Here is a 576716-nt window from a genome sequence, read left to right on the forward strand (position 1 = left end):
TCACCTATCTTATGGTCTGGCATATAGTAGGTACTCAAAAAATGTTAGGTACTTGACTCCCCAAGCCCTTCCATCTATCTGCCTTAATGAAGTTTGAATGAAACAGACCGAGAATGTTAAATGAAAACCTGACCATTTTAATGGCTGCCTGGGGCTGGGAGTTGGGTTAAGCTAAGTGGTTTTTAAGACCCTGTGGCATCTCACGTGATGGGCACCAGAGCTGCAGGGGTAGAAGTGGGGGAAGAGGGCGGGGGACTGATTTTCCTCTGTTCATAATTGGCAATATACCTTCTCGGTTTGCTTGTTCAGCAACTGATGTTAAAAGAGCCACAATAACTGGAGAAGTCTCCCTCTTCGCTCCAGATGGCTGGGCCATAAGCACATGCCCTTCAGCTGGAGAACCCCTGAGGGTGCTTATGTAAAGTGGGGAGTTACGGGCTTCCCTGGTGGCGCAGTGGTTGACAGTCTGCCTGCCGATGCAGGGGACACGGGTTCGTGCCCCGGTCTGGGAAGATCCCACATGCCATGGAGCGGCTGGGCCCGTGAGCCGTGGCCGCTGAGCCTGCGCGTCCGGAGCCTGTGCTCCGCAACGGGAGAGGCCACAAAAGTGAGAGGCCGCCGTACCGCAAAAAAAAAAAAAAGTGGGGAGTTACACTTCTCCAGCGACCAAGGGTGGGGAAGCCTAAAGTTATAGCCACCCTTGGATTTAGGCTGCGTTAGCCAAGGCTTGCGTGGGCTCCATGTTTTCTTCCATCTTGAGTGAGTAACAGCAGGGCAGGACCATGTCAAATCCTTATGGTATAGTCACAGTAAAAACTTATATGGTGCTAGGCTCAGTTCTTTTTTCTTTTAAGTTTTAAAAAGTTATACTAATTTTTTTTATTGAAGTATAGTTGGTATACAATGTTGTGTTAATTTCAGCCGTACAACAAAGTGATTCAGTTATACATATATATACATTCTTTTTTTAACATTCTTTGCCATTATGGTTTATCATAGGATACTGAATATAGTTCCCTGTGCGATACAGTAGGACCTTGTGGCTTATCCATTCCATGTATAATAGCTTACATCTTCTCACCCCGACCTCCCACTCCAGCCCTCCCCTAACCCCCTAGGCTCAGGTTTTTTGTTGTTTTTTTTTTAAATGTTTATTTATTTTGGCTGTCTTAGTTGCGGCATGCGGGATCTTCGTTGTGGCATGAGGACTTCTTAGTTGTGGCCTGTGGGATCTAGTTCCCCGACCGGGGATCGAACCCGGGCCCCCTGCATTGAGAACGTGGAGTCTTAGCCACTGGACCACCAGGGAAGTCCCTCGGCTCAGTTCTTGGTGCTTTATAAAGATTAACTCCATTCTCCCGTTTTACTATTGGGTCAATCAACTAAGACAGAGTGGCAAGTGACTTGCCCAAGGTCACACAAGTGAGCCTGCAGCTGGCCCCCGGGCCGTGGCTCCCCGCCTCTGTGCCGTCCTCTCCCAGAGCTGGAAGGGGGGGCTGTGGAGAGCACCACATTCAGCCACCTCACTTTGTGTTTGTGAAAACCTGGCTGAATGAACCTCCCTCCTCCAAGATGAAGCTGCAACTTGCTCAGTAATAAACTCAGCAAAAGGTCACGAATAGCCGATCACCCTTGACCTTTCCTTAGGCATCCTCACGTGGCAGCCCCACAGACTGTCTCTAATTGGACCGGTACGACCTGTTTTTCCTCCAGTTCTGACTCTGATCCCTGGCTCCTCACCTGTGCCCAGAAACAGGAGCTGCTGTGCGTGTAGGGCCCAGGGAACAGGAAAGGCCTGCGTCTTGAAAAATTGGATTCCGGCTCCAAGAGGGGAGGCACGACTGGAGTTGATGAGGAGAATGGTCGGGAAGTGCCCTGTCTCTGGGGGAGGGTTGCTTGGTTGGGGGAGGGGCGGTGCATTTGGGGTGGGCCGTTCTTCGCTGTGTGGGTCTGTCCTGTGGTTGCTCCCACCCACTGAAAGCAAGTAGCACTTCCATCATACAACAAAAAACATCCCCATGCATTTCTGAATGTGCCCTGGGGTGGGGCTGGCGGCAGAGGACCAGCAACCAGGACTAATGCTCTTTGAATGACACGGGGTGGAATAACCATCATATTCTCCCTCTCTCTCTCTCTCTCTCTCTCTCTCTCTCTCATTGCCCATAGGGTTAAGTTCTGTAATTCCATCTGGCTTGGGGAGGCCTGCTGACACCCACACAAATAATAAAAAGGAACATTTATTTTACTTTCTCAAAGGTTAATTTGTCCTTATTGCTGGTGCAGTTTTTATAATATTTTGATGTTAAAAATTCTTCGTACTTCAGAACAACTGTTCAGAACGATGACGAACACGCTTGCCTACTTGACACAATTCCACAGGCGTTCTGTCTTGGTTTCTGGACCAGGCGTTATTCATTACACTGAAAATCATTTCTCCACAGGCATTTGGAGTGGGAACTAGTGCCCCCAAACAAAATAACTTCAGCAGTTAACTCAAAGGAGACAGCCTGCTGTATGTGGTATAAATTGAATGCTGGGTTCAAGGGTCCTTATTACAGAGTAGTTCTCAAACTTGAGCGCTTATCAGAGTCACCGAGAGGGCTTGTTACAATGCAGGTGGCTGGGCCCTCACCCAGTGTCTGACTCAAGAGGTCTGAGTGGCACCCATGAGTCTGCATTTCTAACAAGCTTCCAAGTCACACTGATGCGGCTGGTCTGGGGACCACATCATCTTCACGGATACCACACTACCCTAATTACAAAATCTCTTTCCTGTCAATCATTTAAAAACTAGGTACTTCATATGTGCATTCATTTCAACACATAGTTCATTCACTCGCTCGACAAGTAATTTGGAGCAGCTGCTGAGCGCCAAGGTCTGGGCACTGGGGACTCATGGTGGAGGAAAGAAAACCCTTGACATCATCCAGGAAGTTAACATCCTAGTATCATGGATTAAAAATATCATAGGTCTTCCCTGGTGGCACAGTGGTTGGGAGTCCGCCTGCCGATGCACAGGGCGCGGGTTCGTGCCCCGGTCCGGGAGGATCCCACATGCCGCGGAGTGGCTGGACCCATGAGCCATGGCCGCTGAGCCTGCGTGTCCAGAGCCTGTGCTCCGCAACGGGAGAGGCCCGTGTACCGCAAAAAAAAAAAAAAAAAGTAATTCCTATTTTTATTTGTGTCTTTCCCATCAAACTTAAGAGGATCTCAATCAGATCTCATAGTTTCATTTCTCAAGACTCTTTTTCTTACTAGTTCTCACTCACATTCCCATGTGCTCCTGTACTTTTTCACCTGCCAAACCTTTCCATCCTTCTCCTGTCTTCCCCCTTCCCTTTGGCCTCTATAGTCCCTGTTTCTTTATTTCTGACTGTTCTTCAAATTATCACAAAAAGATGTAAAATAAGGTGCAAAAGACTGAACTTGCATTAGAAGGTGTATGTTAATTTTATCCTCATCTCTCCTGAAATCTGCCTACTAAAGTACTAAAGATAATTTTCTTTGTTCACTTAACCTCTCCCCTTCTGCCGCAGTCATACAAAACAGTTATCAGTATAGAACACTTCACTGGAGATTTGGTGGGAGAAGGGGAGCAGGGAGAAAGCTAGGGTTTCCATCACAAAGATGCAAATCACCTTAAAATGCACATTAAGCATCTGTGCTCTTAAGGGACCTTTCAGCCACCACCACTGGGGGTTTGCCCCCATGAGCCCATCTCAACCCATTTTAACGGCTTCTTTATATCACTTGTCTACACTGATCTCCAGTGTCTCTCCTCTGCTCCTCCCAGGAGCAAACCGCAAATTCCACTCCTTGTCTTTGCAAAACAGTTCAGCCTGTGAGCAAAGGGGTTGAGAGCAGGGGCACCAGAGCCAGTCTGCCTGGTTCAATCTTGCACCTGTTTGCTAGTTGTGTGACGTTGGGACAGCTTCCTAACTTCTTACCCTTTAGTTTCTGCATCTGAAAAATGGAACTAACTCTCAGACCTTCCTCATAGGGTCATTAGGAGGATTAACTGGGTAAATCGACTTGCAGTACTTGGGGAGGCACCTGGGGCATGGCAGGGGCTCATGAAGCCTCAGCTCTTATGACTTACTTCTTGGTTCTTGGGCTCACGTGTCACCTTCTAATGGAGACAGTGGTCAACGTATTTTCCAAATAAAGGCTATTTCCTCCCCAAGAAGGATTTTGCCACCTGTTAATGCTGTTTCACCCTGTTGCTTCTGTAAAGGGCTTTGGGTTAAAATTCTGCTCTGCCATTTTCTAGCTTTGCGACCTTAGGCAGATCCATCAACCCCTGGGAGTCTCAGTCTCCTCATCTTTAAAATGGGGATAACAAGGGTACTTATTTTCTGTGACTGTTAGGATTAAGGGAGGTTTATGTGCAGCCTCCATGATAAGAACGGTTTACTGAGTATCGGCTGGGTACTGGGCACTTTCCCATGTACAGGTATCCCTCACTTTTCGAAAGTTCACTTTACATCACTTCACTTTTATGAAAGAGACCTGTTTCGTTAACCAAAAGAAATCTGAAGAGGATTTTTAATTTTACAAAAAAAGGCGAAAAGTGAAAATGGTGTTCAGTGTTTGTTTTGCAGAGAGCTGTGAGAGAGGCACTGCAGAACCCCAGCAGCAAGAGTGGCCCCACCAAGCCCCTTCCTGGGAACTACACCCAGCATCTCAGCATCAAGCCACCATAGCTTTGAACTCTGTGAACGTCTGTGTTTTATCTCGATCTATTTTGTGCATCTGTTAGCAAGATGCATACTCAAGTAATTGCTTCTTCACTTTACATCATTTTGGCTTATGGAAGTTTTCATAGGAACGCTCTACTTTCAGATAGCGGGGCACACCTGTAAATTCTCAGCACAGTGACCAACACCCAGGACAGTTGACAAATGTTATATCAGCTCGCCCCAAAGAGCTCTGGAATGTGGCTCATTATGAAGGACAGGTGCTCCCAGGTAACATATGGTTGGAGTTGGGATCAAGGAACCAGGTGAGCTCAGGGGAGGGCAAGATCCCTGTGGGCTGGGAGGACTTCCTGAAGGAGGGGGATATAATCAGGGAGGATTTGAACAGGGAACATGGGGCAGGAACTTCAGACAAGAGGGGCACCTGAGCAAAGGTGTGATGCTGCTCCCCCAAACCACCCTTCTGATTCAGCTCAGTGCACAGGCAGGAAGCAGAGCAGCTGGACTGGAAGGGCCAGAGGGTTCTCGTAGGGGGCAGCTGAGTGACAAGAGCAGAACAGAGGGCTGTGGAAGGCTCCCTGCCAGGCGGAAGTGTTCAGACTTCAATGTTATTATTAATAATAATCACAGAGCAGTAAGAAAGAGCATCATTTTTTGCGCTCGGAGGTACCAAGCATTGCACCACAGGGGCTGGAGTCTCTTATTTCTCCCACTTTCCAGACGAATAAACTCAAGCTCAGAGAGCAAAGACCACACATTGATCAGTGCCAAGGCCCGGACCGAGTCTCAGGTCCACGTGACCCCAAGGCCAGGTCCTTGGCTGCAGTGAGAGTCAGCATCATCTGGGGGTACCCAGCAGCCCCTTTGACAGGGGTCACTCTTTATGGACAGTACTCTCCCAGGGTGGGAGTGAGGTGGGGACAGTCTTGTCCTCTCTCCCTTCCCCTCTTTTTCTTTCCCAACTCCCTCTACACAAGGTCACCGTCAACTGAAAGATCCCTCAGGCTGTCCTCAGCCCCCGGTGGGCCTGTCATCCATGGAGTCAAGTTTAATAGCCTTTGTGGGTCCAAGTGTCCCAGCCCCTCCCCCGAGGTCTGGATGGGACCAAGCAAGGTGGCGATGGCGGCGGCAGGGGAGGGAGGAAGAGACTCCTCTCCAACGAGAGAGGGGACTGCACCACCCCAACCCAGCTTTGGCATGTTATGTGCCGGGAATGAGAAACCCAGCGTTGCTATGGAAACTGCCATCCCCTGCTCCTTCTGTCATTCTCTGTGAGCAGTTCCTGTGTGTAAGGTAGACGTGCAGGGGCACCTCTGCTGCACAGGGCATTGGAATGCAGGAGGACTGTCTCTGGGGGTGGGGATGCAGGAGTGGATGGGAGCTGGGAGAGGGGCCCTGGTGGTCCTACTCCGAGGAGGGGCTTCAGGGCCTCCGACTTGAGGGCAGTCTGAGGGGCCACCATGGTGCTCAGGTTGCTTCCCTGGAGCAAGCCTGGTAATGGTCATTCAGACTCAAAAGGCAAAGAAGAGTTTGCAAAGTACAGTCAGATGGGCTGTTTGGAAAGAGCTTGGGCCCTGCAGGTCCTGAGATTCAGGCCTGAATACCAGCATTGCTGGCTTCCCCAGGCTTCCATTTCTCCATATCTAGAAGTACAACATCATAAGTGGTCACATGGGATTGTGACTGTGTCCCTGTCCCCTGCCTGGCGGCTACTTCAAAGACAACATCCAGTTAAAGGGGGTCCCTTCTTCGCCCTTCCCCATCTTACCTGATTCCACTCAGGTAGGCAGTATGAGCCCACTTTACAGATGAGAAGATTGAGGCCTAGACAAGAAAGAAGGAGCTCACAGTCCAGAGTCGGGGCAGGGCTGGGGACTGAACCAGGAGACTTGCACTCTCCCCGCTTCCCAGCAGCCCCTCTCCCTCTTGGCCCTGCTGTCTGGAGCCGGCCTTAATTGCCAGGCATGTGACCCTCAGGACTCCCTCCCTCCGAGCCACGTGCTAAGCCCCAATGCCTCTTGATGCTGTCATGGGCGGCCAGGCCTGGGCAGAAACACCTCTCTTTTTGGCTTTTCATATTAAAATAGAATCAAGTGCTGTGCCTTCTCTGTGGGAAATGGAAAATGAGGCTGGGGAGAAAAACAACCCTTCAGGCCCCAACCTCAACACCCTCACCAGTACCCCTCTCAGCTTCCAGAAGAAAAAAGTTCCTTCCAGGTGATCTGTTAGCTCTTTCTGGGGCAGAAGAAGGTGGAAAACTAATTTTAACTTCTCAGGGATTTTTTTTTAGCCTTTTTTTTTTGCGGTAAGCGGGCCTCTCATTGTTGTGGCCTCTCCCGTTGTGGAGCACAGGCTCCGGACACGCAGGCTCAGCGGCCATGGCTCACGGGCCCAGCCGCTCCGCGGCATGTGGGATCCTCCCGGACCGGGGCACGAACCCACGTCCCCTGCATCAGCAGGTGGACTCTCAACCACTGCGCCACCAGGGAAGCCCTTAGCTTTTATATTTTGCAGACCAGGGGTAGGGCATCAGGTGCCCCCTGCGTCCACTGAGCTGGGGGAAGAATTGAAGCAGGTGGTAATTTTGCCTTCACCAGCCAGGTCCTGCAAATCTCAGTGGGCAGAGATGCCAGAAAGGTCAAGGTCTGCTGCTCCCTCTCCCCTAAAATCTACTGCTCCTCCCTCCCCCAAATCCAAGGAAAGTGTCACCCTGAGAGTTAGGAGACTGAAGCCAGATGTGTGAATCTGTGAAACCTGGATTTGCTGTGTGGCCTTGGCCAAGTCACTTTCCCTCTCTGGGCTTCAGTGACCTCATCGGTCACAGGGGGACAATAATTGCTGTCTTGCCCGCTTCCCAGGGTGGCTATGAAGGCTCAAAGCAATGCTGGGCTGATTTCTTGGCCCCAGTATTTAGAGGGACATAGCAAAACTGGCGAGGGTCTCACAAGGAGTCATCAGAATGGGGCAGGGATCCCCTAGTCCACCCACTGGAGTGGGAGAACCAAGAGATCAGGCTCTATCTTGTGCTCAGCCCAGTGCCTGGTACATGGAGGGTCGTTAATGCAAATTTATGAATGAGAAATCAATGAGAGTTCCCACTGGGAATGGGGACAAAGGTTAGCCTGGAGAAGAGGTGGATGGGAAATTGGCTAATTGATCTCCAAGCAGCAGAATGGCTGTGACAAGGCACAAAGAAGAGATGGTTAGAGACAGGTCCTGGGGACAATGGGCAGACTCTATAACCAGGGGACAGATTTCAATTCCACATGAGAGCCATGGGGTAGGGGTAGGGGAAGTGAGCTTGCATTAAGCATTTGCAGTGTGTCTGGGTTCTGAAGAGAAACAGCTGAGTTTTATGAAGTCCTTGCTGAGAGGCTGTAAAGGTTAGAGTCAGGACCCAGTGTCTGGAGCCAGACAGCCTGGGTTTGAATCTTGGCTTTGTCACTAACCAGCTGTGTGGTCCTGAGAGAGTTACTTCTCATCTCTGAGTCTCAGTTTCCTCATCTGTAAACTAGGGATAATAATGTTATCCAACTCAGGAGTAGCTGTAAGGATTACAGCCTATGTACACATAGACGTACATACATCAACCCCAGAACAAAGCCTGGTGAATAGTAAGTGTTTAGTAATTGTTGTGTGAGTGTTGGCCAGTATCATTACTTTCCCTTGGTCCCAACCTACTTGGTTTCATTTAATCTTCACAATGATCCTATGAGAGGTGCTGTTATCATCCTCATTTTCCAGATGGAGAAACTGAGGTCCATGTAGATTCAGCAATGTGCCTGAGGTCATCTATCTTGAAAGTGACAGTACAAGAACTTGAGCCCAGCTCTGCCCACTTGGAAGCCTGCACTCCTAATCACTGCAGTGCTCCTATCATCTCCCCGAGGGGGGAACCCCGCCATGCCCCCATTTCCAAGCTCAGGAGGCAGAGGCCCAGGAAGAGCAAGGTCACGACTCAAGGTCTCAGAGCCGACCAGAGGCAGAGCTCACGTTTGGCTCCAAATCCCACAGGCTTGCTTTCCACTGCGCGCACCTTCTAACCACGGGTGCCACTGAGCCCCCTGGGGAAGAGCAAGTCCCTGCCTGTTGCTCAGCCAGCATAGGGAGGATGCCCTGGTATGAGCCCTCCCGGAGGACGCTGGGGTTCAAGACAGCACATCTGCTCTTTCGCAGGCCTCAGGGTGGATGATCATGTGAGACGACGGACGTCAAAGCTCTCCAGAAGGTGGCAATGCGACACACGTGAGAGAGGTGAGAAAGCATGCAGGCGTTGCTCTTGCTGTCACTGCCAGCTCGGGCCAGAAGAGCCCAGAGTCCCGTTGATGGGGGAGCAGAGGGCATCCCACAAATGCTCCAGGTAATCTCCACCCCCAGGCTTGTCTCCCTCTGTCTCTGTCTGTGTTTCTGTCCCATCCCCATCCCTCTGTCTCCCATTCTCCTTCCCTCCCTCTCAAGAAAGTGAATCATGCCCACTCACCAGCAGTGCTCAACCAAGATGAGTAATTAATCCTCCACCTTCCTTATCTGGTCCTCTCACATTTGGTTACTCTTGGCCGAAGCATATTCAAAGACATGTGATACCCAGAGTAATTTCCAAAGTGTAGCCGAATTCCTCTGCATGAAAATGTGTGGCATTGGAAAGGTCATGTTATAAAAGCAATTACTGGATCAGTGCGGTGCCACGTCAGCTCGATTGCCGTGTCAACGTAAGAAACCGGGGCAAAAATAGATAATCTGAGTTATTTACTCGTCCGTGTCAAGCATAAGCTATTTATCTTTTCTGGAATTGAGTTAAAACTGCTCCCAAGGCATTTTAGACAACGATCCTCATATAAAGGATGGAATAAGAGATAATAATAGGAAGTTGTGCTGGCTTGAGGGTTCTTAAATAGAGTGTTGCTGAACTGGAGGAGTCTGGAGATATCCGGCTTTCCTCCAGACAAATAATACATCTATTCATTCTTTCTTTTTCTTTCTTCCATTCATTTGGAATCGAGGGTTTACTCTATTCTAGGCCCTGAGAATACAAAGGAGACGGAGATAGACACTGACAAGCAATGGGGACACGTCCCTGTCCTTCTGGAACTCTGGGTCCAGGGGAGGACAAGACGGGTAAACAGGCAGTTAGGATGGAGCGTGCAGAATGCTTTGATGGGGGCATGTGAGGACCACAGGGGCCTGTGGAGGGGCCCGTGTGCTGGCACTGGGCGAAGCACTGGGGTTGTGGACACTGCCCCAGACAGGCTTAGGGTCAAAGTGACTGACGGCACATGGGGTTCAGCTGACCAAACCCAGCCCTGTGGATGCAGCCCTTGGAATGGCCCGGAACCAGATGGGAAGGGAGACCATTTGGGGAGTGGAAGGCAAAGCCACGGAGGTGGGCATGCGCAGAATGTTTAAGGAGCTGTAAGAATGCTGGGGTGACTCTAGTAGAAGTTCGTTTAGGGGAGCAGCCGGAGAAGGGGCTGCTGAGGATGGAAAGGGTGGGGAGCCCCGGGGGCTCATGCAGCTCCCGGCTCAGCGCGGCAGTCTGCTGGGCTTTGCGTGGATCACTGCAGAGGCTGGTTCCAGCTTGGGAAACGTAAGCCTGACCAGGTGGGAGGCTCGCCCCTGCTCGCCATCTGTTGAAGAAGGGTCACATAAGTGCCACCTGGCTTCCTGGGGGAAGATAGCATCTGGGAGGCAGAGAGCATTCCTCTGGGGGAAGATGCTTGATTGGGCCCAATCATGATTTATTCAGTAGCAACAGACACCTGCAGCCTGGGGCCAGTGCTGGCCTTGGTCCTTCTCCAGGACTCATTCTGGGTGCACATACCTGTCTCTCTGGATGACCATGGCATGGGGGTTGGGAGACAGAGGCCAGCCCAGAGGGAGCAGCCTCCCCTGTCTTTAGCTGGCTGGGGGTTGAGTGGGGGGAAGAGGATGTGTCCAGCTCACCTGATGGTGAGCACTGCCTGCTCCAAGGGTCCCCGTTTCAGTTCTGTCCGCTGGGAGTTCTTCTAGGCTCACCACGAGATTCACCGTTCCTAGTAATCCCAGTAACACCTCCTAGTAACCCCAGATGGAACTCACTGCCGTCAACACCGTGCAGACCCTTCTCATGTCATATGTGTATGCTCGTGTCCACATGTGTGTGCATACATGCACACGCTGTGTGCTTGAAAGCTGCAGGTGTGCCGTGTTTTCATAAGTCCAAACTAGCATTATGTTAGTCTATGTTAACATAGACTGAGTAATGATAACATAGACTGAGTAATGATAAATCGTCCCTGATAAAAACTAGCTAGCATTTGCAGGCCACGCTGTACTTTTCCAGAACGTGCTTGCACCTATATTTTCCTTGTTGCTCCCACCATAATCCTGAACAGGACTGGGTTTGGTCAGCTGAACCCCATGTGCCGTCAGTCACTTTGACCCTAAGCCTGCCTGGGGCAGTGTCCACGACCCCAGTGCTCTGCCCAGTGCCAGCACACGGGCCCCTCCACTGGCCCCTGTGGTCCTCACATGCCCCCATCAAAGCATTCTGTACGCTCCATCCTAACTGCCTATTTACCCGTCTTGTCCTCCCCTGGACCCAGAGTTCCAGAAGGACAGGGACTTATCCCCGTTGCCCGTCAGTAGAGAGGGCAGGTAGTAAGTGGCCCAGAGAAAGTTTACCCAGCTAGTTAATGACTGAACAGGGAGAACCTGAATCTGCTTGACCCCATGGTCACAGCGTAGCTTGAAGAGACAAAGGTGTCTCATTATCTGCCCTTAGAGGCATGACGTGTACTTCTCCAGGCCATCCTAGCAGCTTTTAACACTGCTAATTTAATGATCATTTTAGAAAAATTGTTTTTATTCAACTAATGGTTTAATAGTAACCTGGAACCTCAGTAGCTGGTCAGTGTTAAGATTAGCCACCCAAAGTTGATATTAGCCAAAGTTTGAATTTTCACCGTGCACACCAAAACCTAGTGCTGTTTCCCTACTATGTCCCACCCTCCTGGGATATGTGGCCATGAAGGCTGAGGCTGGTCACAGCCAGGCGTATCCCCAGCCCACCTTTTCCTAATGAAGATAAATTTTTTTTTTTTAAAAAACAGATCCTAAGCTAAGCACTTTGCAGGCATGATCTCAATGAATCGTGACCACAAACCTATAAAGTAGGTAACAGTATTATTTCCATTTTGCAGATGAGGAAATTGAGGTTCAGAGAGGCCCAGCGATGTACTTCCAGCTACACAGGCCAGGAGTGCGGGTGCTGAGAGCCACACCCAGGCTTTCTCTCCCCTGAATCTGGGAGAGTAACGACTAGGCTCTATTGCCTTCCTCTCCTCCAGCTTCTCCGCCATGGCGGGGCTCCTCCTCCAATGCCAGGACCCCAGGTGGGAGGATCATGGACTTGGGAAGTGGACTGGGAACCGGGGTGGGGGGCGAGCTCCGGCTTACAGTTGGGGCCACCCAAGGCCAGGGCAACCGGGCGATTAACCTACATTAGGCTCCCTCATCCCTGCTCCCTCCAGCTCCTGCTACAGTCCCTAATTATGAACTAACAGCGGTTCCCAAGTGGATGGAGGGAGGGAGGAATGGGTGGCAGAGCAAGCTTCCAGATGGCCCTTCTGGCGAGCGTGGGCTTCATCTGGTCTTTATGTAAGAGTTGCTCTGCTTCCCAGATTGCCTTCAAGGCAGACGTTGAAACACTTGTTTTGTGTTTATGATACAGAGGAAGAAATTAAAAAGCCCCCAGGGGAAAACGAGGAAGAAAAAAACCAGGAGTGATTCTGGGGGCTTGTCAGGCAAGAGAGAGAGAGAAACCAGGTCTGGGACCAGTTTCAAGATTACAGCGAGCAGGTGGCTTCCCTGGGCTTGGGCGGTGAGGTCAGGATTCCACGGTCACGAGTGGGGAGGAGGGTAAGCCTCCTTCTGGTGACACAACAGGACCAGAAACCACCGATGACGGAGGGCCTGCTGTGTGCTGAGCACTGAACTGGCCTTGAGGTACTCTCTCGAATTCTCTCAGCATCCTCACTTTACAGATGGGGAAACCGAGGCTTGGGGAAGCTCAGTGACTTGGCCAGCTTCAGGTTGTCTGACAGACTGCTTGAAGCTCTCCCACCCAGAACCTCAAGCAGTTCACCCATTCAACCCCACCTCCTGTCGCAACCTCCGCAGACAGCCTCTCCTCCCTAGACGTCCTGGCATCACAGCTTCCAAACCAGACGTCTTCCTGTGTCTGACCTTCTGTTGCCCTTAGAACTGTTCCTAGGCTCCCAGAATCTGTGGCAAGAGGCCTCAACGGCCATCACTCCAAGTCACCACTGGGCTTTTAGATTCTCTCTAAGGCATCGCCACCTCTGCCTGAACACCTGCCTGAACAGGGAGTGAGCCCACTGCCCGGCTGCGCGGAGTGGGAGGCTGGGCCTTTCTCCTGATGAGCTGCACCGAGGTTTCTCTTTTCTTGTCTACACCCTTCAGGGCAAGCACAGCTGGGCCCCTCGGTTGGCAAAAGCACCATGTGGGCGATTGCCAGGGTATACAATCACCATCTCTTTTTACAGCAGAAGCTAAGGCCCGGAATGGTGGGGGAGGGAGGGTGTCCAAGGTCACACAGCGAGTTGGGGACTGAACTGGAACTAGAATCAGGCCCGATTCGTAGCCCAGTGGCCCCCTGCCTTAGCCCAGCCTCAGGTCTTACTCCTCTAGGCAGATTTACATGCTCCCAGGCAACTTGCTCAGACCTCCATGAAAGCTCTAGTGTCCCAACCTGTTTGGCAGTCTGTTTTCACAATGCACTTGGGAATTCAGAGGCTTCTTTCACAGGGCCTGACCCACAGAGGGCACCAGGAAATATTGGAGAAAGGCGGGGGGAGGGAGGGAGGATAGAAGAGGGGAAATGGGGGAGCCACAGGGGAAGGCAGGGGGCCGCCACTGTAAGGGTTCCCCCGAGACAGCCTGTCATCAGGGTGGAGTCAGAAAGGACCCTTTCCTGGCCACCTTTGAGCGGGAAGTTGTCTGACTGTGGCTTCGTAATAACCGTGGCAATACTCGGAGTCCACAGATATAGTCTGCTTTATATAATTCCAACTGCTTCTTGCATTTGATTCTCTCGACCAAGTAGGCAGGGGCTTGTGTTATCCCAATTTTGTAGAGGAGGGAACCGACGATCAACAAGGTCCTGCTCTTAACCACAGACAACACACACCTTCCAGTGTGCAGCCCGGGGTTGCTTCTGCCAGGACATACGCTGCTCACCCTTCATTCATTCTTCACTTCACTTCTTCACTTACTCCTTCACGTGCTCCTGAGCTTCCTTGCTTTTCCATGGACGCACCGTGCGCGTGCCTGCCTCGGAGCACCTGTACCTGCCATTCCCTCTGCTCGGAACGCGCTTCCCACAGAGGTTCCCCTGGTTTTCCCCCCTTGCCTCATTCTGCAGAAATGCACCTCTCTGAGCACCTGTCCACAGTAGCTCCTTATCACCCTGTCACACACCCGGCCCGTGTCCATTTTCTGAAGAGCACTAATCACTATGTGACCTTTTATTATATCATGTATTTATTATAGTTACTACTTTATATCCTATGTTATAGCTATTATTATCCCCCTCTTCACTCGAGAGCATCAGTGCCTTGACAGCAGTGTTTTGCCTGTCTGGTTTTCCATTCTGTACCCAGCAGGTGGACCAGTGTCTTGACACACAGTAGAGGCTTAAATATATTTGTATTTACTGAATGCATGAGCACCCATTACGTGCCAGGCCCTGCTCTGCATATTGAGAATCCACACACGATTAATGTCTCCCTGCTCTTAGGGAGCTCACAGTAGAGAAACAAAAGTGGGTCCGCAGGGGCTTCCCTGGTGGCGCAGTGGTTGAGAGTCCGCCTGCCGATGCAGGGAACACGGGTTTGTGCCCCGGTCCGGGAGATTCCCACGTGCCGCGGAGCGGCTGGGCCCGTGAGCCATGGCCGCTGAGCCTGCGCGTCCGGAGCTTGTGCTCCGCAACGGGAGAGGCCACAGCAGTGAGAGGCCCGCGTACCGCAAAAAAAAAAAAAAAAAAGTGGGTCCCCAGGATGGAATGGTGGGCCATTGTAGGCTCCCGAGTAATGGTTCTCTTAGTCATTGTGGCAGAGCCTACTGGATGACTCTCCAGTATCAGTTTTCTCTTTTTTCCTTAATAACAGAATCCCAAATTCAGCGGGACACAAGGTCATTCAGGGTAAAGGTCACCCTTCCCAGCTTCCCTTGCAAGCCTGGTGTAGCCATATGACTCAGTTCTGGCCAGTTTTCAGAAAATATCCTTAGAGAAAAGGGGGTATGCCCTTCTTCACCCCTTCCTCTGCTTATGAGATTGTGAAGTGATGGCTAGCCTTGAGTCACCATTTTGGACCTTGAGGATGAGGTCATATCCCAGGGATGGTGGAGTAGAAAGCTGGAAGCAGCCTGGATCTCTGGCTCTGTAGAACAGCCCCCTCACCTCCAGAATTCATTTGCCTGAGCAAGAAATAAACTCTCTGGTTTAATTCTCTTTTATTTTGGATTTTCTGTAGTTTATAGTTAAATAATCCTAATCTTAATGATACAGCCTTGGATGGAAAGAGGGAAAAGTAGGATAAAATGTCTAGGAGACTTGCTTTTCCACACAGAGTAAGATGGGTCCATGGCCTATCAAAGAGGCAGAAGTTGTAGCTGTAATGTGTCTGGATCTAGGCTGTGGAATGGGATAGAACCTATTGGCCTCGCAGGTAAATTGACTATGGTGGCAGTCATTGGATCTCCACTCATTCCTTTACCTTTTCATTCATTTATTCAACCATCCCATCATTCTCTCATGAAGTTCATTCACTCATCTATTCGTCCAATAAAACATTCTACAAAGCAGGGACCCCCAGGCTGGGGTGTGAGTATGAACTGGGCAGGGAAACACTTTGTAATTGAAGCTTCTCCTGGGGGCTAGCGGCAGACCCATCTCTGAGCGCCAGGCCTCGGCCCCAGTTGATGGCATGTCTGAGAAGTGATCACATTCCGGATTGCAGGAGCGTGCAGTTCCTGGGAGAAGGGCACAGGGCCCTCCAGTTTCCCGGGTTGTCCCTCATTCTTCCTGTGGCCAGGCAGGGTGTTCTCCCACCTCCTCCCCTATAAGAGAGCAAGGAGAAATTCTCTTCAAGCACAACCGCATACTCATTATGTCATGAAAGGTGACTGATGTTAGCAAGAGAAGGGTCGCATGCCTTGTAGCCTCTGAAAAGTCCATAAGACTTTTCTCTGCTTAGAACACAATGTGTTCTCTGCTTAGAACACAATGCTAAGAATATTCTAGAAGACAGCCAGAAACTCATAGGCCTTGTATATTTTCTCCGAAATTGAGCCAGGATCCCAGGGGAGGGTGGGGTTAAAAAAGATCACAGGACTTGCTGGGGCGGGGTGAGTAGGGAAAAGGAACTGAGAGGCAGAAGGGACACACAGGCGCTCTTCCGAGGCATCCTTGATATGAAACAAAGTGACTTGGTGGGAAAAATAAGGATTCACTGGATGTTCATAGTTGGCTCAGAATAAGTCAGTTTTCTTTCTGGTATTTGATGGGCCTGTACATCCTTGCAGATACTGTGGTCAGAATTGAGGGTTAGAAGACAAAAAGCAAATGGATCCATTTCTGTTGTCTTTTGTTATATAACAGACCATCCCAAAAGTTGGGGCTTAAAATAACAACGGTTTTATGATTTCTTATGCTCCTCTGGTAGGCTGGAAGGGCTCCTATTTCACATGGACTAGACAAGAGAAGTACCGGGTACTGACCAAGAGAGGAAATAGACTGGACACACATGCAGCTGCATTCAGCTTGTGGCTGGAAGGTTCTAGAAGGGCATGTCACATGGCCTCTCATCCTCCACATGGCCTTTCTCACCACCTGGTCTCTCCTTCCCCTATGACAGCCTAGATTTCCTTACGACGTGGTGGCTGGATTCTGAGAGAGTGAAAGCAGAAGCTTCCTGGCCTCTTGGGTCCCAGCCTGGAAGTGGCACGGTGTCACTTCTGCCACATTCTATTGGTCAAAGCAAGTCCACAGCCACACAGTGCCTCAGACTCCAGTGGGGAGGTAATAAACTCCACCTCTCCATGGGAAGAATTGTGAGTGGCCATATTTATAGACAAACTTCTGCGAGGAGTTGATAGGGATCGTGGAACCCAGATGGAAAATAAGATGTGAATTACACAAATTACACAAATTATGCACGGCTTTAGAGAAGCACGTTTGGTGCGTATAGCGAGACTCACCTTCCAACTGCATGGGCCTGGAGCCGGGGCTCTGCACAGCTGACTCGGCCTGTCTTCCACTACCCTGCTTTCCTCTTCTTCAAACAACCCATCGGTTGGAGACCACTAAAGGAAAGAGAAATACACCAAGGCCACGGTCATTAGCATCCCGGAACACTGGGTTCTATTTCTGGCAGCTCCGAGGTAGTTGGCAAACCTCTACCCCCTGCCTCCCAGCTCAGCACTCAGAGGTAATGAGCCCACTGTATTACGTGGCATTAGCAGAAGGGCTGAGTACCAACCAGGAGAGGAAATAGACTCCCCGTTCTCCACGAGGATCCGCCTGCACCTGGGGCTGGGGGCTCAGCTCCGGGCTCAGGGGAAGGCAACTCGCATTGATTGAGTGCCTACTGTGTGCCAAGTGCCGCTCGGCATGTCTGGCCCCTGCTTTTCTCCTGAGCCTCATCTTGTGCTATTTTCCCTTTCCTGGCTTCCCTGCCAATCTGGGTGTGTTTCTGTTCTTCCAGTGGGCCACTCTTTCTCTTCCTTTGCGTGTCCTGTTCCCTCTGCTTGAAACACTCTTTCTCTGGTCAACTCCAATGCATTCTTCAAATCACAGGCTCTCTCCCTTCTCTGCTAGACTGTAGGCTCCCAGCCCAGTGTTCTCTAAGTGTTTGTTGAATGACTGAATGATGGGATGAATGAGTCCTCACAACAGCCCATTTGACAGATGAGGCAACCGAGGCAGTTGCCATCAAGCAGAGAACTAGTTCATCCAAGGCCAAGATAAGGTGAGAGGCGGGGCCAGGATTTGAATCCAAGATTGTTGGGTGGCCAAGCCTGTGCCCCTTCTACAACACCTGGCTCATAAGGGTGAATGAAGGGTGGACAATAGTGATGGAAAGGGTGCTGGTGGAAGAAGCAAGAGCGAAGGCACTTCTCCGCCTCATCACTCCCAGGGAGTAATGCCAGAGACGGAGGGGGAACCTGGGGCCAGGCTGCAAAGTTGCACCGTGTTTGGCTGAGTCTCTGTGTCTGGCCTCCCTCAACCTCTCTTGAATTGAGGGTTTACAGGCACTTCTCTGTAGACAAGAGGTCCTAGGCCAGCGGCTCAGCTGGCTGTCTGAATCCAGAGGGCCATGCTAACTCCCAGGGTCCTCGGCGCCCCCCGGTTAACGGGGCCCAGGGCAGATTCCAGGTCAGAATCCGGATGCGTTACCCCAGAAGAGCGGTCAGAATGCCGCACTGGGGGGAACTTCCTGTGGCAGAGAGAGCACTGGCCTCGGAGTCCCAGACAGACTCAGCGTCCCAGCTGCACCAATAAGAGCTGAATGACCTTGGCCCAGTTACTTCACCTCTCGGAGCCTCAGTCTCCTTGTCCAGAAAATGGGGATAACAAGGGTTGTTGAGGAAGTTAAAGGAGTTAATTGTGTAGCATGATTAGGACAGGGCCTGTCTCCCCAACTTGAGCCTGGTGTAAGGGAAGCAGTTGATAAATATTAGGTTGGAAGGCCTATTGTTCTTCCATTGCCATTTAACCTCTTCTGCCTCAGCTCCTCTTCCGTGTCATGTTTTGTTCTGCATGTTTCCTGGGGCTGTGGGATGATCAGATGTGATAGAGGATGGAGAAGACATCTGTGGAGTCCCGGCCAAAGGACAAGGCTAAGGAAGTTGGGCTGCCCTTCTGCCTCCATCTGGATCACACCAAGTCAAGGCCAAGGGGCCCAATAAACATCTGGAGAGAAGCAGAAGTTCCATGAGCTTGGGAGGTGATGACGATGATGATGATAGTTATGATGACAGAGATGATGATGGAGGTGATGATGATGGAGATGATGATGGAGGAGCTGATGGAGGTGATGATGATGGAGATGATGATGATGATGATGTTGGGTGGATGGGTGGATAGATGAGAGGGCTCGTTATAGCATGTTTAGGCCAAGCCTTAAGAAGGCAATAGGAGGGCTTCCCTGGTGGCGCAGTGGTTGAGAGTCCACCTGCCGATGCAGGGGACACGGGTTCGTGCCCCGGTCTGGGAAGATCCCACATGCCGCGGAGCGGCTGGGCCAGTGAGCCATGGCCACTGAGCCTGTGCGTCCGGAGCCTGTGCTCCGCAACAGGAGAGGCCACAGCAGAGAGAGGCCCGCGTACCGCAAAAAAAAAAAAAAAAAGAAGGCAATAGGATACCATAAAAAGATCAAAGGACTAGTTATTCAAAGACCTAGATATCTTACAATCCAGGCTCTGCCTTTTACTAGTCAAATGAGTTTGGGCAAGTCACTGCACATCTCTGAGCTTCAGTTCCGTCAGCTGTAAAATGGGAACAAAAACCCTTCCCTGCTTACTTCACTGGGAGCATGTGTGGAGGTCATGGCCATGATCATTTTCATACACACAAGCAGCTGTGTTTATTTGCTGCTGCAGCTGAGGGCAAATCCCACCCAAAGGCAGCCACTGCCGTGAAGCAGACTTAGTGCCAGCGCAAGATCCGTTACTTCCTTACCCAGGTGTCTTTAAGCCAGTTGAGTCCCACAGCCTCAGTTTCCTCATTTTCCAATGAGGATCCTAGTGCCACCCCCACAGGGATCAACCCAGTGCCTGCGAGGAGTAGGGTCTGCATGAATAGTCCTTGCTATGATTAAAGCCTCTGGTTCACTCTTGTTGTTTCTTTTCTGGCCACACCCTCAGCTTGGCCTGGCCTGGTATAATGACCACACCCTCCTGGTCATCACTGGTCCCTGCAAAACTGTCACAAGGGGCTGCCCTGTATGGTTGTACAGGTTGCTCACTGCTCAAGGGCACTCAGGTAAGGAAATTCAGCTTGTGCTTTCCTCTTCCAAAGCGTAAGCCTCAGAGAGGAGCTGCCTCTGCCCAGAGGAGGTGCCTTTTTCTAATTCTCATAAAAACTGCGTATGCTAGAAGGCACCTGAGTCACCTTGTAGTGGGATTCATTCAGCTTAGAAATGTGGAATCAGATGCGGCTTCAGAGAGGATCTGACCCAATATTCCTGTTGCAAAGAAGAGAAAACTGACCACTATTCATTCAGTCATTCATTTATTGAAAGTTTACTGGGCACCTACTATGTGACAAGTAACATCTCAGCTCAGAAGTAGGCAGAAGTGATCAGATGAGGGGACGGGCACAGGGTGTGGCTGCTTCAACTGTGCTCCCGTAGACCTTTGGCCCGGGGAGCACCCCCTATGTCCTTATCCCTCCCCCTCCAGGGGTGTTTGGAAGGGTCCTGGGGTAGTGCCAGTTTACTCCAACTAGCTGTTCTCTGCACTGGCTAGCACCTGACCTGTGCCCCTGATCCAGCCAGCCTCGTGCAGCTGGTGACCCACTGTCCTCTGCTGAAGGCTCAAGGCTGATTCTGATGCCCGGGCCTGCTGGGACCGGAGACCCAATTAGGGGCTGCGTGGCCCTGGATGGTACATTCAAGCAGGAAAGAGCCCTGTGCTAGGAGTCAGTTCCTGGGCTCTGGATCTAGCCTGTCATTAACATGTGTTGAACTTGGTGAAGCCACGAACCATCTCTTTGCAAAATAAGAAGACTGAGCCGCATGACATATAAGGTTTTGCCAACTCCAATCTTCTGGTCAGTGGTTCTCAAACTTTGGCATTGGAATTACTGAAAGGGCTGGTTAAAACCCTCCCTAGAGCTTCAGACCCAGAGGGTCTGGGGTGGGGTCTGTATTTCTCACAAGTCCTAGATGCTGTGATGCCACTGGTCCAGGGACCACACTTTGACAAACCGCTGCTCTAGCAACTCTGGCTGCACATTAGAATCACTTGGGGGAGCTTTAAACAGTGTGGCTATCAGGCCCAACCCCAGAGTAATTAAATCAGCATCTCTGAGTGGGAGCCTGGGCTTTGTTATTATTTAAAAGCTCCCCCGGGTGACTACCAGGGATAGAAAACACTGCTCCAGAAAAGTGGCCAGAGATGTGACAGCACATTGATTGGGTAAATGCCTGATTTCCCTTTGGAGAAAGGTCTCTGAGATCCCAACTCAGCCCCTCATTAGCTGCCTGGCTTTGAACAGCCTCCCTGAGCCTCAGTTTCCCTTCCTGTAAGTGGTGCTGTTAGGACTAAACAGAACTGCCTCCCAGTGTCTGCCCTTCCCTTCCTCCTGTCTCCAAGGAGAGCTTGTGCATTCTTCTGCTCTGAGGCTGTTCAGCTGAGCACAATTCAATAAGCATTTATTAAAAACTCAATGTGGGGCTTCCCTGGTGGCGCAGTGGTTGAGAATCTGCCTGCCAATGCAGGGGACACGGGTTCGAGCCCTAGTCTGGGAAGATCCCACATGCCGCGGAGCAACTGGGCCCATGAGCCACAACTACCGAGCCTGCACGTCTGGAGCCTGTGCTCCACAACAGGAGAGGCTGCGACAGTGAGAGGCCCGCGCACTGCGATGAAGAGTGGCCCCTGCTTGCCGCAACCAGAGAAAGCCCTCGCACAGAAACGAAGATCCAATGCAGCCAAATAAATAAATAAATAAAACGAATTTATATTTTAAAAATTAAAAAAAAAAAACTCAATGTGCAAGATGCTGTCCTTAATGATGTGGGAATTCAAAGATGAATCAGGCTCCGTCCCCTCTCTGAGGAGCTCACATGTAAGTGGGGATGATGAGGCATGTGTCCAAAACGTGAGACAGGATGTATCACAGGCCATAGATGAAGTAACAATGGCGTAACTCCCACTGTATGCAAGGCCCCCCAGCGGGAGACCCTTTATGGGTTTTATAATCCTCCCAACAACCCATGAGGTAGCTACTAGTATAACACCCACTTTACAGATGAAGAAACTGAGGCTTAAGGGGCTGGTCAGTTACCCACAGTGCAAGAGCCAGCTTTTATTGCCACGGGAGCCCAGACGAGGATGAGATCCACACGATTAGAAAGGCGAGGAGGCTTTGTGGGGAGAGGTGTGGACATGCTTTGAAGGATGTGTAGAAGTTCAAAGGGTAGATAGAGGAAAAGATTTCCCAGACAGAGGAATCAGCATACACAAAGGACCAGAGGAGGGAAATCCCAGCTTCTCTAGGGACCCAGAAGTGGTTTGATTGGCTGAAATGCAGGCTAATGGTGAGGCATGGTGGGAATCAGATCCTGGCTGGAGGCCTTGTGTGCTGGGCTAAGGAGTTTAGGTTTTATATCTTAAGCAATGGGGAGCCATTGAAAATTCTTGAGCAAGGGATGGCATTTTTAGAAAAAGATGAAAGTGGTCATGGGTTATGGGAGGGGGGGGCTGGTAACAGAGAGCCCAGTAAGGAAGAAGATGGCTACAACAAATGGTCCATGTGCAATGGTAAAACAAATGGGGGGGCAGGGCAGGGAAGACTAGGAAAGTGAGCACACGCGGGAGGTGTACTGTTGCCATGTGAGGCTTCTTTGCGCATCGTTTCCTTATGTGTACCTGCTTACTGACTGAGCCACTCTGCACTGGGGGGCAGGGGCAGGTGGGTCTCCATATACAGCTCCCCTCAAGATGGGGACACGGTCAGTGGAGTATGACCCACTCAGGATAGAGAACTCAGCTGAAGCAGCAGGTAATGGGTTCCTGAGCCAGCTCAGAGCTGGCCGCCTGCCATGTTTCTGGGGTGGGTGTGGAGGAACCGGCCCAGGGCCCCAAGTGCTACTGACCCCAGCTTTCCAGGTGAAGCATACCACCCTGCCTGCCTCCTGCTGCCAAGTTCACAGCCAGCTCAAGGCTCACAGCCTCTGTGCATCAAGCTGAGCACAAACGCTCCTGGGCTGAAGCCAGTTCCTAGAAGCAAAGTCTGGACGAGGAAAGATCACTGGGCTGGGATCCTGCCGCTTGCCGGCTGGCTGACCTTGGGCACTTCCCTTAAGCCTGTCTGAGGCCTAGATATTCCACGTCCTCCGGCTAGGGGACTAATCACAGTCAAGAAGTATAAGCACTGAGTCCTCTACCTAGTCCTTCCACCTCCATCTGCCCCACCTTCTCTGATTAGCTTCTTAAGACCACGCAGGGACAAGCAGACCAAGCCATTTTCTATAATCGAAGTCCAAGACCATCTTAGCGCTTCTGTCACTCTGTGGACCTAGCATAGCACACCCATTTTATAGATGACATAACCAAGGCCCAGGGAATTTCCATGACTGGCCCAAGGCCAGAGATTTGAGCGGACACAGAGGCAGACTGAACACCAATCCCTCACCCAATGGAGCTGGAGCCTCAGCTTGGTGCCCCCCCAGATCCCACTGACTATCATGAGGTGGGAGAATAGGTCTGGGGGCAGATTGGCAGACATCCCCCATGTTCAGGGTTCTGGAAGTGAGGGACAGTTCCCTGGCTTATCCAAATGATGGTTGAACAGAGAATTGCATCCCTTCAGTGTCCCTGTACCACATCACACAGTGAGAACATTCTCTTTTCAGCCTCCTGGTAACACTGAAGGAGAAAGTCTCTGTTGGGAGCTAAAAGGTCTGTAACACCTCTAAAGCTGGCCGACCCCCCTTTTTCACTGAGGGCACATCTCAAGCCTTGGCAGGCCAATTTCCTGCTAGAGTTTAATAACCTTGGTTTGTTTCCCTTGTGCTTATTTTTGCTCTTACCTTCTATTTATGGCAAGTGATACTGGTTTCCCATTTAAAGCAGTGATATAACAATTCTTCAAAAAACGTGTTTGGGGCAGAGGGGAGGAGTGGGTCTTGGAAAATACTAAGTAATAATGACTGATGTCTGCCCTGGTTCAAGGTGGGGAGAAGGGAAGGGAGAGAGGTGCTGCCCAAGGGCGCCCAGGACGCCCCCAGCAGGACTCTCTCTACGATGCTCCCTCAGACCTGCATGCCGCACAGACCTCCACTCAGGAGCGCTTAGGCCAAGGTGACTCCGCGGCCCCTCCTGACCGCACGTGCGCGGCCCATGTGTCATCCCGGGGGGTCCTGCAGGCCCGGAGACCTCGGGAGGGAGGCAGAGGCTCAGGCGGGCAGAATGGGTGCCCGGGAGGGCCCCTGGGGATTTCGGCGAAGGAGGAGGGCGCGGGAGCCTTGCGAGCGGGCTGCAGCCAGACCAGGCGAGAGGGGCCAGGTTCCCTCGCGGGTCACCTGCGGCCGGCGCGGTGCGCGTGTAAGTGCGTGCACAGACGTCAGCCTCCGAGGCCCGCGCCGCCTTCCGCTCCCCGCGCGCTCCCCGCGCCCCCGGCCGCCCCCACCAGAGCCCTGGCCCCACGAGCCCGGGCACGCGGAGCGGCAGACTGAGGTGCCAAGGCGGCCGCGGGCGGGGCTATGGGGCGGGGCCAGGCAGCGGGGCCCGTCGTCATTGGCCGAGCGCAGTACCGGGGGCGGGGCGCTGGGCGAAGGCGGGTGAGCGGGCTAGGGGAGGCAGAGGCGGGCGCCGGGTGGCGGGACAGGCTGCTTGCAGGCTGCGGAGGGGGCGAGTGCGAGCCGCGCGACGGGTCCACGGAGAACCGCTCGCAGGGGCGGCGAAGGGCGCCCAGGCCTGAGCTGGGCTTCTGCCGCTGGGACCGCCGTCAGGAGCCTGGTCTCCGATCACTTTTCGGAGGGACCACTGACCTTGCCCTGCGGGAGGAAGAGGGGCGTTCGCCTCCAGGAGAGGGAAGGAGGGAAGAGCCAGGGCCCCGCAGAAAGTTCACCTCCTCTGGGGGCCAGAGGGGGTGAAGTGGTAGGAGGAGCCTGTGTAAGGCTAACTTGGAGCTGCGAAACCTTAGGGCGGCGTTTAAGGCCCCCTCCCACACACGCGCGGAGCCGAGCGCCCAGCTCCTCCTTCAGCTGCTGGCGTCGCCTTGCAGGGAGAAAGGAGCCGTCCCTCGGCGCCGGGGGAGCTGCACAGCTGCGGGCAGAGGAGGAGGCCGCGGCCAAGCCGGGCAGGCACCCCCCTACCCGAGCGATCCCCTTTGGGGCGGGCGGAGCAGGTGGCATAGGCGGTCGGATAGGTTCTCCCACCCGGGACACGCACATACGCACGCACCTACAGTCACCTCCAAAGGACCCTCCAGGAGTCTCTAAGGACCCGGAGTTGCTCTTTTTGCCCTCTCCCCCAAACCCGGAGCCCCAGGCAGGGACCCCGGGGTCGGACGTCCCCACGCCTCCGGGCACCTGGCTCAGCAGGAGTCCCCCGGGGCCGGGCAGGGCAGGGCCGGCGGCAGCGAGCCGGAGCCCGCCCAGCGCCCGGGCCCCGCCGAACCCTCGGAACCCACTCATGGGGCACCGGCTCCCCGTGTCCCCTCGCCCGGCCGCGCCCAGCCTGGCGCCCCGAGCCGCGCAGAGGAGGAGCCCGGCGGAGTGACCCGGGAGCCGCCAAAGACTCTGGAAGGCTCGGCGGCCGGAGAGCAAGGCGGTTCCCCGCACCTCCAGGCGCTTGCAGGCATCCCTCCGAGCCGCGCCAGAGGCCCGGCCCGCCATTCCCAGGTAGGAGGGAGACACCGCAACAGAACTGGGGAAGCGGGGAAGCCGGGAAGAAAGGTTTGAAGCTTGTCAGCGGAAGGCTAGGTGAAGCTTTACAGGACTAGGGAAAGTTAAACTGATGGAGCGCCTATTATGATCATACGGCAACTTCACTTATCTAGAGAAAATGAAATTAGTTGAGCACCTACTATGTGCCAGGCTGGGTGCTTATTCCAGGAAAGAAAGACTTCCTGCGTTTCTCCTATGTGCCAGATTCGGTGCTAGAAGCCTTCCATTTAAGAGATCTGGAGTAACAGCCGGTCTCAATCTAAGGAAACAGAGGCTCAGAGAGGAAGAGGCACTTCCCTACCCCAAACACAGCCCCTCCCCTTCCTAAGCCAGCTGCAGCCTGCAAACCTGGCTGAGGGTGGGGCTGGGATGGGGCCAGTTGGTGGCGGCCTTGGTGAGGACCTCCTCTGAGGAGGGAAGATTAAGGAACGCCTTCCCTGTTCAGAGTTCCATGAGCTTTGGGGGGAGTTGGTGCAAGGAGTGAGTTTCCTGGGCGATCCGCTTGCCAAGAAGGGTTTCCTGTGATCAGCTGGCCAGAAGGCTCCCAGGTACCTCTGCGGGGCGCTCTCTCCTCCCCTTACCCCTGACCCTGGGAGGATGATGAAGGGTGTTGTCCAGGACCTCATGGGAGGTGGGAGGCTGGGCTGGGAAGGGGCAGCCAGCGCAGAAGCCCGTATTCAGGCTTCCCCTGGCATCAGAGAGACAAGACGGGGTCCCTCAAGGCATCTGCCTGCAGTCGCTCCCCACCTGACTGCTCCAGGCAGCCCCTTGACTGCCAAGAGGAAGTACCACAAAGAAAGGCGCCTGCTTGCTGGGTGCTAGGAGCTGTGTGGGCCTCTTGGCTTCTCACTGAGCTCTGAGGGCCACTGTGGGTTTGTTTCTACCATTTGAGAGATGACCAGCCCCGCTAGGCCCAGTCATTTGCCCAGGGTGGCTGGGCTGGTGAGAGGCAGAGCTGGTCTGCCTGCTTTCTACCACCCTGAGCTGTGTCAAGGATGGTGAGATTGGCTTTGCAAAGCCCCCAGGACTCCCCTCAGTGTGGGCATGGAGGCCAGTGAATGCATGTGTGTCCAGAGAGGCTGGGATGCGTGCTAACGGAGGAGGCTTGGGGTGTGTGCCAGGGGGGCAGGGAGGGCTCAGGGTACCACAAGGAGGAGGGTGCAGCCAGACTCTTATACTGCTGTTCCTGCCCCTGTGACCCCTCCATCTTCCAGACAGGCCCTGGGAGAAGGGCTTGAGGAAGAAGAATGGGGTGAACGCACAGATGCATTTGCTGGGAGCTGGCTGGACAAGGTTTGGGGGAGTCCTGGGCAGGGTGCCTGACCCCAGCTATCTGCAGCAAGAGAGAGAGGGAATTAGAATAGGCTTCTGGGGTCATTCCCCCCGCCTGACCCCAGCTGAGGCTTCAGTGAGTCAGACTTTGTTTTGAAAAAGATTGATTTTGTCCGGGGGGTGGGTTTTTATAGAGGTAAGAGCCCCAGTTTTGGAGCCAACAGCCTGATTCTAATCCTGGCCTGGACAGTCATCTGTGTGAACTGGGGCAAGTGACTCAGCCTCTGCGACCTTCAGTGTCCTCATTGGTCCAGTGGGTTGATGGTGGTCCCCTCTCCATCGGAGTGTTGTGTAGTCATTGAAATAAGGCACGCAAAGCACCCAGCATGATGGAGGCCTGCCCAACTGTGCTGACCATTCTTCCAGCATGGCCCCGCCATCTCTGCTCCAGGCCCTTCTGCCTCCCTGGGATGAGTCACAGAACTTGCATTTGGGTACCTGTGCTGCTAGTCGCCCCCACCAACCACTCTCTGGGCCTCCGGGGGGCGGGAATCTACATTCTCAAAGGGCCCTTTGAACTCCTCACCATAGGGTCAGCCTGGCTGAGGATGGAGAGAAGGGAGCAGGCAGCGGTGGAGGAGAGAAGCTGTGCCTACAGCGCTGCCCATAGTACCTCCTCTGGGGGAGGAGAAGGGAAGGAAGATGCGGGGGTGGGAGGTGCTGTCACCTGACGGCCAGGTGTCTGGGTGTTTCACACAGCCCCACGTGGCTGGGGCCATGTGAAGACTCGCGGTCTTCTCTCAGAGAGGAAAGCCACAGATTATTATTTTTTTTTCCTCCTTCTTTGCCCTCTCCTGACCCCACGCCTCCTCTCTTTGACTTCCTCAGGCCCATTCAGTCGCCGACGTTAGCACGTCTATACCAGGAGCTCTGGGCTAGAGGTTGGGGCAGGGGATACACTGTCCCTGGGGGCTACTGGCCTCCTTCCCTCTCTGTGTAGACAGAGGTGACCACCAGCAGATCCAAGCTCCCCGCAGAGGGACTTGCGGAGAGGGCTGTCCTGGTGTGGGACCTCTTTCCCCAGCAGCCCACGTCCGTTGAAGGTGCACGCAGCCTGGCTCTCCCAGCCCAGGAGGAGACTGAAAAAATTCAGTGCTGTTGGCTTGCAGCCCTCTCTCCCCTGCTGCCCACCCAGGGATGTGCTCAGGGCACTGAGACCCTCCTCAGTGCAGCCCCCGGGCCAGCTATACAGGGTGCGGGTGGAGGGCAAAGGCCCCAGAAGGAGGCTTTGAATGAGCTCCAAAGGTAGAGCCATTTGCTTCATTCATTCACAGATCATTTACTGAGCACCTGCTGTGTACATGGCACTGAAATCCTGTGGGATGAATTTGAAGTCGGCGTCAGGCATGAATTGCACGGGAGATGTAGAGGTCGTAGGCTTTGAGTCCCCATCCTGGCTTCCTTATTAACTAAATGGGCCAGTCGTGTAGACTTCTAAGCATCAGGTCCTTATCTGTGAAACAGGGACGGGAATCCCTACTTCACAGTGAGGTGGTGAGGACACTCCATGGCAGGGGGTAGACCGCCTGGGGTCGAATCCCTCCTTGGCTGGTTACCGGCTGGGTAACCATGAGCAAGGTACTAAACTTCTCTGTGTTTCAGTTTCCTCATCTGTAAATTGGGGTAACCATCTACCTTCTGGGGTTCCTGAGGGATGAAGCAGGTTAGTACACGTTCAGCACTTGGACCGCTCTGCATAGATTAACTGCAAAATAAACGTCCGCTGTTATTATCGTTCTATACTTAGCACAGTGCTTGGCACACTGCAGGGCTTGGTTACTGGTGATCGTTGTCATGGCTCCAGGCCTGGGTCAGCGGCGGGCTGAGCCGGCTTATCGTGTGCGGCCCTGTGCAGTTCATTCATTGAGATCATCTTGGTAGCTTGGCATCGGCCATGGTGGGAGGATTCATGGAAATTGACAAATGCTACCCACCAGAGCTTTTATAAAGGTCTTTTTGAGAGCCGCTTTACTGCACGGCGGTTCTCAGTCAGGCAAGGAGAACTCCCTGAACAGGTCGTGTGCCAGAGAACACACACAAGAGGTGTCTCCACCTGAAGTCTCTTGGCGTCATGGCAGATGTAGACATTTACGATGTTGGAGAGGGCCAGGGGGTGAATGAATGAGGCTCTCCAGGCTACTGACCTGGGGCATCACGGGGTGGGGACCCGTCACAGTTAGCACCACAGCCCTTTGTGCAGATTGCGAAAAGGTGCCTTCTCTGAGCAGATGAACTCCAAATAAGACGGCCTCCCCCTTTCGCACCCAGCCGGGGGCCTTGTGCAGCGCCCCACCTGCACCACGCTGTGAGGCAGCCTGCTGAGGGCAGAGGAGATCTGTATTGCAGCAGGCCTGCACCCATTGGTAGCTCATCTTCTCTAGGTGGGTGGGTGGCTTCCTGCTGGGTTTGGCAGGAGGCAGAGGAGCCTTCAGAGAGGAGGTGGCATTTGAGCCAGACTCTGCTGAAGGGAAGAGGGTGCTCTTGGGGAGGGGCTGAGGGCTGGAGGCAGGTACCAGCAGAGCTCAAGCTCACCAGGGGTTCCGGGGGGGACGCTGGTAGCTGCTGAGATAGGAAGCGAGGGTGGCTGGACTGTGAATGGCCTTTGGGTGGGCCTGATGGAGCCCCTGGACGTTACTTATCTTTAATTGGGGTTTGGAGCTTGGATCCATTTCGGCTTCTCCCACAAGCCCAAGAGGCTCCTGTAGAAAGTTCTGATGAGAAAAGTGACTCCCGGGGAAGTTAAGCTCCTTACCCAAGAGCAGTAGCAAGTTAGTGGTACAGCGAGGAGTCAAGCCCCAGCAGTCCCGTGCTGCATAAATAAACAAACAAACAAACAAATAAATAAGGGGTGAATGAACGCAAGGGTGAGTGAATGAGTGAATGGGTGGATGAATGAAGGAGGAAAGAAAGAAACGAGACGGATGAGCAGGCAGAACTCCAAGGCCTTTAGAAAGACCCCAGTCCAGTGTTCCCATTGTACAGACAGAAAACTGAGACCAGACAGGTGGCCGGCAGGAAAGGCCAAGGCTTCCAGGAAGGGCTGCGAGGCCGGGCCTCGGGCCTCCTGATGCCGACTCCCGGCTCTCTGCCACAGCCCCGAGCCATGATGAAGACCTTGTCCAGCGGGAACTGCACACTCAGTGTGCCCGCCAAGAACTCGTACCGCATGGTGGTGCTGGGCGCCTCGCGGGTGGGCAAGAGCTCCATCGTCTCTCGTTTCCTCAACGGCCGCTTCGAGGACCAGTACACGCCCACCATCGAGGACTTCCACCGGAAGGTCTACAACATTCGCGGCGACATGTACCAGCTGGACATCCTGGACACGTCTGGCAACCACCCCTTCCCTGCCATGCGCAGGCTCTCCATCCTCACAGGTGGGTGCCAGGGGTGGGCACAGGTGCTTGAGTATGTGAGCGTGTGTGCTCGGTACTTTACAGTTTGCAAGGCACTTGCCTATCTGAGATGAAGCTCACGACGAGCCCCCTTAGCACTGTGGGGGTCACAGAGGTGTTGCTGCTTCCCGAGCAAAGGATGGAGCCAGGTCCCCAGTTCCATTCTGTCTGACTCTGGATCGATTGCTCATGACTGCTGGCGCTGCCTTCCAGATCAGGAACTGTTAGACTCTGCATTGGGGCTTTACCTCCCCGGGGAACAGAGGGGCTGCTGCCTTCCTTCTGTGGGGGTGACCCAGCAGAGCTCCAGCGCCCGGGGTCAGTCTGTCGGGCTCTGATCTATGAACACTGCAGGGCTTTTCCACCTCTCAGAGAGGCAGGGGCCGGGCCCAGGCAGTGATCAGCCAGAGGGGCTGGTGGGGACCTGCGGATGCTGGGAACTCGGTAATAATCACAGTCACGGCCATGGCAATAGGTAACACTTAACAAGAGCTGTGTGCCTGGGCCTGTTTCTAGAGCTTGGCATGTATTTCTTTAATCCTCACAACTAACCTAGGAGACAGGTATTTGCCTCCATTTTACAAGTGGAGAAACTGAGGCCCAGAGAGGTTGAGTTACTCCAGGTGATAGCACAGCTGGTAAATGACAGTCTGGCTCTCATGCTTTACCACTGGGCTATCCTGTAGCCTCTTGGCCCAGCTGGGGGTGGTGGGGAGGGAGGAGATTGTGGGGGACTAAGGGGCCAGGTAGAGATGGGAGACTGGGCCATGATTTTCATCACTCAAGCAGTTTTGTGTGGTAGCTGAGGACAGGTCCAGAAACTGGTCTGCCTGGGTCCGAGTCCTGGTTCCACTGCTTCCTGGTTTTGTCCCTCTGAGCGAGTGATTTTATCTCTTTGTGCCTCAGTTTTCTCATCTGTAAGTTGGCACCACATGAGCACCCATTCCAAAGGTCTTTGTGAGAATTTAAATGAGTTAATATAGGAAAAGTGCTTGGTGATTGGAAGGTAAGTGCTCAAGAATTATGGGTCTTAAACCTACATTTGCAGTATGCCTGCCATGGGCTGTGCAGGCCCATTTCCTAAACCCTGCACCTGCCATTGCTGGGCGGCGATGAAGGGAAGGAATGAGCAAGTAACCCCCCAGCCATCACTAAAACAACCCCGCAAATCAAGATACTTCTACACCAAGAGACCCTAGCCATGCCCACCCCTCTCCCCACGGCCCGGTCAAGACTCCTCCCTGAGTGCCCTGGATAGACAGCTTCCTCTTCCGGCTGTCCTCACTGACCATCTGACCCAGATCACACTCAGACTGTCCCACCCCACATTTTGGAGAGGGAGTGTGTGGGCAGAAGGAGCCTGGGCTGACCTGGGTTCCAGTCCTGGCTCTACCACTTGACGGCTTAGATGTGTGACCGTAAGTCTGGATCTCAGTCTTCCCAGCTGCACAATGGACATAACCTGCTTCCTCCCAGGGTGGCTGCGAGAACTGCAGGAAATTGCGTGGGGGGCATTTCCAGGACTCGATGGAGATTGCAAGGATGTCTGCTCTCCTGGCCATGGGGAGGGGACTGGGTGCCCACCCACAGAAATAAGGCTAACGGAGGGAGAGAGTAGATGTGGAGAGGGACCACATGCGTATTTCCAAAGTTAATTTTTGATTACACAAATAACACACAAATACACCCTCCTCTAAACATACAGATAAGGCTAAAAAGCCCCCTTGCCCCATGCCCCCAACCGCAGACTCCTGCCCCCTCCCCCGAGGTAGCCACCCCATCAGTCTTCCAGGCCCCCCACGAACACTTTGACATTCACATTTGTGTCCCCATAACGGAGAGTATTTTCGTCTCATTTTTACGTGTACATATTCCAAGCACATCTGCCTGCTGCCTGCTTTTTTCACTCACCAGCCCGTGCCTCATTTTCCAACCTGGTGCTGGTACACAGCAAATTTTGAAAGCCATTAATTCTTTTTTTTTTTTTTTTTAAATTTATTTATTTTTGACTGTGTTGGGTCTTCGTTTCGGTGCGAGGGCTTTCTCCAGTTGCGGCGAGCAGGGGCCACTCCTCATTGCGGTGCGCGGGCCTCTCACTATCGTGGCCTCTCTTGTTGCAGAGCACAGGCTCCAGACGCGCAGGCTCAGTAGTTGTGGCTCACGGGCCCAGTTGCTCCGCGGCATGTGGGATCCTCCCAGACCAGGGCTCGAACCCGTGTCCCCTGTATTGGCAGGCAGACTCTCAACCACTGCGCCACCAGGGAAGCCCCTGAAAGCCATTAATTCTGCCGCCAGCTCTCCTTCCAGCTGCCAGCCAGGCGTCTCTGAAGCTTGGCATCACAGCCTTTCACCTGGATATGTCAAGGCTGCAGAGCCCTCAGGGGCCCGGGATTTGCCTTAATGGGATGGGTTTGGCAGCCTAAACGGTTGCCAGGCCAGCGCTGCCTTGCAAGTGCCTTTCTAAACTGCCCACACCGTCCTCCATCCCGTCCCACACCGTCCTCCATCCCGTCCCACCCCGTCCACACAACCAGCTTTATGAACACCCACTGTGCGCCGTGACGACATCTCCCTCTGCTCCAGAGAGCATCATTGGTCCTGAACGTGGCGTGTGCTATTCTGAGGGGGACAAATGGCGTGCCCCAGGGGTCCAGAGGAAGGAGGCAGCAGTGCTCCCAGAAGCTGGTATCACTTGATTCTCCTCTCGAGAACTTGGGCCAGTCCCGGGCACCTTTGAGCCTCGGTTTCTTATAAAACAGGGCTCTTAACATCTCCCCACAGGTTCTCAAGAGTTTAAGTCAAAGTGCAAAAGGTACTTTGAGTGTGAGACTGTGATCACTGTAGTGAGATGTGGAAATTGGGGTGGAGGTACCAGCCCTCTCTCAGCCTCCCCGCCTCCCTTGCCACCTCCCCATCATCCCTGTTTCAAAGACCTGCGCTGAGGGATGCAGCGAGTTGTAGCAGGGGTAGCGTGGGCCTGGGAGGCTAGTGTTCACTTGTTCATCCATGATTTATTCAAGAATCAGAGGACACCTGTGTGCGCCAGGACCAGCCAGGTGAGGACAGAATCGGGTGCACATCTCGGCCTGGCCACACCTGAGCTGTGTGATCTTGGGCTGGTTGTTCACCCTTTCTGAGCCCCAGTTGGCTCACCTATCACATGAAAGTAATGAAATCTCCCTCACAGATGTTCCGTGAGGAGTCAAGGGGGAACCCATGCGACTCTCGCAGGTGCTTGTTCTCGGGTCTTTTGAGACCCGAGATCACTGAGCACGTGTCACTCTCCATTCATTATCTCATCGAACCTTCAAAAGCATCCTGCATGGGACAGATGGGGAAACTGAGGTTTAGAGAGGTGGTATGACCCGCTGAAGGCCGTGTGGCCAGTGGGTGGAGGGGGCAAGAGGTGAACCGAGGCCTGCCTGATGCCAACACTCTGCGTTCCAACTATGCATCGGGGGCTCTTCCAGGCCCTGGGGATGTGCGCTGAACAGCAAGACCCCTGCTCTTGTGGAAACTGTATTTCGTTTTTTTTTTGCGGTACGCGGGCCTCGCACTACTGTGGCCTCTCCCATTGCGGAACACAGGCTCCGGACGCGCAGGCTCAGCGGCCATGGCTCACGGGCCCAGCCGCTCTGCGGCATGTGGGATCTTCCTGGACTGGGGCACAAACCCGTGTTCCCTGCATCGGCAGGCGGACTCTCAACCGCTGCGCCACCAGGGAAGCCCCTGTATTTCTTATTATTCTAACACAGTCTACACAAACTCACAAATCACTCACCCTGTCTCCAGCCCTGCCGGGAAATGTAGGGCTGATTCATTGTGTTTGAACCAGGCTGTGCCACGTATTAGCTCTGTGACAAGGGATTTAACCTTCTGGGCCTCAGTCTTCTGTTCTGGAAAATGGGGGGAATAATAGCAGTTCCCGGCTAGAGTCACTGTGAAGGTCAAGTCAGGGAGCAGGGAGGGGCGAGGGGGTGTGGTGCGGTCAGGAGGCGCCTGTGAACTCACCGCCTGGGGTTCCTCTCCCCACAGGCGACGTTTTCATCCTGGTGTTCAGTCTGGATAATCGGGAATCCTTTGACGAGGTCAAGCGCCTCCAGAAGCAGATCCTGGAGGTCAAGTCCTGCCTGAAGAACAAGACCAAGGAAGTGGCAGAGCTGCCCATGGTCATCTGCGGCAACAAGAACGACCACGGCGAGCTGTGCCGCCAGGTGCCCACCACCGAGGCCGAGCTGCTGGTGTCGGGCGACGGGAACTGTGCCTACTTCGAGGTGTCGGCCAAGAAGAACACCAACGTGGACGAGATGTTCTACGTGCTCTTCAGCATGGCCAAGCTGCCGCACGAGATGAGCCCCGCCCTGCACCGCAAGATCTCCGTGCAGTACGGGGACGCCTTCCACCCCAGGCCCTTCTGCATGCGCCGAGTCAAGGACATGGACGCCTACGGCATGGTCTCGCCCTTTGCCCGCCGCCCCAGCGTCAACAGTGACCTCAAATACATCAAGGCCAAGGTCCTCCGGGAGGGCCAGGCCCGCGAGCGGGACAAATGCACCATCCAGTGAGCAGGAGGGACGCTGGGGTGGGGCTTGGGCGGTGCCTTACGGTGGTGGGGGGCGTGGCCCCGGGTGCCCGCTGCCCGCATCTCCCCCCATGAGACCCCAACAGCAGTCACGTTCTAAGACCTTTGGCGCCAGACTGGAGGACCCCAGCCTCCAGCCTCTGTGCAGTCTCCTGCCTTCAACCACTTCCCTCTGATTCCTCCCTTCCACCACTCGCTCTTGGTTTCAGCTTCTCCGTGGGTTGGGAGGGGAATCCCTGCAGGACAAGAGGCAAGGTTGGGTGACATCTGAACTTATGCCAGGACCCAAGTCAGAGCTTGCTTGAGGGGCCAGAGGGGCCAGGACCCCTGCATCCGATGGAGACTCCTGGAACATCCCAGATGAAAATGATACCCAGAGCCAGCTGGGAGAGGGCTCCGCTGTCCTGGTGGAAGACCCAGCTTGGTTTAGGAGACAGCTGGGAATCTCCTCCCACCCCATCCTGAAACGCTTACCCTCTGGCTCAGCTGGTTCTATACCCTGCCCCCCAACTTGGCCCTCAGCTGCCCCCGACATTGAGCCAGGGGTGTCTGTGTGTTCGAAGGAGGCGTGGCTACGTCGCCTGGCCCATGGCCATCTCTTGGACCGCCTTCCTCAGCCTCTTCTCCCAGGTTCCTCTCGTCTGCTAGTTGTGCTTTGTTGTTGCAGCTGTTACGTCGTGTTCCCAGTAGGAATGGAAATCGCTGTACTGTAAAAGCCTAGTGACCCCTCGTTAGCAAGGCCCCCCACCAGTTCAGATCCACTGCCTCCACTGGGGACGCCTTCGTCCCCCATTCCAGATGGGGTCTCTGTGGCCTGTCTGCAGCTGGACGCTGCCCGCTACTGAGCACCACCGTTCACACTCACACAGGCGGGGCAGGCCTGCGGGGGCAGCTTCTCCTCTTGCCTCCATTTCCCAGGGGGGATGGCTGAGACTCACAGGGCAAAGTGACACGCCCCAGCTCCGCCTCCCGGCTAGTTCCGGACGCAGCTCCCCCTGGGACCGGGCTGTCCTCTACTGTGCTGGTTCCTCAAGCATTTATTGAGCGCCTGCTGGATGCTGGGTCCTGCTGGATGCTGGGTGAGCAATGCACTTTACGCCCCCGAGGCCAAGCCTCCCCGGCTCTGGCCACTTTCCCATCCCCCGCCTGGCCGCTGCCCACCCCTGCTGCCCTACTGTCTCTGTACACGCAGCTGTTGGCAGGCGTGGAAGAGCAGCTGGGAGCCAGAGCTGAGCCCGGGAGAGGCAGGTAGGAAGAGCTCCCAGTGGGCCTTTTCCTGGTGCCTGTGATGGGGTTGTGCTGGGTACCAGGCGTGGTGAGATTTGAACCCGTGGACCAAAGGCTCTTAAAAAATACATTTTATACTTTAAACCTCCTTGAAACTATTGAAGTTCAGGGCCACAAGGAACCTCAGTGATCATCTAGTGAATCTGAGGCCCAGAGAGGGTAAGTAACTTGCTCCAGGTCACACAGCAAGCCTATGAGTGGCAGAAGCAGGGTTAGCTCTGGCATTCAGCACGCACCATGGTGTGCCCCTCTCTTGAGGCTCCCTCAGCTCCTGGGGCCTTCAGGGATTTGAGGTGTTGTCTCCCTGACCCTGTCCCTAAATCCGCCTTTGAGGGCTCCTGTAGATTCTGTGTACATTGTGCCCACATATATACATGTACGTACGCATGAACACACAGACATAAACGTGCCCTGGCCTCAGCTCTGCACACCCCCCACCCCACCCTGGCCCCTGCTGCTCAAGGCAGCCGCTCTGACCCTGCTTCTGTGCCCACACCTGGCCCCAGCTTGAACCCTCTAAGCAGACCGGGTACCTTGGCCAGGACAGGTGTGTGGCCTGGTCTCAGTCACACCTCTGCTTCCCCCTATCTCTGTGTACACTCTCAATTAAAGTGGGTTTGTTTCTAAGCCGTGTCCTTGACCGTGTGTATTTTCTGTATTTCCAAGGAGAGGTGTGGCTCTTCCTCCAACCAAAGCTGACCTTTCCCTCCCCAAATTGCACCTGCCTGGTACCCTTTCCCTGTGTGTCAGCACTGAGTCAGCCTTCGAGGTTAAGTACGTGGAGGGCGGGGTGGGGGGGGAATAAAACCCCACAATAAGGGGGAATCAAACCCCTGGCCCTCCTGGGCCCTCTGAGGGGTGTATGCTGAGTTGTTCATGTCCCTCTGGAGGAGTGGCCAGGTCAGACAGGAGCGGCCTCCCCGTGGACCATTAGCCCTTTGGGGTCACCATATGACCAAGTTCTGGGTGGCTTCCAGAACCACCCAGAGAACATTTGGCAATAGCTAGAAACAGTTTTGATTGTCAAAACTGGGGAGGGGGGTGGCATGCTATTAGCACCTGGTGGGTAGAGACCAGGGACGGTGCTGAACACCTCACCATAAAGTGTTACCCCGCCCTGAATGTCAGCAATGGGCAGCCTCCTCGCTCGGACTGTCAACCCTTGAGATCAGGACACGGCCCATGTCTATGTATGGTTGATACAACTTACAACTTTCTGGATGGTAAACACTGGACAAGCACAGCGTGCCCTTGTGTGAAATGAGACAGGACATGGGAGGGGAATGGCAGGTGGAGGTGGGGGGAGAAGGTCTTGTCCCCATGCAACCCCAAACATGGCGCCTTGGACCGAGGTTCTCCCTCGGCGGAGGGAAGGGAAGGGAATCAACCACACACCTGCTGCGTGACCGACACCGCTACTCTCGCTCCATCTTCACCTCTTCCAGCCCCGTAAGAAACATGCTCCTTGTATTAACCCCTTCTTGTGGTGGGGAATTAAGCTCAGAGAACTCAATTTCTTCTCCAAGAAGGCACAGCTGGTGAAGGGGCAGATCGGGGACTTGAAACCAGAGGCCGTCTGGGCTCCGTGTGAGTGAGGAAAGGATTTTGCGTCTGGGAGATGGAGACAGGTCTGTGCTTTCGAGCAGTCAGCAAATACCACTGAGCAGGGAGGTTCAGAGAGAAGGCGGACAAGGTCTCCGCCTGCCAAGGGCTCACGGTCCAGAGGGAGAGACCCCTGTGCGGACATTCACAAAGCAGGGTGAGCCCGGCTATGGTGGAGGAAAACCAGGTGAGCCTGGGAGAGCTCCTGACCTCTGCCTAGCTGGGAGCCCAGCTTCCCACCCATCCTTTGCCCATGCCAGACAGAGAAGGTCAAAGTGGGAGACGAGTCACCCTGGTGCTCTCCCAGTCCTGGTTTCTGTAAATGTGAGATGTGGAGGTGAACATTCCCTTCTGCATTGCAGGTCAGAACTGCACCCTAAGAAGGGCTACACGGAGGGGTAGCTGGGCACACCTTCCATGCAAGCCTGCCGCGGTGCATTGGAGCCGGGGCACCTCTGCCATGCCCTCCCTCCGTGTGGTACTGTGAACAAGTCCTGTCTTCTCCCAGGCTTCAGTTTCTTCATCTCTAAGTGGGCGGTGGGGAGGACAGCTGGACCAGACAGCACACGAACAGCCCCTTACAGCCTTATGTTCTCTGCGAAAAGGAATTAATATTCCTACTACATAACCCACAACATTCTGATCGTTACTAAACAGAACACGTTTGCTCCAGCCCCAGCCCCAGCCCCACTCCTTGCACCCCACAGATTCACCCTGGAATGGGGTTAACAAGCAGAAATCTGGGGCAGAGGAGGAAGACGCCCCTGACAAATAGCCCTGGTACGGAGGGTGGAATAAGGTTGCAGGAAAATTCCCCTCACGGGGAGACCATTCAGAGATAAGCCCAGGACAGCCAGCTTAATTCCCAGCCTAGGAAGGGAGCGTTGGGAATCTGATTTCAGAGAATTCTGAGCTATGAACTCTAAGTACTTGTTCTGTTCCGCCTCCCTGAACCTGTCACTTATTCCAAAGAAAAACTTCAGCCTGCATCCAGGCTTGGTGGGGGCTGATGGGAGGCCAGTTGGGGCTCTGCTGGGCTCGGCCTGTTCCTGCAGCCTCTTGTTGCATCCTGGAGGCAAAGCTATCAGGAAGGATTATGAATCCCCATATGAGGGAACTGAGGCTCAGAGAGGTAAAGGCACATGCCCCAGATTGTACAGCTGGTAAGTGGCAGAGCTGAGCTAGAATTCACCACTGATTGCAAAGCGCGTTTTCTCCCCAGAGCTTTCATAACTGAGCCAGCTAGGAGCTTCTCTCTGGAGGGAGAAGCCAGCAGTTTGGGGTGTGATGTCTGAACGTGGTTCAGAGAACTTGGGCGGGTGTCATTCACAGGGAGTGAGATGCCCTGCCACTCATTGCCAAGGGTGCAGCCACTGTAGCCGGAGGAGAACTTGACTTCTCTCTCATGGAGAAGCCCAAGGTGAGTGTGCGAGGCCAGAGTACGGCTCTGTTCCACCTGATCATTCAGGCATCCAGGTCTCAGGCTCCTCTATCTCTAGGACCATGTCACATCTGCAAGGTCAAAGCCACTGCCACATTCAGGTTCAGCCAGAAAGTGAAGGGAAGAGAGTGCAGACACTGCACATGTGCTGTTTTCAGGGCCCTGGACACATCCCTTCCGCTCACTTTCCACTGGCAAGACTCAGTCATGTGACCAAACCTACCTATGAGAAGGGCTGGGAAACACAGTTCCTTGCTAGGTGGCCCCGTACCCAATGGTGACTCGTGGAAGAAGAGGAGGAGTGATTGGCTGGCCAGCTAACTGTCCCCACGAAGCCACCCTCAAGCAGCAGATCTGGACCTCAGGACTCGCATTCAACCCGACTTCCAACAAGCTCCACTCAGTAGACGCGATCAGAAGGCAGCTCTGACCTCCCACTGTTTCTTCCAAGTGGCTCTGGGTTTTGCTTTCCCCATCCCTCCACGAGAACTGGGACTGTCCCATGACTTTTCTCATCTATACCAGAGGCACCTCGGATGGCAACATAGCCTCAGTTAAAAATCTCTGGCCATGAGATGACTGACATTTCTGTCTTCATTCAAAGGAAAGTCCTTCCCCCAGCTGAGTTCTGCTGTGCGCAAAAAGCTAGAATTTGGGGAAGAGAAGGGTTGGCATGTCCTCCTCTTTTTTCACTCTCCATCTTCCCTTTTAGCTAATTCCAGTTTCTCTCTCCTCCGTTCTTGGGAGGTGGGTCAGGGAGGAGGCTGGGGGAGAGGAGGTCAGTGGGACAGGAACGTTCCTACTTGCGGGGACTATGGTATTGTGGTAAGACTGTGTCATGCCCACCAGGCTGCCACAGGACCTTTGCACTTGCAGTTATCTCCACCTGGAATGTGCTTCCTCTACAATCCCCACTGGCTCACTTGGTCCCTTCATTCATTATCGTTGCTCAGAGAAGCTTCTCCTGACTTCCTGCCCTAAGATCCCCTCCTAATCCATCACTGTTCGCCCTCTTTTTCTGCTTCATCTTTCCTGATAACATTGATCATCGCTTGACTCTTTATAATGCGTATGTTTATTGTACGTCTCTTCCGCTAGAGTGGGAACCGCACAAGACTAACGCACAGGTCCTCCCAGAGTAACACAGTGCCTGGCACACAGTAGGTCTTCAATAGATATATCAGGAGCCAATGGAGGAATGAAGAGAGAGGGCTGATCAGCTACACGTTTGGAAGCCCACTCTGGCTTCAGGGAATGTGTTGGAGGGGCGTGAGAGGGGATGGTGTAGAGAGGGTGGATTCGCGGTGGTAGAACTGAAGACGTGGGCTCCCGAGCCAGCTGTGGGGTGTTGCATTGGGTGGAGAGCCGAAGGCGGGTCTCAGGATTGGCATTTGGGCAGCTGGATGGTAAGTGGTACCAGTCTCCAAAGTGGGGACGCCATCAGGACAGGGTGCAGGTTGGAAGGCCGTGAGCGTGGGCACAGGACGGATAGGATGGGTTGAGTTTGAGTCGTGGGGAGTTTGAGGCACCCGAAGGAACTTCAAGTGCAAGGGACCAGCAGGAACCTGGAGGGGAGGGTCTGAATCTTAGGAGAGAAGTCCGATCTTGAGTGGTGGACCTGAGGGTCACGCCAGCCTTGGGAAAGTGTGGACTAGACAGACCAGGCAGTAAAAAGAGGACCCAGAGGAACACCAGGGTTTAGGAAAAGACAGAGTGGAGGAAGGCAGAGGGAGAGAGGAGAGGTAGGTGGAAAACCAGAGTGTGGGCCTTGGCAGCCGGGGACCAGGAAGGTTCGAATAGGGATAGATGGGCGCCAGTGTCAAAGCTGCCACGAAGGGTCTGAAGGGCATCCACAAGACACTGGAAGAAGCCCAACTAAAGGACAGACGGCGTGTGAATGGAGGGGGTGGCGAGCCAATAGCGAGGGTACCTTTTTCTCTTTCTTTTAAATTTTTTCATAAGCATGGCTGGAAAGTGGAAGAGAAACTAGAAGGAGACAAGGGGTTCCAGAGGGACCGTTGTTAGTATTATTACCATTTTTGAAGATGGAGAGGCTGGAACTTGATGAAATGCTCTTGAGAAAGATCCAGAAGAGAAGGAGGATGACAGCACAGAAGAGGAGGAAGTGTTGATTGCTGGAGAGGGGTCTCTGGACACATGGGGAGGGCGGCGATCCAGGACACAGGTGGAGGCAGTGGCTTCAATCAAGAGAGAGGATGACCGCGGAGGAGGGGGCAGGGAGGAGAGCCGAGCCTGCGATGGATGGAGTGAGCTGCCTGAAAGCCTTTTCTTGCTTTCCAGAGCGATCGGCATCCTGATGGGCTACCTGATGGGGATGGAGGCTGGCCCCCAAGAGAGAACACTCTCAGCTCTCTAACGTTTTTATAAGAAATTAAACCTCAAGAAGAGAAGCCCGAATCAATTTTATCCAAAATGAGTAAGAAGCAGAGAGGATGGCTGCAGTCCAGGAGCGTGGGGCGTGGAATTCACAGAGACAGCTAAAATGAAAAAACCCATTTGACAATGAATATTCACTCCACAAACACGGAGCTCTCTGTGTCCCCAGACCAGCCCTAGGAGCTGGGGGCAGATGAAGAAGGCTCTCAGGGAATCTTGGGGGATGGGAAGGACACACAGGGAAGGGGGTGTACTGCAATTCGGGGAAGTAATTGCTGATGACAGAAGGAAAGGTTTCTCAAAGGAGGTAACAATTATAGCTGCCTCTTAGGGATTTATAGAATTTTCCAGGGAAGAACTTCCTGGAGGTGGAGAATCATATTATTCTACTTAATATAAGTGTAATTATATTTAATATCAAAGTTCTTAGCTCAGCGCCTGCCATATCATCAGCCCTCGATACAGATGAACCATTAAAATATTATTACTAATAATTTTCATCCTTTTATAAGTTTAACTCCACCCAACTCCCCCCCAATTTTTTTTTTTTTTTTTTTGATGCTTATAATTACTGTGGGCCCTTGACATTCACAAGAGATAAGACAAGAGATCTTTAAGAATCCCACACTGGGAAATACTGTCTCCAGCATAAACTGTCCTTCTAAAGAGGGGCAAAGTGTCGTTGGAATGTGAAACTGCTGTCTTGGACGTTTAGTCCTGTAAAGTCAGGACTGGAGCCATTTCTGCAGTTATTGACGTGCGTTCCATCGCTCATCAGCCTGCCTTGAGTCCTCATTCAGTTGAGCTGTTCCTGGAGTCGGCTCAGCGGCTCCCTAGAGCTGGGCGGGGAATCACTTCTGGTTTCCACTGAGAGCATCTATTGTGGGTTCATTTGGAGCCGCAGATCTAAGCCAGGGCTGAGTTCCCCTCTCCTCTCTTTAATCCACTCCCTGCTTCCATTTTTTTCAGACTAAAAGCCAATCATGTTTCAGACGTCTTCATCCTTCTTTCCATGATTAGCACTAGCAATTGGAATTCTTTTGAGACCGTTTTCCTGAAAGGAACAGTGTTTATCACCAGGTGGCCAGGCTAGGCTCACTCATTAGCTCAGTTCCCTGCTGACACTTTTTTGCCCCATCAAAAATATAAACTGTTAAAATTTTAAAAATCATTGCAAGCCGTGGACCTTTGGATCACTTGAAATGCGACCAGAGTGCATGCTAAACCCTTGAATGTCAAGGACATCTTGGGCTTTCTGATTCCCCTCCCCCTCCCAAATGCAGCCTTTAAATCCCCTAATGTTCCACACCACCTAACACACATGCACACACACACATGAACATGCGGACACGTGCCGCCATGCACACACAGGCATAGAGGTTCACACATATACGCATGACCACACACACGCACACAGCACATATAGCACATGCTTGCACACAGCAGCCCACATGCATGCTTGCACACTCAGACACTTGTAATCACACTCACGCAGAACACATATTCAGGCTCGTGGCACCCTGGCATGCACACGTCTCCCACCACACATATATGCACATATACAAATACACACCATACACACACAGGAACACACATGCATTCACAACCACGCACTCTCACACACACAGAGACATACTAATGCTCGCATGCATGCGTCCACACAACCTGCCTGCATGGATGTCCCCTTACACACACACATGCATGCATGCACAGAATGCATGTATGCAAGGCACACTCTTGCACGCCCATAACACATGCACACACATGAATGCACGCACAGACACAGCAGGCACAGGCTTGCCCAGCACTCTGCCAAGAACAAGTGAGGAGGCGGAAGAGGAGAAGGTAGGCACATCATTCTTCTCCTTCTAGTTCAGATGACTTCTTTTCCTTGGCACCAACTTTTGTTTCGACATCTTTGTTATTTTTTTAGATCACAAAGACACGGGACTGGAACCAAATCCCCAAGTTTTACTGATAGGAGATGCGATTTCTAGCAACGAATCTGCTGGAACAAAATGACATACCAAAAGAAGAACTTAGAGGCATCTCAGTGTATTTGTTGTATCTGCAGCACCCCAGTGCCCCTGCCCGCCTGCAAGGAGGCCACACAGCTGAGGGAAATACACTGGACTAGAAGCCTTGCTCTTGCTTCTAGGAGCTCTGCCACTCTTTTGCTGTGTATACTTGAGCAGTTCGCTCCCCGTCTCTTGTCCTTCCAGCTCTGACGTTTGAGGATTCAGGTATCTCTGTATAACAGGTAGAGGAATGTCCCCAGGGTCACGTACAAAGAACGCAAGTCCTGTAGCTTTCGTCCCAAGGTCATTACTAGGAGGCTTCTCACATTTGAATGTGCATACGAATCGCCTGGGGATCTTGTTAAAATGCAGACTCTGAGTCAGTAGGTCTGGGGCGGCCCTGAGAGTCTTTCTAACAAGCTCCTTGGTGACACCAACACAGCTGGACCCCATCACGCCTTTACTAGAAAGGTCTTACGCTCTCCCACATTTTTTTTAAAGGTAAAATGAGGTTGAGTTTTGTGCCCCTCTCACTATACCCCAAGCCCCTGGCTGGGACAGGGATGATGTCATCTTCTCACATCTTCTCCCCCCAGCCTTTGGCTCTGGGTCTCCCCAGTACCACCCACCTCCCTTTCCCAAGCCAGGCCCTCAAATTGCACCCCCATCTTTGGAGATGCGGGTTGTCAGAGGGATGGAGAAAGTCTGCATTCCACCAGCCTCGGAGCTCCTTACCATCTGGGAGGCAAGTCCCTTCTCTTGAAGCCTCAGTTTCCCCACCTGGAGAAGAGGGGGTTGGACTTGATCTCAGCCCTGGCCACACTTTAGCTCCGGCAGAGCTTTTCCCAAGTACCCTGGCCTGGGTGCCACTCTCCAAGATTTTATTTAATTGGACGGCGGTGAGGCCCAGGCGTGGGTGTTTCTAAACAGCTGCACAGGTGACTGTAACGGATGCCAGGGTTGAGAACCACCGAGCCAGTGCTCATTAAGGGTCAACCCAGCGCTGACTGTCAGCGTGTGGTCCAGCGGCCAGGTCTGCACACCAACCCCACACCGTCAGATGCAGGGCTCAGGAACAGCGCCGGGAAGCCTCAGAAGGATTTTGGCCCAGCTTTAGAGAAGGTCACTCCCCTCCCATGGGAAAGAGTTCTTGAAGTGACGCTCAGGATGACGACCCCACCAGCAAGTTGAACTTTCTTTTCTGCTGACGGGCACATGATGTATTTAATTAAAGACTCAACCCCACACGTCAATCACCTGCAGACCTCCCCCACCAACGCACCTTCCCACGGGAGGACTGGAAACAGCACTTCTGTGTACACGTGGTGGGGAGGAGAGCTGGTCCAAGGCTGCTGCTGACACCAGGAGTTAACCTGACATCCTGGCCAAACAGGGGGCCCAATTAGCTAGACCCCCTTGACTTCCTCACAGCAGAGTCCCAAAAAGAGCCATGAAAAGGTTTCCTTGAAGCCAGCTGGTGGTATGGCTGTAGAGTCCCATGGTTTCCATGGCGACCTGTCTCTTCCTAAGGCTGACAATGGGCTCTATCATCAACAGGATTATTTCGGTATTGGAGAAGCCCAGTCCAGCGTGGGTCAGTCCGGCCCCTCTAATTCAGCTCCGTGATGCCTGCTGGTGGCTCAGGGCACATCCTGGTGGCAAGGGACAGAGATGCCAGATGGGCAGCAGCCCTGTCCCCATCAGCGCCCTCGGAGGATGGGAAAGCAATCGTTAGGATAAGGACAGTCAGTGGGGACCTCTCCATGGTCACTAGCAGGGTAGGGTGGTGGCCCAGCACTGGACACTGGAGCCAGACCACCTGGGGTTCACATCCTGGCTCTACCACCTAGTGGCTGGGTCACTGTGTGCAAGTTACTTGATAGCTCTGTGCCTCAGTCTCCCCATCTGTGAAGTGGGGATAATAATACCATCTTCCGAGACTCTACTGAGGATTGAGTTAATTAAGAGAAGTCCTTATAACAGTGTCTGGCACCTCGTAGCCTCTGGGTTTCCTCTCATTATTTATAGCCCCATCGTCCTAGGTAGTGAGACAGTCTCCAGGTTAGAAGGGCTCTGCCAGGGGCCCAGTCCCCCCACTGGCCAGGACTTGACCTGGGAGAATTTTTTTTTTTAATAAATTTATCCATTTATATATTTATTTATTTATCCTTGGCTGTTTCGGGTCACCGCTGCTGTGTGTGGCCCCTCCTGCTGCGCAGCATGGGCTCCAGGCGCGTGGGCTTCAGCAGTTGTGGCTCGTGGGCTCAGCAGTTGTGGCGCACAGGCCCAGCTACACCGCGACATGTGGGATCTTCCCAAGCCAGGGCTCAAACCCGAGTCCCCTGCATTGGCAGGCGGACTCCCAACCACTGAGCCACCAGGGAAGCCCCAGACCTGGGAGACTTTTAATTATCCTGATGTCCAGTGCACCCCCAGGTGTACACTGGAATCTCTGAGGGTGGGACTCAGGCATCAGTTTTTTGGAAAACTCTACAGGGAGTGATAATAGCCAAAGATAAGAAAGGGTAGAAACTTGGAAGCATTTGCTCACATAAGTTTCCCCAGTAAGTTCATGAAATCAGAGTAGAATCTGGGGATGGGGGAGCAGATGAAGACTAATATTTGCACGGTCCTAGGCCCCTTCTGCTCATTTATTCATTCCACAAAGACTTAAGCTCCTTCAACCTGCTCATGGCACGCACACAGCCTGGAGTGAGGCAGGGATCCTGCCTTACTGACTTGTGGGGAGACAGACACGCATCCAGTTATCATATCTGAGATCCCAAGTGGCCGTGAGGGCCGTGAAGAATGAGTGGTCTAAGTGGTCAGGGAAGGCTTTCCGTGTGACTTGAAATCTGAAGCATACAGAGAAGTTAGAAAGCGGAAGGGGACGCACCCAAGGTGGAAAAATCCCACACGGGCCACAGATCCCTGGGCCTACCCAGCATGACACCTTCAAGAAAGCAAAAGACGGGTGGCGCGGTTAGAACTGTGAGAGGGAGGGAAAGCGAGGGTGAGGGAAGCACTGCAGCTGAGCAGGGCCTGGCCCCGCAGGGGTGTGGCGTGGGGATGGTACAGGCCGGCTGGGCCATGCTCCTTTACCCAGGCAGTGCAGCCACTGATAGGTTTTAAGCAAGGGATGGCATGATCGGATTTGCAATTTAAAAGATCCTTCTGGCTGCTGCTGGGAGAACAGACTGTCAACCTCACAACAGGGCTGTCAGCTAGGTCTATTAGGCAAGTGAGGAACCTGAGGCCCAGGAGTCTGAGTCACTTGTCAGGGTCATGCAGCTAGCAAGTGACAGAGGCAGGACTGCAGCCCAGGTCTTCACACCCATGTCTGGGTTCTTGCCACTGCCCACCCCATCACGGCTCCCCCTCTGGATCCTATGCAGCCCTCTCGTCCCCACTCTCTCATTATAAATTCCAGACTCCCTATGAGGCCAGCCTGTTAATCCACGTTGGATGACGTTCTTTCCCAAAGCCGCTGTAAAGCTGGATATTCATTCTTCAGGGATCGCTCTGACTTTGGGAAGCAGCCAAAGGCTGTGGCAGACAAACTTGGCAGGATAAAGTGGGTGATTGTATCGGTCACCTATCGCTGTGTAACAAATTACCCGAAAACCGAGCAGCTTAAAACAGCAAAAAAAAAAAAAAACAGCAATAAACATGTAATATATCTCACAGTGTCTGTGGGTCAGGGATGTGGGAGCAGCTCAGCCGAGTGGTTCTGGCTCAGCGTCTCGCATGAGGTCAGAGTCAAGATGTCAGGCAGGGCTGCAGTCATCCCTGGGCTGGACCGGGGCTGGAGGAATCACTTCCGAGGTGGCGCCCTCACATGGCGGGTGCCGACGCTGGCTGTTGGCTGGAGGCCTCAGGCCTCTCCACGTGGGCTTCTTCATGGCTGCTTGAGTGTCCTCACAACATGGCAGCTGGCTTCCAGTGCAAGTAATCCAAGCAAGAGCAAGGAGGAAGCTGCGATATTTTTTATGGCAGTCTCGGAAGTCACACGTCGTTTCTGCAGTGCCCTGTTGGTTACTCAGTGTGGGAGGAAAGCGTATAACAGTGTGAAGACCAGGAGGCCTTCTTGGAGGCTGCTACCATGGGGACCCTCTTGAGGATGTGGTTTGGGTTCTAAAGCTACAGAGACAGAGATGGGTTTCTTGGGCTTCAGCAGAAACTATTTCACCTCCTCCTAGAGGACTTGGGGAATCACACAGTCCCCTTTGATGGAACCCAGATCTGCCAGCACCGATTAGGCACTGACTCTGCGCCAACCCACATCCGTTACCTCATCTCACCTTCACAATGCTGCTTGCAGTGGGCAGTTTGGTTTCCCCTATTTCACCAACGAGGGATCTGAGGCTCAACCCAGAAACTGATCAGGGATCAGGCGTCATCTCAGGAGCTCAGTGGCCAGGACCACCCATGCTTGGAACTCATGCTCGGAAAGTAGAGAGAAAGAGATTCCCAGGCACCAGACTATGGGGGGGGGGGTGCAGGGGAAGCCCACTGCTGTTTCCTTTCCTAACCCTGGGATTGGGTGGTACACCTTCAGGCTGCTGGGCAGAGACCCGTGCACAGTGCTGTGGGGACCATTAGCTGGGGTCCTGAAGGGTGCAGAGGGCGCATTAATGGGCTCATGGGGAGCATTTAATAGAGACTCTTGTGAGGTGTAGACAGGGTTAAGGGAAATCGACAAGGGGTGGTGAAGCACCTGGGAACCTGGCAACAGGTGGGAGCCATTATCACCCCCAGGACTGGAGGGGCCAAGAAGGGACAGTTCCCAAATCAGAGGGAGCTGTCATTATCATTGTCATTGCAGGAGAGGACAGACTCACAGGATCTGTGGCCTGTGGCCTATGGCTGGGCCATTTATACCCACCCACTGGAAAATGATGGAGATGAGACCCTTCCCCAAACCTGAAGTAAGTTCAGAACAAAAACCCAAAACAACACCGCTCTAAGACCACTGCCTGTAATTGGTGTCTATGGGTTACGGAGTTATTGCGAATCTGCTTGCGAATTCGCTGTTCGCTTTGGATACTTTGAAACACAGAATCTAATAAAGAACGCGCACGCAGAGCTAGTCAACGTCAGATGGGTGACGAGAAGCCCCTCACTCTGCTGCACCGTGACCCATCCTGGCAAGGAACGCTCAAGAATGGGGTCTTCATTATACAGATGTCCAGTAAGCACATGAGAAGAGGCACAACATCACTGATCACCAGGAAAATGCAAATCAAAACCACAGTGAGATACCACCTCACACCCATTAGGACGGCTAAGTGTCCAAAAAACTACAAGCATTGGCGAGGCTGTGGGGAGACTGAAACCCTGTCGGTGGGAGTGTAAACTGGTGCAGCCACCATGGAAAACTATGGTGGTTCCTCAAAAAGTTAAATTAGAATTACCACGTGATCCAGCAATTCCATTTCTGGGAATATACCCCAAAGAATGGAAAGTAGGGTCTTGAACAGATACTTGTACATCCATGTTCATGGCAGCATTATTCACAATAGCCGAAAAGTGGAAGCAATGCAAGGGTCCACTGATGGATGAATGGATAAGAAAAATGTGGTCTCTCATACAGTGAAATATTATTCAGCCTAAAAAAGGAAGGAAATTCTGACAATGCTACAGCAGGGGTGACCCTTGAAGACGTTATGCTGTGTGAAATAAGCCAGAAACACACACACACACACAATGCCGTATCATTCCGCATACACAAGGTATCTAAAGGAGTCAGATTCATAGAGACAGAAGGTGCAGTGGCGGTTGCCAGGGACTAAGGGGAGGGGAAAAGGGGAACTCTTGTTTCACGGGCACAGAATGTAGTTTTACAAGGTGAGAAGTATCCTAGAGGTGGATGGTGGTGACGGTTGCACAGATGGATGTACCTAATACCACTGAACGGTGTATTTAAAAATAGTTAAAATGATTAATTTTATGTCATGTGTATTTTACCACAATAAAAAAATTGAGGAAAAACCCTCCCCATCAAAAAAGAAAAGAATGGGTCTCTTGTTCCCTGGGACTCCAACCTCAAGACAGCCCCTGGCCATCAGGTCCTGATTCTCCAGGGAGACAGGGGTGAAAACACCCGGGGGGGCTTCCCTGGTGGCGCAGTGGTTAAGAATCCGCCTGCCAGTGAAAGGGACACGGATTCAAGCCCTGGCCCGGTAAGATCCCACATGCCGCGGAGCGACTAAGTCCGGGTGCCACAACTACTGAGCCTGCGCTCTAGAGCCCGCGTGCCACAACTACTGAGCCCACGTGCCACAACTACTGAAGCCCGCGTGCCCAGAGCCTGTGCTCTGCAACAAGAGAGGCCACGACAATGAGAAGCCCATGCACCGCAACGAAGAGGAGCCCCTGCTCGCCGCAACTAGAGAAAAGCCCGTGCACAGCAACAAAGACCCGACTCAGCCAAAAATTAAAAAAAAAAAATATATATATATATATATAGACACCCAGAGGCAGGGAACTCGGGTTTATATGAGCTGTTGGGACTTGGTGGAGTTGGGAATACAACGGTGACCGCCCCGCCCCGCCCCAGCAAACCCCCCAAATGAAAGACAACCCTCACAGAGCTCATAATCGAGTGAGACAAATGGACATCAATTAACTAATCACAGAGGGAAAGGGAAAAATGCAACTCTGGGAAGGGCTGTTGAAGGGCAGGAGGGTGGGGGAAGGCTAAGTGTGGGATACATGGGGAGGGAAGGGTTGAACTCAGCTTACAAGGAGGCAACCTGGGAAGAATAAAATAAGAACACCCGCCCCTCCAAAGACCTCGTTTACTTTTTCAGGGGAGGAAGGGGCTAGGGAAATTGATGGAAAGCGGAAAGGTCAGGAAAGAATGAGGTGGCAGATACAGTTGGGCCTTGAGCGTGGCCAGAATCACAGATGCGGGGCCCCGTCATCCTGAGGCCCGCTCCTGGGAGGCACTCGCAGCCCAGCCAGCCGCCCAGGGCGAGGTTCCAGCCGATGAGCCATCTTAGAGCCTCGGCCCCTCCGCGGGGCGGGGCAGGGGACGTGCGGGAAACGCGCTGCTCCGCTATCCATCAGGCCTGGAGCCCGGCCCCGCCCCGCTCGGCGGCTCCGGCCCCTCAGCCTGCTGCTCTGAGGACCGTTGCCTGCTGTCCTGCTGGCGCGCTCCCAGGGCCAGCCCTCTGCGAAATGGGGTCAAGGTCTGGGACTCTCTTGGCCGCACGCTGAAACCAGTCCCCAGCCCCTGTGAGCCGCCAGCAGCCCCGCAGACAGTGGCAAGTGACCCCTCTTCCCATTTCCCTCCGCCCGCCACCTATGGTATTTGCCTGGACGACAGAGCAGATCAGACCTCTCCCCGGATGCAAACCAGTCAAAGGTTCCCCACCTCACTCGGCAAAACCCCAAACTCCTTCGTGGGGCCTCATCCCCTGCCGCGTTCCCACTCGGGCCTTCTGCTGCGCCCCACCCACCCCGCCCCCGCCCAGGTATGCGCCAACCTCAGGGCCTTTGTACCTGCTTTGTCCACTGACTCTTCCAGACACATGTTGTTTCATCTGTCACACCACCCAGGTCTCTGCTTAAATCTCATCTATTCACAGGGGCCTTCCATGACTACTCTGTCCAAAATGGCCTCTCTGCTACTCTTTAAAACCACTGTCTGCTTTTTTTCCTTCATACTACAAATTGTATGTATATAGTTTATTTTACTTATTATCTGTGTCTCCCCTCGAATGCAGATTCCGTGGGATCGGAAAATTGGTTTTGTTCCCTGCTACATTCCCAGTGCCTACAGAATGCTCCGGCATAAGTAGGTCTACTGTATAGAAGATCACATAATTGCAGGTTTCTGAGCGGCCACTTAGGAAAAAACCTCTTCTGTAAATGCTAGTTGGTGTGTCTATTCTGCTAGGGCTGCAGAAATGAAAAACAGTACCTTCCTCCTTGAAATTTAGAATGTCACACTCGGGATAGGAAAAGAGTCTGACATGAGTAAACCACCATCAATAACACCGAAAAAAGCCCTCTTCATCTCAAATTCAAAAAGCACCTGTCATTTCTAGTTAGCGGGGCTGGATAATTTCTGAAATTGATGGACGTTTATAGCATGCACAAGAAGAGCATCTTTGCAACAGCAGAACCTTTTATCTGGCTTACAGGCAGCTAAAAACATCCCCAGCCCAGGCTTGTTAGCTCTTTACTGAGGCTAATTTTCACAAACATTATTTTGAACGAAGGCCAGAGTGGGAAAAGCATGCCTCAGGGTTCAGGCATATCTTGTAGCCAGGTGTTCTGGGGAAACTTGTTTCTCCTCTTCACGCCTCAGTTTCCTTTTTAAAATTTTTTTCCTATTTCTTTTCTTCCTTCCTTCCTTCCTTCCTTCCTTTCTTTCGACTGTGTTGGGTCTTCGTTGCAGTGCACGGGCTTCTCATTGCAGTGGCTTCTCTTGTTGTGGAGCACGGGCTCTAGGCACACGGGCTTCAGTAGTTGCATTGGGTTCAGTAGTTGTGGCCTTGCGGGCTCTAGAGCGCAGGCTTAGTAGTTGTGGTGCATGGGCTGAGTGGCTCCGTGGCATGTGGGATCTTCCTGGGCCAGAGCACGAACCCGTGTCCCCTGCATTGGCAGGCGGATTCCCAACCACTGTGCCACCAGGGAAGCCCCAAGCCTCAGTTTCTTTATCTTCGATGCGGGTTTGTGTGAACAAAGGGGGCTGGACCAGATGACCTCTTATTGCTTTAAGGCTCTTAGGCTGAACCCAGAATTTCAAGAGCACGTCCTCATCCATGTGCTAAGTCCAAGTGGCTTGCCGCCCTTGGGGGCAGGGTACTCAGAGGAGTAATCCCAAAGAATGCCCCCTCTTCCCAGCCAGCGAGGCAAGGCTGGGCCTGGGGGCCTCCTCCCCGCCCCTCAAGCCCAGGATCCCTAACCAGCTCTAAATCACCTCCCCTCCCTCTACCTTTCCCTCTCTGACCCCATCCACTTCCTCCCACATGCTCAGCTCACGACACTCAGCCCCATGCCTTCTTCTCAAACGTGCCAAGCCGGTTACAGCCTCGGGGCTTTGTACTCGCTGTGCCCTCTGCCTGGAATGCACTTGTCCCAGGTGTCCCTGTGGCTCCCACCCGACCTCCTTCAGGGTCCTGCTCACATGTCTCCTCGGGAAGAGGCCTCTTCTGACCCTCTACCTAACGAGCACCCCGGACACCTCACATCTCCAGCTTCTGCTTTGTTTTCCTTCACAGCACTGGTTGCTACCTGCCAAATGGAGTCTGACTGCCCCCCCCAGAACACCTGCTTCCTCAGGTGTCGTCTCATTCATGGCTGTACCCCCAGCACCGAAAACATGGCACATAGTAGGTGCTCAAAAGGTAATTGTTGGAGGAGTGAGTGAACAGACGAAGATGCAGAGCAGGAGAAGGGAAGTCTCCTCCACCTCCGCCCTCCCAGCCCCCGGTCCTGCCCAGTAGACTCCTCGGCCTTCAGGGGGGTCTGAAACACCCACCCTGGCCACAGGATGCTCAAGCTGGTGGCATTCTCAGAGACCCAGTTGAACCAAGGGGAGACTGAAGCCTGGAGTGAAGAAGGGGGTTCACTCCCTCAGCCCCATGATGTCACAGAGCAAGTTGTCTTGAGCACTTTTCCTGATATCAAGAACCTAGGTTGGTGGGCCGGGGTGGGGGGGTACTTCCCTGGTGGCGCAGTGGTTAAGAATCCGCCTGCCGATGCAGGGGACACGGGTTCGAGCCCTGGTCCGGGAAGATCCCACATGCCGCGGAGCAGCTGGGCCCGTGCGCCACAACTACTGAAGCCCGTGCGCCTAGAGCCCATGCTCCACAACAAGAGAAGCCACCACAATGAGAAGCCCGCACACCGCAACGAAGAGTAGCCCCTGCTCGCCGCAACTAGAGAAAAGCCTGCGCACAGCAACGAAGACCCAACGCAGCCAAAAATAATAAATAAATAAAATAAAATAAAAAGAACCTGGGGCATCTTCACCTGCACAGGCCACCCCAACCACAGGGGCTGGGCCTCCAGCCACCCTCCACTCAACTGTGACAAGATGCCAAAGGATGCTCCTTCCTGTCTCAGACCAGGAGCCCCTTCCACCTCCAAAGGGGAGCAGGGATGGGCAGGAGTTGACAGTGTTGAGAATCTGCTGGGGGCTGGGTATTTTTTCATAGGTGCATCTTCTCCTGTCACCTGCACCACAACCCAGTGGGGTAGGAGCAACTGTCCCCATTTTATGGATGAGCAAATTGAGGCCCGGAGAAGTGAAGAAGTGTGCCCAGGTCACACTAAGCCAGGAATTGGCACCGCAGAGCACTGATCTGTCTGTGAGAAGTTAGAGTCTGTTAAAAGCCATTTAGGGCTAGGGCTGCAGCCCCCGGAGCTCCCTGCCCCAGAGGGAAAGCCGTCAGTCAGCGGGGAGCTCATCCCCTCCTCCCGCCCACTCCACCTGCCAGTGTCACATGTCACTGGAGGGCACGGAGCTCGCGGGGGCGCCTCCCCTGGGAGGCCATGCAGGGAGCCCTGGGAGCTGCACCTTGTGGGTGGCTGGGTTGGGGGGGGTGTGCACATGCTCAGGTGCACGCACGTGCTCTCTTGCTCTCTTGCTCTTTCTCTGGAGCTTCCCTGGAGGCAGGTCAGCCTGCTGGGTCAGCACGCCCCAGACTGGGGTGCACAGGGAGAAGCCACCAGTGTCAGAAATGGCAGGAAACCGTGGAGGCCAGCCAGGCCAGTCCCTCCACCCTTGTCAATCTAATCTAGAGCCCTGTATGTCAGACTCAGGACAGGCATGGTATGAGGTCGGGCCCTTCCAAGAACATACATTGAATATATCCGTTCAATGCAAGGGCTCCAGGGTCAAACACCTGGATTAGAATCTGGGCTCTTTCCCAGCTGGTTGACCACAGAGAATTCTCTTGCCCTCTCTGAGCCTCCATTTTCTCATCTGCTTTAAGACAATTTTTACTGAGCTCTTGCTTAGTGACAGACAAAGGCAGTGGAGCCAGGATTTGACCCCAGACACAGGATATGCTTCTACGAATGTTGCATGAATGGGCGGATGGACCAATAGGCAGGCTGACAAGTTGGTAGGCAGAGCAGTGGGAAGTGCGGTGAGGAGATGATGGGAGGAGGAAGGTGGGTGAATGGGTGGATTGGTGGGGAAGTTAGGAAGAGGATAGATAGCTGGATAGATGGATAGGTAGACCAATCGACAGAAAGAGAGATAGGTTTTTGGGTAAACAATAGGTGGATGAGAGAGAGTGTAAGATAGGTGGATGGACGGGCGGACACGTTGGATGCGTGAGAGATGGACCAATAGCAATCAGACAGAGACTGGTGGCTCTTCAGCCCAGTGGATGGATGGATGGACATGTGGGTGAGGTAATTGGTTAGATGAGTGGAAAGATGAATGCATGGACCAGTGGGAAGGAAGATAGAGAGGTGGATGGACAGAAGACCAGAGAGTGGATAGATGGTGGATTTCCTCCCCCTTGAACTGAAGCTGAGGAGCTGGTAGTGGCCACTACAGAACTACCATGGATACCCTTCTGTCACTCCCATCACTTGCTCCACTGGCCTCTTCTGTGTCACTTGAACCTGACAGGCAGCCCCACTCGCTCTGCCTGGAGCCACATGGTCACCCGCTCACATCCTGTTGGACCATTTGCGGCCCCCGCAGCAGCCCTGTCCCCGTGGCACTGATTATTTTCTGACACGCTTTCCCAGGCACTCATTTTGCTATTAACTGTCTTCCTCAGGACCAGAATGTCACTTTGGGGCAGGGGCTGTGTGTTGGGTTCCCGGCACATGGCGCACGGTGGGTGGTATTATTTGCGGTTATCCAGTGGCGTCATCGTGCTGGGAACAGGCGATAGTGCTGGGCACAGGGCTCGTGGCTTAGTGGGCACAGGGCACGCGTGAGGGAGACAAGGTCATTATCTCCTAGTTTACGGAGGAGCGTGCGGAGGCTCAGAGAGGAAGGCGTTGGCTCAAAGTTTCAAAGCAAGGCTGGGACCAGAAGGTGCCAGAGTCAAGTCCAGGGTCATTCCGTGAGAGTCATGGAGTCTGCGGGACCTTGACCTTGGGCAAGTCCCTTCCTCTCTCTGAGCCTCAGTTTCTCCATCTGTAAAATGGGACAGTAGCAGCCTCGTTTTTGCAGGGCTGTTGTGGGGACTGAGAATGCTACCGGGTGTGAATGCTTTATGTGGAGAACTGTGCTAATGTCACCGGGTGTTATGGTGCCACCGTGCCCCCACGTGCCCGGGTAGGGAGATCCATGGTTCCCAGACAAGCCCGGGGCCCCAGGCTCGGTTTAGAGGATCCAGGGTAACGCTGGCTCAGGATCAGGGATCAAGTCCCTCCTTTCCAGGCCGCTGTTCCTCCAGCTCCACCGGACACTGCCTCCAGTGATGTCTCACAGCTGTGGGGATGGGGCTGGCTGGGAGGAGCGAGGCGGGCAGGGAGAGGAAGGCCTCAGAGCTTTCCCAGGCTGAAGGCCACCAAGGAGCTGCTCTCGAATTCCTCCAGCACAGCTGGGCCGCAGCGGACATGGCTTTCCCAGACCCCGCTGGCCCCTACCTACTGGGGATAAACATGCCCCCCTTCACCCCCACTCTGGAGGGGGAGGGGAGGCTCTGTGAAGAGGTGGACCCCCTGGGAGTTGCCACACTCTGGGGCAGTTCCAGGCCTCAGTTTCCTCACCTGGAAAATGGGTTTGGATTAGATGATTGCAGCAACCCCAGGACTTGCCCAGAGGACAGCTCCCTCCACCCCACCCTACCCCCATGCAAAGGGGGCAAGTTGTTTCCTAACTCTGGCCGCAGGCTCCACATCTGTAAAATGGGCTGGTTGAGCTCAAAGATCTTGGAAGTCAGCTCCCCCTCTGCTATTCTGTTATAACTGAAAGAGGAACAAGGGTTACAACTGGGAAGGAAAGAGCACTTAGTGAGCTCCAACTCTATGCCAGGTGCTTCTTGGACATTATCTCATCTGTCTGTGTATTAGTTTTCTATGGCTGCTGTAACAAATTACCACAAACTTGGTAGCTTGAAACAACACGCTAACATTAATTACCTTACAGTTCTGGAGGTCAGAAGTCCAAAATCAGTCTCACTGGGCAAAAGGTGTCAACAGGGCTGGTTCCTTCTGGAGTCTAGGGGAGAATCCTCTTCCTTGCCTTTTCTAGAATGGATGCTGACTTAATTTCCACATCACATGGCCTTTCTGCCCTCTGCTTCCGCTGTCCTGTCTCCTTCTTCCCACTCTGACATTCCTGGATAATCCAGGATAATGCCCACATCTCAAGATCCTTCCTTGAATCACATCTGCAAAGTTTCCTTCACCAAGTAAGGGAACAAAAGTGTTTTGGGGATTAGGATGTAGATATCTTTGGAGGGTCATTATTCCACTTACTACACCTGTCACCATAATCTGTCGTGGGCCTCAGTTTCAAATCCCAGCTTCTGCCACTTTGTAGCTGTGTGACCTTGGGCAAGGACTCAACCTCTCCAGCCCTGTTTTCTCACCTGTAAAATAGAGATAATGGCAGAGGATTGTTAGAGATAACGCAGGGAAAGCTCTGAACACAGCCCTACTATGGTGTTGAGTGATGTGTATAGTAACCGCAGTAGGGATAATAATAATAATGGCAGCTCTTGCTTGTTAAGGACTAACTTTGGGCCCCGTGCTGAGCTCAGTGTTGAGTTTAGGTAGGTGAGCTGAACAGACAAGATCCTGGCCCTCGTGGAACTTATAATAGAGCTAAGAAGACAGACAGAACAAATAATGACAAATAATTAGGTAATTACCAGAGAGGTCCAGAGAGGCCCAAGGTCACACAGCTGGGAAGAGGAGAAATGGGTGGTATTCACACCCAAGTCTGTCTGATTCCCAAGCCCTTATTTTTCCATGACACTCCCAGTCCCCCAAGGCTGGTTGAGGCCAACACAGGACCAGCAACAGAAAGGGACTTGCCAAATGCAGACCTAGATCTCTGGGCATCCTGCCCAAGGTTCTTCCCAGGGGAGATTCTGAGACGTAAAGTAGTAATGACTGGTGACAGACAGTACTGCGCCAGAAGGCGGGAAGGACACTCTATGCGCCCCGGTCTCATTCAGTCTCCGTGATGCCCCAGGAGAAAAGACTTGTTATCCTGCTTCCCTAATGAAGAAACTGACGTCTCAAAGTCATGTGGCGTGCCCAGGGTCACCGGGCAAGCTAATTGCCCAGCAGAGCCCAGGACACTCACTAGAGAAGGGTCTAGCGTGGAACCTCCCAGTTCGTTTGCCTGGCCTTAAAACCGGTCCCTAACCCTGACATACCCTGCCTCCTCCACCCAGCTGGCGGGTCTGCAGTGGGAGTGTATGGTCCTGTGATCTTAATCCTGGGGTGGAATTCCGCCTGAAGACAGTCTTCAGGGAGATATGTGACCCGCTGGCGCCACCTAGTGGTCATATGGAGCTATGCCACGTCCCCCGGGGGATCATCAAGAACCTGCAGAGGCACTGGGAGAGATGAACACAACTTCCTCATCCTCCATCCAGCTGGATCCTTTAGCAAATCGACAAGGCTGGCCTAAAAAAGTGATCAAAATGACCACGATCCTTGCAGCTGAGGAAACTGAGGCCCAGACAGGGGAACTACACACCTAGCCAGTCGAACTATATAGCCGGGCAGTCAGGGGCAGACCCAGGTGTCAGGAGGCAGGGCTCGCCCTGTGCCTGTCCAGCTTCTGGGAGACCAGAACGAATTAACTCTTCGTGGTGCCTCTGTGGGGAGGACCAAAGCAAAGAGGGCCTTCCCCGGGTTTCCACCAAAAGCTAGAGGCCAAGTTGGGACTCCAGGCAGCCTGTCCCCCTACCCTGCTCCATGCCAGGCTTATGTATGGGTAGGCCATGGAGGACCAGAGAGGGAGGGTGTGTGTGCTCCTCCACATCTGGGCTTGCAGGACTGACAGCCCAGGGCTAGGAGGAGGTGTTGCTGGTCGGAGCTGATTATAGGCTGAGTCCTGAGGGTGGGAGAAAGCAGGCTGGAAAGAGAAACAGACTGTCCAGGCTGAAGGGGTAATGAAGGCTCCTCCCATGGAGATGTAGGACACACATGGCTGGAGAAATCCCATGATTCTTAGAGAACCGTAGTTCTTGCCCTCAAGAGCTTGATCTTGCCTTGATTTATTCGACCAACAATCACCGACCACCTACTCTGTGCCTGCCTCCTGGGAGGTGCTGGGGACCCACAAACCAACACCATCTGGCTCCTGCTCTGCAGGATCCCACAGCCCAGTGGGGAAGACAAATAGATAACAGACCATGAGAACAAGATGAATCGGTGAGGCCCCACCTTGGCCTCCGCAGCCGGACAGATCTAGCTGCTGATACTAACAAAAATAGTGGCCAGCACTTATTGATTGCCTACTGTGTGCCAGGCCCTGGTGTAAGCGCTTTCCGTATATTAGCTAATTTGGTGAAATCCGGACTCTCTCATACTTGCTGTGTGACTGTAGGCAAATTACTTGACCTCTCTGATCCTTGGGATTTTCATTGCAAAATGGGAGCCATAATATCTACCTTGCAAGAGTCTTGTGGGGTTTAAATGAGATGATGAGTGAGTGAGTGTGTGTGTGTGTGAGTGTGTGTGAGTGTGTGTGTGGTGCCTGGAATACAGCAGGTACTCCATAAATGGTTGTCACCATCAAAATAAGTGCCATAATGGAGGGACGCTGGAAGAGTCACACAACCTCATGCTTCTGCTAAGTGTCATCTTAGGGTTGGGGATAGTTGTGTCTGAGGTCAGGAGAGGATGGAAGGGAGCAGGTACGAGCAGACCCCTGCAAAAGGAGGGGCCTGGGAAAGGTGGGGGTCCTGCCTTCTCCTCCTCCTCGTGTCCCCCTTCCCCTCTGGGGCTCCCTTGCTCCCCTCCATTCCCACACCCTCTACCCTCGGCCAGGCCTCACTCTCTCCTGCCTGGACCCACATTTCTACTGATTTCTCTGCCCGTCCCTCTTCCCGGCAGCCAGAGGGAGCTTCTAGAACACAAATCTGTCTGTCCCTGTCTCTCTCCAGCAAACTGATCCGCTCCCTACAGGAAAGCCTATTCAAATGTGAGGGTCAAGGCCTCCCTCGCTCCTGGCACTGGCCTGTTTCCACAGTGACCAAATTTCAGCGGCCTGAAGCTACACAGAGCTACCACCGCTCCCGAACAGATGCTATGGGCTCCCTCCTGGTGGTGTCCTCTGCCTACAGTGTGCTCCCCTCTGCTCTTTGCCCCCCACCCTCATCTTTCCAGACTTGTGTGCCACTCCTGAGGGGAGCCTTCGCATGCGCCCCTCCCCCATAGTTTCAGAGACACCCCACCACCATACACACACACACACACACACACACACACACACACACACACACCAGCTTTGCTCCCTACCCCAGGCCACAGGGTGTTCCCTGCTTTGCCATATTAGTCCATCTCCTTTACTAGATGATTACATTATTTTTTATTGAAGTTAATAAAATAAATAGTTAATTTACAATGTTGTATTAGTTTCTGATGTACAGAAAAGTGATTCAGAATACAGTACATGTATTCTTTTTCCATATTCTTTTCCATTACAGTTTATTACAAGATACTGAATACAGTTCCCTGTGCTATGCAGAAGGACCTTGCTGTTATCTATTCTATATATAGTAGTTTGTATCTGCTAATCCCAACCTCCTAATTTATCTCTCCCCGCCTTTCCCCTTTGGTAACCATAAATTTGTTTTCCATGTCCATGTGTCTGTTTCTATTTTGTAAATAAGTTCATTTGTATCATATTTTAGATTCCACATGTAAGCGATATCATATGACATTTGACTTTCTCTTTCTGACCTACTTCACTTGGTATGATAATCTCTAGGTCCGGGACTTCCCTGGTGGGTCCAATGGTTAAGACTTTGCCTTCCAATGCAGGCGGGGGGGCGGTGGGTGAAATCCCTGGTTGGGGAGTTAAGATCCCACATGCCTCGTGGCCAAAAAACCAAAACATAAAACAGAAGCAATATTGTAACAAATTCAATAAAGACTTTGAAAATAGTCCACATCAAAACAAATCTAAAAAAACAATCTCTAGGTCCATCCATGTTGCTGCAAATGGCATCTTCCATTCTTTTTTTTCTTTTGAATTTTATTTTATTTATTTTTTTATACAGCAGGTTCTTATTAGTCATCCATTTTACACACATCAGTGTATACATGTCAATCCCAATCAATTCATCATACCACCACCACCACCCTCCCGCTGCTTTCCCACTTTGGTGTCCATACGTTTCTTCTCTACATCTGTGTCTCACTTTCTGCCCTGCAAACCGGTTCATCTGTACCATTTTTCTAGGTTCCACATGTCTGCGTTAATATACGATATTTATTTTTCTCTCTCTGACTTACTTCACGCTGTATGACAGTCTCTAGAAACATCCACATCGCCACAAATGACCCAATTTCATTCCTTTTTATGACCGAGTAATATTCCATTGTAAATATGTGCCACTACTTCTTTATCCATTCATCTGTTGATGGGCATTTAGGTTGCTTCCATGTCCTGGCTATTGTAAATAGTGATGCAATGAACATTGGGGGTGCATGTGTCTTATTGAATTATGGTTTTCTCTGGGTATATGCCCAGTAATGGGATTGCTGGATCATATGGTAATCCTAGTTTTAGTTTTTTAAGGAACCTCTATACTGTTCTCCATAGTGGCTGTATCAACATACATTCCCACCAACAGTGCCAGAGGGTCCCCTTTTCTCCACACCCTCTCCAGCATTTGTTGTTTGTAGATTTTCTGATGATGCCCATTCTAACTGGTGTGAGGTGATACCTCATTGTAGTTTTGATTTGCATTTCTCTAATAATTAGTGATGTTGAGCAGCTTTACATGTGCTTCTTGGCCATCTGTACGTCTTCTTTGGAGAAAATGTCTATTTACGTCTTCTGCCCATTTTTGGATTGGCTTGTTTGTTTTTTAACATTGAGCTGCATGAGCTGTTTATATATTTTGGAGATTAATCCTTTGTCCGTTGATTCGTTTGCAAATATTTTCTCCCACTCTGAAGGTTGTCTTTTCGTCTTTTTTATGGTTTCCTTTGCTGTGCAAAAGCTTTGAAGTTTCATTAGGTCCCATTTTTTAATTTTTGTTTTTATTTCCATTACTCTACGAGGTGGATCAAAAAAGATCTTGCTGTGATTTATGTCAAAGAGTGTTCTTCCTATGTTTTCCTCTAAGAGTTTTATAGCGTCCGGTCTTACATTTAGGTCTCGAATCCATTTTGAGTTTATTTTTGTGTATGGTGTTAGGGAGTGTTCTAATTTCATTCTTTTACATGTAGCTGTCCAGTTTTCCCAGCACCACTTATTGAAGAGACTGTCTTTTCTCCATTGTATATCCTTGCCTCCTTTGTCATAGATTAGTTGACCATAGGTGCGTGGGTTTATCTCTGGGCTTTCTATCTTGTTCTATTGATCTATGTTTCTGTTTTTGTGCCAGTACCATATTGTCTTGAATACTGTAGCTTTGCAGTATAGTCTGAAGTCAGGGAGTCTGATTTCTCCAGCTCCGTTTTTTTTCCCTCAAGACTGCTTTGGCTAGTCGGGGTCTTTTGTGTCTCCATACAAATTTTAAGATTTTTTGTTCTAGTTCTGTAAAAAATGCCATTGGTAATTTGATAGGGATTGCATTGAATCTGTAGATTGCTTTGGATAGTATAGTCATTTTCACAATATTGATTCTTCCAATCCAAGAACATGGTATATCTCTCCATCTGTTGATATCATCTTTAATTTCTTTCATCAGTGTCTTATGGTTTTCTGCATACAGGTCTTTTGTCTCCCTAGGTAGGTTTATTCCTAGGTATTTTATTCTTTTTGTTGCAATGGTAAATGGGAGGGTTTCCTTAATTTATCTTTCAGATTTTTCATCATTAGTGTATAGGAATGCAAGAGATTTCTGTGCATTAATTTTGTATCTTGCAACTTTACCAAATTCATTGATTAGCTCTAGTAGTTTTCTGGTGGCATCTTTAGGATTCTCTATGTATAGTATGTCATCTGCAAACAGTGACAGTTTTACTTCTTCTTTTCCAATTTGTAATCCTTTTATTTCTTTTTCTTCTTTGATTGCCGTGGCTAGGACTTCCAAAACTATGTTGAATAATAGTGGTGAGAATGGACATCCTTGTCTCGTTCCTGATCTTAGAGGAAATGCTTTCAGTTTTTCACCTTTAAGAATGATGTTTGCTGTGTGTTTGTCGTATATGGCCTTTATTATGTTGAGGTAGGTTCCCTCTATGCCCACTTTCTGGAGAGTTTTTATCATAAATCGTTGTTGAATTTTGTCAAAAGCTTTTTCTGCATCTATTGAGATGATCATATGGTTTTTCTTCTTCAATTTGTTAATATGGTGTATCACATTGATTGATTTGCGTATATTGAAGAATCCTTGCATCCCTGGGATAAATCTGACTTGATCATGGTGTATGATCCTTTTAATGTGTTGTTGGATTCTGTTTGCTAGTATTTTGTTGAGGATTTTTGCATCTATAGTCATCAGTGATATTTGTCTGTAATTTTCTTTTTTTGTAGTATCTTTGTCTGGTTTTGGTATCAGGGTGATGGTGGCCTCATAGAATGAGTTTGGGAGTGTTCCTTCCTCTGCAATTTTTTGGAAGAGCTTGAGAAGGATGGGTGTTAGCTCTTCTCTAAATGTTTGATAGAATTCACCTGTGAAGTCATCTGGTCCTGGACTTTTGTTTGTTGGAAGATTTTTAATCACAGTTTCAATTTCATTACTTGTGATTGGTCTGTTCATATTTTTATTTCTTCCTGGTTCAGTCTTGGAAGGTTACACCTTTCTAAAAATTTGTCCAATTCTTCCAGGTTGTCCATTTTATTGGCATAGAGTTGCTTGTAGTAGTCTCTTAGGATGCTTTGTATTTCTGCGGTGTCTGTTATAACTTCTCCTTTTTCATTTCTAATTTTATTGATTTGAGTCCTCTCGCTCTTTTTCTTGATGAGTCTGGCTAATGGTTTATCAATTTTGCTTATCTTCTCAAAGAACCACGTTTTAGTTTTATTGATCTTTGCTATTGTTTTCTTTGTTTCTATTTCATTTATTTCTGCTCTGATCTTTATAATTTCTTTCCTTCTGCTAACTTTGAGTTTTGTTTGTTCTTCATTCTCTAGTTCCTTTAGGTGTAACGTTAGATTGTTTATTTGAGATTTTTCTTGTTTCTTGAAGTGGGCTTGTATAGCTATAAACTTTCCTCTTAGAACTGCTTTTGTTGCATACCATAGGTTTTGGATCATCGTGTTTTCATTGTCATTTGTCTCTAGGTATTTTTTGATTTCCTCTTTGATTTCTTCAATGTTCTCTTGGTTATTTAATAACATATTGTTTAGCTTCCATATGTTTGTGTTTTTTGCGTTTTTTCCCCTGTAATTCATTTCTAATCTCATAGCGTTGTGGTCAGAAAAGATGCTTGATATGATTTCAATTTTCTTAAATTTACTGAGGCTTGATTTGTGACCCAAAGTGTGATCTATCCTGGAGAATGTTCCGTGCGCACTTGAGAAGAAAGTGTAATCTGCTGTTTTTGGATGGAATGTCCTATAAATATCAACTAAATCTATCTGGTCTCTTGTGTCATTTAAAGCTTGTGTTTCCTTATTTATTTTCATTTTGGATGATCTGTCCATTGGTGTAAGCGAGATATTAAATTCCCCCACTATTATTGTGTTACTGTTGATTTCCTCTTTATAGCTGTTAGCAGTTGCCTTATGTATTGAGGTGCTCCTATGTTGGGTGCATATATATTTATAATTGTTATATCTTCTTCTTGGATTGATCCCTTGATCATTATGTAGTTCCTTCCTTGTCTCTTGTAACATTCTTTATTTTAAAGTCTATTTTATCCGATATGAGTATTTCTACTCCAGCTTTCTTTTGATTTCCATTTGTGTGGAATTTCTTTTTCCATCCCCTCACTTTCAGTGCGTATGTGTCCTCAGGTCTGAAGTGGGTCTCTTGTAGACAGCATATATATGGGTCTTGTTTTTGTATCCATTCAGCAAGCCTCTGTCTTTTGGTTGGAGCATTTAATCCATTTAAGGTAATTATCAGTATATATGTTCCCATGACCATTTTCTTAATTGTTTTGGGTTTGTTTTTGTAGATCCTTTTCTTCTCTTGTGTTTCCCACTTAGAGAAGTTCCTTTAGCATTTGTTGTAGAGCTGGTTTGGTGGTGCTGAATTCTCTTAGCTTTTGCTTGTCTGTAAAGCTTTTGATTTCTCCATTGAATCTGAATGAGATCCTTGCTGGTTAGAGTAATCTTGGTGGTAGGTTCTTCCCTTTCATCACTTTAAGTATATCATGTCACTCCCTTCTGGCTTGTAGAGTTTCTGCTGAGAAATCAGCTGTTAACCTTATGGGAGTTCCCTTGTATGTTATTTGTCATTTTTCCCTTGCTGCTTTCAATAATTTTTCTTTGTCTTTAATTTTTGCCAATTTGATTACTGTGTGTCTCGGCGTGTTTCTTCTTGGGTTTATCCTGTATGGGACTTGCTGCGCCTCCTGGACTTGGGTGGCTATTTCCCTTCCCATGTTAGGGAAGTTTTCGACTATAATCTCTTCAAATATTTTCTCGGGTCCTTTCTCTCTCTCTCTTCTCCTTCTGGGACCCCTATAATGTGAATGTTGTTGCGTTTAATATCGTCCCAAAGGTCTCTTAGGCTGTCTTCATTTCTTTTCATTCTCTTTTCTTTATTCTGTTCCGCAGCAGTGAATTCCACCATTCTGTCTTCCAGCTCACTTATCCGTTCTTCTGCCTTAGTTATTCTGCTATTGATTCCTTCTAGTGTAGTTTTCATTTCAGTTATTGTATTGTTCATCTCTGTTTGTTTGTTCTTTAATTCTTCTAGGTCTTTGTTAAACATTTCTTGCATCTTCTCGATCTTTGCCTCCATTGTTTTTCTGAGGTCCTGGATCATCTCCACTATCATTATTCTGAATTCTTTTTCTGGAAGGTTGCCTATCTCCACTTCATTTAGTTGTTTCTCTGGGGTTTTATCTTGTTCCTTGATCTGGTACATAGCCCTCTGCCTTTTCATCTTGTCTTTCTGTGAATGTGGTTTTTGTTCCACAGGCTGCAGGATTGTAGTTCTTCTTGCTTCTGCTGTCTGCCCTCTGGTGGATGAGGCTATCTAAGAAGCTTGTGCAAGTTTCCTGATGGGAGGGACTGGTGGTGGGTAGAGCTGACTGTTGCTCTGGTGGGCAGAGCTCAGTAAAACTTTAATCCATTTGACTGCTGATGGGTGGGGCTAGGTTCCCTCCCTGTTGGTTGTTTGGCCTGAGGCAACCCAACACTGGAGCCTACCTGGGCTCTTTGGTGGGGCTAATGGCGGACTCTGGGAGGGCTCAAGCCAAGGAGTACTTCCCAGAACTTCTGCTGCCAGTGTCCTTGTCCCCACAGTGAGCCACAGCCACCCCCTGCCTCTGCAGGACACCCTCCAACACTAGCAGGTAGGTATGGTTCAGTCTCCTATGGGGTCACTGCTCCTTCCCGCTGGGTCCCAATGCTCACACACCTCTTTGTGTGTGCCCTCCAAGAGTGGAGTCTCTGTTTACCCCAGTCCTGTCGAAGTCCTGCAATCAAATCCCACTAGCCTTCAAAGTCTGATTCTCTAGGAATTCCTCCTTCCATTGCCAGACCCCTAGGTTGGGAAGCCTGACGTGGGGCTCAGAACCTTCACTCCAGTAGGTGGACTTCTGTTGTATAAGTGTTCTCCAGTCTGTCAGTCACCCACCCAGCAGTTATGGGATTTGATTTTACTGTGATTGTACCCCCCTACCATCTCATTGTGGCTTCTCCTTTGTCTTTGGATGTGGGGTATCTTTATCGGTGAGTTCCAGTGTCTTCCTGTCGATGATTGTCCAGCAGCTAGTTGTGATTCTGGTGTTCTCACAAGAGGGAGTGAGAGCACATCCTTCTACTCCGCCATCTTGGTTCAGGGCCTCTTCCATTCTTTTTTATGGCTGAGTAATATTCCATTGTATATATGTACCACATCTTCTTTATCCATTCATCTGTTGATGGACATTTAGGTTGTTTCCATGTCTTGGCTATTGTAAATAGTGCTGCAGTGAACATAGGGGTGCATGTATCTTTTCAAATTAGAGTTTTTTTCAGATATATGCCCAGGAGTAGGACTGCTGGATCATATGGTAACTCTATTTTTAGTTTTATAAGTACCATTCATACTGTTTTCCATAGTGGCTGCATCAATTTACATTCCTACCAACAGTGTAGGAGGATCCCCTTTTTTCCACACCCTCTCCAGCATTTATTATTTGTAAACTTTTTAATAATGGCCATTCTGATGGATGTGAAGTGATACCTCATTGTAGTTTTGATTTGCATTTCTCTAATAATTAGGGATGTTGAACATCTTTTCATGTTCTTATTGGCCATCTGTATGTCTTCTTTGGAGAAATTAGATGATTACATTTAATGAGGGAGAAACAGTCAACTTAGAAGCACCTCCATCAACATCAGGCATTGTGGTTTCTCATGACACTCATGTTCCCAAGCTCTTACTCAGTGCCAGGCACTCTGTGCTAAGAGCTTCACTCCCAGGAAAGCCCCATAGGAACTGTTTACTATCCCCTTTTACAGATGGGGAAAATGAGGCCAAAGAGGGAAGCAAACGAGCATCAGAGTCGAGCTGCCACATAGCCCATCTCATGGCACACATGCGCTGTTCCCTCTGCCTAGAACGCCCTTCCCCACCCTTCCTGTATTTGTTGTATAAATAGGAGGATAGATGGACCGTGAATGATAATAACAACTCCCTGTCCCCAAGCCCTTTCTCTGTGCCAGGCACTGTGCTAGGTGCTTTACATGTATTGATGGTCACAAGAACCTTATGGATGAAGAACCAGGTACAGAGAGGTTAAGTAACTCACCCAACATCACACCAGCAGAGCTCCAACTTGCTCCCTGGCAGCTGGGGCCACAGGATTCCCTGCTACCCCACACTGCCTGGGTGACTCCTGGCCCATCCTACTCCTTCCCCCCTACCCCTTGCCAACTCACTGGGGCCCAGGAAGGGGTCCTTCATGCAGGCCATGTGCAGACCGTGTGACTCTAGAGCTGAGTGGACACGGGCAGCAGAGCTGGAAATGGCAGAGCTCGTGGCCTGGAGCTGGCTCCTCCTCTTACACAGCAGGTGGGAGTCCTGTCCTGTCCCCTACCTACGGATGCCAGCTGGACGGGACAGGAGGGGAGGACAGTTTCTGTTGAGTCATTCCCAGTGGAACCGAGTCACGGTGTGGGTGCTGTAGGGGTCAGAGAGCTCAGGTTCTGGTAAACTTGTTATTATCGTGCTCCTTAGCAAATCTGCTAAGGTTACACCTCCCGGGGTGCTGGCGGGGCACATGGGGGACCTTGGAGGCTCCACTGTATGGATCCTAAACAATATGGTGGGGCAGAGCTAAAATTAATGGGAAACCACCAGCTCCTCTTGCCCTCTAAGGAAAGGGGGTTAACAGGGTCTGTGGGCTTCTGGGGAGCACAGAGCGCTCATGCCCACATTTCATAAGAAGGGAACCGGGCTGCACAGAGCCGCCCCCTTGTGAGAAGGGTGAAGTACAAGGGGCCTGGGGGCAGGCAGCCTGGGTCCAGATCAAGTTCTACCCTTTACACTCACTATGTGATCGCAGGCAAGTCGCTTAACCTCTCTGTGCCTCCAAAAATCTCATCTGAAGAAACTGAGATAATGACAGCACCTGCTCCCCAAGAATGAATGGACCTGGCACGGGGCACCAGGACTTCAGCTTACCCCTTATAGTCTCATCAATGACCTTACAAGGTAGGCGTTGTGACGGCCATTTACAGATGAAGGAACTGAGGTTAAGACTCTCAGGGGCCACGCAGAGCTAGTGAGAGGTAGAAACAGTCAGGGTTCAAACCTGAACAATGTCCTTGTCTCGGCGTCAGCTTGTTCCTGTTTATTTCTGAGCCCTCTGAGCCTGCCACTATGTGTGGCACCTGTTAGATGCAGTCGTTGTTGTCAAGCAAATAGATAGAATGGGTTGGGGAGGGGTAGTGAGCTCCCCGTCACTCCAGAGGTATGCAAGCACAGCCTGGGCATGGTAGGGGTCCTCAAGCGTTGGATTTGGCGTTGAACTCAGTGCTATTCAAGGCCCTTCCCTGCCTCCCTAGATCATAGGGCTCATCACTCTCGTCCCCCGGGACACAGGGATTATTTGGCTTGTTTTACAGTGGGGAAAACTGAGGCCCAGAGCCAGGATTTGCCCAAGGTCACTCATCCAGCTCCAGGTGAATCTGGGCTGGGGCCTCAGTCAAGGTAGATGGTCAGCTGAACCCACCTCACACCACCCCAGGCACAGGGAGTCAGAAAGGTGGGCTCCTGCCTCTGAGCGACTAGAGAAAGGGGGCTGGGTGGAAAGGAGGACGCAGGCCCTCGGACAAGGCAGGGCAAATCCTGGAGCCAAAGGCAGGTGCTCAGGGGTGTGCGGGACCAGGGAGCAGGCAAAGGCCACCGGAAATGGCAACCTCAGACTCCTTTTGGTCCCTCATTGGACAAAATGAACAAATGAGAACCCAGAGAGAGATTCTTTTGTCCCGGGACTGTGATATCATGCAGTGCACAGGACTGCTGAGAAAGGAAGAGGAGGGGGAGTTGGGGCGTGGGCCTGGCAAAGCCTGATGCTCCAGCAAAGGTAGAGGACGATTCACACCAGGTGGGAGTTTTCTGGCCCTACTCAGCCCCCTTCCGCCTCCTGCCTCACACCAAAGTCAGAAATAGCTGTTATTTTCTAAGCATTCGGGATGCACAAAGCCCTGTTCACTCATTATGCTCTGCATTTGTCCTAACACAGCCCTGTGAGGTAAGCACTGGGAACACCATCACCTTCATTTCTTCAGAAGAGGAAACTGCAGCCAGAGAGGTTAAGAAATGCCCGAGGCCACTCAGCCAGCAAGAGGCAGAGCTAGGAGTTAAGCCCTGCTGGCTGCTGGGTCCCAGGTCTTTGCCCCCTGTCACCCAGGCTCTGATGGCCTCGTTCTGGGGATAGAGGATGCCCTTCCTTCTCTCCAAGGTCATCTCATCAGAACTTCCGGGTGAGAGTGTCTCAACCTCAGCGTTCACCTTCTGGAAAATGACTCGTGCTCTGGCCAAGAAGCTGCAGTCCTCGCCCAGGACGAGGGGCACGTAGCAAAGCGGCCAACAGGGTCAGCTGTAAGCCTGGGCCACCCACGTTGATCACCCACCCAACGGGAATCTCCTTTTCTTTTTTTTAAAACCAGCTTTTGGGAGCTAGAACTCACATTCCATCTACTTCACACCATCAAAGTGCACAGCGGAACGGTTTTAGTCTATCACAGAGAAACCATCACCACAATCGCTTTCAGAACATTTTCAGCACCCCCAAATGAAATCCTGTATCTCGGGGCAGTCACTTCCCGTTCCCCGCCCTCACTGCCCATCCCAGGCAACCACTAATCTACTGTCTCTGCATCTGCCTCTTCTGGACATTTCTAGAGATGGGGGTCCCAAGAATTGTGTCTTTCACAGTCACCTCTTCTGGAAGCCTCATAATCACCTCTTGCAGGAAGACTGTGTTCTCTCCATTTTATAGGTGAGGGGACCGTGGCTCAGAGCCATCAAGTAACTTGCCCAAGGTCACCCAGCTCGGGAATGGTGGGCGGATTTGCACCATGTCTGTCTGGCTCCAGTGACCCCAGGCCACCCTCTTAGGCCTCAAGCCCAGAGTTGCCCGACAGCTTCAGGGGCCTGAGGTTAGGGGTTCGGGGGCAGGAGGAAGGCGGAAAGGCTAGGGGTGTTTGTGGGTGTGGAAGCCAGGGCTGGAGGGGCAGAGAGCCTGGGGGCGGCACTGGGTCCCACCACCAGACAGCAGGACGCCAGGGAGGAAAGGAAACTTGCAGGATAGGCCGTGGAGGCAGGAAGGGAGTGGGGTGGCCAAATTCCCTCTGGGGCGGCAGTCTGCCTGCCTCCCCCCCCAGCCCCGCCCTTCCCGATGATTGGTCCAGTCACAGCCTCCCCGTGACTCCACTGCCACCTCCTCCCGCTCTGGAAATAGCTCTCTGCCCCCTTGCTCCCAGACCCGGGCCCAGTAGGATGACTCAGCATGAGCCCGAGATGGCTGTCATTCTGCCCACTCCTCCGCCCCCCAGCCCGTCCCTCTCTGGCTGGAGCTCCCAGGAGCTCCACCAGACCCACGGTGGCTGTGCGAGGATGGCCCCGGCGCGCATGCCCTCTGGGCCAGGCTCTTCTTCCCTCACGCCCTTCTAGTTAGGGGGGCTCTGCTCACCTTTTACTGGAAACCCCCCTTGGGGTGCATGTAAGAACTTCAGGTCCTCTTGCAACGCTCTCTGTGTTTTTTAAGTTATTTCTGTATCTCGACCCCCCAAAAAACAAATTTTAGAATATGCTCTTTCAGGCTGCTCTCAGCTTTGGACCACCAGTCTGACCCATCCTACCAGCCCCCTTGGGAATCACCAACTTAATAAGTTTACCCGTTCATGGATGGGAAAACTAAGGTTCGGAGAGGGAAAGGGGCTTCCCCAAGGCCACTTGGCTGGGAAGGGGCAGGCTTGGAACATGAATGTGTACCCCAGTCCCCTGGAAATGGCATCCTGAGGGTTTGCTTGTGGGCCCAGCCGGCCAGTGTGAGGAGGGGGACCCTTGATCCTTGGTGGCTTAAGGGTTAAATGATAGGGCTTCCCTGGCGGCGCAGTGGTTGAGAGTCCACCTGCCGATGCAGGGGACACGGGTTCCTGCCCCGGTCCGGGAGGATCCCACGTGCCGCGGAGCGGCTGGGCCCGTGAGCCATGGCCGCTGAGCCTGCGCATCCGGAGCCTGTGCTCCGCGACGGGAGAGGCCACAACAGTGAGAGGCCCGCGTACCTCAAAAAAAAAAAGTTAAATGATAGCAGCAGCTGTTTATTACACCAGAGTACCAAACTTTTTTTCAGTTTCATCCACTGGTTCATTTAGAGCCGGACAGCCTGGGTTGGAATACCAGCTGCAGCAAACTTAGCGCTCTGTGACTTTGAGCCAATCATTTAACGTCTCTGAGCCTCCCTCTCTCATCTATAAAATGGACATTATAATAATAGCCCCTGCCTCATAGGGCCGTAGCGAAGGTTAGATGAGTGAATACGCCCACAGCGCTTAGAAAGTGCCCAGCTCACGCTGAGTGCTTGATAAAGGCAAGCTGTTTTGTTACTATTCCTGGCGGATGCATTATGTGGGCCGAACCCAGTGCCCCTCCCCTCCCCCAGCCTCAAGGAACTCACTGGGAAGCGTAAGAAACTGTCTAGAAAATAGGGCTGCTACGGTCCAGAGAGGTAGGGGCTGGGGTGAAGATTGGGGCTGGGGTTGCAGGACCCAAAAAGGGGGCCTGGCCCAGCCTGGGGGTCCCTAGGGAGCTCCACGATGCTGTGGAAGGTGCCAGCTGGGAGTCGGAGGTCAGAGTTCCAGCTCCAGCTCTGCTGCCCACCTGCTCTGTGACCTTGGGCAGGTCACTTGCTGACTCTGGGCTGCAGGCTCTTGCCCTGCATGGCGGAGGTGCCAGGTCTCTGGGGACCTGGGCAGCCAGACGTCCGGGAGGACAGCCATGGCTCTCTGGGCTATTTTTACTTGGACTGAGGGCAGTCACACACTCTTCTTGGAATCAGAACCTGAGAGATGCCAGACGGAGCCCCAAGGTCATGCAGCACGACCCCTCCTGTGTCTGAGGCTGGGCCAGCTCACTCAGCAGCCTCTTTGGGCCCAGTCTGGTCCCATCTATAAAACCCAAGGCGGGGCATCCCTCTCTCTCTGGTCCCCCAGAACACTGCACCCCAGTTATTACAACCTGACCTCATGCACCGCCACGCTTGGACACATTGTTATTTTTATTTTAAGCCGTTTAGAAAGCCACAGAAAAGTTATGAGATTGGAGATGGGGAGAAAAGCTGGGAGTGGAGATGAGTGACAGAGACGCAGAGACACAGAGATGGGGAGAGAGAACAGAGAGAGGGAGATAGAAACGGACAGGCAGAGACAAAGATAGAAATGGAAAGAGAGGTATAAGTCAAACACAAGGAGACAAAAGTAGAAAAGTATTTAAAGAAAGAGAGGAAAGACCCGGGGGCGGGGCAGGGTGGGGCGGGGGGTGGGGGCGATGAGGGGGAAAGCAGTGGGGAAACAGCGCGGGAGAGGAGATACAGAGACGAGGAGGGGCCAGGTACAGGGTCGGCCAAGCTTTCTCTTCTCTGGGCCTCAGTGGTCTCACCTGTAAAACCACATGTGAGCTAAGTGACCCCCAAGGGCTCCCTGAACTCTGATGTTCAGACCCTGTGGTGTGAGGCATCTTGAGAATGGGTTGGAGTGATGGGTCCCACCAACCTCCTAACTCTTCAGAGTTGGGTCATGCTTTGATATTCACTCCCCACTGTCAGCTCTATATAACTAACCCCATCTGGCATGTGGGAAGCTGAGGATCAGAGAGGGGCAAACATTTTTCTAAGGCCACACAGCCGACTGTGATGGGAAGGGACCTGGGCTGCTGAATGTGGTGGGGAGGCCTTTCCACCCGCCTTCCGACTCCTTGTGTCTGTGGACCCATATCCCAGTATCCCCGGTGGCTGTCACATCGCCTCCCCTGCTTCATCCCCTCCCTGGCCCTCGGTGCTCAGTGGACCAGGGCAGAGGTGACCCAGCCACATACACACTTTTTCCATGCTGCCTGTGGACACTCTCTGAACAAAGGGCAAGAAGGGAACATGTGTTCCTCACCCAGGCTCCCTTCTCCCCATTCCTCAGCGAGCTACTGCAGCCTGGGACTCCTTCACTAAGGAAAGAGATAAAATTCAGGGAGAAGAAGTAAAGCAGAGCCTGGGTTCCTGCTGTTGGAGCGTGGAACAGTGCGCCCTCGCTGAGTGTGCCGACATCCCAGCCCTCACGGCCAGCACTGTGGGTTCCCTACCCAACAGCCCTCTCCTCAACGCCATCCCACCAGCTGCCTCCCTTTCCTTAAGAGTCTCACATTGGTTTGGGGGTTCCACACCCCCCCGCAATGATGCTCAGGGAAGGTGACTCCAGACGGCCCCAGAGGCGAGTTACAGTTGCTCTCAGGCCGTCATGGTGGTCTTGCCTGTGATTGGCTTAAGCATGGACATGTGGTTGTTTCCTGGGAAAGGGAGGCTGAGAGGGAATTGGTCAGAGTGGAGGGAGAGGGACTTCTAGGAAGTTCTTTGTTTTCAAAAGGGGACATGAAGCAGAGACTTGCCTTTTCCTGCCTTTGGATGTTGAATGAGGATGTGATGCCTGGAGCTGTGGCAGCCATCTTATGACCTTGAAAGGAAGGTGAATTGTAGAGAAGACCTCACGCTGCATAAGTGACCCCGAGCTGGAGCCCCCTTGCTGAGCCCTTTCAAGCCCAAGGGCCATGAGAGGCAATAATGAAATACTGAACTGTTGTATTTTAAACCATTATATTTTAGGGTGATTTATTATACAGCAATAGAAATCAGAACAGTAAGCGTTTCATAGATATTTGGTGAATTAATGTATTGCGTACATAATTAGGTGGATTTTTTTTTTCTAAGAGAAGCTGCAACGTAAAAGAATCCAAGAGCTGCCATTGAGTAGCAGTGACCTCAGGTGCCCTGGAGTAGGTCACCTTTCCTCCAGAGAGTTCCTCAATGGCTTTTCGTAGACACTGCCACGAACGGTGAGAGGTGAGATACAAGTGACCCAGATCTGGCCAACCCGTAGCCTTTGGAACATCACCCACAACTTAGGAACCTGGCCAGCCCAGCCTGCAGACACTTAGTGGGGATTTGGTCACTTGTCTTCAACTGGCAGGTCATTGAGTCTCGCCTGCAGAATATCACAGAGTATCATCGGCTCTGCCTCAAGGTGCCCACAGCATGGAGGGCAGGCGGGACTCCAGGACACAAGTCACTGGAAGAGGGAGTGTTGGCCTGTCCAGAAGGTGTATCAAGATCACAACCACGTGGCTAGTGACAAGGGCAGCACCAGAGGCTGCCACCGTGGGACAGATCAGAGCCTCTGGGCCTCTTCCCATCACGTTTGCAAGGACTGGCTCCCCTTGGACTGAGTTAGCCCTGGACTCTTGGTCAATTCAGGGAGAAGAAAGGAGGTCCCGAATGAGAAGTTGGACTTCCTGCTAATTTGGAAGTGGAGGCTCAAGCTGGTTTTACTTTGAAAAATGTGGGAGTTGGGGTTCTATTTACCCCTAAGGGGATGAGACATGTCATGCTGCTTAAATAAATCTGGAGATCCCCCGAGGCAGGGAGCGGTTAAGAGTGAACACCCTTTTATACGTACAGTAGAAATTAACACAACATTGTAAATCAACTATATGTCAATAAAATAAATTTTTAAAAAGCCATCAAAAATCAACATTATGGTGGGAAAAAAAACAAAAAAAGAGTGAATACCCTGGGTGCAATCCCAACTCTACTACTTCTCAGTCGGTGATTCTAGGCAAGTTGTCTTAGTTTCCCCATCTGTAAAATAGGGATGGTGGTTGTACTAGTAAGGGTCCGCCAGAGAAATAGGACCAACAGGAAGTATAGAGAGATTTATTTTAAGGAATTGGCTCACACGATTCTGGGGGCTGGCTAATCTAAGATCTATAGGGCAGGCCGGGAGCTTAGACAACCCCTTCCCCATCGCCTGCACACTCCACCATCTAGCACTTAAACCTCTTCTTGACACCCAGGCATCCTAGCCTGGCACAGACGACCCCCCACCCCCAGAATTATCTAAAACCACCACTCGTTTCTCCTTCACACGATGGGCTCCAGCTCCATCGGAAATGGGATGGAGCTGGGACCTGGGACCTGGTCCATCCCAGCTCTACACCGTCACACCTGTTCTTCCCTCTTGCCTGATTCCCTACCATAAGGACGATAAACTTCTGCCCATGCTTAAGACCCAGCGTGCCTGATCCCCTCTAGGCAATACTGATTTTGTCTCTCCTCTCTGCTTCTCACTGTACCCTGCAGACACCTCCGTGCCCCTCTCTCTTTCCCTCCTCCCCGCCTCCACTCCCACCAGATTGCAAATGAAACTGGAGATTTTGTTTTATTCCTTTTTACTTTTTTTTTTTTTTTTTGCGGTATGTGGGCCTCTCACTGTTGTGGCCTCTCCTGTTGCGGAGCACAGGCTCCGGATGCGCAGGCTCAGCGGCCATGGCTCACGGGCCCAGCTGCTCCGTGGCACGTGGGATCTTCCCGGACCGGGGCACGAACCCGTGTCCCCTGCATCAGCAGGCGGACTCTCAACCATGCGCCACCAGGGAAGCCCCCTTTTTACTTTTACTTCCTTATTACTTTTTGTTGTTGAACGGTCTAATTTTATTTATTTATTTGTCTTCACCTGGAGGCTTGTGGGGTCTTAGCTCACCAACCCGGGATTGAACCCAAGCCCTCAGCAGTGAGAGCACAGAGTCCTAACTACTGGACCACCTGGGAATTCCCTGAACGGTCTAAGGTAAACATGACATTGCTCCGAGACTGAGCCACATGAGTCTCCAAGTTTATTAGGGTTGCACCCAGTTAGTGGTACATTCATTTGTGCCCAGATATAGGTTTCTCTTTGGTGTTGTGACCTTTACCTGTGTAAATGCGTGATCATGTCAATGAGCATCTAGTTTAGAACCGATCCATGCACTTTCCGAAGTTTAACTATTACCTAACTGTGACGTGACTTTGATGAATATTCTCCCCTCCACTTACTGCCCCAGCCTCCTATGCTCCTGTTCTGAATACCCGAACAGCTGGCCCCATAGCAGAGGCTCAGTGATTATCAGAGGACAGAGGACCAGTGATTATCAATACCACCAGGTGATACCCCCTCTTTATAACAAACATTTGCTAACATCCCCTTTGCTATCCTAAAATGAAGCCCATCCGTAATACAACTTACTATTGATACATCCATAATTTAAAAAATTCAATATCATATCCTAACTATACTACGTATAAAGATAAAAAGAAAGTTTTTTATGATAAAATAAAATGTTTTTCAATATTTAAATGCTTGGGCATAAGGGCACCAGAGGACACATGGACAAGTTTGATGTTTGCACCTATTCATAGAACTGCCACCTTTGCAATACTTACCAGCGCAGGTATGTTGGGTGGCTGACTGCATAGTCAGGACAGGCTGGGCTATGCTGCAATGACAAACACTTCAGGCATCTCCCAAATCCTCAAGGTGACTTCTCACTCACACTTCACGTTCAGTATGGTTGGCAGGGCCTCTGCTCTTCCCTGATACCCAGCTGGACCACAGAGACTCCGTCCAAACCTGCACGTTCATGGCCGCTGTGACTGCGGAGAGATGTGGAGAACACTCATTGGCTCTTAAAACCTCCACCGGAAATGACGCATATCCCCTCACATTTCATTGGCTACACAAGACTTATGTGTACCTAATTTGAAACATCCTACCTTGTTCCTGAAAGGAGGGGCACTCAGAGTACTTACATCCATAGTGATGGTCACAGCCACAGAATCCCGTGGCGGCACTGCTGCGAGGGGTGCCACTTACTGAAATGGTGAACAAGACTTGGAAAGTTCCCGATTAAAAAAAACTTATTTTTCAATTTACAGCATAGTTGTATTCTTGGAACATTTAATGTATTTTTAAACAGTTCAAAGATAATGTATGTATAAGTAAAATTTATAAGTTCTAGAGTTCGAGTCAAGAATGTGGAATAAATCTTCCTTGTGCGTTTTTTCCTGCACATTCTAGAACACCCAGCATCCCTCCTTCTCCCCTCCCCCCACTAAATGTCAGTATCCTCTTCACTGCCAAAAACACTCCCATAGGGCTTCCCTGGTGGCGCAGTGGTTGAGAGTCCGCCTGCCGATGCAGGGGACACGGGTTCGTGCCGCGGTCCGGGAAGATCCCACATGCCACGGAGCGGCTGGGCCCGTGAGCCCTGGCCGCTGAGCCTGCGCGTCCGGAGCCTGTGCTCCGCAACGGGAGAGGCCACAGCAGTGAGAGGCCCGCGTACTACAAAGAAAAAACAAACAAACAAACAAAAAAAAACACTCCCACAAATACCCAAAATGCCCCTATAGGGGACAATATGTGCCCCACTGAGAGCCACTGATTTAGGTTACTGGTTGGGACAAACCTTTTCCAACAGAATAGCCTTATTTGGCTTATTTCTAGTGAAATATCATCAGAATCTAAATATACACCTTGGCTGGAAGTACCACTGCTCTAGCTAAGGCAGGGATGCCCGTTCTGCCCCACACCTGCCATAAACACCCCCTCCCACATCTGTCAGAAGACCCTGAGTCCCCAGTGCTCAAAACCTGGGGCTTCAAATAGCCCAGTTTCATAATTCACTAGGCCCACAAACTCACCTCTTCCCTGGGGTGAGTGGGGGCCATCCTGCCCTTTGAGGGTATCGGATGATTCACGGGAAAACTTTGGATGAGGTGGTTGAAGTCTACATTCACCACGACGGAGGGAAAGGTCACCGGCCAGAACGTGAAACATTCTGTACCTCGGACAAGATATTCATCTTCCTTGAGAAAACAATATCTTTTGATAAGTGGAAGTATTTCCAGCAAAGATCCTGTTCTAAATGTGATGACAGAGGTTCAGTATTTTGTTTCTATTTCTGTGGAAAATACCAGCACAGAAAGAGTTTTTATATCCGTGGGGAATGTATATATATATATAGCTATGTGGTTGGACCAAAGCAACAGAATTGATGCAGGTCAACAGAGGTGAAGTTTTTGTGGCTCTGTTTTTAAAAGTTGTACCTTTCACTTGCTAGGGGACGAAAAATGAAGTGTGTTTGGGGGTGGGGAGGGAGAAAGAGAGAGAGAGGGAGTGCACACAAAGAAAAATAAAATGTAAGATATAATTTAAATTATGGATAAAATGACAAATGTTTGTGTGATGCCTGGTAAGCTTTATGAAGCCTGGCCTCTCACTTTTTTTAAATTTTTTGTCTTGTTTATGGCTTCCCTTGTTGTGCAAAAGCTTTTAAGTTGGACCCATTTGTTTATTTTTGTTTTAATTTTCATTACTCTAGGAGGTGGGTCAAAAGAGATGTTGCGAGAGAGAAACGACTTAAATATTCATCAGTAAGGGAATGACTAAATCACAGTGTTACTTCCATACAAAAGAAAAAGAAATAGTTATTAAAAAAGAATGTGTTGGGAGAAGGGGGCGTGATAAATTAGGAATTTGGGATTAACATATACACACTACTATAAATAAAACAGATAAACAAGGACCTACTGTATAGCACAGGGAACTACACTCAATATCTTGTAATAACCTATAATGGAAAAGAATCTGAAAAAGAATATATATGTATACACACACAATATATATAGAGATAGATAGATATAACTTAATCACTTTGCTATACATCTGAAACTAACACACCATTGTAAATCAACTATATTTCGATAAAAAGTTTTTAAAATGATGTTGCTGTCTCACTTTTTTAAACATCTTTATTGGAGTATAATTGCATTACAATGGTGTGTTAGTTTCTGCTTTATAACAAAGTGAATCAGTTATACATATACATATATTGTCGTCACCTGATGCCTCCAGCTCTGTTCAGTTGAAGTGTGCTAAGTTGAGCTCAGATGAGTCATCATGTACACAGCTCTTCACAGTTTATCACTTAGAATTTCCCAGCTCTTACCCAAGCACTGATTTCTTTTATGTCCTCTCCAACTTCTCAGCCTGGCTCCACCCCAAAAGCCACAGTCCCAGGCAGAGACATTAGAGCTGGCTTTTAGGGTCTAAAGAGGTCACCTTGGTTGTCCTGGGGGTGTGAGTCCCGTGGATCTCAGAGCAGCAGGTAAAAGGGACTAAAGGTCGAGATCAGACCTCACAATGGAGGGGTTAGACAGATGTTCACACCCTCAGACTCACACATATAGCTGCACACACTCTCGGCATCCCCACAGAGATGACACACACACACAGATACATAGACCTCAACCTCAGGAACCAGATATTCAGAACCAGGCTCCACTGATGCCTCCTGATCCTAATGTTTACAATGTTTTACAGTTTACAACATGCCATCATGTCCAGGAGAGATGTAGGGCGGCCTCACTCCCATCTTCAGCTCACACCGTTTGAGCTGGCATGATAGAGCAGGCATTGTGCGAGGGGGTAGGTATGCAAAGATAAGCAAAACTGAGGGGACCCCTACCCTCTCTGTCCAATAAGGGAGAGACAAAAAGTCAAAGGAAACAAAACAAGGGAAAAAAACCAAAGTCATAATTATAAATTGTGGTAAAGATGTCCACTTCTGGAAGTATGGAAGCCTAGATAGCGTGAAATACAATCCTAATACCTCAATGATTCTGGATAAAAAAATACTTGAAAAACTGGGAGAAATGTATAACTGTGCGAGCAAGAAAATAAGGAAAATTCTGAATGATAAATAGCCACGAGGCGGACAATAGGAGAGAGTCATGGAGGACAGTTTGAGCCCATGTAAAAAACATCTCATGGGGATTCCAGAAGGACATAATAGATATGCAAGAAAGGCGACACTTGAAGAGGTATTTTATATATAAAAATCCTATTGGGACCTCCCTGGTGGCGCAGTGGTTGGGAATCTGCCTGCCAATGCAGGAGACATGGGTTCGAGCCCTGGTCTGGAAAGATCCCACATGCTGTGGAGCAACTAAGCCTGTGCGCCACAACTACTGAACCCATGTGCCACAACTACTGAAACCCGTGCGCCTAGAGCCCGTGCTCCACAACAAGAGAAGCCACTGCAATGAGAAGCCCGAGCCCCACAACGAAGAGTAGTCCCTGCTCGCCGCAACTAGAGAAAGCCCGTGTGCAGCAACGGAGACCCAACGCAGCCAAAATGTAAATAATAAATAAATAAATAAATAATTTAAAAAAAAAAATGCACTTAAAAAAAATCCTATTGGCTGTGTTTCTCTGGAGAATTCTGACTAATAAGCCATCTCGGAGACTAGTCCCTGTGACTGGACCACACCCCCATCTCCTCAGATTCCTCAGGGTTCAGTCTTCTCATCTCCATACTCCCAGAGCCCTAAGCCCATGAGCTCCCCAGAGATGGAGGCAGGCCTGTGGGCTTCCCCAGGGCACCCCAGAGTGAGCCCAGGGCCTGGTATGTTGCAGCCCTCAGTAGGCATTTATCTAATGAATACATTTCCCTGCTACCTTCAAGACCTAGCACAGATTCTTTTTTTTTTTTTGGCCATGCTGTGGGGCATGTGGGATCCCAGTTCCTCCGTCCAGGGACCAAACCTGTGTCCCCTGTGGTGGAAGCACGGATTCCAGATTCTTTCCTTCTCACTCTCACTCCACAGAAGCTTCACGAAGGAGGAGATCATGTTTACCTTATTTGAAGCTGGGACCCCTAGTCCCAACCTGGGACCTGGCACATAATATTTGCTCAAGAAATATTTGTTAGATCAATGCAGAATATATGCCATTGCAGGATCACATTTAAAAAATTTAGCCTATATATTCCTCTGGTGTTTCCTTTCCTCCTTTGCTCTTTCCTTTTAAGACCGCAAGGTATTTCTGTGCCCAAGCCTCGAGAAAGGATGTAACAGCTGAAAGCAAGAAAAACGTATCCCTCGCCTGGATTTGCAGATTCAAAAGCTCAGACCTGAGAGGACCAGAAAGAACACACAGAAGGACAAAAGATTTGGAGGAAATCATAAGGCATCCCTGCTGCCCAGGCTGGAAAATCATTTTTTGAACCATCAGAAGGAAAGGAGTTGAAAAGGAAATAAGATTGCAGTTGGTGGCGGTTCCCACAGAAAGTGGTTCTGTCTCTGCTGGGGGGCCACTGCTAGCTCAGAGAGTGCCCTTGTGTGAATGAGGAAAAGGCACCCTTTCCAGGTGCACAGCTTGGCAACTGGATCACAGACTGGATCTAGCCTTATGAGCCCTTCCCGCACCCCAGCCAGGCACCCATGTGCAGCGCACACCCCATATAACCGTACGGGGCAGCCAGGCACAAGCTCTGCTAATCCCTGCCAGAAGCAGAGAAAAGCTCAAACAGGCCTGTGGGGTCTGAACAGAGGAAATCTGTGCTTCATGTCCCAGGCAGAGCCGAACGGGGCTGGGGCGGGTTCCTGGAGAGAAGTGGCGTCAGGCAGAAGGAGCTTTGGGCAGCCTCAGAATTTCCGTAGGTGCCTGATGGGGGCAATAACTGAAGACCAGGTGGGGTGCAGCATCCCTGAGGATACTACTGGGGACAGATGACAGCAATGACCAGATTGCCACCTCCCTGCCTATACACACTACAACCTGGCACATGTAAGCTTCTTGGAATTAATTAGTCGACACCCCAGGGACATTTGGATTGGGGGAGAAACCTCAAAGAGACTGAGGTTAAGTAGCTGTCGCCCAGCCACAATGAGGATTCCAAATAAAAATTCAGTTGAGTTGTAGAAAAAAAGAAGTTACCCTTTTTGCACGTCAAAGATATAAACAGATCTTTTTATCTGCTGTGCTCCGCAAATATTTGTTGAATGAATACTTAATGTGTGTGGCAAATGCCTGGTACTTCTCTGAGACCCTGAGTTTTATTCTGCCCTGATTTAATTATCAGAGCACATCATCTCCCTGACTAGATTATCATTTGCTTGAGGGCAGGGACCAGATTATTCCACTTTAGATCCTGCACACGTATCCTGTACAGAAGTGTTGCTTGCCTGGGCATTCAATGGCGTTACTATATAAATGCATGGAATTTTTCTCCAGACTCCAGATCAAAAAGCTCCCCTCCTCCTGTTTTCCCCTCCCCTCCTCTCTCAACTTCTCAGACAGCATAAGAATTCCCAAAGCCTGGAGCAGAGCGGGAGGAGGGGGACTTTAACTCTGTCCTTGGACGCTGCAGCACAGCCTGATAAATGAGCCCGTTAGGTTTTGAGACGTGTCTGTTTCTGAAGATGGGTTCTGGCCTGTTCAGTGGCCACGAACCTTGGTGTAGTCTGAGGTTTGGGGCAGGGAGGTCGGGCTCATCACAGGGGTCTGGCCGCTTGAGGGCAGGGGGCACTAGGTTGCCTGTCCTGGGAGCCCCTGGAGATGTATGGCGCCGAGGACTTGGGCATCTTGGGTGCTCTTCAAGTCCCTCTCGGCTTGGGTACCCACAATGACCCAGACCACCAGACCCCTGTCTGTAGCCTCTGCTCCAGTCGGCTTCCTGGCTGCCGCGGTCACATACCAAGGTTTTATTCTGGGTCCCTGGAGCGAAATTTACACATTCTGCCCATGCAGTTGGCCTTTGTAGACAGGGATTGTGTGTCTCTTGGCCTGTGTCGGTAAGTTATTCCCCATGCGTCTGTCCTTTCTCTGTGGCCAGAAGGTCAGCGCCTGCCAGCGGCTGGCCGCCTAGCTGTCTCCCCAGCTGGAGTCCCTGCCAGCTTCCAGGCCACACATTAAACCCAGCTCTGCCACTTACTAACTAGTATCCTTGAGTTTATTACCTAAATTGTGGTAACCACAGTGACCACCTTCCCCTGATTCTGCCTCTTCTGCTCTGCGTTCACGCAGCCCCGGGCTCCCGGCACTGATCGACTGCTTGCTGCCCCCACCAGACGAGGCTCTACCCTCCATCTCCCAGTGCCCAGCACTGTCCCTGCCACTGAGTGGTGGCTCTGCCTCCTGCCCATCCTCTCCCTCCCTCCTTCCCTCCTCCCTGTAAGGCTCCCTGCACACACAATCCCATCATGGCCTTTTCTCCCTCTGAACCCCCCCCTTCACTTGCTCCAGGGGATGAAAAACACCAGGCAGAGTCTATGGCATGCGAGTCTTTTATTAAGCCAGGTGAGTCACTCCATCACCTGAGAAGGTACACTCATGTTCCAGATACCACGCGCCCCAGGGGCTGGGTGTGGCTGTCCAGTCCAGCCCAGACCTTCCCGGTGCAAGGGGACATTCTACTTTCTTCACGGGGTGAGCTGATGGATCAGAGAATTATGGCTGGCGTTTAGGTGGACGGTTTGGATTGGGGATTTAAGGTGAGCTTGGAAGGAATTGGGTTGGGATTTAGGTGAAAGGAGAGTTGAGTGGGACCCAAACTCTGCCGGCCACCGTGAGGAGAGCCAAGCTTCTCTTGGTTACCAAGCTGACGACCCTCCACAGGAAGCCCGGTCCCCAGGCACGTGAAACCACCTGAACAAACCCTCATCCCTCTCCCTGCCCCCAGCCCCTCCGCATCTCCCACGGCCTCTCACAAACAAAGCAGGCACTCACTCAGAAGCAGGCACTACAGCTACACAAGATTAAGTCCCCTCCCTCCCTGCCCAGGTGGGTGGGGAGAGGGGCATGGGGGGTGAGGCTTAGCCATGGAAGCCCAGCTCCTTGTACTTGGCGGCAATGTCCTTCCGGAACAGTTCCAGGGCCTTGTTCATGGCTCCCTGGGCATCGGCACCGAACTCCGCAGGATGCCTGCTGTGCAGAACATGGATGATGGCTTCCGAGATGAACTGCAAGGACAGGGGCAGAGGGGGGTACTGGTCACAGGCAGGACAAGCCAGGGGCCAGATGGGAATCAGCCCGAACCCATCTTCTCTTTATTCTAGGGTCGTTTATTGAGCACTTACTATCTACCAGGCATGCTGCTGAACGGCCTCCATGGATTAATTCCTTTAATCCCCACAACCCCGTGAGACAGGTACAGATGGGGAAACGGAGGCCCATCTTGGTACAGATGAGGAAAGGTCAGGCCATGGAACCACGGTCAAGGGGCTAGGTGGGCTGGCTCACCAGCTACCCTCAGCTGTGCTCAGCTCGAGGACCCAACCTCGGAGAGGAAGGGAAATACTCCTACTCCATGGTTTTATCCAGGATTTGGCGCTCCAAAAATCTAGAAAGAAACTATTTCCATTTGTGTGTATTTTATTTTTGCGTTTAATGGCTTAGGACGGTGATTGCTTTAAATAGCCTTTTTGGGGTTTGGGCAGGGGGTCAGAACATCATATTTTCTGTGCCAAGCACAGAGCTGGTACTCAGAAGTATAGGTGGGAGGGAAGGAGAGAAGGGAAGAGGAAAGGGTTCAGGCCTACGACTCAGCCCCAGGACCAACTGTATCTTACACCAGCCTCACCTTCACTCTTTGCTTTCCCATCCACAATGTCATTACCCGGAAAATGGACACAGGCCATCTCTACAGCACGGGGCTGCTTTAGGGACTGAAAGATCTTGTGTCTGTAAGAAGCTACTGTGCTTTTTCAACGGTTCAGAAAGATTTGATGCCACTCACTACCGGGGCCTGTGGTCAAAGGGTGTCATTTTACAGGGGCCCAGACTGAGGTCACGTAGCAAGTGGACCCAGGGGATCGTGGACAAATGACAGCCAGAGCCAGGGACAGAGACAGAGAGGGCACCGCGGTTGGGTTTGCCCATTTTCTCCGGCGTCCGGGGTGCAAGTGGCCAAAAGCAGGGTGGGGTTGGGTGAGCGGCGGGGAACATGTACTGCGGGCAGCCTCAGAAGCACAAATGTCAACATCTAGTAAGCCCGGCTTGGCTCAGAAACAGGGACAGCTCCACAAACACCTGCTGCTGGGCATCGATGTGGACATGTGTTTAATTCCCTTTTAATGTCATAAACACAACAAGAGGAAGTGGGGGGAGGGACTGACGTCAGCAAGCCCTGCCCATGGAGAACTCAGAGACCCAAGTGCCAGGCCCAGCTCCCTGACCTCCATGTGTGACCTCACCTGTAACATAGGGGCTCGTGACCCCATTAGGTCCCCCCACTCAGTTTTCCTGAGTCAGTGGCAGAGCGACAAATACTTAGAAAATCGTGGGCTGGGGCAGCTGGCAGATTGAGTAAAGATAGTTGCTTTTAGCGCCCAGCGCCTTCTGTGCCCCTTCACTCACAGGTGAGAAGGAGAAATTTCTTATGAAGAACACAGACGAAGGTTCCATAGTGAGGGAAAGAGTAGACATGGGGCTCTGTCTTGATTCTTTTGCAGGGATTATGCAGTAAATTAAACCTGTTTTAAGTAGACCTGGGTTCTAGTCTGCTGGCTGGTAGTGTTACCTTGGCTTTATCATTTTCCCTCTCTGAGCCGGTCTGCTCATCCCTAGAGAGGGGATCCATCATTCGAGTCGTGTTGTGAACACCTCCACGTGCCACTGGGGCTCAGACAGAGGAGGAGCCAGGGTCTGCCCTTGAGGAGCTCGTGTCCCAGCCAGGAGACAGCTGGGTAAAGAGACAAATTACAGTACAGCCGGGCAGGCGCCATGGCAGCGGTGAGGATAAATGCCTTCGCAGCGGAGGGCTGGCAGATGGAGCAGCTGACTGCCTCAGGGGCCAGAACAGAGGCGGTGGCTTCTGAGCTGGGCCTCGGAGGATGAACAGGGATTTGCCAAGAGAAGACAGGGAGGGCAGGGACCACCGCTCGTGCAGAATCTCAGAGGCAGGACCTGCTCCTCATGTCTGGAGTGCTGAGATGGGCAGGCAGGATTGTTTGTGTGTGACTTGGGGGAGCAGGTAGGGGTGCAGGGTGGTGAGGCTGAAGAGGATGGTGGTGGTGGTTGTTCGTGGGAGATGCTGTGCCACAAGGGATTAAGAGCTTGGGTTCTAGAGTACCATAGATCAGATTGTACCTCCTGGCTTATAAGCTGGGTGACCTGGGGCAAGCTACTTAACCTCTCTGAGCCTTCAGTTTTCAAATCCATAAAATGGGGATGAGAAGAGTACCTACCTGGGGAAGAGAATGCTAACTGCCTGCCCAATGTCTATTTTCTCCTTCTTCCTTGTAAGAGAACACTAGTTGTATTTGGAGTGGTAATAGGCTACATTTCCCAGCTTGCCATGCGTATAGATGTGGTCTTGTAACTAACTTCTGGCCAATGAAATGTAAAAAACATTGTTGGATGAGATTTCCAGGGCTCCTTAAAAGAGAGACTTCCTCTCTTCCTCTTGCTCTGTTTGGAATATGGGCTAGACGGCTGGAGCTCCAGCAGCTATCTTGGACCACAAGTCAACTTTGAGGGTGGACGCCACATGCCAAGGATGGCAACACAGAAAGAACCTGCATCCCTGGTGACTGTGGGGCTCCCATACCAGCTCTGCGCTCCCTACCTCTGAACTTCTTTTATGTGAGAGGGAAAGAAAACACTGAATGCAATTCCTAAGTTCATGGGGAAATCGTGAGAATTCCGTGCAGTGACCCAGGCAAATAGCTTATCATGCATGGCCCATCCTAACTGGGAGCTATCATAATTATCCTTACCTTCTCTGCTGCACCAACCTGCCTGCTGCTCCCATCCCCAGAGGTGATATCTGCAGGATCCTTTATCCCCCAGAACCCTACTGCTCCCTCTTGCCACATCCCCTCCTCCCACTGGGTCTAGACATAGGACTCGAAGCTCAGGCTCTCCCCAGCCCACCCAACTTCTCAGCCCATCACAGGGCGTTCAAACCAACTACTTATGCCTCTGACCCCTGAGGCTTTCTCTCTTCATCTGTAAAGATGCAGGAACTAATAATTCCCACCCGGAATTGAGCCCACGTTGCTGAACTCCTGCCAACGAGATATGTATGTCTCCGACTCCTAGTGTCACAGGGGTTAGGAGCCGGGGTTCTGGAGGAATAGAGACCTAGTCTGAATCTGGTTCTGCCACTTGCTGCTTCTGTGACCAGGGACAAGCTACTTAACCTTTCTGTGCCTCAGTTTCCTCATCTGTCGAGTGGGTGTGATAATGGTACCTACCTGTGGAGAGAATGCAAGTTGTGCATCCCACATCCACTTCCTCCTTGGTAACAAGATACTAATTTGAGGGAGAAATATGTTGACTCTCAATGACCCAGGAGGAAGGTAAAGTGGGTGGCAGCCCACTTTACAGATGAGGAAACGGGGGAACAAAGAGGAACGACATAGGTCACCCAGCAAGTTACTGGCTGAGCTGGGACTTGAACTCAAATCTCATGCCCTTGAGGCCTCTCCTTCCATCCTCCCAGCCGCCCCCATCCCCGCCACCCACCTCCAGGTACTTGATGGGAATCTTGTGCTTGGTGGCATGCGACTGGGCCAGGGGCTTCAGCTCCGCGTCATGATGCCCCTTCTTCTTGAGGATGGCCCCCAGGGCGGTGAGCACGGTGTTGCCATGCTTCTTCAGATCCTCTGAGGCCTTCATGTCAGCCTCTGTCTTCAGGTGCTTGAACTTGTCAAATTTCTCCAGGGTCTCGGGATGACCCTTAAAGAGCCTGTGGGCACACGGAGGGCTGGAGTCAGATGCAGGGGTCTGGAGGTGGCCAGACCTGAGTTCAAGCCCACGCTCTCCCAGTTCCCAGCTATGTGACCTTGGGTAACTCACTTCACCTCTCTGTGCCTCAGTCTCATCCAAGGAATGGAGATAACAAGTCCCTCCCTATAGAAGCGTGAGGATTAAATGAGATAGTACATGCTGAGGGCCACACAAGAAGTGTATAAATGCTTCCTATTATTAAATATTTTTATCATCATCTTCTCCTTCTTCATTGTTACAGTGAAAGGCAGGAAAGAAAGACATCTCTGCGTTGCACCCGGCTTCACCCCCATTTCCTCTAAGCTGTTGGGAGCATAGATGACTAAATGGCGTCACAGTGGAGCAGGGAAAAGGGGGAGCACTGGGCCCAAAGGACCTGGATTTGCTGAGCACCCACTGTGTGCCAGGCCCGTGCTAGGCTCTGCACCTGCGCTTCCCCTTGGGGACATATTATTCCCACTTTATAGATGAGAGAACAGAGGCTAAGAAGTGTGAAGTCCTAGCTCAATATTACACGGTTGGGGTGCCGAAGAGCCAGACTGAAATCAGGTCTGAGTGACTCAAAAAGTAGCCCATGCAGGGGACCATCTCTGCAGCTTCCTGCCTGGGGATCGCCCTTTGACTTCTTAAATACTTCTGGCTCCAGGAGACTCACTACTACCTGTGAGAGCCGTTCCAGTCTGAGCTCAGAAACCTTAGAAGGCTCTTGCTTATTTTGCTCTGACTCCTTACACCTCCCTGGCCCCTCACAGTACCGATGGTGAGGGTCCCTGGTGGGAGCTACTGCTAAAGACCAGGTCCCCGCTACTGCCAGGGTCCCAGTGAGCTGGCCACAGTGATCTGAGCAGCCACCTGTCACCTTGGACCTCAGTCTTTCCTGCTGAGGAAAGGTGGAGGTTAGTTAAAGGGAGTCATACCTGCCACCTGGGCGGGAGTGATTTTCCCCATTTCACTCGTGGGCAAACGGAAGACCACAGAGGTAGGTGAGTTGCCCAGGGTCACGTGTCTGGTCAGTGGCAAAGCCCAGACACAAACCCGCATGAATGGTTCCATAACTCACGCTCTCTCCTTTGTGTCGCACCCTGAAACCTCTGCAGGAGTGACCCTGTCTGCCCTGACTCCCCCTTCTCCTGTCTAATGGCTTCAGTTCTTTTAAAGGTTCCTCTTTTGTAGCTTCCTGGTTTTGCGACACGCTTAAACCTAACTGTGAACACACTCCAGTGTGCACAAGTATCTCACGGCACACACCCATACTCACAGGCGCGTGCACACACACGCACATGCATGCACGACGTAGCACGGACGGGAAGCGCTCCCTTTCCCAGGGGGCGTATCCCTCCCGCTTCCCCAGAACACCCAGGGCTGTCCACAGCCATGCCCAATGTCACCACCTCATCTAGGGCCCTGGCCAAACCTTGTACATCACTGACAGCTCATCCCTGGCACCTTTCACGCAAGGGTCCCTGAGCTCCTGACTATTATTATCTGGTGACAATGATCCTTGAACTCCTGCCTGACAGATGCAAGACCCAGAACCCACAGGTGAAGGCCTGAGGTCGGGACACTGGAGGAAGACTGTCTGGGGCAGAAGAGGGCCAAGGACCTGGGACCCAAGGCGGCCAGGGATCTCAAACATTTTGGGAGTTCCCTGGATGTCTGGGAGAAAGACTTCGGCACTGAGAATTATGGAAGCTGAGCTCTGGCCCCAGCTCTGCCTCCGATGTGCTGTGTGACCTTGAAGAAGTCACTCGGTTTCTCTGGGTCTTGGCGTAACTATCTGTAAACCAAAAGGGTTGGTCTAGCTAATTTCTCAGCCTCCAAGTTCTAAGGCTTGACCTCCACCTCACCCTCCACTCTCAGCACCTGCCAGCCAGAGAGAGAGCCGGGTTTGCTTTAAACAGGGCAGAAAAATTGGGCTCAGGAGCGCCCACCGATCATCCTGGCATCACACAGCCGCCTCCCTCCCTTGGTCCTGCAGCTGGGAGCCGCCAGGGCAGCCACAGGAGGCCATACCTGCACGTCTGTGACAGCAATTGCCCGGAAAATGAGCAGATGGCAGGCCCTCGCCCTGTAGACATGGGTGGAGGGCTTTTCTCCAGCGTTTCAGAAGGGCCCACTGGCCTTGTGTTTTCATCCTCGATCCTATCATCAACCTGCCTAGTTTATCACAGGCCTGCTGGCAAGTCAGAGGGAAAGGAGGCCATCTCCCAGCTGTTCTCTGAGCTGAGGCCCAATCAGACACCCACACGGAAGACCTAGGACTCTCCCAGGCCTGCACAAATCCTTCTCTGCTCTAGAACCCAAGAACCAGATGAGGATGGGAATTCATCTCCAGTGTGTCAAGACTGTGGGACGATGTAGCGTAGGGGTCGAGAGCAGGCGCACTGATCCAAGTGGCCTGGATTTGAACTCCAGCTGTGGGACTTTGGGCAAGTTACCTAACCTCTTTGTTCAATGTAGTGATCATAATAATATCTACCTCATAAGGTTGTTGTGAGGCTTAAGTGAGTAAATATACGTGAAACACTTAACACAGGGCCTAGCAATCACTGCGTATAAACATTTGCTGTCCTCTTTACCATCTCTAGCACCATGGTCACCATCACCATCCTTTCCTCCATCATCATCACCATCGTTAGGATTGGGAATTTTTGGTCCTGTCTGTAGCTGCCATTGGTTGGCTGGGACTCTTGGGCCGTGTCTCCTCCCAGCGACATGAGACGTATTGGCCACCAGCAGTGGCTTTCAAACTTTCCATGGCCTCAAAATCCTTTGTTCAAATGCAAAACTAAGTAAAGCAGAAAAGATTTGGGGAACGGAAGGAAAGGCAGGGGCCTGAAGCCCTCTCAGCAGCCTCCACCCTCCCGAAGCCCCCCTTTCCTGGAGCCAGACTGTCCAACTGACCTGCCAGCTATTATGTTCTAGAACATAATGGTCACATACTTGCAGTGAAGCCCTCAGTGTTTTATTAACAGACTCAGCTGAACAGAATTTGCCCTCTTTTATAATCAGAGGAGTGGGAGAAATGACCTTTTCTAGATGAGTAAGAAAGCCCAGGTTCAGCATCTGGAACAGAACCAAAAGGTCAGATCTTAAAGGGGCACTTTCAGCCCTAGGAGTTAGCAGTCCCTTCTCCTTGTCTCCATATCCCAAACACTAAGAGGGCAGAACCAGTTGGCGTGGTTTCTGCATGTCCTACAGCCTAAGACGTGACAGGCTGTTGGGCTCTCTGGGGCCTGCCAGGGGCCAGCAGTCTCCAGCATCATGTCTCGTCCCTGGCACCTGGCCCCAGGCAGTTCTCTCTGATCCACCCTGGGAAAGGAGGAGATGTTTCCCCATGACTCAATACCCCAAGTCTCCTTCAAGACATCCAAGTCACTGACTTAGGGCTGGCAGCCCCCAGATCACCTGGGAAAGACTCCTGCTCGGCAAAATGGTCTCCCACCCCAGCTACCCGGCCTCCTCTCCAAAAGTAAGGTGGGATCATGGACTCAGAGAATGCCAGGGCACGAGAGCAGGCAGGGATCTCAGAGACAGCGGCAGGCAATCCCTCCTCTCAGCAAATAGGGAAATGGGACCCAGAGAGGACTAGCGACTTGTCCAAGGTCACACAGCAAATGGATGGCTGAGGAGTTGATGTCAACTTTGGGGGAGACTTTTGTCCAATCAGGCAGGACCTGTTGCAGCCCAAGGAGCCAACTGACAGAGACACAAGAGGAGAAAGACATAAAGAAACACCCCAAAATGCCAGTTAGATTCAACAGAGAACTTGACTGTCCTCTCTCAAGTGTTTCTGGCATGGACCATTAAGGGCTCGAACTCCAGATAACAGGGCTTCTAGGACTGGGCATTCTCCCCAGATTTGGGAGCTGGAGATGGGTGAAACCTGAGGGAGGCTGAAAGGGCATCTAAGTGGGAGAGGACAACCTACTCTGGCTCATACATAAGGAGAAATTCATCTGTAAATTAAAGTATGAAAGACAATCCGTTCACTGGTGGTAACTGGGGCCCACCTTCTCCCACATGCAGAAATATTGAGGTACATACATCCCATTAGGCTTTTGACCTGTGCTGCCCAGAGCATGAGAAAGGGCCAGGAGGAGGGGAGAGCCCGTCACCATCTGGGGAGGAAGGCAACTGGGCCATGAGATTCTATATACAAGCCACAAGCCATTTTCTACTTAAAAATCTCAGAAGTTTATGTGTGGGGGGGTTGTTTGTTTATTCAGGAAGCCCTTGCTACAGAAGGCAAGATGTGCTTGGAGTCTACCCTGAGCCCTCAAATTCAAGACATACTCAACATCAAAAGTCACTAACGGGTCTCTGTCTTCTGTTTACTAATTATAATGCTTTAAAGGGCCCAAGTCTAAGCTTCGTCTATGATAGTTATTAACATCTTCTGGGACTCACTCTATGCCAGGAATTAGGCTGGGCCCCCTATAGGCATCATCTTATTTAATTCTTATTTCCACTCTATAACTTATATATTAGGATTTCCACCCATTTTATTTATTTATTTTCCGGTACGCGGGCCTCTCACTGTTGTGGCCTCTCCCGTTGCGGAGCACAGGCTCTGGACGCGCAGGCTCAGCGGCCATGGCTCACGGGTCCAGCGGCTCCGCGGTATGTGGGATCTTCCCGGACTGGGGCACGAACCCGTGTCCCCTGCATCGGCAGGCGGACTCTCAACCACTGCGCCACCAGGGAAGCCCCCACCCATTTTATAGGAGAAGAAATTGAGGCTCAGAGAAGTTGTGTACCTTCTTAAAGGTCACACAGCTTCTCGGTGACAGAGCCAGCTCTAGAACTACATATCTCATGTTGAAAGCCATGTCTTAGCCTTGACATTTTATAGACTTTAATGGACTTGTGACTCTGGGGTCATCCTTCCCTTCTCAGGTCCTTTTTGGCCTCATCCACTAGGTGAGGTGAGACAGATCTCTCAGATTTTTCTTGTTAATTCTGTCTATAATTCTAGGATACCACTTAGTGGGCTCTAGGCATCCAGGATTTGATTGTCAAGCTCCTTCCAGCTGCTGGCATAGGTGTGAGATGGATCCCCTTTCCTTTCCTGACTCCAATCTCTGACACATAAAAGCAAAGGAGAACCAAATAAGAGTTTTAACAAAGTCAACTAACGCAGCCAGCTGGTCAACCCCGGGCAACCGTTCCACCTTGCAGGCAAACATTCTTGATCTTTGGGAGGGAAGTAGGTGATGGGGGCAATGGGGTTTCTTCCTTTTACCTGATGAGGACGTCCTGCCCATGGCCTGCGAGATCAGCTTCCACCTTCCCCCAGACGTTCAGTACCAGCTGCCATTCTCCGTCGCTGAGCCCCATGGCACAGTCTGAAGAAGAGAAGAAGAGCAAGGCTAGGCTGACTGTGTATCCTGGCTCCGACCGCTGGGGTCTGAGGCTGCCTGGCCCTAAAGGGATTTTATACCTTCCCGGATGCTTGACAGAGATCACTTGACACCTCGCTCACTCTCTCCCCCCCCACCTCCTTGCACCCCCCCCTTTCATGCAGGGTCTAATCTTTTCATTTCTCTAGCCCTCACATGGAAGCTATTTTGAGGCAGGTGCCGTTGGGGGGTGGTAGGACAACTCAGGCCTCAGGTTGGGGTGGGGGAGGAGCTGTGTGTGTGGAAAGAGTGGGGAGGAGGTTGGGTCACTCTCTGGACTCTCGGAGGCCAACAGAAAGGGCATGACCAAGGCTGATGCCAATGGCCTGAAACCCAACTTCCCCTGCTGTCCGCCATCCCAAGAAGCCCTGTCATGTTTATTAGCCAGGGCAGCCGTCACCCTGGCTGGCCCCGGGACTGTCCTGGCCCTTAGCAGTCGCTTTGTCCACCTTCTGCCCACTTTGCCAGAACGCCCTCACCCACCAGGGTGGTGGGAAGGGGCTAGATGGTTTCCTTGCTTATAGCTGGGTGGACCCAGGCAGATCTGTAACCTCTTGGAGTCTGCATTTTCCCACTCCACCCAGAAAACTCCTGGCTTCACGGTCTTGCTCACATATTTCTCTCTGAAAAGTTTCTCTGGGGCTTCCCTGGTGGCGCAGTGGTTGGGGGTCCGCCTGCCGATGCAGGGGACACGGGTTCGTGCCCCGGTCCGGGAAGATCCCACATGCCGCGGAGCGGCTGGGCCCGTGAACCATGGCCGCTGAGCCTGCGCGTCCAGAGCCTGTGCTCCATGACGGGAGAGGCCACAGCAGTGAGAGGCCCGCGTACCGCAAAAAAAAAAGTTTCTCTGGATACACCCCTCAAGGTCCACTTCACTGCTTGCCTTTCCACTGCTCTGTGTGTGCTCCTGCTGTACTCCTCACCCCGTTGCATCATATTCCTTTGTTTCCGTGCTGGCCCCTCCATTAGTACCAAAGCAGCCAATACTCACAGAGACTTTGCTGGGTGCCAGGCCCTATTCCAAGCACCTTACATTCGGTAACTCGTTTAGGCCCCCAACAGCCCTATATGATAAATACGGACATTACCACCATCTCATGGAGGGAAGTTAGGGAAATCTGCCGTGGCCGCACAGCTAGTTGTTGGAAGAGTTGGTATTTGAACCCAGGAGTTCAGGCCCCCAAATCCATGCTCCTGAACACCCTACTTTGATTTTCACGTGGTCAGGGGCTTGTTTTATTCATCTGTGTATTTCTTGGACCCTGCACAGCGCTGTGTACCACATTTGAACTGAATAAATGTTCATTGAATAAAAAGATGGCTGGCCTTGCAAGGAAGGCAAGTGGAGGATGATCAGCCTTTATTTTATATCCATCCATCATCCAGCCATCCATCCATCATCCATTCATCCACCCACCCATCATCCATCACTCATCCATCCACCGACCCAACCATCATCTGTCCATCCATCCATCCATCCATCCATCCATCCGTCCATCGTCCATTCATCCACCCACCCCTCATCCGTCACTCATCCATCCACCTACCCAACCATCATCTGTCCATCCATCCATCCATCCATCGTCCATTCATCCACCCACCCATCATCCATCACTCATCCATCCACCAACCCAACCATCATCTGTCCATCCATGCATCCATCATCATTCCTCCATCCATCCAACACACAGTTATAGAGTACCTACTGTGTGTCAGAAACTGTGCTACATGCTGAGGACACAAAACCAGATAAAACATCTCCTGATGTTCAAGAAACTCAGTCTCCTAGGGGAGATAAGTAAGAGGAACAAAATTACAGTACAGTTTATTTAGTGCTATGATCAAGGTTTACACAGAACGTTACAGCTTACAAAGTGCCTCCTTGGGCAGGATTATATCTAATCTTCCCAATGACCCTGCGAGGAAGAAAACATCACCCCATTTTACAGCTGTGGACCACGAGGCTCAGAAAGGATAAGCAGGTGTCCTGGCCATCCTGGGTCTGTACTGGACGTGTCAGTTATGGCTGCCCCACGTATGCAGCCCTTTCTAAAGATAACTGCCCTGCCCCAGCACCCGCAGTTATGTCCGCTCTCCAAGCCTGTTGCTAGGCACAGCGGATTGGACCAGGACTGGGACCTAGCCCGAGGCAGCCAATGGCAGGGCTCTGCCAATGTCTATTAACTACAGCGTCAGATCCCTGGCGAGAATGGGCTAGGTGGTAGGAAATGCAGGGTCAAAGAGGGTTTCGTGGCCAACACTGGGAAAGACCCCCAAACTTGGGTAAGACCCCTGTGCAGCCTTGGGTCTCCGTTCTGACCGCTGAAAAGCTCACTCCAACTGCAGTTTGAGGATTACCGTCAGCTGCCACTCCTGTGTGACCCCTTGTGTATCCTTGAGTGGGACCAATTTATTTACTGAGCTGATTCCTAACAACCAAAAGGGCCAGAGGCACACAGGCCCCTTCCTGACAACGTGCCACACTGAGGCCCCGTGTTAACCCAGGACACCGAGCTGGTGAGCCTCCAGGAGCCGTGAAGCCTTCACAGTGGAAGGTTCAGCAGCAAGTTGAGTAGCTAAAATGCCATTGGGCTTTTCTGGGGGGCTGGTATTCGTTCACTTGTTCATTCACCGGCCTGGTATGGAAGGCCTCCTCTGTGCCAGGCCCAGGATCAAAGGAAAAGGCAATTCTGAGAGATACTGCCGAGGGCTCAGCTCCTACTTCTGGGCCGTTGCTGGAGGGTGAGCCCAGCAGCGTGGGAGGGGAGGGCAGAAGGAAGAGAGGCAGCACATTGCCCCTGGCCTGGGCCGGCCACTTGGGGCCCATCGGTGACACCCCGAAGAGAATCAGCATCACTAGCTTCTGATTTACGTCCTCAGCCCTGGCAGTGCCGTTTTCAAACACCCTCTGGCCGGTGCTCTTGTGAGAACCTCGGAGCATCCCCGAGGGGCTGGCAGGGCAGGGTCGATCATTATCCCACCTGGCTATACAGAAACGAAGGCCTGCAGAGGTTATGCACCCACCCGAGGCTGGTGAACGGCAGAGCTGGAATCCACAGCCCTCGTCCCGTCTCCAGCCTCCCGAGTTGTCTGGAAACCTCCTGAGTACTTAAAATCTCATCAACTCTCCCAGCGCTAAAGTGTTTAATATGAAGCTGTCACCTCCTTGGCAGGCGCCCCCATTAACTGGCAAGTTCATGGAAAACTGTGGCTTTGAAGTTGATGAACCTTTTCAAGTTTTAACCTTTTAAGTTAATAGGAAGGAACCAACATTTGTTTGTACTTACACATCTCTACAACAGAACTGGCGGTATCTAGGAGTTTGCTATGGCTACCTGGAGTCGCCAGCTTTGTTTAGGAGCTATAATTATCCCTGTGACAGCCTGCAAACAGCCGGGCCAGGGAAACTGGAAAGTCACAGGATAGGAAAGCCAGGCTGTCTCTGGGTACAAAACTTTCTGCAGCCTTACGCACTCCCGTCACGTACATGTGCACAGGCGTGCACACACACAGGTGGGGTAGTCTGACACCCAGTGGGGCAGGACTGGATCGCACCAAGTGAGACCTGCCCCCTCCTCTTTTTCCCTTTCATATCACAGAATCCTATGAATGGGAAAATCTGAGGCTTGTAGACTCCTCCTCAAGTCTTCAAATTCTGGACACTTGAGATTCCAGAGTCACAATTCTAGAGGGCCGAAGTCTTCAACTTTCACCACTCTGAACACTTAGATTCTAGGTTCCAGAGTCAGAAAGCTAGAGAAAGAGAAATCTAGAATGATAGGGCCACAGGATCTTGGAGCTAACAGAGGCCTTCAATAGTGTCCTGTCCAAGTTCCCACTAAATGCAGGAATTCTCCCTACAGATCATCATCTAGCATCTGCTTGAATACTCCTAAGAGCAGTGAGCTCACTACCTAAAGCTTTAAAGAGGCTTCTTTTTTTTTTTTTTTTTTTTGCTGTGTGCGGTCCTCTCACTGCTGTGGCCTCTCCCTTGCGGAGCACAGGCTCCGGACGCGCAGGCCCAGCGGCCATGGCTCACGGGCACAGCCACTCCATGGCACGTGGGATCTTCCCGGACCGGGGCGCGAACCCGCGTCCCCTGCATCAGCAGGCGGACTTGCAACCACTGCGCCACCAGGGAAGCCCTAAAGAGACTTCTTTATATCAGACCGAAATATGCCTTCCTGTCACGCTCAGTCCCTTGTCCTGGCTCTGGGGCTCCTTCGGGATGGGGAGGAACAGTCGAGGGAAGCGTCAGGCTCACCTCAGACTTTTCCTGTCCAGACCACACATCCCAGGGCTTTCACTGAGCACCCTTGGCTGGCAAGGTCAGCCACGAGCCTGTTTGGTGGGAAAAGGCCCCTTCTGCATCTTCAGTATCTGGCGACTCTCACCTCTCATCACTCACATACACAGAGAGAACTCTCTAGCAAGGAGCTTCCAGTGCCTCTCTGCACGGGTTTGAGTCCCCAGGTGACTGAGCACCAGGCCGTCTCTTTCAAAGGTCACAAGTCCAGTCTGGGTGACCTGGGAATTTGTGAGCCCTTATGCAGCCAACAGCTCCCTCCAGTGCATGGGGGGTTGGGGGGTGTTACACTTTAAGGCTCCACCGTAAGGACCAAAAATGGAAAGAAAGAGCATTTTGGGTCTTCAAAGCTGCAGGTCCCCTCAGCCTTGACCACCCTCCTTCCTCCTCCTCCCAGGAGCTGCCCCTTTGGAGGTCAGCCTGGGCAGTGCCTCCCTCCCCCACACCACCACCCCTACCCGCCCCCCTACCCCCCCCCCCCCCACCTCGGCTTGCTCTTTCCTGGAAGAGTCTGCCTCCTGGACCAGTGCCAGGCCTGACTCAGAGCAGGGCTGCGGCCTGGAGCCTGCAGGACCTGCTGAGGTCATCGACGGAGCAGTAGGACCCCCAAGCTGGTCCCCAGACTCTACTTGGGCTCACTGCCCGCTCCCCCCAGCCCCCAGCAGCCATTGTACTGACCATGTCTCCCCTTCTGCCCAGCTGTCCTCCTAGAGCCTCCAGCCAAGCAGTGGGCTGGGGGCGGGGAGAGGTGTCACAGCAGCTGGGAAGCCTCACGGGGAGCTAAAAATACAGTTTATACGGCAAGGCTCCTCCTCTCCCTGGAGGCCCAGAGGGGCTTATTGGATGAGGGCTCTCAGGGACACCAGGATCCCAATATTCTGGTCAACAGGTGTGGCCCAGGGGCACCAGCCTCCCTTCCCCTCCCCCGCTCCCCAGCCTCTGAGGCTTGGAGTCACTTCTCCAGCCCCACCTTCCACCTGTCACCTGGGCGAGCCAACCCCACCTCCACAGTCCCCCTCCCTCATCAGTCCTCCCTCCCTTCCTCCCTGGCCCATCTCATGGAAACAGCTGCGCCTCCAGGAATCTGCCCCCATCACCGCATGCCATCCCTTTCCCAGCAGGTGTGCCCTCCCCCCCACCCACCCACCTTGGCTCCAACATGGATGTAGCCTTCTCCTCTCTCTCTGCTTTGGGGTGCGGCTCCCCATTTCTACCCTGTGAGCTTCCTCAGAGGCAGGAATGTGAAAGCCACGGACACATAGCCCTTACTGCCCCTCACAGCAGCCCTTTTCAACAGACACTTTTAAAAAATTTGAAGTATAGTTGATTTACAATGTTTCAGGGTAGACACGCTTTATTTTTGAATTTTATTTTATTTATTTTTTTATACAGCAGGTTCTTATTAGGTATCTATTTTATACATATTAGTGTATATATGTCAATCCCAATCTCAGGGTAGACACTTTTATAAACGCCACTTTTCACAAGAGGAAACTAAGTCACAGAGAGGTTTAGTTGTCCAAGGTCACAGAGCTGGGAAACGGCCAAGCACGGAATTCGAAACCAGGCAGTCCGGTTTCAGAGTATGTGCTTCACAGGTAGGACCTGGTCTAACTTTAGATCCTCCCTCTTCCCCCTTTCACCTTTTTTGCCAGCCTCTAGCAAAGGGCCAGGTCGATAAGCTCTCTGAATTGTTTATTCTATTGAACTGAGTCCATCCAGGCTCCTGGCTTCCTGGAGGTGAAGGCAAAGACAGCGTGCTGGGAGGCTGACAATTGGGGTGCCCTGCTGCCATCTAGTGGCGGCGAGGAGAAAAGCCTCCACCCCTGGCTCCGCCCCTCCCACTGCGTTCTTTTGTTTACCCAGCCATTAGGCCAGCAGCCGGGACGGGGGCTTTTTCCATCTTTATATTCCTGGCACCGACTAGAGACGGCTTTCCAAATTATTAAAAGATGAACAAGCATGGTCCTTTCTCGCAAGGGACTCAAAGTTGAGTGGAGGAAACATTCCAGGGGGATTCGGAACATAACCGAGATTTGAGCAAAGAGCTATGGGCGAGTGAGAAGGTAGCCCCAGGTCCACATGGAGAAGACCTGTTGGCAGAGGTGACGACCGGGCTTGATCTTAACGTATGAGGGAACTCCTACAGGGTCTCCTAAGCAGAAGTAACAAACCGCGTGTGCAAAAGCCCAAGGGATGTGTGGGGAAAGGAGTTCTGAGGGCGGTGAGACCTCCTGAGGGTCCTCCTGCACCAGAACCAGGATGGGGGACTTAAATCTGACAGTTCCGTTCCACAAAGACGTGCTCACCTGGAGCCAGGCTCTGTGCTGCACCCCAGGGAGAGCAGGGTGAACATCACAGCGTCCTTGAGCTTTAGGGGTGATGAGAGGGAGGGATGTGTAAACAGATGATGACAGTACTTTGTGATAAGAGCAGGAACAGAGGCAGTTCAGCATAAGTGTAAAGGCTTTGGAATCAGACACCTGGATTCGAGGCTTGGCTCCATCAGGTACTACTTTTGTGATTCAGGGAAGGTATCATCACTTTCCAGGGCTTTTGTTTTTATATCTGTAAAATGGGAGCTTTGAAAATAATTACCTATCTCAAATGTCACCATGAGGATTAAAAGAAGAGTGCATGTACAGGACTCAGGGCGGTGCTTGGCACACAGTAAGTGCTCAATAATTGCTCCCTGCAATATAAGGTGCAAAAGAATCATAAAGGAGGAAATGATTAATTTCACCAAGAAACGTGTAGCAGAGAAGGTGATGTCTAGGTAGGAATTTGAAGGATCAATAGGGGTTGTCTAGGAGCAAAGTGAGGAAAGGGTATTCCAAGCACAAGGACCAAAACATTCAAGGGCATGGAAGTTGGTGTGTTAGGACTAAGTTTGGTTGTGGGTGGCAGAAAATCCAAAATAGCATGGCTTTAACAAGAGAATATTCATCCGTCTTTCATATGGAAGTCCACAGGTAGTGGTCCAGGGCTGGTAGGGCACACAACATGTCAGGAACCCAGCCTCAGTCTACTTTAGTGCTCTGCCATACCACATACATGGTCTCCACCCGCCCCGATCCAAAATGGCTGCTTGAGTCCAGCCATCACATCATGATTCCAACCAGCAGGAAGTCTAAAAAGGTAAAGAAGTTTGTGCCCCCTACCTTTAGGGACACTTTCTGGAAGTTGTGATCAATACCTCCTCTCCCTGCATATCACATGGCCACACTTCTCTGCAAGGGAGCCTGGGAAATGTAGTGTTTATTTCGATATGGCCATATCCCCAGATAAAAACTGGAACTTCTTTTACTTAGAAAGAAGGGGGAAATGTAAATTGGTTGAATACAAGAAATTTCTGCCACAGGAGTTGTAAAGAGCATGTAAATATAAAGTACAAATATTTTAGTGTTTCTGTGGTGGAAAAAGTGAGGGAGAGGGTGATAGAGGATGCAGCCAGAGAACTAAACAGAGGCCAACCCCAGATGGCCTCGGGAGCCACAAGAGTTAAGAGTTTCCCCCCCAGGAGAGAGCCAGAAGGGTTTTGAGCAGGGAGGGCCATGGTCTGATTTGCTGTCCTAGAAACACCACACTAGTTGCAGATGGGAATAATGTAATGGGGGGGGGGGGCTCATTGTGGAGGCAGGGGACACTTCTCCCCAACATTTTATTCTGAAATTTCTCATACATGTGGCAAATTTGAAAGAATTTTAGAGTGAACATCATATACCTACCACCAAAATTCTACCACAGACATTTCATAGCTTGTGTTCTCGCGTATCTATACATCGCTCCACGTATCCGATCTTTCTTTATTTTGTGGCCTTTCAAAGTAAATTGCAGGCAACCGTTCATCCACTTCCGCCTAAATGCTTCAGCGTGCATGTCGTTAAGGAGACTTCAATGTTCGTTTACATTTTTTTCTTTTGACCTAAAATTTATATCCAATGAGATGCATGCGTCTGAAGCGGACTTTTGCTGAGTTTTGGTAAATTCGTACACCTGTGTAACCCAAACCCCTATCAGGAGACAGAACATTATCATCCCGCTCAAAAGTTCCCACACGCCCCTTCCCGGTCAGTCCCCGCCCCCACTACCTCCCAGAGGCAACAGCTGTCCTGATGATTTGGTTTTTATAAACCACAGATTAGATTGGTTTGGGGAAGGGAGATCTTTAAAAGCCTGCTGTGGATCCCACATCTGGACTGAGGGAGAGGCAGGGCGGAGGGGGGAGGAGGAGGGGACAGGCTCTGTAGGGGAGGCTGGGGCGAGGGGGTGAGCTGGAAGCCCAGCGCAGCGCCGGCAGCGGGTGTTGTTTCTGGCTGAGTTAACTGGGCAGATGGTGGCGCTATTTACTAAGGCGGGCGGGGTACCCGGGAGAAGGGGATAGAGAGTGAGTCTCCCTTGGGACCGTAGCATCTGGAGCGTCTGTGAGACATCTGTCTAGCAGGCGTAGGGATACACATGCGTCCCCGAGGCTTGTACAGTCGAGGTGGCATCGGAGAAGTGGTAGCCATGATTCTCCAGCGTGTGCATCCTTCCCCTGCCCAGGCCCCCGCGCACACAAGGCTCCCGCTACCGGGAAAGGCAGAGGGGCCCCTTCTCCGCCGGTCCCGGAGGCCACACCCGTGCTTTCCTCAAAGCAGCCGAGGGAGGGCCGTGGAGAAGGCACGGAGGTGATTACTTCCGGTTGGCAGGCCCAGCTAGGAGCCCCCACTCCCGAGGAGGGGAGGGGAGGGGGCAGCCAGGGAGGGCAGGGCCCACCTGGGCGGTCCCGTCCTTACCCCTCCTTCCTCCCTCTCTCCCCAGCATCCTGCCGCCTGGTACCTGTTCCTCTCTAGCGACTGCGGCCCACCTAATTCCAAATTCCTCTTCCCTCCCCTTAAAAACTATCAAAGCCCAGGTCTCAGCGATTCAGATCTCCTCCAGGGAGGAGGCCACCTGGTCTGCTTCCCTGGAGACAGTAGTGGAAGCAGAGAAAGTGAAACATGGACCCACACTCCCTGACTGCAGTTGGGTCCCCCAAATCTATCTAAAATCAAATGCAACTCATCCCAGCAAAGAGTAATTTCTTTCTTAAAACCCCCCTTGGGCGGGCTTCCCTTGTGGCCCAGTGGTTAAGAATCCGCCCGCCAATGCAGGGGACACGGGTTTGTGCCCTGGCCTGGGAAGATCCCACATGCTGTGGAGCAACTAAGCCCGTGCGCCACAACTACTGAGCTGCGCTCTAGAGCCCGCCTGCCACAACTACTGAGCCCACGTGCCACAACTACTGAAGCCCGAGCACCTAGAGCCTGTTCTCTGCAACAAGAGAAGCCACCGCAATGAGAAGCTCGCGCACTGCAACGAAAAGTAGCCCCGCTCGCCACAACTAGAGAAAGCCCGTACACAGCAACGAAGACCCAACACAGCCAAGAATAAATAAATAAATTAAAAAATAAAAGAATTGGGAAGGGGAAGAGGAGATGGAGAAGGAAACTTCCAAGGACGATGGGGGCTCTGAGAGATTATAGGGAGGGGAGTGACAGGGTCAGGTCTGCATATGGAGGATGGATGAGAAAGGAGCCGTGTGGGACGTGAGGATAAATATTAAGGAATCCTTATAGGCCTGGGTGAGTGCTGAACCACAAATATGGAGGCGTTCGTGTATTACAGCGCTAGCTGCTGTAACATGCAGCCCCCAAATCTCAGTGGCTTATTATTGTAGATCTTCATAGTGGCTTCATGGGTTTAGTTCTCGTTTGCCTCACTATCCAGTGCAAGTTAGGGGGAGGACTCTGCTCCACACAGTGATTCAGGGCCACAGGCTCCAACCCCAAGGACTTCAAAGACCTTGGATTCCTCCATATCCAGCAGCCAAACAACAAGACAGTGTGTGAGAGTTTTCGAGAACACGCCTAAGAACGAGGCTCATCATTTCCGGCCATATTCCATCAGCCAGGTCACAGCCAAGTGGTGGGAATGAAATCCTGTACGCCCGGGAGGAAGCGAAGCGGGCTTGGTGGACACACGGCATTGTGTCTGCCACAGTCATGGCCTGAGATAATAAAATGTTTTCATAATCTAGTGGGAAGATGAGGAAGAAGAGCTGGGGATGAAACGTTCCTATAAATCATGTCTTAATAGCTCACAGAGTAGCTGCTCTGGATTTGTTAGGGCCGTTCGGGTCATCGCACTCCAGATGAGTTTTATCACCACTGATAAAACAGTGGGGAGGGAATTCCCTGGCCGTCCAATGGTTAAGACTCGGTGCTCTCACTGCCGGGGCCGCGTTCAATCCCTGGTCGGGGAACTGAGATACCACAAGCTGTGTAGCGAGGCCAGGGGCAGGTGAAAGGGGCTAGCACCCTCTGTGACGATGAGAAGGGCATTTTCGAAAAGGGGGCATCTGAATAGGGAGCTGAAAGATGGTCAGAGAGAGTTGGGGAAGCAGGAATGCGTATGAAATCTTCAGGAAACCCTGAGAAGACCAGTTTAGCAGGGTCAGAAGTTTCATGAAGGGGGTTGGTCACGGATGAGGTTGGAATGTGGGCTTGGAGCGGATCAGGAATGACTTTGAACTTGAAGAATTTTGGCGGCTTTTCAGCAGGCCCTGAGGTTGTGGCTTGGGGTGGGTTGGGAGAGGGGGTCCCAGCCTCGGATGAATCAGCAGGGTCAGTTAAAATTAGTCACCTTGGCCCAGCAGAGAGAAGCCAAGGCCAACGGTTGTGCTGGCTCATGTGGCAGCCAGGGTTTGCTTCTCTGGGGAGCCTTTGAGTTGGGGGAGTTCAGAGCTGGAGCAGGTGCTCTGGGCTGTCCCAGAACCATCTGGGCTGTTGGGGCAGCAGCTCTGGGTTTCTGACCTTGACCACAGGAGGGGGTGGGGGCAGTTTGGCCCAATTCCCTGGTTGGCCTCTCTTGGACCACCTTGGCCTGGAGTGGTCTTCCCTTCACCTTGCCAACCCCTCCTTCATGGAGGCCTTCCTCACAAGTAAGACCGGGTTCTAGACTCCCTTGCTTGGCCTAGGTAGCAATATTCACAATGGTAATTGTAAACTGGATAATGGTTGTAAAATTTTTAAATAATGTATTATTCAGCCAGTTGTCTCCAAGGACCCATCTCCCATCTCCCCTCTCCTCCCATATACCCAGGTACCGTCTTGGAGAGGAGAAAGTGTGGTGGTAGTTAAGGGTGCGTGTGTGTGTGTGTGTGTGTGTGTGTGTGTGTGTAACCAGAGATACAAGCCGGAGAAAGATTGAGATCCCATTAATTGGCTCATCTAAGTTGCAGCCCCCCTGACACACACAGAGCAGGGGTGCTTACAGACAAGAGGCGATGTACTACAGAGGTCAAGGATATGCATTCTGGAGCCAGACTACTGGGTTTGAATTCTGGCTTCACTGCTTGTTTGCTGTGTGACTTCAGGCAAGTTACTTAGCCTCTCTGTGCTTCAGTTTCTTCACCTGCTAAATAGCCATCATAACAGTACCTGCCTCATAGGATGAAATTTAAACCAGGTAAAGTACCTAAAACTATACCTGGCCCAGAATTGAGTAAACACTCCATACACATGTGGGCTATGGGTCCTAGGAATAAAGAAACCACCTTCCTTCAAACATCTGCGTTGAAATGGTTAGACCTGTGACCGTGTTACATAATTAATGAATCAAGGTCCCTCTCCCTGATGGACTGGGGGGCCCCTGAGAGCATGTCTTGTATTTCCATTGTCTGGTATAAGGCCAAGTTCAGGCTGATAGTAACCGCTGTACCACCTCCACTCCTATCACCACACCACAAACATGCACTGCTGGCCTGCCAGGGCCCAGCATGGCTCCAAATCCTTTTTACGCAGAGGCTCATTTAGCCCTCAGGACCACCATAAGTAGGAGGAGCTTGATAAATATTTGTTGAATAAAGAGGGACCTCCCTGGTGGCGCAGTGGTTAAGAATCCGCCTGCCAATGCAGGGGACATGGGTTCGAGCCCTGGTCCGGGAAGATCCCACATGCCGCAGAGCAATTAAGGCCGTGCACAACTACTGAGCCTGCGCTCTAGAGCCCGCGAGCCACAACTACTGAAGCCCACGCGCCTAGAGCCTGTGCTCTGCGACAAAGAAGCCACCGCAATGAGAAGCCCCCGCAGCACAATGAAGAGTAGGCCCCGCTCACCGCAACTAGAGAAAGCCCGTGCACAGCAACGAAGACCCAATGCAGCCAAAAATAAATAAATAAAATAAATTTATTAAAAAAAAAAAAGAAATGCCTACCACCCAGGATCAGGTAGACAATGAATGGAAAAATGCTTTGCAAACTGTAAAGTACGCAACTTGTGAGGATGTAAACACTTAGGACCTCTTCCCCGAGGGACTAGAACCCCATTTTACTTTTGGCTTCACTGGAATGCCTTGGGAACATATCCTGTGTTCTAGAACTTTCCCTCCACTTGCCCCTCTATCAAAATGTAGTTGTCATGGGTATCATTTTCCCTTATGACCTGTCTTAATGGTTACTGGTGGAATTCAACCCCTCCTACCTCCCCACCAAGAGATTTTATTTCAACAAAGGCAAGCACAAGCTTGTTATCTAACCCAAAGAAAGACTCCTTACTTCCATTCTACCCTAGACTGGACCCTGTGACATCCTTTTTTGTTTGTTTGTTTGTTTTTGTGGTTCGCGGGCCTGTCGCTGTTGTGGGAGCACAGGCTCTGGACGTGCAGGCTCAGCGGCCGTGGCTCATGGGCCCAGCCGCTCCGCGGCATGTGGGATCTTCCCGGACCGGGGCACGAACCCGTGTCCCCTGCATCGGCAGGCGGACTCCCAACCACTGCGCCACCAGGGAAGCCCCTCTGTGACGGTCTTGTATCATGTCTCATGGACTCATCTGCCCCCACCTGTGCAAAGCCCGCCCTTCTCAACATGGCACTTCCTCCAGGAAGGCCTCCTTTCAGAGCCCCAGCATCATGTAGACACCTCCCTCCAGGCCCCCGTCCTGTTCTTACTAGTAGAACACTAAATATGCCCTTATTATAGCTCGAGGGGAAGAAAGATCTTATCTATTCATTCATTCATTCACTCAACAATATTTGTGGAGTGCCTCTTCTTTATCAGGTACTGTAGCATTTCAAGGGTGTAGAGAATTACCCTGGTTTCTGAAGAAGAAGAGGGGAGTATTAGCTGCAGGGAAGAAGGTGAACAAAGGCATAGCAGTGTCAAAACCTGGACTGAGTTAAGGAAGCAGGGAGTGGCTGGATCATAGGGTGCAGGGTGGTGAGGAACGAGAGGTGAGGCTGCACGCGTGGGCAGGATCCAGTTGTAGAAAACTCTGACATCGTGGCCAAGTCCTAACCATCCTGTAAGGCCTGACTGAAAGGCCACCTCCTCCAGGAAGCCCTCTGTTGTTGACCTGTATTGTTTTTGTCTTCCTAGCACTCCCGCTCCCCCGCCCCTTTTCCTATTGGGAGCTCATTGCATTTGGCTGACTACAGCAGCTGGTTCAGAGGTGGGTATGAGATCCAAGCTAGACAAATCAGATTCTTCTCTGGGACATTTCTGCCAGACCTCTTGGACGGATTTGCCAGGTAAGGAGGATGTGAACCTAGGGCAGCAGGTGGCCTCTGGCCTGAAAGGTAACAAGAGGTATGGTGAGGTAGAGCCCTGAGATATTTTTCTGAGCTACTGGGTCCGTCTATGCCTGAAGCCAGTTGTATCCTGTACCTCCCAGTTACATGTATTCAATCATTTGTTCATTCAACAAATAGTTGCTGAATGCATACTCTGTTAGTCAAGGTTCTCCAGAGAGACAGAACAAATAGGATATATATATCTGTATCCTATATATAGTATATATATAATCAATAGGTTATATATATATATGTATGTATTCATATATGTATAGGAAGAAATTTATTACAAGGAATCAGCTCATGCAGTTATGGGCTGTGAAGTCCCATGATCTACATTTGGTGAGCGGCAGACCCAGGAGAAGCAAGGGTGAGGCTCCATTTGGACACTGAAATGGAGCCTCAAGGCCTGAAAACCAGGAGAACTGATGATGTAAGTCTCCGTCCAATGGCAAAACCAAAGTCCCAGCTCAAACAGGCGGGCAGAGAGCAAATTCTACCTTCCTCCACCTTTTTGTTCTATTCAGGCTTCAATATATTGGATAAGATACACCCACATTGCCATTGCGGAGGGCAATCTGCTTTACTCAAGACTACGAATTCAAATGCTAATCTCATCTGGAAACATTCCCATAGACACACTCAGAAATAATGTCTAACCAAACATCTGGGCACCCTGTGGCCCCGTCAAGTTGACAAACAGAGTTAGCCATCACACCCACCGTGTGCAAGGCACAGTTCTAGGTAGTGAAAGTACAGCAGCTTAAAAAAAGACAAGGGACTGACCTGGTGGTCCAGTGGTTAAGACTCCATGCTTCCACTGCCGAGGGCGGGGGTTCTATCCCTGCTCTAATATCCTGCATGCCGCGTGGTACAGCCAAAAAAAACAAAACAGAAAACGACAAAAATCCTACCTAGTGGAGCTCACATGGTAGTGGGGGTAGGGTGCCGGTAGAAAGATTTATAAATAAAATAAATATAATAAGATAAAATAAACCATTAAAATGGCATGTTGAGTGATAAAAAATGCTATGGAGAAAAATAAAGCAACAAAGCAGAGAAGAGTCATAAAGAGTGTTGGGTGGTGAGCACGGAAACATTTTAAAATTTAGTTGAAAAATGTAAGTAAAAGTTTAATTTAAACTTTCTAAAGAGGTAAAGGAGAGAACCAGGGAGATATCTTGAGGAAAAGCATTCCAACCGAGGGAACAGGAAGTGCAAAGGCCCTGAGGTAAGAGCACGTTTTCGTGTTTTGTTTTTTTTTTTTATGTTTATTTATTTATTTGGCTGCGCCGGGTCTTAGTTGCGGCATGCTGGATCTTCCTTGTGGCATGTGGGATCTCTAGTTGTGGCATGTGAACTCTTAGTTGCGGCATGTAGGATCTAGTTCCCCCCTCGAGGATTGAACCCAGGCCCCCTGCCTTGGGAGCAGTCTTAGCCACTGGACCACCAGGGAAGTCCCAGGACCATGTTTTCTTATTTCATTAGCAAACGCTCCCTCTCCTAGTTCCCACTGCCTGTGGCCTGTACCTCTCACCATCTCACCCAGTTGCCTTTATTTTAATTCATGTGTTATTCAGAAATACCTACTATTTGCCAAACATAAATGCTCTCACCGTGGTGTTGATATGGTCTCTCGCTTATGGATGAAGTCAGGAAAGTTCAGAAAAGATAAGTGATTCTTTCCATGGCCACCATCCCATGAAAAGGCAGAGCTGGGATTCAAACCCAGGCTTGCTCACCTCTAAACCCCGCGTTTGTAGTCCTGCCTCCCAAGGTCGGTGGCTGAAGACACTGGGTACATACTTGGAAAGAATGTTAACTTCTTTGAAACTCATCTATACTTCAAGCAGCTGCCTCTGAGGACAGCAATACCTTGAATAATAAAGCTTCGACCAGATATTCCATCAACCACTCTGTGAATATCAGCCCATTTCATTTCATAAACCCCTGGTAATGCAAGGATTGCTGTGTCCATTTTCAGGTGGAGAAAGTGAGGCTCCAACCACCCTGCGGAAACTCACAGGTCAGCCTGGTGGGTCTTTGGCTTGGTTTCTTGTTCCCACGTGTCCCTAATCCCCTCCCCTGAGGTCTGCAGAGCCCTTTGCCCTGGGCTAGGCTTTGCTGTCAGCACCCCTTCTGTGACCTGGGCAGACTGCCACGCCCTGGGCTGAGACCCCTGCACCAGAGGTCCCACTGCAGAGCCACTGCAACTCCTAGAAAAGATGTTGGCCCCGTGGGACTTCATTCCGGCTTCCCACTCCAGCTGGAAGCTTTGAGCTCTTTGGAGGTGTCCCTGCCAGGGCTGACATATATATATATATGGAGGACTTCCCTGGTGGTGCAGTGGTTAAGCATCTGCCTGCCAATGCAGGGAACACAGGTTCAATCCCTGCTCCAGGAAGATCCCACATGCCGCGGAGCAACTAAGCCTGTGCGCCACAACTACTAAGCCCGCGAGCCACAACTACTGAAGCCCACACGCCTAGAGGCCGTGCTCCGCAACAAAGAGAGGCCACTGCAATGAGAAGCCCACGCACTGCAATGAGGAGTAGCTCCTGCTCGTCGCAACTAGAGAAAGCCCTCGCACAGAAACGAAGACCCAACACAGCCAAAAATAAATAAATAAAAAATAAATAAAAACTTATTTAAAAAAAATTTTTTTAAATAAAGAGGCTTGGGCTTCCCTGGTGGCGCAGTGGTTGAGAGTCCGTCTGCCGATGCAAGGGATGCAGGTTCATGCCCCAGTCCGGGAGGATCCCACATGCCGCAGAGCCGCTAGGCCCGTGAGCCATGGCCGCTGAGCCTGCGTGTCCGGAGCCTGTGCTCCGCAACGGGAGGGGCCACAACAGTGAGAGGCCCGCGTATCGCAAAAAAAAAAAGTCTTGGCATTAAATAAATAAATAAATACATAATAATAATTTTAAAAAGATGTTTGAACTGCAGTAATTTGGTGCAGGTTTTAATTTTATTTATTTATTTATTTTTGGCTGTGTTGGGTCTTCGTTTCTGTGTGAGGGTTTTCTCTAGTTGCGGCGAGCGGGGGCCACTCTTCATTGCGGTGCGCGGGCCTCTCACTGTCGCGGCCTCTCCCGTTGTGGAGCACAGGCTCTGGACGCGCAGGCTCAGCGGCCATGGCTCACGGGGCCAGCCACTCCACGACATGTGGGATCCTCCCAGACCAGGGCTCGAACCCGTGTCCCCAGCATTGGCAGGCAGATTCTCAACCACTGGGCCACCAGGGAAGCCTGGTGCAGGTTTTTTGTTTCTCAACTCCACTGTGAGCTTCTCAGGGTAGGGGTCAAATTCCAGTCTCTTCTTTATTTTCTTAAGCCCTGGGAGACTTCCTGGCCCAATCATTCTCTTGGAGATGGTGTGTTAGTTTCTTAGGGCTGCTGTAACCAGTGGCCACAGTGTGGTGGCTTAGAACAACAGAAACTTACTCTCTCACAGTTCTGGAGGTCACAGGTCCAAAAGCAAGGTGTCGGCAGGGTCGGTTCCTTCTGGAGGTGCTGAGGGAGAGTCTGTTCCATGTCTCTCTCCCAGCCTCGGGTGGTTGCTGGCAATCCTTGCTTTGCGGCTGCATCACTCCAATCTCTGCCTCCATCTTCACACGGCCCTCCCGCTGTGTGTCTGTCTTCTCTTTGGTCTCTTTGAAGGATGCTGTCGTTGGATGTAAGGCCCACCCTAAATCCCGCTTGATCTCATCTCGAGATCCTTAATTACAATGGCAAAGACTCTATTTCCAAATAAGGTCTCAATAACAGGTACTGGGGGTTAGGACTTGGACATATCTTTGTGGGGTCACTAGTTGACCCACTGCTGATGGAGAAACACAGGCCCAGAGAAGGGATTTTCTCAGGGTCCCAAGGGCAGCCGAGGGCCTTCCTGCTCTCCCGACGCTGGGCCAGAGCTCTGTCACCGCCCGTGTTGGCCTGGGTCCCCGAGACTCTCTGGGAAAGTCTTCAGTGAAAAACCATCTGGAGACTGACTATCTGGGCTTCGGGGGAGCCTGCCCTTTCCTGCGTGGAGTGGCTGAGAATGTGGTCAGAGAGGGAGTTTCCTTCCCCCATTGGCTCTGTGCCTGGGGCCTTGGCTGGTGTGCAGGCCCCGCTCTGGTGGCGTCCCTGTCCCGCCTGCTCTCGGAGACACTGCTCCTGTCCCCTTCTCTCGCAGGCCACTGGCAGCCCTGGACACTGTGGGGAGGGGAGAGGGATGCAATCCCCCTGACCTTGGGGTCACTTTCTTTCCAGGAGATGGCTCCCACCCTCTTCAGAGAGAGATGAGAACATTGCATGGAATTCAAACCAATAAATGACTCTAAACCCCTGGTTCTTACAGGCTGTAGAGAATGGTGATTGGGATTCTGGACTCAGAACCCAGACCACCCAGCCCAGGCTCAAGGCCCTGCTCTGTCATTTGCTGAACATGTGGCCTTGGGCACATTATTTATTCCTCCCAGCCTCGGTTCTCTCATTGGTAGGAGAGGGGCAACGGCAAACTGACCTCCCGGAGTCATTAAGAGGATGAACGTGGGCTTCCCTGGTGGCGCAGTGGTTGAGAGTCCGCCTGCCAATGCAGGGGACACGGGTTCGTGCCCCGGTCCGGGAAGATCCCACATGCCGCGGAGCGGCTGGGCCCGTGAGCCATGGCCGCGGAGCCTGTGCTCCGCAACGGGAGAGGCCACAGCAGTGAGAGGCCCGCATACCGCAAAAAAAAAAAAAAAGAATGAACGTAACCACATTAGGCCCTTATCCCAGAGCCCATAGTGAGATCGGGAGAGATGACTGTTGTCATCCTGTGTGATCTGGGGTGCCGTTGGAACTCGGACTACACATGCAGTCAAATGTCAGCTGTGATCTAATTCATATGACTTCTAGCCCTCAGCTCTTCCTTGCTAGACCACTCTCTCTTCTTCCCAAGGCTTTGCTTTTCTGGGCAAATCACAACTCAAGTCCACACCAGTAGGGAATGGCCATGGGTCATGTTAAGCCATTTCTGGTTTTAAGAAATTCCCGGAGGGAAAGGTGGAGGGAATCATCCCTAGTCTGACGTCATATGCATTCAGTGCTGAGCAGGATGGTGACCTTAATTTCTTGCCTTAATAAAATAACCTAAGGGTCTTCCCTGGTGGTCCATTGGTTAAGACTCTGCGCTTCCAGTGCAGGAGACGTTGGCTCGATCCCTGGTTGGAGAACTAAGATCCCACATGCCACGTGGTATGGCCAAAAATAAAAAAATAAAATAAAATAACCTAAGAGCAGGAGGCCCTGATGCCTGCCATGGAGACAAATCCTGTTGCTAGAGCCCTTCTTCTGATGCATGCTCACCGCCCCATGGCAGCCTGAGCACAGGTCAGCAGGTCAGACCCGGGGGCCTGGCTGCTGGCAGGGGGTCTGGGGGTCCTGCGTCCCCATGAGCAAAATGTCACAGTGCCCATCGTGGCAGGACGGAGCGAGGGGCCTTCTCCCTCTCTCCCAGAAGACTTCTTGGTCTCTGCAAATCCGTCCAACCCCTAGCCAGCAACCCTTGTGTCCTGCACAGGATGGGATGTGAATCTGTGTTGTTCTGTGTCAAGCCAAACACTTGCCTTCTTTCTATGGCATTTTAGAATCTAGAATGAGAATCTAGAACCTTAGACGTCAGCGGTGTGGGGCATCCCGGCTGCCCAGTTATGGGCCTCACCCTGCCAATGCTTCCTCGCGACCACGTTAGAGAATCCAGATCCGTAGATGGAAAGAGCTGGTGGCATCACCCTTCCTGGCAAGGTCACGGGGACCTGGAGGAGACTGTCTTGACAAATAAAACCCCGTTTGCTATGTTTGTTCAGCCACAATTCCACACCAGTCAGTCCTTTCTCTGTGACCTCTCCCCAGCTCCATCTTCCTCCCTCGCCAGGTCCCGTGAATGTGCCCTCGTGCCTCAAAATATGCTCCCCCCAAGGACTGAGTCTAGCGCTGGGTCCCGCCTGCTTTGCTCATGGAGAACGGGCCATGAGCCGCTGGGGACCTCCATCCTCCCTTGGAGCTCCTGTGGGTAACATCCTCCATTTCACTAGATCGGAACCACATGGACCGTGAGCTGTGGAATTCAGGTCACTTTGGATCAACAAAGGTTCACGGTGCTAAGTAAGAGCTAATTGCCAAGGAGAAAAGATGACACAGAGGCAGGCCCTGCCCTGGTGTCACCAAGAAATGGGCATAAAAACGGGAGAACTCAGTCTCATTTCCTCCGAAGCTCAATCCCGCGTGAAAGCACATCCTCCCCTTCGGCGAGGCGGGGGCCTCACGTGAGGGTGAGGGCAAGACCAAATATATTTCCTGTGGATGTCCTTCTTGAGGTCAAGGGCAGTCTGAAAAGAAATCCGCAGGACTGGGGAGAGAATAGGGCTTGGACCCAAACCAAGTCAAGGACGCAGAGTAATCGAGGCTCTTCAGTTCCTAGACTCTCAGAATCACAGGATGTTAGATTCTAAGGATGACAGAATCCTAGCCAGAAAAGGATCCTGGCTCACGCAGTGGGATTCCCCATTTTTACAGATGGGGTGGGGATGTGGCAATTCCAGGGGGAGGCCATCACATTCCATACTCATTCCCGAAGCCTAAGGGTCCTCCCTAAGTGTGGGAGACCCTCCCTTTGTTGATGAGGTCACGGGGATCCCCTGAGAGCTAAAACTCCACTGCCCAGCTTTGCCTGTGAAGTGCCATTTCCACGGCCACTGCACCAAGGGAACAGAACTGGGTCCGCTGATCCGCGGGCGGACTCAGGTGACCTGTGGACTTTCATCCCTGGCCGCAGCAACGCTTCCTGGAGCCACCCCCCAGCCGAACAAGAGGGTAAGTTCTGGTGCCAGAAGGGCTGACTCTCTGCTAGGGTTGTGAGAAGATGCTCAGCGGGCATCTTTCCCAAATCCCAAGTCTGGAGACGGTAGCACACATCCTGAAGTGGATTCTTCTGTTGGCGTAGAGTGGGCGGCTCAGCCAGGGTCCTGCAGACCCACAGGATACCCAGAGCCCATCCCCCCCCTACACCCCTACCTTGGAGGATCTGCTGCTTGGGAAACAGGCTGCTTTGCAAAACGCTATCCAGGTGGTCTGTGGGCCAAATCGGCAGCAGCCCGCTCTTAGACCCCTGACCTCCTCGCAGAGGACAGCCATCAGTTGACTTGTCCGGAAGACCGCCTCCCCGGGCTGTAGGGACCTGATTTCTTCCTCTCTTCAACCTCAGGGTTCTGGTGAGGACTTTTGGAGACAGCACATTGCTTTTGCTATGGAAGAGGGAATGTGACCTGGGCTGGGGAACCTGAGAACCATATTCCTCTGGCCACAGGGACCAGTAGGACATGGGACACAAGTTAACCCAGAGAGCTCTTCCCAAGGAATCTTCTTCCTGGATCTGGTGGGGAAAACGCTCTTACATCTATAATCTAGGAACCAGAAATACATGAATAGGAATAGGCCTGAGGCTGTGTCCTCTCTGTTATGGAAAAAGCCCACCTATAATGGGACAGAATGAGGCTGGTTCCCCGAGAGAAGCCCAGAGTTTGGGGAAAGGAGAGAGAGTGAGAATGTACGAGGGCGCTACGATGGGTTCTTGGTCTCAGGGCCTGCAGTTCCTGGAGCTGCCTGACACCGTGTAGCTTTTCCTTTGATTCCACGAGCTACATCAGCAGCTGTAAAACATACTCTCTCTGACCCAGTTCACACTGCAATCCAGAACACACACACACACACACACACACACACGTGTGTGTGTGTGTGTTATGATTATATGTATATCATTTTCATGAAACAATATGTAAGCCCTTATTATGTATGATACATTCTGATACTTTCCATTCTATGCCATGTCATTTTCTTTTATTACTAGTTGAGACCCGCTAAATCGATTTCATGACACATTAAAGGGTTGTGACCTGCAGTACAAAAACAACCGAGCTGGAGCGAAAGCTTTCCAATAAATCCCTGTTTTTGCCAACACTAGTTCAAGTTGGTTTTGTCACTTGCAACCCAAGTAAATACTAACTAACTTCAACGCTGGCGGGTCCTTCGCTCCCGTTCCAGCCCCACCCACCCCTACCCCTGGCCAGGCTTCCACAAGGAGCTCAGTTTGCCAACTCACTTACTCATTCATCTATGGAATGAATCCACCCTAGCACTTAGCAGTGGCGTCAGACCTCGGGTGAGGCACTCCACCCCACTGGCCTCAGGCTGGGCACCTATAAACTAGGCTTGTGTCCTCTGCCTCTTAGAAGGACGGTGTGGATCCAATGAGACCCTGCGTGAAACGCTCCCAGACGGGGCTCTGAGTGTGAAGGATGCTCTGCACGTAGCCGTTCCCATCCTCCAACCCCACCACCACAAGAATCTTCATTTTTAATTTGAGAACGAGGGGGAAATCCCTTCAAGAGTCTCTCAAATCTTCACAAAAGGAGAGTCCCGTGTATATGAAAATGGTGACGATGGTGAGAGTAACTGTTGGCAATCCTCCCATCGTCAAGATAAACGTGTTCGATCCTTCCAAGAACCCTAGGAAGTAGGTGAAATGGTGCTGGAGGATTATTCGGACCGGCAGCAAGGGCCTGGAACCGGGGGTCCTGGGGCCAGGTTCAGTCCCTTCTCTCCCCTGTGACTACTGCTTTCCTGTCCCTCTGTGAATTGGGCCTGGCTTCCGGGCAAAACTATGGGGGCAGGGATGGTACTTTTGCTACATTTGGCAAAGTGCTCTCAGGCAGCGTTTGCTCAAACTATCCTAAATGCCGTAGGCAGGGAGAAGGGCAGCGATTCCCGCAGTCCAAGGATTTCAGGGGCAGAGTGTTTCTGGAGCCCGGTCTCCATCCCTCATGACTGTCACTGCCCGAGCCAGGGGCAATGGAGCTGCCAGAAGATCCCAGGATGCCTTTCGGGGCCACAAACACGGAGTCATGTTTGGGATTATTATAACCTTGGGCCTAAGTGCCCTGCTCTGAGCCGCCCGGCTGGATTCAGTTTGCTGCCGGTCCACAGCAGCGGGGAGGGAGCCCCTGTGTGCAGCTTGGGCCCTCGCCTAACATGGGACATTGGAGAGCAAAGTGCGTCATGCCCTTTGGGAGATCCACATAAAATCTACCATCTTCACCATTAGTCAGTGTACAGTACAGAGACAGTAAGCACATTCGCATTGTTGTGCACCATCACCACCGTCCATCCACAGAACCCTTTCCATCTGGCAAAAATGAAACTCTGTCCCCCATTAAACAACAACGTTCCTTTCCCGCCTCCCCACCAGCCCCTGATAACCAGCATTCTACTTCTGTCTCTATTTGAGTTTGATTACTATAGGGACCTCATCTAAGTGGAATCGTGCAGTATTTGTCCTTTTGTGACTCGCTTATTTCACTGAGCATAATGTTTCCAGGGCTTATCCGTGTTGTAGCATGCGTCAGAATTCCCTTCCTTTTCTTTCTTTCTTTTTTTTTTTTTGCGGTACGCGGGCCTCTCACTGTTGTGGCCTCTCCCGTCGCGAGCACAGACTCCGGACGCGCAGGCTCAGCGGCCATGGCTCACGGGCCCAGCTGCTCCGCGGCACGTGGGATCTTCCCGGACCGGGGCACGAACCCGTGTTCCCTGCATCGGCAGGCGGACTCCCAACCACTGCGCCAGCAGGTAAGCCCTGCACCATTGTTTCTTGACTGCCTTTCCTTTGTTTCTGCCTTCCCTCCCTTCCCTAATTAGTAACTGTTTGAATCTGCACTTTGGCACTCGGGGAATGTCTAGGAGGCTGAAACCTTCTTCCTGCAAACAAGAAATGGGGGGCACGGAAAGGCTTTTGTACCCAGAAGGGCCACGTAGGGTCCTGTTTGGTTTCAATCCACCCTTTTCTTTGATACTCCTCAGTCTTGAGGAGAACAGGTGTGGGACGAGAAAGGGAGTAATGTTTTGGATGGAGAGGTTGAACTCGGCAGAGGAACTCGGTTTTAGGGGGACTTGGTTTCACATGGATACTTGAGTTGCTTCCATCTCTTGGCTTCTGTGAATAACACTGCTAGGAATATTGTACAAATATCTCTGAGTTACTGCTTTCCATTCTTTTGGGTGTATTCCCAGAAGTGGAATTGATGGGTCAAATAATAATTCTATTTTAAATTTTTCCTGGGGACTCATTGTTTTCCACAGCAGCTGTGCCATTTTACATTCCCATCAGCAATGCACACGTGTTCCAATTTCTCCACATCCTAGCCAACACGTATTTTCTGTATTTTAAAAATAATAGCTCTTCTAATGGGTGTGAGGTGTTGGGGGGTGTCATGTGGTGAGAGGGAGCCCAGCCCTCCCTCTGCTCATCCCCGGGACCCGAGACCCTAGTGGCCGCAGCAGGCGCAGGGCAGGTTGCCACCTTGCAGGATCCTGTATGAGTCCACATACCATTTCTCCCAAAAACCACAACGCGTGAGCCTGTTATCTGGAAACTGGGTTCACCTCTTGGTGCATGTCAAGCCAGTAGATACAACCCAACCAAAGGTCAGAAGGAAGGATTGTTTACTTGCAGCAAGTAAGGAAAACACCAGGGATCTTTCCCAAAGCACTGTCTCCTCTGTACAGCAAAATTGGGAAAGTTTGAAGCTAAGGGTCTACACATATTCATGAAGGGGCTTGAGCAGAGGAGAATTCAGCATAGAATTGGGGCAAAGGTCGACAGAACCCAAGCGTTAGTGGATTGAAGTTAGGAGGGTCAATGTCATCACTCCATCCTCCACCTGGGCAGACCTGCAGACTTCAAAGATATATTATTATGTATATCCCTTGAGGAGGAACTAGGACTCAGTTTTACTGCTGAACTATTGTTTCTTGACGGCTTTCCTTTGTCCCTGCATTCCCTCAATTCCCATAAGATCATTGATTCCTGAGACCTGTTTAAGGGCAAGCATTGCAACCAGGCTTACATCATAAAATGGCTTAGGCCAAAATGGTTTCTCTTATGTCAAGAAAGCTATTCCTGGTTCTCTTCTCCGGGGACCCCCTGACCTATCTGCTTACAATTTCATGACTTCAGGCTCTACTCTTCTAGAAGATTTAGCTTGGTATCTCTTCCCCTGCCCCCCATCTCCCCAGCAAAATCTTCCACCAGTTTACCCAGGTCACCTAGTAATTTTTAAACTGGAAACTAAAAATGTGAGCTTGTCTTTAAAAAAGAGACACAGCTTCATTGATATAAATTCACTCATAAGTTGTACAAGTCAGTGGTGCTTCGCATAGTCGCAGAGTTGTGCAATCATCACACTACCTAATTCCAGAACATCTTTGTCACCCCCGAAAGAAACCCCATACCCATGAGTAGTCTCTCCCCATTCCTCCCTCCCCCCAGCCTCCAGCAACCACCAATCCACTTTCTGTCTCTACACGTTTGCCTCTTCTAGACACTTCATGTAAATGGAATCACACAAATGTGAGGAAAGGATGAGATGTGGTGAACACCTGTTGCTTTTGCCCACCCAACATCCTTTCTTCTACCCCATGTGGTTCTACCTGACCTTCGCGCCCACCACCCACCCTGTTATGGCCTGAATGTTTGTGTCTGGCCCCCCAAATTCACATGTTGGGATCCTGCACCCAATGTGAGGTTATTAGGGGGGGTGGTACCTTTAGGAGGTGATTAGGTCATGAGGATGGAGCCCTCGGGAATGGGATTAGTGCCCTTATAAAGGAGACCCCACAGAGCTCCCTGGCCCCTTCCTCCGCGTGAAGGCACAGTGAGAAGTCAGTTGTCACCAGAACCCAACCACCCTGCCTGCCTGACCTCAGACTTCCAGCCTCCAGAGCTATGAGCAATAAATGTTGTTTACCAGCCACTCAGTCTGTGGTATTTTGTTACAGCAGCCCAAAGGGACTAAAAGACACCCCAAAACACAAGGATGGGCGTGTGACCTCAGCTAGCCAATCAGATTCTCTGGCAGGGATGCAAAACTGGAGTAGCCGGGAGGGACAGGCGGCTGAGAGTCATGGGACAGGTGGCTGAGTCATCTGATGGGAGCAGCCTCGCGCATCGGCCCTAACCTTCTGACAAGTCGCCAGGCTGCCTGCTTCCTGGTCTCTCCCAGCCCTGCTGGTCCAGTCGTACCTTTGTGGCTGGAGCTGCCCCAGAGTCTTTCCAAAAGATTCTTAAGTTTAAATGAGTCCTACTATGCTCATTCAATTCAATGGAGCGATTTCAATTCAAATGAGCGATTATGTAATAGTCTAAAGCAATTATTCCCAGTGTCCCCTTAAGAGTTAGTAAATAAAGGGAATGAGTCAAGCATTAAAATAAGTAAATGAATAAGCAAGGCCGAGAATCCACCTCTATTGCTTGCAGTTCAAAGGACTTGATGAAATCACACCTCCAGGTAGGTGTCTGATAATCAGCTATAATTCTTCAGCAAAAATGTTAGGGGCCAGTCCCTGGGCCAGGGGAAGGTGACAAGGAGGTTCTGACTTCCTGCAATCAGGCTGATTAAACAGATTGGTTCAATCCTATCATTCTCATTTAGGTCACGAGAGTGAAAATGCTGTTTATTTGCTAGCTTGCTTGTTAACAGTAGAAATTCTCTAAGACTTTGACAAGTGTTAACTACGATAGTTTTGAAATACCCCTCAAATAGCCCTTTATTTGTAAATTGTCCCCCCTCCCCCAAGACCGACCCTGTTCACCAGTGGCTAAATCTAGGCGCTTAGGAATAAGAACGGAGGACAAGTCCTCAAGGAGGACTTGGAAGGGGTGGACATGGTTTAGGGAGTAGCTTTCCAGGATTGGGAGGGAAACAGGCAGAGCAAGACGTCACCTGCAGCTTCTCTCCATTATGATCAAACTCTGTGGCCGAGGGGTGTAAAACCTTCCAGCGGGCGCAGCAGGCAGCTGAGAGCAGCAAGGAGGAGGAGAGAACTGCTGACAGGTTGCTTAGGTGGAGAGAGAGACTGAATCACCTCTTCCCTCCTCTGCCAGCCCACCGCAGCGCCCAGGGCCTGAGCGAGGCCTGGCAGATGGACTGAGGGCTGAGGCGAGGGCGGGCTGGATGCCGGTGGCGGAGAGGGGGACCCCTGCAGTCCCTCAGAGCCGGGCTGGCATCACGGAGCCCGCAGAGAGACGCCAGGGGACCTTTCCCCAGCAGGAGGCAGTGAGGGCGCAGCGGGAGGGTGAGGCAAAGGAGCCTCTGCGCAGGCCAGCCAGACCCCAGAGGGGCAACACAGGCCTCCCCAGGCAGATGTCACCTTGGGGCACGGCAAACTTTTATGGAGGAGAGAGAAAAAACCCTGGTTAGAAGGAAACAGCAGCCCCAAAATGGAGTCCCTTATGCTAAACCCACAGTAGCAAAGCAAGACTTGGTACCTACTCTAATTGCAGCTTCAACCCTCCCAGGAATGGAGCCTGTCATCAGTCAGCCTAGTGGTCAGCCTGGTGGGGGGATTCCATTCCCCTGAGGAGGTCACCTTGCCTGAAACAACGCATTCTTTGCTAATAAGTTCCTTTTTCTACCCTGTTCTGCCTTTAAAAACCTTTCCTTTTCTACAGCTCAGCAGAGCTCCTTTCTGTTTGCTGGAAGGGACACTGCCCAATTCACGAATCAATGAATAAAGACAATGTGATCCTGAAATCTACTCAGTTGGATTTTTTTTTTTTTTTTTTTTTTTGTGGTACGCGGGCCTCTCACTGCCGTGGCCTCTCCCGTTGCGGATCACAGGCTCTGGACATGCAGGCTCAGCGGCCATGGCTCACGGGCCCAGCTGCTCCGCGGCATGTGGGATCCTCCCGGACCGGGGCACGAACCCGTGTCCCCTGCATCTGCAGGCATACTCCCAACCACCGCGCCACCATGGAAGCCCTGGATTTTTGTTTTTTAACACCCTGATAAGAAATTGGGGCCTGAATTTGCCTAAACACTCACCCGCAAATGCCTGACTTTGAAACCATTTCCCATAGGGTTAAAAAAAATCATCCTGAAACTGTGCCCCTCAGGGTTAAAAGAAACTGGCGACTAACAGAAATTCTTGACCTTGTTATAAAGAACAGCAGGTAAGAACAGCTTGTTAAAAACTCCTCCACTTGTAACCTGCCTGCACGGAGCAGGCTGGCTGTAATTATTTCTTGACTCCGTAACCCCCACTTTAGATAGATAACTCTGCCTGTGCTCTGGGTCACTATAGTAACAGGGCGATGGGCTTAAGTTGTTTTCCAGGAACTTGAATTCGATCGACTCCTGTCTGGTTCAAGCCAGCTAAGAATGGTTGGGACCACCGACCCTAAACCTGGACATGTGCAGGTGTGCAAGGAACAACATTCTGGCATCAGAGGGCCGAAAACTGCACCCTCAGACGATGCTAAGGGCCCCCATGTTCGAACATGCATCCCATGAAGAAGCAGTGACTCAGACACACGTGCACAGAACCCCAGTCACCTCCACTTCTCCCCACCCCAATCAGCCTGCCCCATGCCTAGGAGCACCCTGCTTCTTTATCCCGTAAATATCTCGAGCCCCTCGCATTCAGGGAGGCAGAGCTGAGATTCGCTCTGTCTCCTCGGTTGGCTGCCTGGTGAATAAACTCTTTTTCTCTGTTGCAAACCTCGCCATAGTCAGGCAAACGAACCTGGCTTGGTAACAACTTTACCCAAAAGAGCGTGTTTTACATGCAAGAGACGGAGTTTCCCTGAGGCCAGTTTGTTTCTTCTCAGCAGGTTGGGGACCCTTGAGGAAGGTTAGGTGAGTCTCGGAAGTGAAGCAACTCCACTTCGCGGTCATCTGGGCTACAGGGCGCACTTTTTGTCTCACCGCAGAAGCAGGTCTCCTGCAGGTGACAGATGACTTGCTCACCCAGCATCTCTTGGGGCAATGGTTTCACAAGAGTCTCTATAGTAAATACCCCTCAGGCCAATGGCTGGCCGGTCCCTGAGGCTCCCAGCACTGAGGAGAGGCCACGATATCTGATGTGTTGCCTGGGAAAACAGCACGGAGGCCCAGATGGCCAGGCGGCCTGGGGTTAGCCAAGCCCACCTCCAGGACATTTTCTGGTCAGTGTCCCCAGGTATAGGAGGCCAGGGCGCCAGGGCTGCAAAGGCCCCTACGGGTCCCACCTCAGGGCCCTCCAGCCTCTCACTCCTGCTCACAGGGCCAGGGAAGGCAGTCAGTCCCGACCCCAAAGACCAAGCCTGGCTGGGTGGGTACTCCTCCTGTAAAGCAAAGCCCCAAGTGTGGCCTCAGGGGGGCTGGGGAGAGGGCCTAGCACCTCTGTTCATATAAACGTGAACAAACCACGCGGCCCCTGGTTCCAGCTTGCGCGCGCGTGCGCACACACACACACACACACACACGCACACACACACGCACACACACGCACGCACACACACACACGCACACACACACACACACACACACACGCGCGCGCGCTCAAATCTCAGCCCATGACTGCATGAGAGGCTATTCCCCCAGACACAAGACGTAGAACTGGGGTTGCCATTTCTTAGTTGTGTGACCATGGGGAAAGCCACCCACTCTCTTGAGGTCTCAGTTTCCTCATCTGAAAAATGGGAGAGTCAGGACCACAGTCCTGTGTCTCAAATCAATGGGGCCAGCTGTGTTTCAGAGTTTCCAATCTGGGGGATTTTAGGAAAGGTCCAGATATTATATATTATGTAACGACCCCAGAAGCCCTCTTGTAGTGTAAACCGTAAAGCTGGGCTTTTGTTGTTCTTGTTGGTAATGCAAGTGCCTGACTTAAGCTTTTTTTTTTTTTTGCGGTACGCGGGCCTCTCACTGCCGTGGCCTCTCCCGTCGCGGAGCACAGGCTCTGGACGCGCAGGCCCAGCGCCCATGGCTCACGGGCCCAGCCGCTCCGTGGCACGCGGGATCCTCCTGGACCGGGGCACGAACCCGTGTCCCCTGCATCAGCAGGCGGACCCCCAACCACTGCACCACCAGGGAAGCCCCTGACTTAAGCTTTGATTGCTGAGGCATCCTCGACAAAGATGGTGATCTTGAATAAACACATTGCCAGCCCCAGGGTTAAATAAAAAGCCAGCCACCTCCCCTGCTGAGGCTCCTCGGTTTTAGAGATCTTGGTTGATTTTAATCACTGATGATTTGGGACACTTGTTCTCAAGCTTTAAATTTCCCCTCGTACGTTTTAAATTCACCGATAAAAGTGAACCCTGGAACACTTAGGGTCCCCACTCTCCACCCCAGGATAAGCAGAACCCCAGGCCCTGCTACTCTCTCTCCCTCTCTCTCTCTTTCCTCCCTTCCCCACCTTGACCCCCTCCCCTACCCCCCATGTGGCCCAGATGTGTCATATCATTTCCAGGTGCTGTAAGTAATAACCTTTTATTTAATTAATTAATTTATTAAAAAATTTTCTTTTATGTAATTTCCAGGTTCTGTAAGTCATAAACCCTTATTTACTTTTACGTTTTCTGATGATTATTGCTGAAGGGTGTCTTGCAATCATGAGAATGTTGGGGGCCAGTCCAACCACAATATTGGTTATTAGAAACTGAGAGCAGCCTGGAACACCCTCCTTGGTCAAACACTAGGCATATTTCTTCAGGGAAACTTGAATATTCAAATGAAGGGGGAGGCATCAAAACTAGACACTTGCACCAGTGCAGGTCAGGTTCTACCACCAAATGAATTATGAAAAAATGTTTCCATTTTCAGAGCCTTTACGAATTTCATTCACAGTTACAGAAAAGAGGTCTTAGGCTTTAAGGTCACCCAGCTCGGAGGGCGGATGACAGCACTCGGAAGGCGGATGACAGCACTCGTGGCAGTGAAGCTGAGCAGGGCCCTGGGGGGCTCCCGGGCACGGAAGCCTTTCTTGTTTCTTGTTTGTAGGGAATAGACCCCAGCCTCCAGTGACCTTCCCTGAGTCCCAAAGGGCAGATTCAAACAGCCGCTAATCAGGGAAGGGAGGGGATGCAGAGACAAGGAAGGGGCAGCTAAGAAACAACAGTGCAGCCTCGGGGCAGGGTCCTCAAGGGATACCTATAACAATACCTTTGAACTCTTCTATAGATCTAAAACCCCCAACAAATAGAAGATGTTCTCTTCCTTCCAGAGAAGATCACAGTTTGATAACCTGGAAGCTCCTCAGCAGACCAGAGGCCAGATTAAAGGCGTGAAGGCCCTGCCCATGCGCACACCCTGCTCCTTATCAGCAGCCCTGCCCTTGAACCACTGCTGTAAAACTCCTCACCAGATCCTCCCGGGTTGGGACACACAGTTGTTTTTTTTAGTTTTTTTGCGGTACGCGGGCCTCTCACTGTTGTGGCCTCTCCCGTTGCGGAGCACAGGCTCCGGACGCGCAGGCTCAGCGGCCATGGCTCACGAGCCCAGCTGCTCCGCGGCATGTGGGATCTTCCCGGACCGGGGCACAAACCCGCGTCCCCTGCATTAGCAGGCGGACTCTCAACCACTGCGCCACCAGGGAAGCCACGGGACACACAGTTTTGAGGGGCATAAGTGTCCCCCTTTGCCTGGCAAAACAATAAAGTTATTCTTTTCTACTTCACCCCAAACTCTGTCTCTGAGGTTTGATTCAGCACCGGTGCCCAGAGGCTGAGTTTTCGGCATCAGCAGGGGCGTTGATGCCTTTGTTGGGCATTGCTTCCTCGCAGGACGTTCCCTCGCTTGCTCCGGGGCTCCTCAACATAGCTCTCCCTCACAAGGGCTAGTTTAATAAATACCCATTTAACAGATGGGGAATTGAGGCCAAGGGCAGTTGAGGCACTGGCCCACAGTGACAGCACTCCAGGTGGTCTGCTCGACTTGAGTCCCTGCAGGACGTAACCACCCTTGTTCTGCCCTTGGCACAGCTAGGACCAGGAGAGGAGAGACTCAGGCCTGACTTGGATTCATCTGTCCACTTCGTTGCACATCTATTAGAGAAAGAAGCAGAAAGGAATGTAAGAGTTCAAGCCATTTCGCAATAAGCGCCAGGGTCTTCCCGAAAGAGCTGCCTTGGGCATTGGCATTTCTGTGCCTGACTCACTGAACTCGGACCCAGTTTTGCAATCAGAGCCTCGGGCCTTTCCCCTAGTGAGAAGAACCAGCTAGAGGCTCTGCACTTCGTCTTTGTCTTCCTGCAGCCCAGACGCTCACAGCCCCCTGCTGGACCAGAGGCCTCCGGAGAGGAGAGAGCAGAAGGCCTTTGGAACCTGAGGCCACAGTGAGAGCTTCACTGAGAACAGGTGGGACAGCACACCCAGGAGGAGGGCTGATCTGGGGCCTCTAGAGGACAATGTGCCCAAGGGGTTGGCCACCTGCACTTGGTTTGGGAAAAAGAGCTGTTGTCAGGAACCCCCCAGGGGTTCACATCCCCATCCAGCCAGTTCCTAATGTGAGACTGGGTCTGAAGTTCAGCTTCGTTACTTGATAAATCAGGATAGAAATCTCTCCTTCAGGAGTATTTGAAGTTTAAATAAAAGCATGATTAAGCGTATGATTAGACCAACCAAGTTGCGTCTTCCGCTCCATTGGCTGGGGACCCCAGGATCCTAGACAGACAGAGAGAGAGCCTGGACCCCAGAAAGGAGGAGACGGCATGGGCCAAGGCATTTCCCTAGACATTCTCTGCAGGACTGGTTTAGGGCTGTCATCTCTGTAGAAAAAATGCTGAATGAGTTGTCTCAAAATTGCAACCTGCAGTGTTTCTTGGGTTGTAGGTTTTTTTAGTGTAGTTTGGGAGTAGGGGGTGTTGGTGATAAAGATTAAGAGGATTATCTAAAGCTGTGTGTCAGAGTAACCGACTTTTCTGACGCTGATGGGGTGCGTGAGGGACTTGGTTTGCAGGCAAAGGGGCAGAATACAGTGGAGCTGAAGTCTCCCAAAACTGCAAAGAGAAACTCATAAAAAAAAGCTCTCATATGAGAATAACATCTCTAATCCTCTCCCACCATTTCCATCCCTCTCCCAACATAACATCCTCTGACATCCACTGAGAGAAGGTCAGTAGCGAGGGGATGGAACCTGATGGGACCAAAGGGTTCCCCACTGTCACTATAGCCCTTCATCTGATAAGACTAATATGAAAAATGGGGGAAGTTTTAGGGGGTGCTGCTAAAGAATGGGGCTCCCCCAGGGTTTCTCAGCCTCAGTACCACTGACATTTTGGGCTGGACCATTCTTTGCTGTGGGGGACGTCCGGTGCATTGTAGGGTGTCAAGCATCGCTGGCCTCTACCCACTAGATGCCAGTAGCAGTGCCTCCACCGGACCCCTGAATGTCTACAGGCATTACCAATATCCCCCGGGGAGGAAACACGTCCCTGATTGAGATCTACCATTTTTGACCTGGCTGGACTCACACTGGGCTCCCCCACTTACCAAGTGCATGTTTTGTAGTGTATTCCTATAATGAAATACTACATAGCAATCTTTTTTTTTTTCTTTTTTAATTTATTTTTGGCTGCGTTGGGTCTTCATTGCTGCGCGCGGGCTTCCTCTAGTTGCGGTGAGTGGGGGCAGCTCTTCGTTGAGGTGCACGGGCTTCTCATTGTGGTGGCCTCTCTTGTTGCGGAGCACGGGCTCTAGACATGCGGGCTTCAGTAGTTGTGGCACATGGGCTCAGTAGTTGTGGCTTGCAGGCTCTAGAGCGCAGGCTCAGTAGTTGCGGCGCAAGGGCTTAGTTGCTCTGCGGCACGTGGGATCTTCCGGGACCAGGGCTCGAACCCGTGTCCCTTGCATTGGCAGGCAGATTCTTAACCACTGCGCCACCAGAGAAGCCCATGGTAAACATTTTTAAAGCCACTGAACGTTTTTAAAACCACGACAACATGAAAGAATTTCACAGACGTTGTGTGGAGCGAAAGAAACCGAACAAATGACTCAATTGACATGAAGTTCAAGACCAGGCAAACTAATCAATGGTTATGGAAATCAGGATAGTGGTTACCACCCCCCCCACCCCCCCACCCCCCCCACCCCCCACCCCCGCCTCGGGCCGGGTGAGGATTGACCACCAGGGGGTTAAGGGAATCTTCTGTTCTCTATCTTGGTCTGGGAGGTGATGACTCAGGTGTGTAATGTCAGAATGTATTGAGTTGATGACTTCCTTTTGAGTATTTATCCTACATAAGCTCCACCTCAACATAAAATGTAAAAACAGCAGTTTGCAAATATTTTGTACATTGTGTGTTTATTATTATCTTGATTCCGCACTGTCTAAAATCCCTCCATCCTTGAATTTCATATGGTTTCATGGCCCCTGCAGTAAACTTGGTTTCTGTTTCCAACCAGAAAATCCTTTGACGTGTGGCGACAGCTCTCATTCTCCCACAGGCAAAATGAACACGGATTTGATGCCGCAGAATCTGCTGGACACCCAGGCAGGGAAAGCATTATGCAAGGCTGGTGTCAGTCTGCAAAGGTAAAACCCAGAGCGCTTTTTCCTTGGGGAAAGGGCTACTTCTGCAGAAATGTTTAGGCAGCCGCATGACACGCGACAGACGTGTTCCAAGGGCATCAGCCATAAAGTATGCCCTGCCCTCCAACTGGTCTCCATTACGTATATATGTCTCCCAGGGGAAAAAATATTCCACCGCTACATTAAATATTTCGGAGCACAGGTCAAGTTCTTGTCGGGTACGTGACATTGGGTAATAGGACTCTGAGGCCAGAAACTGCCCTTTCGGGTCTCACCTCTCTGAGGTTCATGTATCACCAAAAAGGCCCTTTAGTGTTACTGCATTCATGAATTTAAGCCCAAGTGTCCATTCATCAGCAGATATAGCATCACCAGCCCAATATGGACAATCAACAAATGTCTGCTGAGGGAATTCGGTGTCACAGAACTCGATTGCAATTTTCACTGTGTCAGGAGGCATCATTACCTAATGCGGGATGCATTTAGTTTAATTTAAAAACACAAGAAGGGAATTCCCTGGCGATCCAGTGGTTAGGACTCGGTGCTCTCACTGCTGGGGCCCTGAGTTTGATCCCTGGTCGGGGAACAAAGATCCCACAAAACACACACACACACACACACACACACACACACACACACACACACACACACACACACGAAGCCAAGCTCCTGTTAGCTACCAACCACATGAAAGACAACACTTCACAGTGAATGCAAAGTGGCGTTATTGATCTTTTTTCTTCCTTTGGAATTTTATTTTATTTATTTTTTTTACAGCAGGTTCTTATTAGTTATCTCTTTTATACATAGTAGTGTATATATGTCAATCCCAATCTCCCAGTTCATCCCACCACCACCACCCCGCTTTCCCCCCGCGCTGTCGATCTTTGCAGGTACAAATCTCTCTGTTGTTTCTCTTCGTCCCTGCAAACCTGAGGAAGCAGAGAGATCAGGGTGGGCTGCATGGTGGCGTCTGTGAAGCTGGGGGTCTCTCAGCAGGGTTACCCTCCCTGCTGCCATCCGCCCCATCCCCACTGCAAGTCCCGGGGTACTTTTTGCTCTGTCAACTGATTTATGGCTACTGGTTAACTGACAACTGGGCCTAAATTAATTACTTCATTAACACTAAAGGCTTCCTTGGTAGTATATTTGGTTTCTAACCTTTTCCATTGAGGAACTGTGTGTGTGTGTGTGTGTGTGTGTGTGTGTGTGTGTGTGTGTGTGAAGAGAGATTAAAAGGCATGTGTATATATACCTCAGTGAGGAATTCCTCACATCAACTGTCCCGATGAGAGGACAGGGAGCTCTGAGTCCCCATTCAAAGCTGCATGTCAACCTCACACCTTCCTTTGGGTGAGAGCCCTGCCCCGCTCTGGGCTTCTGTTCCCTCCACAGAAAAGTAAAATAGGAAGCTTAGATCTTCCCTAGGGCTCCTTCCAGCTCTGACACCCTCCTGTGCGCAGGGAATCTGTGTTATCACCAGGCCTCCTCAGTTCGCCCTGAAGGCAATGCACCCGGGGCCCTGGGCACCAGGAAAGTTCCTGAAGGAGAGGGCTTTGTTCTCCCCCGAGACTGCTGTCCCGTGAAAGCCACACTCAGCTGGGCTGGCAAAAATCCCTCAGGACTGCCTACTGTGAGAAGACGGGGGAAGGGGCTGGGTCCTTTTGTCCCTGATTTCTCCCGTGAAGAACCAGTTCTGCTCGAGAGAGCAAGGAGAGCCGGCCAGGTGCCAAGGAGAACATTCAGAGCTTTAGCAGTCATTTCTCTCAGCCCTCTCAGTGTGCAACTCCGGAGGCACAGCAGAGCACTGAATTCAAGTTCATCAAAGTGGAGACTTCCCCGGCGCTCCAATGGTTAAGACTCTGCGCTTCCCCTGCAGGGGGCAAGGGTTGGATCCCTGGTCCGGGGAACTAAGATCCCACAAGCTGAAAAAAAACCAAGGTCATCAAAGTGGGGGATGCATTATACAATATGGTGCCTCTTCCCCCTCACTCACCTCTACGCGTACAGGACTCCCAACCTCCGGCCCAACAGCTGGACTCTGCTTCCTCCTGTTTTTCCCAGCCCTCTCCCTCCCGGCAATTCGTCCCAGGTTCCTTATCTTGACTTGGATCCTTGCATTTCCCACTGCTCCTCCTCGTGACAGTTCCCATAGCCTCTTTGAACAAGGTTGAAAAAGTCCCTCAGCACTAATCCACCTCTTCCATCTCTTGGCCAGGGCTACGTTTCTCCCATTTCCCTCCAGATCCCCCTCTTATGTGCTCTCTTCAGGGAACCAGCAGCTCCCAGCAATGCTCTGGGACTTTTCACAGTTGAGTTAGAGGGAACAGAGATGCTAGGAAGATGCAGGGAGGATTGAAAGTCTGGAGGGGCAAGAACATCCAGAAACCACGTGGGCTTGACTATGAATTTGGCTTTCCCATCCGGGAGACTGAACATCTTTATTTCACTCATCCACAGGGACGAAGATGACATTCTTCCATATGAAGATGTGGAGTGGCAAGATGGTGACCTGTCAGCTGAAGAAAGAATATTTTTGGAAGAGTTTCCCATCTTGAAAGGGGAGCTGGAAGTGGGCATCAGAAAGCTTCATACCCTTGCAGACCAGGTCGACACAACCCACAGAACACTCACCAAGACCAGCATAGTGGCCAATTCCATCGCTGTGGTCTCAGAAGTCATGAGCATCCTGGGCTTGGTCCTCGCTCCGGCAGTAGCAGGAGGAAGCCTGGTACTCTCCGCTGCTGGTAGAGTTTTGGGGAAAGCAGGGGAGGTCACCAGCATCTTGACCAACGTTCTGGAACGCTTTCACAGTCAAGAAGCCCAAGCTTATGTCGGTAGCCTAGTGCCCACCCGTGCCCAGGAGGTCAGGGGAGCTGGGGCAGCCTATGTCTTGGCTGCCGGAAAGGTGGTCCAGGATTGTGAAAGCACCGTCAAGGATATCCGGAAGAGCATCCGTGCCTTTCAGATAGCCAGGGCCAACCCGCGCCTGGCCGCTGCCGCCAAGAATCTCCTGACCACTGGCCAAGTCTCAGCCCGGAGGAGCAGGCAGGTGCAAAGGGCTTTTGAAGGTACCACGCTGGTGATGAAAACAAAGGCTCGCTTGCTGGGTACTGCAATGGCTGGCTTCTCCCTCAGCATGGTCTTGGCCTCCCTCCTGAAGGACTGGAAACAGCTGAAGGAGGGAACAAAATCAGAGCTTGCGGAAGAGCTAAGGGCGCAGGCTTGGGAGCTGGAAAGGAAGCTGACAGAATTCACCCAGTGCTATGAGAGCCTGCAGCAGAAGGTGAGGCTGTGGTTTCCCTCGTGGGTGGGGCTGGAGGAGGGGGAAGCTTTAACTGGCGCTTATGGGCACCAGGGTTTATGGGAAGGGTGATGAGGAAGCCAGTGTGTGTGTGTGGAGTTTGCATGGATGTTCCCAAGGACACGGGGTGTCTGGTGGCCCTGAAGGTCCAAACGGTATCATGTTCATCTTGGAGATAGTGGCATCAGTCCTGGAGAGACCTGGTCATGCCTTCTGTCTCTCCCTCGGTGCTCCTTGAGGTCCATGTGCTGGGCAGAGGGTCTTCCCAGTTGTACAGAACAGGACACTGAGCCACAGGGAGTGTTATGGACTGAAACGTGTCCCCCTAACATTTCTATGTAGAAGCCCTAAGCCCCAAGGCGACTTTTTGGAGATGGGGGTTTGGGGAGGTGATTTGGGTTGAATGAGTTTGTAGGGGTGGGGCCATAATCCTAGGGGACTGGTGTCCTTGTAAGAGGAGGAGGAAATACAGAGGGCTCTCTCTTTCTCTGCCTGCACTGGCACAGAGGAAAGGCCCTGTGAGGACGAAGCAAGAAGGCAGCGGTCTGCAAGCCAGGGAGAGTCCTCACCGGGAGCTCGATCGGCCAGCACCTGGATCTGAGCCTCGCAGCCTCCAGAACGATGAGAAAATCCATTTTTGCTGTTTCATCCCCCAGACTGTGGTGTTCATCAGCGTGTGCATAACATCAGCAAGTTATGCAACTTGCCAAATGCTTGCAACTATGTGGAGCGAGAGTCAGGATGACAGCCCAGGAGCCTGACCTCTGAGCCCGGGCCTGGATCTCCACACCATGCTGCCTGGAGCCCTTCTGTAGCTTTCCTTTGATTGGTGTGTGTGTGTGTTTTCCAGAAACTCTCCCAAGAAAAAAAGCCTGTGAGCTCGTCTTCGGAAGGAACCATGGGGACTGTACCTCTGCCACCAGGGAAAGCAGGATCCCAGGGGACAGGAGAGGATGAAGACAATTGAGCCCAGGGGTCTCTGAGTGGAAGAAAAGGGGACCACGGCGGTGGTGGGGCAAGGTTGGCAGAGGCAATGCCTGGAGACTCAGCAGCTGACAGGTCTACAAGGGTGTTGAGGGCACTGTCAGTGGTGAGTGTCACACTGTAAGTTAAGGGAGGTCAGCCTGTCCCATCCCGCCCTCCTTCATGTGTGTAACTCATTTCCTGGACCCCTTCACCGCCCCTGCTCCCTCCCTCGCATGCAGAGTCAGCCCATGTGAAACGTGTATTATTTGACCCCAGGCCCTGTATTAAGTGCTGACACCAGATGGAAGGGCTCTGGGAATGAAGGGTATGCTGGGTTCTCTCTTTTGTATCAACTCAGCTTGTGTTGGCCCTCTGTCCTCCCCCTCCCCGACCTGGGCAGTAATCGCTGGAGAAGATCCTGGGTTTGCACATAAAAGGATGTCACCATCCGCAACCTGCTCGGCCTGATTCCCATCAGGAAGGAGCCCCTCCATCCTCCCCACAACAGAAGTTCTTGGGCTCCTCAAGACACAGGAACCTGTAGGAACTCTCCTGGCTTCCCCGTTCACCCATCTTACACCTATTTTTTTCTTTTCTATGTTTCAGCTGCTATTTTAAAAGTAGTGTATGGACATTCAGTACAACTTTTTAAAATACAGGAAACTAAAGAATAGGGGGGAAGGGGCTTCCCTGGTGGCGCAGTGGTTGAGAGTCCGCCTGCCGATGCAGGGGACACGAGTTCGTGCCCCGGTCCGGGAGGATCCCATATGCTGCGGAGCGGCTGGGCCCGTGAGCCATGGCCGCTGAGCCTGCGCGTCCGGAGCCTGTGCTTCACAAAGGGAGAGGCCACAACAGTGAGAGGGTGCTGGTATTTTGGTGGAGAATTTTCTTTCTGTGCTTTTCTTGCTTTGGACAGTACTGCCTGCTGGGGACCCTCTCTCAAGGCTACATTGTAGAGTAGATTTTTTTTCTGTAACTCACTGAGTTTTCTTTCTCTTGCATTCTCAACTCCCTCATTTGCCTACAGATCTATAACTTTCCATTTTGTTGTTTTCACTTAGCAATGTTTTCTACCCTTCCATGTTTCACAGAGTTTTTATAGACATTACTTTTCCATGTTGCAAAATATTCTCTTGACTGTACCTACAACGCTTTAATTAGACATACATTAGTCATCATTTTGTTAAGTGGCCAAAACCAATTCAAACTGGCCTATGAAAAAGAGAGGAATTTATTGGCTCACGTACTTAAAAAGCTTAGGGGAACAGTGGGCTTCAGGTGCGTGTGGATCCAGAGGCTAAAAATGATGTCATCAAGCATCTGTCTTTCCATTTCTCAGACAGACTTCCGCCACATTCAGGCACCGTGGCCTCAGCACCTCCAGGTGTGCCTGCTGCCAGCTGGGGGACTCCCACATGGAAAGGGGCGGGGCAAAAGTCCAGGGACCCACTCTGACTGGTCAGGACTGGGTCATGTGCCTTTGCTGGTGCTGGTTTCTAGGATGGGCTATGGGAACTCTCTTATGATCTAGGGGTTTTAAGTAGTCACCCCAGGCCGTGTGGTTCCCGCTTCTGTTGCTCTTATAATATTTTCACGAGCATAACAGTAAGTAAACAGCTTTCGCCCCATTTAATGTTGTTCTTTTAGTGTGCGTGAGCATCCTTAAAGTTCCGAATAAACATTGTCAGTAATAATACCTGCACAGGGACTTCCCTGGTGGTCCAGTGGTTAAGAATCTGCCTTCCAACGCAGGGGACGCAGGTTTGATCCCTGGTCAGGGAACTAAGATCCCACATGCCATGGGGCAACTAAGCCTACACGCTGCAACTACTGAGCCCGTGGGCTCTGGAGCCCACGTGCCACAACTAGAGAAGCCTGCATGCCGCAACAAAGAGCCCACTCGCCACAATGAAAGATCCCGCATGCTGCAATGAAGATCCAATGCAGCCAAATAAATAAATATTCTTTTTAAATTAACAAATAAAAAAATAATACCTGCACAAAATACGTAGTCATGAAGCTTGGGGTTTTGTTTGTTTTGTGGAAAGTTTTGAAGAAAAAAAGAAAAGAAGGGATCAGAATGGAAACTCAAGACTCATCTCTGACACTTATTTGCCTGGTCCCATTTCTGAGTTTTGGTTTCTTCAGCCACAAAATAAGTGTAGCCTGAATAAAATCCAGGACTCCTTCTGGGTGTAGATTTGCAGCACCAGGCCTACAGCAATCTGGGAGAAAATACCCTTGACAGAAACTTGAAGAATCCTTACCAATGCTCTGAGCCAGCACCAGAGGGGGTGGGAGAGGCTCAGCTTCCCCTTGTCACCTGCTTCTCTGGTTCCCAGATTCTTCCACAGGGGCAGAAGCTTCTGGAAAAAAGACTTTCCTCTTGCTCCCTCTCTCTGGCCCATACTTCCTGCCTCACAGCCCAAGCAGCTCCTCTGCTCTCTTCCTCCCTGAAATGCTTTCAGCACCCAGCTGCTTCCCTATCAGGATCTACTTCCTGGAAGCACGCTCTTCTCCATCACCTGGAATTCTGGTGAACAAACACCTTCCCCTCCTTTCATCTCCCCACTAGTTAAGTCTTTGCCCTCCTGGCCAAGAGAAGCCCATCAGCTCCCCGTGTTACTCAGGGCAACCCCACACCCACCACTGTCTTCCTCTCTCTTCTGGGTTACGTGGGGTTCTTCATGAGTGCCCCCGAGGTGGTGCAAGCCCTCCATCACAGTCAGTCAGGAGTTCTGAGAAACCTATTAGCTCCGAGGTGTAATCCACAGTTTAGTAAGAGGAGGAGGACACACGCAATCACCTGCCCTGGTGAGAGGGAGCGATCAGCTACCAGACACCCTTGATGCACTCCCCTTACACCCCGCAGTGTCCTCTGGCTACCTCTTGTCTGTAGAAAAACTTTAGCCTCCTAAGCCTTCCCGAAGCTCCAGAGAAATTAATCAGAGAAGTGAGAAAATGTAGAAAGAAAGGAAAACAGTCAAGCAAGACAAAATAATAATAGTTTAGCCATTAAACAAAGTCAAGAACATTTCGTTCCTCCTCAAGGGCTGTAGATAATACTCTGAGCCTTTGAGCTGTCTTGCAGATACTGAAGCCCCCACCGGGTGGGAGAAGTTAACTGCATGCTACCCGCAAGCATGCAGACCCCAGACCAGTTAGAACCAGAGGGTGGATGATGTTGACTCCTGATTACCTCACCACCCACCAATCAGAAGAATGTCCACGTGCTGATCACACACTGCACCACCCACCTCCCTCACCTTGTCTTTAAAAACCTGTCCCTGAAACCCATCGGGGAGTTCGGGTCTTTTGAGCACTAGCGCCTAGACTCCTTGCCTGGTGCCTGCAGTGCACGCTGCACTTCCCTTCACCACAGCTCGGTGTCAGTAGGTTGGCTTTTCTGTGCATGGCTGAGCAGACCCAAGTCTGGTTCCTTCCGTTACTTCCTAACCTTTTAAAAATTAAAAGAAATCAAAATCTTTTAAAGTCCAAAAGAATCGAAGACCAAAATCAAATTCTCTTCTAGAGTCCAATGCAGTTTTTAAAATCAAGAAATCATCCTCCCCAAAGTCTTATTTTGGCCAGTTTCAGCGAATGGCATTCTTTTATTTAAGTTCTTTAATTTAGGAGTAATTTCAAACATACAGAAGAGTTCAAGAATAGTAGAAAGAACTCCCATACGCATCCTTTCACCCAGATTCACAACCATGAACATTTTGTCCCTGTGCCAGTTATCAATGTGTTACTTCTCCGCTCCAAATCCACCCTTAAGGGCACTGCCTGGGACCCAGCGCTGGACCCTCTTGACTGTCCTCCTCTGACAGCTAGCTCTGGGTTAAGCGTTGTCAGTAGAGGGCACACTGCAGGGGAAGGCGTGTGGCTTCTTTCCTTAGCCCAGTGGAGCTCAGTCATCAGGTGGACAGCCAGTGAGCTCAACATCAGCCCCAGAGACAACTTCCTATGAGCTCCAAGGATGCCCCAAGTTCAAGATCAGCCCCAGAGGCAATTTCCTGTGAGTTCCCCAAATGCCACAGCCAGCTTCCCAGCTGAGGCTTTCCCTGAAGGTGGCTTCTGCCCAGTTGGATTCCCAGTGTAGTCAACAACAGCCCCCTCTACCTTGTGAGTTTTTGTCTGCCCTCCAATGGGCAGGAATGAGGTGCCCATTCAACTTTCTCATGCATTTTTCTATTGGATTATTTGTCTTTTTTAAATGAACTCGTTGGAGTTCTTCAGACTTTCTGGATACGGGCCTTGTGATCGTCAGGGGACCATACAGAAATGAAAATGGAGGTGGAGGCTGGAAATAGGGCTCACGTCAAGTGGACCATAGGGGTCATAGTAAAAAGCCTGGACTTGGACTTGAAAGCCAGGGGCATCCTGAGAAGCATTTCTTGCCACTGAGTTTCTTGCCAAGTTTGATCTAGGATTGGCACCGGCAGAGCTTCCTGGGAGTTTGGTTAGAAGTGCAGAATTTCAGGCATCTGAAACTGAATCAGCCATCGGACAAGATCCCTGGGGACTTGTGTGTACATTAAGTCTGAGAAGTGCTGCTCTATGAGGAAGCCGCAGCCTCGCTGCAGCTGAAAGGGGGGAAGGGGGCAGAGCTGTCCTCGGACATGGTTCTGGTCCAAGGTAAATATACTCTTTCCTCTGATCTGTTCACTATCTGAGCCCCTTTTCCTGCTGAGAAGGCCAAAATATGTATTCACCTCCCCCGACCTGGTGATAAGCAGCTATTTCTTTCCTGAGAGCTCTGTCCACTGCCCAGGCAACACTGCAGACGGTGGTCAGCTGTGGCTCAGACCCTTGGAAACACAGCTCAAAGCTGTCTCATCACATCTGCCTCACTTTCCAAAGTTAGAGATGTGTCTTGAAGTTGTGGGGACCCAGCATAGAAGCAAAACGTGGACCAACCTGCAACCACGTGCTGCGCTCACCGGGAGAGATGCCTGGGTGGGTACATTCTCCCCACTGATCCGGCCTTTCCTTGGCTGTGAGATGTGAGGAACGTAAACGCACTGACCTTACATGTTGTTTGGAGCAACATGGAAGAAAATGGATGTAAAGTCCCTTATTTTGTCCTTAATAATGTGCCAGTCAAAATACTTGTTTGTATGGTGACCGCTGTGAGTGGTGGAAGCAAAAGAGATTTGTATCCTCTCTCTTGCTTATCTGAAGTGTTGGCACCTCTTATAACGATCATGTAAAAGGTAAATAGGTTTTGAACACAAAGCTGAAAGATAAAACCGTTGTCAGTTTCCAGATGAATTCTAAGAAGTAAATCTAAGCTATCGTGAGTCAAAACATCTTTTCTTCTATAATCCTGAGAACTAATAGCACGCCAAAAATTATCCTGGAAAAGGAAAATTACGAAATTATCACATGCACACCCACTTGCAGACCCTCTGAAGATTTCTCTCCTGGCAGCTTCTGTAGCTGCTGCTCGGTTGTTCTTGTGCTGAGGGTTATTATGGAAATTTTTTTTTTTTTTTTTTTTGCATTTTATCTTTAGATATTTGTTCTGTTCACATTTCTCAGTTTTCTTCTCTGGGGATTCCAATGAGCGTACGTTGGAGTTTTGCCTTTAGTTCATGTATTTTTGCCAAACCTTTTTAGCATTTCATTTGCACTTCATTTTGCTTACTTTTCTCATCTCTGTCTTTGGTGTTGCTTAGTTGTTGTTTTTTTTTTAAGTAGTGTCTCTTCTTGTATGAATTCCAGTAAGCATTTGCTTCTGTGACAGATTTACTTTTCTCTTCTTTTCTTTCCTAAGCTCTACCAGTTTCCAGTGAATTCCTCCTGTTGTCTAGCTGTGATTCCCTTGAGCCCTCAGATCTCTGTTTTACAACCTTGCGTTGTAGAGGAAATTGCTTCACTAACTTTAAGAAAATTAATTGCAAAATAATTGTTCATGATTTTCATCAGCTTTTTGGCTTCACTTTTCTGGTGTGTGCTCTTGATCTGCTGTTTGTTTTTGTTGTGGTTGTTACTATCTTCCTTTTTGTCTTGTAATTTTTTTATTGTGGTAAAATATATATCACGTAAAATTGATCATTTCATCAGTGGCATTAAGCAACTTTATATTGCTGGGCAACCATCACCACCACCCATCTTCAGAACATTTTCGTCTTCTCAAACTGAAACTCTGTCCCCATTAAACACTAGCTCCCCATTCTCCCTGCCCCTCAGCCCCTGGAAACCACCCTTCCACTTTGTATCTTTATAAATTTGAATATATATATATTTTTTGGTCACACCACATGGCATGCAGAATTTTAGTTCCCCGACCAGGGATTGAACCCAGGCCCCCCGGCAGTGGAAGAGCAGAGTCCTAACCACTGGATCGCCAGGGAAGCCCCTAACTTTGACTGTTCTAGGAGCCTCAGATAAATGGAATCATACAATATTTGGCTTTTGTGAGTGGCTTATTTCACTTAGTTATGTTGAAATAACTTTCTAGGTTCAAGATACTCCTGACTGGGGTGACTGTCAGTAAATTGAAACTTAGATAACTTTCCTGTTCCTGTAAACGGTCTGCTTGACCAGAAACGCAGTATATCCAGTCAGCCGAACCCCGAACACCAAGCCAACTCTGGGCCTTCTCACCCCAAACAAGGTCGACTATATGGCCTCAGTCAATCAGATATTTTGGATTTTTCTTCCTTGTTCTTTGTTCTCTACCCTATAGACACTTCTTGCCTTCTACTCCATTTTACACTTCTCCAAAAGGACGCTGTCTGCTTCATGAAGTGCTAAATAAAGTTTATTTGTATCACCTAAATTTTCTTCTTTACTCATTTTTTTAATAGTTAGTATGATGTCTTCAAGGTTCATCCATGTATTTTCCTTGTCAGAATTTAATTTCTTCTTAAGACTGAATAATATTTCATTGTATGGATAGACCACGTTTTATTCAGCCATTAATGGGCATTTGGGTTGTTTCCACCTTTTAGCTATTGTGTATAATGCTGACATGAACATGGATACACAAATATCTGTTCTAGACCATACTTTCAGTTCTTTTGGATATATAACCAGAAGTGGAATTCCTGGATCACGTGGTCATTATAATTTTATTATTTTTTTAGTAACTGCTGTACCACGGGCAGTGGCTGCACCATTTTATATTCCTGCCAGTGATGCACAAGGGTTCCAGTTTCTCCACAGTCTTGCCAACACTTGCTATTCTCTGGGATTTTGGTTTTTTGCTTTTATGAGTCATCCTTTGGGTATGAGGTGGTATCTCACTGTGGTTTGGATTTGCATCGCCCTTAATGATTAGTGATGCTGAGCGTCTTTTCATGTGCTTATTGGCCATTTGTGTATCTTCTTTGGAAAAATGTCTATTCAAGTGCTTTGCCATTTTTCAGTTGGGTTGATTGTTTTTTGTTTTTCTTGGGTTAATATATACTTTTTTAATTAATTACTTTTATTTATTTATTTTTGGCTGCGTTGGGTCTTCAGTGCTGCACGCGGGCTTTCTCTAGTTGCGGTGAGTGGGGGCTACTCTTTGTTGCAGTGCGCAGGTGCAGAACTGCAGTGCAGTTCTCATTGCGGTGGCTTCTCTTGTTGCAGATCACAGGCTCTAGGCCTGCGGGCTTCGGTAGTTGTGGCGCGTGGGCTTAGTTGCTCTGCAGCATGTGGGATCTTCCCAGACCAGGGCTCGAACCCGTGTCCCCTGAATTGGCAGGCAGATTCTTAACCACACCATCACCAGGGAAGCCCTTGGGTTAATATTTTTTGTGTGGACCTTGTGTTCTTTGCTTTTTCTCTTGGGCCAGCTTTTTGTGGGAGATTCAAATAGGGAAGAAGCCTGGTCTGTGTTCTAGACTAGCAGAACCGTGCTTTCTGATCTAGAACCTTCTACATGAGTGTTCAGCCTTTATTTCTCCTCAGGCAATGGAATTGGTCAGTTTTCAGATTCTTCACCATGCAGGTTCTTTTCTCCTTTCTGTCTCGCGGACAAACAATTACTTCCTACAAATATGACTTGTCTTACTACGTTTCCTCATTTAGTCTTATCTTCAGTGCTTCTTGGAACCAATCCAGATTCAGTGAGAACTTTATTCTTACTATTTTTTAAAAAAAGGATTTTAGGGGATTCCCTGGTGGACCAGTGGTTAGGACTCGGGGCTTTCACTGCCGTGGCCTGGGTTCAGTCCCTGGTCAGGGAACTAAGATCCTACAAGTGGCACAGCCAAAAAAGCAGGGGGGATTTTAGTTTTGCACTGTGGGAATTCCCTCCTCTTGAAGAGACACATTTTTTCCTGAAATCTGAACTCATCGCCCGCTTTTTCTGAAATCTGCAATTATCAGCATCCTCTCCCCTTTTCTCCCCAAACCCTGATCCTTCCCATTGCTTTTGGCATCCTTTTAATCTCTTTTACCTAGTTTCCCTAATTTCTAATAGATGGTGCCTGTATCGTTTCTTTGTTGCTTTGGATAATTGCTAAGAGAAGAGACACTGATAACTTTACACCAGAAGTTCTTGCAAAACTTTCTGAGCGTCACCATCCTGCCTCTTGGGCAACTTCCTTTCAGAGTCTTTAAAAGGTGCCTTTTGTTCCTCAGTTCCCTTCCCCAGGGTTCCATCCTCAGCACTCTTTCCCCTTCTAAGTTCACCGTCTTCCATGAGTTTCATGTGAACTCCCAGGCCTGAGTCACTAGGTCTCAGCTCTGTCTGAAGCCACGGCCTCTCTGAATGACTATGGGGTCTGTTTTCTCCTTTACGGGGTGAAGCTGCATCTCTTCTGGTCCAGCACCCCTTGTCATCTGTAGAGAGAGAAGTGCCCAGGAGCCCTCGGAAGCACCATGACTACAGCCCCAACTGGAATCCACCCAGGAAACCCTCCCCTTTCCTCGGCAAATTCTTTTGACCACAGTGCACTGTCTTGACCTACAGCTGGTGACACTGGGGATTGGGGAGTGACTCGGGCCCTTGTTGTGAGTGATCCCAGCTCCTAAAGTGAAGGTGAGGGTCTGATGTCCCATGCCTGCCTTATTTCCCATGAGACCTTCCTACAATTACAGACATCTCATCCTGGGTCCCTTAGCTACAGGGACCATATTTTATGAACCCCAAATCAGAATGTCTATTCAGAGCAGAATGCAACATCTCTGTTACCCCCTCTGGCTCCTGCGACTCTCAGCTGGCAGCCTGCTGTGGTCAGTTTGGAGGATATCACCTGGTTGTGCAGTCAGGACCCCCCAGCAGTGCCTGAACTTGGCCTTGGTCCAGCCATACCTCCTTACTCAGTGGTCCTTGACGGAGGTATTAGCACAAGAGACAATGGCAGAGGGAAAGCAGAAATCACATCCTCTTCTCCTGGTTTGGACCTGAATCTGCAGAGCAGAGTCTCTAGCAAAATGGATTTAATTATGTGGTTTCAGTCCAAGAGAGCCTCTCCTTCACTCCAAGCCCAAGCCCGGGTTCCAGGAGTGCACTGGCCTCCAGCTGGTGAATGGGGAAGGGAGGGAGGAGAGATGAGGGCGCGAGGCAGAGACGCTCAGCCAGCAGCCACTCCTCGAGGATGGAGGAGGAAGCGGAGAGATAGGGTTCCCCGCGTTTGTGTGCGGGCCTGAGTGGCCACTGCCGGGGCCAGATGTGGCCCCTCAGTGTCAGGGAGTCTAAGCCAGAGGAGTATGATTGATGCCTTCTTTGGGAGAACTGAAGCAAAGCAAGCTTCTTCCCAGGTAGTGGGATATTCTGAGCTTTCCCAGCAGAAGATACGTTGTAGCTGCAGAAATGTGATGGAACAGGAAACAGGATGACTCCTGAAACTAGCTGGGAAAGGGGTGAAACACAGTCAGGGTTCTATTTCACCTCTACTCCTACGTATAAATCACAAACGTCTCAGAGGATATTTATTAAAACGGTAAGGAGGGCTTCCCTGGTGGTGCAGTGACGGAGAGTCCGCCTGCCGATGCAGGGGACGCGGGATCGTGCCCTGGTCCGGGAAGATCCCACATGCCGCGGAGCGGCTGGGTCCGTGAGCCATGGCCGCTGAGCCTGCGCGTCCGGAGCCTGTGCTCCGCAACGGGAGAGGCCACAACAGTGAGAGGCCCGTGTACTGCAAAAAAAGAACAAAAACAAAAAACAAAAAACGGTAAGGAAACGGCTCATCTCCTGGAGACCCAGCACCACCGCCTCAGTGCAATGGGTCTCCCACCCCCATCCTTTGACTTGATTCTGCTCTTTCTCTGCCTTAGTCCTATTCACTCCCCACTCCCCTCTTCCCCAAAATAAAATAGAGTTCTCTCCCCAAGATCTATTCTGAGCCAGGACAGGAGAGAGAGTCAATCATGATTCTAAACATAAAAAACATAGTATCATGAACTAGGAGCCCTTATTCTAATATGTCCCCAGTAGCTGTCATTTATCAGGTACATGTAGATAAGAAAGCAGAGACATTTCTACCTTCCAGAAGCTGTTCTGCGCAGCCATGCTGAAATCTATTCACCATGCCTGCCTGTGAAGAATATAAAAAGAGAGTAAAGAAATAAAAAGCAGAATTCCTCAAGTAGGGTGACGTGAATCAAAGTGGAACAATTATGACCATAAATAATAATAATTAATATTAATAGCATTAATAAGTAAAGAGTATCAAACTGGGTGAAAAGTAGATTGGAATAATTTTCTGCCTACAAGAGCTATCCTGAAATAAAATGCCACAAAAGGCCAAAATAACAGGTTAGAAAAACTTGTCACATACAAATTTTTAAATAGATGACAATATTAATATTTAACAACAATTTATCCAACCTTTGTTTGTCTTACTAGGTGCTCAGCAGTGTTCCTTGCACTAAATGAATTTTATCCAAGTTGGAGATTTTATAATGCGAAAAGAGTGAGTCATAAAGATATCGCTTTTTTTTTTTTTTTTTACCATATTGGTCTTTATTATGAGATCAGCACATGATTCTTGCAACAAATTTCAATAAGACAGATGAGTGAAAGGTACAGGTGTGGGTCTTCCCTCCTGGCAACCTTCCCCAGGCTGAGCCTGCTCAGCTGTATCTCCTTCCAGAATTTCCCCCTAGTCTTTTGCCACATGTTCAATACTTAAAAAAAAAAAAATCGAGATCATATTCTTCAACATTTTTTCTTTTACTTAATATATCCTGTGTCTCTTTCCAAGTCAGTTCATATAGATTTGCCTTGTTCTTTTTCACGTCCATAAGCTTTTATTCTGGGGCTTCCCTGGTGGTGCAGTGGTTAAGAATCCACCTGCCAATGCAGGCGACATGGGTTCAAGCCCTCGTCCGGGAAGATCCCACATGCTGTGGAGCAACTAAGCCCGTGTGCCACAACTACTGAGCCTGTGCGCTAGAGCCCTTGAGCCACAACTACTGAAGCTCATGCACTTAGAGCCCATGCTCTGCAACAAGAGAAGCCACAGCAATGAGAAGCCCGCACACCATAACGAAGAGTAGCACCTGCTCACAGCAACTAGAGAAAGCCCGCACACTGCAACGAAGACCCAACACAGCCAAAAATAAATAAACAAATAAATAGACATACATAAGCATTTATTTAATACTGATGTCTTTTAATGTAAACAGTCCCCCTGCACGGATATTTCAGATTGCTTCCATTCTTTTTACCACTTCAAGGAACTGGTGAACATCTTTACATGTGTTTCTCTGTGTACATGTCATTGTAGGATGAATTTCTAGAGGGAGGGTATTGAGTTTCAGGCATAGGTACTTTTTATGTTGTGAGATACTCCACATCATCCTTCCAGAAGTTATATCGTTTTATATCCAACCAAGTGTCTGAGGGTGGACACGCCCCTCTTTCTTTCTCAGCAACATAGGATGCTTTCATTCTTTTTACTTTTGCCAAAATGATCAAAGAAGTGGTGTCTTGCTGAGGTCTAAATTTGCATTTACTGGCTACTAATGATGTTAAGTATCTTTTCATATATTTACTGGCCATTGTATTTCAACTTCTGTGAAACGCCTTTTCAAAGGACAGGAGAGATACCTGTTTACAGAAAATGAGAACCAAGTGCAGTTTGAAATGTCAAGGGTTTGTTATTACTTCTCAAGTCTTCAAAAAAGAATAGGCGTGGAGGTGGGCTGGGAGAGCCATTTTTCAGGAGTGGGGAAGAGAAATGAAGTCACGTTTATGACTCACATTAACAACTTAAAAAAATCAAAAGCATCCCATGAAGATGCGGCAAATGTAAGGAAATCTGTACGTTTTTTAAGCTTTCAGAAAATAAGCAATTTTGATGCTACATAAATTGTCCCAGAAATAGAAAACACAATATGCTACTGAGTTTATTCTGTGAAGCAAATATAACACTAATAATAAACCTTGATTACAAGGAAAGACAACTATAGCTCTTTATCATTTGTGGCTCTAAGATGAACACACTGAACACACTAATAGAAAGTATAAATCTACAACATACTGATGCAAAATTCTACAGTGACCAAGTTGGGGTTTCCATGAAATATAAGGATAATTTGATACACGGAAATTTAGGCACATAATATACTATATTCATGGGATAAATAAAAAAGGAAAATTATGACCATCTCATTAGAGTCGGAAAATTCAGCACCTAATCCTAATAAAATATTTAAATCTAGGAATAAAACATAATGCCTTTTCATGAAGAGAAGTGGTTTTTGTAAACTAGCTGCTGACAATACTGGAAGTCAATTTCATAAAATTAAATAATTTAAGAATTCAAGCTAATGCAATAAAGTATGGAACCAAAATAAGAAAAATAAGTACTGAAAAAACAGGAAAGAAAACCAGCATTAGGTGTTCATGAAATATTCATTTCATAGCTATTACAATTAGGAAAAATTCAGCGAAACAAAAGGGAAGTATTAAAAATGAATAATATTTCTATTGAGTAAAAAACAAGTTAGAAAACACAGCATTATATTATTCATAATCGCCTCAAAACAATTTAAGGTATCAAGGAAATAATGTTGGCACGAAATGCAAAGAGGTAACAAATTTTACTTAAAAGAAAAATGAAAACCAGAAGCCCTGGGAGGCCATACGGTGTTGCTAGATTTATCAGGATATATCTTCAGACCTTCTCAATGGTCCCCATCTGCAAATGCAACAGCAAGTAACTTCCTTCATCAAGTTAACTAGAAAGATAAGTAGCCCCCAGCCCCTGTGTGGGAGATCCTCTGCAAAGAACTGCACGAAGCCAGAGAACAGAGCGGGGCATGGAGCTGATCGCTGATCAGAGTGCAGGCAGCAACCAGAACAAGTTGGTGCCGTTATATGAAGGACTCATAAGGGCGACAGAAACATGAAGACCCCAACGTGCCACCATAAGGGAGTGTTTCTATAAACACGAAGGTACATCCCCTCTTGATGAAATGGCATAGAGTCATCAAAAATAACCTTGGGCTTCCCTGGTGACGCAGTGGTTGAGAGTCCGCCTGCCGATGCAGGGGATGCGGGTTCGTGCCCCGGTGCGGGAAGATCCCACATGCCGCAGAGCGGCTGGGCCCGTGAGCCATGGCCGCTGAGCCTGCGCGTCCGGAGCCTGTGCTCCACAATGGGAGAGGCCACAACAGTGAGAGGCCCGCGTACCGCAAAAAAAAAAAAAAAAAAAAAAATCCTTATGACAACTGTGTAGCAATATGAAAAATACTTGTCTTATAATACTACATTTTAAAAGTAAGACACACTATGATAAGTATGTAATAAAAGCCATGCGAAAAAGAGTATACATTGGAAAAACAACTGGAGGTAAGTGAATAAAATCGAGAGATATGTTGTGGTGATATTGGGGGTGATATTTGTCAAATTTTAATGAAAATATATTTAAAGTGATTTTTTTTTGTTTTGTTTTTTGTTTTTTTTTTTGCGGTACGCGGGCCTCTCACTGTTGTGGCCTCTCCCATTGTGGAGCACAGGCTCCGGACGCGCAGGCTCAGCGGCCATGGCTCACGGGCCCAGCCGCTCCGCGGTATGTGGGATCTTCCCGGACCGGGGCTCGAACCCGTGTCCCCTGCATCGGCAGGCAGACTCTCAACCACTGCGCCACCATGGAAGCCCTAAAGTGATTTTTGAGCAACAAAAGAAGCTGCAACAGAAGAAAGAATCTTTAACCGAGGGTAACTGTGCAATGCTGCCTGTGCTGGGAAGGAAAAAATAATTTGCCGTCTACTTTTCTGCATTCTTGGCTGAAACCCTGGTAATAAAAGGCAGATTAACCAGAGAAAAACAGACAGAAGTTTATTAACACGTATACTTCATGCACATATGAGATACCCAGGGGAAAATGAGTAACTCCTCAAGGTGGCTTGGAATTCAGTCTTAAATTCCATTTTAATAGGGAAAGGGGATGGGGGAAGTAGACCTCTTAGGGGAGAGTAAATGATTTTTAGGAATGTTGAATGGGTCCTTAGAAGAATAGGTGGGAGATGTGATAGTTTGTGACAAAGATTCTCTGGGTGTGGGATTGCCTTCTTCTCTCCCCTCCTGTGATAAGAGTCAATTTTCCCTGGTTGATGAAACTCCTGGGGAGCCGAATCTATGACAATTGAGTTTCTTTTGGAGGATCTGTCTTTAGGCAGATAAGGGGAGTTCAGAGAAAGCCCCTCTCTGCATGTATTTATTCATGTGCTGAGCTCAAAATAATCAATAATCAAGTAACCAAAGCAGCATGTTTTGGGGTGTCGTGTTCTGCTACCCTTCACCTGTCTGGTTAAAACAAACAATTAACCAACTAATGATCTCCTCATCTCTAGGAAGGCTTTCTAGAGACTGGGCAATCTGCCAGAATTACAGCCGGTAGAGGGCTGGATGGAATGATTACTCACTTGCTTTCCGGTTTACAGTATTATAAATGACATGGCTCTGATCTTCTTTATGCCTGTCGTTAGCTTATTGGATGATTACCAAAAGGCTTTTGTGACTTAATATCAAAATTTCAAAAGTTCTTCACCAATCTACTTTGTCACCAGTAACCTAAGAGATGACCAGTTTTACTACGTCCTAGTTGGCATTGAATATTATCATAGTTTAATTGTTTGGATAAAGTCCTTAGACAAAAGTGATGTGACATTTTTGAGACGTTAAGATTTTTGAAGTATTCTAACCTTGCTTTTTTAACTTCCAAATATTATAATTAGATAGTCCACTTTCCCAGGGCATTGTTAAAGCTTTTTGGACCGAGATGACTGGAGAAGAAATACGCTGGCTACTCTCTGAGCCACAGGCTTGGGAGGAGATGATGGAAAAAACTGGTTTGGAAATGTAATCATAGGAAAGTGATGTCTAGGGGGGAATGTACCAGAACGTGAGTTTTGTGAGGGCAGGGATTGGGCTGATACACCAACTGCCAAAATCACAGCATCTAGAACAGCGCCTGGCACAGACTTTGCACTTGGTATTTGAAGGAAGGAAGGAGGAAGGAAGGAAATCTGATTGTTAATACCCACATTTTGTTGCTATGCTGTCACCATCTTCATAATATGAAACATAAAAATGTGTTCCAGCAAAGTTGGCTGAAGAATTGATCATGCAACCTCATTTGCCTCCATTTGCATTTGGAGATGTACCAAAAAAAAAAAAAGAAAAAAAAAAAAGGATTCACACATTCTCCTAAAAAAAATCCCTTAGGAAAGTAAACAAAAAACCTTTGGTGGGCTTCCCTGGTGGCTCAGTGGTTGAGAGTCTGCCTGCCGATGCAGGGGACACGGGTTCGTGCCCCGGTCCGGGAAGATCCCACGTGCTGCGGAGGGGCTGGGCCCGTGAGCCATGGTCGCTGGGCCTGCGCATCTGGAGCCTGTGCTCCACAACGGGAGAGGCCACAACAGTGAGAGGCCCGCGTACCGCAAAAAAAAAAAAAAAAAAACTTTGGTAAGGGACTTCCCAGGTGGAGCAGTGGTTAAGAATCCGTCTCCCAGTGCAGGGGACACGGGTTCGAGCCCTGGTCCAGGAAGATCCCACATGCCACAGAACAACTAAGCCCTCACGCCACAACTACTGAGCCTGCGTGCTTAGAGCCCGTGCTCCGCAACAAGAGAAGCCACCGCAATGAGAAGCCCACATACCACAACGAAGAGTAGCCCCCGCTTGCCACAACTAGAGAAATTCTGCACGCAGCAACGAAGACCCAATGCAGCCAAAACAAAACAAACAAACAAACAAAAACACCCTTTGGTAAGCACATTAGCAGGTGTCCAAACACCTGGCCTGTCGGGTGATGGATTCCTAGTAGCAGAATTTGCTGCATTTTCCCTAGTCATCCAGAACACTCCTTCCCCAGCCTTCCTCCACCCTTGACCAAAGCCGTGAGAACATCTGGGTCTGGCCTTGAGATCCAAACTGCTGGGACTTACCTTTCCATGACCTTCAGACTCTCCAGTAGCACTCAGCTGAAGCGTTATTCTCATAATAGACTGCTGCCTAACACAGGCTGTACTTCTGGTGCTGAAGGGTCCATAAAGTTCTATAAAATGAGTTGCAGGGCTACTCCAAGCTCTTAAATTATACGATCTTCACAGTCATGCAAACTAGAGTTCTCCTGCCCTTTCAGGACAGGAACAATCTAGTCTCTGTATCTGTGACCTTTGGCCTCCTTCCACTCTCTAGATTCTTCCCCCACGGCTCCCGTTAATCCTGAGATAGTGCAAAACAAAGTCCTTTCCACTTGCTGCTGGCTGATGAACCGGCTTTGACTAGAGTTAATTGGGTCACTTCCAATGTGCCTGCGCACATGTTTCTCTACCGTCCTTGAGTGAAGGAAGAGAGATTTTTCTTTTCTCAGAGGAATATTGTCCTCAACCAGCAAAGGAGGCAGACGACAGGCTTCTGGGAAGCTGTAGTCCTAGGTTCTTACCCTAATTCCATCACTATCTGGTTTATAATCTAGGGAAAGTCACCCCACCCTTGGGACCAGCTTTTTCCTCTGTGAAAGAGGAAAAAGATAACCAATTATCTTCTGTGTTGGGTTTTCAGAAAGCATCACGGACCAATGGCAACAGTCTTTCTCAAAAAGCCTGGATGCCGCATCACAATTTTTCTTGTGAAAATGGTCCAGACACCCTTACCAAGAGTGGCTGGGAAGTTTATGCTTCTTTGCCATCTATGTACAGATGAGCTCTAAGACGTAGGTTGGAAAGGGGCTGAACTCCTAGGCATACAGAGATATCTCAAAGAAAATGCTAACTTAGCCTTTTTTTTTTTTAAATTGAAGCATAACTGATGTATAATATTATGTAAGTTTCAGGTGTACAATATAGTGATTCACAATTTTTAAAGACTCTATTCCATTCAGAGTTATTATAACATATTGGCTATATTCCCTGTATTGTACAATATATCCTTGTAGGTTATTCATTTTATACATAGTAGTTTGTACCCTTAATCCTCTCCCCCTATCTTGCCCCTCCCCTTTCCCTTCCCCTCATTCATTCATTCAACAGGTTTTAATTAAGTGAGGCCTTGACAGGGGCCGAGGATTTAAGGACGCGTTCCCAGACTTGTCTGCATGTTGGCATCACTTGGCAAGCCTTCAAAAAATACTGATGAGTGGGTGGGTCCTACCCCCCAACGACAGGGATTTAACTGATCTGGGACATGATCCAGACTTGGGAGGTTTTCAAGGATCTGCCAGTAATTCTGTTGAGTTTGGGAACCACTGTATTAAGGCATGGGGAGCTTCCTTCTGGCTCTACTGCATCAGTAGACTTTTACTCTTTGGGTACGTATCCTAGCTTCTTGATAACCAGGGGAAGTTTTGGGGGGTAAACTGTGAGACACAGGATTCATCTTCCAAAGGGTCTTGCCCACGTCTTCCCTTGCCTGTCACAGAGCACAAGCTTAGGGCAGGTCCCACAGGGCACTGAGGAGATTGTGGGAAAAGATACAGTCTCTGCTCTAATGGCACTGGGGGCCCAGCAGGGGGATGGACCCCAGATAAGCCGTTAACAAGGAGGAGAGGTAAATGGTAGGACACGAGGAGGACGAAGGGGACGGGGTGTTGCGGGAGCCCCTCAGGGGGGCACCTTCTCCCAGGATGGGCGGGCTGTGGGAGAAGGGGAGGGAGCGCCTGATCGTGAGAAGCTGGTGCCTTGCAATGCTGTTCCCACCACGTGCAATCTTGGGCCTGGACCTTTGCCAGTCACCTCACTGAACCCTCTCTGCCCATTGCCTGCGTGCATTTCCAGCCAGAGGTGCCGTTCACCAAGTTATCTGATGTACACATGTTAATTGAGCACCTCTGTGCCGGGCATCATGCCAGGCCCAGCTGTGAACGAGGCAGACAAGGACAGGGTGCATTATGGGAGAGAGCTACCTTGCCCAGCCCTATAACATCTGGGCGCTCAGGCAAACCTTTTGCGAGCTCCCAATGATGCTACAGAAATGAGTACACTACTTCCTCTCCTTTTTGCCCTAGTTGGTCAAGCTATCTCCGTGGAACAATACCAGACTTTAACTAAGAAAACTTGAGAAGCTTCTGCTTGCGAAGATGCTCCCAGCAATGATGACAGAGGCAGACCTGCCGTGGTTCCCGATCACCCCTGGGGACGCCAGAAACACCTGGGATGGAAGGAAAGTTTGTCAGAGACCAGGTTTTCTGAGTGTACAGACGGGGTTGGAGACCAAGAAGACCTAAGTACTCATGTGAATTTCAACCGACGTTGGGACATTCAGGACATATGTATTTTCCAAATTGTATATAACTATACAGTACATTTATGATTAAATTTTTTAAATACCCTTTATTTTAAAATCAGCTATGCTCTGTGAGTCCTCCATGCCCCTCCTTGCCCTGCCCCCACCCCATCTCTCATCACAGCCGCACCGCTGCTGAGCTCTGATCTACATTCCCAGCGCCCCGAGAGGAAACGTCGGTGATTTGAGAAAAGCTGTTACTGAGAGATAGTTATCCCTTTATTGCAGCAGAATTTATAATCTTGAAAAATTGGACATGGTTGAAATGTTCCAACACTAGGAGACCCGTTAAATAGAAAGTATTCATCCACTGGAGAGAACTCTATGTAGCGATCAAGGTGATGTTCAGGAGAGTCAATAATTGGATTAACATGGAAAATGTTTATTTTAGCAAGTTAGGTGAACAAAGCAGGATGAAAATTGTATATCCACTTTCTCACTTAGAACCTAACCAGGGGAAACACATCTCTCAAACCTGGCAGTAGAGAAAACAAAAGAAAACTCTGGCAGGAAGTGGAGCAAGGTCACACTGCAGCTATGATTATTTAGAGGTAATTTTCGTTACTTTTCACGTTTCCTTTGATGTAATTCCTATGATGTGAATTACTGTTTTATGAATTGGAAAGAATAGATAATATTTACATCAAAATTAAACAGTTTTTAAAAAAGAGGACCAACTCATGGTCCGCTGGTCTTAGCTTTTTCAACCAGTTGAATGAATACAGTCTCACCCTACTAGTGACAGAAGTCACAGTGGGAGGAGAATGAGTGTGTTTTCATGGGAGGCCACGCCCATGATGAAAACCATGGCTGAAAACCATGACACCTAGTCTTTTGGGTTTCTGGACCCAATTCCATGGTGTGTGTGCACGTGTGTATGTAGGATTCCCCACATCACCAAGCAATTCTGGACACCAACAGGGAGTGGGCCTGGGGTTGCAGAGCTGTCCTAGGGTCAGGAGTGCTGTTGGAATGGGGTGCTGGGCTCGGGGAGAATGGGGCAATGCAACAGTGAAAAGTGATCAAGAATCTGCTCAATTGGGAGATTGGGACTGACATATATACACTATTATGTATAAAACAGATACCTAATGAGAACCTACTGTAAGGCACAGGGAACTCTACTCAATGCTCTGCGGGGACCTAAATGGGAAGGAAATCTAAAAAACAGTGGCTGTATGTATAGGTATGACTGATTCACTTTACTGTACAGCAAGAAACTAGCACAACATTGTAGAGCAACTATACTCCAAATAAAAATTAAAAAAAAAAAAGAATCCACACACACTCAAGACAAACGTGCGGCACACTTTCTTTTGAGCAAGATTTTTCCCCCACTTATTTTCTTTCTTTTTTCTTTAGGATTTTAACATGGTTATCACCAACTGTTATCCAATTTACTGACTGAGGGAAATTAAGAGGTTTGGATAGAAAGATGATGTCAGCATATTGAATTTTAGGAGCCTTGGGACTGCAGCTGGACAAGACTAGACTTTGGAGAGATTTATGGTCTCCGGCCATAGCCTTGCGTCATTAGGTGGAAATTGGTGTCGAGTTTTCAGGGGAATAGGAGACCGATGACCTGGGGAACACCATGACTTGAGGGAGTAGAGGAAGAAGACCCTACAAAAGGGACAGAGCATCAGTCAGAGACGGGATGCAGTGCCAGCTCTTGGGTTTCTACAGGGGTTTCTACTGGAGAAGCACGAGAAACACCAGTGCTCAGACGTGAAGGGCGCAGACTTCGGAGGCTGGGACCCCAGTTCTGCCGCTTTCTACTCAAGGGACAGGTTATCTCCTCTCTCCACACCTCGGCTCCCTCATCTTTCACGTGGAATAACGATACTGGTGGGTCTGGGATTTGCTCTCTCTCTGCAGAAGCTTATGGATTCTGCGTCAGACACAAAGGACTTTACTGCTCCCGGCCCGGCTGGCAACAAGAGCATCAGTGTGTGGGACGGGGTGGCTGCTGCTCCCCAGGAGGTGTGCACGGCGGCTGAGGAGCCCTGAGCGAGGGGCAGCCACCTCTTCCAGAGCAGGTAGGAAGCAGACTCGTTCTTCGTCCCCGGGATACACCCCCCCCCCCAATTCCTCAAGGTTACTTGCTATAAATGCCACCCCAGAAAGGTCCTGGGAAAGCGAGGTCAGGGCTTCGCTTGCCTGGTACACCCAGCAAGAAGCACAGGCGCCGGGACCTGAGGAGGAAGACACCCAGCACCTGCCGCGGGGCTGCCGGGAAGATGAAGGTGATGTGAGCACACGTGGAAAGGGCTCTCGGCCTCCGCGATCATCAGCCGGGGTGGCCATACGGAGAAGGCGGGGTTGGGGGTGGCGGCTGTGTTATCACCTTACATCCGAGATTGAAAAAAGTCATTCAACAAATATTTATGGAATGCTTGTGTGTTGCTGACACCAGAGACACGGAGTTGAACAGAACGAAGCTACCGACCTCCGGGCGCTTCTGTTCTAGTACAGGGGGACGCGCCGCGGATAAACTAGCGGAGGAGCTGGTGCACAGGCCGCAGACCCGGATGAGGACGGGGATTGACTCGGGGCCGCCTTGCACAGAAGCACGTCCTGATCCAACTGCTACTGTAGCGGGTGGCTGTCGAGAGCAGGCGGGGCGTGCGCTGCTGGGGAAGAGACGGAGGAGGGAGGCCAGGCCAGGAGAGCAGGGCAGACGCGCCAGCCTGTGTCGGGGGCAGCGGCGGAGGGTCTCGGGAGTGCCCGGCTGCGCGGGCGCTGGAGGTCAGGTCAGCGCCCCGGGGAAGGCGCCACCTGCTGGCGTCACGCGGGGTCGGCTTCAGGGTCCTGGAGGGAGAGGCCAGCCGGCCGCAGGTGAAGAGCAGGGAATTGGAGTCGGCGGCAGAAACTCACTCCAGAAGTTTGTCATGAAGGAGAGGACTGGGATCGTGCAAAATCACTGCATGTTTCAGTGCCACAGGGACTAGAGGAGGGAAAAGGTTGACCTCCTTGTGGGAGGGACGATGGAGCAAAGTCCCCGAGAAGGTGGGAAAGGACGGACGTGTGGGGACAGCGCCTGACCGAAGACGCCTCTCCCGGTAAAACAGGAAGGACGGGAAAGGATGGGTGTGCGTCCAAGTAGGTGTCTAGATCAAGGAGATCCCGTGGGCTCCATTTCCTCCCGAAAACGGGAAAGGAGACGATCTGAGTGATGTTAGGGAGTTGCAGATTTAGGAGGAATTTCAGAGATTTGGGACTTCCTGGTAGAGAAACCAGTGCAGGAGGGGTGGCTGAGGAAGCCCAGGGAAGGAGGAAAAGGCCCAGGCCCCATACAGAAGGAAAAGGTGTGGGAGCCTGGGTGGTGGCCCGAGCCAGGGGAGAGGTGACAGAGGTGACAGGTGGCCAGACGGGAAGCGCCCCCTGGAGGGCAGTTTCTGAGGCAGGTGAGGGCGGCAGCGAGGACAACAGGAGAGGATGGAAAAGGGAAGAAGTGAAGCGGAAGATTTCAGAGGCAGAAGCAGGAAGACAGCTCCTGCCAAGACTGGAGGAGCCGGAGGGCAGGTCCCATGGCACCAGCCTGGGCCTGTGTTTCCCTCTCCCGTCATCTCATTCAGGGAGCGTCGTGTTTGCCGCCTTCTTTTTTCCATCTTACAAAAGTCAAATGCAAGTTCTATCTTTGGAGCATGGGTGGGGGGGGGGCAACAGAAGTCGTTGAGGATCAACACACGCAGGCCAGGGCGAAGAATGGTGTTTCTCCTTTTATTTAAAAACAGTGCTTCATTACCATTTGCAAAGGCAGAGGCAGTGCTCCTCCTTCGCTTAGAGTTTATAAAAGCCAGCAACATGATCAATAATTTATACACATGGATAGTAATACAAAAAAATAAGGAATAAAAGCTAAAGATCTAACTACTCCGACCTTCACAATTCCAGCTACTTGATAATAATAGGAGTAACCCAATGAATACTGTATGGTCTGAAAGCTACTATACAATATGATTCTTAACAAGAAGGGGAGGGAACTAGAGACTGTCACAAAGCCCTGGGTGCTTCTCTGGAGTTTGTAGGGAAACAGGACCCTGGGCAAGCAGCTCGGGTGTCCTAGGAAAAGATTTGGGGGTGGGGGAGTGGGGAGTGGGGAGAAAAGGCGAGGTGGTCGATTATACAAGCATCCCATGTGATGCCCCCATGCCCCATAGGTACCTGTTTTGCCATGGCAATGGGAGGGGGCCGGAGAAGCTGCACGTTGCATGTAGGGATGGTTTCGTCCCTGCCACGGGGAGCGGGGACAAGAGGGGAGGTTCGGTGGCATTTTTAGCCTTGCAGAGATTTGGACTGAAAAGCTCAGAGACTCAGGTGGGTCAGTCTGTCAGGGACAAGCCACCCCGCCTGGCTCTCTCAGCACTGTGCAGCCCTAGCTTACGTGTGTCAGCCCCAGGTTTGCTCCAGCTATTCACAAGCAGAATTATAACACAAGAAAAAAAAAATTCATATCCCTTAGGGGGAAAAAAAAAGGAGGATCAATTCATCACTCGATATATAATACAGCCAAAATGAGCTGCCAGGACAAGCACACACACACGCAATACTGTGAACAGAAAATACAAGAAAGGACAAAGCTGCGGTTCTGGGTGGGGTATCGACGTTGCTTAAAGCACTCATCAGTCCCCGGAAAAACCAAACCAAAAAACATTTTTAAAAAATTCAAAAACATATGCACCCCCTGGGAATCTGGCGTTGGTAACAGGGGCGGGTGGTAGGGGGGAGAGAAGAGCATCGCTGTTCCCTTTTTGCTGGCTGGTGTGAGCTGAGCCCTCGCCACACTGGCGGGCGCATGTGTCACTCCCAGGCGGAGGGGCCCCGGCTGGCAATCCCCTTAAAGGCAAGGTTTGAGTTGTGGCCAATGAGCAGTTCTCTCCGTTACCAAGCCCTGCCAACCAGCACTACCATGGCTGAAGTGATCGACCGTTTTCCTGAGTAATCTGTAACTGGCTACAGTTCCGGGAACGTGGAGAACTCAGCTACTGCGGCCACCCGCCATATTCGAGGACTCCCCTCCGCCCTCCTTCCTAGTGCATCCGATTCGGGAATTTGAGAACCTGCTGCAGCCTGGTCTGTAAGCCTTATTTTAAAGATGGGGGCCAGGGACTCAACGGCACTCGCTAAACCAGAGGGCACATGCTGGCTTAGGACACCCAGAGTCTACTTGGGAAGGGCCCTGCTTCACGCTCTGGCTCCTGGATGGCTACTGCCTGGTTGATCAGTCAAGCGAGGATGAAGGAAGAACACAGCAAAGGGGAAAGGGAGGGAAGAGGCTTTCGGACAGTAACATTTCCAAAAAAATCGTGTTTTATGCAACAGAGAATCAGGTTTCACTGGTGGATACTACAAACGGTCAAACATTTTCAAGAGCATGACAAAATAAAGACACACAAATTTACGTTGGATGTTCACCTTGCCCACTATTTTTTTTCCTATCTTAAAACAGTGCAAACAGGTAACTTATGCTTTTAAAACACCACTACCCCTTCCCCACCCCCCAAAGTCCCTTTCCTCCTATTTTCTGGGGGAAACAAGTCTGCGATTCTGCAACTGTTTCTGTGCTAGGGGGTTGCAAGCAGCCGAGAAGAGGCTGGGCTTGGTGAAAGGGGGCGGTCCCAATGACACCCCCCACCCTCCCTTACAGTGCCCTCTGGGCTGTCCCTTGCTTCCCGCCCTTGGCGTCATCCTCCCGCCAGAAGGAAGGGAGGCCATCCAGCCCTTCCTGCAGATCCTTGGGGTTGCTTCCATTCCGAGTTTACACCTCCTTCCTACCTGGAAGCTATGTGACTAGTTACAGGGTGGTAGTGATTCACCGACTTATCTGCTAGAGCTCTAGGAAAGTAGAAACTAAACTAAGAGCAGTTCAGCCCCTGAGGAGTCACACTTTTGAGAGAAAGCTGCTATCATTGATTTCTACTGAATAGAGCTCCGCTAGCTCCCCTTAAACTAAGAGCTGAGCTCCAGTCCCCTTCTTTTTCAAGGAAGAATAATATCGGCTCAGTTCCAACTGTGGCTGCTGAAGGAGGATGGTGACAGCGGGCTTTGTAAAAACTGAGAGCCTTAAAAGTGACGAATCACAACAGCTGAGCTCGGTCAGTGGGAGCTGAACTATGTAATATAAGGAATTCTGGAAAAGCTCTAAGGACAGCTCTCTGGGCTGAAAGAGGGATATTCAGATAAAGGTGGTCACTAGAGGGCTCCTGAAAGGAGCCCAGCTTCTAAGAGTAAGATGCTTAGTATAGAAGTCCACATCGTGACCTACAGTAAAGCTGTCGCAACTGATTCAGCATGGATACGTTTTCCGGAATTATTCACCAGCATCCTCTAACAAACTTACAAGATGCCATACTCTCTTCTGACTCAGTTTCTTAGTCCAGTGGGAACTAGAGTCAGGAATAAACAAGCACTGATGCTTCGAGGAACCTGCCTCTGATGAAGTTGCCTGTATGCGATCTCAAAGTTCAAAAGCTGATGGGGAGTTGATGCTTCGAGAGCCCCAATGCTCAGTGATGACACTGAAAACCAAAGGCCCTTTAATAACAAGCAGAACTCTGTTTAGTCTTAGTAAAAGGAGCTGAAGGAAGCAGTATTAAAACCATCCCTGGAAATGCAGCAGAGGCCCGCTGGAAAACACAGAGCTTGCCTATGGAGTCCTCAGCCAGAACCAGCTGAACTGAAATGCACAAACCTCAGGCTTCTGCCTCTTGTAAAAGGGCTGTGGAAGCTGCCTCCTCTGCCTTTCCCATCATCTTTCCCTCTTTCTGGAAAAAAAGAATAGAAAATTCTTGAACTCATTGCCCTATTTTCCTCCCCTGCTATGGATACAACCATTTAGAATTTGGCCTTGCCTCCACTGAGCAGTGGCTTGCCATTTCTGAGAATGGTCCCTATTTGAACAGGACACAAAATTTCTCTCAGTTTCTTCACTCAGTAAATGCTCTCCCTCAAAACAAAAGCAAAAGAAAGAAAAAAATCCTCCCTGCCCCCATTCCCTAGACCTGTGAAAGCCCCACATCCCATCCCCATACCCCAAACTAAAATATTTATATACACACACAACAAAAATTGTCTCAACAGCAACAAACCAAACTTTGGCTTGGGGAGGGGAACCCTTAACAATGGCCAACGGACTGGGCAGTCTGGTGTTCCCTATTCTGTGCATTCCTCCCCAGAATCAGTAAGAATTGCATCGAGGCCTCTAGCTTCCTTGATGTCTCCCCTAGTTTCAGGGAAGCCTCCCTCCCAGTTATCAGGAGAGAGACGATTCTGAAGGGGGAGAAGATATGTATTATACACGACAGGCCAGTCCCCCCCCACAGATCCCTCTCCTTACAAAGAATGTTTGATGCTGTCATATGTCAGTCATTTTAATTCAGGGACATGAATCAGTATCAGTCAAGAACACGGGTGGAGGCAGGAGTAAAAAAAAAAAACCAAACAAACCAAAACAAACCCATAACAAACCAGAAGCTCCATGTCTCTGAATTACTTACTCCCTTTAGCAGCTATCCCTCGGGTGAAAGGTCACCCTAGTACCAATGTGAATAGACCAGGGAGCCAAACGGACCGTGCTTTTCTATTTTCTAATGGCTTCATTTTGGAAATGCTGCAGGACCCCTGCCTTTGACAGCTAAGAGCTAGAAGAGAAACACTTTCTCCCCTGTCTGACGACAGATAAGTCGAAGCCAGGTAGTGACAGCAGTGACTCACTGTGGTGGCCACCACATGACTCCTCCTGGCAACATATGAGATCCTGGCCATTTCAGACCCTCGTTCCTGTACGGGAGGGGAGCAGCCTCGGGGGCTTGTTTCATGTCCTGTAGTGTTCATGAGTACCAAGTGGTCCAGGTGCTCAGCTGGGTGTCTTTGGAGGATAGTGAGAAGCTGGGTGGAGTGGCCACGAGGGCTCCAGACTGTGGACAGAAGTGACTCGTAAAGGCTCTGGAGGATGAAGAGTCCTATGGCTTTGGAGCTTGAACGAAGTGCCTTCGCCTGCCCTCACATGTCCTGCTCACAGAGACCTCCGGGGACGGCTGGTCTAAGGCTCGGGGCTTTATCTTTTGCCACCAGAGCCTTTATTATCTGTTTTCTACTTTGTACTGACTTTTTGATGCGAGAGAAAGATCGGGAATATCAGGGCGCCTTAACCTGACATCGTCTGACACCCCTTTTCTTGCCCTCCCCCTCTTCACTGGCGCGTGACAATCTGTACTTCTAGCCCTCAAGCCCTGCCCAGACGCCTCGGGGACATCTGGCCACTGGCTATTTAGTCTTCTGTCCCTGGGTCCTAAATTCCTGAATCTCGAGGACATGGGAGCAGGGTGTTAATAAAAGGAGAGATGAGCTAAGCTGTGGTTCAGTGAAAGGAAAAGCAGCCCAGCAGGAATGCTAGGGTTTACAGGAAAGAAAAGAGTGATCTTTTTCATACTCCAGAGTTCATTCCGAGACTGGGTTCCTAATGAGGTGTTTATTATCCACAGTCTGAGCACATGTCTGGAAATATTAATACTATAATTCCAAAAACGATGCCAACTGTCTCAGGCCTCGCGTGTAAGATGATTGTAAAGAGAATGAGGAGACAGGAGGGAAGAGGAGAGGAAAGTGTCTTAGTGATTCTCCTGCTTTGCCAGCACACATTCCTATAGTCTATTAGCATGTGGATTCCAGCCACAGCCAATCAGAATTGCCTGCCAAAGACCAGAAACTCAGAAGACTAGAAGGATATCCTGTTGCAGAGGGATCTCTTCCACTTCTGCTTGTCCCACAGCCACTCAGCACCAGGTACACTTTGGTAATTCTGTCTGCTGATTTCTGATCAGACGCATTTATCAGCTCCTAATGTCTCTCCTTCCTCATTGACTGCCTCTTCCGTGATTGACAGAATAAGCTAAGCACGGACATACAGACATGGAAATGCGTTATTTTTTTTTTTTTTTACCACAGTTAAAAAAAAAGAAAAAAAGAAAAAAATGCACAATCTTTGGAACAAAAGAATTAAAGGCAGAAATTTAAAGGAAAAATACATATTCAAAGAACATAGTGAGGTATAAAAAAGTATTCTCTCTTTTTTTGTGTTTTTTGTTTGTTTGTTTTTCCTCTTCATCTTGCTATAGAGTTCCTCTACTAGTAAATATTGCAATAGCCAGGCCTCATGAACTGGGGGGCTGTCCCACTTGCAGGGGTCTCACGTCACTTCAGTAAGGGGCAAATCGGCTGTAGCCACCTCGGTATAAACTCGCCTGTAGTAATTAAAGACACAAAAATATTAAAAGGTTGATGAGAGAAACATTACAAAAGAAGACATGTCCTGAGGAGGGATTTGGAAAAACAGCTTCCTTAGAAGCTTCAAATCAACTGGTTAGATGTTGTCTAGTGCATGAGGTCAGGAAACCAACTTCTGCCTCTAAGATGCTCAGACCACAGCCCAAACATTTACTGCTGACCTGATATTCTCAAGGGGAGAGTATGCTGATGGTTCATTATTTACGTGAGTTAGCACAGAGGAGCACTTCAATGAAGTTTAAAACCAAGTCTGTAAATAGTCTGATTTTTTAAAAGCATGGGTCTTGTCTACCTTGACGACCTCATTACAAGCGTGACCTAAAGCAGACTGCTGATCTTACCTTCTTACCCATTACCTGACAACGGAGAACACGTCACTTCTGACCACTATCTCTGTCACATCGCATGTTTGAGATGGTGCTGGATTTAAACCTGAGTTAATCTTTCAACGAATAAAGTCTATTTCCTCTGTAATTTATAAAAAATACCAACCAGGTTGTTTCTTGACATATCTTTTGTGTGTGTGTGTGTATATATATATATATATATATATATGGTATGTAAAACTGGGGTTTTAAGTGGGCTTCTTTCCTTTCTTTAATCATAATCTAATGAATTATCTTTTTCAATCAAAAGTTCCCTAGGAACATATCGCTCCTTGGGTCATTCTTTTAGTACAGGACTTATATCACTTGGGCACTAAATAAAACCTCAGGAATTCCCATCACTTCCTTATATCAAACGTCTCTACTTCAGTTCTAAACACCCCCCCCATACCCCCCGCAGGACCCTACTACTTCCTTCCACAGATCTTCATCAGTAGAGATTTAGTGTGGGAAGTGGCAGGCTCTCTCACATCCTTTATGTCTTAACTGTGACCATTGTTCTGCCTCCCTCTCAGACACGGTCATCTGTGTTTCCGGGCCGTTGGCCAGTGACACTGTGGATGGTAGAGAACTTCTGGCACAAGGAGGTATCACTGTGGACTGGCCAGTCTTTGCTGAATCCAGTGGGTCCCGTCATTGGCCCCAGAGGTGTCCAGGCCAACACAAAAATACTGCAGGGGGGATTCGAGTTTGGTCAGGGGGATTTTTATTTTAAAAATATGGAACGCTTCACGAATTTGCATGTCATCCCTGCACAGGGGCCCTGCTAATCTTCTCCGTATCATTCCAATTTTAGTATATGTGCTGCTGAAGCGAGCACAGGGGGATTATGCTAGATGAGCTCTATGACTTTTGTATACTTCTAAGAAATATACCATATTTTGCCACAAATGTTAGTAATAAAATATCTTTGTAAGGCATTTGCTTGGTGATTTTTAGTACTAGCTGCTGGAAGGCTTAGGAATAGCAGGGACATCCTTTGGCATCTGCATTTGAAGCAGACAGGTTAAGTTCTCTGAAAAGTTTACTGTGAAAACTGGAGAGTCTTGTGCCCCAAGTCTTTGAGAACACCTATCGGTAAAACTCTGCCACAGGTGTGCGTCCAACATCTGAGCCATTATAAAACAGCAACCTGTTCCCTTCCTTCCTCCCGAATAATGTCGTTACTCAGGGCAGACTGTCACTGCTCATTCCTTTCTGCCGTCCTTAACCAGGCCAGGCGGCTCACACCAGCACACACACAGAAGTGATATGAAATTTCCAGACAGTCCTATTGGTTTTAACACTTCGGCAATGGAAGAAGGGCTGAATTATCACCTCCCTAGATCTTCTGTAGTCTGTAGGTAAAAGTCAGAAGAAGTAAAACGTTTGAAAAAATAAAAGGCACATCTACTTACCACAGCGCCAACTCCATAGCTAGCGGCAGGGGCGAGGGCATGGTAGGGGTCGGCCGTGTACACCCTGCCATAACTGGAAAAAGAGATCCAATCAGGGAGATAAAGGAAAGACAGTGATTAAAAAAAAAAAAAATTAAGGGGTTTCACTGTGCTAAGGACTTGTAACTTGGTCTTGGAATGTTATTAGAAAACTGGCAGAATGGAAAAAATCTCTCCGTTCTACTCCTAAAGGCAGCAATTGAAATTTTCTGAATTACTTCTATAAAATGGAAAAGAAGGGCACCGGAGATGAGAAAGAGGGAAATTGGGGTCAAAGCCAGAAACACACAGGAACAAGCGGGAGGGAGGGGAGGAGTGTGAGCCTGTGCGCCGTTGGGTTTTTGGCAGCATAGAGTCCAGGCCGAAGGCCTGTGGAAAACCCAGCTCAGCAGGCAGTCCCGGGGGCTAAGTGCCCTTATGGAAACAGCGTGGGGAAGGAAAGGGGGTGGCGCGGGGCGGCCTGGCGCTCCCCGCCCCCGTCTCGGCACCTACCCGTCGCTATAAGCGGCGGCGGCAGCGGCGGCGGCGGTGGCAGCGGTTGCAGTAGCAGGCTGTGCGTATCTGTAGGCTGCGTATCCACCCTACAGGAGAGAGGAGAACCGACTTTACACATGCCTCTCCCCCGGGGGGCAGGCGAGCACACACCCGCCCACACGCAGATGGACGCAGACGCAGACACAGACACAGACACGAACACAGACACATCCGTGGGGAGAGAATGTTTCAAACTGCATCAGTCTGCATGTTACTCCTTAGTGTACAATTAAGCTCCACCCAAGGCAGGGATTTGCTTTGCAATTTGTAACAAAAATAAACTACACTGGAGAACCTCTTCTCAAATTTAAGAAATGAAGATATGATTTAAAACATTTTTTATTGAAATATAGTTGATTTACAATGTTGTGTTAGTTTCAGGTGTACAGTAAAGTGATTCAGTTACACACATATATATATATTTATTCTTTTTTAGATTCTTTTCCATTATAGAATATTACAAGATATTGAGTATAGTTCCCTGTGCTCTACACTAGAACCTTGTTGGTTATCTATTTTTATATATAATAGTGTGTCTATTGTAATTCCAAACTCCTAATTTATCCCCCCGCTGCCCACCCCCCTCCCCAAAATGAAGATATGATTTTGGGTCTTCTTCGTTGGAACTTTCAACAGGGAAAATACCTACAGGAAGTTGGGAGAACTTTACCTGACAGGAAATGTAAATTATAGATTAAAACATTAAATTTATATGTGTTAACTTCAGATTCTCTGATGCGTACTTGGATTGATCTATTGCTAAGAGACTACAGTATATAAAGAAAGGTCCCATACAGTGCTATGCTCCATGTGGCCTAGTGCGTTTGCCAAGAGGCTAAGATAATCAAGCGATATTTAGAAGGAAGAACCAGTGTAGATCAGGGGTTGGCAAACCTCCATCTGTGGACCAATGCAGTTGGCCTCCTGTTTTTGAAAGTAGTTGTGACAGAGACCATATGGCCTATGAAGCCGAAAATCTTTACCACTTGGCCCCCTACAGAAAAAGTTTGCCAAGTCCAATCTATACTTCAGACTCAGGCAAATCAGATTACAAAGGGCTGTGGACCCTTGGACTAGGTTCAAACAGATCAGGAAGCCCACCCGCCCAAGCATTTAACTGCATTTATTTTTCTTCCCTAAAAGGTTTTGGGACTTCTTACATCCTAATCTCACAGCAGGTTCTGGAGCTTTTCTTCCAAGGGTTCAAATATCCTCTCAGTCCTAGAGAGTTTCAACTCCCCTGTCCTGCTATTTCACCTCGGTTTAGGTGAACCAAATACTCAAAAGGTTTTCAATGTCAGGGTGAAATACTTCATGAAGGTTTTCAAAGATAATCACAACAACAAATGCCACACGAGACAGGCTATTTGAAAAAGTGGCAAGCTCTACCTTTCCTTCTTCTTCTTTACCTTTCTAGAATTCATCTATTTTTACCTAAACCTAATTCAGGTGTGTACTTTTATTACTGTCATTTCCCCATCAAATATAGGTAAATACAGTTATGTCCATTTAGACGGCACCTCAGCAGCGAGCACAGCATGTTTCGTTTCTGTAGATTACTGTGTCCTTTTCTCATGGACATCTGAAGCTTTCTGGCCTGTACTTTCTGCTTTCTATTCCTTCAATGTTCAGTTTTTGCTAAAGCTACAGAAGAATTTCAAATTTACTTCTGTATCATTTCTTAGGATTGAAGACAACCATCTTCTAATGGGACCCTTGTCTTCTTAGCCATCTGACAGGGAAGCTTCTAGCTTGCTTTTGTTTCTGTTCAAATCTTACTCTGGAAGTACCTGTGATTTCTTCTCAGAGGTTCCTACAGCTTTTTGCTTACTTCTTATATAATTTATGCTTTCTCTAACTGAAGACATTGCACCATGGGGGAAAGCTTACTCCTGCTCTTTAAATTTATGCTCCTTAAATTCATCAGAAGCAGCTTCAAATATACATGAAAAAAAAGTCTCTGATTGGCTTTCAGTGGTTTTGTACTATTCCTTCTTTGTTCTTCGAGTGAATGACTTGGAAAAGTAAGCGTTGTTTTCTCAATTATAAATCTTTCCATAGATATTCCTATAAATAAGAAAGCTCTGATTAGTATTACCAAACACTGGCAATGAGATGGTAATGGATAGGGCCGTGGCAGGAAGTACCCTCGGGGGCTATCTGTGATCCACAGGCTTCCTCTGAATTCTAGCCAGGTCTATGGGAACAGGCAGGCCAGACTGATCTGGGCAAAGCCGTACATCCAGGCTGCAACATACACACTGCCATACATACACACATAAGCATATACATTTATGTATAAACTAACTCAAGCGTCTCTTTACCTTTTAAACTTCTAAAGAAAAAATGAAACAGTAAAAGGATTGTTAAACAAAACAACACACTAATCATCATAGTTGAAATTTTAAGCTTTATATGAACCTTGAAGGCTCAATTTTTTGGTATCACTAGAGATGATTCCACTAGTTTAGAATTCAAGTTTGCTAGTGTGAAGTTTACAGAGGGGCCATGTTTAGTAAAACTTCTTTGTAAATGAGGATAATGTGGCAAACAAGCATCATGAGGTTTCTCTCTTTAGCATTCCTTCAAAATCCAAAATAATCTCTAAAAATTGAAAAAATTAAGGTAATAAAAGCAATTAAAGCCTAATTTATATCTTTCTGAGTAAAACATTTAAAAACTGAAGTTCTTTTTTTTTTTTTTTTTTTTTTGCGGTACGCAGGCCTCTCACTGTTGTGACCTCTCCTGTTGCAGAGCACAGGCTCCGGACGCGCAGGCTCAGCAGCCATGGCTCACGGGTCCAGCCGCTCCGCGGCATGTGGGATCTTCCCGGTCCGGGGCACAAACCTGCGTCCCCTGCATCGGCAGGCGGACTCCCAACCACTGCGCCACCAGGGAAGCCCTAAAAACTGAAGTTCTATGCCATGGGAAAGAGGTATGCATTCTCATAAAAGTACTAACTAGACTCTCAGTTAAGTCTCGGTGTGTCAGAGATGCTGGGGGTTGTATTAAATCATGAAATTTGAGCTGTATTGGACTAATCATGGGGAAAAAAGGAGATTCTGAATGAGGTTACTGATAGCCATTTCCCCTCAGCTTCCTCAACCTGCAAGAAGCCATCGGAACCTCAATGGTTTGGGGGTAATGTTATTATTAATCAAGACAATTTTAAATGGATCAGGCTGTGGAAGAGAAGGCTCCCTCCAAGCCAGAAGGAAACGAAGATAATCTATCTGCAGCCCTTTCCTTGTGTTATGAGTGACCTCTGACTCTGGAGCCTGAATTTGATGAGGTTCTCCGCTATTCAAATTCAGGAACACACGACAGGGATGCAAATATCTTACTGACAACAAAAGCCTCAAGGAGAATATCAACAGAATTTTAAGAAAAACTACATTAATTTTTTAGAAAAGCAGATAATATTTCCACATATCCACTCTTCTGATTTCTTTATGATAATGGTGCTACAGAGAGGCCCTTTAAAGGGGGGGGGGGTCTGTGTTTAGGATGGGCAGGTAATATCGCAATAAACTGATTTGCTGATTCATTGATGACTACCCCAAAATTAGAAAAATTAAGTTGTATGTCATGGATTCCTCCTCTTAGCTGTATTCTTAGTCCAAAGTATTTCTGCTGGTGCTTTAAACCGGTTATTCAACAAAACATCTCACCATAATATAAGCCAGTGAACATTCAGATATATTTATTTCTATTCTGGATTTTGGAATGCATAAAGAATCCAGGCTGAGAAACTGTTTTTTCAACTTTCACTTCTATTAGCAAATCTGAAGTTGTTTATGGAACATGAGAACAAAGTGCAGTTTGAAACACCAAGGGTTTCATTGCTGTTTCTTAAGTTTTTCAAAAAGAACAAGGGTGGGGGAGGGGTAGGAGAGACAGGGTTCAGGCGTGGGGAGGGGTATGGCGCCACATTTATTAATCACATTAAGAACTAAGCATGCCAACATCTGGAGCTAGAACAACCAGCAAAATCACCACGTTCAGACTCAGATTGGCTAACTCTATCTATCCCAGCATTCTCTTGGGACAGCGGTTTGCCCTAGGCTCTACCACAAGCTCGGTGAAGTACACAGCCTCAATTACTAGAGCGTGCAGCCACAACGACCTGGTATTACGGAAACAGTCAGTCACCACTTGAGTTAACATTCCAGACCCTAACGACTGGCCCCTCCCCAGCCCAAAGAAGAGTCAATCTCGCCCACCCTAGCCCTGGCCCACACCACAATGTTAATAATTATAACAAGCAGTAACCCATCTGTTATATCAGAGAAGGGAACAGAGACTCCACTGAGAGATTTAGAGTGAGATGTTAACATTTCTTCAGCTGACTGCACAAACAAACAAACAAAAAAAGAGGAGAAATAATTCATTTGGAGATATGAAGTCATGAGATAGCTGATGTGTATTGCTTTTAACCATGCACCGATGCAAAACTGAAGCAACCATTAATAATAAAAATTAAAAAGGACATATGTATTTACACACAATCAGACCTGTTTGATCTGAAGCAGTTTGCAGATTCTATCTGTGTGTGATTTGAAATAAAACAAAAAATGGGGATTAGCATGGCCACAGCACACCCTAATGTCAGAGGGCACACACGGACAGCTTTTTGGAACCTGACAGCTGGATAAATTTGGCACGGCTAAGCCTGGTCCAAATATCCACAAGCCCCTTTAAAAATAATTACTTTCTTATTCCTTTGTAATTCATTCTGAATGATTCCTAGCGCTCCCAACTGGGACAGCCCAATGCTGTATCACTCCCCAATTCAACCTTCCTGATTCAGTTCTGACCCGCAGTGCTCACCTGTATGCTTGCCCTCTGTCAACACCCATACATTCTGATCCAGTGCTCTTCCAAAGTATTTCCTGTGTGCTATCCTTTCTCATATCCGTAACACATCCCTGCCTTCAACTTCCAGCTTTTTCAAAGGAAAATGCTGTTACCTTTAAGATCCTTTTGTTGTTGTTAAAGTCTCACTTTTGCATTACCCAATGTCACCTCCTAGGGATTTTCTACTCCACTCTGAACCAATTTTATTGTCTAGTGAACTTTACAGCATTGCCACGCTGACCACATGATTCTTCTGCACAGCTCTGTAGCTGTGTTTTAACTAGAACAAAATGGAAGGGTTCTACGTATCCTCCCTCTTACACCTGACCTTTCCCTGCCTATCCAAGTTTAATCCTCCCTTGTCTTGATTTTCACCTGGCCATTAATTTTATTATTACTTTTTTGTTTTAGGATTTACAATAAAACAGGACTTTGGTGAGCATGTGATGTCAAGACACCTTCTTTCTACCTGGAAGACAATGACATTAATGTGACACTGAGGAGAAGAATGTGTACTTCAAGACCAGCAGACAAAATGAAAGCTTGTTCCCTACATGTGATGTATAGATTTATAGAGCAAGAGGAGTGGGGGGTGGGGGGGGTGGGCGGGGAGAATGGCAGGTGTGATGCTTCAAATCACTACAGCAGAGCAGAGATCCAGTCCAGCTAGCTTGGGTCTAAGGCTGTGCCTCTGGGAATCACTTTGTCTCTACACGATTCTAACTCCCTCCTTCCCCTCCCCTCCTCCCCTTTCCGGCTGAGATGCACTGCTCTAGACTGAACTTGTATGAGGAGGGCTCGTTAGGAGAACAGAGTTCTTCCGTGGCAATATGGCACCTTTCATTAAATGTGAGTAACGCAGATGTGAATACAAAACTCATAATAATGATAATATTGTTACTGCTTTTGATTGAGAGACCTATCTACTTGGAAGAGTAGATAGGAAAAATTTTTAAGGAAAATCTTTTAAATTTATCTTATTAAAATTGGGGTTAAGGAAAGAAATTTTTATGACCAACTTGGTATCTTCCACTTACTACTTTTATGATGGATGAGAGATGATGTTTAATTAACTAACCTTGTCGAACACTACTATTCCACGCCTCCCCGAATCAGTTCATTTCCCACAGCTTGCTGGGTAGCCACATAAATAAACTAACTGAATTGTGAAAAGCTGTCTATTGTTTCCTTTTTCCTAGCACCCAGCTCTCAGCAAATCTAACAGTGCATCCTTATCCAAATGCACTCACTAATCTAGTTTTAAGGTGAAAGGAAAAGAGGGCAAGGGAAATACATGTTTCAATTTTAAGTCTAGATTTTTAAGACAACTTCAAACTTACGTAGCAGCACAGCCCAATTACTACTATGATTTCACGACAGGGTCCAATTCGAGATTCAGAGTCCTGTTTAGATGGATTCTACCTTCTCCCTTTTCTCATTTCTTTCACAGTAGTGAGAAAATGTCCCAAATTTCTAAGCTCTCCAAATATAGAAGACCAGTTTAAACACCATGGATAAATGTGATTGACAAACTAAAAGAGGTGGCAGTGACGGGACAGTGCGTATAACACACCTGGGGCGGATGTGTGGCAAGGGGACAGGAGCACTGAATTTTGGAGGACGTGCCCTCTTGTAAGGAACTCGACTGGGTGCACTGCTGAGGTAGCAGGGCTTAGATCACACGCTCACAAGTCTTGCTTGTCCAAAAAAGCCTCTGTTCCCATCTCTAACGTGGAGCTGGAATGGTTAGTATAATTCAATTTTTTCACTGCAATCCACAATCTGATTGATTGGCAGGTCACACTGGCACTCCTACCTGAGGTATTTTAGCGCTAATGATTGGTTCCTGTAAGACTATTCTATAACAGAACACAGGAAGAGCAGTTCAAAAAACACAGCTGTGGAAGGAAAACAATCATACAAAAAAGCCCGCTAAGGGGCCCACCAGCCTTTTCTTTCCTTTGGATGCAAGCATGCTTTTCACAGGATGAGAATTAGGAGCAGTTTGTTATCCCATTAAAAAAGTGAATTAGGGTGAATGATGTCTTTTCTACTGATGAAAAAAAGACGGGGCGGGCAGACACATAATCTATCTGCTACACTCCCAAGTCAGCAAGGCGAATCTCTTTACAAATCATGGGCACAATTGCTAGATCAGTTCTCCTGAGAGGAATGTGTCACAAAAGACACAGCGAGGAAGAAAATGGCTAGCAGGGATTACGGCCTAAGAGCAGAACAGGGAAAGAGATAATCAAAACAAAACAAACAACCTTCACGGTTAATAGCCTAAATTAATATAACTTAAATAAAACCAGTAACTTAAACTCTTTTCCCTCATGTTGTCTCTTCAAGCTTGGGTTCAGGGCACTTTTTATACTAGATAAACCCTCCTCTCTTTCTTTTCTGAGGAAACGAGAACTAAATGCATATTGATAGATTTCCACATAAGGGAAAATGTACAGAGAGAAAGAGAAACAAACTCAAGGTAAAATGATAGAGGTTTTTGTTGTTTGTTTGTGGAACATGGAATATGAAGTTTTAAAAGCGGTATTAAAAATGACACTAGGCCTCACTCAACAGTTCCCTCCTCACGTATTCTTGTTTTTCATTCTTGAGTTCGGGTATTATTTCAGCACTACTTTTTCCTCCAAGTAACTGCTTTAAGACAAGAACTAAAAATACCATTACTATTCAGTCTTTTCATCAACAAGGGGCCACTGGTCAAAAAAATGTTTCGGCAAGGTCACTGAACTACTTCTGTTCAGCTTGATAAGGTGATCCAGTCGGTAAGATTCAAGAGTATTTTCTCAACGACTACAGAAAAACCATCTCTCTCTTAATAAAATCATATACTGTAAACTAAGGAAGTGAGAGAACTGTAAACAAATATTTGGTTGGTTGACTTAATAAGGTAGAAGTAGGCCACACTTAAGAAATACCCAAATAAGGAAGATATTTGAGAAAAAAACCTGACCTCAGAAATAATTCAAGTGGAAGTGTACTCTAATAGACCAGATTTCAAGAAAACAACTTAAATAACATAAAGATGAGTGTCATGAGACTATGGATACTAATGTATATGGGAGAATGTACACGCTAAGAGCATATATAAATACGTATATTTAGAAAAGTGCACTTTGGTGTAAAAGCAGGATATAGTTTCCCAACCCTCAGGTTTCACGGTGAGCACAAGAAAAAAAGATCTTTCATTACTTCTTGAAAACCACTGGAGGAAAGTTGTGGATTTTAATTAAAGTACTAAGAGAGTTAATGAAATATGGATTATTTGGGTTTTATGTTTGGCTAAACAAATAATTTAGGTAATCTGGGTAAGTCACAATCTCTCTAAGAAACATATCTACAAAGTGAGAGCGCTGGACCAAATCATGGCTAAGGTTCCTTCAAGCATGTGTTAAATTAAAGTGTACTTTGGGGCTTCCCTGGTGGCGCAGTGGTTGAGAGTCCGCCTGCCGATGCAGGGGACACGGGTTCGTGCCCCGGTCCAGGAAGATCCCACGTGCAGCGGAGAGGCTGGGCCCGTGAGCCATGGCCGCTGAGCCTGCGCATCCGGAGCCTGCGCTCCGCAGCGGGAGAGGCCACAACAGTGAGAGGCCCACGTACCGGAAAAAAAAAAAAAAAAAAATTAAAGCGTTCTTTGAAGGCCTGCTCTAAACAGGCCAGGTGTGTACAACTCACCCACCGAATCTCAGAGGGCTGCTCTATCCTTTCTCTAGTTCCTGCAACACAGAGGGCCTCCAAGTGCATTCTGAAAGTTCATTAACGTTTTCAGATTGCTGAGAATCTCTGGCAGACTGTGGAAACAGTTCATTAAAAAGGTACCCTTATTGACTCTGGGGAGGTTAGGGTGGAGAAGGCATTTCCAGACAATTCTACCCTATGCCCAAGGAATCATTTCATGCTGACAAGTTTTTCTCAGGAAATTGTGTCTTAACAATGTGGGTGGTTAGACCAAGCTTGCATTCAGAAAAAGATCTTTGGAGAGAGGTCCTAATAAAAGACTTGCAAAACTCAAAAACTTGACTCTTTTTGTCAGTTAGATCACTTTGTCCGTATTTTAAATAATATGTGACCACCAATCATGGAACTTGAGCTATAGCTAGACTGTTTAAATAATGGATGGTAATAAAGATGTTAGCATGGCTGGTCGAATCAACAAATCTTGTACAATGGTCAAATGTTTGTAAAAGAGTCTAGGTTGCTAATGATGCCCCTTGTTTCCCTCTAGATGGCTGTTAAGAAAAAAGCCCCCCCGGCTGTGGACCTTCTGATACAGAAAAGCCTTATGCACTGAGTATGTGGTTTTCTCTTATTCCTACCCACCCTTCACTGGCATCAGTTCCTTATTTCACTTTCACAAGACAATGCTCTCTCCAAGTATGTGAAACAGGAAAAGACACATTTCAGAAAGCTTCCTGCCATCTACATAAATCAAAGCTCTAATGATCTAAAGAGGGATGTGAAATGAGAAGAAAAGCAGAAAAGGGAAAGAGTTGGTTTCAGGCTAAGCTAGTCCTGTTATTTATGTATGCACATGAGACGACAGTAAGAAAAGACTTTAAACCTGCTGATCATCTCGCAAGTATATTTGTGATACACAGAACATATGTGGGTGTAGGGAAGGGAAAAGAATATGTCCAGTAGACTGACTCTAGCAATGATCAGGAAACCCAAAGGCTTAGTTTTTGCACCCAGGGGCAAGCGCAGTGGCAGAGAAGCATGCTTGCATTCTTAAATATATAAATATATATATATATATATCCACAAGGAAAATGAAAATAAAAATTAAATTATATTAAAAAAAGAAAAAAAAAACCAAACCAAACCAAAGAAACAGAAAAAAAAGGCTGGCTCGTCAGGGGATGGGGTCGAGAAGGCCCCGGTGTGTGTACTTACATAGAGGTCAGCACCGTAAAATCCGTCCTGGTAAACCACACTGCAGAAAATCCACACAAAAACAAAAACAAAAAAACAAAAGAACAGAAACACATTCCGGTTATTGAGGACGGCAGCATGCACATGCGCTCTACACGGGCAGGTGATGTATGAATACGGACCCTGGGCTTGGGGCCGGGGTCAGTCAGCCAGGAGGAGCACAGGGGCACAAGCTCTCTCAGCAGCTCCGGGACAGGCATGGCAGGGGAGGAAGGAAACCCTGGAAGGAACCGCCTGCCAATCTGGTAATTAAAGTAGGATGAAAAAAATAAAGTGTATTCCCAGAGGGCCTAATACAGCTATCGAAAATCTGCTGGATTGGAAACACCAACTTTTCATATCTGGAGTATTTTTTAAAAAATAAGTTTGTCCTAAGAGGAAGTTTTTCTTTAAAGAGCTCCAAAAGGGGTGTGTGTATGTGTATGTGTATGTGTGTGTGTGTGAGGGGGGGGTGGGGGGTGGGCAGGGGTTGTGTAGAGAGGGGTTAACATGAAAAAGAACCCAAAGAATTCCACTAGGGCAGGACCTGTATGCAAAGTATGTTTCAAAATTATGTTTAGTATTGTGTTCTCAGTTTCATAGCAACATGTAATTTTTTCCTGATATCCATACATCACCTGCTTTTTTACCCTGCACATTAGACATGCGATAAGATTTGGCTGATCACACAAGCATGCAAAGTATTATTATTCAGCATTTTAAGAACCAATGCAACACCTCAGAAAAACAAGTCAATCAATTCTGACCAAAGTAAACAGAGAAATGTAATTAAAAAAAAAAAAACAAAACACAACCAAAAATACCCACAATGCATTGCTTTCACAAGCAGAGGTAATGAGCTAAAGGTTAAGGTGATTGGTCCAAGGTCCAAGAATTGAAAGGTGCAGTGGGGATCCCAGATAGTAACAATATAATCCAGAGTGGGAGGAGTAATTGGAAGACTTTAAGGGTTCTTTTTTGACCATAAGAATATTCATGGAATTCTGAAAAATTCAACTGATAACTGAGGTTCTGGGCATGACCTGTTTTATTTAAATGAATAAAATTGAGAAGGTAGCTGATTAGGAATAGAAGTGTTTACTCTCTGTTTAGAAAATGAATTTGTATTGAACAAACAAAATACATGACTCTTTTTTTAATCCTAAGCAACACTAAACTATTATAATTAAAATATAGATTTCAAACTTTTTGAGGTATTTTGTGCATATAACTTCCCCAAAACATTATTTTGGGACCAAAAGATATGGAATAGCAGTAGAGAAAAAAGACGACTTCCTTATTCATATTCGTTAAATCAAGATTTGGTTATGTAAAATTAGAAGATCTATTTATCATTTATTCACCTAAACAAGCTGGAAATTTTCACCACTACCTTCTCTGTTACAATAAACAAACTAGCAAGTGAGGTTATCAAATTATATTTTTAACTTGAATATGAAAATAACTTATTTTTTATATGTAGTTGGAAAGTTTCTGAATTCTACTCCCAGTGACATTTTGTTGTATTTACTGGATAGTATGATCACACTTTGCAATGCCCCTATTATGCTGTGCCCTTGTATTATACAACAGGCAAATTAAACTCATCCGTGAGGTTCAGGTAGCTGAATTCTGTCCATTTTCACAGTCTCCAACTGCAGTTAAAGTATGATATTAGACAGTAATCTGTCTCTCAATTGCATTTTAGTAAAAAAGAGACTTGTTCATAATGCGAAGGCTGATAAAATGCAAAGCACTGATGCCAAGTGGTGATTAATTAGCCTTCAACTATTTCAGTAAGGGGATATAGGCAATGACTGAAAAATATTTCTTCTATAGAGAAGAGTGGTGGCATTAAAAAGGAATACGTTTTATGCTAAGCTGTATCACTCACTGGGAATATTCACCCAAATTCTAGAAGAATTCCAATATTCCCTATATCAAATGCCACAAGGAGGCTAGAACACAATGATTAATGATAAAATTAGTTTACTAAGCTGAAAAGCAATTTTAGGCCATTCCTCATAAAATACTGGACTTATTCCTTGCCATCTTCCATGTAAACAGGTGGTTTAGTTAATAAAAAAGAAAACATGGGAAATTAGTGTTCAATGTAATGCACAGAAATTGATGTGATTAGACATAAAGATAAAATATCTTTGAGCAAATATATACCTGACACAGACTTGGTAGAGAACGGGTTCTCAAGTTTGGCCAATATACTGAAATGACCTATATTGAATAGGAATGAATTCAACCACTTTATAAAGTAACTCAGGAATATTACAAAATAAAGAAGTCCCATGTTTCTGGTGAGCAGTATCTCTTTGCAAACATGATGGTAAAATCTCTTGGATTGAAATGGAAGATGCTTCATAAAACAATTTTCCTAGTGTGTAGAACTTCCAAGGTTCAGTTTTATGTTTTACTTGACTATTTCTTGATGAAACAATACTGCATCTTTATTTACTTCTTTAAAAGGAGATGTCAGAGGTTGAAGGTCAAAGGTCAAGTTGAGAGGAAAAAAAGGATAAAATTAAAAGTAAGTAATGGCAGAAGATGGAGATGATGGAATGCATGGGATTTAAACATCTATAAACTGCAAACAAGTTTATTTCTAAAGTCGTTCCCTTCCAGTGGCTTCTGAAGCCTGCCCATTTCAACATGCATATTTGTCTTGTCTGATAAAAATGCTTTAATTCTGTGTAATTGAGGACCCCAAATGGCATGTCCCTTTGGTCTATGAATGAATGCTAAATTAGTACACCTCACAGTCAATTTTGCTGTCAGAAAAGGACCTACAAAGGAGGCTCTTTCCCTTTACATTTTAACTATGTAGCAATGAATAGGCTCCTCTGCCACTGTTTATTCTTCATTAAGAATATGGAAAAAAAACCCGTCACAGGCAGAGAAAAGATGAAGAACACAAACGTCACATCTTTGAAGAAAGAAAGTCCTGATACAACTAACTTATAAAAGTCCACTCTTTACAAAAATATACATTTTAGGTTGACACTGAAAAACAACTGAAAACAAAACCTGCCATCTTCACTCCTTCTCCCCCATTCAATAACAAAGGATTTATTTGTTGCTATGGAATCATTCCACTGCATGAGACACCCTCCATACAAAAATCAAAGGGTGAAGGATGCTCAGCTCCATTAGTTGTTTTATTATCATTCGGAAGCCAACTGTAGTTTAATTCTTCCTACTTCTCCCTTTCTCCCTTGATTCAATTGGACTTGGTTCATCTTTGAATTAACCTCTTTTAATCCATTTCCTACAAAGAAAGCAAATCCATTGTGGGTAAGTAGCTCTGCTGCTCACCACCCAGGCGGTGAAACCACAAGGGAGGGCACATGTGAGAGCCTCAGCCCCAATAAGGGTGGTGGTGAGGGGCGTGAATCCAGCAGATGCAGTCTTGCACTACAATCTTGAGCTTCTAGTTTGGTTCTCTGCAGGAGTGTTAATCCAAATTCGTGCGATGCTGAGTGAACTCCATGCCAACACACTGCTAGTGAACACAAGACAGCTCTGGCTACTGTCTTAAGCCACTACTGTGAGGGCTTAAGGTGGCCAAAATGAAGATTTATATAATGAATTGATATTTTGTTACATTCTGACAATGGTACGGTTCTTTCCATCTAATCCGTTAATTTGCAAATATTCACAGAATCTCTACTATGTGGCACGGCAACATCCCAGAAGTTATACGAGGGCCATGGTTTTCTGTTTTTGTGCGGTTGCTTATTTTGGAATCTACTGCTTACCCTGGATAGGCGGGAATGGCTGTTGGAGGTACCGCTCGGACTGCACCGTATACTGTCCGCCCCCTGCCCCTCAGGTGGGCTCCTCTGAAAGCGGCCGCCGTGGTGGCTGCAGTTGGGTAAGGGAAGCCAGGAACTAAAGGGAGACCCAAAATACGACAGAAATGCCAACTTGCATTCAACAGCACGTGTACAATCACAGCTTGCTTTGCACCAATTACAGGAAAGACACCTCGACATTACATCTTTTCTCAAAAAGAAATGGAAATATACAATATGCCCAAACTAATTGACTCCATGCCTCATTCATCACAAATCTTGAGTGAGTTTTCTTTGTTTCTTCCCAATTTCAGCCTTACAATGCAAGCCGAGGAGAAACGGGTCAGGAAGCTCTGAGCACTACTGCCATAATGGAGACGAGACTTTTAATTTCTATGGGCAGTTTAAATTGATTGATATAAACTCTTTCACTGGCTAATTATTAACCTTGTTTCCAAACGTTATTACCTGCATATAATAATTATTCTTCATAAGAATATTCTTTTGTGTTTTGACATGCTGCCACACTCCAAGGCACACAGTAGTCTTCAGACATTTCATTAGTCAACCTTATTCTTTATCTAAAATATTTCAATTCAGAAATGTGAGGTGAGAGGGAAACTACCTCTCCCCTGCAGCCTTGTAATCCTTTAAAGAGGCAGACATTTTCTAAGGGCTTATTTTAAGTGTGCTGTCCTCTAGAAAGCACACAGAGACACTGATTCCATGTCCACTGAACTCTGTTTAATTATATCTCTTGCTAAATGGCTAAATGGCTCAGGTCAAAATGACTTTAGAGATATCAACAGAGCTGAGAATAAGCAATAATACTGGAGGGGCTTTTGAGGGATATTCGACTCAAGGGCCCAAAGCTGACTTGCAGATAACATGTACAACACATTCCACAAATAATTACTTCTTTTGTTTTCTTCATTACAAAGTGCAGACTAAAATTTTCTTTACATGTCCTCACCCCCTTCTAACTTTTCCAACTATTTATGCTTTTTGGCCATCTTAACATTTGGTCAAAAAGATTCTATCTAGCACAGGCTAATAAGCAGGACAGGGCACTGTGATAGTATTTATCTTTCTCGTGAATGCCTCCTTTTCAGTTATGTATTATATTTGGGGGAAAAAAAGACCAACACATCACTGTTTACTCACAACAGTCAAAAGCCATGCCAGGTCAACATAGGCTACTTACTGATTAAAGGAATGTAAGTGTTGATGCCCCCTCTTCCTGACAGGGGCACTGCCGCGTCATTGCCTAGGGACACATCTGCTTGAAAGCTGGATGCTGAGTGCATTTAAGAAATGAAAAAGTGCAAAAAGATTACAAAGGAATAGGAAACTGAAAAACAATAGATTTTTAAAATACATATAAATAACACAAATGGAAAAATTAACTTAAATACTACCTGCATACAACTCGGGCCCATATACAGCTCCAACTACTGGGCTTAATTTCCAACCTGAAATGGAAGAGAGGACAGTAAACATTTAAAACTATATGAAGGAGCTTCCCTGGTGGCGCAGTGGTTGAGAGTCCGCCTGCCGATGCAGGGGACACAGGTTCGTGCCCCAGTCTGGGAAGATCTCACATGCCACGGAGCGGCTGGGCCCGTAAGCCATGGCCGCTGAGCCTGTGCGTCCGGAGCCTGTGCTCCGCAACGGGAGAGGCCACAACAGTGAGAGGCCCGCGTACCGCAAACAAACAAACAAACAAGCAAACAAGCAAACAAAAAACTATATGAGGAATATTAAGGAAAAGGAGTGATGTGCAAGTTGGCTTCAGACACCTCTGGGTTCATTTTTGCCTGGTACCAGCTTCTCTTTAGAAAGCCAGTGGGGGTTTACATGAGAGGGTGATGACATTTCTGGACCTGATCATCTTTAAGCAGGACTAGCACGGTGAAAGGATAATGAAGATTTGGCAGGGGAGTGGTGGGGGTAAAGAGACGTGAGAAAAAAAGTGGGAGGTAAGAAGATGGAGAGGGAATGAGAGAAGGAAAAAGAAATATAAATAAATCCTGGGATTTGGTATACGGTCTCTCATAGAACGGCTTAATGACCTAATCTTTGTTTAGAAGAAGGAAAAAGGCAGAATATATATCATTCTCTATCATACTGTGATGCGCTGTCTTCTATATCATCTTAACACTGTTTACTACTCTAATTGTTTGATAAGGGTATCCTTTGACTGAATTCAAATTTGACCTGGACCTCTGAATTCCATGTTCATTTATACCATGCTAATGGTATTCTGGGTAAATGGAAATCTTCCTTCATTGGGATTTCCCACTGGGATTTCACTGGAGTTAACCAAGGCACCAAGGAGAGACATGCAATGATAAAATTCAAGGTACATTCCCAACTTTGATGCATGTCTTCTGAGATTTTAATTTGCAATAAGCATATTTATGTTAATCAGACCTTTAAGCTAATGGATACAAGACCGCTGCTGAACATTAACTTAAACATTTATAAATTTTAAGTATTTCCAAACAACATTAGGTTTGATATCAATTTCATTTCTACATTCCCTTTTTTAGATTTATAGGAATATGGCAAGTAGTAAAAAAAAAAGAAAAATGCACTATTATCCACTGATAGTTAGAGTAGAATTCCATGTGAAAACTTTAATCAATAAATATTTGTTGAATTTTATACATAAATATGCCATTTTATTTTTCTGAAAGATTGGCTCTTTGGTTTAATTCTTTTATAACATTGTAACATTGTGCCACTGCTACTCTATAAATATGTGAATGGAAAGAAGAAAAGGCCAATTAACAGATTTCAATGGCTATAAGCAAAGACATTATTCAAGAGAAAATCCATTCATTCGGAATCAATCCAATCTCCCATTCATTATTTTATGTGCTTATAGACATGCCTGTTCATTATGCTGCATAAAAATTTCAAAATCTGGATTCAAATCCTACTGGAGTTGCAAAAGCACAAATGTTCTTCAACTAGACAAATCAAGTGACTCAAAGCCAACATGAACTAAAATGCTGAGAATTCACCAGAAGGCACCTAGCACACTCTTTTCAGAATCTCTAACACGGGAGCTGCATGTTTCTAAAGTCTGGCTCCAGTAGGCTTGAATAGTGATTTAGAATAATATTAAAAAATGAACTTTTCCTTTCCTATCAATGGCACTATTACTTAAGCACTCCCTTTAAATGCATACAATGGATGCACATCATAATAATGGTATATAAAGGTACACTGTCAACAATATCTTGAATACGTTTAGTTTTGTACACTTTACAAATGTATTTTTACATTGTATTATATGTGTTTATGTCATTTGACTTTCACAAAACCCAAAGAGAGCGGTAAGATAGGTACCACCTCTGGGACAATGAGTAAGGACTACACTTCCCTGGGCTTCATTTCCTAGATAATAAGCTAGGAGGGTTGGATTTTAATGACTTCTAAAGAAGAGCCTTGTGGTGCTAAAATTCTGTGACTGCTACTCGACAGAGGTGACAACAGAATCAGATAGGTTAGGAAATTGGCCCACTGTCACAGAGGAAAATGAAGAGTCAAATCTAGAAGGAGAATTTCTGTCTTCTCAATTCTAGTCAGCAGCTCGTTCTGCTCCACCATTCTCGCTGGATCGAAAGGAAATCTGACATACTCTCCTTCTGATTTAGTTTAAATTGGATTTTTATCAAAATTGCAGAAACTTCTGTTTCTGTGATAGCAGTGAAAAGAAGAAAACAAAAGGTAAAGTGGAAGGTGGTGGTATCCCAAGATATACCACTAGTAAAGTGAGTAAGGAAAATGCAAATTATGCTGATAAATGCAAATTATGCTGATTTCTATAATCTATTTGAAAAGCTGGGCTACACATATTTATTGAAGACCTCCTGGGATATACTCAACACTAATACACTTCTACTTGATTTAAGATACTACCAGCACATACTGTCATACTCTAGCAGTAGGTTCAAACTTTTATAAAGCAATAAAAGGGGAGAAACTCCCCTTTTTATTCTAGATAAAATCTTATGCACAACTCTAAAATATACAACAGAGAATGAGGTCCACCAAAGTGGAGCTGTAGGCCTCAAGACCCAGTCCATTCAGTTTCTTTTTCCCCCCAAGATGGTCCTGTAGAACACAGCTTGCAAAACCACTGTTGTACAACAGATTAAAACTATATCCTACCTCACTTAGGGAGTATGAGTCTAGATTAAATTTGACAACTGAAGCAAAAGTTCTGTTTTTGTTAGACAAAATATTCACAGAAAAATTCCTTCTTCATGAGAAACATTTATAAAACTCACTGTATAACAGGTAGCCACGGAATAGAAAATATGCGCGCGTACCCCTGCCCAACACACACACCCCGTGGCTGCTGCCTCTAGACCATTCCTTTAAAAGGAGAACAAGGGGTCAAGAATTATTCCAATTATTATGTTCAGATAAGTAAGATCCAGGGGTATCCTGGACAAGCCTAACATATTACAAAGAACTACAGCAGCTACAAAAAGAGGGTGCCCACGGGGGGCCTAACTTGGGTTAATAGGTAACCTCAAATGATGTGTTCGCACTGTATAAAATGAACTTTACTGAGACTATAACACCTTAATAACTAAAAAAACTTAAAAAAAAAGTAATTTATAAAAATTAACTCTCCTAGGTAAAGAAAATACTTCAACGTACACAAAACAAACTGAAGACTGAAATCAAGAAAAAGTCTTTGATGTTTGTGAGAATAAATGACATCTTTCCGAAGATGACTTGTAACCTCTTACCATTTGCATATGGTGTGACCATCTTCTTATTGGTCATTACACGTGCTGTAGCATTATTCACCTACAGATACAAAGTAGAAAGAAGGGGCAGGGAGGAAGTAAACCACATTAGGGAATATGGAGGTGCTCATTCAATAACAAAGTATTCAGTTTAAAATGTAAATTTCAGAGACAATTGATTTAAATAATTAATATAACAATATAAAATATTAATAATAGTATTTTAATTAAAGTGTTCATTAAATGAGGCTAACAAGAGTAAAATGCAGTTTCTTGGTCTCCAAATGGAAAACTAGGACAACTTTACCATCCAGGCCTCCAAAGAAAAAGTACACCTGCAAGTTCTTTGGAGATCTTTTAAACAGAGAAGTCTCTGCATTGAGAAAATATGGAAAAAAGTAATTGGAAACAGCTCTGTGTGCACGTGAACTTTGAAGTTCATTAACAAAACAGAGGCTTGCTACGTTGGTCAGGAAATAAATTTATAGGAAGATAGGAAAAAAAATCTGTGGAGGTTACCTGTTCTGATGTTCAGCTTTTTTTATATGCTTGTATGAGATTTTACTGTTTGAGGTCAGTAAACAAATATAGGAACCGAGATTCCCATGCTGACAGACTTCAGGACCATTTTGAATTTTCTAGATTATGTGGCCTATTCATTTAAGAAGAAAGTTTTCAAGAGGCCTTAAATCAGGCACTTAAAAGAATTCAAAAAATAAAGCTTATGTTTCTTTTGTTTTATGGTACTCTCTACCCTCATTACAGAACGGCATAATTAAAGCATTCTCAGTGGTAAGATAAGTAGACACTACAAAGATGGTGCTGATGAAGAAAAGATGAATGGAGCTTAGAAGCCAGGATACTGCAGCCCAGTGTCAGAACCAGCGTCAAAGCTCTTGCAAGGAGGGTAAAGCCTTACCATAGAACCTGGTTATATACTATGTTGTCAGGTATATAAAAACAGACCAGTTTTTAAAAGAATTATAAAACATACAAAATATAATATGTCTTATTTCGCTCTGGGAATTTATATTATGGTAAATTTGAATAGTGATAAATCTGTTATCAAAAAAAAAAAACCACATCAATTTTAGGTAGAATTGGAACCAAAAATGTTTTAATAATATGTCTTTCAGGACTTGTATAGTGATGATCTTCCTATGTGAGGAAAAGAGCTGGAAACTCCATTTACTCTAGTTTGACCCACCAAATCATATCAACATTTCACATTTAAAAGAAAGAATGGGATACAACAATGATGAGACTGAGAGCATGCAGTTAAAAAACACACACACACAAATAAAAGAAAGAAAAAAACAATCAATTTTGGAAAGACAGGAGAAAGTGAAGAGCGAGGCTCTCACAGACAAGGATTAGAATGGGGCAAGAGCTTCCACTAGCTGCTAGAGCAGAAAGCACCCAAGCACTTAAAGGAAAAATGGCCAGAACCAATCAGAAACCACCAGTCAGCAAAAGAGACCAATAGCTGCACAGAACAGAGAAGGGGTGGGGAAGGACTAGGGCAAAGGGTAGGAAGACAGCTTGGGTAAGGAGAACAAAAAAGCGGGGAAGAGAAGAGAGAAAGTCAGGAAGGCTGTCACGGGCAGGAGAGAGAGCTGTCAAGGGCAAAGAAGGAACAGTCATAGCTACAAACAGAGGTCTGGGAAAGAGGAAAAGGAGGAAAGGAAGTGGGGGCAGGAAGTGCATTAATAAAACCAGCCAAACTGGAGTTCAGTAACTCTGAGTAAGATGTGCAAGGGGAAAAAATCACCATGACGTCAGTACTCAAACAGCTCAGACTGCTACAAAACAATGTGTACATCCAAAGTCCAGGCGGCATTACTCAACAGCATTGAAAATAAAAGGGGGAAAGGAAAAGGAAGAGGAGCAAGTCAAATCACATTTTGTAGTGTTAATGTGAGATGGCAGATGGACTTTTTCTTTCTTATTTGTTTGTAATTACATTTTAAAAAAGCTTCTTCTCTAGTGCTTTTGTTTCACTTACCGCCAACGGGCACCATCGCCAGCATTGTGTATAGTTACCATGGAAAGAGTGAGTCAAGTGAAGGGCCCTAAATGCTAAACCATTGGAAAGGGAGGGGAAAAAAAAAGCAAAATATGCAGACATCTTACTCAAGATGGTGGCTTTTATATTTCATACTTTTAAAAACTGGGAAAGGGGAAAGGAGCCAGTTAACCTTCACTGCGTTATGAAAAGGGCTGGTGAGCACCAGGTGGCCGACTCACTCACAGTACTAGCACATTCCACAGGCAGCCACCCTACCCTCCAGTAACTGTTGAAATTCTAGATAGTAAATATATTTGAAAAACACATTAGTTTTGGATTCTTTCCTCCCCGCCCCCAACCTCTGTGATCTTCTGTTCCTTACTTGTCACACGCATGTGGAGGCGAACTGGCCTCCCGAGAGAGAGAGGATACTGGCTGGCCCCTTGATTCATCATAGGACACATTTCTAAATTGGGTAGTTTGTAGACATTTTAAAAGTTAGTTTTATTTTGGCCTGATTAGAGGAATTCAGAGTCTCGCAAACTGAAGCAAAGGAAAAAAATCAAGAGAGTAGAAGGATGAACATTTTGGAGGAAAAAAGTAAATGAAAAACAAATACACATACATTCGCACACAGGTAAATCAAAATTAAAACCCCAAAACAACCAAAAAATGGGAGGGGGGAGAAGGATAGAAGTGTTACTTTTACGCGTTTTAGTGCAAGAAGGTAAAGGACACAGAGACACAAAAACACAAACAAGACAGGGTTCCAAATGTGAAATAAGTGAGGCAATACATAAAAAGAGAAATAAAAATATAAACCAGAAATTGAATTATTGAAGACATGCACCTCGATTTTACGGCCCTCTACCACGGTGCCGTGTAATTTCTCCCTGGCCCTGTCTGCATCAGCACTATTCTCGAAAGTTACGAACCCGAATCCCTGCATGCAGCGGGAGAAGGGGGGAAAACATGCACATCGTTATATTGAAATACTGATCTCTTGGTAAATAGAAAAAAAATATCACAGTATGAAACTGACATCAGCAACAACTCGGCAATACTCTCCCAAAGTCACATTTTTGGTCCATGCATATTTTGTAAAGGGAAATTAAATCCAATAAAAGAATAAAGAACTGTAGTAGTAGTGATAATAATAATGTAATTAACAACAATAAAAACAATAATAAAATAAAACATAAAGCATGTGAGGCCAGACCAAAATTAAGGTATAGAGTTACTCGGGTCAAACTATTCAACTGAGAATCTGAACATTTTAAAAAATCCTACCTTTCTTATTTCGTGCTGCTAACATACACATCCTTTTATATAATACTAAAAATAATTCAATCTATTATTCCCCAGTAACTTCTACATGGAACTGATATTTAGGTGCAAACCTTGTATAATGAGTTTTTGAGGCGGTCTAAGCGTTTTAGCCCCACTTTGCCTGTTGCTTATAGCACCATCAACTTCTCTGGGAACGGTATAATTTAAGATACAGTGTTCATGCTTGATTCTGTGGGTACTGGGTGTGGAAGAGGAGAGCACTCATGTTTGTCTAAGCAAACGAAAATACCACTAAGCAGTGGTCAATTATGACTTTTCTTCAATGCGAATTTTAAACAACCAGACTGACACTCAAGAGTAAAAATATGTTCAGCTGAATTTCAGGAAATTGCTTACCCAAATTTGCCTAAATTTTGTTGAAGCCTACATCTGCTACTAAATGTATTAGTTTTTTCTATATGCAGAGAGAAAAAGGAATAGTCAAAAAGGCAACAGGAATGAGATATATGTTAGTGACATCAATTGCATACTATTTAATAGGAAACGAATACCATAAAACAGCAATACAGTTGCTACTCTGAGTTAGGATTAATTTATTTGTCCATTGTAGACGCTGAAAAACAAACAAATCAACCATGGAGTTTTAATTTATTAAATAGAAAAAGTAGGAGACCGGGAGTTAACCCACTCTACTCCTTGGCTCACATTAAATCTGAAAAGACTGCCTGGGTCATTATCATTCTATCAATTTCAACACCAGCAGGATTTACTATATACTATAGGACTATTTGACAAAGCAGTGTATCAGTTTCATTCTAGGTGCTCTGTCCTTATCTTTCCACTCTGCAACTATAAAATTTTCTCAAGCTATTTACATCTGTAGAGTGGTAACTTCTTAGAATTTTCTGAGACAGTCCTCATGTCTCAACAGCTTCACTGTCCCTCTAGCATTCTTTGAATATGCCATTGTAGGATAACCTGAACCTTTACTTTCACTGAAGTTCTGCTTTGCTGCTTATTAATACCATGAGTACTCCTATGTATACAAAACATATTTTTAACTGAGATGGTAAATAATGTGCATTGCTCAATAAGATTTTATAAAAGCAACTCCATCATTCTGAAGGATCTGATTTCTCAGCATTTAAATGACTACATGGCTGGGTGGCAATCCACGGAGGATTCCAATGGATTATCTCTACCTTCAATGTGGATATCTAGAAAGTGAAATGCTAAGCTGACAGAAATTTTTTAAAATATATGTAGCTTAGGACGGAATACTATGGGTAATTTTAATTCAAAATGTTCTTTAAAAATGTACATGTGTTGAAAATATCAATGCGAACACATTTTCAGAAACAAATTTTGATATCAACATGTTATAGCCACTTTGACAACTCAAGGTGTACAAGGGCAAGTTACTAATCAATTATTCCATTTGTCATCTACACTAGCATCTGATGAAGACAGGAAGCCAGCTATCCGATCCTGGAGAATCCTCCAATAGGAAAGTTAAACCTTTTAAAAAAGGTTACAGGGTTTCCCTGGTGGTGCAGTGGTTGAGAGTCCGCCTGCCGATGCAGGGGACATGGGTTCGTGCCCCGGTCCGGGAAGATCCCACATGCCGCGGAGCGGCTAGGCCCGTGAGCCATGGCCGCTAAGCTCCGCAATGGGAGAGGCCACAACAGTGAGAGGCCCGCGTACCACTAAATAAATAAATAAATAAATAAAATAAAGGTTACAGATAGTGATGAGTTTTTATATCACATTTTGTAAGTTCTATAAGCTGTATTTCAACGGACTGTCACAGCCTTCTACATTTTATGCCCTGGGTTAAATTAATAAATTATAAACTAGTGGTTGGACAGCAGATTATGTAGAGGCTAATATACAAGTTTTTAACTTTAGCATTATGACTACACACACCCACATACATACACACATACTTGTGTGTCTTTTAAATGCACCCATGGGGTAGAAAGGATAAACCTGTTCGTTTCCTTTTGAAAGTAAAGACATTGAGCCAATCTGAGGTTAAGTATTCAAGCATCAACAAGGCCCAGAGCACCAACAGGGTCTTCTTCCTTCCATGTAGCTTTTTCCTACAGCTAATGGTGAGAAAATTAGAAATTAAGCTTTGAAACCAAAATTCAGTATTCTATTTACTAAACTATATTAGTCCTACAATTCTTCTAATTTTCTCTTTCAAATCTAATTGCTAAATGTGTTCTATGACCCTTCTTTCTGTAATGTGTTGATGGACCATCTGTGACACAATGGCTGTGTGGTATCATTAAGTGCTAGCATCTTACAGTCAGCATATGACGAAGTTTAACATTAAAGTCTGCTTGTGTAAGATTTTTTCAATATAACTTCAGTATTCTGGAACAAAATTTCACTTTTAAATGTTTTAAAAGTGTTTTATAAGGAAAGGTGCTTATAAACTAAAGAAAATGCTAATCAAGATATCAAAGACATAAAAATGAAGCAATCTTTTTTGTTTTTTTTTTGCGGTACGTGGGCCTCTCACTGCCGTGGCCTCTCCCGCTGCGGAGCACAGGCTCCGGACACGCAGGCTCAGCGGCCATGGCTCACGGGCCCAGCTGCTCCGCGGCATGTGGGATCCTCCTGGACCAGGACACAAACCCATGTCCCCTGCATCGGCAGGCGGACTCTCAGCCACTGCGCCACCAGGGAAGCCCCAAAATGAAGCAGTCTTTGCAGGCATATTTACTAGCGTAAAGAGGAGGCAGAAGGCCTTGTTGATACTTTGGGACTCCTGATAAGAAACACAGAGGTAATAGGATTTCTTTCTTTCCTTCGAAGATAAATAGACCTTGTGTCAGGCAGAATAACAGCCCCCCCAAAGTTGTCCATGTCCTAATCCCCAGAACCTGTGAATATGTTACCTTACATGGCAAAAGGGATTTTGCAGATGTGATTAAATTAATGATCTTGCGATAGGGAGATTATCCTGGATTATCCAGATGAGCCCAATGTAATCGCAAAGGTGCTTAGAAGTGAAAGAGGGAAAGAGAGTCAGAATTGGAGAGTGTAGCGGCCTGAGAAAGGCTGGGCTGGCTGTTGCTGGCTCTGAAGATGGAAGGGGGGCTATAGGCCAAGGAATGTGGGCTGCCTCCCGAAGCTGGAAAAGGCATGCAATGGAGCATCCCTTAGAGCCACCTGAAGGAACACAGCCCTCCAACACTTTGATTTTAGCCTAGTGAGACCCACTTTGGACTTCTGACCTCCAGAACTGTAAGCTATTAAATCTGTGTGGTATTAAGCCACCAAGTTTGTGATAATTTGCTCAGAAGCACTAGGAAATGAGTATATATCTCTCAGAATTGAGGCCTGTGATTAGGAAGATGAGAAGCATAACCAGTATTTTTGGAGTACTGTCCTTAAATACTTTTCTCTTGAGTTAAAACTTCAAACAGGTGGTTTTCCATCAACTCAACTTCTTGCTTGCTTATCTGTCACATTTACAACTTGGTTTTAAGAATATTAACTCAAATAAGGCTTGAAAAAAATTTTAATGTACTGTTTCTTCAATAAAATTTAGCACTTTTGAAAATGTGCCAGAAATTGAGCCAAGGATATTCATAGACTTAAAAAGTTACTAATAGGAAAACTCTCTTCCACGAAATTATGTTTAATGTTCCCTTATTCTTGGAAATCTAATTCACATTAATTCTGGTCATTTGGATCTCTTGCCTTGAAAAAAATTTAATACAATTATGTCTAAACCTAACACATTTTCCTTAGAAGAGCTTCAAAACGATCATACAAGGTATCAAAAAGGGAAACATAATAACAGTCTGAATAGCTACAAAGTCAGACCCTTAACAGTACATATTTCAGGTATGTAAGAAGATAAAAGATAAACAAAAAGTAAACTTTCATTTTTAAATTAAAAAAAATGATGTTGTAACATTTGTCTATACCAGCACTATCCAATATATCCAAAAATACAGCATGAGCCACATACATAATTTCAAATTTTCTATTAGCTACATTAAAAAAGTAAAAACAAGTGAAATTAATTTCAATAATGTATTTTATTTAACCCAGTATATACGACGTATTATAATTTCAACATGGCATCATTATGAAACCATTATGAGTGAGATGTTTAATATTCCTTTTGAGCTAAGTCTTTGAAAGTGGTGTCTATCTTACACTTAAAGCACGTTTCAATTTAGAGATGTGCCACATTCCAAGTGGCCAACGTGGCTGCTGCGCTGGGCAAGGAAGGTCTACACCTTTACACTCTTACCTGAAGTTCTCAGTTCCCAAAGTTCTTCTATGTTAGCAATTTAAATACACCAGTGCTACATTCACAATTTACCAGCTATCTTAGCTGTCTTTTGGAAATTGAGGGATGCTGTGTTTATCAGGTACATGGTCGTGGTTAAAACTTCTACAGAGTGTGACAAAAATTTTATTATCTGCCTTGACATCCATTTGTCATCAAGGGCACACAGGAGCCGAATAACTGTCACCTTTTTAGTCTGGCCTCAGACTGCAGTAAATAACAAGCAACAGGATGAGCATTGTAAAAATATTTTTAAATTTGTATAATCTTTGAATTTTTCCATCTCAGAAGAATGAGAAAGAAAATTTACCATGTAACTTTTAAGGGAGAAATCAAAACCAGAAGGTTCTCCTGGGTATGGCCAGAACACAGGAATTAAAAAATAAATAAAAGAAAACTAAAACTAAAACCCATAAAATGGTAGCAAAAGAAAATAAACTAAGACTTTCGGAAATACATGCACTGTTAATTCAGTTTTAAGTATAATGAAAAACATTTCACCTCAGCATTACCCATCAAATTTTACTGAAAATCACAAAGGCCTACTCAGTGCAATTTCAAAGACAGTCTTTTGACTATATTTGGAAAGAAATAATTTCCCTTTGCATAAAATCAAAAGCCAGGGAAATAGGAGAGAAATTACAGCATATTTCTTGTGTCTGAGGAATGGGAATAGAGGTTTTATCTTCCCTAACTCCAGCCTAAACATAAGCTTTACCCAAACCCAGATTCCCATCATTCCAGAAATCCACCTGAGAGAAGTAATGCAAACACATTAACTAAAAATCTGCTAGAAATCTCAGTAATTGTTGCTGTGCTCTCTTCTGCAGTCCTTTAGAGGACTTAACAATTGACACTGTGTGAAGAAGAAGAGCTTCTATACATTCAATATTTATAAAACGCGTCCCTTCAAAAGTGACAAGTATATTCAAAGTATGTTGACAAAACTTTATGGAAAATATAAATGTTAGAATCTTTGTATTTCTTTTTAAAATAAGCTTGATAATTATCACAAACAAAATGTCATGGGACTGGGTGATAGTGAACAGGATGGTGGAAGGTCTGAATTTCAACAGTGAAATAAACTTTTGAAAACAAGTGCTCAGTTACTAAAAGCGTCTAGCAGACAGTACAAGGTCAAGAGTATTGGCTGTTGAACTAGGTGACCACTGTTTAGTGCTCTGTTTAAGATTCTATGTGAGAATATGTGAGAAAAAAAGAAAAAAGGAAGGAAATACATGAGAATATTGTGACTATTCCATTTAATGAACTATGTATGCTTTCCCCCCTTACTTCTCATTAAACGTCATGTTTTCCTTTTATAATGGTTTTTAAAAGGGTGCTTTTTAAAAATTGTTACTCAAAGGATCTATAAGGAGAATGACAATATAATTTATTGTTCAAACTAGGATACTTTGAGGGAGAAAGGGGACATTATTAATTGCTAAGACAACAAGTATAACTGGGACTATCCTAGATAAACCAGGATATATGGCCACTCTCCCTATACACTAACTTCTTATTGTTTGTATTACTACTTTGTCACGACTGGTGAAATTTGGAGAATCAATAATGCTATGCGTATCTGTTTAATCATTTTCTAGATTCTATATGAGTACATTAGTTAACTTTTTGGAAGGGGTATCATTTTTCATCACATATCTTAATTAAACATTTTCAAAAGGATAGTCTATCTTTGCTTCAGTTAATCACAGAAAACTAAATACAGCTGACTTTATGTTTTTACAAAGGAGTAGGGAGTAAAAAGAACACTTTCAAAAATCAAATGAAATAATTTAAATAAATATGTATGTATGTATATGCATGTAAACAAAATAAATTCATTTCATAAAAACCAAATTCAGAATATGAAGGTCAAAGAAGAAAAAAGGAAAATAGTCAACAACAAAGAAACAACTACTTTCTGGAACACAGAAATTCTACTCTCCAGGCAAGGTGGAAAGGTAGACTACTAGCAGGCAGGGAAGGAATGGACATGCAGCAAGACAGTGTTCACTTATGTTTTTAAGGGGGTATATTCTCAAACCCGGGGCCAACGATCTCATAAAAAATAAGACATGGTAATAAAGAGTTGCTTTTTGTTTTGCAGTCACTTGGTTAAATACTGTTTTACATGTAAGTATTACTTATCTCTAAAAACTTGTCAGTTTTTCCATTATTGCTTCAGAAAAAATTCAATAAAGCTAATTTCTGTACAGAAAAGCACTCTGTTAAAAGACTGAGCAATTCTTAGCTAACCAATAGGACCATATAAGTCTCCTTTTCTCTGGCTCCTTTCAAGACATGTTGTAATTTTATAGTCAACCCCAGACACAAAAGTAATGAGAAACTAAACTTAATTTACAAAAAGAAAAGTACTCATTAATTTATCTCAGGTGGATCCCAGAAGACGCATCTAGGTTTTGACTCCAAAATAAATCTCTATTAATGAGCCCATTCCAGCTAAGAACTTTAGGTAGCAGTTAAGAAGGGCAAAGGATGAAGACAGGTTTTTGTATCAGTTCTAGAAGGCAGGTCCAAGGCAATTCTGAATTCTGTGCTTTGTTTTAAAAACATTTTCCAATTAGTACACAGTCTGTCTACCCTTCAGCAGCCCAAAGAAAAAAGGGCAGTGAGGACACAGCATCAAGCTGAGAGAGGCAGCATATACTTTTAGATTCCCCAAAGAGAAAAGGAAGGCTTGTGTCATTTTAAAATGGAAATTACAGGGGAGGAGTAATTGAATCGGGTAAATTAAAAATTTTTTGGTAGTAGGCAAATCCTTGAAGTCAATGAAAGAAGCCTTAGAAAGATCAATTTCCTTTGCTTCACAAGAATTCAATCAAATTATTTTCTTGGTAAGGAGCAAAGTCCTCAATGCCTGATAGAATTTTATTGGGCTTCCGGTTGTTAGTCTAGCTAAGAATGTTTTAAGTGCGAACACTTAAAATCAAAAGCATTTAAACTACACTGGTTCAGATAAACAGTGTGGTCAATAATCTTCATGTGTTTATTTCACATTCATGTGCTTCTCATCTCTAAACCATTGTCATTTTTCTATCTTGTATCTAAAAAGTTCACAAAAAAATAACAGCAAACTATACAACAAAAGAACAGAAATCCACTGTGAGGAAATTACAAGTATAAACAGTTTTACTGGTTACAGTTTGAATAGATTTCACTTTAAAAATACTTACCAAGTTAAGTGCTGGAGAAAGTTCTGTATAGGCATAATTAATCTTTTTTTGTTTTAACTGAAAACTGAAAGCTTAGAGTATAATTACCTCTTTAATAATAAACAAATAATTATTATAGTCAGAATTAAACACTTTTAGTGTTGATGCATTCTATAAAGGAAGGGAATAATAATCAGAAGCATTAGGAAAGCACAAACATTTTTATTAGTACAGATGGGGGCAGGAAGTATATATAACTCTGTAGATATGTTATTAGTTCCCAAAGTATGGTGAATTTGGAGTAGGAAATTAAGAGAGGTAAATATTAGCTTACTTATTTACTTTATTTAGCTCTTCTCAAATTACATTCTTAAGAGATTTAATCATAGCTAAGGGCTATTTTCAAAGTTCAGTAGGGATGACCAAATGAAAATTAATTTCAAAAACTGGTCTAACCTAAAAATGCAAGTAGAACTGAACATAGCAAGGTAAATATTTACAAGCCTGCCCACAGCTGATTGTGTCTGTGGAGTGTATTCCATTTGTTGAGGAAGAAGAAAACTCTCACATAAAACATTCTGAAATTCAGTTCATCAAATATTTTTTCACAACACCATTTGTAAGACTTTACAATTCCTTCATTCCTAAAAGCACTGCTGCTTATTTTAGTGCATAAAAATTCTAAATCATACAGATTGGGAATTTAAAATAGTAAATTATTATGTTCATCCTCATGCAAAAAAACCCCAACTCACTGTATTTGTAATTGAAGTGACTCTCAGTCCTGAAGCTTGCCTATCTGGGTATAACTTAAAGGAGGAAATCCACAGTGAATACCTGAGTCACTACTCCCTGTTTTCAAGCTTTATCAGAATTTACTGAACAGAGAGAACAAGTCAACTGAACAACTGAAATATTAAATTTGTTCTAAGTATGTCATTTTGAAGTTCGATTTTTAAAAGCTGAACTGTTCTGGTAGAATTCAGACTAGAATTCTCACAAAATTTCACTTTTTTCCAGTCTTCTCTCTCGTCCTTTACAATAAGAAGCTTAGGCCAAATTTAAATCTGAGAAAGGACTGACATCTCCTACAGCCTTTCTTCCCTACGTCCACACTCTCCCCTCAAACCTCTCCTGTTTCTACACCATCACTCTCCCAATTTAAGAAAGATTCAGGAGAAATCTGGCCACGCAGTGGCTTATGTTTAGAGGTAACCTAATCAAGCTAGCTCACTGGGATACTTTTTGCAGGCTTGAAAAACAGCTTAAGTTTTCTGACTATTTACTATTTTAAATAAAACAAAACTAAAAGAAACCAAGCACACAACACTGAAATGGAGCTTACCTTAGAGCCACGTTCATTAAAGATTATTTCTACATCTAGGATTTTGCCAAACTGCTGCAGAGACAAAAATAAAAACATTTACTCATGTTCAGCTTTTAATCCATATACTTTACTTTTTTCTGAAAGAGGAAGAGGTGGTTTTTTTTCTTTAAACTACTTATTTAACATCCATGTTTCTATTTGTTGGTAGGTCCCAATATCAGTTGTTGATTTTTCCTCATCATTGAGCTGATAATTTTTCCTTTTTTAATTCACTCACTCACGCATTATTCACCTCTTTATAGTGGAAGCGGTTTTCAGAAGTTATTCACAGCGTCACTGTATTACATGCTTCTTCACATGGACAAGAACTGGGGGTTTTCCTAACTATATCTCTAACTTTTGAAATCGTAAGTAGAAAGATATACTACTGATGGCTGTTTTTCTTCCCTTTCTTGTTTTTTTGGCCCGCACCTGCCACGGCATGCAGGATTTTAGGTCCCTGACCAGGGATCGAACCCATGCCCCCTGCAGTGGAAGCTCCGAGTCTTAACTATTGGACTAACAAGTAAGGCCTTCCTTTTTTTTTCTTTTTAATAAATAAAAGTAAACCACATTTACTAAAAAAAAATAGAAAATATAGATAAACAAAAAGGAAAAGGGAAAACAAAAAATGAAGATCATCTGCAATCCCAACACCTTAACATTTTGGTACACAGCCTTCCCAGCTTTTCCTTAGGCGCGCGCGCGTGTGTGTGTGTGTGTTTACTTTTCTTAAACTTCATATACTATGAATAACTTTCCCAGTCAATAAATATATATGTGTTATCTCCATAGGCTACATGCCATTTTCCAGCATACCAAACATTCATGGACACTATGGATGATTCTATCGATATTTATTTGCCACTTCAATATTTCTGCAATAAACATCATCTAGAATATTTAAAATAATAACTTCGTTTCGAAATTAGTTAAATATTTTAACATTTGGAAAATCAAACAAAGCTAAAAATACACCACCTAAATAACTCTATTGCTAGGTAGCTAAATAGCTGATTAGAGGGGCATACAAATAACACAGTAATTATCTGGAGGAGAGGTATATATAAGGTGATAAAACTACCTGTTTTAATCAATACCTGAATGAGCTGAATTGAAGGAATGTACAGTAAATCTCCAATATCGTTTTGGCTCACATTTCCCTTTGAGAACTAGACTCACAGACCCAATTATCTATTTCACTTGGATTTCAAACTAGACTTTGGGAAATGTGAAGAAACTAAAAAACGAAAAGAGCAAAACAGAGATCATGTTTTCTTATTGGGTTGAATCATTACTATCTTTATCAAAAAAACATGTATTAAGAGCCCAAGTTTTCTAGAATAAGACTTCTGGACTTGATTCCAGTTTCACCATTTAATAGAAAATCAGAAAAATCAAGGGAAGAGGAAAATGTCTTATTTTAGGAAGGAGGGCACTTTATTTTATTTCTATGTCTATCCAAAAAACTGAAATTTGGGGCTTCCCTGGTGGCGCAGTGGTTTAGAGTCCGCCTGCCGATGCAGGGGACACGGGTTCGTGCCCCGGTCTGGGAAGATCCCACATACCACGGAGTGGCTGGGCCCGTGAGCCATGGCCGCTAAGCCTGCGCATCCGGAGCCTGTGCTCTGCAATGGGAGAGGTCACAACAGTGAGAGGCCCGCGTACCACAAATAAATAAATAAATAAAACCGATCCAAATGATTTAAAAAAAAACAAAAAAACAAAAAAACTGAAATTTGTATGGTATTTTAGAGTTTGTTTTCTTTTACATTTTCTAATTCATCTTTATAATAACCTTCCAGAGTAAGAACTGGTTAAGGAAAATGAGACTAAAAGAAGGTACTCATCAAGTTTGCAGAGGTAATAAAATGGAAATAAAATAGAACATGGAATCTCTGCTCTTTACCAATGCTACTGTCCTTCTAAAACACTGATAGGTACTAACTACGTGGAAGAAGACAGCAACCAGGTATCTCCTGCAATGAAAATTTTATTTTTTTTTTGCACTTAGTGTCTTATGAGAAGGGCATTATACATTTCAAGAAATCACTGACAACTGGCCTAGGCAGATCTTTAGTGGACACTATTTTTCTGCCTCAACAGAGAAAACACTTCTGACAGATGAGGATGCATTCCATTTTCACAGACCTCCAGAGATTAAGGTTCCATATTATCTCTGATAATTCAGTAGAGAACCTAGTAACTCATACTCCTGGGAAGTTTCTTCTTAAACATAACCCAAATTCTTTTTTCTTTTTAAATTTACTTATTATTTTTGGCTGCGTTGGGTCTTCGTTGCTACGTGTGGGCTTTCTCTAGTTGAGGTGAGCGGGGGTTACTCATTGAGGCAGTGTGCAGGCTTCTCATTGCGGTGGCTTCTCTTGTTGTGGAGCATGGGCCCCAGGCATGCGGGCTTCAGTAGTTGTGGCATGTGGGCTCAGCAGTTGTGGCATGTGGGCTCAGTAGTTGTGGCTTGCGGGCTCCAGAGCACAGGCTCAGCAGCTGTGGTGCACAGGCTCAGTTGCTCCACAGTATGTGGGATCTTTCCGGATCAGGGCTCGAACCTGTGTCCCCTGCACTGGCAGACGGACTCCCAGCCACTGTGCCACCAGGGAAGTGCTGTAACCTAAATTCTTTACGTTGCCCTTTATATTTTCTGTTGCTCTCTTTTCTGTAGAGCTGGAGAATAGCTGGCTACCATTTCATGCTGAAAAGCTCTTCCAGTGCTTCAAAAATACCATTAAATCTCAACCCTGGCCTTGCCTTTGGTGTAGAAAACACATCCAGGAAGTCAGCTGTAAGTGACAGAACTCTGCTCCAGGGTCTTGTCGCCATGAAGTGGCCACAACCGAGACTTAAAGAAGGGCATTTGCTTTTCTGACAAAGCATTAGGCTGCTATCCAAATAATTAAAACAAAAATCAATTATTTCTTACTCCCAGTTCAAGTTAAGTGTTTGATCAAATTAAAACAGGCAACAACACCTTAGCCCCAAAAAAGAATTAAGATTCTCAGCAGCCATTCATTTCTGAGTAACTTAAATATTTGCTATTATACTTCGTTTTCATGACAGCGATTCTGGGAGGAAGTAAACAGCTGGAAGAACACGCCAGGCAGCAAACTAACCCCCTATACCTGATTTTAGATCACAGATATGATTTTACTTAATTCATAACCCTTTGAAAGGCAGGGATTACTGTCTTGTCCTGATTTCAGTGCTTGGGTTTTCTGAACATCCTAAGAAACCCCTCAGTCCCAGGCAAACTGGGTTGTGGAGTCATCTTATGTATGTGAGAATTTGCAAGGATAATGTCTAGAATAGGCCAGGAGATGGGAAAGTTTCTAAAGGCTGATGAAAATAATGATTTACCTCAGGATCTTTCTCAACATACTTGTAATTTTATCCTAAAGTAGTAATGACTAATAATACATCTGGTGAGTTAAAGTATATTTTCATTGTAAAACCATAAAAGGACTTCAGAGACTTACCCCAAACATCTGCCGGAGGTCAGGATCCCGGAAGCGGAAAGGAATATTAGAGACATGCAGGCGTTTAGGGGTAGATTTACTCTCTGAATTTTCACTACTTTGCGTCTGTGACTGCTGGCCTTCTGTCTGTGCGCCCCCTTCTGTCTGCTAAGCAAAGAAATAAACAACATTAAGGGAAAAATAAATACAATTATTTCACAAGAATTACATAAAATAATTGAAGTCCTCCCCCACCCCAATCATTCTCAAACAGTGTGTCTTTAAGCAAAAATTACAGCTGTCCTTTCAAAGAGAAAAAAACCAAAGATGTTATCTGTGTTCAAAATGCTATAGTTTACCAAAAAATTTAGGTCTTTTGCATATTTATAGTACATTAGTAAAGTGGGAGATACTAGAAACACTAAGTGACTTGCTCAAGATCACATGGAGAGGAACTTCCCTGGTGGCCCAGTGGTAAAGAATCCACCTTACAATGCAGGGGACGAAGGTTCGATCCCTGGTCAGGGAACTAAGATCCCACATACCATGGGGCAACTAAGCCCATGGGCCACAACTACTGAGCTCACGCACTAGAGCCCGCGTGCCGCAAACTACAGAGCCCATGGGCCACAACTACAGAGCCCTAGTGGCCTGGAGCCTACGTGCCTCAACTAGAGAGGAGAAAACCTGCACACCACCACTAGAGAGAAGCCCATGCACAACAATGAAGAGCCTGCGTGCCGCAACTAAGACCTGATGCAGCCAAAAAAATAAAATAAAATAAATTAAAAAAAAAAAAGATCACACGGAGATACATTAGGAAAACAAGATATAAAAATAGTACATTGGGACTTCCCTGGTGGCACAGTGGTTAAGAATCCACCTGTCAATGCAGGGGACATGGGTTCGAGCCCTGGTCCGGGAAGATCCCACATGCCACGGAGCAACTAAGCCCGTGCGCCACAACTACTGAGCTTGCACTCTAGAGCCCGTGAGCCACAACTACTGAGCCTGCGTGCCACAACTACTGAAGCCCGCGTGCCTAGGGCCCGTGCTCCGCCATTGCAACGAGAAGCCCACGCACCGCAACGAAGAGTAGTCCCTGCTCACCGCAACTAGAGAAAGCCTGCGTGCAGCACCGAAGATCCAGCACAGCCATAAATAAATAAACAAACAAATAAAAAGAATAATGAATTAAAAAAATAAAAATAGTACTTTGTTCTTAGATTCTTACAGAAGTTCCTTTTTTTTTTTTTTTTTTTTGCGGTACACGGGCCTCTCACTGTTGAGACCTCTCCCGTTGTGGAGCACAGGCTCCAGATGCGCAGGCTCAGAGGCCATGGCTCACGGACCCAGCCGCTCCGCGGCATGTGGGATCTTCCCGGACCGGGGCACGAACCCGTGTCCCCTGCATCGGCAGGCGGACTCTTAACCACTGCGCCACCTGGGAAGCCCGAAGTTCCTATTTTTGAGATCTTTCCATTTTGAAAATATAGAGTCTGTGGTATAATACTTAGTTGTGGAGATACCAGTATTTCTGGTCCATCATTTCAGGAAATAAGGGAATATTTTTATATTTCATTCCCTCTATTAGTTCCAGGGTTTATGACTACTGGGTTACCAAAGTACTGTAACATTATTTATGAAGAGGAGACACCTAGTGACAAAGGGCCCTTTGCTCAAAAACTGAAGAAGCTTCTTACTCTGAAACCAATCTGTACTCTCCTCCCTAATTTATGCGATTCCTGCTACTTCAGCAAAGGGAACCTACCCTTCTGTAGCCCAGAGCAAAGTTGCATTTAGAAAAATCTGTTGGGAAAGGCTTGAAGGGACCCTGCCTAATCTACTACATACCCATAAATGCTAGATTTGTATATATCCATAGTGAAAGAATATGGGTGAGTGTGGGTGTGCATTTTAAATCATGAATCTCTTCTGCAATGTCCTAGGCATGTGTTAATTTAATTCTTTTTCAGTTAAGTCCTCAAAAAATTGCTATGTTGAGAAATACTTTTGACAAACACCTAACAGGTGTGATACATTCTAGGCATTCAAAAAACATTTACTTTGAAGTATTAATTTGACAATTTAAGAACCTTATGTTTTTACTATTCCCTGTGAAGCGCATGCCAAACTGGATGGCTCAATGATATGATTAAACCAACACACTTAAAACAGGAGTGGAACTTGCTGTTCTTATTATCTCAGTTGAATGAGAACTGAGTCCCTCTAGCAGATTCTGGGTGACACGGAATGGGTCCCCCTACTCTGACCCAGCGTTCAGCTAAAAGAAACTGAACCAGAGATACCTTTGGCTCAGAGATGTTTAAACCATGTTGAAATGAAGTTTGAGACTTTAACATATAAAGGATAAACAGGAATGAACTCCAAATGTATACCAGCTTTTCAAGTGTCAATCTGAGGGATGGCCGCTTTTATCTCCTGCCATTCAGGCCTCGCAGGTGGCCTCACTGTGCCTCACATTCACATGGTACAAAAATAGCAGGAAAGGAAAGAGCTACAAAGCCATGTTCTGCGAAAGTGTAAGGTTTTCAATCCTCAGTCTGGGCACAATGCAGACTAAACAAAACACATTCCATTCAAAGATAAAACTCACTAAGTTACTAAAAAGCAGCATCACGGACACCAAAGCAACGAGCACAAGCACCAATTACAACTGATGCTCATTCGAGCACCTTCCAACTTGCCTCTCACATCTCACAGCTGGATCACATAAAACTCTTTCTTCAATCAAACTTTAAAACCACCAGATCTGATCTGAAGGATGACAGTGTTATCACTCAGAGAAAAGTTAAAAAGACCGATTCTAGCTCCAAACCATAGTTTTATGTATAGCTTAGATATGTAGACTATGTAGTCTGTAAAAGGGTATGTGAGGTGGCAGGATAAATGAAAACTAACCATTACTTCCAAGTATGTTGCCTGAGGTACTTAATTTCTGTTCTTGAGAATATTATTTTACAGTCCAGAAGACACAATTGATGAAAAAGAAGCCAAATTGGTTAATTTTCCAGCCTTGTGGTGAACACCTACATTATTTAAAAGTATGAAATCTTTAATTCTCCGGAGACTTAGCAAGTAGAAAAAGTGAACCATTATTTCCAAAATTCTTAAGGCTTCTGATTTTAAATCCATTTATAAATTGAAGTTTAACATACATAGCTAACAAATGCGTAAGTCATAAGAATACAGCTGCATGAATTTCCACAAAGAAAATACACTCACGTAACCATCAAATTAGATTAAGCCACAGAACTCCAGCATCACCTGTGGGCCCACTCCAGTTTCTACTCCCCTGACAAAGGACCACCACCATCCTGACTTCTAACTCCATAGATTAGTTCTATCATTTTTGAACTTAAAAAAAGGAATCATACACTATGTACTTTTTGTGTCTGGCTTCTTTTACACATCATAATAACACACACACTGTTGTACATTTTATAACCATACAGAATTTATTTGAGCTGCTTCCAGTTTTTGGCTATTAAGGATAATGTTCCTATAAATATTGTTACACATCTTTGGGCGCACAGGAGCAGGCATTTCTGTTGGGTGATTAGACATCTAGGATTGGATTTGTTGGATCAAGGATATGTCTAGGTTCAGCCTTCAAAGATACTATCAGCTTTGCAAAGTGGCTGTACTAACTTACACTCCATCAGCAGTGTGTGCAAGTTCCAGCTGTTTTTAGTATCGTCATTTTCATTTTAACTATTCGGGTGGGAGGTAGTGGCATCCTATCATGGCTTTAACTCGCTTTCCTCTCTTTCAACCCCAGACCCTTTCTTCTCTCCACTTCTTATTTTGAATTTTGTTGAAAAATGGGAATTCCCTGTAAAACAGCAAGTATTACTTTTTAAAAAAATTTTTATTGGAGTATAGTTGCTTTAGAATGTTGTGTTAGTTTATACTGTACAGGAAAGTGAATCAGCTACATGTATGTATATATATATATATATATATATATATATATATATACCCTCTTTTTTGGATTTCCTTCCCATTTAGGTCACCACGGAGCATTGAGTAGAGTGCATACTGTAAGATAGACCCTTACCTACGCCTTTCAATAATAAATAATACTTAAATAGTGTTAACTGTTTGTCACACGCTGGCCTAAGTATTTTACATATGTTAATTGTGATTCTTTCAACAACCCTAACAGTAGCTTTTGCTTTTTTGTTTGTTTTTGTTTTTTTAAAAGACACAGAATGGATTCCCTCCTTTTGACCCTGTGTTCAGCTAAAAGAATCTGATTCAGAGGCACTTTTGGCTCAGAGATGTTAGCAACCATCTGAGGAGTCTGAGGAGTAGAAAGACTGCCTAAGTAATGGAGCAGGGACTTGAAGACAGGCAGCCTGGCTCCAGAGTACATGTTCTTAAGCTCTATATAAGAATGTACTTTACATGTATTATTTTCTTCAATCCTCACAGTAATCTATGAGACAGGTACTATTATTGTCCTCCAATTGACAAAGGAAGAAACTAAGGCATGGAGAGGTTAAGTTCATTGCCCAAGGTCACATATTAAGTGGCAGAGTAGGAATTAAAAACCAGGTGGCCCAATGTCATATGCTAAACCACCCCCTTCCTAGCACTGCACTCATGCTCTCTTCTTTTTATCTCATTAGAATGAAGAACCCGTGTGGATCCCATGCTCCACTTTCTCAGGACCCCCGCCTGAAGGTGGAGGTAGGCATGGGGTAAGGGGCGGGGAAAGCTATACAAGAGGTGACATGTATTCTATGCCTCGAGGGAACAGGAGCAGGTCAGGCCATGAAGGGGAGGAAATGGAGAGGAAAGAAAACCAGCAAAGGCACACTGACATTCATGAAGGAAGCAAAGCCAGAGAACTACTAAACTGATATTCAAAGAGACTGAAAAGCAGATTTCTGTACATAGTGGAAATAGGAATAGGGAATATACATTGCATGTAGTTAAATGAGATCTTATCTCCCACCTGTCATTCGCAACTTTAAGTTTACCTCACTATAGATTACTAATTGTTGAAACACACAAATCAGAGAGCAGAAGTAAACAGAAGTTTTTAAGGCTGTATCTTTGTGAAAAGTGGACAGTTAAACTGTTCTGAGAAAAATCTCAGTCAATACAGTGCTGGTTTGCTTTATTTTCTATTGTTAACTGCTGAGCAACTTTACTGACTATATAAATAACCTCCCAACGTTCTGTGTTCTTCCCTTCTGTGGTCATTTTCTGACCTACGTGATTCACTGGGCAGGGGGTGAAACAGAAGAGGCTGGAGTCTGTGGGCTGTTTACAGTGAGGACTAGCAGTGGTCCTGCTCAATGCAATCATGTGACTAAAGCCTACACGTCCACTCTTCAGACACCCTGGCCTCCCCAGTGAGGGCTACTTCATTGAGGTGAAACCCAGGGCACTTGACACTGAAGAGCAAATCAGATTTGTAAGTCTCAAAACCTCATTCTAGAAGTGAGGACTAAAAAAAAAAAATTTTAAGTGACCTTTAAAAATTCTTGTAACTGGAAAATGGATTTAGTTTTCTGACTCCCCTATGAAACAATGGAAATATTGTGACTATTTATACATTGTAAACAAATGTTCTGTTATGGTCTGAAAAAGAACCCTGGGCAATACAAGATGAAGTATTACTTTCTAAGTCTCTATCATAATAAGACTTAATACATAATCTGAGATACTAAGGAATCTCTTGATTAATTCAGGAATAATATTTTGATTTATGGATTATCCATTTTCTCCAATATTTATTTTTCCTCTTGTTGTCTGTGTCTTCATTTCTTATTTTCACCTCTGTGAGGCTGAAGGAGAAGAAAAGGAAATTACATTTAGCAAAGTTTTCTTGAGAATCTGATTCATGTCTGAAAACATCTACCCTCCCATTTTAATGACAGTTTGACTGGGTATAGAATTCCAGGTTGGGAAAAAAAAATCCTTCAGAATTTTAAAGGTAACTCTCAACTGTAGCCTACCTTCCAGTGTTGTTGAGAAATCTGAAGGCATTATGACTCCCGTCTCCTTGTATGTGACTTTTCCCCCACTCTCTCTGGTTTGTAGATTATCCAAATATGTCCAGTGCTCTAAAATTTCACAGTGACAGGCTTTAATGTGGGTTTGTTTTATACTGTTCTATTTTTCTGAGAATTCTGTGGTCTCTTTTAAGCTGGAAATTAATATCCTTCAGTCCTGGGATCTTTTTTGAATTATTTTGCTGATGACTCCTACCCTACACATTTTGTCTTTCTCTCTTCCTGAAACTTGTATTATTAGATATTGGATCTTTTGAACTGATCCTCTAACTTTCTTATCTCTTGTATTTTCCATCTCTCTGTCTTTTGGCTCTATTTTCTGGGATATAAGTCCTTAATCCCTTATCTGAAAACTTTGGGACCAAATGTGTATCAGAATTCAGAATTTTTAGGATTTTTAGAAAGGCAGTAATGGTGTAAACCCGTATGTAACACTATCAATGAGATGTGGAGCAGTGATATTTCTGTAGCAAAATATAAGCATATTCACATAAATGTGATAAAGACTATACATATGTTGTGAGTTTTGCTGCAAACTTATGAAAAAATTATTGACTTTCAGAACTTTACAGATTTTGGAATTGTGGATAAGAGACTGGAGACCTCTTTTTCTTCCATCTCATCTTTCAACCTTCCAATGAAGTTTTTTCATTTTGTTGACATGTTTTTAATTTCAAGGGCTCATTTTTCTTCTCTGAACCCCCCATTCCCCTCACCTTTTAAACTAGCAATTCAGGGACTTCCCTGGTGGCACAGTGGTTAAGAATCCGCCTGCCAGTGCAGGGGACACAGGTTCGAACCCTGGTCCGGGAAGATCTCACATGCCGCGGAGCAACTAAGCCCGTGGGCCACAACTACTGAGCCTGCGCTCTAGAGCCCGCGAGCCACAACTACTGAAGCCTGCACGCCTAGAGCCTGTGCTCTGCAACAAGAGATGCCATCGCAATGAGAAGCCTGGCACCGCAAGGAAGAGTAGCCCCCGCTCACCGCAACTAGAGAAAGCCCGCGCACAGCAATGAAGACCCAACGTAGCCAAAAATAAAACAAACAAACGAAAACTAGCTTTTCATTCTTGTTTAGCGGATGCAGTACCTTCTCTTATCTCTCTGAGGATATAAATTATTGTTTTGGTAATTTCTGAGGAGAAAGGGGTTCCTTTTCTTCCAAATTTCTCTTTTCGTTTGTTAGTTTTCATTCTCTATTTTCCATGTTGTAGGTTTTCCCCAGGTATCTAGTAATCCTTGGTTGCCTTGATCATAATTAAGAATTGTGGTGGGGAAAGTAGCTAAAAACTGACTGCAAGTTCTGAGTGGGTGGGAGAGAGGGGCTTGATGACTTTGTGATTCATTCTAGGTTCAGTTAGGTAAGCAATTTCTTGGGGAACCCCCTGACTCATGCATCTTTAAGTCCTTCCTCTTGAGTTAGGTTATCCAGAGAAGTCTGCCAAATCTAATTGGAGCCGTGTTTCTGAGAGAACTGTTTTTAAAAAACAATTTATTTTTTGGTTATATTATTATTTTTGCCATGCAGCATGTGGGATCTTAGTTCCCTGACCAGGGATAGAATCCATGCCCCCTGCAGTGTAAGGGCAGAGTCTTAACCACTGGACCACCAGGGAAGTCCCTGGAGTCATGTTTCTGAAATTCAAATTTTTGTGGTATAAACTGAATCATTTCTCAGCTTTCTCCCACTACTGGCTTAGGGATAAACTCATTTGGGTCTGCTAAGTTAGTTACTAATTGGCCATCTGCTTTCTAGCTTCCAAAATGATTAATTCTCCTGTTCTTATTTTTTATATTCCTAAAAACACACAGACACAACCACCATTTACTGTACTTTTAGAGGAAGCAAAATTAGATGGATGTATTCAAAAGTAACCCGAAACAAGTGTTTAATAAAATCTTATAATACTATATGCACATATTTTAATGAAGGCAGCAAAATAGGTCAACACAGCCTATATTTGTTTTGAGCTGACTTGTATAAAATATTTTGGGAAACAAGGCTCGCTTTCAATAATAACCTTAGTGTCTCAAGAAGGAAGAGCTTGCATTATAGCCCTTCTCCAACGCATACATGAAAGGCTGAGGTAGAACAAGCAGAGACCTCAGAAATGAGACATGCTAATCATCTTACAGCAAATCTATAAATACAAGATTTTTTCCTTTCTCTGTTCTTCAGAGCCTAGAACTACTTCAGATATAAGCTGAGGATGATTAAAATATTTTGGGATAAGGAGACGTGACAACTAAGTGCAATGTGGGATCCTGGATTGGATTCAGAACAGAAAACTGGTGACTGAATATTTTACTTAATAATATTGTACCTACACTTCTTATTGCTGGGTTCTGAAAATTGTACTATACCTATGTAAGATGTTCACCTCAGAAGAAGTTAGATAAAGAACATGGAGAAACTTTCTGTACTCCTTTTGCAACTTTACTGTAAGTCTAAAACTATTTCAAAACAAAGAGTTCTAAGAAAAGAAAAAAGAATTTTGGGATGTCAGATTCTAAGCCCTACAGAATATTAGAACACAGAATGTTTTAGTTGGTTTAAGACTACATACAGGCACAATTGTAGACAAATACTGTTGTTCATATTAAATATGTGGGTCAGACCACTTATAAAAGTCAGAAATGGGCTGAAAAGCCCATCTGTTTCAAACTGTTGGCATGATGAAGAAAAAAAAAACATTTAATCTAATAGTACTATTATCTATTCCCAAATTAGAAATAGTTTAATTTGTAAATCTTTTTTACTTGCAAAAGGCCAGTCACAAAGTTTCATCTCCTGTAGCATTTTCCCTTAAGAGCTCATCGTTTTACGAACAAAAATATAAATGATTCCTAGTTGGGTTCAATTTCTTTTGGATAGGGGATTGGCCTTCAGTCAAGGTGTAAGTGAATCCTCCTCATAGGATGAATTAGATATTCTCACGATTTTATAAAATCAGTCACATATACATGGTTGTAAAAGCTGCAAAGTTTAAGACCAAACTTCTCAAAGATAATAGATATTTCTATTAATTGCTAAAAGTAGAGTTGCCACATGAACTGCCACACAATTCATACAGATTTGAAATTAAGCAATTATTAACAGAGTTCTTATTTGGGAAGATTCACATTGGTTTTCTTAAAGGGACCACATTAGACTCAAGATGAAGTTGCTCAAGCAAATCCCCATGTCAGTAAACCAAAACTTAAGTTTCTATGCTCTGCTCTCCCAGAAAAGAAAGGTCTAGGGCAACCAATAAGTTGTCTACTCAGCAGAAGTTACCTAACCCAAGAATCCAAGGCTCCAAGATTTTCCTTTGCTCCATATAAGGAAATGCTTTAACCAATCAGCAAATGCCCAGTATAACCTCCTTGTTCCTGTTCCCTCTGCCTATAAAATCTCATCCTGTACAGCTTTTCCGAGCTTCTTTCTTTCTTCCTTCCTTCCAATTGAAGTTTAGTTGATTTACAATATTGGGTTACTTTCTGGTACACAGCAAAGTGATTCAGTTATATATATATATATACACACATACTGTTGTCTATCTATTTTATATATAGTAGTTTGTATCTTCTAATCCCGAACTCCTAATTTATCCCCTCCCTTTTCCCCTTTGATAACCATAAATTTGTTTTCTATGTCTGAGTCTGTTTCTGTTTTGTAAATAAGTTCATCTGTATCATATTTTAGATTCCACATATAAGTGATATATGATATTTGTCTTTCTCTTTCTGACTTACTTCACTTAGTATGATAATCTCTAAGTCCATCCACGTTGCTGCAAATGGCATTATTTCATTCTTTTTTTTATGGTTGAGTAGTATTCCGTTGTATACATATGCCACGTCTTCTTTATCCATTCATCTGTTGATGGACATTTAGGTTGCTTCCATGTCTTGGCTATTGTAAATAGCGCTGCTATGAACATTGGGGTGCTGTGAACATTGAATTACAGTTTCCTCCAGACATATGCCCAGGAGTGGGACAGCTGGATCATATGGCAACTCTATTTTTAGTTTCTTAAGGAACCTCCATAGTGCTATCCATAGTGGCTGCACTGATGTACATTCCCACCAACAATGTAGGAGGTCTCCCATTTTCCACACCCTCTCCAGCATTTATTATTTGTAGACTTTTTAATGATGGCCATTCTGACTGGTGTGAGGTGATACCTCATTGTTTTTCTTGTGCTTTTTTTGCGTTACGTGGGCCTCTCATTGTTGTGGCCTCTCCCGTTGCGGAGCACAGGCTCTGGACACGCAGGCTCAGCGGCCATGGCTCACGGGCCCAGCCGCTCCGTGGCATGTGGGATCTTCCCGGACCAGGGCATGAACCCGTGTCCCCCGCATCGGCAGGCGGACTCTCAACCACTGCGTCACCAAGGAAGCCCCTACCTCATTGTTCTTTTAAAAAAAACATTTATCTTATTTTCATGGCTGCGTCGGGTCTTAGTTGCGGCACGTGGGATCTCTGTTGCGGCACGTGGGATCTTTCGTTGCAGAGTGCAGGCTCTTCGTTGTGGTGAGCGGGCTTCTTATAGTTGTGGTGTGCGCATTTTCTCTTCTCTAGTTGTGGCGCGTGGGCTCCAGAGTGCGTGTGCTCTGTAGTTTGCGGCACACGGGCTCTCTAGTTGAGGCACTCGAGTTCAGTAGTTGTGGCACGTGGGATTAGTTGCCCCGCGGAATGTAGGAGTTTACTTCCCCGACCAGGGAATCGAACCCACGTCCCCTGCACTGGAAGGCAGACTCTCTACCCCTGGACCACCAGGGAAGTCCCCTCATTGTTGTTTTGATTTGCATTTCTCTAATAATTAGTGAAGTTGAGCATCTTTTCATGTGCCTATTGACCACCTGTATGTCTTCTTTGGAGAAATGCCTATTTAGGTCTTCTGCCCATTTTTTGATTGGGTTGTTTATTTTGCTGTTGAGTTGTATGAGCTGTTTGTATATTTTGGAAATTAAACCCTTGTCAGCTGCATTGCTGCAAATATTCTCTCCCAGTCCATAGGCTGTCTTTTCATTTTGTTTATGGTTTCCTTTGCTGTATAAAAGCTTATAAGTTTGATTAGGTCCCATTTGTTTACTTTTGCTTTTATTTCTATTGCCTTGGGAGACTGACCTAAGAAAAGATTACTATGATTTATGTCAGAGAATGTTTTGCCTATGTTCTCTTTTAGGAGTTTAATGATGTTATGTTTTATATTTAAGTCTTTAAGCCATTTTAAGTTTACTTTTGTGTGGGGTGTGAGGGAGTGTTCCATCTTCATTGATTTACATGTGGCTGTCCAGCTTTCCCAACACCACTTGCTGAAGAGACTGTCTTTTCTCCATTGTATGTTTTTCTCTTCTTTGTTGAAGAGTAATTGACAGTAGGTGTGTGGATTTATTTTGGGCTCTCTATTCTGTGCCATTGATCCATATGTCTGCTTTTGTGCCAATACCAGACTGTTTTGATTACGTAGCTTTGTAGTATTGTCTGAAGTCTGAGAAGGTTATGCCTCCAGCTTTGTTCTTTTTCCTCAGGATTGCTTCGGCAATTCTGGGTCTTTTATGGTTCCATACAAATTTTAGGACTACTTGTTTTGGTTTTGTGAAAAATGTCATGAGTAATTTGATAGGGATTGCATTGAATCTGTAGATTGCTTTGGGTAGTGTGGCCATTTTAACAATATTAATTCTTCCAATCCAAGAGCATGAGATATCTTTCCATTTCTTTGAATCATCTCCAATTTCCTTTATCAACGTTTTATAGTTTTCAGCATATTCTTTCACCGCCTTGTCAGGTTTATTCCTAAGTATTTTATTTTATTTTATTTTATTTTATTTTTTGATGTGATTTTAAAGGGACTGTTTTCTTACTTTCCCCTTCTGATATTTCATTGTTAGTGTAAAGAAAGAAATGCAATGTTCATCGTGTATCCTGCTACCTTGCTGAATTGGTTTATCAGGTCTAATAGTTTCTGTGTGGAGTCTTTAGGGTTTTCTATATCATGTCATCTGCATATAATGACAATTTTACTCAGAGCTCCTTTCTGTGTGCTAGATAGACTGGATGGCACCGAATTCATGAATCACTGAATAAAGCCAATAAGAGCTTTTAAATTTACTCAGTTGAATTTTGTTAACAGTTTAAAATCTGCACAAAAGTGAAGTGTCATTAATTTTTCTATATCACACTATTTCCATTTTGAATGATTCAAACTTGTATTAAATAAGACTGATGTATTTTATACCCGAGAAAATCTAATGGAAAGGTCATTGCCCAAAACAGCTTTAAGTACATCTAAAGGATACGTGTGTGTATACATGCTTCAAAAATCATAGAGCAATACTTCCCAAAGGGTAGAATGACAGTTCTGCAGGATGTTAACTGGTATTTTGTAGAAAATGAGTTTCATGGTCAAATAAATTTGGGAAATACTGGACTAAACAAAGTTAAAAGGTTTCCTGTGAATTGTGAAGACAAAAAACTCACCTTTCTCCCTAAACATATATTATATATATCATTCATTCATTCACTCATTCATTCATTTTTGTGGATCAAAATATAAAATTCACTTTGAAAAATACTGCTTTTATCAGGATGGCCCTTAGAGCACAAGCTCCCAAGGGTATGAGGGAAAAAAATGGCAAAAGAGAAAAGAGATATATAATTGGACAGCCTGTTAATTTGTATTATTTTAACTTAAGAACTGCCTATTAACACCTTCTTTGAAATGTAATAATTATATACCAATAGAATTATAGCTAATATTTATTGAATATTTGTTATGTGCCAGGCATTATACAAAGTACTTGCTGTACATTTTCTCATTTAATCCTAAAAACAACCCTATGAGTTAGGAACTAGTATCACCAGTTTTACAGGTGAGGAAAATGAGCATTAGTTATAATTCTCTCAGGGTTATACATTTAACAAATGGAAGGAGCTGGGAGCTAAACCTAACTCAATCTGGTTTCCTAGCTCAAGCGCCCTAACCACAATATTATATAAATAGAAACAGTTTTTAAAAAACAGCTTTAAAAAAAATTCAGTCTCTCCTGATAATATTTTAGAAAGTAAGTTGGGACACTTTTCATTATGTCATTTTACAGTGCCTTAAAGAAAAATCTGGTACTACAATCCATGAAGATCCACCAACTAGACTTGTTAGCATCTAAAATTTAAAGCAATTTTATAAATGTTTATAATGGAGTATATACTGGGTTAAAACTGGTGGAATTAGATCTTATGAATTCCTTCTTAAAGAGTACTCCTAACATGATAGAATATCTTTCTAAAAAGTGAAATCTTGGCTTATATACTTAGTTACTGAAAATCAGGGTAATTTCACAGTGCTAAAATAACATACCAAGAATACCTATGCATATAAAATTATTTTTTCCAGTGCTAACACCAAACACAATTTTGGGGGCATAAAAAATTGAATTTACATTTATGTAGAATAATCCCTTACTTGAGCAAAAGTACGTTTAGATTTAGTTATTTTAAAGAGAAATGCTTAAGTATTTCTTCTGTGTATTTGAGTATTGCTGCAAGTCAAATTCTGAGAATCTAGTCTTGTTTGGGCATTTAAATGTCAGCTAACATTTTCCCAATAAACTAGTAACTCAATTTTCTTCAGAAAATATCTAGTTCTGGGGCTTCCCTGGTGGCGCAGTGGTTGAGAGTCCGCCTGCCGATGCAGGGGACATGGGTTCGTGCCCCGGTCCGGGAAGATCCCACATGCCGCGGAGCGGCTGGGCCAGTGAGCCATGGCCGCTGAGCCTGCGCGTCCGGAGCCCGTGCTCCGTAACGGGAGAGGCCACAACAGTGAGAGGCCCGCGTACCGCAAAAAAGAAAATATCTAGTTCTATTTTCTCGGTGGGTCAAAGTGTTATAAAAAAGAATTCTAAATGGCATCATTTGTATATGTAATATTACCATATATTACCCCAGGAAACAAAAACCAGTATCACAGTTAACAAAAACCACAGCAAGTCACTTTTTTAAAACCACGAGTCAGAATTATGTAAAAATTATATATATAGAGAAACACCAGAGACAATAACCTCAATTTTTAAAAACTTTATACTTAACTGAATGATTCTTTAATATTTTAATGTACGCTTCAGAATGAAAGAAATCTGTAAGTATGTTCTAGTTGAAGTTCTTGGGTTTAAAGTTGAAGAGTAAGTGGAAACTAAGACCATGTCTAGAGATGCCTTTTATTTTTTTGTAATTTACATGGGGAAGCAGAAAAAAAGCCCTTGACTTCAAGCAGATTTCCTGAGTCCCAGCTCTGTTTTGAGCTAGCTGTAACCTTGTTCAAGTCGCTTAAAACTGCTGACCTCTGCTGTAAAAGGAGGGCGTGAGATGATTTCTAAAATCTATTTTGGCTTTAAAATTCAGTGATTCTAAACAGAGTTTACCGACTTCAAAAGATAGTACAAATATTTACGGAAAATGCACAACTCTTGTAGACAGGTTAAGAAAAACTGCACTACTAAGTTAATCATCAGTGCTTCTTTATTCTTACCCTAACATACGGGAGAGCAGCAAGGGCCAGTAGAGCAGAGTATGACCGTTCTCAAAACTTTTCAGCTTCAGTTTCTTTTTTTGAGGGGTGGGGTGGGGGTAGAATGGGTAATAATAATCAGTAATTAATAAGTAAATAAAAATAAATAAATGAAGGCATGCAAAAGAGAAGAAGCAACAATCACAACTTAACAATATTAACAATTTGCTGAAAGGGTGTCTTGAGTCTTACGTGAACCAAAGGGCAATTTTCTCTATTGAAAAATATGCATGCCTGGCTCTGAGTGTGGTTTTCTGCAGCAACTTTTGCATTTCAGACCAGGCTATAGTTTCCTCATCAAACCAGCTGTGAACTTGCCAAGCTGCTCATAGGCAGCTTTTCCATCTCTTGGAAAACTGGATGACTGCATGAACGAATCCTCTGTTGTCCCAGGCCTCTAACTCTAGCCTGGAGATGGAAAATGCTAATGATCATACCTACGCTGCAGGCTGAAGGTAACATCGCCCAACAATACACAACATGAGAGAAGGATATGGGCCCCATTTTTACCATTATATTCCAGAAGTCCTGGTGTGGGCAAATGGACCCACTGTTAAGTGGTATAACTTCCTGGCTACATTTGATGGGTCACCAATCTACAAGGCATCTTCAGGTAAGGGTCAGTGGGTAATTCCAAGGGAGGACGGTTAGACTGATCTTCTGATGGTAGAGAAATGCAAGGAAATCTGGCTTCAACTCCAGAGAAAGGGTGTACAAAAAAGAGAAGAAACTGAGGATGATGAACAATATGGGGTCTGAGTCATCTTTACTTGGAGCTGTGCTCAAAGGCCCACCAGTGAGGAGGGCTATAAAATCTACAGCAGATTATGATACAGCACAGCGACCACTCAACTATTCCCTCAATTTAGATGCACCAACAACTCTGTTCAAATACTTCAAAAGATGTTACTGACTAGCAGCTTACTCTGCCTTTATAAGCTTCTTTTTTCATTCAAAAACCACTTAGTAAATGTCCATTGTGTATCACTGGGAGTAATAAGAGGAGGGCAAGTAATAGTTCCTGCCCTCAGGGAAAGTATGATCCAATAGGTTGGCAGAATATGTGCACAAATATAAATCTTGTATCTGAAGATCACTCACCAAAGCTTATCTACTTCCAATACCTCGGCTATTTATGCCTGCTGGCATTTGGAAAATATCTAAACATACAGGAACTGAGGTCCTTTCTTCTCCGCAGGCAGGCTCAGCGATAATCAAGCCTCTGCAGACCCAGCTGGGAGCCGCCTGACTGCTATCTCTCTTGCTAATGCACACTACGGGACCAAAGGACTGTCAAAACAAGCTCTCATCTTAAGAGTACAAGAAGCATCTAGCCCAATGTTAAAATCAATTTCTAAAATATATTTTGAAAATAAAACTCCAGATTTCATTGCTTATTTCTCATTTTTATGTCAGAAATCCTTTCTTTTTGTTCTCCCCATCAACAAGATGGGACTATCTAACATAAACAAGATCTATTAAAATACACAATAATAAAAAGCGCAAATAAACGCCATCAACCAGGACAGCTGATTTAAAAAGACAGTAAAAGCGATTATCTCGATAACTATTTAAACAAGTAATCTCCAAAGCTTTTCTAATTTATTCTCACTACAATTCTGTCAGGTAGGAATTAGTACCTTCATTTGATAGGTGAGGAAACTGAAACTTGGGGGGTAAAATGATTTTATTCAAGATATAGTTATTGCAATAAGGATGAAAAATCTTTGACTCTGATCTCCTTATTTTACTTATCCAATCAGCTGTCAAATTCTGTTTATTCTATCTTCATAATTTCTCTTCAATTCACTTCCTCCTGTATATAATCACTGCAACCCCTAATCCAGAACCCCATTATCAACTGCAACCATAAGACCCTTTCCTAACCAGTCTTCCTGCTCCTCTACTATCTTGTACATGCAAGAGATTAATCTTCTGAAGCACAATTCTGCTCACTTCCATTTCCTGCTCAAATACCTTTAATAAAGTGATTTCTCAGCCAGGCATTCAAATGCTCTTCCCAATTTGTACTCTCAAGGGACCTTTCTCCCACCTATTTCCCACTAGTCTCCACCAAGCACCCAAGCTTCAACCAAACAGAAACCCATGCTTTTATTCAAAGACATTTTGATCTTTCCCATCTCTCCAACTTTGCTTTGAGAAATGACTTTCCTAATTCTTCCCACCACCATCTAAACATGTCTGAATTCTAGTCACGCATAATACAAGGCCCAGATCAATGCCATCTTCACAAGGAGCTCACTTCTCTCTCCTCAGACCTCCCATGGCACACCTGTATCTTCTTTCATTGTTTTCCCCAAGAAATATTTACTGAGTAACTATTAAGTGCCAGGTACTATGACAAGTCGGGGAATGCAAAAGAAGCTTACAGTTTAGTTAGGGAGACAGAAGTGAACAAAAAACATCACACCTCATAAGTTCCACAAAAGGTGGTAGCTCAGAAGTCTACCTGAGCCTAAATGAAGGATACATGAATTTGGCTTTGCCTAGGAAAGTCAAGCAGGGCTTCCCAGCAGAGCTAACACTTGGACTGAGCGGGAAAAGATGCACAAGCATCTGCTCAGAGGACCAGTGCATATATTCACGATCACTTCCATTGAGTTGGAGATGGGGAGTCAGAGTGGCAGACTGGAGAGTAAAGACTTTGAATTCCCCAAGCAGAAAAACAATAACATACCACAAAGGGCTATTTTATGAGCCACAATAAAATAGTGTTTGTGGAATCAAGTTTTCAACTGAAAAGTGTTATACAAATTTAAGATATCATTTATTTATAAATAACAAAGCTTCTTATCTACCTTTTGAATTTAATTGGCTACAGGAATTACCAGACTCTTTTTATGAAACATATAAGTAGAAGGTAAAGGTTTAACAGAATAATTTATATGGTTGTCAAATCTAGGTAGGTTTTACAATATACTGCTCTACTTACTGCTCGATCGCTCTCTAAACACACCCCACCTCCCCTGAGAAACACACACCCACACACAACTTCCAAAGGTAAAATGGCTTAAGAGCAGTGGATTCACACTCACAATTAAAATGGACACTTAAAAATGTAAGAAGTATTGGGCTTCCCTGGTGGCACAGTGGTTGAGAGTCCGCCTGCCGATGTAGGGGACACGGGTTCGTGCTCCGGTCCAGGAAGATCCCACATGCCGCAGAGCGGCTGGGCCCATGAGCCATGGCTGCTGAGCCTGTGCATCTGGAGCCTGTGCTCCGCAACGGGAGAGGCCACAACAGTGAGAGGCCCGCATACCGCAAAAAAAAAAAAAAAAAAAAAAAAGAAGTATCTTCAACCAGAGCTTCCTAATAATTTCCCATTTTATTGTTAGCAACTTCCTAAAATGACAGAACTTGTGTTCTGTTTGCAGGCACAACTCAAGGATTTTCCATTTTCTCCTCAGCACCAATAAATTCACAATCTATTCATAAGGATTCCTAATCTTATTTCAATACATCTTTAGAAACTCAAATTGGTCAATATAATGCAAAATTATATACTGAATAGTTTCTAATATGGATGAAGAACAGAAGTCTTAACTGTATATATTTATATTAAGGAACAGAGCTCGCCGTTAATACTGTCATTAGAGACACATAATCCAGGAATCTGAAACAATGGGAAACGGTGGCAATAGGGAAAAAAAGAGAAAGAGAAATAAATGGGCAGTGGTGAGGAGAGGTGCAGTACAAACGACCATGAAGTGATTCAAGGAAGGGACTTCTGGCTCTGATGGCATGAAGAGGTCAGTGAATCCTCTCCTCAAAACAATAAGAACACTTGTCAGTCATTTCACGGTCCTGGAAATCAATCAGAGGCAGAAAATAAATAGAGAAGTTTCTTGAAAAGTTGCTAGAGCTTTAGAGTAAAACATGAAGGAGTCTACAAACTTATTGCCTGGGCCTACTCCAACTCACTAACCCCACCCTCTAATCCTCAGCTCTTCCGGGAGAGCTCATCAGGATAGGGCTGGGCCACAAAACCCAGCAGCTTTGCTGCCAGAGGGGGCGGACTCCACTTGGGGTACTGGGGTGGGGGGCGCAGTAGAAAACCACAGACTTGTCTGCTAAAGTGGCACACTTGGTGGGAACCTAACAGGGGAAATATAGTTCTTCTAGCTTGAGGCTGTGGTCTGATTGGGGTGAGTGGTGGATCAGCTAGAAATCTGAAGGGAAGATCCTGGAAATGAGAGAATAGTAGAATAACTAGATATGATCTCCTCACATCCCTGGCTGACTGTGAACATATGCAGATGAGGAGGGGAGACATAAAAGGGCCCAACAGAAAGAAACAGCCAAGGCATACTTGAGAACTGGCTGTACTGTGAAATGCACTTCCCAACCCAAAACCAGATCAGCAGAGGGTGGAAGCTTTCCACACTCCAGGTGCTTACTTAAGCACAACTTATGCCCAAATCACTGGCTGACCAATAGGCTATGGAGACACAGGGGTGACTCCCAGTCAGGCTAAAAAGTAAAAACGAGAATGAAAATCACTAAGCAGACACATCAGCGGCTGCACACCACAGAGGAGCCCACAGTTTAAGTACAGGCAAACTATTTAAAACTCGCACGTATATACGCACCTACACCTCTCAAAAACAAAACCAAAACCAAAAAACTTTAGAGTTGTTAAAACATATTACTAAAATGTCTAATTTACTAAAAAGTTACAAGACATGCAAAGAAACAGGAAAAGTGTGGCCCCAACTCAAGAAAACGAGCAGTAACTAGAAACGGGCTCTGAGGAGGACTGGATGTTAGAGTCTGCAGGTGACTTCAAAGTAACAATTACAAATGTATTCAAAGAATTAAAGGAAATACGATGACAAGTAAGGAATCTCAATAGAGATACAGAAATCCTAAATGAAAATTCCAGAGTTGAAAAGTACATTAACTAAAATAAAAATTCACTAGATGGGCTTAATAGCCGATTTGATATGGCGGAAAAAAGAAAGAGTAAACTGAAACAGATCAACAGAAATGATCCAATCAAAAGAACGGAAAGAAGACTGAAGAAAAATGAGTAGAACCTTAGATTCTGTTTAGATTCAGCTTAAAAACAAACAAACAAACAAACAGAATCTGAACCTGTGGGGAACAAGCATCCCCATTACTTGTAGCAAAAGTCCCAGGAGGAGGAACAAAAGGAAAGAACAAATATTTGAAAAAATTACGTTCAAAAACTTGCTAATTTTGATGGCAAACAATCTACAGACCTCAAAATCTCAATGCACTCCACGTATGATAAAACAAAGAGATTTATCCTAGACATATCAGCGCCAAACGGCTCAAAGCCAAAGCCAAACAAAAAAATCTTGAAGACAGCAAGAGAAAAACAACTCATCACATACAGGGGAACAACAACAGGATTAACAACTGACTTCTCATCAGAGGCCAGAGGGCTGAGGAGTTGGGGCAAAAACGTCAACCAAGAATTCTACAGCTAGCCTTCAAAAATGAAGACAAAATAAAGGTATTCTAGGTAAACAAAAACAGAAAATTTGTTTCAAGCAGACCTAGTCTACAGAAATACTAAAAGATGTGCTACCAGCTGAAAGGAAATGACATCGGAAAATAACTCAAATCCATAGGAAGCTAAGAAAATCACTGGAAATGGTAAATTTCTTTAAAAATAGAAGATTTTTAAAGTAGTAACTGTAATACTATAGCACTTCGTATATATATATGAAGTGCTCTCTCTCTCTCTCTATATATATATCTATATCTATCTATCTATCTACATATATGACAATAACAGCACAAAGGATGGTGAGGGATAGAGCTATATTGGATCAAAGCTGCTATATTTTACCAGAATAACACACACACACACACACACATATACACACAGCCATCAGCAGGTTGTGATAACTCAAAGATGTAATCCTTGATCAAGAACTAAGAAAATACATAAATAACACAAATAAATAACTAATTTAAAAAATCACAAAAGGATTTAGAAGGTACAGAAAGAATTAACATAAATCAGTAAAGAAGGAACAATAAAGGACATAAGACATATAAAAACAAATAGTAAAATGGCAGACATAAATCCACACACATTAACAACTACATTAAATGTAAATAGACTAAATGCTCTGATAAAAAGGCAATAATTTTCAGACTGGAAAAAGAAGTAAGATCCAGATGTTATGTTTTTTTACAAGAGACACATCTTAGATTCAAAGAGTTTGAAACAAAATGAAGGAAAAAGATGTCATGCAAATAGTAATCATGAGAAAGTTCAAGTAGTTATATTAATATCACACGAAATAGACTTAAGACAAGAAATATTAATAGAGACAAAGAGGGACATTTCATATTGATAAAAGGCCCAACTGGTTAGGAACATTCTGTAGGACAGACCACCTACTAAGCCATAAAACAAGTCTCACTAAGTTTAAAAAGACTCAAATCATACAAAGAACATTCTCTGAGCACAAAGGGATTAAAGAAAAAAAACTTGAGACATCCTCAAACATTGGGAAATTAAACAACACACGTCTATGTAAACCAAGATCAAAGAAGAAATCAAAGGAAAAATTTAAAAATATCTTGAACTGAATGAAAATGAAAACACAATATATCACATTTTATGGGATGCAGCTATAGGGAAACTTAAAGGGAAAGGTATAGCTTTAAACACATATTAGAAAGGATAAAATTCCAACATCAATGATCCAACATTGCAAGTCAAGAAGCTAGGAAAATAAAGACCAAATCAAACCCAAAGCAAGTAGAAGGAAGGAAGTAGTAAAGATCAGAACGGAAATCAGTGACATATAAACACAACAGATTTTTGAAAAGGTCAATGAAATCAAAAGCTGGTTTTCTGGAACAAGCTGCAAAATCAATAAACCTTAGCTAGACTGACCAAGAAAAAAAGAAGACATAATTACCAAAATCAAGAATGAAAGAGGGGATATCACTACAGACGCTAAAGAAATTACAGAAAATGGGATTATTATTATGAGTAACTTTATACCAAAAGAATAAGATGAAATAGAAAAATTCCTAGAAAAACATCAATTACCAAAATTGACTTAAAAAGAAGTAGAAAATAGAAAAAAGAAAAGACTGATAACTAGTTAAGAAATAGACTTAGTCATTAAAATACCTTGATAAAGCCTCTGATTTATGTATTTTATTCTTTCTTTTTTCTTCTTTTCCAGCAGTTCTGTTAAGTCTGTGAGTTCATAATCATTTGAAGTGATCTGTATGATGTGATAACACACCTATTGTTAATTTATGACACTTCCTTTACTTGCTTACTAAGTAGTAAGAGATGAAGTCAAAGAGGTAGGCTGGGGCCAGGGATTAGTAAACCAAGTACAGAGTCTGGATTTTATTCTGTTAGGAAACCATTAGAGTCCAGCAGGAAATTAGCATTATTTTCATTAAAAAAAAAAAAAAGTATCTTGGCTGCTATGTGATAAGTTAGGCAACAGTAATATAGAAAATAAGTGAAGAGGTTTGGACTAGAGTGGTGACGATGATGATAAACACCTCACGTGTATTAAACTCTTTTAAGTCTCCTAAAAGCCACTTGAAATAGGTGCTATTCATTTTACAGATGAGCAAGCCAAGGCAGAGGGATTAAATAACTGGCCAAAGGTCATACTGCTAAGTAGGAGTCACATTAGGACTCAGGCCCAAAAACTCTGGCAGAAGTGCTGAGCTCTTAATCATGCACACTTAAGACTATGGTCTTAGGATGAAGAGAAAGAGGCTGAAGTTAAGAAAATGTTCTAGGGTTATGGGGACCAAGACTTGCTAATGGACTGGATGTAGAGATGAAAGAAATAAAGAAATAATGACTTGTAGGTTTTGCCTGAGCAACTAGGTGAATTCAGTAGTATAATTATACAACAGAGAGAGCATATGAAATAGGAGGGAAAGGGGTCCTAGGACTCAGCCCTGGAGCACCACAACATTTAAAAGCTGAACAGAGAAAGAGGAACCAACAAAAGAGACCAAGAAAGAGCTTCTAGTGCTTAGGAGGGAAACAGGGAGCGTCATGAAAGCCAACAACTAAGTATTTCAAGGAGGAGGGGGGAGGCAATGTGTAGAATGCTGCTGACAGATTCTGTACGATGAGGACAGAGACGGGACCATGAGATTCCACAAAACGAAGGTTACCTGTGAAGCTGAAAAGAGCAGCATCCTGCTAAGTTAACTCCCATCACTGTACTTACCTTCTTGTACTGTCTGTCCCCTCTCTAGACTGTAAGCTCCTGGGCAATGACCGTGAGTTTTATGCTAAATCCTTATCTTCTAATTACACTGCTTAGAGTAGAACTGAAATTACATAAGCGCTATGTAATGTAATGTAAATGCAAAACTATTTCAAAGAGTTTTCTGGTGTGATGATTAAAAAGAAGATTTCAATACGACCAACGATGACGACACGCCACGCCGCCTTCTGCTCGCCACCTCATCACTCACATACCGTCAGAGATCCGTTCTGTGTGCTGGGTGAGTTGCTGCTCTGCTCCCCGTGGGCTTGCGTGCTTCCATAGAGGGTCAGGTTATGCTCACTGGTCTGGCCGGCATAGTCCTGAGTGTGTGGCACTCCGTATTCTGTGGGAATCCCATTTTGCGGAGGTGGTGGAAATGGGATGGTAGTAAAAGGCTGAACCATTGCGTCAGGAGTTGTTGTTGGCTCCTGGTTACCCTAGAACAAATAGAGAAAGAGAAAATAAGGAGAAAAATTGACTTTAAATTCTCATCATATAATTATTTTTAAGGTGAGTGAACAAAATTCCCTGAATATTCTCTCATTGCTCAGGTAAAATGGAACACTTACGTACTGCCTCAGGATTAGGGGAAATACTGCTATATGTATACTTATAGGTGTACGTATGGAGACACACAAACACACCCAACTTCGGTCTATTTGTGGTTTCTAGACAGGTCCGTGATCATATTAAAGTTGCCTAGTTGCCAAAGGGCCAAAGATCTTCCTTTACACCAAAAAATTTTAAATGCCAGGAAACTTCTCACAGAAGATAAATTACAAGAGTTGAAATTCATTTGGACCATTAGTATTTTCCTTAGAACACTCTCTATCCCTTTAGTGATTCTTAGGGGAAAACAAATCAATTTCACTAAATTACAATTCATAGCAATAGGCAGAATGACAGTATAAATTAAATTCTCAAAACCAGACAATATAGACCTCTAGATTTTAAGAACACAGAGTTCAGCAGAAATCACATTATTAAAAAAATTAACCTTTGGATTTCAAGGTAGAGATTTATTTAAGTCTTGGCTACTAGGTTAATAAAAAATAAACCAACAAAAAACCCTTTCCTTAAATTAGAAATAGACAAAAAAATTCCCCAGACAAAAAAATTTCTCATAATTACTGCTAGCATTACAAGGCTAGCAGGATACCTCTCCACATGACATCCATTCCCAGATGTTTACTTAGGATCCAGCGTGATACATGCAATATCACTAAACATACAGTAACTACAGGAAATTGTTAGAAGCCATTTTGGCTCCACAGCCCCTGTCTTACTTCTGTTCAGTCTAAGTTCAGATACAAAAGAGGAGTTTAAACCTTGTGTAAGAGATTTCATAAAGCCCTTTCTTCTCAACAACTGACCTCCTGACCTCCCATTCTATTCCAAAAAAGGCAGAGCCCTTATTTTACTAAAGATATACAAGTCTGCAAAGTCTGGAGCCACTGTTCTTCTGGAAGTAGTTGGCAGAGATGGTCAAATGCTTAAAAATGTTAGCACTTTGATAGGTTTCCCCTTCCCCTATATTTTATTTATTTATTTATTTATTTATTATTATTATTTTTTGCGGTACGCGGGCCTCTCACTGTTGTGGCCTCTCCCGTTGCGGAGTACAGGCTCCGGACGCGCAGGCTCAGCAGCCATGGCTCACGGGCCCAGCCGCTCCGCGGCATGTGGGATCTTCCCGGACCGGGGCATGAACCCGTGTCCCCTGCATCGGCAGGCGGACTCGCAACCACTGCGCCACCAGGGAAGCCCCCCCCCCTATATTTTAGATATCAAATCATTAGGGATCAAAGAAAATCCTCCGAGTCATGAGCATCACTTCCTTCAAACCAGGAAGTAATTATTCTTCTTTCTTTCTCACTCCCGGTTATCCTTTCTCCCCCTCAATTTAAGAAGGGATTCTCTACCCACTGAGAGTTGCAGGAAACAGAACTTCAGCAGCACTGTCTAAACATCATCCCAGGTTTTCAACATTAACTTAATGGCCATTAATAAACTCATACTGTCGCAAACAAAATGAATTGGAGAAAGATCTCACAATATTTTTAAAGGAAGGTTCAACCATCATTACGACAATCTGCATAAAATAAAACAGAACAAATGTACAAAGGCTGTTATAAATAGAGAAATATATAATCATAGATTGGAAAGCTGGATATTCTTAAGATGACCATGCATCCCAAACCCCACAAACACAATCAAAATCTCAGCAGGTATTTTTGCATAAATTGACAAGCTGTTATTAAAATTTATATAGAAATGCAAAGGACCTAGAATAGTCACAACAATTCTGAAAAAGAACACAAACTACCTGAGTTCAAGACTTATAAAGTGATGGTAATCAAAACAGTGTGGTACTGGCTTAAAGACAGACAATAGATAAATGAGATAGAAAAGAATCCAGAGATAGACATAAACATTTACAGCGAATATTTAGGCATCAAGTCAATTCAATGGGCGGAAGGAAAGACTTTTTAATAAGTGAAAAACTGAATACCCAATGGAAAAAAATAAACCTCAACTCTCAACCTGCATATGCAAAAAAAAAAAAATTAAAATATAACTACTAAAACTATGAAAATATTAGAAATATTAGGAATATTACTGCGGTGGGGAGGATTCTTAAGTATGATAGGAAACCTACAAACCAGAAAAAAAAAAAAGATTTGGTTACGGAAGTTAGGAAGGAAAGAAGAGAGGATGGGAAGGAGGGGAAGATTTTAAAGTCAAAAGAAAAACCAACTGGAGAAAAGAGCTGCAAAGGTAAGACAGACACACTGGTTACCATCACTAAGTCAAGAGTAAGTTATTCAAACTGATGAGAAACACACAAATCAACAAAAAAAGAGGCAAAGAATATAACTGAACAGTTCACAGAAGATGAAATACAAATGGCTGTATGATAGAAGTGCTTAATCTCATTAACAAATTGAAATACATATTAACCATAAGTCCAATTTTTTGTAATCAAATCACAAAAATATTAAAAACTTTTACTGACATATAATTGACATATACATTTAGCTCTCCATATCTGTGGGTTCTGCAGCATGGATTCAAATGACCACAGATTGAAAAATATTAGGAAAAAAAATTCCAGAAAGTAAAACTTGAATTTGCCATAGTCCAGCTATTAAATTGTATTTACAACTATTTACAGAGCATTTACATTGTCTTAGGTATTATAAGTAATCTAGACATGATTTAAAGTATATGGGAGGATAAATACTATGCCATTTATACAAAGGACTTGAGCATCCGTGGATTTTGGTATCTGCAGTGGGTCCTGGAACCAATCCCCTGTGGATACGGAGGGACAATTCTATAATAAACTGCAGCTATTTATTCATAGTGTACAATTTGGTAAGTTCTGAAATACATATGTACACTCATGAAATCATCAGCACAATCAAAACAGTGAACATATCTCTCCAAAATCCCCCAAAGTTTCCTCGTGCTCCTAATAAGTACATATTACTTTTGTAATAAAGCCTACAAAGTATTTTTTATATAAAAGAGAATGACGAAAAATGAAAAATGTAACCAGTAAGAGGAAGCGGAAGCTTCATATGCTGAAGCACTGAATTATTGTGCTGTTCTTAAGAAAATGGTAGTGACATTATCTAGAGACAAAAAGGCTTGTCTTTCATTTTAAAGTTATACAGCATCAAAATTCAGGCTGTCTCTGGTGTCTAAGAATCACGTCTACATGGTACTAAGGATTGCTTTACATAAAAATCCTTCCCTTTATTTAGTTCTTAAAAATTATGCTAGCAAGACCTTAAATTTTTACCCATAATTTTTCAGGGAAAAAATCATTCTTGTTACTCATCACTAAATAAGTTCTTTTCATGATCTCAAGGTCAGGGTATTGTAAATGATTTCTCCTTAGCTATTCTGGGTGTCCTAAGAAGGAAATAAAATAATTCTCTTCCTTCTCTTTCAAATTATTCAGTGCTACCTACCTACCTACCCACCCACCCACCCACCCACATGAAGCACACTGCTTCAGAAGACCTCACGGGATTTGCTGGCCTGAGGACAGATACAAAAGAGAAAATTCCATTTCAGGTGGGTTGGTGAATGAAGGTGAATAAGAGCGCCAAAGGTGTCCATAGATCTACACTCCAACTCTAGGCATAAATATACTCTTAGAGACACAGGACGGGTCTACGAAATAACACACCAAGGCTAAAAGATGCTGTTGCCCAGCTATGATGAACACAGCAAAGGGGACTTCTAATGCTCCGACTGTGCTCCTCTTTCTCTTCTCTTTCACCACAGCCTCCATTCTCCACCTCAGCCCTGCTGGGGACGCTGCTCTGGCACACAAAGCACAATATTAACTCTCCCGCAGAGGCAGTCTTGATAAAGCTGGCTCAGTCAACTGAATAAACATGTCAATTAGCAGTGGGAGATGGGGGAAGGAAGGTCAAACCTTCTTCTAGGATCCACGTGTGGCCTTGGCACTATGTGTTTCAAAGAAATGCAAGACAGGCAGAGGCTGAACTATTTCTCCCCCGCAAAAAGGGAAATGCAAACCTCTGTTAGGAGGTCAAGAAGAAATTCTTGGTAGTTTATTTTGTTACACACAGGAATTTTTTTTTTAAATGTTAAAAAACACTATGTTTATATACTATAGGAATGAAATTCGGATAGGAGTGATTTTGCATTTAGCTCATACACTCTGCAATGTCTAAAAATTTCCCCAGGCATACATTATTATAATTTAAAAATGTTATATGGTTTTCAGACTTCTATTAAATTTCCAGGCTATATTCCAAAGTTATAAGTTCAAATCTACTGTATAGCACAGGGAACGCTACTCAATGCTCTGTGTGATCTAAACGGGAAGGAAATCCAAAAAGGAGGGGATATATGTATACGTATAGCTGATTCACTTTGCTGTACAGTAGAAACTAACACAACATTGTAAAGCAAGTATACTCCAATAAAAATTAATTTAAAAACAAACAAACAAACAAACAACAAAAAAACAAAGTTACAAGTTCAGGAGAGAAGCACTACAGCTCACGGACAAACTATGAGAGATAACAGTCCACATGATTATTTCTAGGCAAGAATTTACCTCTAAGTTTATATGAAGATGTTTTAATGTCACAGGCTAAGCAGTTTAAGTATATCTCATCTGAGAAAATGAATTAACTTTTTCTTGTAGCCCACAAAACTAGACACAATTTCTCTTTTTCCTAATTTAGTAGTCTATTAACTTTCTTGTCCACAAGATTAAAAAATAGACAATAGGGAGTACTATGCAAATAAAATTTCTACCTCGCCTAACAAGAATCTAATAAAGATTTATCTACAACTCCTTTCTTCCCTAGAAAATAAATTAAGATTTTATGTGAAAGATGAGAGGAAAAATAAACTACAGTTACCTTTTAGTTCTTATCAGTGTATCCAATTAAAATGAAAATGCTCTGAAAGAAGGACTATTTTTTATTCTGCCCTGTACCCCTCACGGTGCCCAGGGCAGTCCTGTGCCACAGGTATCCCAGGGTTTGTAGACTTGTACACCTCCCTCACATCTCTGCTCAAATGTCAACTCCCCGACCACGCCATTTAAAACTTCAACCCCTATTTCTCCTTATCCCCTCATAACAATAATAATATTTTTTTCAATAAAGCAGAACATGTAAGATGTTGTCCCCATTGTGTGGAAACCTAACTGTGAGGACAGAAAGAGCAGAATGCATCCAATCCTCCTACTATCCACATGAATTCACTACAGGGATTGGCAGGAAATTATAAACAGAGACATTCTTTGGTTAACTGCCTTTCCAGAAGCAACATAATTTACAACTATACTAAAAAGTCAGATTTTCCAAATTTCAGAAAAACCTACCTACATTTCTAACTCTCTGGTTGAAAAAGTAAGAAGACACAAATGAGTGAGAAGACTGTTTTTCTAAAGTTATTATTATTGTTTTTTTGCGGTACACGGGCCTCTCACTGTTGTGGCCTCTCCCGGTGCGGAGCACAGGCTCCGGACGCGCAGGCTCAGCGGCCATGGCTCACGGGCCCAGCAGCTCTGCGGCATGTGGGATCTTCCTGGACCGGGGCACGAACCCGTGTCCCCTGCATCGGCAGGCGGACTCTCAACCACTGAGCCACCAGGGAAGCCCTAAAGTTACTTTTAAATGACTGGAAAAAAAAACCTCTGAAGAGAGCTACATGAAACAGACAAATCCGGGTTATATTTGATATTTCAGTAATCCTTCAACAAACCAATTCAATACTCTGCCATCTCACTGTCATTATATTATCTACACAAAAGTTTAAGGAGAGAAATTAAATATTGAGAGGACAAAAACAGTATTTTATTTCACACAGAATGCAGGCCACTGCAACTCAACGATTTTAGTGATGCCGTTTTTGAGTTAAGGTTCAAGATGATAACCGTGCAGGAAAGGACCGTGTAAATTATGAAGACATAATAATTTTTGAAAATGTATTATCTGCCAATGCAAACAAATTTGTTTATTCCACTACTTTCACATTACCTAAAATATTATCAAATCCATCTGAGACCCAACAAATTTCGTATTTCACAAAGGGCAATGCTGGAGTGTATGGTTAGAAGATCATTTGAATCCTAGCTCTGCCACTTACCATAGCTCTAAACATTTAAACATGTTACTACCTACTTTCTCTGTGCTCCAGTTTCTTAATCTGTAAAATAGCAATGTTAATGCCATTATACTGTTGTGAAGAACCGGTAACATTAAGCGATTAAAACCCTAGACTCTCAATAAAAGTTGTTCTCAACCACTACAAGCACCAGGTAGACTGCGGGCCAACCTTCCACAACTTAGTAAAGTATTAAAATCCTACTGAATGTCACTGTAATGGATGTCACGTGAAATTAAAAAACAACCCTTAATGACCATGTATTTGTGGGAACAATATTTAAGAAAACAAACTACAGGGACTCCCTGGTGGTCCAGTGGTTAAGACTCCGTGCTTCCAATGCAGGGCATGCAGGTTCTATCCCTGGTCGGGGAACTAAGATCCCACATGCCACTCAGCATGGCCAAAAAAATAAAAAAGAGAAGAGAAAGAAAAACTACAGATATACAAAACTTATTACAGTGATAGAGAAACCAACTAGCAAAGAAGAAAAATCCACTGAAGAAGTTCCTAGAATGATCAACTAGCTGGAAGAGATATTTGAAATTCCATTTCAATTCTAAGACATGCACTAAATAACTACTGTGGGTACATAGCTGTTTTAGGCACTGAAGACATTATAACAGAAGTTAAAAATTTGCCTCTTAGGAGTTTACAATCACATTAGGGAGGCTACTGTAAACGTGTGCAAAATTTCAATACAGTTCAGAACAATATGTATGTACCACATAGGTGACACAAACCAAGGTTCACTACTGCCTACTAAATACATTCTAAACTCCTCTAGACCCTCTCTCACCTGTATTAGCAGCTTATATTCAATGAATGCTGCTTAGGTGTCTGGCAATATTCTAAGCACTTTATATATATTAACTCATTTAATTCTCACAACCCTAAAAGGTAGGTATTTTACATTATTCTCCTTTTACTGATAAAGAAACTGACATTTTCAAAGGTTAATAAGTATCTTATCCAAAACCACTCAGCTAACCACTCAAATCCAAATCTAAGCCAATTCCACAGCTGATGTTGCTAGTCACTACTCCTTGTGGCAGCTCCAGTGGGGTCCTCAACCATTTGTCCCCAGTCATATCGTACACAACTCCTAACTATAATTCTGTATTGCAATGAATTTAGAATATTCCCTAACTATGGTGCTTTCCCAAATCACAGCCAGGCTGCAACAGTAGGGATCTGTGTCTTTCCCCCATGCTATATCCTCTATCATGAATATTCATTATACTAAAAAACTCAGCAACTCAAGTAATCTCTTCTCCATGAAGCCATCCTTAGAGAAGAAGGACGGTAGAAAGCAGGAGTCAGCACACGTTTTCTATGAAGGACCAGACAGAAATGTTTTAGGCCTTCTGGACTGTATGGTCTCTGATGCAACTCCTCTGCTGTTAGTAGATAACAGCCCTAGGTAACACGTAAACGAATGAGCGTGGCTGTGTTCCAGGAAAACCTCATTCACTGACACTGAAATATTATTCGTCTTTTGATTTTTTTCTTAACCATTTTAAAACGTGAGAATGTCATGAGCCTTACAAAAGCAGACAGTGGGCCTGACTTGGCCTGCAGGCCATAGTTTGTTGACGCCAGGTATAAAAGAAAGAGATTACGCTTTAGACCCAAATAAACCTGGGATCGAACCCTGACTCTGGGACCTCTTAGTTGTGTGACTTTGGACAAGAAACTAAGCCTCAGTTTTGTCAACTATAAAATGGACATAACAGAATTTACTGTGAGGTTGAAGTGAAATTAAAAAATCAAAAGTACCTAACTAGTACAGTGTCTAATAATAGCGGACCTTCAGTGTTCGCATTTGCCCTTTCCAGTTTGAAATAATTCCTCCACTCCTATATTCTCATAGCATTTAGCATGCACTACTAACACGTACATGACATTTAAATTCAAAGCCTTATATTTAACATACCTAGATATGTGTCTCATCTCTCCTATTAGATTAAAAGCTTCATTATAATGAGTGGGGTCAGTTTTGTACAATGTAGAATCAAATATGGTGCCTAATAAATATTAAGTGTTACCATTTTTTAAATAAAGGAAGATTAAGATGGAAAGTCACATATATGCGCACTGCAGTGAACTGCTTTGTTTGGCTACAGTAGAGAGCGCCATGAGGGATAATACATAATGAAACAAATGTTATCTTGGGTTGATATCAAGTGGGAGAAGAGTGTTAGGGAAGGAAGACAGAACTGGTAGAATATTATTAGTAACGAAAGGAATCCACATTTATGTGCTTGTGCTTTAGATACATGGTTGTGCAAATATAGGAGTTAGGGATGATGTCCTTCTCCTTTAAATCACATGGAGTAACAGAGGCGATACGTTATCTATAGTCTTCTGGTGTTCAATGTGAAATACGCTAAATGTTTTAATTCTATATTCAAACGTACTATCACAGTAAATAGGTCCCGTCAAACAGGAGAAATGTATAACCCAAGGACCAAGATTCAACCCTTTTATCAGTCAGTCTCCCACAGCAATCCCAGAACTTCAACAATCACCCACCTAGGAGAGTGACTTCCAACTATTTTTTAGGTCCAACCATGCCCTTTCTCCCAAGCTTTCATGGGAGGTAAAGTAAAAAGAAGAAAGAGTATGAGCCTGAAGAACAGACCTTGGTTCAAATCCCAACTATACCTCCTACCAGATATGGATGAATTACCTCAACCCTTTCTAGCCTGTTTCTTCATCTGCAAACCGGGTTTTCTATTTAGAGAGTTGTTGTGAAGATTGTTCACATGAGAACAAGTCAAACTCTTTATCTGGGGCCCAGCTTCCCAGCTGATTAGGTCCAGGTCTTCTGGGTGCCCATTTCCCACCCATCTCGGGTCCTTCCGCTCTCAGCATCCCACTAACATTACAAACTCTGTATGTAGAAAAACTGAATCTGTTACGTTCTTTTTCTTATTTCTGCTGATGAGTTAACCACCTTTCCAGTCAACTAGACTTACTTGGAACCTCTCCATTATCCTTTGTGATATTTTGCTCTGTGTACTGAGTATCCCAATACCCAAATCAGTTAGATACTGATGATTTTTTTTTTTTTTTTTTTGCGGTACGCGGGCCTCTCACTGTTGTGGCCTCTCCCGTTGCAGAACACAGGCTCCGGACGCGCAGGCTCTGCGGCCATGGCTCACGGGCCCAGCCGCTCCGCGGCATGTGGGATCTCCCCGGACCGGGGCACAAACCCGTGTCCCCTGCATCGGCAGGCGGACTCTCAACCACTGCGCCACCAGGGGAGCCCGATACTGATGATTTTAACTACTATTTCTCGGCAGTGAAGAACCATCAAAATAGGGGAATAGCAGAAGCACAGCTCATATAATAACAGTATGTGGAATGTACTAGAGGGGGGGACAACCAGGAGGCTTTTGTAACATATTGCAGAAGACAGGTGGGCCTAGGCAGATGTAGTGGGGCAAAGGAAACTGAATCAAGAGATGCTGCGTGGTGGAATTACAAGAATTTGGCAACCAACCAGTTACAGGGAACGAGGAGGAACAGGATGATTTTTTTTTTTAAGATTTATAGCTGCAGACTCACTATTCAGCACCTATTAAGCCATTCATCTTTATCAATACTTCAAAGAAAAGTTTTTTTGATTATTTACAAGTTACACTGGGGTAAATGAGTCTGCTTTATCGTTTCTTAAGCATATTCTCTGTTTTTACTGAATTATTCTGAGTATTATTTGAATCAATTATTTACTCACATTTAAACATTTACAACATGCTAGTCTTTAACATGGCAGGGAGGGGAGGCAAAATGGCAAAAATAAGATTTTGCTTTTGTAGGACCAATTTTAAAAGGTGAGAAAGGCACATAAACTAATAATTGTATCAATGTTATTTGTGCTACAAATAAAGCTAAGCATAAAGTACTATAAGAAAGGCCCCAAATATAATTGCCTTCATTTTCCTAGGATAATTAAAGTCTGTGTAATCTTAAGGACAGAAAGGTATTTTTGTTTGTTTGTAATCTTGAGTCTCACTTATATACCTAATCCGCTGTTGTGCTACAAACCACAGGCTGCAAATCCTATCTTAACAGAAAAGTTTCCCAATTCTCACATTATATCTATGCTCAGAATAGATCACCGATAGAAACAGATCAATATTAATTTTATTCAAACCATCACAAAAAGAATCATTTAGTTTTTTTAGATAGAGCATCTTCTCACAAGTTTATCATTGCCAAGGTCACTAATCGTTTTCCTAACGCTATAGATAAATGGACATTAATTCTCTAGGTTTGTAACAGAGGAAAAATATTTTTGCCTCAAGTATTTTATAAATTATATTATTTTTATCCCCTGCGAATTGCTCAGATAGGCTCAGATTTCAAGCTCTACTTGCTTTTGTAAAAAACTTTACAAAAAGCTCTCAGTTGACAATACCTAAGAAAAGGCCTGTCATTCTTCTCAGTTCTTCTACTAAAAGCAGTGACTTCTGCCCAGACGTCTGTGACCAAAGGGAAAAAAGAGCTATAAAACTATTAATGCAGAAAGATAAGAACAGAACATTGGATTTAAGATGATCTAGAATCAATTAAAATAATTTTAAACAACTCTGTAGAAGAATGATAGACCAAGAAGAAAACCCAGAGAAATAAAGTGCATGAATAAACGTGTACAAAGACAAAACAATGCCAGTTTACTAGGCACAAAGTGAAATTCATTCTAGATTCTTAATTTACCTACATGCTTAAATTTAACAGTGGCAAAAGTTAGACTAAAGTAAATAATGTATTTTCTCTTTTACAGTGAATATAAATTATACCCAGAGCCATAAGATGTCAGATAATCTGTAGGTAGGTTAGAATTTAGGAGGGAAAACCTATACATGAAGCTTCCATGTAGCCTCCAATTTTTATGTTCAGGTTGAATTCTAACAGTTCATTTTTCATTTGGTTGTCTGTAGCTTAGTAGATGGCCAGGATCCCAAGGAAACTCACAAAAACAGATTTAATGATTATATGATAATCACTATAGTAATAAAAGGCCAATCACCAACTGAAATACTCATTTTACGGGAAAGTATTTCTGATTCCAAAAAAGGAATCCAGGGACACATCTATTCCTGCTGCAGTCTCAACAATAAGATCACCAACCCCATGCGGTAGGGACCCAGCCCCTCACACCCACAAACCCATCTTTTACCTGGTTCCTTGAAAGCAGAGATTCCCATATTTTATTGTTCATAACAACCACTCTGGGGACATATTTTTAAAAAATCACTACCCTTTCCCCACAGATTATGTTTCAGTGCATTGGAGTAGGAGCCTGGTACTACTCACTACTCCAGTAGGTGGTTTGGGTACCACGCTGAGAAACACTGCTTTAGTGGCTTTGGCTGGCAGAATGGGAGAGAATTATGGTGGTGGCAGGTGCCTCCAGAAAATACCCAGAAGCATCTACACCTCTAGAAGAAGGGAAGACACTAGGGAGAGAGTAAGCTATGAGAAGAAGGTAATAGTGGCCATAAATGTAGATCACCTGAAAGTAGAGAATTACCTTATATGGAACCCACAGATAAGAGGATAAACACCAGTTTTTGTTTGTTTTTTAATGTAAACCTACTGAAATGCAAGCCTAACAATGGGTCCTTCTTTTTAGAGTGGATATAACTGAGGAACAAGGACACAAAGTTTTGAGAGTGCTACAGCCACATGAAGGGGAGACGGAGTGTAGGAGGGGACGGAGAGCAATTTTAAGCTCTTGCAAACAGATGATAAATAAAAATAAAACAGGAAATACAATATACTTTACCTTCATGCTTAGACTCAGGATCTGGTACTAGTACAATACTAAGGAAGGTACACAGTCTTGGCCAACAAGAATATTGCAAACATACTACCAAATCACTTGTCTTAAAAACACACACACACACACACACACACACACACACACACACACACACACACCCTCTTTCAAATTACTCGAGAGAAAAGCCAGCCTGACCTCTCCCTTGAGGCTGCGTTCTGCCATCTCAAAGCAATAAATATTTAAACAGAAAAAATAAATATTGCAGAACAAAGTCATTCAAACCCAATGTCTATTAGGTTAAAAATGACAAGCCCTGTAATAGTCTTAATGTCTCCAACCTCTTAAGAGCTCTTTCTTCCAATCTCCTTAAAGCAGTATTTAGAACCTCAAACATCCCATGAATCTTGTCTTCCACCGGCAACAAGAGACCACAAGAGATACTCCGGGTCAGCTACCTGCTTCCTTGGAAATGAAAGGTCCTTACACACAATTAATGGTTGGCTGTCTACTCTAGTCAATGTAATTGGTGATTTCTACAATGCATGGATGATTATACTTTTTCTCAACCGAACTTTTCACTACAATTTAAATTAATTTACTCTTTATTGTGTCTTCATGGGCAATTAAGTTTGCATCTTCTCTAGATGTTAAACTGGAATATCCTTGAAAATAGCCACAACTCAGGTTCAGAATAAAACATTAGCAAGATTTTGTAGTGTGCCCGGAATAATAAATAGTTAATCATTCTTTACAGATTTTTGCATTGGGTATTCTATTATAGTCTACTTTAAAATGAGAAATTCGGGGCTTCCCTGGTGGTGCAGTGGTTGAGAGTCTGCCTGCCGATGCAGGGGACACGGGTTCGTGCCCCGGTCCGGGAAGACCCCACATGCGGCGGAGCAGCTGTGCCCGTGAGCCATGGCCGCTGAGCCTGCACGTCCGGAGCCTGTGTTCTGCAACGGGAGAGGCCACAACAGTGAGAGGCCCACGTACCACAAAAAAAAAAAAAAGAGCAATTCGTATGATATATATATATATAGTAACAGACAAAATTTTTCCCTATACCCTTCCCAGGACAAAATGGCATTTTGTCTGCAACCATAGTTAACATGATGGTTTACTTTTCCTCTATTCATTTCACAAGTAAAGCCCCTAAGTAGATCAGGGACTGAATCATATACTTCTTTATTGTAGCTTCCTCACCAAATGATAAGCGCATTGTAATCGATCTTTAGAAAATACATGCTAAATTGAATTAACCAGGTAGTTGAATATCTGCTTCTGAAGCAGTCGGCAAAAACGATAGGGACCTTTCTCTCAATAGCTTTAGGAACTCTGCTGAAAGCTCACTACAATATAACCAGTCATAAATATTTACTGTTAAATAAATAAATATATATATATTAATTGAAAAGCTACATGTGAGAGTCCATGTTATGTACCGTGGGAAATGAAAAGGAAAATGAGAGTCTCTGCTCTCATCATCTCTCACCCAGGTTAACCCAAGAACCTTTCTTTTAATAGTTCTCCTTTCTTCTAACTTAACCTCAACCTAATGAATTTTCCAAGCAGCTGCCAGAATGAGCTTTCTAAAATAAAACCTAAATCAGATATTGCTAATTAATTCTCTTCTTAAAATCCTACATTCCTCAATGCCTACAGGTCAAGTCCAAATACCTCTGTATGGAAGTCATGCCCCTTGCATACTTCATCTATTCGACTTCAATTCTTGCCATCAAATATTTATTGAGTACTTACCATGCATTATTAGACACTTTGTTCTAGGTGCTGGGGAGATAACAGTGATTAAAAAGACAAAGTTCCTGCCCTTATGGAGTTTACATTCTAGTGGGGGGGCGGAATGATAAACAGGCAAGCAACACAAGAAACAGAAGGTGTGGTATGGAGAGAAACGAAGCAAAAGTGTGCAGGGAGTATCAGGTTGGGGGCATAGAGGACCCTCTAAACTACTGATTAGATTTTATCTTTCAATATTTGAAATTCATTTTTCCCCCAAATGCATTCTAAAAGATCTTTGACATTTATTTCCAGGGTGTCTTGGGTAATCTATTTTCCATTCTTAAAGTTAATTTTTATTTTTATGAAATTAGTACATGTACTAATAGCAAACCGAATGGGTACAGAAGAGTTTATGATAGAAAATGGCAGCCTCCTACCTCTCCTTCCTTTCATCAGCCCTCTTGGGAGTGGCCCTCTTCTAATGGTTTCTTAAAAGGCAGAGGCTCCAAGGCTGGAGGCTACCCTAGGGGTTACTGACTCCTTACCTCTCCAGACTTAGATGCCACGTCAATCTGCAGATCTGTGCACAGAACATAGGACTTGGCCTCCCCATGAGGCCACTGAAAGGATCAGGTGTGTTAACCGTTTGTATGGCAAACTTTGACCAAACGGAAGAGGAGCAGGAGATGAGAGGAAACCAGTAGATAAAAAACATCTCCACATTTCCTTCCAATGGACTGGGCAGAGGAGCGGCAGTCTATACAACCTCTCTGAAGACTTCTACTGAAACTAAGTCATCAGCAGTGTCTTTTACAAAGCTCTGGCCGACCTTTCTTCCTTGTTGTCACTCCCCCTTCCTCCCCCTGCTTTCCTGAGATCATACTCCCCAATAAGGTATTGTCTCCGGCTCTATTTTCTAGGGAACATGGGCTAAGGAAATCATCGGAGACTTATCTCTCGTATTTTCCATCTTCGCATCTTAAAGCTCTGCATCTTGGGAGATAGCTTTAACTCTACTTTCTTTCCTTCTATGGCATGTTTTCTTTTGACTATCACATTCTTAATCTCTCACGCTCTTTCTCATTCTCAAACTGTTCCCTTCTCATTACACCCAGAACAGGTTTTATGAACGCATTCCGTTCTTTAATCTGACTACATTAGTTAGAATACTTCTTTAAATCTTTCTCTGTTCCCTGGATTATCTGTTTCCCCTAGGGTCAGGTTTTCTTTTTGTTTCTTCTCTTTCGTGCTGAAAGTTCCTCTCATATGACTAAGGAACCTCATGCACTGGTGACCCAGGTATAAGGACTTGGTTAGCTGGTGTGGATTTCCTCTGCTATCATATAAGGAAATCTGTTCTCTTATTAGGTCTCTTCCTGGAATTAAAATTCTAACTGGGACCTCAGTATGAGATAAGGAAGAGCATGGCAGCGGGCGACTTCGTTTTAGTGCATGCTACTAGGAAAGTGTGGAATGACCTCCTCCTACCCTCCGAATATCAGATTAAAGGAAGGGGTGCCAATATCTAATACAAAAAGAATTAAATTTCCCCAAATATTCTGATCAACTTATTTGGAGTCAAACAATCTGGGGTTTTTGTTTTTCCTTTTTTTAATGCTGGAGAAAAGAGGCAGCATAGTAAATGATGGGGCTGGCTACTTCCACTGGAACATCTCCAAGAGATTTGTGTGTTCCCCAAATAGCTGCTTGCTCTAAAATCCTCCTTTCTTCTAACCAAATAAAGCATCCATTTCCAAAATGACATTATATTTTAAGTATTACTTGATTTAAGTAATAAGCACTAGAATATATGTGACTACCCAATTTAACTCTTCTGGTTTTGCACTTGTCATGAATTAACAAGTTAAAGTTCATTAATTCAATCAAGAAGTATTATTACATACTAAATTGAACCAGATACAATAATAAACACTGGCAATATAGTCCCAATCCTGAAAGAAACTACAGTCTGATGGAAAAAACAGACAAATGTATTCACAATTACAGTAATACATACTATGGACTAAGAGAACAATACATATACAACGCCAAGGAAGCACAAAAAAGGGACAACTCTGTGAGACAGGGCAAGCTTTCTGAAGTAAGTGAAGTCTCAGCTAAATCTTTAAGGCAAGAAATTATTCCTGTGGGAGAAAGAGGTATTCTGGCCCACAGTAATAATACGTGAAAAATAATATATGAAGAAATATATGAAAAGCAGTAAGGTACAAAATATGGCATATTTGGGGAATTGCAAGTGGTTCAGATTTGGGGGTAGAGTGGAGGGAGAAGACAAGTGAGGAAAGGAAAAGAATCTTCAAATTTTCTGGGAGGAAAAATGAGAGAGCAAGTCAGGGTTTCACCCTAACGTGGATCCAAGATGACCCATCAAAGCTGCTAGAAACTGTGTCCCTGTCATCAAGCTATATGGGAAAACCTTCCTTCTACTAAAAACCAGGGAGGACTGCATCCCTCTGAATCAGGTGTTGGCAAACTATGGCTTTGGTCCAAAGCTGGCCCACCACACGTTTTTGCACAACCTAAAAGCTAAGAGTAGTTTTTACATTTTCAACTAGTTGAAAAAATTTAAAAAAAAAGAATATTTTGTGACACATGGAAGTAATATGAAATTAAAATTTCAGTGTTTATAAAGTTTAACTAATGAAGTGAGAGAGTGGCATGGACATATATACACTACCAAATGTAAAATAGATAGCTAGTGGGAAGCAGCTGCATAGCACAGGGAGATCAGCTCAGTGCTTTGTGACCACCTAGAGGGGTGGGAGAGAGAGGGTAGGAGACGCAAGAGGGAGGAGATATGGGGATACATGTATATGTACAGCTGATTCACTTTGTTCTACAGCAGAAACTAAGACACCATTGTAAAGCAATTACACCCCAACAAAGATGTTAAAAAAAAATAAAGTTTAACTAGAACATAGCCACACCCATTCACTTACCTATCATCCATGACTACTTTCTTGTTACAACAGCAGAACTGAACAGTTGTAACAGAAACAGCGTGGCTTGCAAAGCCAAAACTATTTACTATCTAGCCATTATGGAAAAAGTTTATGGATTTCTGCTCTAAGTTAGGAGTCTTTCAAAGTCTCATCTCCTTCAATTAAGTCTCAGCTTATCGGTTCAGAAGTTCTTATAAGAAATCTCATACAATATTAGATAAAAGACTAGTTACATTATTTGTGGATATAAAAGTATTATTTTTAATTTCATAAAGTAATGATTGATTTCCATTTCCATATTTTCTTCTTAACAATTCCTTTATATACGAAATATCAAATTTTGCTTGCAGAACTTTATCCTGCAGTTCTAAATGAATTAAGTATCTCCAGTTATATGATTTCAAGTTGTAATTTTTAAAACTGCATTTCCTTCTGTTAACAGCAGTCTAGCTATACTTATTTCCTGGACCATTAATTAAATAAGATATGTTATTCTAATATTCTGAAACTGGTAGCCCTTTGAAAAAATTCAAGAGGAATGATGAAAAGCATAATATGCCAAAGTAAGCTAATCTAAGACTATTTCTAAGGCATTTGATTTATAATATGGATTGTTAAATCGGAATATTTTTCAAGGGTTTAATTTATTTTTTGGTTGTGTTTTACTTCTATTCTCAATAGAAAAATAAGATCATGATTCACTGTTGCTACTGATTTAAAAGACTCTATAATTCCCAATTTTGGCTCTTCAACACTCTTTTTTTAAAAATTTTTTTTTGCGGTACGCGGGCCTCTCACTGCTGTGGCCTCTCCCATTGCGGAGCACAGGCTCCCGTCGTGCAGGCCCAGCGGCCATGGCTCACGGGCCCAGCCGCTCCGCAGCATGCGGGATCCTCCCGGACCGGGGCACGAACCCGTGTCCCCTGCATCGGCAGGCGGACTCTCAACCACTGCGCCACCAGGGAAGCCCTCAACACTCTTTTTTGATACAATTTCAACATCTCAAGAGAGGTGATCAAATTTACTTTTGCTGATTTTTAATATATCATCTGTTGGTCCAATTGGCATCTTCAAAACAGTATTTCTAAAAAATAAGTTTAAAAAGTGAAAATTTCAGTGTTAGTAACCTTTGAGGGATCTGGGCAAGACCTAGAAAAGTTAGAAGGCAAGTAGATTCTTGCCAATCAGCTCACAGCATGCTTTAGAATGGAGAAGAAAAACAATATTCTACTTAAGAGTTGAGGGTAATATACTCTTATATTGAAGTTATAAATTGCTGACAAGGGCTTCCCTAGTGGTGTAGTGGTTAAGAATCCGCCTGACAACGCAGGAGACATGGGTTCGAGCCCTGGTCCGGGAAGATCCCACATGCTGTGACGCAACTAAGCCCATGCGCCATAACTACTGAAGCCCACACGCCTGAGAGTCCGTGCTCTGCAACAAGAGAAGCCACCGCAATGAGAAGCCTGCGTACCACAACAAAGAGTAGCCCCCACTCGCCACAACTAGAGAAAGCACACGCACAGCAACGAAGACCCAACGCAGCCAAAAATAAATAAATAAATTTTAGAATAAATAAATAAATTGCTGACAACACTGCATGGTCAATAGGCTATGAAAACTGAGTAAACGCAACATGCTATCAAAAACCAAAACTTATAACAAAGATATGATACCTAATAATACTCATAAGTACTTAGTAATTGGATATAAATGATAAATCATTCATATAAATTGTCATAATTAGTCCAGAACAGTAAAGACTATAGAAACCATATGGTTTCATATCTATGAGGAATAATTCAAGGAGGTAGGTAAGATGAGTACTGAGAACAGAAGATTGAAGGGAACACTTAGCAGTTATTTTCAAATACTTGGGTTTTATGAAGAAGAGAGATTAACTAACCACTCCATGTGACTCTGGATGACAGAACTAGAAACAATGAGAAGACAATAATGAAAACAGATTTTAGCTCACCATAAGGAAAACATTTCTACTTTGTAACAGCCAACAATGGAACTCTTTACCTATGAGGCTTGTAGTATAATGGAAGAGTATGCCAATTTGGAATTAAATGGATCTCATATTTGGAACCTATCCCTGTCTGTTCCCAGAACTACAAGGTTGCTTGACCTCTTGAATGTCAAATTCTATCGAACGGGTGGGGCGGGGGTGGGGGGTGGGAACACCACCTACCTAAAAAAGAGACTGACAAGTGACATATGATATGAATACAACTGTTTGTATGTAAATGTGATTTGTACGTAAAATTGGTACAAAGTGGTATGCAAGAACAAAAGGTTATTTCAATAACAGTAACTATTAGTGGTGGTTAGGAACAGGGAAGCTGGAGCCAAACTCCTTGGGTTTAAATCCTGATGCTGTCAACTTGGCCAAGTTATTTAACCTCTCTGTATCCCTGTGTCCTAAGTTCTACAATACGAACGTTAACAGTACTTATAAGGCTGCTGAAAGGAATTACATAAGGCACTGATGACAGTGCCTAATGCATAATATATACTCTATAATGTTATCTAATCTATTACTATTATGTAATATTAGAAAAATAAATTCATTTTATTCTATAGTGAATTCCTTGTTATTGCAAGTATTCATCAAAGCCTTGAACATGTCAGAGATGGAAATCCCGTAAGTGAATAAGAGAGTCTCAACTAAATTCATTCATTCACACAGTCAGCAAGTATTAAATGAATATGTAATGCCTACAAGGGGCACTAGAGCACAGATTCCCAAGCCAGTCTGTGGATATGAATCCCCACAACACCTTAGTAGCTTATAAATTGGGGCAAGTTATGTAAGCGTAATATGCCTCAGTTTCTTCTTCTGTCCCATGGGGATAATTATAGGGTTGATGAGAGGATTCAATGAGTTAATGTAGGTAAAGTGCTTAGCACAGTACCTGACAGTAATACATCACATATAAAGATTAGCTGATTAGCTATTATTTTGACTACATGCCAGGCACAGTTTTAGACACCGGGAATACAAGAGACTGCTGACAAGGTCCCTGACTCACAGAACTTACATTCTTTGTAGGGGTAGGGTAGCACTGATAATAAACAAGCAAATAAAGAGTAATGACAAACACTAATATCAGTGATAAGTGAAGAAAAAGCAGGTTAAGGGAATAGGGAACAATTGGGGAATTCAAGTTGAGATAGGAAGGTCAAAGAAGAACTCTTGAGAAGCCTGGGGGATGAGCATTTCCATCTAAAAGAAAAACAGAAGGAAAGGTTCTGAGCAGGAAGATGCAAGGTGTGTTAAAAGGAATAGCAAAGAGGCCAGTGCCACTGGAGCAGAATATGGGAAGAGAAGGGCAGCAGGAGATAAGGCTGGAGAGACAGCCAGGTTCCCGATCACTCAGGGCCTCAGAGACCAGAGTGAGGACACTGGGGTCTGAAGGGAAACAAATGGAAGGTTTAAAGCACAGGGGCGACAAAATCAGACCTGCACTGCACTCTGGCAATGACCTCTTATGAATTATTTGACTCCAAGATTTCCTGAACTTAATCATTCTACTAGTAATAGAGGCACATTTGCATATCTGGGAAATGGAAACATACATCATGATGGCAGACTGAAACATTTCTGCTTGGAAGCTGAGCATCCAAACCCAATAATGAAATTACTACATTGGAAACAACAGAGCGTTCACTGCAGGGGAGCATTCCATTTGTGTTTGTTAGATTTCACATATGAAGTATTGTTTAGAAACGTTTAAGAAAGATTTGACAGTGGTTTTGGAATGTTGGGGGAAAAAAGTGAGGAATTATGATTCCAGAAGGGAATGCCTCAGATATCAACGCCAGATTCCAGAGAGGAACTGTACACCAAAAGGATGCTGTATCATCACCATGACAATCACATACAGATAGATGCCCAAGAAACAAACCAAGGTAAGGTATTACATGAAGTTAAAATGTGAGCAGTCCACGAACCAGAAGTCAAAAGAGAAATGAGATTGTTCCCATATGGCGATCTTTTGGATGTGAGTGTGAAAATTTTCAGGGAAGAACAGAAAACTGGAGGAACACAACCAGGACTTTGAGCTAAGCCACTGAGAGGGGCTTTCAACATGGAGGTGTGCTCCGGAGCAATACAATCCTGAATAGCAGTTTGTCAAACACTAAGCTTTCCTAGTCTCGACTACAAAACTAAGAAGAAAGATAAAGGAAAAAAATAAAGGGAAGGAGCCGAAAAAAGGTGTGTGTTTTGGGGCATGGGAGGTGACTGGGAAGAAAAACCATTTAGTAAATCAAAACTGCTCAGATTTAATTACTTATATGGAATTCTGGGTATCTTTTCAGGGGAACTGAGTAATTTTTGGAATAGCAATATTTTTCAAGGGCCAGCCTTGGTCTTGGCAAGGAAATGGTTATAACTGACGATAAGGAGCAATGTAGAAGAATTTAGAAAGAAACCAAAGCTCTGGAAAAAGTGAGGCTTTTTTTGGTTCATTGTAAAGGAACATAAATTAGCCTCAAACCCAATCTCCGCCTACCCCCCAACTTCCCAGAGTCCTGTGCAGCCCATAGAAAGTGGAAGTGAGCCAAAGCCAACAGTGTGGGCTGAAGCTCTGTGGATGAAGGGTGGGATGGGATCGGGGGGACCTGGCTGGCAACCCAATGGAATCACTTGAAAGCACTGCCACAAAATGGAGACTAAATAGTCACGGAGGACCTTCAAAATGCACAGAAAATGGGATACGCTTAGCAAAATCAGAGAATAGATTCCCTACTCCAACTCATTTCAAAAAAACAAAAAAAAAAAACAGAAAGGATAATAGAAAATGAAACAAAGCAAAACATACCTGCTCTCTTACCGGTCTTTAATTAAAGCATAAAATACCCTCCCTCTTCTCTCCTCCCAGCCACCCTGGAACGAATAGGGACCTGGCCACAGCTCAGGTAAAAGACTTCGGCCTTCCAGCTACTAAGAGTGGAGATAGCAGACAATAGAACTGGTGGTGATTCATTACAAAAGAATACACTCCGGAGTGGCCTGCTGCCACTTGGGCTCCCCCGCACTATTTAAAGGAACAGCAACCTCCTTTCCAACCTCCCTTATTCTTAACACCTTCCCTCCTCTTGGTCCTGATGGAAAACAGATTTTGAAGAAAATGCCAGCAAAGCACTGAGCTGTCCAAGAAAGGGAGGGTTTTGCGTTCCACAGAAACTGGCAGTCTTACGCTATAGTAGAGAACAAAAATTTTCTTTAACGTCCACACTGTAAAATCTTTTCCTCTCTGCCTAGTATACTTTCCCTTTCAACAACAAATAGTATAACCTTTCTTATTAATTGGAGTTTAAGTCATTTACAACTTTGTCTAATTTGACACGTATTACAAGAATGTATCTCTTCTCCTTCCTTTTATTCCACGTTGTTATATTCACAGATGTGAGGAGATGCAATAATTTGGTTCACATGCTCTGAAAGAAGAGAGTACCTCAGTGAAATACTCCTGTAACATATACAGGAATGACAGATAAACCTAAAGTTATTTTTTAAAAGTCACATGAGCATGTCTGTCTACTATACTAGAATTCTGAAATTAAATTGCCATTTGCTTTTTTTTAAAGCAAAACTCTGATAACTTATTGTAAATAACAGAGCCTTATAAACCAAAAACAGGCCTTATAAAACCAGAGCATATATAGTAACAATGTGTGTACACCGTGTAGCTACAAATATGGATATAAACGTGATGAAAATGTCATCCACTGAAGGCCCTTCACCTTCCACCAAGTGAGCGATGGAAACCACGGGATATAGAAATGTTAAGATCAAAGATGCAAAGAACCTAGATGACAAAATGATGAAAACATACCTAAATACTTTTCTTAATATACCTGTTAAGATACTAAATACCACAATAAACTGTTTAACTTTGATAAGTGAACCCTAAACACTGCAGACATTTTCTATGCAGAAAGCTTATGTGACAGATCATTATCAAATATTGGGATTTGACGTCTAGCTCAAAAAACCAAAAACTACCCCCCCACCAAAAACAAAACAAAACCAAACCATAGGACAAATAAAGATTTGGCCTATCTTGCTATTTTATGTATGTTACATTAACACAGAAAGTGTATACAAAAAACAAACATGCTGGAATATTGAAAATTCACAAGTTTGACATTCTGTACTTTCCATTTGTATAAATTCAGGATGGGCAAAAGTGAGTTCCTTGTTTCCTTCAGCATTCACACACACTGAGAAAATCATAATGATTTTCACTTACCTATTAGAATTCTTAACCTCCCCCAGATGCCTCTTTCCAGTTTCTATTTATCTCTTCTGCTTCATTCCTGAAATTATAGTTTCCTTAAATACTTATTAAGACCAAGATATTAAGTGTGCAAATGCTTGTGCATTTGAACTTGGGCTTGCACATGTTTACTCAGCTGCTCTAGAAACTAAGGGGACAGGCTCCAAGAGGCCACGGAAAACCTCTGATTATAAGAAGTCCTAGTTTAGATAACTCTTTCACTGATTTAAAAATATATACAATACATACAATGAAAAGTCAAGTAGTTGAAAAGGCTCCAGTAACAGCTGAGAAAGAAGAGAGCTGGTACCCTCTAATATGGTCAGTTAACGAAAACTAAACGAGGCTCCAAGTTTAAGAAGTATCATCTCCCAAGCAACAAAGAGAAGCCAGAAACATATTTTCTCTTTTTTAAAAAGTAAAGCAATATTTCAAAAGAGTTAATCGGGCTGACGATGAAGGGATAAGAAGTGGAAGAGAAAATATTTCAAGGGTTTCTCCACTTTCCAGAAGAGGGAGGGGTTTCTTAATAATCTCCAAACTCAGATCTGCTGAAAAATTACTATGGAAAGACATATTCTTTGAAACTTCCCTTTCCTCTCGGTCATGCTGGGAAAATCTCCTTAATGCTTTACCTCCTTCCAAACAGCACTGCGGGGCATTATATAACATTTAACAGAACAGGGTTCCAGTTCCTAAAATGATGCCTCTATCCAGATAGCCAGTTGACTCTCTCGCCCTCCGGTGGTGACTTAGGAAAAGAGATGAGAGAATACAAAAAAAAAAAAAAAAGGGGGGCAACCTCCTTAAAAGGAAAGCACTGTCCAGTGATGAAATTTCCCTATAGAGCATAAAAGCCTGGAGTGAAACTGATCTTAAGTCTGAGACTAAAGGACATGAACGTTCCACAATGCAAACAATTCTCATTGATAAATCACAGTCTCATCGTTTCCTCTCAACCTATATATTAAAAAAAAGGGAAAAGGAACATACAGAAACGTGCCAAAAAGAAAAAGAGCACAGCCAGGGGAAATTGGGGAAGAGTATTCACCTTTCCATTTGTCAGGAATGACTTGCTAAAATGCAGATATTGCCTGGTATAACCAAAGACAGGGGGGGAGAGAGAGGTATGGGGTGGGGGGGGGAGAGGGGCGGGGGGGGGAGGGAGAGGGAGAGAGGGAGAGAGGGAGAGGGAGATGGAGAGAGAGAGAGAGAGAGAGAGAGGGAGAGGGAGAAAGGGAGAGGGAGAGGGAGGGAGAGGGAGAGGGAGAGGGAGAGGGAGAGGGAGAGGGAGAGGGAGAGGGAGAGGGAGAGGGAGAGGGAGAGGGAGAGGGAGGGAGAGGGAGAGGGAGAGGGAGAGGGAGAGGGAGAGGGAGAGAGAGGGAGAGGTCTTCCATTTCCTACTCCCTCTCCTTCAGATGTCTTTTAATGCCCGTGATTGTCATTTATATATTCAGACTTGTTCTTCTGCCAGGGAGGGCTCTACCTGCCTCTGCTGCACCTGGATGCTTCTATGTTCTCACAGAAAACAGTCTTTGCCAGTAACAAAGACATGAAAATGAAACATTTTTCTAGCCTTCATTTTTAATAAGCCATTTAGAGCAAAGGCAGCAAAACTGCAAGTCCATTGCCAATTCTGAGAAACCAAAGCGAATCAGGAATCAGATTTCCTTATAACACAAATTCTTCTGCAATTCTTAAAAGGAAGTCAATCCCTCTCCCGTCTTTTTGGCAGTCTACAAGAATCTCTTCCTACCTCTGCAGTCTCTCTCTCCCTCCCTCTTCTCAGAACCAAGACAAAGAGGTAGACAAATCCCCACAGGGTCTTTCCTGAGCTACAGCTGCACAGTACAGGAAACAGGAATCTGCTATGGAGCTAAGGGAGGGGAGAGAAAAAAGGATACGGATACACCACACACACGGACTCACAACAGGCACAGACTAACACTTTCCAGCTGATAACAATAATTCTGGCCCTTTCTAAAAAGACAGTAATAATTAAAACTCTGGTGACTATGCCCCACCCCCCATCTTATTTAGATCTCAGAAACGAGAAAAGAAACGCACGGAGGAAACACAGATCTTACCTGAGTTACCATTTTCTTTTTCTCCATAAACCAAATGGAACAGATGATGAACACTTCAAAGCGGTCGCGCTGGGGCACACCTTCCACAGCTTGCTTTCCACCCCCCTCCCCCCCCCCAAGTCTAGCTCTTAAAGGGTGGGTGATTGTTCTCCCTTTATCCCGGTTTCCTTCCTTTTTCTTTCTAGTGTTTCTTCCTTTCTTTTCTCTTCCTCTCTGGCAGTCTCTCCCCCTCCTTCTTTCTCCAGCTCCCTCCCATATCTCAGGCAGATGGCTGAAGGAAGCCCCACCCCCGAATGCCTAAGGTAATTAATCAGAGTAGAGCCCCACCTCTTCCTCCTCCTCCCACCCCCTCCCGGCAGGCTGACATCTCCCAACTCCAGAAACAGGCCTGCTGGAGAATGGCAGTTTGGTGTGTGCTTTGCGCACGCGTGTGTGTGTGTGTGTGTGTGTGTGTGTGTGTGTGTGTGTGTGTGAGGGGAGGAGGGAAGGAGGGGGGGAGAGAGGGAAGGGCAGGCGCCATGTGCCCGCATATTTTAAGGAGTTTCTCCGATGGTGGCATTAATTATATGGCACGGGAAGTATTCACAGCAGCTTACCATAGTAAGTACAGATTTAAAACGTTCCATCTAAGAATACCTGATAATAAATAAGGAGCGAAACAAACTATTAAAAAAAATGTCCACTGATGTACAGTTTATAGATGCAGCGGATGCAATAAAAGATGAGAAGAGCTGCTCAATGATGGGTTGACTGGAAGGTTTTCAAGGAATGGAAATATGCAAGAAACTGCTTGCCCTGAACTAGTCTAATGACTACAAAGGACAAAAAGAGAGGAGGGAGGTAATTTAAGTGCTTCTTTTTTTCTACTGTAAAAAACTTGGGGATTCTGAAAAAGGTATCTACAAACATGACTGCTTAAGAAGCTTAAGGTGGATACAAATTTGGCTGCTCAAGGCTTCCAGCTTCATTTAAAATTCTGATTAACTGAGAATTTACCCTTTGCGTTCCCCAGCCTTCTGCATCTCAGCCTCTATTGAAAAACATAAACCCTTTCTTGTACACACACTGGACATGTGTCATTACTATAACTAGTCATTGTTACTATAGAGTGCTATAGACACAGGAGGTTTGGGAGAATGTTTACTGAATGTAAGAGTTTCTTTTAACTTCTCTTTGTAAAAAGTCATAATGAAAAAAAGCATAAAGGTGTGATTCAGTTCAGAAGTCCTGGTCAAAGTCATAATTCTGCCCTTTACAAGTGATCTTGGAAAAGTCTTTGACCTCTGAATATAAATGTCATATCTCCCTACTTTCTATTATTATATATTCAAATAAAGTAACCTATGTGAATGTTTGATGAGTTTATGATGTTTGTCTCATAAAAATAAAGATTTTCTAATTTTTTAGTATTCTAATAAATAAGATCCTATTCTAAAGGTTTTATTATATATTTTAAGTTATGCTATATTTATGTTATAATCTCTAATAGATTACCTGAAGAACAAAGAGATTAATTCCAAAATTGAGCTTTCTATTTTTAAAATAAACACATAAAGAAATCAAAATTAAAAATCACAAATCACACCGAGAATACTTAAGTTTTTGCTGTCTCAATGAGGATTATTTGGCAAAATGTATAACCAAGCTTTAAAAAAATGTGCCATATTGGGCTTCGCTGGTGGCGCAGTGGTTGAGAGTCGGCCTGCCGATGCAGGGGACAGGGGTTCGTGCCCCGGTCCGGGAAGATCCCACATGCCGCGGAGCGGCTGGGCCCGTGAGCCATGGCCGCTGAGCCTGCGCGTCCGGAGCCTGTGCTCGCGACGGGAGAAGCCACAGCAATTGAGAGGCCCGCGTACAGCAAAAAAAAAAAAAAAAAAAAAAAGTGCCGGATAATAATGTTGGTTGGCACATTGCCAATGAACCACCATCACGCTCCCATCCTCCCATCCAAATTAATAATCATTTTAACAATTCTGAAAAGAACACAGGAACTACCAAACAATCTGGAGAGTCTGGAGAAACCGGCACAGTCATTGCCATTTACTGAGTACCTACAATATGTCAGGCATTGTTCTGGGCATTTTACAGCTATCAGTATACTTTTAGTATAACCTGTACGTGTAAAGAAATATGTACAAAAGAATGGGATCTTTAAACATTAGAAAAAAACATTAAGAGAAAAGGAATAGATTGGTTCTGAACTTGTACTTATTTAACATTTTTAGAAATGATCTGGAAGATAGAACATATTACATTCTCTGAATTTGCAACTGAAAAGCCAATCTGGAGATAAAATGCAGTCAAAAAATTTTAAAGACAAAGTGAGGAAGCAGAAAAGAGGTAGGCGAGTTTCACTGGAAGCAGGGGCAATGCAGTGTGCTTCTGGGAAAATCTAAATCATATTTATGGGATAATTATTTACGCTTTCAGTTCTAATATAAGAAATAAACTCAGGATCACTGTATACCATTCTCTGAATCCACTGGTCCACAATAGTGCTAGGGGCAAAAAACCAGGAGCACCAAGACAGAGTCCCCCACTCCCCCCGCCACACACACACACTCACTCACTCACACTCACACACATGCTAGTCTTATGAAAGCCATGGCTGTCTTGAAGCTGGCAAACCTCCATACGTATGGAAAGACAACAAAGCCCCAAGAAGAGATTTTTAAAATAAAAATCAGGGATTCCCACATGCAAAAAGTCTAGGACTGGGATAAAGGTTTCCCTAGGTCTGGTATTCATGCCTCTTTTCTACATTTAGGACCACTGTTTTATAATGCAAATAATAAACGTATAAAAGTCATTACCACAAGAAAGAGTTAGTGTGAGCTAAAGGTGAAAAACAAAAGTATTAAAATAATTTTCATAAACTCACTGATCATAGTGAGCACTGCACGAACTCAAGGGTATTTTGATGTGCATCCCTGACTTTAAAGGGTGGTGTTACAGAGGACAATCTGCTCCCTCGTGCCCAAATGAGAGAAGAGCAATTGAACAGTCTGGATCTGACCCAGCAAAACAACTGGAGGGCCCTGGTGGCTGAGTGTGCCCAGTGGTACCCAGGAGAAACGCATTTCAGGGCATTTTCTGGGCAGGAGTGAGGGGGCTGGGGAGGTAGGCAGGCAAACAGACAATAAGAACGTCAGCTAGGGGAGGAGACCACATCCACCCTTGTGGATCAACCTCCAGCTTCCAGCACAGTGCCTGATACACGGTAGGTGCTCAATAAATATCTGTTAATAAATAAACAAATGAAGGAACTTCTCCTAGTTGTCTCAATGTCTTCATTGTTTGCTCAGTGTTCTATGTAATCCCCAGAACTCCAGCTTCCTTTCCCCCATACCACTCAACGGAAATGGATCTTATTAAAGTCACCAAAGACCTCTGATGGCCGAAGTCAATGGACGTGTTATACCTTCTTTGACTTGTCTGTGGCATTTGGCACTCCCTCCTTTTGGAAACTCTTATTCTGAGTCTTTCTTGATTTTCCTCTTTTCCTGTTAACTCGCTTCCCCATCTTACTGTTTTTCCTCTGCCCACCTTCTGTGTTGGTATTGCCTGAGGCGGCATCTTCAGACCTCTTTCTACTGCACACCACAGGTTCTTAACCCAAGGTATATAGTTTTTCACACAGGTACCCTGGTGGAAATTTGTTATTTTTATGTGCATTTCTGTGCAGAGAGGATCTACGGTATTCATCAGATTTTCAAAAGGGTACACATCTCAAAAAAGTTAAACAATGGTCCTTAGTTCCCGAGGCCTCCTGTTGACCAACACGTTTGCTGTAGGTGATGTAATCCATCCCATAGCTTCAATTACCACCCATTTACCTTGATGGCCCCCACATTTCTATATCCAGTCCAGATATCTCTCCTGAACTCCAGATCAAAATATCCAAATGCTAAATAATGGTCATCTCCATTTAGATATCCTACAAATTTCTCTATCTTAAAAGACCAAAACTAAATTAAATTCTTAAAATCGAATCACTAATTCATTTAGCAAATGTTTGAGTGTCTACTATGTGCCAGACACTATTCTAGGCACTGGGGGAAAACTAAATGGGCAAAGGAGATAAAATCCCTGTATGTGTGAAGTCTGGATTCTAGTACTCATTCTGCCATGTTTGTTTACTTGGTGAAATGCGGTTAAACTTTATAACCAGTAAAAGAGGTATCAGTTCTTGAAAACTTACTCTGTGGTGTCTTATCAGGCAACTACACACATTCTTAGCTCATTTCATCCTCAAGACAAGATATTTTTATCTCCTTTGCAGAGATGAGGGAACTAAGACCAGGTGAGGCTAAGTATCTTGCCCAAAGTCACCAGAGCTAGCAAGCTGAAGTGTCCAGATTTAAACCCAAATTTGATGGGAAGTCTGCAGTCCTTCCAAGACTCCTCCTTCTCACTCAATATCACACCAAACCAGAAGCAAGTCTTTTTGATTTCACTGAAATGTGCCCTTTCTTTTCATCCCTAGCACCACAAATTCCGTTCTGACCTTATTATTTTGCATTCAGCCTCCTACTTATCTCCCTGCCTTCAGTCTACCCCTCTTCCCATGCAGGCTTCTTACTACTCTCAGAGCTTGATCTTTCTAAACACAAATCTCATCATGCCACTTCCCTGATTAAACTCAACTACTGCCCACAGCCTAACAAGGGGGACAATTCTAACTCTTAAGTAGGCATCTAACACACATAACGTGGCTTCAGCCCCCTTGTCCAGAGCCCCGGCTTTCCCTCTCCCCACCCACTGCTCTCCTCTGCTCCTACCACACTTCACGACTTGCAGTTAGTTCCTCAATGACACCTCTGTTCTGTTCTGTTTTCTGTTCTTCCTCCCTTGCGTACGGCCTTCTATCTGGCTAATTCATCCTTCAAGGCTCACTTCAGGGATCCCCCTGCTCCAGAAAGCCTTTGCTGCCCTACCTGCTCCCACACCTGGGTTAGGTACCCCTTATCCCTGTGCCTTAGCGCCTAAGCCATGGTTGATACTGTTTCTGCATAACTTTGACCAGACTGTGAGCAATCTGAGGGTAGGAACTGTGTTTCACAATCCTAACGCAGTTCCTAACCCAACGCCTGAATACGTTAGTAGATGAATAAATGTTTGATGAAATCAAACTGTAATGCCTTGATTTCTACCTCTAGCCATTTATTTATCCATATGCGGGTACCTAAGAACGAAGAGCATCTTTGTGGTTATCAAAATACTATAAAAGCATTCTTTTCTTCCCAAAGAGTACTTGGAAATGTCTTTAAATTTATAAATTTACTTCAGTATCTTAGAAATTTGAAGGCGAAAGGAAGATGTACAAAATGAGGGAGCGGGAGAAAGGCTTTGTTTTCTACTTTATTAGAATAGTTCAGATCCTAGACAAAACAACACTCACTGATTAAAAAAAAAAAACAACTCCCTTTAGGTGGCGTTGCTCCTCACAATTTTAGGGACTCAACCTTCCTACCTTCCACCCACTTACCAGCAATGCTAAAAGCAGGTCCAAGAGTCCCTGACCAGAAGGCAGGGTTTGCTCATACTTTCCCAGGCTGCCGCTAACACCCAAGTGAAAAGCAACATTAAAGGGACAGCATTTCTGGCAATAATAAAAACTTGTTAGTATAAAAGCTTTTCACAGCATGTCCCCCCCTCATAACCCTAAGTGTAAATAACAATTTACACCTAATAGATATAAATACCTTTCCAGAAGCATTTCTCAGACAATACTACTTTAATATTCCTTGTCCCAGCATTCTCTTTAATATAAATAAAGCCAAATTATAGATAATTCCACTATATCCTAGCTCATTTTCTCAGGGTTAGGCAGTGTTCAGTTATATATAACCCATTCTAGAAAAAAAGGTAAGCAAAATTTGAGATCAACTGCTTTAAACGTTATATGCTTATAAAAAACAAATAATCCTTATATTTACTTCCTGTCCCCCCAAACCAACCTTTAGAACAAGATCACAAATAGTACACACTAAGACACAGGTGAGGCCAGAGATATTAGAAAACATCACTTCATACATTATTAACTAGATTTGCAGAAAATACTCTTTAAAATCTCTTTAAACTATCCCAAACTCTAAACTGAGTCATATATGCAATTGAAATTATGTGTACATTCTCTGTATTCTCTGAGAGACTAAGGAAAAGGTTCTTACACAAATACTTAAAGGGATGGGACATAAACAAGTTTAGGAATAACCAGATTATCAAGAAAATACATGATTAATTGGTGAAAACTGAAGTGTACTGTTTCTCCAATAATACAATATGCCACATCTCTATTACTAAATTACTGGAGATTCTGCTGGTTTTCTTCACCACTAAATCCCTGTGCCTGGCATAGTACCTGGCCCATAACTCAAAAAACATTTGGTGAGCAATAAATTAATTTGAAATGAGAAATTAAAGTATATATATATATATATATCCCCCTTGACATCAAGGTCATCTGCCCACAAAGAAGTGGACAGCCTATGGGCTAAGTCGCTCTATAGCATTCTGCAGACCTGAGCATCCTCTAGGCACACGTATCTTTTAGATAGGTCACTGTCTCTCAGTCTTCCAGATGCCTAATATCCTTAAGCTGTACTTGGCTCTCCTGAACCCTCAAATCAGGATACACAGCTACACCCCCCAAAATGTAAGTTCCTGCTTCTTCTCCCTCCAGCTGCCCCATTCACCTCAAAATGATAATCAGTGCCAATGTGTTTGATGGGTGACAGGTTAAGTAAAACTGCCTCAGGAAAAACTGCGACACTAGATGAACCCCTAACTTGCAACAAGTTGTCACAATAACATAAAATTGACCATCTTAGCCATTTATACCGTTCAGTGGTATTAAATACAGTGTACCTCTGAAGAACATGGGTTTGAACTGTGCAAGTCCACTTACATGTGGATTTTCTTCACTGCACATGTACACAATCAGCGGCTGGTTGAATCCAAGGATGCAGAACCACTGATACAGAGGGCCGAGTGTGAAGTTATACATGGATTTTCAACTGTGCAGAAGGTCGGTGGCCCTAACCCCCACATTGTTCAAAGGTCAACTGTGTATTCATAATTTGCTACCAGCACCATCATCCATCTCTGTAACTCTTTTCATCTTATAAAACTGAAACTCTTAACACAGATGTAGAGAACAAACATATGGACACCAAGGCGGGGAAGTGGTAGCGGGGTGGGGGGGGTGTGATGAACTGGGAGATTGGGCTTGACATGTATACACTGATGTGTATAAAATTGATAACTAATAAGAACCTGCTGTATAAAGAATAAATAAAATTAAATTTAAAAAAAAACTGAAACTCTATACCCATTAAATAGTAACTCTCCATTCTCCCTGCCCCCAGAGCCCCTGGCAACCACCATTCTACTTTTTGTCTCTATGAATTTGACTATGCCAAGTACCTCATATAAGTGGAATCACAGTGTCTGTCTTTTTGTGAATGGTTTATTTCATTTAGTATAATATCCTCAAGGTTCATCCATGTTGCTGCTTATATCAGAACTTCCTCCCTTTTTAAGGCTGAATAATATTCCACTGTATGTATATACCATGTTTTGGTTATGCATTCACCCACTGATGGAAACTTGTGCTGTTGCTTCCACCTTTTGGCTACCGTGAATAATGCTGCTGTGAACGTGGGTATACAAATATCTTTCCAAGATTCTGCTTTCAATTCTTTTGGGTATATACTCAGAAGTAGAATTGCTGGGTCATATGGTAATTCTATTTTTAATTTTTTCAGGAACCACCATACGGTTTTCCACAACAGCTGTACCATTGTACATTCTTACCAACAAGTGCACAAGGGTTTCAATTTCTCCGCATCCTTGCCAACACTTGTGATTTCGTTATTTTTTTTGACAGTAGCCATCCTAACAAGTTATATTTTAACCATCCAGTCAGAGGTGATAAATGTCTAATCCAAGAGACTAATTTCAAGAACAGCTTCTCAAATAGATTTTTTATGGGTAGGGAGACTACACTCATTGTCCTTTAAATCATATCTAGCAAGCCCCTATCTGTAGGGGCTTCCTCTGCCTGTATTTTAAACTGATTTGGCCCAGATTTGGTTCTGCAAAAATTATAACTAATAAAATAACCAATTTCAATTGCACACTCTTAAGACAGGCATGATTTTATTAACTGTAAGAGTAATAAAAGGTCAAGTACCTAAAATACTTCATTGCCCTATGTTGAGAACTCACTTTGTTTCATTATCTCAACATTAGCAATTCTAGAACTACTTAATTTAAAAAATAGGTGCAAAACCTTTAATTTTTAATACTGTACAATCACGTCCTCAATAATGTCCAGTTGCATAACACACTGGTACAGAACCACAAGTATTCATACTATGCAACAAAGAGCTTTGATTTAACTAAGTACAAGAATATAATAGAAGCTAAAAAGAAAATTTTATAACTATAGTTGAGACAGTTTGGGTAGCAAACAATCGTCATAAGTGCACCACCATTGTATAAATGCACTGGAAAAACCTGTTACCCTAACAGAATTAAGAAATAAGACTGTAACATAGTTTGGGATCCTTCAACTTAAAATTGTTTTTTCAATCACATTAATTTCCTCGATGTGGTGGAGAGTGTACTCTTAAATTTTAATATCCCATTACCTGCATTTCTAAGCTACCTTAATTTCAGACAGAATAAACCTAATAAATGGAGCAAAGTCAGGAAAGTGCTGTTTCAAATACTGAGCACCACATTTAACAGTACTAAATCTTAATGATTTGCGGTGGCAAATTCATTTTATCATAAATGAATAAAATTTTCCTGCCAAAGACTATCAAATATGTCATAATTTCTAAACAAGAACCCTTTAATCCACTTCACAATTTTTATTTTTGGGGAGAATGGCCAATTTTCTACATCAAAAAATTTATTTACATATTACAATTCTGTTTTTCATAGATCTCCAACATCTCAATCTTCTTTGGAAACATTTTTACTTTTTCAGCTTTATTTTTATACTACTTATATTACAGTTATTACAAGTCCATTACTTTACTAGTTGGGTCTCAGAAATTTACTGTTCACAGATGTTTCTCTTCAAAAGAACATCAATATTTACTTGTAAGAAGCTTTGCTTCTAATCTAGTCTCATGACACTTCCAGCCTTAAGCTGTTGCATAGACCAATCCATTGTGTTATGCCAGGAGAGAAACAGCTCACAGATAAATGAGACCCACAAATGTATCAAAGCCTCATCATGGAAAATATAAGCTCGATTTGAATAACTCAAAATCACAGAGAGTTATACAGCTAATATAAAACATGTAGTATAGACCAATGTCCTACAATATAGTTAAAGAAACATAGCCATATCCCCTCCCACATGACTCCATACTGGTAGCTTACAGCGTGAACGAGGGCTGTGAGTTTACTCTACAGAGCTTACCCAACAGGTCCAATTAAAAATAGAGTGAGGACTTCCCTGGTGGTGCAGTGGTTGAGAGTCTGCCTGCCGATGCAGGAGACACGGGTTCGTGCCCCGGTCCAGGAAGATCCCACATGCCGTGGAGCGGCTGGGCTCGTGAGCCACGGCCGCTGAGCCTGTGCTCCGCAACGGGAGAGGCCACAGCAGTGAGAGGCCCGCGTATCGCAAAAAAAAAAAAAAAAAAAAAAAAAAAAAAAAAAAAAATAGCGTGGGTTAGCCTTTAGGCCCAAAATACCTAATAAGATATACTGGTTTGTCACTTCCTTTAACCCTATGCATTTCTGTCCAATCCATAACTTAGGAGCTAATTATTAAAGAAATGGCAATCTGTAAAAAAAAAAAAAAAAAAAAAAAAAAATTAAATGCCATAAAAACAAACTAAACCAAACTGAGAAACTACGTAGTGTCTATAATTCAGATATAATTGTATTAACCATTTTTATTTTCCTATTCTAGATTTTCAGTACAATTAATATTTCAAAGAATCATGACATATGAAAAATCACCTAGTCCAACCCCTTCATTTTATATACAAGGAAAGTGAAGTCAAGAAAAATAAGCTATTTGAGCATGACATGGAGGTGTTAATACCATAGGTTGACTCAGAATCCAGAATCCTTAACTTCAACTTCATTTACTGTACTGCTACTAATTAAAGGCAAATAGTTATTCAGGAATATGCTTGATAAAGGCCTACATTTTTATGATTCTAGATTTCAACCAGTTAATAATTAAGATGGCAGTGATCCCATCACAGAAAGTCTAAAATGTTAAGTGTGAAGAGAGTGCCCTCTACTGTATATTACCTATCTGAAAAATACAGCAACATTTGGAAACCACCATCTGTGCTTCTCATCGACTCAAAATGAAGCCTAAAGTTTACTATAATATATATGGTGGCTTAATTATGTTACATTTATAATGCCAAGCCCAGTATTTAAAACACACACACACACACACACACACACGCATGTGGGTAACCACACACACACGGACTTCTGAAGTTTCACAACTTCTAGGATTGAAAGCAACCACCGCTGCCCAGCCCTCAATACTATAAAACACAAACTTCCTGTTACAGCAAATTTGGGAAATCTATGCTCTGAATGGTACCAGGTCAGAAGACAGGAAGCTTATAAGCATTTCATCCCACCATCAAGTACTATCTAGAAACAAGTTATGACCCTCAGCTTACCTGGACAACAGGATATTGATAATCCATACAATATACACCATACATAGCAAAGGGGAAAAAATCTTCCAATAAAGACAGTACAAAAAGTGTCTAAGCTTTTGCCTTGTTTGATCTGGCTGTCCTGTCCAAAGGAACCTGGTAGCACCAAAAAAATCCTTGGCTGACTTCCAGTCGCAGATAGGTATGTTGGCTCAGGTGATGAAGAAAGAGTTTGCTTCAGGCCAGGCTTCCACCCCAATAAGACTCAATACTACACAGAAGAAATGGCTGTTTTTCAGGGAAAACAAAAAGCTCCAATGGAGTTACTAGCTACAGACTGAAAACTACATTAGAGATTTGCTGTTACTGCTGGTTTTAAACTGACAACTCCTCCAGAAACTCAAGAGGTAGAGAATGACAGCCAAGGAAGGGATCGCGGGCTCCTTAAAGTGGCACCAAAAACGGTAGGAAGCACAAGGTATCCAGGATCCAAAGTGATATATATATATTCTAGGCTTTAAGTACGTCAGAGGGAACACTCCCAATCCAGGACGTGGAAAGGCAGATGGGACTGGTATTCTCTATTTCTTCTTGGGCGGGACTTCGCGCACGCGTGCGCACGTACGTGTATGTACACACACACACACACACACACACGAATACACACACCCTTCTTACTGTCTCCAGCACAGACAGGTGTTAGGATTAACAGTGTAAAATCCTTGTGCGTGGAAAGGAATGGGAGAGAAATGAAGTCACGCTGTTACAGGCAGTAAAAGGAGCTCTTTCATGACACTGTATGTTTTTGTATTTGTATCATTTAACACCTCCTCTGCTGTGCTTTAACAGAAGCTAGGACAGCTGGCAGGACCAGCACTAGAAAAGAGGAAGGTGGCCCCAACTCTGAGGCAACATGAGTCCACTGGAAACCTTCAGATATGCCAGAGACTCTCTCAGCTGTTCCAATCAAACATGGAAGGATTAACTCAGGCTGCTTGCAAAAAGATGGGGGTGGAAAGGTCTCTTCAGAAAAGCCAGCTGCTTCTCCCCTTTTAGGAAGCTGCTATACCCACCCTGCCACTATATACAAACACGCATGTGCACACATATTTCTATAACAGATACTAAAAGCAGTAACAAACACAGACAGGTGTTAGGTCAGTCTGACAATGCAGGGCAGGTTAAAGAGTTGGCTTTCAGAGCCTAAATGGCCCATCTAAAACCAGAGAACTGCTAAGTAATTCTTAGCAAACAGGATCTAGAGTGAGCAGAAAGTAAAGATAAATGCTCAGTAAGACAGACAGACCATTTATAACTATCATTCCTAAGAAATCCCCTACTTGGGGCAAACATTCAAAAGTTCAAAATGATAAATAATTCTAAATTAGTTTCAGGGACTCTGATCTCCCTAATCTTGGAGAGCCAGTAATATTATAACATGTTTTAGTAAGATTAACCCATAAGGATTATTTGCATTTCTAAGAGTCTAACTCTTACCATGCCCACTCCACTCCCAGGGCAATTTTTCTCCTTTTATGGTCATCGCAATTTATTTTAGTATTGTTCAGGAGAAATTGTCTTTTAAGAGTCAGAATGGCCTCATTAGTACATTGAAGATCTCTTGGTTAAGCGTTTACCTTAAATCGGTTCTGGGAGATCAGGCAGAGACCACTGCAATGTACTAGATTATCTTCAGATTGCTGGTCCTGATTCGATGTGTATTACACATGACGGACAACAATAAATCAGTTCAGTATAATTTTAAAAATTTATTGATCTATTATACACAAGGTATTGTGCTGAGCACTGGAGGAATGAACAGGCACAGTTCTGTTGTCAAGGAATTTGCAGTTTATGGGAGAATAGATCAGTACACAGGTAAACCCAAAAGGCAAGACAATGCTACAGTCCAAAATTAAACACTGGGGGCAACTTCTCACACAGGAAGTAACATTTTTAAAAAGCTGCTCTTAATGGACACTTCCATAGTGTCACTTTCTCACCACTAAAACTATGAGACGCTGCTGTGCCAATTCTTAACAGAGATCGAGCCTTATAAAATTTTTGACCTGATACCTTAAGGACCTATAATTTACATTCTACTTGTCCCCTATATAGTTATTAAAATGGTAATAAAGAAATAACAATAGGGATGTTTCTATAATAAAAACTTATACTAAATTTTCCCTTCTAATGAAATCATTCTCCAATCCTTCTTCCTCCTGTATGCTCTGCCCTCCCACCTTCCCCTACTTCATTTCATGTCCAGCAGTACAGCGGTACTGGCCACACACATGCTTATAAACTAGCATCTTAATCACTATTACATCTTCTTGATATGACTGATACCAAGATTCTCTTGATATAACGGCTGGGAAATAATGATACTTATAAACCATACAGGGCCGTGAGGCTGTCAAACTTAACCTTCATGAGTTAACTCAGTTCAATACCTGATGAATTAATCACAGAAGATGGAATTTTCCCAAACTGTGTTATATTTAAGATGATAGACTGTAACTCAAATTCTAGAACAACTGTTCTAATTTCAGCCTGGAAGTGGTCCCCAAATATGTTATTGAGGGTCTCATCAATCTCTGGAGCTTTAAATTCTTCCTGAGGATAGATCTATACATACATGGTGAGAAGATGTGACTGATACATTATTAAGTGAAAAAAATTATACTGTTGAATAATGGTTAGGGTGTAATTTCATATTTGTAAATGCACATATGTATCTGCGTGTATGTTAATCAATAAATTATATATGTAATTATAAGCTTTATGTGTCTCACATGTAAGTTACATATGTTATATATTTATACACACATATATAACTTACTGGTTGACATGCACACCAATATATGCCATATATAGTACATATTTATACACACACACATTGACACACATACATATTACAGGCATAAGACAAAACAAACACCTCTAGGGGGTGGGATAGTGGTTTTCATTTATTTCTTTAGAGATAAACTTCTAATTTGTCAAATACATTTAAATTAGCATTCACTGTTCCTATAACTTACCTTTTTATAAGTTGAAGGGAATCAAAACAGATTTTACTTTGAATACCAGTATTTTAAACATCAGTAATACTCTCTCAGCCTCTATATTATCACCTTTGCTTTACCTAACATGATGGCATAAATATAAACTCTCATTTAATACTGGAGGATTTAGACGATAAGCAATCAGTACCCAGGTCTAGTTTAAATAATAAGCCCTTCAGAAAAATGGCAAAATAATTCAATATGTGAGTTATAACTCCTTGTACTTCTTCTTGTCTTTTACTTAGCTCTTTCTGTAAATTTTTTTAATTGTTATAATTTAAGACCAGTAATTTAGTGAAACTAAAATTCTAAAAAGCACTTATAGAAAGAAAGACGAACCTTTCACACAAAAGACAGCATGCTATAAAAGATCAAATTACAAATTACAAATTACAAATGTTAGGGTCTCCTTTCCTGACATACAGTCTTTCTGCAGACTATTGTAGCCTTACTTACCAACAGAGATTCTACGCATGGGTCAGAAGTTTCACATCGTTTCAATATTTTTTCCCATTTTCAAAGACATTTTAAAAATAGAAACAAAAATATGTGAACATTTTCAACACAAATTACTACTAAGTGATCCCCACCCTCAGAGGGAACAGACTAGGTATTTCCTTTAAATCTTAAATACTATTATATCCATTCAAATAAAAATTCCAGAAATAAAAAAACCAATTCTCCACAATAAACTCAGAGTTACTTGCTGACGATTCCAAATTACACCATTTGAAAAAGTATACACTATGCAGTATTACGAATGCTTTTACAGTATTAAAATTTTTGTATATTGATCAATTAGAAACATGAATATAGAAAATGGCCCTTCATATATTTCTATATATCTCATTAGCAGAGACATTCAGACCATAAGTTTCAACACTTGGCACACCTAGAACGTGTCTGTTAAACAGAATGTAATGATATCAGAGAGAAAGAGACCTAGTGATATTTAAGAGTGAGATATCTAGAAATTATCTTGAGATTTATGAAATTTAAGTTTTGTTTATGATGAAGTAGACAGACTACCATATCAGTCTCATGCCAGAGGACACAGTTGGTGACACTGTAGTATAATTTGTACCACTTACAACCCTAGGGATCTCAAGACTTACCCAGTACTGGATAATCAGAAAATATTTGAGATTCTTCTCTTTTCTACTCTCTCATTCTTGTTTTCTTCTCTCCTTTTCTTTCCCTTCTGCCTACGCCACAATCCTACCAAGAGTGTTCAAAGATACTAGTTAGGCTTCGGGATAGAATGCTTCGGCAAAGATTGCAAAGACCTCTGTTCTAAGGTATAAAATTGATTTTAGTAGTAATCTGAAAAGGTTCCAAAGATTGCTGTGAACTGGGATAACACGGAAGTTCAAAAAGAGATACAGTTTGAGATAGACAGATGAGGATGGAGGGGCTGAGATCAAGAAAGATGTACATGTAGGCAAAATAATGTAGTTAGAAATAGGTAAGACTTACATAGGGATCAGTGTGACCAGTCTACTTGACTGTGAGTGAATAGTGGCAAATGACAAGAAGAGTAGGTCTGGGTCATTGTGGAGGACCCAGGCCATCAGGCTATGTATTTCAGACCTTATCTTTAAAGAGTGTTTGAGAGGGAAACAGTGCTACAAAAATAACATTTTATGAAAATGGCCTGTGGTGGCTGCAGGAAGAATGGAAAAGGGAACAATCAGAAGGTGGGGACGCCAATTAGGGGCTACTGCTTGGTTTCTTTCTTTTTTAATTTTTTTGAGTGCGCCGCGTGGCATGTGGGGTCTTAGTTCCCCGAACAGGGATCGAACCCGTGCCCCCGCAGTGGAAGCGCTGGAAGCATGGAGTCTTAACCACTGGACCACCAGGGAAGTCCCGGGGGCTACTGTTATAACAGTCTACAGATTATTAATGCAAAACACACAAGTTAACAGTAGAAATAAAGAAGGAATAGATGTAGGAGACATTACAAGGACAGCATCCACAGGAACTGGAGACTTCAGAAAAAGGGTATAAGAGAGAAGGAAACTAAATATAACATTGAGGTTCTAAGTCTAGCTGACTGGCCAAATAAGGATAACACTGCTAAAAGAGAGAAGTCAGAAGCATGAACTGGTTTGAAGTTGTGGCAGGTCCAATAGAAAATGTCTAACAAGTACTCAGAGTTGTAGGTGGCAGCCCCGGAAGAGAGGTCAGGATTAGAAATGAAGATCCAAGAGGAGTTTGGGAGGAACAGTCAGGCTGCAATGATTTAGTCCACAGTGTGTACTTCAAAAAAGGAAAGAGAGGGAGAAAGAGGGAGGAAGGGAAAGAGAGAGGAGGTGGGGAGGGAGAGGAGAAGGAAGGAAGGATGGAGGGAAGAGGGAAAGAGACAACAGTTGATACAAGGCAAAGAGCTGAAAATAGAACCTTAAGGAATACTCACTTCTAGAAGGCAGAAATAGCAACAAAGGATAAAAAGATTAAGCAGGATTGTGTACTATTCACAAAAGCCAGGACACAGAGGACATGTGTTACTTTCTTCCTCTTTTCTTTACTATCCTGTGTCCCTTGCACTAGGGAAAGTATTTCATAAATTGATACCAGAGATGAGTATATAACAATGTTGAGTAGAGATACAGAAAGGTTAAAGAGAATGAGAATTTAGAAAAGATGACTGAATTTAGCAAGTAGGAGACCAAGAGAAGTTTTGAGAGAGAGCTGTTTCAGTAATATCAGTAAAAAGATGGCAGCAAAATTGATAAATTCATGATCAGAATGAAAAATAGACACGATGCCTACTTTAATAAGATTTTCTACCTTGGGCTACTTCTTGGTCTTCCAAGTGGCAAGTAAATACAAAAATAATTATTGATACATTCAACTACCCACTGCTGCCTCTATCAAGGTGGACTTTTGTTTTGTTTTTTGCTTCTGTGTCTTACATTTTTAGGCATACTTTTTTAATTGGATGATTTTGTTAGGGGTAGGACCTGTCAGTTCATCTTGGTATTTCTCTCAAAGAATTAAGCCAGTACCTTTTACACAGATATGCCCATCAGTATATGAAAAGGGAGGGTCTGCATTTTATTAGTTGAAAATACAAATCAGAGGTAAATGAATTAATCACCATGCACAGACCATCTCTTATTTGTTCATTCAGTTAACCTTCATTCATTCAACCAAGATGCCACTAGCACTGTATGAAGTCCTAGGAATAGGAAAAGCTCTCAAAGAGCTGACAATAGGGGAGAGAAAGCAGAAAATAGTAAGTACCAAAACACCACGTGATAAATGCCATACCTATCACAACATGGCTTGGGAGAAAAATAAAGAGGCAACTGCTGCTGCAGCCACCACTGCTGCCATCTAATTTCCGAGGGTGGAGGAGCCTAGGAATAGCTCACAAGCAGTTAATGCTGGAAATGAATTGTGGAAAGCTAGTAAGAGTTTTCCAGATGGATTGGGGTCGATGGTGGGGAGCTTTGAGGTAGTGGGACAGCATTCCAAATGCACAAACCAGCATGGCATAGGCAAAGTCATACTTAGGGTGCTTACAGAAAGGCAGGCAGGTAAATATATGCAACAAAGTCAAACACCTGTTCAAAAATATTTATATAAGACTTCCACTGGTTCTAAGGTACTGTGAGAATTGCTGAATTTTCTACACCAGTGGAAATGCTTTAAATTATATCTGCCAGAGAAGAGCAAATCACGGTGAAGTACAGAAACACTCCTTTGTGTGACACATGGTACAAAAGGAAGTATGCGTATTAACAGGGGTGCCATGCTATGGCTGAAATGTATTCTTCTATTTGGAGTGACAGACATGGCATGCAGTCTCTGAGGCCAGGAGTTAGCATTTTTGTTAGAAGTGTCTTTCATTATGCTTTCATTCTAATTCAGTATTACTAAGGTAAAATGTATCCATAAATCATAAGACAATAGACATTCACTTTAAATCTGCAAAGATAGATAGTACATAAAAGATAAGGGTAAAGATATAACCTTTACATACAGAAAATAACTGTAAATATTCTCATACTGTTAGAGAAATATGTCTACAAATGATTCCACATAATTATATTATAGAGACTTTTACCCTCCACAAAAAGTTTCATCTCAACTAACTCATAATATCTCTGTGGTAGATTACAAAAATGGTCACAGTATTTCACAGCCTCCCTTCAAGAGGTGAAATTTTCTCTCCACTTCTTGAATTTGGTCTTAGCTTTGTGACTTGCATTGGCCATTGGGATATCAGTAAATGTGACACAAGCAGAGGCTTGACAGGTGCTTGTCCACAGGGACTGACCCTCTCCTGCTCCCCTCTGGAACCCTGAGCCAACCATGTGAAGAACTGTGAAGGGTAAGAAACCAAGTGGAAGAGGGATGAGCTGTTCCAGTTGCGCCTCCCAACCAATTAATTAGCTTGCCAACTGCCAGACATGAAAGTGAGGTCATCCTAGACCACTCGGGCCCAGCCTCCCCATACTAGGAGACTCACCCAAATTCCTGACCTACAGAACTGTGAGCAAGTAAATGATTAACATTGTTTTAAGCCATTAAGTTTTGGGGAGGTTTGTTATGCCGCAAAACCTAACAGACACAATCTCATTGCATAACATTAAACGGTATATCTTAATATTGGCACCAACACCACACTATCTTAATTATTGGAGCTTGAAATCTGGCTGTGTTAGTCCTCCAGCTTCGTTTATCTTTTTCAAAGTTGTTTTGGCTCTTCTAGGTCCTTGGCATTTCCACATGAATTTTAGAATCAGCTTATTAATTTCTATAAAAATCTTGCTTGTATTTTGATCGGGATTACACTGAATCTATAGATCAGTTTGGGGAGAATTACTATCCTAAGAATATCGAGTCTTCCAGCCCATGAACATAGTATTTTTCTCCACTTCATTCCACTATTCAAAAATAGGTTCTCGAAGATTACGACTATCTTTTTTCTAGTATGTGCTAAAAGCAAATGCTATTATCTGAGGTATAGCATACCTCATTACCACTCTTCTGAAGTCTACTGAATCCCCTAATACTCACATTCCTATAAGACAGTGCGGTACTGGTGTCAAGACAGAAAAATAGATCAATGCAACAGAACAGAAGATCCAAAAATAGATCCACAGGTGCAAAGGCAACTCAGTGGAGAAAGAATAGTCTTTTCAACAAATGGTACCAGAACAACTAGATATCCACATGCAACAAAAATGAACCTAGATCCATACTTTATGCCATATACAAAATTTAACTCAAAATGAACCATAGACCTAAAAATGTAAAACATGAAACTATAAAGACTCAAATAGAAAACCTCTGCCACCTTGGATTAGGCAAAGATTTCTAAGATATGATACCAAAAGCACAATTCATAAAAGAGCAAATTAATAAATTGGACTTCATTAAAAACTCTGCTCTTCAAAGGACACTGTGAGGAAAATAAAAAAGACAAGCTGTAACTGACAGAAAACATTTGCAAAGCATATATCTGGTAAAGGATACCCAGAATACATAAGAACTCTCCAAGCTCAACCGTAAGAAAACATGTAATCCATTTTTTTAAAAAATGGGCAAAAGATTTGGACACTTGAACAAAGAATATACAGGGATGCTAAATAGACCCTTGAAAAGATGCTCAATATCACTACTTCTTAGGAAATTAAAACCACAACAATACCACTACCTGCCTATTAGAACAACTAAAATGAAAAAGACTGCAATACCAAGTGCTGACAAGGTTATGGAGGAACAGAAAGTCTCAAATACTGCTGGCAGGAATGTAAAATGGTACAACCAATGTGGAAACAGTTTAGCAATTTCTGAAAAAGTTAATTATAACCTACCATATGATTCATGCATTCCATTTACCCAAGAGAAATGAAAACATATATCCATATAAAGACTTGTACATGAATATTCGTAACAGTTTTATGTGTCATGGCCTAAAACTGAAAATGTCCATGAACAGATAAATGCTGAACAAATTGTGGTATATCCACAATGGACTATTACTTGGCAATAAAAATAAATGAACCACTGGTATATGAAATAACAACGATGAATCTCAAATTAACTACAATGAGTGAAAGAAGCCAGGTAAAAATGAGTATTTATTGTATGATCCCATTTTTATAAAATGATAGAAAATGAAAACTAATCTATAGTGTCAGAAAGCAGACCAGTGGTTGCTTGGAAATGTGCGGGGACTGGGTGGGAACTGGAAGGATTACAAAGGGGCACAAGAGAACTTTTGGAGATGATTAATGTATTTATTATCATGGCTGTGGTGATTTCACGCGTGTATACATATGTCAAAACTTAAATTGGAAGCTTTACATATTTGCAGTTTATTATATATCAATTACACTTCAGTAGAGCTGTTTAAAAATTAAATGAATTCCTGCCCTACTTACTGCAATGAATTTGCAGAGGGCTAGTTATTTTCTTTGTAGGGGGTGTGCGGACTGGTAAAGGGACGTAGGGGAAAGTCCCCAGTATGCCCTAAAACATTACAGAAAAAATCTTATCAAAAGGAAGATTATGGGTATAGTGGTATGAGATATAAGCAGAAGCAAAAAGGCAAGTTTTTCTGAAAATTATTTTGGATTAGCCTAGGTTAGACCCCTGCTACATACACTCTTAGCACTTGTACATATCCTTTCCAACTTGTCATACATATTATTTCTGCCTCTCCCACTCCAGGAGGGCAGGCACAGTAGAATCTATCTTACTCCTTAAAATATTCCTAATACCCAGCAGAGTATTGGATATTAGGTCTGATTGGTCTACACAAGCAACACACTGTGTGATTAAGAGTCCAGGGTTCTGGGCTTCCCTGGTGGTGCAGTGGTTGAGAGTCCACCTGCCGATGCAGGGAACACGGGTTCGTGCCCCGGTCTGGGAAGATCCCACATGCCGCGGAGCGGCTGGGCCCGTGAGCCATGGCCGCTGAGCCTGCACGTCCGGAGCCTGTGCTCTTGCAACGGGAGAGGCCACAGCAGTGAGAGGCCCACGTACTGCAAAAAAAAAAAAAAAAAAAGAGTCCAGGGTTCTGAACCAAACCACTGGGACTTAAATTGTACTTCTATCACTTCTAGCTGTGTAACTTTGGAAAAGTTATTTAACAACTCTGCCTCAGGTCCTTCATCTGGAAAAAGAATTACCTACCTCATAGGGTGGATGTGATGATTACATCAGTCAACATATGAATGCCTGGCATATAGCAAATATTATATTATAGTTACTGTTATCATCATTGTCATCATCATCATCTCCAATAATTTAAGAAGGGCATTTAAAGGAGATTCAGAATTACCTGATTTATGAAGCCAGATCAATTATCTGAGGAATAAGTGGCCTCAATAGGAAGCAGAAAGTACATAAAGAGCTACATAATTGTGTCAGAAGGAGGAAGGGGGAGCTCCTAAGCATAGGCAGTGTAGGGCAACACATTTCTCTTGAAGGAATTACTCAAAGTGAGAAGACCATGCTTGATCAAGAGGGGAATATTAGTAAGTAAAACAGCAGAGAAAGTACAAGTGATTTTTATCCCAAAGCAAATCTCCCCACGTGCAAGGCAGGTAACACGTTCTGTCTAGTAGTACTGAAACACAACGAGAAACCGTACCCTCGTGTTCAAAACGAAAAGCTAACCAAAAGGCAAGGCCACAAAGTCTTGAACATGTAACTGCCTCTCTTCTTGGATTGTGTTCATCATGCTCATGCCTTACAGGTGAACTGTCAGGCATTACCTGACACTCATCCCTTCTGGGGATAGGAACAGGGCTCTGACAGCAGCAATGCAGCAGTGTGGGAATCCTTGGGTTGGCACCAGCCCCTTGGCTTGATTCTGACCTATAATCTCTTCTGACTTTGATTTAATACAGCAATTACTGGTAATGTGGTTTGAAGGAGATAAACGCCCAGTGTAGCCAGCTGTCGCTTACTCTGCTTATGATGCAAGAACATTCTTTAATTAAAATTCTCTTTATGATAAAGGGGCTGCTTCACTGAATGTGCAGCCCTGATATTGGAGCTTCCCCCCAAAGCGAATTAGAAATCACAGCTGCCCCTCCTCACTTCCGGCAAAGCATCCAGATACACAATCACTCCATCACCGACAGTGAGTTTCTTAACCCCAGATTTTTCCGATTCTTAATAGTTAGATCCTGGTAACAACTTCTTTCCACCTCTCACAGTCGCAATGTCAGCATTACAGGATTTCCAGTAGGGAAGACTCATCTCTCGTTTTTGCAAAGAAGATCCTTTAATTTCCTTTTAAGTAAATAGCAAAGTAAACATTCATAAACATACATGCGTTAAAAAGACTCTGTACCCATTTCACTGAAAAGTAAAGTATAGCTGAATATACCAATAGCCCTAAAGTCAGTTTTAATTCATAATGCAATGGTTTGTTATACCTTTTATATCTAGGAATCCTTGTAGAATTGTCATAAGTGAGATAAGCAGAGGAAGACTAACAGAGTCTACCAGGCTTGTGCCCATGTCATAAAGGCGCCGCGTGCTACGAGTGTAAGGCACGGCACTAGGTACTCCAGCTGTTTGGCAGCCAACAACAGCAACAGTCGCCCAACAATTAGAGGGAGAACAGTAACCACGTGGGGCCTCAAGAAGGATCATTTGGTATACAGTAGGTTACTAGTTCCTGAATCAATCAGTAACACTTTTGATCTAGTTACAAAACTTCCCACCCCTAAAAGTAGAAATAAGAAAAAAAAATTTATGGTTAGCTGGGAGCTATTATTTTGATTGCCTTGTAGAGGACGGTCATTGACAATTATCCTTTAAAAAAAAAGAAAGAAAGAAAGAGAGGGCACAAGGTCTAAAGCAGTTACATTCTGCAAAGTGGAAGCAAGGAGATCCAAGACCAAACATGTACTTTCTTTTCCTATGGCACACGGTGCAACTTCAATGTGAAGGTCAAAACTTAAGAATTGATTTCCTATCCTGCTACAGGGGAGTGGTGTCTCAATTACAATCAATCCAACTATTATATCCTAAGAGCCTCTAAACTCAAATTATATCCCCTTTTGGAAGAGTGCCATATGCCTCCTCAGGAAATCCGAGATGAAGACTAGATTCCCTCTCAGGAGGCCTTGCCAAGACCCACTTTAATCTTAGGTGTACGAATACAGAACTAATGTCATCCTTGCAATACTAATGTTACTCTGGGGAAGAATGCCTGGCTCTCTAGCTCTGTGTGAGAAAAGTGATCTTCTTTTTGAGAGAGAGGGGGCTGGTAGAGAGAGATCTCTGGAAAAACAACTATATGAATATATACAAATATAGATATTTTACCCTAGCCCTTGGGGAAAATGGCCTGGCATAATTAACAAGATTAAAGAGGGATTTAGGATAAATAAGATGAAAGTTAGTCTGATCTTTACAGGATTAAACTCAAAATCCTAACATGAATCCAATGATTTTTAAGATCAACACCATATAACAGGATTAAACCAAGAGCTGCTTTTGTTTTCATATTGGAAACAATCACAGTTAGCAAATCCAGGCCTAGAGCACCACCTTAGCAGTTAAACAGTGGGGAATTCAGGCCTAAAGATAGTGGCCTTTACTCTAACTTGGCTTGCTGAGGTCCTGTCTCCACAGGGCCAAGATCCCTTATGTATAAATCCGAAGTCCAAAAAGCTTGGAAAACTATTTCCTTCTTTCTTCTTCCTCCCCTCGCCCCAGCCACCTAACTTTGTGGTGGTGGAAGAGGGACTCATTTGGTGATAAAATGGGACCCGAACACCATAACTGGTGTGAATATTAAAAAACTTTTAGCTGTAAATATATGAATGAGTGTGATTACTAGGTGTTGTCCATGCCCAGCTAGGGGTGTTACCCTAACAGAGAGTATATGTACTGCTTTGCCTTTCTACAATCTAAGATTCCAAATTAAAATAGATATCTGACTCCAACGGTTTCAGATAAAGGACTGTGGAACTGTAATAACTTTGTAAATGAGTAGTTCTTTAACTTTAAAAAGGTGACCATGATATGAATAATTGCAAATTCAGGGAAACAAATTAAAACTGCTGACACAATAAGCAGCAACATGCCACATAATGGCTATCAAACTGCAGCCAGCGTGTCTAAGATAGACATGTGCTGGGGATAAATTACAAGAGACAGAGACCCAGCTGGAACCAAATATGTTACAAACTGATAATTACATTTTAATAATGGCCAGAAAAACAGTATATGTTGAGAAAATTTTCTCAAAAGTCTAGTTCAGGGGTAAGTTTTTAAAACTTGCCATAAATCAAAGGCAAAAATAAAAAAAATTTTGGGGGGGGGTTATATACCAGAAAAGATACCATGAAGGTTCTATTCAAATAGCATAATTAGATAAATATCTATTTCCTGAAAATCTATGGAGCCCTATGACTTGTAGAATTTTAATTCCAAAAAAATAATAATAATAAAAGTAACACAGAAAGTTTGGAAGATAGTACATGTACCATTTATTTCTCTTGGAACATTTATATTTATACACATGTTTCTCTTTGACAGAAATACTATCAATTAACATAAAACAAAACTAGCGACTTCTGCTTCCTGGAAGGAGTACATACCTCATCCCTATTCCTCCCACTAAGTACAATTTAAGACCCTAGACATTTTATATATTAAATAAACATAAGAAGACTCTTAAAGGTGGAGAGAAGAAAGCAAACTGGATTGGGACCTCAGAACACAGTGGTGAGTTCCCTGGGTTTCCTTTATGCCTTCTATAGCTCAAACTTGGAGCTAAAGAACCCGGAAATGCCAATGGGTTCAGACAAAGGCCTGAACAAAAGCGTGCTCTCTGCAACCAAAGAACATGGAAAGGGCCACCCTAGCAAGACAGAAAACTTTAGACTGCTCTAGTCCAGCCATATCCGCACCTCACTCCCACCCATGGCAGCAAAGGCCAAGTGGGGAGCAGAGATTTCCACCCTCACCAGGCCATAACCAGGCATCCCAACATCCCTGCCCAAGTAATATTAGAGAAGGAGAGGCAGGGAGCCCATATACGCATCTCCACAAAACTGTAAAACTTGAAAACAAAAAACATAGAGGAAAATCTTCAGGACCTAGGGCTAAGCAAAGAGTTCTTAGACTTGACACCAGAAACATGACTCATAAAAGGAAAAATTGATAAATTCTTCTGTAAAAGAAACAAAGGAAAAGATAAGGAAAAGACAAGCCATAGGGTGGGAGAAAATATTTGCAAACACGGCAAAGGACTAGCATCTAGAATACAGAAAGAACCCTCAAAACTCAACAGTAAAGAAATAAACAATCCAATGAGAATGTAGGCAAAAGACACTGATACCACCAAGGAGGATATACAAATAGTAAATGAGCACATGGAAAGATGTTAATCACTAGACATTAGGGAAATGCAAATTAAAACTATAATGAGATGCCGCTACATATCTATCAGAATAGCTTTAAAAGAAAGTGACAACATTAAATACTGGTGAGGATGTAGAAAAACTGAGTAACTCATACATTGCTGGTGGGAATGTAAAACGGTACAGCCACTCTGCAAAAACAGTTTAACTGTTTCCTAAGAAAGTAAAGATGCAATTACCATAGGATCTAGCAATTGCACTCATGGGCATTTAGTCCAGAGAAGGATTCACATAAAAATCTATACACAAATGTTTACAGCAACTTTATTCATAATGGGCAAAAACCGGAAACAACCCAAATATCTTTCAATGTGTGAATTTTTAAACAAACTGTGATACATCCAAACCACAGAATACTACTAAGCAATAAAAAGGAACGGATGATTGTTACATGCAACAACCAGGATGACTCTCCAGAGAATTATGCTTAGTTTTAAAATGCAATCCCCAAAAGTCATATGCCATATGATTTCATTTATATAACATTCTTAAAATGACAAAATTACAGAAACGGAAAACAGATGAATGGTTGCCAAGAGTTAAGGAGAAGTAGGAGCAGGTGGGAGGTGCCTGTGGCCATAAATAAACAACTAGAAAGAATCCTTGTGGTGATGGAAACGTTCTGAATCCTGAGAACATACATCACTGTCAACTTGCTGGTTGCGATGCTGTACTAGAGTTTTGCAAGACGTCACCACTGGGGGAAACCGGGCAAAGGGGGTACCTGGGCTCTCTCTGTACTACTTTTTACAGCTCCATGCAAATCTACAATTATCTGAACACTAAAATTTTAATGGAAAAAATGTATCTGTTGCGATAAAGGACATTATTGGGACAACTGGCAAATTGGAATGTGGGCTGCAGATGAGATGATAATATCCGTATTAAAAGTCCTGGTTTTGATAATGTACTCTGGTTCTATAAGAGACTGCCCTTGTTTTTAGAAAATAAGTATGGAAGTATTTGGGACTAAAGGAACATGATATATATGCATGTATACACATATCCACACATACATACAAATACATAATTAAAAAATTTATTCTCAAAATGTTCATAAAAATATAGTAGAGGAAAGAACAGTAAAGCAAATGTGGCAAAATGATAAGGAAAAAAACTTCGGGGAGTGTTATGGATATATTCATTACCTTGAGTGTGTCATGGGTGTTTACCTGTGTCAAAATCCCATCAAAATATGCAGTGAATCTACAATTATCTCAAAATAAAAAGTTTAATTAAAAAATAAAACTACTTAACCCTGAAATCAAGAATAATCTGAATACATCAGCCAGCAGTTTTACATTTTGATGTCACCCAGAACACCACAAAATGATTATGCCTAATGTTTATAATTATTATATCATATGCTTCTTCCTATGGAGCTACCAAAACATTATGGACTTTACAATGTATTCTTTGTGTTCACTAGACACATAGTTGCCCACATCAGAGGACAAAAGCAGTATGCAGACACTGCCTTGTAACAGCCTTCTATTTATCACTCATGTTTCTTAAATGTATTAACTAAAGTTTTTTGCTTTGGTAAGCACTATTAGAACTTAAGATGTAATATAGCATAGGGAACTGTACTCAATATTTTGTAATAACCTATAAGGGAAAAGAAGCTGAAAAAGAATACACACACACACACACACACACACATATGGCTGAATCACTGTGCTGTACACCTGAAACTAACAACACTGTAAATCAACTATACTCCAATTAAAACAATTAAAAAAAAAAAAACTTAGATCTTTCCTCGGTTAATATGATTAGCTTTTTTTGCATTACCACTCTTTGAAAATTATTTTGTGAAGAAAAGGAATAAGGATTCACACCTTCCATTTGATCATCAGTTTCCAAGTTAAAATTTTTTGTTCTTTATTACCTCGAGTAAGTTCCCTTCAGTCACCTTAGCCAAAACAAAATACAAATATCAAATAAAAAACATACTTTTAGATATGATTATTTTACTAATGTAATATCCAACACTGTATATATCACACCATTTTTCAAAAAACTTTTTTATATTACTTATACAAACTATTAAAACTGAAGGGGAACCTGCTGTATAAAAAAATAAATGAAATGAAATTTAAAAAAAAAGAAAACCAATTTAGAAAAATAAATAAATAAAATAAAATACTTCCACTGACTGCATGTATTAAAAAAAAAAATGAAGGGAAGGAGGAAGAAGTAAGGATTAAGACAGAAGATCTGGTTCAAATCAATTAAGGACCAATATGTAGAATCTTTCTAGAAAGTCTGGGTTCATACTACAGTACTCATTACTTCCCACTTAAGACAACAACAGGAAAGGATCTATCACAGATACTTTGAAATCACCTTTTAAAACTAAGATAGCGAGAACATGGTGGTGCAGTGGTTAAGAATCTGCCTGCCAGTGGAGGGAACACGGGTTCAAGCCCTGGTCCGGGAAGATCCCACGTGTCGCGGAGCAACTAAGCCCATGCGCCATAACTACTGAGCCTGCGCTCTAGGGCCCACGAGCCACAGCTACTGAGCCCGCATGCCACAACTACTGAAGCCTGCGTGCCTAGAGCCCGTGCTCTGCAACAAGAGAAGCCACCGCGATGAGAACCTCGCGCACTGCAACGAAGAGTAGCGCCGGCTGGCCGCAACTAGAGAAAGACCACGCCCAGCGATGAAGGCGCAACGCAGCCAAAATAAATAAATAAATAAATAAATAAATTTATTTTAAAAAAAACAACACAAAAAACTAAGATAGCATCCATAAGACTCCCAAAAAATAATATCCAGAAGTATGATATTATTTACCACCCAAATCAAAAGAATCTAGGAAAATCGATCCCTAAGTCCTAAAATATTTGTGAGGGCAGGAAGGAATAACTGTTTTATTTGCTGTCTCCTTCCTTTCATTCCAGCCAGACTGTCTCACTCCACACTCTGCCAAGCTTTAGACTAATGAGTATAGGAACTCATTCCTACTTTCACCAAAAACATACAAAAGTAGCTCTTTGATGAGGCAATGTTTTGACTGACTGAGCATCCAAATCAAGGCTGCTGCGTGTTCCCAGCACCGGCAGAGTGCTTGGCCCACAGCAGGTGTGCACAACGTATTTGCTGAATTTAAAAAAAGTAAATAAAGAAATAAATTATGTCCAAAACCTATTTACTAAAGAGGCCTTGAATCCCTAGCGCTCAGGTACCTTACTCAAGAGTTCAATCTCTAAAATACTGCCTGGGCCATTTGCTTCAGCATGAAAATTCATCTGCCTCAGCTAGCATCCTTGTATTCTAGACTTCGGCACATGGATCTTCCATATCACCTGACTTTTCAGTTCTTATTCAGCCCCAGTGAGTAAGCCCACTATGGCTCTGGTTTTCTTACACATATAGGACCTCACTCTAAATCTATCACCTTGACCCAGCCTGCTCTCGCCACCTTAACTATAAGCTGCCATATACAGAAATATTCAATTTCACATTAGCCTCTGTCATCTTGATTCCCTGGCTTGTAGTTCTAGGATACCTGCAGTTTTAACGTGGAAGTTACGTGCCTTGGAGCAATCCTGCACATGTTGCTTTTCGGTATCTCTTTAAGATGTACTCTTTTATACAACAGGATAAATGCCTTATTCAGTGTCACAGTGAATGACAAAGCCTGACTGCGGCTAATTTTCCAGGATCTTATGTCCAGCACATTAAATAATATATATACCTCATATTTCAGCTGTAGTCAATTACCTTCATTTTTTAAAAAAAAAGTACTAAATAGACATGAAAAGAAATTAAATTCTTTAAAATCCAGATTCTATTATTGTCTGGCACAAGAGTACAGGTCTAAGGCACACATACATTTTTACGTTGAATTTAATCCATTCTTCATCCACGTGCCAGCAACGTTAATCATCTTACAGCCTCCAAATACTTCCTGTGGCACCAAGTTCACTATATTTTGGCTAAGTCTGGGCTGTAGCAGCTGACAGAAGACTTAATATATTCTTAATATGGTTGGGCTTCACAGGGCCCATGATCCTCTAAAAACTGTGTGCAAAATGTTATAGAAATGTACATTGTTCTGGGGACCTGGTCCAGAGCTTTCATTTGATTCTCAGAAGTTCAAAACGAAAAATAAAGATTAGGAACCAGAAGGCCAGAAAAATTAACATGCTTTTGTGATAATTCCTTCTTTAAAAAGCTGCTCCATTCAAACACTCCTATTTTTCCTTGGTGAACAACTCATATTTCTAATTTAGGTATTTTCCCCAAGCTCACTTCCTAATCCTACCTCTCTGATGTTTCCCTTTGATTAAACGGCCTTTACTTTCATTTCTAACCCTCAACTCCTTTACAAAAACCCCAAACTCCTTCTCTTCTAAGGGCTAGGCCAGAGACCCAAATACTAGCCCCACTGTAATTCTTTCAAGTCAGGGACCAACTGACAAGAAACATTCCAGCTCCAACATTCCAACTGTCTTACTAAGGGGCTAAAGCAGTAAGAGAGATCTTTGGGTGTGTGTGTGTGTGTTTTGTTTTCTATTAAACAGTTGTTTAAGCCAATCTTTGGGGTGTGTGTGTGTGTGTGTGTGTGTGTGTGTGTGTGTTTTCTATTAAACAGTTGTTTAAGCCAATCTTTGTGTGTGTGTGTGTGTGTGTGTGTGTGGTGTGTGTGTTTTGTTTTCTATTAAACAGTTGTTTAAGCCCATCTGGCTTCAAATCCTCAAGGGAAAATTTAGGGTCAAGAATCTATTGCCCCTTTTTGGTCATGCCTGAATTCTCCTCAAGCCATCCCACATCTTTTTTTTTTTTTTTTTTTTTTTTTTTTGCAGCACGCGGACCTCTCACTGTTGTGGCCTCTGCCACTGCAGAGCACAGGCTCCGGACGCGCAGGCTCAGCGGCCACGGGCCCAGCCGCTCCGCGGCATGTGGGATCTTCCCGTACCGGGGCATGAACCCGTGTCCCCTGCATCGGCAGGCGGACTCTCAACCACTGCGCCACCAGGGAAGCCCCATCCCACATCTTTTGGTGTGAACCAGCTATAATGACACACTGTACTGCAGACTTACCAAAGTGGAAATTCTTTTAGTCACTCTGGGAAAATTAAGAGATTCTACACAAGTGTTTCTTACTCACTTTAAAAACCCCTGTACTACAATATTTATTCACCGTTATCTTCTGAATCCTCCTCCATCAGCCCAGAAGAGTGCATACAGCCTTACTTTCATGAAATGTTCTTTACAACTTAGAGATTTAAATGTTCTTTTTTGAACTGTATAGTCTCTCTCACCCCAGCCCTGAGATTCTGCTTTACACTTCCTTCTAATTTCTGCCTGATATCATGGCTCTAAACATACAGAATGTAAATATGGACTTTTGTGGCAAGGTCCCTTCAAAAGGTTCAAAATAGTAACCTCTATGCAAAAGGATAACAGAAGAGGGCTTTTCAACAACTTCTGTGTCTTAAGAGAAACAGTAAAGTTGAACAAAAAAACAACAGGAGTTTCTGGCTGAGAACTGTCATATGTGGGGATCAATGAAATAACACAGAACTGTACTGAAAATATCTGGATCACATTATGAACATCCACTGCATTACAGAGAATATGCAGACAGTGCAGGACACTTGGCTGGATTTATACAGAACATACACTTTTATGGATAAATGGCTGATAAAAGCAGGTCTCAATTTCCTCCCCAAATAGTAGGGTATGTTATGTTTTTAGGTACTGACTTCCAGTTATTTGAACTTTCAGGATTTGTCTGGAGGCAACAAGGGTTTAATGAACTATACTCTTTTGACCTTTCATTCAGAGATGTGTAAAGAAACATGACTTAGTCTAGCTACCAATGCAACGAGGGACATGGCTATAGAGAATATGAACAAGAAAACAACTCGCTGGGGCTCTCCATGTATTCTGGATTTTGCCTTTATTATCTTTTAAACAGATCTTATTCCACATTACAGTCGGCACTACTTCGCCTCTCCACTTGCTTCTCTTGCTTCCATTTAGTCCCAGAGTTTGAAACTGTGCACTTAAAAGGTTTACTCCTGGTGCTCTTACTTTTTCACGCCACTTGGCTCCCACTCAGCAGCATCTTGGGGGAGTTGGTATGTTGCTCCGTCCCTTGAAAGCTATTCTAAAAGGTCACTATTTTCATTTGTGTTAATTGCCTGCGGAGATAAGATGAAGGGAAACTGAACTTTGGCGATGCATAAACACATTTCAAGACCCACGCTCTGAAATATAACTGGGTTTCCCTAAGTAATGTGTGTTGTATGGGTGGAGGAGAGGGGGACAAAAGAGATGTGAAGGTAAGAGAAAGGAAGACAAAACAGTTGGAAGCTGAAGGCCCAGGGCAGAAGGAAAGGAGTTCTGAACAACAGTTAAGAGGGCTTCAGAGTGAGGGTAACATCAGTAGGCAACAATGGAAATGCTGAGTCCTGGGGGCAAGGAATTATTTAATGGAAATAAAGCAGTAAAAATGGGGAAAAGACTGATATCCTACAGAAAGAGGTCAAGATCCAATTGATTAAGGCTTCCGGTTTATCAAACTAGCCTAATCAGAGCTGTTCTCATTCAAGGGGTGCAGTGAGAGAGGACAGGCCAAATCTCACTTTTCCTAGTCACATGAGAAGGAATACCATCAAACTCAAAGCAAGAAAAAGGGAATCAGGATCCAATAAGTTTAAAAAGGCACTGGTTAGGGGAGTCCTTTGTACACTGAACTGGGGTTCAGTGTTGGGCTCAGGCCCCAAGAAAAATTAGAGCATCACCATGTACCAGAACAAAAAGACCAGGCGAGGAGACGAGCCAATCTGATAAGGGTCATGTTTAACCCCTGGCACATGGGTAATGAGGCATCAGATTATTTAAAGCCTGTGGCTGAGTAGTGGGAAAGCAGCTCCTTAATATAAGGTCAGACTAAACTCTCTAACTTAGAGACCTGAACTTGCAAGCTTTCTGTGGCCATGGCTGGGCAGGGCAAGGACAGGCAAAGACTGACAATTCTAAGCAAGATGGTATGCCAGAGTCCAAGTCAGTTCAACATCTACCACCGCGTATCTGATATACATTCAGCCCTGAGCTAAGTGCTGGGGACACAGAGAATTCACCTCCGACTTTAAAGAGTTCACAGGAAAAACCAGAGTGGCCCGTCTGTGACCACTTAACACAGGGTTGCTGTTAGGATTCAATGTGTTAATGACTGTAAAATGTTTAGTAGAAAGCCTGGCAAGTAGGAGGGAGGCACTCAAAAATCAGCAGCTGCTGATCTGTATCCTTATAATTATAATCACCATTATTATCACAATACCTACTACCGTGCTGTAGTTAACAGATTTTTTTAATTCTAGAAGAAACAGCTTTAAAATGTGCAGAATTTGTTTCGGAATGATTTGTTTCTTCAGACTGCCCATCAGACTAAGGATTTATATTACAACTAGGGTAAGACCTCTCTTCACTCATGATCTAGTTCTTATAATAGTCCAGGTGACAATGTTTCTGGCAAACTTTCTCCATCAGTCATGGGAATGTCAGCAGCAATGCAGTCTTGCACCCACGTTACCCACAATTTTTAAATCCTGTGAAGCTGACTTCATAGTTTGTTGCTAATACTCACAAAAGGAGAAAAGCCATGAGACTGTAGAACAACTACTTCCTTTTGTCACAGATCAAAAGGGAGAGATTGGAAGGGATAGCACAGGTCTTTCCTTCCCTCAAGAGTGAAAAGTCCATCACTGTCATCAGGGTCAATTCGTACTAACTGATCCCCCACAATGAAGTAGATGCTTTACTAAAAGCATACATGAAAAACAATATCCCTAACCTCCCTCGGGCTAAATTTTAAGAAAAATGATGTGAGGAAACACATATAGGAAAACCACCCAAATATGTTCTGAAGTGACTAAAAAGCAACTTAATTTAGAGTCAATCTAGTTGAGAGGTTTGCAATACGTTTAACAGAAAGAAATATGACATTCCATCTACTTGCTAAATCCTCAAAGAGTTACTAAATATAGTAAACTTATAAGTTCTTAGAAAATATGTCCAATTCAGGGAAGGGGAGGATGGAGACAGAGGGTAGAACGTGAGCATAAAAAATACAAAGAAACAAAAGGAGAGAAAAAGAAGAGTAAAAACAGAGAGGAAACCTGACACAAAATCCTAAGTGTACCAGGGAAAGAGGAAAATAAGAGGAAAATGAAAATGGAACTAGTATCCATGGAGTTAGAATGAATCATGGCTACTGACAGGTTCAACACCTTTGTTTTACTGATAAACTGTGGCCTAGTAAGGCTGAGTCACTGCTTTGAGTTTACAAAGCTGGAGAGGGCCAAGACTAGAAAGGTGGTTAGTGCACAGTAAATACTCAGATTTGGGATGAATTAAAAAGACAAGTGTTATGGTCTTCATGTTTGTGGGTCCCTCCCCTGCAAAATTCACATGGTGAAGTCCTAGCCCCGAGTGTGGCTGTGTTAGAAGACAGGACCTCGAGGTCCCCAATCTGATAAGAGTAGTGTCCTTATAAGAAGAGCCAGCAGGGTGGCTGGCGCAGTGGTTGAGAGTCCGCCTGCCGATGCAGGGGACACGGGTTCGTGCCCCGGTCCGGGAAGATCCCACATGCCGCAGAGCGGCTGGGCCCGTGAACCATGGCCGATGAGCCTGCGCGTCCAGAGCCTGTGCTCCGCAACGGGAGAGGCCACAACAGGGAGAGGCCCGCGAACTGCAAAAAAAAAAAAGAAGAGCCAGCAGAGAGCCGGCTGACACTCGCATCCACTTTCTTGCTCTTGCTCGCCCCAACGCATGCATGACAAGGAGGTCAAGTGTGCACACGGGGAGATGGCAGCAGCCTACAAGCCAAGAGAAGAGGCCTCAGGAGGAAACCTACCCTGCAGGCACCTTGATCTGGGACTTCCCAGGCCTCCAGAACTGTGAGAGAAACTTCTATTGTTTAAGCCACCGGTCTGTGGAAATCTGTTACAGCTGCCCTAGCGAACTAAGACCACAAGCACTGAAGTCCTTTGGCAAGGTATTCAAAAGGAAAGTTTAACTTTAATTTATTAAACCTAAAATATACACACATCTTACCCCCTTTTCTTTTTCTTTTTTTCTGTTAAAGAATGAGAATGGGGCCACTGGCTAGCTTTAGTTTAAGCAAAAATCCAGGTAACACTCTGAAAGGCACACTACAAGATATCTACACATAGTAGAAACTCAATAAACCTTCAGCCAAATAATGAGTGGTCAGAACTTGATTCTGTGCTTACGAAAGTAACATATCCCTCACCTATTCCCCAAACTATGCACCACCAACTGTAAATAACAAATGCTCAAAGTATGTGTTTCTGTTTTGCAGCCAACACCATAAAGAGGCAGACCGCCTTTTTAAGAATCTGGCCAACCCCAAACACCCCTTTTCAACTTGCCTACTCTCCTAGCCCCTTCTTATCCCCTGGGAGTTTATGCCTTGACATTTAAAATTTTACATTTTATTGACAAAACAAAATAGAATTTTTCATTATCAAATTTTAAGAAGTCTGCCTAATATATTTTGTCTGGTGAAATAGTAAAAATAAAAGTAAAAGGATTTATTGCCCAACTTGGACATAAATTTTTTTAATTTAATTAATTAAATTATTTAAATTAGTTTACTTCTTGGTGAAAAGAGGTAAATCTTAAGGGTTCAAAGGAAAATAAAAGTTACTGAAAACATGCAAATTACCAAAATATAAAAGTAGAAATCTAGCAGTTTTCATTATGCCTTACAGTACTTTCCCAAAACAGTTGCTGCCAATTAGCATGGATGAATGAATGGGCTAAATATATAAAAGACAAAAGAATAAGAAGAACCTAGAGTTTATAGATACAGAGTGGGGACACTTTTAATAAGCATTTCAATTGTCTTAAATTTGTTGATGAAATGTGCCCAGAAAAAGATTATACCAAGAAAAGTCAGCAAAAAGAATACTGTTCTCCTTGTAACATAAATTAGGTAATACCACAGCATATCTTACAAATAAAAGCCCCTCAGAGTCTCAAAATAAAACCTCTTTAAGGGCTTCCCTGGTGGCGCAGTGGTTGACTGTCCACCTGCCGATGCAGGGGACACGGGTTCGTGCCACGGTCTGGGAAGATGCCGCAGAGCGGCTGGGCACGTGAGCCATGGCCGCTGAGCCTGCGCATCCGGAGCCTGTGCTCCGCAACGGGAGAGGCCCCAACAGTGAGAGGCCCGCGTACCGCAAAAACAAACAAACAAACAAACAAACACCTCTTTAAGTGGATGCCTAAATGGGTCCATCTTGTCTGCTCTGAAAAGAATATTACAGCCAATATACAATCTGTCTAAAATTTACAAAATGGGTCATATTCTAAAAATTCATTTTTATTTCAGAGTTGTTTGGAATTGATCACATTTCCCCATTAAAAGAAATACACACAGACGCACACACGTACATATTTATAAATGCTGACTGGGTTTCCACACCAGACCACAAGAGCCCAAGAATGTAATCAGGGAGTTGGGGTGTGGGGGGGAGACAACATAGGAGTCCGCGGAACCAGTAATGGACCTGAACTACCGTACATCTGAAATAAAAATAAACAGAGGACAAGATAGTTAAAATAGCAGCAAATTACAAATAATGCCAATGTAATTAAATAAGAAATGATGTGTTTTTTTCCAACTCATCTTGAACATTGGTTAGAAGTAGAAGACAAATTTAATCCGCTAAGAAAGTGGAGACGTCTGTGGAGACATCGAGGAAGGAGCAGGAGTACTTTCAAGCATTTTAGTGACTGGTGCAATTTTTTTGGGGGGTGGGGTGCAACTTTAAAAAATACAAATTTCATTTCCACATCTACAACATTTCCATTTTCCCTGATACAAATGTAATTCTAGTCAAGCAATCATAAGGAAGGTAATTTGTTTATTTTGTAAATGGGATAAAAAGATGGAGACAAGGAAAAGGAAACATAGCAAGATTTAGAACGGAATCGTTAAGTGCTTAATAAATACTTGCTGAAAGGAGAGGAGGGAGAAATCTAAAAAGACTGCTGACAGTGGAAATAACTAAAGTTTAAATAGTAAAAGAGAAAGACGGAGGTAAAAAGGAGAAAGAAGGACCGGACATGCCCGTACTATTTTTAAAGGGGGAAGAAAATAGGTGGTAATCAGAGAGTTCTCAGTCCTGCCACTCGGGAGGGTCACTGACTCAGAACAGCTGGGATGGGTCTAGCCAGGAAACAATCACGATAACTAACATAAATTGAACATTTATTATGTACCAAGGACTGTTCTGAGAGCTTTTACAGGCTCAAAGCAACCTTCTGAGATAGCTACTATTTTTGTTGTTGTTGTTCTAATTTTATAGATGAGAAAGCACATTAATATGCCCAATGTCATTAAGACAGAATGCCAGAGAGCCAGGTTTGAAACCTCGTCAGTTTGGTTCCAAAGCCTGCACCACGAAGCACTACTGCCCCTACAGTAGAACCATCACACACACAGGGAAAATGACAGAGAAAATGACGATGACAAATACAAAGAAGAGTTCTGCATTGTAGGTTCCTATAGTTACTAAGTATTCCCCTGTTAATGAAAAAGTAACCAGTAGAGAACCTCTGGAATTCAGCACCCATTTGACAAATATTTATTGAGCATCATTCACTGTTCTAGACACTAGGGATACAGCAATAAACAAACCAGACAAAAATCTCTACAGGTGAGGAAAGTAGTAAAAAAGATATTTTTACAGTATACTAGAAGATGGTAAGGGCTATGGAGAACTTAAAATAAAATGACTAAAAAAAGAGCCAAATGAAAAGGTAACATTTCAGCAGAAATGTGAAGGAGCTGAAGCAGTACACATGAGGGTATCTGGAGAAGGGCATGACAAGCAGAGGAAACAAGTACTGCAAAGTGCCTGGCAAGCTTCAGGAACGGCAAGAAGGCGGCCAGTGTGGCTGGAGAAGACTGAGGACGAACAGGAGGATACAGAAGTCAAAGAGGTACCCAGGAGCCAGCTCAACCAGAGGCTTGTAGGGACTCTGGCTTTTCCTCCGAGTGAAACACATGGGTGGATTTTTGAGCATGATCAGATTTATATTTTTACAGGTCTAAGTCAGATGCTGTGTTCAGAATAAATTATTTGGAGTCAATGGTGGAAGCAGGGAGACCAGGTAGGAGACTATTGCAATAATACAGGTGAGAAAGGATGGGGTACTGAGCGAGGAGAGCAGTAGCAGAGCTAGTAAAAAGGGATTGGATTTAGGTGATTTTTGAAAGGCAGAGCCTAAAGGATTTGTTGATTAAGAACACTGCCGTGAGGGAGAAAGAAGAGTCCAGGGTGACTCCAAGTTTTTTCCTGGCCCAAGCAACAGGAAGATGTCATCTGAGAAGGGGAAAACTGTAGGTGTTCCCACAGGCTTGAGACTGGAAGAAGGCAAGTGGAGACCAGTTGGACAAGTTAAGTTTGAGGTAACTATTAGGTATGGAAATATCAAGTAGACAATTGGATGTAAATTTCCTGGGAGGGATCTGGCCTGTAGGTATACATTTCAGAATCATCAGCATACAGACAGTATTTAACCCCCGGTATACCATCGGAGTCCACTGGGCCCAACTTTTCTTTGTTTAACAGTTCTATATTTAAGGATTTACATTTTATGACTTATTCTTTCTCAGAGGTATTTCCCATCCTTGCCCCCCCACCAAAACCCAAAGAAAATGTTACTTTAAAAATAATAACAGGGCTTCCCCGGTGGCGCAGTGGTTGAGAGTCCGCCTGCTGATGCAGGGGACATGGGTTCGTGCCCCGGTCCGGGAAGATCCCACATGCCGCGGAGTGGCTGGGCCTGTGAGCCATGGCCGCTGAGCCTGCGTGTCCGGAGCCTGTGCTCCTCAACGGGAGAGGCCACAACAGTGAGAGGCCCGCGTACCGCAAAAATCAAAAAAAAACCAAACACATTCTATCTTGCAATTAACATATGGGTTCCCTGAACGCTTTTATAAATCTAAGGTGCATTATGAGATTTTAGGGATCTTATTTTCCCTATATCTTGAAACATTCTGATTTTTCAATTAGCTTTACTCATTAATTATTCCCAACCATGTTTTAAAAAATGACCAAAGTAATAAAATGACAGACCAATGGCATACTCACTTAGAAGAATGATACAATAGTGAAATAAATCACCACTAACACATCATCCTTCAGTTTTCTTACTGCATTGTGCAAAGTATTGTATCATCTTTCAAGAAGGCTTTAAAGAAGATTAGAGATGCTGTTTTTTTTTACCGTTTGTTCAGTTTTCATTGAATACAGTTTTTCACGTCTCGCTCAAAATAACAAAGAAAAACTAACAGAGGAAAATGTTTCACAATTATTAGATGAATCCGAAGATGAATGCAAACACGGATAGCAGCACTCTAAACTCTAATGATGATGGTGAAGTCTGATATATAGAAGTGAAATCTTGAGACTACGATTCTTCAGATGATTACATTCTAATCTAGGATATAAGCTTGACCACAGTCAAGAATCAGTAAGTAAACAATATATTTCTAATAACAAAAAGGAACTATGGTAGTCTCATCCAGTTCAACAGAAAGAATGTCCTCATGCAGTATTTTGCTATGAGAATTGGGATCATCCTGTTTCACTAAAAGGACATGTAACAGTATTCTTTCTTTTCTTAGAACATGACACAATTTACTGGATACAGTTCACACATGGCCAAGTGCTGAAGGTAGATACATATATAAAGGTAACTGGAAGGAAACAGATGGTACAGAAATGAAAAGATCATCTTTTGAACATAATTATGTATTGTCAAAGGATTTCTAAAAAAAATCTTTAAATATTGTGTTTAGACTATGTAAGTGAAGGAAGAAGAACCTGAAGCAGTAATTAGCTAGACCCTATTAGAGACATATTTGGAATCTGAAATCAGAATTTACAAGACGGGTGTGTTCCAGGTTAATGAATGACATAAGCAATTAAATTACATTCAAAGGAGGCTGCTTTTTGAGGTATACGCTTCCCAAACTAGAAATACGGGGAATAAAAATTGGGACAGTACATGTCAGTGAGACATCATATATTTGGAAGATTCACATCTACACAGGTAGAGATCTACAAAAGGAGCAGGAGCAGAACAAATGGTCAAAAACAGTACAAATACTGACACAGAACCTAAAACTCACAGCATAAATATAACTTGTGACAATCTTAGAACAAGTTTGGGATTGGCTTGAGTACTACTCAGCAAAAAACTTGCTTTAGTTGCGCTATTAGGAAGAACAGGGTTGAATTTGAATGTATTTTCACAGATGGAAAAGGAAGAGAAATCGAGAGCACATTATTTAGATTTCAAAAAGAGTAAACGATTCTTTCTGTCCTTAGAAAAACTGTTAATGTTCTTCTCAGCTCAATGCAGTCTCAACTACTAATAGATTCAAAGACCCCTCTTAAAAAGATACCCCAAAAGATCTTGTACTATTAACAAGGCTAAAGAAGGTTTAGATACAATGATAAGAAAGTTAAAATCTGTGCTTGCAAAAGAATGGCTGGAAGATAGCCTATGTCTATTTTCTTCAGTATGATTGATATTAGTACAACAAATGCTTTCATTTGGTTCAATTACAAGATCGCAAATTAATAAGACAATTCCTCATATGGCCAGGAAATGAACTTGCAAGAATAAATACAGAACTAGGAAGAGAACGTTTACCCTCTCAACCACAAGCATGAGTCTCGGAGAATAGGAAGAAAGAGGATACAAAAAGGATAGGAAAACATGAAGTACTGCAAAAAAGATTTAAAAAAAAACCATGAATAGTATTCAAATGTGACTTGTAGTCACTATAGGAGAGATATGTAGTTAGTTGCGTGAATACATTTTTTCTTACTTCTAATAAAGTTGTTTTTCACTATAATTTTTCTTCTTTTTTTTTTACAGATTTGGTGCAGACTTTTAAAATTATTTATTTAAAAATTTTATTTATTTTTTGGCTGCGTTGGGCCTTCGTTGCTGTGTGAGGGCTTTTTCTAGTTGTGGCGAGCGGGGGCTACTCTTCGTTGTGGTGCATGGGCTTCTCACTGCGGTGGCTTCTCTTGTTGCGGCACGTCAGCCCTAGAGCATGTGAGCTTCAGTAGTTATGGCATGTAGGGTCAGTCGTTGTGGTGCACGGGCTCTAGGGTGCACAGGCTTCAGTAGTTGTGGCACACAGGCTCAGTACTTGTGGCTCGTCGGCCCTAGAGCGAAGGCTCAGTAGTTGTGGCACACAGGCTTAGCTGCTCTGCGCCATGTGGGCTCTTCCCGGACCAGGGATCGAACCCACGTCCCCTGCATTGGCAGGCGGATTCTTAACCACTGCGTCACCAGGGAAGTCCTTCACTACCATTTCTTATTTCTTAAATTAGTCATAAGAGTTCAACAATCCGCCACTGAACGATACAGACTGAAATCGTGTCAGGTCCGGAAACTGATACCCAATTACATTCCACTGGTGTCAAAAAATATTTCGACTCTTAACACTTTCACAGGGAGAATAAATTGTGTACTGGCCACGTACGGAGGTATTGCTTTGATAGTCTTATATTTCAAGTTAAGGTCTAAAAAAACTCCAGCTGTGAAAGCAACATAAACGGATTCTAAACTGTATCTCATCTATTAAGTTCCCAGGCCTGAAGAAGCTAACGTCAACTCATCACGTGATACTCGACTTGTACAATAAATTATTGTACAAATAATTTTTTAAAAAAAAGAGTTAACGAAGATAAAAAGATCAGAGAGCCCACTGGGCCCAGCTGACAAATAGTTTTGGCTATTTGTCCTGGTTAACTGAGAATTAAATCCATGAGACTAGATGAAATCACTAAGTAAAAGAATCAAGAGAAGAGATCCAAAGACTTGACCCAGAGTATGACAACTTTAAAACTGAGAAGAAATCACCAATAAGATAAGAAGAAAACCAGGAGAGTGTGATGTCCTGGAAGTCAAGTACCCAAGAAAGTGCATCACAGAGGAAGGAATGATCAGCCACATTATGTTCTACAGGCAGGTCAGGTAACATGAGGACTGAGACCCAACCACTAGACTCAGCAGCATGGAGGCTACTGGTAATATTGACAAGAGCCATTTCCGTGGCAATAAAAACCTAATTGAGCGAGTTTAAGAGGGAGTGAGAGGAGAAGAACTGGTATGAGCAAACAGAGACAACTCTACTGAGTTTTGCTCTAAGAGAAAAGAAAAGTAGCTGACAGAAAAGTGAGGTTAAGAGTATTATATTTTCAAGTGGATGAAAGAACAGCTTAATGGCATGTTAGCGGAACTAATCTAGTAAACACAGAAAACCTGATGATCCCAGAGAGAGGAAAGAGAATTGCTGGGTCCAGGTCCTAAACAGGCTAGCAGAGATGGGACCTAGTACACAACTGAGGGGCTGGCATTATAAGGAAGGCAACTGCTTAGTGTACAGTAATGGGAGAGAGGGAAAGTTCACTGACACTGATGGTACAAGGTGGGTAAAGTGTGGTGGTGGGAAATTTCCTCCTGATTGCTTCAGCTTTCTCACAAATACTCTAGTAACTAGAAGATTTGCAGACAAAAGCCAAAGAAGGGATGATTTAGCAATGCATATGCATTCTGCAGAGACTGGCCTAAAATGGCATAGTATCAGGGCACCCTTCTCACCTGCCCTCTTTTGGTTTCTGTTACTCTGAAATCTCTTGTAATCTCCAAATGGCGTAACTTCTCCAAAGAGGAGTTGGGAGGACAGGGGACACACAAAGGAGTCACTGGTCCACAGTGATTCTGAAATCTCACTGGGCAAATAAATGTTGGGAGTTCCTTGATTAGGTCTCAAGGCTGTGGTAGGATTCTCTGTGGCTCTTGCCTTTGAATCATCCTTCTTTTTTCAGGACAACTAGCACGTGTCAGCAGCTGAGTAATTTTCTCAGCTTGCTTCCTGCCAGAACAATTTTGGGGGTTCAACAGCTTCTTTTCAGTTTGAACTGTCTCTTCTCCTTTTCAGCTGTAGCTGCAGTGGGCCTCCTGTGAATCTCACTGAGATTCACTGCATTAGACAAAAGCTATATCCACAAATATCTTCAAGATAAGCCCTTCTCTACCTTCTCTCGTGCTAAAACAGTTGTAAGACCTATTCCTTGATTGAAAGGTCTTCTGTGTGACTCTTAAGGTTTTTCTTAGGTTTTAACAAAAGGTTTTAAGCCACACCCTCAGCTTCATCTTTAGACCAGGATTCTCCAGGCAGTGCCCTTGAACTGACTTTTTTGTTTAACAGTCCTTTCCTCAATTTATTTCTCTCTTCTCATACTTTACTTCAAGCAGTAAGAAGAATGCAGGGGGCACCGTCAATGTTTTGCTTGGAAATTTACTTAGGGACATCTGCCAGTTCATTAGGCACCTTTTCTGCTTTTCACGCAACTACAATCAATAGTGATGCTACAATTTCTGCCACTATATAACAAGGATCCCCCTTTCCTCCAGTTTCCTTTCCTCTGAGCCTTCATGGAGATCTCCTCAAAGTCCCAAATTTTAGAAACAACATGCCCAAGGTACTCTGATTTTTCACTAACACTCTCCTCAGAGGCCACTACCCAGTTCCAAAGTCACTCCTGCATTATAGATTTCTGTTGTAGAACCACCCCACTTTGGGTACCAAAATCTATAGTTGTCTATTTCTATATAACAAATCATCCTCAGGGGACTTCCCTGGTGGCAGTGGTTAAGAATCCGCCTGCCAACGCAGGGGACGTGGGTTCAATCCCTGGTCCGGGAAGATCCCACATGCCACGGAGCAACTAGTCGGTGCACCACAACTACTGAGCCTGCGCTTCAGAGCCCACAAGCCACAACTACTGAGCCCGTGTGCCACAACTACTGAAGCCTGAGCACCTAAAGCCTGTGCTCCACAACAAGAGAAGACACCACAATGAGAAGCCCGTGCACCGCAATGAAGAGTAGCCCCCGCTCGCCGCAACTAGAGAAAGCCTGCACGCAGCAATGAAGACCCAACGCAGCCAAAAATAAATAAATAAATGTATAAATAATAATAAATTTAAATAAAATAATAATTAATAAAATAAATAATATAATAATTATAATAAATAATAATGTAATATATAATAAATAAAATAAAATAATATAAATAATAAATAAATGTATAAATAAATTTATTTTAAAAAGTCATCCTCAAACAACAGCTTAAAACATCACTTATTATCCCACAGTTTACGTGGATCAGGAAGCCAGGCGAGGCTGAGCTGGGTGCCTATGGTTCAGGGTCTCTCACAAGGCTGCCTTGATCAAGGTGTTGGCTAGGGCTGTAGTAATTTCAAGGCTGGACTGGCAAGGATCCACTGCCAAGCTCACTCACCTTGCTCTGGGCCCTCAAACATCATCTCTCTGTCATGTGGGACTCGCCATAGTGCTACTCACAACATGGCAGTTTGCTTCTCACCATGCAAGCGCTTGGGAGAGAGCTGAAGAGGGCAAGCACCCAGGATGACAGCCACAGTCTCCTTATCACCAAATCTTGGCAGTGACATCCCATTATATTTGCCACATTCTATTAGTTCGAAGTAAGTCACTAGGTCCAGCCTATACTCAAAGGCAAGAGACTGCACAAGAGCATGAATACCAAGAGGTAGGAATCACTGGAGACCACCTTAGAGGCTGCCTATCACAGACTAGATGGAAAGCATTACAGCAGGCCAGTTAAGAGTACTGACTCTCGGGCTTCCCTGGTGGCGCAGTGGTTAAGAATCCGCCTGCCAATGCAGGGGACACGGGTTCAAGCCCTGGTCCGGGAAGATCCCACGTGTCGTGGAGCAACTAAGCCCGTGTGCCACAACTACTGAGCCTGTGCTCTAGAGCCCATGAGCCGCAACTGCTGAGCCCGCATGCCACAACTCCTGAAGCTCGTGTGCCTAGAACCTGTGCTCCGCAACAAGAGAAGCCTGCGCACCTCAAAGAAGAGTAGCCCCCGCTCTCTACAACTAGAGAAAGCCCGCGTGCAGCAATGAAGACCCAATGCAGCCAAAAATAAATAAATAAATAAATATATTTTTTTTTTTTAAAAAAAGAGTACTGACTCTGAAGCAAAACTACTGGGTTTGACTCTTGCTTCTGTATCACAATATGAAAAACGAATCATAAAATAAGACAATAGTTGTGAAAGGACCTGACCTCATACACAGGAAGCACTTGGGAATTCCTGTCCCCTTTTCTCTTCCAATCCTAATTGTCTTTAACCATCTTGAGAATTTCCCCGGCATTAGATGTAATCTGTAAGCACCCACTACCAGAGCAGCATGGTATTGAACAACATGAAAAAATATTATTTTGACTTTCAATGAGTCCAAGAAATGTATCTTTAATAAACTTAATAAAATCAAACAAAAGGATAAAAAGAAAGATCCGGAATCAATGAAACAGAACAGACGGGAATATACACACAACAGCAACTGTCTCCCCCACCCCACCCCAATCCTGGCATCTGCTTTTAAATTGTAATGTCAATCTTGGCAAAAAAATACCGTATCACTTTTTATCTAATTAGCAAGTAAAAGTACAATAAAGAGAATAAATAAATCATTAAGAATGATTTAGATGCTTTTATTTAGATGTCAGTTTATCTGAGGAATACGGCATTCAACAAGAACACTGGGGAGTAATATCATCCCCATTTTACAGATGAGACACAAGAGCATAAAGATGATGGGACTTGTTTTAATAACACAGCAGGTTAACAACTGACCAAGAATAGAACTGCAACCAGCATACAATATCATACACGATGAAGCTATAATCAGTTCTTTTTGATTTTCATGGATATGGCGATCGGGCTAAAACGGCCAGTGATTAAGCATTCATCTCACACTCAGGAAAAATAACTGACAGTTATTTTAAAGAATGAAAGGCAGGCTTTCATTATTTAACCTCTAAATTAATGGTCTGAATTCAAATAAGCAAATAAAACACCATGTGAGTTAATATACAAATAAGGTAGCACAGAACCTACAGATATGAATTAAGTGGAATCAAAACCCAATATTTTAGGCTACACAGATAGTTCATTATACTAAGAATATCTAATTAACCTTTTAACTAATATTTGTGGAGTGTGTTCTATGCTGGCCTTATATGACAGGTACTACATGTTACCTCATTTAATAATAGCGAAGGATGCTGAGAAAGCGCTTGTGAAGAGGAGCAGCAAGCTCACCTCCAGAGGAGGAACAAGAACGCTGCGCTGCAACCTGCTCAGGAGTTTTTAAAGCATATTTAAACATATTTCCAGAACCAAGATGGGGAAAAGGGAGCTAGCGAAGGAAGACTACAACTCCTAAAGTGTACTTTATTCATTGCAAAAAGAAATGAAAGAAAATGTGTTTTGGGAGTTACAGGCTTCGCTTCCCTATCCCCCCCATCCCCAAGCCAGTATGTGTGCTTTACCACATTGATTTTCTACCCCTTCAAGTATACAATTAAAATCTTAAAAAATGAATGTTTGCTTAAATGGTTCCAACTTTATTCCCTAATTTATAAATTTTACAACAACAAAATTCCATATTCTGGTTTGAAAAATGACAAGATACTTGTTTAAGAGTAAATGCCACATTAAAACGAACAATATTAAAACATACATATTAAGACAGGCAACTTTCTTATACAACTGGAAGAGCTTACCTCTCAGCATTCATGTATCCGGCCGTCATCTCTACCTAAAAATGTTATTCTCACTTCCAAACCCTGATCCCAAGGCCTTCTGCCTCATACCTGTGCAACCCTATAGTTGTTACCCAACAACTACCCATTAGTAATCGATCTCCCTGCTTCTAGTCCCTCCCGAAACTATTCTATCCACAGAACCTAAAACCAAAGCGCTATTTTGAGAAGGGTAAATATTGCTGTACTGAAAAATTTAAGAATTCTTATTTTCTGTAGAATAGTGATCCAGTATTCAAGATCCTCCAGGTTATCCATCAAACCATTTCTTTCTGTCATTCCTGTCTCTTCCAGTAATACTGGTCCCTTCACTATCCTCCAAACTTTCTTTCCTCCCTTCTTTTCGCTACACAAATGTCCAATCAGTGCCTACTCTATGCCAGGCACCTTTCTAGGCGCATAGAATACGCCAGTGCCTTCATGGAGTTTACATTCTGGTTGAAGGAGAAAGGCAATAAGCAAACATACACAGCAAGTCAGATGGTGGCAGGTGCTAAGGAGAAAAATAAAGATGGGAAATGTTGAATAAAGGGGTACGGAATTACTGTTTAAACAGGGTGCTCCTGATAATGTGACAACTGAGTAGAGATTTCACATAAACAAGGAAGTCAAGCAGATATCTCCAGAAAGAGCAAGGAGGTGGGCAAAAGCTAAGGCCCTGAGGCAAGGGTGTGTTTGAAATGTTCAAAGAATGGGCAGGAGGACAGAAGAACAGGAGGTCAAAGACAGCCAGGGGAGCAAGTCATTTAGGGCCTTACAGGCCAGTGCAGGGCCTTTGACTTTTATGCTGAGTGAGATATGAAGCCACTGGAGAGTTTTGGCCAGAGGAGCAATGTAATGTGACATTTGAAAGGATCACTCTGGTTGCTGTGTTGAGAACAGACTTCAAAGAAAGGATTGGAGAAGAAGAGAAGCAGGGAGGCTAGTTAGAAAATTATTATAATAATACAGGCAAGAGATAGCGGTGGCGTGGCCAGGATGAAAGCAATGGGACTCAGGAGTAGTTGTTAAGGTTTCATGGTCATTCTTGACGCTGTATCTCTGTTTCTGCCAGTTCTCCATCTGACTTGTATCTATTTAGTTCTCCCAGAATCTAGCTTAAATTACATCTCCTTCAAGAAACCTTTCCCAACCAATCTCATCCTCAGTGATTACCCACTTTTCCCAGCTCCTGTCGACAACTGCCCATACCACCTACCGACTGGCATGTCGTCTTTGCTACAAGGTACAGTTATTTATCTATTTAACTTCTATGTCCCTATTTTGCCCCATTATCCTTGAGAAAGAAAATACTTTATAACTCTTGGTATCCTCATTTTGCTGCATAAAACATATTCGATAAATGTTCACTAATAATCAAATGGCATCACCTAGAAATTACTATCCCTCAAAAGAAATGATCATACACTCACTTTCTCCTGTAACTGCCCAAATCAAAGAGAGGCCTGCTATCACCCAGGCCACATATCATCCGGGGCTACAGTCTGCTTACTTAGCACAACTAGTTTCTCTGGACCAATGGTTTTCAAAGGGTAGTCTCTGGCCCAGTAGCATCAGCATCCCCTGGGAATGTATTAGAAATGTAAACTCCCAGGTACGCTCAGATCTAAGGAATCTAAAACTCTGGAGGTGGGCCCCAGCAGTCTGTGCATTCTGATGCACCATAGAGTTTGAGAATTATTACTCTGGCTTACAAGTTTAAGTAATTACCCTGCTTTTACAAGAGATTTCTGGAACGATTCCATCCTGGCTTACATCCTCATTCTCCTCCACCATCATCAGAAGTCCAAGGCTTCTGGATGGCTCACCCTGTACAGCTCTGCACAGCCGCTCTTCTGGTCCCGCCTCTGGCTCTCCCTCGCCCTCCTAAGCCCTCGCGGTCATGAGTTACCCTCAGTAACCTCTTCTATATACTCACTCTCTTCTCTGCGATGTTCCCTTCACCTTTTTTGCTCTAAAGGAAACCTGACCGCTGCTGAGAACACTGCTGCTGCTTCAGTAGGAGCTTTCCTCCTTCCATTACACACCTCAGGCAGTGGCAAGCATCCTTCCTACTCCGCACTACCATCTCGTGTTGAACCTCACAGGTATCCTCCTTGCTTTCCAAGACTACTTCTACCCTCCGTCCCAACTGCAGATCCTTTGAAACAGGTGTCGTCTGCCTACCTCCTCAAGTCTTAGCACAGTGCTCCCTGTCTTCATCTCCTTTATTAGTTTTGTCATTTTTGACGATCTCAACATCCACGCAGATGATTCATTAACTACTCTGGCCTCCTAGTTGCTGGTACTGTTCTAATGTGTTTAAGTGCCAACTATATTTTTTCACTGAAGCCACTGACCTAGAACTGTATCCCAGCACCGTCATCACCAATAACCACACCTTCTCCAAAATCTCAAGTGTCTCAAGCATTCTCCTCTCACACCATCAGGTTTGCCTGCTCTAGGAGTTTTCCCACGCTAGCATTTCTCCAGCCTCCTTCAGATCTCTACTCTACAGGTTGACCCTACTGCTTTTTGACCACCCTACTCCTCTCCTCCTCATGTTCTTAATTCCCTCCTAAGCCAGTTTAGATTCTAGGGTCCAACACTATACGTAATCCTTTTCGAAAAGTCTTAGTTCCTTTGCCCCCTTTTCCCTTAGTCTAACTTACCTAGTAAAATCTCAATTCCTGGTTAAATCCAACTCTTGCATCTAAACAACAGAAGATTGCTGGATAAAAATCACACAACTGACTTACCACCACTCACTCAAGTTTATGACCACAGATTTTAAGCATCCTACACCTCTCCAGTAAGTACACTTCCCATTTTTTTGAGATGACTACTATTTCACCCCTTGTCCTCTCTCCTCAAATCTGCGACACTTCTTCTCCACTCCCTGCACTAACACTTTCAGCTACGTTTATCTTACATGTTATAAAGAAAGCAGACACGCGCAGAGAACTCCCTCTTCTGCCTGAAACCAATGCCACCAGCCTATCTGGCTCTAAACCCACACACTCCGCCCTCCTTCCTATTAAAAAGAAAACTGCTTCTGGCCAATCCCTCTCTGTATGCTGGATATAGCAGACTTTGCTTCTGCAATTAGCCTCTTTCTTTTCAGCACCCTCAATTCTTCCCCTACTGGATCTTTCCTAGTGACAAAAGACATGTCTTGATATCACCTATCTTTTAAAAATTGTCTCTTGAATACACATGCCCATTTAGTAACTGCCCCAATTCTTTGCTCCACCCCACAACTACACAATATTTCACTGTCTCAACATCTTCACCTACCAATTAACAACTCAACCCATTCCAATTGGCTTTTTCATCCCCATCATTCCAACTCAAACAGCTCTTACTGAGTTCACCAATGACTAACATCCTACCAAGGCCAATGACCAATTATTTGGTCTTAAGTAATCCAAACCCAACAACTTCTTCCCCAGAGTCTGTGATATCAGATACTTGCCTTGTTTCCCTCCTACCTTACCCAATTCCAGTATCCTTTAGACCTCTAGTGAGAAGCCTCGGGGCTTCTACCTCAGGCTTATTCTCCAGTTACATTTTCTCCCAAGGCTTTAAATATGCACTGATGAATCTCGACCTTATACCTTCAACTCACATCTCTCTTCTGTGCTCCAGGCTCATATCAAATTGCCACTGAACTTCTCCACTTGGATATCTATTAGACGTTTCAGACTAAACAAGTCCAAACCATAAATATTGTTTTTTCCTGTGTACTCTCTGTCCTGTTGCAAGGAAATGCCCCCTCCATCCTAATTCCTCAAACCAAAAGTTGAATAAGCCAGATTTCTCTCTCGTCTCACCACACACACAAGCCATCTTTAATCTTATCAAATTGCTCTCCAGAGTCTAAGCCATCGCCTCTTGTTTCTTGACCTCCCTTATCACTTTTCGTAGAGCAAGTCAACTCTCCTGCTGAAAATCTCCCAATAGCTCCCCATTTTTAACCAGAACAAAATTCAAAATCTCTACCATGGGACATGATCTGACCCTCACCTACCTCTCCAGTCTTATCTTCCTACGTTCTTTTTGTTCTCTACACTCCAACCACACTGCCCCCTTTCTGCCCGTTGAATCCCCACACTCATTCCTGTCTGAGGACTCTGTATTTGCTACTCCTTCTATAATGCTTTCCTCCCGTAGGTTGACAAGATGGTGTTTCTTATCATTTAGGCCTTTCCCACCCTAGCTAAAGCATTCGCGGTCATATTACCTTTTCTCTATAGCACTTATTAGTTTCTGAATTTATCTTGTTTGCTTACATGTTTACAACTTTCTTTTTCCAGTTACAGAATACAAACTCTATGGAAAAGAACTTTGTCTTGTTCGTGCTCTTTCCTCACCTCTTAGAAAGTGATCAGCACACGGTAGTCATCAATAAATGTGTTAACTTCTTGAGTCTCATTAATATAATCATTTATTTAGCCCCTTACAGTTTCCTGAGCTTTAAAAATATGCATAAGGGACTTCGCTGGTGGTGCAGTGGTTAAGAATCCGCCTGCCAATGCAGGGGTCACAGGTTTGAGTCCTGGTCTGGGGAGATCCCACATGCTGCAGAGCAACTAAGCCCGTGTGCCACAACTACTGAGCCTGCGCTCTAGAGCCTGTGAGCCACAACTACTGAAGCCCACACGCCTAGAGCCTATGCTCAGCAACAAGAGAAGCCACCGCAATGAGAAGCCTGCGCACCACAACGAAGAGTAGCCCCCGCTCGCCACAACTAGAGAGCGAGCAGCAACGAAGACCCAACGCAGCCAAAAATAAATAAATTTATAAAAATATGCATCAAACCAATTTCACTCAAAGTATAAATATAAATTCTGCAATAATAATAGAAGCCTCTTGTTATCTTTCTATATACAAATTTGATCACACCTGATCCTGCTTAAAATCAACAGCTCCTTGTTGGAATAAACAAACATCTTTATTCAGATAATCTAGGCTCTAAAATTTTTAATTTTCATCCATCACTATTCCACTCACCCAACACATACAAGCCACATGGAATTATATATGGTTCACAACATATATACTATCTCACCAATCTATCCCTTTTTGGGAAAGCAATGACCCTTTCCATGCCTCACCCACTCAGCCTGTCTATCTCCTCCTCTGTAAAGACTCCTTTGAACTCCTAGATGCTGTAAGCTCTTCTGTCCTCTATCTGCTTTGCCTCCTGTTAAATAGGCGCATTCTCCGTACTCCTAAAGCTAATCCCATCTTCTCAAAGCATAAGAGCAATCCTTCCTCTTCTCTCGAATACTCCACTTCTCCTTCTCAAATGAATTTGCTCGGCTAGCTTTTAAACATGACCAAGTCTCTTTTATTTAAAATAAAACAAATAAACCTTTCTATGCCACACATACTCTTCTAGCTACCCTCTACATCCCTTCAGAGTCAGTCAAACTTTTCCAACAACTGTCTACACTCACTATTTCTATCTCCATTTCCTTCTCCCATCCCCCCTCCGCCCCCAAACTCCTGAACTGACTCCATTCCCAGGATTCTGCCTTCATTAGTCCGTCAAAACAACGCTTGCAAAGGTCATCAATGACCTCCACGTTGCTAAATCCATGGAGATATTTCAGTTCTCTCTTCCTGCCACTCTTTTATCTTAGTTTCCTAATGTCCTGGTTTTCCTTCTGAAGAACAAGCTCTCTGGAATCTTGTTCCCTGCCTTCTTTGCAGGTTCATCTCCTCTACCAGGCAGGTATCAACTTCTCTCCTTGCTCTACATTTTCTCCCTAGGCCAGTCTCATCTTAAGCCACTGAGTTTCAACATCATCAAACGTGCCCACAGCTTCAATTATTATTGTATGCAGGTTTCTCACAAATTTATAGTTTAATCCTCTATCTTTCCTTGTATTTCCAGACCTAGGTAGTCAACTATCTAAGCGGTATTTCCCCTTGAACATCTCAAAGTTACCTAAAAGTACTAAATCCAAAATCAAACTCATGATATCCTTCCTCTTCCCGCCTACAAAAACACTTGGACCTCTTCCAAACCATAACACCATGCTGCCGACTGTACCTTCAGCATCTCTCTCAGGCAGTTCTGCTTCCTCGGCACGTGCTATCACTACCATTCTCTGTCCCTTGGACTATTACTCAGCCACCACTTAACTTCTCTCTGTACTCTTACTCCTCTCTAATCTGTGTAGATATCTTTTTTTAAAAACAAATCTAATTATAAACTCCACTTCAGCCTTCTCCCAATCCTACTTAAAGTCTTTAAATGGCTTTTCACTGCCAAGTATCTGGCCTCCAATGTTAGCTGAACTGAACTATGTCTACATTTTGTGATAACTCAATTTACTATTAAGTCTAGTTCTCTAAATGCATAAACCAATTAGGATGACAAAATAGGGATTAAAAAGTGAGCATTAAAAAAAAAAGTGAGCATGTAGCCTGACTACAACCTGAATAACAATAACAACCTTAATAGCTGCTGTTATTATTATCATTATGTTACATCTGCTTAGCACAAAATAGCTTCCAAAAGTAGATTATTTCGATACTCTGTTAGGTATTAGTAGTCCATTTTAAAGATTAGAAAACCAATGCTGGAAAGGTTATACACTGACAAATGGCACCACTGAGACCCAAAACTGTTGTCTTTTGACTCACAGTCCATGATTTCCATGTTTCGTGATAAAGCCATCACTTACTGACTACTTCGTTTCTAAAATGGCTGATACACATCTTTCTAAGATTACTCCATTAATGCTCTCAAGAACTATCACATCCTTTTCACAACCTGGAAAATCAAGGTACATACAATTAAGTAATGTGTCTCAAGTAATTAATGGATATGGATACAGAATTCAGGTTACCTTATTTTCATTTCTCTACTCCAGCCTGTATCAGGCTGAATGGTAGCAGTGATAAACCAGACACTACTGAACAAATAAAAGAAGATGTTAAGTGTGATGTAGGAAGCTCTGAAGGCCAGACAGACCAGACCAAATCCTACCTCCGCCAATTCTAAATTGTGTGACTTTAGCAAGTTACTGAAGTTTCTACTTTCTCCTCTGTAAAATGAAGATAACAGCTAATTCTCACATGTGTTGAGGACTGAAGTGTATGTCTAACATATATGTTATCACTCAATAAACAATTTAAAAGAAACAAAATAAAAAATATCAGCTTCTCCCAAAAGAAGATAGTGTAAAAAAATAAATATTATACTCCAATAAAGATGTTAAAAAATAATAATAAATAAATAAATAAGAGCCATAGAGTTTAAAAAAATATGGAATTGAGTTTCCAGCCCTGCCATTTACTAATTATCATATACTCTTTCTTGGTCTCTTTCCTAACTTGTACAATACAGATAATGATTCCGGGCCCTTAGCACTGCTGTGAGGATGAAATAAGATGACATATAAAAGCACTTTCTTAACCGGATAGCATCATGCAAAAATCATTATTATCTGTGTACATACACTGACTGCCACTGTGTTATAAACTCTTTAAGGGCATGAGGCTCTTTAATCATCTTTGTATTTGTAACAGCTAGTAGCATAGACCTCTGTCCACTATAAGCATTCGTTAAATGTTGGCTGAACTGATTTACTGAGAAGACAGGACTGAAATATGACAAAACAACAGTTCAAAGTGAAATACAGAAGTTCATCCATATAGAATATGAGTAAGAGAGAGCCTGAGACCAGTCTAGCTAAGATCAACTCAGACGGGGAGAACACATCTTGACTTCTGGGAATTTAAATAAGTGGTCTATAATTTGGTTTCCTGGACATAAACTGTATAATTATCAAACAAGTAAGTTCCCTCAGTACAGGAATCGTATGTCTCCCCCCGTCTTCCCTGCCTCTGCCCCCCACTCGCTCTCTCTGCCGCCCTCCCTGTTTTGGACAATGAAGAGGAGATGGGGAGAAGAAAGGGCATAGCAAGTGCTTAGCAGTATTGCACCCCTCCAAAAAAAAAGTTTAGAAAAAACAATGGGGATGTTCTCCACCAGGAGGCAACTTTAATGAGCGTTCTCTAGTCGCAAGTACTTAAAATACTGATTAACGGGAGACATTTCACGTAAAACTAGTTTGTATTTATCAAAGTTCTCCCTGCATGAATTCAAAGGCATCCTTCACATGCTAGAGAAAATGCTCTGGGGTAGTGAGTGGTCTGCTGAACGTTCAAACCAAAAACCTGGCTCGCACTGGCTATTTACCGAGCACCTACTATGTGCCATACATCATGTTAAGCATGTTTCATAGATTATCTCAAATGTTTACAACAATCCTGGGTAACAGGCATTATTTTCCCTATGTGATGAATGAAGAAACTGAGGTTCAGAGAGGTTAAGTGACTTGTTCATGGCCAAACAACTGGAAGTAAGAGGTGGGATTTAGACCTAGTAAAGTCTCTAAAACCCATATTCTTTGCACCGTTATCATGCTGCCCCCAATGCTAGCAGTTTCACTATAAAGGAGGGTGACTCAACAGGGAAGTGGGGAGGAGATCTGACAAAAAAGGCATGTATACAGCACAAGACGGCATTCTATCTCAGAGCTCTAGACGCACAGAAGCAAATTAATGAGCCACATCCAACTACACAACCCAAATACCTGGATGAGCTGTAACTTCCACTTTTCAGCTCTGCAGGTTCTGAGAATGTCCACACTGCTCAGAGGTATTGACAACTAATTACAGTTCAGCAGTTTTTCTAGAATGCTTAGAACAGTACCTTTAAGTCACTGCTGGTACCAAACCAAGCAGGCAATGGAGGCGATATATGCTTCACAGCTCTCATGCTTTCCAGACACTAACCTTTCCTGCACAACTGGGTGCCTTCCTGGCACACAGCTACACAAAATTCACTTCCCAGAACTTCAGAGTTAGAATAGATATCTTACAGCTGCGGAAACTGCGGTCAGAAGACTCAAATGACTGTCCAGTGTCACCTGGCTGGGTACTGGCCTCGATAAAGTTCTGACCTCCTATTCCTCGCCCAGTAAGTTTTCTCCACAGTAGCCCCTCAGTGCCTCCCCCTTAATGCTTGACTACTTTGATTTCCTTCTCTAAGGAAATGACCTCGATGTCATGTAGCTATGGCTTCTTCTGGACATTTTCACTGAATCCAGCAAATGTTTGAGGCCCTGGGCCCGAGGATGCAGATCGTGACGAGATAGAGCCGACACGTTTTTTCCCTCTACACAGTGCTGCCCCATCGTTCAGGTGTCACGGCACACATAGAAAATGGTAGTATTTTTATGGCACAAAGTGGCAAACTAGAGTACACAGGGACCAGGTGACCTGGGGAATCCTGGGCCCCTCCTGGCTGCTCCCAGGGTTGAGGGGAACAGTTATCTTGGCGTACATGTGTCTCAACCCAGCATGTGGTACTCTGGCTGGAAAGCTCTGTTCTGGGGCTAACAAGCCAAGGGGATTGAGACAAATTTACAAATAACTGTAATATAAGCACAAAGGAAATAACTGAGGAGACTGTCACTGTCTGCTCGCACCGAACATAAATGAGTGGAAATGAGACTAATTCAACTTGCTTCCTTTTATAACTTCTCTTCCAAACAAATCAAAAGACAGAATAACCCATCCTCTGGTTAACAGGTAGTTCATCAGTCCCACCAATGAGCCTGCAAAGACCCTAGACACAGATGCCTCATTCAGAGATGGAAACTACTTAAAGGACGTAAGTGTGTCAGAAAAGTTCTTTGACTTCTTCCAAATACTACAAAAATAAATCAACAGAGGGGAGAAAATCAGATTTCAAGGTCATATTCAGATATGAAAGGGGAAGCAGGAAAAGCAGCCCCTACACACACACAAGCTCCATTTCCATAAACCTAGTTAAAATTCTGCCGTCTGATATTTATAAATCTAGTCCACCTGAGCCAAGTAGGTTTCTGCGATTCCAGACATCTAGGCTGAAGGGCAAAGGGCAAAGTGAAACCTTCAAAAGCTGGCTAGCAGCCAAGGGCATCACATCTAGGAGGCTCCCTTAGCAACACACAACAACTGTCTTCTCAAGAGAAGACACTGCCACCTTTGCAAAGGACTACAGATGTTGTTTTCACAACTAACTGCAGGGGTTTTCTCCCCCCCTGTATTATTTTCCCCCTCATTCTCCTAAAAGTTACCACATTTCATAATTTAAACGTCTCTCTAGTCCCAGTATGTTTCCCTCCATCCCAAATTACAACACCAGAGTTAACAATAAATTAAAATAATGTACGGTATTAAGTTCCTGGCAAATATAAGATGCTTTATAATGCTTGGTTATAATTACCATTCTAGCTGCTTTATAATGGTTGGTTATAATTACCATTCTAGCTGCTACAGACGTGGTTCCGAACCATGGGCAAGTCACTATTTGTGACTTAATTACTTCCCTCATAAAATTTTAATAACAACAGCGACCTACTTCACAAGACTATTGTGAAGGACAACAAAAATTATTAGATAAAAACTTTCAAAGGCTAATTCCTAATTAAGAATCATACCACCTACTGGCTCTCAATATCTAAAGAGACGCTTTGCTATCAAGGTCAGTGTCCCCCAAACAAAACACAGCCAGGCCCTGACCCACCAGGAGGACTGCAGCTCCTGGGATGACCAGCTCACTTCACCTGCCCCATGTGCCTTCTCCAAACCTCCCAAGCCCGGGGGATGGCACTGCACTGGGAGCTCAGCCCTTGCACCTAAGTCTAACAAGGTAAACAACATTCTATAAAAAAAAACAAAAAACAAAACAAAAACACAACCCAATGTCACAGTCGCGGCCAGGCTTTAAAACCCTCACACCTGTGAGGAGAAGGGGCTGTGGCAGCCCGTGCTCCGTGGGGAAGGCCATTTGTGCAGGAGCAGAATCTCGCAGCTTTCCACTCCTTATATGTGCAAGTGCAAGCCCTCACCCGCAGCACTCTGTACTCACCCAGAGGTACATCATGTCAGACCGGGCTGCTCAAACTCAGCGGTCAGTTGATCCTGGACTGCAAAAAGGCCCTTCAGTGGACTGTAGGAAAGGAGGTGCCAGAATGGGGGGCCGAAGTTTGGGGTGGGGAGAACCCCCCCCAAATCACTTGAGTTTAAAAATCTAAAACCGACCCGTCTCCTCCCCCCTCCTCCCTCCTCTCCAGCTGACTGTTCTGTTGTTCTCTCTCCTCCCTCTCACCCTCCCTCTCTCTCTCTGGGAGTTCCCAGCCCCGTGTGTCTGAACCCGAGTGTACAGCACACTCGCTCTGTATTTGCCTTCAGGGAATCTCTCTCTGTCATTCTACTTCTAGAAACACAATCATCACTCACAGAGATTATTGCAAAAGGCAGGGATGGGCGGGGTTAGTAATAAACCACCGGCACCAGCTTCTAGTAGCTAGACCTCAACTAGTGTAAGAAGGGTTCTTTAAATATGAGTGAAGCAATCAAAAAAACTCTGCCCTCCAAGATCAAGGGGAGTGAGCCAAGACTCCCCTCTGCCCCAGTTCTTCTGGAGCCCCTTGCAGAAACCAAGCGTGAACAGAGAACCTGCTTGGCACCTACATTCCCTCCCTGCCAGGTCAGCCTTATGCCACTATTCTATAATTCACTAACATTCTACCAATCATAATTCTGAATCTTAGAAGATTTTAAAACATAGGAAAAATTATATATAAGCTTGAATAGGTTTTCATCTTTTGTATTACTACCACCCTAGTTCAAATCAATAGAGCCTCCCCTCTAAAGAGAGGAAAAAACAAGGGGTTTTGAATCAAGTGGATTTTGAGCCCTACCACGTTGTAGATTCTTTACTAGGCACGGGTATGGGGCAGTGTATGAAGCCTGGGTTTGAAATCTGGGTCTATAATTACTATCACCGTGGCCTGGGGAAAGTTATTTAATCTGTCTAGGCCTCTGTTTCCTCAAGCAAAAACTGGGTATAACACTCCTTTCGGAGTTGCTGCAATTAGATCGAATGATATCACTATGTAAACTATCTGCCATGTCCCTGGTGACCATGATTTCTAATTTAGTTCAGTTCAAACATTTACTAAGTTCCTCCTATATGCCAGGCATATTTTTGTCCATTATGTTCAATGGTGAACAACAAGAATTATCTAATCATCTGTCCTAGTGTTTTTTTGTTTTTTTGTGTTTTTTTTTGCAGTACGTGCACCTCTCACTGTTGTGGCCTCTCCCGTTGCGGAGCACAGGCTCCGGACGCGCAGGCTCAGCGGCCATGGCTCACGGGCCCAGCCGCTCCGCGGCACGTGGGATCCTCCCGGACCGGGGCACGAACCCGTGTCCCCTGCATCAGCAGGCGGACTCTCAACCACTGCGCCACCAGGGAAGCCCCTGTCCTAGTGGTTTTTATTCAGAAAATAACTGACTTCTCCTCCATATGCCAATCCCCATGCTCTTTCCTTACTTCCCTACCCATTTTTCCATGTTCAAATCCACAACCCACCCCAGCTGTAAGTGCTCTCCCCTCCTCTGTAGGCCTGGTGTCTGTAATGGGGCATTCACCACTCCTGCCAGTTACTGTTACAGGCACTTACCTGTACCTACCAATCTTACCCCATTTATTCACATTTTTTCAGGGCAGGGTTCATCTCTTTTGAGCCATGGAGTCTTTTGCACAGTACCTAGCACACAGTAGGTGCACAATACATTCTCAGAGGATTGTGCGTTTTGAGGAATATTTTATTCCTTTAACTTGTTAAAGGAAAAACAAAATAAAAACAAAAACAAGAGGCCTTCCACCTTCCAGCTGCCTCAGGGTTCTGTTCCCCTCAGACATGTTGAAACAGCTCTCTCCTGCTCATAAAATATCCAAGTAAGGTCTGCGAGTCTCACATTCAAGGCAGGCCTGACGCAGGTACGAGGTACCTTCCCTCTCCCTACCTGACACTTGCAGCTGTAGAGAGGGCTCTGTCTCCTGCTACGGTGGGGTGTGTTTTTCTCTCAGAGTAGAAGGGAAGTCACTTTTCCTTTTCTTCCACACTAAATACGTGCCTTCCGCGAGAGAGCTTCGACCTCTGCCCTCCTCCCACCTCAAACCCCCACTTGTTTACGCTCGGAGAGGTGGGGCAAGTATTCTTCTCAGCCTCACCCAAACCTTTTCTTTTTCTTTATGCAGAACTTCTTTGCTTCGTCTGAAGTCAGGATTACCTCAGTTCCAGTACAAAAGAGGAGTAAGAACTTCCATGTCTAAAACGGAGACAGCCTTTTTTCTAAAATGGGAAAACAAATCTCGGCTTTCTATAAACTGTTACTTCGCGTCTGTTATATAATCAATTTTTATATGTAACTTTCCCCTCTAGTCTCATAGCCCACGCCCTAAATCTTAAGTCACCAGGCTTTCCTATACTCCATTCTAAACAACCGTATTAAAATCACACTGTGAAGAGATTACAGTCCTTTCAAACTCTTTGAAGACACAAAATTGTATGGTGCCATGGGCCCGTGGGCCCGGTTTTGATCCCTGGTCGGGGGACTAAGATCCCACAAGCTGTGTGGCGTGGCCAAGGAAGGAGGGGGGGAAGGAGACACAAAATTGTTAATACTCATTCATAATTTTATTTTATTTTATTTTTGCGGTACGCGGGCCTCTCCCTGTTGTGGCCTCTCCCGTTGCGGAGCACAGGCTCCAGACACGTAGGCTCAGCGGCCATGGCTCACGGGCCCAGCCGCTCCGCGGCATGTGGGATCTTCCCGGACCAGGGCACGAACCCGTGTCCCCTGCATCGGCAGGAGGACTCTCAACCACTGCGCCACCAGGGAAGCCCAATACTCATTCATTCTTAACCAAGTACCAAAAAAAAAAAAAACCGCAATAAAATTTCATATATTGTCACTTTATGGTGTTATCTTTTAATCAAATTTAGGATGGGATAATGATACCACTGTTCTCCTGGAGCAAAGCAGAAGAAAAACACGTACAGAAACGAGATCCTTAAAATGAAATTTAAAAAGTTTAAATATGTCACAAAAACTCTGAAAACTACCTCCAAAACTCCCATGAGTGGAATCTTTGTAAACTTCTTTGGAACCACAGGGAGTTCATAAATTTCTATTGTCAACGCATCTTTCCCTTTTCTGATCATAATCTTAAGAATTGGGTGAACAGTCTGTTCTATATGTTTTCTTCACTTAAAAAACGAAAAACTTCAAAATCCCACAGGCAAGCTAAGTGGATCTTTTTAATTCATGCTCCTGCATGTCCACATTTCCCTAACCTTAAAAAAAAGAAAGGAAGAAAAAGAAACAAGGAGGTAGGAGAAAACAAAATTCTTTCAAATCAAGTCAAATAAGGAAGGCTCTGCTTTGTCGCTATGCAGGATCCAGATGAAGAGACACAAAGGTATAACAAACGCACTGGAGGAAGACCCTCTGAATAGGATCCCAGTCTTACACACAGGATTAGGACGCACACGTGCTTCCTTCTATCAGGAGAACACTTTACCAGGCTGCTTAATGGTTCTTTGAAACTTATCAGCCTCTATATTAGTTCGGAGGAGGGAACATGTGAATTGGAGCATCAGAGAAGGAACTCTTCTCAAGAGGGCCCACAGAAGAAGTCTTGCATGCTTGCTCCTGAGAAAGAAAAATCAGATTATCTGGGCTAGCAGTATGGGTGCTGCCAGTAATTCTAATCTGATAATGCATCCTGAATTCCTGCTTCTGAAAGCACTGGATGTTGTAATGTGAAGAGTCTGGTGGGCAGAAAGGGCTTGAAGCCACATTTTTGATTCTCTGCCTCAAAGTCTAACAATTGAAGAGGTTGCATGTTTTATGCCAGTTTCTCTGTGGGTGTAAAAGGCTTGTGGGGAAAGTTTGTACATCTGGGGGACCAACACAGTTTTGCAAAAATATTCCTGAGAAATCAGGCACTGCAAATTTTTCAAAAGAAATTGAAGCAACCCTCTCTACATAATTTCTACTCCTTTCACTTTCAGGACTGTTAGAGACAACACAGACTCACCACAGCAATGAGCTATAGAAACGGACCATATGAAGTCCAACTGAATTTGACTCAAAAAGAAAAAAAAAAGTTGAAAGAATGGGGGCTCTTTTAACCTCATTTCCTCTCAGCTTAAAATAGCAAGGATTCCCACAGGGCAGTTCTCTAATAGAATCTTGCTCCTCAAAATGTGACCCACGGACCAGCAGCAGCCGCAGCAGCGTCAACCGGGAGCTTCCTAGATAAGGAAGAATCTCAGGCCCCATCCAAGACTTACAGAGTTAAAATCCACATTATGACAAAAGCCACAGATGGGTCACAGCACACTGACGTCTGAGAAGCTAGTCTAGATAGAGCACTGTCCTCACGTAGCAGGACAGACTCATGCAAGACAGGGGTAGATGCTGTTGTAGCTTTCCAGTTGGGCATCTAAACCACTCTGGAACACTAACCAGAGAGTGCGCATTCCCACGCTGCGTGATGACTTCAATATAACACAACCACCAGCTACTATTTACTGAGAACATAGTATCTGCCACAACTCTGCGTGCATTATCTCACTGCATCTTCACAATATCTCTGTAAGGGAGGCCCTACTTTAGCTTTTTCACACATAGAAGAAAATTGGGGATCAAAGTGGCTTAACATTTTGCTCATGGTCTGACGGCTAGTGAGTAAAGGAGCCGCAAGTGAAACATAAATTTGTAATACTCCAAGATCGGTCCTACATCACACTTTTTCACGGATAAAATCAAATCAAGACTGCCAAGATCACTGGAAAATTCCCGCTGGATATAACCTTGCACTCTACCTCTGCCCGTTACTAAGACTTCAAACAACAAATGATGGAGATGAGGTTTGGAACTCAGTGTACACACATTGTACGTGAGTTTCCAAAGGCTGTGCCTCTGGTCAAGCACTGCTGCTATGACGGACGTCATTAAGAGAATGATTCTGGAAACCTCTTATGAACTGTGGTTACCTTCTACGATGTCTACAGTGAGCTCTAGACAAATACACAGAGAAAAGGGTACATCCCAAAGCTCAACTCTCGGAAAAGCTACAGGCAAATAGATTTGTTAGAGTTCTGACCCCCAGTTTTAGGGAACCCAGGGCGATCATCCCTAAAAGAGGAAAACGTATTATCTTAAAAGCTGTGTTCTTCCTCATTATGTTTCATATTCTCAAATAACCTCCCATCCTTCTAACTAACTTGCTCCAGTATCCCCTCCGCTACAAGCTCTGACCTCATCAAGCACTTGCTCATCACCTACCTACCCCAGTCCTGTCTTCCACTCCCTCCTATGCCCAACTCTGATTCCATGGTCCATGATTATAATCCCTCCCTCGCAAATATCCTCAATCATTTGTTCTCTCCATCACTGGCGTTTAGCGAAACTCCAATCCTGGTTAAGTACAATTATCTGCCCTCTCTGTGCCTGTTCCCAACCCACTAAATGTTGCTGGAGAAAAGCCACATGACCAAGCTGACTGGCTTCACTATACACTCATGATCAGAAGCCTCAACTGGGCACTTGGCAATGCCAAGCAATCCTAACAAAGCTGCCCCTGGAAGCTTCCTCACTCTCCAAAATGACGACTTCTTACCTTTCCCTGAAACCTGCCTCATTCTCTCCCCACCACCCAATCATCAGCTGTTGCTCTCTCCAAGTACTTCACTTTAAAAGAGAAGCATTCAGATAGTCTCTTCTGTGCACCAAATCCACAACCCTACCTAGAAACGCATGCACTTCCTCCCCCTCACATTCTGTTACAATGAAGGAAGCATCCCTTGCATCAAAGGCCCATTTCACTACTTGTGCTCACACCCCACCCCACCCCCGGTGCCTGTGTAAGGACCATGCTGCTCTGTTCATCACCCCCTCTCTCCTGCCTCATCACTCTCTCCCCTCTCCACTCATCACTGTCAGGCCAACAATAAACATATGTCCATCTTCAGAAAACCTCCCCTCTGCCCTCACACACTGATGGGGAAAGTGTATGTTGGTAGCACCACTTTGGGAGTCTGTTTGGCCACATTTATCAAATTCTGAAACGTGCATGGCCTGTGGCTCAGCAATTTACCTCCAAGGAACCTATCTTAGAAAATCCCCACAAGTGTAGAAGGAAGTTCACCGTAGCAATCTGTAAGAGCAAAAACTTAAAAACATAAATGTCCAATAATAGGCAAGTAACTAAATGAATCAAGGTTTAAAAAAAATCGTCCTTGGACACCTCACCTCCCTCCAGCCACTCTCTCCATTTCCTTGCTCACCACTTCACAGTAAATCTTCTCAAAAAAAGAATCTATACCCGTTTCCACTTCTTCACCTCTCATTTCTTCTTCAGTCTACTCAAAATAAAGTTTCCAAGCCCTCCACTCCATTAAACCAACTGGTCAATGTCAACTACATCCATGCTATTCAACCCAATGGACATTTTGCTGTCCTGAACTTATCTGACCTCTTAGGAGGATTCAACAGAGTTGGCAACCTTCTTAAAACACTCTCTCCTTCTACCTTCTGAGATACTACAATCCTGGTTTTTTCCTGTGCATCACTGATTACTTCTTCTCAGTGTCTTTTTTGGCTTTTCCATTAACAGACTGCTAAAAAAGGAAGTGTTCCCTGGGGCTCAATCCTGAGTCACCCTTCTCTCTCTGAGTTGTCTCAACCAATCCCACTGCTTTCAAATACCATCAACATGCTAATAATTACCAAATTATATGCTTATCCTAAACCTCTTCTCATCCTGCAGTATGACTACTTAGCTGCCTCCCAAGTATGTCAAACATAACACTCCTCAAACTGAGCTCTTAATTCACCACCACCACCACCACCACCACCACCCTTGAAACTGGTATACCCTTGGTGTTCCCTACCTCAATAAGTGGTATTACCCGGCAATTACAAAAGTTAAAGACGCTCCCCTTACCCCTCACCCCTCACATCAAACCCATCACACGTCCTGTGTGTCTGACTTGTCTTGATCTCCACTCCACCACCTGAACCCAAGCTACCATCACCTCTTTCCTGAACATCGCAATAATTCTTCCCCTTCCACTGCTGCTCCCCCTCAGAACACTCATCACATAGTAGCCAGAGGAACTTTCTAATCAGATCATATCACTCCTTTGACTCTATAGCTTCACATTACACTTAAATTCTTTTTCTATCTTAAGTCCTTATAATGGCCTTTAAGGTGCTATATGATCTATCTGCTAAGTGCCCACTTCTCCAACTTCATTTCGTATCATTATATCGCCTTCGATCACTATGCTCTAAACACTCAGATCCTGTGTCAGTGCCTCATCTAGAGCAAGTCCATCCCTCTCCCCAGCACCCTTTCAGCCCCTTTATCCCCTGTTCTTGAAATCCCTCCTCATCCTTCCTTCATTCTCTGCAAGGCTGGCTCCTTATCTTTCAGATCTCAGCTTAAAAAATAACACCTCCTCAACTAAAGCTCTCCAGACCACTCTCTCTAGTTGGAGGTCCTTCCCCACAAACCCTTATTCTCTAGATTACTGTGCTCTGTTTATTTTCTTCCTAACAGTTATCAAAATCTATAATTAGTTAACATATTCATTTGTTTTCTTATTTGTTATACATTTCTCCTTTAGAGAGTAATATTTTGTGTATATCACATACAACTGAGATCTTCTACTATGGGACAGTTTATCCTTTGACTTTTTGCTAGGGAAGGTCAAAGTTATTTGTAGGAGTTTCTGGCACTCAGGCAACTGTCTAACCAAGTCCTATAAATAAAGTTAGAGCGCAACTAATATCACCCTAGTTACCAAAATGACTCAAAGTTTTATCACAGCTACAAACCATAAACACATGCCAGCACCCATGGCTTTAGAATGTCACAGTTTGAAATAACCATTATATTAATGAAAAAACAATTCCAATTTAATCATTTACTTTAAGCTAATTTGAGTATTACATTCCAAACTGCCTTCTTTCCAATACTATAAATGCATTTTGCTCAGTACAATAAAATTATAGCATCCCAATCCAAGCTTCACTATAATCAAGCTCGTTGTTAAATTTTTTTTTTTTTTTTTTTTTTGCGGTAGGCGGGGCCTCTCACTGTTGTGGCCTCTCCCGTTGCGGAGCACAGGCTCCGGACGCGCAGGCTCAGCGGCCATGGCTCACGGGCCCAAGCCGTTCTGCGGCATGTGGGATCTTCCCGGACCGGGGCACGAACCCGTGTGCCCTGCATCGGCAGGCGGACTCTCAACCACTGCGCCACCAGGGAAGCCCCTAGTTGTTAATTATTTATAGTCTACAACCATACGTCCAACGCACTAGCCACGAGTCATGTGTGGCTATTTGAATTTAATTTTAATGAGTTAATATTAAAATTTCTGTTCCTCAGTCACACCTGCCACATTTCAAGTGCTCAAGAGCCACAGGGGCCTAGTAGTTATTATATACTGGACAGAGCAGATACAAAACATCTCCATCGTCACAGAAAGATCTCCTAGACAGAGCTGTTCTACAGCATGGTAATAAGCAGGAAGCAAAAGGCCCTCTAAACACCCAGAATATCAGAATGTTCACGCATTTTCATCAGCAGGAAAGCTCCGCCAGGCCTTCTCTTGAATCGATTTATTTTTATTTTAGAAATATTTCTGTCCTGGTTATCTGGCTACTTACTCACCGAAATTTTAAAAAGCAAAAAAGGAAAGGGAACTAGAAAGCAGTAGGGAATAAGTACCAGAGGAAAGAGGAATATTATGTGAGAGGCAGCCGCATCAGATGCAAGAGAGACCAAGAGAAAAAAAATCTAAGAAGCAGATAAGTTATCAAAAAGCAGAAAGATATCAAAATGGGGTCATTCTGTAAGGCAAAACCAGGAAAAGCTCCTGAAATAATCACTCCTTTTTAGTCCTAAACAATAATTGATGTTGACAACTGTGTTAAACCAGTAAGAAAAGTATAACTGGTAAGAAGAAAATAAACTGCATAGTTAAATAACACATTTTAGAAGGACTTACTTCCAAAATAAATAAATCTTAAACATCTTGATGCTTAAAGAAGGGAAAATCCTCTCAGCTAGTTGGAATACTTGATCACTAAAAATAACTCATTCCTAAAATATTCTGCATAGTCAAATTCAAACCAAGAGTTCAGTTTAACCAATATGAACAAATGCTGCTTGCAGAGCAAGTACAGACAGGAGAATAAGACAAGGTTCTTCTGTTAATGAATTACAGTTCATCCAGACAATGGAGCACCATATAGCCTTGGGGGGTGGAGAGGGGAAGAGGAAGCTCTTCAAGTGATAAAAGGAAGGTTCAGAACAATGTATAGCACAGTGCCATTGAATTTTTTTTTTTTTTAATGAGGAATTATACACAAAAAGGAAAGTACCCATTGCTTCTAGGGTAAAGACACTGGGGGACTCAAGACAGGAATTGGGGAGCAACTGTTCACTACATGACCATTTGGTACCTTTTGAATAGTGAATCACGTAAATGTACTATTTATCCAATAAAAACCTATAAAACCTTAAATTAAAAAAAAAAAGCAAGTTCCCTATACCCAAGAAACATATAACCTAATAGCTTAACCAGGCTTCAAAAATCCAAAGGAAAAATTACACTTTTTCCTTCACCAATGACTAGACACCTAAATATTTAACACATATTTTATTCTTACTAAAAAGCTCACTGTATGCTATTTGAAATCCCAATAAACTGATTTTGAAAAACTCCAAGTTGATCTTAAAAGGAAATTGCAATGATCCTTATTATCTTGTATTAACTGTTTAAAAAATGTTTGGGGGATTCCCCGGCAGTCCAATGGTTAGGACTCCAGGCTTTCACTGCCAAGGGTGCAGGTTCGATCCTTGGTAGGGGAATTAACATCCCGCAAGCTGCGAGGCGCTCCCCCGCCCCAAAAAAGAGGTGTTTGCATAAAGGTGTATACATCAAGAAAAAATCATTTTATTGGATAATACAGCAAAGATTGGTTGAAAAGCTCCCAAAGAAGCTACAAATGGTCTTCTGCACCATGTGGGAGGCAAGGTCAGGTCATTCTGATGGTCCCTGAGGTTGACAATGCTAGTGGTTTCCCAGTATCCTTTCTTCTTCCTTAGTAACAAAACCCCAGTTTTCATTCTAGGACATTAATATACACACCCTCCAAGAAAGGACTTTATCTCCCAACCTCCATTGCAGCTAGATGTGGCCATACGTTAAGTTCTGGCCAATGAGACATTAGTAGAAATGTTATGTGGGACTTCCTGGAAGTCTTCCTAAGTAGGGGAGGGGACCTCTTTTCCTCCTCCAAACCACTCTGTGCAAATGCGGAAATAATGGCTGGAGCTGTAGCAACCATATGGGCCACATCCTACACACAGAGAAGCAAAGAGCAGTAAGGATCCTGGATCCTTGATAACCACTGAGCACTGCATCAGCCCTGGGCTGCCTACTTCCAGACTTCATTTCCATGAAAGACGAGGCCTTGTTTAAGCCACTCTGAGGCAAGGGGAGGGGAGGGGGGATGGATTCTGTTACATGTAGTGAATTTAATCCTAAGTGATACTTTCAAGAGTCAATTATTTTACTGTAACTTTACAAATCAAAATTCAATGTCACAGAAAGCTCTATACACACAAATAGTGTACAGCCCTCATGACTAAGACAGAGACTGTCAAAGAATCCTGAAATGTCTAGGCTGGAAGCCTAGGCCAAAAAGTCAGCTAGTCTCTCCCCCGAATCTGCTATCCCTGACCATTCCACACCAACATGACAGAAATAAAGTTTCAACTTAACGATTCCTGAATTTTAGTAATGAAAAAAGTCATATATATAAACTCTCATTTTCATCATCTGTAAAATGGAAGTAATGACACAAGGATGTCTTCAGACCCCAATACAATAGAGTATGTTAGCTATTCTGTAAACAGAGCATGATACACTATCATTACCATTACAATTACCACTATAACAGCTGATTGGTAAGTGTGAGGCACAAAAGAAAAATTAGGTGAAACCAATTAGCCAGATTTGGGGTCTGGGGCTCAAGGAATTCCATGAACTTGTCAAACCTCTTTCACCAACTTTCTTATCTCGTTATCTACCAAAAAATACTACATCAGGAACTTCAGTTTCCTTCTGGGGAAAAGAAAGGAGTTGAGTGGCTATAAGGGGGGAAAAAGAACAGTAGTAAAGGGTTTAAAGCAATTAGTGAATATGATGTATCTGAAATATATAACCATGTTTTTAGCATTTCGCGGGCTGTCAATAGGTGGTCCAACCATTTACAAATTGATGCTAGCAATATTTCTATTCAGTTTATTCATTCAAAAGAAAAATACTAAACACATGTATACAGTTTCTACTGAGTATGCAACAAAGCGTCATTTAAGAGTGAGATGCTGTCTTTGAGAAATAAGGATAATATGTGGGGTCCTCCAAGCAGGAAGATTTTTAACCTGTGCACTAAGGTATAGGCAGTATATTTAAAACAAAAATAGCTTAATCACTTTCATTTTGCACTTAAAAATGATTTAACTTCTCCAAAATTGGTTTTGAAGTCAAAAAAAGCAAATGATTTCACTTTTGAAGGCATTAACTCAACTATGAATCCATTTCTGGTGACTACTTTAACCCACAAACACATCGTACATGAGTCACACTGTGCTCTGTTGTTCAATTCATTAGATTCTGAAAAGCATTCCATGGTCAAATAACTTGGAGAAATATGCTTTAAGCAATTTTACTATTTGTTGAATTTCAGTTTTTCCTAGTCTTCTAACAGGATACTAAAATTAATAGATGCTTCTTACTAATTTCAAATATACTCATAGGAAGAAAATAAGCTATCCAGGGGTGTCAGAGATTAGCTGACAGGCAGATACATGCCAAGAATTTGCTGCACAATTTAAAGGGCTACAATCAGGATAACAAGAGTGTGAGAAACAAACTCAGACAGCTTGAAGGTTTTTGTTCCCCAGAAGGGATACCAAGGTATGGCCGATTTACACACCCTTCCGCTGTGAATGGCCACATCCAAGCAGATGTAATTAAGCAGTAAGATTTCTGAAGAATTAGAACTATTCTACCTCTCCTAGATGATACACTTATCACCTGTTTATGCCCATTTATGAGTCTGAATGTATAACTAGGGGTTGCGGGTCTTCTGAACCAGCAGAAGAAAAAGGAAATAACATTACCTTCTGAGAAGGCAATCTATCTAACCCACACTAGACTGGACCAGACCATTGTGTCCCAGATCTAACTGATGGCTTCAAAATCCAAGTTCTCCCAAAAGTTAGTATGTACCAAACTCTATAAACTTCTTTTCAGGCTATGACTACATTTTTAATAACATAAATGAGTTTAGTGGGACTTACTCTAATCGCTTCTGAAAGACAGTTTATTTTTAGTAAATATAATAGTCCCCCACATGGGAAGCTACAACCATGCCAAAAATGTCCTAAGAGGAGATAAAATCCTATTTATAGAGCTATCAGTTGCTCCTTGCTTAGGTTGTAACATAGTTTCCACTTTAAGCCCGATATGACCTCCCCTGACTTCTCTGGTCTCTAATGTTCTTTTCATCCTGAAGTTCCTCACATTTATCTGTATCTCCACAGGGTACTTAAATTGAGCTACTATGGAGTGGGGGGAAGGGAGAAGGAAAGAAACTCCTTTCCCTAAACCTTCTCCTGCCTGAGAGTTTTAGGTAAGTTTCAGGAATCTAAAAAAGAGAAAAGAGGAGTTCTTCATTGGGTGGGCTTTGAGGAAGGAACCTCATAAATAAATATTCAGCAATCATCAAAGATACTGCCACAGTGAGCCACGCACACGGCAAATGGGCCTACTGATGTCTTTGTCTGTGTATGACTTAGCTTGAAGTCTTCCATCTTTTAAAACTCCAACAAGAATAAATGTCAAGGGACTTCTAGTATAGAGAATACCATACTCAAAAGCTAAGGCAGGGGTGCGGTGGGGTGTTAACCAGGGAACCAAAAGATAAATACAAGAGATTAAAAAAATTTTTTCCTAAAAATGTGATTTCCTCAGGGATTAAACTGTTGTTGTTGTTTTACATTAGCTGCTCGCACCTTTACACTCCCCACTTAAAATGCTAACTGTGGAACCTTCCTTCCCCAGTCTCTGGCTACAACTCCATCAACAATTCTAGAGGGGTACTTACCCTATCCTTATTCAGTGAAACATTTTCACTGTTTCCTGTCACTAGCAGTGGCAACACCCAAACCTCATCTCACCCCCGCCCTGCCCTGCTGAATACCTGGATGAAACTGTAAATGAACCTTGTCTTTACTGCTCTGGCAAAATCCTAACCCCTTTCAGCTCGGAACCCCAGTAAAATTTGCTGTCCCTAGCTCACTTATTTTTTTAATGTTCTTAAGCATATACTGCTTTTGTTATTAATTCTGTGTTTGTAGGTCTTGTTTCCTAAATGAGACTGCAAATTCCACTCCATTATGAGCTCCTAAAGGGCAATGGCCATGTCTTATTTATCTCAGAATAATCAGTGTCATGCCAAGCGATTGGTATATAATAGGCACACAAGTAAACATTGTTGAAATACTTGTTAAGTTGATCTGGATGGTGGAGATGATGTAGTGAGTTTACTTCTCTTATGTGAATCTCTCATTGCACACAATCAGGAAAGCCCAGTATCACTGTGGTAGAATGGAATCACAAGCAATTCATGAAAAGAGTGAGCGAGAAGCAAAAGGCCATTAAGTAACACCAACCCACCTCCCACTGGATTCTCAACATCATCCTCAGGTGCTCAAGGAGACGGTAAACACAGCATGTACCAAATGATGAAGCAGATGATAACAGTTCCCTACCCCAAGAAAATTTTATCTGCTTTCCTCCATCTACTTATATATAGCTCATCCTCTGAGGTCTACCTCTTCCTGCCCACCCCAAACCACAGTGAAACCCTTAACTCTCTGGAATCTGATGACAAGCAGCCACTAATTTAGCATTTTCACTTATAACAAGAAGGGATGGATTTAAATTTCAGCAAAAATAATTCAAACTAAACTCTAGTAAAAGTTACCTGATAATAAAAGTTGGCAAAGACCAGAAAATACTTCCCTTAAATTTTTTTCCAACTGTGAAATTTACCATATAAAATGGTATTTCCCTTTTTAAAAGAAGGCATATGGATTTTCTGGGGCGATCAGAGCTGAGGCATGGGTGTGGATGATTGACGTGAACTCTCAAGACCATTTTCCAGAAGCAGCATGGTACTGAACAAAGAACTCAGGTTTGGAAGTGAAAACAGACCTGTAACCGCAGTGCCAAAACACTCACTAGCTGTGACCTTGAGCAAGTACTTTAGCCTCTCTTAACTGTTTCTTCATCTATAAAAGCAAGTTTATCATGAAAGTTAGAAATAATGTACATAAAACACACAGGTCAGTGCCTGGCTTAATAATTTACAATTGTTAATAGATTTGCTTATTGTCATTTTTCTTAGCTCACAACAAAAAGACTCCTTCACAAATCTGACATTTTAGGGCTACTACTATAATTTATTGTAAATTGGTAGCAATACAATATCGATAGGAAGGCACCTAAAGAAAGCTATTTCCTCTATGAATTCAAAAGTAAAATTGCAGAAGAGAAACACAAAGTGTTCCACGGGGCAAGACGCCCCTAAACCAGATAGCTAGGATAATTTATAAGATACTATAGTGAATAACCAAGCTCTCAGAAAGAGGGAGCTTCTGACAGGGGGTATAGATATCACAGCAATTCCAAGTAGGGGTAAACCCAATATTGTGGTCTCTAGCTCATAGAAAAGCTTTGAATAAAAGAGATTTTTAAAAATCTCCTCAAAATTCCACCCCTCCCTTAAACTAGAGATACTCACCTGACAATCACAAACACAAGGCAAAGAGAAAAGGAAATACCTGCACCTGTATGAGGAAAGGGGGATGCTGGCTCTAAAGGATGAGAACTTTCCTATGATGCAAAGAGAAAACTGATGGCTGCACCATCTTCTTTTGCTGCTTTCAGGAGATGGCAGGAATGTCTAAGTCATTCACCTGCTCTAGTAACAGGGCTGCGAAAAGTGAGACAGTAGTCCTTCTGTAGGGCAGAGCTAGAAGCTAATTAAGGAGTTAAAACTTTCAGAGTATTAGAATGAAAATGCTGGAAGGACTTTTAGGGCCTTTCTAGCCAAGCCAGTAGAATGGAAGAAAGTCTGGGCATTAGAGCCAGATGGGCCTTCCTAGCTATTTGACCTTAGGCAAGTTGGACAGCCTTTCTAGCCTTCACTCTTCTCATCTATAAAATTGGGTGAACAGCATTAGCATTTGCCCTGCAGAGGGCAAACTGTAAAAAGCAAACTGCTTCAGAATAGGTACGCAACACAGGGTTAAATGCTTTCCCCCAGACCTCAGGCTAGCTGTACGTAAAGACCGGTGGCTGATACAGACAGCTATGTCATAAATGTTCGTTCTGTCCCTCTCCTTTCCTTCTAACTTAGCAGAAAAGGGATCAATTCCAAGTAGGGAAAGTAACTTTCCCAAGGTCATGCTGCTGGTTACTGGCAGAATTAGGGCTTAAAAAACCAGCCTCTTCAAGCTCAGTGCATTGCACCTTGCCTCATCAGGAGCCTTCCCTTGGGGACGGGGCAAGCTAACTTAACATTAGATGGGCTCAGAGTCAAGGCGAACAGAACAAGCTAACTGCAATGTCAGGAGCTCACTGCGATTCAGACACCCAGGAGTTAAACACTCCGCTGGCTAAGGCTCCAGAGAGCTGCGGTTGGGCACACTCCTTCTGGGAGGAGGCCAGAGAGGCACTGAAATCCATTCCCTGGCGTGATTGGTCGGTTCCCAGAGGGGTGGGGAAGAGGAAAAGGGAGAAGAATGTCACCCGATCCCCAAGGGTAAACAACAGCAGGAGCATCTGCTCAGGTTTTCAACTAAAACTGTGAAGGATTTCTGAACAGTTGACCACCACACTCGGAAGACTGGGACCCCTGACCTTCAAGAACAAGAGGGTTCTTGTTCTTCAATGACCAGATTCTTAGTGATACAATCTGGATGAACAAATGCAGAAAGATGGTGTATGATTTCCACAGTGCCGAATGCTCATGCTCTAGGTGCCCTTAATCACCCAGCTACCCTCCCTCCTGCGCCTGCCCTTACAGAGAACACAGCCTGCTCCTTGCTACTTAAACTCTGACCATCAAATTCCCTCCTCCGAATTCCTCTCCTTCCTCTTTAAGAGGAGCCCCCTCCTTTGTAAAAAGGATATCTTATTGCAAGAGGCAACCCCTCTGTAGTTGTGTTAGCACACGTGTGCAGAGCAGAGAGAAGGGAGGGTCTGGGGAGAGAGAAACCTAATACCTTGCCGAATCCACTGGGAAGTCGGCCTGAGTTATTAAGCCAGGACGGGGCCACTTAACTGAATTGGTTGAGGCAATGCCCTTCAGTCCTGGCTGCATTCTTCCCCCAAGGGAGAATGCAGGAAGGGCTGTCTCCTCAAAATCTTATTATCCCTGACAACTCTTTACTCCTCAGAAGTTTCTCTCTCCCATTTCAAGGATATAAACAAAACGTTTAAGTTCTGAGCAGAGAATGAGAGGCAGCCCCTCAACCCCAATATGCTACGGGACTCCACAGGACTGATCACTAAGAGCTGCCAAAACCTGCATTCCCTTTGTGCTTAGGTACAACCACAGCTAAATCCTCAATTCCCAGTAACTGACGGTGGGCGGGGCGGGGGGGAGATGGTCATCACAGGACTAAGGTAAAACTGAAGAGAAAGCCTCCTACTGAATGACTAAAACAGGAGGACCTTTAAGAAACCAAGTCAGTCCAGGGACCAACTGGAGCCCACCTTAGTGTGGCCCCAGTTAGGGGAACGAGGTGGAACCAGGACTAGGTCCACCCCAAACAATCTGGAGCTGCTGGGCAGCCCCATCTCTCAGGAACTGCGCAGGCTAGGAATGACCTGAAACCATTGTGGACTCAAAGAGCAAGGATTCCTCAACATTGGGCCAAAGCAAACCAGCTTCAGGAAGTGGCAGAGGCTCCTTAAGTCTCCCCTTTGTTCCTGCTCTGTAATCCCAAAGCCAAATCTAATCTAAACTGTGCTAAGAATGCCCTTTGCTACACAGACGCCTCATTTATAAAACCCAGGGAGCACAAGTGACTCAGCTCTCTTTCGCAGGAATGTTCAGCAAATTAACTACTCAGGGAGGCTTTACGTGGTTATTAAAAACATAGGCTTCAGTGTCAGACAGGCCTAGGTTTCAATATCTGTTCCACCACTTTCTAGCTCTGTCACCTAGACCTCTCCAAAGCTCAGTTTCTGCATCTGTCAAATATGGCTTCTGCCATCTTCTTACAGGGAGAGTTGTTGAGAACAGCGAGGCATTGAGGGTGTGTGCGTACGTGAGTAATGAGCACAGTAAGCATTCAATAAATAGTAGCTGTCGCTATAACTTATTACTGAGGACTAGGAAACAACTTCTATAGAGAAATAACGCTGCCAGCTGTATTAGCATTCCTGCACCTCACCCATCCGTCAGAGGGCGGCCAACAGCGTGAGGATGCCAGAGATTATTTTCTATCTGCTGAGCAGTGTGCCAGATGAAGGGGAGAGAGTGAAGGACACAACCTCTCCTGTGGAGCAGCTCACGGTGCTGAGGGAGGACGTGACGGAGAGGAAGTGACGGGGAAGAAGGGAAAGTTCTGAAGGGGGTCTCAGCATGGACCGTCTACTCAGCTTCTGCATTCAACCGTGAAGGGGCTGCTTTCACTTCTGGTCCCAGCAGTTGGGGTCCTGCTGACTGGCTCTATCAGGGTCCCGGGCAGGGGGTGCTGGGAAGCGAGGTCCCTTCCACACCAAGAGGGAGATGAGGGGGGAGTGGGAAGGACAGCGGAGAAGGGTTTTGGTCTTCTCTCTTCATGTGATACCAGGCAAAAGTCATTCCAGAAAAGGAGCTGGCAGTCACAAGCCAACAATTCAGGCAGGCACTACAAGATGACTGGTTGCTGGGTTAGTGCAGCAGCAGAGACAGTTTTTAGCAGAGACATAGGGCTCTCAGGAATTACAACCGCGTAATCAAAAACACGTATACTCACTGGACAGCGTGTACAGTGGAAGGCCGGAAGGGCTGGGCTCCTTGGATCAGTGGCCCCCAAACTCATTAACCAGTGCTCTTGCTCTCTCTTACAGATTTTCACCATCACAGTCCCCACCTGCGAAACTCTTGCACATACCTTAAAGCCTGCACGACTGGTGCACTGGAGCAGCACTGGGCCCCGCCCTAGTCAGGAGAGCACACGGCCCTGGGGAAAAGCACTGAGCTGAGAGTGAAGGCTCATATCACAGACACAGCTCTGCACTGGCAAGAGCTCTGAGAATATAAGCCTTGGGAAAGTCATCTCACCTCTCTGGGACTCAGTTTCTCCATCTGCAGCACCAGGACAATGTGATGAAATCCCGTTCTGACATTCAAAGGACCTAAGGGCCAAGCTGGTGATCCCTACCCTGGGTTCTTATTTCTGCATTAGGGCAGACATGCCACAGAAGAGCCAGGGTATTAAGACAAGTGATTACAAGTCACTCTCTAAACTATCCTGAAAGTTCAGACAGTAAAAAGTCAGCCACAACTTTTCTGAAATCCAAAATAAAAAGTTTTGGAACTTACAGTCCTGGCCCAGACCATTCATTTTACGACGGTCAGGACTGTTTCTTGGATGGTAAACCAGGAAAGAAAACAACGGGACAACAGTAGTTACCTGGCACCTGGGAAGGGCACACGGCTTGCTTGCTAAAAGGGCCCTCCAAACACTAGACTGAGAAGGACGTACAGGGGGCCTTAGGGTAAGCATTCATTCCAAAAACTATGGGAATGACAGCTGCTATTTCTGGCCAATGGATCAGGACCTGAAAGATGGGTGTAATCTCCACCGAACAAATCGTACAGTCAGAAATAATCTTGCATCTGCCAGCACTCAACAAACCGGCAGCTCTTTAGAGAGGACTCTCTGGGGACCCAGAGCTGCAGTAACCAAGGGAAATGTATCCAGATTAGATCAGCAAAGTCCTCTCCGTTTCCACACGAGATATTGTAGGGGGCAATGACACCGGCCAACACACAAGATTTACACAATGAGCTCCCTGAATGCTGCACATGTCCGGGTCAGAAGAGCTGCCGCTGGGCTACAAATGGCTCCTGAAGCAGCAGATGCCAAGTGTCCTGTTTACCTTTGCCTTTGGTTACAATTCCTCAAGAGGGCCTGAGAGGTCTGCTTTTCATGGTATTGCCTTTTCCATCCATTTTAAATTAAGAAGAAGAATTCTTCCTTGTCTCATTCCCTTTACCTTTCTCTTCCCAACATAAAAACATAAATAAGAAGTGGTGTGTCCACACGATGGAATATTATTTAGTAACAAAAAAGAATGAAGTACTGATGTATGCTACAACATGGAGAAACCTTGGAAGCATCATGCTAAGTGAAAGGAGCTGGAAACAAAGGACTTTATTATATTGAGTCCATTTATAGAAAATATCCTAGACAGGAAAATCTGTAGAGACAGGAAGCAGACTAGTGGTTGCCTAGAGTTTGGGGGGCAAGGGAGACAGGGGGACCAGGCAATGATGACTAAGAGGTACACGGTTTCTTTTTGGAGTGAGGAAGACTCTGTGAATACACTAAAAAGGGCTCTGAATTGTGTACTTTAAATGAGTGAATGGTAGAGTATCTAATTATATCTCATTAAAGCTGTTAAAAGATGCCGCAAAGGAATTATGACCTCCTGTAGGAAGGGACATTTAATGAGGGAGCTCTGACTCTCCTGACCACTGCTGCTCCTTCCTCCCAACAGCTCATTTCGCTAGTCCCGTCCCTGCTCAGCTGCAGTATCCGGCGCAGGGTTACACCTTCCCTGAGATAACTGGGCAGGTGGTAGCTTTGCTGGATCTTCAAGTCTACTCCTGCTCTGTTATGACTTTAGTGTCCTTCCTTCCACATCTAGTTTCCCTCTGTCCCTGAAGAGATAGTGAAACTACCCCCCAGCCCCCAGCACGGGTTGATGACTTGCCATGCCATGAAAAAAGAATGAAGATAAATGATACTATAAAAGCACAGGTTTGGGCGTTAGATCAAATCTGAGTTCCAACTGAAGCATCTGAAAAAGTTACTTTAAGTCTCAATCTCAGGTTCCACTTCTGTAAAATGGGGAAAACACCACCTAATGCATCGAATGCACATTGTTATTATAAAAATTAAATGGTAAAGTCTATATAAATGATTAATATGGTGCCTGGCACACAGAAGGCACTCAATAAATAATAACCATTATTTATAAAAGCCTTATGCCCAGTTTTTTCAAGCTGTCATCCAGCAGATCAGCTTCTATGTCAAAAAAGGCAGTAACAAAAGCAGGCCACTGGCACCATCAAATGGTTCACAAACATTTTTCTGACTATTTGTTTTAACTCATCTCACTCACAGATCCCTAGTCCATTCCTAATACTTCTGTGTTTTTTACTTCAATTTGTTTTCCTATTTCTGGGCTCAATTTAACCTAAGCATTAGGCTTATTATTGCCTCTCCAGTTCCATTTTCCCTCCTCAACCTTAATCTGTATTTATCACCTTAATTATAATACTTTAAGCCACTCAGTGTAAATAAACTGTTTACCCAGAGTAGCACAGCACTCAGTATCCTACTCCTCCTAAAAGCCTATCACAGGGCTTCCCTGGTGGCGCAGTGGTTGAGAGTCCGCCTGCCGATGCAGGGGACGCGGGTTTGTGCCCCGGTCCGGGAGGGTCCCACGTGCCGCGGAGCGGCTGGGCCCTGTGAGCCATGGCCGCTGAGCCTGCGCGTCCGGAGCCTGTGCTCCGCAGCGGGAGAGGCCACAGCAGTGAGAGGCCCGCGTACCGCGAATAAATAAATAAATAAATAAATAAAAAGCCTATCACAGAATCAAAACAACTTAAGACAGAGTTTAGAAAGAATTATGATGGAACCATAAAACGGAATACTAGGCAGCCATGTAAAACAACACTACAGAAATATTTAATGACATGAAAAGATATTTACAATGGAGTAGGAAGGAGCTGCAAGCATACTACAAAAGTCTGTACCATATGATGAGATTTTGTAAGGCATTTTATAATGTGTGTATATGCAAAAAGAGCTGCATAGAAACAAAATTAGAACAATAAACAAAAAGTTAAGATAAAGTTAATATATTAAGGCAATTTTTATTCTTTTGGCCTGCTGTATTTTCTATATTTTCTTTGATAAATGTATATTAATTCTGAGAAAAAGATGACTTAAAAATATGAATTTAAACAATACAGAACCTCTTCGCATTTTTTTAGCAGCCACTGTAGCATAGATCTGGAGTCAGAAAGACCAGGACTCAAATCCCTCCTCTACCACTTGTTAGAAGTCTGACTTTGCAGTCACTGAACCTTTTAGGCTTGGTGGTGTCATCTGGAAAATGAAGATGAATATCCTAGCAAAGTGCCTGGCACCTGATCTTCAGTACACCTCTCTGGCAGTGGTCCTCAGCTTGAATGTGCATCAGAATCACCTGGAGAGCATGCTGAGACAGGTGGCTGGGCCCCAGTCCCAGAGTTTCTGATTCAGTAGGTCTGGGAGGAGGGGGATACCATGAATTTGCATAAGTTCCCAGGTGATGCTGATGCTGCTGGTCCGAGAACCACACTTCGAGGACCACTGCAATAGGCAATAAGTACAAACTCTTCTTACAGTACGTTACACAGATATTAAGTGCTCTTTCAGAGCAATATTTCCGGAATACGAGCTCACTGGATACTGAATTATATAAGAGCCTAACACTGCACATTCACCCAAAAGCCCAGACTTTATAACCTGGGATCATTCACTCCAAGACAGCGAGGGAACTGGGTTTCCACTGTAGAGGGAAGCAAATAACAATTATCAGGACTGCATTTAGAATATCTGACTTCAGCATGGGAGAAAATGTCTTCGAATGTGGACATGGATCAAGCAATGTGCAGGACGGAGACCAGTGTGAATCCACTGCTCGCTGCCCTGTGCCTGTCTGGGAAGAAGGGCAGTGTACAGTGTGTCACAGAGCACCTGCTTTGCTCTGGGTGCCCCCTGTTGACAAAAACCGACATAGCCTAAGCCCATATGTAGTCAGGATAGGTCTTTTCTTCTTCCAATTTTCCTAGTCCCCTTCTCTTTGTATCTGCAGCTCATCTCCAAACAGGTTAACTGTTGCAGCATGGCATTCCTTGTAATGGTACGTGGCATTTAAAGCACAACTGCTAGAGACGGCTAGCACGGGCAGTGGGAATAAACTGCGGTTGTAAATAGTCTCTAATACACTGTGAAACCCTGTTGGTATTTCTGAAAATACACTAACTGATGAAGTACTTAAGAGTTTCTATAGATGAAAATTGTTCAACAGCACCATCACAGACAACTAAAAGTAGAATGAGAGAATTTTAGAGCTGGCAAAGGTCTCTAATACTATCATCGCCAGCTTCCTCACTTCCGTGAGGAAACTGAAGGGCCCAAAAGGTAAAGTAACATATATAAAGACACAAAATTAGTGACAAAGCCAAGTTTCCTGACTCCCTCATGACTCCTGATCTTTCCACTATACTATTTCATCTTTATTTAGAAACTTTATTCATTTAGTCATCACCAAGACAAGTATAACTGCATTTTAACCACTTCATAGAGGGTAAAGAAACTAATGAACATGTAATGATTCCTGAAAGGTACGGGATGAAAACATTCTACCTTTTTTTATTGTGAAAATTAAGCCTTTCCTAATATGAATACTTCTTCTTTTTTTTTTTTTTTGACTGCGCCATGCGGCTCGTAGGATCGTAGCTTCTAGACTAGGGACTGAACCCGCACCCTTGGCAGTGAAAAGCACAGAGTCCTAACCACTGAACCGCCAGAGAATCCCTATCAATACTTCTTTAATAGTAATCACTTTAAGTTAAATTCACAGGATCAAAAACTGCATTGAAGGCTTCCCTGGTGGCGCAGTGGTTAAGAATCTGCCTGCCAATGCAGGAAACACGGGTTCGAGCCCTGGTCCCGGAAGATCCCACAGGCCGCAGAGCAACTAAGCTTGTGGGCTACAACTACTGAGCCTGTGCTCTATAGCCCGCGAGCCACAACTACTGAGCCTGTGCCGCAACTACTGAAGCCCATGCTCCTAAAGCCTGTGCTCTGCAACAAGAGAAGCCCGCGCACCACAACAAAGAGTAGCCCCCGCTCGCCGCAACTAGAGAAAGCCCACACGCAGCAACAAAGACCCCACACAGCCAAAAATAAACAAATAAATTTATTTAAAAAAAAAAAAACCTGCATTGATTACCAACAAGCAACGTCTAAACTGGGCGTGAGCAAACTTTGGCCCACCGGCCAAATCCAGCCTGTCACTTGTTTACGTACAACCCACGTACAGTCCAAGAGCTCAGACAAGTTTTTACATTTTTAGTGGTTGAAGAAATCAAGAGCATATTTTGTGATATATGAAAATTATATGAAATTCAAAATTCAGTGCCCACAAATAAAGTTTTATTAGAACACAACCATGCTCAGTCGTTTCCATATTGTCTACGGTTGCATCTGTGCTGCAGCAACAGAACTGAGTAGCTGCAGCAGAGACTAGATGGCCCCAAAGCTTGGAATATTTACTCTCTGATCCTTTACAGAAAATGTTTGCCCATCCCTGTTCTAAACTATTGATAAATGTGATGTCTGAGCCTTCGGTCAAGTACAAAGTTCTGGGTAATAAGTCCTATGGAGGCCCAGCCTCAGCAGCGAGCTCCCTCCCACCACCCCAGGTTTAGCAGGAGGACCACACAGGGCAAGTGGCCAAACCTATGCTGCCTGTCAACTTGATCTCTCCTCTACAGAAGCCAAGGGCACTGTGCTAGGCTTGGTCTGTTTTTTAGTTAATATTTATCAGCAATCCTGTGAAAAGCATACCCATTTTACAAATGAAGAACCAAACCTAAGAGCCCAAACTACAGATTGAATCCAGATCTGTCTGGCACCAGAGTTCTTTGCTCATTCCCCAGTGGTTTTCAAATTGTGCTCCGGTCAGCTGAGAGGCCTCATGGGCACAGGAAACCCAGAGGGTGGGGCCCCAGGCCTTCCACATCTTTTCTACTAGGACCACTCCACTTACATTTTTATATATTGTGTCCATGTAGTTTGTCTGAAGAAGAGAATTTGCTGCTAAAAAATTTAGTCTGTAGATCAGTGTTCCTCTTCAAAACAAAAGCTAACAACAACAACAACAAAAGCTAATTTTGGCGCCACTTATTATTACCACCTTTGGCAAATCTGTCACAAAACTGGAAATCTTAATTTCCTCAGCTGCCAGTGGCGATGAAAACCCTGCCCCCCTGCATGCAGACCGCCATTCACCAAGACCAAACAAGAATAGATATGAAGCGATGTGTAAACTAGAGGACTACAGAAACATAATACAGAATTATCATCCCCTCACTAAAGGGCAGGGAGGGGAGCAAGTAGGGAATTAACATTTGCTGCCGACCAAAGAAAAATCAAACGTGCAAGTAAAATGTAAAAAAAAAAACATTCAAATAAAAGTAAATAAGTAAAAGACATGATGCAGAGTGGAAATATCATAAACTTTGAAATCTAACACATTTAAAAATTCCCTCATTAACAGCTACATAGCCATGGGCGATGGCTTAAATCTCTTTGAGCCTGGGTTTCCTCACCTGCAAATGGGATGAAACAAAATAATACTGAATACTTGCTCAATGCTTTATACAGGGCCTGGCACCTAATGAGTCAGTATTCAATACATGTTAGCTCTCTTTTTATGGGGACCTCCCATTTGTTACTGTGAAATTAAGACCCACCTGCCAGAATTAACAAATGGGTTCCCTGTAACATAACAAAATAATAGAATTAAGGAGCTAGAAGCATCTTTACCTTAGATGATTCTATGAGCCACATGACAGCACAAAGCTGTGCGAGCACAGGCTGAAGGCACTCTAAAGGAACAATGAAAGATACTAATAACAGGAGATACACAGGCAGTCCCCTGTTGAAATGCTCTACTAATTCAATGAGGGTATCTATTGAGTGTTTTAAGAGCCTTCTATGGCTCCATAAAATGACGGATTTACATTTAATATCCACTTGACCAAACCCATTAAACTTGTAAGAGGCACTCTCCTGCTGAGGATCAGATATCTAGCTTCTTAAGTATTAATTTTTCATATTGCTTTGGCAAGGCAAAGGCAAAAAACCTAGTTAAATTCTGAACAAAGTTTTTTTTCCTTTGTCCACAGGAAAAAAAATCACAATACAGTAGTCTCTCTATTTCAATAAGGCTGAAGATGAGTTTATTTTAATTTGTCCCTTTACCAAATTCTTACTGGGCATTTATTTTGTAAAAGGATTCAAGAATGTCAAGAGGTAGGACAGTGTCCTTGTTCTCACAGGACTGTGTGGGTCATCCAACCTGTTCACCATAACATAACAGGCAGTGGTAAAGTGCTATTACAAAGTAGGAAAAATGTGCCTTGGGGGTTCGTTGGTCATTAATTAAGGGTCTGTACCCAAATAATTGCATCAGGCAACACTTCATGGAGGGGGGAACACCTGAAGTAGGATTTAAAGGATGAACTGTATAAACAGAGAGAACACCATAAGTAAAAAAAACTTAGAATTAAAACCTGTATTTGATTTCAAAGCTACATTATCCTACCCCATAATGTGGCTAAAACACAGACTACCTTAACACAATGCAAAAGGAAAAAGACTGGTGCCAGATCATGGAAGGCCTGGAGTAACCACTAAAGTGTTTTCAGCAGATAAAAGCTAAGCAGAGTCTGAGACCCAGGGAAATCAGAGTTGTGCCTTTAAATGCATGATTATACAGAACTTGCTGAACTTATTTTCTGGTGGCACCAAAGTTTCTAACATAAGACCGTAAGTCATCTGTTGTATTCCCCTGCCTCTCTAAGTCAACCTTAAATCAGCTCAGTATAATGGTATACAGCTAATGCTACTAAAAATATAAAAATATCTGATCTATAACTGAAACTCACAACTATATTGTCCACCAACTACAAAGCCTTTTGCCTTACCTTATACTTGACTAGTTGGTTTCATTCTAAATCACTGCCATGGTTGTTGTCTGTTAAAGAACAATGGGTTGAGGAGACATATCAAGCTATCAAGCTTCTTAAAGTAACTCACCAAATGGTAGCTAGGGCTGGCTGTGGGAAGACTATCTGTTGCTTGGTGGTACTAACCACCAGAGCAAGGAGATCCTACTAACTACTTGGCCATCCTAAGTAATTCTAGACAGGTGAATTTCCTAATTTTGAAAATTGCTAATAAAGGAAATTCTCTTATTTTCCTTTTATAAACAGTCCCAGTGATTAATAATCTTTAGTCATATAATTCTTTTTGATGGGCACATTAGAGCTCTCATTACAATACAAATCAACAGCCTGTATACATAGTATTAGGTCAATCTACTAGAAAGTCAAGCAGTGAAGTTATGATCCATCCATTTACAAAATACTTAATAAGCAATTGGGTCAACAGTGGACTACAAACTGTTCTAACAGCCTAAAATCACAGCAACCCCAAACTGAGCAAAAAGAGGCAAAGCTGGGGGAAGAAGTCAAACTCTGGCATAAAAGACAGGATGTGCCAAGAAACTAGGTACCGAAGAGGGAAGAAGAGGAAAGACAGCCACACTGTCCATTCTTCTGACTCAAGTCACTCAGCTATCCACAGAGCCACCACAACCCTGTAGATTCAGAGGTGGGACGTTAAGTGATAAAAGCTCCCACAGTTTCCACAATGAAGCGTGACACTCTCAAGAACCACAAAATCAAACCCAACATAGGCAGAAGAGCCCTTAAAGGAAAAAGAAGAAAGTTGGGCCCAGAGATGAGAAGAGCTCTTCTAGACTACATGGGAAGTTAAAGGTAGAGGTTAGTAAACATCAACCAATAAGACACTGCTGACCTAGGAAGTTTTTTAAAATTTAATCCTTACAACCACCTTACAGAAGTAGGCACTATTAGCCTCACTTTCACAGATGAGAAAACTGAGCCTTAGAGAAGTTAAATAATTTGCTCACAATCTTCGTAATACTTCCCTAACTCCCTTGATCAGAACCTTATGGAAATGTTCATGTAGATGTGTTAACTGAGTTCAAATGATTAGAGGCAATTAGGAAAGATTTCATAAAACAGGTTAAGCTGTGGCCAGGGATCTTGAAGGATATTTAGGACTCTGCTGGAAAAAGGAGGAACATTTCAAGCACAAGGCACTAGGAAGAAATCAATATCCAGCCTCTGCTGGAGGTAGCTGAAGGACTCTGAGGAGACACACACAGCAGAAGAAACATGTGGGTAGGGTGATAGTGAACAAGATGGCTGCAGAGAGCCTTGAGTGTCTGGTTCAGTTTGAACCAGATTCTGTTCAAGTCATAGAAGTCTCAAAAATAACTCCCTCTTTATATTTATGCTGCCAAGACCCGTAATGAATTAGGTAAATAAACTTACACAGATGTCATTTCCCTCACACAGACATATTTTTCTTGGAAATATGGCAAAGCTACATTCCTTCGCTAGAAATTTCAAATCTATACATAAAACTCATTTCACATGGTGAATAACTAAGAATCAAAAAGAAAATGAGGGGCTTCCCTGGTGGCGCAGTGGTTAAGAATCCACCTGCCAATGCAGGGGACACGGGTTTGAGACCTGGTCCGGGAAGATCCCACATGCCACGGAGCAACTAAGCCTGTGCGCCACAACTACTGAGCCTGCGCTCTAAAGCCCGCGAGCCACAACTACTGAGCCCGTGTGCCACAACTACTGAAGCCTGCGCACCTAGAGCCCATGCTCTACAACAAGAGAAGCCACCACAATGAGAAGCCCACACACCGCAAGGAAGAGTAGCCCCTGCTCGCCACAACTAGAGAAAGCCCACGTGCAGCAACAAAGACCAAACGCAGCCAAAAATAAATAAATTAAATAAATAAATAAATAAATAAGAAAACAGACTTAAATCAGAAACTGTGAGAACTAATCATTTCCTTATAAAGCTTTCCTAAGGCCTCTTTCCAATAAAATAAACAAGATAAGTGATTTACTGACCCTAATACATGCCAAGAAATTTACATGTTATCTCTAATCCTACAACAACTTTTCAGAGTAGATACTATTCCTATTTTATAGAAATTGAAGTGCAAAGAAGGCTCAAGGAAAAACTTCCCAAAGTCATATAGCCTGCAATGGCAGAGCTGATATTTAAACCAAAAGTCGTGTGTGTGTGTGTGTGTGTGTGTGTGTGTGTGCGTGCGCGCGCACACCGACAGAGGAATTTCCATGAAAGCCAATGAACCTGGCTGATCCCTTACCATATCACATCCCTTAGGACATGCAGAAAGCAGCATAATTTCCCTTCGCTACCTTAAGGGTTTTCTTGCCCAAACATGCCTGCCACTAAGGATGTGGAAAAGGCTGTGTCAGCCAAACACAAAGCCACTATAAACCTGCCAATCTTCCTTGGAGCAATCACCAGGTCTGAAAAGAGATAATCAAATGCCTGTTTTCACAGTCTCTTTCATATGATAGTTATGCAGAGTTTATCCAAACTTAGCACATAAGGATGAAAACACAGTTTTGTTTTGTTTTATTGGGGGAAGATATGTCTTACAAAATTGCATAACTGAGAAAAAATATTTGCAAATTGTAAATATGACAAAGAACTTGTATCCAGAATATATAAAGACCTCTTACAATTCAATAATAAGAGGACAAACGAACCAAATATTTGTGTAACTAAATAAAACCAAATAAAAAGTGGGCAAAAGACTTGAACAGACATCTCAACAAAGAAGACAGATGACCAGCTAATAAGCACGTGAAAAGGTGCTCCACATTGTTAACCATTAGGGAAATGCAAATTAAAACCACAATGAAATACCAATATATACTCAGTATAATCGAAGAGGTGGATAAAACCAAGCCACTCTGGAAAACAGTTTGGCAGTTTCTTAAAAAGTTAAGCATAATACTTTTTATAATTTCTTCTATCACATTTCTACACTGAAATTTTTATAAGATTTAGTCAAATAATAACCTATAGTTTATTTTCCTTTCAAATTGGATTTAATCCTTTAATTTTCTAGGTATTATTTTGATTTGCAATAGAAGGATAATGGTTTACTTGAGTAGTTTTCAAAAATAACTTCCATTGCAACTGTTCAGTGACCACCCCCCAAAAAAAGTTAAGCATAAATTTACCATAAAACCCAGCAATTCTGCTCCTAGAAATCTACCCAAGAGAAATGAAAACATATATCCATACAAAGACTTGTGAGTGCTCATAACAGCATTACTCATAATAGCCAAACTGGAAATAATACAAGTATCTATCAACTGGTAAATGGATTAACAAAATGTGGTACATCCAGGCAATAGAATACTATTCAGCAATTTAAAGTAATGATATGGTGATACATACTACAACATGGATGAACCTCAAAAAGATTATGAAAATGAAAGAAGTCATACACACATATATGATTCTATTTACATGAAATGTCCAGAGAAGATAATTTTATAGAGTCAGGAAGCAGATCAGTGGCTGTCTGGGGCTGGGGTGGGTGCAAGGACTGACTGCAAGAGAATTCACGAGAACTTAGGGGGATGACAAAAATGTTCTAAAACTGGACTGTGGTGATGGTGACACAACTCTATAAATTTAATAAAATCCCTGAATAAGTACTCTTACACTGAGTGAATTTTATGGTATGGATATTATATCTCAATAGTGCTTTTTAAAAAGTAATTATTAAATATATATATTTTCTATATATATGTATGTATATATTTAAATAACTCCAGGGGAAACAAAAAAGTATATAAGGGAATGTAATCATAATATTATGGTTCCTCTATATTCAGTCATAATAATGTAGATATTATGTAAACATAAATCAGTAATGCACATTGATTTAACCATTTCTTGGTTAAATCAATGAAAAATTAGCAATTTTATAGACATTCCTTCCTTCTCATCTCTTAACAGTAGGAAGCCAAAGGATAGAGCCTCAAATTGATAAATCAAGAAATAACAGGATAAGCATGTTATTTAGGTACATGGCTGTAAGCAGCAAAATAAATAAAACGGTCTTTCCTAGGAGGGAAAAGCTTCTGAACTATCTACAGGATGGAATGACCTAAAATGCAACACTAAGTCTGAAGCTGATTAATGGTTTGAGAAAAGTGCTGATGCTGCAGCATCTACTAGCCCTTCATCCACTAGAGGGTGTAAGGCAACACCACAGAAGGACCTGAACCACTGACGGGTGACCCGATGACAGATACTGAAGAGACGCAACCATGTGAATAAATCTTGCATAAAGGCTGAAAGTGGGGTTCTAGATAACCTAGTAGGAAGAAAAGAAAGCGATTTCATACTTTTTGTATTTGAAAGCAAAGCAGAAGCATTTTTAGTTAAAAAAAGGACCAGTAAAAAAAACTGCTATGGATTGTAAGACATAAGAGAGGTATGAACATTTTACTTCTGAACCTATTATTTTAATCCAGTCTCCAACTGGGAGAGGGCAGTGGGATAAAATTTCTCATTCAACAATTAAGTACTAGCTGGAACTGATATTAAACACAGCAAATGATAAAGCTGTTGCCTAGACAGTTCTAAGGTTGCCTTTTGCAGGGGGGAGGGGGGAGGGGACAGCTCTAAAAATTCCTTCTTTACAGCAACCACAATGTTGTTTTAAAAAACATACAATAGGTCATGTTGCTCCCTGCTTAAAACCTTTGAAAAGCTTCACATTAAACTGAGAATAATTTTCATTTATTCATCCAACAAATACTTATTGATCTCCTCCTACATGCCAGGCTCTGCTCTAAGCAAAGTCACAGCTTACACAGAACTTACATTTTAGTGGGAGAGACAGACAATAAAGTACACACACTAGATAATTTCAGATAATGATAAGAGAGCTGAAGATAAGACTGAATGGTCAGGGTATGTATGTGGATAACTTTAGATTGGTGTGGTCAGGGAAGCTTCTCTGAGGGGTAAACTTTGTCCCTGTGACCTGAATGAGAAGGTGAATATCTGGGTCAAGAGCACTGCAGATCTAAGGTAGAGAAGACAGCAATTCCACGGACCTGAAGCTGAGATCAAGCTCAAGGAGTTCAAAATGGAAAGAACACCCGGTGAGGCTGAAGCTGGTGGTAAGACGGGGGAGGAGATGAATTACAGAGGTAGACAGTAAGCGCACATAGAAATACTCCTAAATCCATACAATGGGCTATGGTCCACCAAAAAAAGAAATAAAGTACTGACACACGCTACAGCAGGGATGAACCTTGAAAACATTATGCCAAGTGAAAAAAGCCAGTCACAAAAGACCAGATATTGTATGATTCTGTTTTTATGAAATGTCCAGAATAGGCAAATCCACAGAGCTGGACAGTAGATTAGAGGTTGCTCAGGGCTGGCGTCAGGGGAATGGTGAAGTGACGACTAAAGGTTATGTATGGGTTTTCTTTAAGGTGGCATTTTTAAGGACGACAACTATTAGAATTTTGTTTTTCAAAACTACAGTCTGCAATCCATTAGTGGGTTCAGAAAATCAATTTTGGTCAATCAACTGTTGGTCATAATCAACAGTTTTTTTTTTTTTTTAGTGGAATGGAAGAGAATGGAAAATATCACAGCGCTGAGAACGTAGTAAGGGTAAGTATTGTGTGTGTGTGTGTGTGTGTGTGTGTGTGTGTGTGTGTGTGTGTGTGTGTGTGTGTGTGTGTGTGTGTGTGTGTGTACTGGGTCATAATTCAAAAGGTATTACTCACTAGAGGTTGCCACCTTTTTTTTTTTTTTTCAGTACGTGGGCCTCTCACTGTTGTGGCCTCTCCCGTTGCGGAGCACAGGCTCCGGACGCGCAGGCTCAATGGCCATGGCTCACGGGCCCAGCCACTCTGCGGCATGTGGGATCTTCCCGGACCGGGGCACAAACCCGTGTCCCCTGCATCGGCAGGCGGACCCTCAACCACTGTGCCACCAGGGAAGCCCGCCACCTTTTTTTTTAAGCTTGAAATCACTGAGCTAGAACTTGAACACCCTCACTATGTCCTCCATTTGAAATCTACCCAAGGAAAGAAAAGTAGCCATCATTTCTTTGCCACCAAACCAAATGAGTATGACAGAAAATGCATTTGCTATTGCCCATGGATCCCAATCAAAATAAGTAAAAGCCCTGAAAGTACATTTGCAAAAAACTGGACAGAAAATAAAGTCCAGGGCTTCCCTGGTGGCTCAGTAGTTGAGAGTCCGCCCGCCGATGCAGGGGACGCAGGTTCGTGCCCCGGTCCGGGAAGATCCCAGATGCCGCGGGGCGGCTGGGCCCGTGAGCCATGGCTGCTGAGCCTGCGCGTCCGGAGCCTGTGCTCCGCAACGGGAGAGGCCACAACAGTGAGAGGCCCACGTACTGCAAAAAAAATAAATAAATAAAATAAAGTCCATTCCAGGGATAACAAAGATAACTCGTTAGAAAAAGGGAAATTAAAAATTCTCAAGAAGAAAGAAAATACTTTGGGGAAAAAAATCTCTTAGGTCATTTAAAATCTATACTCTAAATTAGAAGTAAGGCTGCTACTCCAAATTTAAATCCCTAATTATCCAAGTCACATCTGTCAACTTAAACATCTCCTCTGATATTTCCATTCTGGGGGAATCACTTGAGCATGTGTATATAATAGTTTTCAACATACTTTTAGAAAAGCGAAGGAAAAAACTTTTTAAGGAGCCACTGACTAGCATTTAAAAAATCAGAGTCTAATACTGTGACATTAATCTTCTTTACATTAAAGATGCAAAATTATAAAAGGAAGGTTTATTTCACTCCTCATGGGCCTGTTTTTCGTGACACTCCCAGGAAAGCAGTGTTCTCCAATCTAAAGAGCAAATCACAATCATAGTCCACAGTGCTGCTGGCAAGCAAAATAAGTGAATAAAATACAAAAAGATAAACTGTAGACCACAAGCTACTTTAACAAACAAAATAGGAAGGAAACTTGATAGAAATAAGTTATGCAAGGGGCCTCCAGTTCATGTGAAGACTTTCCAAGCTGTTACATTCTCCAAAGATTCCATAGTATCTTATCTTGCCACACGAGGAAGAGAACATCCCCATTCAACGAGGAGAGAACACTGACAGAAGAACACAAGACGGAAATACAAGACATGGAGGCTGAGAATCCAGGACTCAAGTCTCACTGTGCCACTAACTCTGTGACATGGGGAAATTCATTTAAAAGCCTCTGGTTTGGTTTTCTTAGCTACCAAATAGGGATAATAAAGCCTGACCTTTCTAGCAGAGCTATTGTGAAGATCAATACTGATACATGGAAGCATACACTGTAAACTGCAAAATTCCTCACCAACATTAGTTTTCATAATTTACTAACATTCCTGGTTCCATAGCTGATGCAACACCTGAACCCAACCAAGAGTCTGTGCTCTCATCTCCAATGTGAATGGCAACGCTTCATGTCCACAGGTCAAGTGTGGGAAATGCACTGTGCCATAGTCCCAAACCTGATCACTCCAGTTAAGGGAACACTCGCTGTATTTCTTTAATCATAGCTAGGATGACCATACATCCCATTCATCAAGGTTTGCCTGGGACTGCTTCCACATCAGCATCCCTTTTCTCTCTCAAAAGTGCCCCAACTTGAATGATAAACTACACAGTCACCTTAATTACAGCAGACACAAGTTGTGGCACCAAGAGGTGACAGACAAGAGGCGAGCCTTAGGACTCCCCTGTACTGTCCAGAGCCCCCTGAAAGCCATTCCAAGTCAACGAACAATATGAGCAGAGACAGTAAGTTTGCTGTGCAGAACGAAGGCCCCTTCTAAGCAGACTGCTGCTCCCAGGTCCCTCCCAAAGAAAAGCTCTGGAGCTAATGCACACAAACATTCTCTCAGTTAGAGAACGTTACAAACCACAAACTATTCCAACCTTAATCAACACTTGGGAACTCTATCATAAGCATGTGTACACACACACAGATCACAAAGAGATGGTCAGCTAGGAATCTAAACCACTACATTGTGTCATCAACCTAAAATCCTGCATGGCCTTAGTAAAGCATGCAGCCTTTCTGAGCTGGTGTGCACTTCTGCTAATCTGGAACAATGTTTGTCTCCTCCACTTGGACGGAGAGACCACATTAGCAAGCACAGTGACGGGCTTGGAGTGTTTTATAAAAGCAATGGATTGCCATCCCATAAAGCCTGTTAACTAGGAAAGAAGGCTGAGGTGACCTTGCATAAAAAAGGAAAACCTCTACAAGGTGACAGGTGGTTTCTTTTCCCCCTCCTTTCCTTCGCAGGTCTTTTTTTTTAATCTTTTATTTCCTTTATTTTATTGATTTATTTTTGGCTGTGTTGGGTCTTCGTTGCTGCGCATGGGCTTTCTTCTAGTTGCGGCAAGCAGGGGCTACTCTTCATCGCGGTGCGCAGGCTTCTCATTGCGGTGGCTTCTCTTGTTGTAGAGCACAGGCTCTAGGTGTGTGGGCTTCAGTAGTTGTGGCATGTGGGCTCAGTAGTTGTGGCTCGCAGGCTCTAGAGCGCAGGCTCAGTAGTTGTGGCGCATGGGCTTAATTGCTCCGCGGCATGTGAGATCTTCCTGGACCAGGGCTTGAACCCATGTCCCCTGCATTGGCAGGCGGATTCTTAACCACTGCGCCACCAGGGAAGCCCCCTTCACAGGTTTTTAATTCAAATGTGTTACCAGGGGTGTATGTAACAGGGTGGAAAGGGCCACTGTAACAGTGAAATACTGGCCCACTTAGTGCTAAGGAACTTTGTTGTTACAATTTTTAACCAGGGTCATGGACTCCTAGATTCATAAGTTCAATGTCAAGGGATCTATGAAGCCACCAAATGATAAATAAGTAAAGTGAGTGAGCAGGCATACTGCACATGACCCCATTTTCCCTTTGTGAGTCAAGAATCCCCAGTATAGAGGACCCTCAACAAATAGAGGACAAATTTCAGTGCTTATTCAGCTGCTAACCTGTATTGTTACCTTGGATAAGTCACTTTAATCTCTGTGTGCCTGTTTCCTTATCCTTCCCAAGGAAATACTTGCCTTACCCATTCAAGAGGTGGTGGTGAGGATGAGAAGAGAAAATATTTGATGAAAGCTCTCTGCAGTGCTCAAAAGATTATCATTTTTATCTCTTTTAAAATCACCATTAGATGCTAATAGAAATCCTGTCTGCGTATGGTTCCTATCTATTTAGAAAAGAAACATAAAAGAATAAGGAAAAGCAAATAAAGATTCACACACTCCAAATTCTCCTTCACCCCAGTCTCTGGTTCCTGGATTTGCCGAGCCAAACCACTCTGCGAAGATGTAAAGATCACAAGTTCAGTTTCTGCCCAACTCGGGCTGCTCAGTGACCAGTGTTTCACACTGATAAATGCCTCCCAAACCTCAGAGCATGAAGTGAGAGTTCACAAGGTCAGGCACATTAATTAGCAGGACTCATTTGGATTCTGTATTCATCAAATGCAACAAGCAGCTATTCAATATTCGCCTGTTTGCACTATGCTAAGGTCTCTAATTCAAAGATCCAGACAGAAAAACAAAATAAAGCCCAAGAAAATAAACTAAAATAAACCGTCACCATCAGAATGTGCCTCTATGTAAATTAGGTGGCTATAAAGCACAGCAAAAGGGTCTGCATAGGCCTACAGCAGAGACAGTATGAGTAATGTGCAGGCTACAGAAGTGGGTCTGGCTGCAAAAGAAAGGAAAAACAAAGTAGTTCCAAGCAGAGACTACTTTTTTATGCTTTAACAAATTCCTCTTAATTCCTTTTGCTTAATTCCTTATTGATCTGTAATCCCCAGAGGAAGGACACAGCATTATACAGTACTTTTTCAGATTCTTTTAAACTCATTAAGTCTATTCCCATACTTAACTTTGATTAGTTTTACCTTCCTATATCTAAAATAAGCCTGTATCCAAAATCAGCAACATTTGATAAGTAAATGTCTGCATGAGTATATACAAAACTAGATCCAGAGACTGACCATGGTCCCTTACGTTTTAAGGGTCCTAGGTAGAAAGTACACGATGAAAGAGAAAATAGCACTTGTTTTAAAGCGGCCCATAGGATTGTAGTTTTTGACCTTGGCTACACAAATCACCTATAGGAATTCTAAATATCTGAATGGCTAAGCCCAATCTTAGACTCACTCAATCAGAATTGTTGGGGGCTAGATCTCCAGGCAACAGTATTTTTTCTGATATATGGCCAGGATATAGAAATACTATCAAAGGACATAAACTTCACAGCTTACAGAAGCTCTATCTAGGGCAGATCCAAAGCAGAAAGAAATAAAATAAAGACCCTCTATATTCTCTTTAGGTTTGGGGTAAATGACCGTATCTTTCACCAAGAGCTTCCATAGGACAATCTTCAATTCCGACAATGATGATCCCACTGGGAGATGAACACAGAGATGAGCAGCATTTTCTCTCCCCCCTTTTCTCCATACCCTACCTGGGACTAGTCTGATGCCAATACAACACCAAAAATACCAGAACTGGGCAAATACTCTCAATCTGGAAGGCCCTCAAATAGGTGACTATTGATTATGGGGCCATCCTAGTTTTTTAAGATCAGCTTCAGGGTTTTGATGAGATTTAACTAAGTTCTGGAAAGGGGAGCTATGTCAACCCTTTGGTTTAGCACTCTGATGACATATCCCTTGGACAAGCCTAATAATGGTGGCTTTTTTTGGACAACCCTATAAGGAATGGTGGATAGACATTCAAAGATATAAATGATGGCTAGAAATTGAGAGATGTTTCTAGGAGCTACCATTTTACATCTCCTGAAGAAGATCAACATCCCCAAATAGCAAAGAGGTTAGGTGTCTTAAGCCACACCATTTCTTTGAGGCAGCCAAGCCTGTTCTACCCTAACTCTCTGTCAGCCTCACCTGCTCCAAATGGCAAAAGGATAGGGAAAGCATTTTACACACTCACCTAAACCATACCGAGGGTGTCCTGGCAGGAAACAGTTTTGCTCTAACCCACAATAAAGCCTGGGCTTTTTCCAATCATCCTCCCTATCTAACAAAGAAAGGCAGCAGAAACTTCCCTCTCTCAAGAAAGTCTTCCCTGATTAAAACCATAAGGCTGAATTCCCCCAGGGAGGAGAATGGAATTTTCTTGTTGCAGATTATTGCAGGGACCCAAAAAATCTGTGCAGGCAGGGGCTAAGTGGCTGGGAATAAAGAGACAAGTCCAACATTTAGAATTATGAGACATCAAGAAAACCAGGTTAAAAAATTATCATACAGCCTGGAGAAGAAAAAACAAAAGCAATTACGACTGTACCTGAGTGACTTTCCCCCTATAATATCCACAGTTTCAATAATGTGATTATAATATTTTTAGGGTTAAGAAACATATTTTATTATATCTCTAAATGTAAATCCATTGCTGAAATTAACCATATCACTCTCCAAAATAAATAATTTCAGGAAATGCTCTCTATCATAGCATCCTTAGATAACACACACACACACACATACATACATACATACATACATACATACATATATATTATCTGAGTTATAAACAGCTTATACCAACCTGGCTGTCCCGTGCTGGGAATCCATGATAACCTGGGGTCAGAGGCTCGTTCTAAGACAAAGGAAAGAAAAGAAAATCGTAAGACAAAAGAAAGTGTTGTGAATCATCAAAATCATCCAGAATGATCAGACAAAAATTCCTCCACCAGTTCCTAAGGTGTTCTACCTAACCATATACATCTCTCAGTTTAGCACGTATGATATCAAAAAAAACAAATAAGAAACAGTATTTGCTTAGGAGCACTATTCATAAGCACCATGTTCCTCCTTGTACAGCTAAATCTGTTTCCTTCTCCGTGTATCTCAAACAGAGTGCTACTGGGATTTGGGGCAGATCAATTCCTAACTTCACACCGTGGAACTCTAGTATGCCCGGCCCTTAACTTCTAAAAGCCAGTAGGCTTTCAGTGTCCTGAACACTAGGACAACCAAAAACTTCCACACATTTCCAAAAGTCCCCTTGTTAGGAAGGAGACAGTACCACCCCTACTCAGAACTGTCTCTTGACCTGGAGAAGTTTTAGTCCCTCCCCTCTATCAATCTGCTTTCCTTCAGTTCTTTTAAACCTAGATGAAAGTCTACCTCTGTTCCGGACTTCCTCTACCATCCTACATCATCTTATGAACTCAGGTGACTCCTAATATGTGTAGTAAGTTAAAATTTACTGGGTTATTTGTACAATTTACTTTTTATATTATTTATAATTTAATATATCTTCTTTTTGTAAAGGTGTTTCATACTGAGTGTCTCATCCTCACATTAACCATTAAATCAAGATCCCTGGGGCTTCCCTGGTGGTGCAGAGGTTGGGGGTCCGCCTGCCAATGCAGGGGACATGGGTTCGTGCCCCGGTCCAGGAGGATCCCACATGCCGCGGAGCGGCTGGGCCCGTGAGCTATGGCCGCTGAGCCTGCGCGTCCGGAGCCTGTGCTCCGCAACGGGAGAGGCCACAACAGTGAGAGGCCCGTGTACCGCAAAAAAAAAAAAAAAAGATCCTTGAGGGCAAGAATGATAGCAAATAAAAGCTACACAAACCCTAATTTAATACAATGTCATATAATATGAGCACTCACTTATGGCTTACTTGACTCATTCAATTATTCAGTCAACATATATTGAATACCTAATATTTTCAAAGTAGTTTAGATGACTGACAGAGTAAGTCAGTAAAACAAGCCCCTCGCCTTCAAGGGAAATTTTAAATGGGAGGAGATACATATGCACACAAAGGTGTAAATGAGAACACAGTGCTTTCATAGTTTTTCCAAGGTGCTCAACACAGCTATCTGAAAGATATGCATCCTCTTATTCCATTCCTACTAGCAAAAGAGTAAGTTAAGAAGAATTTTCCTTGATAGGATCTTCGTTTATGACGAGAGTAAACCTGCCACCTGACGGTACATCTGCTTTCATTACATCCATATCTTTGTTGATCATCGAAAGTCCATACTCCTTTCAAAAACATGAAAGCCAGGTGTCAACTTCAGCTCCCTGCACAGACCCCATGTCTTGTTCATCATGGTTTCCCCACAACCTAGCACAGTGTCTAACACATGGTGGACATTCAGAAGAATGTGTAAATAAATAAATGAGGTTCAATAACCAGAAATTATTAGGCATTCAGTTGCTGACTCAATCACAGACAACCCAAGTTCTCCTTTTTTTTCCTAAATCTCTATTTTAGACATTTATAAGTTAAGTCTCCCTAAAGAGAGTACACCAAAGATAACTGCCTTTAAAAATTATAGATGCCAAAATGATCCCGAGAAAGAACAAAGTTGAAGGACTCACATTACAAAGCTACAGTAATCAAGACAGTATAATACTGCCTAAGAACAGACGTACAGACCAATGAAGTACAACTGAGAGTCCAGAAATAAACCCTTGCAGTTACAATCAACTGAGTTTTAAAAAGGGTGCCAAGAAAAGCAATGTTAGAAAGAATAGCCTTTTCAACAAATGGTGCTGGGACAACTGGATATCCCATGTCAAAGAATAAAGTTGGAACTCTATCTTACACCATATACAAAATTAACTCAAGATAGATCACAGACCTAAAATCATAAAACTCTTAGAAGAAAACAAAGGATTAAACCTTCATGACCTTTGGTTAGGCAATGGTTTCTTCAATATGACTACAAAGACACAAATGACGAAAAATAGATAAGTGGACTTCATCAAAATTTAAAACTTCTGTGCTTCAAAGGACACCATCAATTCTGGGGATCTAATGTACACAGAGTGATTATAGTTAACAATACTGAATGATACACTTGAAAGTTGCTAAGAGAGTAGATTGTAAATGTTCTCACCACAAAAAATAAATGGTAATTATGTGACATGATGCAGGTGTTAGTTACAGCTATGGCAGTAATCACTTTGCAACATATAAATGTATCAAACCAACAAGTTGTACCCATTAAACTTATACAATGTTAATGCCAATTATGTCTCAATAAAGCTGGGGAGGAAAAGACACCATCAACTAAGTGAGAAGACAACAGAATAGGAGAAAATATTTGCAAATCCTTTGTCCAATAAGGGGCTTGTAGTCAGAATATAAAAGAACTCTTAGAAAGACAACCCAAATTTTTAAGTGGGCAAAAGGTGCGAACAGGAAGTTCCCCCAACAGGATATACAAATGGCCAATAAACACATAAAAAGATACTCAACACTGTTGGTCATTAGGAAAATGCAAATGCAAATCAAATGAGATGCAAATGAGATGACACTTCACACCCACTAGGACGGCTATAATCAAAAAGTCAGACAATAACAAGTATAACAACAACGTGGAGAGACTGGAATCTCATACATTGCTGTTGGGACTATAAAATGGTGCAGGCACTTTGGAAATAGCTTGGAAGTCCCTCAAAATGTTAAAAAAGAGTTACCATGTGACCCAGCAATTCCACACTAGGTATAACCAAGAAAACTGGAAACATACATCTACACAAAGCCTTGTACACAAATGCTCATAGCAGAATTATTTCATAATAGCCGAAAAGGTGAAATAATCCAAATGTCCATCAACTGATAAGTGGATAAGCAAAGGACTGTATATCTATAACTGAATATTATTTGGCAATAAAAGGAATGAAGTGCTGATACAACAAAGATGAATTTTAAAAACATCATGCTAAGTGAAAAAAGCCAGAGACAATAGGCCACAAATTATATGATTCCATTTATATGAGATATTCAGAAGGGGCAAATCCATGGAGAAAGAAAGTCGATTAGTAGTTCCAGGGACTAAAGGGAGCAACTGCCAGTGGGAACTGGGTTTTACTTTTGGTGATGAAAATGTTCTGTAATAGTGATGATGGACTCACAACTCTATGATTTTGCTTAAAACCACAAAACACTAAAAACACTTGAAAAGGGTGAGATTTATGGTCTATGAATTATAGGTCAATAAACCCGTTATTTAAAAATAATAATAATAGGCAATGTTGGCTGGCTATTTTCATACAAATTTTTACAGGGGAGACACATGCAGCTTAGACCATAACAAAAAGAACAGGGCTCCTTCCAAAATCCCCAAGTGCCTTGTTTGTTCTGGAGTCTATACATTTACTTCAATACCATTCTCTACAGATTTTAACGATGATGATGATAAACGTGGTAATAACCACTAGATACTGAGCAACCAATCATGCGTGGTTTCAGGATGGAGGGGAGGAGTAAGAGAAAGTGGCAAAGAGAAGGAGTTAATAAAGCACAGATAAAAGGTGGAAAAGTCAAACTTTCAACCCAGGTCTGTTGGACTTCAAAGCCCCTGTTCCTCCCGCTTTATCAAATTCTCTAATAACCATTCCATATTATTCCTTTACAGTAAATTTCAAGATTGTCTGAGGAAGGAATTATAGGATGAAGAAAGTAATCAAAAACACCCAAAAGGGGCTTCCCTGGTGGCGCAGTGGTCGAGAGTCCACCTGCCGATGCAGGGGACACGGGTTCGTGCCCCGGTCCGGGAAGATCCCACATGCGGCGGAGCGGCTGTGCCCGTGAGCCATGGCCGCTGAGCCTGCGCGTCCGGAGCCTGTTGCTCCGCAACGGGAGAGGCCACAACAGTGAGAGGCCCGCGTACCGCAAAAAAAAAAAAAAAAAAAAAAAAAAAACACAAAGCATCACTAACAAAGATTTGTCACTCCCAGAGACTATCCCATGTATAGACTATATAGCTACTCTATATGTATAGAGTAGCTCCCACTCACTGCAACGAGAGAAAGGCCGCGTGCAGCAACGAAGACCCAACACAGCCAAAAATAAAATGAGTTCTTGACTTCAACAATGCAGAAAACTTTTTTTAAGGAAAAAAAAAAGTACATTCCTACAAGCAAGTATTGTCAAAAACTTTAACAGCAAAGAAGCAAAGACAGATATAACAGGTACACAGAGATGTGCGAGAGGAAACGGACTTCCCCCTCCACCTGCTCAGCAAAGTAGTCCTCCTTTCTTCCCCATCGCTCACCCGAGGCTACCTAGAACTCTCCAGCACTCAGAAACGAGCCGCCTCTCTCAAAGTGGACTATACTTAACGACAAAGGTTTGCTTTCGTTTTTAATTTTACCACGTATATATCTGTCCCTTCAAAATGCATGAACTTTGCGTGTTTTTGAATTTTATAGAAAGGAATCCTATTGTATAGCAATTTCCTTTTTTCTCATTTTATGAGATTTATCTCCACTTATGCATGTCACTGTATTTCACTAATTTTGACTACTGCTTAATATTCTATTTTATGACTATGTCACAATTTATTTAAACCCCTCTTGTTTTCCTGTTAATAGATATTTAAATTGATTCTAGTTATACTCACAAATCACTGCTGCCTGTGAACATTCTTTTAGAGTTGAGGTATCACTTTCCACCCATAGACTGACAAAAATGAAAATGAAAATATGGCAAATTGGCAGGAAGAAGAGTAAATAGATATCTTCACATCTAATAGTAGGAAATAAGCATATTGGGACTACTCTTTTGGAAAGCAATTTGACAATAATTATTAAAATATTAAATACTCATACCTTCTTGTAATTTCATATCTCTGATCTCTTTATCTACTCTAGAGAATCACCTGAACTTGTGCTCAAAGAAGCATGTGCAAAGATTTTTCAATGCAGTGCTGTTTGCAACACTGAAAAACTAAAAAGCACCTCAATAATAGGGAAATAGTGTTATCAACTACTGTTGATATTGTTGACTATTCAACATCCTCTGTTAAACTGCAAGTGTTTTAAAAGGTAAAATCTCAGTGAACTATCTCAAGTCATATTAAATGACAGCAGAACAGTCGGTGTGCTATCCCTTTAAGTCACAATACAAAAAGAGGTATTTCTACATGCATATAAAAAAGTAAATAAATGCATAGAGAAGATCTAGAGGGATATACAACAAACTTCTAACAGTGGTTCCCTCTAGAGAGAAGAATAAGATCTGTGGAAGGTTGAGAGGGCATGCTTTATCTGAATTATTTGAATTTACAAAATGTAAAATTCATGTATTACTTAGAGCATAAAAAAGAACCAAAGAAGTCACTACTACCAGTGTTTTATAATGTACAAAACACCTTCACATAATCTTATTTAGATGCAGAAAATAGGTTTTATAACCCTCATTTTACAGATGACAAAGCTGAATTTCAATTTGCTCAAGGCCAAATAGCTAATGATAGTGGCTGAGCTGCCTTCAGACTTAGGTCTTTTAACTCTATACCCAGTACTTCTGCTACTTCATGACAACTAGTTCAAACCAGTACTGGTCCTGGTAGAGATTACTATGATTGTCTAAAAACATGCAGATCTGAGTTTTTAATCAGTGTAGAAATAATAACTGAAGGTTATTCTTTTTTAAAATTTTTATTTCATATTGGAGTATAGTTGATTAACAATGTTGTATTAGTTTCAGGTGTACAGCAAAGTGATTCAGTTATACATAAATAACTGAAATTTAAAGCAGACATGGAATTACAAGGCAAGCTAATGGAACAGATGGGACAGAAATCAGATGTGTTAAACTCCAAAGAGGAAAGGCAGCTATGCTGCTATAAGCAAGAGTTATTGACCTAGTAAGACTGAAAGACTTAGAAACTGACTGCCAAGGCACAGAAGCTGCTCAAAAATAAAAATAATATATAAGCAATAAAATACCAACCGTAAGAATTTTACTACAGAGATAGCAATGAAACCTGTTTAGAAGCTTCTGGTAAGTGAATGTGTGAAAGAGTAACAGAAGGATCCTTAAGTAACTGGAAAATACAGCAACTGTGATGGATCGTGCACATACAACGGACACTGAAGGAAGTGAAGAAAAATATTACCTGACATTTGTATTCTTCACTAGCTGCTTAGAAGCTCCCATTGCAGCTATGTTTGAAAAATCCATTTAAGCAGAAGAATCTTCATTGATTCAGTAAAAGTGGATTGAACAACTGCTCTATGACAAGTGCAGTGCTGGTATCCCTGCCCTTGAGGAGCTGTGAGTCGTAATAATTATAAAATAATGTGATTGATAACATAACTAACATCTATAAGAAGAACGACGGGACTCCAGAAGATCTTTTGGAAAAGTGTGTATGGGATTTGGGGGTGCGGGGGAGAGTTGAGTGGCTAACAGCCTCTAACCTCTTATTGGAGGACAAGACCTCCACACTGTGATGGACTGATGCATGCTGAAAAGACACAATGGATTTTAAAGCCACTTTTCTAAATGCATTCTGAAAATCATCAACATCATTTCTAAATGATTATTTAGATATACATAATGGGCCGATATATTTGCCCATTCCAAATGAAAATTACCCAGAATACTGCACCTGGGAGGTACAATAGAAAAGAACTGCTTCCTTAAGCATTTAAAAAATACAGTTAAAGGAGAGGTACTAAGAGGACTTAACAACACTGAAAATCAAAAAAGCCCTGCTTTCGGTACAGAAATATAGCAGTGATATAACATACTAGCAGGATTTCCCTGGCAGCACAGTGGTTAAGAATCCGCCTGCCATTGCAGGGGACACAGGTTCGATCCCTGGTCCGGGAAGATGCCACATGCCACGGAGCAACTAAGCCCATGAGCCACAACGACTGAGCCTGCGCTCTACAGCCCGCGAGCCACAACTACTGAGCCCGCGTGCGGCAACTACTGAAGCCCGTGCGCCTAGAGCCCACGCTCCACAACATGAGAAGCCACTGCAATGAGAAGCCCGCGCACCACAACAAAGAGTAGCTCCCACTCACTGCAACGAGAGAAAGGCCGCGTGCAGCAACGAAGACCCAACACAGCCAAAAATAAAATTAATTAATTAAAAAAAATAACATACTAGCTATAAATCCTAAGCAATATCAATAAAACACTAACTGAGGAGCCTAGGGAGCCTAGGAGCCTCTGCCATCTCCCTTGGTTTCACCTACTTAACAGGTCATGTGTTCAGCGTCCAGAGATTTATTACAAAAGTATTTCTTACTGGCTTCCATCAATGATGAGGGTTGTTTAGGAGCAGGTGCAGAAAACTGGAAATGCACAAGGAAGTTACACCAAGCAATTAGAAAAAAAAATTTAACCCACCCTATTGTTTTTCTTTTGTGTCTAACAAAATCAAACCCATTTCACAAAATGGAAGGGGAAGAAAAATACTGAGAATGGAACAAAATAAATTCTTGCCACCATGCAATTTGGGGAGAGGAAAGTAAAAGGAAGCAAAGGAAAGTAAGAATGAAGATGTCCTCTAACAAACAAAGCTTGGGCAATGGTACAAGCCCAAATTTTTCACTGACTTACTCCCAACTGAAAATTAATTTCACATTACCTTACATTTAGCAATGGAGGGAAAGACTGATTTAGACCATAATGGCTAGGGGAAAAAAAAAAAATCAAATAAAAAAAAATAAAAAGCAAAAGCAAATTCCCAGGGTATTTCATTACCTTGTTTTGCAGCCCAAGTTACTGTTTTTCAAGTAGTAAGCCTACTTTTGAACAGGGACATGGAAGGGAACACCACAGGAACTGAAGATGTACCTAAGTTCCCATGCTATTACGTACAAAAACAAATCCTAGCAACAAGTAGGGTCAGGAAGAGAGACTGCTTAGCAACCACAGGACATCATTCCATGTCCAAACCATACAGGGTTCAAGGTACCCAAAGATAAGATGGCTTACAAGGGATATGAATCTGGTAGTATCTAACATCACAGGCCCAACAGAAGGTGCAATGGGTAACTGGTAGACTAAACTTTCACACTACAGTAGAATAAAATAAAACATAGGGTAATTCGTCCCACCTCCCCACCAAGAAAACTGACAGACAGTAGCTCTTTGTTATACTCACCACTTCCACCCCAAATACCCCATCTTTTTTTTTAAGAGACAGCTCACTTTGGGGGTGCTTTATCTCAGCCCTAAGGATAGCTGCTGTTACAAATTAACTTTATACTAATGATATATTATCATCTATCAATCATATTATTACATTATTTTATATCTATTGTATTACATCTGCTATTCCTTAGAGTTCTCTTTACCTCTTACAATCCAATCCCTTATTAATTCAATCTGCTGTTATAGTAAACAATTCTTTATGTTAAATTCCTTGTCTAAATTACTTATAGTCTCTTTGTCCTGATTGGACCCAGAGTGGTACAGATGAGCTGAAACAAAATGCTAATAGCCACTTATTTCACACAGGGCAGTCATTATGCTTCATGTTTTCTATACGTTATCACTTTGTATTCTCACTAAAACTCTGTAATATATCTCTCAATATTAAGAAAACTGAGGCTCAGAAAATGATGCAATTTGTCTACAATAATGCAAATCCAGGTTGGTCTGATACTCAAGCCCCTGCTGGTTCCCTACTATAGCATTTATTTTTCTTCACAGAACCTAGCAACACTTTTTAAAGAACTCAACATCTATGTACGGGAAAAGAATGAACAAAGCAGTCCTGGCTGCTATACTTAGAAAGGGCAGTTTGCTGGTTGGCCTTGACTGGTGCCTGGGAACTTAGATATCAGGAGGGTTCTATTCCCAGAACTGGTAAGAGTGGCTCACTGTGCCTAAACTGTGCAAACAATACGGTTTATGCCGAACACTGCTTTCCTCCTGGGAGTTTAGAATTTGAGCATGTGCTAGGCAGAGGGTGCCTACGTGAACAACCCTTCCCAGCCGTGTCCCAAAAAGAAAAATTTCAGCGCTAAGCCTGATGAGCTTCCCTGGTAGACAACACTGCCACCACTGGCTGAAGGAAGTAAGCACATCCTGTGTGACTCAACTGCAAGAGAACTCTAGGAAGCTGGAGCCTGATTTCTTCTGGACTTCACCCCATGCAAATTTTCCCTTGGTGATTTTGCTTTGTATCCTTTCACTGTTATAAATCATAGCCATGAGTACGTCTATACAATGAATTCTGTAAATCCTAGCAAATCATTGGAGCTGGGGTAGTCTTGGGGACGCCCCCCCAATACTACTTATGACATGCCAAGTATTTTATTAAATGCAGAGGATACAAAGATGAATAGAGCCTTTGCCCTCAAGGAATTTTACAGTCTATTTAAATTTCCCTTCTTTCACTTCTCTGATCTTCACTTCTTAGTCTGTTTGCCACTTAAAATAGATTAGATACATCTCCCTAAGCTAAATTTCATTCTTGGCGCTGAAATGATGCTAAATATTTAATAAGTCCACCAAGCAAAATCTGAGATACAAAGCTCTAATAAACTCGAAGGCCACACATATTTTCTCTTTACTTTCCCCATCATATTGTGTTCCTCATTAAAAATAAATTGACCAACTCTTGTACACTGCTGGTAGGAATATAAAATGGTGCAGCTACTAAAGAAAATAGTCTGGCGGTTCCTCAAAAAGTTAAATATCGAACTACCGCACGGCCCAGCAATTCCACTGCTAGGTATATTGCCCAAGGAATTAAAAACAAGTACTCATATAAGTACTTGTACACACTATGCAAAATAGCTGAGATGCGGAAATAACACAAATGTCCATCAATGAACGAATAAATAAATAATTGTATATACATACAAAGGAACATTATTCAACTTTAAAAAGGAACAAAGTGCTGATACATGCTACAACATGAATGGACCTTGAAAACATGATGGTACATGAAAAAAGCCAGACACAAAAGGTCTCATATTGTATAATTCCATTTATATGAAATACCAAGAATAGGTAAATTCATAGAGGCCGAAAGCAGATGGAAGGAAAGGGAGATGGAGGGTGACTGCTTAATAGGTATGGGGTGAGAAAAGTGTTTGCAACTAGATAGGGGTGGTGTCTGCACAATACTGTGAATGTACTAAATACCACCAAATTGTTCACTTCTAAAAGACTAATAATATGTTATGTGAATTTCATCTCAATAAAAACATTTTTTGAAAAGCAATGCAGTATACAATATGGTGATAATGATGTTATTTGAATGGGTTCTTGTAGCTTGAAATAAAATCATCAGTGACTACAACAGATACGGATTCAAAAAAGTGCCACATCTCAGTATATACCCTGGAAAACTATTTGAAGACTCAGTGGTTCTAAGCAATGATACAGATACTGATGCCGTAGAGTATGTATAAATTTTCTTCCCAAAACCATAGAAAATAAAATGTTTCTAAATTATTATATAAGACTTTGAATAGGCATGTATGCATAAATAAAATAAGTATTTTAAAGACATTTGCCTATTTCATCAACATCCCTAAAAATTTATATATTTAGGTTGGCTTGTCCTTTCAATGGAAAACAACTTGAAGCCTTACATACAGAGTTTCCTCATATTCAGGCATCTATAGCACATACACATAACTTTTTTTTCCTTGTCTAAAAGGATGTTTCCCAAAATGTTTAGTGTTTACGTCTTGGTGTTGAGTTTGGGTTTATAGAGTGACATACATTTTTTTTTTCTTTTGCCTATCTGTATTTTCTAATTTTTCAACAACGAATACATATTGTTTTCACTTAACCATCAAAAATTAGGAATAATAACAGTACCTTCTCAAGGATGCTGTGAATACACATAAAGCCCTTAAAACTATATTCAGGATATTATAAGTATGCAATAAATATGAGGTAATAGGGGTAATATTATGTTTCTGTTTTTGTAAATATTTTTCAGGACACATATCTTTCATTACCTCTGGCAAAAGCATTCACCTTAATCCAGGCCTGGGTCATCTGAGTCAAGCCTAAATAACTGAATAATAGCTTCTTAGCTGGTCCAGCAGTCTCCATCCACCTCTTCCCAATTTTCTTACCAGGCCAGGGTAATTCATCAAACACCACTCATATCACTCCCATGCTAATGGCCCTCCATTGCTTACATGATCAAGTTCCAAACACTCTAAATCTGGCCTCAACTGGTCATTCCCTTTTTCTCCCCATTTATTTATTCCTTCAACAAATATTTACTGAAGGACATTCATGTGTCTGGCACTATGGCAGAAATAGAAAGACAAATAAGTTACTGATTCTTTTCTTAAGGAACTCATAGTCTAGTAAGAGAGACAGGCATGTAAATAAGCACAACATGAATCATGCAATAAAATGTAAATATAAGGTCCAGAGGGAACAAGTGTACAAAGTTGATAATGCAGTGAGAAAGGCATGAAGAAATTACAAACACGGGAAGTCATGGGAGGCAAGATCTGGATGGGGTTTGAAGGATGACTGTAAATAGCTAATTTCCAGATCTAAACTTCACTCAATTTACTTCGCACCTTAGGGTGTTCTTCCACATCAACTCAACTTTAGTAAAATCTAGCAAAGTGCTACCTGCCTTCACAACGCAATTCTTTTAACTCTGGCTCAGTGTATTTTCAAACTGAGTCAAGACCCATTCATGACTGATTTAATTTAAGAGATCTCAACCATTATTAAAAAATAAAAAAAATGAGAGCAGCAGCTCTCAAACTTTCAGGTCTTAGAATCCCTTTACCCTCTTAAAAATTACTAGAGATCCCAAAGAACTTTTGTTTATGGGAGTTAATAAGGATTAGTATTTGCCTATTAGAAACTGAAACTGCGTAATTTTTAAAATATTTGTTAATTCATTTTAAAATACCAATAATAAACCATTATGCTAACATAAAACATTTTATGAAAATTAACTATATTTTATAAAACAAAAAAATTAGTGAGAACAGTGCCATTGTCTTACATTTTGTTTTTGCAAATATCTTTCACATCCCACTTAACAGAAGATGGCTAAGATATCTGCTTCTGCCTTCAATCTGTTGTGATATGTTATTTTGGTGAAAGTATATGAAGAAAATCTGGCCTTCCACAGATACGTATTTGGAAAAAGTAGGAGTACTTTAATAGTCTTTTCACATATCTATGGATATTCTTCCTTAATATTATACCAAAACTTGAAAAGTAACAGTTCCTTAAAAGTTAGTTGCAGTGTGACATCTGAAACCATATCAATGAATTTTTTTCATAAGACCCATTGGCCTGTCCTGCATTTTGAATGAATTTTCACCTATCATGATTACGTAACATCTTGCATTGTTTGTTTATAAAATACTGGTTCACTAAGTCATAAAGATCTTCTCAATATTGACACATTTCATTATATAATATCAATGCAACTGACTTTTTTCGCCCCTCCTTTAAGTACAAGGGTGTGGTGGTAAAAAAAATAATGACTACCAGTACAGTTTTGTGCCGGTGCCTTGATTCACTCTAGGACGACCCATCATTGCTTACACAACACCAGTGCAAATGTCAACATAGTAGGAAAGGCAAAAAACATCTTAATGTTATGAAAAGAGTTTTGACCTTGAAGACCCCCCCTAAAAGGTTCTTGGGTACCTTTGTGGGCGGGGGAAGTGAGGTCCATAGACCACACTTTTAAGAATCACTATACTGGACTACAATAGAATTTTTAAACAGGAAGAAAGAATCAAGTACCTCACATTTAGTAAGGGTAAAAATTATTCCATGAAACGTGTTTTGGTCACATATATACAGATAAACATCTAACTATACACTAGGTTGTCACATAAAATGGATCTCTTATCATGGGTCATAGTCAAAATCCCATGGTCAAACAACCCTTGTATCGTGATATTCAGTTGAAACTGCTCTTTCACTGAACTGCAGACTTTAAAAAAAAAAAAAAGATACCTCTTTATTAGCCTCAGAGTATAAAGGAAATATATCCCAAAAGGATAATTCTGCAACATTCCAAAAATCCCTCTGAGATAGGCTAAAATGTTAACCCTTTAGCCATAAAGGTCAATACAGACAAAATAAATTTTACTTTAACTGGCATATATTTGCTATTTCAATTTAGCTTTTAAAACAGTCTCATCATTCACATTGCTATTCAACATGATTTCAAACGAGCTCTGTTGCTATTCGCTGAGTGACTGAGGGCAAGTTACTCAACCTCTCTGATCTATTATTCCTATACCTTGCAGAGATGTTAAGATTACGCATAATATATACAAAGCACCTAGGAGTGTACCCACCTTATAGAGAGGAAAGCTATTATTATAACAATTTTTATTATACGCTTTGAGTTCACAATCCTGCCTTATCCCTCAGTCCCCTAAGATTTATACGGCTGAGTGACAATGGGCCTTTCTATCTCCTACTCCTGCTGTTGCTTCCAATGCCCTACTTGCTACGATTGCCAATCCTCTGACCTAAACTCTCTGCCATCTACTTCTGGTGTCCCCAGAGCAAGTCCCTGAACTTCCCCTTATCATATTAATTCCCTGGTCAGGAAAAAGATAATGCTCATTACCATTCAAGGATCTTCTGATAAATGCCATGTTAATTCTTGCTTGCAACTAGTCTAAAAGACTTTAAATGAAATCATATGAATTCATGGTGGGTTTTTTTTTAAAAAACAGCAATTTTTTTAAAATACAAATTAATTTTCTAAAACATATGGTCAACTTACTAAGAATTCATGAAAGGGCTGCCTCTATCAGATCTCATCACACCTAATTCCTATACCAGCTCCACTATTCAACTCCTATAGTTCTTCCAGCCCTCTTAGATAGTCTCCATTAAGTAAAAGGCACTTAACAGAAAAAAGTGGCAAAGAAAACTATACGTACGGTTTTCTGTAGTACAATGAGATGCTCGAGATAGCTGAAAGAAGGGCAAGAGACAAGGAAACTACCCAGAGAGAATGGTGTTGGGTCTCGACTGGTGGCCCTTTCTGAGGGAACAGAACTACTACACAGATCATCACTGAAAGGGGGAAGGGGGCGGGGGAGGGGGGAGGCACTAATGTGTGCAGACACCGCAATGTGCTAGATACTTCATGCACATTATTGCATGGTCTGGGTATTACTTCCGTTATCAGCTGAGGACACTGAGACTCAGAGAGGTTGAATGACTAGATCAAGGCCAAACAACTAGTAAGTGGTAGAGGCAGAGGCACAATTATAACTCTCTTCTTTCCGTTAAATGGTACACAGTGACTTAGTCCAGAAAAGCACTTATCCCTATAGGCTAAGCAACAGGGAAGGGAAGTGCAGGCTCATCTACACACTGGCTTAGCCTGACTGTTTCTCTTCTACCAATGGGAATAACTGAGAAATAATCCATCTTTAACCTGTAGTTATCACCCAATTACTCCCACTGGTAGAAGAAAAGCAGTGTTCCTTAAACTTTAACATGCATACAGGTCACTGCAGGGTATCTTGTTAAAAATGCAGATTCTGATTCATTGGGTCTGGGGTGGCACCTGAGATTCTGCACTTCTAGTAAGATTTCAGGAAATGATGACACTTCTAGCGCTTGGGCCATACTCAAAACGGATTACACACAGCGGTTCCCAAACCTGGCTGTTCATCGTAATCATCTGGGAATCACTTAAAAATTATAGATTCCTAGGCCCCTCCCTCCTGGACATTCAGGGTGTCTGAAACCTTCTACCTCATAATTCTGTGATTCAAAGAAATGTATAATTAATTATTAATGACAATAGCCAAAGGAAACACTGATTGAGAACATACCAAATGTCTAAGTGTTTTCTGTATTAGTTTACTTTCCCTCAGCACCACACTGTAAGGTTGGTACTTATAGCACTATCATCCCCATTTTAGACACGAGGAAACCAATGCACCAAGAGACTGCTACTTGTCCAAGGTCAGTCACTGAGCAGCAGAACAGGGGTGCACGCTTGAATCAATCTGGTTCCTTAGTCTGTGCCCTCAGACACATCACAAAATGCTGCTTCGATCACCCAATAGTAATGTCACTGATTTTAACAAACACAGTTGAACAAGTAAGTCCACATGGGTCACCTCAGAAGACTGTGCCCTGAGAAGGCTATGCTCTTATTCCTCAGATGTTGCCATCATTCATGCAGCCACTGCTAAACTACATAATCTAGGAGCTCTTGATCTGAAAATGAAAATGCCTTCAGAACCTAAACCTATGACTTTAAATATCTTTAACTGGGACAAAAGCTCATCATTTGAACACAGATTTGATTTTTTTGACAACCCCAAATCAGGAAAAGCCAGTTCAAAGAAATCCAGTGTCTGATCAAGCTAGGTATTCTTTTTAAATAAAAAATGTGATGTTAGATATTAAAAATGTTGTCCTCATCACTCATCTCTGAAGCTGATTCCAAAGGAGAGTTCTTTATGTTTTGCGCAGTGGCTGTATCACCAGAGTCAAAGTGACTATTTTGAAGGACAATACTCATCTGGATGCACAGACTGTTATATTTGTTTTTAAAAATATTAGCCCCTCACTCATTCCAAAAGAAACACATTTGCCCTTCACTATCAGTACGGACACGCACGCATATGTTCAGAACAACTGTCCTGAAGCATGCAGTTCTTTCTGCTGCAAAAGCAATGGCTTTGATTTCCTTCCAGATTGTTTAAAAATAAAAAGTGTGCTTTATTTATACACACCCATCCGTAGAAAAATAAATATAATAATCAGGCATTAATAAAGCATTTAACTGCATGCAGCACCATAAAAGGCATCCTACAAAGGCAACTATATGTCCAAAATAGGTGCACAAATACCCTCACGTACAGAGGATAAAGGCACACACAAATACTACAGGGAACATAACTCTAGACAGGTATTATATTCCTACATCTGGATTAGCTCCTTTGTTAAATGAATACATCCTTTTCAACAAAGAAAATATTCTGCAAATTCAGAATGATTTACAGATTTTTAAAAAGCAGGCATTAACGCAGATCAGCACGATTCCACACAACCAACCTCTGTGCTTGAACTGGACTCCCCACACCTTACTGAAGCCACAATTCCCCTGCACAAACTCCCATCCACCACCCCCCACGCACACCCAACTCCCCACCAACCTCACAGGGGTTCCTGGGCTGGTCCATGGAATCTGATGACATCACTCTCTCTTCCTTCCTGGAATTCTAAACCCTGCTGCTCTCCCCTTGCACACAGCTACCATCTCTATGGCAACCTCACCTCCTCCTGCTTCCCTATTGGCTTCATGGAGCAGGATACACAAAAAGGTTTTCCGTTCTCCCCTTACCACCCGCCCCCAAAAAATGATGCTTTCAACAGGAACCTGAGCTAAATTTAGCTACTTGAGATTCAGAGTCCTATGACTAAGAAAACAGAGAAACGTCCTCCTTCCTACATTCCACCCTTCTCTCAACCCCACCCTAAAGTGGCTGCTTCACCTGTTTCTCTCTGGCCCCCAACCCAAAGCAGTATCTGCTGAGCATTAAAAACATCTGACTGTTCCACATATAAGGCTGGCACACAAAACTCTCACACCCTCCTCTCCTCCCAATAAGAAAAAAAAAAAAAAAGAACAAAAATAAAAGTACGCACTGGTCAAAAAACCAGTTAGGACATGTTATGGGCTGAGCATCGGTCTTCTGCTGTTTCTTTCCATCTCAAGCCAAGGACTGGAAACTCCATGCCTAAAGGCAGAATTCCTAAGTCTCCAACCACTCAGAAGACCGGATTCCCTCGCTATTTGCTTGATATTATTTCCTCCAGCAGAGGAAAAAAAGGAGGAGGAAAAGGGGAGAGAAGCGAAGTTGAAAGACTGCACACTTCAGTGACCAAACGTGCTAAGCCTAGAACCACAAATCCTGGGTCGAATTTTCCATCCCAGAGACTGACCTGCTATGTAAACTAGAGCAAGTTCTGACATCCCTCATCTCAAAAGCAGCTCCCACACAGGGATGTTATAAGAATTACTGACAAAATTAATGTAAAGTAGTTTAAGTCCCTTGGCCAAAGGGACTGAATATAGAGTAAGCTGACATCATTAGTAGTGAAATTCCTGTGGATATTAACAGAAATCAATAATCCACAGAGGAAGAACATGAACTTCTAGAAAATGATCCCTCCATACTCATTAGATACGGCACAATGTATGCATACTTTCTTGAACCACAGATAGTTCCCCCAAAGGTGTCTACTTCTAGTAAAATCCAGCTAATCTTTGACTAGTTCTCAATTTTGGAGCTGGCCCTATCTTTTCTTTGCTTAGTCCTAACTCTAATTTTGAAACTGCTACTCATTCTCCCTAAATGACTCAATATGGACCAGGGTTTCATTTTCCAGCTTGGCTGCCCATTTCTAGGGAAATGATTTTTTGTCAGAGCCATATTTGATAGCTGAACACTGAGTCAACCCAGTGGCTAGTCATATATGACTCTAAAGGACAAAGCATCAATTGTAACCAAGTAGGAAAGGGTCCAAGCAGGTCAGAGCCTTACAGTATGAAAGGGGGTGGATTAAAATAAGACACACCCAGGAAAACTGTATTTTGGGTTTGCAGGGCAGAGACTCAGCTCCAGGGCACCAACTCTCCAGTGAAAAAATAGACATGAAAGGAAAATAATTTTGTACGATAAATAGTCATTTGCCCCAAACAGAATTTAAACAATCTGGAACATTCAGCAGAGTCAAAATGCCCTACCAGTTAACATACAGGCATCCAGACTAAGCTTCAGAACTGCTACAGAACACAGCAAAGGATGCGGTATTTGCTAATAAACAATGGAAACTCACATGGGGGGGGCAGTCAGGGGGAGGAGGAACACAGCATGACTAGCCCATCTCTGAGGTTTGTACTTCCTCATTTCACTCCACGTGGACTCGTGACAAGCCACTCCTTGTGTGAAAGCTTTACTGTGTACACCACTAATCAGACGGTTCCACAGGCTAACTAAGATGAACACTCTTCTAAAAGTTCTCCTCAATATTCTTAAACAAACAGAAGGTCAGTCACCTTATTCCGCAATGGGAAGACTGAAGCACAGTTCCCAAGATTGCCCATCCAATCAATTATGCAGCTTGACTTACATTAGTTATCATTATGACATCTATCAAGAATGGTCTGGACTACGTGGACTACTGCAAATAAAGCTCTATTTACCCACTCCTTTCATTCAAACACACATTAAGTGTACTTACTATGTGCCAGGGGGTTTATATGGGTTGTCATTAATTCTCAAAAATAAAACCAAAAAACTGCAACTTGCATATATTCTTACATCTCTTTGCAAACAGAGAAACAACAGTTCCAGAGATGTCAATGTGACCACGGTTATATAATTTGTTATTTAATTTTTTTAAAAGCTAAGATTCTAACCCAGATGTGTTTGGACTCCAAAGCCTGTGTTTTTTCTGCTTGGCCTCCCATTTACAGACAGTTGGGGTTGGAAAGAAACAGTCAGAAATCACTTTGTATCTGTGATTTCTTATGTCATCAATAAAATACAGGTTGCGGGACTTCCCTGGTGGTACAGTGGTCAAGAATCCGCCTTCCATTGCAGGGGATGTGGGTTCGATCCCTGGTCGGGGAACTAAGATCCCACGTGCCCCAGGGCTACTAAGCCCATGTGCAGCAACGACTGAGCCCATGTGCTCTGGAGCCTGCACGCCACAGCTAGAGAACCCAGCCCGCATGCCACAATGAAGAGCCCATGCAGCCAAAAAAAAAATTTAAAAATAAATAAAATAAAATACAGATTGCTTGACATCAAGGTCAAAGTCATACTTTTTAGGTATACTAACAGTTTTAAACGCTGAGCAGGCACTCAATACTTATTAATTTATTATCCTAATCCTATTAGTCTAAACTTCTGGACAAATGGCAATGATTCTACTCAGATCTTTTAAAATTAAAATTGGCTTGAGAAATTACATGCTGAAGTGAAATGATAAAACTTCAGATAACATATTCTGGAATTAAATTTTATAATATTTGAGATGAACAAAATTATCACTGTCAAAATGCCTACACTGTCCCAGTCATAAGGTCCTAATGCCTACACAGTCTCATCTGCTGATTTTAATCCATAAACCCTGTGCAGTCAAGATCTGTACATTAGATTATTTATGATCTCACATTCTGCACACAGAATGAGAGCATTTCAAAGTATTTCTCCAGAGATTCCACTAATATTAAATCAGCTATTAGAGGACCACGCTAAAGAGGCCAAGGGCTCATGTCTGATACCCATGTAAACCAGTTAGCATCCCTCCTGCCTACTGCCACAATACGCCCCCTGCTGTAAATACATTCCTGGGTTTACTGAGAAATTAACACAAAGTATCACTTCTGAAAAAATTTAGAATATATCTACTAATATCAACTATTATCATCGACTTTTAATCCGTAGAAAATAGCTATTGTTTTTTAGAAAATATGCCAAATCATTCATACTTTCTTTCAATATTTCTTGAATACCTACCACATGCCAGCTGGTAAGTCTCAAAAGGCGAGCACTGGAGGACAAATAAACACAGTTATGTGTAGTCTGTGATATGGCAGAGTATACAGGTAGAGTGAGAAGACACAAGAGGAATGGCTACCTCTCAAAGGTATCGTGGAGAATGAGCTCCAGGAGTTTACTGAGGTAAATGAGGCAAGTAAGGGCCTTCCAGGGAGAGAGAACGAAGATTTACGCAGGTATGGTCAGAAAACAACATGGCAATCTTAAGATGACTTTCAAGAATTTTACTAAGGCCAGACTGAGAATTGAGAGATATGACCAGTTGAGAGAAGTCAAGGCCACATGATTTTCTACCTCATCCAGGTTAGGTTTTCCTAAACTGCCTTGCTTTGAGTTAGATTTCCATAGAGTAAGGGGGAAAATTTTTTTAATATCATGTGAAGAGTTCCTCTCTTTATAGTTTCCATGATAAGAATAAAGGTCAATAAAAAGCCTCTCCACAACAAAAGAAACTACCAACAAAATGAAAAGTCAACCTACTGAATGGGAGAAGATATTTGCAAATCATATATCTGATAAGGGGTTAATATCCAAAATACATAAAGAACCCATACAACTCAATAACAAAACAACAAACAATCTGATTATAAAATGAGCAGGGGATCTGAATAGACATTTTCCAAAGAAGACCTGCAGATGGCCAACAGGTACGTGAAAAGGTGCTCAACATCACTAATCATCAGGGAAATGCAAGTCAAAACCACAATGAGATGTCACCTCACACCTGCTAGAATGACTATTATCAAAAAGACAAGAAATAACAAGTGCTGGTGAGCATGTGGAGGAAAGGGACCCCTTGTGCACTGTTGGTGGGAATGTAAACTGGTGAAGCCACTACGGAAAACAGTATGGAGGTTCCTCAAAAAGTAAAAATAGAACTGCCATACGATCCAGCAATTCCACTTCTGGGTATTTATCTGAAGGAAACAAAAGCACTATACTAATTCGAAAAGATACCTGCATGCCCACGTTCATTGCAGCATTATTTACAACAGCCAAGACATGGAAACAACCTAAGTAACCACTGATGGATGAATGGATAAAGAAAATGTGGTATATATATACAATGGAATATTATTTGGCCATAAAAAGAAGGAAATCCTGCCATCTGCAACAACACAGATGGACCTTGAGGGCATTAGGCCAAGTGAAGTAAGTCAGACAGAGAAAGATAAATACTGTAAGATCTCACTTATATGAGGAATATTAAAAACAACAACAACAACAAACAAAGAAACAAAAAAAAAAAACCCCAAACCCTAACAGAGAACAGATTGGTGGTGGCCAGAGGTAGGGATTGGGGTGGGGTAATGGGTGAAGGTGGTCAAAAGGTACAAACTTCCAGTTATAAAATAAATAAGACATGGGGGTGTAATGGACAGCATGGTGACTACAGTTAATAATACTGTACCATATATTTGAAAGTTGCTAAGAGAGTAGATCTTAAAAATTCTTACCACAAGAAAAAAACTCTGTAACTGCATGTGGTGATGGATGTTAACTAGACATATTATGGTGACCATCTGCAATATATACATATATTGAATCATGCTGTACACCTAAAACTAATGTAATGTTGTATTTCAATTATATCTTAATTTTATAAAAAGAATAAAGGTCAAAAGGAGGTGCATTCTTCTGAAAATGAAGCCTTTAGTGATGGAGAACATTTAATGAAGAGGTTCTTCTATCTGCAGAGCAAACCCCAAATTTGCTACGCAGTGAGGCAGAGTGAGTGTTTCCTTATTCTTCTCAGAGAGCTAGTTTAAAAAGTGATCAGTGGAGTTTTTTTTTATCACTTTTCTTTTCCAATGGCTGTCTGAAACTCTTAGTGTGTTGAATACTTGACAAGCAAATTTACATTAATAAGAGAAGCATCTTCATGCCCATACGACATCTCTAATATACAAACACATAAATGTATATGCACGCCCACATCCTACCAGCTTTGACAGGCAAAGGATTAGTACATGCATCAGAGGAAAAGCTATCTATAGGCTTTTCACAGGACAAAAAGAAAATCTAATTTTTAAGTAAACTTTTTACAGAAGTGACTATATATACAGAAATGGGAAAAAATCAGAAGTATACAACTCAATGAATTTCCACAAAGTGAACCCCCCATGTAAAGCAGCATCTAAGTAAAAAAAAAAAGAGAGAGAGAGAGAGAGAGAGAGAACACTATCAGCATACTGGAAGCCCATCTAGGGCGTTTGCAAAGTCACTCCTACCAGCTCACAGTAATGACTTTAACACCATAGATTCATTCTGCCTGTTTTTAAACTTCATATAACTGAAATCACACATTATATACTGTACTTTTGTGCTGGCTTCTTTCGTTCCACATTACATTTGTGAAACTGACTCATTTGTTGAATACAGCAATGGTTCATTCACTGTTATTACTGTAAAGTATTCCATTTTATAACTATAATTTATTGGAAAATATTCCAGTACTGTTGAAAGGCAACTGTGTTATTTCCAGCTTGGGGCTATTACTAAAAATGCTGCTACGTACATTCCTGTGCATGTCTTTTGGTGCACATACGTACACATTTCTGTTGCATATAAGCATGAGTAGAAGTGCTGGTTATAGGGTACACTTATGTTCAGCTTTGATAGATACTGCCAACTGCAGATTTTCCAAAGTTGTACCAACTTACATCCCCACCAGCAGTGCATGAGGGCTCCTGAGGGGGGTTCCTGATGCTGAACAACCTCACTAACACCTGGTAGCGTGTGCCCTTTCCATTTCAGTCTTTCTGGAGTTAGTGTAGTAGTATCTCACTATGGTTATTTGTTTTACCTGATGATTAACGATGTTGACCACTTCTCATCTTTTGTGAAGTACCTATTCAAATCTTTTGCTCATTTTTTTTTTCTGGCTTGTTCAAAGATTAATTTACAGGACTTCTTTTATATACTGATTTGAAGGAGTTATTTATGTATTCTGGATCTCAGCCGGATACGTGTATTGCAAATATCTTCTCCTACTCTGTGGCATGCCTTTTTATTTTCTTAATGGTGCATTTTAATGAAAAGATAGCCCTAATGCTAATGTAGTCCATCTATCATTTTTTTCCTTTATAGTTATTATTTATGTCCTGGTTCAAGTAAAGAATACCTTGAAGATATTCTCATATGTTTTCCTCTAGAAACTTGAATAAAGTAGCATTTTAAATACATATTTAAAAATTCCCAGGCACACCATGTATGTGTCTATAAAATGCACAAGTGATGTTTTCCTCCAAAAAACAGATCAACCAACTCAACCTGTGAGTTACGCAAGATCACACTAAATTAACTGCACTGAGCACCTCTCATGTGCCCAGGACTGTGTTAGGTGCTACAAGAGATAAAAGCGATATATAAGAGGTGATCCCTGACCTAAATGAATATTGACCTTAGCTGACAGCATAACACTTAAATATTAATTGTGAGGATTTTGACCTCAGAGCTCAAAAATAACAATCCTCTATGACTCTCAGCTCTCCAAGCAAATTTCGACTTCAATAAGGAACAGCAGGACAAAGGCAATACTTTATTACTGGTACTGCTTCAATACACATATCTAAAAACCACATCATTTACCAGTTTTCAAAAGAGTAGACCAAAGATCTTAATAAGGTAACAGCTACAAATTCAGTATTTTATAGTTCAACTACCTAAAAGAAACAGCCGAGACCAGAAGTTATGCAATTTTTCCCAGAATAAAAAAATCTCATTCTAGGTACAGAAGAATGTGGCAGAGAAGGGGAAAATATCAATATATATATATATGCATACACAAACACTCTTACACACCCACACAACCCTACATTTTTTCCCTATATGTTTTCTAATTTTCTTGCCCATAATTACTTAACCTTTTCTTCCTGGTCTTGGGGAGAAAAGTTACTTAGAAACAAACAAACAAAATGCCAAGCCTAAGAAAGAGTCCCAGTGAGTTAGGGATCTAATATATATGTGACCCCCTTTATAAAGATAAATCTAGGGAAGGTCATTTCCAAGATGAGAAGCTGAAGTGGTAAAAGGAAAGACTAGCCATTAAATCAATTTAGATGAGCAGAGAGTTTTTAAACCAGAGTCATCGTGTTTTCCTTATTCTATTTTGTAACAAGCATTAAAATAGAATTGTGCTACTCTTCTAAACATGTAGAACAGGAGGGAAAAGAATAAGTCTACTAATTTTAGAGGTCAGGGTGGACCAGATGCTTCAGAGCCTGGGATTCTAGGCCTTAAACACATTTTCTGAAATGATGCAAGAATCTATTAGTAGAGCTTAAGTGATGGCCTCAAGCTAAGGTAGTTTACTGATTTGTTACAAGAAGAGAAGAAGCCTAAGGGATTAAAACTCTTTCATCTAGAAAATTTTCCAAGTCTCTATTCTGACCCAAAATAGTAGGCAAAGGGTTGGCCAACTAAGAATTAAGCTTTTCAGCAGGAACCATAATTTCCCATGATATTCATTCAACGAACTTTTATGATATGTACACCTACTAGTCTAGGTACCACATATACAGTATGAAAAACAGACACAGTCCCTGCCTTCATGAAGTATAGTCAAATTAGGGAAAAATATTTTACCAAGTAAATAAGCAAATATTTAGTTGCAAATCACAATAACTGTTAAAAAAAATTGGCATAAATGTACTTTAGGTTAAAGAAGGCCTCTTTAGGAAGATGACATCTAAGCTAATAGGAAAACAATGAACGGAGTAATCCTAGTGATCCCAACCAAATATGTCTGGTTGATTCAACCCTATCAATTCCAACTCACTTCTTCCAAGGTCTACAATGTCTCCACCCCCAATCTATCCCTACATTCTGAGCATTGTCTCTGCTCAAGCACATCAGCAAGGTTTCATGGTATGGCCTGCCTGAACTAGGGACTGCAACTGGGTACTTCTCGTGCTAGAGCACTTCTAGTATTTGACAAGTGCGTACACCAAAGACAGCAGAGAGCCAACAAGGTGAGCGGAGGGCTCAAGGGCCCCTCATCCAATCTTCTTCCACTCTGCTTCAGAAGACAAGGAAAGGTGTCTATCCGCCTCTAAATCAGAACCTCTGCTTTCCTGCCATTTCAGAAGCAGCTTTTGTACAACTGCATGTGAATCTACAATTTCCCCCAAAAAAATTCCAATTAAAAATAAAAAGCAGCTTTTTAAGACTCAAGGCCTCGGAGAACTTTATTCCTACACAGAATTTTACGTATTCAATCCTAATAAATTCACATTTATGCAATAACATGAATACGACAGCCAAATGGATCAGGATGAAACTGCAAGGACCCAGACGAACCCCTGGGCCCACAGAGTTTCTGCAATCATCAGCTAGATCCAGAAAACTGAGATTCAAACACCAAGCATACATCTGAACCAAATGGTCTAACAGGCATCTGCACCAAAAGAGAAAATCAAATTTATACATAAAATATATCCTTGGTGGAGTGTGGAGGGCCCACGAGAACGATTTATAGTCCCTGCAGCTGAGCATCACCACAAAATCCTCTTTTCATCTGTGCAGAGTGCCTGAGATGCACTGCAGTAGTTGAGAAGGTGGCCAAATTCAAGCCTCCATCAGAGCACGGAAGGTACGCTCCCCTGGCAACAATGCTCCATGGGATGTGAGCACAAAACATCTTTCTATCTCTGTTGGGCTTAAAGTCACTGTCAAACTCGCCCTGTGGCACACAGCCAGAAAGGGCCAGTGATACTCAGTTTATAATGTAAACAAACCACGTATTATTCTGAGCCCTTCTGGAAAGGATGCCGGACTGAAGAAATTAAAAAACAGAGTTGGCGTGGTTTCCCCTGTCTGCTTCACATTCTCATGTTCCCAATACCCACTTCCAGCAAATATCTCCCAGGTCCAGGAAAAAAAGCCTTTCAGCATCTGTCTTTAATTTGGCTGTTCACCCTCCTCCCTCCTCCTATTTCTCCCTTCCCCTCCTCCTCCTCCCCACTGCTCCCACCCCATAAGTAATATATATGTCCCCTGAAAACAAACAGAGAAGAGATTAGAGAGGAAAGGAGACTAGAATGGGGAGATAAACCAGGCAGGAGAAGAGGGCAGTTTCACAGAATGAGGCACAAAGACAGCCCAAGATGGCTGCTCTTGAGGCCCAGCAATGACGGCTGTTTCTGATTAGGTGAGTACAATTGCCTAGCTGCACAGGAAGTGCTCAGGGGGCCCTCATGGTCTGTCCCATCCCAAACACACTGAAAACCTTTGTACTGGAGCAGGCCCATCTGGAATCAGTTAGGACCAGGCTCCTAGCAGACCTTTCCTTTTTAAAAAAGAAAAAAAACAACCCTCTCTAAAACCGCTAGGCTGAGCTTTCCCGCCTGCAACTTTCTCATCCCTCCCCCCAGATCACTCTTCAGAGAACGTTTCTCCATCTCCCGTTCTGGGGTCACCACAAAAAAAAGAGGACTATAACATAAAGCACTTGGAGAGCTAGCATCCTCCCCCGGCCCAGACAACCCCAGAAAATTACAGAATTCGTGCAACTAAAATCCCTTTTTACACAATTTTGGGATTTTTAAAAAAATGTTATTTTTAGGAATCTGAAGTGCCCTACTTTTTTCTTTAAGCATTTAAATGAAGCATATCCTTTATGCAACTTTTCTCTTTTTGTTCTGTCTTCTAAATCATGCAAAAAGCAGAAAAAGAGAAACTCTGGGATAGTTCTAGCATTCAAAAGGGAAAAAGGTTTTGCACTCACATTCCTAAGTTAAATTGCCAATATTCGTTTTTGCTGGAAGTCAGGTTTTACTGATGCTTTCTATAAAAAACAGGCCTTCTCTGGTAGTGCGGTAAATGCCTAGAACTAGGACTTGGCAGACCTGGAGAACAGTCTTGATAAACGATTAATTCACCATGTGGCTAGGAATAAACTGCTTAACCTTTCTGGGTCTCTATTTTGTCACTGGTAAAACGTGGTGGGGAGGAAGAGACCCTAAGGTTATTTCCAGCACTGCTACCCCCTCAAATTCCACACACCTAACAAAAATATGAGTACATACACAATTAGGAATTCCCAGCTTCACCTAGGAATCATACCTTTACGGCAAAAAAAATTTTAATTGTCCCCAAAGACCATACAGAAAGGAGTTGGGTGTGTGGTGGGGGAGAAGGAGCGGAGTGTGTCTGCTGGTCTGAATCGTCTATAAACCTCATTCCCCATCTTCTCGTTGCTTAGGGAGAGCATAACCAAAGGCAGAGGGGAGAAAGTTTAAGGCCAAGTACCAGGCGAGTCATTTGGGCTCAGGAACCTGATCAGAGAAGTACAGCATGAAGACCTGGAGAACTAAATTCACAAATAAACTACTGAATTAGCACTCTGTCCTTTGTGCTTACTTTAGAAGCTGCTTATTTATTTAATTGATCTCAACAAATATTTATTGAATCTACCAAGAAGGTCAGACTCTCTGAGAAATACAAAACAGGATCAGAAACTGCCCTCTCCTCAGGAAATTTATAACCTACAGAAGAGACACAGAGATGTTCGGACATAGTTTTATTCCCAGACTTGATGACACTGAGGTAAGGATAAAGTATTGTGACAGATCCCAGAATGCCGCTTCCACCACATGCCTCATCCTCTTATCTTCCACCTTCTGTTCAAATGTTAAGAGGGTTCTAATGAATCTGAAAATTATCAAAATTATTTTGCCTTGAAATTTAAAAGCTGGCATTATAAACTGCCTATACTTATCACAGGTTCAATAAATGTTAAATCAGTAGCTTATCCCCATAGAGAAAAGGGCAGACCTACATAAACTACCTCCCAACCTACAGCTGTCACCAGCACAGGAGCACTGAAAACTATCTCAACAGTCATACCCATGGCAATCAGGAACCCATTCTTGACCCTAGCTTGGTTCTAGGGATTAAGAACCAGCAAAGCAAGTACAAGGTTTGCAATTAGAACTGTCACAGGTCCGCAGTCCTGCCCTCGGCCACAACCAGAATGGCAGCAGTTTACTGTAGACCACATGTAAGGGTTTTGGCAAGAGATACGTACCATGCGATATTGCCTGCCTTTATCTACATCAGTGTGATCGATGTTTCATCATAACTAAAATTGGTCAAACAAGGATCTAAATTAGAGGGCCTGTTTTGCCATTTCATAAAAAGAATCCCGTAAGACTGATACTTGTTTCCTTAACGTCATATCCTAGGTAACCTGAAGGATGTGGGCTCCTTTTCCTGGGCCACTAATTAGGGTATCCCATTCTGGGTAACCTCCCTAAAAACATACTCCCTTCAGTGAGTTAATCTCCCCGCTTCCCTAAACTGGCAAGGCTTCAAAGGCATTCAGAGAGAAGTAAGAATCTGTGACCTGGGGTTCCAGAAACAGGAGGGTCACATTTCCTCCTGGAACATGGAAAGTTGAACTGTAGGAGGCGCATCTGAGAGACTTGGCCCACTCCCTAAACACTAATACATTTCGAATTGGGTGCAGAGAACTTGGCAGCTCAGCTGACTCCCCAACCAGCTCTGAACAAAACTGGACTGGTCAGGATTCTTCGTGACAAACAGCAGTAGAGGGGGCCAATCAAAACTCTCAGCTCTGCCAAAAAACTGCAGCCTTTCCCTTAAAGGGAAAACACTTCAAGGTGAGTGCTCATGTGCAGTTGTGAAGAGGGAAAAGGAGGTTTCAGATTTTCTGAATTCTTACCTTCTGTCAACTTTATTTCTATAAATTCCTTTTCCTGTATTTGTTCTCCTCTATAACAACACCAGCATTGCCGCAGACAGTAATAAAAAGCAGGTAAGGACTCTACAGAAAGGTGGCCACAATCCAAACACTGCATTTGACCAAAGGAAGCATGGTATCCACCTTCATCTTAGGAGACCTGGGATTCACCCTTCTGTTACTTGAGAGCAGTCTGAAGCCTTCTCCCAGAGTCTCCACTAGACCCTCACCTTCCCTCCTGCCTCTTCCCCTTTCTACTGACCCTGTCCCTGCTGCCATTCAGAACTCAGAGTCAGCTGAAATGCCAGAGCAAACTGCCTACTGATGCAAGTATCACAAATGGAGAGAGGCAGCACCGCACAGTGCAGGGCTTCTCAAACTAACTGTAGCAACCCCTTTCTTTTTTTAATTCCCAATCCATCATGGAATGGTACTTTTGTAAAATGCAATAAAATGAACTACTAGAAAAAATGAAATTTAAAAAAAACAAAGACATATAAAATACAACCCCAAACGTTTTATTATTAGATTCAACACTCACAAAATTACTCCATCAAAATACTATAAAAGCTTCTACATGCTCACTATCAAGTCCTGTATCTATCTTGCAGTGAGCTGGCAACCAACAGTGGACTGACACCAGTGTTCAAATGACACCATGATCAGCACTGGTACAGTGAAAAGAGAACAAGCTCTGATGCCACCCAGTCCTAGGGAGGAATCCCACCCACTAGTTACATGACTTTGGACATATCACTTAATTTTTCTCAATCTCAATTTCTGCAGAGTTATGAAAGGATCAGGAAAATGTAATGACAAGGAGCGTACTCAGGAGTGCCTGAATTAGACCAGGAATCCAATACTACTATTATCAGGCTTTCCCAGACATTTCCTTTCATCATCCTCTTTTAATCCAAAGGCAATTCCAATTCCAATAAATCCTAACCTTGGGAGCTAGTAGTTTCACGGCTAACTGTAACTAGCAAAAGCCAAACTTATGACCTCTTACTGTCTTTAGTATCCTCTTTCCCTTTCGGTGTCAGGAAGAACCAAACATTCTTGTTGTGCCAAAAATGCATTCCCATTAGATTTCTAATGTTTTCTTTTAACCCAAAATATATTCCAGATTGACTTACAGTCAAAACTCTTACCAGCTCCATCACCAATTCTGCGGTCATTCCAGCTTTGTTGTTATGTTTTACTAAATACTGAGTAGATACAAGAAGAGTATTTATAAATTATGTAAAGCATATAAAGAATAACAAAAACATGTCACCCCAGCTTAGCACCCTCATTTTCCCCCTCCTGCCCCCAACTCAATATGCTGCCCTTCTTCACAAATGTTCTTAAAGATCTGAATTTAAGGCCCAGTTCTTCGGTAAGTTGCATCCCCTCTCTAAGCCTCTCTCTTACCTACCAAATGAAGCTCCCTGTTTGACTTCATTTAGATTCAACACACTCCACGTTAACCTCCTGGCTCCTCTCTTGCTCCTTACCCTTCTATTGTAGACAGTTCTAACAGCCATCCTCCCATCCCTGAACTGGCTGTACTGAATTCTCCCACCAAAAGTCCTGGCCACCACTACCACTCTTCTTATTTTTCCCTGTTCTTGCTTCCTTTTCACAAGTACCCTTCAGTCCCTGGGGAGAGGCAATTCCACCTGACCCTCCAAGATCTCCACCCTCCCGCACGCCTAGATTCACCCTCTTACGTATAGTTCTCTTGGGTATTCACAACACGGAGGCTCTATGGAAAGCCCCAAAGAATCCAATCCAAAATTCTGATACCCTAAAGAAGCTATGTTTATAATTTAAAATAACAGGGAGAAAATATCTGCAAACACATATCTGACAATGGACTGGTAACAAGAATAAAGAACTCTCAAAACTCACCAAAGAAAACAACCAACTCGATTTTTAAAATGAGCAAAAGATTTAACAGACCCATCATCAAAGAAATGCGGATGGCAACTATGCAAATGAAGAGCTGCTCAACACCATTAGAATTTAAGGAAGTACCAATTAAAACCACAAGAGATACCACTACATACCTACTGGAATGACTCAGGTTTTTTTTAAAACTGACAATATCAGATACTGCAAAGAATGTGGAGCAACTGGAACTCTCTCATACATTCACTGCTGATGGGAATGCAAAAATGGTAAGCCACACTGGAAAAAGTTCAGCAGTTTCTTATACAGTTAAACATATACTTAACATATGACCCAGCAATCCCATCCCTATGTATTTACGCATGAGAAATGAAGACATATATCCACACAAAAACCTATATACAAATATTTATTGCAGTCTAATTCATAGTTATCAAAAGCTGGAAACAACCCAAGTGTCCATCAACTGGTGAATGGAAAAATAAATTGTGGTACAGATATAAATAAATAAGCACTCAACAATAAAAAGGAATGAATTACTAATCCATAAAATAGCATGGTCGGGGCTTCCCTGGTGGCTCAGTGGTTGAGAGTCCGCCTGCCGCTGCAGAGGACGCAGGTTCGTTCCCCGGTCCGGGAAGATCCCACATGCCGTGGAGCGGCTGGGCAGGTGAGCCATGGACGCTGAGCCTGCGCGTCCGGAGCCTGTGCTCCGCAACGGGAGAGGCCACAAGAGTGAGAGGCCCCGCCTACCGGAAAAAAAAAAAATAGCATGGGCGAATCCTGAAAGAACCCAAAGTGAAAGAAGCCAGACTCAAAACACTACATAGTGAACAGAAATCAGATCAGTGATTGCCAGCAGCTGGGGGCGGAAGGCAGCCCTGACTGGAAAGGGAACTAAGGGAACCTTCGGCGCTAATGAAAGCATTCCATATCTTGATTGTGGTCAGCACTACATGGCTATATTACATTTGTCAAAACTGATAGAAATGTATACCTCAAAAGGATGAATTTCACTGCATATAAACTATACCCCAATAAACGAACAAAAAATATATAATCTCCCTCAGAAAATAATAATAGCTCGCTTCCATCATAGAGGAGTTAGCGCAACAGCTAAGGATACAGGGGGGGTAAGGAGTCGAGGAATTATAAGGCGGCACAGACCAGCAGGCCCAGACCCCAATGACAAGAGTGGCTGGGGGAGGTGGGGAACCACAAGGAAGGCTGGGGGAACTGGAGGGACACTGGGAGGCCAAACGGAAGACAGACCAGAGGGCCCACTGGCTGAGGATTCCAGGCCATGAGGAGTGGGATACAGGGATGGAGGACCTGTCTGCTGTGGTTGGGAAACTGATTACATTGAGCAAATAAATAAAATGAAATAAGTAAATATACCGAGGATAAGAAGAACCCAAGTTTCTCCGTACTTAGAAATATATTTACAAAAATGGAAAGAGGTTGGCTAGATTTAAGATGGAGTTATCGGTATGAACTCTGGTTTTTATGATATAAAATTCAAGGTTTTATAATATAAAATACATAATATAAAATACATAATATATACACACATAACATATACACACATACAAACATCATACATCTGCACATACTATACTACATATATGTACATAAAGAAATCTAGAAACAGTTACAGAGGTATATGTATGGTGTGTGTGTATATATGCATTTGTGTGTACATATTTACTTACCTATATTTTCTAGCTCTGAGAGAGCCTAGAGGCAATGACACCCCAGTAGCAATGCACACACCTAGCACCCAGATTTTGGTTTCTAATCACTCTCCTCCACTTAACAGAACCAGGACTCCTTGGAAGTAGCTGATTCCAGAGCTAGAGCAGGAAAAGAACAAGATAAGCTTGGAAAACCTTCTTGTGCCAGAATGTCAAGAGACATCCCATGAATGATGGAGGCAGGTCAACAGAACAAAGAAGGCAGCATAAAGTGGGACCTACTGGCCGAACTGGGAACAGCTTGAGGATTAGAACAATTACAGAAATGGATTACAAACAACAGAATAAAATAGGAATCCAGGAGTCCACAGTGACAGAAATAAACAAACAAATAAGGGAAAACTTCTCCTTACAGCAGAATGGCAACCGATAAACACAGACAGACTGACAGAGAATCACCACTTGGCAACTATTACAGAAGTGGCTGGTTCAGGATGTCAGGTGGGGCTCTGATGAGGAACGGGCTAGTAGTATAACCTCAGAATATTTTTCCGTAAGATAATCATTAATCGTAAAAGGAAAAATGATGAACTTAATGTGGAAAAACCTGGCAAACACCAACCAAACCAGGCGATCACGGTTAATATTGCTGGTCATGGGATGGGTACGTATCATTTGCCTCCAGGTCTGATGCACTGGCAAGAGCACAGCATATTTCTGTGACATTCCCACCAAAAGTGACATGACTACTGTCATGAAGAACCAGACAGACCCAGGCCAAGACACTTCAAAAATGTCAAGGACATGAAGGAAAGGCAGAGACTAAGGAACTGTTCCAGATTGAAATAGGACTTGAAAGATTGAGGAGACATGTAACTAAATGTCACACATATTCCTAGAGAGGATCCTGGACCCAAAAGGAAAAAGAGACATTATAGGGGCAACTGCCAAAATGTTAATGGGGTCTATGGATGGATGGTTAACACACCAGCAGTGACTTCCTGACTCGGAGAGTTGTATACTGGTTATGTAGCAAAGTCCTATTTGGGGGCACACACACTGGAGTATTTGCTTCAAAAAAGTTCAGAAAAGGAATAATGATAAAGGGTATGTATACATACACACACACACACACACACACACACACACACACGAAGAGAGTGAGCAATGAAGCAAAAGCAATAAAATATTAACAACTGGGGAATCTGAGTAACATATATAGGAATTTTTAAGTTTTTAATTGTTTTGGCAACTTTTCTCTAACTGTGAAGTTATTTCAAAATGAACTATTCGGGGAAAAAGTAATAGCCATCTATCTACTGCCAGGAACTGTGCAGGGCACCATATCTTTTATCTTCACAACAAAAGCTGATCCTGAAGCTCAGAAGGTTAAAACCTCGCCCAAGGTCCTCCAGCTAACAGGTGCTGGCTGGACCCATCCTAACTGAGGTCCACAAACTCTAAAAGCCTTCAATCTTCTACCACACCATGCTGCCTCATTCCACAAACAGGTAACCACTGTTTACTGTGGGACATGCCAACATCTGTACAGATCACTGAGGACATGAAATGAATAAGACCATCCCTTCCCTCAAGGTATTTGGTTTAAGAGACATAGATAGACTTGTGAAGTAGTAAAGGGTTACAGGTGCTCTGTTTGTCATTACTTTTGCAGGGAATGTTGACACTCACTCTACCACAAATGCAATATGACCCATTAGAGAGTGGAAGGTAACTTTTGAGATGTATAGGACCACATGGCCACATCGGGTACGCTTAGGCCATGTAAGTGAGAGATCCCTGCCTGACCACAACACACACACACACACACACACACACACACACACACACACACACACAGTCTCACTCTCTCTCACTCTCCCCCTCCCCCCCAACTCCTCCTTCCCTCCCTCTCTCCTCCAAGGCCTGAACTGCCCTAAAGAAAAAAGGGGGGAGGGGGAGCAGATATCCAAGTATATTTAAGGAGTCTCAGACTATTCTTCCCTTTAGGTTTTTATCATCCCCAGAGGTATTCTGTTTAAAGGGGTCCTTTTCTAAAAAGTAGTGGCTGTGGTGGGACTAGAGCTGTTTGGCCCAATGACGAGACAAGATTACTGCCAAGCCATACCCTTGCTTTCCGTGGTTTTCTACTCAGAGCAAAAAACAACTCTTATGTATGAAAGAGAGCAGAAGTCTGAATCTCTACGAAAGTACAAGAATCAGGTTCACCAGGCCCCCAGAGGAAGTGGGTTTTACCATCAATTATGTGCAAATTAAGTGGTTTTCTTTTCTGGTTGTAAATCAAGCGGGAGGGGCGGGGCGGGGAGGGGGGGGGCCCTGCTGTGCCTCTCTGTATTGTCCTGAGTTTTGCAATAGCTTTTGGGCTCAGACCATACATCATTTAAGTCAAGGGAAGGAGGAAGGCACAGGCTCTGCACTGGTAACACAACAGTACACATGACAGGCACTGCCCTCAGAAAACCTACCGTTTAGCAGAGGACTCAGATAAATTTAAAGAGTACTATGGAACATCTAGAAAGAACACTTTCTAGGTTGGAGCAGGACCAGGATCAGGAAAGGCTTCCTTGAAAAGGGAGCACACTGAGATGTGATCTAAGGAACAAAAGAGCATTAACCTAAAATTGCCAGGTTTTTGTGTTTATGTGTTTTATTTGGTAGAGAATTTTCTGGCCAGGCAGGTAAAAAGTAATACAAGAAAAATATGTACAAAAGCAAAAAGGAAAAAGAAATAGCAAGTGATGTCATCTTGCTGGGACATAAATATGAAGGAAGAAGCCTGGGAAAGGTTTTTAGTAGTGGAATGATAAACATCTGATCATCACAACAATTCTATGGTAGTTATATTAGCTTCTGTTTACTAATGAGAAAACTGAGGCTTGAGAAAAGTTAGGTCAATTGGACAAGGTCACACAACAAATGAATGGCAGATCGGCTGTAAAACCCGTCCTCTTTCTGGGCTACTCTCCTGAGAGTTTTACCAGAACGTGACTAGTTCCTTGGATTCCCAGACAAATCACCTTTTCCATGGATATTCAACCCTTGGTATTTAACACTTTCGAAACACAGTTACCAAAGTTGATTTTAGCTCCATTTAGAGGTCAATCCCTCAGTAAAATCTAGAATACTCATTTTTATGTTTTCACCAATGTGGCTTTCAATACAAAAAAAAAACCAAAACATTTTTCCCCTTATGCTGCAGAGGGCTCAAAAACTTAAGGCAGCAATAGGAAGACAGCCCACGCAGAATTCACTGTATACTCTGTAATGCACCACACATTGGCACCTATTTTATCTGGCAGCAGGAAGAGATATAAGTTAGGACCCCACAATTATCCCTGTAGAGAGGCACAGCAAAGGGAATGCAGGCATAACAGCTACAGTAACTGTAACACAAATAGCCAACTGTGCTTACAGCCAGTCACGCCAAGAGCTTTTAAACACCCACATCCCTAATGCCTCCCTCTCCCCCCGTGTAGGTGGGCCAGTTCCTTGCCATTCTTCTCTACCCCACATAATTCCACAGGAAGAATCTGCTGCCACGAGTGGGAAGCAAAGGAAGCTGCTGTACTTCTGAACACAAAAGACCAAAAAGTAAGGGTCCTACCTCCCCACTCTGTGCTCTACACATGAAAGCAGGATCTCCCTATTTCTTCTACTGTCTAGCATAGACTTGTAGCTCCTGATACAGCCCCCAGGTCTCATTCCCTGACACTCACCCTGCCCCAGCTGGACTGGGTACCCTCCCCCACACAAAACATTTACTCACCTCTCTCTCTGCACTTAGCACATTACAGATCTGTCTGGGGTCAGTCTCCCCACTATACTGAGAGCTCCCAAGGACAGGGACTGTCTCTCAACCTGCCTAGGTTCGCAGAGTGCATACAAGCACTGCAGAATGAAACGGGAAGTGGGCAGTGGAAAAGGAAATGGTTGAACAGTAATCTGAGGTCTGAGAATCCAGGATATCTGAATAGACATCATGGTACAGTCTTTACACTGGACTGATATGTTGAGTGCAAAATTTACATTTAAAAAAATCATCCTTTCACAGTCTCTAATAGAGAGCTCTAGAACGAAAGATGACACTAAGAGTATCATTTAAAAAAAAAAAAACTAACCATAATTATTAGTGTATGTCCCCCAAAGCAAAACAGCAACAAGAGAGCACAGCCTACAAAAAAACTACCACAGCCCTACCACTCTGCCCCAGTTCCCAGCACAAACTGTTTTTCAGGGCTCCTTTTTTTTTGGGGGGGGCACTTTTTGCCCGCCACTTCCCCTTACCTTCTCCGCTCTCCCCTCCTTCTACAACCTACCAAAGAAAACAATGACTGTATTGCAATACGCAAGAATCTTCAGAAAGATACATCTCCCCAATTCTCCTAAGCTTTTCTTTAGGGCTGCTGGCAAGATAAGCAGTTTGTTCCCAATTATAGCAGACTTCATCTGGGCGATGAATGTAGTCAGCAACTCCTCAACAAGGTGCTGGAAACGATGGAAGATCTCAAAAACATGCTCTGGCAGCATTTCCCAATCTGCCTGCAGCTCCAGGCTCTTCTTTTGCTCTAATCCATCAGCCACTTCCTTCCCTAGGGACATCTGCTCTCGGATCCTCTTTACCAACTATACTTGTCAAATTCAAACAGAACCTGCTAACAAGGTAAGACAGGAAAAGGATCTGATAAGGTCCTGGGATTGTTTCAGTTTAAACCCTGTGACCACACTTTTTCTTGGATTTTTCTCTGCCCAATAAAAACTATAGAAATTACCTTGGAGAGGTGCTGATTCTTATTAGATTTTACTTAGAATCACTGTAATAAAATGTCCAAGCTGAAAGCAACCTCAGAAATAATCCCATCATATCCCCACATTTCACAGATGGAGAAAGGCTCAGAGAAGTTAAGAACTGCTGAACTGCAGTTACACAGAGGAATTCCCTAGAATGTCAGATCCTAAATGGCAAGAGTTGTATCTAATTCACCTCCAGGGTCCAACGCAGTGCTCAGCATTTGAAACATGGCTGGCAAACTGAACCAAACGAACACAACTAATTAGTCATAGGACTATGTCCCATGATGCTTCACTTCAAGTACACTGTTTTTCCATCATACGTGACTAGAAAGCTAGAATCTATGGGTGAGGATTTATGTGCGCAGCAGACCCCATGGAATTCAGGCTCTCTCCCTCCTCAACCACTAGGTACACTCCCTTTATCTCTGACACCATTTATAAGATTTCCAACCTCTTTATGTTCCAACTGCTCTAAAAATCATACATTTCTAAACTGGTTTCCTAAAATATCTTCCACTCGATACTCTTCTTAATAATTCTCTTCAACTGTGCTCTTAATCTTCTTAATGACTGTGCTCTCTGGGATCCCTCCTCCTATCTCAACTTACCACAACCTGTCTCACCTCCCGTGTCTGTCCCCTTAAGCCAGTGGTTCTCAACTTTGACTGCATACTGCAATCACCTGGGGAGCTTTTTTACAAAACTACTGATTCCTGGGCCCAACCCCCAGAGTTCCTGATTTCATTGGCCTGGGTTGGGTATGGCCAAGGAATGATATTTTTAAAAGCTCCCTAGGTGATTCTAATGCACAGCTAGCTAACACTGAGAACCTCTGCCCTATACCCTCAGAAATTAGCTGCCCGGTCCACTGTATACTCTAAAAATAACTACTGCCAATTGTTCTGGACTTGCAAAATATTAGACTGCCCTGTGCCAGGCACACGTGTTGCTAGACTGAAGGCACATTAGAACCATGCATTTGATTCACATCTGTCATATGATAATGCTTTGGTAAATATGTCGGTAAAGCTCTATAAATCATCAATGATGATAAATGGCCAGATCCTGCTAAAAGACTACAGAGGGGGAAAAAAGCTGTACTGGAGTTTTCTGACTCAAACACATTTAGTTTCTGGTTTTTTACCAAGGATCCAAGGTCCTTCAAATCCAGATGGTCTTTCAGTATCAAAAATAGCCTTCTGTGGCCAACCCCAAAAAAGCACAAGGTATGTCATGTATTTTCATGCCTCCATGCTTAGGCATATATCAATAACTGTCTGCTTGGAAAACTCCTATTCATCCTTCAAAGCCCAGTTCAAATGCCTCCTTTAGTCATTCAGTCAAAAAATACTGAGAATCTACTAAGTATCGGGCATTTGTCTAGGCACTAGAGATACAACGTTGAACAAGACATAGTCACTGGTCTCACAGTGCTTATATTCTACTTGGGAAGCCAGATAATAAACAAGCAGACAAATTAAAATAATTCCAGATGGTGGTTAAGTGATATGAAGAAAATAAAACAAAATAACATGACAGAGTAATGGTGGGTGGTAACTTTCCCCAAAGGCAGACTCACTGGGTCTCTCAAGACCACATCAAGAACAAGGGGCTCTACCATATTCTTTTTACACTCCCAGCATTCACTCTTTGTACATACACAATAAATATTTTGAATGAATAAAAAACATAAGGGTGAGAAAAAAGGTAGAAGTTAAAAAGAAAAATGAAGTATCATAATCAACTAAGAGTTAAGAGACAGGAACCCTCACCTAAGTTTCTCCCACTACCTACAAGATTTGGGGCAAGTTCCTTCCTCTCTTGCATAAAATAAGTAGACTGCATTAGACTGGCACTGTAACGCTCACCAGAGGTAAGAGAAGAGAGAAGTATGCGGGTAGAGCCTTGTAGTGGCGGGGCTAGCAGGCCGTTCCTAAAGTGCCAGCAGAGGGGCCCACACAGGAATGCAGGCCCAGGGCTGCCGAGAGAAGCCAGAAACCTGGATTTCATGTAAGTTCTCCTGGTGTTTAAATGCTTCATCCAAATGTCTTTAAAATACTGTGTTAGCCAAACAAAACCCCTTGTGTAAGGGCCAGACCATAGGCATAAAGTTTGCACAGCCTATAGACTAGATCACCCCTGGGTCCTTCCTAGTTCTAACAGTCCATGGCTCTGCAGTGAAATATCTTCTCATAGAAAAACACGAAAGAAGGGACAACAGGAGTAGAGGACAAAAAGAGAAAAGAACAAGTGTTTCTACTTGTGTTGTACTCAGATCATAGAAGAGCCTTCTTCATAATTCATCAGTCAATAAATCCTATTACTTGGAAAGAAAATTTTGTATCCTGGACAATAAAAAGACCAATTCCAACCTCTCCTTTAGGTTATAAAAGCTACCCACATGTGCTTAATAAATATTCCTATCCTAAGCAGTCAGGAATGCTTAAAGAGGCACAACTCATGTGCACGCACACAGACACACACACCCCACAAAGCAAGAAAATCAATTATGCTGAAGACTGGCAAGATGCCCCAAAGACACAGCAGGAATTTGATACGAACGGCGGGATCAGGAAGGAGAATGAATAATTCAGACTCCCTGATTCACTTAACCAAGTGCTGCAGGCCCAAGCTGAGGCCCAGGGCTTACAGGCTGAGCTCCCTCATCTGAAAGCAACATGAGCTCAGCGTCTGAATGGAAAGCCAACCGTGCCTGCTCACAGGTGGGAGAGGGAAGATACGACCGACTTCCAACTAGAATAAGTCACGTTCTTTTTCTGAACGCCAATTCATCATAAAAGACCAAACCTGAAAGTGCACAATGTTCTCACACTGTCATTAGCAAAGGAAAAACAGCATGCATATTTTATTTACGCCCACCCTCTTTTTTTAAAATTATTTTTTTATTTTTGGCTGGGTTGGGTCTTCGTTGCTGCGTGCGGGCTTTCTCTAGTTGCGGCGAGTGGGGGCTACTCTTCGGTGTAGTGCATGGGCTTCTCATTGCGATGGCTTTTCTTTGTTGCGGAGCATGGGCTCTAGGCGCCTCGGCTTCAGTAACTGTGGCACATGGGCCCAGCAGTTGTGGCTCGCGGGCTCTAGAGCGCAGGCCCAGTAGTTGTGGCGCATGGGCTTAGTTGCTCCACAGCATGTGGGATCTTCCCGGACCAGAGCTCGAACCCATGTCCCCTGCATTGGCAGGCGGATTCTTAACCACTGCGCCACCAGGGAAGTCCGTATGCCTACCCTCTTTAAGGAGGCCTCATTAGACCAGAAAGCCAATGGAAACAAGATAATGGGGAAGGCAAAGGAAAAAAAGTATCGGCCAGAATAGCTGAAAGTATGCAGACACCTTCCCTACCCCCACTGTCCCACTTCCAAGAGTGAAGAAAGTTCCCAACATTAACTACCTTTAAACTACCAATGATGACCAATTTATGAACTATTCATCAATTGCTTTACCTAAGTTCCACATTATTTTTAGACACAAGCAATTCTGAAAACAGATGCAGATCTACCCTGAGAATTAATCAGTCTTCACAAAATCTCAGTTTGTTGGAAACCAGGGCTTTGTACTGCAGATTAAAAAACAAACAAACAGGGCTTCCCTGGTGGCGCAGTGGTTAAGAATCTGCCTGCCAATGCAGGGGACACGGGTTCGAGCCCTGGTGCGGGAGGATCCCACATGCCGCAGAGCAACTAAGCCCGTGCGCCACGACTATTGAGCCTGTGCTCTACAGCCCGCGAGCCACATCTACTGAGCCCGCATGCCACAACTACTGAAACCCGCCCGCCTAGAGCCCGTGCTCCACAACAAGACAAGCCACCGCAATGAGAAGCCCGTGCACCAAATGAAGAGTAGCCCCCACTCGCTGCAACTAGAGAAAGCCAGCAACGAAGACCCGATGCAGCCAAAAATTGAAAAATAAATAAATTTAAAAAACAAACAGGTTTGCTACAGAAATGACCTAGGGAAGAAAAAAAGAATGGTAAACAGCCCAACTTGTTTTCATGTGTCTCTATGACAGGTTTTTAATGACAAGGGTAAAATATTTGTAATCTTTCAACATTTAAATCTCTCAGATCTATGATACTCACTGATGCAAGTAACTCTTTGAGTCTTGCACTGGTGAAATGTTATTGTAAACAACACGCCGAGAATGTATTAACTTCTGAACACCACAGTACTAACATCGTATTGGTATAAAAACCAAGGGAAGAAAACAAATTTGAGGTTCCTCAAATCCTTCTAAGGCTGTTAAGATACAGAGACTCTTTGCAATAAATGGATCTTAAATATTATACTAGTTGAGTAGCAGAAAACAGATTTTATCAAGCAATTACTACCACAAATAAGTGCACTCAAGAGTGAGATCACGCTTTTAAAAACCTTTTTTTTTTAAATTATTTTATTCATTTTATTTAATTTTTGGCTGCATTGGGTCTTTGCTGCTGCACACAGGTTTTTCTCTAGTTGCTGAGATCAGGGACTACTCTTTGTTGCGGTGCACGGGCTTCTCATTGCGGTGGCTTCTCTTGTTGTGGAGCACGGGCTCTAGGTGCACGGGCTTCAGTAGTTGTGGCACACAGGCTTCAGTAGTTGTGGCTTGCGGGCTTCGGTAGTTGTGACTCGCAGGCTCTAAATCGCAGGCTCAGTAGTTGTGGTGCATGGGCTTAGTTGCTCCGCGGCATGTGGGATCTTCCCTGACCAGGGCTCGAACCCGTGTCCCCGGCACTGGCAGGCGGATTCCTAACCACTGCGCCACCAGGGAAGCCTAAGAACCATTTTAAAAATTCGCCTGATTCCTCAGAGTTACCAAAAGCAGCAACTTTTCCAAAATTCAAATATTTGAACAGGACATATTTCAGCCCTAAAAGCAAAGATGAAATAACATTTAAAATTAAAAAAAAAAAAAGTAATTAAGGGCTTCCCTGGTGGCACAGTGGTTAAGAATCTGCCTGCTAATGCAGGGGACACGGGTTCGAGCCCTGGTCAAGGAAGATCCCACATGCCATGGAGCAACTAAGCCCGTGGGCCACAACTACTGAGCCTGCGCTCTAGAGCCCGCGAGCCACAACTACTGAAGCCCACGCACCTACAGCCCGTTCTGCGCAACAAGAGAAGCCACCACAATGAGAAGCCTGTGCACCACAACGAAGAGTAGCCCCCACTTGCCGCAACTAGAGGAAGCCCGTGCACAGCAACGAAGACCCAGCGCAGCCAAAAATAAAGGGAAAAAAAGGTAATTAAATAACAACCTGCTCCTTCTGGGGATAATAACCAAATTTTCCTACTTACATCAGGTTAGCCCCTGTGAATTAGTCTGTGAGCCCATCATAAAGAGGTATGTGATACAACAGCAGTGACCCAAACCAGAGACCCTATCAGAGGAGCCGGCAACTACACCAGATGGAAACCTTTTGCTCACATTCTATATTACAGATCATGAGCCAAGGGTCACAGACAGAAAAGGGCCCCTAATTTCCAAATGCTCAACGACTGGTGCATCTAGAAATCAGGTAATACAAAGTCTTACCTGCCATTTCTTTTGTCAAAGAGTAGTAAGGCTGCTGTTGACCAATTTTAATAAGCTGGAAATGGATGACAATCTTACCAGAATAAGAATAAAATTTATTCTCTTATTTGATGAGGTTGGGGCAATGGAACTTTTTTTTTAAAGCTCCCCAGATGATGCTAATGTGCAGCCAGGACTGAGAAACATGGGTCTACCTAAATTTGGAAACGAACTACCTAGGGCTACTTCAGTAGTGAAATCAAGGGTAACACATTAGAAGGAGGTTTTGGCCTTTGAATACGACTTTGTTTGAAATCATTATCTCTAGCAAAAGAACTAAACGCCACACAGTGATCATTCACCCTGAAAATCCAGGACATATTCTACACAGATAGGGTTCTTTGAGTTCTAAAATCCTATAACCTATCCAACCATTAACCATCCAATAAATATTAGGCCTACTATATATTGGGTACTATGCTATAAGATGGGCATTTAAAAAGAAAAAAGATGAAAGCATAGTCCTTACCCTCAAGGAACTTACAGTTTGGTACCAGATCAAAGTAAACAGGCATTTACAATTCAGTGAGATAAATGCTAGAAAGGGAAAAGTATAAGGTTCTACAACAGCAGTCAGGAGAGTTCCTAGCCCCATCTTAGACATTCAACAAAAGGTTCCCAAAGAAAGCTGACCTCTAAACCAAGATTTCAGAGATGAGGGTAGGCGAGTACAGGTGGAAAGAGAAATTTATAGAGGTACCTTCAAGGAGGGGTGCATGGTCTATGCATGAGTGGGTCGAGGGTTTGGGAGATGAGGTAGGAGCTGTATCACCCCAGTGTCATTTAATGGGACTAAAGGCAATGATATGGTGAGAGCTGTCTCAGAAGGATCACTCTAAGAAAGATAGCTGCAATGCAGTGATGTGGGATGGAAGGGACAAAAATAAAGGCAGAAAGACCACTGCGTAAATGGCGGCACTGGTCTCTGACTTTCACAAGGGCAGAGTTTTGCAGAAAGAGCAGATGAGGAGAAGTCAGTTTTAGACATGCTGGCTTTGCAGTAACTGCGGGGCATCCAAGCGCAGATGCACACGAAGCAGCTGGAGACAGACATCTGAAGTGCAGGAAGGAGATGGCTAGAGATAGCAATGTGGAAGTTGTCAGCGTACAGATGATCAATAAAGCCTCAGCAATGGATACGCCCAAAGAATCCTAGATGATCAATAAAGCCTCAGCAATGGATACACCTAGAGAATCCTGCATAACAGCAACTTTTAAGTGGTGGGCTGAGGAAGAGACGAAGAAAGGGGACTGGCAGAGAGAGGGAAACATTTTTTAAGGATGGTGCCAGAGAAGCCAAGGGAAAAGAGGCGTTTCAAGGACACAGAAGATAGAAAAGGATATTCATTGGATTTAGCCACAAGGGAGTTATTGGTGACACCAGGGGAAGGAGTATCAATATTGTGGTTGAGTAAGAAACCAGACTACAATGGGCTCAAAGGATATAGTCAATTATTTTAAGAAGTTAGTTTATAGAAGAGAGAAGAATGAAAAGGAGCTGGAGGGTGAAGGAGACTGAAGGACTAATTTGCTAGATTTTATTTATTTTTAATGAGATAAGCATGCATAAAGTTGATAAGAAAAGATTTTTAAATCTAAGCAAGAGATCCAAGTATAATTCACCACAGAAAGAAAGAAAGATACATCTTTCACTATAACAGATGAAGTTTGTAGGTTTGGTGGCAGGAAGTTAAAAGAATTCAATTTGATAGCTTCTATTCCATCTATAAATTAAGAGGCAAGATTTCTTGCTGTAAGTGAAGAGAAAGTGAAGGTAGGACAATGAGGAACAGCTGAAGTGGCCATCGTGGCAAGTCCCCAAGACAGGTCACTCAAACACAGAAAGACTTCCAGACAGGAGTCAAGGGTCCAGGAAAGGTTGGAAATCATGACAGCAGACATTTGTATTGATCTAGGCCTGGGGTTTTGCTTGGTAGGTAAAACAAAATGAAAATAAAGAGAGGATACTGGCCAAAAGAGCTGTTTAAGCAAAGGACCATGAAATCCAAACAAGACAGGGAAGGAAGCAAAGGCAGGGGAGTCAACAGACAGGGCAAGAGCAGAGAGAGAGGGCCAAGGAAGCAGATTTCTCAGAGACATTGGAGAAAAGATGCAGTGGGAGTAAATGAATGGGAGAACTGGAAGAGTCTTAATGAGAAAATGAGATGCCTGTCTAAATTTTCAGAAATGGAGCAGTTCCGCACTGACAAGACCCAGAGTGTGTCCTTAGAATAGGTGGTGAAAGTGCAACTCAAGGAGGGAAGCTGATTAATTAAAGAACCAAGAGACAGGGGACTAGCTAAGGTGCTGGGTCCGTCATCAGCACAGACACTGGAATTTCCTACAATAATAACATTATTTAAGGCAGGAAGAAAGCTCAAGATCCAAGTTTTTTGTTTTTTAAATGAGGGAAGGAGGCAAGGTAATCAATAAACAACAGCACTGAGCAAGGGAAGAGGTAGATTATTAGCCAGATTACTAGAGCTTAGACGGGGCAGGGAATTTTGCCCAAAGGTAGAAGATTAGATAGGAGCACTGGAGAGGGGAGAGAGGGGACAGGATACTGACCTCCCCCACCAAGAGGAACAAAAACCACCCTTGAGGAGGGGGACGTGATGGCCTCGGAAAGAAACCACATTCAGTCAAGAGAAAGGGGTAGAAATAACGTGCAGTTAAAAGGCTGAGGGTGAAGAAATTTGTTTACTATGCAACAGGGAAAATGGGATAGTCGATGAGGGAAGAAGTCACTGGAAGGTCAGGTCAGGAGAGAAAAAGCATCAAATCAGGCCCGAGATCACAGGAATACACAGATGGCCATCGTTGCTTACATTCTGGATGCTGACCAAGGAGTGCAGAGTTGAAAGGAATGATCTGTTTGGCTGCTGCAAGATTTCTAAAAAAAAACCAAAAAACAAAAAGAGTCCCAACAATTCCTTAATAGAAAACTGGAGGGTGCAGAAGGACTTGGGCCTTTTGATAGGCGTCAGCATTAGCCAGGTTTCAGTGACCCAGAGTCTAAGCTGCTGACCAAAAGAGGGCTCTTTGAATCCCATGTGACATACCGTGTATTAAAAACAACTGGCAGCCTCTGATGGTGGGAGAGAGGGGGCGCCCTCAGGCCCTGCCAGGAGGGCGGAATATCTACTTTGCCACAGCAGACAAGAAAACTCTCTAAGTGGAGTCAGTTATGACCTGGACCCATGTAGGCTGACAAGGACAGGCACCTGATTCAGGCTTCTGTTACCTCCAGTAAATAATGTAAAATAAATAATGAGAGGCTCGAGAGTCAAGAATTTTGATGCTTCTAATAAAAAAAATTAATAAGCTAATCAAATAACTTTTTACAAATCTCACATATGTAGCCTCTCCTGTGCTAAGTGCTTTATTTGCAACAGCTCATTAGTTTTCACAAGTCTATGAGGTAGAAACTATTATTAACAGTTTACAGAGGAAGGAAGCGAGCCTCAGAGAAATTAAGAAACTTGCCCAAGGTTATAAATTTATTAAGCAGCAGAGCCAGTAAGACTCTTATCCATGAGCTCTACGCCTGACTCTCACACCAGTGGATGCTGACAGTGTATCTAAGTACGGAGCCTCTTGAATACACAACTGAAAATATAGTTATTAGTAATGAGAATACAAAGAAATAAAAGGCATGATCCTCAAGAAAATTATGTCTGGTTAGAGAGACGAGAGATAAGTACAAAAAAAAAAGGAAAACAACAATTCAAAACTACTTAAGTACCAAGATTATGATAATGATAACAAGGGTTTAAAAGATAGCTAGATTAAATAGATTTTTAATTCTCTGTCCAAGGCAATAAACTTTCTAACAGCCCATTCATCTAAGCTTTCAGACTTCTCAAACGTTGGATATAATGTTTAATTCCTTAGGAAATACCTGAGTAAATCATACCAAGACACTAAAAAAAAATGAAGTTAAGTGGATTGAAATACCTGCTCTCCTGAATCTTGAAACCTATCCTAATCCAACAATTTTCTGCTAGTATACTTAGTTTCCACGTACTAAAGCTCTGTTTTGACCCAGAGCAGGCAAAACTCGACCTTCACTGATTACGTCTAATGGGTCATTTATATCCTATAAGTCTTGCATCTTGCCTCAATCTAAATTTGAGAAGTTTGAGGCTGAGCCAAAAATGAAACAGCCATCAGGAGGAGAGGCAATGGATGAACCCACCTCTGGAAACTCAGCAGCGTGCTCTAAGCATACTTATTTGTATAATATCTTAACTCCAATACTACATTTGAAGCTACCTGAGAGCACCGTCAATGTCTCTGCCTAGTACACCTCCACATCCCTCACAACGCCTTCACTCAATCTCACGTGTAAATGAACTCACCTCCATTCCCCTACCTGTGGAATAGAATGGTACCTTGCTTTATGTTCAGACCTCTCAGAGGTAGCATGAGCTATGGAATGGTTCTTAAGTGCTCTGAATCTTACGTAGGAAGTGTGATATACAAGTACATAATAACACATTTACCATGTAATATCCAAACAGCCTTATTCACTACTCAAAATCAACCAAGGCACAGACATAACACATGAACATAGGTACATACCAGTGTTTAAAGCTCAAGCAAAGCTAAACTCATCTTTGCCCCCCACCCTCGAAAGGACCAATTTGATTATAAGTCAGAATTTGCATCCTCAAAATGAACAGAATTGTTCCAAATAATATTGTTGAAGTAGCAGTTGAGGGTAAAATGGACTTCAGCCACTGGACTCTGACCATCATCAGAGGCAGTCAGTGAAATACAGGTATGCTAACAGGGGAAAACAGCGGAAAAACAGGTAGGTAGAGTAGTTCCAAAGTGTGTCCACAAATTCTTTGATACTACTCCCTTCAAGAGGTGGAGCCTAATTCTCCATCCCTTGGGAGGAACTAGACTTAGACATTTGCTTCTAACAGATAAGTAAAGCAGAAATGACAGTGTATACCTCAGGGACTAGATCATAAAAGGCACTGCACCCCTTCACCTGCTCTCTCTCTTATCTGATCTCTCACTTGATCACTCACTCCGAGGAAGTTCTGCCATGTAAGGCAGACACTCAAAGAGCCAAAGGAGACAATCATGTCAGAGGGAACCCATGCCTCCTGCCAATAGCCAGTGAGGAGCTGACAACATGCCAACAGCCATGAGATGAGCCCTCTTGGAAGTGGCTCCTCCAGCCCCAGTCCAGCCTTCAGATGATGGCAGCAGTCCAGCCAACAGCTGGACTAAAACCTCATGAGAAATTCTGAGTCAGAACCACACAGTTAAGTTGGTCGCAAATTTCTCACCCACAGAAAATGTGAGACAGTAAACACTTGTTGTTTTAAGTCAGTAAGTATGGGGCAATTTGCTACACAGCAAAAAATAACTAACATAGTGGGTATGTTGTAGCACACGGGGTTGTGAATCCCAAACTGTCATTAACGTTCCTCCAAGGTTCTGGAAACAGACACTACCAGAGAGGAGCACACCTGTACTTCAGTAAGTTCCTCTTCTCTTCGAGCACAACATCTAACAGAAATATCCTGAGAGCCAGAAATATGGGCCATTTATGTAATTTAAAATTTTCTAGTAGCCACATTTAAAAGGGTAAAAAGAAATAGGTGAGAATAATTTTAATAATATACTTTATTGAACCTAACATATCCAAAATACTAGCATTTCAATATGTCAATATAAAAACATAGTCGACATTTTAAAAATCTCAATGAAATTTTTTTTTTAGACTGAGTCTTTAAAATCTAAGGTATATTTTATACTTCCAGAGCATCTCAATTTGGACTAGCCACATTTCAAGCCCTCGACAGTCACATGTGCCTACTGTATAAGACACAGCAGGTCTAGAGGATTTTTTCTGCAGCTTGTTGCCCTTTTAGAAACATGAGTGTGGAGCCCAAAGAGGTAAAAGTAAGAATTTTTTTAGACACCTAAAGGATTCTTTTTGTTTTCTCTACTGAGATATCTCATTTGTATAGGTTCCCAAGCTAGGAAGGAGTGGCCTTCATGGAAGGAAAGAGGGAGAGGAAGGGCACTGTTTACTGTTAAGAAAAGGAAGGACCACTTTGAGAAACTGAAAAGAAACTGACTCCACCAACAAAATATCAACACCAAGAATCAGGCTGAGTGCAGAGCACATCATCCCCGTTTTTAACTGATGTTTCCCTCATCATTCATTCGTCTACCCATTACACACACTACCCTACATCCATTGGAAAAGGAAAGATGCAGTTTGCTCTGAAATGGAAGGTCTTGAAGCAGGGGGAGGGAGGCAAAGTAGAAGAGCATCTGGTTTTCTCCAAAAGCATTCTCCAGCTAACGCATTTGCCTCCCCCCCATCACCAGTGTTGGCTTCTAGGACCACTGCTTTAATTTTAAAGGACGACAAATCACACCCAGAGCCCTCAGCAGACAGCAATCTCAACAAGAAAATCTACCCCAGTGCAACCAGAGTCACCCTCTTCCTCCTGCTCCTGCTCCTATGTCTTGAGAAGCAGACTGAGACCATTATGGAAAAAAGCCCAGCTGTGTGAGTCACTGCAGCCATCCCAAGGGGCCTGGGCAAAATCCAGAGGACAGCTGGAAACAGCTGTTGTGAGATCAACTGCAACTGGGAGGGAAGGAGGAAAAAAGAGGATGAATTCATAGTTTATTACACACGATCCCATTCTGGCCTCAGAAAAGCTGGGTTTTATTTTCTCTCCCAAACAAAAAGTTTCTTCTCCCTGCTTCCTTACGTTTCTCCTCCTAATGAAGGAAAGAGCAACGGGTTCCCAGCCCCGAGACAATTATCCAGGGTGGGATACCACCCCCACCACGTGTCTCCCACAATATGGGGTAAACAAGAATCCATCAGGGGAGTAGCTGTAAAGGCGAAATACTGCCGGCTTGAAGGAAACTCAAAAAAACAAATGTCACCAGGAAATATGAGCCTGCTGAAATCTGGCAGAAAAATAGCCCCAGGGAAAGAGGAGTTCCACTCTCCTCACATGATCATGAGGTTATAAACACTGTTGATTAAGGAAAAATGAAAAAGTGCCCAAAGAAAGGCACTTACGCTGGGTATAAGGCCTCAGTGTCCATTAAGGACTCATCTCAGAAGGCTGAAATGATACCAACAAGACTACTGACTCTGGGCCATCACTCTGGCTTTCCTGGCATCTTGACGAATCATCTTCAACCTCCAAAACTAGAAGGCAACCAGCTTCTAGACTTCTAATCCACTTTGCTGCTAGCCAAAAAGATGCAGGTCTTCACACATTAGTCCTTGAGGTCCTGAAGAAAAGGCAGCTGACCCCTGGTCCAGATACTGCCCTAAAATGAGCAGTGTAACAACAGATACCTTTCCTAAACGAGAACTTCTCAGACTTCAATAGGTAAGGGAACAATAGGGAATCACTGGCATCTGACACATTTAAACTATCATTAGTTGGCTCTGGTCATGAGACACAGGGAACTCATGAGCATCCTCTTCTACCTGGTCTCTGTACATCCAGCCATCCTTCAAACCCCTGTGCCTACAGCTCAAATGGTTTTGATCAATACACACTCCAGGGTGGTCAGTCGTGGATTCTTCAGTCATTTTAGACATTCACATGGTAGAAATACTGCATGTTGTCCAAACTCACCAGGCAGACCATCCATGAGAACAGAAGAGCTGCTGCCTTCAGAAGAGGTCTCAAGATACATTTTTTTAAATTTATTTATTGAATTTATTTTTGGCTGCATTGGGTTTTTGCTGCTGCACGCGGGCCTTCTCTCTAGTTGCGGCGAGTGCGGGCTACCCTTCATTGCGGTGCACAGGCTCCTCATTGTGGTGGCTTCTCTTGTTGCAGAGCATGAGCTCTAGGCATGCGGGCTTCAGTAGCTGTGGCACACGGGTTCAGTAGTTGTGGCACACAGGCTTAGTTGTTCCACGGCATGTGGGATCTTCCCGGACCAGGGCTCGAACCCGTGTCCCCTGCATTGGCAGGCAGATTCGTAACCACTGCGTCACCAGGGAAGTGCCTCAAGAGATTTTTAAAAGCCAGTGCAAAGTCCCTTCAACTCTCCCAGCTACCCACCTGCCAGCAGCAACACTGTTTCTAAAGTAGCTACAAAGACTCAAAATATCTCTATACATTCTCCGGACTCCCTACAGAACTTTAGTTATTTCTTCCACAAGTATTTTTTTAAGTATTTACTACATTACATCATGCATAGGACCTCTTGCAACTAATTTCTGAAGCCAGCTATTGGAGATCCTGTAAATATTGGAAGGAACTGAGATGGGGAGGGAGTGTAAAGTCTGAGTCAGCTTCCAGGACCAAAGGAAACTTTTTCCTTGGTCTCCCAGGTTTAAAATTAAAATAATTAGTATGACAACTTCATTTAAAAAATGTAAAAGTCATAAAAACTTTTTCAGTTGCCATAGCTTACATTCTGGATCCCCTTTTATTCTCCTTTATATTTTTATCTTTCCAAGTGTACAGCAAATCCAGAAAAACAACTGTGGTACAATTTTATAATAAATATAGTCTTTCTCACCAACAAATTAGCAAGGTACATGACCCTTTACCATATTTGACACCATCAACTTCAACTGTTATTTAATTTTGGCTGAGTTTATACATCACCTACACAACTGAATTGAAACCCTTTACAGAACACCCCCTGGATCTTCCTCTTCCTGCCCACACTACCTCACAAAGAGCAGAACCTCAAACGACACCTCTTGATTAGGTTTCACTTTACATAAAATGAGTCTGGGGATGAAATGGAGAGACTGGATCTAAAATGCACAAAGTGAGGAATCAACGAAGGTGATTCTTTCCCAAAGAAGCCATCCTCCAGAAGTGGAAAAGAAGAAAGCTTTTGATCAAATCCGAAAGATGACATCGAGACCTCTGTATCCCCCGAAAGCCAAGCTACCAGTAACACAGCTAAGCAACCAAAGCCACTTACATTTTCATCCCCTTCTCCTTCGGTATGTATTTCTGATCACCACAATAACTTCCTTTCCAAGTAGCCCACGGTGACAGCCACTGCCATGAGAGTCAGGCATGATTTTAATAAGTCTAGTCATCTGTTTTCCAGGGTAACCTGAAAAAGCCAACAGATAAGCATGTCCCAGGCCAGCTCTGGGAGGTTCATGAGGTTGAAAACGTAAAAAGGAGTTTGTGAGAAGATCACCATCATCTAAAAGGTAAGAGTGTATTCAACTCAAATGGGTGCATGGTAGTAACCACAGGATTTTTTTTTCCCCCAACCAAAGCAACAAGGAAAATAGAATCACACTTAGGGTCTAAGGGCAAAGTATGAATTGATTTTTTAAAAATAAGTGAGGGGCTTCCCTGGTGGCTCAGTGGTTGAGAGTCCACCTGCCGATGCAGGGGACGCGGGTTCGTGCCCCGGTCCGGGAAGATCCCACATGCCGCGGAGAGGCTGGGCCCGTGAGCCATGGCCGCTGAGCCTACGCGTCCGGAGCCTGTGCTCTCCAACGGGAGAGGCCACAACAGTGAGAGGCCTGCGTACCGCAAAAAAATAAATAAATAAATAAGTGATGGAAATAATTGAACACTATACTTTGGAGGAATCTGTCATTTAAGAATTTTGGTTAACTATTTATTGTTGGATGGGTACAATTACCCATACTTAGCAGACAGGGAAGAAGTTAAACATCTCAGCTCAAGGTTTCACAGAAGACAGGTGTCCAAAGACAGAAACTCGATTTCTTAAAGGCATAAATTATGGGAAGAACTTCTCACACATGAAATATAAAACATGTGGGAATGCATTATTAATTTTACATATTTAAGATCTAAGAACAGGAAATGCAAAAGTTATAGTTCTTATAACAATGTTAAAATACATACACTATATTTAAAAACAGAATTTTAGAGCTGGAAGGGATTGCTAGACAATAAATCGGTATAATAGCAATTCCAACAGAAACTTATGTCCAAGAAGTTCAAAGCACTTGGCTTTAAATGCTATATACGGGGCTTCCCTGGTGGCGCAGTGGTTGAGAATCTGCCTGCTAATGCAGGGGACACGGGTTCGAGCCCTGGTCTGGGAGGATCCCACATGCCGCGGAGCAACTAGGCCCGTGAGCCACAACTACTGAGCCTGAGCGTCTGGAGCCTGTGCTCCGCAACAAGAGAGGCCGCGATGGTGAGAGGCCCACGCACCGCGATGGAGAGTGGCCCCCGCTTGCCACAACTAGAGAAAGCCCTCACACAGAAACGAAGATGCAACACAGCAAAAATAAATTAATTAATTAATAAACTCCTACCCCCAACATCTAAAAAAAAAATGCTATATACGTGCAGCATGAGTAAGACTTTGAAGCCTTAACTTTTGTACTTTATGATTTGTGCTAATTTATAACCTCTGTATTACACTTCTTATTCAAAGAAAAAGAAAGGAAGGGGGACTTCCCTGGTGGCACCATGGTTAAGAATCCGCCTGACAATGCAGGGGACATGGGTTTGATCACTGGCCAGGGAAGATCCCAACATGCCGCGGTGCAACTAAGCCCACGCACCACAACTACTGAAGCCCACATGCCTAGAGCCCATGCTCCGCAACAAGAGAAGCCACCGCACCACAACGAAGAGTAGCCCCGCTCGCCGCAACTAGGGAAAGCCCGCGCACAGCAACGAAGACCCAATGCAGCCAAGAAATAAGTAAAATTTAAAATGAAATTTTTTTCAACCATTAAAAAAAAAAAAAGAAAGGAAAGAAGGGAAAAAGGCAGGGATAGGAGGAAGAAAGGGGAAAAAGGGAGGGAGGGAAGAAGGGAGAGTGAATGAACAAAAGTGCCCAAAATGCCTTAGACCTCCTGTGACAGGAAAAATGCATCCCACTAGGGTTCTCGGTATCTACCTTCCTTGTGTCTGTTTTCCTTTGTTATCATCTCCGGGTTTTTTGTTTCTCATTGGCACTCCTGGTTTCTCTCCGTCCTCCTTTTTACTTCTGCCCATCTTCCTTCCATGTCCGCCTGCCCGCCTCTTTTCATCTTTCCCTTTGCTTGCCTCAACTCCCTATCCCCACACAACACAAAAGTAAACCCCACTCAAAAGCAAACAAGAAATTTTACAACATTCTTTACAATGTTACAAATCAACTGATCAAACCGTTCCAGTTTAGGAAACTGAGGCTCTAGGAGGTTACATAATTTGCCCAATGTCACAAAAGTAATAAATGATAGAACCAAAACTAAAATCCAGCTTTTCCTGTTAAAGCACTAAAAGAAAGCACAGAACATTATTTTTAAATCTCAGTATACAAGGCCTTTCTCAGAAAGAAACAAGATCCAAAAGCTTAAAAATAAATACCTTATATATTTGATTACATTAAAATGTTTTTATCTGGCTCTAAAACACAAACACGTATACATACATTTATATACTATAAACAAACTCAAAAGACAAATGACAAACTGAGAAATTTTGTAACATGAATGACAAGAGCTAATTTCCTTAATTTTTAAAAGTTCTTACTGACCAAAAAAAAAATTCTTTCAAAACTCAGTTCATGACAAAGAAACACAAGTAATTTTTAAACATATTTTTTTAAAAACAGATCCTTTTTCAAAAATACAAAAAATCACTGTACCAGTTTTCACTTATTGGACTGGTGAAAATCAAAGTATGGTAACATATAGTTTGCCAAGCTGATAAGAAAAAGTCACTCTACTTCGTTGTTCATAGAAGTATACACTTTTGGAGGCTGCTTGGCAATACCTATCAGAAGTTTAAATGAACATACCCTTAGAGACCCAACAATTCCACTTCTCAGAATCTGTCCCCATATACTTACCTACAGACACAAGAACATACATATAAGCAGCACTGCTTCTACTAACCAAAGACTGGAAACAACCTAAATGTCCAGCAATAGGAAATTTTTAAACAAATCATGATTTTAAAACATCAACAACAACAACAAAAAAAAAACTTACTATGGAATACTATGTGGTCATTTCAGAAGAATGAGGTTGCTCTGTACAAACTGAAACAAAATATCCTGCAAGATGTTCTGTTCAGGGAAAAGCAACGAAGAGACTTTAGGTATACAAAGATGTATGTACATCTATATGTATACACATGTATAGAATTTTCCCAGAACATAACAGAAACTACTAAGGTTTCTATCACACCAACATTCCAAAAGGAACTTTAGGGCTCTTCTAGTTCTAAGAAGCTCCTACATTAGTAAGTTCTTCCTGATTGCTAACCTGCAATAACTTTCCTCGGAAAACTCATCCTGGGACTTCCCTGGTGGCACAGTGGTTAAGAATCCATCTGCCAATGCAGGGGACACGGGTTCGAGCCCTGGTCCGGGAAGATCCCACATGCCACAGAGCAACTAAGCCCATGCAACACAACTACTGAGCTCACATGCCACAACTACTGAAACCCGTGCACCTAGAGCCCATGCTCCGCAACAAGAGAAGCCACCGCAATGAGAAGCCCGGGCACCACAACGAAGAGTAGTCCCCACTCGCCGCAACTGAGAAAGCCCGCACACAGCAACAAAGACCCAGCACAGCCATAAATAAATAAATAAATAAATGTATTTTTAAAAAAAAGAAAAAAAAAGACCCATCTCCAACTACCTCTCCTGGAACTCTTGAACCCTACATACAATGAAAATCTTTGCTCCTTCTCACCCCCTTCTTTGCCTTTCGACCAGCTCAACTGGGCCCCTTGGTAGCTCCCCTTTCCATACCTCTACAACTTTGATTTCTTCTTCACTCTCTCAATACTTCTCCTGCATCCTAATATTAATACATTTTTTCCATATGTATACCTCACAGTCTTCCAAAGCCTAAAGGCCGTTGCTAGGAGTTGGCATTCTTTCTGCTCCCCATTGCTGCTTTTCTATCAATTCATATCATTCGTCACTCAGCAAACATTTATTGGGTAACAACTGTATGCCACCTATAATAAGTCAAAAAGTTCTACCTAACAGCTGGTCCCTGTTTTAAGAAACAGAGAGGAAGGGGAGAGAAATAATCATATTCTGTTGCCTTTACTCAACAACTCTTAAAGTTAATGCAGGGTTTCTCAACCTCAGCGCTATTGACATTCTGGGCCAGATCATCCTTCATTGTAGGGAGCTGCCCCATGCATTTTCAAGTGTTAAAGCAGCATCCCAGGCTTCTACCCACTAGAAGCCAGCAGCAACTCCAGTTAGGAGAGGCAAAAATGTCTCCAGACATTGCCAAACATCCCCTGGGGGGCAAAACCTCTCCCAGTCGAGAACTACTGAGTTAATGCTTACACATCATTCTACTTCCTCAACCTCCAGTTGACAACCCTTCCAAAGCCTCCAAGTTCTTCAACCTACTTATTTCCAGGGGACTTGACCTCTATCACAATCATCCAGTTGATCACCATTCCTTAGGAATAATCACTACCTAAACTCTTCTAACATCAAGATCTCAAACTCGTGTCACAAGCTCCCTATCCTTTGTCTTCTCCCACCCCTTTCCTCCACCTGAAGCTGTCTGTCCCAGTTTACTGACGCTCAGCCCAGGGTAACGTGCACTTAGCTACACTTGTGGGCTTCTGAGTACTGTCTGATAAAGTTAAGAAATCACCAAGACCACCTCAATCCAAGCTGGCACTTAACTGAGACTTAGCAATCCTTTTATTGTACTTGTTTTTATTTTTTTATTTATCTTTGGCTGCGTTGGGTCTTTGTTGCTGCACCCAGCTTTCTCAAGTTGCAGCGAGCGGGGGCTACTCTTCACTGCAGTGTGCTGGCTTCTCATTGCAGTGGCTTCTTGTTGCGGAGCACAGGCTCTAGGCGCATGGGCTTCAGTAGTTGTGGCTCACGGGCTTAGCTGCTCCGCGGCATGTGGGATCTTCCCGGACCAGGGCTCCAACCCATGTCCCCTGCATTGGCAGGCAGATTCTTAACCACTGCGCCACCAGGGAAGCCCTATTCTACTTTTTAATGAATGCTTATTACACTGGAACAACACCTACCTCTAAAATTTCTCCACCATCTCAGAGTGTCATTACCATCCCTGCCTACAGGCTACTGTTCTTCTCTAACTGAAGGAAGACAGAGGTCCTCTGACATGAGCTCGGTCAATTTCCCTTCTCATTACCTCATACACATTAGAGGCTCAATAAATACGTGTTAAATTTAGGAAGGAAAAACATCATGGCTTTATATTAGCTCTATTTAAAAGAACAATTTTTATAAGGAAAAAAGCTCTAAATTTTATTCTAAATCAAGACTTTATTCTACAATACTAAGCAACCTTAAGGAGAGTCAACATGCCTTCTCAAGGCTACCACCAGCAATCAGTGGTGCAAACTGCTGCTGCAAAGGGACCCTCTGCGTAATCAGTAAGGTACACTGAAGTTTTAGAATGAAGCATAAATATAAACTCCAGTGACAAGTGATCATACTGCACATAGAAAGTGCTGCCCATAACTGTGAGTGATTCTTAATTCCACTATTCAGTGAGATGCAGAGAAGTACCTTAACAGAACAACAGAGCATCAATGGCAGTACCACGTGCTAAAGACCCAGCACTTGGCTCTCTGTGAAGACTAACAAATATTCCCTGAGAGTAAGAACTGCTCTGCAACAGAAGATAGGTTTTAAATAATTAATTAGCATAGGTAACTGTACAATATCTTTAGAATTAAGGGTCTCATTTTCATCTAACCCTAATGCCTCCCAGAAGTATGAGTTTACTGTCAGAAGAAACAGGCAGCCTACGTGTTCCACTTGAAGAACGTCTAGGTCCCCAGTGAATCTCAGGCATAACACTTTCCACCAGTTTCTGTCTCCCAGGGCAATTATGGAATAAGAAGCTTGGCAAAAGCTTTGGCAAAATAGAGCCAATCATTTCTCAAAATGTGTTCTAAACTTTTTTCTTGACCTTTGGCTTATGGTAGCTTAGACAAGTATCTTAAAAGCATTTCTAGTCGGCCATTTTTGGTAACTTGTGAGCAAAATTATTTTTAGCTGAAAAAGTTTATTTCAATCCCTCTCTCATAACTCAGAAGCATCTGACCAGGTTTGGTTCAAGCTTTCCAGAATAATTTGTCTTTGACTGGATTCAAAGCATAGGGTATTTCAGCTTCAAAGGGGAAACTTTCTCCTTAAGAGGCATGAACAACCAAAACACGCGAATATGCAAGATACGTGAAAAAAATACGTGAAAATCACTTGACTACCTGCCACCTACCCTGCACACTGTGGAGATTAAGCACTTAAACGCTCGTAAAATGTTGAGAAAGCCTCTGATGGACAAAACATTTTGTTACAGCATTCCATGCTATGAAGAGCAAGATGCATGCCTAAGTGGTAGAAAGTGCTTCACATAAATTTAAATATAATGAAACGGAACATAAGGTTCAAGTTGTGTCCATGCAGCACTCAAACTGTGATTCCAAATAGAGTAAAGCTTCTTCTAGGATGAAGACAAGGGAAAAAAAAAAAGTAATTCCGCTAGAAGGCACATCTACATATATACAACATAATCAAATACAGGTTTTCTTTGCTCTCTCTTACTTTTTTTTTCTTTTGGATGAACTAAGACAGTGTCTCTACTCCCCTACCACTATGAGGTTATGCTCCGAGAGTGGTAGGATAATCCAATCACCATCATCTAGTCAGCTTCGTGAATAATGGTACATGACTGCAAGGGGATGGCTGTCTGAGGAGGGACTAACTACCAAAGGCAGTTTGGGAAAATCCTCTGCCCTCCCCACGGACCCAGTGAAGTTCCTCTCATACCTGATCCCTGGACATTCTGCCTCTCCTGCCCAGATGGCCTGAGCCTCCCTCTCCTTTACCTGCCTAAGCCCTGCTCACTCACTTAGTACTCACCACTGGCTTCTGCAGAATGCTCTCTCTGCCCCCATCCCAGCCTGGCTGGCTAAGAATTCCTCTATTATGCTGCCATAGAAACCCTGTACTCACTCCTATCAGGGTACAGAAGCTCCTTTATTTACCATCAGGTTATGTCTGGAATGAAAGGCTGCTCCTAGGTCCATTAGTTCATAAAATTCCAACGTGAAAAAAATCCAAGGAACCCATGGGTGCACCTCTAGTGAGGGGACATTTCTTAAGAAAACTAGAGAGGCTTATGGTAGTGGTTCTGACTTGTTTTGTTTCTTGTCAACTCATGTTGATTTGCACTTGGCCCTTTATTATCATCTGTTGTTGAATGAATCATCCCGTACACATATACAACATTTACCATTTTCTAACATCACCTCCATTTTTATTCATCTCTACATTTATCCACCTTTTCATATCAGCATTTTCGTTATAATCAGGTTTTATCCTTACTGAATAAGACCGTTAAAAATAAATATAATAGGGCTTCCCTGGTGGCGCAGTGGTTGAGAGTCCACCTGCCGGTGCAGGGGACACGGGTTCGTGCCCAGGTCCGGGAAGATTCCACATGCCACGGAGCGGCTGGGCCCGTAAGCCATGGCTGCTGAGCCTGTGCTCCGCAGCGGGAGAGGCCACAACAGTGAGAGGCCCGTGTACCGCAAAAAAATAAATAAATATAATAAGACATAGTTAAAAGCACTGGAAACATCCTATATACCAATAAACAGTGTGACAGACAAAATTTAAATGACCATGTACCACCACCAGTACTACTTTTTCTTTGCTTGTGGTAAGCAGAATTCGCACTTTTGCTCTAACACGTAACTTTATTCATTTTTCTATGAAAATTAGCAAGTTCAAGGATCATAAGTAGCTCCTGTACTTATTCCTATGTAATTTTTTTCTTTTTTAATTTTATTTTTTTGGTTGCGTTGGGTCTTCACTGCTGCGCACAGGCTTTCCCTAGTTGTGGCGAGCAGGGCTACTCTTCTTTGCAGTGCACCGGCTTCTCCTTGCGGTGGCTTCTCTTGTTGTGGAGCACAGGCTCTAGGCGTGCGGGCTTCAGTAGGTGTGGAGCATGGGCTCAGTAGTTGTGGCGCACGGGCTTAGTTGCTCCGTGGCATGTGGGATCTTCCCGGACCAGGGCTCGAACCCGTGTCCCCTGCACTGGCAGGCGGATTCTTAACCACTGTACCACCAAGGAAGTCCCTCCTATGTAATTTTAATAAACTATTCTATTTTAAAAACAATACATGCATGTAATACAAAATTCAAAAGGCACAAAAGGTATACAGTGAAAATTAAATCTTCACCTACAACCCATTCCTTCATCACTCAATACCCCTCCCAAGAGGCAACCAATGTTACCAGAATCTTGCATTTCCTGGCAAAGAGAGTCTATGTGTACTAAGTATATGGATACTAAGTATACGGATATATACTTTTTTCATTACACAAATAGTAACAAACTATACACTTTTTTCAGCACCGTGACTTTTCACACTTAATGTATTTTAGTGTCTTCTAAATGCATTTATATAGAGCTGTCTAATTCTTTTTAATGTCTGCATGATATTCCATTTTAAGAATGCACCTTATTTTAATTCACAGATTTCCTGTTAAAGAGCATTTGGATTTTTTTCAACCTTTTGCTATTTCAAATAATTCTGTACTGTGTATTCTTACACACAGACACAATAGTATCTGTAGAATTAATTCCTAGAGATGGAGCTGCTGGGTCAAAGAATATATGTATTTTACATTTTAACAGACATTGCTAAATAGCTCTTTGTGGAAGTTATGCGACTTTTCACCCCACCAGCAATGTAAGTACCTATTTCTCTACCTACACCCTTATAATACACTGTGCTACCAAGTTTTTCTTTTACTGTATAGTTGTTCCAGAAACCTCCCCCAATAAGCCTCCCAGGTTCCATAAGAAGCTCCTTTATCTCCATAATCCTGGCATCTAGCATGTCATAAATATTCAAATGTTATTAAATGAATGAATGACTGAGCAAAAGGGTAAGGCCTTTTGTACAACATGAGAAGTTTACTTTTAATATAAAGAACAAGGAAAGTGATTTAAATATTAGCAATTTTTCCCTTGTAGAGAAGGAGAGAGAGAGGAAAGTAAGAAAGGACTGATAGATGGATTGATGGATGGATTCTGATCTAACATGCCTTCTCCTAGAGGTTTTTAAAAAACAGGAAAGATACCTACCTATCTGAAATAGTCAAGTACTGTCCTACCTTAAAGTAAGATACATAACCTATACTCAGAATGTCAAGAAAGCTAAAAGGCCTCCAAAGCAACAGCAAGATCCCTTCTCTGAAACTGCCATGGGATACTGAAGCCTCTCACATCAATATTCCTCTTACTTACACACTTGCCAAATAATTGACTCTCATCACGTATTGTACACAGTCACATAGCCGGTTAACATTTCATTCATTTGCTTCCGTGCAGTACCTGGCATAGTCACCGCAAAAAATCTTTCGGTGAATACAGTAATGAATACAGTATTATGAATACAGAATAACATATTTCGGTGAATACAGTAAGTGAATACAGTGGTGACCTCTGTACCACCACTGGTCGTGGGTCTGCCATGGTCTCCAGTGCCCCTGTTTGGTACTGTAACAACCACAGTAACAACGGATAGCACTTATATACGCTTACCGTGGACCTGGTACTCTGCTAAGCATATTATATTTACTCTATGAACTCATCTAATACTCACAACAACCTTGTGAGAAACTATTATTATCCCCATTTTACAGATGAAAAACTGAAGCACAGAGGAGATAAGTGACTTGCCCAAAGGACACACAGCTAAGTAGGTGGAGAGACAGAATTTGAACCTAGGCGGAATGGCACCTCTTACCCCAATATTTTAATACAGTGTGATAACTGCTCTGATAGAGTGGCACACAGAATATATGTTACCAGAGCACCAGGCTTTGACATATGCTCAGTGTAAGCCTCAGAGGAATGATCACATTGTATTAAAATTATCTGTGTATACATCCACTTTCCCACTGCAAGTCCAAGTCTTAGTCATCACTGTGCCCAGCACTACCTGACTCAATAAATTCTACAACTGGGTTTTAGGTTAAGAGGTGGAATAATAAAATTCCATTTCTATTCCTCGGGTTTGCACTTCATATTTTCAATGTTGATGCTTCTTCCTCTGTGTGCCACCATTTCCTAAGACCCATATCCTTTAAAGCAAGATGTGCTTCCTAAATTGTGCTACTTCCTTAGAGATGCTGGCCAGACCTCTCAAACTGCCTTTGGGAACATCCTTGGAGTCCTAGAACACCAGAGACCCAAACCACCATTCCTGCTGGGCAGGGCACTGGCAATACAGCTCCCACCCCACAGGAGCCACCAGCCTGCATCAGTGGCTCTTATCAGGAACATGGAGTAACTTGAGCCACCTGCCAACCCATCTCTCAACTGCTAAGACAGGCACTTTCTGCTCTCAGGTTGCACAAATGCCTGGAAACCTTACACCAAGTGTGAAGAAGACGCAACAGGGGAAGCAACACAGCATCTGGTGCCCTGCCTGCTTCCATTCACTGTGTGGGGTCATGGAGACGGAGTGGGCCTAATTCACTCCCTGCAAAGCCTTGTGACCAGAAAGATTGTATGTGTGAGATTAGCATCACCACACAATGGAGGTCAACATTCATCCAGAATGCAAGACACATCCCCACTGGCCTCATTCTCCAAACAGCTGGAATGCTACCTCCTCTATAATATTTTTGTGAAGACAAAGGTCCATTGCAGAAGGCAACTCTGAAAAGCACTGTTTTAGTTCGCGTCTTTAAATGCAGAAGTGTGTAAAGGTTAACTGAGCTAGAATCAAAGCCTAAGCTTGAAATCCTTAATTCTATGTCTGAATTAGAATCCACTATTGTCCACAAAACAAAAGAAAAATATTCCCTGTTTGTTGAACCATATCTATTTACTTCCCATCGAGTCTCAGTCACAGACTGGTCATATTCTAGGGATGAAGAGCATTCACTCAATCCTGGGCTTTCCACAAACACAGGAGTAAAGTGAAACTAACAGCAATTGTGGCTGCTGAGATGCAAACACCTACTAGGAACCAAACCTTTCTTTTTCACAATTCAGCACCAAACTTGGTTCACTGAACAGCCTCCTGACAGCAATAACATTCAATCAGGATAAACTTAGGCATTCTGGATATGTCTGGTATAGAAGATGTCACACGGAATAAAATCACACTGCAGTTAAGATTCAATATGCAATGACTCAAGGCAGATCCGGAGTATCATTACTAACTCAATGACAAATGGAATATCTGACCCCAAATGGGCCCTACTACCACAAAAAGACAGGACCAGGAGCAGCTGACTGGAGCAGGTGGAGAGTTGAAGATGCCTACATTGTACTCAAGCAACTTTAAAAGGTATCATCAGTCAGGGATTTATGGATATTCACATGAGAGAAGAGAGATGCAGATTAGGTCTCTGACCCTGTGATCCCATGATTCCATAAAAACATAGACTCTTACTTTATGAGATCCTGTACTAATCAGAGTCATCCTTCCCAGAGACATTTAGATGTAGTTATCTCAGTAGAGCAGAACAGAATAATCCTAATTCCAGAAACCTAACAAATAGAGAAAAAAAGTTTGCAAGCTGATATAAAATGATCTCCAAATACTATAGAGAAAAGAAAAGCATATGAATATTAATACTACCATTTGAGTTTTTAAAAGGGGGTGGAGAAAATATTACGTAGATACTATCTCTGGACAGATACCCAGATAACCAACCATACTGGTTACTTCCGAGGAGAGAAACTAGGTAGCTGGGAAAAGGCAGAGACTTTTTACTCTTCAATCTCTTGCATAGTTTGAATCATTAACCACGTGAACATACATTACATGTTTAAAAAATAAATGTAAAAGGTGAAAAAAAAACTCCATATAAGAAACTCCCAGAGAAATCACACCCAAAAAGTAGAAAAGAATAAGAAATGAGGGGCTTCCCTGGTGGCACAGTGGTTAAGAATCCGCCTGCTAATGCAGGGGACACGGGTTCGAGCCCTGGTCGGGGAAGATCCCACTTGCCGCGAAGCAACTAAGCCCGTGCGCCACAACAACTGAGCCTGCGCTCTAGAGCCCGCATGCCACAACTACTAAAGCCCACATGCTAGAACCCGTGCTCTGCAACAAAAGAAGCCACTGCAATGAGAAGCCCATGCACCGTAACAAAGAGCAGCCCCCGCTCTCAGCAACTAGAGAAAACCCGCGTGCAGCAGCAAAGACCCAATGCAGCCAAAAATTAAATAAATGAATAAATAAATAAATTTTACAAAAAAAGAATAAAAAATGAAAGATTTTATTTAGTCCTAAAGCTGAAAGTCTGAGCTTATTGCTTGCTCTCTCATACCCTCTCTGAGCCTGACATAACTTCTCCATAAAAATGGGCACAGCATCTACTTCACCTGACTGAAACAAGAGAGCTGGTCCAGGTAACTTTGAGATGCCCTCAGCTCTCATGATTTTACACTACCCACCATTATCAATCCATTGACTTAGCTATTGTTGACCCATTACTTGATTGATAATAAAATTAGAGATTGATAACTTTAAGGCAAAAAACAAACAACAATAACAAACTACCATACATACAGCAACTAACTATCCCATCTAACTCCTCCCAATATGTACTACAGGAAAGTGAGATAAACACATAAAGTCTCTCCCACAATGTTTGGCACATACAAGTACATGATAAATTTGAGCAAAATCCCAATTCAAAACACTGGCTAGATCCAAATTATTGAAGAATAAAACTGGGGTTCAGTGTTGACTTCAAGTGCTACATGAATCCACTGTCAGGTAATGAGTAAAATGTTTTCAATATTAAACATGTGGCATACAATGAAGCACATATTCACTCCATTCCTTATCAATCATACCCTTTGGTCCAAGAGACATGAGGCTCAGCAAAAAAGTTACTGGATAAAAAGCCATAATATCTGGGTACAAGCATCAGTTTTGCCACTTCCCTGTCTTGAGGCTTAGAGATGTATATTTTCACCATCTGAAAAATGGGGAGAATCACCTACCTTCTGGGCTTGTTACAGGGAATAAGTTAAGACTTGTGTCAAAGCACTTTATAAACTATAAAGCATCATATAAGTATAATTATAATTATTGAGGATTAGGTACATCCAGACATGATGATTACAAAAAAAGCAACAACAATTATTAAGGACATTTTAAAAAATAGATTGGGGACTTCCCTGGTGGTCCCACGGTTCAGAATCCGCCTTCCAATGCAGGGGACACAGGTTCGATCCCTGGTCAGGGAACCAAGATCCCACATGCTGCGGGGCAACTAAGCCCGCGTGCTGCAACTGCTGAGCCCGAGCACCTCAACTTGAGAGAGGTCCGCACGCTGCAACGAAGAGCCCGCATGCCACAACTAAGACCCGACGCAGACAAAACTAAATAAATAAATTAAATTTAAAAAAAAAAGATTGTATAAAGGTTGATTTATTTTTTCAACAAACGTTTACCGACTTATTATTATTAGTTATCCCTGGCACTGATGGAGGAACCAAGGATACAAAGATTAAGAGACTGTTCCTGCCTTTAAGGAAGTCAAAAAGCACTGGGATATAAGAAAACAGGGCTTGGTAATTATAATAAAAACAGCTATTATATACTGAACACCTACTACGTGTCAGGCTCTGAACTAAGCACATTACATACATTGTCTCTTTTAATTCTTATACCAATCCTACAACATATTTTATAAGGGAAGAAGCTGAGCCTTAGAAAAGTTACATAACTTAACCAAGATCACACAGCTGTGATGTGGAAAAGCTAGGGGTCCAAGTCAGGTCTGTCTGTCTGTAAGCCCATTCTGTTTTTTATAATCTTAGAGTGGGAAAAACTTTTCTAAGCATCACACACACACACAAAAAAAGCAGAAATCATTAATGAAAATATTAACAGACCCTGTTACATTAAAAAAGTAACCTGATACAGTAAATGAAAAAAGCAAGGTGCAAAAACAATGTGTGGAGTATGCTAGTGTTTGTGTAAAAAGAAAGGGGGAGGAATAACAAGAAACTAACAGGGCAGGTGGAGAACAGGGAAGAGAGGAAGATGCTTCACTAAATATATTTTTATAAATATAGCGTCACAACATCTGCTTATGAAAAGTAAAATGAGATAGTTTAAATTCTGTTTAACCCTATTCCAAAGTTATTTGACTCTGTGTGTGTGTGTGTGTGTGTGTGTGTGTCAGAATGACACCTATTATCATTTCACAAGGAGCAATCAACAAAAAACGGCTTGGGATAACATGAATTAGACCATTTCCTTGCTTAAAACAAGATGCTGGACCAATCAATTTTTGTAGGTTTCTTCAAACTCTGGGATACCGTTAAACCAAAGAAGTATTTATTATTTGCCTAAAATTAACACTGCAGAAAACAATTCATAGTGAAGCTAAAATTCAGTAAGGGTAAATGATCCCTACACCAACCTCCAGAAAATCAAATATAAAGGTTTCTTAAAACAGGCTTCCCAGGATTAAAACACAAAGCCTACCAGGGAACACTTACTCCCGACTACTCCTAGAGAGGGAAGTGCCAAGTAAGCATAAAGGAAAACTGTTCATCTACATGGATACCTGGGTATTGGTTAATCACAGCATTTTTATACAGCTGACAAAAATCACTAATGGTCCGTGATAAGCACCTCTCTGAAAGGCTTCTGCTCTGTGGACGCCACATGCCAAAGTTAACCAACTAATCTGCAACACTGTAAAACACAGCCAGCTCAGAGCCAAAATGTTGCAGCAAAAATATCTACTTAGTGTCACAACAGCAGCTAAAGACCTGTAACACAAAGTAAGCGGACAAAAGATGTGTATCTAATGAATAATGAGCGGCAGCTGGGGCGGGGAGGAGGCCATCAACAGAAATATCAACTTCTAAGCCCTGACACAGACCTTTTAAATATGACCAGCATCACTTCAAAGTCCAGGATGATACCAAGATTAGCCAAATTACCTTACTAAAAGTCACAAATCAGGCTATGGCTTCAAGTGTGAACACAACATACAAAACACACCATAAAATTTGTATGTGAGGATAGCAAACACAGACAAATAAGAAATGGGCCACCTAAGTGACAGGTGTAGAGCACTACTCTCCATTCTTCACACAAGGCCACCTCTGACCCCTCACAGAGATGTGCAGCCTAAGACCAGAGTCATACTTTCAAAACAAGTGCTACCGACTCCCCATAAGCTTTGTCAGCGCTCCCACTGTGAGAGGCAGCCACTGTGGAGACTTCCTGAAGTGCCAACAAAGTCCTCAAGGCCATCGTGCCAGCCACCGACAGTGACAGAGTTCCTGGAAGTCTGTATGAGGTGCAAGCCAATGAGCTCAGCTTTGTGGGTGCTGGGAGCCACCACAAGACGTCTCCCAATTTCGCCAGTTCTTGCTTTGAAATCACACGATCTTACTATCCCCTCCCCTAGAAACCAAGAAATAGCAGGTAAAAGCTGTCAAAGCCACATATTCAGACAGATCAGGGGACAAGCCAGTCTGACTAGGGGATAAGCGACCTCATTTGCAGATTCTTTTGCAAAGGATGGGGGTGGGGGAAGGCTGGGCAAGAAATGGGGGTGGGGAGGAAACTAAACAATTCCTGTCTTCTACCCCAAATTATTACCCACCTTCCTCAGAATTTTTATGGAGCACTGAACTTCAGAAGGAAAAAGAGACGGGGAAAAGAGGCAAAGAAAACTCAAGGCTGTAAATGTGACTGTACAAAAATCCCCGAGAGGATGACCTATGAAACTAAGCTCCCTGCAACAAGGGCTAACTATGCAGCTGCTTTTTTACTCGCCTAACCGTCCAAGATAAATAGAGCAGGCTCACAGAAGCCCACCAACTTCCAGGAAAATGGAACCAAAGTCCTCTTGACTCACGACAGGCCACATACCCCTGAAATAAATCCCTAAATGAAATCCATACAGGTCTGCTCTGGAAATCATCCTGGCTGACAGCAACGAATGCCCCCTCCTCCAAACAGCTGCCGATCTGCAGAGGAAAAAGCTGCTCAAAATAAAGCAACTGGAAGAACTTCCCATGAGCCTCAGTTCCAAAAGTGTTCCAACTCCAGCATGCGCTGGAGCCCACATGCAAACCCCACGGCGCCCCGAGACCACGTGTGCAGCTCCTCTCGTTCTACCAGCGTGGCTCCTGCTCCCCACCCCGAACCCCAAAGCTGAGAGACTCCCACAGCTTCCCCCGCCCATCCCTCACAAGAAATCATGCTTTGCTTGTGGTATTAACAATTTAGGATCCAGCTAAATCAATGCAGCCCCAAAGAAAAATAAACAGTATGCCTCCTCAAAAACCATATGCTTGGAATAAAATATCCAATACTCAGTGCAAAACCTCTTTTCCTCGGCAAAGCAGAAACCAGGGAACCAGCCCCTATATGGGAAAAGTCCCACATACCAGGGTATTATCCAGGGACTTAGGTCCCTAAAAAATCCGAGTATTATGGTTGAACACACCCATGTGGAAGTCTAAATTTCAAAGGCTCGGTTTCCACCCTTGGGAAAATAGGTTTCTAAGCAGTTACTCAACCATTATCATTTGGTTATTCAAAATTGTCATCTACTTCATAAGTGGTACTTATCATGTGTGCTGTGCCTTGAATCCTCAGCTGAAATTTCTAGATGCCACGTATGTGCAGAACACGTCAGAAGGAAGTGATATAACTGGTCTCTCTCATTCCCTTTTTAGAACCTGCTTTATTCACTCAGAATCCAAAAAGCCAGAGGCACTATAAAGTATGCCCATTTGCCTTTAAAGAGGCCCCAACTAAACTAGCAAGGGAAGTCTCAAGGCTGGAAAACAGGCGAGGATTACATAGGAGCACAAATCAGAAGCTGAAAGGGAAGGAGGTGGGGATAGCAAGGGCCAGGGAGAGAAGATTCCTGTAAAATACTTCTATGAATCTGTCTCCAAAGCTGAGATTTAAAAGATCTATATCAGGGACTTCCCTGGTGGCACAGTGGTTAAGAATCTGCCTGCCAGTGCAGGGGACACAGTTTCGAGCCCTGGTCTGGGAAGATCCCACATGCCACAGAGCAACTAAGCCTGTGTGCCACAACTACTGAGCCTGCGCTCTAGAGCCCGCGAGCCACAACTACTGAGCCCGCCTGCTGCAACTACATAAGCCCACACGCCTAGAGCCCGTGCTCTGCAACAAGAGAAGCCACTGCATGAGAAGCCTGTGCACTGCAACAAACAGTAGCCCTGGCTCGCCACAACTAGAGAAAGCCTGCACACAGCAACTAAGACCCTACGCAGACCAAAAAAATAAAAATAAAAGAACGCATCAATTATCCTCATTTTCAAACATAGCCAAAGAATGATCTGAAAAATAGCATATATTCCGTGAGGTGTCTCAGTTGGGTATTTTTCCTGCATCCATAAAAACAAGCTATAATAGCTTATGAAATTCACTGGTTGGGAACGGAAAGGCTAAAGTCCACAGTCGATCAAATCGGTTTACTCCCAAATGGTGGTAATACATCTGAACTGCAACACTCCAGAATCTCTCAGCAGCACCGTAAAAGGTAGGTCAACAGCCTGCTCCAATGAACTGGAACAGGTTAGCTCTAATTGCCCCTTAATCGTGTGGTTCCTCTACTTTCCTCAGCCACCCCATCACAAAGGCACTTTTTATACATATGCACGTGCTCTCAATTAATATCTGAGCACAGGAAATGAAACATCAGGTTGCCATGCCCACCCGACACATTCGGCAGTTAAGTTCCACCCCAGCTCCGGTTTTCAAAGACCCCTCTCTCACCTTTAACCCTGATATCAATGGGAAGATCAGGTACCATTCACAAATCCCACAACACCTAGTCTTCAGAGGAGCTGGAAAGCAGACCAAGGACTAGACCCCCCAGGGAAAATCTGGAAAAACAATTAAAGCCATCTGCTGGCCCCAACCGAGGAGCAGGAAGACAAAGTTCACTTCAACAAGAACGACAGTTTCTTACTCCGGCCCAGGCACAGTGCGAGATCCTATGGATCCCAAAGGCTCCCCTGATCTCACAGTCTGGGGTGGGTAGAGGGGCAGACAGTTGAACAAATGTTAATCTAAAAGTCCTAAAACAGAGGTCTGGACATGATGTTCTGGAAAGCAGCAAGAATGTGGGAGGGATGGGAGCAGTGACAAAAGGCATCCAGGAGGAATCAGTATCCCAACTTATTCTTGAAGATTGAGCCTTACAAATGAGAGAGAGATGTGAGGCAGGAATTTCAGGTGGAACAGAGACAAAAGCACAGAGGTATGAATGAGCCTGGGCAGCACAGCGTGCTCAGGAAGCTGCAAGTCCCTTGCCATGGACTTGGAGGTGGAGTGTAGAAAGAAGCTGGAAAGGCAGGCACAAGTCAGGCCAGAAGGACCTGGTAGGCCAAACGGAATGGACTTTATCCACAAGTCAAAGATAAGCTATCAAATCATTTTGAGCTCTTTTAGATGGATGAATCTGTTAGTAGTCAGGAAGGTGGGTTTGAAGAGTCCAGAAAGAGACCACAAGAGACAAATGCATCCCAGCCCAATTTCCACAAACAAAAATGAGAACAAAACGTGCCATCTATTGGATGCAATACATTTAACCAACAAACCTTATAAAATTTGGAACAAAATGACATTTTCGCCACTCCTGCATCCCAAGTACCACCAAAACAGCCAGTGCCTCTGTCACCCACACTCCCAGGAGAGATCCCACAGCTTCCTGAAATGTCCACATGCCCAATGCAGGGACAGTGACATTTCAGGAGTCCTTTTAGTCCTTAGCAAAGAAGAGAATGTCTCCTCTTCCTCTCATTGGAGAGACCACCATGACCAGGTCCATTCGCCTCCTCCACGTGGATGTCAAACCAATTAGATTTCCTGGTTTCACACAATGCTCATCTCAGGTAACTCCCAACTCCAGCACTTAATAAATCAGAAGCACATTAACCACTCCATGCTGATTGAGCAGTAAGCAGGAACTCGTTGAGTGCTGTGTAGCAGGTTATAAGGGAGGCAAGAAATAAACATTTACTGCCGAGCTCCATGACGGGAACTTTAAATAATCTCAGTTTCTCATTACAGCAGCTCATCAGCGTATGCAGTAATTCCCCCAGTTCACAGATGTGTAAACAGGAGCTCAGATGTTAAATATCTTACCAAAGGTCATTCAGTTGGTTGGTAGGTGGAGGAACCAGGATTCAAACCCCAATATGAGAAATTCTAAATAGTGTTTCTTTCACTACACCATACTTCAAGTATGTATGGATAACAAACATAATGACATATTAAGGTTGGTAATAATAATAGCAACAGTATCTCCCCTTTAAAAATTGAGAGGGGAAGCACATTATACAGTCTCAGATGAAGGGATCACTCAGAGAAGACACAAATGAGTGATCACAACTGGAATCTTCAAATGCTCCAAAAAGGTCACTCCTGAGCATTAGTGGCCAAAAACTGTTCAGACTCAAATAATCAAAGCAACCTGACTATACTCCAGTGAAATATATCAAATCCTCCATACCCTTCCCCTCAGGGTCTCTTAGACAACATCTGAAAACACTCATGGCTGATTGCTTGCTCTGGCTGCGCTCTCTTAAATGATTTCTCAAACTACTTTACCACCCAAATTACAGAAATATGTCCAGGATTCACATGGCAGTTCTGATCCGATTTGCCCCAATCCTGGCTCAAGCAGCTTTGCACTACCCTCCTAACTAGATCAGCGCCAGCCAATGGGTTTATTCAGGCTGATCTGTGATGGATTAGATAATGAAACCTTAGCCATGTAAGCTGCCTGCTTGTACTGGGGCTGTGGGGGAGAAGAATAGGAAACTCAATACTCCTAGGGGCCACCTAAACACCACATGCACTGGCCATCCCTCCTCCATCTGTTTGCTCACGCTCCAATTACTGCCATTTCCTTTCCACCGTCTTGCATGCTCTTCCCTTCTGTCTCTGAAGGAAGTACACATTTGCCCCAGAAAAAGATGTTTACCACGCTTTACAAATGCATATCAAAAAACAATTCAAACAAGTCCATTCACTAAAATGACCATCTTTATTTTTTCCACAAATTATTAAAGCCTGATATCAAACTGATGGCCTGAGAGATGCCAAACCAGAGATTCACTAGCAACATTCTTGTTTACACCAAGTAGTACATTGAATTTCTTTCCCAGCCCTGTAATCTTGAGGCCTGTCTGCATCAGTCTGCTTTATATCAAAATGAAAGTTAAATCTCTAGTTAGCTTTTTGTTGTGTTCACATGTCAGTATGATAGAGAAAAAAAAATGACAACGTGGCTAGAAAAACGGGAGAGGAAGTTAGGAGACAAATTCAACTCAGCCTAATCTCTTGAGTTGCCATGAAGAATAATTCTACTTTGAATTCAGATCTTTCTCCTTCTCAAAGACATTCCCAGTTTCACAATCACAAGCTTCCTTGTGAGGCTTGAAAGAAATTAGTAATTTTTACATGACTGTGCCTCAATTTCTCCAACTACAATATTTACCACTCTGGTAGTATTATGGGATGAATGTCTGTGTCCCCTCCCAAACTAATATCTTGAAGCCCTAGCCCACAGTATGATGGCATTTGGAGGTGGGGCTGTTGGGAGGTGATTAGGTCATGTGGGTAGGACCCCCATGTTGGGATTAGGACCCTTATAAGAAGAGGAAGAGATCTCTGTGTGTGTGTGTCCACTAGCATACATGGGGAAAAGGCCATGTGAGCCCAGAGCACACAGAGCAAGAAGGCAGCTGGCTGCAAGCCAGGAAGAGAGCCCTCACCAGACACCAAATCTGCCAGCACCTTGATCTTGGACTTCCAGCCTCCGGAACTGTGAGAAACAAATTTCTGTTGTTTAAGCCACCCAGTCTATGGTATTTTGTTAGGGTGTCTAAGCAGATTAAGAGATGTAGAAATGAAAAATTCAATAATTTTAGTGAGATATAGTTCAAAAAATCACTTTGAAGGAAAGCACATCGTTTTTATAACTCTACCCAAATGGTAGCACCATGTTCAGTTTCAGCACCAAACGCTCGAAGTCCAAAGAGACATCCACCTAGGAGGAAAGAAACCCAGAACCAAGCAAATGGGAAGATAAAGTACTTCAAGAAATACAGTATCTACAGAGCAATTACAGGCTACCTGGAAGCCCTTCCCTGAGACCAGAAAGTCTTCCTGCTACTAGTGGCTGATTCACCACTAACATGAACAACTTCTGAACTCACTTAGCTACAATGGATTTATGACTCTATGGTCAGAAGCAGTTAGTTAGCCATGTAACAATCACATTCCAACATTTCACTACCATAAAGAATTTTGCTGAAAGCTAGAAATAATAATTAAGGTGCACCTTGCCTTATGAAGCAGCTAAGTTCCTAGAAAGTTGCACAAAAATTGAATTTTTGCTCATCAAATTGTTTATATTCACTAGAAGAGCTGAACAAAAGAATTTATTCCCCGGTATGTTTAATAAAGCCCAAATTTTTCACATATATCAGACTTGCTTAAAGTGAAACAAACCTCTAATATCTATATATATAACTCACTTAACTTTCTACCAGGTTAGAGTACAATATTTCCAAATACCCCCTTTAACAACTAACTACATCTCTCAAGCTGTGTTTCAGTTTTCAGGTTGAATTTGTCTCTTCCCTCCTACTCTACAGTGCAGGGTTCTCTAATTCTAAACTGTTTCCAGGGCTGTGTGAACTCCTCTGCCATCCACATAAAGCTTCTGGATACTGGCCTTGAAAAGGAGTGACCCGTCCTCTCCTCTCTAGGGTTCCTTCTTAGCATAAGGATTATAACAGAAGCACCACAGACTCTCTTGTGTCCCTGGTGCTCCACTTGGGGAAGTAATGATTTATCCCAAAAGTTTAGTGGCTGTAACTCAACAGGGTTGGAATCTGCAGCTTAGAGCTGTAGCTCTAAGCCATAGTCTTGGGAAATTAACTCCTGTTAAAAAAAAAAAAAAAAAAAAGGGTTAATCCTTTGACACTCAAAAGATTGGGGAATTTCTGGAAAGAACTTTCACCCCTAAATTTCATGATTTTTTTCTATCCCTTAATTATTTAAAAAAGGTAAAATTTCAACTTCAACCTAACAGGCATTGAGCACTTACTATGTGCCCAAAACTGTGAGGTATTACAAAGGATAACTACGAAGAAAATATAGTTCCTGTCTTCTAGAAGCTTACAGCATCACTAGGGAAGCAAGAATAAAACAATGAAAGGACAATACAAGATGATGCATAATTTAGCATCAACACAAACAGGAGGCAAGAGGAGGGTCTGACTGGTGTGAACTAAGCTGTCAGGGAAGGCGTCCTCAGCCTAAGAGCTATGACCTCCGAGAAACTCCATTTGTGTTAAGATATAAGAAAAAAAACATGTGCTTTAAGACAAACCCATATACCAAAAAGCAAGTTACTCTAGATTTTTTATGTGTATGTTTACGTGGGCCTATAGGCATGTCTACACCGCTGATATTTCCTAAAACTGCCTCACCCCTGCTCGTTCTCCTCCAGCTACACTGGTTTCTTGTTCTCAAACACATCAAGCGCACTCCTCTGTCAATGCCTCTGTACCCACAGTTCTCTGCCTGAACGCTCTTCCCTTAAATATCTGAACAGGCCCATTCCCTCAGGTCATCCAAAGGTCACCTATCAGAGACGCCCTAACCATCCTCCTCACCACTCTCTACCCCTTCCCCTGTTTTATTTTTCTTCTTAGCACTTAGGACCACCAAATAATAGTTGATTTCTTTACTGTCTGTCCCTTTCAATTAGAATATTAGTTCCATGAGAGCGGAGTCTTTGTTTTGTTTACTACCATATTTCCTGGGCTCTAAAACAGGGCCTGGCACTTAGCAGCTGTTCAATAAACATCAGTTAAATGAATATTAAATATCCTATCCTTCTTATCAGAATGATAGGAAGGTCCCAGGGATGTAGGTGACCTAGGCTTAAATTTTATCTTTTCATGAACATTATTTTTCCTTTACTCCCAATTATACTTCAAATTTCAACCTCCCCATAAAACTTTCCTTGACCATTTTGACAAGAATGACCACCTCTTTCTTCTGGCCCCAGTGGCACAAATCCTCTGCATGCTTTGGCTCTAAATTTTGCAATGTCTTGCGACACACATCTACCCTGTGGTATCTCTACTTCCATTCCTCTGGAACTTACCAAAAAAATTCACATATATATATATACATATATATATACATATATATATGATATGCATACATACCTATGTATGATACACATACATATACGTACCCACACAGTGCACTTTTTTCTTTTTTTATAACTTTTCACCCATTTTGGCTCCCCACCTAGATTGCAGACACCAAGTACCTTAAGGTGAGGGAACTTGACATATTTTTTTAGAGATAACTTAGAAATCATCCTGTACCAACACTGTATTTTACAACCAAGGAAACAGAGGCCCCCAAAGAAGGGATTTTCCCAGAACCATACAGGTAGTTGAAGGTAGGGGGCTAAATCAAGGATGATCTGAATACCTGTGTCACATGGTATATTGGAACTACAACAATGAGAATGCATAAACTGAAAAATAAATAAAGATCCACAAGTACACACAGTGAAAAAAGGATTCTCTGTGGGATAATTCTAAGTTGCCCATCTGTACCCAAAGGACCTAATCCACTGCTTCCTCTGCATACTCCAAAGTCCCTATACACTGCTCCATTTCCAAATACTACTATCCTCGGCCAATTTGAAGGCAACCAGCAAACAATGGGCCCCAGAAGGAAAGGTGGGGAAGGCAGTGGGAGTCTCACTATTAACCACGATTGACAGAAACGATAAATGAATACAGACAGACACAGATCTATGCACACACCAAGCAGAACATGCTCACCAGCACCCACATCCAATCTTCTCTCCTCGTCATCCAGTGTTAACCCACCTCACCTTAAGTCTCCCCATATTCCTCTATATTTTCTCCATGGCCCGAGCTTTTACTTCTCACAAGCCCTCTGCCTGAGGGAGTTCAAATGGAGAACAAAAGGAGGCAAATGAAACAAAAGAATTCAAAAATAAACACCAAGAGGGTCACTTTACCCAAGTCAACACAAGTAATAGAGCGGCCTCTGCAAGGGAGACCAAGAAGCGCACAGCAAACATGCCAGGCTTAAATACAGCTCCGTCTCTAACACAGGAAGTCAGACAGAGCCTTGAAAAGCAGAGAGAGAAGAGCACAGGAAGTCTTTTAGCACTGCAGAGATTTCCAAGAGTGCTGTAATGGAGAGAGCACAGGAATAGGAATTAGAAGACTAGGCTTCTAGCTCTAGTTTTACTACCAGCTAAGTGAGTGGCCCTAGGCAAGTCACTAGTCTGCTCTGGATTTTTGATTCCCCATCTGTACAATGAGGTAGTTAAAACATTTTGGGACTTGAATAAAAAAAGATGAAAACTGTTGACTTTCTCCCACCAAAGAGTTCTATTTTGCATAAGAATCTTCCAAGTCTATCCAGGTTAAGAACTCCAGTCAAAGATGATGGATGATGTCTCTGGTCCCTTCTATCTCTAACATTCTGTGATTCTAAGAGAATTAGGCAGAAGTCTAAACGACTGCTGGTAGGTAAGCCTCACCCTTTCATAGTAAGTATGTTCTGAACAGAGACCAAATCCTAAAACCTGGGAAGGTTTCACGATCTTCCTCCAATTACGAAGTCAACTGACATCGTCACTACATTTGCCAGTCCCTATCCAAATCAACCAGCTTCTCCCTGAGTCCACAACTCAGAATCCAGTCTTCTAACAACCCTATAAATTTTCTTTTATACCCCAGGACATTAAAGAACTAGTAGGTGCCCCAGCTATATAAAATGCAACTGGCAAAGTACAGGAGGGGCAGGTCCTGTGTCGCCAGACTCAGTAGCTCCACAAAGTTAATGAGCTCGAGCACCACGGCGTCCCCTAACACTACCCAACTCCTCGTACTTCTCACACTCCTTGTGGAACTGATTTAACCCACAACCTAAGCCACATCCCCTTTGGGCTCTCGAGGAGGTTTCTCGCTTTTCACTCCTCTCCTTTCTATGTCGCTCCCCTTCTCCATCCCAGTTGCGTGTCGAGGGGCTGACAAAAAGGTACTCCCTCTTTGCGGAAGGTTTCCCACCACTCTCTCCCCGTCCTTGACTGGGTCTCCGGCTCTCTGGACACCAGACCCAGGATCTCTTGGCTTCCACCCCACCCCAAGGAACTAAGGAAGGGTTTGAAGAAATGGAATCCATCTCAAGCATGTTCAATTTCCTCCCAACACCTATTCATGCGACGTGGCCCCCCGTCCCCTCAGGGATCAGGACCCTCCGGGGCACACCAGGTTCCACCTGCACCCTTCGCGTCCAAGCCGGGGCTCGCCCCACCTTCCAAGCAGGCCCCGACCGGCCCCCTCCCACCTCCAAGCCGGGACCCCGGGCAGCCCTCCCCGCTCCAAGCCCGGGAGCCCCGAGCCGCCCCGCGGCCCCCGCGCCGCACCCCCGCGGTAACTGGGCACCCGCCCCGCATGGTCACCTGCATCCCGCCGCCGTCGGCCGCCGCCTCCTCGGTGCGCGGCCGCTTGCTCAGGCCGGGTTCGGCTCCGTCTCCTCCCCCTCCGGGCACCGGCAGCTCCAGCTCCGACTCCCGCTTCATCCCCCGGGCAGCGGCGCCGGGCCCGAGCTGAGGCGGCTGCTGCGGCTGGGCGCCTTCCGCCATCCGCCCGCGCCCCCCTCGCCTCCGGGAGCCCGGCGACCCGCCACAGGCCACCTCCCCCTGGGCCCCGACTGTCGCGACAGGCGGGCGCGCGCCTGCCCCCGCCCACGCGTGCGTACGTGCGTGCGCGCGCGGGCCCGGCTCCCCCTCGCCGGTGGCGGGCGGTCGCCGCTGGTCGCTGGCAGGCCGGCTTCCCGACTCGGGGCAGCCGGCGGGTCGCGACGGGCACTCGTTCGCGCCCCTACGCGCACACACGATCTCCGGCCCGGCCCGGCCCGCCACGCGCCCCGCCTCGCGGACTCACGAAGCTAGCCCGCCAGCCCGCGCTCGTTCCCTTACACTGGCCCTCGCCACACGCCGGGCCGAGGGAGGAAGGGGGCGGTCCGGGCTCCCTAGGCGTGGGGAGGGGTGTTTATTTGCCGTGAGGTGGGGCTCGAGGCCGGAACGAGCTGACTGGCTGGGATCCTCCGACCCGCCACTGTGGCAGCCCCGGGAAGGCGGGGAGAGAGAAAGAAGGAGGGAGGGCCCGGGATCTGGGACTCCAGCCCGCGCGGGAGGCCGGGGCGGCGGGGGAGGAGGGAGGGGGGCGGCGGCCGAGCCCGCGGAGGGGGCGGGGCCAGCGCCCCTCGGCAATCTCCGCCGCCTCCGCTCCGGGCGCCCGAGGGAGGCCGGGAAGAGATCGGGGGAGCTCGGGGATTTACGGCGCGGTCGAGGGATCGTCCTGGAGGTACCGCGCGGCTGGAGTTGCAGGGCGGAGGGGGCGGAGTCTGTTTCCCTAAGGGCGGGGCCACAGCCTAGAAAGGGCGGAGCTCGAGAGGCCCGAGGCCGCGTAGCATCTCCCTCTGGCGGGACTCGCTGTGCAGAGTTGTGCAGAGAATTCGCCCATCTGGCCGCGTCGGTTCCAGGCGAGAGAAGAGGCGCTCTGGGGGAGAGAGGTCTTTGCTTGCTCCCTCTCCCGCAGGAGAATGGGGATCTCGAGTTGGAAGGTCCAGGAATGAAGCCACCACTACAGGCCTCTCTCCCCAGTCCTGAACGCCTTTACTCTAATCATAATTATTATCACATTTGTGGTCATCTTAATAATACCTGATGTCTGTAAGAGCTTCACAGTTTGCACAATGGATTCACAGACCCGTTCTGGAGACGGTGGTATAAGCAGAGTAGATACCATGATCTCTGTTTCATTGATGGTGAACCTGAACCTTGGTTAAGTCCTGCAGATAAAAACTGGCAGATCCATATCTCAGGAAAACAGATCATATTCTCTTTCTTTGCACCTTGCTGCCTAACACTTTATTGCTTATCAACTTCGTGCAATTAGAGATATTTGTGCAATAGCTTCCTTTCTTACCGACTGTAAGGGCTAAGGCAGCATCCACTTTCTCTGGGTTCCATGTCGTGCCCACCCCTGTTCCATCGATTGCAAAATGATGAGATGATTTAGATCATTGGTTTGAAAGCAGGGACGATTTTGCACCTACCCCTCTCCCCCAGGATCTCTGTCAACATCTGGAGATATTTTTGGTTGTTACACCTGGCGTGGGTTGGGGAAAGGGATGCTGCTGGTGGATAGAGACCAGGATCGACTGGGAAAGTTGCTCAACATCATACAGTGAACAGGACAGTTCCCACAACAGTTATCCAGCCCAAAATGTCAATAGTGCTGAGGTTTAGAAACCCCGGGTTAGATGATTTCTCAGGTCATTTCCAGATAGGCCTATGATTTATCCTTTGAACTTGGGTTTAACCTGACTAGTGCTGGAACAGTCCAGTGATAAAGATTCCTGCTTGGAGTCAGACCAACCCAGGTTTGAATCCAGGCTTTACCACCTACTGCCCATGTGATGTTGAACCACTGATGACTTAAGAATTTCTATATTGAAGGGGATTAGGGCCTGCAGACGGGGTGCAAGGGAAGACGGGAGGACTTGTCTTAAAGCTGAGTTTTCATAGCAGGCACATTGTTTTAACTAGGCTATGTTATGGACCAATAAAAATAGTCACGTTTTAGCTCTGTCACTTACAAGTCATGGTGCCCTGTGAAAGCTACTTAGCCTTTCTATGCCTCAGTTTCTTCATCTGAAAACTAGGATAATAATAGTACCTTTCTGAAAGGATTATTGTGAGGGTTTACATGACTTATCACACATTAAGAACTTTGAACAGATTGGCCTATGGGAAGCACTCAATAAATGATAAGAATGTATCATTATCACTACCACTGTGTTTTTTAGATTACATAAGGTGGCTTTGTGAGGCTGCTAGAGATTAAGATGGTCAGACAAAGCTCCCCAAGTCAACCTTTAGTACAACCACTGTTGGGCAAATCAAGTATTTTCACCAAGCCTTCAATTCCTTGTCTGTAAGATGGCAATAATTGTCACAATGTTGTTCTAAGGAATAAACGAGACAAAATAAAGTACTTAGCACAGCGCCTAACATATAGTAACTGCTTAATAAATGGTAAATATTTATCATGTAATTTGTTTAGTGACAGTAAGCTACTGGCTAGGGACCCATGGGGCTGGAAAGAGAAGCTTAGACATCTCTTAATACCGCTATTTGGGCCTCTGGGTTGGGAGTGCAAGTACCTGCAAGCTTGTTCTTGAGCTCCAACCTAAAGCAGCCGGTACTCCACAGCAGACGGAGCCTGATCCTGTCCAACCAAGCATTATGTATTTAAAGAAAAACTGGGATGTTTCCTGATGGACTGTGGAACAACAATGGCTATTTTTTTTTTAACCTAGGGATATCAGTGTTCGATTTTCCAAAAAGTTTACTTTCTAGACTGGTATCTTAAGAATTCTTTTCCCTTCCCCACCTATCTTGCCAAAATACTGGAATCTAAATGATGCTAGGTCCTTCCTGGGCTGCTCCATGACCCAGCAAGAAATAAGATTTGGGATCAGGGCTGCTTGTGACTCAAATTATTGTTATCCAAGTAGCATACATGTCCCCTAAGAAATAGAGCGATGTGGTATGGGAATGTTTGAATGACCAGGCAGAACAAAGAGAAATTGGACCCTGCCTTGTAAACACACATTAAGCAACTAGGGAGGGAGAGAATAGAAGCCTATAAATAGTGGAAGAGGCCAAATGCACCCATGACGGCACAAAGACCAGGATCATTTCTCTCATATATATCTGCAGCTACCTGTTTGGGAACAAGTGGTTATAAAACATTACAGAGGAAGAGGACAATTTTAAAATATTTTCCTAGAAAGAATTTTGAGCTGCAGAAACTATGGAAGTCCTAACATTTATTCATTTATCCACTCAACAAACTATGGGCAGGAGTCTAGGATACCAAAATGAGTAAGGAGCTCACAGTCTAGGGAAGAAGGGATGAGCAAATAAAAATACAATTGTAACGCATCACGATAAGGAGGTCACCACTCACAGTGGTCAAGCACACGGACTCGTGTCAAACAGACATGGGTTTGAATCTGGCATGGCCATCTCTCTGATCTTGGACAAGAAAGATCCTTCGCATCTCTAAGGCCCAGTTTTTTCATTTGTGTGACAAGCACTGATAACAACCCAATCTTCATTCTCCTCTTATTCTTTACTAGCAGAACCTCAATTTTGTTCAGGGCAGAAATCTTCCCAGCTTTAAAAAGAAAAACTAGAAAGAATTCTCAAGCTCCCTGGCAGGTGAGGGTGGCCACGTTGCACAGTTCTGGCCAGAGAGAGAGGTAGGTAGGGGATAGCATCCCTTCCCAACTAATAAGACAAAACCATAAGGCAAAGACAAACATAAGACAAAACCCTTCATCTTTTGCTTTTTGTCATTTATCCTTCCTCCCGCCCGAAACACAGATGGGAAAAATGACAGCCCTCTTGTGTCCACAGTAACAAAAACTACAGGCTAGGAATGGTACTATGCAGCCACCATAGCAGCCCTAGCCCATCCACCTCTAATTTATCGTTATTTGAGCAAAATAAGTTCCCATTTGCTTAAGCCACTGTGTACAGGTTTCTACATGCAGCCAAACTTGACTCCTCACTGATATAATCTGTAAACTGAGGATAATAATAGTACCTCCCCCCACCCCGTATTCTTTTGAGTATTAAATAATGCATGTAAAGCACTTAGCATGACACCTGGCTCATGGACACACTCAATAAATGGTAACTTAGACCTTTTTACTACCATTATCACTCCTGTTGTCCTTATTAATATGGTGAGTATATGTGCCAACAGCTATAGGAGTGTATAGGAAGATGTAATTCCCCTTGCCTGGGGGAGACAGGACAAGCTTCACCAAGAATGTTATGCTTGATCTGGGTCTTTAAAAATGAGGAGGAGTTTCCCACAATATGGTTGCTGATAAAAAGTGAGCACATTCTTGGGTGCCTGCAAGGACTTAGGAGGCGTTCAGCACTGCTCACCAGGAGAAAACTCTGATAAGCTGATAATAGTGCCTGGATCAGGTCAGAGGACCGGAAATGGAGTCCGTTGTCTTCAAACTGTGACTGGGAGAGGTAAGTGGGTGCCAGAGCACCTAGCCACGGGGCCTTTGTGGGCCCATAGCAGACAAGAGATTGTATGAAAGATCTATTCAAACACCCGTTATTGTTAACCCTATACTCTGGTTACTGACGGCCATCAGATGAGCTGTTGGTGTAAATCTCTGTATTTAGAAGCTCTTTGAGAACATGAGTGTTTTCTTAATCCCTTCCTTGATGTCTGTGTACCTAGCACTGAGCACAGAGCTTGACACAAAATATGTGGCTATTCCAACAACCCTGAAGATATTCAAATACACAGACCTTCATCTCACATCCCCTGGAAGACCAGATAAAGACCCAGAGCAGAGCAGAGCCTCTTGGAAATGCTATCTTAATCATGGACTCTCCTAAATAGAGGCAGAGTGCTCGAGGCCTGAAATCCTTCCCCCAAAATGTATTATCTCTTTAATCAGAGAGAGAAGAGTAGATATAAATAGAAGAGAGCATTTTCTACTCCAAAGCTTTCTTTTCCCAAAAAAGAAAGACGGAGAATACCCTTGATAATTCATCAGCCGGATGAAGGGGAAACCACTCCTGCCATGTGGCTGGCTGATCCAGGAGCAGATACAGAGCCTAATGAGAAACTGAGTTCAGCAAAGGAGGAATGTCTGATGTTTAAGCCTCATTAGGACTGTAAAACCAGCCGTCCAGACACAAACTCGGCCATTGACTTTGACCTCACTTCCCTACCTCCCTCTGCTCGTGGCATTATTGAACCTGGGTTTTTCCTATAGGCCAGAACCTTGCCAACCCTTTTGCCCTTCACATAATGTGTTTGTCTGGTTTCTATTTCTGTAGTTTGATGAAGGATGATAGCAGGGTATTGAGTGGTTGTTTTTCATTTAGTGCCGTCACCGCCCTCACCCTGCCCCCTAACCCCCGCCCTCCTCTCAAGTTGGGTTTTCATTGTCTGTTTTGTGCCTCATTCTCGGTTGTTATTGCTTCCTTACAGAGTGGGGAAAACATCTTATTTTGTTTTATTTTATTTTCCAGGCCCTGGTATACATAGCCAGATATATGCATCTTTCCCGCAAAGAATTATGGTGTTTTAAAATTGGAAATGACCTCAGATGAGAAAAGCAGGGAAGGTCAGATATTCACTGAGACCCGAATACATGCCAAACCCTGAAGCAGGAGACTTTTTCGCATTTAATCCTCACAACGTGTCCGCCAAACAGGTGGTACTACATCTCATTTTACAGATGAGAAAACTGAGATCCAGAGAGGTGAAACGACAAGCTCAAGGTCATACAGAATGGTTACTGACAAAGGAACTCCCGTCCCCCTACTCCAAGCCCACCGTCCCTTCCATGCCTCAGCTTGTCTTTGCAGACGTTTTAGGGCGTTTTAAATTGGGAAGATACAAATCTCATAGGGAAGACGGGAAGAAAAGTATAACTTTTTGTTTTCTGAAACAGAACATGACCATCTTGATCCTGCATTCCACCTGGGGCATAAGCTCCTGGATCTTTGTTGCATCAGGGCATTAGGTCTTTGTCGTATCCGGCACCTGCTCAAGGATCTTGCTCCGGGGCGCTGTCTGGATGTCAATATCCATCTGACTGGCCTCTGCTGAGCTGTCCTGCCTGCTCCTCAGTTATTGATCCACCCAGAGAGCAGCTTACCCAGGGCTTCTCCAGGAAAGGCTCTGTACTATCAACTTCACACCTCTGTCAAGGGCATTGGAAACCCCCCACACACCCCCCCCACACCCCCACCCCCCCCACCCGCCCACCCCCCCCAGCCCCCCCCAACCCCCCCCCCCCCCCGCTCGGGCCCCTGCTGTGTAGACACAGAGGAAGCATCCCTACTTCTCACACCCTTGCTGGAGGGGAACCCTGAAAAGGAGGTGAGGCACAGACCTCCTCTCCTTCCAGATACTGCAGGATACCACATATACTGCTCTGTTTCTCCCTGTCTCCTCCTGAGGCTCCATCTCAGAAGAGGCAGGGATCCTCAGAGACCCACATGAGGCTCCAGCTCTGATCTCCTCTGGACTCACCTCTTTCTCTCCTCAACCCTTGCCACATTTGCCTCTCCTGGGTGAAGGCAAAAGACTGGTCCTGGCTGATTCCAATCCTGGAGAAAACCTCTAGATTTTGCAGGGTGTAGATTTCATGACCAGAGCCATGCAGGATTTAGACTTTGGGAGGTAAAAAGACCAGGCTTTTAAAACACAGAGACTTTTCTCGCAAGCTATATGTTTCAAAAGTCTTTTGAAATTCAAAAGCTTGGCCCTGACTCTCCTTTCTCTTTTCCTTTCCACTGTAACAGCTTTATTCCTGAAAGGAAGGGCGGGTGGGAATAGTAGAAGATACCAGGGAGAGGGGGGAGAGAGAATATGAGTTGATATTTCTGTGGCAAAGACAATGTCTGCACCGTTTCATCGTCCACTGAACACAGATACAGTTCTCAGCCTCCTTTGCAGTTAGGATGGGGACATATGACAATGTTCTGGCCAATGGAATGTGGGTAGAAGTTTCAAGCCTGGCCCCTGAAAATATCCCTGTCTATCCTGTAGTCCTCTTTCCCCTCCACAGCAGCGGTGGAGGCCATGAGCTAAAGAGATAACATCATAAGAGGAAAAGGAGCCTGGATGCCTGAGTCATCAATTGGAGGAGAGCTGCAGAAGACTGTGATGTGAGCAGAAATGAAACTTAATTATATTAAGACACTGAGGTTTATTTAGGTTTGTGTGTGTGTGTGTGTGTGTCTCTGTGTGTGTGTGTGTCTGTGTGTGTGTGAAACGGAGCAGGACCCTATGGTCCTTGCTCCACCCCCCACACTGGTCCTCAGCCTGCCTTTCGTCTGTGGAAAAACTTTAGCCAAAGAATAAGTTTAATCAGAGAAGTGGGAAAATGCAGAAACAAAGGAAAACCGTCAAAGGAAACCAAATAATAATAGTTTAGTCACTAAGCAAAGTCAAGGACTTTTAGTTCCTCCTTAAGGGCTGTAGACAATATTCTGAGCCATGTCCTGTGAGCTGTCTTGTGGATACTGAAACCCCCGCCAGGTGGTAGAAGAGGTTAACTACATGATGACCAGGCTGTAGCCATGACACAAGCTGCCACAATTCTGAGAATTGGCCTCAAAGAAATGGAAACAAACCGGACCTGGAACTGAAGATTAACTGTACCTAAAACAATCAAGATGACGCTGATCAGACCACCAATGACCAATTTCAAGATGACTGTCAGAGCTGACTGTATTGTTTCTGCATGTACGCCCCTCCCTCTGTGTATAAAAGCTCTTGCCCCTGATTGTCAGGGGCAGAGGACAGGGGTGGGTGTGGGGGGTGGGGCGGGGGGTCGGCCTTGGGACAGACATCCACACCCACCCACCCCACCCATCCCCAGTTGCCGGCATCCACAATAAAGCAAACTTTCTTTTCCACCAACCTGGCCTCTTTATTGGCTTTTGAGCAGCGAGCAGCCAGACCCCACTTTCGGTTACGTGTGTGTGTCTGTGTATGTGTGTGTTTTACAGCAGCTTTCATTACTTACCCTAACAAAATAACTAAATATTTTTCTACTTCATAATCAATGTGTAAAAAGGCCAGTGGTGGAGAAGCAGAATCCTGACCATTTTGATTAAAATCTATGATATCGGGGCTTCCCTGGTGGCGCAGTGGTTGAGAGTCTGCCTGCGGATGCAGGGGACGCGGGTTTGTGCCCCGGTCCGGGAAGATCCCACATGCCGCGGAGCGGCTGCGCCCGTGAGCCATGGCCGCTAAGCCTGCGCGTCCGGAGCCTGCGCTCCACAACGGGAGAGGCCACAACAGTGAGAGGCCCGCGAACTGCAAAAAAAAAAAAAAAAAAAAAAAATCTATGATATCGAAGGTACTTAAAATGACACCAATTCTAATAAAATATTAAGTATTATCTTTGGACAATATACAAAGCTAGACATTGAAGGAGAAGTGATGGGAAAGAAAACAAGAATGATATCTTGATAAAATAGATTAATAACAAGGACCTACTGTATAGCACAGGGAACTATGTTCAATATTTGTAATAACTTATAATGGAAAAGAATCTGAAAAAGAATATATATATTATATATAGTATATTATCATATATTATATATAATACACGACATAATATATATTATATACATATTGTATATATATAATATATAAATTGTATGTTATATATGTTGCATATATAGTATATAGCATATATGGTATATATAGTATATATAATATATAATATAATTATATTCTATACTGAATGTTATATACGATATATTATATTACATAGTGTATATTTTATATACACTATATTATATATAGTGTATATATTATATATGTATAATATATATATAACTGAACCACTATGCTGTACACATGAAACATTGTAAATCAACTATACTTCAATTAAAAAAATTTTTTTTTAATACCACAGTAAAAGAATGATATCTCAAATCCCTTCTTTCAACCACCCAGGCATAAAACCTGGCATACTGAGATGCTTAATAAGTAATGATTGAGTGAATGAAAAACCCATTAACCTGTCAACTCTCTTTAAATGTGGGACATTTACTATTTTAAGTTTTATAGGGAAGAGCAAAGGAGGTAGAGATAAAAAAAACAGATGAAGAGGGAAAAAAAAGTTGGGAATAGTGAGAAGGTGAGGTGGAAATAATTTTCCACAAGGCAAGCATCCTTCCTCATCCTCACTTCTGTGACTTAAAACAGTGCTTACTCCCTGTAAGTTTGCACTCTTCATGCTCACAAACACACAAAAGTAAGGTTGCAATTCCTGTTTATTATTGATGTTAACATACAAAATGGCAAGTACCACAGTGAGAGGCAGGCAGAAGCCAACACATTGGGAAAAAAAAACATTCTATCCCTGAGACTTGGAATCATGCAGAAAGGCTTTTGAGCTTTGAAAGGGCTCAATAAATAGCACCTCTTCCCTATCAAGTCAGGAACTGATTCAGAGAAACATAGAGAAGAAATCAACACCTTTATTACTGATAAACACTAGGTTTGAGTGTGCAGCCAAACCTAGGATGTGCTGTGAACCTCCACCCTTGAATTAGACAGACTCAACCAGCAAGCCACTGGCATCGCTGGAAAGCCACCAGCTGCCCCCAACAGGGACAGGCTCCTTACTGCATGGCTTGACCCTCTCAGACTCAAGCAAATTTGAAGAGTAAGGAAGTTGCTGAGCCAAGCTGTGTCCAGTTCTTCTTCCCAAATCACTAATCGGATAAATCACTCCCTCTGTCCAGCTGGCTTTAGCTAAGACACGTGGCAGAAACAAACTCCTCCAAATTCCAAGTGGCTTAGAATTACCAGGATCTCTTGTTCGTATATCCATTATGGGTTGGCTATACGTATATCATCTTTACTCTGGGACCCAGGCTGATGGACTGGTCCATATCTTGGTCATTACTGGTCTGTGGCAGAAGGAAAAAGGGGGACAGTGGTGGATCACATGATGGAAGGGACCCACCTATGTTCTCCTCTTATTCCATTGGCCAAAGCAAGTTACATGGCCACGTCTGCCCTCAATGGAGTGGGGAGGGGATGTCTAATCCTCCTGAAGGGAGAGGCAATGAATACGTTTAAATAATACCAATCTACTACCCTCTTTCCCCCAGGGGATTCACTTTTCCCAATCTGCACCCAAGGCCAGAGGAGAAAGTAGTAGATGCTGTTGTCGCCACACGCATATCCCCTTGGCCTCCCGTGGAGGTCACCTTGGGTTCTGCAGACAGTCCCCACACATGCCATGCATGTCACCTGCTTCCTAACTCAGACACCTGCCAGAAGGGCTCTCTCTGGCTGCAGGAGCCATGTGGTCCAGGGAACCAAGTGTTCCAGAAGGAGCCCCAGGAGAATTCCCAGAAGCACCAATTAACCAAGGAGGGACAGAAGTTGGTGTATAAATTCTCCATCTTCCTCACCTCTTGGTAGTACAGTTGGAAGGTATTTCTACACAATCCTCAGAGGATCCATAATGGGCGTGAGCTCCAGTTGCCCACAGTGGCAACTGGGTCATAAATAGAGCTTTTCCTCTCTTTTCTTCCTTCCCTTTCTTCCTCCCCCACTGTGCTTCCTGGGATCACAACCCCAGTTAACCACTGCACCCAGATCCCTGGGTTGGGGTCTGTTTTGAAGAAACCCAACTACAACAGGGATGGAAGTTTCTCCTGTCAAGACCTGTGTCCTAATCTCTCATCATTCCCCAGCTATTCTTCTGCCTACTCAGATTCACAGCACAAGAGTGTGAGGGCAAAACGAATCTTACACAGTAACTAACACCTTCCTGTCGGCTGGAACTGCCATCTTCTAATAATTCACCAAAATGACCAACACAAAGAGAAAGAGACGGAGCACCTCTGTGTCCTCTAGGCCTTTTAGGAAGTATGGAGCTGTTCCTTGGTCACGTACATGTCAATCCACAAGAAAGGTGATGATCAAGGGATGGGCACTGTTCAAAAATTCCCCCAAATGTTCCCATGGCAAAACGGGAAGGGTCCACCATGTTCCCCAGCACGCTGTTGGCACCATAGTCAACAAACAAATTAAGGGCAAGATTCTTGCCAAGAGACTTAGTGTGTGTATTGAGCATATTAAGCACTCTAAAAGCCAAGATAGCTCCCTGAAACGTGTGGAGAAAAATGATCCCAAATACAAGGACGTCAAAGAGAAAATTTATTTATTAAAAAATAAAAACAACTTTTATATACTAAGCACTTTCCATATTGAGCCTCACTATATAAGTCTCAAAATAACCATGTGAGGTTGGTATCATGATCATCCCCACTTTGTGGATGAGGAAACCGAGGCTCAGGGAGGAGGGCCAGCTCCCCCAGCACTCGTGGGGAGGCTTCTGGCTTCTCGTCAAACCACTTTGACTTTGTAGCTATCTCGGCTGGTGTCAGCTGGTCTCTGCCTTAGACATCTTGGTGCCTCTCTTTCTTTCCAGCCTGTAATTTAGGATTTCTCAACTGTCCCTATGCAGCTGTCATCATGCCTTAGACACAGGTCAGTGGCGGGATTGTTGTGTTACAGGCGCGGGGAACATGACAGTGAAGGTGACAGACCAGGTCTCTGCTCTCATAGGGCTTATTTTCTGGTGAGGAGAGAGGGAAAATAAGCAATAGAAATGGTAGATAGTGGTAAATGCTACTCAGAGAATCAGACCAGACTGATGGGATTGAGGGAGAGTGGGTGGCTAGTTTTTGCTGGGAGACCAGAGAAGGCTGCTTTTCCAAGAGGGTCACTTTTAAGCCAAGAGCTGAATCACGAGAAGGTGCCAGCCATGGAAAGATATGGGGAAGAGCATCCCACGCAGAGAGAGCAGCGTAAGAGAAGGCCCTAAAGGGAGTACTGACTTGAGGAGACGTAACTAGGAGGGGGTTAATAAATAATAACACTCGCCTTCAGCGGGTATATGATTATCAGAGGCAAGCCACACTGGAGTCCTGTGCTTTGAAGAATCAACACAGAGAGGGTGGACTCCCAGCTTAATCTCCCTCCCAACCCCTCCTCGTTTCCCCACCTGTTTCAGTTTATCCTCTCTCAACACTGCTTGGAATCTGGAATCTTGTCCCACTCCCAACTTAGGTGAAATGAATTGCTCCTTCAATAAGGACTTTAAAAATGGTCCACGTCAGGGCTTCCCTGGTGGCGCAGTGGTTGAGAGTCCGCCTGCCGATGCAGGGGACACGGGTTCGGGCCCCGGTCCGGGAAGATCCCACATGCCGCGGAGCGGCTGGGCCCGTGAGCCATGGCTGCTGAGCCTGCGCATTCGGAGCCTGTGCTCCGCGACCGGAGAGGCCACAACAGTGAGAGGCCTGCGTACCGCAAAAAAAAAAAAAAAAAAAAAGGTCCACGTCAAAACAAAGAGAAAGACTCCACCAGGGCACTGGAGCACATGGCACAGGCAGGGCACTGGACTTCTACTCTAGCTCTTTGCCGCCTTCCTAGACGAGGGGCACTGAGGGAACTGGAATCCCTCCCTCCCTCTCTCCCCCTTTCTAGCCTTTTGGGATGTGCAGTACACACAGAAAATGCGCTAAGCGGCTCCCCTTAGCACTCGGCAACGGTTGCAGTGAGTCTAACACATGGTTACTTATTAACCCGTCTCACTTCTCCTCTAGCTGTACATCAAGGGCAGCAGACCCAAATGTCCACAGGGACCTGGCAGAGAAGGCAACAGCAAACTCACTTTCATGGAATTCTGGAAGTTTAGATTCTTTCTGTAAAATCTCCGGATACTTACATGTTGGCAATTAATTATTTGGAAAAGTCAGATGAGCTCTTGAGTGCATTTTAAGTGCATTATAGATGCATTTTATTCATAGGGTATTCTCAGTATCTCACAGATGACAAATAATATCTGCTTAATAATATGTGTTGAATGAATGAATAAATGAAAAAAAATAAACTTTATGGGAATTAATCAGATCAGCTCTTCTCATTGGAGCCCATCTGAGACTTAAATTGTCATTACCTGGCTTAGCCAAAACTGGATTCCAGATGAAATGTAGGGTGGGCTTAGTTTTCTTTGTTACCTCATGTGATGGGATGGAGTTTGTTTACTTTATTGCTCCACTATCCCAAATGACTCCAGTGGCCCTGGGGTTTTCTAGGCAGGAGATCAAATATCTCCAAAGCAAGCTAATTTCCACGTGTGGCTCAGCTGGGTTCACACACTAATCAGAGAGACAACTGATAACTAAGTGCTCAGGATCCAGAAATGTTACTTTGACATTAGTATGACCGTAAAATGTTAACACTGGAAGCATCGCCTAGGGACTAGCCTCTAGTCACAGAGCTCCAATGAGCAGAGGAAGAAACTGATTTGGAAAGTTACCCACCCAAGGTCATGTGCTCCTTAGGCTTGAGTCATCCCTCTTCTCCCTGCTTCCTTTGACTTGGCTCAGAAGAAGCCACATGTATTCACCTCTCCCCATTTCTAACGCAGTGACCAGTCTCTGTGAGAAATACACACGTGTCATAAAGCCCTCCGGACTGGTTAACCGTGTGCGCTGGCTGTAGACTCTTCTTGGACTAACCCCAGGACTGCTGCCCTGAAAGGGTTTCTCAAGAAACAGAATTAGGTTGAATGCAAATATTCTACGATCAGAAGCCCAGAAGGCATCTGGCAGATGTGATTCAAGGAGAGGGACTGGGTCCTTCCTAGCTTTGTATCCCCAGTAGCACTTAACAGAGGGTGTTCTGTGTAACAGACACTAAGTATACATTTGAGTAGTCCTACTCTGTGCTGGGCTTTGTGCTAAACAGTGGTTCTCAAAGTAGAGTCCCTGGCACTCCTGGGGGCCCCTGAGGCCCTTTCAGGGGGGTCCTCAAGGTCAAAAATATTTTCATAACAATACCAAATGTGATTTACCTCTGCATGCTCATTTTCTCATGACTGTACAGTGGAGTCTTCCAGAGGCTACCTGATGTCTGACAGCTTATAGAATGTGTGCTTGTGATTCTTGGGTTTTGAAAATTTCTCAGTTTTAATTTCAAACATGGTAAATATCAACAGATACAACCCACATAAGAGTTTTTTGAAGTTTTCAATAATACTTAAGAGCATAAAATGGATCTCGGAACCCCAAATTTTGAGATCCACTATTCTAGAGGATGTAAGAAGCTAATATGTACCCAGAAAAAAAAAAAAGGAAGAAAGAAAAAGCAGAGCAGGGTAAGGGGAACTGGAAGAGCCTGAGGATGGGAGGAAGGGGCAGGCGATGGAAGCAGGGAAGGGATGATGGGTGGGAAGGGGCAGCTTCTGGTGTTAAATAGGGTGACACAAACTGGCCTGAGAAACAAATCAACAAATCAAACATTTGATATCTCTGAGTTGCCATTTAAAATCCCTTCACTTCTCCTAAATTTAGAAATTTTAATGAGGATTGAATCATAAATATATAAGATTATAATTATGTGCATATCATTTAAAGAAATTGTTTAAGAAATGCGTACTTCGGGTACCTTTAAAATTCCACTGTGAGCCCCTCAAAAATAGTAACACTCTCCTCACCAAGATAAGCCCTATCCTGTTTTTTTTTTTAAATTGAAGTATAGTTGATTTACAAGGTTGTGTTCGTTTCTGGTGTACAGCAAAGTGATTCAGTTATACATATATATATTCTTCTGATTTTTGAGTTAAGTATTCTTTCATACTTTTTGCCAGTGTTACCATCTGCATAAGGATATAGGATATATACAATAAATGATATATTGTTTAATTTTGGAAAACCGAGAAGCAAGCCCAAACCACTGTAAGGAAAGAACAATATTGCTGCTAACAGATGAAGTCTTCCCGGAGAAAATGAACTGGACCAAGCGAGGCATCACAGTGTGGCTCTTGTTGTGTACAAGAGCTGCTCCCAGGGAAGTCAGTGGGTAACGTCAGGGCATCTGCAAGCACCTGTAGGGTGAGCCATGCACTGCAGTCTGGCAGAAATACATTCCCAGGGAGAGGGCTATTCGGTTTTTTGTTTTGTTTTGTTTTTGCTTTTCAGCTCCATGACCTAACTCTAGGTCTCGGGAGTGGGTCAAACCTGAACACATGTGGAGTTGAAACAACTGCAGGCACCATTGGGAGGGCAGGGACTCCACCCACACCCAATCAAGGCAAGATCTAGAAAAGAATCAGAGCTCCGCTGATCTGGGCATTCTCTTCCTCCAGCTAGGATCTTGGGGATAATGCCCCAACTCTATCTGTCTATATGCTAAGTCCCAGGACTCCCTCTGGACTGGTTGAACAGATTGCCTTCTGAGCCTGGGGCATGACCGTCACTCAGTAGATCTCTGGTTTACTGAACCCACATCTTTTTGTTTAGTGATTTACACTCTTTTGGTGGAACTTAGCCTCCAGTAGCTTGCAGAAAGGCTGCATGGGAAAGTATTTGGGGATCATGGCTATTTGAAAATGTTTTTGTCAAACCGTCATATGTGGCTGATACCCTCACTGAGAATAGAATTCTAGATTGAAGATTACTTTCCTGCAGACTGCTGAAGGTATTGGGTCACCTTCTAGCCCTCAGGGTTGCTATGAGCAGTCTGAATCTGCTGTAATTCTGTTTTCTTTTTCTCTCTGGAAGATCATAGAATCTTCTTTTTTTTTAAATACCGGTGATCTGAAATTCCAGCACCGTGCCTTGAGTTGAGTGTCTTTTCATCCATGATAATGAACACTTGTCCCTTTCAGTTTGGAAATTTGCTTTCTGCAGAATTTCTTGAGTATTTCATGAATGGTTTCATCCCTTCCATTTTCTCTGTTCTCTTTCTTCTGGAACCCCTATTATTCTTTTAAAAACTCTTTTTAAATTTATTTTTTATACGGCAGGCTCTTATTAGTTATCTATTTTACACATATTAGTGTATAGATGTCAATTCCAATCTCCCAATTCATCTCACCTTCCCCACCTCTAACCCCACGTGGTGTCCATATATTGTTCTCTACATCTGTGTCTCTATTTCTGCCTTGCAACCCGTGGAACCCCTATTATTCTGATGTTGGGTCTCTTCGTCTCAACTTCCATTTTTGTTTCTTTCTTGTTTTCAATCTGTCTTTTTGCTCTAATTTCTAAGTTGTTTCCTTAACTTGATTTTCCAATGCTTTTATTGATTTTTAAAAAAAAATTTCAACGATCATATCTTTAATATCTGAAGCTCTTTCTAAATCTTGGAATGTTTTCTGATGGTATCCTGTTTTTGTTTCAGTTCAGGGATACACAAATGTTTTCTTATCTCTCTGAAAACAAAATATGTTTTTAAAAACTCCCTGCACAGTGTCTGTTTCTTCCAGGTTGCTTTTGTCCTGTTTGTTTTGGTCTCTTTCTTCCACATTAAAGGATTTCCTCAGATTTGAGGTATTTCTTGGGTCTGTTGACAATGAAATACTAAAAAAAAAAAAAAATTTTAAGCTTTGAGTGCATGAGGGACTGTCCACTTGGACCTTCACAGCAGGCTGATCTGGGGGCCTAGGTGTTGGGAAATCCAGTGTGTCCGTGTTTTTTTAAGTCTTTCCTTTACGCTAGACACTTTCCAACCTCCTCCCCGGAAGGGAAGGGTTTGGTTTCAGAATTCTAGAAACCAAGCTAGGGGTGAAGGTTGGAGCCATGGGGGTGTGCTGTTTCCACATTCAGCATTAAAATGCATATGGTTCCTTTATCCCTGTTTTCTGTAAAGGGCCCATATCGTCAGCTGAGACTGGCATCCCCCAATCCAGAAAAGCTGTGCTTCACCCTCTCCTGAGGATAATCTTACAGGCTTCTTCCAGAGTGGGGGGAAATCAGTTGCCAGGAATTGGGGGGGGGGTGTACCTGGGATCTAATAGCTTCCCAGATACCCCCCCAGATACCACCCCCCGAGTCCTTCCTATTTTTAGCCCCACCCCCTTCCCCCGCCCCTTCACTCACAGAGAAACCTGGTACAGCCAGTTTCTTTGTCTTGGGCTGACTCTGCTGTGTCAATGAGTTTTGTGCTCCACCCTCCCCTTGGCTGCTTTGAATTCGGCTCTCCCAGGCCTGCCCAATGAGTTACCACTGTCCTTCTCTTCTTGTGGCTGTAGTTTCTGTTTTCTCAACATTGTGGGCTTCTTTTTTATTTTTTTCAAAAATCCCTCTTCTGGAAATTCTAGCGGGGTTTCAGGAAGGAGCAAAATTTGAGGCACGTATTCAATTTGTCATTGTAACCTGAACACTACCCTAGAAATCTGAGCTCCAATCTGCCCCTTAAAATTCAGTGTGGGAGTTCCTCATAGTTATGGAAAATTCATAAATTCAACTTATTCTGCAGACTTTGCCATGTGTGGCCACACACCAGACACTCTGCTGGAATCTGGGAATACAGATGTATTTAAGACATGGTACCATCCTCATGGATATCCGTTACGCAGAAGAGACATACTCACAGGAATGCAGTACTGGTCCACAATCCCTCACCCCAAACCCTTAGGGGTCCAATGGATCTTGGATTTCAGAATTTATCAGAGTTTAGAAAGATGATATGGGGCATATTTCATTATTCTCCTAGCACCCCAGTGGGGCCTGCAGCAACACCTGGGAATCAAAGGTGTTGCTTTGTATTGCTGTGTATTGCTGCAGTGAAACGTGCTGATATTCACATTAAATAGGCGGGGAGAAGGACTATAAATAGTCTCACTTCCATCCAGGACAGGTTTTAAAAGCAAATGATTTAACAAACCAAGTCCAGTTTTCAGTTTGGGGATTTCTGTGTTGTTGGTATGGCCCTGTGACCCTCCACAATGTATAAAGTTCTATAAAGGAAGTGTGTACAAAGTACTGTGGATACAGGCTGCAGGGAGCGGGGAAGGCTTCACAGAGGAGGTGATATTTGAGCTGGACCTTGAAGAATGAATAGGAGCTCCCCAGAAAGGAAAGGGACTCTTACACTGTTGGTGGGAATGTAAATTGGTGCAGCCATTATGGAAAACAGTATGGAAGTTCCTCAAAAAACTAAAAATAGAGTTACCATATGATCCAGCAAACCCACTCCTGGGCATATACCCAGACAAAACTATAATTTGAAAAGATACATGCACCCCTATATTCATAGCAACACTATTTACAATAGCCAAGACATGGAAACAACCTAAATGCCCATAGACAGATGAATGGATAAAGAAGATGTGGTACATATATGCAATGGAATATTACTCAACCATAAAAAAGAATGAAATAATGCCATTTGCAGCAACATGTATGGACCTAGAGATTATCATAATAAGCGAAGTAAGTCAGAAAGAGAAAGACAACTACCATATGACATCACTATTACGTGGAATCTAAAATATGACACAAGGGCTTCCCTGGTGGTGCAGTGGTTAAGAATCTGCCTGCCAATGCAGGGGACACGGGTTCGAGCCCTGGTCCGGGAAGATCCCACATGCCGCGGAGCAACTAAGCCTGTGTGCCACAACTACTGAGCCTGCGCTATAGAGCCCGTGCTCTAGAGCCCGTGAGCCACAACAACGGAAGCCTGTGTGCCTAGAGCCTGTGCTCTGCAACAAGAGAAGCCACCACAATGAGAAGCCCATGCACCACAATGAAGAGTAGACCCTGCTCACTGCAACTAGAGAAAGCCTGCGTGCAGCACTGAAGAGCCAATGCAGCCAGAAAATCAATCAATTAATTAATTTAATTAAATAAAAAAATTCTCACTTTTAATTTCTAGTATGTAACTGTTGAACCATATAACCCACATAAACGAAAGCTTTTTGGAGGTCTCAACTTTTAAGACTGCAAAGAGAGCCTGAGACCAAGAAGTCTGAGGACATTGCTGCACGCCAAGATAAGTCACTGGCAGATTGGAACAAGAGGAGAGATTTTGTTCTAGAAAGATCCTTCTAAAAGCAGTGTGGAAGCCAGGTTAGAGTGGAACCAGGTTGCAGGCAGGTGCTCCAGTCAGGGAGTGAGAAGTGATGAGGAGAGAATCAGTGTGGCAATGGGGGTAAGAGAGGAAAGGATTTTTGCAAGGAACATTCCAGAAGTAGACATGTCAGGACGTGTTGACTATCTGCCCACTCTTGCCCCACCATTGCTCCTATCTCAGCAAGCATCACTTTCATCTACATTCCTTTTAGTCTTGGCTGACCGGTCTAACCGGCATCGAGCTTAATTTGCTCCAAAATAGACTCTTGATTTCCCCCAATCCAGACCAGCTTATCTTACAGATGAGGAAACTGAGACTCATAGAACTTAAGAACTTATTAGGGGGAATTCCCTGGCAGTCCAGGGGTTAGGACTCCACGCTCTCACTGCAGAGGGCGCGGGTTCAATCCCTGGTTGGGGAACAAAGATCCTGCAAGCTGCACGGCAAATAAAATCCCACGTGCTGTGTGGCATGGCCAACACAAACAAACAAAAAACTAACCAGGGTCATGGGTATAAACAGAAACAAGATTGAAGTCCTGGTTTCAGGTCGGCTTGTTTCTAAAACTCAGGCTCCTTCCCTGACCCTGGCATGCCTCTCTTCAAGCATAGAGGTGGGCTCTGGGGCCTGATTTGCATGCAAGATTCTCATGAACTCACTGAAAGACCTGTAGGGTCAGGGGACAGGGGCTGCCTGTTGACCTCTCTGGCAGGGCTGGAGTCTGAGAACGCCAGCTCTGTCCGGAAACCCTGGCTGGGGAGTTGGTAAAGGGGGAAGAATTTTTAGCAAAGTCCCAAGAGGTGTCTCTTTTCCTCCTGATCCTTTCCTATCCCTCCAGCCTGCTCTGGCCAGTGTCAGTCACTGCCACGTAAATTAAGAGAGGCAGAGAGGCCAGGCTCGGTGATCCCCAGGTAATTTAACAGCAGAGTCCTTTAAACCATCAGACCCTGCGGCCTCAGAAGGGTTGCTTTCCAATCAGGTGTATCAGAGTGGTCTCTAGAGGCTAAATGGAGCTCCCGCCTACATCAGGGAAAAGGGAGACAGGCACAATCAAATCTGAAGACGTGGTTATTGAGGGACTAAAGTGAGGGCGGGGTGGGGGGGGAAAGGGGGAGGCCGAGGTCCAACAAGCCTGGCTCCAAGAAACTTACAGCCCGGTTGGGAAACGAGACAGGGTCACGTGACTGGTGTCCGCCGCCGCCGCCGCCGCCGCCGCCGCCGCCGCCGCCGCCGCCGCCGCCGCCGCCCCCACCCCGGCTGGCAGTGCAAATGAAATCACGGCCACAGTAATACCCTGAATCACAAGCTCTCGACGTCCCCACTCATTTCACTACAGGAAATGCAGCGCTTTCCTAGAACGTGGTTTTCTAGGGGTACGGATACGTGCCCGAGTCCTGGCGCCGCGCGCTGCCTGCGAGCGGAGCGTCCCCTAGAGGCAGTCGGCTGCCAGCTCCCTCCCGCGGTGTACAGATGTGCTGGGGCTCCACTTCTGTTTAGAGCGCGTGGTGGCCCGGGAAGCACCTTCCAAAAGGTATCTTTTGAAGCGAGAGGGAGAAGAAAACGTCTTCCCTTTGTGTTACCCTCTGTCCCACAGCAAAGCGGCCAGGGTTCCAAACGATTTTTTCCCATCAGTTCCCCCTATTTCCTCTGGGGGGCGCGCGCTGCCAGGACCTGATTGAGGGTGAGCTGCTCACATGCTTAACTGTCTCTTCTATAGGCCTCCGGGCTGACCTTGAGGTATGCTCAGGGCAGGGAAATCTACAGCCCCCTCTTAAGGTTGGAGATCTGAGAGCAGCCATCTCAATCACGCCGAAAGACCCGAGTTCCTGCATCCAGCAGGAGGGGGCAGGAGGAGAGAATATTTACTGAACCTTCAGTGGCCACCACTGTTCTAAGCACTTTTTACATGTACTTACCCCTTTGATGGTCACAACAACCATATGAGACAGATACTATTACTATCCCCATTTCACAGTCAGGCTTGGGAGGGTTAAGTTGCTTGCCCAGTGTCCCACAGCTACTGATGGCGGAGGTGGATTCAAATCCAGACTAGCTGGGGCTGTAGGCCACACTGTACTGGGTTGTGAGGAGGCCCACTGGCCTGAGACACCCCAGGAGGCTGGTGGGGAGGACAGCAAGATTAGAAATGATGATGCTGTTGGTCAGATTTGTGTGTAGTTAGGGGAGGCTATGGTCCGCAGTTAATCAAACACTAGGTGTTGCTGTGAAGCTATTTTGTAGATGTGATTAGTCTATAATCAGTTTAAGTAAGGGAGATTATTCTAGATAATCTTAATCTGAGTGGGTCTGAGTCAATCAATCTAAAAGCTTTTTTTTTTAAAAATATTTTCAGGCTAGCTGTCATTCTGGGGAGAGCTGGAAAATCCCAAATTGAATGAGATAAGAAATCTAGCTCAGATATTGCAAAATGAAGAAAGAGACATTTTTGCACTCCCAAGTGTATGGGCTAAGCAGATCCACACCTATTACACCATTTTAACATCCTGGACCTGCTTCAGGGTGGGACAGAAAAATAGAGACACAATAACACTAACCAACCTTAATACTAAGAGTAATAACTACCTTATAGTAAGAGATTATCGGGTGTCCGGTGTTGTGCTTTACTTATATTACCTAACTTAATGCTGACAATCTTGTGAACTAGGGATGGTTATGAGCCCCATTTACAAAAGAGGGGCTGAGACCCAGAAGGATGAAATGATTGCCCCAATGTTCCATGGCTGGTGAGTGAGTCAGGATTCAAGACCCCACCTGTTTGCCTCCAAAGCTGTACTTTAACTCCTATGCTATACTCGTCTCTGACACAAATGACTGGAATTCCCCCTTCGGACCTACCACTTCTCCTTCGGAGCTCCCAGAGACTTACAGGTGCTCCTCAGCTACCACAAGAGACCTCTTTTTCTCCCTCCTGGCATCTGTCCTTGTCCTTTGATCATCCCCACTAGGAAGCTCCCAGACTCAGTTTCTCTGCTCTGGGCTGAAGATATTGTTTGTGTCATTGCCTGAGGACTGGGTTCATGCTGCTGTTCCAATAATCTTACTCTCCCATCATCTTCTTCTTGGCTAGCAGCGCTATTCACAATAGCCAAAGTATGAAGAAAACCCAGATGTCCATCAACTGATGAACAGATGAATAAAAATGTGATCTATCCATATTATTCAACCATAAAAAGGCACGAAGGACTGATACATGCTACAACATGGGTGAACCTCAAAAACATGATGCCTAGTGAAAGAAGCCAGACGCCAACTGTCCTATACTGTACAATTCCACTTATATGAAATACCCAGAATACATACATCTATAGAGAAAGAATGGAGACTAACAATTGCTAGATACTGGCAGGAGGGGAACACAGGGAGTGATTGCGTAATGGTTACAAGGTGTCCTTTGGAGGTGATGAAAATGTTTTGGAACTAGATAGAGATGAGGGTTGCACAACATTGTGATTGTACTAAATGCCACTGAATTGTACATTCTAAAAATGGCTCATTTTATATTGTGTGAATTTTGCCTCAATAAAAATACATACACACAGAAATAAATAAGTAATGCCAGGTCCCCTGTGTATATCCAGTTATATCACTCTTTCATCTGACTTACTTTTGTCTTCATGTCAGCCATCCTTGGTACAAGATCCTGGGCTGGGGCTGGCCTAGCAGCATAGCCCTGCTCGGCCTTAAGGTCCCCTGCCCTCTGGTCCCCACTGTGTCTTCCCTGGCAAGTGGGGAAAACTGCCCCTTCAGGGGACCTCTCCCACCTGGTGCCTGCCACGGGGATTAGAGTACCTATTACTCTGGGCTCTTCACTGCAAGTGACAGGAACACACACTGGCTGATTAAGCAGAAAAGGAGCTTATTAAAAGAATTGGTTGAGGGCTTCCCTGGTGGCGCAGTGGTTGAGAGTCTGCTTGCCGATGCAAGCGACACGGGTTCGTGCCCCGGTCCGGGAAGATCCCACATGCCGTGGAGCGGCTGGGCCCGTGAGCCATGGCTGCTGAGCCTGCGTGTCCGGAGCCTGTGCTCCACAACAGGAGAGGCCACAACAGTGAGAGGCCTGCGTACCGCACACACACAAAAAAAATAATTAAAAAAAAAAAAAAAAAAAAAGAATTGGTTGAGACTTTGCCTGCGCCCACCCCGAGCCAGCGATCCTCCACGAACCCCACATCCAGTGAGACATGCTGCGCGCCGACCGAGTGGACATGGGCAGAGCGATGGTAGCCAGGCTTGGACTGGGGCTGCTGCTTCCGGCACTGCTCTTACCTATGCAGATTTATTCGAATCAAACAACGGTTGTAACACCTTCAAATACTTCTCCCAGCATACCTCAGCCGCCCCCAATCCAGAGAATGCTACCACCGAGGCAAGAGATGGTACTCTGCAGTCAAGAGCCAGTCTCTTTGTGATCTCTGTCTCCCTTCTACATCTCTATTGGTAAGAGACTCAAGCCAAGAAACATCTATACTTCCTCATCCTCTCAACCTAATTCAAATGGCATCCAGACATCCGGCGTGCCAAGGAAAAAAACAAAAAAAATCCAGGTCGGCTTCCCTGGTGGCGCAGTGGTTGAGAGTCCGCCTGCCGATGCAGGGGACGCGGGTTCGTGCCCCGGTCCGGGAAGATCCCACATGCCGTGGGGCGGCTGCGCCCGTGAGCCATGGCCGCTGAGCCTGTGCGTCCGGAGCCTGTGCTCCGCAACGCGAGAGGCCACAACAGTGAGAGGCCTGCGTACCGCAAAACAAAAAAAAAGGTCTTCATTGAATGAATCTGCTAATTCCACACATTTTATTGACAGAAACTGTTGAGGATCCCAAATTTGATTGGTTTGACTAGATGATGAATGTCAATATTAAATCAGCTGGCATTTCCTGTACAAGATGAAGAGAGACAACATCCAAAATTAGTTAAGAGATGATTTCCTTAAATGTGGCTTAAGAAGTACGGACACATAAAACTCTACCTTGAAAGTGAGGATAGAGTTTATCTTACTTAGAGATAAAGAAGGGGATGTGGAGCAGGGATTCAGTTTTTATTTGGTTCCTTAAATTTATAAGGCCATGAAACAAGGAGGTAAAACAGAAAGCTTCCACGATTCTACTTATATGTACATTAGAAGGAACTTCCAGCTGTTACTGTAAATCCTCAATGTGTTGTTTCAGCGGTACTAACTTAATGCTGATGTACTCTGGATAAAATTTTTTTTTTTTTTTTTTGCGGTACGCGGGCCTCTCACTGCTGTGGCCTCTCCCGCTGCGGAGCACAGGCTCCGGACGCGCAGGCTCAGCGGCCACGGCTCACGGGCCCAGCCGCTCCGCGGCACGTGGGATTTTCCCGGACCTGGGCATGAACCCGCGTCCCCTGCGTCGGCAGGCGGACTCTCAACCACTGCACCACCAGGGAAGCCCTCTGGATAAAATTTTATGTTAAGCTGCCACTGTTCTCTTGGAAACTGAACTCTGTCCTCTGGGGTTTGGGTTTGACATTGCATTTGAATTTTTATATAGTCATTGATATGTACCAGGGCAATAATGGATTGGAACCTACCCCAAATCCAAGCATAATGAGTACATTTTGCTTATATACTTATCCACTATTGTTATTCAAAAAGAGCACTAGATTCTTTTAGCGAAACAGATAACAAAGAGTAAAATTACATGGATCTCAACTAATTTCAAAATGCTTTTTTCTTCTGCATATGTCAAATACTTTTAAGAGTTTCTGTTTGGAAGGTAAAATTGACAAGTCTTGAAATTAAAAAGGCAAATATGTGAAGAGGCCCGGCTGTAAATCAAATATTTGGGAAGTGAAGACTGGAAGCCCGCTTACCTTAGAATCAGAAAAACTTTTATACTCTTTTCTGTAAATACTTCTTTTTAAACTGAATCAGAATAGCCCCATTTGGAACACTTTCTGTATCATTCAATCTTTTTAGATAGTCAGAACCTGGTCCTAAGCCTAAAGTGGGCTTGATTTTGGAAAGTAAATCTTTTCACAACTGCCTGATGCACAGAAACCTTTTTAAAAATAGACACTCCCTAAAGTCTTTTGTTCGCATGGTCACACACTGATGCTTAGGTGTTCCAAAATCTAAAATGGCCACAGTAGTCTTGATTACCAAAGTCATTTTTTTTCCATCTTTAGAAACCTACACTGGAACAACCGTATCCAACAGATCTCAAGCTACTGTGTGTGAACATTCCCTTTTGTTTTATACCTGAATGCTATACATCTCTTTTGGATTGTATATTGTGTGTGTGCATTTATGCTTTGATTCAGAGTAACTTCTCATGTTAATGGAATTGATTTGCATTAAACACAAACTGTAAATTAAAAGAAATGGCTGAAAGAGGTTGAGGGGCTGACGGACCTGGCTCGAGGCTAAGCTTCAAGGATCGAGGCCCTTAAATGGCCATAGAAACAGCTGGATGAGCGAAACGCCACCATTGCAGCTCCTCGAGGACGTTTCTGCGCCAGGACTTCTCCCTAAAGCTGAGCGTTTGGAGCCACTCACCACACAGAGCATCCTTCCTCGAGTTCTCACTTCCTTCTCCTCATCTACCCGGGTGAGTCTGATTGGTGAAACTGGGTCACATGTCTGTGCCTTAGCTGCAAGGAAGGCTGGGAAGCCAACATTTCTGGGTCCCACCATGGAGAGATGGGGCTCATAAGGCTGGAAATTTCTCAAGTATAGCAAGGTGTTGAAAATGTGGCAGGCATACAGAAAACATGACAAACAGCAGACACAGTGTTTATTATTCCTGAACTGTTTAAAGGACCATGCAGCAGCCCTAGCTCATTTGACATCATCTTTCTTTTCTTCTTTTTTTTTTTTTTTTTTTTTTTTGTGGTACACGGGCCTGTCACTGTTGTGGCCTCTCCCGCTGCGGAGCACGGGCTCCGGACGCGCAGGCCCAGTGGCCACAGCTCACGGGCCCAGCCGCCGCGGACCGGGGCACAAACCCGCGTCCCCTGCATCAGCAGGCGGACCCTCAACCACCGCGCCACCAGGGAAGCCCTCTTCCGTCTTTTAAAAGGCTTTATTGAATTTGTTACAATATTGCTTCTGTTTTATGTTTTGGTTTTTTGGCCGCGAGGCATATGGGATCTTAACTCCCCGACCAGGGATCAAACCCCCACCCCCTACATTGGAAGGTGAAGTCTTAACCACTGGACCACCAGGGAAGTCCCTGACATTATCATTCTCACGAGGCAGCTTGGGACTTCTGCAAGCAGAGACACAGCCTGGCCAGTACTGGTTTTTGACTGTCCAAAAACTTTACACCCCTCCTTCCCCTCCCCCAGACATGTAGGTCTCATGGGGCTGTCAGTCATAAAAATCACCCACCCTACCAACCCCTAGTTATGGGGTAGATAAATAACTCAGACTGGATCACCATTGTATCCCATTTCCCAACAAGAGTGGTTGATCCAAGGGGGTCCTTGACCCAAATCCTTGGGATTGATATGATGATGTATGTGTGGGTGGAGAAGCTCTCTTTTGCCCTGGAGTTGTTAATCTGGAAGGAAATTTATTTATTTCAGCTGGTGGCTATCTTCCCTGACCACATGAAAACACTATATGCAGTGGGAGAAAATTAGGTCAGCCTAGAGTGAAGCAGAGATGAGAGATGGTGAGACAGCCAGGAAAATACGGTTTCATCTTCTGGATCCAGCTAAGCCTGAAGTCATTCCATCTCTGGTTTTTAATTACATGAGCCAATAAGTTCCTTTATACAGCTGCAGCTACCGGGAGTTGGATTTCTATCATAACTGAGTCTTTGTAATAAACCACCCAATCCCTAGTGGGAAATTTACTACGAAGCACTTTTCTATCCATTATCTTATTTGATAGTGGGCTTTAAAGTAAGGAAGAGAGAGCTTTAATAATTTAAAAAAATAGTGAATATTATTATCAACTCAATACGTAGAAGAAAACTTGAACTCGGAGAGGTTAAGGGACTTGGCCAAGGTCACACATCTAATTGTGGTCTGACTTGGATTTGAACTAAGTTCTTCCTGCCTTAGTGTTCAGCACTTGTCCTAGAATGTTTATAGGGGCTCCCCCCATAAACAATGTCAAATTTTATTTTCAGAACTAATGCCATTCCTCACAGTTTACTCTAATCCTTGGTATACTCGGGCCTTTCAAAGTCAGGTCTCAGCTCCTGAAAACATAATAAAGAACTGAAAGAGCTTATGGAGTTATTCTTCCTAGGGTGTTGTCATTTTCAAAATGTGTAAAGGTCAAGGTATAAAGCTTTGAAGGGGAAATTTCAGTCACTGATTGTGGACAGGAGGGACTCAGATCCCCTGGAACCTGAATCCCCATACCTACATTTATGGGAAAATCTGGCCTTTTCCCTAGGCCTTTTCCTAGCTAGAACATTTTTTTCTGGGAAACCCAAGAATTTCTAGACAGTAGGGGACACAGAGTCAACAGGTCTTTGGAGCCTGATATAATTCATGGGACCCTACACTCACCAAACCAGGCCAGCCCCTGGAGGTTAGTTATTTGGGAAGGAAAGGTGATAGAGAAGGATCATGGAAATTGAAATTCATTGAGCACATGCTAAGAATGGCAAATAGAATTCATCTCCACCCTCAACTACACTCATGCATTGACAAGAATGCCAAGGCAGCCTCCAGGCTCAATTAGTAAAGTCTGCCCTGGGTGCAGGATAGGACCTGGTGTAGCCAACAATCTGCCCTTTCTGTCTATGAGCCAGGCTCTTTACGTCCTTAACCGCAAGTTCTCACAACAACCTCTGAGCTGGGAGTTACTTATTTTCCAGAGGAGGAAACTGAGTTTTAGAGAGGATGTTACTTACCCCATGGGAAAGCTGTTAAGTGGGTGAGTCATTAAGAATTCACAAATAAAATAAACAACACACTACCCCAACAAAAACAGCAACATTATGTATCATTTACTGTGTGCTTTCCACATGTAAGACACTGCAGTAAGCCTGTGTGTGTATTATCTTAGTTCGTGTCCCAAAAGGCTGGTGGGGTAATTCGCCATTTGACAGATGAGGGCAGTGAAGAGCTGAGAATCCAAGTGTCATGTCTGACGTCACCGGCTTATCAGGAGCAGAGCGGAGGTGGAAGCTGGGTGTGCCCAGGGCTCTGGTGCCTGGCTCTCTGACTGTTACTTCACCCTGGGTTATTTTCATAATGCGTTGTGGTTTGGTCAGGGAGGGGGATTCTGAGAATGTGATGGGCTAAAATATGACAATTCTGGCAAAAACTGGCTCAAGTGTTTCTGGAGAGTCTTTCTAATAAACCCCTCTGCAAGGATGGTTTCCACACATCAGGCCTGTTCAGAACAGGCCCATCCCTTGTGGCCAGCCGCCCATTTTAGGCTTTTTGAGCAGCCGACTCCCCACCATGGTACTTACAGCCCCGCCTGCCCAGCCTTTTCCCATCTGGCTGAGTCAGAGGCCTACGGAACTTCCTGCATGAGGAGGCAGCCTTGGGAAAAATCCTCGGGTGTTTTCATCCAAAACACTAGGCAGCTTGGTACTTGACAGGAGCGTGGCCACTGGTCCTGGCTGGGTGATCTTCAGCCAATGGAGGTTTTCTCATCTGGAAAGCAAGAAGGATGGCTTATGTGACATGCAAGTGACTTTGCTGCTCTGAACGGTGTGAAAGGCCTGAGATCATCTCTGTGGTCACCCTCAGACCCTGTTCACTCTTGTCCTCTCTCCCTCTCCCCTCACTCAACAGATTGCTAATAAGTTTTCCAACATCTTATTAAGAAAATTTTCAAACAGCACCAGAATTGAATCCATTTTACACTGAGCAATCATAGACCCACCTGGCAGATTCCACCCAGTTCTCTTCAGCTTGTTTCCCTGGTGACCACGGAGGCAGAAAGCCCCCCAAACACAGCTCCCTGAGGACACAGCGTGAGATTCAGTCAGTTTTCCCCACTGTTCGTATCCCTCATGCATCCCCCGCTTGCCCCTAACTCCTTTCTCTGCTGGTAGTCATCTCTCTGGCCCTATGAATGTTCATGACTTGCTGTAATGACCCCAGATGAGACCCTCGGTGCCCTTCTCACAGGACCTCAGGGAGGGAAGGAGCTTGCCGGGTGGGACGTGGGGCAGGGCACCCATTTCTCAAGAGGTCACTTTGTGCCCGGCACTTGTCATATGCTGTTGTTTGTATAACATTTCTCCCCCAGAGATGTGGAAGTAATAAGTAATCGATGTAGAAACTTCGGGAAACTCCACAAAAGCCTAATAAAAGTCTGAAAACCATCCATGAGCTCCGCCCGCAGACAGCAGTACTAGCATGTCCCTCATTGAGGGCCTATTGCGTGTTGGGCGTTGTGTGTATTACATGTATTTCCTCAGTAACCATATTCAGTAGGTATGTATTTATTATTATTGCCAATTCCCAATTGTGAAAACTGAAAGGCAGAGAAGTTAGGTGATTGACTTACATCCGCACAGCTAGGAAGGGGAGGAACTGGGATTTACACCCTGTCTGTTCTAGAGTTTGTTTTCACCACCAGCCTAAACTGTTTCCCTGAACCTGTTATACGTGGTTTAGGTTTTTTTCTGGGCAGTAACATTTGAAATGCACATGTATATTTATTTTTAATAAAATCAAGATCATGTTATTTTGTTTTTTATTTTATTTTTATTTAAAAAAAAATTTTTTTTGGCTACACCACGTGGCTTGTGGGATCTTAGTTCCCTGACCAGGGATTGAACCCGTGCCCACGGCAGTGAAAGCAGTCTTTTTTTTTTTTTTTTAAATTTTTGGCTGCATTGGGTCTTTGTTGCTGTGCGCGGGCTTTCTCTAGTTGCAGTGAGCAGGGGCTACTCTTCGTTGCGGTGCGCGGGCTTCTCATTGCGGTGGCTTCTCTTGTTGTGGAGCACGGGCTCTAGGTGCGCCGGCTTCAGTAGTTGTGGCATGCGGGCTCAGTAGTTGTGGCTCGCGGGTTCTAGAGCGCAGGCTCAGTAGTTGTGGTGCACGAGCTTAGTTGCTCCAAGGCGTGTGGGATCTCTCCAGACCAGGGCTCAAACCCGTGTCCCCTGAATTTGGCAGGTGGACTCTTAACCCCTGCGCCACCAGGGAAGTCCCCAAAGCACAGAGTCTTAACCACTGGACTGCTAGGGAATTCCCTGAGATCATGTTATTTCATAACAGACTTCTTTCACTTAACATATTTAACCATTTCTATTCAGATATTAATCCTCAAAATAACTCTCTCAAATAGATAGTGTTATTTACATTTACAAATGAGAAAACTAAAGACTACAGAAATAAAGATGGAAAATGGAAGCTCAGAAAGGGAAATGACTGGCCCAAGGCAATGGTAAGGGGTCTAGTGGGATTTAAACATCGGACTAAAGCTGGTACATCCTACCCCCACCCCTGCCTGTCACACCCAGGGGCACAGCCTTCATGGGGTGGAGGAAGGCAACCGCAAAGCATTTTCTTCAAACCTCCCTAGATTAGATCACACTTAGTTGCCAACTGAAGCCTGGCTGCTTGCTTTCTCCTCCTCTCTGGAAGCTGGAGCTACTTTTCATGAAAAAGCTCTGCACACAGACGCCCCCATGCAGGGGGGACACTTGCTCACCTTTCCAAGATGAGAGATGGGTCATTTCCCAGCAGAAAAAAAGACAATTGCAAGGATTAAATGAAGGAATGTATCCTACAGATTGTAACACTGTAGGAGTTCAGTAAATGATATCTAATCATCATGATCATCTTCATCCTCATCACTGTGGCAATAACAAAACTAGTTAAGGTACGATTTTCCTTGAGGATGTCTTTATAAACTTCACCACTAGGTGGCAGCTGCTACCACACTGGGTATTTGCTGCTCCGGTTTGGTGCAAGACAAGGATGTGTGTATAGCTATTTCTGCGGGCCGTCTTGGAAAGGGGGAGCATATGAAAAAATAACCCCAAAATTCCTATATTTGGATTGAGCTATTGCTTCTCCTGGCAGGACTGGCTCCTGCCGGCCTCACTACCTGCCTTTGCTTAAGCTTTTCCTCTGTTTCCATTCTACTCTTGTCAGATCTCACATCATTCTGCAAGCCTTTCCTGACCCCTCCACCTAGACCCCAGGTAACATAGCCTCTGTCATCCCTTCTCTCCCCTATCACAGCCCATGATTCCACCTTCCAGTCTCTGGGGGGAGGTGCCCAGTAGGACTTGGAGAGTGATGGTCATTCTGTAAATATTTACTGTTCTCCCTCTCTGTGCCAGGCATTAGGTGCTAGGGACCTGCAGGTGATCTTTCTTTGAATAAAACAAACCAGAATCGTGAAAAGGACCTCTGCCAAGGGAATCATCAGTCCTTGAAAATCAGGACTCTGTCCCTCTTTTCACTTCTTTATAGGTGCAAGGTATGACATGTTAAATAATAAATTAAAATAATAGGTCCTAAATATTGTATAGGACACATTAATACTAAAAAGTTATTTGTTGTCTATCTGAAATTCAAACTTAGCTGGGCATCCTGAGTTTTGGTTGTTTTTGGTTTGGTTTGTTTTTTGGTAAATCTGGCAAAAGGCCTTGTTTGCGCAGGGGAAGTACAACATGGCGTGTGACTGCAACTCCATGAAGAGCCCGTGAAGTACAAGCCTGCTCCTATGGAGAATCAAAGGTATTTTGAAGTTTAATGGGCTACTGTTTTTAAAACAGAAATCCCTCTTTCCAGGTGATTATATGTTTTGGGTCTTTTTAGTGGACCCCTCCTTAGAACTTAGACTCTCACCCCAGAAACATTTGGTGTGATTTACGGAAAAAGCTTTGGTCTTAAAGCAGAATCGTGGTAGGGGTGAGAGGGCAGGAGGAGAGGTAGGGGAGAGTGCTTTCTTTCACTACCCTTAGACAGGTTTAACTTCCAGCTGACCATGTCGGTCTTCGATGGAGCCTGCTACGTGATGTTCCTTTCTGGTCTTGAAGGTTGCATCCCAGGAGGACGTTCACTGCCCTGCCCATTCGGGTACAAATTGAGCCAATCAGAGGCTCCTCAGAGGGTGCACACAGACCTAGCCAGGTGGGCCGTCAGCTGATTCTGGACACTCTGCAGAGGCACTGGGGTGGAAAGAGCACTGGACCTGGAGTCTGAGACCTGGATCTGAGTCCTGGCTCTGCTACATTCCGGCTGGGTGACACTTAATCTGAAGTCATTCACTAATCTATTGCTTGGCTACTAGATTCCCTGCTAGGTACTGTGATATGATTAATGCTAATGAGACATTCCTCTTAAAGTCCCAAAAATTAACTAATGTTGAGCAACTCACTTTACCTCTTCTTTTCCTAATCTGAGCCTCCATTTCCTAATCTGTAAACTGGGGATAATAATATGGACCTATAACCTTTTATCTAAAGCCCTAGGCACATGAGGGGCCAAATGCGCTTCCAAATTCAGGATGTTTCCGTTTTTAGGAGGGTAACATAGTGTATATACACCATGTATTCCATAGTAAGTAATTACAACACATGGCTATCAAAACAAATGACTTCACACTGGGTGGGATAAGTTCCTCCCTCCCCTGTGTGTACTTCCTGCCTCTCCCATTCAGAAGTAGGATTTTTCCCCCCTCCCCTTGAATCTGGGCTGGCCTAGGACTGTTTTGGCCATTAGAGTATGGGAGAAGCGATAATGCCTTTATGAGGACTTGCAGCTCTGCCTTGGTCTCTTGGAGTCTGAGTTACCATGTGGGAGTCTGATTATCCTGCTAGAGGGACCACATGAAGAGGCCCTGAGACCACATAGAGAGGAAAAGGGCCTCAGCTGAGCCCAGCCGCACAGATATCCCTGTCAAGGCACCAGACATGTGAATGAAGGCATGTTAGACTCCAGCCCAGCCCAGCCACCAGCTGAATACCACCAAGGGACCACTGTTGATGCCATGTGAAGTGGAAGAATCACCTGACTGAGCCCTGCCCAAATTCCTGACCCAAAATATTAGCTCTAGCAAAATGGTTTTTCCTTTAAGCTGATAAGTTCTGAGGTAGTTGGTTGCACAGCAATAGAAAACTGGAATCCCCAGTAGAAGAAGGAATCTCCTGACAGCCCAATCTGCCTCCTGTACCCTGGAGTCTGGTCTCCTCTAGAAGCTCTAGAGAGGTGTAGAAGAGGAAGAGGTGGACGGGATTAGTATAAAGAGCCCAGGAAGATTACCAAAGTTAAAAAGGAATATGCCCTTTAACCCAGAAATTTTGTTTCTAGGAATCCATCCTACTGAAATCCTCCTGCACATACTTGCCAAAATGCACAAGCAAGAACGTTCACAGCCGTGGTGTTTGTGATCACGAACAATTGGAGGCAACCTAAATGTCTATTAGTAGAAGGATTAACTAAATCAAGATACAGTTAAACAATACAACAGTACAGATGTATTTTTTTTTCAAATGAGGTAGATCTGTGTGTAGTGGTAAAGGAGCAGTAGAGTCATCAGACATATATCAATATGTCCTCAATATGTTGTTGAGGGAAACAAAGTAGGTTACAGAATGTTATATTGTTGTAAAATAAAGATACTTCTGTGTATATATACAGATGTATTTATTCTATCTCTGCATCTGTATCCAGTTCCAGCCCTATCTAGCTAGCTGTCTATCTATCTATCTATCTAAATATCTATCAACCTACCGTCAGTCACTCATCTATCTATGTGGGAGGACGCTCTAGCAGATATTTGTTGCTTCTGCCTGTCCAGAGACATTCATTCTGGTTTCTTCTGGAAAGAGTATCCGGCTCTCCTCTGGTGAACTGTTTCTTCCCCACATTCCCACTGGGTACTTTGAGTGGGACTCTTCCTCCCACCGCCCCTGGGGGTGGAGTGTGAGACTCAGCCCTGGCCAAGAAAAAAGAAAGCTGAACCCTAGGGAGGGTGGGAGGGAGGGAGACACAAGAGGGAAGAGATATGGGAACCTATGTATATGTATAACTGATTCACTTTGTTATAAAGCAGAAACTAACACACCATTGTAAAGCAATTATACCCCAATAACGATGTTAAAAAAAAAAAGCTGAGGGCTTCCCTGGTGGCACAGTGGTTGAGAGTCCACCTGCCGATGCAGAGGACACGGGTTCGTGCCCCGGTCCGGGAAGATCCCACATGCCGCGGAGTGGCTGGGCCCGTGAGCCATGGCTGCTGAGCCTGCGCGTCCGGAGCCTGTGCTCCTCAACGGGAGAGGCCACAACTGTGAGAGGCCCGTGTACCACACACACAAAAAAAAGCTGAACCCTATGTGGCTCATGTCCCAGTTACTATTCTGGGTTGCTTTACCTTGAAATATAGAAGTGTGAAACAACAATTTTATTATGTGCGTGGGTTCTGTGGGTCAGGAATGGACAGGGCACAGCAGGGACAGTTTTCTCTGTCCCACAGTGTTTGGGGCCTCAGCTGGGAAGACTCAAAAGCTGGGAGTGAGTGGCAGGTAAGGTCTGGAATCATCCAGATATGACTTCACTCACACATACGACAGCTGATACTGCCCGTCATCTGTGATGTCAGATGGGCTGCACGTGGCCTCTCCATGTGTCTCTTCAAGTGGGGTAACTTGGGCTTCCTCAGAACATGGTGGCTGGGTTTCACGAGTGAGTGTCCCAAGAGAGCAGGGTAGACGTGCACAGCACTTTTAAAATCCAGCCTCAGAAGTTACATAGTGAGTTCTGCTACGGCGTAGTCACAATGTCTGCCCTGGCCCAAGAGGAGAAGACATAGACCCTACCACTCAATGGGAGGAGTGTTAAGGTTACATAAATGGTGCAGGATGACAGATATTGTTCCAGTCATTGTTGGAAAATACAACCTGCCTCAACACATCTCATCAACTTGTCACATCATTAGGAAACACTAGTCTGACATCTAAATCTTTTTTTTTTTCATTTTAACATCTTTATTGGAGTATAATTGCTTTACAATGGTATGTTAGTTTCAGCTTCACAACAAAATGAATCAGTTATATATATACATAGGTTCCCATATCTCTTCCCTCTTGCATCTCCCTCCCTCTCACCCTCCCTATCCCACCCCTCCAGGCGGCACGGAGCTGATCTCCCTGTGCTATGCGGCTGCTTCCCACTAGCTGTCTATTTTACGTTTGGTAGTGTATATATGTCCATGCCTCTCTCTCGCTTTGTCACAGTTTACCCTTCCCCTCCCCATAGCCTCAAGTCCATTCTCTAGTAAGTCTGTGTCTTTATTCCTGTTTCACCCCTAGGTTTTTCATTGACATCTAAATCTTTACTGTGGGCTCTTGATAACATGTCAAGGATGGGCAGGGGCGGGGGGGGGGGGGTGCTTAATTGTATAACACTTAGCAACATTTCTTTAAATTATCTTTCTTGGGGACTGTATCAAAATGGTAGACTGAGCACATTCTTTCACTACTACTTTCATTCTCAATCCCTAGCAATGACAGAAAAGAAATATTTTAAAACAATAGACTCATAATAGGGCTGGAAGACTCGGTGGCCTCAGTGGACCACTGAAGTTGAGGAATCTCAGGACAGAAAGCATATAGAATCTATTTGCTGGAGGAACCACAGCTCAAAATATGTGCAGAAGAGGAAGGCTGTGAATAGTGGGAGTTTTTCAGGGAGTTTTCCAAATCAGAGGAAATGGATCTGAGTTGCAGGATGAGGTCTTCGGGTCATCATCAGGGTGGTTGTCTGAGAACTGACATCTAGCTCAGCAGGGAGGTTGACCTCTTCTTTCCCCAAATTTGCCTAACACCAGGTAATAAAGGCACTTGACCTCAGACCAGAGCCATGTGCCCAGGATTTGTGTAGGAAAAGCAAGAGAACCCAGGAATAATCTGAGGGCCCCTACTCCCAAAAGACAGCGTCTAGAACCTACTCCCACACTTTTTCTCTTCCTCACCATTGGCCCCAGTCATGCAACAAATTTCCTAATAAATCAAGGCAAAATCATTAAAGAGAAGCACCAAGCTCTACAGAAGACGGACCAGCATTTAAGGAAATAGAAGGAAGTTTAGTAGAAGTTGTTCAGTGTCCTCAGAGGAATATGAGATGAATAATGCACCCATGAAACAAGACATAATAGATGCCCTGCCAGATGTCCCCTCACCCCTCCCACTTAGGTTCACAGTGAACTGATCCCAACTGCCAGCACTAAATTTCTTTGTCCTTTTTTTTTTTTTTTTTTTTTTTTTTGCGGTACGCGGGCCTCTCACTGCTGTGGCCTCTCCCGCTGCGGAGCACAGGCTCCGGACACGCAGGCTCAGCAGCCATGGCTCACGGGCGCAGCTGCTCCGCGGCATGTGGGATCTTCCCGGACGGCGGCACGAACCCGTGTCCCCTGCATCGGCAGGCGGACGCTCAACCACTGCGCCACCAGGGAAGCCCTCTTTGTCATCTTTTTGGTTTTGTTTTCTCCTACTTGCCTCCAGAGTCCTCTTTGCCAACTGTGTGGCAGGCTTGAGGTGCTAAGGAATTAACACCCCTATGCTGGAAGGAGCCCTCAGCCAATGGCCAGTGGGAGTGGTATAAATACCCCAGCTCCCTCACCCCTTGGGTGGAATAACTCTGACTCATGTGTGCCACACTGGCTTCCAGGGTGCCCAGCATGATTAACTTTGGCAACTGGCTTGATAACGCACCCTCCATTGGCTACCTTCCCTTCATCTCATTCCCCACTTCCCTACTTATAGTTCCTGGTATCACCTCCCAAGTAAGCCACTTGAACTGAAATAATTTTTTAAAGAGTTGCTTATTGGAGAACCCAAACTAAGCCTAAGAAACAGGCAATTATGAAAAAGAAAATGGGTAGATTCACAATGTTCACTGCAGCTCTATTTACAACAGCCAGGACGTGGAAGCAACCTAAGCGTCCATCAACAGATGAATGGATAAAGAAGATGTGGCACATATATACAATGGAATATTACTCAGCCATAAAAAGAAACGAAACTGAGCTATTTGTAGTGAGGTGGATGGACCTAGAGACTGTCATACAGAGTGAAGTAAGTCAGAAAGAGAAAGACAAATACCATATGCTAACACATATGTATGGAATCTTAAAAAAAAAAAAGGTTCTGAAGAACCTAGGGGCAGGACAGGAAAAAAGACGCAGACATAGAGAATGGACTTGAGGACACGGGGAGGGGGAAGGGTAAGCTGGGACGAAGTGAGAGAGTGGCGTGGACATATATATACTACCAAATGTAAAATAGATAGCTAGTAGCCGCATAGCGCAGGGAGATCAGCTCGGTGCTTTGTGACCACCTAGAGGGGTGGGATAGGGAGGGTGGGAGGGAGATGCAAGAGGGAGGAGATATGGGGATATATGTATATCTATAGCTGATTCATTTTGTTATACAGCAGAAACAAACACACCATTGTAAAGCAATTATACTCCAATAAAGATGTTAAAAAAAAAGAAAGTAGGTAGATGGACTGAATAACATAATGAGCATAGATGGATAAAGAATTAGCAGAATATGGAAAATAGGAAAGAAAAGTTAAGTGACATGGATGATAGATTCAGAGATTCCTATACCTGTCTAAAAGAACAGAACTAATTCAAAAGAAAAATAATCCAGGAAATAATAGAAGAAAATCTCCCCAGGCTGAAAAAACCCACAAATCTTCACATTGAATGGGCTATAAACAAAGAACAACTCATCCTGATGAAATTTGCAAACCCCAAGGGTAAAAGAGAGTCCTAAAAGCTTTTAAAGATAAAAAAGCAGGTTACCTACAAAGAACCATGTTTTGATAGGGCCAGAAATTGCATCAGTACCACTGAATGCTGAAAGACCATGGAACAGTCCCTTCAAAGTTCTGCTGAAAGTATTTGGAACTTAGAATCCTCTGCCTGGCCAAAAATCATTTATAAGAGGGGGGAAAATAAATATATTTAGAAACATGCCAGAGCCTGGATCCAGCGTCACTTTCAATCAAAAGGAAAAGTGAATCGGAGAGCAAAGTTTGTGGTGCAGAAGGCAAGCAGCTGAGACCTCACCACCCCCAAGGACCCTGCTCAGTTCCTGTCTCCATGTGCCAGGGGCCCCCGCTGGACCCCAGAGGTCTCGCCTTCCTCTGAATTCTCCTTTTGAATTTCCCGTATCGCCAACCTGACATTTAATCATGCGCTGCCTTGAGACATCGCATATACGGCCACAGCAAACCCTCCCCCTCTTGCACTGCAGCTTCACTATTCATGAGTTTGCTTGGCCTTCCTGCCTGGATTATAAACTTTCGATAATAAGGATCATATCTTGTACATAATCAATAAATAGTCACTGAGCTTTAACAAAATCAATCTCTCTCTCATTTCACAGAGTATTGCATCCCACTGCTGCCAGCCACTCTTTCCCCGTCTAAACTGCTCTAAACACCTTCCCAAAACTCAGCCTCCTGGCTTTTTCCCTCTCTTTCCCTGCCTCCCTCTCCAGCTCCATTTTTCTTTCTCCCACTCCTCAGCTCTTTCTTCAGGCCACTTTACATTGGCCTCTGTGCTTTCCCACGTGTTCTGTATTCATTCTCCCGATCAGGATAATCGAAGCCAAGAGGCAAGGAGGTGAAAGGTGTATCAGGAGCCCGCCAATGTGCCCAGCAGTGTTCTAAGCCCTTTTTGTGGGTTAATGTATTCTCATCTCGCAGCTGTCCTATGGGATAAGGACTGTTATTTGTCCCACTTTTCAGATGGGGAAATCAAGACACAGAGAGGGGAAGTAACTTGCTTGAGGACTCACAGCAGTTGATACATGGAGCTGGGATTCTAACCTGGGCAATCTTGCTCTTGCTTTTAACGATAATGACTTTCAGAGGCATTGCTACATCTCACCCCTTGTCAAACAGTAAAAGCCCAGTGATTTAAAAACAAGTGGGATATATTCAGGGGACAGGGGGAGAACAAGAGAGCAGAACTGGAGAATTAGCATTGGTGCTAATGGGAGACAAATGAAAAATAGTTTGGAAGGTGGGGTATACAGCAGAACAGTAACATGTGACATATGACATGTATATTGTAGGATCCTGATAACAATATTTCTCTTGATCCTGATAACAATACTCGGAGTGGGGATTCAAGGGGATCATCGCTCTTGACATTCTACAGATGAAAGTCTGAGAGGTTAAGTGACTCGTTCAAGGTCACAGAACCCATAAACGGAGGAGCAGGCACTTGAACACTAGAGCTTCCTGACTTTGGGCACAAATAACTAACTGGAGCATAAGCTGCTGAGTGGAGATACAAGATGCCAGTCAGGGCTTATGCAATATTTAACTGATTCTCTGAAGTTACAAAACATGCTGTTGCTATTAATATACCTACTGTTTGTCTTCTGGGAAAGAACCAGTAGTATTTTTGGTTAGGGTTACACAGGGGAAGGATTTCCTTCTCTACCCCTTCAAGACAAGTCACTCCTGCCCAGGCAGCTGCCCACCCCTCTCCAAACAACCCTAGTCTGGCAGGGACCCGGCAGAAGAAGGCGAAGGAAAGGGAGCCGGAAACCAGGAGACAGTCTTTATTTCCACGATGCAGGAGGAACTTCCGTTCCAGCTCATCAGATAGTTCCAACATGCTCTATATCTTTTTCCGATTACCTGGCGTTTGGGTAGGTGGGAGGGGAAGAGGGAGGCGGCGTGGTGCAGAGCAACGCAAGGGCCCACCTTGACATTTTAAACACACCGCAGGAGGCTTGTGTCTTCACAGAAATGTTGTTGGAAAAAGAAATCGTGACCTGCAGCCCCCCTGGAGCCAGAAAGCCAGCACCCAGAGCTCACCTTGGCCCTCTGTTTCCACTTGGCCATGGGACAGGATCCTGTAAAAGGATGGGGGCAGGGAGGCTAGTCCCCAGCGCTGCTTGAGCCAGGCCCCTGGGGACCAAGCAGTCTCCCGGCCCCATGTCCCTTCTGACCACACGGGAAGGTCCCTTCAGCTAGCGTTTTCTGAGTGTCCCTCCTTGCCTGGCCCTGGGGAGGTGAAGGTGAATAACACCTGGTCCTTGTTCTTGATGACCTTGCCATTGACCAGGGAGGCACATTTGCATCTCATGACTCTAATTTCGCCAATGTGTGAAGCAGCGGTTCGCAGGGGCCTGTGGGGTACAAGGAGATGGGGCTGTGCTGCCCTACAGGACAGAATCCTGCTGTCTCCAGCGTGGAACCCTGGCTAGCCAGCTTCCTAGTGATGTGACCTGGTAAAGCCTCTGACTTCTTTAGTCTGGGCTTCCCTGGTTCTGAAATGGGGGAGCCCAGACTGAAGAATGTAATAATCACCCTGCAGGATTGTCGAGAGGAGAAGAGGAACCTCAGGGAGCTGTTCACTACCCAGAGCAGATAGGGGGACTGGGAGCCTGGGGAGGAAAGGGTTAAGCCAACAGAAGCACCCCTCCCCCCAGTGGCTGGGAGCCAAGGGAAGTTTGGAAGGGAGGGGAGGTAGGGCAGGCCCAGGGGGTGAGAGATGAGGGTCAGGGCCCCATGTGTGTTGGAGAGCCTCTGGACCCTTCTCTGGGTCCAAGCTGTCCTCCCACCTCTACCCAGGCAGGCAGTTTCCTGCCAGGTTGGGAAATTGCTTTGGCTTGGAATTTTTCTGCTGGGGGGATGGGGGACTGTTTTTGGAGACAGGTTCAGAATCTCCAGTTACCAACATTTCTGAGACAGGTCCAGAGGAGATGGACACGAACTGTACAGTCTCCAGTGGGAGGGGAGGAGGAGACAGAGGACGGCCCGAGGAGATGGCTGTGCCGGACACCCCTTCCCAGCTCTGGAGCCACCCTTGGGGCTCTCTCTGCTGTCCCTCCAATAGGGCCTTGGAAGATGGTCCTACTCGCTCCCCTGCAGCCACGGTCACTGCGGTAAGAACCACAGCCCGACGTCGGAGGGAGTCCTTGACCTGCGCGAGAGGACACTTCTTCCCTCTCCAGTCGAGGATGGCTGGGGGGGTGGGGTGCAGGCTGCTCAGAGCCACAGTACCGTGGCCACCCCACCTCGCATGACTGCCTACTGCTCTTTGAGGGCATTTCTCTCTCTGCTGATGGTCAGTTTCCCCTTCAGTGTTTGAAGGCCTCCCAGGTGTGGAAGGTGGAACTCACATTCATTGCGGGTAGTGCTCCCTTGGAGACAAACCCTCGCCAGCACCACCCCTCCCAAAGGGCTGATGGTGCTGGAGCCCTCTGTCCCAGCCTGCCCTGGCTTGGTTTCTCCAGCATGAGACTATTTCCCAGTACGTCTGCAAACAAGGGGTGAGTACGCAAAGAAAAAAATGAAAATAGATCCCTCCCTCACACCGTATCAAAATCAGTTCCAGATGTATGTGAAAGGCTGGGACACAGGGCTCCAGCACCACCCCCTTACTCTACCCCTACCTTAGACCTCATTATGCAATGGTTCCTGGTTATCCCACCCAGGCAGGATTATCTCAGACAACAGTAGCTGAGTCTTCATAATCCTAGACATAGGGGGTCTGGGTGGGAAAGCAAAAGCAAAAGGGTCAGTACGGGTATCAAAAGCTGGCTTAGGAGAAACACAACAACTAAACACAATGTGTGATCCTGGATTGGAGAAAAGGTTGCTGTCAATGGCATTAAGACAAACAGTGAAACCCAAACAGGGACTGCATATTAGATAATAATATAAGATTGCCAGATGAAATACAGGATGCCCGGTTAAATGCAGATCTCAGATAAATAAATAATTTTTTAGTATATCCCATGTAATATTTTGGGACATACTTAAAATTATTTGTTGTTTATGTGAGATCCACGTTTAACTTGGTGTACTGTAAATTTAATTTACTAAATCAAGCAACCCTTGACATTATGTAATATTATTACATAATATAAAATCTCCTGAATTGGATAATAGCATCTGAGTTACACAAGAGAACATCTATCTTCCCAGGAAACACACATGGAAACATTAAGGGCCAAAGGGTCAAAATGCCTATGATGTACTCTCAAATGATTCAGCAAAAATATTAATCACAATAATAAAATTAATGATAATTAATAACAAATGTTAACTAATGATGATTGTAACCCAAGTGTTCTTTTTTCCAAATGAAAATTTGGGGGAAAAAGCAAGGGCTGACTTAGGAAGCCAGGAAAGCTGAGTCCAGGCAACAAAGAACAGGAGTGGCTGCTCATCTCAACATTCCAGGACGGGTATGGGGTGTGGACCATCTCAGACGCATGCCCTCCCAGTGCTGAAACTTTTTTCAATAAATCCATCTCCAGGTCCCTGACAGCCACCAGAGGGTAGCAGTGACAGACAAGGCCCAGGCAGTACAGGGTCATATCATGGTTATGATGTTTCCCACTTTCCAATGATGTTTATTGGCCATTGTCTCTGAATGCCTGTTCATGCCTTTTGTCTGTCTTTCCTTTAGTTTGTCTTTTTCTTAATGATCTGAGTAATGCCTTATATATTCTAGATATTAATCCTATGTCACTTAGGTGTTGAAAATATCTTCATCTAGTTTGCTATTAGTTTGTTTTCCCCCCTCCCTTTATGGTGGGAAATTCATCTTTTGATGAATTTTTATGTAGTCAAATTTATTGATCTTTTTTCTTGAATGAGTTGTGCTTTTTATGTCTTCAGAAATCCTTCCCTGCCCCAAGGTCATAGAAATATTATGTATTTTTCTTCTAAAAGTCTTAAAGTTTTGCCTTTCACATACATTTGGAACTGATTTTGATACGGTGTGAGGGAGGGATCTATTTTCATTTTCTTTCTTTGCATACTCACCCCTTGTTTGCCGACGTGCTGGGAAATAGTCTCATGCTGGAGAAACCAAGCCAGGGCAGGCCGGGACACAGGGCTCCAGCAACGAGCTGTGGGAGGAGAGGTATATCAGAAGTGGTCCTGATGCAAAGCTAATGGAGGAATCTTCCCACCCCACACAAAGACAGTAGGTTTGACTAAGCCAGAGGTGGTCCCTAGGTGAGGCTGCAGGGAGGGAGGAGGACCTTAGTGAAGAATGGAAGATCCAGACAAGAGGGAATATAGTTTCAGTAACCATGGTGCTCCACAGTGGCCTCTTAGACACTCAAGATAGTTGGTGAATTGAGCTGCTTTCCAAAGGTGGCCAGGAGTCAGGCTGGACAGTGACTGGGGTCTGAGCAGAGACCCCAGCCCCCTACTGCCTGCCCCTGCTCCTGCCCCAGCTGGGCACTACTGGACTAACAGGCCTTGGTCTTAACAACACTCCCCCACCTTGCCCTGGGTCTGAGCTCATCCATGCCGCTTGGAGCTCCTGGCCCTGGGGCAATGCTGCTGGGAGAGAAGGATCTGATCGCTGAGAAGGGGCCTTTAGAGAAGGCAGTAGTGGGAGGGGGCTCATCACTCCGAACAGAAGGAAGCCCAGACCTCCCACAGCACGTGAGCACAGAACATGGGCTCTGGGCCACACTCCTTGGCCCTACTGGTCATGTGACCTGGGGGAACTAACTTCATCTCTTGGCTTCACTGTAAGTGGGATTCTAATGGCAATCTACCCGAGCAAGTCATTGTAAGGCCTACAGATAATGAGGCAAACAGTTGATACTCAATACATGAGTGAAATCTATCACTTGCGTGAAGCTGCATAGCTGATAATGAAGCCCATGGCAATTTTCCCACAACCTGCTTTTGTGACCTGATTTCCTGTAACTTTCTTCATTTCAGCTACGCCGAACCACGCCCACGTGCTGCAACCATCTACTCTTGGGGTCTGGTTAGACACGTTACGGCCCATCCATAGAATGGAATACCATGTTGTCATTAAAAAGAAGGGGATACACCTGAACTAGATGATAAAAAAGATGTTCAGATATGTTAGGAATTGGGTGAGACAAGGTACAGAACCTGCGTGAAGTAGGACGCTCTAATGTCATACTTGCAAGGCTATTGCTCAACATACATGGGTACACACACATACACACACACACGTGTGCGTGCGTGTGTATGCATGGGTTATCTCCTGTAAGGATCCATGAGGAATTGTAAACACAGATTCCTTCTGGGGAGAGGGCCCAGTGGAGCAAGTAGGCGTTCGCGGTTCTTCTTACTCTTGCTGTGCAGTTGACACCCCTACCAGAAACAACAAATGACCTCTGATGAATTGTTTCTTTATCTGTAATTCTTATTGTCTGTTGGTTCCTTCCATCCCTCCCTGGCCGCAGCCTGATGGGAGGCACAGGTGAGGGAAGAACGTGACTTTGGGAGTCAGGTGACCCCCATTCTCTCCCCAGCTCTGCACGAACTTCAGGATGACCTTGGCCGGGCCCCCTCCCCTCCCTGCCCTCAGCCTCCATCTGTAGAGTTAGGATGATGCTGGAGCCGGTGACCTCCACGGGGCCTCCTGCTCAAGGATTCTCTGGCTTTCTCTGGTCTATTTTTGCCTGACACCTCTCCCAGGGGCCTGTGGGTCTGAGCTAATTTCCCTGGCTGGCCCGGATCCAGGCAGCTCAGGTGGAGAATGCCGAGCTAATGAGGCCAAGGTCATGGGCCAGTTAACGGCTCTTGGGAGGAACCCGTGGCCGGACTGCAGCTGGACTGCCCCTCTCCCACCGGTCGCTGGGCCCAGGAGGAGGTGAGAAGAGCAAAGCTGCTCTGGAGCCCAGGTCCAGTTACCTTTTGTGACAGCAGCGTAGTGTCCCCCAGTCACATGACAAAGCAGGGAGTATGTGGGGTAGGGGTGGGGAGAGGACCAGATGTTTTAAAAAAGTGCGTCCCCCTGCCTGCAAGCAGACCACACCTGAGCAAGCCAGGATGATGAGAACCAATTTTATTTCTTTAAAGCTACAGCAAGAGGGCACGGCCACATTCTCCTGGGTCTACCCACTGTGTGGCCTTGCTCCCTCTTTCTGAGTAAGTCACGTCCATGTGTCCTAATCCATGGTGAGGTCGAGAAGGGCTTCCTCTTTTACGTTATTACCTGTCATAAGGACAGGGGTTATCTGTTTTATTCAATGCTGCATTCTTCACACCTAGATCAGTGCATGGCATGCATACAGTAGGAGCACAATCAATATTGCTCGAGTGTAGCATGTGGGAAGATCCCACATGCCATGGAGCGGCTGGGCACGTGAGCCATGGCCACTGAGCCTGTGCGTCCGGAGCCTGTGCTCCGCAACGGGAGAGGCCACAACAGTGAAAGGCCCGCATACTGCAAAAAAAAAAAAAAAAAAAAAAGTAGGCGTGGCTATAAAGGCCAAAATGAGGGATCCTCGGGGTGATGGAAAGACTGTATACCTTGACTCCATCAATGTCAGGATCCTGGCTGTGACATCAAAGAGGAAGCAAAATAAGTAGCATTTTGTACAACAAAATACAGTTAGCAGCCTTTAGCCCCAAAGGCTAAACTGGAGAACGGGCTGGGTGTGTACTAAACCTGTGTGTGTGTGTGTGTGTGTGTGTGTGTGTGTGTGTGTTTGCAAATATAGCATTTAAATGTTTATTTGCCAACATTTAAAAATTTTGCAAGATGTTACCATTGAGGGAAACTGGGTAAATGGTACAGATGCAAAATAAAGTTTCATTGAAAAAAAAGAATGAGTGCACTCCTGCCTGCAAGGAGCTCCTGCGTAGGGAACGAGACCCCACCTCATGTGCCCAGGTCACTTCCGTACATCGCGGTGGGGTGACGTGGCAGGCCAGCGAGGACTTCCAGTGCAGCAACAGTGGAGCTGAGTTCTCACATCAGCAGCTCAGAGGTGAGAGGAAGGGTGTCCGAGGCACACAGGATAGCAAGAACAAGCAGGGCGCCTGGGTCTTCTTTCCCCAAAGTCCCCCTGGTGGCCCGCAAGATCTCAGACCATCCCATTGACAACATGCTGAATGCAGGCTATTTCCCACCTTGTACGTACGAGTGTTAAGTGACGGACAAAATTATCGCCTTAAGTTTTTTCTTCAACATTTGGTGACCACTGTTGCTTATCCAGTAGAACCCAATCATGGGAGGAAACGAGCAAAGATTCCCTTGTCAAACATCGCACCAGAGAGCAAGCGTCTTTGTTCAGCCTGTCAAGATCACCTTTCACGTTCAGTTTAGTAAAAAGGCAGATGTTAATGTTTTTCCTGTTGAGATCATTTCTTTTTTAAATGCATGGGTTTTTTTCTTGTTAGGCCTAGTTCTACTTTACATGTAATAGCAGCTGAGCGGTGGAAAGAGTGAGGATTTGGGGGTCAGAGGACCCTGTATCTGAATCTCAATTCTTACTTACTAGCTATGGTCTTGACCTTTATTCTCCCTGAGCCCCCATGCCTTGATCTCTATGATGAGAGTAATTATACTAAATGAGGCGGCAATACTGAATCCATGGTGGGAATTAAAGAGGAAACATTTGCCAAAGAACCTAGTATAACGCCTGACACGTAGTAAGCACTCAATAAATGATACTCATTATTACTGCTAATAATTCTACTTTATGTAAAATATAAAAGATAGGCACCTTTTACAGTGTTTTACAAATAGTGCTATGATTTCTAGGGGGTTTGCTTGTATCAGCCGGGATACTTAAGGTTATGCTGCAGTTAACAAACAACCCTCAAATCTCAGTCGTTTACAGCAACAACATTTATTTCTTCTTTTTTTTTTAACATCTTCATTGGAGTATAATTGCTTTATAATGTTGTGTTAGTTTCTGCTGTATAACAAAGTGAATCAGCTGTACGTATACATATACCCCCATATCCCCTCCCTCTTGCGTCTCCCTCCCGCCCTCCCTATCCCACCCCTCTAGGTGGTCACAAAGCACCGAGCTGATCTCCCTGTGCTATGCGGCTGCTTCCCACTAGCCATCTATGTTACATTTGATAGTGTATATATGTCAATGCCACTCTCTCACTTCATCACTTCTTGCTCATACTACATGTCCACTGTGGGTCAGGTGCAATTCCGCTCCTATAGTCTTCCCTCCTGAACCCAGGATAAGGGAGCAGCCATTTGCTGGAACGTTACTGGTTGTCATGGTAGAGGAAAAGCATCTTTTAATCAGCATTAAATGCTATGGCTTAGAAATGACACATAACATTTGCCTTCAAAACTCATTGGTCAGAACTGGTTACACATTCCTGCCTCACCATAAGGAGGACAGGAAGTCTAATCCTACCTTGTGTCTGGAAGGCAAGGGGGGAAATCACAAAAATGCAGCCAACAGCCCCACTGACAGCCACGATGCTTTTGAGAAGCACTGCCCTGCCCAGAGGGACGGCTGGACAGCGAGAGGGAGGCAGGAGCCAGGGGTGGGGGGGGGGGGGGGGAAGGAGGGATATAGAGATGGGCCCCACCTGGGGGGGCAACCGCAGGTCAACGGGCAGGACCGAAGCCAGAGAGCTCTGGGTGCCTTTCTCATCCGGACCCAACCCAAACAGAACCTGGCCCGTTCTGATCTGGCGGCAAACAAGCTAGCCCTGCTAGGAGGTGAGAGTCCCACACACTCGCATGGATACTAAAGCTGTGCGTAATCTGTTTCCCTGGTACTCCAGTTTGTGGGCAAAACAGTCACAAAGCAGTATTTCTCTAGCTCCACCCCTCCTGCTTTGCTGGATCCCAGGGCCTGCCGGATTCTTCTAAGGGTCTGGGGAGCCCCCAGGCAATGCCTCTGGTGCGCCACCATCCTGCCCCCACCCCCACCCCCCCCCACCACCCCCCACCCCCGCCCCGGCTCCTTCCGGGTACCAGCCCTGGGCTCCTGCCTGCTCTGCCTCTTTTGTAACTGCTTGACGTCAAAAGCAGCTGCTCTGCTGGCTTTGTCCTCCGAGGTCCCCTGGGGCTGCAGACGTGTAGTTCCAACTGCAGCGATGTCTGTGCCAACAGTGCCACCTCCCGTCCCTTCAGAGGCTGCTGGCAATGTCCGGTGCTCACAGTGTCCCCGATCTCCCACTGCAGCCCTTGCAGAGGATTCAGCATGAGTCCTGGCACAGGGAAGCTGGAGTGGCCGACACGGTAGCCCCATCAGTTTCCTTTCTGACCCACGCTGGCCACCTTCCGGATTCTGGACCTCGGGTCTTCTTTTGACCTTAGCAGGTCCAGGGCCTACGCCTTGAAATCTCTTACCACCACTTTCCTTTCCAGCCTCCTCAACCCTTGCTCATCTTCAAATGTGAGTTCAAATGCCACTTCTTCATGGAAGCCTTCCTTGATTTCCCAAACGAAGTGAAGTCCCCCAATATAAGATCTTTCCCCTTAATGTTGGATTGGCAGGTAATAACAGAGGGTGCAAAAGAAGAGACACCCAACAGCATTTGAGACACCCAAATGCACCCGAAAGCATTTCCAAACAGCAAACAAATTCTCCATATTCCTCATGAGAATTGATGCCTCGCCGGAAGCAAGTTGCTCACACATCCTTTGCAATCTTTGGGGAGAGATGCAGGCCTGTCAGGTGCGTTGGCCTCGGTGAGAAGCTGCTGTGTGTTTCTAGTTCGCCCCAATGCACTCATGTAGATAAATGGATGTGTTGACCTGAGTGGCTAAGAAAGGAACCTTTTTTGCTCTCTGTTTGCCACGGATGACTCACACCTTCCTTGTATCAAGGAGAGCAGATGTTTTCTTGTCAATGGGGATCTGGCCCTCCCTGGAGGCCAGGGAAGGCAAACCCAATGTTCTGGGCAGGGCAGTTTCCCAAGAGGCCCACGATCCCCCAAAAGCTAATTGTCAATCCAGCATTATCCCTACATTTTTAAAAATTGAGGAAACTGAGTTACAATACACACATTCAGGCGTAGTAGGTAAATTAGGGTCCATCCTTACTAGGGAATACTGGTGCTTGGGGGAAAGCACATGTCCCATGGCTACTGCCTTCTGGGGTCAGCTGGCCACGCCCCAAGTGGTCCGGGAACCCGTGCAGAGCCCGGATATCTCTCAGTCATCACCCCCGCCTCCTTTACCCTTCAGAGGCACAGCGACGTGGAAAGAGCAGTCAGACGAGGTTTGAATCCAGGCTCTGCTACCTTGGACCAGTTACCTAAACCTCCTGTGCCTCAGTTTCTCCATTTGTCAAATGGGGACAATAATCCTGTTTTCAAAAGGTTATTTTGAGGATGAGGCGAGAGGAAGGCCATGTTCCTCCTCCCCCTGTCCCCACGCCCACAGGATCACTGACCAATGAGGCCTAGCTGTTATCACCTCTGTAAATCCCAGTCCCCAGTCTGAGGCTGCAGGTTACTGAGTTATAACCACACCCTCTCTCCAGCATCCAAGATACACCTGAAAGGAAAACTTAGATCACACAGAAATAAGTCCCCGGGCACCACCCTCAACGTCAGCCCACCCCTCAGCTGGCCAACTCAGAGGACAGCCTGGGTCCAGAGCCACTGTTCAGACTAGGTTCAGACCTGCTGCAGTCGCACAGGCCCTGGCACTTCGTGGCTGTGTGGCCTTAGTTACTTCTCCACTCTGGGCTTGTCACCTGCCCCTCCTTCTCCAACCCCAAACCCACTGCATCCCCAGCACACAGCCCGGGAGGTGCTCAGTTCTGCAGTATGTGACTTTTGCTGTTTGGCTTTTGTTTTGTTCTTTTCCTCTCAAATACCTCTAGTAGAATGATGTCGGTATAAAGCAGGTTTCCCAGCACATTTAAGTTTTGAAACCAATCTGGGGCCAGTTTTCTCACAATCAAACAGAAACACTTGGCCAAAGGTGACGATCCGGAGGACACACGGGACCACCTTCTCCTCCTGTCACCTCTGCAGACCTGAATCGCTCCCGGTTGCCCCGATCTGTGCAAGTCGTGGCTGGCGGAGCAGCCCCAGAACCTCTGAGGTTTCCACGGCTTGAACTCTCGGTGAGGCTGTGAGTGCAGGTTGGGAAGCTGTGAGGTCATTTCCCGCTGGACGGGTTAATCCAGAAGGCTATACCCGGGATCTGATTTTTATTTTGGCAAAAATAGTCTCTACGCAAAGCAAAACTCACCAGTACTTACATCCGGAAGGAACCCGAGGACTGAAGTCTGCAAAGCATTGATGGGCTCTGACACCAGATACGCGAGTTGGTGGAGGTTTAACCAGGGAGGAATTTTTATCAGGATCGTTACTGTTCTGGTTCATGTGCTAGTTACGAAATTTCATAGGTTTCGAGGGGTCTTTCCCAGCTCATCTTTCTCATAAGCCCTATTAGTTGTGGTGCAGGAACACACATGGGGTGTCAGATCAGAAACAGCTGTACTGATAGTTGTGTTGAATGCCGTTTACCTACCTGAGTGCGTCCAGGTGTTTGCTCTTGCTAATGCTCTCTACGAGGAACACTGCCATTATCTGGAAAGATCTAGGTCCTCCTCCAAGGCCCAAAGCAGGCAAAATCTCCTTAAAGAAACCTTCCAGAGTCCTCCCCGACAGGGTTGACTGTCACCAGCTTGGTGCTCCAGTGGTGCCCGAGGGTGCTTAAACCTAGCCGCGTGTCCTCTTTCCTGGTCTGTCTCCTTCTACTGGAATCTGCTGACTAGACTGAGGCTTCCCCAAGTGCATCTATGTCCCCAGTGTCCTGTGCAAAACCTAGGCTCAAGTGAGCAGAGGTGAATTGCGTTTTAAATTAAAGTAGAAAGTAAAAAGCAGGGGTTGGTGGAGAGTGATGTTTGGATGGACACAGAGGCTGTGGGAGCCTGTTTACAGGAAACCTGGATTTTTCTGCAGCAGCTTATCTTTGCTTGACTACACATCCTTTCTCAGGAAACAGGAAGCTGAGGGAGTGGCAAGCATTCAACTCAGAAGGGACTGAGGGAGGAGAGCAAATCCTGTTTCCTGCCTGGTTGTTGTGGAGAACAGCAAGTCACTGTTGAAGGCTTGCGATGCTGAGGTCTTTTTTTTTTTCCCTCCCAAAGGACCCTCTTTTGTGCTCATTTAGCCAATCTCAGTTTCTGTTGCTTGGAACCAACACCTGACATAGGGGTCACAGTGGAATTGCATAAAGGCACATTGAGCACAATGGGGTCCAGCTCTAAGGGTCTGGGCGGACAAGGTGGTGGATACTGAATGGCTCCATCACTCAGTACCTGAATCACTGCCCAGACCGAGTCTGTGCAGGAATGGGAATTCTCCAAGAACTGAGGAAGAATTGACAAAGGAATGAACTCATGATTCGGGGGTCAGGCAGGTGGATGGCCACAACTGCTGACGTCTTCAGGAAGGAATGGAAGGGCCCATTGAAGGCCTCAGGGAAACACAGGCTGAGAGGGAGTTAGAGGCACTGAGAGAAGTCTTGCGAGGGTGGTTCGTACAAAAGGTCAGAGAAGGCACTGCAGCACGTGCGGAGTGACTTAGGAGATGTCCTGGGATCATTTCCGTGTCCCAGATCACTTGCTTCCTGCCCTGGGCGCCCAACATGGGAGCCTGTCTGGGGCTGACATGCTCCACACATGGAAGCACAGAGAGTCAATGCCCCGGAGAGCAGGCCCATGGGGATGAAAACAAACATCAGACACTCCCTTCTTTCCTCCCTGGAGAGGCTGAACCTGAGGCCATTCCTTGAAGGTTCCTGGGAAGGTCCTGGCAGGTGCAATCCCCCATATGGGTGACCAAGTCAGAACATGGCCTCATATGGACTTCCCTCCTTCCCTGTTTAACTTCCCCCAGCCTCTCAGTCCTGCTCCCAGGGATCAAGTGAGCCTGGCCTCCAGTTGTGCCTTCGGGGGACCCCAGGCTCCGGCAGGCTACTTTGGGCCGCAGGGAGGCTTTGGGCTTCTGTGCTAAGAGTCATGGGCAACCGTGGAAGAGTAGGAAGCAGGTGCTGCTGAGATCGATATTCTTTTTTTTTGTTGTTTAATTTATTTATTTTATTTATTTTTATTTTTGGCTGCGTTGGGTCTTCGTTGTTGCGTGCAGGCTTTCTCTAGTTGCGGCGAGCAGGGGCTACCCTTGGTTGCCGTGCGAGGGCCTCTCATCGCGGTGGCCTCTCTTGTTGCGGAGCACATGTTCTAAGCGTGCGGGCTTCAGTAGTTGTGGCGCGCGGGCTTAGTTGCCCCGTGGCACGCGGGATCTTCCCGACCAGGGCTCAAACCCGTGTCCCCTGCGTTGGCAGGCAGGTTCTTAACCACTGTGCCACCAGGGAAGCCCGAGATCGATATTCTTAAGGGTCATTCTAGCCCCATGTAGGGAATAGATGGGGTAGGGGGCAGGGGCAGTGCCACAAGGTTAAACACAGGAAGACCCTTCTGGAAGCTCATGCAGGATCTCGCTGAAATGTGAAGGAAGCTTGGGTGAGGTTGTTTGCTGTCTGGCTATCTCTCTCTGCCCCTCTGTTTATGGCTGACCCTCTCTCACACCTGCAAACAAGCCCTCTGATCGTAATCAGCCTTGGGTGCCACGTGTCCATCCTGGGTCCAAGGTGCTGGAGGAGGAACACACCTATGCTCTGTCCAAGCCAGATGTGCACGGGCTCCCCCAGGTGTCCCAGTGGGGCCTGCGGGGCATCAGGGTCTGAGGGAGATGACTGGATGGGAGCCCAGTGGGCAGCAGGAGGAGCGATGGAGGACTTGCTCCCTGAGTTCCTGGAAGTCAGGCTCCCGGGGAAGGGGAGTCGGGCATCTGGAGCCCAGCTGAGCTGTCAATCAACACAAAGAAGCTTCAGTGGGTCAGTGCATATTTATTGAACCAAAGTCTGTAGAACACAACCTGAGGAGAGCCAGATGGACCTGAAATGTCTTGCCCAGCCCTGCCCCTAAATGAGGAAGAAACTGAGGGTCAGAGAGGCCGTGTCAATTGGCCCCAGGCTGGTTCATCTCCTTGACACACTGCAAAGTTTCTTGACTTGTTGCTGCCATCTGGTTTCATTTTTCTTTCCTTCTTTTCTGTTGTTTTTTGTGTTTTTTTTCAAATCAACCTCTGTTCCAACACAACATTTGGAATTTTATGGGAACTTCACTGGTCTCTTAGTGCACCCTGGTCCCAAAGAGCAAATGGTAACTTGTCGAACGATCCATCCACTGTGTTGTCACCACCACCACCATCAGCAGCATCATTATCTAGAAGTCACTGCCTGAAAATCTAAATAGACATTTCTTCGCAGAAGAAGGAAGTTTTTTCAGAGTAAGTGTATTCGTTGGTCATATCGAAATCAAGGAGAGGATGCTCAAATCCATGGGAAGGATGTTGTTAGTAGTAGTGTTTTAATAATGAAGTTAATTGTGTATAGTTCTAGTGCGTAGGTGTTGTGGAATGTTCTTAGGGATAGAATTGTTGTGAATATATTTATTATAATGATGTTGGCCTGTTCTGCCAGGAAGAATATGGCGAAGGGGCCTGCTGCGTACTCTACATTGAAGCTGGATACGAGTTCGGATTCTCCTTCCGTTAAATCAAAAGGGGCTCGGTTGGTTTCTGCTAGGGTAGAAATAAATCATATTATGGCGAGTGGTCATGAAGGGAAGACTAGTCATAGTTGTTCTTTTTTTTTTTTTTTTGGCGGTACGCGGGCCTCTCACTGCTGTGGCCTCTCCCGTTGCGGAGCACAGGCTCCGGATGCGCAGGCTCAGCGGCCAGGGCTCACGGGCCCAGCCTCTCCACGTCATGTGGGATCTTCCCGGACCGGGGCACGAACCTGTGTCCCCTGCATCGGCAGGTGGACTCTCAACCACTGCGCCACCAGGGAAGCCCCATAGTTGTGCTTGTGCTGCGGTTAGGGTTGATAGGGTAAAGGCTCCATTTAAGAGCACTGCTAAGAGGATGATTGCTAGCGTTACTTCATATGAGATTGTTCGGGCTACTGCTCGTAGGGCTCCAATTAATGCGTATTTTGAGTTGGAGGCCCAGCCAGATCACAGAATGGAGTATATGGCTAGACTTGCTATTTCCAGTGTGAATAATACTCCCAGGTTTATGTTGATGAGGGGTTATGGTATGGGTAGAGGGATTCATATTGTGAGAGCTAGGGTTAGGGCTAAGATGGGTACGATGATAAATATGGAGGTGGAAGATGTAGCTGGTCGCAGGGGTTCCTTAGCGAATAGTTTGATTGCATCGGCAAAGGGTTGGAGTAGACCATGAAGGCCTACAATGTTTGGTCCTTTTCGGAGTTGGGAGTTGTATATAGCCTAGGACTTCACGTTCTACTAGTGTCAGGAATGCTATGGCTAGGAATGATGAACATTAAACTGTTAATTATAAACCTTTTGTTAGGGAGAGGGTTTGAACCTCTGGATGTAAAGGTTTAAGTTTTACGCAATGACCGGGCTCTGCCACCTCAACAAAACCCTGGCCCTGGGTGGTTAGTCTGTGCTTATGAGGTTGAGATTAGATCATTAATTGTTTAGAAGGTGCTTATTTAAAGTGGGCCTTATTTCTCTTATCTTTTCGTACTGGGAGAAATGCATAATAGATAGAAACCGACCTGGATTGCTCCGGTCTGAACTCAGATCACGTAGGACTTTAACCTTTGAACAAATGAACCCTTAACAGCGGTTGCACCATTAGGATGTCCTGATCCAACATCGAGGTCCTAAACGCTGTTGTCGATATGGACTCTAGAATAGGATTGCGCTGTGATCCCTGGGGTAACCTGTTCCGTTGATCAATTTTTTGGATCAGTAAGTGATATTATGCTTTAGCTAGTAGGTCTAGGTTTTAATCACTCAGAGGGATTTTTGTGCTCCAAGGTCACCCCAACGAAATTATCAACCCATGTGAAATGTTGTTATTCCTTGGTGGTTTAAGATTATGGTTTTTGGGTTGATTAATTGAATCTCCATAGGGTCTTCTCGTCTATATTTTGTTTTCCCCACCTCTTCAAGGGGAGGTCATTTTCACTGATGAATAGTAAGAGGCAGTAAAACCCTCGTGTGGCCATTCGTACAAGTCCTTATTTAGAGAACAAATGATTATGCTGCCTTTGCACAGTCAGGATACCGCGGCCGTTTAACGATTGTCACTGGGCAGGTGGTGCCTCTAATACTGGTGTTGCTAGAGGTGATGTTTTCGGTAAACAGGTGGGGTTTGCGTTTGCCGAGTTCCTTTTACTTTTTTAAATCTTTCCCTGAGTGCACCCCTGTGTTGGGTTAACAGTGTTTTTAATAGATGATTTAGTGTTGGGTTGTATTTACTTACTGTTGATTATCAGTATGTTATTAGTTGCTGAGGTAAGCTTGTGCAAGGAGAAATATTTCTTGTTACTCATGTTAACAGTATTGCTTCTGTAGTCATAGGTTAGCCCAGTACTAAGGCTAGCAGTTGATTTACTTAATATTGGAATTGAAATGTGTTCTGTTGTTGGGCTTTAATGCTTTCTTCATTGATGTCTGCTTTTAGGCCAACTATGGTATAGTTTGTTTTTACTCTCTAGTTAAGGTCGTATCCATTTCTAAAAGACTCTACCTTTTCAGACTAACATTCAAATATACGTTGAAGCTTATTATGGTTTTTAGTATTATTTAACGTTGAACTGAAATTCTTTTCCTGGACAACCAGCTATCACCAGGCTCGTTAGGCTTGTCCCCTCGACTTATAAATCTTCTCCCTATTTTGTCACATAGATGAGTTTGTTCTAGTAACTGTTCATAAGTAGCTCATCTGATTTAGGGTAGTTTAGCTTAAGTTCTCTTTGTTAAGCTGTTACTAGTTAAGTCATTATGCAACAGGGACGAGGGGTAAGCTTTGCTTTTTATTACTTATAATATTTCTTTTATCATTCCCTTACTTTCTCTACAGCGCCATCAATGTTTAAATTTCTATCTCCTATACTTTAGATGTCTGGTGAATGTGTTATTTGACTAGCTTGTGTCAGTATGGTGGGAAAGGTGTGGGCTATTTAGTTCTAGACACACATAGATCATGAAATCCAGGTGTAAACTAGGCGCTTTATTTAAGCTATGTCCTGTTTTATCCAAGCACACTTGCCAGTATGCTCACCTTGTTACGACTTACCTCCTCTCATATAATTGTTCAGCATGTGTTGATGGACTGTGGCTTTGTCATGGCACCTGAGGAGGGTGACGGGCTGTGTGTTCATGCTTCATGGCCTTATTCAATTAAGCGCTCTACTCTTAATTTACTACTAAATCCTCCTTTAGTTTTTAGGTTTCATAAAAACTTTCATATGGATAAAGGGTGTTCTTGGTGTAGAAAATGTAGCCCCTCTCTTCCCACCCCCTAGGTTACACCTTAACCTAACCTTTCTATGTGTTATAATTATTCTTACTTTTGCTCCTTTTTAGGGTTTGCTGAAGATGAGGTGTATAGACTGGAGTAGCGAGGGTTGGTGAGGTTGGTCGGGGTTCATGGATTATAGAACAGGCTCCTCTAGAGGGGCGTGACTTTGAGTTTTAAGCTGTTGCCAGTAGTGCTCTGGCGAATAGTCTAGTTCTTATGACCGTTTGGGTTTAGGGCTAAGCATAGCGGGTTATCTAATCCCAGTTTGGGTCTTAGCTATTGTGTGATCAGAATATATTAATAAAGTCACTTTCGTAGTTTACTTTTGTTTCAATTACGGCTTTTTACAGCTTAATTAAGGTTTAACTTTATCTTGTATGGTTCTTTAACACGCTTTACGCCGTAGTTCTATTAATTCGGGTCAATCACGTGACCGCGGTGGCTGGCACGACATTTACCAGCCTAATTAACATGGCTTACTCACACTTTCGTTTATGGCTCAGTCTTTATCACTGCTGTCTCCCGTGGGGGCGTGGCTAAGCAAGGCATTGTGAGCTGCTGGTGTGGCGTGCTTGACACCTGCTCCTTTTGGTTTTTTTTTTTAATTTATTTTTACATCTATATTGGAGTATAATTGCTTTACAATGGTGTGTTAGTTTCTGCTTTATAACAAAGTGAATCAGTTATACATAGACACATGTTCCCATATCTCTTCCCTCTTGCGTCTCCCTCCCTCCCACCCTCCCTATCCCACCCCTCCAGGCGGTCACAAAGCACCGAGCTGATCTCCTTGTGCTATGCGGCTGCTTCCCACTAGCTATCTATCTTACTTTTGATAGTATATATGTCCATGCCTCTCACTCGCTTTGTCACAGCTTACCCTTGCCCCTGCCCATGCCCTCAAGTCCATTCTCTAGTAGGTCTGTGTCTTTATTCCTGTCTTACCCCTAGGTTCTTCATGACATTTTTTTTTTCTTTAATTCCATAGTGATTTAGGGGGCATTCTCACCAGGGTGAGGATACCTGCATGTGTAATTCTATTAAAAACTAATAGAAAAAAAAAAAAAAACTAATAGAAAGGCTGGGACCAAACCTTTACGTTCATGGGGCTAGTGGGCCCATGTAGACATTTTCAGTGTCTTGCTTTATGAGATGTTCGAGCAACTTTAACTTGCTGCACAGAGGTGATGCTTGTATGGTTGTATTACGTGGCTTATGTCAGATTTAGTATTAGATTTTTGATAAAATGGTTGGCGAATCTAGGGGGATGTCTGTCTATATGGGTGGTGAATATCTAAGTAGCTCATCTGTATGATAGGAAGGGGGCTGAGGTTGATTCACTGGGATATCTAACTGTTCTAAGCCGTGGGGGGAAGAGTAAAGCGCTATGTCCTGTAACCATTAACTGATTGGCTCTTGCCAAATAACAAATACATCCAAGTCCAGCTACAGTTTGCTTGACTGTGTTAAGACCTTTTAAAGTCATAGCTGAGTCTAAGCGCTTTCCCCCACAAAAATAAAGAATACCAAATGTATGAAATCACAGTTATGTGTGAGCATGGGCTGATTAGTCATTAACCCATTGAGATGTCTTATTTAATGGGAAAGAGTGGGCGATTTTAGGAGAGATGGCCCTGAAGTAAGAACCAGATGTCTGATAAAATTCATCAGTGGAAACCCTCACAAGCCGTGGGCCTGGAGCGAGAGGAGGGACACCTGGTTTCACGCGGCCTGGCGATTAAGCTCGTGATCTAATGGACAGGATTCCAAACATGTTGGCTTGGACCAATTTAACTCAATGTGCTATGTAAGACCAATAATGTATATGTACTATGTAATATTCATAATATAATGTACATGCTTCTTAGGCATGTGGTAAATAATGCAACGCACGATTATACATACAATGTACGTGCATATATACATGGGAAAGAGACATTATAGCCGTTATGTGGCGGTAACAGACATGCACAATACGCATAGCATGTATGCAGTAGAATGAATTATTTTTAGTACTGACATAGCACTGTCGTTTTATGAATGTCTTATAATATTTTTTTTTCAGGGAATCGTTTATATAGAATTTCAGCTTTGGGTGCTGGCGGTGAAGTTTAGTGCTTCTTCCAAGTGTCTCGGACAGATATGTTGTTCTCCTTTTCCGGTTTATAAGACCAGGGTATTGTGTTATACTACAAAGACTCTTCATTTTAGGAACTTGTTTTCAATGAGACTAGTGACTGGTATTAACACTAGGATTAAAAGAAAGTATAAAATGGATGCAAGGGGCTTCCCTGGTGGTGCAGTGGTTGAGAGTCTGCCTGCGGATGCAGGGGACGCGGGTTCGTGCCCCGGTCCGGGAGGATCCCACATGCCGCGGAGCGGCTGGGCCCGTGAGCCATGGCCACTGAGCCTGCGCGTCCGGAGCCTGTGCTCCGCAACGGGAGAGGCCACAATAGTGAGAGGCCCGCGTACCGCAAAAAACAAAAAAACAAAAAACAAAAAAAATGTCTGCAAGTTGTCCGATAATCATATATGGGTGTTCCACGGGTTGTCCTCCGATCCATGTTAGCGCTAGTAAGTTTGCTACGAGTACTCAAAATAAGAATGGACTGAAGGGTTGGAATGTCAAGCTTCGTTGTTCGGATGTATGGAGAACTGGAATAAATGCCAGGATTAGGATTGAGAGCAGCAGGGCTGAGACTCCTCCTAGCTTGTTGGGGATTGATCGTAAAATTGCATACGCGCATAGAAAACGCCATTCTGGCTTGATATGCGGTGGTGTGCTGAGTGGGTTTGCTGGGGTGTAGTTGTCGGGGTCTCCGAGCAGGTTGGATGAGAATAGAGCTCCTATTAGTGAGGCTAAGATTAATAGTGAGGCACCTACGATATCCTTGACTGTATAGTAAGGGTGGAATGGGACTCTGTCTATATCAGATGGAATTCCTGTGGGGTTGTTGGACCCTGTTTCCTGAAAGAATAAAATAGGTGGACGGCAGCTAGTGCTGTGATGATGAAAGGGAGAATGAGGTGGAAGGCGAGGAATCGTGTTGGTGTTTCTTTATCTACAGAAAAGCCACCTCGAATTCATTCGACGAGGGTAGCGCCGATATACGGGATTGCTGAGCGTAGGTTTGTGATGACAGTTGCGCCTCAGAATGATATTTGTCCTCAAGGTAGGATGTAGCCTATGAATGCGGTGGCTAGGACTATAAGTAATAGGATAATTCCAATATTTCATGTTTCCTGAAAGGTATGGGACCCACAGTATAGGCCACGTCCTACGTGGGCATAACGGCAGATAAAAAATACGGAAGCTCCCTTTGCGTGTATGTATCGAACGACTCAGCCATAGTCGATGTCTCGGCAGATGTGTTACTGATGAGAAGGCAGCTGTTGTGTCTGGTGTGTAGTGTGTTGCTAGAAATAGGCCTGTTAGGATTCGTAGGATTAGGCAGAGCCCTCGTAAGGAACCCACATTTCATCATGGTGAGTTATTTGATGGGGTAGGGAGGTCAGTGAATGTATTGTTGAGGATTTTTATCAGTGGGTGGGTTTTTCGGGTGTTGGTCATTGGTGTTCTTGTAGTTGAATGACAACGATGATTTTTCATGTCATTGGTCATGGTTGGAGTCCATGTGAGAATAATGATGACATATATTGTATTCATTTTAAGTATTATTTTTGTGATTAGTTTTGTGAGGGTTTCTTCAAAACCTTCGCCTACACACACACACACACACACACACACACACACACACACACACACAGAGGAATATTACCCAGCCATAAAAAGAATAAAATAATGCCATTTGGGGCAGCTTGGATGGACCTAGAAATTATCATACTAAGTGAAGTAAGTCAGAAAGAGAAAGACAAAGACAAATATATGATATCACTTATATGTGGAATCGAAAAAATAGTACAAGTGAACTTATTTACAAAACAGAAACAGACTCACAGACACAGAAAACAAACTTATGGTTATAAAAGGGGAAAGGTGGGGGAGGGATAACTTAGGAGTATGGGATTAGCAGGTGCACACTAGCATATAAAAAATAAACAACAGGGATTTACTGTAGAGCACAGGGGGCTACATGTATAACCGAAACACTTTGCTGTGCACTGGAAACCCACTCAACAGTATAAATCAACTATGCTTCATTAAAAAAACAAACAGGAAAAACAAAACAAAACAAAACAGGGCTTCCCTGGTGGCGCAGTGGTTGAGAGTCCACCTGCCAATGCAGGGGACACAGGTTCGTGCCCCGGTCTGGGAAGATCCCACATGCCATAGAGCGGCTAGGCCTGTGAGCCATGGCCGCTGAGCCTGCGCGTCCTGAGCCTGTGCTCCGCAACGGGAGAGGCCACAACAGTGAGAGGCCCGCTTACCGCAAAACAAACAAACAAAAAGAAATCACTGCCTAATTAAGATAAAGCTGCTGGAATCAAAGGTGAGTTGATACTGGAAAAGTAGGGCTAGAGACCACCAGAGACATCAAACCCTGGGGAGGGGTGAGAGAGGAGCCCCTGCTACTTCTCCTGGAGCCCAACGATACTAACTCCTGGGCTTTTTCCCATGTTCAACCCTTTCATATTCCTGGCCTCTTGTTGCTAGTTCCCCCTCCCTCTCCCTTTATTCTGCCCCCAGTGTCTTCTTTAGTCCAAAATAAGTGGCTTCTCTCCTCCCCGCACTCTCTAGGCCCCTCTCCTCCCTTCGTCCAGGCTCCATGCTCCTTCCTTCTCTCTCCCCAACCTGCCACCTGCATTTATCCCTCCCCTGCTGTGCTCAGCTACAGAAATGCCAAATTCCTAACACCTAGCTACATCTATGTTATCTCGTCCTCCTTTTCCCTCTAACAAGGTGCCTCCGTGCCTTGGCCCCGCAAGTGTCCCTGGTCCCTGCACAGCTCGGGGAGTGGCGGAGTCCAGCCCTACTGCAGACGCTCATAGATGCCGGTGAGCACCTCCAACTTCTTCTCCAGCTCCCGGGCCTGCTGCCTCAGCCTTTCAGCCGACTCTGTCTTTGCCCCCTCACGCAAGTGCTTCGCCTCTTTCACCAGGAAGGCCACTTCCATCAGAAGGGAGAGACCTGCAGTGCCCGCACCCACAATCCGGGCTCCTTTGGTCATTGCCAGAGCCCTGCCTTTGAAAGTAACCTCTTCCTGCTGGCTGCTTTGGACTGAGATTATTCCACTGCTGATGAAGACGTTTGCGTCCGCTGCTAAGCCAGGGTTGCTTTTGACCGTCTCCATGGCACGGATATTCATTCCAATGCGTTGCACAGCTTCTGTGAATTTCTTTGTTGTGCTAACAGTTCGGGGGCTGATCTTAAGTGCCTCCAGGAACGCCAGTTGACATCAGGCGACTAACTCCGGTTTTTGCTGACAACGTGCTGACGTGTTCCACAATGCTGGTGGACACACTGGTCACAGCAGCCGCTGCTCCCAGCCCTAACCCAGTGGCCGAGAGTGCCAGACTCGCCCCCGCTGTCATGGGTGCCAAAGCCAGGCCAAGTATGGTCAGGACACCAGACACAGCGCCAGTGGAGATGGCCGCAATGTTGGAGATGGTGCAGTCCCTGTGGACCTTGTCAACCTTGTCTGCGAACGCGTGGAGCTTTCCTATGAGCTCCTCTAGCTCTCATTTTACCAGAGGAAACCTGTTCAAAAACCCCTTCCTGTCCAGCTGGTCTTTTCGGAGCGTGACTTGGTACTCCACGGCCAAGTCTGTTTTTAGCTCACTCAGATATTGATGCAGTGCATCTGGGTCTTCCCTGTAACAATGAAGGTCAAGGGATGAGAAAGACAGTTTGCTTGTTCATAAACTAGGCTCAACAAGATCTAGTCTGTAAATCACAGAGATTTTGTTATAAATCAAATAGAAAAGAATTTCACAAATGTAAATTTTTCTCTTTCAACATTAAACACATATTTTTGTATCTTGTAGATGCTCCGTATACTTATTCAATCATGGAATAAATAAGCAAAAGTCATCGTAGGATACTTTTAACTTAACATAGGTATTTGAGGGAATTCCCTGGAGGTCCAGTGGTTAGGACTTTGCGCTCCCACTGCAGGGGGCACAGGTTCGACCCCTGGTTGGGGAAGTAGGATCCCACAAGCTACGTGGCACGGCCAAAAAAAAAAAATGGTATTGGATAAAGACGCCTCAGAGGCAGGTCAACAGAATCACTTCCAAAGAGGGGGCAGAGTGGGAACTCCACAGAGAAGCACAGAGACGTGGGATTGGAGCAGAAAAACCTTCATTCAGAGAACCTTAGTGTGTAGTGAGGAGTCAGCCTGCTCTTTGCCCTTGGCTACTGGGAAGTGGTCCCTGAGCCCCTAGAATATTCTGGCTGATAGGAGTGTCCTCATCTGCCTGGGCCTTTAGTCACTGGACAGGCTAACAGGGTGACATGTGATGGGGCCTCTGGGTCACGTGGTATCACATCTGACCTCTGGAGGAGCTGGACACTAGGGCATTAGTCTGACCTCCGGGAGGGCAGGAGACAACCGCTCAGCTGTGCGGGCAGCAAGTGACTGAGCCCAAATAAAACTCCATACGCTGAGGGTCCTGTTGAAAAAGGTTCACTCCTCGGTCAAGTTTCAGTCAGGCTCTTCTGAGCCCTCTTCTCCAATAGGCCTCAACCTCCGCCCTTGTGTACTGTCCTTGACGGCCTGTATTGCCCAGTCCCAGCAAAACTTCGTCCAAGTCAGTTTAGTGAGAAGCCTTCCCACTGTTTAGATCTTATCATGTTTGATATCTGATCAAACTCCTCATCTCCCACCTTTGATGCATACGTCCTTTACTTGCTTTTAGCAAGAATCCTGTCAGCAAATTTCAACAAGAACCCCCCTGCCCTCGATGTCTCCTCTCAGTGATTTTCCAACCCACGCCCCTCACTCTGATCATTGGCTACCAATCCCCACTCATCTTTGCTGTGTTCGGACGTGCGCCCATCTGTCTCCTCTGCTGCGATGGTCTTCACGCCTATCACGATAGTCCTGAAGAGACTCTCCCTTATCGTTTTAACAAGAGTCAGAATATATTTCTTTAAACAGGGTGAACGTCCCTGGCGGGCAGTGCTCCGTGTGCCCTGCCACACGCTGAATCCAGGACAGGGACACGGCCTGAGGACAATGGAAGCTTCCTGTGTGAAACCCGCCCAGACTCTGCCCTGTGGCTGATGGGAACCAGCATCCTTCCCTGTAATAAACCGTAACTGGGATCGTGACAGTTTTCAGGGAGTTCTGTGCCTCCTTCTAGAGAATTCTCACACCTGATGGTAGCTTTGGGGATCTCCCAAATTTGCCATTGGGGTCAAATGTAAGGACAGTCCTGGGGACTGTGCCCTCAGCCTCTGCAGACTGGCTAATTCTGCGTACTTAGAGGTTTTTTAAACCTAAAATCAGAGCTAGAAGGAACCTTAACGATCATTTTGCCTGGCATCTGCTGTCTTCCAAGCCTGATGCCCTTGGCCTTCCCAGCTGAAGGTCACTAGGTCCCTCTGCTGCCCCAGTTGACTGGGAAGCAGGTGATATGCTATTAACCCTCGTTCCCCTTGGACTCTCCAGCCCGCCTCACTGATTCCTGACCCATCGCCCAGCACCCCCGACCTCTCAGGGGTCACCAGCCTAACTCATACCTTAGCTGGTGACAACCACACATGCCTGCACACCAAGGCCATGTGCGACTTTATGGAACCTCTCAAAGATTCAAGAGACTTTAGGAAACATCCACATGAACTGCTAAGCCTGGAGAGACCTGCATTCGCACAAGCTGGTGGAGGAAGACTTTTCCTCTTTGGTGGGGACTTGTGAAGTCTCGTCAGAATCCCTCAGATGACACAAAATCGGCAGCCACTCATGGTGATGCTGGAGGTCTCACTAAGCCACACGGCCTTCCCACTGGTCAGGGCTACTCTATGTAGATTGGAAGAGGGTCCCAGATGGCAATGGAGAACCCCAGGTCCCAGGCAGGGTGTGGAGGACACAGTCACCCAGGGCCCTCTATGCTCAGCATGAGGGGATCGAGTCGGGAGGGAAGAAATGTCCCCTCTCCCACTCACAGGACCTCTGCTAGGGTCACAGCCCCTTCAGTTTTGTGTCCTAGGGACCTACTCGCCTCACTCTAGTCCTGGCTCTGCTGCCCAAGCCTTCCTACTAGTCCTCCAACCTGGACCCCTCTGTTCCATCCTGACCCCTGAGTCCGACCCTGGTCCAGGCCTCCCTGGACCTTTGGACGAGATGATTGCACTTGGTTCCCCGCCTCTGACCCTGCAGTTCACTCTAAGACCATCAGATTGAATTGCTATTCCCACTGGACACATGACAAATCTGAGACTCCAACTCTTAAGCTCAGAGTCCCAGAGCTGGGCAGGGGTAGAGCCAGGATCCAACCCAGCTCCATGCAATTCCACTCCAGCCTCTCTGCCTTACGGGCCAGCAGGATCCTGCAGTGTTGGTACACTCCCTAAGATGGAGATGAAAAGGGCTCCAGCCAGAATCCCCGGGAACACAAACTGATGGTGTCAGGATTTTCTGACTTGTCCTAAATAGAGTCCTGCTTGGGCCTCATCTACAGGAAGAAGACCCTTGACTCCTGTCTCTTCCCAACAGCTTTTGAGAGTTAACATTAGGAACCTGGGCCACAGTGGGAAAGCTCCGAATGCTAACCACTAAACCACCAGGAAATTCCCTGTAGACACTGTTTTTCAAAGCAGTTGTCTAAATAGTGGTGGCGCAGTGTTGGATGCTCAGGTTCCCTGAAATAGAATACGCTGCACCTCAATGGCCACCTTTATTCACGCAGGGAAAGGATTTTTCCATTTGGAGGTGAACGTGTTGGAGTCACAGGGTCCGGAGAAAAACGGAGAAAGCTATAGGAAGAGACAAACCAAAACCGGATAGAACCAGCTGGAACCAAAGTGGCAAGGTATCTGACCTCACCAGACCCTCAGTCTCATTCTAGGCTGATTTTACTATATTAGCTACTAGATGACACACCTACGGATGACCATGACCGGAAGATGCAGACCAAAAAAGAATCAAAAGGGCGTGACACCCCATTTCCAGGAGAGCCTGACCACTTCCAGCAGAGTCTGGAAAGCACCCGATAATGTTCTCACGTTTTGGTAGTGAAACAAACAAACATTCACATTAAATGGGAAAAAGTCTGTAATGACTATAAATAAGCTCAGGTCAGTACAGGGCAAGGTTACTGTCCAGATGAGTTACCAAACACCTGTGCGTGTTTCAGAAAGTTGGAGGTGATAGAATTGCTGATAAGAGACTGGCGACCAGTGTGTCTCTATGTGTGGGCTGGGACTTGATGTAAAATCGATCTCCCTCTATATCCACACAAAGAGGTATTATTCTTGTATCACAGAAGAAGAAAGTGAGACTCAGACAGGATAAGGGACCACCCAAGGCCCGCAAGCAGAAAGGTCAGAGGTTGAATCCAAGGCCAACCATCAAGACAATTCTTTGAAGTCTCCTTGTATTTAAAAAATTGTGATTTCTTCATTCTACTCTGTCGTATACTATGGGGCTTCTTTGCAACTAATTTCTGTAGTGTATACAGAAGTAGAAATATAATGTTGTATACACGAAACTTATAGAATGTTATAACCCGATGTTACCTCAATTAAAAACAAAGTTTCAGTGCTTCCCTGGTGGCGCAGTGGTTGAGAATCTGCCTGCCAATGCAGCGGACACAGGTTCGAGCCCTGTTCTGGGAAGATCCCACATGCCGCGGAACAACTAAGCCCGTGCGCCACCACTACTGAGCCTGCGCGTCTGGAGTCCATGCTCCGCAACAAGAGAGGCCGCGATAGTGAGAGGCTCGTGCACCGCGATGAAGAGTAGCTCCCTCTCGCCACAACTAGAGAAAGCCCTTGCACAGCAACGAAGACCCAACACAACCAAAAATAAATAAATTAATTAAAAAAAAAGGGTTTCCAAAAAAAAAACCAACCAAAAAGCTGTTAAAAAAAAAAAAAAACAAAGTTTCAGACCACACGTCATTGTGTAAAACTACCATGGGAGGGAGAGGATTCCTCCTGCTAATCACAGACACTCCAGGCTGGGCAGCGGAGGGCAATTCTCAGGTGGGGGAGGGGTGGGACCCCTGGCTCTGATCCTATGATCAATCCCCATCACCTCTCTCTTCTCCAGGCTGGCCCCAGGGGACCCAGCTCCCCACTGGCTCCACTGGACCCAAGCTGAACTGTTGATAAACAGGAGATCACCTGGTTCCGGAGGAGAGTTGAGCCTCAGGAATTCACCAGCCCAGGCCCCCCTCAAGGATCCCAGTCTGCTGGGATGGCGGCTCCTGGCTTCTAATCTGCTCTCCCCTCCCTTACCCTTCAGCTTGACTAATTTGCTCTCAGGGCAGCTCCAGGGAGGACGTGATTTGGTCCCTGAGCAATGCAGTGATGGGGGAGGAGCAATCCTGAGGAAACGAGACTCAAGAAAACGCAGTGCTCATGTGGGTGCGTCTTCCCCCTTCCCTAAGGGAGAAGGGAACCCAGGGCTTACATGGAGGGAACCCACAGCACTAAATCGTGCATTGATTGGATGGGGGTGGATGGGGGAACTAACTGAGCACCCGCGTCTCTGCAGGGGTATTGAGATCCATAGAGCCAGTACCTGCCTGAGGCAGTTACACCTGGCAAGCAGGTGCCCTGACAGAGCTGCAGGCAGTTGCGGGGGTGGGGGTGGGGGGGTGCGGAGGGGGTGAGAAGTCTGGGGGAGGGGAGGTTTCAACCTGAAACTAACAAATTCCAGGTAGAGGGGACAGCAACCACACTTAGGCAGGACCTGCTGTGTGGCAGGCGTTGGCCCACGCCACGAACACACATTACATTTGATCCTGAAAACAACATAGGGAAATATTATTCTCATTTTACAATTAAGGTCAGGTAAGGTGCTCCAGGTCACACAGGTGGGAGGTGGCAAAGGCCAGGCTGGGGCTCAGTTCAGGGTCCACTGAGCCTCACAGAGCAGCTGGGCTGGCAGCAGGGCGAGAGCTGAAGGCAACAGGCTCTGTGGTACCGCCTCAGGGTCTAGGAGCAGGGGCGTTGCTGGGACAAAGGGAGAGGCAAGGAGAAGCCTCCAGGGATGCTGGCAGACCTCCTCTCCCCACCTGGCCCGGCCTCCGGGATTCCCATCTGCTGCCCCCCCCCCACCCATGGGCTGTCCTGTCCTCACTTCTGAGTCACTTGCTGGATGGCGGTGCAGGACTAGGGGGTGAGAAAGTGAGCATCTTGGTCCTGGCTCCCTGGGGGGGGGGGGGGGGGGGGGCGGGGCCGGGAAGAAGCCTGTGGGGACAGACCCCTGGGTTTGGGGAGCTCCTCTTGGCCCCTCGTGGGGGCTCGAGGATGCTTATCCATCCCGTTCTTGGTTCTTGATTCCTCTGTTGGTTAACTCAGCCTGGGGACACCACCCTCAATTCTAGGTCACAAGTAGGAAGCTGCCAGAGAAGAGGCAGCTGACTACCTAAGTAGCAGGTTACTGTGCTCATGGTGGCAGCAGCTGGGGTCTCAGAGTCTTCCCTTCAGCTCGCCCGCCTGTGTCAGGCTGGAAGGAGGTGTCGCTTCACCCTTGGGAAAGAGAAAACAGACTATGGGCTTGATCGTGAGTGAGCAGTGGCTGCAGGGAACAGCGAGGGGCGAGTTCTCTGGTGGGTTCCCCTGGGATGGCCACCAGTGCCACAGTGGACTTAACCCAGAGAGGTTCTCTGTCTCCTGGGCTCTGCTGGCCGCTAGCTAAGGAAAGTTACTCATCTCCCGTCAGCTGCCTCCAAGCCCAGTCAGAGTCCTGCTCTCCTGTTGCGGCACAAGGAGGAGATAATCAGACGGGAGACAGCCATCTGCAAAGTTATAGAAGTGAAGCAATAAAACCAAATACAGAAAAAAAGCTAAGAAGGGAATACTCTAGAAATTACGTGAGGCTGGGAGCACTAGTGTTTACTAATGGGTAACAATTAATAACGATCCAGTGTCAGTGACGTGCAGGGGCTCCTGAAACTGTTCGGCCCTAGTGATGCAATGGTATTAGGAGAAGGTGGGGAGCGGTATAAGAAGAAGTATAAAAGTAAGTGAAATTATTATCTTTCCTGGAAGGAAGTAAATAAATAATATCAAACATGGAGTACCTAATGTTTATTAGCTATTGTGGTTGAAGACTCGCCACTTTGCATCAGGCACTATTCTAAGTGCCTGGTATTCATTCACTCACTTTTAGTTCTCACAATGACCCCGGAAGCAAGGAAACTGGAGCTCAGAGAGGTTAAGTAATTTACTCAAAGCACCCAGCTAGTGGCAGAGCCAGAATTCAAGTCCAGGTTCCTGTCTCCAGTGCACTCTCACACTATTCTCTCTCCCAATGGAAGAAGTTATTTGAACACATTGATTAACTGCCTAAAGAAAAAGCAAAAAACTTAAAGTGGTTTTCCCTGGGAAGGGCTGAGCAGAACCTACTGTGTGAATCGATTTGTTTTAAAGATATAAACTTATTATTTTGGATTGTTTTAACTCTAGGACAGCAGAAGTCCCTTTAGAGTAGTTGGTAACCCACCACCTTAAGGATGATGGAAGCAATTGGATCAAGTGCCAATAAGAAATGAGCCTGATGTGTCCTTATGTGACAACGGTCAGTATAGGAGACACGTTCGTGTTGATGAAACCAAGCTCTCTAAGAAAAGTAGGGATAAGAACAGGGGTTCAAGCAGAATATCAGAGTGAACTGTCACCTTAAACAGATACATTTTCCAGCAGCATCTTGCCCACCCACATAGGCACCCATGGGCTTCTGTCCACTCAAGGGAAGCAAGACTCCTTGCAGGGGAAGTGAATTCCATGGGCCGGCATACCTGCTACTCCAAAGGCAAGGATGCTCTCGAAGATGTTCGGAGCAGTGTTTAGAAGGGGCACCCACGTATAATAATAATAATAATAATAATAGATAATGATTACTATGATCATGCTTTTAGGCCAGGTTGAGTCTGTGAAAGGCCATGAGATCATAATAATATTCAAATGAGAAGAGTTTAGATAAAGTGTGTCCAAAGAGGGAGATATAAAGGTCAAAAAAGGTAGCTATGCTCCAAAGAGGTGAGTATAACGGGAAATATTTCACTGTTAATTGAATTTAATAAGAAGAGGAGTTTTAAAGTGTATGGGGATATTCCCTTCTGTTTATTTACATGACTATTTATAAAGGATTGAGGAAGAAAACAAAGAAACAGCCTCTGACATCCCAGGCTGGCCTGGTATCACAACAGGGCGATGCTATTCTCCGGTTGGATGTACAGACTCTCAGAGAACACCAACCTCAGACCACGGCGCCCTGAGAGCATGAGGAAATGGGACAGCGAACACCCATCACTGTGCTGCCCCCAACACAACACTCCCTCCCTTGGCTGGAAAGCATGACTGTCCTTCTTTACCGATTAGACCTTTCTCCTCACTCGTCTCCCCTCTCCATAGATGGATTTACTGGGACACCTTCAGTGTGAACTGGCCCCCATTCTCTGCAGCACCCGATCTACAGAGGCCCCATTTCCTTAGAGCCTTCCCCAAATGACCTGACCTAAGCCCCAATCCTAGAATCTTTCTTTCTAACGCCTTCTTTCTGCGATGCCCAGGGTTCTCCCTCAGGAAGAGTAACAAACAGCTTGTCCACTATGGGAGTGTGCCTGAGGCTGCAGGCACTGACAGTGTGGGTGGAGAGAATACACACAGGCAGGCCGCCAGGGGTAAGGTTGCCTAAAGCAGGTTCCTTTCGCTTTCCAAGCCGCCCTTGCTCTGCTCACTCCCCGCCTGGTCCCTTTCCCGCTCCTGTGCTTTGTTCTCAGACTTGATCTTAACAACACAGTGTTCCTGTGTCCTTGGATGCTTTCCTGCCCACCTGCTCTCCTGAAGTTCCACTTCCTCCAAAGCCATTCGCCTCCCCCCTCGACCCTTCTGCCTCTCGTCTCAGGGCCTGGACATCAGGTATGTGTTGCTGGGCCCCTCTGCGGCTAGGGGTGACCGTATGACCCAGTCCTGGCTAACAAGGCACAGAAGAACTCAGCAGAGGGGGGCCTGGAGGCTCCCTGCTGTAAGGAACAGGTGGGAGAGGAGAGCTGGCTCGTCCCCTGCCTCCTTCTCTGCCTCGAAGCTGCACGAGCCCGGGAGCCAGGGCAGCCAGTTGAAATCTTGAAACACAGGGACCAGGAGGCAAGGAGGGGGCGGAGGAGGGCTCGGGCAGAAAGGCTGGATCCTGGATGACTCCAAACACCTGTAAACGGGGCTGCGCCCTCGACCTCCTCCTTCGGTCCTTCTCTGCCGCTCCCGGCCTGGCCCTGACCCTCGTGTGCACCCCCAGCTGGGTGTGCATGCTGGACGGTGCTCCCTCCTGCTGGATTACTCTACGTGGCGTCCTCCTCCATTAGCCTCTGGTCGATAACTTCCCGGAATAGTTGTTGGTGGGAGAAGCCTGTCCCCCACCCAACTGCATAGCCAGACACGCCCTCCCCTCCCTGGGAGCCGACAGAGATTCTCACCAAGCACCCCCTGCATGTAGCCGCAGGGCATCCTGCTTGGTCAGGGAAAGGAGGGGTTAAGACAGGATCAAGTTCAGAGTCCTTAGCCCAGCCTCCAGGCCCTCCTACTGCTCTAGTTCCGGTCTTCTCACCACTTCCTGCTTCCCTGGGCCTGGTCCAGGTGCCTGGAGGACTCCCAGCTGCCTGGCCTCGGATTCCCCCCAGCCTCCGGGCGTTTGCTCGGGCTGTTCCTCCCCCTGCAATGCCTTTCCCCACCTGCTTCACCAGGTGAAATGTTACTGTTCTTGGAGGCCCAGCGCCAAAGCCTCCTGCCGCTTCTTCCTTCCCCCAATTCCTCCACCGGCTCCCCAGGAATGTTGTACTTTCCTGGTCGTGGTTCTATTTGTGTGGAGTTTCTTCAGCTCTGAGCACCCCTCAGGGGCCCTGTCTATTCTCTGCTGCACCTTCTGCTTCAGGGCCTCCAGGGTACCCTCTGCCTCCCGGGCACAGCCTGGCTAAAATACGAGGTGTGGGACCCGTTAGGGGGATATGAAACAACCAGCTTCTCGATGACACAGCACAACCCCTGTTTCACCTGCGGTCGAGTAATTCCATTTGTTTTCCTAGTCTACCTCCACGAAAAGCTCTTTCGGATAGGTAGTGCTGTCACATTTCTGAACGTTTCTGTTTACGGGCATCCCTTGCTTTCCAAAAGATCATCCTCGGCCAGTAAACTTTGATGAAAGGCCTACATCCGCATCTATGGCATCTTGGTTTGCTAAAGGTTTCGTAGAAACACTCTATGTTCAGGTAGCAGGAAACACCTGTATTTCCTCATGTCTCCTTACTCCAGCCATCATGATATATATATATATATATATATATATAAAATGGCTGGAGTAAGGAGACATGATATATATATATATTTTTAAATAAATATATTTATTTATTTTTGGCTGCACACGGGCTTTCTCTAGCTGCGGAGAGCAGGAGGCTACTCTTCATTGTGGTGCACGGGCTTCTCATTGCGGTGGCTTCTCTTGTTGTGGAGCACGGGCTCCAGGGCGCATGGGCTTCAGGAGTTGCAGCACACGGGCTCTAGAGCGCAGGCTCAGTAGTTGTGGCGCACGGGCTTAGTTGCTCCGCGGCATGTGGGATCTTCCCAGACCAGGGCTCGAACCCGTGTCCCCTGCATTGGCAGGCGGATTCTCAACCACTGCGCCACCAGGGAAGTCCCAAGGATGTTTTATTTTTAATGCTTAATTGGTATAAAATATACAAAACATAAAATTTACCATTTAAACATTTGTAAGTGTACCGTTCAATGGCATTAAGTGCGTTCACATTGTTGTGCAAACAGCATAACCATCCAAATCGCAGGACGTTTTACGTCTGGCAAAACTGCAACTCTGTACCCATTAAACTCTAACTCCCCTTCCCCCCTCCCACAGCCCCTGGCAACCAGCATTTTACTTTCTGTCTCTATGAATTTGACTTCTCTAGGTGCCTCATAGAAGCAGAATCATATGGTGCTTATCTTTTTGTGACTGACTTATTTCACTTCGCATGATGTCCTCAAATTTCATCATGTTATAGCACGTGTCCGAATGTCCTTTTTTAATGTCAGTACTATTCCATTGTAGGTATACACCACATTTTTCTTATCCTATCATACACTGATGGAAGCTCGGGTGGCTTCACCTTTGGGCTATTGTGAATAATGTTGCTATGAACAGGAATGTACCAATATGTCTTCTAGACTCTGCTTTCAATTAGTTTTGGTCTATAGCCGGAAGTGGAATGGCCGATCACGTGGTAATTCTACATTTAAGTTTCTGAGGCACCGTCATACTCATACTGTTTTCCACAGCGGCTAGATGCTGTTATTTTTAAGGCCATATTTTAGCACAACAGTGAGACCAGACCAGGATCTCCCTGGTTGCCTGACTGCCAGAAGGATAGAGGTTGGTGGTGCCGCGTGGCACATGCCCCAGGATGTCTGGTGGTGTGGCTCTCACAGCCCCGCCTCCATCACAGCCCCGCCTCCACGCTCACACGCCACTCCTCGCCCCTCCTGTTTTGGGATCTGCTGAACGTGAGGCTATTTCCTCTCTCCAGGTAAAGGTTGTCTGCAAAGTACTTAGTGTTGACACTTAGCAGAGTGCCTTTCAACTTCAAACGTCTAATCCAAATCAATTACTCAATTACCTGTATTAAATTAGGATCCAAACTCTGTTGTGAACTCTGAGAATGTGTCCAATTCTCTTAAACATTATACTGTCGGCTGAAAAAAAGGCACAACGTGAGACCTGTGAGTTAGGTTTCCTCCGGGGCGAAATGAGGACTGCAGCCCAGGAGACAGCGTTTCAGAGAGCTCTGAGAAACTGCTCCAAAGAGGCGGGGGTAAGGTCAGCATATATGTGATCTTGGTGAAGGGGGAGTCCATGCAATCGAGCACGTATTTTTTTTTTTTTTTTTTTTTGCGGTACGCGGGCCTCTCACTGTTGCGGCCTCTCCCGTTGCGGAGCACAGGCTCCGGACGCGCAGGCTCAGCGGCCATAGCTCACGGGCCCAGCCGCTCCGCGGCATGTGGGATCATCCCGGACCGGGGCACGAACCCGTGTCCCCTGCATCGGCAGGCCGACTCTCAACCACTGCGCCACCAGGGAAGCCCGGGTGGGCTTGATTGTATTGGTCCTCTTTATACTTAGTTCTAAACCTTCCAGAGGCTGACAGCTGTGAATTCCCTCAGGGCCCAATTTTCCCACCCGAGGAAAGACCAGTAGGATTGTCCAGTGGACGATGCTGGCGGCCTGGCAGCCAGTGGCCGAGACCAGTTCCCCTGAGGTCACCAGATGCTGTCTGCGTGGAGTGTGATCCCCTGTGCTCTGCGCCTGGTACCCGTCTCTGCCAGCCACTCGGAGGACCCAAAAGCCCCCATGGTCACATGCTGTAGCCATCCTGGGGGACTTCTCTTGTGATGTTGGGGGTCACACTGAGGCCGATTTTATAGTCACTAGATCTTCAGGGTCTCCACATGGGGTGGTCTCAGCTTATGACCCTGGAGTGAAGAGATGCTTAATCCTCACCTCGGTCTGAGTCTACAGCCCCTGTCTAACGGCTCTGCCATAGCCTGTCTTTATGGAGGTCACTCATGTTCGGCGAAGATTCTGCATTGAGGACATTTATGTCAACCTGGCTACAGCTCACGTGGATGTTTAATCCAGTTCTGCATCTCACAGTGGTTTTGTTTGGCTAAAGTCATGCTAGAGAAAGGGAAAAGAATCCGGAGGAAGGAAGTTTACAGAAAACAATGACAAAAAATAACATTAAGCAAGGAGCAGTGTTTGCAAGTGTCAAATGTCAAATGTCAACCTCGGTTTGAGTCTTTGGCCCTCCCCTGATTTGATGGAAGAAAGTTCCAGCCTCTCCCCTCCCCTCGGATTCCTTATCTGCAAAATCACATTATATACCTGGCATATGTTACGGGTGATTGTAAGACCAGACTTACAGTGTGTGTGGTCCTCCTGGGATAACACCCATCACTCCTCTGTCCCTCCCTCAAAAGCTGGGAGGAGCTGGCCACGATGCCCCAGGGACATTTCCTAGGACGAAGCAGCCCTGATAGGAGGCCCACTCCAGCCACTTCTGCTTGGGGCAAAGCAGAAAAGTCCACCAGCAGTCCAGCTGCACCACTTACAGGCTGTGGGACCTTTTCTTCTCCATTTCTTTCCCCGTAAAATGGAGCCAACACTTCTTAGAGCTAATGGGAGATTAAACAGGAGCTGTGTGGATGGTACCAGCACAGCACCTGACACACACACTCAGCCCTCCATCCACGGTGGCTCTTTGCTCAGGAACCAAACAGAAAACAGGACTGGCTTTCTGTTGTAGACTTTCCTGAGTTGCCAGGTCACTGGCCTTCCTGTAAAAGTCTTCCGTTTGGAGAGGAGAGATCTGTTGTCAAATGCAAATAAGCCAGGGGAGAAAAGAGCATCGTGCTCTCAGCCCTTCCCACAAACTTTACATCCATCCAAATGGCCTTGACCACCAAGGCTGGGCCTCCTCGTGTGGGTCACTAGGACCCAGAGGCACTGGTGCTGTTCCTGTCATCAGGGCCACGTCTAGAGACTTGATCGAAAGGAGCAGGGGGGTCGTGGCCAGAGTGGCTGAGGGGTGAACTTAGGCCCCTCTCTAGGGTACCATGGGAGCAGAGCAGGGCACAGTGGACTCTGCAGGGGAGGGTCCTGGAGGGCTTCTCAGAGGAGGTGATGCCAGATTTAGGCTTTGGAAGATGAGCATGATTTTTCAAGTTGGTAGGAGCAGGTGTCCCTGACGGAAGTTCCTGGGTGAGCAAATGCCTAGAACCCTTGTGGGCGTGGCACACAGCAGCAGCAATATACCCAGTATGCAGTGAGCATCTGGTACGTCCTGGCACCGTATCGAGTGCTGGAGGCGTGAAGGTAGATAAGGCAGGCAGACTGGCGAGCGTGGGCGGGTGCAGAGGGCAGAGGGAGCGTGGAAGAAGCCCATGGTGTGGGGGGAGTGATTTGCCAAGGGCCTCACAGTCTGTTGGTGGAAGGTCTTCCTTCAAGGAGCCCGAGGCAAGATGTGCTGAGCCCAGTAGGACCTGGAACGTCAGGGCTGGACTTGTTTCTCTATGGGGGTCAGCATCAGGGTGAGAATAGCCCAGGGTGAGGCCTAGTGGGTAGAGTGTTTGTTTGACCTGAGTGACTTAGCGGTGAGGGCTTTCACTTTCTTTTTTGCTTCTCCAGGTATATCTGGGCCCAGCGGGTGCGTGTGGTTATTGCAGAGACGCACAGCTAGTGGCTGCATCTGCATAGCTGAGAACAACTGGATCTTGTTCACACTCGGCCAGAGGAAGATTCCTGGGTAAGCAGGGGCGTGTAGGATCCCCACCCATCTCCCCATCCTCAGGACAACTGTCTGAGAAAAGTATGACTGTCACTGACTTACAGAAGAAGGGAGATCAAAGCTCAGAGAGGTGAGGTCATGGGCCCGAGGTGGCAGGTGAAGCAGGGGCAGAGCCTGGATTTGAAGGCAGGTTTGTCTGACAGCTTCCTCCCGCCCCCTGGGCCCCTAAACAGTGCAGAGGGAGGGCGACACCTGCTCAGGTGAGCTCAGCTCGAAATGCAGACTCCTGAGACATGAGTGGTGACCCCAGGAGCAAGGTGGGTGTGGGGGGTTACTCGGTCCTTCGGGAAATTTGGAGGAAGCAGAGTGGGTGGAGGAGGGTATGAATGTCAGAACCTCTCCTCCTGTGGCCTGGCCACCTTGAAGCAGCCCCCAGGGCGCTGTGGTGACGCTGAAGGGGTCAAGGATTTATTTGGAGATACAAGGAATCAAGGTTTGTTCACCCACCCTGTCGCTGTGCGCCTGCTCGGTACCAGGCCCTGGGGAGATACTGAGGCCTGAGAGGGGAGGGCCAGGAGACCAAGCAAGGGGATGCAGGGCTCTGTCTTCAGGTGCTCACCGGGCCCACTGCTCAAGATGTGGGTGATGGGTGGCCCTGTGCGGGGAAGATGGCCCCGCTGAGGAAGTGGGATGACCTGGCTGCAGAGACCTGCACTGTGTTTGCTGTTGTCCAATCTTGAGATGAAAAGTCAAACTGTACACCTGTGTCAAAGAAAATAATCAATAAAAAATGTTTAATAGGAGTAGAAAAGGGTTTTCTTTGAACTAACTGAGGCCTCTAGCCCAGAAGACAGCCTCTCAGATAACTGTGAGACACCGCTCTGGAAAAGCATGGCTTTCAGCACAGGTTTACGTCTTGTCAAAGCAAAGACCGTCAGACGAGTCAGGGATAGTTTTCTTCAAGGTTTCACAAAATACAGAACAGCATGTACACAGCGAGTCAGTATGGCCTTGGTACCTAGGAAGGAAATCCTAACATGGAAGGAACACTGCACTGGCTTCCCAGGAAGGGAGGCATTTCATCTTTATTTTTAGCGGGGACATTCTTTACTTCTGGTCAATGCGCCGTCTTCTTTAATAACTAAAATCGATGTATGGTGTATGTTTGATAGGCCAAAAACAAATGTTTTAGTTAGCATAAAGTCAATTAAACTCATGTAAAAGCCAGAATCACCTCCCTATATCTCAATATGTGAAAATTCTTTTATCACATGTGACTGTAACGGGGGGGTAGGGCGTGAGCTTAGATCTATGCGTGTATACAGGCAGAGACACACCTAGAAACTTATGGGTTATTAAAATCACATCCCCATGCCTGACATACCTGTGTCACAAGGTCTGCTGTTGGCCTCCACTCTGCCTACTGAGACCTCTGTGACCCTGGGCAAGTCACCTCCCCTGGAATTGTTTGTCCGTATCTCTTACCCATTTTTTAAAAACTGGTTTCAGCCTTTTCCTGTGGACTTGTAGGCTCTCTGTGTGTTGGGGATATTGACTTTGTCTACTGTAAGTATTGCAAACAGTGCCTGCTGGTCTCTGATTGTTTTCTGACCTGGTTTACGGTGTCCTTTACAATTTTTAATTCTCAAGAGGTCAAATAGATCAGAAGTTCTTTTATAGCTTGTGGGATTTCTGTGTGAATTAGAAAGGTTTCCATAAATCAACATTATTTTCAATGGTTCTTTTAGTACCTTTGTAGTTTTTTCTTTCTGGTTAAATCAGATCCCTTTGGGATTAAATCCTTCATTGATTAGAAGCTTTTTTTTTCTCCTCCACCTCTTCCTCTTTCTATTCCTCCTTCCCCCTCCCTTTCTTTCTAATTTCACGCGGGTGGAACTGGGGTTGTGCTGTGTCATCGAGAAGCTGGTAGTTTCAAATCCCAATAATGGTCCCACACCTCCTATTTTAGCCAGGCTGTGCGCGGGAGGGCGGAGGGTGCCCCGGAGGCCCTAGAGCAGAAGGTGCAGCAGAGAATAGACAGGGCCCCTGAGGGGTGTTCAGACCTGAGGAAACTCCACACAAATAGAACCACGACCAGGAAAGTGCGACATTCCCGGGGAGCCGGTGGAGGAATTGGGGGAAGGAAGAAGCGGCAGGAGGCTTTGGCGCTGGGCCTCCAAGAACAGTAACATTTCACCTGGTGAAGCAGGTGGGGAAAGGCATTGCAGGGGGAGGAACAGCCCGAGCAAACGCCCGGAGGCTGGGGGGAATCCGAGGCCAGGCAGCTGGGAGTCCTCCAGGCACCTGGACCAGGCCCAGGGAAGCAGGAAGTGGTGAGAAGACCGGAACTAGAGCAGTAGGAGGGCCTGGAGGCTGGGCTAAGGACTCTGAACTTGATCCTGTCTTAACCCCTCCTTTCCCTGACCAAGCAGGATGCCCTGCGGCTACATGCAGGGGGTGCTTGGTGAGAATCTCTGTCGGCTCCCAGGGAGGGGAGGGCGTGTCTGGCTATGCAGTTGGGTGGGGGACAGGCTTCTCCCACCAACAACTGTTCCCGGAAGTTATCGACCAGAGGCTAATGGAGGAGGACGCCACGTAGAGTAATCCAGCAGGAGGGAGCACCGTCCAGCATGCACACCCAGCTGGGGGTGCACACGAGGGTCAGGGCCAGGCCGGGAGCGGCAGAGAAGGACCGAAGGAGGAGGTCGAGGGCGCAGCCCCGTTTACAGGTGTTTGGAGTCATCCAGGATCCAGCCTTTCTGCCCGAGCCCTCCTCCGCCCCCTCCTTGCCTCCTGGTCCCTGTGTTTCAAGATTTCAACTGGCTGCCCTGGCTCCCGGGCTCGTGCAGCTTCGAGGCAGAGAAGGAGGCAGGGGACGAGCCAGCTCTCCTCTCCCACCTGTTCCTTACAGCAGGGAGCCTCCAGGCCCCCCTCTGCTGAGTTCTTCTGTGCCTTGTTAGCCAGGACTGGGTCATACGGTCACCCTAGCCGCAGAGGGGCCCAGCAACACATACCTGATGTCCAGGCCCTGAGACGAGAGGCAGAAGGGTCGAGGGGGGAGGCGAGTGGCTTTGGAGGAAGTGGAACTGCAGGAGAGCAGGTGGGCAGGAAAGCATCCAAGGACACAGGAACACTGTGTTGTTAAGATCAAGTCTGAGAACAAAGCACAGGAGCGGGAAAGGGACCAGCCGGGGAGTGAGCAGAGCAAGGGCGGCTTGGAAAGCGAAAGGAACCTGCTTTAGGCAACCTTACCCCTGGCGGCCTGCCTGTGTGTATTCCCTCCACCCACACTGTCAGTGCCTGCAGCCTCAGGCACACTCCCATAGTGGACAAGCTGTTTGTTACTCTTCCTGAGGGAGAACCCTGGGCAACGCAGAAAGAAGGCGTTGGAAAGAAAGATTCTAGGATTGGGGCTTAGGTCAGGTCATTTGGGGGAGGCTCTAAGGAAATGGGGCCTCTGTAGATCGGGTGCTGCAGAGAATGGGGGCCAGTTCACACTGAAGGTGTCCCAGTAAATCCATCTACGGAGAGGGGAGACGAGTGAGGAGAAAGGTCTAATCGGTAAAGAAGGACAGTCATGCTTTCCAGCCAAGGGAGGGAGTGTTGTGTTGGGGGCAGCACAGTGATGGGTGTTCGCTGTCCCATTTCCTCATGCTCTCAGGGCGCCGTGGTCTGAGGTTGGTGTTCTCTGAGAGTCTGTACATCCAACCGGAGAATAGCATCGCCCTGTTGTGATACCAGGCCAGCCTGGGATGTCAGAGGCTGTTTCTTTGTTTTCTTCCTCAATCCTTTATAAATAGTCATGTAAATAAACAGAAGGGAATATCCCCATACACTTTAAAACTCCTCTTCTTATTAAATTCAATTAACAGTGAAATATTTCCCGTTATACTCACCTCTTTGGAGCATAGCTACCTTTTTTGACCTTTATATCTCCCTCTTTGGACACACTTTATCTAAACTCTTCTCATTTGAATATTATTATGATCTCATGGCCTTTCACAGACTCAACCTGGCCTAAAAACATGATCATAGTAATCATTATCTATTATTATTATTATTATTATACGTGGGTGCCCCTTCTAAACGCTGCTCCGAACATCTTCGAGAGCATCCTTGCCTTTGGAGTAGCAGGTATGCCGGCCCATGGAATTCACTTCCCCTGCAAGGAGTCTTGCTTCCCTTGAGTGGACAGAAGCCCATGGATGCCTATGTGGGTGGGCAAGATGCTGCTGGAAAATGTATCTGTTTAAGGTGACAGTTCACTCTGATATTCTGCTTGAACCCCTGTTCTTATCCCTACTTTTCTTAGAGAGCTTGGTTTCATCAACACGAACGTGTCTCCTATACTGACCGTTGTCACATCAGGACACATCAGGCTCATTTCTTATTGGCACTTGATCCAACTGCTTCCATCATCCTTAAGGTGGTGGTGCCTGAAACCAACCCCTTCTTGTGGCTTACTTACTAAAGTGACTTCTGCTTTCTTAAAGTTAAAAAAATACAAAGTAATAAGTGCATATGGTTAAAACAAACCAATTCATACAGAGGGCTCTGCTCATTACCTCCCAAGGAAAAGCTTTTTCTTTAGACAGTTAATCGATCTCTCTAAATGATATTATTACATTGGGAGAGAGAGTAGTGTGAGTGTGTGCTCTGGAGACAGGAACCTGGACTTGAATTCCTGCCCTAGCGCAAGCTGGGTGCTTTGAGTAAATTACTTAACCTCTCTGAGCTTCCGTTTCCTTGCTTACAGGGTCGTTGTGAGAACTAAAAGTGAGTGAAGGCATACCAGGCACTTAGAATGGTGCCTGGTACAAAGTGGGAAGTCATCAACCACAATAGCTAATAGATATTAGGGATTGTCTTTTTCTTTTTCTTGATTTAAAAATTTTTATATTATTTATTTACTTTACCAGGAAAGATAATGATTTCATTCATTTTCCTACTTTTTCTTATATCCCTCCCTACCTTCTCCTAGTATCATTATATCACTAGTTTTATATCCTCTAATAGAAAACTTTGTAGTTGTAAGCACTTTATTTACACCTTCATTTCTTAGGCCCTCAAATGGAGCTAGTACTTCTTTTTTTTTTTTTGCAGTACGCGGGCCTCTCACTGTTGTGGCCTCTCCTGTTGCGCCGGACGCGCAGGCTCAGTGGTCATGGCTCACGAAACCAGCCGCTCCGCGGCATGTGGGATCTTCCCGGACCGGGACACGAACCCGTGTCCCCTGCATTGGCAGGCGGACTCTCAACCACTGCGCCACCAGGGAAGCCCGAGCCTGTACTTCTTGACTCCCCACTTTGAAAAATGAAGTATTAATCCTCCCCCTCCCTTCAGTGACTTCACCTCCCAACTTCTAGCAGTGTAATTTAATTTTTATATTGGTTAACAAGTACATTTACTTCTCATATTTAAAGTGTTTTATTTTAAAAGATAAAAATTATTTTATAATGACTATAAATGAAATACAAACTTAAAAATTTTTGAATCACTGTATTTTACACCTATCAATTATTTAATATTGTATATGAGCTGTACTTCAATTTTAAAAAGCCTCCAAAATAATCAAAATTGGAAAGCCAGGACTTGCACATAAATGAATTTACTTTAGATTTTTTTAAAAAATCAGAGGGTTTACATTTTTGTGATGTTTTAAATACTGTTTTCTTTTTTTTTTCTTTTTTTCCTTTAACATCTTTTTTGGAGTATAATTGATTTACAATGTTGTGTTAATTTCTGCTGTATAACAAAGTGAATCAGCTATATGCATAGTATATCCCTATATCCCCTCCCACTAGGCCCCGCCCCACGCTCAAACGTCACCCCCCCTACTTCCCGACCCATCCTAAACCCCGCTCCTGCCTAAGTTCCACCCCTGCCTAAACTCCGCCCCCATAGCCAAGACTTTTTTTCCTTTCCTCTATTAGATTAGGGTCCTGTTTTACCTTGTTGATTCATTGTTGATGATTCTTTTATATTTTTATTTTTCCTAATAAATCTTTTATTTTTCTAATTTTATTCTTTATACTTTGTTATTGTTCTCTCCTTTGGCCTTGTTTCCCCCGCCCCCTTTTTTTTTCTTTTTTCTGTTGTGGTTTTATTTTACCTTGTTGCAGTTGTTTCAATTATAGTTTTATTTTTCCTAATGTATTTTTTATCTTTCTATTTTTATTTTGTTTTTGATTCTTTGACATTGTACTACTCCTTTCTTCTTTTCTTTTCTTTCTTTTTTTTTTACCACACCGCAAAGCTTGTGAGATCTTGGTTCCCAGGCCGGAGGTCGGGTCTGAGCTCCTGTGGTGGGACCTCCGAGTACAAACTGCTGGACTAACAGAGAACCTCAGACCCCAGGGAATAGTAATCGGAGTGAGGCCTCCCGGAGGTCCTCATCTCAGCAACAAGACCCGGGCTCTATCCAACTGCCTGCAAAGTTAGTGCTGTGGGTTCCCTCCATGTAAGCCCTGGGTTCCTTTCTCCCTCAGTGAAGCAGGAAAAAGAAAAAGATGTCATTAAGTATTTCCGGGAGAGAGTGAGCAGGGAAAAACTGCAACACCTGCTCACTGAAGACGAAGGCTGGAAGAGATTTGTGGCCGAGGCTGATTTGCCCAGGTAACCTGCAGGGATGCAGCAGAAATGTCACCCACAGCCCCATGCCCCAGGCTCGTTTCCTCCTGGCAGACACATCTCTTCCAGGCAGGATCCTGTGGTTGGGGTCAAGGATGTTCCTTCTCAAGTTTCCGTGGGGAATGTTTCCTCCTTGTCATTTGCTGGCAGTGAACAGCCTCAGGTTGAGAAGAGATGAAACATGCAAGGAAGGGGCATGTTACGACCTTGGAGAAGTTACTGAACTACTCTCTGCCTTAGTTTCTTCATCTGTTCAATTTTACTGTGAGGAAATTGAGAAAATGTATGCAAAGTGCTTAGCATGATGGCTGACACATAGTAGGTGCTCAATTAATATTAACTTTTAAAAAGCTTGTTGGGAAGAGATGGGGCCAAAGAGCCTTTTTCCTAGAGATGAGGCCCAAGCAGGACTCTATTTAGGACAAGTCAGAAAATCCTGACACCATCAGTTTGCGTTCCCGGGGATTCTGGCTGGAGCCCTTTTCATCTCCGTCTTAGGAAGTGTACCAACACTGCAGGATCCTGCTGGCCCGTAAGGCAGAGAGGCTGGAGTGGGATTGCATGGAGCTGGGTTGTATCCTGGCTCTACCCCTGCCCAGCTCTGGGACTCTGAGCTTAAGAGTTGGAGTCTCAGATTTGTCATGTGTCCAGTGGGAATAGCAATTCAATCTGATGGTCTTAGAGTGAACTGCAGGGTCAGAGGCGGGGAACCAAGTGCAATCATCTCGTCCAAAGGCCCAGGGAGGCCTGGACCAGGGTCAGACCCAGGGGTCAGGATGGAGCAGAGGGGTCCAGGTTGGAGGACTAGTAGGAAGGCTTGGGCAGCAGAGCCAGGACTAGAGTGAGGCGAGTGGGTCCCTAGGACACAAAACTGAAGGTCCTGTGAGTGGGAGAGGGGACATTTCTTCCCTCCCTGACTCGATCCCCTCATGCTGAGCATAGAGGGCCCTGGGTGACTGTGTCCTCCACACCCTGCCTGGGACCTGGGGTTCTCCATTGCCATCTGGGACCCTCTTCCAATCTACATAGAGTAGCCCTGACCAGTGGGAAGGCCGTGTGGCTTAGTGAGACCTCCAGCATCACCATGAGTGGCTGCCGATTTTGTGTCATCTGAGGGATTCTGACGAGACTTCACAAGTCCCCACCAAAGAGGAAAAGTCTTCCTCCACCAGCTTGTGCGAATGCAGGTCTCTCCAGGCTTAGCAGTTCATGTGGATGTTTCCTAAAGTCTCTTGAATCTTTGAGAGGTTCCATAAAGTCGCACATGGCCTTGGTGTGCAGGCATGTGTGGTTGTCACCAGCTAAGGTATGAGTTAGGCTGGTGACCCCTGAGAGGTCGGGGGTGCTGGGCGATGGGTCAGGAATCAGTGAGGCGGGCTGGAGAGTCCAAGGGGAACGAGGGTTAATAGCATATCACCTGCTTCCCAGTCAACTGGGGCAGCAGAGGGACCTAGTGACCTTCAGCTGGGAAGGCCAAGGGCATCAGGCTTGGAAGACAGCAGATGCCAGGCAAAATGATCGTTAAGGTTCCTTCTAGCTCTGATTTTAGGTTTAAAAAACCTCTAAGTACGCAGAATTAGCCAGTCTGCAGAGGCTGAGGGCACAGTCCCCAGGACTGTCCTTACATTTGACCCCAATGGCAAATTTGGGAGATCCCCAAAGCTACCATCAGGTGTGAGAATTCTCTAGAAGGAGGCACAGAACTCCCTGAAAACTGTCACGATCCCAGTTACGGTTTATTACAGGGAAGGATGCTGGTTCCCATCAGCCACAGGGCAGAGTCTGGGCGGGTTTCACACAGGAAGCTTCCATTGTCCTCAGGCCGTGTCCCTGTCCTGGATTCAGCGTGTGGCAGGGCACACGGAGCACTGCCCACCAGGGACGTTCACCCTGTTTAAAGAAATATATTCTGACTCTTGTTAAAACGGTAATGAAGAGTCTCTTCAGGACTATCGTGATAGGCGTGAAGACCATCGCAGCAGAGGAGACAGATGGGCGCACGTCCAAACACAGCAAAGATGAGTGGGGATTGGTAGCCAATGATCAGAGTGAGGGGCGTGGGTTGGAAAATCACTGAGAGGAGACATCGAGGGCAGGGGGGTTCTTGTTGAAATTTGCTGACAGGATTCTTGCTAAAAGCAAGTAAAGGACGTATGCATCAAAGGTGGGAGATGAGGAGTTTGATCAGATATCAAACATGATAAGATCTAAACAGTGGGAAGGTTTCTCACTAAACTGACTTGGACAAAGTTTTGCTGGGACTGGGCAATACAGGCCGTCAAGAACAGGACACAAAGGGCGGAGGTTGAGGCCTATTGGAGAAGAGGGCTCAGAAGAGCCTGACTGAAACTTGACCGAGGAGTGAACCTTTTTCAACAGGACCCTCAGCGTATGGAGTTTTATTTGGGCTCAGTCACTTGCTGCCCGCACAGCTGAGCGGTTGTCTCCTGCCCTCCCGGAGGTCAGACTAATGCCCTAGTGTCCAGCTCCTCCAGAGGTCAGATGTGATACCACGTGACCCAGAGGCCCCATCACATGTCACCCTGTTAGCCTGTCCAGTGACTAAAGGCCCAGGCAGATGAGGACACTCCTATCAGCCAGAATATTCTAGGGGCTCAGGGACCACTTCCCAGTAGCCAAGGGCAAAGAGCAGGTTGACTCCTCACTACACACTAAGGTTCTCTGAATGAAGGTTTTTCTGCTCCAATCCCACGTCTCTGTGCTTCTCTGTGGAGTTCCCACTCTGCCTACTCTTTGGAAGTGATTGTGTTGACCTGCCTCTGAGGCGTCTTTATCAAATCCCTATCTTAAGAGTGTCCTTGTCCACAGATGAATGGATAAAGAAGATGTGGCACATATACACAATGGAATATTACTCAGCCATGAAAAGAAACAAAAGTGAGTTATTTGTAGTGAGGTGGATGGACCTAGAGACTGTCATACAGAGTGAAATAAGTCAGAAAGAGAAAAACAAATACCGTATGCTAACACATATTTATGGAATCTAAAAAAAAAAAGGTTCTGATGAACCTAGGGGCAGGACAGGAATAAAGACGCAGACGTAGAGAATGGACTTGAGGATACGGGGAGTGGGAAGGGTAAGTGGGGATGAGTGAGAGAGTGGCATGGACATATATACACTACCAAACGTAAAATAGATAGCCAGTGGGAAGCAGCCGCATAGCACAGGGAGATCAGCTCGGTGCTTTGTGACCACCTAGAGGGGTGGGACAGGGAGGGTTGAAGGAAGATGCAAGAGGGAGGGGATATGGGGATATACGTACGCATATAGCTGATTCACTTTGTTATACAGCAGAAACTAACACAACACTGTAAAGCAATTATACTGCAATAAAAATGTTAAAAACATTTTTAAATAAAGATAAGGATAGAAAGAAAAAAAGAGAGTCTCCTAAGATGACCTTCTTTTATTTATTCCATGATTGAATAAGTATACGGAGCATCTACAAGGTACAAAACATGTTTAATGTTGAAAAAAATTTACATTTGTAAAATTCTTTTCTATTTGATTTATAATAAAATCTCTATAATGTATGTAGGATAGATCTTGTTGAGCCTATTTTATGGACGAGCAATCTATCTTTCTAATCCCTTGACCTTCATTGTTACAGAGAAGAGGCAGATACACTACGTGAATATCTGAATGAGCTGAAAACAGACTTGGCCATGGGCGATCAAGACACAGTCATAGAAGAGCAGCTGGGCAGGGAGAGATTTTTGGAGGAGTATCTTCGGATGAAGGAGAAGCTGGAGGAGGGCATAACAAAGCTCTATGCTCTCGCAGAGAAGGCTGACAAGCTCCACAGGGACTGCACCATCTCCCATGTGGCAGCCCACTCTGCTGGCACTGTGTCTGGTGTCCTGACCATCCTTGGTCTGTCTCTGGCACCCGTGACAATGGGGGCCAGTCTGGCACTCTTAGCCACTGGGTTAGGGCTGGGAGCAGCGGCTGCTGTGACCGATGTATCCACCACCATCGTGGAACGTGTAAGCACGTCGGCATTAGAAAACGAAGCCAGTCGCTATACGCCAACGGCCGACAGCAAAGAGGAGGTGTTTGAGGGGGTTGTATCTAACAGCACAGCCCAGTTTACTTCCTCTGTAGAGAAAGTCTTCCAAGCCATGCAAGGCATTGAGAAGAACGTCCGTGCTATGAAGGTGGCCAAAGGCAACCCTGGTTTAGCAGCCAGTGCTAAGCGCTTCACGACCACGGGGCAAGTCTCAGCGAAACGTGGCAAACAGGTGCAGAAAGCCTTTGGAGGCACGGCTCTGGCAATGACCCAAAAGGCCCGGATTCAGGGTGTGGCCACTGCAGGTCTCTCCCTTCTGATGGAAGTGGCCTTCCTGGTGAAAGAGGCAAAGCACTTGCATGAGGGGGCAAAGACGGAGCCGGCTGAAAGGCTGAGGCAGAAGGCCCGGGAGCTGGAGAAGAAGTTGGAGGAGCTCACCGACATCTATGAGAGTCTGCAGTAGGGCTGGACTCCACCCCCCCACCCCCCGAGCTGTGCAGGGACCAGGGACACGTGCAGGGCCAAGGTGCGGAGGCACCTTGTTAGAGGGAAAAAGAGAGTGAGATAAAAAGATAAAAGTGGGGAAGCGGGGCTGTTCTCTCTGACTTGTTTTGGTCTGTTGGCTGGACTATGCTATTTTCCTAGCGGAAGAGAAATCCTTAAACCCTCTTGTATTCAAACCCTGTAATTTTCATCCCTAAATTCTCCCTCTTGGCTCGAGCTGAGTCACAAAACTTCAAGCACCCCTGTTCAAAAATTATTTCAAAAAATCACAGAATAAATGTCACCTCTTGGGTTCATCTCTCTAGATCAATTTCCACTGCAGTAGTTTTTAAAAACCTTAATAGGAAACTAAAACCTTTTTATTTGCCCAACAATCCCATGATCAGGGAGCCAAGTTTATTGACCCAGCCCTGACCTCATCCTCTGTCCCTCTAAATGCCTGTTGTTGGTGTGTAGATGGGAGATGCTGTGACATACCATCAGATGTGATCTCTCTTGCTCTTATATTTCCTTATCCCTCCATGTTGGCCCTCGGAGCATTTCACCAAAGGCCTCCATCACCCCAAGGGGACCACAGCCAGAAAGCGAACATAGAAATTTCTGGCTTTTGTGTTCATGGATTTTTTTTATTAGAGTGGATTTACAACATTGTGTCAGTGGGACTTCCCTGGTGCCGCAGTGGATAAGACTCTGTGCTCCCCAATGCAGGGGGCCTGGGTTCGATCCCTGGTCATGGAACTAGATCCCACATGCATGCCACAACTAAGAGTTTGCATGCCACAACTAAGACCTGATGCAAACAAATAAATAAAAAAATATAACATATATATAGTGTTTCAGGTATACAGCACACTGATTCATTTACATATATAAAAAGAATATATATATATTATTTTTCAGATTCTTTTCCCTTATAGTTTATTACAAAATACTGAGTACAGTTCCCTGTGCTATACTGTAGGTCCTTGTTGATTATTTATTTTATATATAGTAGTGGGTATATGTTAATCCCAAACTCCTAGCCTATCCCTCCATGCCCCTTCCCCTTTGGAAACCATAAGTTTCTGGTTAGCAGTAATCTTTTGATGTTCGACTACATGTGTTTTTTGTTGTTCATTTGTTGTTCGTTTGTTTTCAGCAAAAACTCCTATATCCTGGCTCCTCCCTTACTTCTTTGCAATAGTCCCTCAGAGCTACCCAAGAGGCTGCCTCCCGGGCTGTGGTCTCAGTAAGGTCACAGAATATAACATAATTCTCACCTTTCAAGGTGTGCTCTTTTTCAGTGGACAGTACTGAGTGATGGATGGACCGATGGTAAGGACCTGGCTCCTGCAGCTGTGGGAGCTGTCCAGACGGGTCTGAAATCGGCAAGGCCGGCCATCAGGAAGGGCCTGCAGAACGTTCAGGCCCAGGCTGAAGCTGTGGTCCGCAGCGGAATTCCTTCCCATCGCTGCATCTTTAACTTAAACACACCCGCAAGGTTCCTTTTGCCTTGTAAGGCAGCATATTTGCAGGTTTCCCAGATTAGGATGGGAACACCTCTGGGAGGCCGACCACAGCCCCCGAGAGGCCGCCACCCTTCCCGTTCATTCATTCATTCATTCTCTCATCCCTCCCCCGCATGGTCCACCTAAGCGCTAGGCCTGTGCTGAGGGCCGGGGGCACAATGGGAGGCAGTCTGCGGCCCCGCCCTTGAGGGAGGCCACTGTGGAGGCTGAGGCAGCCAGAGAAACAAATGACCGTGAGGCACAGTGGAGGTCAGGGTTCAGAGGACTTTGGTGACGCGGTGCGGGGTAAGATCTGGGAAGAGAGGAAGGAAAGGCTGGTTTGTATGGAGGGAGGAGGGTGTCTGTGGGACAGGGGCTGTGCCAGGGCGTGAGGGATGCCACGGCTAGAAAGGAATGGTACCCTCTCTGCAGTCAGGTTTATGCCCACCCTTCGTGGCAGGAGGGGAAGGAATCGGGTTCTAGGAAAACCAACACTGAGGTACTAGGGAGTGGAAAGCAAAATTCCCAAGGTTTCTGAAGAAAACAATGGAGACCCGAAGGGATTGTCGAGGGGACCTCTGGTTAGTCCTTGAGCCGCGGCCCGCTCCTTCCTCCCCTCCCCGCGCCCTCCCGCTCCTTTTACATCAGGTGCTGCTGGTTTGGGAAGCGCTGGCAGGTGGAGAGTCCAGGCGGGACCAGCGAGACCGGGGCGCGTTTGCTCTGCCCTTCCTCCCACAGAGAGTGGCAGGAGAGAGGCCCAGCCAGGCCTTCCCTGCCGAGGGGCACGCCTGAGGCTGGGGCACTGCCAAGGGCCGCTGGGCTGGGCCTCGCTGCGGCCTGAGGCCTGTGACGGCCTCTCCTTTCACTGCCTTCTCTGAGGGCCCCCGGCCTCGCCTCCTCCAACTGCTGAGTGCTAGGGACGCAAGGGAGAGCCAGGGTGGCCTGTAAAAGGAGAGTTCAGGCTCCCACCACTTGCAGCTGAGTGACTGGGGTGGGAGCTGGGGGAGGGCGGATTGGGAAGGTCTCCTTTCCTCTGCTGTCACATTAGGGTAATTCCCCACCCTCATTCCTGGCCCAAGGTCATCAGCTCCGCTGCGGGGGTGGGGGCGAATCCTGCCCACGTTGCAAAGCCCCAGTTACTTCACCGCCTGCTGCCATTAACCACATCCGCAGCCCATTCGAGAAAAATCTCCAGCGAAGCAGCGTGTTCACCACACTATCCACAGTGTCTCCCTCAGTGTCACGCTGGGGGCACAATAAATACCCCTCTTCCTTCCTTCAAATATCGCACGTTAATTAGTCTATAGTGTGGCAGGCGCTAGGCTGAGACGTAGGCTTTAGACCTTTCTTCACTTTACAGCTGAGGAAAGGGAGACTCAGAGGGGTGAAGTGACTTGCCCAAGGTCACACAGCAGGTAACAGAACGGATATTTGGACCTAGTTCTTCTACCTGACTTTTTCCACTTGACCCAAAGTGTCCCAGCAGGGAAGTGTGGAGGCAAGGAAGGGGGTGGCCTGTTAGGGTGGCGGCCAGAACATCAGGAGATGAGCTGGGACAGGTGGGCTGAGGCAGGGTCACGATGAGCATCAAAGGTCAAGGGAGGGGGCTTCCCTGGTGGCGCAGTGGTTGAGAGTCCGCCTGCAGATGCAGGGGACATGGGTTCGTGCTCCGGTCTGGGAAGATCCCACACGCCGCGGAGCGGCTGGGCCCGTGAGCCATGGCTGCTGAGCCTGCGCATCCGGAGCCTGTGCTCCGCAGCGGGAGAGGCCACAACAGAGAGAGGCCCGTGTACTGCAAAAAAAATAAAATAAAAGGCCAAGGGAGGAACCCGTGAGGGTTTGACCTTCATCTTGTTGGGCACAGGGACCGGAAGTTTGTTCCTACTTTGGGCCCTTGTACACTGAAAGTAGTCTCAGGCAGAGGGTTTGTCACAAGCATTCAGTTTTCTCATCTGAAAAATGACACAGGGCTTCCCTGGTGACGCAGTGGTTGGGAGTCCTCCTGCCAATGCAGGGGACATGGGTTCGTGCCCTGGTCCAGGAAGATCCCACATGCCGCAGAGCGGCTGGGCCCATGAGCCATGGCCGCTGAGCCTGCGCGTCCGGAGCCTGTGCTCCGCAACGGGAGAGGCCACAACAGTGAGAGGCCCGCGTACAGAAAAAAAAAAAAAAAAAAAAAAAAAGTGGAGAAAAGGAGAGGAAGGATGTCTGTAGAAGCAACTGGAAACACAGGCTGCCTCTGGGGAGCGGGCCTGGGTGACAGGAATGGGAGAGTGGGAGACTTTTCATGATGCCTTCTTTGTACCTTTTGAATTTTGTACCACGTGAATATTTTATCCAGGCAAACAAATTAAATAAGTAACATAATCAGGCAGTTTTGCCCTGACCCAGCTTTGTCCTGACCCAGCTCCCCGCACGCTTAACCTCCTGCATTCTGGAAATACTCCAGGGCTTGTGTTGTCCTTATCAAAATTCCTTTAGGCCTTTGACTCCTGTCTCAGCCTGACTGCAGCATCCACCAGCCTGTGGGAGTGGGGTGAGTCACAGACACCCTCGGCCAGCTGTTTGCCATCTGCAGGCCTTCCTGGAAAAGAGCCCCTTCCAGCTGTGGCCCCCATCTCTGGAAAGCCGCTGGTACCCCTTTCATCTCTCTTTCTCTTACCTCTCCTGATTGACTGGAATTCAAATGAATTCAACCCCCATTTATTGGGTGTGCCAGGCACTGTGCTAGGAGCAATGAAAACCTCCCGGCAGATCTGAAAGGGGGGGATTACTAGAGCAAGGAAAGAAGTGTGGGGGTGGGGTGGGGGGTCATTCTATATGTATGTCTGCAGGGAGGTACTTCTGAGTACTTTTCTTTTGCAGTACCGCCTCCTCCAGGAAGCCTTCCCTGATGACTTCTCCCTGCAGACATTAAGGGCCCTGACTCCCAGCCCAGGGCTCTCCTGGAGCTCAGACCAGCAACACAAAAGGCTTCCAGAAGCAGGGATTGCCAGACACTCAGACCCTGGGCAGTCCTTTGGCAGGTGGCACAGATGGGTGGCACTAAGTGCTGTCCCAGAAAGGGACCTGCCTACTTTATAACATGGGGTGACTCTGCCCTGATTGGGCTCTGCTCACAGCAGCCTGCCAGGGCAATCCGGAGAGGGGAGGGCCACCTGATAAAGCCTATCTCATGGGCCCTCCTAAGGGAACCAGATAGGAATCCTGCCTGTTTACAGGTAAGCAGATGAAGGTTTAGGGAAATGAAGTGGCTTGCCCAGGCTCCTAGGCAGGGATGACCCAGCTGTGGCAGGGCCTGTACTGTTTCCACGACACCATTGACACCATTCTGCCTGTGCTTGGAGGTCCACAGCCCTCCCACAAAAACACACACGCGTTCCTGACAAGGAGCCTGGAACCCTGCCATGAGCTCTCTTTCTTCCTGGTTACCATGAACAGCCCCTAAAAAGCAGCAGGCACCCCTGAAGGAATTATCAGCCATTTCTACTTGAGTGTAAATTAGTTATCAGACCCTGAGACTGGAGCCGAATGCAGGGCCCTGCACCGAGTGACACATGGCAGGTGAAGAGGGAGAGGTCCCTGGGCAGGGCTGTGCCCTGGGAGTGGCTGGGTGGAACTTCCCTGGAAGCACCTGTGCCCTGGGCCCTGTGAAGTGTCCAGGGGTGGAGGTGCAGGGCGACGTGGAAAGAGCACTGACTTTTCTCCGGTTCCAGCCTGAGCTCTACCACCTCTTACCTGCGTGGCTTTGGGTGAGCCAGTCACCTCCCTGAGCCTCACAACCTCACCTGTGCCACGGGGATACTATTAGCGTATCTACCTTGCAGGTGGGGGTCCTCGAGACGATGCTCCATCCCAGGGTTCTCAAATTGACTGAACATTGGAAGCCCCTGCAGGGCTCCTTAGAACCTAGGGTCCCCACCCCAGAGTTTCTGCTTTAGTTAGTCTGGGGAGGGGCCTAACTAACTAACTGACTAACAAGTGCCCTAACAAGTTCCCAGGTGGTTCTGGTGCTGCTTGTGCTGGGACCACTCCTCTACAAAAGATCTCTATGAGAACAGACTTGTGGTTGTCAAGGGGAGGGGGAGGTGGGGTGAGGGAGGGATGGAGGGGGAGGTTGGGATTAGCAGATGCAAACTGTGATACAGAGAATGGATAAAGAACACGGTCCTACTGTACAGCACAGAGAACTGTGTTCACTGTCCTGTGATAAACCATAATGGAAAAGAGTACGAAAAAGAATCTCTGTATGAATATCTACATATATACAACAGTCACTTTGCTGTACAGCAGAAATTAACGCAACATTGTAAATCACTGTACTTCAATAACATAAATTTTTAAAAAAGATCTCTATGAAACTAGGAGATCAGGAAGGGGGGCAGGTGCAGAGCAGAGCCTATAAAAGACGCTAAATACACACTTGACATTTTGCAGGGATTTCACGCCCCATCACCACAGTTGGACAGAGGGTACCCAGGAGGCAAAGAAGAGGTGGCTACGGGGCCGAGGTTCAAGGGTCAGGGCTCTGAGCTCTCTCCAATAACCCCTCCTTTAATCCCCCCATCTACTCTGTAACACTGCAGTGAGCAGGTCTTTTGCACCTACTTCATACATGAAGAAACAGGCTGGGAGAGGTCATGGGACATGTCCAAGGTCATGCAGGCAGCAAGGGGGAAATTGAATCGGAAGCCAGACCTCTGACTCTGACCCCTGGACGTTTTCTAACCACCACACCGCCTCTCCTAAGGGTCATACAGCGGATGTAAAAATATATTAAGAACAGCGCAAACCCGTGCGGGTGGTTCTTCCCCCCCTGGCTGGCCCGGAAGCCCCAACTCTGCAGAGACTGCTCTTTGCCCCCAGGCTTTGGTTCGTGCCACCCCGCCCCCCAGTTCCTTGCCCTTATGGGTCCTTCTGTCTTCCTGGAAAGGGACTGTAGCCATTGATGCTCCCCCCGCCCCCAGGCCCTGATGCAGTGCCAACACCCAGGAGGTGCTCAGTGAACTTGGGCTTCTCCTCCCCTCCTCCCCCGGCCCCAGCCCAGCTCCCTGCTCTCCACGCTCCTGGGAAAGGCGGTCCTCAGAGCCCCTCAAAAGTGAGATCCTCCCTCCTGAGCCCCGGGAGCCTGCACAGGCTGCCTGAGTGGAGCGGGAGGGAGGCATGCTGCAGCCCCCCAGGCCAGCTGACAGGGTCAGAGGGGAAACTGCATTTCCTGCTGGGCCCCTGGGGAGCCTTGTCTCTCAGAGAGGCCGGCTGGGTCTCTGCACAGGAGCTCCTGGGGAGAGGGGGCAGGGATGGGGGAGGAAGGAGGGAGGAAGAGGAGAAGGGGAGAGAGAGGAAGGCAGGCATGGAGAAGAGGAAGGACAGGGCAAAGGGGAAGGGAGGCAAAGGGGAAGGGAGGCAGAGGGGGTTGCGAGAGAAAGAAAAAGAGGCAGAGGCGAGAACCAGAGACAGAGGGTGACAGAAGATTGGAGAGCATGAGATGCAGAGAGGAAGAGGCAGGAGAAAAGCGTCAGAGAAACAGGAGAGGGAGAGCACGTTAGAGACAAAGTAGAAAGAGGTGTGAGAAAAAGACAGAGAGGCTTAGACAAAGGCCAACAGACAGGCAGAAACCTCCCGAGAGCAGGCAGACGAGGCCCCGAGGAAACACTTGAATTTCCCACACGTCGCAGATTTTCTTTGGGGTTTTCTTTGTGTCTGTGCTGTGAGGCTTCAGGCCTGGGGCCAGCACCACATCGAATTGACCAATAAACATCACCGTCATGGCTACTGATGGCCTGATGGGTAACGGCCCAGCCGTAGAATTTGGAGGAAGCTGGCTGGGCCCGGTGGGGAAGTGGTCAGCTCCCCACAAGCCATGGGGAAGAGTCTCCCTGGGGCCCTGTCTTGAAACAGACTCTTGGGAAAGCCCCTGCCCACTCTCCCCCAAGCACATCCAAAAATTCTTTTGTTTTCTTTTCTATTATAATTTATTACAAGATATTGAATATAGTTCCCTGTGCTATACAGTAAGACCTTGTTGTTTATGTCTTTTATGTACAGTAGTGTGTATCTGCTAATCCCAAACTTCTAATTTATCCCTCCACACCCCTCCCCCTTTGGTAACCAGAAATTTGTTTTCTATGTCTGTGAGACTCTTTCTGGTTTGTAAATAAGTTCATTTGTATCTCTCTCTCTTTTTTTTTAGATTCCACATATAAGTGATATCCTATGATATTTCTCTTTCTCTGTCTGGCTTACTTCACTTAGTATGATAATCTCTAGGTCCATCCATGAAATAATGCAAATGGCATTATTTCATTCTTTTTCATGGCTGAGTAATACTCCATTGCATATATAAATACCACATCTTTATCCATTCATCTGTCGATGGACATCTAGGTTGCTTCCATGTCTTGGCTGTTGTAAATAGTGCTGCAATGAACACTGGGGTGCATGTATCTTTTCAAATTAGAGTTTTCTCCAGATATATGCCCAGGAGGGGTATTGCAGGATCATACGGTAACTCTATTTTTAGTTTTTTAAGGAACCTCCATATTGTTCTCCATAGTGGCTGTACCAATTTACATTTCCACCAACTGTGCAGGAGGGTTCTTTTACCTCCACACCCCCTCAAGCATTTATTATTTGTAGATTTTTTGATGATAGACATTCTGACTGATGTGAGGTGATACCTCATTGTAGTTTTGATTTGATTTCTCTGATGATTAGTGATGTTGAGCATCTTTTCATGTGCCTGTTGGCCATCTGTATTTCTTCTTTGGAGAAATGTCTAGATCCTCTGCCCATTTTTTGATTGTGTTCTTTGTTTTTTTTTGTATTGAGTTGTATTACCTGCTTGTACATTTTGGAAATTAATCCCTTGTTGGTCCCATCGTTTGCAAATATTTTCTCCCATTTTGTAGGTTGTCTTTTTGTTTTATTTATGGTTTCCTTTGCTGTGCAAAATCTTTTAAGTTTAATTATGTCCCATTTGTTTATTTTTGTTTTTATTTCCTTTACTCTAGGAGACAGAACCAAAAAATATTGCTGCAATTTATGTCTGAGTTGTTCTGCCTATGTTTTCATCTAGAACTTTTCTAGTATTGGTCTTACATTTAAGACTGGATCTTAGAGGAAACGCTTTCAGCTTTTTACCATTGAGTATGATGTTAGCTGTGGGTTTGTCATATATGGCCTTTATTACGTTGAGGTAGCTTCCCTTTATGCCCACTTTCTGAAGAGTTTTTATCATACATGGATGTTGAATTTTATCAAAAGCTTTTCCTGCATCTATTGAGATGATCATATGGTTTTTATTCTTCAATTTGTTGATGTGGTATAGCACACTGATTGATTTGAAGATACTGAAAAATCCTTGCATGCCTGGGATAAATCCCACTTGATCATGGTGTATGATCCTTCTAATGTATCATTGGATTTGCTAGTCTTTTGTTGAGGATTTTTGCATCTATGTTCATCAGTGATATTGACCTGTAATTTTCTTTTTTGGTGCTATCTTTGTCTGCTTCCAGGATGATGGTAGCCTCATAAAGTGAGTTTGGAAGTGTTCCTTCCTCTGCAATTTTTTGAAATAGTTTCAGAAGGATAGGTGTTATGGTGCCTCTAAATGTTTGGTTGAATTTACCTGTGAAGCCATCTGGTCCTGGACTTTTGTTTGTTGGGAATTTTTAAATTAGTGATTCAATTTCAGTTCTCGTAATTGGTCTGTTCATATTTTCTATTTCTTCCCAGTTCAGTCTTGGGAGATTATACCTTTCTAAGAATTGTCCATTTCTTCTTGGTTGTCCATTTTATTGGCATATAGTTGCTTGTAGTAGTCTCTTATGGTCCTTTGTATTTCTGTGGTGTTGGTTGTAACTTCTCCTTTTTCATTTCTGACTTTATTAATTTGATTTTGATTTGATTGATCTCCCTTTTTTTCTTGATGAGTCTGGCTAAAGGGTTATCAATTTTCTTTATCTTTTCCAAGAACCAGGTTTTAGTTTCACTGAACTTTTCTATTGTTTTTTTAGCATCTATTTCATTTATTTCTGCTCCGATCTTTATGATTTCTTTCCTTTTACTAACTTGGAGTTTTGTTTGTTCTTCTCTCTGTAGCTGCTTTAGGTGTAAGGTTATTTATTTAAGACGTCTCTTGTTTCCTGAGGTAAATTTGTATTGCTATAAACTTCCCTCTGAGAACTGTTTTGCTGTGTCCTTAGGTTTTGGATCATTGTGTTTTCACTTTCATTTGTCTCTAGGTATTTTTTGATTTCCTCTTTGATGTCCTCAATGATCCATTGGTTGTTTAATAGCATATTGTTTAGCTTCCAGATGTTTGTGTTTTTTGTAGTTTATTTCTTGTAGTTGATTTCTAATATCACAGCATTGTGGTTGGAAAAGATGCTTGATATGATTTCAGTTTTCTAAAATTTACTGAGGCTTGCTTTGTGACCCAGCATGTGATCTATCCTGGAGAAAGTTGCATGAACACCTGAAAAGAATGTGTGTTCTGGGCTTCCCTGGTGGCGCAGTGGTTGAGAGTCCGCCTGCCGATGCAGGGGACACGGGTTCATGCCCCGGTCCGGGAAGATCCCACGTGCCGCAGAGTGGCTGGGCCCATGAACCGTGGCTGCTGGGCCTGCGTGTCCGGAGCCTGTGCTCCGCAGCGGGAGAGGCCGCAACAGTGAGAGGCCCACGTACAGCAAAAAAAAAAAAAAAAAAGAATGTGTATTCTGCTGCTTTCAGATGGAATGCTCTATAAATATCAGTTAAGTCCATCTGGACTAATGTGTCATTTAAGGCCTGTGCTTCCTTATGAATTTTCTGTCACTGGATGATCTGTCCATTGGCATAACTGGGGACTCAAAGTCCCCACTATTACTGTGTTACCGTCAATGTCTCCTTTTATGTCTGATAACATTTGCCTTATGTATTGAGGTGCTGCTATCTTGGGTGCATATAAATTTACCATTGTTATATCATCTTCTTGCATTGATCCCTTGATCATATGTAGTGTCCTTCTTTGTCTCTTGTAACAGTCTTTATTTTAAAGTCTATTTTGGGACTTCCCTGGTGGTCCAGTGGTTAAGTATCTGCCTTCCAATGCAGGGGATGTGGGTTCGAACCCTGGTTGAGAAACTAAGATCCCACATGCCGCAGTGCAACTAAGCCCGCGTGCCACAACTAGAGAGAAGCCTGTATGCCACAACAAAGAGCCCATGCACCACAACAAAAGATCCCACATGCTGCAACGAAGATCCCGTGTGCCACAACTAAAACCCGACACAGCCAATCAATATATAAATAAAATTAAAAAAAATAAAATAAAGTCTATTTTGTCTGATATAAGTATTGCTACTCCAGCTTTCTTTTGATTTCCATTTGCATGGAATACCTTTTTCCATCCCCTCATTTTCAGTCTGTATGTCTCTAGATCTGAAGTGGGTCTCTTTTAGACAGCATATATATGGGTCTTGTTTTTGTATCCATTCAGCCAGTCTATGTCTATTGGTTGGAGCAATTAATCTGTTTACATTTAAGGTAACTATCAATATGTATGTTCTCATTGCCATTTTGTTAATTGTTTTGGATTTGTTTTTATAGGTCTTTCTTTTCCTCTTCCCTCTTTTGTTCTCTTATGATTTGATAACTATCTTTAGTGTTGTGTTTGGATTCCTTTTTTGTGTGCATATCTATTATAGATTTTTGGTTTGTCGTTACCCTGAGGTTTTGGTATAGCATAAAATCATTTTAAGTTGCTGAGCTCTTAATTTCAAATGCATTTTAAATATCCTGCATTTGTACTCTCCTCCTATCACGATTACTGGCTTTGATATCATATTTGTACGTGAATGATTTCCTACCTTTAATATATGTTTGCCTTTACTGGTGAGCTTTTCCATTCATAATTTTCTTGTTTCTAGTTGTGGTCTTTTCTCTTCCCTTAGAAAAGTTCCTTTAGCATTTGTTGTAAAGATGGATTGTTGGTGCTGAATTCTTTTAGCTTTTGCTTGTCTGTAAAGCTTTTTATTTCTCCATCAAATCCAAACGAGAGTCTTGCTAGGAAGAGTATTCTTGGTTGTAGGTTTTTCCCTTTCATCACTTTAAATATATTGTGCCACTCCCATCTGGCCTGCAGAGTTTCTGCTGAAAAATCAGCTGATAACCTTATGGGGATTCCCTTGTATATTATTTGTTGCTTATCCCTTGTTGCTTTTAATATTTTCTCTTTGTCTTTCATTTTTGTCAATTTGATTACTACATGTCTCAGCGTTTTCCTCCCTGGGTTAACCCTGTATGGGACTCTATGCCCTTCCTGAACTTGGGTGACTCTTTTCTTTCCCACGTTAGGGAAGTTTTCAGCTATTATCTCGTCAAATATTTTCTGAGGCCCTTTCTCTCTCTTCTCCTTCTGGGACCCCTCTAATGCAAGTGTTGGTGCCTCTGACATTGTCCCAGAGGTCTCTTAAACGGTCCTCATTTCTTTTCATTCTTTTTCCTTTATTCTGTTCCACAGCAGTGATTTCTACCACTCTGTCTTCCAGATTACCGATTCGTTCTTTTGCCTCATTTATTCTGCTATTGATTCCTTCTAGTGTATTTTTCATTTCAGTTATTGTATTCTTCAACTCTGGTTGTTCTTTATCTTTCCTAAAAATTCCTTGTAACTTCTCACTCTGCTCATCCATCCTTTTCCCAAGTTCTTGGATCATCTATACGATCATCACTCTGAACTTTTTCTTGGGTAGATTGCCTATCTCCATGTCACTTAGTTCTTCTGGGATTTTATCTTCTTCCTTCATCTGGAAGATATTTCTTTGCTGTCTCATTTTGTTTAAATTTCTGTTTATATTTTTATATATGTAGTGGGTGAGTTATGTTTCTTGACCTTGGAGAAGTGGCCCTCTATAGGGGATGCCCTCTGTGTCCCAGCAGTATACTCCCCTCTCATCACCCAAGGGCCAGGAACCAGCTGGTCCTAGGGTAGGTTCCGAGTGTGTATGTGCACTCAGTTCCACAGGCTGCAGGACTGTAGTTTCTTGCTTCTGGTGTCTGCCCCTGGGTGGGTGAGGCTGGTCTAGATCCTTGTGCAGGCTTCCTGGTGGGAGGGGCTGGTACCTGCCCACTGGTGAGTGGAGCTGGGTCTTGGACCTCTGGTGAGCAGGGCTGTATCAAGGGGTGTGTCTAGAGAGGGCTGTGGGCTCAGGAATTCCTTAGGTAGCCCGTCTAAAGACAAGGTGGTTCTGTATTCCTGCCCTGTTTGCTGTTTGGCCTAAGGCATCCCAGCACTGGGGTGAGGCCAGGTCTCGGGGCCAAGGACCCAAGATGTCTGCCTCCAGCCAGAGTTCATGTAGGTGAACACTCCCTGCTATGTCCGCCACCAGATTTTATGACCCCAGAGAGAACCACAGCTGCCCCCGCCTCCCCAGGAGACCCTCCAAGACCAGCAGGTAGGTCTGGCCCAGGCTCCTATGGAGTCACTGTCTTTGCCTTGAGTCCCAGTGCACACCAGACCTTGTGGGCACCCTCCAAGAGTGGAGACTGTTTCCCTCAGTCCAGTGGAGCTCCTGCAGTCAAGCCCCACTGGCCTTCAAAGCCAAACTACCTAGGGGCTCCTCCTCCCAATGACAGGCCCCTGTGCTGGGGAGCCTGGCATGGGGCTCAGAGCTCTCGCTCCTGTGGGAGAACTTCTGCAACATAATTATTCTCCAGTTTGTGAGTCACCCACCTGGGTGAGATGGGATTTGATTATATCTCAAGTGCACCCCTTCTACTGTCTCATTGTGGTTTCTCCTTTATGTCTTTGGATGTATAATATCTTTTTTTGGTAGATCCCAGTCTTTTTTATTGATAGTTGTTCAGCAGTTAGTTGTGATTTTTGGTGTGCTCATGAGGCGAAGTGAGCTCAAGGTCGTTCTATTTCACCACCTTGTCTCCCTTCCAACGGTTCATCGATTTTTAATTATCCATATGCCCGCCCTTTCATTTCCATTAGTAATCAAGATTTAACTGATAAACTAATTTAAAAAAACTGACTCTTCCGGGCTTCCCTGGTGGCGCAGTGGTTGAGCGTCCGCCTGCCGACGCAGGGGACGCGGGCTCGTGCCCCGGTCCGGGAAGATCCCACATGCCGCGGAGCGGCTGGGCCCGTGAGCCATGGCCGCTGAGCCTGCGCATCTGGAGCCTGTGCTCCGCAACGGGAGAGGCCACAACAGTGAGAAGCCCGCGGACTGCAAAAAACCCCCAAAAAACCCGACTCTTCCAATACCAAAAGTCAAAGTGGTGTCACTGGCAAAGCCCACTGGGGTCCCCAGGAGAAATAAGATGGAATCTAGGTGATAAGTTCTACCCTCTTCCTTTGTGATTAGTCTAGTTTCACTTGCCTATACATGGCCCTGTGCAATGACCTGGCACTGACCACATAGGATTAATGTTCTCAGCACAGAACCACTGTGCCAGACACTGGCCGGCCATGTGCAGAAGCCAGCTTTTGTGTTCATAACCATAGTCTGGGTGGAAGATTTGGAATTGTTTGGAAAAATAAGCAACTGGTCAGAATTAGGGATGAGGAGGTCTCTAATGCCACCAGTCGAAGACCAGTGGGAAAGTTGACAGCACAGTGGACGCAAGTGAAGAGGTGAGAACATGCTGGGACCAGGGTGAACGGTCCACCTCAGGGCCCAGCAGAGAGGAGGGATGACCAAGAGTAATGAGAGAGAGGCTGGGAGGAGGAGGGGCATTAGCAAGCTTTAGCCTCCACAGAGAGCACGTGGACAGCTGGAGACGGAGCAAAGACCCCCTCCCTTCCATAGGGGGCTTTGGAATCAGTAGCCCCTGGGCTCTCATGCTCATGCATGGTGGTCAGGCAACCCTGGGGCTGCACCCCCTTGGTGGGCAGAGGTTGGCACCTGGTCCAGTACTTCCCCTGCACAAGGTGAACCGTCAAGCCAGAGGACCTTAAGGGGGGAGAACCGATATTTGTTGGGTCCTGTAGTGGGTTCAATGGGTGCTCCCCCTCCAAAAAAATGTATGTCCGTGACCTCATCTCTGCAACCTGTGAATGTGACCTTATGTGGAAAAGGGTGTTTGGAAATCCTTTAAGTTAAACATCTTGAGATCAACAATGATTACCTAAGTGGGCACTAAATCCAACGACTAGCATCCTTATAAGAGACACACAGAGAGACAGCAGCGTAGGGGGAGAAGGCCACGAAAAGACAGAGGCAGAGACTGGAGGGATGCAGCCACGAGCCAAGGAAGGCTGGAGACACTGCAAGCTGGGAGCGGCGAGGAAGGCCCCCGCCCAGAACCTCTAAGGGAAGCGGCACCCCAGGCTCCAGCGATGGCGCCCACCTGCCTCTCCCATCACCTCCTGCAGCTCCCTTCCCAGGGCCCGAAAGTGCACCTCCTCGGAGGCTGGATGGGTCGGCTGCTGGAGGCCTGGTGAGTGCCCTGTCTAGGAGTCTGCAGCTCTCCTTAGCAATCGGGCCAGCCACACAGTGGCCCCGAGGGCCCGCATGCAGACCTGCTGCCTGAGTCCACACCTTGAATCAAGTGGGCACCAAACCCCTTCTCTAAGGAGAGCCTTTGCCTGCCCCCCTCCTGCCTGCAACTGCAGGGACATCTGTCTCCCCTGCCCTCGCACTCCCAGTGCTTGGCAAGGGGCCTGGTCTATGCTCAGCCTTTGTTCAAAGCATGAAGGGAGGAACAAAGGCTCTGACAGTCCTGTGAAGAGCCCCTGCCCCAGTACCCACAGGCCTCAGCACCGACTCCCTCCTTCCCCCTTCTATGGTACCTGGGATGAAACTCCATAGGGCAGGCTTTGCATCGTCTGATGACTAAGAAAGCTTCTGGAAGTCAGCGCCTGGGCCTTGTATCTCTATCCCCCAGGCCAGCTCAGTGTCCATCACATAGTAGGTACTCAGTAACTGAAAGGAACCAAGATTTATGAGACACTCTTAGCATCCTTGAATCTGGCCAGCCTGCCTTTCTGCGTGACTGTCACTCCCTACTGGAGCCTGTGCCCCAGCCGAGCTGCATTCCTGGAAGCTTCCAGAAATTGCACAAAGTAGGTGCCTGCTGCAGAAGCAAAGCACAGTCCCTTCTAGGTGGCCCAGGTACAGTCCCTTCTAGGTGGCCCAGGTACAGTCCCTTCTAGGTGGCCCAGGCACAGTCCCTTCTAGGTGGCCCAGGTACAGTCCCTTCTAGGCCACCTGCTCCGGCGCAGAGACACCCCAGACACATGGCTCGTAGCACAAGGTTGTCTTTATTGTGATGCTCAGTGGAAAACATCTGTAAACCAGCTCACTGTAGTGGTGGCGGCTGCAACCATGCTAAGGCACTTCCATTATATAAAAAAAGGGCAGGGGTGGGAGTTCTGTTCACTCCTTTGTGACAGCAACTGGGACCTGAATTCAGAGCTTTTTAGGCATATGTAGCTTTTATATATCTTCATGATTTCTTGAGAGTTTGTTTCCTTAAAAAAAAAAATGCCTTTTTTGCCATAAGTAAGTCTAAATGCAGCATATACAAAACAGTTAGGAATACAGGGATCAGCCACCAGTGCAGACCAGTGTAGGACAAGCTACTCTCTTCTAGACGTGGTTCCAAAGGAAAGGCAGTGATAAAGACTTGGAATTTTACCATTTATTACAGTTAGAGGGAGAAAAGACAACTTTTTTTTTCTTTTAAAAATATCTGTGCAGATGGCAGAGTCTTGAATTATACTGAGTCAACGGTGCAGGTCAGCTATCCTCGGGCCCCAGTCCTGGAGTAGGTTCGAGATCACCTGGCCCTTTCCATTGCTCTGGCTGTCAGGCTCGGGACACGTCCCTTAACCATTAAATATATTTGGTCCCCAAGAGTGTTGGGAGGGGCCACTGCTGGCCTCTCCAGCTTGGCCCCTGGGCCCTGTCTTCTCAGCCCAGAAGCCCTGCTGCAGCAGGGGTGGGCTGCCCTCGGCAAAGGAGGGAAAGGGGTCATCATTGCACTTGAGACATTTCAGAATCAGGAAGGTGGTGGTGGCGCTGCCCGGCAGGGGTGGGGAGGAACGCCCCTCCTTCCCCACGCCAGCTTCCCGTGCGCTGCACAGAAGTGGACCCCCTGGGCCTGCTCATGCCGGACCACCCAGAGCCCACGGGAGTGGGGGGGGGCGCTGGGGCAGAGGGTGTGAGGTCACCGCGTGTGATTGCCAACAGCAAAGAAGGGAGAGGGTGGCAGAGGCGGGGGAAGGTGACAACTCTTCTGGGGCGTCGGGCTAGCAAAACTCCTTAGTCTGAAGAAAAATAGATTCGTAGAAAACTCTCTTGCCCATCCCCGGAGGCCCGCCCTCCTCACCTCACCATCTTGTGCTTTTCGGCAAGGGAAGGGGTGGGGGGGATACTGCTGGTCGCTCTGTTCCCGGGCCAGGGCCCAGGACCCTGACTCTTTGGTATTAGATTCCGGGGGGCAGTGGGGGGAGGGTGGGAGGGGAGCAGGCTGCAGCAGAGGAAGCCGGAAGCCCTTCAAGGAGGCCTGGCGGGATGGGCGGGGAGGTGGGGCCTGAGGTCCCCTGGCCTGGGGGGACGAGGTGGGGTCACGGTCACAGCAGTCCCAGGAGGGAGGAGGGGTGCTGCAGGGGCTGGGAAGGGGAAGTGGAGTCGGTGCTGTCGTCCGTCTCGGGCAGCAGAAGAAGAGGTTGTTACTCGGCAGCTTTGGCCTCAGCCGCGTCGGCTTTGCCGTCCACCTCCTCGTCCGAGCAGTCGCCGGCACCTTTCCGGGCCATTCGGCGGGGCACGACAAACGGCAGGTCCCCACGCCTGGGGGCAGAGGCAGCGGTCAGCAGTGCTGGCCAGGCGGCCGCAGTACAGCTCATGTGTTTCAAAGTGATCTTTAGAGGAAACTAGCTCCTGACATCCCACGGGGAGAAGCAACGGCGGGAGGGGGGCCTCCGGGGACACAGCCTCCAGCGGGGACAGGAGGGCTGTCCCCTCCTGCCCCCCCGGCCTGAAGCTTCCCACTTTCACCCAAAACACTAGCAAAAATCCGTCAGGTAATGGGGGCTGATTCAAAGCGGGGAGGCACAAGAGCAGATGAAGCTGCCCCTGCAAAATGCCACCCTCTGACCACACTGAGTACCGAACAGGCGAAACCAACAGACACACAATGACTGTGTACAGCGCACAAAGACAGGCGTCTCCTTCCGGTCTCCGCTAAGAAAAGCGGTATCACACACTGACCAGACTGTCTGCTCTTGTTGCTTTTATGCTTTAAAAAACGACCCCTGGGAAAAGGAGGTAAGCAGTGAGAATCTGGACCAAGAAGACCCTCTGCCTCAACCATTTCATGCTGCCCGAATGTGACGTTCCTTTGAGAATTGCCAAGCAGCCCTTTCCATTGGTTCAGAGCTAGAAGATGCCCGTATTCACCCGGCGCCTAAAGCTGCGCCAGAGACCGGCCGGTTGCCTCAAGCAACTTCTAGTTGACAAAACCTGAAAACGTTCTCATCAGGTTTAGCGCTGCGACAGGAACAGACTCTTCAGGCAGGACGGGAAGAAATCACCCGGAGAGTTTATTTAAAAGGCAGGGCTAGGACCTCCCTGGTGGCACAGTGGTTGAGAATCCACCTACCAATGTAGAGGACACGGGTTTGATCCCTGGTCCGGGAAGATCCCACAGGCCGCGGAGCAATTAAGCCCGTGCGCCACAACTACTGAGCCCACGTGCCACAACTACTGAGCCCACGTGCCTAGAGCCCGTGCTCTGCAACAAGAGAAGCCACCGCAATGAAAAGCCCGCGCACCACAACTAGAGAAAGCCCGCGCACAGCAACAAAGACCCGGCACGGCCATAAATAAATAAATAAGTAAGTTTAAGAAAAAAAAAAAAAGGCCGGGCTACAGCCCAGGAGGCAAGGAGAACGAGGAAGGGCTCTCTGAGCGGCACTTTCTCGGCATCATTAAGCACCTCGCTCGTTGACATCTAGCTGAGAAAGGTGACTGAGTTTATAGGAGCCTCATTTTCCAAATTCTGCTCTTCAGGACAAACTAACTTTTTGAAGGAGAAAGGGTCCTGTGAAGGGGCGGGTGGGGCCGGCGGGGCTCACCTGAGCTTGTTCTTGAGGGAGCTGACCTCGCGGTTCATGGCATCCGCGGTCTCCGTGGCATCCTCCAGCTCACGCTGCAGTTTCCGGCGGGAGGCATTAGCCCGCTGGGCCTCTTCCTCAGCCTCCTCCAGCTGCCGCTTGAGCTGCTTCAGGCGGGTAGACGCCTTGTCCGCCTGCGGAGACGCGTGGCCAGGGGCCCCGGTCACGACCCCACATGCCTGTGGCCCTCCCCGCCCTCAGCCGCCAAGGGGCAGGGCCCCGCTCCGCCGCCAACACACCTGGTCCTTGTACTGCTCGGCGCTTCTCCGCTCATCATCCACCTGCAGCAACACATCCTTCAGCTTCTTCTCGGCCCGACGCACCTGCTTGGAAGCCGCCTGGCGCTCCCTGAAAGGCATGAACACAGAGGTTCAGGGGGGCACCCTCTTTCGGAAGGTCTGGCCGACAAATCCACAGGCTGGGCCACCCATTCCCGGGCCTCACTGGTACTTCCCCTGATGCTAAGGTAGACCGCCTTTACTGAACACTCTTATGAAGGCACTGGGCTTAGCCCCATTTCACAGATAAGGAAACTGAGGTTCAGGGAAGGGAACTGACACATCTCAGAGAGCACATATAAAGCGAGGAAAAAGAGGACTTCCCTGGCGATCCAGTGGTTAAAGACTCTGCACTTCCAGTGCCGGGGGCACGGGTTCAATCCCTGGTCAAGGGAACTAAGATCGCACATGCTGCCCAGTGCAGCCAAAGAAAAAGCTAGCAAAAAGGAAGACTGACCCCCATTACCCCCAAAGAAGTCTCAGTCTTGTTGAGCCCACAGATGGGCTGCCCAGGTGGGTGGGAACCCCACCTCTCGGATTCAGCCCTCAGAGAGTCATCAGGCTCCCCAACTTTAGAAGTGGGCTGTGGGTCCTATTCAAACTCCACAAGCCCCGGCAAAAGGCCCCAGGGAAAGGGATGAGAGCCCCGTCAGGATGGGGGGAAACAGTCTCAGGGACGGGCACACAGAGGAGCCGGCAGACGGTGCCAGGTGACGGGCGAGGGGCACCCACTTGGTCTCGTTGTCCAGCTGCTCCTCCAGCTGTGCGATCTTGGCCTCGAGGGCGGTGATGGAGGCCTTGTACTTGGACTTGACAGTGCCCTCCATCTCCTGCAGCTTGACCTTGAGCTCCTTGTTCTGGCGCTCCAGCTGCTGCCGCGCGTTCTCGTTCTTCTGGGCGTGACTGCGCTCCAGGTTCAGGTCGGTGTTGATCTGGTCGATCTGTGGGAAGAAGGGCTGGTGACCTTGAGGAAGGTGGGGATCCCGGCCGGGGGCAGAGGAGGGGCAGCTGGACCCTGCAGGGCCCCTGATCACTAGGCCTTCCCACAAGAGGGAGCTGCCCAGCGTAAAGGGTCCAGAAGCAGCTCAGCGCCCGAGAGAGAGGAACCAAGGAGCCAGTGCAGGCACCAGGACATCGTCCCGTAAGCATCAGGGGGCGGCCGCCTCTGCCTCTGCCACTGGGGAGGCCCACCCGCGTCACCGACGGGGCCCTGGTGCGCAGAGAGCCCCGCCGCTCACCTGCAGGTTGGCCTTCTTCAGCCTGTCATTCACCAGCTCCGTGTTGCCCTGCTCCTCCTCCAGCTCCTCCTCCAGCTGTGCGATGCGGGCCTCCAGGCGCCGCTTCTCCTCCAGCGCCAGAGCACTGGGGAGTGGAGGCGGGGGGAGGTGAGAGGGGCCGAACCAGAGCGGGGAACCCCGCACCCGCACCCGCTCGCGCTCGCGCCGGCTCACCCTTTGCCGCTGCTGTTGGCCATCTCGTCGGCCAGCTCGTCCCGCTCCTGCTGGGCCTGGCGCTTGGCGCGCTCGGCAGCTGCCAGGTCCTGCCACGGGAACCCGAATGTGACCCGCCGGGGCCGCCCGCAGCCAACAGCCCTCCTCTGTTCCCGGCACTCTGAGCCCCTGGCCCCTTCTTCCCAAACCCCTTCCCAGGCCTGCCTCCTCCACGAAGCCCGTTCCCAGGAGCCCCTCTGAGGCCACAGCTGAGGCGCCGTATGATCACACAGCCCCATACCTAAGCGCTAAGAACTAAGCCAGGGCTTCCCTGGTGGCGCAGTGGTTAAGAATCCGCCTGCCAATGCAGGGGACACGGGTTCGAGCCCTGTCTGGGAGGATCCCACATGCCGCGGAGCAGGTAAGCCCGTGCGCCACAGGTACTGAGCTTGCATTCAAGAGCCCGCGAGCCACAACTACTGAGCCCGCGCGCCGCAACTACTGAAGCCCGCGCACCTAGAGCCCGTGCTTCGCAACAAGAGAAGCCACCGCAATGAGAAGCCTGTGCACCGCAACGAGGAGTAGCCCCGGCTCGCCGCAACTAGAGAAACGCCTGCGCACAGCCACAAAGACCCAACGCAGCCAAAAATAAAAATAAATAAATAAATAAATAAAATAAAAACTAAGCCAGGTGCCGGGGATGTTGCAATAAACAGGAAATCATCCTGGCCTGACGGGATGCTGGTCCCTCTACCTTCCAGGCAGACAGGAAGCAGGGGCGACAGGACAAAGACGTGAGTTAAGGCCACAGTGTGGGGCTCTGAAAGCCGGCGGGGGCAAGGGCTTCACCCTGAGAGTGAGGCGGCCTCACCAGAGACCCACGTGTGCAGGAGGGCACAGCCGGTCTGGTCAGGGCAGACGAGGAGAGCCTGGATGTCTGGCCCAGCTAGGAGCAACTGGGTAGCCAGCATCATCAAGGCAGAAGGCTGCCTAGAGCCTGGGGACGCTTTCCCGACCTGCCTCGTGTGAGGGACAAGGCGCCGTAAGCCTCTGGGAGGGACCCCTCCTCGCCAGGCAGGAAGTCACCGCAGGTGACGGCGAGGGAGCCGGCCCCAGGAGGTGACGAGTTAATTCACACACACGTTCTAATCACACCAGGGAGCCTTGCTACTTCATGAAACCCCGAGGGGCAATTCTTTCAGAAAGCAAGAACCACACCGGCCCATCGCTGGAGCTTGGCCCGTTCTTCCAGGTCTGCCGGGTGGCCCCGGCAGGTGGGTGGAGGCCCCGAGCGCCCTGCTCCGGCCCGGCCCACCTCCTGCAGCTGGATCATCTCGGCCTCCATGCTCTTCAGCTTCTTCTCGTTCTCCTTGGCCTGCGCCAGGATCTCCTCGCGCGAGGCGCGCGTGTCCTCCAGCTCCCGCACGCAGTCCTTCATCTGGGCCTGAGGGCAGGGAAGAGAGGCTTGGTGCCACCGTCCCACCGCTCCCGTGTGCCCACACAGTGCCCACAGTGCCCACACAGTGCCCACACAGTGCCCGCCGACAGGGACCGACGGCTGGGCCTCAGCCTGTGGCCACATTCAACCAACATGGCTATAAAAGGGCAAAAGAGGAAAGACACAGCTTCCCTTTATTCTATACCATCTTTACACGCTTTTGACTGTTAGGATCTACAGAGCACACCTGCGGCAGCGTTAGTCCCCGGGTGGGGATTAGTCCAGCCATGTTTTTGTCTACTTTCGACCGCCTCCTGTTGACTTGGATCCCGCGCTCTGGGGCCATCCCCACTGCTCCAGGTCAACGGCCACCTGCCAGGTTAGTCCCGGCAACATGGCGCAGTCACGTGTCCTTTGTTCACTGGTGATTCGTTTTAACTCTGAAGATCTTGGGAAATAGTTGTGTTTTTTTCCCTTTTGGAGATAAATCCCAAATTGGGATTCCCCAGGCCAAAGGATACAACCCTTGCTGGGCACGGCCAAGTGGTACCAGGTAGAGTGGCCACCGCAATGAGAGCACCTACGCCCTACGACCTCGCAAACACCAGTGTTTACACTCGTTCTTATTGTTGCCGGTTTGCTGGATATGATGTGGCATCTCAGAGCTGGTTTTTTAAACTTATTATTCTTTCATTACTGATGAGGCCAAGTATGTGTTCTGTGCTCCGAGCTGCTTCTCTGAACCATCAGCTTGGAAACTTCCACCATTGTCCGTTAAGGCTGGGATGGGTCACGTCTGGTTTATTCTAGAAATCTGCCACTAAGTGACTCTAACGCCACTGCATTTCTAGGTTTACACTTGTTTGTTTCACTCAAAGACAACAATCTTACTGCAAGTTTGCTTCTGACTAGTTTGCTTCTGCTCAGCTTCTGGGTCTCCATCTGGGAGACGGAGCTAAAGGCACCCAAGACCTTCCTCGGGGAGGGCAACGCGGCACTTCCCAGCATTCACCGGCCACCCCACCAGTGTCCCAGCCCCGTGCTGAGCCCAGCGCTGCCATGTGCGGCCGGATCTGGTTGGGTCCAGCCTGAGCTCACCTGCAGCTTCCGCAGCTGTTTGATGGCTTCGTCCCGGTTCTTGTTGGCCGAGTCGATGTGGGCCTCCAGGTCCTTCAGGTCCATCTCCAGCTTCTTCCGAGCAGCTACGGCCATCGAGCGCTGCTTCCTCTCATCCTCCAGCTCAGTTTCCATCTCCCGCACCTGGGGCGATGCCAACGGCTCAGGAAACCGGACGTACCCACAGACCCTGCCTCAGCTCACGGCCCGGGTGGGCTTGGTCCAGTCCCGTGGCGTCCACGGGGCGTCCAGGGACAGGGAGGACTCCTGACCATAAAACCCTAGTAGAGGGGGTCACTGACCTCCAGGCAGAGGATTGGAATGTGAGGACGTGGAGGGCGTAATCAGGGGACTCCCCCAGTCCCGGCGGAAGGAGAAAGGAGCCCCCAGAACCCGGGGCTCCCTGCCCGCCTCTGCCCAGGGGAGCAGGAGGGCCGTCCGCACCTGTCTGACCAGCTGCTTCTTCTTCTCCTCGCTCTGCTCGTCGCGGCCCTGCAGGTCCCGCTCGAACTGGGCCTTCATGGCCTGCAGGTTCACCTCCAGCCGCAGCTTGGCGTCCTCGGTGGCCTGCAGCTCGTCCTCCAGCTCCTCGAGCTGGGTCTTCATCTCCTCCACCTGCTGCTCCAGGGCCCGCTTGGACTTCTCCAGCTCGTGGACCTGCCGCCGAGGGGATGCGGTCAGGAACAGAGGGGCGCAAGGCCCCCAGGTCCCCAGCCTCAGTGTCCGTGAGCCCCTAATCCTTCGCGTCCTGAGGCCATCTCCCTCCCCCCCCACCCCCGCCCCAGTGCCGGCCGTGGGCTCGGGGACTCACGCTCTTGCCGACGTCGTCCTTGGAGCTCATGAGGTCCTCCATCTCCGCACGGAATTGCTTGTTGAGCCGCTCCAGCTCCGCCTTCTGCTCCACGGCCTCCTCCAGAGCCCGGGCCAGAGACAGCGCCTTGGTCTCCTTCTCCCGGGCCTCGGCCTCTGCCCGGTCGCGCTCCTCTGCGTACTTGGCGGAGATGGTCTTCTCCTCGGCCAGGAGCTGGGAGACAGAAGGGCACCATGAGGCTCGAGCAACCGGCTCTCAGAAAGAGCTCAGGGCCTGCTGGCCTCTGGCAGGTAAAGCATCTGGGCCCGAACTCCCTGGGGAAGGAGGGTCCCAGGGGCCAGGACTGGGGGGAGGGGGACCAAGGAGAGCAGCGAGCCGCTGCTTCCGATTGTGACACGTGCTGTGCAGCGTGTCCTCATAAGCAGACGGAGGTGGAGATGGCCTCTGCCACAACCCACTGGAGTCTGTGTAACTTTTATCACTTAGTAACCGAGGTTCTTTATGACACTCAGTGCCCCTTCCGGGAGAACCCACAGGCAGTAAATATTTCACCCTCAGGACCCGGAAAGCCCCTGGTTTTCCTGAATGACTGGTTGGTGTTTACCTTGAAAAGAAAGCGAATCTGGCTGCGCGGAGGCGCGAATCCCTTGTGGCCCCCCTCCAAGGACGTGCGGCATCTTTTCCCTGCGCTGGCCCACCCTGACCGTATCATCTTATTTTCCCCCCTCCCCCTTCGCTTCAGCGCCTCTTTATTCCATGGACTTATTTCTCAAATGGGACAGATGGGAAACGCTTTAGACTGCATGATTCCATTTTTCTATCCCACCCCACTGCCTGCGTCTCGGTAAGCTGCCTCAGATCTCCTGGAGTAAGCAAGAGTTAGGAACGTATAAAGAAAAATTCTAATTAGAGAAGATTCGAAAAACATAAAAAACCAGGAAAGGGGAAAAGTTGCTCCCAAACCTATCGTGAGCGCTTTCTTTCCAGGCGCCTCAACGAGCTGGAATCCGGGGGGGCCCTCTGAGCGCCTGCCCCTCAGGGCCTCCTCCCGGGCTGGTGACGGTGACCCCGGGCCGGGCTGACGGACAGAGGCCCCTGCCCGAGGCAGGGTGTCTGCAGAGGGGAGGACGTGAGGCCGTGGCAGCACCAACAACACCCACCTGGTCGAACTTCTTCTGCTTCTTCTCCAGGTTGGAGACGCTCTGCCGCTGGTGGTCCAGGTCCACGAGCAGGTCGTCCAGCTCCTGCTGTAGCCGCGTCTTCGTCTTCTCCAGCTTGTCGTAAGCGGCCACCTTCTCCTCGTAGCGCTGGCTCAGCCCCTCCAGGTCCTTCTGGAGCTTCCTCTTGGCCTCCTCGGCCGTCTCCAGGCACCCCACGCCGTCCTCCACCTTCTTCCTCATGTCGGTGACCTGGGCGGGAGCAAGGGGTCAGGAGGCACCCAGCACGGCACCTGCTCGGGTAACGTGGCCACACCCGGGACAGCTGGGAGCTGGCCTGCCACCCGCCAGCGGAGGAATGGGGTACCAACCCCGTTACGGAGACGGCTCCCCCAGCCACTTCCCGCTCCCTCTGGGGCCAGGGGAATGGAACTTCCGCAGAGGGCATAGCGCATAGAGCCCGGGGGGGGGCGGACACCACAGGTCAGCTCGGCAAGGCCTCTCAGTCGTGACCCGCACCAGCCGCTCGTACCAAGACGGAGGCCTACAGTGGGAAGCCTCCTCCCCTCCCCCAGGCAGCAGCCTAGTGCCCCCTGCCTGCAGGCGTCCGTCTCGCAGCCCCCTCCTCGCATCTGGACACACAGCTGCCACCGTGCCCACACTCCCTACCGCCATCCAGGTACCCTGTACCCTCCCCGACCTGGTGCAGATCTTCTGGCACGTTTAAGTCCTAAGACAGGATCCGGAAGAGGGCCCTTGGTCTATCTTTGGCCCCGGACCCTTTCAGAGTCTAGAGAAGACTCTGACCTCCTTCTCGTAACGAGGTTTGAACGTGCATAAAGCAAAATACGCAGGATTACCAAGAAACCAATACAGAAAAGTGCAGGTGTCGGGTATTTTTTAAGACTGTGGTTCAGTAACCATCGTGCTTCCTTATCAGCACAGCAGAGAGCAGGCTCCTGAGTGGCTAGGAGCACGATGACCTTCCCAAGGCCTGCCCTCAGCTCGGACACGATGACCGGTGGTTTCTACTGAACAGGCCACCGGCACTGCGAGGGCCACGGCTAGTTGCCTACATTCGTAACAGAAGAAAACGCCGAAGGCCAGCTGGAGATTGGTGAAATGAAGATGTACGTCTCCTCCACCCAAGTTCATGGGTTCCTAAATTCTCCTTGGGGACCCCAGGCATGAGCCCTGGTCTGGGGAGGGCAGGAGCTCCCCCAGGGGAAGGTGTCCAGCTCGGGGAGGCCTGGGTGGACCCAGCGGCAGGGCTGTGCCCTGGAGTCCAGGTGGGCACCCCACCAGAAGCTCCCCAGCCTGCAGGCTCCAGCCCACAGTTCCCAGGGGTGTCTTGCAGGGAGCCAGCTCCGGACCTGGGCGTGGAGGGTGGCGATCTGCTTCTCGAGGTTCCGCTTGGCCTCCTCCTCCTCCTCCAGCTGCTCCTTTAAGGAGTTCTTCTCGTCCTCCACCTGCTTCAGCTTGGTGCTCAGACTCAGCTTCTGCCGGTTCTCCTCCTGCAGGAGCTCCTACTCCGAGAACAAGGAGGGCAGGGGCTCAGGACCCGCAGCGTCAGGGCCTCGCGGTCCCCATACCCTTGGTGGAAGAGGGGAGCAGTCCCTCGGATTCAGGGGGCGGCCAGCAGAGACCTGGCAAGGAGCCGGGAGGACGCAGAGAGCCCGCGGATGCAGGGGAGGACGCAGAGAGCCGCGGATGCAGGGGAGGACGCAGAGAGCCGCGGATGCAGGGGAGGACGCAGAGAGCCGCGGATGCAGGGGAGGACGCAGAGAGCCGCGGATGCAGGGAAGGACGCAGAGAGCCGCGGATGCAGGGGAGGACGCAGAGAGCCCGCGGATGCAGGGGAGGACGCAGAGAGCCGCGGATGCAGGGGAGGACGCAGAGAGCCGCGGATGCAGGGGAGGACGCAGAGAGCCCGCGGATGCAGGGGAGGACGCAGAGAGCCGCGGATGCAGGGGAGGACGCAGAGAGCCGCGGATGCAGGGGAGGACGCAGAGAGCCGCGGATGCAGGGGAGGACGCAGAGAGCCCGCGGATGCAGGGGAGGACGCAGAGAGCCGCGGATGCAGGGGAGGACGCGGAGAGCCGCGGATGCAGGGGAGGACGCAGAGAGCCGCGGATGCAGGGGAGGACGCTCTGAGACAAAGACCCAGAAGCCTGGCAGCTAATGCGGTGCGGGCACAGGACCCGTCCCGCCCTTACCTGCGTGTCCTGCAGCTGTGACTCCAGAGTGGAGAAGTCCTTGGTGAGCTTGCTGGACTTGCTGTCCGACTGGGTGAGAAGACCCGTCACATTGTCCAGCTCGACCTGCGCACGGATGGGAGACAAAGCCCCGTGAGCTCGACCACGACTGCTTGGGCCCCACCTCGGCTCTCTCGGCCATGCTGGACCTGAGTCACAGGCTGAACCCCAGAGGCCTCGCAGATTGAGCCAGGTTGCAGAGACAGAGAGAGAGAGAGAGAGAGAGAGAGAGAGAGAGAGACAAGAGTGGGAGCCCTGGCGATGTGGGCCAGGACCCAGGAGGTCCAGCAGAGGCCTCACCTGCAGCTTGGAGACCTTGTCGGCCAGCTCCGTGCGCACGCGCTCCCCCTCGGTGAACTTGACCTGCAGCTCCTGAAGCTGGGCCTCCACCTTCTTGCGCTTGTGCTCGGAGTCCCCCTTGCCCTGAAGTAGCACCTTCACCTCGTTGGCCAGCTCCCCTCGCTCATTCTCCAGGGTCTGCTTGGCCTTCTCGAGGTTGGCTTTCACCTGGCAGTGGGGAGAAAAGCGAAGACGTGAAAGGGGGCACCTGTGACGTGAGGCTGGTCTTTCTAACATCATCGAAGATCCGGCGGGTCCAGACCCAGAATTGGCTGCCTTTGCAGCAAAAACGACACTGGGCAAGTCTGGGGGATGACGAGCTGGCAAGGATCCCAGACTCAGAAGGCTTGGGCCTGATGTGAACTCAGCACCCAGCTGGGGCCGGACACCCGGCACGTGGGCTCCCCCAGCTCTCACACCATCCCTGCCCGGCCTCTTGCACCAGCTTCAGGGAGCGTCCAAGGGCAAGATGCCATCATTGCAGATGTTAAGATTTTAGCTGTTATTATAGGATGATGGAAATTATAATTGTTCGTAGGTAGACTTCCAGAAAAGCCTCTTGAAAATTTGATGTTCAAAGTAACACAGTGATGTTCTTCCAAACAACATAAAAGCCGAGTTTACAGAATAAACACGACAATCCCAATCTAGTCCGTACCGAGCCGGTCACAGCATCACGGGCAAGGTCAAGGGTAAACCGGACCCAGCGTGAATGCAAAGTCACTTTGGGTGAAAACAGCTAAAGGACCAGGCAAGGCTTCAACCTGCCCAGAACCAGGTGGAAATTGAAGGTAGACAGGTAGACAAGGCAGGTTTCTGAAAATATTGCACAGGTTGCCGTGTGGAAGAGCCTCTGCCTTCTCGGGCTGCCACCAAGGGTGGCCGTGAGCTGGAGGCCACCGGATGCAGGACTGGTCTTGTTCAGGAACTGCCCGGCCACAGCCGAGAAACCATCTGGGGTCAACGTCCCCAGGGTTCTCCCACGAAGACTCCAACTGACCACCTGTTGGGGGTGTTCTAGAGAAGGGACGGGCTTCAGAAAAGGGGACCCCGATGGCCCTCTGAAACTCAGAGTCGCTCCAATTCCATGAAATCTTCTGGTCTGGCAGGTTGATGAACAAGGTAATAATGAGAATAAATGATTCTTGAACAACTTACCGAGCCCTTACTATCCAAGTGCCTCACATGTTACCGACTCCAACTCTCACATTAATTGTAGGAGACGGGCTATCATCAGCCTCCCTTACAGATGGGGAAACTGAGGCACAGAGGGACCTACATCCCCAAGTCACACAGCCACGAGGGGCTGGAGCCTAGACCCTGCAAGGGCCCCCTGACCGTGGGAGAGCCTCACGGAACCAGTCCTGGGGAGGCCCACGCACCCGCTTCGTCTGCTCCAGCTGTTCCGCCAGCTCCTCCACGGCCTGCGAGTGCTTCTGTCTCATCTCCTGGATCTGGGCCTCGTGGGTCTTTGCCTCCTCCTCGAGGGTCTTCTTCAGGATGTTCACTTCCTGTTCACGTTTGGACCTGGACAGAGAAACGCCCTCAGGAGGGAGGCCAGGGATCCAGGAGCGGTGCTGCCCTGGGGCTCTTCAGTGGCAGCAGAGAGCACCCGGCAAGGGGCACTGGCCACCCCAGGAAGCTTTCTGCCCGTTGGCCTCTCTCCATGGCCATGCATCCTACAGCCCAGGCTCACAGACACACTTTTTTTTTTTTTTTAAATGTACTGTAGGCCTTTTATGTAAGGAATTGGATTTTATTCTAAATACGAGGAGCCAGGAGTGAGTTATAAGCAGATTAATTAAATTAATTAATTTATTTATTTGGCCGCGGCATGCAGGATCTTCGCTTCCCAACAGGGATGGAACTCGTGCCCCCTGCAGTGGAAGCGCAGTGTCGCAACCACCGGACTGCAAGGGAATTCCCCACAGACACACTTTGTAGAGGCATCTGTAGCCTTTCAGCTTTAAAGCCCACCCTTGCCTCACCCCAACTCCGAGCCAAGTTCTTCTACTCTAGGGAGAAGCTGCTGAGGAACCATCAGCTTCCGAGCTCTCTGCTCCATGACAATAGGCCACTGTATGTATGCAGAGACTTGGGGTCCACCCCTCCCAGGCCACAGCCTCCCCTTCCCTGCACCACCACCCCTATCCCTCAGCGACTGGGGCGGTCGGTCCCAAGACACACCTGAGCTCCTGCTGGGCAGCCGTGGAGTCCAGAGTGTCCTCCAACTCCGTTTTTAGAGCCTCCAGCTCTTCCCCGAGGTCCCGTTTCTGCTTCTCAGCTTTATTCCTAGCAGCACGCTCAGACTCCAGGTCTTCTTGGAGTTCGGAAATCTGAGATTCCAGCTCCCGGATCTTCTTTAGGGCCATGTTCTTCTGGGCGGCTTCTTCTTCCACTCTGCCAAAGAGAGCAACAACATCAGGATGAGGTCACTGTCACCTACGGAGAGCAGAGTCTGCAGAAAAGGCTTCAGAGGGTGCAGCCAAAGCCACTTCTGGCAGTCATAATCATGGCCCTTAGGAGCTCTTCTCAGCGAAAACATCTGACGCATCCAGAAGACTTAGCGCTATTCCACTTTGAGAATTCAAAAACCTACAGAAGAATCATTTCATTTTCCAAATTAAGATTCAGTCCTTTAAACATTAAAAAAAAATGAAATGTTAACTGAAAAAAAAAAAGGAAATAAAATGCTACAGTCCATGATTACAGCAACTAAGTAGAAATACAAATGTGCTCCGACTTTGGGGGATAATGATGTGTCAGTGCACATTCATGAATTGTAACAAGTGTATCACTCTTGCGGGGGAGGTTGCTAATGAGGGAGGCTGTTCACGTGGGGACTTGGGAATTCGCTGTAACTTCTGCTCAATTTTGTTATGAATCTAAATATGCCTGGAAAAATAAAATCTATTTTTTAAAAGCATGCCTGTAGCCATGAAATTTTAAAAAGGAAAGGAAAGAATTGCTATGATTGGATGACTAGGGTTGTGGATGAATTTTTGGGGGGATTACAAATGACAGAGAAGCCTCAGACTGCACTTTTAGTGAACAGAAAATGTTTTGTCATTAATTGGCTTCCAAGACAACAGTGGAGCGCGTGCCCGCAGTTCACTGGTGCACCGAGAGCCACAGCAGGGAGCACGCTGAGAGTGCGGGCACTGGCTGATGCTCTGGCCCTCACCTGGCCAGGGCAGCCTGGAGCTCCTCCTCTTTCTTGGCCAGCTGCATCTTGAGCTCAGCAATCTGAGCCTGCAGCTCGGCGATCTGGTCACTGAGGTCCGTGGAGTCTCCTTCTAGCTTCCGGCGGGTCTTCTCCAGCTCCTGACGCTGCTTCTCCTCTCTTCGCAGGCGCTCTGAGAAGGAAGAATGGAGAGATGCGAACAGACCCCTCAGTGGCTACAGATCTGTCTTTGTCTTCAAATCTCACATAAAATGTCAAATATTTGTTACAAAACATCTGTGCTGTTTAAATGATCATGATTCACACTCATACCCAACTCCTGGATGAAGGGAAAGAACGTCACCATAAGCTTCCAAGTCCTTGTCTCTCCAACCCCACCCACTGACCCTTCCCACCAAGGGAACTATTCCCCCAAAGTTCATGTTTACAGTTCCCTCGTTTCCCTTTGAGGCTCCACCATGTCTGCCTCCCTAAAAATTATAACATTTAGTCCTGCATGAATCTGAACTTACATTAGGGATCTGTCCTATATGAATTCTATGGAGACGGTACAGCGGGACCAGAGTCCAATGGGCTTTACGACTCCTGTTATGACGTCACCTAGGTGATGTCCTTAACTTTCTGTGCCTCATCTGAGTAGTAAGGCTATAAGACAAGCTACTTCCTTAGGCTGCTGGGAGGCTCAGATGCGTTGGTATCTGAAAGCACCTGGAGCCCTGCCTGCCCATAGAGTGCGCGCAGTAAGGGCTGGCGACTCTTATTCCTCATCTTACCTTGGTCGCTCAACGTTAAAATCTTGACATTTAGCAACTTAAGTGTCACTGTAATCGACCCATTTGGACTTTTGTCTGTGTGTTCCACCATGTGAACACACCACAACTTACCTGTCTATCCTACAGCTGATGGGCACTTGTAGGATGGGCACAGCCTACAGCTGTGTGCCCTCCTGAGCCGCGATGCCGTGAGCATTCTTGCCCATGACTCCCAACGCACATGGACAAGAGGGATGGGTTGCAGGCAAAGCTTCAACCTCACTAGGCACTGGCAGACTGTTCTCCGAAACTGTCTACCAAGTTATACTCCCACTGGCAGTGTGTGTGTGTTCTGACTGTTCTGCATCTTTGGCAACACTTGTTAGCGTCAAACTTTCACGTCTGCCAATCCAGCCGGCCTGCTGCCCCAAGACCTCCTGGATGATGGAGTCTTTCAGACTATTCCCAGGTGAAGAGATCTCTGTGTCAGGACGTCTCTTCCCCTTGATGGTCTGAACACCTTCACCCAGGAGGGGCCAAGAAACCAAGCTGGGAAAATTCTCCTAGCGACCAGCCCAGATGGTTTCAGCCCTACGTCCACTGGGCACTGACAACTGCCCTGCGCACCGGGCTGCCCCACGTCTCTCCAGAGGGAGCAGTGGTTTCTGGCTGGAGCGCAGAGCCCCCCCGGTGGTCTGGGCTCCCCTTGCCCCCGGTACCACTCCTCTCAAGGGGCAGGGGGACAAGGGGTTCCCAGACAGCACAGACCTGGGCTTGTGCCAACCTCCCAGCCACCACGGATCCCAGGGCACAGGGAGACGGAGGCATGGTTTGTCTCCCTGCCCCACGTGAAGCAACGGCCTCTCGCGATACCTGCCCGGCATCTTACAACACACACAGCACGTCCATGCACGTTATTCAGTTCATTCCTCACACTCACGCTTTTGCTGTGTCCCCTTAGAGGTAAGAGAAACTCAAGCTCATGGAGATTAATAGGTACAAGATGACACAGCTAGTAAGTGGCAGAGTCGCAGTGAAAGCTAGAAGCTCCTAGGAAGTCTCAGAAGCTTGGGAAACGCATGGTGCGCGACACGAGAGAAACGCCAGAGCTCAATTCTCAACACTCGTCACTTGGGGGAGCGTCCCTCCCAACCAGTGCCTGGAGGTCCAGACTCCACAGGGAGCGGGCGCTGACCCCCATGTCTCGAGGGCAGCGGCCGGATACCACAGACCCCAGCCTCGCCCGCACAGAGCGAGCGGGAGACCCGGCCGGCACTCCAGCTCCTGGCAGCGAGGCCCAGGCTGGGCCCCCGAGCAGGGGACACTCGAGCGATCCCGAGTCCGACCATTGCTGCCGCCACCCCCTTACCCTCCAGGTCGGTGATCATCGCCTCGTGCTTGTTCTTGAGCTTGGCCAGGCTCTTAGATTTCTCCTCCTCTTCCGTGAGGTTGGTGGTGAACTCGGCTATTCTGTCTTCCAGCAGCTTCTTCTCCTGGGGGGCGAGGGTGGGTCAGAGCTTAAAGTCAGTTGAGCGCAGAACATGTCAGCTCTCCTCAAGGCACGGCTCACCCCGACACTGAGGACTGAATGGCGGGGCAGGGCCTTAAACACCTGGTCAAGTTCATTAGGATTTCCTGGATCAAAGGAGTCATTCGGAAAGGTCACTAGCTCCCCTGCAATAGCTGGGCCTGCGTCACCCCTTTCTGCTCAGGTGAGAAGAGCCGCCAGGTAACAGTGAGCGTCAGTGAGGGAATTCAGGGCAGGCGGGATGACGCCACCTCCTGCATGCCTTCGACCTCCCCCTTCCTCATCCCCCAAAGTGCCCCTGCCCTTCTCACTTTCTGCTCTGTGTGGCCACCAGTGGAGTCCTAATCCCACAGTGGCGGCCACACAGCCAGCGTAACTCCCCACATCACAGGGTCCCGGGCAGCCGCCCTGCCCTGTCAACCTGGCCACCCCCATCCTCTGGAGATGGAGGTCAGCATCCTGACCTTGTCCCTCCTTCTCCTCTAACTTGATTCCCAGCTGTTATCTGTCGCCAGGCGGACGCTGACAGGGACCCAGCCGCAGCCCCGAGCCTGGAGCCGCTGCCCCAGCCGCTCGCCCCCGTGCCCCGACTGCCGGGCTGTCGCCCACCTTGGCCAGCTTGCAGTTCTGGTCCTCCAGGATGATCTGGCCCTCCTCCAGCTTCTTCAGCTTGGCCTCAGTGGTCACCTTCTCCAGCTGAAGCTTCTGCCGGGCGCTCTCCTCTTCCTCCAGCTGTTCCTCCAGTTCCTAACGGGAAGCCGGGGCGACGCCTGAGCAACTTGCATGCAGCCCAGCCCCCACGTGTGCGGTCATGTATTTAAAACCAGGGTGCGGGGACAAGAACCCCAGTCCAATCGCGGGGTCACGTGTTCCGAGGGGCCTCGTCCAGCAAGCATCCGCTCTCCGCTCCTCAGACCAGCCAGAGCCAGGACGGAGAAGGGGAATTAAATTGGCTTCGACGCTCAGTGGGGCAGCGCTAACAGGCATCTGACATGTCAGAAATAACCACCCAGGGAATTCCCAGGTGCTCCAGTGGTTAAGACTCCGAGCTCTCACTGCTGATGGGCCCGGGTTCAATCCCCGGTCAGGGAACTAAGATCCCACAAGCCGCGCAGCATGGCCGTAAAAAAAAAAAAAAAAAAAGCCCCAAAGAGAACACGTCTCCAAGGCTGCCCCCAGGACAAAGGCTGTCCTCCCATGCACTCGTGGCACCCCTGCTCCCCACGCAGCCCACCCCCCGCCCCATGCCTGGGGTCCGGCCCTGCCCCTCCTCTGGGCACCTGGATGTTCTGCTGCATCTTCCTCTTCTCAGCCTGCAGGTGCTGGCAGCGGTCTTCCTCCTCCTCCACCCTGGCCTCCAGGTCATGGCAGATCTCTTCGAGCTCCTGCTTCTTGGCGGTCAGGCGGGCCCGGAGCTCCTCGGCCTCGGCACACAGTTCCGTTTCTGCCTGGAGCTGCTCCTGCAGCTGCAACTTCTCAGCCATGAGCTGCGAGAACACGTGGGAAATGTGAGCACTTACGGCCGCCTCGGGCCACTTGTACCCACAGGAGAACTGGTCTCCAGTGCAGGCTCCTGCAGGGAGAACCCTGCTGACGAGAGCAGCTCCCATCTCAGGACGCTTAAGCTGCCCCGCATGTTTAAACATCACGCCCACCGTCCCTCACCACCGCTCCGTGAGCTGTACGTCAAGATCCCGAGGAAACAGGCTCAGAGAGGGGCTGGGCCTTGAACCCAACACTCATGAGCTTCCCATCCCATGGAGTAGCCTTCCTACATCACGAAACCCTGAACAGGGTCTGCAGAGAAATTAACCAGGCATGCCTCGCCTACTGGTTGCCAGCAGGTGGCAGCACTGCCTGGGCAGAGCCTGCAGACACCCACCTGGGACTGGAGGGTCTCCATCTCTGAGAGCCTGCTCTCAGCGGCCAGCTGCTTCTCCCGCACCTTCACCAGCTCCTCCTCCTTGGCCATCATCTCCTCCTCCTGCCGGCTCACCTGCAGCAGCGGCTTGACCTAGGAGAGGAGATTGAGGAGGAAACGTGCTCAGGGGAAGATGCCTGTCCAGGCTGAGAGCCGTGGCGCCTTCCCCTCACCTGTGGAAGCGCAAGCTCATGAGAGTGAGGGGCAGGTAGGACGCAGGGCAGAGGAGGTGCAAATGGGTACAATCTTTCTGGAAATCAATTTGGTACTGCGTGCCATAGGCCTCTGACCCACTAACTACGTTTCGGGGAAACTACCCCTATGTGTATGTGAAGATGTTCAGGACAGCGTTGTTTATAACAGTGAAAATTTCAGAGAGATAAACATCCACTGCTGGAAAAATAGTCAGATAAATTATGAAACAGCTCTAGGGAACAGTATGCTGACTTTTAAAAAATGATGCTCATGAAGGAATTTTAGATGCAAAATGCAAAGTACATGACTGTTTATACAAGTCAAAGCTCAGCTACGTAAGAACGTTTGTGGTTTACACAGCAGAGATTTACTGGGAGTGAAAAAAAAATTTTTTAAAAGCAGACTAAACATGGAAACATCTATTCAATATTGACGTTGGCACAAGGATGAAGGGATTATAGGTGAATTTTTATTTTCTTGTTTACCCTTGTGGTTAGTCTAACTTTTCGCAATTACCACAGATTACTTATCATAAACAAAAGCAGCCTGAACAACTTTACTAATTAACGAATTTTTTGTAAAGGCTAGGGAGGACCCATCCAGCGGGCGCAGATTCTGACCTGCCCGTGGTTTCTGGGTGGGCAGCTCTGTCTCCACGTGGAGCCGTGGTGGGCGGGCTGGGCCCTGACATCCCAGGAGCCGCCCTAGCCCAGCCCGATAGCACAGTGGCCGTCCACGCCGGACACGTGCCCCGGCTCACACCCCTCTAGACCCCATGGGCAGGATCATCCAGGGCTCCTGTGCTGGGCACAGGGACGCAAAGGCAAAGTACCAGCCCCAGGGCCTGAGCCCTTCAGGAGGCCAGCGTGAGGCCTGCTCGTCCCCCGTGTCACGCGGAGGCCCTTCCAGACCCACCTTGGTGAAGAGCCGCCACCACTGCCAGTTGCGCAGCTTGAGGTAGGCGGCACAGTTCCTCTGCAGGACTTTCATGGCCGTCAGCTGCTGCTGCCTCTTGGCGAAGGCCCTGTGGGGCGAGGGTCACAGTCAGCCCTCCAGGTGAGGGACGGCACACCTCCCTCCCGACAGTCCTGACCTCACTTGTGGAGGCTTTTCCGGAGGGACCGACCCCTGCCGGGGGCACCACGAAACAGACGTGGCGGGAAGGAGGTCGGCTTCGGGTAGAATCCTGTGGGTGACCTCACAGAGGGTGCCTGGGGCCGAGGTCACCACAGATCCGAGTCAAGTGTGAGCCCTGGTCATCAAGTCCGTCTATCGACCGCAGCTCCCCACCCTGGTACCACCCACGATCTTGTGGCTTTGGTTTAGAGGGAGAACGTCCGCAGCTGATGACCTACACAGGTCCATTTGTCCAAACTCCACAAACTCATGCTGCGTTCCCCAGCGCTCAGATCTCAGGCTGGAACAGACACCCCTGAGCACAGACACGGAGGGCTCAGGGGACAGATGTGCAGCTGCCCCACCCACCTTCCCGGAGCAAGTCAGCCCCTGACCCCCACAGGAGCTGCTCGGGACTCAAGGCTGGCCTCCTCCTCTGGGAGCACGGCGTCCTCTGGGGACAGCCAGCTCTGGGTGTCATCCTTACGTGAGGGACACAGGAAGGAATAGCGGTGGTAGGAGCTTTCGTGACGAGCAAATCCAAGCGCAGTCACCCCTCCCACCAGCTCACTTTAAACCTCAGGCAGAAATCCAGGAAGTAGGGGGGCAGGGAAGGCCACGGGGGCCTCCCGGGGCGACACCTGACTGGCACTAGGGCGCCCAGGCCACCGCTTCCTCAGTGTCCTCCGCTACAGGAGAGCTGGGAGGGCCCGAGCGCGGGGCAGGCTGGGTGGGGTGGGCGTCCCAGGACTCACTTTCTGGCCAGGTAGCCCCTGCAGCAGGCCTGGAAGCCGATGATGACGTCCGTGATCTTCAGGTCCCGTTCCTCCTCCAGGTGAGCCAGCACGCCGGCCCGGAAGAAGACCTTGCTCTGGCCGATGCGGTACAGGTTGCTGTCGAGCTCCAGGGCTTTGATCTAGACGGAGGCGAGTTGGCCACTTACCCCTTGCCACCCCTGCGGAGCCCTGGAGCAAGGCCAAGGACGGGGGAGGGGCCTGGAGCCTGGGTCGGGCCTGCTCTGTGGGCAGCCTTCTCCTGGTGCAGGGAAAGCGCGGCCGGGGGCACGCTGGGGAGCAGGCAGGTGGGGGCCGGCATGGGGCAGGTAACGAGTCAGACTTGCAGAGAAGCACAGAATCTCGGCCCTGAAGGGACCCTGGAGGTCTCCTCTTCCTTCTCTGTGCCGCCCCGCACACTGCAGTCACGCTCTACAAATGCCCAGTCAAGTCTCCCTCCAAACAGAGGTGGCCAAGCATCATTGTTTGGTCCAAGCCCAGCAGAGACTCCAGCTCAGGCCAGGATCAAATACTAACTAGATGACCCTAGGCCTTGACCTCCGTGAGCCCATATTTCCTCAGCTGTAAAATGGGAATAACGGTTTCTTTAATTAAAAGAAAAGTTAACAGACAAAGCAAATAATAGCACCTCCTTTCTAGGAGAGCCGTGGGAGCCAAACAAGAGAACGCACAGAAAGCACCAAGGGTCAAGCGTGTGACCAGTGCCGAACGGGCTTCAGCCGTCATTACCATTACCGGGCTGTTCTGGTACAGGAACCAGGCTCTTTTACTAAGCCCACTGGCAAGGGTCTGTCTGTCCAACTGTCTGCCTGGGAGAGAAGAGATTTAGAACAAGCTCCAAGAGGCAGAGCCTTGAATAGGGTAAGTGGGATCTGGGGGCCTTGGTGTTCACGAACGACCCGGCAGAGGCCCTGTGAAAAGGGAAGCCCAGGGCAGGTGGAGCCACTGAGGGCATCCCCCGGCCACGCGCCCCACCTCCCTCCCGGCATGAAGAGCCCAAGCTGCCCATCTTCCCTGCAGGGCTGGACGGAGGGGACCTGCTTATGCCAGAAGTGGGGACACCCCTCACTGGCCAGCAGCTAACTCAGTCTCCGGAGAAACAGCGGCCCAGACACGAGCTGGAAGCACACCCTTCTTCCTTCACGCCTCCTCTCTGCCAGGTGACAAGCATCGGAGAGCAGGGAGCTGTGTCTTCTCCCTCCTTTTCTAGCCCCCATCTCCCTGTCCCTTAATGTGCTGCTTTGCACAGAGCAGGTGTTGAATTTTTCTTCCCTCTTCTCTTTCCTCCCCCACCCCCAAGCCCGGCTTATCCTCTGCTGACTCTTTGGAAAGAACGCGAAGTAAAGCAAGCAGGAGGTGGTGGCTACTGACTCTGGACACGTCAGGCCCAGCGGGACGCCTGCCTGCAAAGCAGAAAAACGACTGAGTGGGTACAGCCTCAGCGCGGCCACTGGGTCACCACAGGGCCTTCATTCGCTATGCAGAACCCAGTGCCCACTGCCCGTCAGGCACTGGTTCAGAGCTGGGGGAAAGAGAGGAAAGGTCCAGAAACTCAGACACCGGCAGCTTTGCGCTGGTCGTGGCGCCCTGGTGGCAAGCTGCCCCGCCGACCACACTGCATGTGAAGATCGGAGGAGACGTGCACAAGAAAGAACCAGAATGTGCCCAAAAGGAAGAGGCCGTCTCACACCACAGCCTTGCCACGCCGCGCTCTGGCCTCCTCCCTCCCACCTGGCTCCCACACGCTGTCCTGACCCCACCAAGGGCTAAGGGGGCTGCCGCTCAGGGCACCTGGCAGAGTCAGAACTGTCTTGTTGGAGGAACAAGAGAGCACGGTGCCAATGGATGCAAAGGATCCTGTCCAATCACAGGGGCGCTGACCACACGGATGCCCAGCAGGCCACAGGCCACCCAACACAGGAGGCGGGGCCAGCAGCTCGACTCACCATGAGCACACACGCTTGCTTCCCATCCATGAAGCCCTTAGGAATGGAATTTGGTGTCAGGATCTCGTATCTGAGGAAGAGAAGAACAGCCAGGCCAGGTTAGCCCTCGCTTGGATTCCATGGGGCCTGGAACATACGTGAGATTAGGGTCGTCCCTGGGGTGTAGCAGATGTAGAATTCTTTCCACAGAGTCTCCTAAGGAAAGGGGACATTCGGTGGACCCCGCCCTGCTCTTTCCTTAGGCTAAATGGCACGAGGAAGGCCTGGTGCTTTCCAGAAAGCGAATGGAAACTCATGTCGGGCTGTTTCATTCACTCAAGGGTGAGTTTTGCAGTGGGCTTACTAACTGCTAATCACCCAGCATCCGCGTCTGTAACCCCAGAAGGCCACGCCCACCTCTTCACTGAGACGCTGCAGGGAACCACCAATCAACGGGGTGGTCCAAGAAATTAAACCCAGGGCTGCATCAAGACGGCAACTGGCGCTAAACACAGTCATTAAGCAAAGAAGCCGGTGTCACTACTGTCCCCCTCTGCACACACAGCAGACTTCCATTTCCATCAAGTTCCTTTAACACCCAAGGGTCCGGCTGATCCTCCTTTAATTTCTTTTCAGAGCTCCTCTAACTGTAGCAAACAGCGCCAGGCTCCCAAAGTGACTAGGAGTGAAAGCCAATGAGATAACTTTTGGTTCAGAAACAAAACAGAGAAAGCCCTCCTCCCGCAGACGGTGGCACAGAGAACCGTGTGAGGAGCCGGCCGGAACTCAACTCCATGTGGACGAGGAAACGGCTCCCCTACCGGAGGCCCCTGCTGGGATGCAGCCGGCCCTGGGCCCTGCTCACCTCTGCCGGAACTCCTGGAAGACCACGCGGTTGGGGAAGCCCTGGCGGCAGATTCGGATGCCCTCGAGAACCCCGTTGCAGCGCAGCTGGTCCAGCACCAGATGGGGGTCCAGCTTGCCAGCCTAGGGAGGAAAATACACGCACCTGCTCTTACTTCTGCGCCCAGGAACTGATGGAGAGAGGGGCAGCCCCCTCTGCATGAAACAGGGCAAAAGCCCCCAAGGGAGTTGGGAGTCGCTGCCGCCCACAGGTTTTGACAGCCCAGTTAATTACGTGATCCAGGTCCGGGAGAGGCAGAAACACAGGCTACGAAGGCAGCTTAGCCCCTAAGGGTGCCTGAGCCACCCCGCCGGGGAACTTAACCGAGGCCACTGTGTGCGGCGGGGGACAGAGCTTCTGCACAGGGAGACAGACAAGAGTGGAGTGGCCCGCATGTGTGCCCGCCCACACCTTCTTCTCGTGGTTGGGGATGATGCAGCGGACGAAGTTGGGGTTGGTGTTCCTCAGCGTGGCCATGAGCTTGACCAGCTGCTCCTTGTACAGCTGTCCCACCGTGCGGAACATGCCCTTGCGTGTCTTGAAGGCCCCTGGCAGCGCCGTCTCCGACATGCCGGCCACCTGGTCCAGGCCGATGATGCGGTCCACTGCAGAGAGCACGCAGAAGCACTTGAGTACCCGGCGGTCCAGGTGAGGGCGGAGGGGTGGGAAAGACAGACAGACAATCTGGACAGAAAGAGAGGAGACTACGGAACAGCAGACTGTTTCTACTTGGAGTCTACACAGCAGGCTAAAGTCATCTCCAAATGTTGAGCGAAGGTGGCCTTGTGAGCAAGGAGCAGAAAGCAGGAAGCACTCTTTGGAGAGGGTGCAGAGCCACTGAGGGGAGCAGCGCACCTGTGAAGGCTAACTCCACATCCACGGCGCTCATCTCAGCCACCCTGGAAAGCTCCTAACCCAGAGACACGACAGAGCTAACACTGGGAGATTAGGATTGACGTTTATACACTACCATGTGTAAAACCGATAGCTAGTGGGAACCTGGAAGCACAGGAAGTTCAGCTCAGTGCTCTGTGACGACCTAGATGGGGGGGATGTGTGTGTGTTGAGGGGGGAGGATGGGGGTGGGAGGGAGGACATATAGGTGTACATATAGCTAATTCACTTCATTGTACAGCAGAAACTAACACAACATTGTAAAGCAATTATACTCCAAAACAAAACAAAACAAAACAGAATCCCCTTTCACACTAGCTGCGATTCAGATAAGTTGATAGGAGCTGTGTAGCCTTTTGGTGAGTGTCGTGATGGCTGGTAAATAACAACCCTTTGCTATGAGAATAACTGTAAAAAGAAAACAGACCTAATAACGCATTTTGGAGCGGCGAGCCAAGCTCGTCCACTTGCCTGGCTCCGAGGAGGTGTTCAACTTGACTTACAGGAACCCTGTAGTCCTCGGATCCCAGATGAAATGAAAAACTCAGCACCCTGAATTCACGTTGACCTTTACCCGAGAGCACTGGGCTAGGAGTCAGAAGGCAGGAGCGCTAAAGCTACTCTGCCGTCGCCTGCAGGACTCTGGACGAGCCCCTCTCTGTCTGCAGCGGCCCCACGCAGGGCTCTCTACATCAGGGACCTAGCGCAGCAGGAATGGTGTCGGAGCAGAGAGTTCCAGACAACCACTTCTGCCAGTGACGACCCCTTCTCCCTCTCGTCTCCCCTGGTCTCCAAGCTCAGGGGTCTTTATCATCTAAGCCCACCCTCCAAGGAAGAAGCCCTCATCACCATGGCTCCCACCCAGAACAATGAAATGAACTGCTTCCTCCCAGGCGGAAACAAAACAACGAACAAACCCAACCTAAGTGGCCGGCAATTTGAGGCCAGTCTTAAGCAAGAGCCAATGTTAAATTTGAAAGCTTCCATTGCTGGCTACAAAAGTTAAGAATTCTGTGACAAAGTCGGTTTCCTATTCCTCTGCGGCCAGATCTCTTATTTTTTTGAAGGCAACACAAAGGACTGTTGCTCAAGAGGGAAGCTGGGAGTGAGGATGGACCCGATGAACCCTCTCAATTAAAACGGGAGGCATCTGGACCTCATGCAGCCACCGCAGGGCCCCTCTGGCCACCAAAGGTGTCCTGGGAGTGGGTGGCTTGTGACGGCCACTCAGGTTGCCCAGCGTGAGGTCAAACACGCCCCGTAACAACTCGCCGTTTCATGTAAGTGTGCCCTGCCCCCGGAAGGCCTGGCCCGGGAGGAGCAGGTGACTGCTGCGTACACACACAGGTGCACGCACGCACAGACACACGAACGTGTAGCAGCAGTGCGCACAGCACCTCGTGCTGAGACATGGCAGCCATCCAATCAATGAGATGCCGCCTTCACGAGCGGGAGTTCTGAAGGGGATATAGATTGTAAAATGATTTTTTTTTCCTTTTAAGATCTAACAAGAAGTGTCAATACCAAAACACAGCCCTGATGTGCCTGGTTTTGCACTGGAGGCCTGGAGGCGATGGGGAGGGGGAAGGGGCCTCCCCACAAGCCCGGGGCCGAGACCAGGGAAGGGGCACAGTCAGGCAGCAGCAGCCACGGCAGAGAACGCTGAGCAGAAGCGCTCGTCACGCAGCCCTGGGTGCACCACACACGGACGGACGCCGCACCGGGCAGCCAGTCACCTGGTTCTAGGAGGAGGAGGGTAGGAAAGCGCTGATAGAAATGGGCTCTCTGGGTGCTCTGTGTCTCTGCAACAGAGAGGTTAAAGCAACACCCAGGCAGAAGGGAGGAGAGACCAGCAGAGACAAGGAAAAGAACGACTCCCGGAGCTACCAGCTACCGGGGAGAGGCAGGGAGGCAGTAAGGAGTGGGACGGGAACCTGGGCGCCGGGCCGTCACGCGACCCCCCACGCTAGAAAGGGCTTGTCTGTGGCCGCGGAGCCCAGGGAAGCCTCTGCCCAAGAGCAAGTGGCTGCGCAGCATGTTCAAGGATGCTCGGGGCTCGAGGACAGGGTGACCGTAAGGGTCGGAGGAGCCCAGGCTCCCGGGTGCTAAGCGGTCCACGTCCTGGGCTCGGCCCGCTGCCGTGGAGGGAAGAGGCCCAGCCGGGGGCACCGGGAGGCGGGGTGAGGGCCAAGGGCGTACCATCCTTCCACAGCTCCGAGACGAACTTGTCGGAGGACTGGTGCAGCAGCGTGGCGATGTTGTCGTTCAGCGGGTCCATATTCTTCATCAGCCACTCGTCAGCTTTGTAATCCACCTGCAAGACGGGACCCCAGGTCACGGGCTGCTTGGGGGACTTCGGCGCGCGCAGCCTCTCCGATGACCAGCCGACCCCACAGGCGGAAACATTAAAAACTGTGAACCCTCGGCCCGGCATCTGCATCCCCAAGGAGGAAATGATGAGTGGCCAGGGCGGAGGCCTCCATGGGGTGTTCTCTGCGGAATCACGCAGAAAGCAAAAAATTTAAGCCACGCGAACCCCAAGCAAACGGTTATAGTTACACCACGGAATGTTCTGTTTTTAATTTTTTTAAGGTAACGTGAACATAAAGAAAAAATCCTGAAAGGACGTTAACCAAAATGTGGTAATATTTCTTTTTAGTAACAGGCAAGTAAGTTTTACTTTTTCTTTGTCATTTCAGGATACCCAGGTTTTCCTGGATATGCGTTATTCTTATCTTTTTTTCTGTTTTAATTAATTTATTTTAGTTTTGGCTGAGTTGGGTCTTTGTTGCTGCGCGCGGGCTTTCTCTAGTTGCGGCGCACCAGCTTCTCATTGCGGTGGCTTCTCTTGTTGCGGAGCACGGGCTCTAGGCACGCGGGCTTCAGTAGTCGCAGCACGTGGGCTCAGTAGTTGTGGCTCCCGGGCTCAGTAGTTGTGGCGCACGGGCTTAGCTGCTCCGCAGCATGTGGGATATTCCCAGACCAGGGCTCGAACCCGTGTTCCCTGCATTGGCAGGCGGATTCTTAACCACTGTGCCACCAGGGAAGCCCCCTATTCTTATCTTTTTTGAAATATGTCCTTAATAACAAGAGTGGTACAACATTATATATTCTAACAATACAAACAGAGCGGGAAGCTGCTGCAACCCCCGCCCTAAACCACACAGCAGTAACCGCCGCTCTCAGCCTGTGGTCCCCTCCTGGCCCCTTTCGACAGGTTTCCGCACACGCACTGCTATTGATGACAAGGTACAGGATGGTGGCTTCTTTCTCCCTAGGGGCAGAGTTACCTCCTGGGAGATGACAAACCCTGGAGCTGAGTGTCTCGGCCATCTGTCCCCCGGGCACAGGCAGCATCCTTGTCCTTTTAGCTGCTGTGGTGCAGCCCAGGCGAGGATGCACACGTCAGTTTCACCGTTCAGGCCCCTCGGGGGCTTTTGGGTGTTCCCAGTTTCCGCATCACAGACAACAGTGCAACAAAAGCCCTCCTACATTTCTAACAGGGGTGGAAGTGGAAATGGGGCTTTAGGCGCCATTACCTTAGGTAACGAGAAAACAGAGGTTTTTTAAACAGGGAGTTTGTGGGAATTCCCTGGTGGTCCAGTGGTTAGGACTCGGCACTTTCGCTGCTGCGGGCCCGGGTTCGATCCCTGGTTGGTGAATTAAGATCCTGCAAGCCGCACGGCACAGCCCCCCAAAATAAATAAATCTCATCACACACCCGAGTGTAACCAATAGTTAGATACTCCATGCAAGCAACACAGTTTGCTGAGAAAACCCAGCTTTAGTCTAAGCACGGACCTCTGCAGACTCGGGACATCCCTGTTCAGTTAGGTTCAAGCCCCAGGAACAAGCCAGCTGGTGTGAAGGCAGCTCTGCCACTTACTGGCCGGTGGCCTTGGCAATAAAGCCACCCTCTGTGGGTGTGTCTCACCCAGAGGACTGTGCCACCCCCATGTGGCAGATGTTCTGGGATGTCTGGAGACATTTCTGGTTTGGCAAGTAGGGAGGGTGCTGCTACCTCTGGTGGGGAGAAGCCAGAGACGCTGCTAAACATCCTACATCACACAGGACGGGCCCCGACCACAGACTGACCCGGCCCCCGAGTGGGCAGTGTGGAGGCGGAGAGGCCCTGCCCCAGAGCACCGACCGCCGACTCTGGGCTCGCAAGCACCTTTAATCCCTGTTACCCAGTTCCGTGGTGGTCACCCCCACTTTCCATGTGACTCAACCAAGGCTCAGAGAAGTGAGGGAACCAGCCCAAAGTCACACAGGGGCAGAGCTCTAACACAGACTCCACGGCCTGCGCCGTTAGCAACAAATCTCATTTCCGCGCCTGGAAAATGCACCTAATGATAACACACAACAGGACACCAGCCTGAGCACCTCACAGGATTGCTGCAAGCTTCTAACAAAACGGAACACGTGATGGTGCTTGGCGAGGTGGGGGAGTCCCGTGAATGCTGAAGGCACCAGGCACATTATCGGACGAGTCACGGGACAAGGATACTGCGCCCCGCCCCACACCTCGGGGCTCCCGGTCTTAGAATCGCCTCTAAGTCTCCTACGCAGGTCCGGCCGACACCTTCCTGTGCGTGTGCGCCTCACCTTGCCAGCGTAGTGGATGATGCAGAAATCCGCTTTGTCCTTCAGCTGCTTGGGCTTCTGGAACTTGGGGTGGGTGCCCTGCTCCTGCACCACCTTCTCCACGAAGCTCTTGTCCGTGGCTTTGGGGAACCAGCACTCCTCGTCCAGCAGGGCCAGGATGCCTGGGGGGCCTGCCTGGAGGAAGCACAGAGTCGCACGGGTGAACTCGACCTGGAAACCCACCCATTCCTGCCCTCGTAAGAAGCCCAAGCCCAGAATCTCTCCAGAAGGTAGGCAGTGCTTCCCCACAGGGAGGAAAAAAAAACAGAAGAAGAAGAAGAAGAAGAAGAGGAAGAAGAAGCAGCACTGCCGAAAGCACTCAATTTAAGAGCTCTAGCTCAAAAGAAACTGCTGGGGTCTAGGCTACAGCTGCATCAGAAGGGTTCTCCAATGACTGCACAGGAAATCCCTCGGCGGGCTTGATGGGCCAAGCAGACCCCCGGCCCACGTCCAGAGGCTGCCCACAGCAGATGCCCCGTTCCCTGAGTCCCTCCGCATCCCCTCCCCCGCCCTCCATATCCACACAGCTACATGGTGACAGGTGACACTTAGGACAAGCCCCCCGAGGAGAAGGAAGCACCCCAGAGGCCCCAAAGCCTTCCGTACACTGAGTTTATAGAACAAGAGAGCAGGCTCGGACATCGTGGGGACTGGCTGACAGGCCTGGGAGCCACATGGGTTCTTGTTTGTTAGAAAATGCAACTGATGAAAAAAAAACTCATCGCAAAAGCAAATCGTTTCATGTCAGAATTCTGGGTAGTTCCAGCCCCAGAAGGGCAGAGCGAAGAGGGCGGAGGTGAAGCCCCCCTCCCAGGTGTGGCTCTTACTGGCTTCTCGATGAGGTCGATGCAGGGCTGCAGGTCGAGGCCGAAGTCGATGAAGTTCCACTCGATGCCCTCGCGCTGGTACTCCTCCTGCTCCAGGATGAACATGGTGTGGTTGAAGAGCTGCTGCAGCTTCTCGTTGGTGTAGTTGATGCACAGCTGCTCGAAGGAGTTCAGCTGCAAGAGGGAGACAGGGTCACGGACGTGCCACCCTCCCGCTACACGGCCTGCAAGTCCCTTGGCAAGGACCTCCTGGGGCCCACGGACCTCGCCAGCAGCCTGGTGAAGTCCCTTATCTCGGGATAAAGTTTTTAAACGCATAAAATAGATTCTAAAAGAAAGAAGTTATGCTGAAATGTAATTATCAAAATATTGTGACAGGAATACACGGTGCTCCTTCATTAAAAGGCACGAGCCACGGGCTTAACAACTTCCGGAATTTTGAAGGAGACGAACGTAACTGATATTATATCTCTTCAATGACTGCTGTGACATGAAAACGTCTGATTGCTAGTGGTGACACATCCAACCACTCTTAATGCAACTGAGGTCTGCACACTCTGTTCAAGCCACAATTCAAAACACTGCATCATTTCAAGGAAAAGTTAGTAAAAATAAAGAGGTGATTTTTTTCCCCCACCCACGTTCATGGTTCCTCTGAAATCTGCCATGGACCCCAGGATAAGAACCTCTGCTGATCTACTTTATCAGTTTTTCCTACCTGATGTCTTTATGGGCAGGGACCATATCTTGTCACAACGCTCATAATATTTGAGAATACATAAACAATGAATCAACAGAAAGCCCCTGTCCATGAGGCCTCCTGGAACCCCATCCAGAAGGTATCATTCTTGCCAGCATTTCTGGTTGGCAAAGGGCATCTTTTCTTTTTTTTTTTTAAGTTTTGAATTTTATTTTATTTTATTTGTACAGCAGGTTCTTATTAGTTATCCACTTTATACATATTAGTGTATATATGTCAATCCCAATCTCCCAATTCACCCCACAGGGCATCTTGTTTAAGCTAAAAATACACCCAACCGGTGTCTTGTGTCTCCACACAAGCAAGGAGGTGGCCAGCTCGCATTGCTGTGGGGCTACGGGAGAAAGGACCCCAGTCCCAGGAGAAGGCAGCCCAGAGGCTCAGGAGGCGGGAGGGGGCAAAAGGGAGAAGCTCACATCGAAGATCTCGAAGCCGGCGATGTCCAGGATCCCGATGAACGAGGCGCCCTGCCTCTTGGTCTTGTCCAGAGCCTTGTTGATGCGCAGGACCAGCCAGCGGAACATGCGCTCGTAGGTGGCCTTGGCCAAGGCCTCAATGGCAAAGTCAGCCTGGTGGGGGGGACACCCGGGGGGGCGGGGAGTCAGATACAGGAAACCTTTAGGTCCTCATTCCCTCTGCCCCAATAATGTCCCCTGTGGGCCGCCCCCCCCACCAAGAGAAACAGCCCTAAGGATGGAAAAAAAGCTTCACGCACAAACACGTTCACTGTGGTGGTGTCTACAATGAAGGAAGCTGCAGTAACCTAAATATCCAACAATACAGGCAGAGTGAACTTAGACATCTGCAAAGACCTTTTTAAAATAAACGGAGACGAACTGAAGTATCTACAGAAGAAATGACAAGATGTCCGAGATTTGCTTCAAGTTACACAGTTAGGGGTGCAGGGCGACCAGATGAACCAGGAACCAAGCTTGGCCTTGAGTCAGTGACTCCTGAAGACGCCTGTGTGATGGGCACATGGGCTCCCTGCGCTGTTCTCCACTTTACTGTGCAAATGTTCAAGAAGTTCCGTAATGAAAAGCCAAGGTGACAACTACGTTTAAAAAGGAAAAAAAGGGGGCTTCCCTGGTGGCACAGTGGTTACGAATCCGCCTGCCAATGCAGGGGACACGGGTTTGAGCCCTGGTCCGGGAAGATCCTATACACCACGGAGCAACTAAGCCTGTGCGCCACAACTACTGAGCCTGTGCTCTACGGCCCGTGAGCCACAACTACTGAAGCCCGCGTAGCTAGAGCCAGTGCTCTGCAACAAGAGAAGCCACCGCAATGAGAAGCCCGCGCACGCAACGAAGAGCAGCCCCCGCTCGCCGCATCTAGAGAAAGCCCGCACACAGCAATGAAGACCCAATGCAGCCAAAAAATAAATAAATAAGTAAATTTTTTTTAAAAAAGAGTAGTTTAAAAAAAAAGAAGGAAGGAAAAGGCCTTGCAGGAAGGAAAAGGCCTTGCAGGAAGGAAAAAGCTGCCCAGTAAGCATCACTGGGTAGGACTGGGGCAATTTTTTTCCATCTCTAGACTTCTTTGATTTTTCTGAATCTTAAGTGTTCACGTAGTATTTTCATAATGAAAAAATTAAGCTTCTTTAATTATCAGGGAAATGAACAGTTGGTCATAATCATGCCCGCTGCCTTCTGAAAACAGCTTTGGAGGGAGGGCTTTGCCCAGAACCAGCTGTCAGCCACCAGCGGGAGGCCCCGTGGACGGCACCCTTTGGAAAAAGAACTCATCAACCTGAATTCAAAGTAATTTTGAGAGACGGGAGGAGCAGCGGCCTAAAACCACCCAGCGCCAGGGCAGTGAGAGAAACTAGAAACCACCCACAGAGGCCCTGCGGGCAGGGACTCGGGTCCTGGGCGGCGGGCACATGCGAGCAGCACAGACCTCTGCCCGGCTCTCGCCACGTGCAGCAGGACAGCACGTGGGGGACAGACAGCCCTGAGGCCTGGGCTCCAAGAATGGCGGGTGCCGCCGCCCTGGCACCAGGATGAGTTGTGCTACAGGAACGCTCTGGGCTTGCCTCGCTTTATCCTGGAACAGGATACCCCTGCATCCTCGCCCACCCATCAGCTCAACATCGACTCCAGGGAACAGGCACATGGCAGCCCAGAGTTCCCACCGAGGGCGGCGCTTCCTAGGCGGGGGCCTTGGCCATGTTCCTGGACCCTGGGCCCAGCTTCCTTGTGCTCTCAGTGGGGGTAACACCACCTGCTCTCCGAGGTGCTGTGAGGACCCAGTGAGGAACCCAGGCGACAGTACCGAACACCGAGGATGCTGCAGCGCAGGCCTCAACCTGGCCACTGCAGCGGCCCTTGCAAAGGAGGCGGCCCGACCCCAGCCAGAGGGCTTACCTGCTCCTTCGTCTGAGCCTTCTGGACGTAATCCCGTCCCACCTTGATGCGAGGGGTGAGGATTCCTCTGGTGAAATCGGTCACGTTGATACCCAACAGGTGGGACACTTTTTGGGCAGCTGATGATTTTCAAAGGGTAAGGAGGGAACGGGTAAAAGGCTTGAATTAAACCCAAGAGAATGGGTCCCTCTGCTCACCCTGGGAAAGTTGTGGTGACTGGGCGATCGTTACCGGACAACCAGCCCGGGCCCCGGCCCTTCCCCCACGGCACACGGAACAGCCAGCTCTCCCCTCAGACAGGAGGCGGCACGGGTCCTAACCGGGGGCCTGGCGTCCGTACCTCCGCACACCCCTGGCCATGTCCTGAGTGTGAATGAGGGTCCTACCCACAAACAGGACTGACTTGAGGCAGCGCTGCCCCAGACACAGGGGACGGAACAGGGCAAACCACACGCGCGTGGGTTAAATTTTTTCAAGAGCCCCTAAGAAGCGCATGTGAAGGCTAACGTAAGCGAGTCTCCTGCAACGACCCAAGGGACGAGCAGTGACCGAGGAGCTGGGGTGACGACACTGCTTCACGTCCTCGCGAGTTCACGTGCAAGGCAAGTGACAGCAGAAATGACTGTTTTACAGAGACAACCGGTCTGGTCTCAGAACAAATGAGGGGAAATGCTGGGCCATAGGATCATGGCTTTTCGAACTCATTCTGATGCTTACTCTGTGAAGCAGCAGCAGGGTCGTGTTCATGTGTGTTTCACAAAAAGTACAGAGTGACGGGCAGCCACAAACACACACGCAACAGAAAAGACAGGAGTGTGTGCAATTTCTCCAAGACTCTTTGTCCTAAGCCAGTGCAAGCCCAGGCACCTGCCCCTCTACCTCAGGTGAGGGGCCCACGTGGTCACCTGTGTTGTCGGGCATGGATGCCTGGTCGGTGTTGCGCTCCTTCTTGAAGACGATGTTGCCGAGCTGGAGGACCCCCGAGATGACCCGCAGCAAGCCTTCAGGTGCAATCGAAGGCAGGTCAGAACCAGGCGGGGGGTGGAATAAGCCCCTGAGTGGGGTGTCTCCCCCCAGAGGCCCTCAGGCAAGACGAGCCACGTGGGGGGCGCCAGGCCTCGGCCTAAAGCATGTCTCCAGGGCCTCTGGCTGACCTCAGCTTAGATACAAGCTCTGTTAACATTCCCAACATCTCCAAGTCCGGACCAAGGATGCGCCTCTACCCAGGGGCACGTGGTCTATTTTTATAAAGTTTTATTGGGACACAGCCACGCCCATCCATTCACATGCTATCTGTGGAGCTCAGGTGACTGACCCTAACGCTAGAGAATGGAAGTCTCCCAATCTTCCTAAAATAAAGCCTTCAGGCCCTCCTCACCCTCCCTCTAGAGAAACGAGAAGACACAGGCAAGCTGCACACTGTGTTCACTCTGAGCTCCGCCAGCGCGGAGACCCCAGCCAAGCCCCTTCCACGCGCGCCCTGGACAAAGCAGGACTAGCCCACTTTTAGCAAATGGCAAGAACACGAGTGGTGGACCCAGACCCTGGGCACTTAGTAGCCTGTCCTCTGTTCCCCTATGTCCCCAGGCAATACGACCGGGAAGAAATAATCCTGAGCCTCCAATCTGAGGGACCGTCTACCACACACTCAGGGCCCTCCTCCCGGCCGTTACAGACTCCCTAAGGGCCAGCGCCAGCAGGAAGTGCTCCCCAGGCTGCCCCGGGAGGAGCGGCCCTCACCCATCTGCTCCTCCTCTGGGATGCCCATAATCCGCATGGCCTCCATGGTCTCCTGGAACATGTCCTTGTCCTGCTGCCCGGGGATGGTGACGTGCCCGTTGGACAGGAAGCGGTATTTGCTGTATGGCTCCAGCAGGAGATCAGCTGTGGGGGGCAGAGGGCAAGGTTTCGTCAAGGTCAGGAGGTGCTGGAACCAGAGGCTCCAGTCAACACCGTGACCTCAAAGGTGTGGGAGACCGGGCAGCGCCCTGAAATACCCCAGAAACCACGGAGTGGCTGGAAAGGCCGACTCTCCCCAGCGTGGGAGATGGGCACGCACGCAGACCCCCCCCCCCCCCCCCCCCCCGCCTGAGAGCACTGGGGCCCCGAGGTCCGCAGCTGCACAGGGACCTGCCAGACTTTCCTCTGGCGTGGTCGGAAACAGAGGCCAAGCCGTCAGCCGGCCCAGGGACGGAAGTCACGCCCCTCTGGCCCACCCAAAGGCCGAGATTTCATTTCCTAACTGCAGTGTGTGGCCCGACAGCAGGGGGAGCCCCCGTGTCAGGCTGTGGGCCCACCACTCACTCTTGAGATGCTCCCCAGCCCCAGACAGCAGGTAGTAGAAGATGTGGAAGGTCCGCTCTTCCTTGGCTTGGCGGATGGCACGAGATTTCTCCAGGAGGTCTTTGCAAACATTAAGGAATCGTGCTCGCTGGAGAGGAGGCAGCCAGCCCTCCGCATGCCCCCAGTCCTGTCCAAAGCCACGGAACTTCACCAGCAGAAAGTGGCAAAACAAAACAAAGGCCAGCTACCTTGGCCCTACCCTCCACGGGTGTAGCCTGTGCGGCAGCAGCCCTCACACTTGGGAGCCTTATCTGTTTAAAGGGCCCCCTTCTCACAAGAGAACAGAGCTCAGAACACTCTCACCAGCACAGGCTCTAACGCCAGGGAGAAATAAAGTAGCGTCCACCCAATTCCACTCTCTGGGACCCACACTGGATGATCTTCCATGGTTCCATCCCATTCTAAGCTGAACTTTTTCCCGCCCATAAAGAGAAACCTGAGCTCTGAGCTGAGTTCCCAATGAGCTTAATCCTGGTCCTCTTCCGGGTGGCACAGACAAGGTGTCATAACAGGCCCGGAGAGGGGAAACTGCTGGAATCAGGAAGCAGCTTCTTCTCCATCAAGGTCACACCTCTCTCCCCCAGACCCAGAACACTTGTTACAATTAACCACAAGGATACAAGTCTCAATGTTGGCTCCCACAATGTAGCCATTGACATCAAAGTTGATGCGAATGAATTTGCCCTAAGGAAAGACGGATGAAGAGATCAGAGGCCCCATCCTCCAGTCCCACCTCCCGTGGTACAGCCTGGAGGCAGAAAGCCAAGAGACTGAGCCTGTGTCCCCGGCCAGGGGCCCCGCACCCCAACGGCATGGGTGCTCGGGACTCAGAAGGGCCACACGGCTAAGCCTGAGCTGGGCCCGAGTTCCGCCACAGAGGGGAAGAGGGGAGGAGGGAAGAAGTTATCTGGAGGTGTTCCTCCTGCCTGGTCTGGCCCTGCGTTCTAACCGGCTGCCGGTTACAGCAGGACAAGCAGGGCGCCGGCAGGGACTCCCCACCGCCTCGCTGGCTTTACCACCTGAGCCGAGCAGGCTCCTTATACAGGTGCGTGACCCAGCCTCCTGCACGCGACAGGCCGGGAAGCGCCAAGTCCGACCCTCCTCCGCGTCTGGGGCGCAAGCAGCCGGGGGGAAGGCGCCCGTGAGCGCCGGCACTCACAAATCGAGAGGAGTTGTCGTTCTTGACGGTCTTGGCGTTCCCGAAGGCCTCTAGGATGGGGTTGGCCTGCAGCAGCTGTCGCTCCAGCTCGCCCTGGAAAGGAACCCAGAGGGGCATGAGGGCCAGGCAGCGGCGTGGGCTGGCAGACCTGCCCCGCCAGGTGGAGGGGAGGTGGCAGAGCTGTGTCCACACATCCGACCTGCCAGGGACTGGGGCTTCCGGATGGGCTCTGGCCACACCGGTCTTGGCAGTCCCCGTGTCATTCCAGAGTGACCTTCCCGCCAGGCATCTGGAAACCCTGCTTGGTTTGAACTTCCTTCCCTGGGCTAACCGACCAGTGATCGAAAGGGAAAGCAGGCGGCTCACCCAGCTAGCTTGGGGACCTGGCCCAGTGGCCTGGATCAACCCTGGAGGATGCGTCGCGAAGTAGCACGTGAGCCAAAAAGAGACACGAAGGCACCATTCCTTCCCCTGGACAGTTTCCTTCCCAGGTAGGCTGGCCTCCCTCTGTCCTCCTTGCCTCTAATCCCCACCTGACAGACCACAACAAAATTTTTTTTCCCCACAGGACAAGGAGAGAGGGGACCAGATCCACAGAAGACACCAGCTCGTCTCATCCGTGTCCTAATAAACTCTGCATTCCCCTTGCTGGTCCCCTGTCCTCCACTCCCCCCGCCCCGAAACCTGCTCCCAGCAGGTCAGGCATCTGAGCATGGGATCAACAAGGCCCACGTTGCGCTCTGAATCACTTATCGAGAACACCAATAAACCCTACTTGGGGTCTCATGACACCTGGTGGTTGACAACATGCCCCCTTGTTTATGCCTTCTTGACCCTGGCTCCTCACGATACTGAGGGTAGGAAAGACAGAATAGCCCCATTTCAGAGAAGAGAAAACAGAGGTTGAGGGAGGGGGAGTGATTTGCCCAAGGTCATCCAGCCATCAACCAGCAAAGTAGGTCATCGAATTCAAGGTTTCTACCTCACACCTGTCAGTCACTGCCCTGTCTCCCCTGCATCCCCGGCCCCACCTGGGGGTTCTACCCTGTCAGGTGGGCAGGCCTTTCATCCTGCCAGCAGGCCAGGTAATAACTAACACTGCCTGCGGAAAATACGGCTCTTGTTCACCTTCATAGCCGGGCACCCTCTAGGGAGAGAGGACATCACGCAAGGGCCAGGTGGGGTTTTATAGTTATCAGCAGGGCTGGAGTCAAGCCAGGACTTTCCGGAAATAAAGGCTGCCTGTAATTTGCGACGAAGAGCAGAACGGGTAGTAGCAGGGGCTCCCGGGAGAGCCGTGAACTACAGCCTCCCAGGCACACCTGCTGCAGACGAGACCCGTCGGCAGAGCACCCAGGATGCTCTGGGGTCGGGCCAAGCCCACCAGAAGGGGCCCCGGCAGACACTCCTCTTCCCACAGCCAGCCCCGGTCAGGGCTCCTCCCAGGGCCGGGGAGTCTTGTTTTCGGACCGCACAGATTAAGTGGAGGAGGGTCAGTGGAGCCACAGGCAGGCTCTACGGGAGTGCTTGGCACCAGCGGTCATAGGACACTGGGCCTCCATCCCCCGGGCTCAGGCGGGCCTGGGAAGGCGGCCAAGGCAGCCCATGGAGCCAGATTTGGATGAGCTCTGCTCACCCACCCACTACAACATCCTCTCAAAGCACAGGCCAGGCTGCCAAGCTGGCCGAGCCACTCCCGTTCCCGCAGTCAGATGGGAGCTTGGCCCCTACCGGAGCCTGCCGCCAGCCTGGACGCAAAGCTAAGGCCTCTGTCGGGGACACGGGCTGCTACCGCGGAACGTGGGACCACCAGGCCAACCCAGGAGCGACCACCTCGGATTCCCAAGCCGAGCTCCCTGCTGACAATGGTGGCGGCTAACCTATGGGTTTCTTTTCATTGAGAACAGAAGAGACCTTTATTTTTCAATAAAGGCACAGAAGAGACCTTTTTCAATGAAATCCACATACTGTGAAATTACAAGGTAGGCAGTGCGTGCTCATGAGGTTTGGAATTACCCACCCGGTTCCTGAAGGGCTTCACTGGGTGGAGTTTCTGCCCGGGGCTCTAACTAGCACACAGAAAACAGAGCGAGGAAGAGCGTGAAAGGCCACTGTTCAGCCTCTGGAAGCCCACCTGGAGAGTCCCTTCACCAAGCTCTGCTTTGCCAACCTGCCGTCTGGCCAAAGCCCGGTCCCCCACAAGGTAAGGTGTGGGGTGTCCCGACGGGCGGTCTTGGGATGAGCACCTGGGTCACGGAGGGGAGCGCACGCCCCCAGAGTATGCTGCGACAGGCCCGGAACACAAGGGCGCAGACCAAGTTCAAGAGTGTCTCGTGGCCCAGCTGTGTGTGGGAAACCCCTACACAGCTTCAGGCAAGGAAATCAACCACACTGGTCAATGGCCTTTACAACTGAGGGCCTGAGCGGTCACGGGAAGCCAGGGGCAGCCTATTCGATCGCTCGAGTTGAACTTGGAGCCGGAGACAGGGTGCCCGCCACACAAAGTGACCTGAGAAAGGGGACGTGACAAGTGTGCCCCTGCATGTCACAGCCCTCACCTGCCGTCCTGAGTGCTGGGGGCCTGCCTTCCCCCCTGCAGCTGGAGCAGCCCATGACGGAAGGCGCGTGGAGCCCTGCTCTCTAACTGTGGCACCGCCTCCCATCCCGCAGGGCAGGGACTCCAAGGCCACCCTCCAGAGATCCAGGCACATACTAGGCATTCAATGAATAGTTGGGAAATGGATTTTACTGCAAATCCAGAGATGGAAAACCACAGCTAGAGAACTCCTAACCTCACAGCCCTGTTTTAAAAATAGGTCCCCTAAAAAGAATGGAAAATGGGGGAGGGAGGTGGGTAGAGAGAGGGAGCAAAAGAAAACTTGATTCGTTTCTAAATATAACTCTTGGAGAAAGATTCAGAATGCCTTGCGAAGTTGGACACATGAAAAGTTACTTTTGGTTCGATTCCAGAAGACTGTGCTCTAGGACATTCTGCAGGACACACCCCAGATCCACATGCAAAGAGACACACACCACTACTTACTTATACAGGCTGCGCACGGCGCCCCAGGAAGGGGGGGCACCCAGACGGCACAGTTCCCCCTGATGGCTTGAGGGGACACCACTGGCACTTAGATTTCACGGGGAAGTTTAAGAGTGTGTGCTTGAGAGAAAGAGAGCACCACACGGGCATGCTTCCGACTGACCACACCTCACTCTGGGGAAGCCTTGTGCGCGGCCTTCCCAGCACTGCTTCGGGCTGGCACTGTGGTGGCAGGCGGGAGCCACCCATCTCCATCTGGTCCAGAACACTGAGCGTGTGAGGGTCCAGGAGGGCAGATGACCACTCCGCTGTGCCTCGGTCAGGGTTCTGCACGGGGCCTTCCGTGCCGTGTGCCCGTGGGAACTCTGGGCCTGACCGGAGCATCTGAGAACAGCTAGGCGGTGAGGCCTGTCCCCATTCTGCAGGAACTGTCATTTCAGAGTGCACGCGAGGTCACTGTGTGTCACAACCCAGCCCCTCCTCCCAAGACAGTCAGTGAGCCGAGCCTACAAGAAGAGGTCTAGACGCAGAGAGTGACAATGGTGTGGGGTGAAAAGCTGCTTAGAAAAAAAAATCGTAATTCAAGGGCACACGATGGACAGAACACGCATTCCTGGTGTAGAACGTGCAGTAAACGTGCAGCTCACCTAGCGAGGACACTGCTGGGTTCGACCACAATCCACCAAGAGGGAGAGGGGAAAAAAAGGGAAGTGAGATGTCTTTCCAGCTGCCCGTTCTCTCTTCGCTGGGGGCTGTCCACCCAGAGGCACTTCAACAGCAGGCAACAGAAGCAGGGGTTCCAGGGCAGGCCTGCCCCAGATCCTGCACGTCTCCATCAACTTGAGAGCCAAGTTTCGGAACCTCTCTTCCGACCTCAGAGGTGGGGGCCACGCAGCATTAGCTGCGAACCTCGGGCGGTCTCCGGTTTCCATAGCGACTCAAAGTTAGCAGGTCAAGGGAGAAACGGGCGGGCTACCACCAGACCCACTCCCAGCCTCAGTGAAAGCAGGCCTGGCCTCTGCTTCAGCCCCCCAAACACTCTCATTTTGAGCCAAACCACGAATCCTTGAGTTCTCTTCCTCGGGGAGGAAGGCCTGCACTCACCTGGTCCTTCTTGCTCTTGTGGGAAGATGCCACGTGAGCCAGGTACTGAATGACTTTCTTGGTGTTCTCCGTCTTGCCAGCTCCAGACTCGCCCCTGCCGGGACAGCCAAGGAAGTTCTCAGGGGAGAGGTGGCCAAACCCTCGGCGTCTGCCCCGTTCCCACTACGAGCTCTACCGTCTCCCATTCTGTGGGGTGCCAGTGAGGGACCCAACAGCCAGGAGCAGGAAAGGGGACGGGCAAACAAATGGTAAGCTCTGAAATCTTCACTCGGGCCGTTTCCCATGGCCCTCCGCAGCCCTGACCAGAGTAAACTTCTGTCCGCTGCCTGCCCTGGTCACTTAGCAGCCTTTGCTTCCAAATGTCTTAGGAGTCAGTCTTAGGCGGCTGTCGACTCAGGGGTCAAAGGCATGTATACATGTCCCCTCGAAACTTCACTCGAAGGAATGTTTCGTGCCGTTAACCTCCTTGGCTACGGGTTTATTTATCAGCTCCTCGTTAGGTTCAGAGGACGGAGGTGAGAAGCCCAGATAAAGAAAGCCGCGGTTCGGCACCAGAGTGAACGTGTCCTGGGGGCCCAAGCAGCTCCCAGCCCTGTCTTGTTGAGAAGATGCTTGCTTTTCCTCTCCGCACTGCCACCCTCATCCCCACCGCCTCCTCTGAGGAAGGAGATTAAATCTCTGGCCATGAAATCAAGCCCATCCGTGCTGCAGGACTACTAAGGAGCAACATGAAGCCTGGCCCTTGGGCAAGCGGCAGGGGCTTGAACTGGGCATGGATCTCATCGACCTAGGTTTTGGTAGGGGTCTTCAAGAGTGAGAACAGATCAGGGTGACGCAGGACCTGCCACCCGGACAGAAACACTTACGTGCACAAAATGGACTGGTCCTCTCGGTCTGAAACAAAAGAGACATCAGGTTAACTTCCAGCAGACATGAAAAGCCTCCCGCTCCGGCTTCTGAAGAGCCGCCCATCGCCCTGCCCACTTCCCAGGAGCGTGAAGCCTGGGACGCTGGCCCTCCATGCCACCGTCACAGGGAGGAGGGACATTCCTGGGTGGCAGCGACATGGGGCAGCTGCTCCCTCCTCCGGGAGCTCAAACTGCCCGCCCTGGCCGCCCACCTGGCCCCATGACACTGAAAGAGTTCTGTTGCTCCCCCGAGAAAGCCAACCTCTGGAGAGCTCCCTGGAAGTCCACTTTCCTGCCCCACGTGTTTCTAACTGGAGGTTGACGCTGTTAGAAACGAGGGCCGTGGCAGATGTTTTAAACACTGCCCCCATCTGGGTAAGAGGCACAGGTAAGACGTGGGCTGAGCGGTGAGGTCAAGGCTGGCTTTGCCGTGGGACAGGCCTGGGCTAAGATGCTGTCTCGGCACGGCCTTCCTGGAGCCCTGGGGGATGATGGTATGCGTGGAAGTCACACACATGAAAGCACCAGTGTGGGGTCTGGCACGGGGAAAACTCTCAGGAATGGGAGTTTGGAGGCAGCTCGGAAAGAACGGCGGCTCATCAGAATCAGCTTCTGACCAGTTGCCGTGAGCCCTGTGGTCTCCAGGCCCGGGGGTCAGGAACTTTCAGCAACTCTCCCAGCTCTGTGAACCGGTCAGCAAGTATGGATATAAACAAGGCGCTCCCCTGGAAGGCAGGAGGAACGGTGATGCCAGGCTTTGAAAGAGAAGTTTCGCAGAAACGCTTTAAGATATTAGGGCTGACCTGGCTCAGGACCGAGTGTGCAATTTTAAGCAACAGCTGAAAATATAAACTCATTTTATCCCATCGCCTGGGAGACCCCCACCTCCTGGAGGTCAAATCAGCCTGAATCCAGGACCAGGCTACTGACCAACACTGGGCTGCAGCGAGGTCAGTAATTCCCGAGTCTCGGTTTCCTTATCCATAAAGTAAACATGCTACTAACTCTCTGGCAGGATTAGTTTGAAAAACAGAAAGAACATGAAAAGGACCCAGCCCGGAGCCCTGTAGACAGAGTGAACCCCACGGGTGGCTGCTGTCTGTCCACTTCCCCATCATGAAGTCGCTGTGATGGGTGGCGACGGCTTGGTCAGGGCAGCGGGAGAACTAGTTGAGAACTAGCAAGGGTTCTGGTAGCTGTCAGTGGTGTCAGTGCTGGATAGACACCGATGTCGGTGATCTGGAAGGACACCCACACCGGCTCAACTGCCCAGCCAGGAACCTGTAGGGCATCGGGAGGGTGACTCAGGGCTGCCTGTGTGTATGGCCTCGGGAGACGGACTTAGCTGTTCGGCACCAGTAGAGACACTGTGCAGCGAGGCCACCAGCCTCTCCGCGAGGGAAGCCTCCAGCGCACTGATCCCAGCAGCCTGCACGGGTGGGCATTTATGACCACCTCTTCTCCTGTCTCGGGAGGGAGAGAGGAAGTCCGGCCAGGGAGAAGTAAAAAGAAACCGCTCATCCAACACAAGCTGCAGCTGCCCCCGCCCTCCCTCCAGCCCCTGGAAATATCAACAGTGTGGGGGGTGGGGGTGTGCGGAGGGAACCCAGCCACTCACACAGACACAGCCCACACCCTGCCCCGCACCGGGCAAGGGCTCAGAGCAGACCCAGAGGGTGACCTTGCTGCACCCTCTCGACTTTCCCACAGGACCAGGTCCTGCGAGGCTGCACAGCAGGGCAGAGTCTCATAGACCCGGCAGGGTCCCGAGAAGGCAGCAGGGAAGGCGGGGGGGTGGGGGTGGAGTCGGGGGGAGGCACGGCGGGAGCGGTGCCAAAGTGGTGCCAAAGTCTGGGTAAGCCGTGGCAGCTTCCAGCACCCACCCCACCTTGATGAGTCTGGAACCAAAACAGCTAGGACGGGGCTGCACCTCCCCCACTGCATGTCGGCAGAGGCCCAGCGGCAGGCAGAGGCCCAGCAGCGGGCGTGTTCCGTCCCCGCTGGGAGAGTGGCAAGAATGTACCTGTACGGGCCCGGGCGGCTGCCACTACCATAAAAGGAAACGTTCCCATCCCTCCCAGAAAGAACTGTTTTCCCAGGGCTGCCCAGGCCTGGTCCCCGGGATGGCTGGAATTCCTCTGATTGTGTGAGGAGTCGGATGCTGAACTGCTGAACAACAGGAAGCAGAGCCCCCAAACACACACATGTGGGCGCACACACACAGACCCACTTGCGCACACGCAGGGACGTGGACACGCGTGCACACAGTGCATGTACACGGACACAGGCATGCTTAGGAGCGTGTACAGACACGTGTGTGTGCGCACACAGGCACACGTACACACACATGCCTGTGGGTGCACACACAGGTGCACGGCATACAGAGATGCACACAGAGACACGCACATACACACAGGCCTGCACACGCTTCAAATCCCAATTTCAGACCCAAACTCCTCATGTAACCTCCACCCGCCCCACCATCTCCAGCTCTCCCTCCCCTCTGACCTTCCACCTCCAATTCCTGAAGCCAAGTGACCACTGTCAACACAGCGTGAAAGGAAACCCTCCAATCCTTGCATGTTACACTTTAAAGAAACCTTCATTTGCTTTGCCAGAACATTCATTTGGGCAAATGCTTTCACAGAGGAAAAGCGATGGGAGGCCTTTCTGATTTCCTCAACTTTGCCCCCGAATCCACCTGCCCACCATGCATGACACTGGGGCCCCCAGCGTCGGTCTTCGCAGTTTTTACAGTGGGTTTGGGTCTGTAATCTCTTAGGAGGTAGGTGAGGCAGGCGCTGTCCCTGGTCTGCCCAAGCCTGTCTCACCACACTTCTGCTCGGTTCCTGAGCTCAGAAGCATCTCTTCTGGGTAGGGTAGGTAGCCGGCTCTCCGTCTGGCTCAGTTTACTCTGCCAGAGACCCGGTGCATTCCGGCTGGGACCCTCCTTAATACTCACTCCCCACATGCTCAGCTCTCAGGACACGGACCCTCGAGAGTCCAGACCCCTCCATTGTTCGCTCAAGTCCTTATTTGGGTCTACGTGGACCGAAGGCTTATTTGAAAACACCCTTCCTTCCTCCACAACAGAGGAGACAGACAGACAGACAGGAACCCGACAGCCCAGAACCAGGGGAGTGCGCCCACCAAAGACAGCCCTGTTCTGGGAAACAGGCTCCCCGCAGAATGAAGACGTTAGCCTGACTTAGGCCCCTGAACCCCTCCTGCCCTAGTACTGACTTGACGGGGACGGGGTAGAGACAGAATACCAATCTCTTCAGGGCTTTTCAACTCTTTTAAAAGCAGCAGCAGCCTTTCCTCAGGATAAAAATCTGCCCGAGTCCCTAATATGAAGAGCAGGAGATAAAAATCAGAGTTGCTTGGGCAGTGGGGATGGGGCTCCTGAGAGCACACTTTACAACCACCAGTCCATGTGTCTGGAGCAGCGGCGGAGAGAAGAAAGCCAGTGGCTGCGCGCCCTAGAGCCCGGGGCACGATCCTCGCTCTGCACGGCCCCTCGGGATGCCTGGCCCCTTGGCCTCTGGGGAATCAGAGGGCAGGGCCGCTCCAAGGACCGAATGATGCGGGTGCCTGAAGCGCGAGGCACAGTGCAGGCGCTTGGAAACTGTCCTTAATGACCCCCAGCCCTTTGCACCTCCCAGCTCCCCCACTGCGCAGCCTCCTCGGAATGACGACAGCGAGAAAGCTTTTAAGTTACATATTCGGTGATGAGGTCATTCCCTCCCCTGATTTTATTTTAAACCCCAAAAGCCCTGAGGCCTTTTGGAGCCGATTCCGATGTCCAAACAGACAGGTGTTTCCAGCCGGCTCAGAAGGCCCCGGCGCAGGTGGGCGGAGGGGAGCCCTGACCGCAGGTATTTTGGCCCAGGTACGGGCTTACGCGAGGGGCCTTCTGGCTCACTTCCTCTGTGAGAGGAGCTGCCGATTCTTGTCCATAAAAGGCCACGAGGCTTGCTCAGCCGCGATGTGACATCAGCCCCGACAGGAAGTACAGGAGGAAGGGAACGGGCCCGGTTCACCGACAGCGGCTGCCCGGGGCTGACTCACTAGAGCGCTCACTGAGATAACGCCTGCCGAGCTGCCGCGGGGCTGCTCTCTGGGGGCACCTGGAAGAGGGTCCTGCCCGCGGGACCTGTCTTCAGGTCAGCCGGGTTTCTCGAGAACTGACAGCCGTGCATACGGGCCAAGCAAAAACGAATGCAAGGGCAGCTACAGGTTGGACAACACACGTGCGTGGGGTGAGAGACGGCGCGACCCATGGCCAGCGGGCCTCAGACTGTCCACCACCAAGGGGGTTGTCTTGCGAAAACTGCATAGCAGACCCCTGTGGGACCCCTGCTCCGTGTCACCTGGGATGGGAGCCCCGGGCTGCTGGGGCAAACTCCGGGGCAGCATTTTGGTCCCAATGGGCCAAAATGCAAAGCACTTCGCCAGGTGTAAAACGTGGGGAGACCTGTGGGTTTGAGCTCAGACCCTGGAGGCTGGGAGGCTCTAGAGAGCACGCAGTCCAATCACCTGCATCTAGAGGTCAGGACACCAAGTCCCGAGAAACCCAATGACTTGGTCAAAGTCACGTAAGCTGGGCTAAGAACCCAGGCCTCCAGATGCCTGCCTAGTTCCCCACTTTGCTCCCACAGGGCAGGGCCCTCTGTGCCACCGGCCGCCCCGCCTCAGTGCTGCGCGGAACGGGCCATCCCCACTCACGATGTGTCACACCGGCCGCCCCGCCTCAGTGCTGCGCGGAACGGGCCATCCCCACTCACGATGTGTCACACCGGCCTCGCAAGCTGTCTGCCACTTTCTCCAAAGCCAGCCCAACTCACGAGCTTGGGTTACAAGCGCTTGGGAAGCAAACAGAGAGGTGAGGAAAAGCAGGTGCAAAATCATGCCTCCTGCTAGCAGAGGCTGCGGGTTGGTGCCACGCCTCAGCGGCCTCGTGTCGCGGAGCCCTGGCAGCCTGCCTGCCTGCCTGCCCCGCGGTCAGCCAGCGAGGAGGAAAGCCCGCCAGCGGCTCCCAAGCACACGGCGTGGGCACCAGCAACGTTCTTGCCAGGTACAAGGGTGGGCCCGGACCAAGCAGACGCTCAGTCAGCAGCTTCCAGGCCAGAAGCCAGCTGGCCCCAACCACTGCCTCCACCCACGTGCTCCCCTGGGTAGGGTCGGGGTTTGAAACCCAGGTACAGGAGACAGAGATCGGGCAGCCCTCCCCAACCAGCACCCCTGACAATTAGGAAGAAGCCCGAGGGACTGCTCTTTCATTCTGTTTGGAGGCAAGCGAGGCCCCCGACAAGCCCTCTCTTGGCCAAAATGCACCCGGCGGCTCACACAGGTGGGCTCCCAGCGCACAGGCAAACCTGCCCAAACCACTGCTCGTTGTTTATCCACCTTCCTGCGGGCAGGGCCGGAAGCAAAAACTTCATGTGGGGCTGCTGCCGAGGATGAGCCTTCCAGGATGGAGGGAGACTCCAAAGCCACGTGTGAGTGTAGACGGCCCACTGCAAAGGCCACGAGGACACCGGGGGGACCTGACAACCCCCGAGGCCAGTTCTGCCCTGCTCTGAAACAATCCCTCGGGGAAAAGAAAAGACAGGCAGGAGGAGGCCCTGGCTGAGTCTGGTACAGAGAGCACTAAGCCACAGGTCACAGCTCTGCGGAGGGCTGGGCTCTCGGGGGAGGACAGGAAGGAAGAACAAAGGGACACGAGCAGGAAATGAGATGGACACCACCAGGCAAAGCTCAGGACAAACCTGGCTCCAAGTCGGAGCACAAACAGCTCTCCAAGGAGGACAGCAGGCTTTGCGAATGCCCCATTCCCAGGTTCGGTCAAACCTGGAGAACCAGGAACACAAATGCTAGGAGACGAACCACAGTGGCACGTGAAGATGCTCCCTGCAGAAGCCAGTGGCTCCGGTCGCCTTGAGAAGGGCGCTCAAATGAAATAAAAGATGGGCTGGTAACTGTTGGGCCAGATTTTGCTCCTGGAACAGGGCTTCTGTTCTTAGCTTTCAGCTTAGAGCTCTGCCCTATTTGCGTCTGCGGTCCAGCTCGTGTTGGAGAGACCAGCTCTTCGACAAGAGTCAGGAAGCCCAGCTGGAATGGCACCCCGAGCCCCAGTCAGCGCTGTTTGCCAGAAGAACGGAATTTATAACAAAGGTCGATACTGGGCCATTAGCCTTGGTCAAGACTAAAGGGATTTTACAGAAGCCACTTACGTTATCCTGACTTTTAGGCCTGCAGACTCTCAGCTCTCTTTATCTCTTTAGTTTTAGGGAATTTACTTTGTTCTCCTCTGATAGCTTAATTCCAGAAATCAGGCAGGGGAAGAAAGCAACCCGTTTCTCCAAACGCACCAATGTTCAGCCCTGACATACCGGGACATGCTCTCCTGGGGTCTCAGGGCCAGAACTTGGGAAAACAGGAAAAACGAGCTGCTAGGCAGTGTTCAGCAGGTAGTGAGAGAGGAACTAGGCCAGGGAAGTTAAAAGCAAAAAGCAGGGCTTCCCTGGCGGCGCAGTGGTTGAGAGTCCGCCTGCCGATGCAGGGGACACGGGTTCGTGCCCCGGTCCGGGAAGATCCCACATGCCGCGGAGCGGCTGGGCCCGTGAGCCATGGCCACTGAGCCTGCGCGTCCGGAGCCTGTGCTCCGCAACGGGAGAGGCCACAGCAGTGAGAGGCCTGCGTACTGCAAAAAAAAAAAAAAAAAAAAAGGCAGCTCAACCATTAGAGACTATACAGGTGAGTTTTTGTTGTTTGTTTGTTTGTTGGGGCAAGGGGGGTTACAGTAACAGAGACATGGGCCCAAGTTCTCGACCACCGCCAAAGTTTCAGGTTCCGAGAGGTCACTTCTTTCTCCTTTCCCACTTCAGCCGGCCCAGAGCAACGCAGAGCCGCCCTGTTGGGTTGGATTAAAAACAAAACAAAAAAAGCAAGCCGAAAGCTGAATCCTTGAAAAGGACCCATTAACCACAGATTCCTCTTCTAGAAAGACCGTTATATAGAAATGAGACTGACAGGCGTGACCACAATTAAGTAGCCTCATTCCGCGGGCCGACTTCCCTTCTGGGGGGGCCTGACCAAGCAGCCTCCTTGTCCGGGCTTCGGTGTGGGGGCAGGGGGCCAAGGGCTGCCTGTCATGACGCCCCTCTGGTAGCCCACCAGCACATCAACAGAGGACGACTCCAGTGCCACGGAGGAGCCGTCTCTCGCGTGCACAGCATTCTCCTGAAGACCCCCGAGGCCACGTCGACCCCAAGGCCTCGTGCTGCCATCTGAGGCCCATGGACCACATCAGACAAGCTAGAGGCTGCGTCTGCCACTGCACACCTGTGTATCACACGGTCACTACAGGGAATCAGCTACAACAAGCCACTTCCTGTACGTGCTGGTACCCAGAGCCTGGCCTCTGGGAGGATGCTCACCGAGGAGATTAAGAAGCCACCTGAGGAAGCACTTGGTCATCACTTTCATCACGCAAATGGGAGCGTGGATGGACGGGATACGCCGTGTGCAGGTCTTGCGGAAGGCAGGGGCTGTTCAGTTAAGACACTGCATCTCCAGGTCCCACTGCTACCTTCTAATGGGCACCTGTCACAGGCCAGGAACTGTACGCACGGCCCCTTGTTTGATCCTGACAGTAAACCTGCCAAGTACGTTTATCCGGCCAAGAGGCAGATGAGAAAATGAAGGCCCAAAGTGGACCCCAGTCCGTCAGGACGTGACAGAGCCGGACGCTGACCAGTCTGAACCCCGCGCTCTCTTTTCTGCACACTTCTTGGTCACAAGGCAAGCTTCTCCCTTAAGCGAAGGCCGAGAGAGACCCGGCAGACGCCTTCTGCTGACCTACTCCAGAAGCGCTGTGTCATTTGTCAAGGCGGCCCCCGAGATAGGTGGGCCCCCAGGTGCTGGGCCCTCGCGCTCCTGCTGCAGTGCACCTGCCTGCCTCCCAGGCCGCCCCTGCCCCCAGCAGGCCCCACAGGGGCTGCGTCCAGCGTGGCCGGCCGGCAGGGGCAACCGTGTGGCAGGGGTGACAGAGCGCAGCCCTCGGGGTGAGCTGCTGCCTCCAGGCCTCCCTCAGACAGCGGGGCCTTTGTGTGCCGCCGGCTGGCAGGGCTCCCTGGCAGGGCCTTAGCCTCCTGGCCGGCACATTCCTGCTTAAGTGGAATCATCACATCCGCGGCTTCCTCGGCGGCCTGTCCCGGTGAGTCTGCTCAAAGACATGGTTTACTGGACCCTCGAAGCACTTCCTAGCACCTCCCCAACATGGAGCTTTTCCTCAGAAAGACCTTGGAGGGCAGACAGCTTCACGGGGGCAACAGGCGGCAGGGCCGGGAGAACGACGAGAGAGGGGCAGGAGGGCCCCTCCGGCCCTAACCAGCCAGCAGGACGGGAGCATCCCTCCAAACACCAGCCAGGGAGAAGGAGGACCCACGGCGCCCTGGAGGATGGGCACCAGGGCGGGAGTCGGGAGACCGGGTTTCTGGGGCTGGCTCTCTGTGGGCCTTTGGGCAAAGTTAGTTAATGTTTCTGGGCCTGTCCCTTTACCTGTGATGCAGGAGGGTCGTCCTCAGATGTGAAGAGAACGCTCGAATTCTGCCCTTCCTTGTTTACCCGAAAAGGTTAGTCAAGCACCAAGAGGCATGTGGACACTCACCGGGCCCTTGGTGACCAACCACTCCTGGGGCAGCTTCCGCTGAGAAGCAGAGGTGGGATTAGTGCAGAGCGAAGGGTTAAATAGTTCTTGGATTAGTTTAGGTCTGGAATGAGAGCAAACCCTGCTGCCACTCCCCCAGAAATGCTGGGAGCTCATTAAAATACCATAAAGTCACCGAAAGTGAACCAAACCTGGCATTCTAACTAATTAACAAAGAAGAGGGTCTTTTTCTTCTATTCCTGGGGAGATAACTGAGCTCAAATTCTTCAACTGGCCAGTTCTCCTGTGAGAACACACACACTCTTTCCCACGGAGGGTGGAAGTCAGAAGCGCCCTTTCCCCACCCAGCCGTGCGTCTGGCAGACCACGTGCTGCTTCTCCCGAATTCCCCAGGCAGCCCTGGGTACCCTGTCCCCGCAGGGCGGACGATGCTGCTTCTCCCGAATTCCCCGGGCAGCCCTGGGTACCCTGTCCCCGCAGGGCAGACGTCTGCCTCCCGCTCTCTCATTTTCCCGGCCTTCCGCGCTTTACAGAATCCTGAGGAACGGTTCAACCACAGGTAAGAAGACCCAGTAATGCCCAGGACAACAAATTAACCGAACGGGAAAGCCAGGGTTGGGAGGGTGAACCTACCAGGTCACCGCAACTTTAATTAAACCCAAGGCTGAGGATTAAAACAAACAAGACTGGGCCGGGCACGTCTGGGCTGTGCTGCAGCCATTTACTGACATATACCTGCAGCCTTTCCACAGGAGCCGACCTCCAGGGTGCCATTCCGACCACCCTAGGCCTCGGCGGCCACACCTTCCTCTGAATTCCCAAGACAGCCGACACCTGCCGCAGTCACACTGGCACCAGGTGGAGGTGGCAACTCGTCCTGTTAGACAGCTTTGGCCACAGATCCCTGTGTACAAACATGTCTGTCTCTCCACCTGGATTGCCGTCACCTCCGGTGCCAGAGCAATGTACTCAACCTCTCAGTATTCAGGCACTTTCCAATCTCCTACCTCCGTGGCCTAATCCAGGCTACCATATGCTGCCATGCCCCAACCTGTGCCCACGGCAGACAGCACTAATCTATCCCAGCATTCCTTGGCACTGAGTCTCACATCCTTTGTCAGCACAGGGTTAGTCAAGGCACTACTGATGGGAGCTGACACTTAGAATAAAACCAATCTGCAATGCTTAGTCCAGTGGTTCTGCAGTGGGGACAATTTTGCCCCCCAGGGAACATTTGGTAACAATGTCTAGGGGCCTTTTTGGTTGTCACAACTGCAGGGGGAGGGTGCTGCTGGCATCGAGTGCGTAGAGGCCCGGATACTGTGAAGCATCCCATAATGCTCAGGACAAACTCCCCCCCCCCCATAAAAAAAAACAAACAGAGAATGGATATCCAGCCCCAAACCGTCAGTGGTGCCAAGTTTGAGAAACCCTGGCTTCGTCCGACAAACAGGTAAAGTAACCATATAATTCATCATCTAAACGGGAGCGCTTCTGAAAGGGAGAGAGGGCAGTGTTAGTACTAACTGCAAGACGGCAGGCGTAAATCAGGACTTACAGGCAAACCAGAGCATTTAAGAGATGAAAGACGGAGGGAGGTCCCTAGGAGAAGTCAAAGAGCTCATCTCATAAAACTCTCCAGACAAAGTCACCAACTCCCCTATTTGGCAGAATAAATGCTACTATGTCATAAGCCACGGCCAGCTCAGGGAGGAAATCTTTTTCTAGTTCCTGTTTAAAGAAAAAGCAGAAAAGGAACTGTCTGGCTGTGGCTTTTAGGACGGAAGTGTCAGAGAACAGACCTGTGTTCCCCTAAGCCAGAGGGGCAGCATGTGCTTAATAAGTAAGACACGCTCTCCAAAAGAGAGCCACTGATTCTAACAGCCTGTAGACCCCAAGGCTCCACTGTCCATACCTGACTCAGGGCAGGCACCAAAGGCTCCGCTCGAGAACTTCCTTTACTGGCGAACCATCTTGTCCTAACAGGGGCAACTTCTGTTAATTAACTTCCTCCCTGTCCCAAGAACAAGAAATCTGTTGCTGATTGCTTTGCGGGTCAACTGTGTGTGACAAGAGGGAACTTGGAAACGTCCTCGGTCAACATGGGGGCTGAAGAGCTGCACCGGGTCTAACATGAAGCAGAAACGGGCAAAAACTTCTCAGATTGAAGTTTAGAAAGTACACGGACCCAGCACCCACACAGGTAATTTTAAAAAAGCAACAAGATCTTAGGTTTCCTGTGCCTACAGATGTCCAAAAGATGAAAACACCCACCCATTCACCCTCATAACTTGGGGTGGCTCCTCAGTTCCCATCAAGGCCATTCCATTATGGCCAAGACTTCCTGATCAACACACAGGAAAGCTCCAGTCCTCTGCAAGCTCCTTTTTTTTTTTTTCCACAATTATATCCAACCTATAGCGCTGACTTTTGCCCCTCAAAATTCTTTGTGGTTGTTGAACACACAATAATTGGGCGAAATCTCTTTGGGAAGAAGTCCCACAGATTGTCAGAAAAAAGGCTGGCAGTTCAGTTCCAGAGACTCCGACTCCTGGCACCATGCTGTACATCACCACATTATTCTTATCATAATGGCTTGGGAAGAAGTGAAAAATCCCACTTGCTAGAAATCCTTTCAGGTCTGGGATCCAAGTGTGGGAACATGCCCTAACTCAGTCGTGCGGAGCTCAAGAATACTCCAGGGTGCACTTCCTGCATGAGGCCAATTATGAGAGCAAGGAGAAAAGTGACTCATAACCTCTAGAGACAGACTCAGGCTCTTCCGGAATCCCACAGAATGTTCTCCTACCAGACTGTTCTAGTTAGCACTCTGAAACAGACATCCTACTTTAAAACTAAAGGGCTGGCTTCTTCAACGAATTTTGATAGACGTGAACATGAGCCAAAGGGTAGGCCAAACGTGTACAACCTACGTAATTCACCAAGCTTGGCAATGAAACACCTTCCACAGCACTGTGTGGATGGTACAAGACAGACCCACACGTTGCCACTTTAAACCACTAAACCAGGGACAAAGTTGTTAATACGATAAGACTCATCACCACCACAGCCTAGATTGACTACAAAGTTTAAAGGAAAAAAAAAAAAAGGATGCCCATGTAATAGGACATGAAAAACCACTATCCATACAAGATATGAGAACATAGCCCTGTGCTAGGGAGTTGACTAAGCTCTGAGAATATAAAGGCAACCTGGGTCCAGTCCACACCTAAGTCAAAGTATTACCAGGGCTAGCCCAGACATCCTCCCAGGCTGGCAGTAATGCTTCAGTCGTGCCTTTAACAAAAGACTGGAGACTTGCCAGCTATTGCAGGGCAGATGGAACAGGCGTGGCGGCTTCAGGCAGAGAGGCCTACTGGAGAAATGTAAGGAGTTCCATGTAGCCAGCAAGTTGGAGAGGTAGGCAGCAGGCCAATTACAAAGGGCACCGTATGCTGCTGGAGGGTTTAAGGGTTATCTCTGGGGCAATTGAGGAGACTTTTCAAGAGTTCAAATCGGGGGTTTGATCAGATTTGCATTCCAGAAAGACGACTCTCTGATAGAAGCACAGCGAGAGGGCTCTATTAAGAGCAAAGGTTAAGAGGCACAGCAATAGTACAGGCAAAAAATTGTAGAGGCCTGAACTAAGGCCAGGGCCACAGAGACAAGAGGGGGAAGGAGGTCAGAAATGTTAAAAGAGCTAAAATCTATAGAGAGCGCTGACTGGCTTGGAAAAAGGGGTGAGAGAGAAAGCGGACAGTGTAAGGGGAGCCAGGTTCCAGGCTTGGGTGACTGGGTGGATGGAGAAATGGCAGCCGGAAGCAAGTGGCTGGCAGCAATCAGCTAACAGAGCCGGTCCTCAGCTGGAAAGTGATGGCGAAACCACTCGAGTGGATGGGCCATGGTCCAGAGGACGAGACCTTGAGAAGCACCAGGTGTAACGGGGGAGAAGCATGCAGATGGGCAAGGCAGAGATTAGGGGAACCAGAGAGTCACAGGAAGGAAGCGCTTTCAAAAGGAAGTGGGTAAGACTGTCCAATCCTGGGAGAGGTTAAGTAAGATAAGAGCTCAGAACTCCACAGAAGGGAGGGTGGCCTTTGTCACACAGAATGGGGGGCACGACGTGCAGGGCAAGGAGTGTGGCTGAGAAGAGTTGAACAGAGGTGGTAAGCACGGATACTTCCTCTAAAAAGCTCCACTATGACGGGGGAGAGAGAGCAGAGACAACCTACAGTAGGGCACAGAATCCAGGAGAGACTTTGTGTGTTTTTTTTTTTTAAAGATGTGAAAACTCAAGCATGTTTCCAAACTGTGTAGAAGAGAAGAGGTGAAAAGAATGAAGGAAAGGAAGTAACTGGTGGAAGAGGGGGCCTGGAAGTCAGAGGACTGGCACAGGAGCTCCTGACAAGAATGAGAAATTGGGAAAATAATTAGGAAATGCATTTTTTCAAGCTTCTTGAACATTCTATCAACATACAAACATCTCCTTTGATAGCCACTGGTCTTGACTCTCACGCAATGGCTTACAGACCTCCACAATGCACGGCCCCTTCACCAGGGCCATCAACACCAATGCAGCCACAAGATCACCGTGAAGGAGCACCTGCAAAGATGCCAACAAGGCTAGAGGTAAAGACTCAGCCCCTGGGAAGGCCACGGCGCTCACCTTGCATCATACTCCTGTAGGCGGTGTCTGTGATGGCGTAGATGTGGGGAGGCATCTCATGTCTCTTCTTGCCCTTATACATTTCCACGATCTCTTCGGAGTAGATGGGCAGGTTCTTATAAGGGTTGATGACCACACAGAACAGGCCTGAGTAGGTCTGAAAGAAAAGAGCGGCAAACAGGAATGGGTTAGCAAGTCTGATTCTCAACGTCGGGCACACTTTGTGGCAAAATGCCTGCTGCCTCTAAGGACCCCGAGTCAGCCTGATGTGAAAGCCCCCCCTGGAGCCCCCGGTTCTCCGGGCCCCACTCCGGCAGACCTGCCGAGGCGCTGGGGCACCAGCACCATCTCTGCTCTTTCAGTTGAGGGGAGCCTCCCTCGACTGCAAGACTGCTGCCAGCCGTGCACGCTGACAAGCGTGTGCAGCGGGCGAGATCTGGGGCAAGCTTCGTGGACAGTAGGAGTCCAGTTACGAAACTCAGATCCAAGGACGATAAAGATGTGTTTGGCATCGTGAGAGATGCACAAAGGGAAAAGGATTCGGCTGCAGCAAGCAAACGGTGTGGAAATACAAATTATTCTACCCTTAAGGACCCTCTGAGATATTCAAGCCTAAACTTTCCCAGCACTGGGAAAGACTCATGGCACTCCTCAACCATCTAGGATGCTTTGTGGGATGACAGATCGCTGACAGATACTTCTCTCCCTGGAACCTTCCAGAGACACTCACATGAAAATCTCTAAAAAACTTAAAGACCGGGGCTTCCCTGGTGGCGCAGTGGTTAAGAATCCACCTGCCAGTGCAGGGGACACGGGTTCAAGCCCTGGTCCGGGAAGATCCCACATGCCGCAGAGCAACTAAGCCCGTGCGCCACAACTACTGAGCCTGTGCTCTAGAGCCCGCGAGCCGTAACTACTGAAGCCCGTGCACCTAGAGCCCGTGCTCCACAACAAGAGAAGCCACTGCAATGAGAAGCCTGCACACTGCAACGAAGAGTAGCCCCCGCTCGCCGCAGCTAGAGAAAGCCCGTGCGCAGAAACAAAGACCCAACGCAGCCAAAAATAAAAGAAGATAAAATAAAAATAAATTAATTAAAAAAAAAACCAAAAAACAAACTTAAAGACCACTTTCATGTCCCCTGTGAGCCTTCTCCAAGACTCAGGTCTCCTCTTGAAGGGGAACCCAATTCGTCAACACTCCACGTGAGGCTCCCGAGAATACACCCGATACCCCAAGTCTGAGATGACCAGGTTAAAATCAGACCCCAGAGTCAAACCTCAGCAAGGGCAAGTTTCTTAACCTCCCTCTCCCTCCATTTCTCAATCTGTAAAATGGGCACACGCAGACTAGTTGATCCTCACTGAGTGGTTATGCGGATCACAGCACCCAGCACAGCCATGGAGAGAGGCTCAGAGTAGGTCAGGAAAGCAGTTTCCGGTGGCAACGGTCTAGACAGATCTGCCTTTCTTCAGTGTCCTCTTTTTCTAATAATAATAATTTCCCCACTATTTTTTTTTTTCAAGATCCTTCTCCCCGACAAGGAAAAAAAGACAGACTCCTAATAGCTGGACGAGACCCCCTGAGACCACCCAGGTGACGGGTGCTCATTGTGGGGGGACAGCTTTCTTTAGGTAGCTGGAGCAACCCAAGCACCTTATCCCTAGGGAAACAGGCCACAGGCCCAGAAGAAGCCAGGCAAAGCGAGGCTCAGAAGCCGTGACTCACACCTGCAGCCCCGACTGTTGAGTGATGGCTGAAGGCCACGAGGCAGTTCCTGGCAGAGCTGGGAGCAGACCTAGGTTCCACAATCCCCCCAGTGCAGACCTCCTTGGTCATGGAAGCTGGTTCTCCGAACTCCTCACATCTTTTTGCTTCCCTTGCTACAGGTGGCCTCGACCCTCACTGTCCACAGTGTTGCCCCCCGATCCAACAGCAGGCAACATCTGAGGGGCTGGGTGTGTGTCAATCCAGTCCCTTCCACCCTGCCCACTCCAGTCTCGCCAAAACTGAGGGTGGATCTTGTGGCTGAATCCAAAGACAGGGTCCACACAGGAACCAGTCGGGAGCACAGAGGCCCTTCCCAGCACTGGCCAAGGGCTACAGGTCTTGGACTTTTCAAGCAGAAGTCAGGCTGAAAGCAGAACTCGGGAAGGACCCACCAACCACGCACCGGCCCCCGTGCAAAAGAGCAGATGACCTTGGAAATGAACAAGGGTGCCTGACTGCCTCTTCTGCGTGGAGGAGGGGACGCAGGGCCCTGAGTTTCCTTCTTCCTGGGATAATCAGTCAATTGTTCTCCCTCCAACTACTCTCTTCAGGAGGTACCAGGAAAGCTCTGAAGCAAAGAAGTCTGCACGAGGTGTTGGCAACCTGCAGCTCAGGTATTATGGGAAGACGGGAGCACGGCGGGAAACCTCTGGTTTTCCCTCCATGACTGTCGGGTGGGGCTGAGATAGCAGGCCAGGGAGCAGCGAGGTCATCCCAGGAGCTCAGAAACAAGTGAGCTTTGTTCCTGGGGTTTGAGAAAACCCACACTCTAGGAACTCCAGCCCGATGAAAGCGAAGGACAACGTGGCCACACGTTTAGGGCGTGCCACGGGGCCAGATGTTTGGAAACAGCTGGTGGTGACGGCAGAAGGGGCCTGGGTTTTACTAGGACAAGCCTTTCTGACAGCTGGGTGGGCAGATGGTCCCATGGGGGGGTTCAAGAGGACCTCAAAGTTCTCTGGGCTAATCCCATCAAATCAGTGGATGATGAAACTAAGCCCCGAGGAATGAGCACTGCAGCTCAGGTGGGAGGAAGGGGCTGTACTGTGAGCTCATCCTGCTGGAGGCCCATGGAGGCGCAGACACTGAACAAGTGGCTCTGCTCCCACACGGCCACACCAGGGAGCTGCTCCATTCACGGGCCACAGAAGCTCTTTGTGCCCGACTGCCCCCTGCCCCCGGGCCTGCCCCCACCAAAGAAACAGACAGAGCAGCTGTGGCGCAGAATTAGCCACGCTCCCCACAACG

The 576716-nt window shown here is 46.1% G+C and overlaps 6 protein-coding genes, 2 long non-coding RNA genes, 1 other non-coding gene and 2 pseudogenes across 25 annotated transcripts in view; 5 read left to right on the forward strand and 6 right to left on the reverse strand.

Moving 5' to 3' along the window:
* Window positions 1-24517: 24517 nt before the first annotated feature.
* Window positions 24518-36594, forward strand: RASD2 (RASD family member 2). Of its 2 annotated transcripts, XM_060023916.2 has the most exons (3): window positions 24518-25330; window positions 29802-30081; window positions 34135-36594. In XM_060023916.2, exons 2-3 carry the CDS (start codon window positions 29811-29813, stop codon window positions 34662-34664), a joined length of 801 nt encoding a protein of 266 aa, XP_059879899.1. In that variant the 5' UTR covers window positions 24518-25330; window positions 29802-29810; the 3' UTR covers window positions 34665-36594. The 2 variants fall into 2 exon arrangements, with proteins under 2 accessions (XP_059879899.1, XP_059879898.1); XM_060023915.1 differs by lacking the exon at window positions 24518-25330 and having other exon boundaries at window positions 29775-30081.
* Window positions 36595-83298: 46704 nt separating this feature from the next.
* MB (myoglobin) lies at window positions 83299-93159 on the reverse strand. The gene is made up of 3 exons (XM_060023917.1): window positions 93007-93159; window positions 87498-87720; window positions 83299-83989 (listed from the first exon to the last, which is right to left on the reverse strand). Exons 1-3 carry the CDS (start codon window positions 93099-93101, stop codon window positions 83843-83845), a joined length of 465 nt encoding a protein of 154 aa, XP_059879900.1. The 5' UTR covers window positions 93102-93159; the 3' UTR covers window positions 83299-83842.
* Window positions 93160-125161: 32002 nt separating this feature from the next.
* On the forward strand, window positions 125162-133688 carry LOC132433315 (apolipoprotein L6-like). The gene is made up of 4 exons (XM_060023918.1): window positions 125162-125253; window positions 127300-127429; window positions 129887-130712; window positions 131581-133688. Exons 2-4 carry the CDS (start codon window positions 127347-127349, stop codon window positions 131695-131697), a joined length of 1026 nt encoding a protein of 341 aa, XP_059879901.1. The 5' UTR covers window positions 125162-125253; window positions 127300-127346; the 3' UTR covers window positions 131698-133688.
* Window positions 133689-141560: 7872 nt separating this feature from the next.
* LOC132433316 (uncharacterized) lies at window positions 141561-148093 on the reverse strand. Its single transcript, XR_009521118.1, has 3 exons — window positions 148035-148093; window positions 142120-142171; window positions 141561-141772 (listed from the first exon to the last, which is right to left on the reverse strand). It is a non-coding gene; the product is annotated as an uncharacterized lncRNA (long non-coding RNA).
* Window positions 148094-154074: 5981 nt separating this feature from the next.
* On the reverse strand, window positions 154075-416529 carry RBFOX2 (RNA binding fox-1 homolog 2). Of its 14 annotated transcripts, none has more exons than XM_060025570.1 (15): window positions 415900-416529; window positions 338943-338993; window positions 219092-219316; window positions 196033-196179; window positions 192521-192574; window positions 183242-183334; window positions 180384-180444; window positions 177030-177083; window positions 176816-176908; window positions 175576-175708; window positions 171788-171827; window positions 166531-166562; window positions 161975-162063; window positions 161444-161516; window positions 154075-159617 (listed from the first exon to the last, which is right to left on the reverse strand). In XM_060025570.1, exons 1-15 carry the CDS (start codon window positions 416080-416082, stop codon window positions 159563-159565), a joined length of 1383 nt encoding a protein of 460 aa, XP_059881553.1. In that variant the 5' UTR covers window positions 416083-416529; the 3' UTR covers window positions 154075-159562. The 14 variants fall into 14 exon arrangements, with proteins under 14 accessions (XP_059881553.1, XP_059881551.1, XP_059881554.1 ...); XM_060025568.1 differs by having other exon boundaries at window positions 175576-175718; window positions 176814-176908; XM_060025571.1 differs by having other exon boundaries at window positions 196033-196176; window positions 415900-416527.
* On the reverse strand, window positions 160760-160866 carry LOC132434687 (U6 spliceosomal RNA). The gene has a single exon (XR_009521401.1). It is a non-coding gene; the product is annotated as a U6 spliceosomal RNA (small nuclear RNA).
* LOC132434216 (ATP synthase membrane subunit K, mitochondrial pseudogene) lies at window positions 281407-285642 on the forward strand (annotated as a pseudogene).
* A 30733-nt stretch (window positions 416530-447262) lies between the features above and the next one.
* On the forward strand, window positions 447263-462448 carry LOC132434045 (uncharacterized). Its single transcript, XR_009521259.1, has 4 exons — window positions 447263-447359; window positions 447541-447619; window positions 456605-456798; window positions 459608-462448. It is a non-coding gene; the product is annotated as an uncharacterized lncRNA (long non-coding RNA).
* Window positions 462449-476870: 14422 nt separating this feature from the next.
* LOC132434336 (apolipoprotein L3 pseudogene) lies at window positions 476871-481019 on the reverse strand (annotated as a pseudogene).
* Window positions 481020-491339: 10320 nt separating this feature from the next.
* Window positions 491340-502863, forward strand: LOC132434046 (apolipoprotein L2-like). The gene is made up of 3 exons (XM_060025584.1): window positions 491340-491419; window positions 500861-500929; window positions 501664-502863. Exons 2-3 carry the CDS (start codon window positions 500865-500867, stop codon window positions 502523-502525), a joined length of 927 nt encoding a protein of 308 aa, XP_059881567.1. The 5' UTR covers window positions 491340-491419; window positions 500861-500864; the 3' UTR covers window positions 502526-502863.
* A 15425-nt stretch (window positions 502864-518288) lies between these two features.
* The window catches only part of MYH9 (myosin heavy chain 9), a 92965-nt gene continuing 34537 nt past the window's right edge, over window positions 518289-576716 (reverse strand). For all 3 annotated transcript variants that reach the window (XM_060025585.1, XM_060025586.1, XM_060025587.1), the window contains exons 3-41: window positions 573701-573857; window positions 560319-560346; window positions 559453-559546; window positions 555306-555398; window positions 554767-554830; window positions 554108-554206; window positions 553544-553687; window positions 552709-552804; window positions 551804-551922; window positions 549851-550003; window positions 548675-548848; window positions 547809-547982; window positions 545400-545514; window positions 542718-542911; window positions 542268-542389; window positions 541424-541493; window positions 539439-539599; window positions 538483-538591; window positions 537334-537465; window positions 536732-536938; window positions 536061-536198; window positions 535293-535416; window positions 533172-533343; window positions 532175-532387; window positions 531370-531514; window positions 529949-530155; window positions 529610-529714; window positions 528767-528919; window positions 527397-527645; window positions 526237-526449; window positions 525870-526082; window positions 525408-525569; window positions 524187-524315; window positions 522893-522981; window positions 522680-522803; window positions 522174-522382; window positions 521403-521511; window positions 521125-521297; window positions 518289-519838 (exon numbers count right to left, since the gene is read on the reverse strand). In XM_060025585.1, coding sequence (XP_059881568.1) covers window positions 519721-519838; window positions 521125-521297; window positions 521403-521511; window positions 522174-522382; window positions 522680-522803; window positions 522893-522981; window positions 524187-524315; window positions 525408-525569; window positions 525870-526082; window positions 526237-526449; window positions 527397-527645; window positions 528767-528919; window positions 529610-529714; window positions 529949-530155; window positions 531370-531514; window positions 532175-532387; window positions 533172-533343; window positions 535293-535416; window positions 536061-536198; window positions 536732-536938; window positions 537334-537465; window positions 538483-538591; window positions 539439-539599; window positions 541424-541493; window positions 542268-542389; window positions 542718-542911; window positions 545400-545514; window positions 547809-547982; window positions 548675-548848; window positions 549851-550003; window positions 551804-551922; window positions 552709-552804; window positions 553544-553687; window positions 554108-554206; window positions 554767-554830; window positions 555306-555398; window positions 559453-559546; window positions 560319-560346; window positions 573701-573857 — 5550 coding nt within the window. In that variant the 3' untranslated portion in view covers window positions 518289-519720. The remainder of the gene's footprint in view (window positions 519839-521124; window positions 521298-521402; window positions 521512-522173; window positions 522383-522679; window positions 522804-522892; window positions 522982-524186; window positions 524316-525407; window positions 525570-525869; window positions 526083-526236; window positions 526450-527396; window positions 527646-528766; window positions 528920-529609; window positions 529715-529948; window positions 530156-531369; window positions 531515-532174; window positions 532388-533171; window positions 533344-535292; window positions 535417-536060; window positions 536199-536731; window positions 536939-537333; window positions 537466-538482; window positions 538592-539438; window positions 539600-541423; window positions 541494-542267; window positions 542390-542717; window positions 542912-545399; window positions 545515-547808; window positions 547983-548674; window positions 548849-549850; window positions 550004-551803; window positions 551923-552708; window positions 552805-553543; window positions 553688-554107; window positions 554207-554766; window positions 554831-555305; window positions 555399-559452; window positions 559547-560318; window positions 560347-573700; window positions 573858-576716) is intronic.

This window comes from Delphinus delphis, chromosome 11 (assembly GCF_949987515.2).
Source record: "Delphinus delphis chromosome 11, mDelDel1.2, whole genome shotgun sequence".
Taxonomy (NCBI): domain Eukaryota; kingdom Metazoa; phylum Chordata; class Mammalia; order Artiodactyla; family Delphinidae; genus Delphinus; species Delphinus delphis.

Excerpts from the sequence above, each read along its gene's own strand:
- RASD2 (XM_060023915.1), top strand. The coding sequence starts at position 29,775 with ATGCCGACTCCCGGCTCTCTGCCACAGCCCCGAGCCATGATGAAGACC. Across the intron at positions 30,082-34,134 it reads CAGGCTCTCCATCCTCACAG|GCGACGTTTTCATCCTGGTG; the intron begins GTGGGTGCCAGG and ends CTCTCCCCACAG.
- MB (XM_060023917.1), bottom strand. The coding sequence starts at position 93,101 with ATGGGGCTCAGCGACGGAGAATGGCAGCTGGTACTGAACGTCTGGGGG. Across the intron at positions 87,721-93,006 it reads GGGCAGGACGTCCTCATCAG|GCTCTTTAAGGGTCATCCCG; the intron begins GTAAAAGGAAGA and ends GTGTGCCCACAG. Across the intron at positions 83,990-87,497 it reads TTCCCATCAAGTACCTGGAG|TTCATCTCGGAAGCCATCAT; the intron begins GTGGGTGGCGGG and ends CTGTCCTTGCAG.
- LOC132433315 (XM_060023918.1), top strand. The coding sequence starts at position 127,347 with ATGAACACGGATTTGATGCCGCAGAATCTGCTGGACACCCAGGCAGGG. Across the intron at positions 127,430-129,886 it reads GCTGGTGTCAGTCTGCAAAG|GGACGAAGATGACATTCTTC; the intron begins GTAAAACCCAGA and ends ACTCATCCACAG. Across the intron at positions 130,713-131,580 it reads ATGAGAGCCTGCAGCAGAAG|AAACTCTCCCAAGAAAAAAA; the intron begins GTGAGGCTGTGG and ends TGTGTTTTCCAG.
- RBFOX2 (XM_060025568.1), bottom strand. The coding sequence starts at position 416,082 with ATGGCGGAAGGCGCCCAGCCGCAGCAGCCGCCTCAGCTCGGGCCCGGC. Across the intron at positions 219,317-338,942 it reads TCCCAGCACGGGACAGCCAG|GGTAACCAGGAGCCAACAAC; the intron begins GTTGGTATAAGC and ends TATTTGTTCTAG. Across the intron at positions 183,335-192,520 it reads TTAATGAACGTGGCTCTAAG|GGATTCGGGTTCGTAACTTT; the intron begins GTAAGCTCCATT and ends CGCTGCATGCAG.
- LOC132434046 (XM_060025584.1), top strand. The coding sequence starts at position 500,865 with ATGGATAAAGAAGATGTGGCACATATACACAATGGAATATTACTCAGC. Across the intron at positions 500,930-501,663 it reads AGCCATGAAAAGAAACAAAA|AGAAGAGGCAGATACACTAC; the intron begins GTGAGTTATTTG and ends TCATTGTTACAG.